The sequence below is a fragment of the Pipistrellus kuhlii genome, unplaced genomic scaffold, assembly GCF_014108245.1.
Source record: "Pipistrellus kuhlii isolate mPipKuh1 unplaced genomic scaffold, mPipKuh1.p scaffold_m20_p_19, whole genome shotgun sequence".
Classification (NCBI taxonomy): domain Eukaryota; kingdom Metazoa; phylum Chordata; class Mammalia; order Chiroptera; family Vespertilionidae; genus Pipistrellus; species Pipistrellus kuhlii.
In genome coordinates this window covers 18265453-18842168 of record NW_023425504.1, presented here as the reverse complement: position 1 = coordinate 18842168, position 576716 = coordinate 18265453, and the positions used below count along the sequence as shown (strand labels likewise).

General features: G+C 38.5%; 1 protein-coding gene across 6 annotated transcripts; it reads left to right on the top strand.

The window, feature by feature from the left end:
* Positions 1-208669: 208669 nt before the first annotated feature.
* GRIA3 (glutamate ionotropic receptor AMPA type subunit 3) lies at positions 208670-536345 on the top strand. 6 transcript variants are annotated; one of them, XR_004988881.2, is made up of 17 exons: positions 208671-209197; positions 210386-210544; positions 302481-302720; positions 365462-365649; positions 411577-411630; positions 429647-429808; positions 433945-434112; positions 439214-439318; positions 441348-441455; positions 442804-443010; positions 458064-458440; positions 472182-472380; positions 507952-508199; positions 523734-523848; positions 526416-526663; positions 533734-533787; positions 534185-536345. XR_004988881.2 is itself a non-coding variant. In XM_045583555.1 (16 exons), exons 1-15 carry the CDS (start codon positions 209089-209091, stop codon positions 526659-526661), a joined length of 2685 nt encoding a protein of 894 aa, XP_045439511.1. In that variant the 5' UTR covers positions 208671-209088; the 3' UTR covers positions 526662-526674; positions 534185-536345. The 6 variants fall into 6 exon arrangements, 4 of the variants coding, with proteins under 4 accessions (XP_036299299.1, XP_045439511.1, XP_036299298.1 ...); XR_004988882.2 differs by lacking the exons at positions 533734-533787; positions 534185-536345 and adding an exon at positions 508761-508875 and having other exon boundaries at positions 208670-209197; positions 526416-526552; XM_045583555.1 differs by lacking the exon at positions 533734-533787 and having other exon boundaries at positions 526416-526674.
* Positions 536346-576716: the final 40371 nt, after the last annotated feature.

Genomic DNA, 576716 nt, shown 5'->3' with positions numbered 1-576716 from the left:
ATGTTTTCATGTGCCTTTTGGCCTTCCTTCTGTCTTCTTTTGAAAATATTCTATTTAGGTCCATTGCCCATTTCTTAATTGGGTCATTCACCTTCCTTTTATTTAGTTGTATCAGCTGTCTGTAGATGTTGGAGATTAAACCTTTATCAGTGGTGTTATTAGCAAATATGTTCTCCCACACCGTGGGCTTTCTTGTTGCTTTGTTGATGGTTTCTTTTGCTGTAAAAAAGCTTTTTATTTTGATATAGTCCCATTTGTTATGAAACTAGATCACCAACTTACACCATACACAAAAATAAACTCAAAATAGTTTTAGTTTTTATGGCCTCATGTTCTATACTCTCTAGTCCACTAAGAGCATCCTCTCAACCACTTGGGGAAGTGTGAAGGGTACCCGAGTTTGGAAGAGAGGAAATTCCGAATCCCTCGGGAGTGTAACCAAATTATCAGCCGAACCGAAAGGCAACCTCTTGAAAACCCTGAGTTCACTATATCTTAGTGGTCGTCCTCCTGGCATGGGGCTTATACATCCCGACCTATGATATGTGAACAGGGGCATTTTTTAAGGTGGACAGAGGCTAGCCAAGTAGGAGAAATCTGATAAAGAGGTAAAATCCTGGGCTGACCTGGTACGGGGTTTATACGTCCCGGAGGCTCACGTGGAAGAGAGGAAGATCATGGGTCAGGCATTAAGCTCCCATGAGATATTTTTAAAGAGTCTTAAAGAATCCTTCAAGATGTGAGGAGTAAGGGTTAAGAAAAAAGATCTTAGAGATTTCTTTATTTTCCTCACTGAGCTCTGTCCCTGGTTTCCCCAAGAGGGGACAATTGACATTAAATGTTGGAGCCGCATAGGCAGTGCCCTACAAAATTATTATAAGTTGTTTGGTCCAGAAAAAGTTCCGGTCTCTGCCTTTCCGTTTTGGAATCTTATCAATGATGTCCTAAAAGTCCATTCCCATGACCCAGACATTCAAAAAGTCATTGAAACGGGAGAGACAGCCCTTAAGAAGGTTTCCCGCCCCACCCTGGGTGTGCCGTTCAGTTTCCATTGACATTCTCGAGGAGCCTAAACAAAAAACTTCTCCCTCAGATGCCAATCCCTCTAAAACCCCTCCACCCACCTCTAACATTTATCCCTCCCTTACCTCCTTCTCCACGAGATGCCACAATGACAAGCTACCCCCCGAGGATCAGGCTGCCCTAGAGGAAGAGGCCAGCCGATATCACAACCCCGACTGGCCTCCCCTCACCTCACCCCCCCCTCTTTAGCCCCCTCCCTATCTCAAACCCCCTTTCTCAAGAGGCCCCTTCCTAGCCTTGATTTTAGAGCCATTCCACACCCCTCCTGCTTGCTCGGATCACATCCGTCAAGCTAAAGTTACCTTAACTCAAGAAGTCTCTTCATTAAAAGAAATTCTCCAGCAAAAGCGTGAACATCTTCGACTCATTAAAGAAATCCAAATCCAAGCCCTCGAGGCTGAGCTCACCACTTTAACTCCCACCCCTAAAAAGACTACCGACAAAAGGCCTCCCAAGACTTCTAAACCCAAACCCACTGCCCATGTTTTCCCTGTTACTCGCAGTCAGAACCCCGTAACCCCCTCAAAAGAGCGGGAAGAAGAAGAAGACCCCCCCCCCGACTCCCAGAACCAAGACCAGACTTCAGCCGATGAGGCTTCAGACACAGATGACCCTAACCAAGGTCATCCCCAGGCGAAAGGCCAGAAATACCGCAGCTTAAACCTTAAGCATTTAAAAGATCTAAAAGCGGCTGTTAACAGTTATGGTCCCACAGCCCCCTTCACCTTAACTCTACTTGAAAGCTTAAGCGACCGATGGCTGACTCCTAATGACTGGCTTTCCTTAGCTCGAGCCACACTACCTGGAGGTGAATATGTCCTCTGGTGTACTGATTTTGTAGAAAATTGCTGAGAAACAGCACAGAGCAATAGGGAAAGTAAAATGTCCCGCTCGTGGACCCAAGACAAGCTGCTCGGACGGAGTCCTTATGACACCAATGAGGCGCAAGCAACCTTCCCTCCTGGTTTACTAGCACAGATACAAAATGCTGGCCTTAAAGCTTGGCAACGCCTGCCCCCTAAGGGCTCGGCTACCACCTCTTTAGCCAAAATCCGCCAAGGTCCCGAGAAGCCTTATAGTGATTTTGTCAGCCACCTAATTGATGCCGCTGAATGCTTAGTCGGAGAAGGGGAAACAGAGGGAGCCTTTATTAAACACCTTGCTTATGAAAATGCTAACCCATCTTGCCAGGAAACTATTAGACCCCGCCGCTGCGGTAGCCTCTCTGAATTATATCAAACTTTGCTCGGGAATAGGAACCTCCCACGCCACCGGACTGGCCATAGGAGCCGCCCTTAAAGATTTTACAAAAGATAAACAAGAAAAAACTTGCTTAAATTGCAAACAGCCTGGACATTTTATTCGTTACTGTCCAACAGGGAAACAGTCTCGGCCAGCCCCTTCATCAGTCTGTCCCAAATGCAGACACGGTAAACATTGGGCTACTGAATGCTGCAACAAATAAAATTTGAGGCTTGATCAGAACCCTGTCTTGCCTCCATTTCTCCGCATCTCCTGTCCTTCCTCATTCCCTTCCAGGTGTCTCCTCGCTCCCACGTTGCTGTCCCGCTGGCCAGGGCAAAAGGTAAGAAAGAAGAGACACAAAAAATAAAAATGGCTACAAAAATTACCTTTCAGTAATAACTTTAAACATAAATTGAGTAAAGGCTCCAATAAAAAGACATTGAGTGAGTGAATGGATTTTAAAAAACATAACCCATATATATGCTGTCTACGGGAGACCCTCCTCAAAACAAAGAGCTCACACAGACTAAAAGTGAAGGGAAGGAAAAATATCTTTCAAGCAAATAGAAATGAAAAAAAAGCTGAGGTAGCAATAGTTATAAATGACAAAATAGACCTCAAAGTACAGAAGGCCATTTCATAATATTAAAGTGATTGAGACAACAAGAGGATATAACCCTGATAAACATATATTCACCCAATACAGGAGCACCCAAATAAGTTATGAAAAAAATCTATAACTTATGTAAAAATTAAAAAAGCTCCTGGAAGATATCAAGGGAGAGATTGGCAACAATACAATCATAGTAGGGTACTTTAATACACCACTGAAATCACTGGATAAATCCTCTAGACAAAAAAAAATCAACAAAGAAACAGCAATACTAAATTATTCACTAGATCAGATGGACTTAATTGACATATTCAGAGCATTTCACCCCAAAGCCATAGAATATAAGTTCTTCTCAAGTGCACATAGGACATTTTCAAAAATAGACTACATATTGGGTGAGTAGCAAAGTGTCCCCAAATTCAAGGACACTGAAATCATATCAAGCATCTTCTCAGACCACAATGGCATAATATTAGAAATAAACTACAATAAAAACAATCCAAAAAAATTCCAAACACTTGGAAGCTGAATAGCATGCTATTAAACTAGGGGTGTCGAACTCAATCTGAGAAGGGGCCAAAATCTAAAATCCAGCCTAAATCGCGGGCCGAATGGTTTACTGAACAGTCATAAACTGTCATTGTGATGGAAACGCAGTGGAGTGCAGTGATGACAGCGTGGTGCGGGCCACATTGCAAGGCCTGGTGGGACGGATTTGGCCCGCGCGCCTTGTGTTTGACACATGTGTATTAAACAATGATTGGGTTACCAAATAGATCAAAGAAGAAATTGAGATCATCCTGGAAAATAATGACAATAAAGACACAATAACTCAAAATTTATGGAACACATGAAAGAAATCCAGAGAGAGAAGATTATAGCTATACCAGCCTACCTAAAAAAAACAACAAAAAATTGTAGTAAATCATCTAACTCTACAACTTAAAGAATTAGAAAGAGAGTAACAAGAAAAGACCAGTGTGAGCAGAAGGAAGGAGATAATAAAGACCAGAGCAGAGATAAATGACACAGAGACCAAAACAACAATAAAAAAGATCAATGAAACCAATAGCTGGTTCTTTGAAAGGATAAACAAAATTGATGAACCTCCAGCCAGGCTATGAAACAAGAATCAGAGATAGGATCGAAATAAACAAAATCAGAAATGAAAGAGGAGAAATAACAATAGACCCCACAGAAATACAAAAAAATTGTTTTAAAAAATACGATGAACAACTCTATTCCAACAAACTATGCAGCCTAGAGGAAATGGGCATATTCCTAGAAAAATATAATCTTCCAAAACTCAATCAGGAAGAATCTAAAAATCTCAATAGGCCAATAACTAAGGAAGTAATTGATGCAGTCATCAAAAAGCTTCCAGCAAACAAAATCACACAGCCAAATGGCTTCACAGGGTCTTTTACCAAACATTCAAGGAAGAACTAAAACTTATTTTCCTCAGACTATTAAAAAAAATTCAAGAGGAAGGAACACTTCCAAGGTCCTCCTATGAAGCCAGCGTCACCCTAATATCATAAACAGATAAAGACAACACAATGAAAGAGAATTACAGGCCAATATCCCTCATAAACATAGATGCCAAAATCATCAACAAAATTCTAGAAAATTGGATCCAATAGTACATCAGAAAGATTATACACCATGAGGAAGTAGGATTTATTCCAGGGATGCAAGGATGCTACAATATCTGCAAATCAATAAATGTAATACATCACATAAACAAATTGAGAGATAGAAATCACATAGTCATGTCAATAGATGCAGAAAAGGCATTTGACAAAATCCAGTACCCTTTCTTGATAAAAGTTCTTAGCAAGGTGGGAATAGAAGGGTAATACATCAACATCATAAAAGGCATATATGACAAACCCACAGCCAACATTATACTCAGTGAGCAAAAACTAAAACCACTTCCCCTAAGAACAGGAACAAGACAGGGATGCCCATTCTCACTAATCCTATTCAACACAGTACTGGAAGTATTAGCCATGGCAATCAGAAAAGAAGAAGAAATAAATGGCATCCAAATTGGAAAAGAGGAAGTAAACTGACCTTATTTGCAGATTACATGATACTATATATAGAAAACCATAAACACTCCAGCAAAAATTATTAGAATTAATAAATGAATTTGGCAATGTAGAAGTAAACAAAATTAATGCCAAGAAATCTATGACATTTCTATACCCCGTAATGAACTTATAGAAAGAGAGACTAATAAAGCAATCCCATTTAGGTATCTTATCTAAAAAAAATAAGATACCTAAGAATAAATGTAACTAAGGTGGTAAAAGTCCTATATGAGGAAAACTACAGGACGCTGAAAAAAGAGATAGAGGAAGACTTAAATGGATGGAAAAACATATCATTTTCTTGGCTTGGTAGAATCAACATCATCAAAATGTCCATACTACCCTAATTAATCTATAGATTCAATACACACAAACCTAGAACAAATGTTCCAAAAATTCATCTGGAATAAAAAAAAATAAAATATAAAATAAAATAAAATAAAATAAAATAAAATAAAATAAAATAAAATAAAAAGATCATGAAAAGCTGAAGCAATATTGAGAAAGAGGAACAAAGCAGATGGGATCTCAATACCAGATATCAAGTTGCATTACAAAGCCTCTGTTCTCAAAACAGCCTGGTACTGGCACAAGAACAGACATATAGAACCCAGAAATCAACCCAAACCACTATGCTCAATTAATATTCAACAAAGAAGGCATGAACATACAATGGAGTTAAGACAGTCTCTTCAAAAAATGGTGTTGGGAAAATTGGACAGACACATGCAAAAAAAAAGAAAACAAAAACAAAAAAAACTAGACCACCAACTAACATCATACACAATAATAAACTTAAATGGGAAAAGGACTTAAACATAAGATGGGAAACCATAAAAATACAAGAAGAATCCAAAGGCAGCAAAATGTCAGACATATGCTGAAGGAACTTCTTCAATGATACTGCTTCTAGAGCAATGGAAACTGAAGGAGAAAATTTTTAAAAATGGGAATACTTCAAAATAAAAAGCTTTTTCACAGCCAAAGAAACCATCAGCAAAACAACAAGAAAGCCCACTGCATGGGAGAACATATATGCCAATGTTATTACCAATAAGGGTTTAATCTCCAACATTTACAGGGAACTCAGGCAACTTAAAAAAAGGAAGATGAACAACCCAATCAAAAAATGGGAAATGGACCTATATAGATACTTTTAAAAAGAAGACATAAGGAAGGCCAAGAGACATATGAAAACATGCTCCAAGTCACCAATTATCTGAGAGAAGCAAATCAAAATGACAATGAGGTACCATCTCATACCTGTTAGAATGGCTATCATCAACAAATAAACAAACGACAAGTGCTGGAGAGGATGCAGAGAAGAAGGAAGCCTCGTGCACTGTTGGTGGGCATGCAGATTGATGCAGCTACTGTGGAGAAAAGTATGGAGTGTCCTCAAAAAACTAAAAATGGAACTGCCATTTGATCCAGTGATTTCACTTCTAGGAATATATCCCAAGAAACTAGAAACACCAATCAGAAAGAATATATGCACCCCTATGTTTATAGCAGCACAATTTACAATAGCTAAGATTTAGAAAACAGCCTAAGTGCCCATAAACAGATGAGTGGATTTAAAAAACTGTGGCATATCTACACAATGAAATACTATGCAGCAGTGAAAAAGGAGTTCTTACCATTTGTAACAGTGTGGATGGAACTGGAGAAAATTATGCTAAGTGAAATAAGCCAGTCAGAAAAAGATCAATATCACATGATCTCACTCATTTATGGAATATAATGAACAACATAAACTGATGAACAAAAATAGATCCAGAGACAGAGAAACATTGATCAGACCTTCAAACCTTTGAGGGAAGGTAAGGGAGGGTGGTGGTAAGGGGAAGAGATCAACCAAAGGACTTGTATGCATCCATATAAGCCTAACCAATTGACACACATATCGGGGGGGGGGGGGGGGAGGGCGGTGATCGTATGAGTGGGGAATATAGGGGTGGGTAAAGAGGGAATGAAGACACATATGTTACACCTTAATCAATAAAGAAATTTTTAAAAATTAAAATAAAACTTCATACACAGATAACAGTATGATGACTACCAGAGGGAAAGTAGGGGGTGAGGGAGGTAGAAGAGTGTCAAGGGAGGATACATGGTGACAAAAGGAGACTTATTTTGTGTGGTGAACACACGATACAATATACAGATAATATATTATATAATTGTACACCTGAATCCTATATAATCATATTAATCTAATGTCACCCCAATAAAATCTATAAAAATTAAAAACAAATTTTGAACTCTGGAAAAAATTATGTTCGAACCCTGGAAATTAATCAGTTTATGTAGTGTGCTTAGCATGATGCCAATCTGTGTTAAACTTTGTAAATATTAAGTATCTTAATAAGTACATTAAATAAGAATAAATAAGTAAAAATAAATTTTTTGCCTAAATTGAGTAGTCTATAGAATCAAGTTGAAATGACTATTCTAAGCAGGAATACCAGAAAAATAGTTTTTGAAAGATCAGACAGAGGCTGAAAATCAGGACTACAGGCTTTCTTAAAGGAGAAGAACCTGCCGGGCTGTCTCACAAGGACAGCAACTTGTGCAGAGGTGAACTCGCCTTTTGAGGGGAGGATTGGGAAGGAATGGGTGCTTAGTGTACTCAAAATGCACTGATTGGTGGCTTAATGTATGGTCCATATAAGGTACATAGTTATTCACTCAGGTATTTAGGGACAAGGGCTTATGGTATTTGGCAGGTGCTGATTGGTGGTTCAATGTATAGTCCACATAATGTGCCTGGTTAGTATGTCCAGGCCACAGGTGCAGGTTATGTTATATTCTGTCCACCAGTTGAAGGAAGGGAGGTTCTATCATTCCAGGCTTTTGGTAATAGTTTTAAAAAATGAGAGTCCAGGCAAGGTCAGGGGGCGAAGGTGTCAGGGGCATCTACCCGGGGTCTCAAGAATTCTGGTGACATTGGTGTGTCTAAGTTCCAAATTCAAGGCCATATAGATCTCTCCCACCTTCTGGTTGGTGAACACCTGTATTCTGTTCTGCAAAATAACTAGTGAAACTGCACATGAGACAGGGGCCAAAGAGCAAAATTAAGAAAATAAATACCAGTGGGCCTATTAGTGGGAGGAGCCATGGAGTAAGTGAATCAAAGATGGTATACCCCTCTTCTAGCTGGTTACATTGTTTTTGGTCAATCCTGTCCCAGAGGGATTTAATGTGGTCTTTTTCAATCCCTGATTCATTTACTAAGTAGAAGCATTCTTCTCCAAGAAAGACACAGATACCTCCTTTTTCTGCTGTCAAGAGATCTAAAGTGCACTGGTTCTGTAGGACTACCACTGCTAAGGAGTCTACCTGCCTTTGAAGGGATTCAAGGGAATTGCTAATGATGGAAATCTCAGACAATTTGTGGTAGAAATGAACAGATGAGGAAATGCCTCCTACTCCTTTCCCTACTGCAGGGAGGACTCCTATACCCTCTAAGAGGGGAACAAGGGCTGCACTTTTGTGGTAAGGTCGAAGAAGATCAAGAGATGATTCAAGTTCTCCCTCTGATCTGATAGGAAGTCTGGAGGTTAGGAAGACATAAAGACAGACCTAGTGTAACAGGTCCTGGGGGACACAGTTTTAGGCTGTAGTCCCACAGAGGAGGAAAATACTCAGTGGAGGGCAGGCTAAGAGAGGGGATAAATTCATAGATTGTGGCTGAAACCGGTTTGGCTCAGTGGTAGAGCGTTGGTCTGCAGACTGAGAGGTCCCAAGTTCTATTCTGGTCAAGGGCATGTACATTGGTTGCGGGCATATCCCCAGTAGGGGGTGTGCAAGAGGCAGCTGGTCAATGTTTCTCTCTCATTGATGTTTCTAGCTCTCTATCTCTCTCCCTTCCTCTCTGTAAAAAAATCAATAAAATATATATATATTTTAAATTCATAGATTGTGCACAGTAGTAAGGTATAAGAATAGTTGAGGTAGAGGTTTGAGAGGTATTTGTTAAACAGGTAGTGTTTTCCATATTATAGAGTGTTTTGTGTAGAGGTTTTTATAGCCAGTGTGTGAGGTGATACCATGGTGTATTCCTTGTACCTTTGCTGCAGTAGGGGTAGACAGTATTACTGGGAAAGGCTGCTCCCATGTGGATGCCTTTCTTTTTTCTTGACATAGACCAAGTCCCCAGAGAGGACTGCGAGATGAGTAGAAGTTGTAGGAAAGGGATGGGGGAGAAGATTATCAGCGTTTTGTCCACATATGAGCAAAAGCAGAAAGGTAGTCTCCTGGGGAAGAGGAACTGTCCTCCAGGGTTTGGAGAATGAAAGGCCACCCATACATTATCTCAAAGGGTCTTAGAAGTAGTGGTTGTCGTGGCATGGCCCTCAGTCTCATTAGTACCAGAGGGAGTAGTTCAGTCCAATATGGAGCTCTAAGGATAGCTTGGTTAGATGTGTTTTTAAGAGATGATCAACCTTTTATACTTTACCTGAAGACTGAGGGCGGTAGGGGGTGTGGAGATTCCATTTAATGTTTAGCTTTTAAGAGACTAGCTGCTTTATCTGAGAGATAAAACCGGGGCCATTATCAGATTGAAGAGACATTGGAAAGCCAAAGCAGAAAATGATGTTGTGGATGAGAGATAGACTAGAGTACAGGTTCCTGTACAGCTGATGGGGAGACAGGTGTATGTGTTTTCCCAGCAGAGGGAGAAAAATACTAAAGGGTATGAGATTCCCTTTCTAGTTCTGCACTCCAAGCTGAGAGGGTAGTCACCATGGCGCTACCAATAAGAGGTGACAGATGAGTGATTGAGATTGTATTGCAGTGAAAGTGGGAGGGAATGTTAGAATGGGCTGTAATCCAAGGGAAAAGAAAAAGGGGAGGAAAGGAGCAGTGGGAGATAAGGCTATAGAAAAGGCAGGGGGAAAAGGGAGTAGGCCCAGCAACCTGTTCCCAGGCCTCTAGCATTTTCTCAGTTTCTGATAATAGCTGGAATGTTAGGTAAGCCTATGCAGTCAAGGAAGTAGTTTTTTTGGAATGTTGGAGTGGGGGAGGGGCGGGGTGAGAGGGTTCTGAGGTCAGAGCAGTTTTCAGAGCATTAAAGGAGTGAGAATGTTGGCCTTGGGATCTAAAGGCTCAATGAGGTGGTCCTTTCGCCATGTCATATCATAGTAGAGGATCTTTGCAAAAAGACTAAAGTTGTTAGTCTGGAGGCAAGAGTGCCCAGTGAGTTGAGAAAGGATAAAATTTCTTGTTTAGAAGAAGGGACAGTCTTAGAGGAGATAAAGAGATAAGGTGTTTACAGTCCAAGAAATGGCTCAGCGTTGTATTGTGGGTTGAGAGAGTGAAATTGAGGTAGGTGTCTGTGGTTTGGGACAACTGGATTTTATGAGGGGATGCATGGTAACCCGGCTGGGCACCAAGGTAGAATGGGAAAAGAGTGAATGGGGAATTTAGTAAGATGTAGAGTAGAGATGAGGTGGCTAATGTCTATGAGACTAATCTGTCAACCCTCATAATAAAGACTGAGGAGTGGACAAGGGTCCCAGCAAATTTGGAGGGCAGAATAAGTGGCCCCAGTGTCAATTAAAAGGAGATCAGCTTACCTGACACCACCGAGGCTCTGTGCTAGTGATGTAAGTCTGTGGGGTCCTGTCAGGACCTGGGCAGCTTCTTTGGTGGCAGTCCCAGGAGGTCTCGATGCTCCAAACTGGATCCAGAGGGCGGCCATGCTGGACTGGTTAAGGCCTGAACTTGAGGGACCAGACTACAGTCTGATTTCCCGTGGCCTTCCCTTCCATACCTTGGGCAGGGTGCAGGCGGGGGGTTCAGATTTGAGTGGGACTTGGCTCAGTGTTCTTCCTTGCTGCATTTGAAGCATGGGCCTGGAGGAGGCATAGCCCTTAACTTACCCACAGTTGGAGGACCAGCACTTCATTTGGGATTCATGAGAGTGGTGGCTAGGAGCTAGAAGGCCTCCTTCTGGGCCTTAACCTTGGCTTGATCTTGCCTTTGATTTTGGATTGGGGTCTCCTTGTCTCTATTATTAAAGACTTTAAAGGTCAGGTTAACTAGGTCTTTTTGAGGGGGTTGTGGACTTGTATCTATTTTTTGAAGTTTGTGGCATATGTCAGGGAATTAAAGGTGATCAGGTCAGTGGAAAAGGAAACCTGAAATGCCTCTCAATCTGTGAGGCTGGACATAGAGAATAAAATATGGACTCAGACTATGCCCTCAATTTCTGCTGCCTCCCTCAGGGATAGAATGGATGCAGGAATAGAAGAGGCTGTTGAGGAAGGCAGTCTTTGGTGGCCTGAGAATGAATGTTAGATGGGAAGAGCTGTTTTGGAGATGATGTTCTCAGGATTTGGGCTCTCAGGCACTAGGGAGAAGGTGGCTGCTGTCTAAAGAGTCTGAAGAGAAAGTGTTGAGGCATTTTCAATTTGAGAAAGATTACAAAGTAAGAAGGGAATGGCTAGCCACCTGTGAATTCGGTTTCTGGCAGTCACGGGGACAGAGATTCAGTGGAGAGCACACAAGGGAAGGTGGGTGGTTAGAATTCTCAGAGGTTAGAGTTTTGGGTGCAGGTTTCTGCAGCAGAGTTGTAACTGGGGTAGTGGGGGTGGTTGAGGTGGAGATGAATTATCAGCTGGGTCAAAAGAGTCAGAAGACAGAGAAAGGGACTGAAGACCTGTTTGAGAGAGTGAAGAGGACTTGCAAAAAGGATCTGATGGGTGGAACATGAGGATACTGAAATTGAAAGTACCATTTAAGGGCCACAAAGAGACATTATCGAGTTTATATTGTGGCCAGGTAGTGCTACAGGAAAAAAAAAAATGAGCTTCTTTGGTTTGATATAGCCAGAAAGACCAAGAGTTGAGAGATTGGCAAGAAGATACCATAAGGGTGTGTTTCAAGGGGGTTTGGACTAAGAGGTCCTCATGACAGAGTAAGGGCCACCAAGAAGTTGGGGAAGGAACAAGGAGCGTCCTCCTTTTCCCTCAGCCAACCTGTAGAGGGAGAGAGATTAGAAAAGTTTCCAAGGTCATCACCCTGAAACCTTTCCTGTGGAGTAGAGCAGAGTTTCCCGGCCAGGTACCTGGGCTTTTGTAGAATGTAGAATGTGTAGCAGAGTAGACGGAAAACCCTGAGGTCCTCCCAGGTCAATGGAACAATAGGGGAGGGGAGGTTTGGGAAAGTCCCTGAAACCTACCAGTGAGAAGGAAGTGACAAGATCCCCACATGTCCTGTATGGCAGAGTTTGAGAGGTGTCCAGAGCGGGCCAATCAATTCAGAACAAATTGATCAATTCAGAACAAATACCACAGAGCAAAGCCAGAGCAGGAGTCAGAAGCCTGGGGCTAGGTTCAGGATCGTCCATGCTCCCATGCACCTCTCCTGGGTTTTGATACTAAATGAAAGATCAGACAGAGGCTGAAAATCAGGACTACAGGCTTTATTAGAGGAGAAGTACCTACCGGGCAGCTATCTTGTATATTGGAGTCATGGTCAATCTGCATATTATTCTTTTATTAGATAGGATAGAGGCCTGGTGCATGGGTGGGGGCCAGCTGGTTTGCCGTGAAGGGTGTCCCAGGTCAGGTTGGGGGTTCCCTTGGGGTGTAGGGTGGCCTGGGCAAGAGGCCTGTGGTAGTTTTCAGGCTGGCCACACACCCTGGCGATCAAAGGAGAGGCCCTGGTATCTGGAATTTACAATATTTACCTTCTACAATTGAAACTTTGTAGCCTGGAGTAGAGACTGCTCCCTCCATGGCTGCTGCCATTTCTGTTTGGTTTTATGTATCTTCTATAATTGAAACTTTGTAACCTTGAGTGAAGGAGTAGACCGCCCAGGGCAGGTGGAAAGCTTGGCTTCTTCCATTGCTGGGGAGCAACCTTAGCCTGTTCTCTCCAGCTCTGTTGCTGCCTCCATTTTTCTTGGGATTTACCTTCTATAATTGTAACTTTGTACCCTTGAGTGGAGGGCTACAGAAAACCCAAGCCTCTCAACTGCCCTCTGTGGATGAGGCCATCTTGGTTGGGGTTAATTTGCATACTCACTCTGATTGGCTGGTGGGCATGGCTGGTGAGTGTGGCTTGAGCAGAGTGATGGTTAATTTGCATATTACTCTTTTATAAGGTAGGATTACATGTGTACATATCTTACCATTGCCCCCCACCCCACTCCCATGACCTCACCTCCCAATGTTTTGCATCTAATGGTTATTTTTATATGCATGCATTCAAGTCCTTCAGTTGATTTCTTATCTCCCCCACCTCTCCCTAACCTTCCTGCTGTAATTTGACAGTCTGTTTGATGCTTTACTGCATCTGTATCTACCTTTTTGTTCATCAGATTATAATGTTCTTTATTATCTACAAATGAGTGAGATCATTTTGTATTTTTTCTTTCATTGACTGGCTTATTTCACTTAGCATAAGGTTCCCCAATTCTATCCAGGTTGCTGCAAATGGTAAGAATCTCTTCTTTTTTATGGCATCATAGTATTCCATTGTGTGGATGTACCATTGGTTTCTGACCCAGTCATCTGCAGACGGGCACCTAGGCTATTTCCAAATCTTAGCTATTGTAAATTGTGCTGCTATGAACATAGGGGTGCATATATACTTTCTTATTAGTGTTTCTAGTTTCTTAGGATATATTCCTAGAAGTGGGATTACTGGTCAAATGGGAGTTCCATTTTCATTTTTTTGAGGAAACTCCATACTGTTCTCCACAGTGTCTGCACCAGTCTGCATTCCCAGCAGAAGTGCAAAAGAGTTCCTTTTTCTCAGCATCCTCGCCAAAACGTGTCATTTGTTGATTTGTTGATGATAACCATTCTGACAGGTATGAGATCGTACCACATTGTTGTTTTGATTTGAATCTCTTGGGTAATTAGTGACTTTAAGCATGTTTTTATGTGTCTCTTGGCCTTCCTTCTATCTTCTTTTGAAAAGATTCTATATAGGTCTGTTGCCCATTTTTTTTATTGGATTATTTACCCTCCTTTTATTAAGTTGTATATGTTGCATGTAGATGTTGGAGATTAAACCTTTATCAGTGATAACATTTGCAAATATGTTCTCCTGTACAGTGGGCTTTCTTGTTGTTTTGTTGATGGTTTCTTTTGCAATGAAAAAGCTTTTTATTTTGATGTAGTCCCATTTGTTTATTTTATCTTTAGCTTCCATTGCCCTAGGAGCAGTATCAGTGAAGAAGTTCTGTCTGAGATTTTGCTACCTGTGGATGCCTCTAGTATTTTTATGGTTTCCCATCTTATGTTTAAGTCCTGTATGCATTTTCAGTATATTTTTGTGTATGGTATAAGTTTGTGATCTAGTTTCATTTGTTTTCATTAATATGTCCAATTTTCTGAACACCGTTTATTGAAGAGACTGTCTTGACTCCATTGTATGTTCATACTTACTTTTTCAAATATTAATTGAGCATAGTGGTTTGGGTAGTTATCTGGATTCTCTATTCTATTTCATTCATCTATTTGTCTGTTCTTGTGCCAGTACCAGGCTGTTTTGAGAACAGTGACATTTTAATACAGCTTGAAATCTGGTATTGAGATTCCTCCTACTTTATTCTTCGTTCTCAGAATTGCTGTGGGTATTCGGAGTCTTTTTTTATTCCAGATGAATTTTTGGAGAGTTCTTTCTAGGTCTGTGAAATATGCCATTGGTGTTTTAATGGGGAGTGTATTGAATCTATAGATTGCTTTGGTTAGTATAAACATTTTAATGATGTTGATTCTACCATGAACATAGTATGTTCTCCCATCTGTTTACATCTTCCTCTATATCTTTTTTCAGTGCCCTATAGTTTTCTGTGAATAAGTCTTTTACCTCCTCAGTTAAGTTTATTCCTAGGTATTTTAACTTTTTTGGTTGGATGGTAAATGAGATTGCTTTTTTAGTCTCTGTTTCTGAAAGTTCACTATGCAGTGTTTCCCAAAGTGTGGTACGCGTACTTCCAGGGGTACGGGAAGAGTTTGATGGGGGTACACGTTGCACCGGAGTTTGGTGGGGATATGCACTGCACCATGCTTAGCTGTGCCTAATTCTATGTTCTCATGAGTACAAGGGATACTCAGCATTATGAAAATTATAGAAGGGGTACACATATGTCAAAAGTTTGGGAAACACTGGATAGAAATGCCATAAATTTCTTGGCATTAATTTTGTAACCTGTAACATTCTTGAACTAATTTCTTAAGTCTATTAGTTTTTTTATGGAGTCTTTCAGCTTTTTATGTACAATATCTTGTCATCTGCAAATAAGGACATCTTTACTTCTTCTTTTCCAATTTGGATGCCTTTTTAAAATTATTTTTGTCTAATTGCAATAGCTAATACTTATAGCTCTATGTTGAATAGGAGTGGTGAGAGTGGGCATCCGTGTCTGGTGCCTATTCTTAGGGGAAATGGTTTTAGTTTTTGGCCATTGAGTATGATGTTAGCTGTGGGTTTATCATATATAGCTTTTATTATGTTGAGGTATGATCCTTCTATTCCCACTTGTTGAGAGTTTTTATCAAGAAAGGGTGTTGCATTTTGTCCAATGCTTTTTCTGCATCAATTGATATGACTATGTAATTTTTATCTCTCAATTTCTTTATGTGATGTATCATGTTTATTGATTTTCGAATATTGTACCATCCTTGCATTCCAGGGATAAATCTTACTTAGTCATGGTGTATAATCTTTGGCATGTACTGCTGGAACGAATTTGCTAGAATTTTGTTGAGGATTTGGCAGCTATGTTCATGAGGGTTATTGGCCTGTAATTCTCTTTCATTGTGTGTTCTTATCTGTTTTTGGTATTAGGGTGATGCTGGTTCATAGAAGGACTTGGAAGTGTTCCTTCCTCTTGAATTTTTTGGAATAGTCTGAGGAGAATAGGTTTTAGTTCTTCCTTGAATGTTCGATAAAACTCCCCCACAAAGCCATCTGGCCACGGGCTTTTGTTTGCTGGAAGCTTTTTGAAGACTGCCTCAATTTCTTCCATTGTTATTAGCCTATTGACATGTTTAGATTCTTCCTGATTGACTTTTGAATGATTATATTTTTCTAGGAAGATGTCCATTTTCTCCAGGTTGTCTAGTTTGTTGGAATAGAGTTGTTTGTAGTATTTTTTAAAACTCCATATTTCTGTGAGATCTGTTTTTATTTCACCTCTTTCATTTGTGATTTTCTTTATTTGGGTCCTGTCTCCTTGCTTCTTGGTAAGCCTGGCTAGAGGTTCATCAGTCTTGTTTATCCTTTCAAAGAACCAGCTCTTGCTTTTGTTGATCTTTTGAATTGTTTCTTTGGTCTCTATGTAGTTTATTTCCAGTCTGATCTTTATTATTTCCTTCCTTCTGCTTACATTGTGCTTTTCTTGATGGTCTCTTCTAACTCTGAGTTTTAGGGTTAGGTAATTTATTACCATTGTTGCTTGTTTTGTTTTGTTTTGTTTTGTTTTTTTGTTTTTGTTTGTTTGATTGATTGTTTTGCCTTATCTTGTTTGTTTGTTTGTTTGTTTTTTTGCAGTAGGTTTGTAGAGCTATGAACTTCCCTCTCAAGACTGCTTTCTGTGTGTCCCATAGATATTGGATTATTGTGTTTTCATTGTCATTAGTTGCCATGATGTTTTTTATTTCTTCCTTGATCTCTACGGTAACCCAGTCATTTTTTAATAACATGTTGTTTAGTCTCTATGTGTTTGATTTCTTTTGATTGTTTTTATTGTAGTTGATTTCCAGTTTTATGGCACTGTGATATAAGAAGATGCTTGATATGATTTCTATCTTTTTGAATTTGAAGAGACTTTGCCTATGAACCAACATGTGGTCTATCTTTGAAAAAGACCCAGGTGCACTTGAGAAGAATGTATATTCCATGGCTTTGGGATGAAATGTTCTGAAGATGCCAATTAATTCCATCTGATCTAGTGAGTCATTTAGGATTGACGTTTCTTTGCTGATTTTTTGTTTAGAGGATTTGTCCAATGGTGATAGTGGGGTATTAAAGTCCCCTACTATTAATGTATTGCTGTCAATCTCTCTCTTTATATATTCTATGACTTTTTGTTATGTATTTGGGTGCTCCTGTATTAGGTTCATGTATGTTTACCAGAGTTATTTCTTCTTGTTGTATCGCTCCCTTTAGTATTATGAAGTATCCTTCCTTATCACTTGTTATGTCCTTCACTTTGAGATCTAATTAGTCAGATATAAGTATTACTACCCAAGCTTTTTATTTCATTTCCATTCACCTGGAAAAATTTTTTTCCATCCCTTCATCCTCAGTCTGTGTGCGTCTTTTTTTCTGAGGTGGGTTTCTTTACCCCTGTGTTACTTCTTTGCTTTCTATTCCCTTTTTATTTATTTATTTATTTATTTATTTATTTATTTATTTATTTATTCTTTTTTTTTTTTTTTTTCCCTGCAGACCACTTAGCATTTCTTGGATTGCTGGGGTTTGGTGGAAATAAATTCCTTTATTCCTTTTTTGTCTGTGAAGCTCCTGATTTCACCTTCAATTTGGATTGATAGCCTTGCTGGGTACTGTATTCTTGGATTCAGATCCTTCCTTTGCATGACTTTATATATTTCATTCCATTCCCTTCTGGCCTGATGAGTTTCTGTTGAGAAATCAGTTGCTAATCTGATGAGGGTTCCTTTGTATATAGCTTTCTATCTCTCTCTGGCCACTTTTAAAATTCTTACTTTGTCGTTGGTGTTTGCCAATTTAATTATAATGTGCTTTCATGTCAGTCTTTTGGGGTTCATTTTGCTTGGGACTCTGTGAGATTCTTGAATTTGTGTGGGGTTTTTTCTTCCCTATATCAGGGAATTTTTCTGTCATTATTTCTTCAAACAGGTTTTCTATTCCTTGCTCAGTTTCCTCTCTTTCTGGAACCCTTATTTTGCAGATGTTGTTTTGTTTGGTGTTGTCCCAAAGTTCCCCTAGGCTCTCCTGCTTTTTAATTTTTTTTTCTAGAAGCTGCTCTAGTTGGGTATTTTTTCCCCCATCTTGTCTTCTAGCTCATTGATGCTGTCCTCTGCTTCTTCTAGTCTACTCTTGATGCTTTCTATTGAGTTCTTTACAGGAGCAATGTCATTTTTCATTTCTTCTTGGTTCTTCCTCATACTGTTGAATTTTCTTCTATTTTTTTCAGCCATTTTACGACCATTTCTCTGAATTCTTTCCCTGTCAGGTTGCTTGCCTCCATTTCGTTTACTTCCTTTTCTGGTGATGCCTGCTTTTCTTTCATATATGGGATGTTTCTTTGTCACCCTGTGGTCTCTCTCCTCTGAATGTCTGTTTATGTAGTGCTCTCTCTTTATCCCCAGCAAAATCTAACCTTTTCGTGATGGAGCGTAGAGCTCTTCCAAATCTACATGTTTGTGCCAATTGAGGACCAGTGCTCTGGGGCTCTCAGCTGTTTGGTGGCTGCTGCTGCCATAGATTTTCAGGCTTCCAATGAGATCCACTTTCCCCTTCAAGATGTCATTGACTCAATGTCTGAGCCCGTAGCTCTGGGAGAGGACCCAGCAGCAGTGGGGGCTTTCTGGTCAGTAGAACCTTGTCCAACAGTCCCCCACCTTCTCCTGGAGAATAGCTGTCCCCTAATTTGCCAACAAACAGTCTTACATGACCGTCAGGTGTTCTTTCTTACTGCTCCGAGACAAGGCTTGGAACATGTCTGTCTGTTCTGCTGCCATTTTCTGAATCAATATTTATCCTTATAGTCAACCAACCTGAAGGGTTAACTCCACTCATAAAAGGGCCAAAGCATTCAAGACTCAACTACAACAGGATGGGGAACATAATCCACCAGAAATATTCTTGGAGCACCAAGCTCAGTTGAACTGGAAGATTGTACCATTAACCCCAACAAGAAACCTACATAAAAAAAGCCATCATATGAAGTTTGTGAGTCATAGCAGATATACCTAATACACAGAGACAAAATGGGGAGATGAACAAATACCCCCAAAATGGAAAAAAATATATATATATCCTCTCAAAAAAGATTAAATATAATGAAAGCAACCATAATACCAGATGCAGAGTTTAAACCAATGGATATAAAGATGCTCAAGGATGTTAGGGGAAGAAGGAATGATCTCAGTGAGAACTTAAGCACAGAGCTAGTAAGCATTAAAAAGAACATAGAACCCATTAAAAAGAACCAGCCAGAAATGAAGAATATTATATCATAAATGAAGAATATAATAGAAGGAATCAATGGCAGGTAAGATGAAGCAGAGTATCAAATCAGTGGTTTTTGAGGACAAGATAACAGTAAGCAACCAAACAGAGTATCAAAAAGAAAAGAGAATTTTTTAAATGAGGAAAATGTAATAGACCTTTGAGACAACATTAAGCATCACAACATCCACATCATAGTGGTGCTATAAAGTAAAGGAAGTGAACAATGAATAGAGAACATGTTAGAAACAAATAATTGCTGAAAACTTCCCTAACCTGATGAAGTAAAAAGTCACTTAAAACCTATATTGTTTTGTGAACCAATATTATCCCCAATAAATTCAACACAAATAAAATAATAAATAAATAAATAAATAAATAAATAAATAAATAAGACATCCCTTTGTAAATGGGAAATGGAAAGGAAAAGTTTGGGGACAGATCTCATTCACAATTATAACTACAATGTGTATGTGTATGGGAGTTATTGATCCTGAGGTATCCTAGGGACAACTGAGGGCAATTAGCAATAGAGAAGAGAGTTAGGAGACCTTAAAAGAACACTCAAAGGACAAGTGGGAAGAAATCAGTGACATGTACTATTTTATCATTTTTTTTCTGAACCTGTTTTGAGTTTTGATTAATTTTTGGTCTTCCCAGGTCAATAGATACCCACAGGTGCTGCTACAATATTCTGTCACAGTCTATGTGTGGTCTCTAAGATGATTTTGGAATACATTAAGATAATTGATTGTATGACAAGGTAAATCAAAACTGGCTAAGCAATTCAGTCAATAATATTTTCTGTGGCTCATTTCAATGGTGTGGTGAGAGGTAAAAGCTGATAAACATTAGTTTGCTATTCCAGAGCTGCATGGAATCAATCTGGCCACTTAAATGCAAATAAACTCTTCTTTCTTAAACCCAGTCTGCAACTTCCAGTAATTCTGTCACCTCATTCATCTTCTCTTCACTGCTACAAACCTTCCTGAGGCTCAATTATATTTGTGTGGCCTTTATTTATATAAACATCTCTATCTTTGTGCATGAGAATGAGAAGATTCCTTATGATTAACACAGATTCTACCTAGCTTTGGAAACCTCATGCTTGATGAGACAGGTGACCTACTAAATTTATAATTCCTTACCACTTTGGCCTCATGTATCCCTCCTTTGGCAACACTAACAATGGGTACACAATAAAATTTCCCTGTGCTCCTGAATCAATGAAACATTGGGGAAGGAGGATGAGATTGTTTCATTGGATATGTTTTCTGTTCTGTTAATTGATCATTGTCCAAACAGCAGCATTGTAAAAGACCAAGCAAGTCTTACCCAGAAGACCTACCATAAGTAAAAAATAAGTTATTTTTTATCTCTGTACTGGCCAGTTTAAAACGTTTTGTAGGTGATTATATGATATTAAATATCCACAACAAAAGAAAGGACGTTCCTTCATGAACTGAAAGGTAGAATGTGACCAAATATATAACACGGAATGAATTTCCATTGAACACTAATAATCTTTATAACTGCAACAGCAGAGGCTGTGTAGGTAAATACAGCAATTACTTTGTACTTAGTTGGATGGAGCCCAGTGTGCAGAGTGAAAAGTATTTGTGTCTTTTTCATTCAAAAATGATTGATAAAAAAAAGCAAAAATTGGGACAGTAAATGGGAACAAAGTGGCCACACTGAACAGTTCTGTGAATGCACATCAAAATCATTTTGGAGACCACAGATAGACTGTGGCAAAATATTATGGTGGCACCTGTGGGTATGTATTGATCATGGGAAGAGCAAAAAGATAATCAAGAAGATCAAGATCATGCATTGACAAAATTCTTTGGGCAAGACTCTCCTTTAGTTGAGTATAGGGTCAGTGACTGACAAATGATTTTTTTTCAATGACATTCAATATCATATTAGTTTCTAGAGCATAGTGATTAAATATTTATATAGTTTAATAGTGATACCCCTGATAAGTCTAGTAGCCACCTTATAGCATACATAGTTATTATAATATTATTAACTATATTCCCTATGATTAATTTAGAAAAGAGAAAATACTGTTCTTTAGGAGCCACTTCCTCCTTTCATAATATTTTGCTGCTAAGAAGTGGGGGAAGCAACCATGATATCTGGAAACAAATCTGACATTTAGGCTTTAATGTTGTTAAGAGCTGGCCTGATGCTTACAACTAGGCCATGTTGCTGATCTGTTGATCATAAACAATCTCACAGAATACTAACATCAGACAAGGTCACTCTGTAACCACAATAAAAAAAAAGAACAAGTCATAATTTGCATCTAAGAAGAACAAAAATGTGAATATTTTCCAAACTACAAAATACCAAATAGCTTTCTCACCTAAGATGAGTGTCTATTACTTCTGTTACTTCTTTACTAATTGCAGCCTTAGCTTTACTATACTCTGCACTCTTTATAGATAAGATTTGTTGAGCCTTAGCCGATTTGGTTCAATGGATAGAGTGTCAGTCTGTGGACCAAAGGGACACAGGTTCGATTCCGATCAAGGGCACATATCTCAGTTGCAGGCTCCTCTCTGACCCAGGCCCTGATCCAAGTGCATGCAGGAGGCAACCAATCAATATGTTTCTCTCACATTGATGGTTCTCTCTGTCTTTCCATCTCTCTTCCACTCTCTAAAAATCAATGGAAAAATATTCTCAGATGAGGATTAACAAAAAAATAAAAGATTTATTGAGATAGTCAATGATAAAATTATCCCTGCTCCCTGACAGTACCCAATCTACAGAGAATCCCTGTCTCATTGGATCCTCACCCAAATCACCTAATCAAAGCCCAAATTCCATAATATGTGCCTTCAAATATTCTCTCACTGAGGCACCTCATGTCTCCCCATGGTTTGTGATTTCCTTCATTGCACCTGGTATTAAATCCAACTTACTCAATTACAAGTGCATTCTTGGTAGTTTTTGGCTAAAGAACAAGAAACTGTCTTTAGAAAGAAATGGAGAAACTGAGGGGCAAAGGTCAGTAGAGTGGCTAAAACAACAATTCTGTTTTCCCTATTTTATGCTCTTCTTCTTTCATAATTTCCAAATAAGAATCTACACAAAATTAAAATGAATACCAAAACTATAATAAATTATTTGCTTATTATCCTTTGGATATTCTCAGCCAATAAGATCTTTTGACAAACTTTATAGCCATTAATTTACAGACTTTATAAATCAGTGTTAAGCTTACATTCTAGTGAGAGAGACAGAAAATAAAGAAGTAAATAGATAAACTTAAGTACCATTTTCTCATTTTTCTTGACAACCTAGTCCAATTCATCTCTTCTTTCTCTAAACGTCTATATTAATGACTGTCACAAAATTATGTGCTTGATTATTCACTGTCTTATAATAGAATTGTTGAAGGAATAAGGTAGTTTTGTTTTGTGAAAAAATAAGAAGAGAAGATTCTGCCTTGGTTGGTGTGGCTCAGTTGGTTGAGTGTTCAGCCTATGCATCAGGAGGCCACTGGTTCGATTCTCAATGAGGGCATATACCCAGGTTTTGGGTTCAATCCCTGTTTACATGAGGCAACTTAATGGTGTTGCTCTCTCCCTCTCCCTTCTATTTTCTCTAAAATCAACAAAAACATAGTTTTTTTTAAAAAAAAGATTACATGAGGCATAGCTGCTATTTTCAATACTATATGGAAGGAGAACGTATACTTGTGATGGGTGATCTCAAGGAGAACTTGGTAGCTACTCCAGGTAGGCAGGCCTACATAAGAAACTACCTTGTAAAAGTCAGCTGTCATAATGCCAAGTGATGACCTCCAGAATTAATGAGATCCCAAGATTCTGGTAACCTCTTGACTGTTGTGACTTAAGAATATTTAAGCATCAGAATGTAGGTTGAAGTAGATGTTTTGTAAGGTTGGTCCTTAAGGTGCTAAGAATCAATGATTTTGTGCATCATTCTCTACTTTATCTGTGTATATAAGGTACACATACCCACTGGAAGATAATTGTTAGCAAGACTCTTGCCTTTCTTATCATTTTATTCCCCAGATCTCTACTATGTATAAAAGAGTTCTGGGCCTAAAGTGAGAGCATAATAATTACTTTCTCACTTTAATATTTCCACTATAAGAAGGCATCTGGTAACTGGGCCACCACCCTCTGGGATTTCCAGCTTTAGTGGCCAAGATCTGAGTTGAAAATAGTGCTAAAATCATTATGCCATGCTCCTTTTATTTTTCTTTTAAGATTATATTTTTAAGGATCCAGTGTTCCAAGATAATAGGACATATGTGTATTTTTACAGGCTCATTATGTTCACACAAGTTTCCAGGCTCTCTAAATATCCCTTTCTTACATATCAACCATAAGGTTGACAATGAGTAACTTTATTATTATTTTCTATACCTGAATTCTTTCCATCCTATAGCCATATTTTATCATTCCTTCAGAATGACATCCCTTCTTATTCCACCAGAATAAATAAAGAAGCAGTCATAGTACTTAGATTGATATTTACCCAAAGTGGCAGGGCACTACAGAGGCAGTAGGCTAGATCCTCCTTCAGAGTGAACAAGCAGATAAGTGTCTATCTACTTAGCTGAATGATGAGGTGCCCATTAATTATTATCCTAAGGCTAAAACCCAGGAAAAAACATGGACTATGAACAAAGTTTGTGATTCATGATTTCCTCCTTTTAACTTTACTGCTATTTCCTCACAAGAGACCACCACAAGAAGATTGTTAAGCACTGAAAAGACATTTGAGGGGGTAGATTGAAGAGTTCTGTATGAAGAGAGATCTAAAACCTGCTTAAGAAACAAATTATGATTGCTGAAACCGGTTTGGCTCAATGGATAGAGCATTGGCCAGTGGACTGAAAGGTCCCAGATTCTATTCCGGTCAAGGGCATGTACCTTGGTTGCAGGCACATCCCCAGTAGGGGTTGTGCAAGAGGCAGCTAATCGATGTTTCTCTCTCATCTATGTTTATAACTCTCTACCCCCATCTCTTCTTCTCTGTAAAAAATCAATAAAATATATTTTTTAAAAAGAAACAAATTATGATTAACTGAATGTAAACCTGAAGCCAAACACAACAGTCACTACACAATTAAATGCAGCTGTGTTCTTTTCCTTCTGTCTCAGAGCACCAACTACAATTTCTCTCCTTCCCTCTTATTTATTGACCTGTAATAAAATCTTGTTGGATGGGCATAATGGGAATTTGCAGAGTTGAGGGACTGTACAACATGTGGGTATACAGATGGTAATGATCTTTATTTATCTATGACCCTAAAGTCACACCTACGTAAAGAGACTAGTAGCTTCTGTTCTGCCTTGAAATCTCAATAGCAATAAAAGCACCTTGATCAGTCTTCTAAATGATGCTCTTGCACTATATTTCATCTAGCCTCATATTTTATCAGGGTTGATATTGTCTGGGAGTTCAATCCTTGAGTTGAGTGAACCAATGTCAGGCTTTTCCATTTCCAATTTGGCTTGTTGAATGACTCAATCAATTCAAAGTAGAATAGCTTGGGATATTTTGTTAAGAATTATTTATTTTGAATATCTATACCTGAATTCAGAATTTTGATGAGTTGAGTTCAACTAACTAAAGGCAGTGAGTGGAAAAGATTGGAGGTAATTTTAATAAATGCCAAAAATCCAATTTGGCTGAATTGTTGAATCCATTGAATACTTGTTTCAGGTATTTTATAGGCAAAGTAAATGTCTGCATTAATGTATTTCTTTTCAAGAAAAGAAAATGCACAAAGGAATAAATTGGGGTGATCTTAATATAGCATTCACCACAATAACAGGCATACTTGAGGCATTCAGTAAATAATTGTTGAACAATTAAACTGCCAGAATACTGCTTTAGAACAATAACCTAACCTCTCACAGTCTCTTCAACTGCCACTCTAGCAGATAGTGGGGGATGAGAGCAGAAGCTTAGTCATATTTCCAGGGACAGAGAGAAAGTAAAATAGTCTTTTGGAGTGGGTTGTTTATTTTTCTAGAACCATTTTATTCTCTGCCTGGTTTCTGCCACTTAGCATTTCATAATGTCTCTACTTTTTGTTAGCATGATAATTAGACTTCATGAAGATTCAAATAAAAGGATCAATAATTTCTTTAGAGAAAAAAAAGCACAAAACAATAACATTTTACTTCAGCAGTGCCATAATTTTCTGGATTTTTTATAATTCAAGTTTTGCGGAATAAAAAAAGGTCAAACTTCTATCCCTAAATCACCTTTATGATAATAACAGGTTTTTTTTCTTCTGTACTGTTATAAGATCAATCTATGCCATATAGAGATCAATGTTTCATTATTTACTACTGAGATATGATTTAGATGCCTTTTTATATCTAGTGCTTTCTTCCAGATATTTCACCAAACTCCAGATAACATGATTATGGATGAAAATAAATTTGGAGTGCATTTCCCTCAGTCTCTCCCACATTGCATTTCATACAAAAATAATGTCTAACTGGTACATTGCCCATGCTCACAAGAGCTATAATGGTAAATCTTAGATCTACTAAAAAAAAAAAAAAAAAAAAAAGATGATTAAAAACAAAAACAAAAAAAAAACACCCTGAATTCTGAACTCAAAACATATTTAAATAAAAGTAAAAATTGGGTTCAGAGGTATGTGAAAACTGTTTAAGAGTATTGAGAAATAAGAGTGTCATTTGATATCATACAATCTACACTAATTTTAGGTTAAATAACTATATTTTTGATGTCACACATGTATACTATCCACTCCAGGGAAGGAACCCATTTGAGCTGATCATGTTTATTACATCTTAACAAAGTCTAAAGGAAGAAGCTGAGTGCATAATTTAATTTAAAATATATATTTTTTTTAATTTTAGAGAGGAAGGGGAATGGACAGAGAAATAATATCAATGGTGAGAGAAAATCATTGATAAATTGCCTCCTGCATGCCCCACACAGTGGATCAAGCTCACAACCCAAGCATGTGCCCTGACTGGGAATTGAACCGTGACCTCCTGGTTTATAGGCCATCACTCAACCACTGAGCCATGTCGGCTTGGCTGAGTACATGATTTTACACATCAATAGTTTTCAAATGTGGATTCCAAAATGTCAACAGAGTAAGTGGAAGCTACACTGACACTCTCTCAGGACCAAACTGGAATGACAATTAAAATCCAGGAAAAAAGACCCTAAATAATCAGCTGAAGATTAGCTGAAGAGAACCAGGATAAATAAGAACAGAATGTGGAGACCCCATAGAAACTGGTAGGAAGTGTGGAGGTGTGAAAGGACTGGTCAGGCTCCCATAGACAGCCACTGAAATTCCAGAGGGATATCTCAGCTATAAGGGTGTCCAATCAGAACTCTGGTGTCTAAACCCCAAGCTGGGCTCCCCAGCCCAGAGGACCAGAACTGAGAAAGGTGCCCACATAACATCTGGCTGTGAAAAGCAGCAGGGCTGCTATCTGCCAGGGAGAGATGGCAAAAAATGCAGGCACCCTCTTAAAGGGCCAACACACAAAATTCTATGTGCAGCCACTCACCTTGGGCTCTGGCAGAGATAGGCAAAGTGAACTGGAGCTGTGTGAGGAGAGTCCAGGATTGGGGGCTGTGGGTGGCAGCATGGAGGGAGCTAGTGAGTCATTTCCTCACAATGTGGAGGATATCTTTCTTTGGTGGACCTTTGTCATCCAGGAGATTTTTGCCTAGGGGGAAGGTAGTTCCTAAACCCTGAGGTCAGTATCCTGAGGCTAATCAAAACAGAGTGTCAATCAAAATACAAGCAGAGGTGGATCTTTGGAGGCTTTGAGTCTTTTCCTGAATTCCTTCTGGTCCCAGGACTAGGAAAAGTGGGCTCCAGTGCACATTTTGGTCCTTTCCAAAGGCACAAAGCCCAAGCAGAGGGAATCAGAAGTTTTGAGTTGCTGATAGCTCAAAACAGGGTATTTAGGGGCAGTCACAAACAGTATCTGACATTGTCCTGCACTATTGATTGGGAATTGTAGCATCTTCACCTAATACATAGAAACAAACCCAAAAGGGCAACCAAAATGGGGAGACAGAAAAACAAGAAACATCAATCAGACCATCAAACCTCAGAGGGAAGGTAAGGGAGGGTGGGGGTAACCAGACAAGATCAACCAAAGGACTTGTATGCATGCATATAAGCCTAACCAATGGACACAGACAACAAGGGCTTGAGGGCATGAGTGGGAAGGATGGGGGAGGGGGGGTAATGGGGGAATAAGGATACATATGTAACACCTTAATCAATAAATTTTTTAAAAGCTCCAAATTAAACAACAAGAGAAATTTCCAGAAGAAAAGCCAAATAAAATGGAGATGAGCCCTAGCTGGTTAGGCTCAGTAGATAGAGCACTGGCCTGTGGACTGAAGGGTCCCAGGCTCAATTCCAGTCAGGGGCATTTGCCCAGGTTGTGGGCTTGATCCCCATTAGGGGGCATGCAGGAGGCAATCAATTAATGATTCTCTCTCTCATCGTTGATGTTTCTATATCTCTCTCCCTCTTCTTCCTCCCTGAAATCAATACAAATATATATATATATATATATATATATATATATATATATATATATATATATATATATTTAATAATTAAATAATTAAAACTGAGGTGAGAAATTTATCAGATATAAAGTTTAAAATAATGATGACAAGGATGCTCAGGAGCATGATAAAATTATTGTAACTATGAAAAAACACCCGTAAATGAAGAATAACATAGCACTAATAAAGAATACATTGAAAGAATTACACAGCAGATTAGGGGAAGCTGAGGATCATATCACTTACTTAGAAGACAGTGTAGCAAAAATCACTCAATTAGGGAAAACAAAAGGAAAAAACAATTTAAAAATAGGAGGATAGCTTGAAGGAGCCATGGGACCACATGAAAAATAACAATATTCACATCATGGGAATGCCAGAAAAGGAAGAAAGTGAATAATGGAAAGTGAGCAAGTCTTTGAAAAAAATAATGGCATAAAACTTCCCTAACCTGGTGAAGAAAAAAGTCACATAAACTGAGGATATAGAGAGAGTCCCAAGCAAGAACTCAAACAGGGCCATGCCCAGATACATCATAATTAAAATGCCAAAAGTTAAGGACAAGGAGAAAATTTTGAAGGCAGTAAGAGAAAAGCAATTTGTTACCTACAAAGGAGCTCCTAAAGGCTGTCAGCTGATTTTTAATCATAAAATCTACAGAACACAAGGGAAAGGTATGAAGTATTAACGGTAATGAAAAGCAAGGATCTGAAACCAATATTACTATATCTAGCAAGTGAATAAAAATTCTTATGAACAGAATAAACTGGTGAATATAATAGGATCAGAGGCATAGAAAGGGAGTGGACTGACAATTCTCAGGGTAAGGGAAGTGGAGGTGTGTGGGAAGAGACTGGGGGGGAGGGGGGTAAAGGTAGAGGGTGGGGTGGGAGCCCAGTGGAGAGGAGCTATGGGAGGAAAAAAGAGGAACCACTGTAATAATCTGAAAAATAAAGATTTTTTAGTTAAAAAAAATAAATAATAAAATCTTTAAAAAAAATAGAATGTATAGTCTGCATCTTTGGAGTAAAATGTTCTATAAATGTTAATTATATCCATCTGATCCAGTGTGTCATTTAGAGTAACTATTTCCTTGTTTAATTTTTTTGTCTGGAAGATCTATGCAGTGAAGTCAGTGGGTTGTTAAAGTCAATTACTATGACTGTATTACTGTGGATCTCTCCATTAAAGTCTTGAACTTTATTGGGTACATATGTCTTTATTAAGGTTATATCCTCTTGTTGGATCGATCCCTTTAGTATTATGTAATGACCTTTGTTTTCTTTTGTGATGGCCTTGCTATGCCCCTGATCCTATTATATTCACCAGTTTATTCTGTTCATAAGAATTTTTATTCATTTGATGTTTAGATTCACTTGTTGATGGATATGTATTTGTTGTCACTTTGTTGTTCATAGTTTTTTACTTTACCTTTGTCTTCTTCTTCCTTTTCTTAAAGAATACCTTTAAGCATTTCATATAATACTGGTTTGTCGGTGATGAACTCCTTTAGCTTTTTCTTATCTGTGAAGTTCTTTATCTGACCTTCAATTCTAAATGATAATTTTGCTGGGTAGAGTAATCTTGGTTGTAGGTTCTTGCTATTCATCACTTTGAATATTTCTTGCCACTCCCATCTGGCCTGCATAGTTTCTGTTGAGAAATCATCTGACAATTGTATGAGTGCTCCCTTGTAGGTAATTAACTGTTTTTCTCTTGCTGCTTTTAAAATTCTCTTTGTCTTTTGCCCTTGGCATTTTAATTATGATGTGTCTTGGTGTGGTCCTCTTTGGATTCCTTTTGTTTGGGGTTTTGTGTGCTTCCTGGACTTATAAGTTTATTTCTTTCACCAGGTGGAGGAAATTTTCTGTCATTATTTTCTCAAATGTGTTTTCAATATTTTGCTCTCTCTCTTCTTCTGGCACCCTCATAATTCAAATGTTGGTACGCTTCAAGATGTTCCAGAAGCTCCTTTCACTATCTTCATGTTTTTGGATTTTTTTTTTTCTATTTGCTTTTCTGGTTGGGTGTTTTTTGCTTCTTAGTATTTCAAATCTTTGACTTGATCTTGGGATCCTCTAGTCTGCTGTTAGATCTCTGTATATTATACTTTATTTCAGTCAGTGTATGTTTAATTTCTAGTTGGTCCTTTTTCATATCCTCAAGGGTCTCATTGAATTTATCAGCAGTTTCTAGAAGATTCTTATAACCTTGGTTTTGAACTATATATCCAGGAGTTTGTTTTCCTCCATTTCTTTCATTTGTAACCTGTTTCTTTGTCTTTGCATTTTGACTGCTTCATTGTGTTGATAGTGTGGTTTTGTGTAATAGGTGTCCTATAGGGGCCAGTGGCTCAGCCTCCCTAATTACATAAGGTAGACACTCTTGGTTCACACTGTTATGGGCTCTGTGCACAGTCTTGTGGTTGTAGGTAAGCCTTTATTGTTGTTGGTATCACTGGGAAGAATTGATCTCGAGGCCAATTGGCTGTGAGGATGATGGGAAGAACTTCTGTGATGGAGATATCCTTATGGGGCAAGACTTGCTTCAGGGAGGCTTTCACACTCAATGAGTTTTACCCCTAAGTATGTATCTTATGGATCTGAAGAGTTTTAGTCTGGATGGTCTCTCTCTGAACACTGGGTACATTGGCTCTTGGATCTCCAACAAGAGAGGCCACCCAGCAGGAGCTACAGAGAGATCTTCAGATTCCTTGTTTTTGTTTGGGGTTTGGAGGTGCCCAGGTGAAGCCAGCTATGAAGCAATGCAAGCAGCTGTTGATCCTTGGGTCTTCTTTTGGAGGCTCTGGGGCTCTTTGACCTAGCTGCAGTAGGTTAGATTTTATATTGCAAAGGGCAAGGCCATTCATATGCAAAAGACTCTGCACACAAATTGGGTGGGGTGGGGTCTCAGGGAATCACTTGGGTGGTGCAAACAACCATGGCTGACCATCATCTTTGCCTGAAAAAGGTCCTGTGTCTCTCTGTCCCACAGCACCATGCAGGAACAATGATCACTGCAAACACCTCTGAGGTAAAGCCTCCTTTGAGTTCTGCCTGATGCGAGTTTCTCCCCATATGAGTCTGGGTCCCCATAATCCTGTCCGGGACTGGAGTTCAGAGCAGTCACAGCTTTTGTCTCCCTCCTGATTAAAAAAGACAACAGTATACTCATGCCTCTGTACATCTGCCCTTTACTTCTGCACCTCTGCTCCTCCTCTGAGTTTCAGTGTGCTTTTCTCTTTCCTTCTAATTGTAGAATTTCCATTCAGCCAGCCTTCCTGTGGCTCTGGATGATACCCGTTTTTTCTTTTAGTTGTAGTTTTGAAGTGGTTGTGCAAGGCGGCAAGTTCAGGTGTTGACCTATGCTGTCATCTTGGTTTCTCCCAGAATATACATTCTTCTCAAGTGTACATGGGTCATTCTCAAATATAGATCACATGTTAGGATGTAAAACAAGTCTGTGCAAGTTCAAGAAGATTGAAATCATATCAAGCATCTTCTCAGATCACAATAGAATGAAATTAGAAATCAACTACAGTAAAAAAGACTCAAAAACATTAAAAAACCTGGAGGTCAAATACTATATCATTAAACAATAAATAGATACCAAAGAAATTTTTTAAATATATATTTTATTGATTTTTTATAGAGAGGAAGGGAGAGGAGAGAGGTAGAGAGCTAGAAACATCGATGAGAGAGAAATTAATAAATTAAAAAAAAACTTCCTGGAAATAAATGATAATGAACACACAACTACATAAAGTCCCTGGGACACAGCAAAAGCAGTCCTGAGAGGGAATTTCATAACATTACAAGCCTACCTAAACACACACACACATATATACATGTAACAAAAACAAAAACAAAAAATAATAATAATAATAATAATAATAAACTATTTAACCCTACAACTTAAATAATTAGAAAGAGAACAATAAGAAAAGCCCAGAGTAAATAGGAGGAAAATAATAAGAATTAGAGAATAAATAAATGACATAGAGCGCACACACACACACACACACACACACACACACAAAACACACAAAAGGTCAATGAAACCAAGAGCTCGTTCTTTCAAAAGACAAACGGGATTTCTCAGCTTCTAGCCAGGCTCATCAAGAAACAAAGAGAAAGGGCCCAAATAAACATAATCAGAAATGAAAGAAGTGAGGTAACAACTTAAACCATAGAAGTACAAAGTAATGTAAGAAAATACAACGTACCACTATATGCCAACAAGCAGGACAATGTGGATAAAAAAGACAATTTTCTATAGTAATACAATCTTCCTAAACTGAAATAGGAAGAATCAGAAAACCTGAATATGAGAGTAACAACCGATAACATAGAAGTAGTAATCAATAAACTCCCAGCAAACAAAGTCCTGATCTGGATGATTTCACAGGGGAGTTTTACCAAACAATTAAAGAAAAACTAAAACAGACCCTCCTCAAACTATTCAAAAAATTCAAAAGGAAGCAATACTTCCAAGCTCTATTTAAAAGGCCAGCATTATCGTAATTCCAAACCCAGGACACAACAAAGAAAGATAATTATAGGCCAATATCCCTGATGAACATAGATGCTAAAATTCTCCACAAAATATTAGCAAATAAGATCCAGCAATACATTAAAAATCCCACCATGACCAAGTGGGATTTATACCAGGGATGCAACACTGGTTCAATATTCATAAATCAATAAATGTAATATATCACATAAATAAATTTAAAAACAAAAATCACATGATCATATCAATAGATGCAGAAAAAGCATTCAACAAAATTCAACACCCATTTTTTCAATTTTTTATTAAGGTACTAGGGGCCTGGTGCACAAAATTTGTGTCCCTCAGTCCAACCTGCACACTCTCCAATCTGGGACCCCTCAAGGGATGTCCCACTGTCCAATTAGGGCAGCCGGATCTCCCTCTCACAATCCAGGACTGCTGCCTCCCAACTGCTCACCTGCCTGCCTTCCTGATTGCCCCTAGTGGAGTATAATGGCTCCTACTATGATTGTATTGCTGTCAATCTATCCCTTGATATCCTCTAGTACTTTTTTTTTTTTTTTTTTTTTTTTTGTATTTGGGTATTCCTGTATTGGATGCAAATATGTTTACCAGAATTATTTCTTCTTGTTGGATTGCTCCCTTTAGTATTATGAAGTGTCCTTCCTTATCTCTTATTATGTCCTTCACTTTGAGATCTAATTAGTCAGATATAAGTGTTGCTACCCCAGATTATTTTTTATTTCCATTCACCTGAAAAAAATTTTCCATCCCTTCACCCTCAGTCTGTGCATCTTTTTCTCTGAGGTGGGTTTCTTTTTTTTCTTTTTTTTTAATATATTTTATTGATTTTTGTACAGAGAAGAAGGGAGAGGGATAGAGAGTTAGAAACATCGATGAGAGAGAGTCATCGATCATCTGCCTCTTGCACACCCCCTACTGGGGACATGCCCCCAACCAAGGCACATGCCCTTGACCGGAATCGAACCCGGGTCCCTTCAGTCCCCAAGCCGACACTCTATCCATTGAGCCAAACCGGTTTCTGCATGAGGTGGGTTTCTTATAGACAGCACATATATGGATCTTATTTTCTTATCCAAACTGTTACCCTATGTCTTTTGATTGGGACATTTAATCCATTTTTCATTTAAAGTTATTATTGATAGGTACTTATTTGCCGCCATTTTTATTCTTTACCCCTGTGTTCCTTCTCTTCCTATTTCTTTTTTTTACTGCAGACCCTTTAGCATTTATTGCATTGCTGGTTTGGTGGTAATCAATTCCCTTAGTCCTTTTTTGTCTGTGAAGCTTCTGATTTCACCTTCAATTTTGATTGATAGCCTTGCTGGTTACTGTATTCTTGGATTCAGACCCTTCATTTGCTTGTCTCTATTTTGTTTACTTCCTTTTCTGGTGATGCTTGGTTTTCTTTAATATGCAGGCTGTTCCTTTGTCTCCACATGGTCTCTCTTCTCCAGATATCTTGTTTTGTAGTTCTCTCTCTCCTTATCCCAGGCAAAATCTGACCTTTCTGTGGTGGAGTGTAGAGCTTCCCCAAATCCACATGTTTGTGCCAATTGGGGACCAGTGTTCTGGGGTTCACAGCTGTTAGGTGGGTGCCGCAGTTGTAGATTTTTAGGCTTCTAATAACATCCACTTTCCCCTTGAAGATGGCACATTCTCAGTGTCTGATTCTGTCACTCCAGGAGGGAACCCAGAAGCAGTATGGGCTGCCCAGTCAGGGAACACCTGTACAGCATTCCCCTACCTTTTCCTAGAGTGTAGCTGTCCCCTAAATCACCAACAAACTCTCCCCATATGACCCTCAGCTTTTCTTTTTTTCTGATTGGGGACAAGGCTCGGGACAGGTCTGTGTAGTCTGTTGCCATTTTTTTTTTCTGTCCCACCAACACCCATTTTTGATAAAAAAAAAAAAAAATTCTCAGAAAAGCAGTAATAGAGAGTTGATACCTCAACATAATAAAGGCTATAAATGACAATCATACAACCAACATCATACTAAATTGGAAAAATCTAAAACCATTTCCCTTAAGAATACAAACAAGAAGAAGATGTCTGCTTTCACCATTCTTATTCAACATAGTACTGGAAGTGTTAGCCACACTGATCAGACAAGAATAAAACAAATGTAAAAGGCACCCAAATTGGAATGCCTTTTATAGATCAATGGGACAGAACAGAGAACCCAGAAATCAGCCCAAGTCATTATGCTCAAATAATATTTGACAAAGAAGGCAAGACCATACAATGGAGTCAAGACAGTCTTTTCAATAAATGATTCTGTGAAAATTGGACAGAAACATGCAAAAAAAAAAAAGAATCTAGACCATCAACTTATATCATACACAAGAATAAACTCAAAATGGATCACAGACTTAAATGTAAGTTGTAAAACCATAAAAATCATAGAAGAAACCATAGGCAGCAAAATTTCAGACATATCTTTTAGCAATATATTTATGGATATAGCTCCTAAGGCAAGGGAAACTAAGGAGAAAAATAAATTATACTACATCAAAATAAAAAAGCTTCTGCACAGAAAAGCAACCATCAACAAAATGAAAAGGGAGCCCATTGTATGGGAGAACATATTTGGCTATGATACATCTGATAAAGGATTAATGCCCAAAATATATAAGGAACTCATACAACATAAGAAAAGATAAGCAATCAAATTAAAAAGGTGGCCAAGGACCTAAATAGACACTTCTCCAAAGGAGACATACAGATGGCCAAGAGACATATGAAAAAATGCTCAAAGTCACTGATCATCAGAGAGATGCAAATTAAAATGACAGTGATGTATCACCTCATACCTTTCAAAATGGCTATCATCAACAAATCAATAAATGACAAATGTTAGAGAGAATGTTTAAAATAAGGGACCATAGGATACTGCTGGTGAGAATGAATACTGGTACAGCCATTATAGAAAACAATATGGATTATCCTCAAAAAAATTAAATACAGCCTAAACCGGTTTGGCTCAGTGGATAGAGCGTCGGTCTGCGGACTGAAAGGTCCCAGGTTCGATTCTGGTCAAGGGCATGTACCTTGGTTGCAGGCACATCCCCGGTAGGGGGTGTGCAAGAGGCAGCCGATAGGGGATGTGCAAGGGCAGATGTTTCTCTCTCATCGACGTTTCTAGCTCTCTATCTCTCTCCCTTCCTCTCTGTAAAATATCAATAAAATATATTATAAAAAAATTAAATACAGAACTGCCATTTGATCTCATTGCTAGGAATATATCCTAAGAAACCCAAAACCCTAATCAGAAAGAATGTATGGCACCCCTATGCTCATCACAATATATAATAGCCAAATTCTGGAAATAGTCCAAGTGTCCATTAATAGATGAGAGGTACATTTATACCATGGAATATTATGCAGCAATAAAAAGGATCCCTTACTCTTTGAGACAGCATGGAGGGCCCTGGATAGTATTATGTTAAGTTAAATAAGCCAATCAGAGAAAGGTAAGTACCACATGATCTCACTCATATGTGGAATCTAAGGAACAAAATAAACTGAGGAACAAAATAGATCCAGAAATATAAAAGCATGGAAAAGACTGTGGAATCTCAGAGGCAAGGTGTGGGAGGGTGGGTGGGTGAAAAAATATCAACCAAATAACCTGTATGCATATATGTTTGTGTCTGGACACAAACAATAGGGTGGTAGTAGGCTGGGGTATGGTGCAGGGGTGGGCTAGAGGAGGTCATTGAGGGAAAAGTGCAAATGTGTAATACTTTCAGCAATATAAATTTTTTTAACAACCAGCTCATTTAAAAGAGAATGGGTTCTTTACAAGTGAGTTTATGTTAGAAACCATTAAGTTTCAAAACAATAAAAACCTGACAAAATAGAAGTGAGCATTTATACCATAAAATATTTTCCTCTGTTGAGTATTCAACTAAAGATTTTTTTGTTTCCTTAGTTAGATAGAGTGATTCAACATATGAATCAAATTTCAGGACCAATTCCATAAAATTGGTTACACCTGCAGTCTGATATCATCAGAGGCATTATGAAAATAACTATATTTCTGCTTGAAATTTTGTTTGCATCAATCTGTTGAAAGGATTTAAAAAAAATAGTTCTCAAACTTGTGGATAAATATCACCTGGTATGTATTTTTAAATGCAGATTCCCTGAACTTGCCCTCAACAATCTGAATCAGGTAATTTGGCAGAGAACCAATTAGTCTAAATTTTTAATACAGTTCTTAAATTGAATTCAGTGTAGCTGATGAGTAGTACACCATTTCAGAAAAACCAGCAAATACAGTATGTGTGATTGAAGTAGCCTAAAAAGGTCACTGACATCACTAATGCTAGAAATTTGTCATTTGAAAGTAAAAATATAAGGTCAGATTCCCTTGGAGTACCATAGCAGACATTATGCCAAAGGGTGTAATATTCTTTCCATTTGGACAGTAGATTTAGTTGGGAAAGGAACACTGGATACCTGGAAGGAAAACTGTACAGATCTCCTAATTTGTTGCTTAGATCCAATTCTATTCCTTCCAATGAACTATATACATAGTCCTTGAAAGCATGGTAACATCTAAGAAAAAAATTTCAAAGGTAATGCTTCATAGTGTGTTCACTAGACAGAAAATGATAACATGTCAGGAACAACAGAGGTACTGAGGGACTATGGAGTCCAATCTAATTATTTGATGTCTACCTCTATTCTCCACTGGGCTGCTGCCTGGGTGCTTTCCCTTTGTCTAATAATTTGATCCTTTTTGTCTCACTTTGATCATCTCATTTCTTGATTACTGCCTCTGATGACCTCCTTAGAACTAGCCACTTTCCAGATCTGGTTTTCAGTAGCATGATTTAGTTGATGTTTAAGAACTTGCTTGATCACTGACCCATCTGATTTATCAGCCACTGATATTTCACCACTTTGTTTAATACTCTAGTTTCTCTGGTATAATATTCTACCATGATTTTATTTTTTCTGAAATTAACATCTTGAAGAAACGTCATTTGAGTTTAATTACCCTCTTTGGATAAATGAGAAAAAGTAAAAGGCTTCAATTCCCATAAAGAATAGGGTTCCAGGAGGTAGGAAGGTTACTCTTCTATCCCTGGTTTCATTTTGTTTCTTTTTTGTTGTTGTTAATACTCACTCAAGGTTATTTTTTCATTGAGTTTTAGGGAGATTGGAAGAGAGAGAGAGAAAGACAGAGAGAAACATCACCGTAAGAGAAACACATTGATTGATTGCCTCCTGCACAAGCCTGCAACTGAGATATTACATGCCCTTGACGGGAATCAAACCCGGGACCCTTTGGTCTGCAGGTTGATGCTCTACCCACTGATCAAAACTGTCTAGGGCTCTGGTTTCTTTTTTAATTTATCTTTATTTTTGAAAGTATTACAGATGTCCCTCTTTCCCCCCATTAATGATCTCACTTGTATGTAGAATGTAATGAAAAATAAATAAATAAACTGATGAACAAAATAGATACAGAGACATGCAACAGAATAATCTCAAAGAGAAAGGAGTAAGAGGTGGGGTTGGAAGTGATTAACCTGGTTTCTTGATCCTATCTATGGCTCCTGATAGATCATTTCATAGCATCCTAGTGATCAAACAGTTGGGTCACTGTCTCCAACACTCTGGACCATGGCTATAAAATTACTGCTGCTTAAGATTCCTACCCTTTCTGCAAAGACAATGAACTTTTGAAGCTCCACATTTTCTTTGAAGGCTATTTGAATGCACTTAGCATTTGAAATGGTTGATCCCTCCTTCCTTCTTAAAACATTTTCTTTTTTAGCCTTCTAGCACAAAACTTTCATGCTTTTCTGGTAAAAATGGAATTTATCAGATTGAAGCAGAAGTAGGAGTTGGGAGCCCTGAACCATGCTCTTTGAGTCTCCCATTTGCTTTATCTTACCCATAATGGCCTTTTATTAATTTAATATAATCCCAAAGCTTTTAGAAGCTTGAAAAGTACAAACTATAAGAAAACGAGTCCTAAGAACATTTCTAGGTGATACATATATTACTTGCATTTCAGATTACTTTGGGTCAAATTAAATTTTGTCACAATCTTAATAATAAAAGCCCAGAGTTGTAATGACCAATCATGACCAAACCCTGACCATCCGGAAGTCAGCGCTGGGTTGCCATGTGCCTGCCAGGATCTGGGGTCATGGTCAGCCTCCAAACTGTGGGCAGCCATTAGCCCAGGCCAGCCAGCACCCCAGAGGAGACCCCCTGCCAGGATCTAGGTCATGGTCGGCCTTCAAACTGTGGCAGTCTCTAGCCCAAGGAGGCCTCCTGGCTGATGATGCCCAAGTCTGTTTCTTGACCTGGGGCCGGACTCTCCCCTTGAGGGACTCAGAAACCTCCAGAGTCTAACTGCCAGTCTCTGGGAAGAGGGAGTGCATCCACTGTCCACCAAAAAGTAGAACCATCAAACTCTTCAATCTCAGTGCAGACAGGTTTATGGCTGACAGGTTGGTGGTCAGACCAGAATAAAAGAGAAGAAACGCCATGCCCACCTGGGCAGGTACAGCTGCAGTCCATGTGACCTGGGCAGTGTAGAAAGTGCTACCTTCTCCTGGGTCCTGTGCTGGCACCATTGCCTCACTCACCTTCAAGCCCCCCTGAGTCCTGACAGGGAAGTGTGTAGGGCATCCTGAAGGAGTTGAATCATTCTGGGTGCTTTTGCCCAAAGTCACCCTTTGGGATGAATTCAGAGCCACATCTCACTTCCCATGAGCCTGGAAGAACCATGTAAAAGGATTTCGACAAAAGCTTTCCACATCTCTGTTTATTCTTTGGAATCAATAAAACAATCTTTAAAAAAAATTTGGGCCACCTATGAGAGAATGCACTTTCTGGCCAGAGGACGCAGGATTCTTTTGCCCAACAGGTTAAAGGAAGCAGAGAGCTGGCACAGTGAAAATGGTGCTAGTACCCTATGAGGAGACTGGGGAATGAGGTTGCAGAAATTCCAAAAGCCTCTTGTCACCTTCTCCTTTGCAAACCACACCATCCAGATCCACCAGGACTGGAGGCAACTGGGAGTCACAGACATGATTTGAGTCTTGGTAAGCAAATCTTAAGGGGCATCTGAAAACAACTGCAATTGGTTATAAGACTGGTCTTTATTTAAAAATAAATAAAAGAACAGGTTTGTTGAGATCTAATTCATATAATGTACATGTCACCTAAAGTGTACAATTAACTGGGTTTTTTTTTAAAGTAAATTCAGAGTGGTACAATCATCACCATGCTCGATTTTTAAATATCTTCATGACCCCATCCCTCCAAAAAACTTCTACCCACTAGAATCACTTTCCCTATCATCTTCCCCAAAATAGATTACATTTTAAGGGTGGGTAAAGAAAAATTGAGGGAAGTTAAAATATTGCATAAAGGATATTGTAAAATGACAAAATCCAAAGTGAAAAGTATGTGTTTTCTTAATTTTTTTTTAATTTCAGAGAAAGGGAGAGGGAGAGAAACATCAATGATATGAATCACTGATCAGCTGCTTCCCACAGGCCCCCAACTGTGGATTGAGCCCACATGTGCCCCTGACCAGAATCAAACCTGGGACCCTTCAGTCCACAGGCCGATGCTCTCTATTAAGCCAAACCAGCCAGGGCCAGGTGTTTTCTTTAAATTCTGTGTGGTTGTAATGGTCCCCAAATCTGTACTAATAAAATGGTAATACAATATATGCTAATTAGAGTGGTTGTCTTCCAGACATCCTTCCAGACAAAGCCGCAGCGGTTGCCAAGGCCAAGGCTCAGGCAGCTGTGGGCAGCTGTGAAGGGCTGAGGCTCAGGCCAGCAGTGGCAGTAGAAGCGGGATAATGGGGGCGGTGCCCCCAGAGGGAGGCCAGACTGGGGGCCAAGGCACAGGCAGTTTGGGGTGATCAGGCTGATAGGGGAAGACAGTTGGGGCTATCAGGCCAGCAGGGGAGGGTAGTTGGGGGTGATCAGGCCTGCAGGGGCAGGCAAGGTAGGGGCAAAGAGGCTGGTGGGGGGGGCAAGGTAAGAGTGATTGGGCCAGCAGTGGGGCAAGGTAGGGGCAATCAGGCCAGCAGGCAGAGGGCTTAGGGGTGATCAGGCAGGCAGGCAGTGGGGTTAGGAGCAATCAGGCAGACAGGCAGGGGAGGTTAGGAGCCAGTGGTTCTAGATTGTGAAAGGGATGTCCGACTGCTGGAAGTTGGACATCCACTGAGGGGTCCCAGATTGGAAAGGGTGCAAACTTGGCTGAGGGGTACCCCCCTCCTCAGTGCATGAATTTCATGCACCAGACCTCCAGTAATCAGATAACTATCACTATTCAAAAACAGATGTGTTTTACACTCATGTGTGTGCACATACACAAATCTATGCATCGTTAGGAAGCATATATGTCCATTAGGAACAGTGAATAATGACAATAATAATTAGCAACTAACATTCATAAGGCACACTATATCAGGGTACCACGTTAAGCACTTAACCATTTATGCCTGATTTACTGTTCAAAGCAACCATGTAGGATAATATGTCTGCTCCCATTTTACAGATGATGAAACTAGGGTTGAAGAGGTTTAGCAGTTTGCCCAAGTGACAGATTTTCACACAAGCCTCACTGATCCTAAAGCCTTTTTCTTTTTTAACATATCATGCAGCACTGAAATACTGGTTCAATAGACTGTCTAAAAAGCATTTCCTTGAAATTCTGTATTTATCACCAGTGGAGACAATACAGCAGTAAAGCCAGAAGATTTGAAAATAAAATCTGAGCCAAGTAGAATTGAGAAAAAACTCATAATATGTTTGGTGTTTCAAAGCAGAGGAGCCCAATGTGCCACAAATCTTTTCAATATTGAACCACTCAAATGTTCTCTCTAATCAGCAGCAGTGCAGACATTTTGGGTTTCACTTTTGATATGAATGTGAAAACTCTGGGTCTAGTATCTCAACACAGCTGTTCCAAGGCCCCAAGGGAAGGGCACTGAGAAAGAAGGAAGTGTGGGCATACTGGAGATTTTTGCCAGATGGTTCCTCTCCACATTAGACTCTCCTTAGCATATTTTATTTATTTAACCCTATCCTATCTGGTCTCTAACACACACACACACACACACACACACACACACACACATACACACACACACACAAACAACAAAACAACAACAACACAGTTTTCCTTTTTCTCCAAAGGCAATTTTTATCCAGAGCCTTGTGGGACTTGACATTTTAATAGACACCATAATGTATTCTAATTTCATAAATAATAGGTCAGCTTTTTATATGCACAATCATTTAACTGCTTCCCCAGCAGGACCTCTCTCTCTCTCTCTCTCTCTCTCTCTCTCTCTCTCACACACACACACACACACACACACACACACACATCACCTCTTTTTCCTCCATCCCTCCCTCCCCACTTCCTATTTGTTTCTTTGCTTCTATCCATTCTCTAGGTCTTAGGGAATCTTCTTGTTTCTAACCTAATGACCTTTATTTATCTCTTTTCTAGCATAGCTTCAGTTCTCTGTTTTCCTGTTTTGAAGGTAATGCTTACCTTAACCTTCCCTCTTTGTAGGAAGCTATGATTGAATTGCCTGCATGGAATTCCTAGCCATATCTATACATTCCTAGCCATATCTATACATTCCCTCAATTCTTAAAAGAGTTTCCATTCCAGAGTATTCTCATTATTCCTTTCCCCAGATCCATCCTTGACTATAAGTTTTTGAGCCCTACTTTAATTGCTCTTATGTTAATCATATACTTGTGATTTTCAAACTATTAGAAGTCTTAGGAGTTCTATTAAATTACTCCAAGGCCACTATGGAGGAAGTGGGAGACTCAAGGGACATGACTTATAGAGAATTTTAACCACAGTAGCTCCATGTTTATCTTTTTAAAAAATATTGAGTATCACAGAAAATTAGATTTGAAACATATAATATGCTAAAATGTTTGAAATCTATATCTATACTTTTACCATTAGCCTAGACTTAGTAATTCTACCTTCAATTGATGACTCAATCCACAATCCTGATTCTGGCAGGTAACAAGATACAAATTACTCTAAACAAAAATAGGACATCATGCCAAGACCGGTTTGGCTCAATGGATAAAGCATCTGTTTGGGGACTGAAGGGTCCCGGGTTCGATTCTGGTCAAGGGCATGTACCTTGGTTGAGGGCATATCCCCAGTAGGGGGTGTGCAAGAGGCAGCGGATTGATGACTCTCTCTCATTGATGTTTCTAACTCTCTGTCTCTCTCCCTTCCTCTCTGTACAAAATCAATAAAATATATTTAATTAAAAAAAAATAGGACATCAGCTCAAAACAGATGATGGGGTTGAGCTCCAAGCTGTCAACATTTTATAATGTTGAATTTTGTTTTATTTCAAAGAAAAATCATAGGGGATAGATTTGAAATTTCTAATGAATGCTGCATCATTGGACAAAGGGTAAGCTTTTGGTAACTTTACAAAAATAATACAAATATAACAATAATATTAAAATTTTATTTCTGTAACCAACCAAGGTGCTGACATTTGAAATATCACAGAACGAAACTATGAGTGGCAATAGCATCTTTGCCACACCATAATTTAAACCTTTAACTTAAACTTGAAGCCTGGAAAAAAAGAAGATGGTTACATGGATGCCAAATGGAGCCACTGTGGCTTCCTAATTTATTTCATTTTAAAGGAAAGTGAGAGAGGAGAGCAATGGCTTCAGGAAAGAAAATAAATATGACATTTGGCTATATAAGTCTGAGATAAATGGATCTGACTCCCTAAAGATAATGTCTTCCTGTGAATATCCAAGAGAGGCTTTAGACCTGATAGTCTAACGTGGATGCCACCATGGGGGGAGAAGTTTCCACTGAATATACAGTGATGTCTGATTCTCTTCTAGGAGAAACCAGTGGGAATTTAGGAATTCATCTAGCTGCCAAAAGCACTGCTTCTTTCAATCTAGTTCATAGCAAAATTTTATTTAACATCACATTCAGAGATAATGATTTTATCTATGCAGCACACTAGTAGTTGATTTACTTTTGGTGTCCCCTCCTCCTCTTCCAGACTTCCAAATGAGTTGTCTCACAGCTCAGTTCTAAAAGGTCCTCTTCAGAATTTGTTCTCACAGCCCTTGCTGAGTATGACTCTTCTTGCAAGCACCATAATTCTTTGTACCTGCAAAACTAATCACAAACTGGATCACAAACAGTTCTGCCTTCTACTTACTACCTGACATGGAGCAAGCTATTTAAGCTCTCTGAACTTTATTTATGTCATCTATCCTAGCTAATAAAAGGGTAATATGCAAATTAACCATCACTCCATCACAAATATGGTGGCACCCATAGCCATATGATGACGATGCCCAGTCCTCTCAGCCCTGCCGGAGTCCCCCAGTCTCGGGGTTGCAGTGGCTGAGAGCGGACAGCATGAGTGGCCTGACAGAATGCTTGCTTCGTTGCCATGGTTGATGAGGCAAGTGTTCTGCATCCAGTTGCAGATGGGTCTCTGGCCAGGCCAAAGTGTGGATGGGCATCTGGGCCACAGAGAGCCTCTGTGCAGCGAGTGTGGAGTGACCAGGCCCTGCAGAGAGCTACTGGTGCATGGATTCATGAGCAGGACTACTATTAAAATAATAATAATAATAATAATAATAATAATATCACACTTTTGAAGTGGGAGTTAAATGAGTTAATGTAGGTTAAGTGCTATGCAAATATCAATTAACATTATTGATTTTTCTCTAGAGAGAAAAATATTAAATTTCATCAATGTTAGGAAACTGAGTTGGATGGTATTTTTAATTGAAATGAATTACTTATTTGTTGTTGTTGTTTTGTTATATTGAACTGAATGTGATACATTTAGAAATGTAAAGTATTTTAAGTGATTCCATTGTTTTCCCTCTCAAACTCAAATATCTCCAGGACCCTGGTAAGTGATGTTAATTTGTGAATTGGGTTAAGAAGAATACAATAATGCAATAGAGAGGGTTGGTCTCTGTGCCAAACCACACATATTCAAATTCAAGATCACATAGGGGCAGCCATCTTGTGTGACAGCATGAAGGTCAATTTGCATATTACCTCTTTATTATATAGAATAGATATTGCTATCTATATCTATATCTATATCTGTCTCATCCATCTTTCTATCTATCATCTCTTCTCTCTCATATTAGTACTAGAAATATTCACTTTTCAATCTCTGCTGAGGAAGCTGAGCAGAAATCAGCTTAACTGTGTTATCTTTTTACTTTTATCTTTATATCCTTAAGGCACACTCCTGCCTGACTCCACAAGAATTAAATGGTATTACAAATAAATGCTATCCTCTCAGGAAATTCCTCCTAATTTTTATAACTCATTGGCTGCTTATTTCCAATCTCTTTTGGTGCCCCCTCCTCCTCTTCCAGACTTCCAAATGAGTTGTCTCACAGCTCAGTTCTAAAACTTCCATCTCTCTATAGATGATGTCATCCAGTTTCCTGGCATTAAATGCTATATTTATGCTGATGCTGCCCAATTTTATATATGCACCCTGGACTTTTCCCTGAACACCACACTCATATATGCAACTTCTTACTTGACATTGTCTAATAGGCATCCAAAATTACTGTGTCCAAAACCAAAGTGGTTTTTTTCCCCCCTCTTTAAACCTGTTCCTCCCACAGCATTCCTTATCGCCTCCAATGGCCCTCGCCTGCTGGCCTGGTCACCCCCAACTGCCCTCCCCTGATGTCTTGGCCACCCTCAAATGCCCTCCCCTGCAGGCCTGGTGTCCCCCAACTGCTCCTCCCCTGCTGGCCTAGTTGTCCCTAACTGCCCTTTCCTGCTGGCCTGGTCACCCCTAACTGCCCTCCCCTTCAGTCAGGGTCACCCCCCCCCAACTGCCCTTCCCTGCTGGCCTGATGGCCCACAACTACTCTCCCCTTCTGGCCATCTTGTGGTGGCCATCTTTGACCACATGGGGACGGCCATCTTGTGTGACAGCATGAGGATCAATTTGTATATTACCTCTTTATTATATAGGATAGATATTGCCCTCAATAATTCTTGTATACCTTTAATCCCATCTTGGTTGTTCTTCCAAGGATCCAAGCTGACACAGAAAGATTAAATGTATCAATGACATTGAGAGGCAAGTTAAAATGAAAGATATTCATCATTGGATTAAACAAGATATTGGATATTTCTTATGTTAACCGAAGCCAATTTTGTTTTAATTTAAAAATTTTTAATCAAGGACACTCTCTTATATAACCACAATGCAAATGTGCAAAAATCAGCATTGGGGGGAAAAACAGAGATCATACAGTCAAATAAGTTTTAGAACAGCTAGGTTCAATCAGGTTAAAGAAGTTTTCTATGTGGTTTGTTGTTATTGTTGTTGTTTTTATAGAACAGCAGAATCCTTAATATAATGATATCCAATGTGAATTATCTAAAAGGAAGTTAGAATATTCAGTTAAATAGGAATAAAATCCAGAATCACCAACCAGACTCAAGTTTAGAAAAGAGGAAGGGAAAGCCTTGATCTCTAATCCTATGCTCATGAGATAAGACAGGGGTCAACGTATATACTTGTGATGTGTTACCAAAAATTCATAAATAATGGGGCTTTTGTTAATTTAATCATATTTATTATTGGTCTGCATAATCATTTAAGAATTACTTTATTTTTCTGAAGGACTTTAAAATGGTAGTGGCTTCTATAACTTTAATTTTTTAACCACAACTTCCAGAAGTGAGTTACTAAATGAACAACTAAATGCATTTGGAAAGATGGGGACTTTACAGAACTTTTTAATTGTTAAATCACTTTGTAAAGAGAAAGGAAAAAATACTGACTGCCTATCACTGTCAACTTTGCTCACACATCCTACCAATTTTACCTATTTTTAGACTGAATGCATTAAGAAAGGTTTATGTTCAGTAGTTGTAATGAGGCCTTTATAATAAAAAATAATTAAAATCATCATCATTGCTGGTCATCAGTGTCTTCAAGCTTCATTTTATCTAGTACAAAGAAAGAATCATATTTGGAGAATAAATCACATATCACTTTGAGGTAACCTTTCTTACTATCTTTCCATTAAACAGGGGGATAGCTGAAACTGGTTTGGCTCAGTGGATAGAGCGTAGGCCTGTGGACTGAAAGGTCCCAAGTTCGATTCCGGTCAAGGGCATGAACCTTGGTTGAGGGCACAACTCCAGTGGGGGGTGTGCGGGAGGCAGCTGGTCGATGTTCCTCTCTCATCGATGTTTCTAGCTCTCTATCCTTCTCCTTTCTTCTCTGTAAAAAAATCAATAAAATATATTTTAAAAATAAAATAAATAGGGGGATAAAACACAGGTTACATTTTTTTCTTTTTTTTAATTTCTTTATTGATTAAGGTATTACATATGTGTCCTTATCCCCCATTACTCCCCCACCTCCCATTTATGCCCCCACTCCACTGTTGTCTGTGTCCATTAATTAGGCTTATATGCATGCATATAAATCCTTTGGTTGATTCCCCCCCTTACCCCCACCATCCCCTATCTTCCATGAGATTTGATATTCTGATGGTTGCATATTTTTTAAATATTTATTTTTTAGAGATGAAGGGAGGGGGAGAGATATAAACACCAATAATGACAGATAATTATCAATAAGCTGCCTCCTGTATATCCCCTACTGGGGATCGAGCCCAGAGCCCAGACATGTGCCTTGACTGGGAATTTAACCATGATCTCCCCTGGTTCATTGGTCGATGCTCAACCACTGAGCCATGCCGGCTGGGCTGGGTTGCATATCTTTATGTGTTCTCCCTAAAGGGAGATAGAGCTCTATCTCTTTAACTAATGCCCTGCAACTCATAGCTGTAATGAAAATATAAATTCAAAATGTATAATGCTATTGTATGGCTATGACCCTATCTCCATTCTATCAGATCTTAGCAAAATTACAATTCTCATTTCATGGAAGAGTTTAGTACAATGGAAAACACATAGCTGGCATGTCTGAAATTTTTGTTATTCCAAATGAAGAATAAAATTAAAAAACTGAGCTTGGAGTTTAACAAATACCTTAAGTTTTAATAACAAAATAAAACTTTTAGATGAAATTCTGGAATAAAAAGAAGAATCTTATTAAAATTTTAAGGCTTTTTTTTTTTTTTTTTAGAAAGTAATAACCCAAATCCTATATTTGGATTTTACATTATTGGTGAACATCTTTTTAAAATGTACTACCCATTCTATTAATAGGAACTCAGGTTGCTTCCATATCTCCACCATTAAAAAAGAATGAAATCTTGCCATTTACAACATGGTTGGTCCATAATAGAGATCATTATGTTAAGCAAAATAAGTCATTGAAAGACAAATACCATATGATTTCAGTTATATGTGGAATCTAAAAAAACACACACACTCAAAATAAATGAACAAACAAAACAGAAAATGACTCATAGATACAGAGAACAAAATGATGGTTTCCAGATGGGAGGAGATTTGTGGGATGAAAAAAGGTGGAGGGATTAAGAAGTACAAATTGGTAGTTAGAATATAGTCACAGATTAAAGTAGAGCATAGGGAATACATTCAATAACATTGTAATAAATATGTATGGTGCCAAGTGGGTTCTAGACATTGGGGGATAAGTTTGTAAGTTATATAAATGTCTAACCACTATACTGTACACCTTAAACTAATACAAAGCAATATTTAATGTCAACTGTAACTGAAAAAATTTAACATTAAAAATTTTAAAAATGCTATACATTTTTCTGCCTAAAGAAATCCAGTCTAGAAACTACTTAGAACACCAGGGTTAAGACTGGTTATCCTATAGGGATTCAGGACCATCAATCTGCCAAAGCCTTGGAGTGAAAGGGATCACTTTTATCATATTTCAGGGGTTGTGATAAGCACTTTACATACTTTGTTTCATTGGATTCTTACAACAACCCTATGAATTAGGAGAAATTATGTGAACTAGAAGCTGAGCCAGGATGCAATCCCAAGTCTATTTCACATTGGTTGAATGTATACTTATTCTATACCACCCTCTAGGAAAATGTTTCTCTTTTTACAAAATCCTAAGTAGAAGTTTATCTTGCCATCATTTATCTCCTTTTCTAAAAGGCAAGTTGTAGCAGGGGGAAAAAAGAAAAAAAGAAAAAAAAAGCTTATTATCTAAATTCTATTTAAACAAGATTCTACTAAAATGAAATTTTAAGAACCAAATGTGAAGAATAAACTTCAAATGAGATAACAAAATGAATACATGTATTACACAATACATTATCTTTAATTATAAACATTTATGTATAATTTATTGTGCACTGGGAACTCTATGTGTAGTACCTGTCAGGGTCCAAGTAGGAAACAGATGGCACAGTCAAATGGGATAATTAAGAATTTAATGAAGAGACTATTCACAAAAGGGTGAGCAAGGTTAAAGGATGATGCAGTACTCCAGGGATATCAGTAGCCAGAAACTCTTTATCATCTTTGCTAAAGGGACAAGAGGTAGAGGGCATTTAATGGGATCAGACAATGTTTACTTTAGGAGAGAGCCATCTATAAGAAACTATGACCTTAGAAGAACACAGCCACTACCGACTCATGACAAACCATCATAGAGGGAACTGGGGAAATAAATATCCACACTGTTCTCCTGGCTTCTGACTTCCTGCTGACTGAACCCAACCAGAAACTAGAAGGCAAGGGAGCCCCTTGCAAACACTATAAGCCTGTCTCTCACAACATAGAACAAGGTCGAGCAGAGATTTGAAGGAAAAACAGGAAACTATTCAGCAGATGTGTTTTGAATCTCTACAGTAGGGGTGTCGAACTCAATCAGAGAAGGGGCCAAAATCTAAAATCCAGCCTAAATCTTGGGCCGAATGGTTTACTGAACAGTCATAAACTGTCATTGTGATGGAAACGCAGTGGAGTGCAGTGATGACAGCGTGGTGCGGGCCACATTGCAAGGCCTGGCGGGACGGATTTGGCCCGCGGGCCTTGTGTTTGACACATGTGCTCTACAGTATTGGCCTAAGATAGGTTTACTATAATCCTCACTTTACAGATGAATAAACTGAGGTTTACAGGGATTAATTTGCTAAAGATCACAAGGCCAGTAACTGAAGTCAAGATTCATACCATACTCTATCTCAATTCAGAGCTGGTGCTCTTGATCACCATTCTAACTTCACAGCAGAATCACTACCTAGGGACACACCAAAAAGATACTGAATCAAAATTTCCTGGTGAATGCAGGAATGTATATATTTTTAAAGTTCTACAAATGACTCTGGTGTATACCAGATTTAAGAATTAATGGATTTTGCCGAAACCGGTTTGGCTCAATGGATAGAGCGTCTGCTTGGGGACTGAAGGGTACCAGGTTCTATTCCGGTCAAAGGCATGTACCTTGGTTGCGGGCATATCCCCAGTAGGGGTTGTGCAAGAGGCAGCTGATCGATGACTCTCTCATTGATGTTTCTAACTCTCTATCTCTCTCCCTTCCTCTCTGTACAAAATAAATAAAATATATTTTTTTAAAAAAAGAATTAATGGATTTTGTCCTACTTGGTTTGGCTCAGTGGTTAGAGGGTTGGCCTGCAGAATGAAAAGTCCTGAGTTTGGATAAGGGGGAAGGGAGAAAGATCAACCAAAAGACTTGTGTGCATGCATATAAGCCTAACCAGTGGTCACGGACAACAGGGGGCATGGGGGCATGTGTGGGGAGGGGTTTGGGATGGGAATGGGGGGATGAGGACAGATATATGATACCTTAATCAATAAAGAAATTTTTAAAAAGTCCCAGGTTGGATTCTGTCAAGGGCACATGCCCGGGTTGCAGGCTCAATCCCCAGTAGAGGGTATGCAGGAGGCCCCTACTGCATGATCAATGATTCTCTCTCATCATTAAGGTTTCCATATATCTCTCTCCTTCTCCCTTCCTCTCTGAAATCAATAAAAATATATTTTAAAATAATAATAATTGCTTTTGTTATACAAAAGTGACTCAATAGTGACTTTTGGTAATCATTAATCACATTGAACCTCAGTTATAATATCTTAAACTGTGGGTAAATCCTAACACGAGTTTCTGTTGTTAAAATTAAATAGGGTAGTATATATAAAATACCTAGCATAGCTTCTGACACATGAAATGTGCTCAATAAAATGTCTGTTCCATTTTCTTTTTCATTTTTTCCCTTGTCCTGAAGCCTGCCTTCAGAGTAACTGACATAATCACTCAAAACTATGGTTTTACATTTTCTTAGTACTAAATCTTTCAAAACCCTGATTCTTGACCCCAAGAAGGTATAGTATAAACCTGATCCAGCACTAATTAGTCACAAATCACTGTCTTTAGATTAAATACAGAATAATGAAATTGCACAAAACATCTAAGAAATAAAATAGAAACAAATACAAACATTAAAAATGCTAGTGATCTTATCAATTATGTATGATTTTACAAAATAATATTCATTATTTTCTTTGCTCCATGGAAGTAATAAGTCTTCAGCAATAAAACATGTCTTCAATCCCTCTTCTCTCCCTGCATATCAACCTATGTATGTGACTTTATCCCTCATGTCAATGGCTCACACATCTATAAATTCAGTCTTGAACTCTCTTCTAAATTCCAGACTCAAATCAATATTCAAATGCCTACTAGTCATATCTACGTAGATGTTCCACAAATCCTTCTTATGCATGCCCAAAATTAAACTATCAAACACATCTCCTCTGCTTGCTTTCTTAGCTAATGGTAACAACACCCACCCAAGCTAGAAATCTTTCATTCATCTGGTTACCAAATCTTATTTTTTTTACTACACAATAGTTTAATTACCCCTTCTCCATTTATTTTTTAAAATATATTTTATTAATTTTTTTTACAGAGAGAAAGGGAGAGGGAGAGAGAGTTAGAAACATCGATGAGAGAGAAACATCAATCAGCTGCAACCAAGGTACATGCCCTTGACCAGAATCAAACCTGGGACCCTTGAGTCTGCAGGCTGATGCTCTATCCACTAAGCCAAACCAGTTAGGGCTATCCCTAATCCATTTAGTAAATATTTAGGTTTTCCCACATTTTTTTTTAAATGATATTGCAGTAGACATTCTTTTACATCCCTCTTTTTATGTCTCTTTGCTATTTTAAAAACCATAAAAGCATGATCCTACAACTTTAATTTACTTTTTTGAATAAATAAAACACTGACATGGCTCAATAGTCCCACCTATCACCATTTTCACCCAGCCCTATAACTTCCTTCCTCTATAACAGTTGTCATTCTGTTCTCTATCTATGATTGTATTTCTATTTTGTTTGTTAGTTCACTTTATTCATTAGATTCCACGTATGACTGAAATCATATGGACTTGTTTTTCTCTGACTGGCTTATTTCACTTAGTATAATGTTCTCCCAGTCAATTCACGCTGCCCTAAAGGGTTAAGAGGTGTCATGGTGTAATGGTTAGCACTCTGGACTCTGCATCCAACGAAGGGTAAGAGATCCCTCTTTTTATGGCTGAGTAGTATTCCACTGTAAATTCAATAAAAATAAAAAAGAACAAAACATGAATAAAAACTGAAAGAAACAATGGTCTGCAGAAACAGACTTACAGGGACTCCAGATAATTAAATCATCAGACAAAAGCTTTAATAAGAACAAAGTTTTATCTACTTCATTCATTCAGAAACAACTCCTTATAAACCTCATCCAGCACTAACTAGTCACAAAACTCTGTATTACACAACATATTTCATGCTTTTTACTGTTAAAATTAATATTTCATTTAAGTAATATGTTATCAAAGTTTTATGTTAGTTGACCATGAGAACATAATTCTAGAGAATGGAAAACCTAAAGATGAGCAAGAAAAATGGATATGGCTGTGAACATTTCATTGGCTCTTGTTAAGTGAATTTAAATATATTTTATCATCCACTTTGAAAGGCTTTACAATCTTTTTCAGTTGCAAAGTAGTTAATGACTTTAGCATTTGATAGGCATAGGCATGGGAATTTTATTAGATACATTGCCTACAATTTATGATTGAAAAATGTAAGAGTGATGCAGGACTATAAATCATTCTACATCAAATTACACATTACTACCATGTGCTCTGATTGGTAATATTTCTTAATTATGCTCATTAAAATGTTTTGTGGGCAAATGGGAGTGTAGGGAGATGGAGAACTAAAGACTGCCATCAGTCAATACAAGAGTCACTGCTCAATAACTATGAAACATACTAATATTAAAGGTAAAAGCAAACTGCAACAACTTTTAGGAAAAGTCATTTGGTAAGTGTATTATAGCCCTTTAAAATTATGTGCATACTTTTTAGCCTAGTAAACTCATTCCTAAGGGAATAAACCAAATTGCAAAATAATTTAATAAAAATTACTATTTTACAAGAGCAAAATTTGAAAATGAATGTCTATGAATGAGAAACCAATACATCTTTATACAGCTATAAAAGGAATATTATTCAGTCATTAAAAATAGTGCTTACAACAATAAACAGAAAAATTATCAAATAACTTTAGAGAAAAAATACTTGACGAATATTTGTGATACTTGAGAGAATTGTGTTTTTATGGCTAATTCATGAATCATGTTAGCACATAGATATATATGGATCCCAATTTTATGATAAACAGGAATATTAAAATAAGGAAATACATACAAACAATAATGAGTAATTTTATTAATTTTGTTAGCATTATGAGTAATTTTGTTAATTTTTATTTTTTTTTCAAATATTTATTAAAAGCATGTATTATTTTATAATCATAACAAAGTTATGAATTAAGTATAAATTGTATACTCTTAGGAGAAAGTACTTTGCAGTAGTCAAATAAAAAACAAAATAATTAATCATAAATTAGTCTATAGCAGATCAATCCTCTAACTCAGAACAACTATAAAAGTTGCTTCTCTTCTGCATTTGTCATTCCAGACCAACCACTTGCTACTTCATTGTCTTCTGTTCATTCTCTAGGGTCTACTCTCACCTGTGTTACCGCTCCTTCTGTGCCTCCTTGGCTGATTCCTTTTCCCAACGTTTGACAGATCCCTCTCTGTATACTCTCTCACTTGAGGAGTTTTCTGACTCCCCTAGCTTAACTAACACTTTCACAAAGATAAGTATCTTTATTTCTAAATCCAACCATTCTCCCAAGCCCTAAATTTATATATCTGCCTATCTGCTGAACATCTCCACTTCAATTTTACAGAAACCTTAAGCTAAATCAGTTAAATTCAATATTTTTCCACCAAGATAGGAAAGAATTATTTCTGTTGAAAGTACCATATGTCACCTTAAAACTTCAATGATTGTGGATTCTTCATTATTTCTCTCTCCCAATATCCAGTTAGTTGCCTCAACCTGTACATTAGCTATTTATATATTTTTTTCTCTTTCTTGGCATTTTGAATGTCATCTCTGTAGTTCAGGCCCCAATCCTTTCATGGTCAGATGACTGCTTCAAACTCCTAGTTAACCTGCTAGCCTCTTAGACTCTCTTCCATAAATCATCCAGCAAATGTTTACTTGTTTAATATTACTAACAATGCCATTCAAAAACTTCTATAGCTCTGCCAAGTACAAATTAAAGCCTTACTTTACTTCACATTTAAGTTCCCTATAGGGTAGCCTTGACCTACCTTTCCAATATTATTTTCCATTAATCCCCATTATGAATTATAACCACCAATTAAAATGTCCTACTCACTATTTACCCAAATCCCTGGTGCTTTTTTGTTTCTATGGCTTTGATTATGACATTTTCTCCTACTAGGCTCTTTTCTCTTTGTTCCCTTTCCCGAAACATAATTTACATTGCTCACTTGGCATGTATCTCTCTCTTTTTTTTTTTTTAGTTTAGTTTTATTGATTTCAGAGAATAGGAGAGAGAGGTAGAAACATCAATGATGACAGAGAATCAACGATCGGCTACCTCCTGCATGCCCCACACTGGGGACCGAACCTGCAACCAGGCATGTGCCCCTGGTCAGAATCGAACCTGGGACCACTCAGTCCACAGGCCTAAGCTGTATACACTGAGCCAAACCAGCCAAAGTGGCATGTATTTCATAATGCATGTTTTATATTTATGTAAGCATATATCTCATGTACCCACACTAAGCTATATGTTTTTGAGCTTCAATGACCTAACAAATAGCTTGGGACAGGGTAGAACTTTAAGACATTTATGTTAAATTAATTAATTTCCTAAAAAAGCCAACAATGTGGTTTTTATATAGAAAACTAGAGGCCCGGTGCACAGAATTTGTGCATTGGGGGGGGAGGGGTGTCCCTCAGCCAGGCCTGCACCCTCATGCAGTTCAGGAGCCCTCAGCGGATGTCTGACTGATGGCTCAGACCCGCTCCCCACCATGGGAACCTTCAGTCCGGCATCCTTAGCATTGCCGTGGAGGAAGGAGAGGCTCCCACTACTGCCACTGCGCTTACCAGCTGTGAGCCCAGCTTCTGGCTGAACAGTGCTCCCCTGTGGGAGTGCACTGACCACTAAGGATCAGCTCCTGCATTAAGCATCTGCCCCCGGTGGTCACTGTGTGTCATAGTGACCAGTCGTTCCTCTATTGAGCTGAAATTGCTCTCCAACATCCTCTGAGAGGTCCCAGATTGCGAGAGGGTGCAGGCCAGGCTGAGAGACCCCATTGGTGCACAATCAGGACAGGGGAGGGATGCAGGAGATTGGTCAGCTGGAAAGGGACCACAGTAGGGTTTGTCTGGCCTGTCTCAGTCAGTCCCGATTGACTGGACCCCAGCAGCTAGCTAACCTATTGGTCTGAGAGTCTGCCCTCTGGTGGTCAGTGCATATCATAGTAAGCAGTTGAGTAGCCTTAGCATATCATTAGCATATTATGCTTTGATTGGTTGAATGGCTGATCAGATGACTGGACACTTAGCATATTAGGCTTTTATTACATAGGATGATGTAAATATATCATAACAGAGGCTATTTGGTAAGGCCTAAAACATCCCCTCTATTAAAGAAATTGGGGATCATATTGTCACGCACTCATTTGGCAAACATCTCCAATGCTTTCTCTAGCCCCAAGTAGTCTTTCTGTGGGTTCCCAGGTGACAGAATTTCTACCAATGATCCCTGAGGGCCCCTCTGAGGAGACACTGCTGACAGATACAACACTGGCTTATCTGACTCTCAGATTTGTTTTGTTTTGTTCATTTGTACATTTATTGCACTGGAATCTGTGTCTGACATGCTAGACCTGGACCGTTTCACATTGACAAAAAGATCTGAGTCTCTAGGCCCCCAAGCAAGACAAGGAGATTTGACAACTGCCCGTGGAGCCCATGCAGAATGGACCCATTTGTCTCCTTGGACAAACAATTGGCAGGAGTCACACATTTCCCAACATTTAGGATCCAGGCAATGTTGTGACAGGGTCCAGGTTGACTGGTGTCCACGGTGGGCAGGCCCTTGTAGCCCGGGTGTCCTGCCTCATGTGAACATTTCCTCTCGAATATGGGAGAGGATGTGGCTGCTTCTAACATCCTATCCAGGGATCTGGGATGTGGCTCCTGCGGCTCCCTGGGGCCTGTCAGGCTCAGTCATGGCAGCTGTGGCCAGAGGCCCCCTTGGGGACCTGTGGCCTCTTGGACTTCAAGGGGTCTCTGTCCACAGCTAACATGCAACTAGGCCTTTAATTAGACAATCCCCAGGATGGGTCCTGCCATTGTCCCAATGAGCTTGGGCCAGAAGGTTCCCTGCTTGCTGCAGCCTTGCACAGCATGTGAGAGCTGGAACAGAGGGTCTGCTAAGTTGCCCCATTCTGACCATGAGACTCTGGCCTGCTGTTGGCTGAGTCCACGGGGGTTTTACTGCCCCCGCTGCCCTCTGTCACCACCTCCCCTCTCATGCAGCACCACTGTCTGTCTGCCCAGCTCCCATGTTCCTGCACTGCTCAGTGTTCCTGTGTATTCCTGAGTGTACCTCGCTTTCTGAAGTGCTGGCCTCACCCTCCCACCACTTACTCTCCACTTGCTCGCTCATTGGCCACAGAGCCTCTGACCCTATCCTGCTGGAGACCAGTTTCTAATCTTCTGTAACGAAGGACCACACACACATGGGCTGACAGCAGTGCACCTGATGGACTTGCATTTCTGTCAGTGGGGACACAGCGTAGGCACTGGGTGTGGCAGGCGCACCTCTGCCCAGGGGCTCAGGAGAACCATTGGCTCTATGTCCAGCCTCTTTCTTTAGCAATAACAGTGGAGCCCCTCACACTTCCTCGGGTCATCCTTCTGCCTCCCTCACCCTGTGTGAGGACTCCCGTGATCCCAGGGGCCCAGGGATTCAGGGCACTCTTCCACCCCAGTCAGCTGAGGCACCACCACAATTCCACCATTTAGCTTTGCATGTCACTGTGTAACACCTGGGGACAGGATGAACATTTCATGGCTGGTTTTCCTGACTTCACACATTGTGAGAGCTGTAAGTTCAAACAATGGTCTGAGGCCTCCCTGAAGCCCGGGGTTCACCCTCCAGAGGACGTACACCCTCAGGAGACCCTGAAATGCACAGAATGCTTACATCTAAGGGCGCCGCTCCCCATGGGCTCCCTGGCAATGGGCATGCCCTGAGATATATTTTAAGGGGGGACATTTAATGGTTCACAAACCAATCATAAAAATGATGGCTGGGTCAGCCTTTTTGTGAAAATGTCTCCCAATTTGGCCTTCATGGTTCACACCCTCTTATTCTCCTCTCACAACCTGAAGGGGTTGGAGGTGCAGTTGTGATGATGAGCTGAGCAGTGAGAGTGCTAGAGCTCCTCAGAGCCTGTGGCAAGCCTGCAGAGTGGGGGTCAGGGGGACAGCCACTGCATCACAGCCCTCAACAGCAATCATTTCAGGGCCTTTGCTGGGTTACTCCTGGTGTGCATCAATGGTCTCAATGGGAGTCCCAAATTTTCCAATAAATCTTCCAACAAAATTAATTTTAATGGCTTTAATTAGCCTTAATGGACTATTCCTATTAGTATCTGCTCCTTTTGTGAGGTTGTTGTGGAAATACTTAGAGAGGACTAAACCAACAGGCCAATGAGAGAAACGATAGGTCCAAAATCTTTTGAAATTAATTGCTTGTATGGTATCTACTCACATCTCCTTCTTTGTGCAGCGCTCACACTTAATCTGGAGTGGGGTGGGCGACCTGGAGGAATCATGAGGAGAGCAGTTACCACTGGTCATCCCTGGCACTGCTGGAAATATTCTTTCTTCCTTGTGGAGTGTCTAGGGAGGGGAAACGGCTGCAGTACCTGAGGCTGAGTTCCAGGAGGCCAGCAGAGCTGTCAGGATTGTGCCGGCAGCACTGGTCTGTTGGTGCCTGGCCTGTCCTCTTAATATTGAACCTAAATAACTAAGGGAGCCAGTCCAAGGCAGGGGAAGTGACTGCAGTGCCCAAGGCGAAGTTCTAGGAGGCTAGCAGCATTGTCAGGTTCATGCCAGTGATGCTGTTTCAGGATCATGCCGGTGGTGCTGTTCCATTGGTGCCTGTCCTGTCCTCTGGAGACTGACTCTGCAGGACTACTAAGGGTGCCAGTTCCCAGTTCTGCCCCACCTCCACCACCAATAGATTAGAGTGTGATGATCAGGAGGAAGGACCAAGTGGTTTGCTTTCTACCAGCCCATTCACCTCACCAGTCGCTGATGCCATGGATTCATCAGTGCTTGAGGGACCCCAGTTTCCCCATTAGCCATCCCCTGATCTAGTGAGCCTGCTGTTTTGTTGTCCATCTGGTCATTTAGAATATATATATATATTCCCCTCAACAAGACATAACTTTTTGGGGAAAATTTATCTGGCCAAATAAGCCATCTGTTCATTCCTTATCAAATAACTAATTTAATGCCATATAATCTTGACTTCCTAAGATTTTCAGGGAATTTGGCAAGAATGTCAATAGATGGTTTATAGAGATTTGAGAGAGGCCTCAGTTTATAGAGAGATTGATATAAATTTAAGTATCATTTTGAATGTTTCCCAGTAACCAATAGCTACAATAATACAATAATATTTTAAAAGCCTACATGCCTATAACTTCTGTGGATATTGAATTAATTTTATCATAATTGGTATGAGGGCTGCAACCACTGGGTCTTGTTCAGGATGTCTTGTGTATAAGCAGCAAAAATAGCAGGTTGATTCTTATCAAAAAAGAATTCTGTATACTGGAGTGTATAAACCAACCCTCACAAAAACTGGCAGTTCTTAAGAGCTTTCCTCCTAGGCAGAACTGAACATTTCCAATGCCACTTAAATGAATGGGATCTTATCATAAGTCACATTTCCATGGATTTCTGTGAAACCAATACTAATTTATATTTTAAATGGTAAAATCTCATCAAAATATACAAACTACAAAAGCATACGAGGCCAAAGTAACCTAGGTGAATTTCAAATCATGAATCATAATATTGATGTTAGGAAAGAGCAACACATCAGAATATCTGGAGCTTAGATGTTAACTCCTCAGCCCAGTGCTGTCCTTCAATTTCTCCCAAGAGAAAACAAGCCAAATGACTACCTCACAAATAATATTAGCCCAAGATAGGGAAATTCTGGAAGAGTACGATCAAGTTAAAATTTTGAACTGTGGAAAAATATCACTTCACTGTACTTAGGACCAGAATTTATTAAATGTTTAATTTATTTGTTTAGAAGCTTCATAAGAAAGTATTGCTAGAATTTAATATTAACTAATGTTGCTGATAAAATTTTCAAATAAAGCTTGAAACAACTCAAAGAAAAAGTTTCCATTTAAAAGTACATGGGAGAGGAGACAAAATAGTGGTGGAATAGACTGACGTGTTCTGTCCCAAAGGAGATAGAATAAGCAACTAAATCGAATAACATCCACCTTGAATTGGCGAAGTAGACACCACTGCCCAGGGCACTGAGACCACGTGAGCAGCAGCCAGTAGCCCGCACCCATCAGAGAAGCAGTAGTTCCACGAGCAGCCCATCCCAGGTCGAGGAGCAGCAGCTTCAGGCGGCCTGTCCCCATCCAAGGAGCAGCAATGTGCAAGTGGTTCACCCCCAACCAAGGAGCATCAGATTTTCACGCAGCCTACCCCATCTGAGGAGCAGCAGCTTCATAAGCACCCCACCCCCATCCGAGGAGCAGCAGCCACGTGAGCAGCCTGCTCACGTTCTAGGAGCAGCAGCTGCACGAGCAGCCTGCCCCAGTCTGAGGAACAGCCCGCCCCCACCCAAGGAGCAGCAGCCACACAAGCAGCCCACCCACGTCTGAAGAGTGGCAGCTGCATAAGAAGCCCATCCCCATCCAAGGAGCAGCAGCCCTGCGAGAAGCCTGCTCCATCCAAGGAGCAGTAGCTGTACAAATGTGCCCCCTCATCGGAGGAGCAGCAGCCTCACGCACATCCCACCCCCATCTGAGGAGCAGCAGCCCTGCAAGCAACCTGCCCCTGTCCAAGAAGCTGCCTCATGAGCAGCCCTCCCTGTCCAAGGAGCATCAGCCCCAATGAGCAGCCTGCCCCATCCAGGAAGTATCAGCTGCATGAGCAGCTCATCCCCATCCAAGGAGCAGCAGCTGCATGAGCAGCCCACCACCATCCAAGGAGAAGCAGCCACATGCAGACTCTCAGTCTGGAGAGCAGCAGCCTCATGAACAGCCTGCCCCCATCCAAGGAGCAACACCTGTGCAAGCAGCCTGCCCCCTGCCAGCCAGAGGAACCAACACTTCTGCAAACAGTACCCACCAGAGAAGCCAGCACCAACTAAGGAGCAGTTGCTGCAGCAACCACCTGAGGAGTAGCCACTGCGTCAGGAGCCACTACAGTCCTAGGAACATATCCTGTATGCCTCAACATCTAAATCATTCAATTAGAGCAAAAATGGGTAGACAAAGAATCCCCCAAAGAAAAGAAAAGAAGGAATCAGCAGAAAAGCAGCTAAGTAAAATGGAGGAATGCAATATGTAAAAAAAAAAAAAAAAAAAAAAAAAAAAAAATCAGAATAAGGGGCATACAGTTCATAAACCAGGTGGATAAAAAAATCAACAACTTATGTAAGAATCAATAATAAATGAAGAGAGATATATCTGCAGTAAATAACAACATGGAAAGTTTTAACAGTAGACTAGAAGTAGAGAACCAAATTAGCAAAATAAAGGACAGGGAAGCAAAACACACCAAACTGAACTTCAATTGGAGGAAATAATTAAAAGACAGGAGGAGAGCTTAAGGGAGATTTGGGACATGAAATTACGCAAAATATGAATAATAGGAGTCCCAAAAAGATAGGAAGAGGAACAAAGGTTAGAAAATCCATTTGAATAAATAATGTCAGAAAAATTCCCTGATGTGGGGAAGAAAAAATTCATACAAGCACAGAGTCCCAAACAAGATGAACCTGAAAAGACTCACAACAAGACATATCATAATTATGATAACAAATGTTCAGGACAAAGAGATAATCTTAAAGGCAGCAAGAGAGAGACAGAAAGTTACATACAAGAGATCTCCCATTAGATTATCAAATGATTTCTTAACAGAAAAACATCGGGCCAGAAAAGAATACATGGAAATTTACAAAGTAATACAAAACAAGGGACTGAACCCAAGAATACTCTATCCAGCAAGGCTATCATTCAAAATTGAAGGGGAAATAAGGAGCTTCACACACACACACACACACACACACACACACACACACACACACAAAAGGCTAAGGGAGTTTATCACTATCAAGCTAGCAATGCAGGAATGCTAAAGGGACTGGTGTAAAAAAAGAAGAAATAAAATGGTAAGAAGGAACACAGGCACAGAAAATAAAAATGGTTATAAACAAATACCTATAGGTAATAACTTTAAATGTAAATGGAATAAATGCTCCAATCAAAAGATATTGAATAGCTGAATGGATAAAAATCAAGACCCATATATATGCTGTCTACAAAACACCCACCTCAGAGCAAAGGACTCCCACAGACAAAGTGAAGGGATGGAAAAATATATTTCAGGTAAATAAAAATAAAAAATAAACCTGGGGTAGCAACACTTATAGCTGACTAAATGGACCTCAAAGTGAAGGCCATAATAAGAGATACAGAAGGTCACTTCATAATACTAAAGGGATTGATATAACAAGAGGATATAACCCTGATAAACATATATGCACCCAATGTAGGAGCACCCAAATACATTAAAAAAAAAAACAAAACAAAAAAAAAAAACTTCTGGAAGATATCAAGGGATAGATTGACAACAATACAATCTTAGTAAGGGATTTTAGTTCACCACTAACATCACTGGATAAATTCTCTAGACAAAAAAAATCAGAAAAGAAACAGCAATCTTAAATAACTCACTAGTTCAGATGGACTAAATTGACATCTAGAGAACATTTCACACCAAGGCTACGGAATATACGTTATTCTCAAGAACACATGGGACATTTTCAAAGATAGACCACATATTGGGTCACAAGCAAAGTCTCTATAAATTCAAGAAGATTAAAATAATATCAAGAGGGAGGATCCAAGATGGCTGCCCAGGTAAACACCTAGCCTCAGCCGCACACAACAATTTCACTAAAATATAAAATGGACATTACCCAGAAATATAAGAAAGTAGACTGACTGGAAATTCTACAACGGGAAGCAAGGAGAAAACCAGAAGGAAGCACAGAGGAGCTGTAAAAGCCTAAGGTACGGAGACACTCGGCGTGCATGGAGAGGACGGAGCCGGAGAGGACGGAGGCTGAGTGCCTGGCTGGCGTTCCCTAGCAGGAAGGAGATAAAAGCACCAACTGTGTTGGGCCCCAGTTCTGACTGCTCTGAACCCCAGTTCTAGGCCAGACCCCGGGGACCCAGGCTCATCCATAGGGAGCTGGGCTGTAAGGTGGAACCCCGGGGAAGCCACGAAAGGAAGTCCCGGAGACGCGCACAATGCGCGCAGAGAAGGGATGGTTGGCTGTGCCGCGGAATTGCCCTGGCAGGAAGGAGACAGGGGCTCCAGACTGTTCTGAATGACACCTCCAACTCCACTTCCAACTGAACTGAACCCCAATACCAGGCTCATTGGGGAAAGCCTAGACTGTTCGGTAGCAGGTGAAAATCGAGGGCACCTTTCTCTCAGAGGCGCTTGCAGTGAGTACTGAAGGACCCTGAGACCCAGGAACCACATAAGGCGGGGCTGACAGAAGCCAAGGCTGTAGGCTCCACCCTGAAACTCCGCCCCATCTATAGCTGAGAAATGCGACAATGAAATAGATCACAAATGAAAGACATGGATGACAAAAAGCGACTGGATATAGAGTTCAAATCTATGCTTATAAGGTTTTTCAAGAATTTCCTAGAAAAGATCGATAAGACCTATGAGGATATGAAAAGAGATCAACTAGAATTAATAAGGGATCAACAAGAAATAAAGAATACATTGTCTGAAATAAAAAATATAATACAGAGTCCTAAGAACAGAATGGAAGATCACAAGAATCAAGTCAAAGATTTGGAACATAAAGAGCCAGAAGACACTCCTCCACAGAAGCTAGAAGTCAAGAGAATCCAGAAAAATGAAGATAATGTAAGAAATCTCTGGGACAACTTCAAGCGAATCAACATCAGAATTATGGGGGTCCCAGAAGATGAGAGCAAGATATCGAAAACATACTGAAAGAAATAGTGACAGAAAACTTCCCCCACTTGGTGAAAGAATTAGACTTACAAGTCCAGGAAGCGCACAGAACTCCAAACAAAAGGAATCCAAAGAGGACCACACCAAGACAAATCATAATTAAAATTCCAAGAGCAAAAGACAGAGAGAATATTAAAAGCAGCAAGAGCAATGAAGGTAGTTACCTATAAAGGAGCACCTATACGATTGTCAGCTGATTTCTCAACAGAAACCATTCAGGCCAGATGGGAATGGCAAGAAATATTCAAGGTGATGAATAGTAAGAACCAGAGCCAAAGATAATCTATTCAGCAAAGCTATCACTCAGAATCGAAAGTCAGATAAAGAGCTTCACTAATAAAAAAAAGCTAAAGGAGTTCATCAACACCAAACCAGAATTATATGAATTGCTAAAAGAGGTTCTTTCAGAAGAGAAAGTAAATAAAGATAAAAATTATGAACAACAAATACGTAACTATCAACAAGTGAATCTAAAAACCAAGGAAATTAAAAAAAAATCTGATGAACAATATTAACTGTTGAATATAATAGAATCAGAGATAATGGAAGGGGAGTGAACTGACGATTCTTGGGGAAAAGGGGAGGGGGGATGTGGGAAGAGACTGAACATAAACTGTGCACCTATGGATGAGGACAATGGGAGGTGGGGAAAGAGCAGAGGGTGGGGTGGGAACCTGGTGGAGGAGAGCAATGGTGGGGGCGGGGGGAAGGAACATTTGTAACAATATGAACAATAAAAATTTATTTAAAAAATAATAATAATCTCAAGCATCTCCTCAGACCACAATGTCATAATATTATAAATAAACTACAATAAAAGCAATCAAAAAAATTCAAACACTTGAAAGCTGAATAGCATATGATTAAACAATGACTGGGTTAACAAAGTGATCAAAGAAGAAATTAAAAACTTTCTGGAAATGAATGACAATAAAAACAAAACAATCCAAAATATATGGTACACAAAGAAAGCAGTCCTGAGAGGGAGGTATATAGCTCTAAAGGCCTACCTAAAATAAATAAATAAACAAACAAATGGTAGTAAATCATCTAACTCTACAACTTAAAGAATTAGAAAGAGAGCAACAAATAGAGCCCAGAGTAGCAGAAGGAAGGAGTTAATGAAGATCAGAGCAGAAATAAATGACACAGAAACAAAACAAAAAAAATAAAAAAGATCAATGAAACCAAGAGGTGGTTCTTTGAAAAATAAACAAGATTGATGAACCTCTAGCCAGATTCACCAAGAAGCAAAGAGAGAGGATCCAAATAAACAAAATCAGAAATGAAAGAGGAGAAATAACAACAAACCCCACAGGGATACAAAGGATTGTTAAAAATACACTATGAACAACTCTATTCCAACAAACTAGAAAACCTGGAGGAAATGGACATATTCATAGAAAAATACAACCTTCCAAAACACAATCATGAAGCATGGAAGAATTTAAAAGTCTCCATAGGCCAATAAATATGGAAGAAATTGAAGCAGTCATCAAAAAGCTTCCAGCAAACAAAATACCAAGGCCAGATGGCTTCACAGAGGAGTTTTACCAAACATTCAAGGAAGAACTAAAACCTATCCCCCCCAGACTATTCCAAGAAATTCAAGGAACACTTCCAAGCTCATTCTATGAAGCCAGTATTACCCTAATACCATAACCAGATAAAGACAACACAGGAAAAAAGAATTATTGTCCAAAATCCCTCATGAACATAGATGCAATATCCTCAACAAAATTCTAGCAAATATGATCCAGTAGTACATCAGAAAGATCATTTACCATGACCAAGTAGGATTTATCCCAGGGTTGCAAGGATGGTACAATATCAGCAAATCAATAAGCATGATACATCACATAAACGAAGAGAGATAAAAACTACATAATCATATCAATTGATGCATAAAAAGCATTTGACAAAATCCAACATGCTTTCTTGATAAAAATTCTCAGCAAGGTGAGAATGGAAGGATCATATCTCAACATAATAAAAGCCATATATGACAAACCTACAGCCAATATCATACTCAATGGGCAGAAACTAAAATCATTTTCCCTAAGAACAGGAACAAGACAGCTGTGCCCACTCTCCCCACTCTCTTCAACATAGTACTGGAAGTACTAGCCATTGTAATCAGACAAGAAGAAGAAATAAAAGGCATCCAAATTGGAAAAGAAGAAGCAAAACTGTTCTTATTTGCAGATGACATGATACTGTACATAGAAAACTCTAAAGACTCCATCAAAAAATTATTAGACTTAATTAATGAATTTGGCAATTTAGCAGGATACAAATTAACACCAAGAAATCTATGGCATTTCTATACACCAATAGTGAACTTACAGAAAGAGAGACTAAAAAAAAAAAAAAAAAAAAAAAAAAAGGCCCTTTACCATCGCACCAAAAACAAATTAACAGACCTAGAAATAAACTTAATGAAGGAGGAATAAGACCTGTATGTGGAAAACTACAGGACACTGAAAAAAGAGATAGAGGAAGACATAAAAGGATGGAAGAACTTACCATGTTCATGGATTGGTAGAATTAATATCATTAATGTTCATACTACCCAAAGCAATCCCCATTAAAATATCAATGACATATTCCATAGACCTAGAACAAACTCTCCAAAAATTCATCTGGAATAAATTAAAAAAAAAAAAAAAGACTCCAAATAGCTGCAGCGATCCTGAAAAAGAAGAACATAGTAGGTGAGATCTCAATACCAAATTTCAAGCTGTATTACAAAGCCACCTTTCTCAAAACTTCCTACTACTGGCATAAGAACAGACATATAGATCAATGGAATAGAATAGAGAACCCAGAAATTGATCTAAACCACTATACTCAATTAATATTTGACAAAGGAGGCAAGAGCATGCAATGGAGTCAAGATAATATCTTCAATAAATGGTGCTAGGAAAATTAGACAGATACATGCAAAAAAAAAAAAAAATGAGACTAGACCACCAACTTACACCATACACAAAAATACACTCAAAATGGAAAAAGGACTTAAACACAAGATGGTAAACCATAAAAATACTAGAGGAATCCAAAAGCAGCAAAATCTCAGACATATACCGAAGCAATATCTTCACCGGTATAGCTCCTAGGGCAATGGAAACTAATTAGAAAATAAACAAATGGGACTACATCAAAATGAAAAGTTTATCTACAGCAAAAGAAACCATCAACAACAACAATGAAAAAGAAAAGAAAAGAAAAGAAAAGAAAAGAAAAGAAAAGAAAAGAAAAGAAAAGAAAAGAAAAGAAGAAGGAAAGGAAAGGAAAGGAAAGGAAAGGAAAGGAAAGGAAAGGAAAGGAAAGGAAAGGAAAGGAAAGGAAAGGAAAGGAAAGGAAAGGAAAGGAAAGGAAAGGAAAGGAAAGGAAAGGAAAGGAAAGGAAAGGAAAGGAAAATAAAGCAGAAAAAAGAAAGCCCACTGCATGGGAGAACATATTTGCCAATGTTATCACCAAAAAGGGTTTAATCTCCAACATTTACAGGGAACTCAGACAACTTAGAAAAAGGAACATAAACAACCCAATCAAAAAATGGGCAGTGAAACTAAATAGACACTTTTCAAAAGAGGTCATAAGGAAGGCTAAGAAACACATGAAAACATGCTCAGAGTCACTAATCATCCAAGAGATGCAAATCAAAATGGCAATGCGGTACCATCTCACACCTGTCAGAATGGCTATCATCAACAACTCAACAAATGACAAGTGCTGGCTATCATGTGGGAAAAAGGAACCCTCGTGCACTGCTGTTGGGAATGCAGACTGGTGCAGCCACTGTGGAGAACTGTATGGAGTTTCCTCAAAAAACTAAAAATGGAACTCTCATTTGACCCAATGATCCAACATCTAAGAATATATCCCAAAAAACTAGAAACATCAATCAGAAAGTATATATGCACCCCTATGTTCATAATGGCACAAATTAACATAGCTAAGATTTGGAAAGAGCCTAAGTGCCCATCAGCTGATGAGTGGATTAAAAAACTATGGTACATCTACACAATGGCATACTATGCTGTGGAAAAAAAAGAAGGAATTCTTACCATTTGCAACAGCATAGATGGACCTGGAGAGCATTATGCTAAGTGAAATAAGCCAGTTAGAGAAAGATAAATATCCCGTGATCTCACTCATTTGTGGAATATAATGAACAATATAAACTGATGAACAAAAAACAGATCCAGAGACAGAGAGACATCAATCAGACTGTCAAACCTCAGAAGGAAGGTAGGGGAGGGTACGGTTAAGGGAGAGAGATCAACTAAAGGACTTGTATGGATGTATATAAGCCTAACCAATGGACACAGACACCAGGGGGTGGTGGTGAGAGCATGAGTGGGAAGGGGGGCAATGGGGGATAAGGACACGTATGTAATATTTTAATCAATAAATAAAAAATAAAAATAAATTTAAAAAATGAAGGTTCATGTGAGAGGGATAATTTCCTAAATATAATTGATTAATTACATATAGATCTCTTCTCCTCCTAAAACCCAACTATAGTGTATTAAACAAATTTTTAAAGTAGATAAACTCACAAGGACAGAAAAAAAAGGAACAGTATAGTTGGTATCTTAATGAAATTTTTGAAGATGGAAGGGAGGTAATTAATTTAGCAGAGTGGAGGATGTCATAATTTAAACACCTACATAAGGAAACGATATTCTTTAGAGAAAAATCAGTTTTCCTTAAAGAACAAAGGAAATGTCATGTCTTGGAGGCAGCAGTTACCACAGTAGGCAGAGATAATGCACACAAAATACAGGAAACAGTGAGATTGATTCAGTCTTTCTACTGAGCAATTGGACCTCTGAATACCAAACCTTTACATTGAGCAGCCAAGAGGTTTACTCATTAAAGATACTTTGAATGTAGTAACACAAAACATCATGGAAGTCCAGGGTAATGTATAAGGCTGAAAATAGGGACATTAAATGAAAGTCTATCTTCCTGTAGAATAGTGAAATCATAGTTAAGAAACTGATATTAACCCCCCATAAGTGGTTGACTAGATCTCTAAAGAAGGAAACAAGCAAGAAAGAACCTTATCATATCCAGCAGCTCTATCTCCTAATCACTTTCTGAATCACATGTTCATTGACCACCATCTGCCTAACTAGGCATCAGGTAAGCCTTACCATTAGGTATTGATTTACATAGTTTTACTCTCCTAGTGATTCTATAAATGGTAAAGGCAATTACCATTTATTTAAAGGTAAAAAAAAGAAAGGCAAAGTGCATGGGCTTTGGAGTCAGCTTAACTTAGATCCTATTCCTGATTCTACTTTTATCTATTTGTATGACAGAGCAACTTAACCTCCTTAAGCCTCAGTTCCCACCTACAAAATAGGAATGATAGTTATAGTCTCATATTCGTAATACTGTAGTGAAGACTAAATACTGTAGCCAAGACATCATGTACTAGTAGCCAAGACTCAATGATGTAAGCTATGAGTATTATCGGCACATTTGAAAGAATTTATTAGCATTTTATTTCAAGATGATATGCTGATCCACAAATCAAATTTATTGTGTATCTTGTTACTATTTAGGCTTGCCCTTTAACTACAGATATAAATTACAGTGGTTTATGGATACAACTTCTTTCTAAAAAGAACTGCTACCTCTAACCACCACCTCGACCATGACTGATTAGACCAGAAGGACACCTAACCCAAAACACACTAATCAAAGTATTACAGATGTTTCCCATTGATACCCCTCCACCCTGCACAAACCCCAGCCTTACCTAACTATTGTCTGAGTCCATGGATTATGCATTTATATATATAAATTCTTAGTTTTTAATGTTCATTGAACCTGTAAAGTTAGACAGACAAAAATCTGAGTGACAAGCTGGGGACTCAGTAACAAGGAACGAGGAAGAAACATGAAAAAGACAATTTAGATCTTTTTTTCATGAACTATTTACTACAATATTGCTGCATACTTAATGGTCAGAAAACACTAGTAGCATACAATAGTATATATGTATAATTTTGCGCTCTCTCTCTCTCTCTCTCTCTCTCTCTCTCTCTCTCTCTCTTTCTCCCTCCTTCCCTCTCTCTCTCTCCATATATATATATATTTCTCTTGAGTGTCTGTGTTGGCCTAGGTTAGATCAGCTGAGACAACTGAGCTCACTTGATTCTGTTCATGTATATAATGGTCTCACAGGCTAACCTGGGCATGTTCTCATGGCAAAGTCAGAGAAGTCAGACAGGAAATATGTACATGCTTTTCAAGTCTCTTTCATCATATATGCTAATCTCCAATTGGTCAAAATAAATTAAATGGCCAACTTCAGATTCAGAGAGAGAGAGAGGGAGGGCTTCAAAGTTTGAGGCACAGCATGAGAATAGAGGAAGACCATTAATTAGAACCATAAAGCAAACTGTCTACCACAGTCCCTGAGGAAAAAAAGATTGACTTTGGCTTAGTACCTTCCCAACTTCAATTCACAATTCCACTTCTCAAGAGTTGTACTCTGGTTCCTAAGTCTGTGACATTGGCTACAGTTTTATTATAATAAATCCTCCTTATCTGAACTTTCATGAGTAGATTTCTTTTCTTTACCCTCAAGAGTTCCATAATTAAGACTCATTAATTTAGTGTAAATAATTTAGGTACAACCAAATACATAGTGTGGTACAAAATGGCAAGGAGGCCTTAGCCAGTTTTGCTCAGTGGATAGAGCATTGGCCTGCTGACTGAAAGGTCCCAGATTCTATTCTGATCAAGGGCAAATGCCTGGGTTATGGGCTCAATTCCCAGTAGGGAGCATGTAGGAGGCAGCTGACCAATGATTCTCTCTCATCATTGATGTTTCTATCTCTCTCCCTTCCTCTCTGAAATCAATAAACATGTTTGTTTGTTTTTTTTAATAGCAAGGAGTTAGACTAAAACAGAAATCTCTATCCTATTGGTCAACTATATTAAATATTTGCATTATTTAATCACTGATAAAGTTGTTTAAAACTGCCTTTTTCATTTATAATTTTTCTTTGCTTTCCTCATAATCTGCTGGATTTCAGAAGAATTCACTAATTTTATGGTATAGCACCAAGACATGGCACATTTGACAATTTCTGTGTGACTTTTTTAAAAATTTATGCTGCCCTGCACTGACAAACTCAGTACTGCCAGTTATCTGTTTCCAAGCTGCGTGTTTCAGCTTCAAGAGATATCTGGGAATATTCACTCACTTCAAAATTTCCATGAATATTCAATGAGACTTAGTGACCAGAATAGATCTGCACATTTCTGCTCTTTGCAGAACATGTAAAGAGCAGAGATACGTTGTGCTGATTTCCAGCTTTGATTCAGAAAAATCTTGGCTTTCAGAGCTTTGAGCATCTGTAGCTCCCCACCCACCTGAGCTAATCTTGAATCATCTGCTAAAACACATCCAAAGCTTTGAACACTCCCGAAGATTCACTAAAACCTTTTTACATAGACTCTCTCCCCATCAACACTTATTAATATATCATTAAATAGAGACTGCAATAGGGCTTCTCAATACCCTCCACGGCTTGGAGTTATCTTGGTGTGATGAAATATACAGTCTGAGAGATATAAATTTTGGGAAATTTTGCATTATTACCATTAATGAGAAAATCTTAAGGTAATTGGTTTGGGTCCTGCCCCTTCCCAAACCTAAGTTCCAATGAGTATCACAAGCCAATATGAAATTATCCTAGCTGTAATAAAATAATTTCCATCAAGCCTATAGTTCTCTCACAAAATAATTCAGATTTACTCATGGTTTTAGCTGTAGCATCTGAAACTACAGCATCATAGAATGCTATAGATTCTTGCATTTTCTGCTTGGCAGGCATCCTACTGATTTGATTGGTTATCAAGAGCCTCAGCAACATATTTGTATGGCAAAGAGAAAGCACAAGAAACTCAGTCCAAAGCAGAGTGTATTTTTTCATAAATGATTTATTAGCAATTATTTCAAGCCAATATGCAAATACAGCTCATTCATTTAATTCACAGAATATTTCAGTAACTTTTCTCAGGGAGACAATAAATAAAATCTCTTCAGTTAAAGTCACAAGTCTGAAATAAGTGTAAATAGTATTAATCAAGTCCTTTTATCACATGTAAAAATCTTCTCTTGCCATGATGAAAAAATACATTAGAGGGGAGGAGCAAAGATGAGGGAACATTGTAATCTTTTGATTATTATGTTTTCTCCTGGAGAAGGAAGATGAGAGAATTTAAAGCAACCACTTAAAAAAATCCTAGGATCCCAAAGGCCCAAGAGTTTTATGAAAACCTTTATGAGCAGCCTTTTCCTATTGCATTAACAGTGGCAGTGAAGCCCAAGTTCTTGGATCTCCTAACTGGCATACAGCAGACTTCAGTGTCAGATGCAATCACTGAAAGTAAACATTCTGTTTAAAAAGCAATAGACTGCAGACAAATTGTGGGGAATGCTAGACCCACTTAAAGTTTTTATTGGCTGAAGCAAAAAATTTTATTTTAAACATTTTAAAATATATTTTATTGATTTTTAAGAGAAAGGGAAAGGCAGAAAGAGATAGAAACATCAATGATTAGCGAGGAGCATTTATAGGCTGCCTCCTGCATGGCCCACACCGGAGACTGAGCCTGGAACCCAGGCATGTACCCTTACTAGGAATTGAACCATATGCTCAACCACTAAGCCACGTTGGCTAGGCCAATAGCTTTATTTTAAAATATACAACAGCAAATAGGACTACTGATGCACCATAGCACCACTCACTTAAAAAAAAAAAAACTTAAGTGGCTCACAATATACTTCAGGATATAGTACTTATTACAGTGTATAAAGTCTTTCATAATCCTGCTCCCTCCTACTTTATTGTCTCTTCTCTTACATTCTCCTAAACCTCCTCCAAAGTACTTTACCCCTGACATCCTGAAATACCTTCCAAACATCAAACATGCTAGGTACTTTTAGGCCTTTTTACCTTCACATATGCTCTTTCCCCATTTCCCCCTCTTCTCTATTCATTATTTAAGACTTAACCTTGAGAAGCCATCCCAACATCACTAGGTAGTCATTATTTTTCCTTGTTTACAACCAGTACAGTGATTCCAATATGTTCTAACACTGTGCTTATATGTCACATACATTAGTGAGCACACCATGTAAGTTTAGCAATGTGATACACATGCACATGCACATACATGTACATACTTCCTTGAAACAGAACCTATTTCATATGCATTTAATATTACTAAGGGTTCAACAAAATGCCTGACAAAGAGTACAGACTCAGAAAGATGGTGAAATTTATGACTTTTGTAGTTGAACATTGATTTTCCCTCAGTACACAGAATCTCTGACTTGGACTTTCTTGAGTGACATATATTTTTGTCAGTTGATGTGTCTATATTAGGAGTAGACTATGGACAAATAAGGCAAAAAAGGTATAGCTTACTGGTCCAGTTGGGAAATAAATCCTTAGCCATAACTTCAGTATTGTACACTAATCACATTAACCCAAGCTAAAAACAAACTTTCAACATAAGAGCCTACTCAGATGCAAGCAAATTGTCACAACTCCCCCATACCCAGGCTTCCTTGTTCTTAGAACCATGATTTTCATTAGTTTCCTTTTTTAGGTCTTTTATTCTGAGCTCCTTAATCCATTCCCCATTTATAGAGTTATTTTGATGATTTGGCAGATAAAAAACTCTTTGCCATGACTCAACTGGCATTTTAAAATATTTTAATTTCAAGAGATGCAGCAGTGACACAATCATTTTTAACTACTATCTACATAGAAACTTCCTTACTTAGGTAAACCCATTCTTGCAAATAGAATGGAGTTCATGATGAACTGAATCACCAAACACATGTCAAACCAAAGAGACAATAGTTTCTACCACATTGCATTGATATTTGGGGAAAAATTCTCAGGTGGCTTTGGAAGATTTGCTGTTGTCAAAAGAAAAAACAAAACAAAACACCTAAATCAGTATTCAGCCAAAGGTAGTAAAATATAATCTTATAATGAACCTGTACTTGTGAAGACTGCCTTCCTCTCAAAATATCATTCTAAAATCACTTAACAGACCTTGGAGAGCAAAGTGCATCCCTGAGCTTCCTTGGGTCTTGTTTAAAATATTAAGCCCCAGAGAAGTCAGAAGATAGCATGAACAAAATCCATTGGACTATAAGATGATTGTTTACAGTGACTTCAACTGAAATAGAAACAACCTTCCATTCCAACCCCCCTCCATGAAGATTTAACTTTATCCATTGACACAGGTTTGGAAAATATAAATAAAATTATATTTTAAAATATTGATTGAACACACATTCATACAAAATGCACAAATGATCACAGGTACACACACACACACACACACACACACACACACACACACTTCATAAAAGAAAAAATATTTACCAATCTAGAAGCCTAAGTACAGAAACAAAAAGCAAAATGTCATGATCTATTATGTTATAAAGGATTGACATTCTCCTTACCCTGTACATAGAAATTCACTTAAAAATACAATGAAAAACATAAACACTGTTAACTGTTTATTTTAAAGAGGGGAGTGAAATTGGGAGAGGGGTTTAAGGTAGAATTTCAACTTTTACTGTATATTCTTCTGTACTTTCTGATTATTTTTATAACAAGAATGCATACATTTATTATTTGTACAATAAAAATAGGAAAATAATGGAGAAACCAAGATGGCAGCATAGGTAAACACCTGAACTGCTGCCTCATACAACAATTTCAAAACTACAACTAAAAGACAAAACAGACATTATACAGAACCACAGGAAGGCTGGCTGGCTGGAAATTCTACAACTAGAAGGTAAAAGAAAAGCAAAATGAAACTCACAGGAGCTGTGGAAGGCAGAGGTACAGAGGTGCACATGGAGAGGGCTGGCAACTGAGTACGCAGCTTGCTTTTTCAAGCGGGTTGGGGGGGGGGGGGGAGAGAGACAAAAGCTCCTGACTGCTTTGAACTCCACTTTCAGGCAAGACTCTGGGGACCCAGACTCATATGGGGAGAAATTGGACTGTCTGGCAGTGGGCAAACTTGACAGCGGCTTTCTCTCAGAGGTGCTTGAGCAATTACCGTGGGATACTGAAAACCAGGGGCTCTTAGGGCAGGGCTGATGGAAAGCCATTGTGGCTTGCTCTGCCCTGAGATCCAGCACCAGGAAGCCATTGCTTCTTGTTCCACCCTGAGACTCCACCTCATCCAAGCTGAGCACAGAGGCTTTTGCATATGAATGCCCTGGCCCTTTGAATTCTAAACTTAACTAAAAAACTGCAGCTGAGACAGTGAGATCCAGTACATTCAAAAGAAGGTCTAAGGCCCCACAGCAGCTTTCATTGCTTCACAGCTGGGCCTCATCTGGGTACCTCCAAAACCAAACAAAGAAGAGGAATCTGCAGATCTCTCCATAGTTCCTGCTGGATGGCCTCAAGCACAGGCTAAATTAGCACCTCCTTTGAGATCCAAGAGTCAGTGTAGCCAAGGGTCAGAGTAGGACCATCCAGATTACAACTCCTCAGATCCATAAGGGACACACTCAGGGGCAGACTCAGTGAGCACCAAAGCCCCACCAAAGCAAATCTTGTCTCATAAGGGTGTCTCCAGCACAGAAGTTCTCCCAGCATAGACACAGCTGATCCTCACAGCCAATTGGCCTGGAAATCAATTCCTCCCAGTGATACCAACAACAATCAAAGCTTAACTACAACAAGACTGTGCACTTAGCCCACAAAGGGGTGCACCAAGAGTGTCCACCTCAGGCAATTAGGAAGGCTGAGATAATGGGTCCCATAGGACACCTAGCACACAAAGCCACTCTATCAACTCAAGGAAGCATCAAGAATGCGGAGACGAAGAAACAGATCACAAATGAAAGAAATGGAGGAAAGCAAATGCCTGGATATAGAGTTCAACACCACAGTTATAAGGTTTTTCAAGAATTTTCTAGAAACCACTGATAAATTTAGTGGAACCCTCGAGGTTATGAAAAAGGACCAACTAGAAATTAAACATACACTGACTGAAATAAAAAATAGTATTCAGAGACCCAACAGCAGACTAGAGGATCCCAAGATCAAGTCAAAGATTTGAAATACAAAGAAGCAAAAAACACCCAACCAGAAAAGCAAACAGAAAAAAGAATCCAAAAAGTTGAAGATAGTGTAAGGAGCCCCTGGGACATCTTCAAGTGTACCAACATCATAATTACAGGGGTGCCAGGAGACGAGAGAGAGCAAGATATTGAAAACCTATTTGAAGAAATAATGATGGAAAACTTCCCCCACTTGGTGAAAGAAATAGACTTACAAGTCCATGAAGTGCACAGAACCCCAAACAAAAGGAATCCAAAGAAGACCACACCAAGACACATCATAATTAAAATTCTAAGAGTAAAAGACAAAGAGATAATATTAAAAGCAGCAAGAGAAAAACAGTTGGTTACCTACAAGGAGCACCCATACGATTGTCAGCTGATTTCTCAACAGAAACTATGCAGACCAGATGGGAGTGGCAAGAAATATTCAGTGATGAATAGCAAGAACCTACAACCAAGATTACTCTACCCAGCAAAGATATCATTCAGAATGAAAGGTCAGATAAAGAGCTTCACAGATAAGAAAAAGCTAAAGGATTTCATCACTGCCAAACCAGTATTATATGAAATGCTGAAAGGTATTTTCTAAGCAGAGAAAGAAGAAGAAAAAAGTAAAGAAAAATTATGAACAACAAACAGATATCTATCAACAAGTGAATCTAAAAATCAAGTGAATAAAAAATCTGATGAACAGAATAAACTGGTAAATATAATAGAATCAGGGGCATATAAAGGGAGTGGACTGACAATTCTTGAGGGGGAAAGGGTTGTACGGGAAGAGACTGGACAAAAATTGTACACCTATGTATGAAGACAGTGAGGGGGGGTTAAGGGCAGAGGATATGTTGGGAACTGGGTGGAGGGGAACTATGGTGGGGAGGGAAGAAGAACAATTGTAATAATCTGAACAATATAGATTTATTTAAAAAGGAAAATAGTGAAAGGGAGAAAAATAATTACCAAAGCTACTGTTATCTGTGGTCCCTGTATCAGAGGCAAATTGAGTGAAAGCTTACCCTCTTTATTCAAAAGTTTGCATACCTATAAATATGCCTGGACTCATTATATGATGCAAGAAATTACCCATCAGAAATCTATTACCATGGATGACTATGCAGTCACTCTCCTTAAATACATCTAAGCCACTTATCAAAAATCATCAGTGAGTGATAAAATCCAGAGCATCATGAAAACCAAGGCCATTACCACAACCAACCATCTGAGTTAGAATACAGTAATTAGCCAGTTGGAATGATTTAATCTATATTTCAAAACCCAAGTCTCACTGTTTGTTTGTGTGTATTTTAATTCATTTTTTTTCAAACTGTTTTCCTGTTTTTACAGATACATTCTCTTTTTTCAAAATATATAGATATAGATAGGTACATACATAGATACTACATACATGCACACACACACACACATACACACACACACACACACACACACACACACACACACACACACACACAGATGTGTGAAAGAAAAAGAGATCTAAAAATAATTTAACCCTAGAATTTATAAAAAGTCTAAAGCACAGTTTCCTTGCACAAAGATTGAATACAATAAATATATCTCCAAAAGACTTAGTTTGACATTCTGAAAGTACTAAGAAAGATGCATTTTATGTTACACACACTTACCATCTTCAGCAACAGAGCAGCGGGTTTCATAATTTAATTTTGTAGATTCTTATGTGCAAAAACCCACAGTGAGAAAACCCTCCTGGGTTATAAAAACATAATTCCCTTCAAATACTATTGTTTCTTTTTCCAAATTAAATTAAAAAGAAACTCCAAATACAAAGAACATTTCACAGTTCTCTTTGGAATAGTGAGTAACGATGCTTGCAGTATTACTAGGAGCATGCAAAAGGAAACAGGGCCTAGGGAGGCAGGTGTGGTCTCATGTATTTCAACAAGAAGGCTTGAGAAATCTTTGAAATTGAAATTTGTCACCTCAACTCCAAACAAAACACACACACACACTCACAAACATGTTGGCATATTTACTGCACAGTATATTTTTTCACCCAGATATGAGAAATGAGAGTAAATGATAACCGAATACCCAGAAATAACAAAATAAGTAATGAAATTAGGGAATCAAGTCAACAAGTATTTACTGGAAGCTCAAGGAACCTTTACTGGAAGCTCAAGGAACCTCTATTTAGATCCAGAGGAAAGAATAATATACATAAAACATAATAGAACAGCCCTGGTCAGGTGGCTCAGTTGGTTGGAGTGTCATCCATTACACAAAAATGTTGGGATTTTGACTCCAGGTCAGGGCACATACCTAGGTTGCAGATTTGATCCCTGGTCAGAGCATGTACTGAAGGCATCTGGTCAATGTTTCTCTCTCTTTCTCTCCCCCTTCCTCTCTCTCTAAAATAAATAAAAACATATCTTCATAAGATGGTGGTAAAAGAATAAGTAGAGCAGTTAATTGCCAGATTCCTGGACCCACCACCAACATTCTGACTAAAAAATCTCTGGTTGTGGAGATTATATATATAATCCCAGGTAGGATTCCAATTTTTTAGAAGCTTCCCATTGTCTTTACTAGCAGAGAAGTAGCCCACAATGCTGGTGAACCTTGAGCCTTGGCAAAGGTCAGAGCTATGCACTGACAGTGGTAGCTGAAGAAATTTTCCTACCAGATAGTCATGTAAATCCTTTCTGATTAGATAGTCATCTATTACTGGAATTGCCTGCCTGAGGGCTATAGGTGTATCCTAAACTGAATAAAAGGATGGCAAGGCCTGAGCACGAGTGGAGTCCTTCCTCTTGCATTGGGCTCCCGCCTGGCCCCACAATTTCCAAATTATTATTTCTTGTCTCATCTCTGTCATTTGGGCATGGCCCTTCTCCAGAGCCTAAACCTGAATCACATGGGACCTGGGTCATTGCACAATCAAGGACACGTACCTTGGTTGCAGGCTCCTCTCCGGCTTTGGCCCAGGTCAGAGTGTGTGCAAGAGGCAACCAATCAATGTTTTTCTCTCACATTGATGTTTCTGCCTTTCCCTTTCTCTTCCACTCTCCCTAAAAACCAATTGAAAAATATGCTTAGGTGAGAATTTAAAAGAAAATAAGTAGAGTGAGAGAAGATTGGACCTATAAGAGGAGATCAGTATACTAGCCCAGCACACCAATGATGCCTAAAGCATTCTTTTAATCACAAGAAAGACAGTGATATATTGGATAAGCAAAGACCATGGACATAAATGGCAAGTGCAGTATCTTCTTTGGGGACAAAAATTTGCCACAGACTCAAAAATTACTCTCTAAAATCATCAGGTAATAGTTCCAAACCATATGCTTATAACTCCTTAATGGTTTTTTATTTTTCTTAAGGTGAAGCTCAAATTTTTTAACATAGTTTACAAGGTGCTTTATGATCTCCTCCTGCTTATCTCTTTTATCCTGTACTAGAGGTCTGGTGCACGAAATTCGTGCATGGGGAGGGGGTTCCCTCAGTCTAGCTTATACCCTCTTCAATCTGGGACCCCTCAGGGGATTAGGCCTAAACTGGCAGTCAGACATTTCTGTCACAATCCAGGACCACTGGCTCCTAACTGCTCACCTTCATGCCAGCCTGATCGCCCCTAACCACCTCTACTTATCAGCCTGATCTCCCCTCACTTCCCCCACAGCCAGCCTGGTTGCTCCCAACTGCCCCATTGCCCTCCTGCCAGCCTGCTCGCCCCACTCAACGTGCTATTCAGTCATTTGGTTGTCCCTCGATAAACCCTCTGCTGACCTTGTCACCCCTCACAGCCTGCTATTCGGATATCTGTTCGGTTGTTTCAGTCATGATGGCCCCTAGATTTTAACAGATTTTATATATATAATTGATTTTTACATAGAGAAAGGGAGAAGGATAGAGAGTTAGAAACAATGATGAGAGAGAAACACTGATCAGCTGCTTCCTGCACACACCCTACTGGGGATGTGTCAGCAACCAAGGTACATGCCCTTGACCAGAATTGAACCTGGGACCCTTGAGTCCACAGGCCAACGTTCTATCCACTGAGCCAAACCGGTTAGGCCCCCTGGCTTTTTATACATTAGGATGTTACCATTCCCTTAATTGCACTTTATGTCCCAATCCTATTTAACTACTTTCTGTACCCATTTAGATTATTCACTTCTACTCACTGTCTACTTCCTCTACCTACCTATTCCCTATTCTACCAAATTCCTTAGCTAATTTTTACTTATATTCAAATTTCCTCTTAAAATTGACCTTCTCCAGGAAGCATTTCCTGAACCTTAGATTCTGTATTGTGTCTCTCTTATTTCCCAGAGCACTTTGTACATCCCACATTATAGTAGTTATCACATTCTACTATAATTACCATTTATTTATATTTCTCGTATATTATATATGGTTCTGACATCAATTAGGTCACAGTATATACGCTTCACTACTGAAGCTGTAGTACCTAGAAGAGTGGATAACACATATTAAGTTTCAAATAAACAGCTATTGAGTGAATTAGTGGATTTTTAAATTAATTCATCAAACTAATGAGTGAATTAATAGATGAACACATGTATTGCTGGGACCAAACAACTCATACGTGGTCCCCAAGCTGGATCAATCAAACTTTCAAACATTTCACAATCAGCAAAAGAAATCTAAGCAAATCTTTTTTGCTCTTGGTTTTCTCTCTAACATCCTAAAAGTTATTCAGAACTTTTATTTCCCTCTTTATTGTATTAGTAGTTAATGAAGAGATAGATCAAAATAGAAAATTATTGTATGAGCATTGAGGTAATAAATGAAGCCCAATGCATGATTACCTTCTCTCCACCACTTAACCCAACATACAAATTTGCTCTCTCAAATATTATTATGAGTCAGTTGCTATTGTCACACCTTCTACAGAGAAGGCTATAATATGAGAAACCAACACTCCTGCAAGACCTGATTGTTTTATACTCAGATGTTATAACATTACAGCCCTGGATTTTCTAATAGGTCTTCAATCTTTGGCCAAAATGAGCTCCCATTTGATACACAGTACAACTGAGGCAAACCAGAAGTAACACTATCAATTTTAGCCTTCTATTAAAGATTCAATGTCCTTTAACATGAAATGAGGAACAATTTAATATCACATATGTGCCCTGATTAAACTAAGGCAATATATAAAATGTTTGAATACATTTCAAAGATCAAAAAGTGAATGGTTTTTGTTCCACAAAATCGTTAAAAAGAAACAGAAAATATATATTCATTATTTGTCAAACAAATTTATAATAGGATGGTTAGACAGTGAGTATCTGTAGTGCTTTGGAAATTGCACTATATTTACAACTATCCTTTTAAACTTAAGTTCTTGGTAATATTGTTTAGGGTGCTGGAAAGAGCCTAAGCTTCAAAGATGAGGGATTTTAATCCCAACTCTTCTGCTTCCCACACTGCCACATATATATGTGCAAGTCTGAGGTTCAAAAAGATTAAATAACTTGCCAAATTTCTTAATATATAACATGGGAATAATACAAATGTCTACTTCATACAGCTTCTGTGATGACTATATGAGATAATAAGGGTAAAGTGTTTGGTAAATTCAAGGCTCTCCATGAATACCACCTTTTGTGACTGGCACTTCATATTATTTTTATTGTATTAATTTTTGTATTTCTTATTTATTTTTAGCAGCATGGTATTGCTGAGTACATAAGCTTTTGCATCAGACAGCCCTGGATTCAAATCCCATTTCCTCTGCTTACTGCTTCACATTAAACAAGTTGTTTAACATCACTGAGCTTTCACTTAATCTTATCTACAAAATGGATTTAGTAAAAATCCTACCTCCTGGAGCTTGTTGGGAAGATTGAAGTAACATGTTAAAGTGCTTTTTTATCACAGTTTCTGGTACATTGAAAATCTTCAACAAATGGTAGTTGCTATTATTTTTCTATCTACCATTATTATGTATTTGATAATGAAGTATACCAGTGTTGAATTTAAACAGAAGCCTCAACCAGGTCTAAAGAAAGAAAGAAAAAATCCTTAGGGTTGTTGTAACAGCTGATTTTGTCATCTGATTTTTATGAAAAGTCAATTTAGTAAATGTTTATGAAATAAGGTCAAAAGAAAGTTGTCCATTCAACCTAATGATAATTGAGCAGCAGTACAGACCAAAAAAAATATTGAAGAAATTATTCCTGTTTGGCTGGTTGTATTATCACAGTATATACTTAGCCTAGTGGTGACTCTACAGTTTATTTGAACCAATTATTTGATGTTGTTCTACCTACTTCTTTTTTAGAATTGCATGTTACAATAAACAGGGAATTTAGCAGGAGCAATGATGATATAGAGGAGAAGTCTGAAGAGTTGGAAGTTCACCTAGATAACCTCTAATTCACTTCAAATTGCAATTCTGTGAATCCGAAATCTCTCTCTCTTACTGTGTGACCATGACCAAGCAACTTCACTTCTTTAGGTATAGGATTCTCTACATGCAAAATGTGGCAATTGGCTAAAATATTCTGTGGTTCTACTTGAGAATTATAATTTTGCAATAGCCACAAGGGCAGAAAATCTGAGATTCCTACAACTATTGCTGTTAGCAAAATCAACTCCAAATAAAACTATGGAAAGAATTTTCTCTTTTACCTTTTCTGTTGTTGTTCTCATCTTGTCCAGGACATGAGGAATTTATTATAACATCACTGTAAAGTGATTGATAATATGATATCCAAAATTCAGAGAAGAATAAAATCAAATCGGAATCCTCGATAAATGCCCTATACTCCAAAAAATGAGTTTAATTTAGTAAAACAACACTGTTTTGAAGAAGCCTATGCTATTACTTCAGGTGAGAACAGTTATCTTTGGAAACATTCTGAAATACCATACAATCCAATTCCTCCTGATAATCTAGGAAGAGAGAACTGGAGACATGCTTCATAAGGATTGTTTAGGGGAGAAAAAAAATTCTACTGAAATATCTATATTAAACATTAACCAGTGCTTTGGAGAAGACAAGATAGGTACCAGTTTGTTTGTATGAGTTTGTTTGTATGGGGGGAGAGGGGGTTAGTGTTTTCAATAATATCCAATAAAACTTTGATTAACCAGGACTCTATAAATACAAACTTCAAATTTCCAGAATATTCTTGCTACCTTCTACTCTATGAAAAATACAACCAGATTTTACGCTCTGATCAGACCTCAGAGGGGAACAAGAGCTAATAATGGTGAAGATATGGGTCCCAGAGCATCCCACATGCCTCTCTGAACTTCTTTAGCCAGAAAAGATAATATATAGATAATGTTTCTATAGATACTATTTATACCATTTACATAATGTATGTATTGTGTTCATATTATATTTTATAGACAACTAGGAGCCCAGCTCATGGTTCAAAATCACGTGGCACTGACCAACCTTGAGTTGCCGGTCCAGCCCTCCTTGCTACCCAGGCCCTGTAGCAGCTGCAGCTGCTGCCAGTCTGGCCCTGCCTCCCTCTCTGGCCCTTGAAGCAGCTGCAGCCACTGATGATCAGGCTCTCCCCCAGAGCAGGCTCACCCCTGCCCTGATGCTGCGTGAGCAACCTCTTCCTGTTTAGTTGACCCCTTATGGCATCCCTGTTAATTAGGATATTGCTCTATTATATAAGTATACTAGAGGCCAGGTGCATGAAATTCATGCATGGGGGAGGTGTCTCTCAGCCTAGCCTGCATCCTATCCAATCTGGGACCCCTCGAGGGATATCCAACTGCCTGTTTAGGTCTAATCCCAGTAGGATCAGGCATAAACAGGCAGTCAGACATCCCTCTCACAATCCAGAACTGCTGGCTCCCAACTGCTTGCCTGACTGCCTTCTTGATTGCCCCTAACCACTTCTGCCTGCCAGCCTAATCACCCTCTAACCACTCCCCTGCCAGCCTGATTGATGTCTAACTGCTTCCCTGCCAGCCTGTTTGTCCCTAACTACCCTCCCTTGCAGGCCTGGTCACCCCAACTGCTCTCCTCTGCAGGCCTGTGTCCCCCCCAACTGCCCTTCCCTGCAGGCCCAATTGCCCTCAACTTCCCTCCTCTGCCATCCTGGTTACCCCTAACTGCCCTTCCCTTGCAGGCCTGGTGCCTCCCAACTGCCCTCCCCAGCTGGCCATCTTGTGGTGGCCATCTTATGTCCACATGGAGGCAGCTATCTTGTGTGTTGGAGTGATGGTCAATTTGCATATTACTCTTTTATTAGATAGAGATATAATAGATAGTTATTGAGCACTATTCTATATTAGGCCCTGTGCTAATTGTTTATTGAGCATATTCTTATTAGAAAACTGGTAATGAGAGAATTCTGTCAGAAACGAGCAAGAGTTCTTTAAACCCAGAAGGGTTAGCCAGGAGGGGTAGAGGTAAAGCCATGAGGTTTAGATGGTCTGGGATCAAGGATTACAGAAACCTTCAGATAGCCATCACAACTACGACCTTAGCTCTATTGGCTACTATTCAGACAGGTTCCAGAGAATGCTACAACAGCAACCTTTTGAGATTGTCCCCTGGAACTGTCCCATGAAGATACTGGACCCTCAATCAGTCACTTACACTTAAAATGTATGCTTCTTGGGCCTGCACTAATGCCTGGTTTCATATTATTTAATGCCAGCCAGATTTTGAGCAAGAGGTAACTGAGAGCCCAAACAAGAGACAAAAATGAAAGAAAGGAAGGAAGGAAGGAAGGAAGGAAGGAAGGAAGGAAGGAAGGAAGGAAGGAAGGAAGGAAGGAAGAAAGAAGGGGACCACTACAATAGCCCAAGTGAAGGAGTTTTAAAATGGGGTGGGAGCAGTGAAGCAGGATATAAATGAGTATACTTAAGCTATGTTTTGAGGATGGGAAAATTGGCATATGTGTTTCCCTGCGACTTTATGTTCACACTGAACACCTAATTGTTCCATCTGATTCAGTTACTTTCTTTGTCAAATTGGTGTATTTGTTTCAACAAACCAACCAAAATAAATACTGATTTAGAGACTAGATTTTTCACTTTTAAATACTTTTGGTGATATTTAGATACAAATTAAAACTTAATAATTCCAAGAAAAGTGGTGAAGAAAGAAGCATAAATATGAGTGATAATTCAATCCAAAAAAGCAGAAAGGTTATAGTGTGCCTTTATCCCAAACCTCTTTTCATAAAATATTCATATTCTCAAATGAAAATATTGCCTATGATGCACACTGAGTGATGATGCTCATATGGCAACTGGCCAAAAAATAAATAAATAATTTTTAACACCAATACAATAAGATCCTTGTAAAAAACAAAACAAAAAAAAATGGTTTACCACTGAGACTGATGCTCAAAAAAATTAGAAATAGAATCAATGAGGCATATGTTACACCTTATCCTTTTAACCAGTCTCTTACATGTATTAACTTAATTCCCATTGTTATAGTTTCATCCCTTCTGCAGTGGGTTTTACTTTGTCTTCTTTGAGCCCCCAAAGCCAGACATTTAGAAATAATCCAAGCAATTAGTAAATGCCTGGCTCATGCAGCCCACTGGCTATTTTGATAACTAAATGGTAACTGTAAGCCAAGGGACTTCCATAAGAAAGCAGAAAAGCCAAACAATCACTTAGATACTTAAATACAGTGGTGTCCAGAAGATTTGGATGCTTCATCATTTTTTTCCATTTTAATTCAGTTGCTTGCTGTTTCCACCACTGCTCTCACATGTTTATCTTTTGGGGCTGGCTTGCTTCAATATACCTATGGCATGTTCAGAAATATATAAATACTTGAAACATCTCCAGGAGATTTCTGCAGATGAAACAACAATAAATTCAATAGTATTTTTAAAATATATACTATTATATATCTTGATGATTACTTACCCGACATTTATGAGGCAATAATTAATTTAGAAAGTGACTGAACTCTGAACTTACTTGTGAGTTTAGTAAAGCAACTGCTTTGATGCACATTTTCTAACAAATTTCCCAGTTGTTTTGATGCCTATCTTTAAAGAAGACCCCTATGCATAGGCTGGCAAAATTATTATAAACATTTGACATGATTAGTCCTAAGGTCTGGCTTTCAGGGAGATTTCCTTAAACTAGCTGAAAGACTCACATCTTCTTATGTTGTAATGTTCACCTACAAATCCAAAGTTATAGTAACCAAGAGAAAATCCTCAGCCTCAAAGGATTATCATATTTGAAGCAATGGATTAGATTTTTCAGCTTCTCAGCTGCCCAAGATGGGTAGAGACTTAGAGGCAAAATAGTCTCTTACTCTTTCTCTTACTTACTTTGAAATGACAGTTGAAATGCCCACTTTCCCAGCAATGCCAGTCTGTCTTCCATGTAACCTTCTCTCTCCAACTTCCACCCCCCCCAAAAAAAGTAAACAGCAAAGAGAAAGAAAAATAAAATGTCAGCTGATAAAATGTACAGGGTTGAAGATTACTATAAAAAGAATATTAAGGAAAGAATCCACATAGAAGCTGGGCCTTAAGCTAACGCATGTGGCCTGGGTAGAAGCTGAATTGGCAAAAAGAAATTTAAGGTGTGAGCAAAAAGGCCTGAAGGATAGAATAAGTATCATGAGAATAAATAATTGGACTAGGTGAAGTAGATGATCCCTACTGCTTCAACCTATAAATTTTAGTAATAAAGATTTCTCCAGGAAATCCAAGATTCAAAAACACCATTACACATTGATCTGGCTTTCCATATCCATCTGATTCAACCACTGAGATGTGGATTTTGATATATGGTAGACAGAATAATTGCTCCCAATGATTTCCAAGTCCTAATACCCAAAACCTATGAATATGTTACATCATATGTTAAAAGAAACTTGAGATGAGAAGATTATCCTGAATTCTTTGAATTTCCCAAAGTAATAACAAGGGTTCTCATAAGTGAAAGAGGAATGTAGGAGTGTCAGAGTCAGAGGAGACATAATGACAAAAACAGAGGTCATAGTAATGCAATCACTGGCTTTAAAGATGGAAGGCACTCATAAGTTAAAAAATGTAGGCAATCTCTAGAAAATAAATAGTCAAGGAAATGGATGTTCCCCTAGAGCCTCCAAAATGCATAAGGCCCTGCTGATACCTTGATTTTAGCTCAATATGACCCATTTCAAATGCCTGACCTCCAGAACTGTGATATAATAAATATCTGTGTTTTAAACCATGAAGTTGGTGGTATTCAGTATAGCAACAATAGGAAACTAATAGTAGTAGCTTAACAAGTAGTCTAATAAATAATATACAAAGAATTATGACCAATTCAGAGGTTATATAGTCTAGTATCCATCTCCCAGAGGCACATGGGTGGGGAATACCAAGAATAGGCAAGAAAAGTGACATCTTAGGACTCAATAATCAGTCTATTAGAAACCAAGACCTCCTTAAATATGTGACTGGGAGATAAAGTACTAATTTAAGTAGTTGTAACAATAATTATAAGAGCAATGAAAGTACCTACTAGTTGTTTTATAGCTACTACATGCCAGCACTTTACATTTATTTTAGTCATCATAAAAAGCCTATATAAAATGTCATCATTATTACTATTTTACATAATCCCATTTTATAGATAAGAAAACTAAGGTCAGGGGAAGGGTTATAATAACCAGGAAGAAAATCATGGGCTCTGGAAACAGTCAGCTGAAAATCAGGGCAAGGCTCAGTCCCAGCAGGGAATCATACTACTAAATAGAAAGCTAAGAAAAAAATTCAGTGGAGCATCATAAGTATGGAAGGAAAGAAGGGCTTCAATTCAATGGACTTCTCTGTGCTAGGACCTATACCAAGTATGCTGGCTCTAGGTATGTAGGGCCATAGGAGGCATTGTAGCTCATGCCTGTTGGCAGGTTGAAAGCTTACAATAGGAGTAAATACAGTTGGCTATTATGCAAGACTCATAGCTACCTGCCTTCTAGGCATTCCAGAATATTTGACTTAAATGGGATTATTACATTGCCAGTTGTCTCCATGGAAAATTCTCTGGCAATAAAATTATGGATCTTCAGCAAGTTCCTTAGCTTCTTTCAGCCTCATGTCTTATCATATTTCCCAAAACAGACTCTCTGCTCCAGGAATACCAATTCCTTTTCCATTTCAAAGTATTGTATTTGCACCCAGAAACAAGCAAACCATTCTCTAGGAAGCAGAGGACAAGTTCCGGAAAAAATCTCTACAGGGTAATGGATCATCCTATCTAATAAAAGAGTAATATGCAAATTAACCATCACTCCAACACACAAGATGTCCACCCCCATGTGGTCAAAAATAGCTGTCCCCATGTTGACACAAGATGGACACCACAAGATGGCCAGCAGGGGAGGGCAGTTGGGGGTGAAAAGCCAGCAGAGGAGGGCAGCTGGGGGAGACCAGGCCAGCAGGGGAGGGAAGCCGGGGGAGACAAGGCCTGCAGAGGAGGGCAGTTGTGGGCAATCAGGCCTGCAGGGGAGGACAGTTGTGGGGTACTCAGGCCTGCAGGGGAAGGCAGTTGGTGATGACCAGGCCTGCAGGGGAGAATAGTTAGGGGCAACCAGGCTGGCAGGGGAGAGCATTTAGGGGCAATTTGGCCAGCAGGGGAGCAGTTAGGCATTGATTAGCTGGCAGAGCAGTGGTTAGGGGGGATCAGGCTGACAGGAAGAAGTGATTAGGAGCAATCAGGCAAGCAGGCAAGCGAGTGGTTGGGAGCCAGCAGTCCTGGATTGTGAGAGGGATATCTGACTACACAAATTTCATGCACAAGCCTCTAGTTGTTCTTGTAAAAACCAAACTATTTCTACTAATTTTTTGCTCCTCTCTCAAGCTGGTTTTTCCTTTAATTATCCTTCAAAACCAATCCTGGTCCCCAGGTGAAGTGTGTCACTTCATTTAAGACTTAAAACCAGGAGACAACATGGCACTGGCAGGATGGCATTGAGGAAGAAAGTGTGAGAGGGTAAAGAAGTGAGAGGGGCATGTGTAGACATATGTGTGGGTTAGTGAGGGACAAATAGATATCTCAGGAGTCCTAGGGACTTGCAGATCAGGCTCACCTAGATGGGGAGGCCTTGCTACCACCTTGGGAAACTCAGGCCAGCTCAGCTTTGGCACAGAACACATGCCATCTTATACAGGGGAGCAATGGAGGCCAGGAGTGCTGCCACACCAACATCTGAACTGACCTCAGACAGCAAGCCCAACCTGTGCAGGGAGCCACTTACCAGCCTTAACCCACATGGAACCACCATCTTGCTCTGGCAATGAGCAGCGTGGTACCACGATGTGGGTCCCAGATTCTGCAGTGAGAGCATACCACACAGACTGTGCCTCCTAGCTGAAGCCCAAATCCAGCATCCCAGGATCTCACACTTCGGATACCACACTGTGAGTGTAGGCCATTGGTACCCCATGTCCCACTCCATCTCTGATCCCAATATAGAACTAATTGCAAGGTGCATCCTACAACCCATGCCCAGACATAACCCTTGCCTGGTGAATTCCTGCACCCAACACAGAACAATCTTGCTCCATAGTAGACAGAGTCCAAACCTGGTAACTTGCCCCACCACTGGCACAGACAGAGAGCACTCCTCCACCAGCTCAGGCAGAGCTGCCACAAAAGTGTGTGCTATGCACCCAGCAGAGACAGAAACTTGGGCCATTGTCTGCTCTGCCACCAGCACACACAGAACCTTCAGCTGGTGTTCACCTTGCCCCAGCACAGACAGAGATGTCACTTGGCACACATCCTATCCTTAGCCCAAGTCAATGATGCTGGTGTGGACCTGGTGACCAACCACAGGTCACAAGACTATGCTGCTAGTGCACTGCGAGAGGGACCTATGGCACCATCCAACCTTAGGGGCTGGAGTTGCACAGTGAATTGCATGCCAGAGTGCTCTGGGCCCTCATGGAGTTACACACTAAAGGTACTGTGCACCTGTCCCTGCTAATTCCAAGAAATGGATAATTGAGGGACCAGAACTGTGGAAGAAGGGGGTACAACTCACAGCAGAGACAATAAAGGTGTGAAACACAAGGCAATCTCAGACCCCAGGGCTAGCAAGTCCAGGACCATTGGATTGCAAGGGAATTCAACCCCTCAGACTTCAAGCAGGGAGACCAGAGCCAGAAAGAGACAGCAAAAATAGGGATACAAAGAAACAACCCCCAAAGGAAAGGAAAGGAGAAATTGCCAGAAAATGAACGAAATAAAATGGAGGCATGAAATATGTCAGAAATAGAATTCAAAGTAAGGGTCATACAGTTCATAAACCAGATGAATGAGAAAATCAACAACTTATATAAAAATCAAGAGAAAATAAAAAATTATATAGCTACAATAATAATTAAAAAAAAAAAAGAACACGATGGAGGGTTTCAACAGTAGACTAGAAGAGGTGGAGGACCAAATTAGTGAGTTAGAGGCTAAGGCAGTAAAACATATCCAATCTGAACAACAATTGGAGAATAAAGTACGAAAGCAGGAGGAGAACCTAAGGGAGCTTTGGGACATCATGAAATAAAGTAACATACACATAATAGGGACACCAGAAGGAAAAGAAGAGGAGGAAGAATTAGAAAACTGATTTGAAGAAATAATGACAGAAAATTTCCCTGATATGGGGAAGAAAGAAAAATACATAAACACAGAGAGTCCCAAACAAGATGAACCCCAAAAGACTCATACCAAGACATATCATAATTACAATGGCAAAAATTAATGAAAAAGAGAGAATCTTAAAGGGAGAGGAGAGGAGAGGAGAGAGAGAGAGAGAGAGAGAGAGAGAGAGAGAGAGAGAGAGAGAGAGAGAGAGAGAAAGTTACCTACAAGGGATCTCCCATTAGATTATTAAATGATCTCTCAACAGAAACACATCAGTCCAGAAAGGAACTGAAGGAAGTATAAAAAGGATATAAATCAAAGGACTGAATCCAAGATTACTCTATTCAGCAAGGCTATCATTCAAAATTGAAGGGGAAACCAGAAGCTTCACAGACAAAAAAAGGATAAGGGAGTTTATTGTTACCAAGTCAGAAATGCAGGAAATGCAAAAGGAACTATTGTAAAAAGAAGAAATAGAAAGGGAAGAAGGAGTCCAGGCATAAACAATAAAAAGGGTGACAAATAAGTACATATCAATAACCTTAAAAGTAAAGGGACTAAATGCAACAATCAAAATAAATAGAGTGGCTGAATGGATAAGAAATCATGACCCATATATATGCTGTCTACAAGAGATCCAGCTCAGAACAAGGGACTTACACAGACGGAAAGTGAAGGGATGGAAAAATATTTTCCAGGCAAATGGAAATGGAAAAAAAAAAAACAATGGGGCAGCAATACTTATATCTGACAAAATAGTCCTCAGAATAAAGGCCATAGCAAGATATAAAGAAGGCCACTTTATATTAAAGGGATTGATACGAAAGGATATAACTCTAGTAGACATATATGCACCCAAATATATTTAAAAAAAAAAAAACTCTGAAAGATATCAAGGGAGAGGTGGACAGCAATAGAATCATAGTAGGGGACTTCAGTACTGCCATCATGGGATAAATCCTTTAGACAAAAAAATCAGTAAAGAAATAGTAATTTTAAATAACTCACTAGATCAGATGGACTTAATTGACATCTTTAGAACATTGTACCCAAAAGCTACAGAATATACATTCTTCTCAAGTGCACATAGGATATTTTCAAAGATAAACCACATATTGGGACACAGGCAGAGTCTCACCAAATTCAAGAAGATAGAAATGATATCAAGCATCTTCTCAGACCACAATGGCATAATATTGTTATCAACTATAATAGGAGCAATAAAAAAATCAAACACCTGAAGGGTGAGTAGCATCCTATTAAACAATGATTGGGTTACCAAAGAGATCAAAGAAGAAATAAAAAAACATCCTGGAAACACAATTATGCAAAATCTATGGGACACAGTGAAAGCAGCCCTGAGAGGGAAGTTCATAGCATTACAGGCCTACCTCAAAAAAAAAAAAAAAAACTGGTAATAAATTATCTAACTATACAACTTAAAGAATTAGAAAGAGAAAAAGAAGTAAAGTCCAGAGTGAGCAGATGGAAGAAAATAATAATGATTAGACCAGAAAAAAAATGACCTAGAAACAAACAAACAAAAAAAATCAATACAAAAAAATCAATGAAACCAAGAGCTGGTCCTTTGAAAGGATAAACAAGATTGATGAACCTCTAACCAGGTTCACCAAGGAGCAAAGAGAGAGGACCCAAATAAACAAAATCAGAAATAAAAGAGGCAAAATAACAAGAGACCCCATAGAAGTAAAAAGGATTGTAAAAATAAATAAATAAATAATAAATAAATAAATACTATGAGCAACTGTATTCCAACAAACTGGTCAACCTAGAAGAAATGGACATATTCCAAGAAAAATACGACCTTCTAAAACTCAATCAGGAAGAATAAAAAAAATCTTAATAGGCCAATAACTAAGGAGAAAATAGAAGCAGTCATCAAAACACTTCCAGCAAACAAAAACCCTGGGCCAAACGGCTTCACAGGGGAGTTTTTATCAAACATTCAAAGAAGAACTAAAACCTATCTTCCTCAGACTATTCCAAAAAATGAAAGAGGAAAGAAGACTCCCAAACTCTTTCTATGAAGCCAGCATTACCCTAATCCAAAAAGCAGATAAAGACACTACAAAGAAAGAGAATAATTTACAAGCCAATATCTTTGATGAATATAGATGCTAAAATCCTCAACAAAATTCTAGCAAATCAGATCCAGCATGACATTAGAAAAATCATATGCCATGACTAAGTGGAATTTATTCCGGGGATGCAAGGATTGTTTAGTATACGCAAATCATTAAATGTGATATCACATAAACAAATTTAGAGACAAAAATCACATAATCATATCAATTGATGCAGAAAAAACATTTGACAAAATTCAACACCCTTTCTTGATCAAAACTCTCAGCGAAGTGGGAATAGAGGGATCAGACCTCAGCATAATAAAAACCTTATATGTCAAACCTACAGCCAACATCATACTCAATGAGCAAAAACTAGAATTATTACCTTAAGAACAGTAACAAGACAGGGATGCCCACTCTCACAGGTCCTGTTCAAAATAGTACTGGAAGTGCTAGCCATACCAATCAGACAAGGCATCCAAATTGGAAAAGAAGAATTAAAACTGTCACTATTTGCAGATGAAACAATATTGTACATTGAAAACCCTAAAGACTCCTTCAAAAAACTAATAGAATTAATAAATGAATTGGGCAATGTAGTAGGATACAAAATTAATGGATTTTTATATATCAATAGTGAACTCACAGAAAGAGAAACTACAATAATACTCCTATTTATCATTGTACACACACACACACACACACACAAAAAAACACACACACACACACACACACACACACACACACACACACACACAAGATACCTAGGAATAAACTTAACTAAGGAGGTAAAACACTTGTACTCAGAAAACTACAGACACTGAAAAAGGAGATAGAGGAAGACATAAACAAATGGAAGAATATAGTGTGTTCATGGATTGGTAAAATCAAAATAATTAACATATTCGTACCACCCAAAGCAATCTACAGATTCAATGCAATTCTAATTAACCAAGAGCATATTTCACATATCTAGAAAAAACTCTCCAAAAATTCATATGGAGAAAAAAAAAAGACTGAATAGTTGCAGCAATCTTGAGAACGAATAACCAATTTGGAGGGATCACAATACCAGATATTAAGCTATATTACAAGGCCACTGTTCTCAAAACTGCCTGGTACTGGCACAAGAACAGACATTCAGAACAAAGGAACAGAACAGAGAACCCAGAAAGTCACCCAAGTCATTATGCTCAATTAATATTTGACAAAGGAGGCAAAAGCATACAATGGAGTCAAAATAGTGTCTTCAATAAATGGTATTGGAAAAATTGGACAGATACATACAAAAAATGAAATTAGACCACAAACTTACACCATACACAACAATAAACTCAAAGTGGAAAAATGTCTTAAAGGTAAGATGGAAAACTATAAAAATCTCAGAAGAATCCATGGGCAACTAAGTATCACACATATGTCATAATAATATATTTACTGAAACATCTCCTAGGGCAATGGAGACCAAGGAGAAAATAAACAATTAGGACTACATCAAAATGAAAAGCTTCTACACAGCAAAAGAAACAATCAACAAAACAATAAGAAAGCCCAGTGCATGGGAGAACATATTAGCCAATTTTATATCCGATAAGGGCCTAAACTCAAAATTTATAGGGAACTCATACATCTTAACAAAAGGAAAATAAACAATCCAATAAAAAAAAATGGGCAAAGAACTTAGACACTTTTTGAGAGTGGACATACAGAAGGCCAAGAGACATATGAAAACATGCTCAAAGTCACTAATTGGAGAGATGCAAATCAAAATGACAATGAGGTACTATCACATACCTGTAAGAATGGCTAGCATCAACAAATCAGGAATGCAGAGAAAAAGGAACCCTCATGCACCGCTGAATGCAGACTGGTGCAGCTACTGTGGAGAACAGTATGGAGTTTCCTCAAAATTTAAAAATGGAACTCCCTTTTTACCCAGTGATCCCACTTCTAGGAATATGTTGCAATAATCAGAAACACCAACCGGAAAGGACATATGCAACCCTATGTTCATAGCAGCACAATTTATAATAGCCAAGATTTGGAAACAACCTAAGTGTCCAACAGCATGTAAGTGGATTAAAAAACAATGATACATTTACCCAATGGAATACTACGCTGCTGTAAGAAAGAAAGAACTCTTATCATTTGAAATAGCATGGATGGAACTGGAGAGCATTATGCTAAGTGAAATAAGCCAGTCAGAGAAAGAAAAATATTGCATGATCTCACTCAATTTTGTAATATAATGAACAATACAAACTGATGAACAAAAAATAGATCCAGAGACATAGAAACATTGAACAGTCTGTCAATCCTCAGAGAGAAGTCAGGGTAGGGTCGGAGTGGGGGGTAAGAGATCAACCAAAGGACTTGTGTGCATGCATATAAGCATAACCAATGGACACTGACACTAGGGGAGTGGAGGCATGCACTGAGGTGTTGGGGTAGCCAATGGGGAAAAAGTGACATGTGTAATATTATAGGTAATACTTTAAACAATAAATATTTTTTAAATAAAATTAGAACTAATTTTTTAAAATAATAAAAACTCACAAACTAAACTTTTTCCAGTTCTGTCTTACCCCCACAAAGTTCTTCTCTGAGTTTCAGCCTAAGGGCCATGATATAATTCCAAACTGACAGGGCAGGCTGCAGAGACTGGTCTCCCTGAGCCCAAATAGATCTAGCCTTCTTGCCTCCCTTCAACATCACCAGTCTCCTCGGGGACATTCTGTGATGACCATGCAGTTGCCTCCTCCTCACACTGCAACATAGTTTTGCAAAAGTTTTTCCATTATAATTTGACAATATAACAATCCCAAGCCCATGCAATAATACTAACCATGCATAGAAAGAATCAGTACTAATTCTAAGAAGCCTTTCATGACCCTCACAAACTGGATCAAATGTTCTCAGTTCTCACCACACCTGAAGGGGTCTCAATCCACCCAATACAGAGTCACAGAGTTATATAGCAGGATTGGAGAAAACAGAATTCTTCACACAACTTTAAATAGTATCCAATTACCATACAACCCTGCCTGCAATGTACTATGAAATGATAAATTTATAATTCTGTGTAATTTTCTAAGGAACAGCACAATTATTTTACATTGTATCCTTTGTATGTGTTAAAAGAATTCATTTGTTAAATTTAAATCAAAATATAATCTTGTTTTGGCATTTCTTCATTTTTTTAAATATATTTTATTGATTTTTATTTATTTATTTATTTATTTATTTATTTATTTTTATTATTTTTTTTTTTTTGCAGAGAGGAAAGGAGAAAGAGATAGAGAGCTAGAAACGTGGATGAGAGAGAAACATCAACCAGCTGCCTCTTGCACACCCCCTACTGGGGATGAGCCCTCAACCAATGTACATGCCCTTGACCGGAATCGAACATGGGACCTTTCAGTCTGCAGACCGACGCTCTACCACTGAGCCAAACCGGTTTCGGCATTTCTTTACTTTTTAAAAATATACTTGATGTCTCAAAACATGCAACACACTTAGGTCATTGTCAACCTCCAAGAGGCTCTGCTAGCACTTATCTCTCTGAATTGTAATAGCACACCTAATTGCTCAACTGCCTCAACCCAGGTTGTACTTAGAGTCACCTGGACAACTTTAGAAATCATTGGTGCTTGGGCTACTCTCTCACCAATTAAAATAAAAATTCTGGGGAAGGCTAAAACCAGTGTGGCTCAGAGTGTCAGCCTGCAGACTGAAAAGGTCGCAGGTTCAATTCCAGTCAAGGGCATGTACCTTGTTTTCAGGCACATCTGAGGTATGGGGTGTGCAGGAAGCAGCTGGTCGATGTTTCTTTCTCATCAATGTTTCTAGCTCTCTATCTTTCTCTCTTCCTCTATATAAAAAAATCTCTCTCATCAATGTTTCTAACTCTCTATACCTCTCCCTTCCTCTCTGTAAAAAATCAATAAAATATATATATTTTTAAATTCTGGAGAAGGCCCTAGCATCTTACATGTGAAATGTCCCTCAAGTGATACTTATGTGGCTATGCTTCCAAATCAGAAGGGGACTTTTTTAAAATTCACATTACCAAAGATGGTGGCATAAGTAAGCACCTACACAACAATTTCAAAACTACAACTAAAATACAGAACAAACATTATCCAGAACCACAGAAAAGCTGGCTGAGTGGAAATTCTACAACTAGAAAGAAAGAGAATAGCTCATGGAGAATCAGAGGAGCTTCAAAGAGCTGAGGTACAGAGACATGCACGCAGAGAGGAAGGGCAGCAGAGTGCCTGGCTGGCTTTCTCTGGTAGGAGAGGGAAGGAAGCCCCCCACTTCATTGAACCTTAGTTCCGGGAGAAATCCAATGGACTCAGGCTCATACGGGAGGAGTCTGGACCATCAGGTAGAGACAAAGGCACACAGAGACTCAGAGACTGGGCGGAGCCACAGCAGGAAGGGGTCTGGAGACATGCTCATGCAAGTGCGCACAGAAGAGATTTGACTGTGAAGGTTGCTGCAGGCTCTCCCTAGTGGAAGGGAGTCAGAAGCTCCTGACTGCACTGAACTCCAGTTCCGACTACACTGAACCCGGTTCTGAGTGATCCCCTGGGGATCCATGCTCTTACGGGGGAAATCTGGACTGTCAGGTGGAAACTCAGAGGAGCCACAGAAGGCAGAGATCTGGAGGCATGTGTGCAACTGCAGGGCTGAAAGAACATAACAATCCAATACCTGAATTTCCTGATGAATTTCTTGTGACTCCATTTCTTTCAGAATCAGTGGACCAAATCTCTCATGTTTAGCAATAGCATTCTGAGACAGAACCTAGGGGGGGACTTATTTTGGGGGGATGCCTTATATTTCACTCTGAAGAAAACCTGTAAGTAGGTCTTATTTTTGGAAGATATCTTATTTTCTGGGAAACATGGTATGATGATGTTCCAGAAGATGATGACATGATTGTCATTGAATAAATGAGTAAATTCTTGATACTGTAGGATTCACAGTTTGTCTGGTTTGTGTTGACAACTACCGTACTACCATACCGTTTACAGGTAATAAATTTCCTTTATTTTCATTTAACAATAAATGTGTACCGTATTCTTCTTCATGGAAAAATAAGACATCCCCTGAAAATAAGACCTAGCTCATCTTTGGGAGCAAAAATTAATATAAGACACTGTCTTATTTTCAGGGAAACAGGGTATTTATGGAAACAACAAGATCAGGCCTGTGATTAGATGGCTATCCGAAGAGTGGGATTTATAGCATCTTGACTAGAATAGAATGCCAGCTCTGGTCCTTTTTCTTAAGAACTTCACTCCATGAACTCAATACTATCTAAATTCTACCAGTGTGGATTTATTCCTCTGGCTTAGGGGTATTTATGGTTATTTTATTACTGGGGAGGAGTAATTATATAACCAGTCATTTGTAAATTAGTGAAAATGAATTTATCAGCAATTGTACTTCCTAATCAAGCGTTGAAATTAGAGCATGATAATAGGAAATACTGGGGATTTAAGAGGAGAAACCAGATACAGGGTTGGAGAAAAAGTACATAAATAGGAAGTTAAATCTTTCAGAGATGACTTTATTACCTTCATTTTCAGTAGATTAGATCCCAACAAAATCCTTAGGTTAACAGTAAAAATGATTTCTGCCTTCAGATGTCAACCCTACCAGCCAACCCTCTAATCAGTAGCTGTACTGTCAAACTTCCCTATCTTTTGTAACACAGGAGTCCCACCCACTCTTGAGAACTTTTATTTATGAGGAGAGATGTTGAGAAAGGATGTGAACTAGGTGCTGCTGTTGCTTTTCCCCTGCTCATTATTCAGTCCCTTTTCCACATCAGCAAGGCATACAGCTACATAAGGTACATGAAACAAAGAGGGGAATCACAAAGGGCACACTCTTTCCCTCTCACCTCAAGGTTCAATATTTAAAACTGAGAAATAATTTTCCTCTCTTTCTAATATATATATATATATATATATATATATATATATATATATATATATATATATATATAATTTGCCATAGGTTACTAGAGACATCATCTTACAACTGCCTCAAAACATTGTACAAGGCTTCAAAGGAGCCCTTGACCACCAGGAAACTCTCCACCGGTGATCAGCTTTCCAGTTTCATAAGGAACCAGGCTAATTCATTCTACCGACTGTTTTGTCCTGGGTCTGCAATATTGCTCACAGCCTGGTAGACAGGCAGGGGGAAAAAAGAGGCTGTTTGTTGGCACTAGCATATTATCCAAAATTCAAAATACTAGTAAACTCCCTGAATTTAGACCAATTCAGGAGAAGGCTTAATTTATGGAATGTGTGATAATCTTAAATAACAGAATTTGTCAAATCTAGAATGAGCTTTGGAGATCATCTACCCTAGTGGTTTTTAAACTATTTTTTTTTGCCTATCATCTATCTATCTATCTATCTATCTATCTATCTATCTGTCTATAATCTATCTATATCTGTCATCTATCTATTCATCTATCTATCCATCATCTATCTATCTATATTGGACTAATCTGAAAGACGTATACCTCACCCATTCAGCCTCCTTTTCTTCCTCCCGTGGCAGCCCCTGAGGCATTGTCACAGAACCACAAGATTTCCCACAACATTGCTGGCAAACCACTGATCCAGTCCAAAGTCCTGATGAGAAAACTTAACCCAATATCAGAGGATATGATCTTTCCAAGACCATATAACAATTCAGTGGCAGAATAGCTTGTAGGACATAGGTCTCCTGGTACCAAACCAATATACTTTCTTAAAGCCACCAAATATTTTTAATACCATTTACTAAATTATTCAGATGACAAAAATAACACATTAGTCTTGTGTGATTTAATGTTAAAGGCTACCATAATTTATTAATTATGTTTATTTATGTTTTTTCATGACAGTTTGGAACAGAAATGTAATATCTGTCTTTAATACGATTCCCTTAAATATTCTGCCTATTAGAATGCATTGTTTCAAGATGGCTAACTTGGAAAAAAAAAACATAAAATGTATCAATGAGGTCATATTAGTACAACTGTAAAAGCTAAATTTTCTACTTGTGAGTTTTAAGAGTCAACTGCCTTTGAAGCACATCCTCCCAGCACTCCTTCCCCATGCATTGACCATGCATTTTTATTAGCTTATATTTAATATAGAATGCTTTCTTAAGTACAGAGAAATAAGAAGAAAGCAAAACTAAAACTTAAAAATATCAGAATCCTCCCACTTTAATAACCCATGTGAATATTTTTAAAGCAAAAGTAATACATGGTGAATTTATAAAATCAAATATTAAAGGGCACAAAATGAAAATTGAAGGCTCCTTCACCCAACTCAACAACTGATAATTATTGCACCCAACTCAACAACTGATAATTATAAATTCGTGTGCTTCCTTCAAGAAAATATCATATATTTCCAAATATTTATTTACATGTCTTATACAAGATAATACAAAACTTTTTATTTTTCAGTTAATAATACACCTCAGAGTTCTTCCATATGTACACATCAAGAGCTACCTAATTCTTTCAATAATACATAGCTTTTCATTATGTGAATTAGTCAGTTTATATAATGGGTTCTATAATAGTGGACACTTTGGTTATTTACACTTTTTTGTTATCATGTGCTGACACACATGCAGAAGTGCAAACACTATAAGTAGTTTAATTTGTTATAGATATTATAAATTGTTTTTCAGAAAGTTTGCATAACTTCACATTCAAATCAATAATGTACAAATTGCTTGTTTCCCAATATCTTCAACACTAAATTTCATCTAACATTTAATTTTTGCTGATATGATAAATGAAAAGTGAAATCTCATTGCTTGGACCTTTATTTCCTTGACTATGTATGAAGTTGAGAATTATTAGATATATATTTTCATTTATTTATTTGGTAAACTGCCTATTTATATCCTTTATGATTCTTTATCATTTTCTTGCTGACTCATAGTTTTTATAAATTAAAGAAATTAGCCCTGCCAAAACCGGTTTGGCTCAGTGGATAGAGCATCAGCCTGCCGACTGAAGGGTCCCAGGTTCGATTCCGGTCAAGGGCATGTACCTTGGTTGTGGGCACATCCCCAGTAGGTGATGTTCAAGAGGCAGCTGATTGAGGACTTTCTCTCATTGATGTTTCTAACTCTCCCTCTCTCTCTCTCTCTCTCTCTCTCTCTCTCTCTCTCTCTCTCTCTCTCTCTCTTCCTCTCTGTAAAAAATCAATAAAATATATTTTTTAAATAAAAAGAAAAAATAAATAAATTAGCCCTTTGTCTTACATGTTACAAATGTTTCCCAGTTTTCAATTATTTTATTTTTAATTTTATTATGTAACTTTAGTCATATAGAAGTAGTTTTAGCTTTTTTTAAATCTCACCTTAGGATATGTTTATTGATTTTTAGAGAGAAAGGGAGAGAGAGAGAGAGGGAGGGAGAGAGAGAAGGGGAGAGAGAGAGAGAGAGAGAGAGAGTGAGAGAGACATCTGTTGTCTCTAATACTCACCCCTACTGGGGATCAAATCCACAATCTTTTTGGTGTATGGTATGACTCCAATCAATAGAACTCCCAGCCAGGCCTAAGTATTGATTTGTATGTAACCAATATCAATCTTTTGTATGTGGCTTCTGAGTGTCCCTTTACAATTCACAAATTTTATTTTAACCTATCTCTTAACCTATCTTTATTTTTTAAATGTAAGTAAATTTATTTTTTAAGTAAAAGTATAAATATATATAATATATATATATATATATATGTATATATATATATATATATAAATGCAATCCCATGTTCAGAACTGGATAGAATTTATGCAGCCTGTCTGTAAATTATTCTAGCAAGTCCATAAGTCTTTCCATGAGCTAATCTATATCTATCTATATCTATATCTATATCTATACCTATATCTATACCTATATCTATGTCATCTATATGTATATCTATATATGTATCTCCTGCATAGCCTTGATTATGTCCCTTTTTAAATTTTTAAATTTATTATTGACACTAGTACAGAGCAAAATTTAAACATTATATACTACCTTCCCAATAACTAATGAATTGTTTTTCTTCCACAATTTCCAACACTATGTTTTTTGTTGTGTTTTATCTTTATCCTGATTTTATGGGGAAATTTGTTGAATGTGTTTTGCAATTCAGTACTTTGGGTTTCAGCAGTGCCCTTTCTTCTATTTGCCACTTCTATGTGTCATTCTGTTTACTTTATATTATTAATGGTTTTTTTTTTAATTCTAATTCATCTGGCAAATATTTGCTGATTGCTTATTCCATATCAAGTACAGTGCAATATAAAATTAGGATGGGAATTTTTAAAATGAATAAAACTGATCTCATCACTATTCTCATGAAAGTGTATATTAGTGGAATATGAGGAAGGAAGTGGAGGAAAGTAAGCAGAAAAATAAATAAAATGCTTGCAAAAGTTATTAAGTGCTAAGAAGAATACAAATAAGCTACTAAGATAAAGTTTAGCAGAGGGTGAGTAAAGGGCCCAAAAATGTAATTTTAATTCCCCAATTCCTCTTTGTCATGGCATCTTGCTCTTACTTTATTGATGCAATATCTCTCAAATGTCACTAGGAAACTAGATTCTAATTTTCTCAGTTATTTCCTGTTTCCTACATTAGCTCTGTTTTAGTGGGCCTGAATGTGATGATCATTCAGCTTAATCACCCTTCATCAAACTGTGGATTCTGGTCATATGTCTAGTGACTTTTCATTTTCTGCTCATATTTATAAAGAAAGTCACAAATTAATTAGCATTGATAGCTGTTGTCTATTCTGCATTGATTGTACAGATTACTAATTACCCTTGAAAGATCCTCCCATTTTAGAGCAAGGGGTTCCAGAGGGCTTTGGCAGACAGTGAATGCTCTAAACAGCTGCTCAGAGGACAGAGCTTTGGTAGAATTTTTGAAAACTGTTTGTCTCTCCTGATTCTCCCTATCAACTGCTCCACTAATGAAATGCTCTTTTGGTTTTCTGCGGATAGGACTATATTCTGGCAGTGTGGCAGTTGCCTTAGGAAGGAGAGAAGTTACTGGGAAGGTCTATTAGATAAGGGAGAAAGTACCCTCTACAAACTATTTTGGAGCTGCCAGAATATGGAGAAAATATATGCCAGAAGGATCTGGCCACATTAGCAATGTCTAACTCACATTACCCTGAGGACTGTCTACACCAAGGGAAGCCTGGAGACTAATGTACTCAGAACCTGGAGTCAGACAATTTAGGTTCAAAACTCAACCCTGCCAATTTCTAGCTGTATGACCTTAAACACTTACTTGACCTGCTTGTGATCTTATTTTCCTATATAAAGAAATAACCATAATAGTACTTAACTCATAAGGTAGGTATGAATGAGAAAACACATGCAAAATACATTGCAATTCACCAAGTTCTTTAATACTCTCTCCTTACATGCTCAATATGCAATTATCCAAACTGAATGCTTGGTTGTATAGGACAACTATAGATAACAAAGGTACACCAGTCCAGTCCTCACTTGTTGTTTAGTCTTATTGGCCTTTTTGGAGACTTAAAAATGCTGGTTTTGCCATGACAGTCTTTCTAGCACAAACTGAAAATAACATGCTTTATCCTGAGTTACTATTTTTTTCAAAGGCATGTTATTTGATCTTTTTTCTCCTTGAAAAGTCATAATAAATGTCAAGTATTCAGGGTTTCTTATCAAATCAGAACACATAGCATAATCTTCACCGAATCTTCTTTCTGTTCATTTTTTTCTTCTTAGATGATCTAATTGCTGCTGTATTTAAAGGTAGCCTGTTAGCCAGTACTCTCAAAGTTTACCATCTAGTTGTAATTAAAAAAAATATCTGATCACTTGAACATTATTTTGAATCATTATTTCAATTCTTAATATTTTATTTTAAAATTTTATTGTAGGAAATGTAGAAAATATAAACAAAAGCATTAAAAAAAGAAAATATAAATATGTTATTGGGTGGGGAGAGGAGTATTCCTCCCTGCTCCTAATGTTTCTTTCCATATGGAGGAATTGTCATTATCATAATAAGCCTCAAAATATAGTTGACTTTCAAATAAAATGTGACCTGACATATTTTTATGTCAGAAAAACCCCCAAAATTAATTATAGCCACAAAGGGATTGGGTGAAAGTTAGTCATTTACTTCAAAATAAAACATTTGGTTATTTTACAAGATTGTTATTTCGTGCATCCAAAATGCAGAAAATTCCTATGCTACTTAAATTGTTACAAACCATTGAAAATAATATAAAATGGTCTAACTCATTTAATCTATCCTATATAATAAATAGGTAATATACAAATTGGCCATCACACCCTAACAAGATACCTGCCTATGACCAGGCCAGCAAGGGGGTTAGTGAGACTGACCAGCAGGCTGTGGGAGTGACCAGGCTAGCAGGCGGTTAGTGAAAGGGGACAAAATGACTGAACAGCAGGCAGTAATCTACCAATAGAATACTACACTTCTGTGAAAAAGAAGGAGTTCTTACCATTTGCAACAGCATGGGTAGAAATGGAGAGCATTATGCTTAGCGAAATAAGTCAGAAGATAAATATCACATGATATTACTCATTAGTAAAATATAATAAATAACATAAACTGACAAAGAAAAATAGAACCAGAGTCATTGAAACAGACTGTTCAACCTATGAAGGAAGGCAGGTGGTGAGAGGGTAAGAGATCAACCAAAGGATTTGTATGCATGCATATGAGCATAACCAATGCATGTGCTGGGAGAGGTGACAGTTGGGAGAGTTTAATGGGAAGAAAAGGAGACATATAATACTTTAAACAATAAAGAATTTTTTAAAATGAGTAATACACAATAATTATACAGTGCTTACTATATGTGAGACACTTTTTTAATTTCTTTGTGTGCATTAACTCACTTAATCCTCCCAAAGTAAGTACTTTTACTTTTCCTATTAGAGGCCGTGCACTGGGGGATGGGGGTCCCTCAGCCCGGCCTGCCCCCTTTTGCAGTCCAGGAGCCCTTGGGGAATGTCTAACTGCACCTTAGCGCCACTGCGGAGGCAAGAGAGGCTCCCACCACGACTGCTGTGCTCACCAGCTGTTGGCCCACCTTGTGATTGACTGGTGTTCCCTTGGTGGGAGCACACTGACCACTAGGGGCAGGTCCAGTGTTGAGAGTCTGCCCCCTGGTCGTCAGTGTGTATCACAGCAACCAGTCATTCTGCTGTTCAGTCAATTTGCATATTACTCTTTTCTTATATAGGATTTTACAGGTGAGGAACTTAAGGCATGAAGAGATTAGATGACTTGGCTAAGGTCACAGATAGAATCTAATGAAGTCAGAGTTTGAATTTAGGCATTCTTACCTCTATCTGTATTTTCAAATCTTACTATTTAATTGTTACATTTAATTTTTTAAACCCATCTGGAACTCTGGTGCATACTATGAAAGGATTTGGATTGTTTTTGTTTGTTTTTTCTAAGTGGTTATTCAATTGTTCCAATATCATTTGCGGAATAATCATTCTTTATTGTTTAAAGTATTACATGAGTCTCCTTCTTCCTCCATTGACGTGAATAATCATTCTTAAAACAAGCTTTAAGAAATACTAAAGTTTTACATAATCTCGAACTGCTTTCTTGGCTTTTTATTATTCTGTCCAATCAATATGGCTATCCCTGTGCTGATATCAGTCTGCCTTGAAATAACTGCATCCTCTTTTAAACAGTGTAAGTTCTCAACTCAGATTTTTAAACTTCATCTAAAATATCCCATTTTCAATATAAAAACAGTCATTAACATTTATATTAACACAACAATACTTTTATTCCAGAGGGCTTGTAGCACCATAATTTGAATTCTACTATTTACTACAAATTAAATGATGTTGCAGCATAGCACATGTATTGAAAAATCTCCATTCTGGGTCCTATGCTAAGTGTTAGGAACATAAATGAATACATGTGGTCCCCTGCCTTCAAAGGAGTTCACATTCTAGAGAAGGGGACAGAAAAGTATGTCAGAATTGTTGATGCTGTGGGCTGGTAGGGGATAGTACAGGGTACATCTAAATCAGATAGGGAGATGAGGGATTATTATGACTTCCACAGACACTGTAGCTTGACTTAAGTTTTAAGTTGCATGTGGGAGTTAATAGAATAAAAAAGGCAAGGAAAGGTCATTCCAGGCAGCATGCATGGAAGTCAGAGACGTTTAAGAAATTGCCAGCCATTTGTCTTGACTGAAACATGGTGTTTATATTGCAAAATAGCAAGATATGGAGTTTGGGAAGTAAGCAGAAACAAGTTCATGAAGGGCTTTATATGTAACAGTAAAATGCTGGGATTTTATTCTGAAAGTAATAGAAAGCTAAAGGGTTTTAAATAGGAAAGTGATCTGATTCTACTAATCATGCCAGTCCAATTATGGTAACTTAGAAGAAAGTATCCAAATAATAAAATTTTATACAAAATTGTTTAAAATTAAAAATGAATAAAGAATAGATTCACCTAATTCTGTGACTACAGAAGTTCAGCAGCAGTAATCAGGATCTGGGCAACACTTCTCTCTATTCTTGATAAATATAAGCCATAAATCATCTCAATGTCTAAGATTTGAAGTGGCCCATAGTTTAGACAGCTTCTGTATGAAGAGAAATAAAGGTTCACTTCAGTATTTGGGCATTGATGAGAATTCATTGAGTTGGTCGATGGCCTATGTACAAAAATTAGGGAAAGAAAGTGATAAAGTTCAACTACTGGTCACTGCTGAATGATCTTCATTTCTCCCTGTGCAAAGATCTGCTAAGTCACATAGAAACACAAACAGCATCATAGGCTCCTCATCATAGGCTCCTATTGGTCCCAGACCCTAAAGATGCTATTGAATAAACAGAAATAATAATTTTCATAGACCTCTATACAAAGTATTTTTCAAACAATATTTTATTTAATTAGACTCAGCCTTAAGTAGATTGTATAATAATTAGGACTACTTTGATTTGAATGTTTAGAAAATTCAAACTGGCCTTTTAAAAAAGGGGAAAAATTCAAAGGGGAAGGGAAACTTACTGATTTATATAAATGAAAACATAAGAATAAATCTTGTTAACTTCAAGCAAAGTTTGATAGGGGGTCTCAAATGATATCACCAGGACCAGATTCCCTGAGTCTTGGTTTGTGTCTGGTTTAGCCTGAGATAGTCTATCCTAAGCAATCATAAAATGGACACAGCAGCTCCAAACTCATATCACTTCAGCTTCAAATTCAATGAAAAAGTTTCTTTTCCACAAAAGTCTTGAGTATGATTCTCATTAATCCTATAAGGTCTTCATCCAAGAACTCATCCACGTGGATAGGGGTACGATTGGCTAAAACTCTGTGATTTGTAATGAAAGCATACGAGAAATGATTCATTTTAAGTAAATTTGATGTTATTTTTAAATAGAAATTTAAATACTTGAACTTCACTTAGAAGATGAGGAAACTGATGCCCAGAGTTTTATAGCCAGTTACCAGAAAAAGAGAAATTATAACCTACTCTTGCTTAATTGCAGTATCCATGTTTCTTTTACCATACAACATTGTCAAAATAAATTCACCTTAATTAGTATTGTCAAGAAAATTCAAAACCTGAAGTTATACATAATATCAATCTGTCACCCTAATGGAAGAGAGAGCCAACTCAGATAATCTCAATTTGAGGAAACAAATTCAGAAACCTTCTCTGTTTTGCTTTGGGATGTTTTATAAAATTACTGTCAAAGCAGATGGACCTTCTTATTAATGAAAGTTTTTGGAGACCATTGTGAATGAACAGCAAGGGAAAGAATCTTGGGTTATTTACTGAATGAAGTTCAAGTATTTAAAATCAGATTTATCTGCACATGTGATTTTTTATAACATTTTAGAGGCCCAGTACACAAAGTTCACCTACTCTGGGAGTCCCTCAGCCCAGGCTGCACACTCTTGCAATGGGGAGCCCTTGGGGGCGGAGGGGATGTCTGACTGCTGCAGAGGTGGGAGCATCGCTGCTGCACTTGCCAGGCGTGAGCCCAGCTTCTGGCTGAGCAGCGCTCCCCCTATGGAAGCACACTGACCCCTAGGGGGGCAAAAACTGCATTGAGTGCCTCTCCTCTAGGCATCATAGCCACTGATCATTCTACTATCAGGCTGAAACCAGTTCTTGGAAATCCCCTGAGGGGTCCTGGATTGCTAGAGGTCACAGGTCAGGCTGATGAAGCCCACCAGTGCATAATCAGGGGCCGGGGAGGGACACAGGAGGTTGGCCAACTTGGTAGAGACCATGGGAAGGCTTCAAAGTGTGCCTGGCCCATATCATTCAGTCCAGATTGACAGGACCCCAGCAGCAAGCTAACCTACCAGTCAAGCATCTGCCCCCTGGTGGTCAGTGCACATCATAGCAACCAGTCGACTGGTTGATTGCCCCCTTGTGGTCAGTGCACATCATAGTGAGTGATTGAGCAGCCTTAGAATATCAGTAGCATATTATACTTTGGTTGGTTGAATGGCTGACTGGACGACCAGACGCTTAGCATATTAGGCTTTTATTATATAGAATGTTAGTTCCAATTTTGAAAAAATAAACATACATGGCCATTTTCTAAATCAATTCCATTGGCTTATAATGTATAAAAAGTACAATCCCTGAAGATAGAATTTTATCACTTTTATTTGCTGTACAACACTGAGCAAGCTTCACTTCGTCTAGTTTACAATTAATAGAAACAGTGTGATAATTAGATGAGGTAACACATATAAAGTGCCTGGAACATAGTGAGTGCTCAAGAAATAAAAAATTAATGACTTCTTATTTTAACCATTGTCTTATGTTCCCCTTTGAGAAATAAAATGTTTCCTGTGGGTAGATCTTCCACAATAATTTCTACACTTTCTCTTAGCTTATAGGCTTAATGGTTGCCAAAGAGCAATAATTTGTCAATAAAAACTCAAATACCCTAAGAAGTGTTCCCCATTTTAAGAACTTTGTAATAAAGCCTTTAAAAAAAATCCTCTTGTGAGTCAATCACTGATATTCTATGCTCATGCATTTCTATGTTTAAACATGTTGCATCTACTTTAAATACTATATAAAAGATTATCCTGCATAAGGATTTACAGACTTTTCTCTTTCAGAGACCTTTTGAACAGAAACAACTCCATTTTCTCAACCCTATCATTTAAGTGAAATGTTCTAAATGCATTCCCAGCACCTCTTTAGACAAAAACAAACCATATTAGGTGGGAAAGGCCATAGGTCTGAAGTAGGGTCAGCCACTAATGCACTGAAGTCACAGAGACAGCCCTGAAATAGCAAATAATTCAAGAAGGAATAAATATTGATAATTATAACATTTCAGCTTTATGGCATTAATAACACTTAAAGGACACTGAAATTTATACATACAATTCAGTAGTCTAGCTAAGAAAGAGTACAGCATTTAATCAAGAGGTGAAGAAGGACAAGGTTCCCTTATACGTTAGAGTTGTGATTGAATAACACAGGACCAAAATACATCTTAAAGTCATTTGTTTCCATTTCATTACAGTTTACAAAAACCAGGTCTAATTTTGGGCAATAGTACTCTAGACTAGATGTATAATAGCCTCTCTCTAATCCTATGGGCCATTACAACACGGTTGATAGTATTATACACAAGAACCTGGTGGAGCTATATCCTGGTTTTGAAATACAGGGCTATACTGAGTGGCCAGATTATTATGATCTCTGAATGGATAATAATCTGGCCACTCAGTATATATATATATATATATATATATATATATATATATATATATATATATATATTTTAGAGGCCCAGTGCATGAATTCGTGCATGGGTGAGGTCCTGCCAGCCTGGCCAGGGGGAGAGAACATGGGCAGTTGGCTAGCCTATCTGCTTGTCAGACTCCTGGTCGAGGAGACAATTTTCATATTAGCCTTTTATTATATAGGATATATACTTAGTGGCCAGATTATTATGCATTCAGAGATCATTATAATCTGGCCACTCATAATAAAGAAGATGGGGTCCCAGAAAAGGCTGTTTTCAAGCTAAATTGAGAAATCAGCACTGAAATATCACATCATTTGAAAGTTAGTGACTGATAAGAACACTAATGTATACAACAAAGGCATTGCATTCACCTAAAATTGAATTTAGAATTAATGAACAAAAAAGGAATGGGAGAGTGATTTTTTAAAAAATAATTTGCTTATTAAATAATAAAACATTAGAAAACAAATCTCATTTTTAAAAAGGATATTTATAATATTAAAGTTTCCAGGACCCTTAACAGCTACATTTTTCTAATAAGTACAATAAAAAAAAATTCTGTCACTGTTTGGGTGTTTTAAAATTCAGTTGGAATATAAAAATACTCCCTCCAAATAACAGAAGTATTTACAATAGGGGGAAACCAATATGAAAAAAAGATTACCGTATTTTTCGGACCATAAGACGCTCCGGACCATAAGACGCACCAGTTTTTAGAGAAGGGAAATGAAGAAAAAAAGATTCTGAAACAAATAGTGTCCTAAAATATTTTATGTGCATTAAAACCCAACATCACAGTCATAAACACATGTAATCAACCCTGTAAAGAAAACAGCAGCATTTAGAACCATTTTAGAGCCGGGCAAGCACACAAAGACCACACAGAGCCGGGCAAGTAAAAAAACTTTTTTTTTAAAGTATATGTGTAGGCTATATTTGGACCATAAGACACAGGGACTTTGCCCCCCCACTTCTGGGGGGGGGAAAAGTGCGTCTTATGGTCCGAAAAATACGGTAATTCGGTGACTATTAAAAAGACAAAAAAAAGGATTGATTAAAAAATTCTCTTCCTAAATAAATTTGCTTAATATACTAAAAAATCATCATTAATTTGAAACATACTAATTTGAAATGTTCAAAAAGCTAGGCAGAAATAAAGCTATCCTATATAATAAAGAAGTAATATGCAAATTGACCAACACACTCTCACAAGATAGCTGCCTATGACCAAGCAGCAGGGGGGTTAGTGAGGGATGAGCAAATGACTAAACAGCAGGCTGCATGGGGCAACAGATCCAGCAATAGGGGCAGTTGGGAGTGACCAAGTGTGAAGGGAGGGAAGTTGCAGTTGATTAGGCCTGCAAGGGAGGGCAGTTGGGGGGACTAGGCTGGCAGGGGAGGTCAGTTAGGGGTGAACAGGCCTGCATGGGAGGGCAGATGGGAGGAACAAGGCCTACAGGGGAGGGTAGTTAGGGGCAACCAGGCTTGCAAGAAAGGGCAGTTAAGGGTGACTGGGCCAGCAGAGGAGGGCAGGTGGGGGTGACCAGGCCTAGAAGGGAGGACAGTTAGGAGTTACCAGGCCAGCAGGGGAGAGTTGGCATTTATCAGGCTGGCAGAGGAGTGGTTAGGGGAAATCAGGCAGGCAGGCAGGTGAGCTGTTGGGAGCCAGCACTCCTGGATTGTGAGGGGACCAAGATTGGAGAGGGTGCAGGCTGGGCTGAGGGACATCCCCTCTCCCCTCCCAGTGCAAGAATTTTGTGTACCAGGCCTCTAGTTTGTTTATAATTGTTCATTTGTTTACCTTGCCCAAAGAGATATATCTGTACAAATATCCCTATGAGAAATGTCTAAAATTTAACTGCCTATATTTTCTTCTAGGATTTTTATGATTTTGTGACTTACATTGACATCTATTATCCATTTTAAGTTTATTCTTATGTGTGATATAAGTTGGTTGTCTAGTTTATTTTTGCTTTTCTTTTTTTCTTTTTGCATTCACATGTCCAATTTTCCCAGCACTATTTTTATTTATCTGTATTGTTGAGAGTATTACAGATGTCCCCTTTGTTTTCCTCATTGACCCCATCCATTCCTCACCCCAAGTCCTTCATTGCACTATTGTCCCTGTCCACGGATTACACATATATGCACACAAGTTATTTTATTAATCTCCTTCCATTCCCCCTTCATTTCCCTCTGAGATTCATCAGTCTGTACCTTGTTTTTATATCTCTGGATCTATTTTGTTCATCAGTTTATTTTGTTCATTAGATTTCACATATGAATGAGATCATGTGATTCTTGTCTTTATTGAAGAGGCTGTTTTTACTCCATTGAATGAATGCTGTTGACTTCTTTGTCAAACATTAATTGAACATAAAGGCCTGAGCTTATTTCTGGGTTCTCTATTCTATTGGTCTATATGCCTGTTCTTGTGCTAATACAATGCTGTTTTTGTTATTATGGCCTTGTGATATCGGATATTGTAATCCCTCCAACTTTGTTCTCTCTCATGATTGCTGAGGCTATTCAAGGTCTTAGGTTATTGAAGGTCTTTTGTGGTTTCATATTAATTTTTGGAGTATTTGCTCCAGATCTGTGATATATGCCTCTGGTATTTTAATGGGAATTGCATTGAATCTGTAGATTGCTTTGGATAGTATAGACATTTGAATGATGTTAATTCTTCCTGTCCTTGAACATAGCATATGCTTCCAGTTATCTATATCTTCCTCAGTTTTGTTCTTTGGTATCTTATAATTTTCCAACTACAGGTATTTTATCTCCTTGGATAAGTTTATTTCTAGGTACTTTATTTTATGTTTCAGTAGTAAATGTGATAGTTTTCTTAGTTTCTCTTTCAGATAGTTCATTATTAGTGTATAAAAATGCTAACAACTTCTAAATATTAATTTTGTATCCTGCTACTTTGCTGAATTCATTTATTAGGTCTATTATTTTTTTGATAGAGTCCTTAGAGTTTTCCATGTACAATATCATGTCATCTGCAAATAATGACAGTTTTAATTTTTTTTCCCAATTTAGATGTTTTTTATTTCTTCGTGTCTGATTCTGTGGCTAGTATTTCCAGTACTATCCTATCTAATAAAAGAATAATATGCAAATTGACCATACCTCCATTACAAGCCCTGTCCCCAGCCATGCTCACCAGCCAATCAGGAACAAGTATGCAAATTATCCCAGCCAAGATGGCTGTGGCCACAAAGAGAACTGGAGGGAGGCATGGGTTTCTCCAGAGATGAAATAGGAGAGAGCAGGAGGCTAGGGTTGCCCCTCCATCCCCCTAGCAATGAAAGAAGCCAAGCTTTCCACACACCCTGGCCTGGCTTGACCTCCACTTAAGGCTACAAAGTTTCAATTATAGAAGATAAATCCGGACAGAAATGGCTGCTGCCAGAGAGTGAGCAGGAGGCTTGGCTCCACTCCAGGCTGCAAAGTTTCAATTGTAGAAGATAAATAAATCCCAGATACCGGGGCCTCTGCTTGGGTCGCCAGGAGGTGTGGCTGGCCTGCAAACCACCACAGGCCCCTCACCCAGGCCACCCCATATCCTAAGGGAACCCCCACCCTGATCCTGGACACCCTTCAGTGCAAACCAGCTGGCCCCCACCCATGCACCAGGCCTTTATCCTATCTAATAAACGAGTTGCTATTGACCATCACTCCAACACACAAGATGGCTGCCTCCATGTGGTCAAAGATTATGCCTCCATGTGGACACAAAATGGCTACCACAAGATGGCCAGCAGGGGAGGGCAGTTGTGGGTGATCAGGCCAGCAGAGGAGGGACCAGGCATAAAAGGGAGGGCAGTTGAGGGTGATCAAGCCTGCAGGGGAAGGCAGTTTGGGGGGACCCAGGCCTGCAGGGGAGAGCAGTTGGGAGGACCAGGCATGCAGGGAAGGCTAGTTAGGGGTGACCAGACCTGCAGGGCAGGACAGTTAGGGATGACCAGGCCCACAGGGGAGTGCAGTTAGGGGCAAACAGGCTGGCAGGGAAGCAATTATGCATCAATCAGGCTGGCAGGGGAGTAGTTAGGGGGTGATCAGGCTGGCAGGCAGAAGTGGTTAGGGGCAAACGTGAAGGAAAGCAGGGAGCCAGCAGTCCTGGATTGTGAGAGGGATGTCCGACCACATGTTTAGGCCCGGTCCTACCAGTCGGACATCCCTCAAAGGGTCCCATATTGGAGAGGGTGCAGGCTGGGCTGAGGGACAACCCCGCCCCCCCATGCACAAATTTTGTGCACCAGGCCTCTAGTGTTGTATAAGAGTAATAAAAACAGACACCCCTGTCTTATTCCCGATCTTAAGAAAAATGCTCCTAGTTTTTACAATCAACAATGGTGCTGGCTGTGGGTTTGTCATATAACGTCTTTATTATGTTGATGTATGAGCCCTCCCTCTATTCACACTTTGCTGAGAATCTTTACCATAAATGGGTACTAGCTTTTATCAAATGCTTTTTCTGTATCTATTGATAAGATCAAGTTATTTTTATCCTTCATTTTATTTATGCAATATATCATGTTGATTTGCAAATATTGTACAAACTTTGCAACCTTGAAATAAGTCCCACTTAATCATGATGTATGATCTTTTTAATATATTGGCCTCTAATTTTCTTTTTTTGTAGTATTTTTATCTGGTTTTCAAACTAGAATAATAATGGCCTCATTAAAAGAGCTTGGAAGTCTTCCCTCCTCTTAATTTTTTTTTTGAATATTTTGTGGAGCATAGATGTTAGTTCGTTAAATGTTTGATAAAATTCACCTGTGAAGCCATCTAATTCTCAACTTTCGTTGGAAGTTTTTTTGTTTGTTTGTTTTTTGTGTGTGTTTTTGTTGTTGTTGTTGTTGTTTTACTTTGATTTTATTAGTTGTAATCGGTCTTTTCAGATTTTCTTATTCTTCCTCATTCAGTTGTGGAAGATTGTATGTTTCCAGGAATTTATCCATTTCTCTCAGGTTATCCAGTTTGTTGGCTTTTATTTCTTCATTGTACTTCTTTACAATCCTTTGTATTTCTTTGGTATCAGTTGTTACTTCTCTTTCATTTCAGATTTTATTTATTTGGGTCCTCTCTCTTTGTTTCTTGATGAGTCTGGTTAAAAGTTTTTCAATCTCATTTATCTGTTCAAATAACCAGCTCTTGGTTTCATTGATCTTTTGTATTGTTATTTTAGACTCTATGCCATTGATATCTGCTCTAATCTTTATTATTGTCTTACTGCTACTTAATCTTGGCATTTTTTGTTGTTATTGTTTTTTTTAGGTTATAGGATTATGTGGTTTATTTAAGATTTTTCTTATGATCTTCCCTCTCAGGACTGCTTTATCTGTCCTCTATAGCAGCATTTTTCAACCGCTGTTCCGCGGCACACTAGTGTGCCGCGAGATGTTGCCTGGTGTGCCGTAGGTGCAGACAAGACAAGAATTTTATAATTTTTCACTATTTTGTTTACTTAATATTTCATAATAAAGTAATTATAAAATACTTTCTTTGTGTTTATTTGATTCCTATTCAAGAGAATTACTTTATATATAGTCAATATAGGCACAGAGTTAAATTTTTTAACATTTTCTAATGGTGGTGTGCCTCGTGATTTTTTTCATGAAACAAGTGTGCCTTTGCCCAAAAAAGGTTGAAAAACACTGCTCTATAGATTTGGGGTTGCTTTTGTGTTTATTTGCATTTATCTCTAGATAACTTTGATTTCTTCCTTGATCTCAATGTTAACTCACTCATTGTTTAATAACATGCTATTTAGCCTCTATGTTTTTTTTTTAAGTTTTCAGTTTTCATTGCAATTGATTTCAAGTTTCATACCATTGTGATTAGGGAGGATGCTTGATGTGATCTCAATCTTCTTGAAATTGTTAAGACTTATTTTTTCTCCTAGCATGTGGTCTATCTTTGAGAATGTTCCATGTGCACTTTTGAATGGACCGTTTCATCTGTTTACATTTAAGGTTATTATTGACTAAAGGCCCAGTACATGGATTCGTGCACCAGTGGGGTCCCTTGGACTAGCCTGTAGGGATCTGGCCAAAACTGGCAGACCAACATCCCCCAAGGGATGTAGTAGTGCGTGAAGCGGCAGGTAGCTGGGGAGGAGCCCAAGCCCGGGCCTGGTGCCATGCCACTCCTGCTCATCCAGACCCGCTGTGCCTGCTGCTGCTACCACCACACAACAGACTTGCTGCTGCTCCCCTGCAGTCTCCATGCACCTGTCTTAGGGCAATACCAGCATGCCCATGACCAAGAAGCAGCTGTGGGCTAACACCCTGTCAGTCCCAATGCAGGTCCTGATCCCAGTCCTGGTCCAGATGGGGGAGGGCCATGCAGGGGGAGTGTTTGTGGAAGAAGCTTGCACCTCTGCAGCTGCATTTGCCAACCATGAGCCCAATATCTGGCGCCCATCAGTCAACTGAGCAGCACTTCCACTGTGGGAGTACACTGCCTGCCTAGGGGCAGCAACTGTGCTGAGTGTCTGCTCCCTGGTGGTCAGTGTGCATCATAGCAACTGGTCAAATTGTCAAATGGTTGAATGGTCACTTAGGCTTTTATATATCTAGATAGGTACTTATTTATTGCCATTTTATTCTTTAAACCTATGCTCCTCTTTCTTATATTTCTTTTATTTTTCATCTTAAAACAGTCCCTTTAACTTTTTCTTTGCAATAATGGTTTTGTGGTGATCACCTCCTTTAGCCTTAACTTTTTTTTGTTGTTGTTTGTTTGTTTGTTTGTTTGGGAAGCTCTTCATTTCACTTTCAATTTTAAATGATTGCCTTCCTGGATATACTAGTCTTGGTTGTGGTCCTTGCTTCTCATCACTTTGAATATTTTATGCCATTCTTTTCTGGCCTGAATTTTTTCTGTTGAGAAATCAACTGACAGTGTTATGGAAGTTCCTTGTATGCAACTATCTGACTTTCTTCCTCTGGCTGGTTTTAAGATCCTCTCTTTGTCTTTAACCAGTGGCCTTTTAACTATGATGTGACTTGGTGTGAGCTTCATTGGGTTCTTCCTGATAGGGACTCTCTGTGCTTCCTGAGCTTGTGTGACTTTTTTGTTCACCAGGTTAGAGAAGTTTACAAGTATTATTTTTTCAAAGAGGTTCTCAATCCCTTGTTCATTCTCTTCTCTTTTGTCAGCCCTATGATATGAATGTTGTTATACTTGATGCTCTGCTAGAGGTCCTTGAACTTGCCTCATTTTTTATTTATCTTTTATTTTTGAATAATGGCCCAGGGCATAGATTCATTCACTTTGAAAGAAAAATAATTAGAATAAATATTTTAATATTACTATTTGCCTTTTCTGTGTAATGGATGCCAGCTGCCATCTGTGGGGTGATCAGCAAGGCAATCATGCCCTGCTCATACCCACATTGGCTTGGCATTGCCCACTCTCCTGTTCCACCATCCCACTGCAGTCCCACTCTTGTCAGGGCCCATCGGGGCTGGCAGTGTCTCAACTGCTGCCTGTTTCCACCCACTGCCAGTGCCATGTTGCTGATCCCCGCCATGTTCCACACCATCCCTGGTGGTCAGCACAAGTCATAGCAAGCGGTCGAACTCCTGGTCAATGGGATAATTTGCATATTAGGCTTTTATTATATAGGATGCTCAGGGGGTAGCAGCTCCCAGCAGCTCCCATTGGGAATGGTGCCAGCAAGCCTGTAGACTGGGGACAGGCACTTCTTTTTCTTGGTTCACATTTGCCTTTTTAAGAGAGACTTTTCAATTCATTTGAATGACCTGGATAGTTGTTCCGGACATATGAAGGAGCAGAACGAGCAGATGAGATTATAATATGAAAAGCTGAGTGCAGATGAGATTATAATATGAAAAGCTGGGTAGAGCTAGATGATTAAATTGCAAACGATTTCTTATTTCTTTGTGCTTCCCTTATATTCTGGAGTTTCTATAGTAGGCTTGCATTACTGCTGTAATCAGAAGGAAAAGGTTTTATAAGTTATTTTTAATTGACTTTTCCCTTTAAGTCCTGCCTACACGAACTGTTAAATTATTTTCCATGCAAAGTCATGTCACTACTAAATAGATGATAGATAGATAGATAGATAGATAGATGATAGAAATGTTTTTTAAAAACTTTACTGTCATCTCAATACAGCCTACATAATTGAGGACAAATGCCTCAGTCTGGTAATCAAATCCTCCTCAGTATGATTATAAATTCTCTTTCCAGTCTTATCTTCCACCACTCCCTACAGGAGCCCTGCTTTACATATAAAGATTCCTTGTGTGTTCCATCACTGGCTTTTTTTCTCTTACTCCTTTTATGCATCTCTGCTTTCAAATCATACCTATTCTTTAAAGCCCATCTCAAGTACCACAACCTCCAGGAAACCTAACCTTTGCAGATGTTTCCTGTTACATGTATTCCTTTCCCTCCTTCAAATTACTACAGAGTTGTATTTATTTCCTCTGTTATGGCGGCTTATATCCTGCATTATTATAATTACCTATATAATTATCTTCTCCCCAGCAATACTGGGAGAGCCTAAAGGATGGGATTGGATCTTACTTGTTGATTATATCACCAAGGAAATGCTTTTATGGCAAAACTATTTAAATTAAATCCAATGACATTGTAAAAAACATAGATTATGAAGAACTTAAAGCAAATATTTTAGACCAACAAGACAAAGGGAGAACTGTAAAAATATAAATTAATCCAATACAAGTCCAAGGAGGTAAAAATTATTTATAAAACCCCTGATTTTCACTTATCCATAGGGCTATGATATGAGCTTTCTACGTACTTGTCTATCCTCCAGGCAAGCCTGTAAGCATAAAAAAACTAGGGGGGAAAAAACATTCCAAAAATCCTCTCACCTGAGATTCTACAACAAAAAATTTTTTACACATTTCACTGATGAAGAAGAAGAAGAAGAAGAAGAAGAAGAAGAAGAAGAAGAAGAAGAAGAAGAAGAGGAGGAGGAGGAAGGAAAAGAAGAAGAAGAAGAAGAAGAAGAAGAAGAAGAAGAAGAAGAAGAAGAAGAAGAAGAAGAAGGAGAAGAGGAAGAAGAAAACACTTCTGTGGCCAAAAAAACTAAAACATCACGAATTAAGAAAACAGGAAAAAGAAGGGACAGCTAGTTGGTGCTATTTGTATTTTCTCTGAATTATCAGTCCTGAAGACAAAGCCTATCACATAAGTACTCAATTAACCTGTTGAACTGAGCTGAACTCCTACACTGAAAAAAAAAAAGCATATTAAGAAAAACAATTGCTCAAATATCCTTGTTGGAACAAGATTTACTATTCTTTGTATTTAGCATTTACTTAACATTTAGTATCTGCCATTATTATTCATGTAGTTCCACCATTTTATAGTTGGCTACCTATTCATTTGTGTAAAATCAATCAAAATCCAAGAAATGAATCTGACCTAAACTCTATCTCTCAATTAAATTTGCTCTGGCAGGCTCTTCTCAAAGCCACAGTTTCAAAGCATGACTTCTCTCATGAATTTCTTCTTTTAAGTAACAGGAATTCAAAATAGACTCTGGAGCCAAAACAAATATCTGAAACCAAATCCAGAAGGAGAAACTTCATCTTGTGTGGAGGTGTGTTTGTGTATTGTGTATGCTGTGTGCAGTAGGGGGCAAAGGGGAAAGGAGAGAGATAAAGGAGAGGGGAAAAGGAGGAAAAAGGAAAAGAATGAGAGAAAGTGAGTTTTTAAACTGGGTTATAACATTTTCAATGCATTTTTTGGATAATGAAAATAAAAAGGTAATTTTTCTCTCCTAACAAAAAGAGGAAAAATGATATTTTCTATAGCAAGGTATGAAATGTCTCAGTAGACCCAAAGTGACACATAGGACGTGATTGGGTTATATATCTCAGAAGATGAATTCAGTTCTTTGAGTATAGGAAATCAAACCTTTCAGTCTAAAGTTCTTTTACATCTGTCTTCAGAAACCAACATTTAAGTTTCATAATAAAAAGTGCTCTCATGCCATAGATAACTGAGCTTAAAATCAGATGAACAACATTGTGGCTTATGGATCATACATGTAAAACAAATTAGCTTTCCTGATTTATTGTAGACAAAAAGTGATCGTTTTTGAAAATGAAACTCTGCTGAAAAAGTGACCTTTTAGTCTATAAACATACCATTTAATTTATTGTACAAGAGAAGTAAACCCTTTTGAATTGTACTTACCCAGTTACTTTAATAAAGGTTAGAGCTTTCAAAAACAATTGTAAATGTGGCATTTAGCTTCTCATATTTTCCAAAGGATCACTTGAATCTTGAGATTAAAAAAAAAAAAAAAAAAAAAAAAAAAAACAACTAACAATAAAGCAACATCAGGGTTTTCCCAGAGTGAGATAAAACAGACAATTTCCAGAATAAAATCCATATTTAAAATTTCACATTTTGAAGACTTGCTAGCCTCATTGGGTTTCAGGAAATGTCATTAACATCTCCTTTGAGGAAGAGAAGGCCAATACATCCTTTAATACATTCATAAAGCAAAACATATTACTAATACACATTGGTATTGAAGTATCCATCTTTTATAAAAACTGCTGTTTAAAATTTTAACTCTTCTACTTGGCTTCTTTAAATGCTTGCTTGCTTAAATAATAAGGAAAATAAGACTACTCCCACTTCAGAGAGGCCATTAAACCTTCCCCGGACAAAATTAACAGTGCTGGCACCAGGCCAGGCCTTTAGTTGAGGTCTCAAGGCCCCAGCACATAGGGGCTCTTTAAGAACTTGCAAAGGGGGCTGGAAACACCCCATATTTGGGAGACAAAGAAGGTAAAAACATATAAATAGGGAAAATTCCTCCATTTTGGGGCCCAGAATTTAAGAGACATTTTCCTCTGGACCTGCGTATAATACAGTGTGACTCCAAACTCTCTGAGCATTGTTTGATTTATTCTGGTTCTCTGTAACAGTATTGGTTCCCTGAGAGCCTGGGGAAACCAACCCATGCTTAGATTTTTAGCCTCTGGTGAATGGAATGGGTTTGGGGCCATGGGGAACTGGATAGGCCTCCTGGAGTTACCTCTCTGCTGATTTAGCAGAATTGAACTGGGGGACTCTGGGCACTCCTGGATCTCAGCCCAGGAACTGGCTGGCTTCTGGAGAAAGTGGATGGACACTTCTGGACCTGTGGACAGAATAAGTAAGGTAGAGGCCCTGTCAGTTCAGCCCACTCCAAGTGAGTAGAGGGGGAGCTTGATCCCCTCCCCGGAAGCCATATAGCTTCCTCAGACAAATTAATCAGGAATCAGGAATCAGGTGGACTGTTTAAACTCTGGGTAAATATCTGGTAAAAGTAAAAAACTTGGGCTAGCTAGTATATAAATGTGGGAATCTGGAGGTGAATGAATTCAGATTTGGTTAAGGAATTATGAGTTCACTCTGCTGTTTGATTGTGAGGGACTAGCCAATTTGCTACTGAGAACGGGGACTGGGTGCAGTCTTAACTCCTCCAGTAAATTCTCACCAAGAAGTTGGTCGAGAATTCTGTTCTGGGGCATGGGTGCCGGGAGTGCCCCCAAGCCCATCTGGGGTGTTAGGCATTGCTTCATTTACTGTTCAGCTCCAATCTGGGCTAGTCTACTGAGAGAGTGTGAGTGTGGATGTTTGTCTGTCTAGGCATAATTATCTGCTCATTAACTGGTCTGTGTGAAGGGAAAGCCACTTTGTGCCTTCTGGCTGTACACAGGAGAGTATTTGTTATCTTTCTATTGTTTAATTTGCTTAAAGATAGGGCAGACCTGCTGTGACAGAATGCAAAAGTCTTTAGCAGCTGCTGAGATGACTTTTCTCAGAGTATTTTGCTCTCAGTCAGCCCACTTAGCTAATAAAAATTTATCTTTATGTTTGTATAAATAAGGGTTTCAGTTTGCTCAGATTTGTGAATTTCCTGTATTAAATTAAAATGTTGAAGTCCTAGAGTTAATTTAAAGGTATAAATTTGTGACATTTCAAAGAACAAAGAACTTTTATTTATGGCTTTCTTATCTCTTTTTGTGGTCAGAGACTTCCAGGGGCTGGGCTTACAGCTCCTCAGGGCAGAGAGAGTTACCAGCCCAGTCCCTGCCTGTGATGTCATAGTCCACCTGAGGGGAACTGAGGCTGAAGTTATTATTAACTGTCTATAGACCCCATTAACTGTGGTTGTTTTGTTTGACTTGCTGTTTTCAGTTATTAGGCTCCTCATAGAAGACATAACCTGGTCTTTCCCTTCCTGTCTTATTCTGATTCTAATAGCATCTGTAACTGGATTAAAGATCTTTTCTTTCAGGAGGCCATCCAGGCTTTTAGTTTGCAAGAAATCTCCTACACACCCTTATCCTCCTCCGCTGTCTTTCCAGGCCAACTAAGAGTCATTTTTATCCACATGTTGGACCCCAGCCTCCCGGAGGGAGGATTACTACAGCAGTAGTCTGTAGTTTTCTCCGAAACTCCCACTGTTTCTATTTTTCCCCTCTGTAGGAATTGCCTTCCTCTGATTCAAAATTGGAAAGGGAGACAAGCAACTGGACTGGGGAATAGGATGGGGTAAGGAGGGGATAGTTGGAGAAATCAAGAGTGATAAAGAAGGAGGATTTAAGATCCTCCAGGGGCTTAGAGTAAAAATCTGTAAGAAAAAATAACTGTTACAGAAAGAAAAAAAGTATCCTTAAGTGTAAATAGCCTAAATATACAGGATATCAGACCATTTTCCTTGTTTCAGGACAGAGTAAATGATTAATGCAGAAAAGGAGGGGAGAGAAGGTGTTGGCAGTTAATTATAAAGCAGGGAGAGATAGGTTTCTGTTCATTTTTACTGGCTGCAGACCTCTCTCTGCTGGCATAGGGGTCTGGTCCAGGTGTCTTATCAGAACTTAACTAGATTCAAGGTCACAAGTTTTTCTGCAAGCATAAGTAATACATTGAAAAAAACTAAACTCCCAGGAACCAAGCAGAGGAGAAACAGAGCTGAAGTCTGCAGCTGCCCTGGTGATTTAAAACTGGTTGCTAGGCAGACTCAGCCCCCGAGAGCCAGGTAAGAAGGGGGGCTGGATGCCCGAGCTGCCTGCAGGGGCCCTGAAAGAAGCCTCAACAACAAGAAAAGCGGGGACAGCAGACATTTACCTGAGACTAGAGCTGCCCCACTACTGCCCAGTGAGTAATGAGTGTTTTACAACAAGCAATATAAGACTTAGGCCTTTGGCTTGCTGGCTGCAGCAGTTAAACCAGAAGCCAGTGACTGCTACTGGCCTTCCTGCAGCCCCAGGAATAGAGCAGCAGGCCCGGGACCTGTAAAAGCAGCAGACAGAGCTAGTGAAAGCTCCCTGTTTGCAAATGTACTGAAAGAGCTCCGTACCTGTTGCTGCTGGAAGAGGAGGGAGGGGCTGAGATCCCCTTCCAGTGCACTCCCATGAGAGAGGCCTGGTCTCTGCTCTGCCACAAAGGGGACTGGTGGGAAGACAAGGGGCCTAATACCCAAGCCACTGCCACAGGGGCGCTTGGCAATATGCAAAGCTGTTTCTAACTGCAACTCTGGCTGTTTTGGACTGGCAGCTTAAAGTCAAAGGGCAAAGGAAAGGGGCTCTCCCTGGACCAGGGAGCCTTCAGGACTTTCAGATTCTGCAAGAGAGGAGTCTGACTGAGGGATGGCAGAGACCTAATGGGTTGGAAGGACCTAAGGCCACATGTTAAACTTATAAGTTGAGGCTTTCTAGGCAGATGTCCAAGCCCAGTTATGTAGGGGTTAAGCTGCCTATTTACAGCAAAACAACTTTCTCTAGTGCCAGGATAAATTTTAGGGAAATTAGACAGGCTGTGTTTGTGACTAGAAAGAACTGGTCACCATGCACAGCCTGACAGTGGCCTGCAGAAAACTGTATAATAGACTTAGATGATGCCTGTGTCTTCATGGACATGACTCCAGAAAGACAAGGACAATTTTGCTCTGTGTAGGAAGGTCAAGAATAGACTTTAGTCACCTCCCTAAGGTATTTGTATAGCCCTACCATGTGTCATATATAGTAGCAGAAGATTTGGCTACCTAAGGAGGCCACAGTGCCAATATTGTACTTCATTGTGTTAATAATATTGCATTAACCTTACAGATTTGAATGCAGTTGCCAAAAGGGCAGGTGCCCAAATGGGCAAGGAAAATACCCATCTGGTTTTGGTCTCTATTGAAAGACAGTTGGCAGCCTGTATACTGTCAGGCAGGCCTGTGTGGCCATACCCATGCCACATGTGGCACAAACCTTCACTTTAGGAACCTGGGGAAGGCCTGTCTGGAACAGAGGGAAGTGGTGAGTACCAGCCCTTTGTTACAGGAACTACAGACCCTGTAAGGTTCTGTGACATGTGAGACCCTGTAAAGTAATAAAGCTCCATTTGTCCTTTCTCAGAGGGCATATCACCCCTCCCAGAGACCATATGAAATTTTAAGGACAAGTCAAGGAGGGGAACCCTACAACAAGGACATCAATAATTGTCTACTTGAATATAGACACATTTTGAATTTCTCCTTGTCATTTGAAGGTAGTTATATTACTTTGATTAATCCATAGAAAGGACTGACAAGGAAAACCAGAAGATCTTAAAACAGGTCAATATATTTTTCTCCTTATATAATTCCTCCAAAATTTGGCAATGCTTAATAAATCATGGCAATGCATTTCTTTGTATAAATTCAATAAGACAAGTTTCTAGTAGTGGTTTTATTGACCAGAAACTTGGACTGGAGTATCATGTTTTAAAGAGCTCTGTCTGAACTCTGAAGACTTGAAGCCAATAAGAGTGCCAAGGAAAAGTCCGGTATCCTGCTTGGGAGCCCTGAAAATGGCTGGTGCTGGAGCATCAGGCCCATGCCTTACCATCACTGGCAGTTGGTCAGAGTAGAAGGGGAGCCTCTGTGTCTCTGTGGAACACCCATGCACTCTAGGCCATGATAAGTAAGAGGGCTACTGGGGTGGGCCTTAAAACTTAGGGCATGGGCCCAAGTGGAGTCACTGCAGGTGAGGGATTCGCCTAACTCCGTAGATACTACAGGCAGGCTAGACGGCAGCTGGATGGCTTGGCTTCCTGGCCCTATGTGGCACACTAAGATTCAATCATAAAATTCTGGCAAAAGTAGTTGGTTACCATTCTTGTTGTGTTTATGCAAACAATCAGGCCTAATTGAATATAATGAATCTCTTTTGATAAACATAGAGGTAATTTTCAGGAGAAAAATTCTATTTCAATAGAGGTTATTAAAACTGAAGTGTTTTCTTTCCCTTCCATTGGACCATTTGTTATAGTTTGTCCCTTCCAGGTCCACAAGCCCACCTCCTCTGTCCCCATGCCTCATCATCCCTCTGACAGATAGCAAGGATCTCTTGGCTCTGAGGGAAAATTCCATCCCTCCTCAGCATGAAGCAGCTACAGAAGACATTCAATGTCCATTTCCCTAAAATAATTCAGACCCAGGATCCTTGAGGTAATACATTAGGCAGTTAAACAGACATTAGCAGAGCAAGGACAATGGGCCAACCAGTGCTACCAGATGTAACTAGGTATTTCCACCTCTATGTATATGAGACAAAGGGTATAGCCAAAGAGGTATTCACCCAAAGTCTCAGCTGTTAGAAAAGGCTGGTAGCCTATTTGTCCAAAAGACTTGACTCCTTTGCATTTGGATGACCTACTTGCATCCAGGCTGTAGCAGCCACAGCTATGCTTATTGAAAAAGCAATGAGTTAATCCTAGGGCAGGAACTGATGCTAACCACCCCACATGAGGTTGAGGCTTTACTCTGGAACACACTAGAGAACTGACTATCAAACACTCAAGTCACCCAGTTTCAGGCTCTCTGGTAAACAAAAGAAAAATCAGTAATAATTTATACTGATAGCAGGTATACATTTACAATGGCTCATGTACATAGTGCTATTTACAAGGTAAGGGGTCTCCACAGAAGCAAAAGGGAACCAGGCCACAGATGAAGCAACCCAGGAGGTTGCCCTAAAACCAGTGGGGCCTCTACAGATTCTAGTGACTCTTCCAGACCCTGATCTACCCAATCTAGAAAAGCTAAAATCCATAACCAGTCTTTATTCAAGTTCTTACAGGCTTTACAGTCTATCCAGGAAGCAATCCAGAAGCACATTTGAGATGCTCTGCTTGTACCAACTTCTGATCCGGTTCTTCCCTTCAACCCTGGTGACTGTTTGGGTTAAGAAATTTTCCACCTAAGGACTGACTTCTACCTGGAGAGGACCACTTCAGTCAAGGTCAACAGAATCCCAATGTAGCTTCATCACACCTGGCTTAAGACAGCCCAGGAAAAATAGAGAGTCCAGGACTTTTCAGACTCTAAAGATTACTCCTGGCCCTCATTACAGGCCATTATCTTATAAGCAGGCCCACTAACATTATTAGGCAGAAAATTAAGATTATAGTCCTCAAGGGTAAATATATTGTAACTCTCTCCCTGACAATGACCAAGAGTCAATTATTTGACTCATGTACATAAAACCAGTGGGGAATGAAGCATCCATCTTTTATAAAAACTGCTGTTTGAAATTTTAACTCTTCTATTTGGCTTCTCTAAATGCTTGCTTGCTTAAATAATAAGGAAAATAAGACTACTCCCACTTCAGAGAGGCCAATAAAACTTCCCCAGACAAAATTATCAGTGCTGGCACCAGGCCAGAACTTTGGTTGAGGTCTCAAGGCCCCAGCACATAGGGGCTCTTTAAGAACTTGAAAAGAGGGCCAGAAACCCCCCATATTTGGGAGACAAAGAAGGTAAAAACATATAAATAGGAAAAATTCCTCCATGTTGAGGCCCAGAATTTGAGAGATATTTTCCTCTGGACCCGTGCGTAATAAAGTGTGATTCCAAATTCTCTGAGCATTGCTTGATTTAGTCTGGTTCTCTGTATTTATTACTAAAGCAGATGATTATTAAAATGCAGAAGCACCATCAGGTAATAAAAATACAGTAATTAAAAGCCAGATGGAAAATTTCACACTAAATTCAGAAAGGTTTTATTTTACTCATGGTTCTATACAAAAAAAAAAGGAAAAAAAAAAAAAAAAAAAAAAGAAAAGAAAAGAAAAGAAAGAACATTACTGTTAAACCATTGGATTTTCAATTATTCAGCTTTTTATTGTTAAAAACAATACAACAGGCCCCAAATGGAATCACTTATGCTGAAATTTAACTTAATTACAGTTTCAGCTCTTCCAAAAATGAAATCTTGAAACAGTCAACCAGGAAGCCCCTGATCAGCCCTAGTAAGGTAATCTGCCTCATAGATGCCTTCTATCTCCTATAGGAAAGTAACCTTGCCATAACCAGTCTTTTTTTTGCCTAGTATAACATCCTTGTTAATGTGCTCTTCTGCCTATGAAAAATCTTTAATTTTAAATAGCTCCTCAGAGCTCCTTTTTGTCTGCTAGATTGGATGCTGCTTGATTAATGAATCATTTAATACAGCCAATAAGACCTTCAAAATTACTCAGATGAATTGTTTAAATTTTATTTTTCTATTATAATTTACATTTAATATTACTTTGTATTAGATTCAGGTGTAAGAATTTTATTTTTAACATTACTAATGTGACAAATATTTATTGTGTGTCTCTGCATGCATAGTGCCCTCTTACAAAATGAGTTTCACTTCTTTTGCTATTGAGTGGGATTCAAATTGTGTGAATATAACAAAATCTGAACACCTTACGATGAAAAGATAGACTTTTAAGACAGACACACTCAGTTCCAATCTTGGCTCTGTCATTTACTAGCTGTGTAATTTTGACAAGCTACTTAGTCTCTCTGAACCTCAGTTGCCTTGTTTCTAAAATGTAGATAATACCTCCTACTCAACTAGGTTGCTAAGGGAATGATGTAGGTAAATAGTTAAATACCTGGCACTTCATAAATGCTCAATTAACATTTTTTTCCTTTTTCTTTCATACTTATTACACAAAGAAATTAAACAAATCAAATGTGTGTGATTGAACTAAGTAAAAAGAATTAAAATAGTTGAATTCAGTGGAATAAAACCTGATTATGTCATTTTGACTCTGAAACATGTAAGTTTATTTTTATTCCTCTAGAAAACTATTAAAATACATGGGAGTTTTCAATGCCTTCCATTCCTTCAGAGCCAATGGCAAGATGCCATGACAACCGGATAATTTCCAAGAGTTATATTCTGGAATGCTTATAAGAAGCTCACTCAATGTCACTGCCTAAATTTGGTAAACTTCCTTCATTTCTGGGAAGATATCAGCATTAACCAATTTATATCTGCATATAAAGCTGTCCCCAGTCAAATTTTGAATAATTGTCTAATAGGGTAGATAGGCTATTTGAAATCCAGGTTTTTATTCTCAGTTGTCCATCATATTATCTAGGACATACATAATAATAAACAAGGGGTGAATAATCTCTAATGATCCCACTGTCTCTGCCTTTGGTCTACCTCTGCCTTTGACTACCTGATCTCACCAGTAGAATAGCTCTGTGGATTTACAAATGGCTTTGAGGTAGCAGAGTACTATTAGTCTCAGGATTGACACATCCAATCATTTGTATTGTTATAATCCCTAGAACTTGCCTGATACCCCATAGTTTATGTTCGTTCCCCTTTTGGGACTTGATCCCATTTCTGCATTGATTTATGGCATCTGCCAGACTCCACTGTTTGGCTACACTCAGCATCTAAGTCTTTTCCTGGCCAGCCTCAGCTCCAAATTCCGACAGTCCTATCATGTTTTCTTCTATATTCATATTTCTTAATCTACTATAGTAGCCATACATTTGTTTATCATAGAGAGCATATTGAAGAATGAGGTGGGCCTGGCAAGTATGGCTCAGTGGTTGAGCATCAACCCATGAACCAGGAGATCATTGATTTTCATCATTGATATTTCTCTCTTTCTCTCTCTCTCTCTCTCTCTCTCTCTCTCTCTCTCTCTCTCTCTCAATCTCAATCTCAATCTCTCTTTTTTTTTTCTCTGAAATCAATAAAAACATGTTGTTGTTTTTTAAAAGAATGATGTAGTAATTTTGGCCTAACAGAATTAACAGAGAATTGAATAGCTCAATATATTACTGTAAAATCAATGCTAATCTTACCATGATTTACTAGCATGGAGACAGCTTAAAAGAATAAATATTATACTAAATTTAAAAGTAATATAAATACCTAACTCATAAAGCATATTCTCTGAGAATTTATATGGATTTTTAAAATAATAATAATGAAAATAGGCTAAGCTGTCTCTTAATTGGTTAGGCCCAATTCCCCCGAAACATCTCTTGTGTAAGAGTCAGTGAGAGAAGGATATATTGTTCATTGGTAAACTGCTCCCAGAAACTTAGCAGTAAGCAGAGCTTACTGGTACCAGGGAAGCATCACAGTCCTCTGACAACATGCCAGTCATATTCTCTGAGAATTTTTTCTGAGTCTTTCTTTAAATAAGAATTAAGAATCCCTCCCCACTTTGGCTATCCACAGTATAGCCCTCTTATTACATTTCTCCCACTCTAAACTTGGCCATTAATCACCCTCAGTTATTAGTTGGGCAGAATTCAGAAGTTGAAAAATATAGTCCTAAAGGCCAGATGGTGCCCTCAGACATGTTTTGGTTGTCTTATATAGTATTGCTCTAAATTGTGTATGTGAACACTTAGATGGATGGGTGTACTCTAGTTTGCACAGTTGCCACAAGTTTCTATTGTCGAACTAACCAACATTCAACATCACATTATCTATTGTCCAGTAAGTATTTTATTTTACCCAAGTTTTTGTTGCTAGTTTACTCTGTCTACAGGGTTTGTAGTAGTCTCAATCTTTCTGTAGACCTCAGGGAAATCATAGAACCTTCTAACTAAATCCCAGTGATTTCATCCAAATGGGCTCCATGCTCCTATTGCTATTGATTTTCATTGCTAATTGTCTCCCTAAATATCAACACATAGTAAGCAGAAAAGGGGAATGAAGGAACCAGCACTCCTAAGGAAACTCATTAGCATATTAGTACTGTATTAGGAGTCCTTACAGGTCATATTCACATACCAGAGGTTATACAAAACCAGAAAGATGTGTCTACCAGTTGTCAACTTTTAGGAGGGAAGGTCAAGGTAGAAACCTTGGCTAGCTGGGACACTTGTCTCTAGCTACAGAGAGTCAGACAAAGTGACTAAATCAAAAGCTTCATTCACATTTGTTCCTCAGGAGAGATTTAGAGATGATATCTGAGCATAAGAAGAATGTTAATCTAATAAAAAAGATACTGGGCTTGAAATTGTGTGAGACAGGTAGTGTCTTGAATTATTTATGCATGTGTACTATTTTGAGTTAATTGAAACTCTCTAAAAAACAGTATTAATGTACCTTCTTTTTTTCTGTCACATAATTGATGTTTGTTTTTTTATTCTTCAAATTTCCAATGGAGACTTAGTTCTTCTCAGCATACAACAAATTTACTAGCTAACTTGTTTTTAACCCTCCAAAGCCACTCTATGATTCTTCATTCTGCTCTCTGCCATAGGAGGGGTCCTTTGCCCTCTGGCTTCCAGCTGAGCTCAGCTAAAGAGGAGCTCCAGTAGGAATCTTGAAATGGAAAAAGAGTAAGCTCACAGTATTTATTTCCCTGGCTCCCTCCTCTTGGGCTGGTAGTGTCTCTCAAAAGAAGGTCACAGTTACTCTCAGCATGTCTTCCTCTACTCCAATCTCTTATTCAAGTTCCAGTATACACATCTTCCCTTCATGTTTTGGGCCTAAGGGTAGCAACAGCTGCATAACTACTAGCCCCTCATTGCTTAGTAGCCCTTATCGTTCCCAACACCTCTTCTGCACCTTTTTAATTAGTTCCTTTGTATCTAAAACATAGGAAATAAGTAATGTGCAGTAGTGTAGATAATCAAATGGTATCAGGGAGCCCAATACCAAAGTTATAGCTATTTCCTGATTGGTATTTTATTTATTAATTTGTTTATTCATTAATTTATTTAATGTCTTGCCTATTGAGTAAACTTTACTGAAAAGTTTTGAGGTGAGTACTTGAGAAGTTTAGATGAGTGAGACATAGTTTCTGTCCTTAAATTTTTTAGATGGAAAATGGCAACAGAAAATCCAAGAAAGGCTGGTATTTAGATAATCCTTAAAGATGACTTTCTATTGACATGTTAGCAGCTTAGCAGGACCCGGAAAGTGGACTGCGATGCATGGAGTGTTCACAACATGGTGGGAAGGGCAATAGTGCTAACAAAATCAAGATAGGGGTCAATCCTAGAGGAATGAGGATGTTAGGCAAGCTACCAAGATATGGTCTCAAGCACAGGAAATAAGACATTAATCAGAGCCAAGATACAAAGTAAGGACTGGCTCTCAGAATAAGACAGTTGGCCAATTATCAGAATGGAAGAGAAAGGTCAAGGCTAGCCTGACAATAAAGAGAATTGAGGATGAGTACAGGAATATTGGTCTGCAATTGCTAAAAGCCTCTGGCAAGAACACATCCTACAGTCAAAATGAACTGCCCCCTGTTGCTGATGGAAGGAAGGATAAGAAGGAATGGACCTGACACAGAGAATAAAAGGGATGCAAAGACTTACCAATTAGCATCAAATCCATGTGGATAACTGCTTGGCTGGTAACCTACCTCTCAGACAAATGTAAAAATAGATGACATAGATACAAAATGCATCGTTTCTTTGGAACGTAGTACTTTGCAAGATAAGAGATGCATCATCAAGTCAATTAAGATAATTGAAATATATAATTCAATTTTTTCATAGCATTTACTGAGTTAATGCACACTTAAAGCATTTATCACCATAAATGTCCTTGAAAACTGTAAATTTCTCTATTAAAAATCAAATTATTTTAAATCCACTATGGGGACTTGTTATTTATGTAAACCATGAAGTTAAAACTTTTTAAAAAGTACTTGAGAATATCTTGTGTTATGTGAATAATCCCCCCCATCCCGATTATGTTTTTATATTTATTTATTAGAATCCCTTAAAATGTGAACCTTTCAAGAGGAGGGGTTATGTTGGACTGAGGCACCATTTGTGAGAGATCAACATGCCCCACATTGCCAGGCTCAGGATGTGACATTTAAAGGGCAATGATTCAAGGTTGCTGCTATTGCCTCACAATCCAAGCAAGAGTGACACAATTTTAGACAAATTTGTAGATGTTGCAAAGCAAAACAAGGTTTTTCAAGCCCAGAGCAACACTGGGCAACATAAAAACTGTTTTAGCCCAAAAAAGTGTCACAAATAGAGACCTGTCAGACATAAGATTGTCTCAGTTTCTATGATGCAATTTAAGTTGTAAGAGCCACTAACTAGCTAATTGAGAATCCTTCCCAGATCTTAATGTTAGATTACTGACTGGAGGGACTTCAAAGCTTCACAAACAAGCACTTTCACTGAAAAAAGTGAGACTTTTTTAAAACTGGCTCCAGTTTGGGCCCAGATTTCAAGTCTTCTCACTGGACTGGTAGAAAAAAAAACAACAAACTTTTGCACCACTCCCAAAGCCCAAAGGCAGACCATATTTAAAAAGAATTGGGGGGGGGGGAGGTAAATAAACAAAATTTCCTGCAGGACTTCGAAATCACTAGCTTTCCTATTCTTTTGCCTTTAAAAATGTTTGTGAAAGGTATGGCATTGAAACACTTGTAAGCATTTATAACAAAACAAAACAAAACAAAACAAAACACTAATTTTCTCTCAAATTAGATTGTGCTGAGGAGTCACACCTGAGGCAAATGCCCAGCACATGAACATCATGATGGGCAAGTAGAAATATTCGGTCCAGTTCAAGAGAAGAGTGCCCTGGGATCTCTGGTGCTCTGGACAAGAAAGAGGGAGGGAGGAAAGGAGGAAGGGAGGGAGCTGAGAGGGAGGGAGGGAGGGAGGGAGGGAGGGAGGGAGGGAGGGAGGGAATAAGTGTATATTTGTGTGTGTTGTAAGAAGGGTGGGTAAAAAATGTAGAAAGGAAGGAAGTCACTGAAAATAGAAGGGGACATTTGAGAAAAAGGTCATTGACACCCAATCTTTCTTGCCAGTGAATGAAAGAGGTTTTTACAAACTTCACAAAGCCCCCTCCTTAGGCTTGAGGGTTACCTCTACTAGGCTATCACTAAAAAATGCTTTTTAAGTCAAGCCACCTGCTGCCTGTTTACAGAAATCAGTAATACATCTCCAAAATAACTGAAAATGGGGTGTGGGAGCCCTGACCAGAGTATACAGGAGGTTCAAGGCCTCCTCGCCATGCACATGCACTCAGGCAAGGACACAGCCATATTAGTAGGTGAAAGGATCCTTTTGCCCTATGCATGTGCAAGGGCAATGGCTCAGCAATCGCACTATACATACTGTGCAAGCGCATCCTTATGTATGTAACCTGTTTATGTTAATGTATCACTAGCATCACGAATTGGCAAGAGGCATCTTGTTTGAGCACTGACTAGCCAGTTGTTGGCTGCTTTGTTTGTCATAAATTATGTCCCACCTACCTGTTGTTACCTGAGTGTTTTTCCAATGCCTTGCACCCAGAAGGATCAAGTCCCTGGCTGAGGAGCTTGCCCCTAATATGGGGTTTGTGGTATATTTTAATCAAGTTTTTGCCATGTCATATGTCAGCTGGAGAGACTGACAGCCTCTAACATCAGACTAGGAGAATCCAGCTGAGCCCAGGCATCTTTTGAAACTTCTATAAATTGCTGTGCCCACTCCAACTATCAGCCCCAAAGTAAAACATTTCCTATTAATAGATTGGGAGTGAGAGAGGCAGTACAGTACTTAATTTTAACAACTTAGACAAAGAGATTTTGAGCAAATCAAGCCAATCTTAACGATGGTCCCAGGACGAAAGCCTAATTAGCTTTTTGCTGATTTGCTCTTTAATAATGGCAAGTTATTTCAAAGTAACACCTATCATTTACACAAGGTGGTGCCTATGTTTAGAAAATTGCCTCAGTTCCATGAGGGGAAAATGGCAACATTCAGTAATTGTTGTGGGGTCGAACCCTGGGTTCAAAATAAGACCACTGGAGGCTGATTAATTTTTAAAAAGCAGGCAAGAATTTATTGAAATAAAAACTGGCCAGGACAGCTGCAAGAGTACCACATGCAGATGGACTCTGTACGACTGCACTGTTCCAGGTGTAGGCAAGTCTTTTTAAAGGCCTAAACCACAAGAATTTTCCTTTGTTCCTAAACCCTAAAGACTGAATTCTAAAGACTAGGGACAGCCCGCAGGGTTGGTTTCCAGTCACATCCTGCTGGACACTGGAATGTGGCCCTATACGATAGCCGATAACACAGAAGCAGAGCTCAACGGTTAGTCTCTAAAGATTATCTACAGTTTCTATCCCCAAAGCTACTGAGTCAGTGGGAATCAATCTCCTGTGGTCCTGGTCCCAGGAAAGGGAAAATTGCCTTAGCCTCCATGTCTCCACCAGGAAGCCGAGGCAAACATTGTGTTTAATCAGGTGCCAAAACCCAAATAGCAGTCTTTACCAAAGTATGGTTGTCACTATATTTCATAATGAAGGAAAAAATGACAATTATTAATTCCATGTTCTATAATTACAAGTCTATCTTCTGCCCAGCTAGTGTTACTCAGTGGCTGAACATAGACCAATGAACCAGGAGGTCTTCAGTTTGATTCCTGGTTAGGCACATGCCCAGATTTCAGGCTCTATCCCCAGTAGAGGCCCTGCAGGAGGCATCTGATTGATGTTTCTTTCTCAGACAAAGTTTCCATCTCTCTATCCTTCTCCTTTCCTCTCTAAAAAAATAATTTGTTTATTTTATCCTTAGTCTCCATTGCCCTAGGAGCTGTATCTATAAAGATATTATTACAATATATGTCTGATATTTTGCTGCCTATGGAGACATGTAAGATTTTTATGGTTTCCCATCTTACATTTAAGTCCTTTAGCCATTTTGAGTTCGTTTCTGTGTGTGGTGTAAATTGGTGATTTAGTTTCACTTTTTTTTTGCATGTATCTGACCAAATTTCCAGACTGTATTGACTCCATTGTATGCTCTTGCATCCTTTGTCAAATATTAATTGAGCATAATGGCTTGGGTGAATTTCTGGGTTCTCTTTTCTGTTCCATTGGTCTATATGACTATTCTTGTGCAGTTTTGAGAACCATGGCTTGGTAATACAGTTTGATATTGTGATATCAGCTTTGTTCTCCTTTCTCAGGATTGCTGAGGCTATTCAGGGTCTTTTTTTATTCCAGATGATTTTTTATAGAGTTTGTTCTAGGTCTTTGAAATATGTCATTTGTATTTTAATGGGAATTGCATTGAATCTGTAGATTGCTTTGGGTAGTATGAACATTTTAATGATGTTGATTCTACTAATCCATGAACATGGTATGTTCTTCCATTTATTTATGTCTTCCTCTATCTCTTTTTTCAATGTCCAGTAGTTTTCCAAGTACAAGTGGGAATGCAGACTGATGCAGCCACTATAGAAGACAGTATGGAGTTTCCTCAAAAAGTTAAAAATGGAATTACCATTTGACCCAGTAATCTCACTTCTAGGATTATATCCCAAGAAACCAGAAACACCAATCAGAAAGGATATATGCACCCCCGTGTTCATAGCAGCACAATTTACAATAGCTAAGATTTAGAAATAACCCAAGTTCCCATCAGCAGATAAGTAGATTAAAATCCTGTGGTACATCTATACAATGGAATACTATGCCACTATAAAAATTAAGGAACTTTTACCATTTGCAACAGTATGGATGGAACTGGAGAGAATTATGATAATCAAAATAAGCCAGTCAGAGAAAGATAAATATCACATGATCTCACTAATATGTGGGATATAATGATCAACATAAACTAATGAACAAAAATAGATCCAGAGACAAATGGTAAGGGAGGGGGGGAGGGTTAGGGTTAGGGATCAACCAACCAAAGGACTTGTATGCATGCATATTAGCATAACCAATGGACATAGACACTGGGGTGGTGGGGGCTTGGCCTCAGTGGTGGGAGGGGACCAGGGGGCTTAATGGAGGGGAAGGAGACATTTGTAAAACTTTAGAAAATAAAAATCTCTCTATATAAAACATCAATAAGACATATTTTTAAAATATTTTTAAAACAAGTCTTTATCTTTTTAAATATGTCCTGAAAAACTCAACTAAACATTTTCCTTAATCCATTAAAATTATTTTTCTCCTTCCTTTCTTATCTCTCTCTCTTTTTCTCTACCCTCTTTCCCTCTGTCCCTTCTCTCTTCCCTTCTTCTGTTCCTCACTGCATCCATCATTCTCTCCTCCATTCCCATCCTTCTTATTGACTTAAAAAAAGCTCAGAACTAGACTGAGGGTATGACCTTGGACAATTTTCTCTTTGCAGAGATCCAGGCCTCAAAAAAGTACTATTGCACTAGATTTAAAATAACCAGAATAAATAAAACTATCAAAACAGAAAAGGAATACTGTTCTGGCTAAGGGTATTATGGGATGGCATTCAGAAATTAAGAAACCTGTAAGATATTTCCACTGGGCTATCAAAGGGTTAGCTCTGTAATGAAGGTCTTTGGAAAGCCTCAATTATATCAATGGCTAGAAGATAGTAGAACAAACTGTTGCCAATTTGGATTCTAGTAAGGTAGGGATGGAGACTACTGGGAAAATGGAAATATGGTTTTGTTAAGTAAATATTTGAAAACTGTTTCTTCCGCCAAAAATTTTCAAGTCTGAGAGAGAAATCATAAATCTGTGATATTTTCAAACCAAGAAGAAAGAGTATACACTTTTTAGTCTTAATCACCTCCTTGCCTCAGGATTTGGGATAAAGTCTCAGTCAGGACTGGAGAAAATGAGAAACCATTTTAGTTATAGTATTTGAAACATAGGATATTTAAGACAAGAAATGCATTACACAGTTGATGATAGCAGCTAAATAGAGGAAAGGGAGGCAACCCAGAGGTTAGCAACAGCAGGAAGCCAGTGACACTCCTAGGACTGGAAAAACCAAGAGAGGAGATAGTATTTTCAGAAAGCAGGGGTCAGAGTCACCCAGAAGCTAGAACTCAGGGGTGGGAGGCTGTTTGGTAGGACCTAGAGCCACAGAAAAAATGTAGCCTCAGGCTGATAGAGGAAAACAGTGATAAGCAAATGTTGGCCTCTTCCTCCTGCCCTCCTACTTCCTACCTGTATCTTCATTTGGTTGAACATAGCCTGAAGCTAGTTATCACAGAAGCCTAAGAAATGTAGTCTGAAAGAGTTAGCATCCCTGTGCTGCTAAGCAGGTAGTAGAAATGCATGAAATGGATCTGAAAGCAAACAGATCTGAATTGGCACACTTATTTCTCTTCCTATAAAGTAAGAAAAAATGGTGCCTCCTTCCCTGTCTTATTGGGACAATTTAATTAGAAATTATATGTATAGTGCCTGGTATTAAAAGGAAATTTTAGGGGTGAAATAGGCAGGTTTATGAAATTTTTTAAAATTAAGATGTCTATGGAAAAAACACAGGGCTACAGAGTTGCAAAAGGTACATTTCCATAAGATGAGGAAGCTGGGAGCAACAGAAGTTACATTTCCATAAGATAAGGGAACTGAGAGTAGCAAAAGGCACACATTTACAGAATAAAGGGAAGGAAAGTGGCAGGTTAAAAAAAGAGGAAGAAAAGCTCAGAGGGAATAGGAGAACAATAAGGGAGAAGAAAGAAGGAACCTCCCATACTTCAAGTGAGACTTGAGCTCAGGAGTTGCTATAGTGACCAAATCTAAGGGGAATAGTGACCAATCAGAGGAGATATTGAGGCACAAAAAAAAACCTGCAGCTTTTATAATCCATGGAAAAGGGATTTAGTGGGACTTTTTCCTCTCCCCACATGGGAATCTGTGCTGTGAGATTCTTTCCCCCTCCCAACATGGAAGTCTGTCCTTATTTCTCAATAAATTTCCACCTTTGCTATGCCACCTTTCTTCCGTGGTTTCATTCTTCAGCTCCACCAGACAAGAAAGAGCTCAGGAGACCATCCAGCCCAAGGGAACACGACAGGTTTCCAGTCCAAATTTCCCATTTCAGTATAAAGCAGCATTTACATGTCAAATTTCCTTTCAAAGTTCTAAGGGCTCAAGAAATTCATTTTTTCCCAAAATGCTTAGGATAACCCTGAACTCAACACAATTTTTATATTAGAAGCCTTTTGCTTCTAAAACGAAATTAGGTAATGTAGAAAAATGTGGTTTATATTTTCATCTGTGATAATTTTTAACATTCTCTTCAAAAGAAATAAAACTCTTTCTTTCCAAATGGTCATTTCAAATTTTTCACTTTTAGAGCAGACTTGTGTCCAATTTTACCAAAATCTTGCCTGATTTTGATGTCTGATATATTCCCATAAATTGATTTCTTTTAAGGTATTCGTTTGTTATAGCAATGGTCCCGATCCAAAGGAGTTAATGAATTCTACTAGTGAATACTAAAAGGGGGCTTTGTAATGTAAGAAAGCTCCTCAAAAAAAGGCTAACTGAAGATAAATATCCCTACTGTCAAACACCAGCTGGGCCCAAAGCCTCCTATTTATGTTAGAGAGACCTCTGTCTTGTAAATGTGTCCTTCAGCCTCATAGACCAGCCATGAATATTTCAGCAAAGGAATTTTGAGAAACCTTTACTAGCCTTTTCAGAAAATAAAAATGCAAAGATTGGGACAGAGGGAATATTTAAGCTTCATGCATTATTTGCAATTTGAGGTGTTTATTGTGAAAGGAAATTTGTGTTTCAATTGCCTATGCTCCCACTTAGGAAATTCTGTCCTAAAGGACTCAAAAATTGTGAGACTTTGAGCTGCCATTGACATTTAAGCTAGTGGAATGGTGACTGCAGAAACTGTGAAGAAAGTGTGATTTTCAGCAACAAAAAACATTTTAAAACTATTTGTTCTTCCTCCCTGAGCCTCTCCCCTCCAACTCCTGACTCTCCAGCTAAAGGATGAATTCTCAAAGTCAGAAAAATTACATTAGGAAACAAAGATCACACATTATTGAAACCATTTTTTCAAAAGCTGAAGATATTTTGTAACTATTATTAATAATAATAATAAAGTGGGAGAAATCATGTTTCTACTATGGCTCCTGGGTTATTTTTCTTAAAAGAATCTCATAGAATACCAGCACTGAATTAGTGATAGGGAATTTTTCATTTTAGCATTAATTAAGTAACTGACTGAATAACTTTAGACAGGTCACATCACTTCTTTTGGTTTCAGTATTCAATCTATGCATATATAATATAATTGTATTAGCTATTTCTAATGTTTCTAATAATTCCAAGATTCTATATCCAATAAATATAAGCTTTATTTTGGGATTCTAATATATAATTAGGAAGTCAGACTGAAGGCAAACAAAGGTGCCAGTGAGGCGAATGAAGGGAGAGAGATGTTTATATTCCTGCCAAGCTAAAATAAATAATGATCTTCTTCCAGTCAATAAAAGGCTTAAATCAGCAGATAGGTAGACAAGGTCAGTAAAGGATTTACAAAGATTTGGAAACGGGGTTAGCCAAAAGTTGATTCTAGTAAATATAGTCTGTCCAAATGCAGTATCTAACTCCCAACTACTTAGTCCTGCCATGCCTCAGAATTATTTGTAAAGATGATAAAAATAAAATAAAATAATTACAATACAATACAATGAATCTAAGTGTTACAACTACTTTGCCACATTACCACCTTGTCAGCACCAAACACTTAATTGTAACTGAATTTATCAGAAAAGTGAGTTTTGACAGAAGAGATGGGTATAACAATAACAACTAACTTGCCAAGTAAGGTTGCAAGCAAGACCTATCTATTTCTTGAGGCTATGCATGTTAACTCTGCAGAAGTCCCTTGTTCACATTGTACTAACTTCTCAGCATACCAGCAAGATAAATCAAGCTTAAAACTTTCTTTTGGACTGTTCCGCTTCTTTAAAAAAAAAAAAAAAAAAAAAAAAAAAAAAAAAAAAAAAAACCCTGTCCTATATACAATTAACTGAGGCCCATGCAAAATGAATGCTAGCTAATCTGATAAATCAATCAAATGGGTTAGTGAGCATTTAAGGCCAAATAGTAAAATGAAAATATGTTAAGAAATATTATCTTTGAGGTTTAAAATGTTAGTTCTTGAGTAAAATAAATATGGTTTCTAATCTCATCTTTGCCATTTTTAGAGGTTGTGCAACCTTGAATATTTAACCCCTCTGTGTCTCAGTTTCCCTAACCTGAGCAATTGGGTAGTACTTAACATACAGAGTTTTGTATTACATAAAAGAAAGAATCAAATGGAAAACCTAATCCAGAGAACGTTTTCAGTATTTGTTGTTTCTATCCCTCTCTTTCTAATCTCCATTTTTTGACAAAACAATTTACTTTTTCTTGCTCTCAATTTTTTATTTCACCCACGTGATTAAACAGTGATCATGATGAAAAAGGAATCAAAAGCCCTATATGATGGCAATAAATATGCCTTGGGAGGCTATTAACCAGATTTCAGCATGGTTACATTTCCTATTCCAGAGGTTTTCCTGACTTTTGATGCTTTCAATTTATCTAGATAAGGTGACAATCATCATTTACTGGTTTGAGGAATACTTTTCCAAAGGCATTTAGTGAAGCTTCTCAACATCTAAAGAACTACAATAATACAGAACAGTAAAGGGAGGGTCCTGAGCTTAAAGTCAAGTCATTCCAGGACACATCCATTATTTTTGTTCTCAGGATCTATTTAGGCAGTCTTCCTCAGAGTGATAATAACACAGCTCTTCTACTTTTTTTCAAATATTGTAGAAAGGTTTTCATCTTCTCAGAATTGCTACTGTGGACATTTTAAAACAAACTAATTTAAACTCTTGGGCACTAATACATCTAAATAACAGGGAATAGAGAGGGTCAAACATTAGCTTAGAAATACCTGTGTTCATTGACTCATGACTAAGACAAGAAGTTGATTCCTCCAAGGTTTAATTCATAGAAAAGCCAATTATAATTTTCTGAGAGGAGCTTAGTAACTTGCCTTGGCCATCAACTTTATTACTTGAGACAGCCAGGCACTGACAATTGTCAGTGGTGGGCCCTCATGCCACTGCAGGTGAAATTTATACCAATGGGCAGTGGGGAAAATGGGCAAGATTTCTGATGGCTGCTTATGAAAGACACACAACAGAATCATTCCAGGGCATAATATTGACATTTTGATCTTTAGAGAATAACTTTGCAGCTCAATCTAGCACCTGAATATAATTAATGTGATATCAGCACCTGAATGCTACAGCAGTTAAGACTCTAGAATGTTGGGTACCAAATAAAGCCATATAAGGACCTCTCTTATTATATATATATATATATATATATATATATATATATATATATATATATATTTAAATCATCACCCGAGGATATTTTTTCCATTGATTTTCAGACAGAGTGGAAGGGAGTGAAGGTGGGAGAGAGAGAGAAAAAAACATCCACAGGAGAGAGACATATCAATTGGTTGCCTCCCATATGCACCCCAACTTGGGCCAGGGATCAAATTTGCAACCAAGGTATATGCCCTTTGGTTTTCAGGCCAATGCTCTATTCACTGAGTAAACCAGCCAGGGCAAGGACCTTTCTTAATAACAAGACCAGATGTGAGGTTGGGCTGACACAATCTTACCTCATTAATCTGAATGATACAGAGAAGACTACTGTTAATTGGCATAAGTCTAAATTCCATATTTATGAATCTACAGAGCTTTAGGTCATTCACACATAACCAGTGACCCAGGAGTTCATGAGCAAGGGATCTGTCATCCAGCTATTCTTTAATGAAAAATAAATAAACATTTTACATTAACTGCTGAGGGTCAAACACATAAGACAATAAGTGCAATAGGTATTTTCCAATCTTGAAGCAGTCGAAGGGGGATCTATTGGATTAATAGAACTTTAGTTAGGACTCAAGGAGAGGGAAGGCTTTAAAAATCAAAGAGAAGAGGCAATAAATTTTTGAGTTAATTAGTCCCATTAAGTTCAAGGAACAAAGGCACAACCAGGTTACTCCAGTAAAAAGAGATGTAACTTTTCAGTGTACAACTACTTAGGGAAGTAGGAAATATAGGAAATAGTCTAAGCAACTCCATAGCAAGGCACTGTGTGGACCATAAATACCTTTTAGATTGTGAAATTTTAGTAATTGAATAGCAACTAAAAATTCAACAAATTACCAGACAAGTAAGCATCTATTACTTTTAACTCTAATTATTTCACATCAACTACTTTCACCTTGTCTCTGTTTATCTCTCTACTTACAACTTTTTATGTTTCCACTCTCCAAAGAGGGACTTGATAGTCTCTCTTTCTCAATTATCTCTCTATTTATTTGTACCTTCTGATTTTTATAATATTCGGTGTGTCTCCAGCTTCTTGCCCATCTACCATCTACTGACATTCTGTGTGTTTTTCATACATGTGCCACAACACAGAGAATCTAAATGGGTGACATGTAAGTATCATGTTCGGAGCACCCTTATTACAAAAACTCTTATGCTAAGCCACCCATAGATCACTCACCTGTCTGGATGACTAAGTTTGAGTAAGGTCCATTCAGTGTGACTGGGATAATAGGGTCATTTGGCACAAACATGGTAGTGATCCATGGAGAAATTCTTTGAAAGAGCCTTGGGAAAGACTTTTCACAGTGGGTATTATGTCTGGTCCCACCTTTCACAGTTTGTTCATCAAGTTGAAGACAAAAAAAATAGTAATTTACACAGAATGGGAAATAATGAGTAGATCTATGCATTTGTTTGTTAGGTCTGCCATAATAAAATGCATAAGACTGGGTAGCTTAAATAATAGTTATTTTCTTAAAGTTCTGGAAGCTAAAAGTTTAAGACCAAGGTATCAGCAGCTTTGGCTTATCCTCAGCTTGTCTCCTTGGCTTGCAGATGGCCACCTTCTCACTATGTCCTCACATAACACATAGTTTTTCTTAATTATGTGCACATCTCTAGATTTTCTCCATGTGTCCACATTTTTTTCTTATAAAAAAAGTCAGGTTGGTCCTGGCTGGTTTGGCTCAATGGTTGGAAAATCGGCCTGTGGACCAAAGGGTCTTGGGTTCAGTTCCCAGTCAAGGGCCTGTACCTCAGTTACAGGTTCCCCAGACCCAGTAAGGGCACATGGGGAGAGAACCAATTCTCTCTCTCTCTCTCTCTCTCTCTCTCTCTCTCTCTCTCTCTCTCTCTCTTTCTCTCTCTCTCTCTCTTTCTCTCCCTTCTCCCCGTCCCCCTTCCACTCTCTCTGGAAATCAATGGGAAATATCCTTGTGAGAAATAAATAATAAAACAGTCAGATTCTATTAGAAACCACTCTAACAGCCCCATTTTCACTTAATCCCCCTTTTAAATGCACTATCTCCAAATATAATCATATTATGAGGTACTGGAGATTAGCTCTTCACCACATGAATTGGGAGCAGGGGTGGGATGGGGGATATATAACAATGACCATGACTGAAGAGGGGTGAGGGAATGGGGGAAGGAAAAATATTTGTGAAGTATATGCTTTTTGAGGTACTGTGCTAGGTGCTTCCATAAAAGTTTTCTTGTTTAACTCTCAAAAAAACTCCCAAGAGACTGGCATTTATTTGAATGTTATAGAAGAGAAAACTGAAGACCCAATAGCTTGAAATTATATAGTAATCAAGTTAAAATTCAACCTCAAGTGTGAATTACTCTTAAGCCAGTATTCTTGTCACTACATACTGCCACTGCTAAGAGCTATTTAGATAGATACATTTGGAAATATAAGAATTGACTATACAGTGCCATTTGTCACATTATATATTGTAATATATTGACATTCAGTGGAGGCTGTAAATGTCAGGGCATGTAGTATAATAAAGAATCATTAAGGAGAAAAAAAATGGCAGCATAGGTAAACACCTAAACTGCTGCCTCACACAACAATTCCAAAACTACAACTAAAAGACAAAATGGACATCATCCAGAGCCACAGGAAGGCTGGCTAAGTAGAAATTTTACAACTAGAAGAGAAAAGCACACTGAAACTCAGATGAGCTATAAGAGGCAGAGGTACTACAACACACACACACACACACACACACAGAGGACTGGCAATTGAGTGCGCAGCTGGATTTCTCAAGTGGGAGGGAGACAAAAGCTCTCCACTCCTCTGAACTCCAGTACTGGGTGAGACTCTAGGGATGCAGACTCATATGGGTGAACCTGGGCTGTCAGTAAAGAGAAAAACATACTGAGACTCAGAGGAACTGCAGAAGACAGAGGTACTGAGGCATGTGCATGGAGAGGGCAGGCAACTGAGTACATAGCTGGATTTCTCAAATTGGAGGGAGATAAAAGCTCCCAACTTCACTGAACTTCAGTTCTGGATGAGACACTGCAGACACAGACTCATTCGGGGAGAAACTGAACTGTCTGTCAGTAGGCAGAACTCGAGGGCAGTTTTCTCTCAGAGGTGCTTGCAGTGATTACCATGGGACACTGAGACACAGGGGACTCTTAGGGCATGGCTGATGGGAAAACAATGCTGTCTGCTCTGCCCTTAGACTCCCCCCATCCAAGCTGAGCACAGAAGGCTTTTGCAAGTCTTGTCTCATAAGGGTGTCTCCAGCACAGAAGTTCTCCCAGCATAGACACAGCTGGTCCTCCCAGCCATTTGGCCTGGAGGTCAATTCCTCCCAGTGATACCAACAACAATCAAGGCTTAACTACAACAAGACTGTGCACACAGTCCACAAAGGGGTGTACCAAGAATGTCCACCTTAGGTAACTGGGGAGGTTGAGCCACTGGGCCCTATAGGACACCTAGTACACAAAGCCACTCTATCAACTCAGGGAAACAGCCAAAATGTGGAGACAAAGAAATAGATTACAAATAAAAGAAATGGAGGAAAGCGAATGACTGGATATAAAGTTCAAAACAAAGGTTATAAGGTTATTCAAGAATTTTCTAGAAAAGGCCAATAAATTTAGTGAGACCCTCAAGGATATGAAAAGGGACCAACTAGAAATTAAGCATACACTGACTGAAATAAAAAATATTATACAGAGATCTAGATAACAGCAGACTAGAAGATCGCAAGAATCAAGTCAAAGACTTGAAATGCAAAGAAGCAAAAAACACTCAACCTGGAAAGAAAAAAAGAATCCAAAAAGTTGAAGATAGTGTAAGGAACCTCTGGGACAACTTCAAGTGTACCAACATCAGAATTATGGGGGTTCCAGAAAAAGAGAGAAAGCAAGATACTGCAAAGCTATTTGAAGAAATAATGACCAAAAGCTTCCCCCATCTGGTGAAAGAAATAGACTTACTGTGTCCAAGAAGCACACAGAACCCCAAACATAAGGAATCCAAAGAGGACCACACCAAGACACATTATAATAAAAATGCCAAGAGCAAAATAATACAAAGAGAGAATATTAAAAGCAGCAAGAGGAAAACAGTTAGTTACTTACAAGGAGCACCCATATGACTGTCAGCTGATTTCTCAACAGAAACTATGCAGGCCAGATGGGAGTGGCAAGAAATATTCAAAGTGATGAATAGCAAGAACCTACAACCAAGATTACTCTACCCAGCAAAGCTATCATTCAGAATTGAAGGGAAGTTAAAGAGCTTCACTGATACGAAAAAGTCAAAAGAGTTCATCACCACCAAACCAGTATTATATGAAATGCTGAAAGGTATTCTTTAGGAAGAGGAGGAAGAAGAAAAAGGTAAATATTAAAATTATGAACAACAAATATATATCTATCAACAAATGATTCTAAAAATCAAGTAAATTTTTAAAATATTATGAACAGAATAAACTGGTGAATATAAAAGAATCAACTGCATGGAAATGGAGTGGACTGACAATTCTCAGGGGGAAAGGGGTGTGGGAGTGTGGGAAGAGACTGAACTAAAATATTACACCTATGGATGAGGACAGTGTGGGGGGTAAGGGCAGAGGAAGGGATGGGAACTGAGTGGAGGGAAGCTATGAGAGAGGGGGAAAAGGAACAATTGTAATAATCTGAACAATAAAGATTTAATAAATTAAAAAATAAAAATAAATAAAACAGTCAAAGAAAGAATCATTGAAGTGTTTGAAATGGGAATAGAGAATAGTGATATGGAAAGTGATGTTTAAGGGAAACTAGTAAGAGCTAACTTTTATTGAGTGCTTATTATGTGTCAGACATTGTAATAAGTGTTTTACATGGATTAACTTATTCTTAATAACAACAAATCTGTGAGATAAATACCACTACTATCACTATTTTACAGAGGAAGAAATTAAGACAGATATATTAAGTAACTTGCCCAAAGTTCATATAATCTGTAAGTGCAGAGCTGAGATTTGAGCACAAGCAGTCTGGCTCAGAAATTAATCTGATGCATAATGTGAAGGATGAAATAGAGGGAAAAGAGTTTGGACATAAGCAGTTCAATTTGGAGATTATTGCAGTCTCATTTCAAGATGATGAAGGCTGCATTAGGATGATAGAGGTGGAAAAGAAGGACATTGAGAAACACTGGTGAAGGACCACTGCAGCTTTTCACTGTTAGGAAGAGAACATCGGCAGGGAAAGAGAAAGACAGTGTCACTTTTCTGCCAGTTCTTCCTAAAAGCTATGCCGAGGTTCCCTGTCTATTCACCCATGACTAAAACAGAAAGGAAAAGAAAAATGATAGAGTCCTGCAGGTGTTTTTCTCTAAAGCAATAACCTAAACCCACACGACTTGTTTTTTCCAATCAAAATGTAGTAATTTTTTAATTTCAAAAGAGACTCTTGCCCCCACCAAACAAGAATCTAACTACCCCATCAATTCCACATTGCTAAGGAAACCATTGTGTCTTTACTGGTGATTTATACACAATGGTTTCCTTAGCAATGTGGAACTAACAAATTGTTTGGAGTTAAGATGAAATTTCTAAGATTTCAGAAATTATATTGTAAAATGATGCAGTTTCTCATACAGAATCATGCATTTTGCTTAGTATTAACAGAAAATTGAATGTACTTTTAACAAGATATTAAAGGCAGTTGACAAGCTCTAACCTAACCATAGGGCACACATTTTACAAAATTATGGAGATGATTTCATTGAAAAAATTTTACAAACTAGATTGTTGACTGACCATCTTCAAAATAGTTCATTTTATCACAGAAAAAAAAGTACTTGTTTTTTTTCTCTACATCATATAATTCATTTTTTAAATGAAAGTGAAAACAGAGGGAAACAAATGTTTGATAAGTGCCTCTTACCTAGGTGCTACCACATATGTGATCTCTTTTTAGTCTAAAGATTGCTTTCATACCATACTTGTAACCCATTTATTTTGTTTCCTGCCTCCAGGAAAGCTATTTCCTGATGAACACATTTAACTTTGGTAGAAAAAAAAATTGGGAGTCAAGTATATCCAGTCTATTGCATGACTATGTATTGATTGGCATTCGAAGATTAATGTAGGCCTGGCAGCAGTTAAGGCAGTTGGGGCTCCAGTGACCTAATGGCCAAAACAGTCAGTGCTGCAAGACAAAGTCATGTTGATCTCCAGCAGATTGCAAAAATGTCAGAACAGCACTAAGTTGAGCAGCTCTGCCAAAGCTTAGTCCCATGCTGTTGATACCATAAAATGGAATGGATAGAAAGCAAAGAGCATTGTATCATATTTTCCAAGGCCACTGCTGAAACCTGGGAGTGGTTATTGAGAGAGGTGATTACTGTAAAACATAGCAAATTATTTAAAATAAGAATCCTCTTTGCTTGCAAATATTTCTTTTTTTAAGTTAGCAATCATATGTATAAAATCATAATCAGAACTCATTTTATCAAAAATATCTATTCCTAAATGCTGGGAATTGGTACTTATCTGGATATTGGACTAGGCCTGAAGGCCAACTGTGCTTTCTCTCATTGTCTATAGTCTTTATTTTCTTTACAAGAAAGTTATTATCAGGGCAATTCATTGCAAAGCACTATTACTTTAAGAGAAAACTTGGCTTTGCCTTCCCCAAGCCAAATTCAATAGCAATCTTTGCCATTATCTTTAGTCTATGTGAAGCCCCTGGAGCAAGATCATCCATCCAAACACAACAAAGTGGCTCCTCTCTCAACTTTACTCTGTTCAATGTCCCCAGTCCCCCAGTGACATTTTAAGTGGTCCTTCAGCACTTAATTTTATTCTCCAGACCTTCACAATATTTGTTTTCTCTTGCAAGGAAAATCATTGCTAGAAATAAACTTCAAAATGCTACCATGCATTTAAGAAGCAAGGTTTTGCCAAAATAAAATCAAATTCTTTTGAGTCATGCAATTCTGGATTTCAGCCATTTTATTCATTGCATGAAATTAAGTAATCTCTGAGTCTCAGTTTATTTTCCTATAAAATGGAAAATAATAATATATTACCTCATAGGGTTTTGTAAGGATTAAATGAGGCAATGCATGAAAAGCATTCAGCACAGTGCTAAGACAAAATTACAGTAATATTAATAAATTTTACCTGTGGAAATGTTTATTTTTTTTCCTCTCTATTGTGCCCTCCATTATAGCCAAGCTAAAGAAATACTAGTACTGACAATCAATTACAGGTGTCTATATTTTCTCATGTTTCTCCAACTCAAAACAAGGCAGGGCTTTTCCTGCACCTTTGCAAGTAATGCAAAACTGATTTTGACTCAAGGCTTCATATTTGTACATGAGTACAATGCATGGCTCTAGACTTAATCATCCAGTTATAGTAGGTTCAGTCTATGGCATTAGTACAGAAATACCAAGTATAGCAAGCATGAATTTCCCTGGTCACAGACTCAGACATGCTATATATATCTATATTCTCCTCTAGGCTATTCTGCCAAACAAATAATATTTAAACTAATTCTGTTCTCAGTTAGTTCAAGTGGAATCCTCAGGCCTAATTACAATTCTCCTCTGTTTCTTTCCTTTCTCAGGATCAATGATCAGCTCTGGGTATGTTTGGGAATGGTGAGGCAGCTAAATGGAAAGCCACTGTGTTTTGGCCTTGCTTTCTTACTGCTCCAGATTTAACTCATCCCATCTGTTCGTAAGCACACATGTTGTGCAATGCTCCCTTGAATTCTGTTGCAGTTAATGTTTGCTATTTACCAAGCTACCTCAAAATTTAGTAGTTTCAAATAACAATCATTTATTTAGCTCACAACTCTGTGGGTAAGCAATTTGGGCTAGACTCATTTTTATATCTACAGTCAGCTGTCAGTCAAGGAATTCATTCACATGTCTGGAGATTGGCTGGCTGTCAGCTGGAATGAAAGAGTAACTGGACCACATATCTTTCATAATCCAACAGGCTGATTACAAAGTGATCAGAAGTTCCAAGAGAAGCAAGAGAAGGGAAACCCCAATATGTAAGCACTCCTTCAAGTTTCTACTTGCTGTCACATTTTACGTTGCCTCATTGGCCAAATCAAGAGACATGGACAAGTCTGGAATTGATGTGAAGGGTGCTATCAAAAATTATAGAAACAGGAAGGCCCAAATAAATTAGAAGTCATTACTGCATCAAACTGCCACAAATGGAAATTGCTTGTTTTATGGATATTGATATTTTCTTGCCTAGGCCTGCCACACAGTACACCTCCATTATAAGACTGCTGCATTGGATTGAAAGGAAGTGGATTGCTCAACCAGGTTTCCCAACTCAATGGTCCTCACCCACCCAAGATGTAAAGCTTAAATCTCTCCTTTGATTTCTTCAATCTTTGAGTGAGATTTCCATCATGTTTCACCATTCTTCAGATTTGGCCCATCAGGAATAACATCCAAATACACATTTAAATCTCTTCCTACCTTTCTAAAACCCTTTGTTCATATTTCTCTCCCTTAGGATCTCTCTCTCTCTCTCTCTCTCTCTCTCTCTCTCTCTCTCTCTCTCTCTCTCTCTCTCTCTCTCTTTGTGTGTGTGTGTGTGTGTGTGTGTGTGTGTGTGCGCGCGTGCACGCGCAGGTGAATACAATATGTGCTGTCCCTGTGATTGGTGTGAGGAGAATATGAAAAGGCAGGAGAAAACCTGTTTAGATTGATCTTGTATTCTTCTTAACTTTATCTCAATTATACTTAAACCAGTGGCTTTTTGTTTGAGCTTCAGGGCCAAAAACTTTCCATTTTCACTCTTGAAGTTTATGCTAGTATGTACCCCCTATGAATTCTGAATTTTTACACATGGGAGCTATTATTTTGGATGCACAGATTCTAGTTGAAGCCTTAGTGCACCTCAGAATTCTGCTATAACCAAAGGTGGAGCCTCCTTAGAGCTCAGATAAGTCTTGCCATGGCCTTACATAACTTTGTGGGGAAGGGAAGCAGTGGACAGAACACTTACATTGAGGAGTCTAAAGCAATGACTAGAGAGAAAAACGTAAGGACATAATATCTTGAAATATTAATAAATGGGTTTTCATCTTCTTTTTTCCCCTCATTACCCCTCAACATTTTCCATTAAAATTAGACCTTGAGTTCTGAAGGGCCCAATGCATAAAACAGAGTCAGATTCTTAGCGCTCACTTTGGAATTAGACTTCAGAAATCCTTGGCAGAGCCACTATCTCAATAGATAAAGCCTTGTATCAAAAAGTACAAGATTTAGCTGGGACCGGTTTGGCTCAATGGATAGAGCGTCGGCTTGGGGACTGAAGGGTCCCGGGTTCGATTCCGGTCAAGGGCATGTACCTTGGTTGCGGGCATATCCCCAGTAGGGGGTGTGCAAGAGGCAGCTGATCAATGACTCTCTCTTATCGATGTTTCTAACTCTCTATCTCTCTCCCTTCCTCTCTGCATAAAAATGAATAAAATATATTTTTAAAAAAGTACAAGATTTAGAGAGAAAACTAGGTTTTGAGTTTCAAAGTTTAAAGATAGTGCAAGGACTTAGAGAACAAAGTTTATCTCATAAACAAGAGAGTTGGATAAAAATTATGATTAAATCTCATACCTCAGAGGGAAAGTAGGGGAAGGTGGGAGTAAGGGAAAGAGATCAACCAAAAGACTGTGTGCATGCATATGGGCCTAGCCAGTGGCCATGGACAACATGGGAGTGGGGGCATATGTAGGGAGGGATTTGGGATGGGAATGGGGGGAATAAGGACAATTATGTGAGACCATAATCAATAAAATAAATAAATAAAATTTTAAAAAATTATGATTAAAGAAGAGCCTATTTTCTACATCCAAAATGACTAAGTTAGATTGACTGAGGAGAAAAAGAGAGTTAAGACTAGTTACTGTTCATTTTGTTTGTTAGTGATGGAAGGAGACTTGACTTGGGGTGATGAACACACAATCAATATGCAGATGATGTATTATAGAATTGTATAGCTGGAACCTTTATAATTTTATTAACCAACTAGGGGCTTGGTGCATGAAATTCGTGCACTGGGGAGGGGTCTCTTAGCCCAGCCTTGCCCCTATCAAATAACAGGAACCCTCAGGAGATGTCATACTGATGGCCTAAGCTGCAGTCTGGCCTCCCTTTGCGGGAGGCGACCAGGTTGATCAGGGGAAGGCACAAGCCCCATCAACCTGCTGCTGCAGTCACTACCAGTCACCGCAGCCACCAAGGTATTTCCATCGACATGGACTCCAGTCCCTTCACCATGAAAAAATGACAACTTTCTTTAAGCATTTTCAAGATGTGTCTTTCATAGGATATGACATTTCTTTCTTTATTTTTTTTTTTATCCTCACCTGAGGATATGTTTCCATTGATTTTTTTCCCCTTCCCTCCGATCCCAGGCTCAGCCCCTTCCTAAGCCTAAAGCCTCCACCCCAGACTTTAGGCTTGGGAATGGGGGAACCCCCGCCCCTTCAGTGGCAGGCTCAGCCCCTTCCCAAACCTAAAGCCTCCGCCCAATGGCTGGCTGGGAGTGACCTGGGTGCCAAGGAGGTTCCTGGGACCTAAGTATGTATGCAAATTAACCACCATCTTTGTTGGGTTAATTTGGATACTTACCCTGATTGGCTGTGGACATAGTGGAGGTACAGTTAATTTACATGTTTCTCTATTATTAGGTAATGTATTATTCCAATAAATTAAATTTTAAAAGAATAGTTTCTTGGAAGAGGGGTGATGAAAACCCCAGAAATATTTTGAGAATACTGGCAGCAGAGTCCTGTGCTTCATTTTCCTGATGAAGTTCAAGAAAGCAACAAGCTTTGCAAAAATGGTGACCAGAATTGTCTAGATAGTGAAAGGTAGAAAGTCTTCCCAATGTCCTAACACCCCACAAGGTGATGGGAAAATATTAAAGTAATCTTTGCCTTCAAGAAGGTTACAAATGGCTGAGAGCTGTGTAGGCAACTTGTAATTTTAACAAGGAAATACTGACAGTGAATTCCATGTCAACAGTGTAATATGTAATTATATAGACATTAGGAGAGATTACAGTAGGGATAAAGACAAATATCCCAAATATAATAGGAGCTAAATTCCTCTCCTCAGACACCAAAAGAAAGCAGAGAATAATCACGGATAAAATACCCTCTCTTTCTCTTAAGTACTTAGATGCTACCCCATAGAATAAGAAGGGAAAAGAACAAAACCTTGAATTTTATTGAATTTTTACTTAAAAATGCTTAATCACAAACTTGACTAGGAATACCTTAAATTTCCAACATTAAGATTTCTAAGAATATGGACTTCCTCTTTCTCTTATAATCACCCTTGTGATTATATTGGGTTCATCTATATAATCTAAGATTATCTCCCCAATTCAAGATCCTTAATTGAATCATACCTACAAAGTCCTTTTTGTCATCTAAGGTAACATTCACAGGTTTCATGGATTAGCATATGAATATCTTTAAGGGTTCATTATTCTGGACTATGACACAGGATGATCTGAGTTATGACCCAAAACCTAGGAAGCCTCATTTTTATATAGATCTCTTTTCATAAGGACCCATAGAGCCAAATGCTTGGAAGCACAATCTTCTACACAAGCCTAATAATAGTAAAGCTGACTTTCAACCATTATGCACTGATATGGCCCTGTCAGTTCACAGCCAAAAATGTGTATTGATTGGATGGTGCCTGTGTTATATCTGTTAATATTGACTATTACCCTTGGTGACAATGACAAGTTAAGAAGTGCCACCCTGATGATATGAGTAATTAAAGTAAATCACTTGAGCAAGGCAGCCTTCAGAGCTAAATGGGCTGAATAAAGCAGAGATTTGGATGATTAGGTAGATAAAGGAGGTAAATAAAAAATATTACATTTTCTATGCATATGTCCTGGATACCATCAAAAACAGGCTAGTGTTTCCAGCAATAGCTGGAAAAAAAGCACGTAGTACATACCTCTATGTCCTCTTCCCTGTAATTTCTAAAGAAGATGTAGGTCCGTGGTTGGCAAACTGCGGCTGTGAGCCACATGTGGCTCTTTGGCCACTTGAGTGTGGCCCTTCCACAAAATACCACTGCCTGGGCAAGTCTATTTTGAAGACGTGGTATTAAAAGAAGTTTAAGTTTAAAAAATTTGGCTCTCAAAAGAAATTTAAATCATTGTACTGTTGATATTTGGCTCTGTTGACTAATGAATTTGCCAACCACTGATGTAGGTGATTAATTCCCAGACCCCAAAGGATATATTCATTCATTCATTCAACTATGTTTAGTGTCTGCTCAACTTCAGGAGTTATTTTAGGTACTGGAAATGCAGTGGTGAACAGTACCAGATAGTTTGGCATAGGGTTCTCAAACTTTCATGTGCATCAGAATTCTTTAATAAAATAGAGCTTCTAGGACAAGTTCCTGAGCCTCTCCCTTAGATAGTACTTTTTCAGAGGGTTTGGAGAAACTCAGGAATTTGCATATTATAAAGTGACAGTTGGAAGTGGAAATGTTCTTATGAGAAGGTCTCACAGACTGTGTAGCTGAACCAACACCAGTTCGGCTGCTTGCCACACAAAAGCCAAACTCATGAGGTGCTGGTCCAAAATAAAAGAGGTTTTAGTCAATGTTGTGCAACCTGGAAGAATGATAGACTCCTGTCTCAAAGACCATTTCCCCTTTCTGCTCAAGCACAAGCCAATGATTCTTCTAAAGATAGGGAGGGGAGAACTTTCTTTCTATCCAATTATCTTGCAGCTCTCACAGCATTTGGGTCCTGTCCATTAATCTTTCTAGCTTTTGGCTCATTCAGTGTAAGAATCTCTCCCTGCACCATTTTGGCCAATTGTGGGGGAGGGGGGGGTGAGGGGGGGAGAGACTCCTTAAAACTCCAAGTAACTGTCAACAGTAAAAAAAGAGCTCATCATAGTGGCAATGGCATAAAAGAATCCTCAAGGCTAATCATTTACATCTGTCTTCATTTCTGCTTTTTCTATGTGAACAAAAGACTGGCAGATCCTTTTGCTATGATCCTGTGAGTTGGATCATACAAATACAATAAAATTCAATGTATATAGATGCTAACATATCTACCATCTTCACTTAGACCTTTGTGGTCATTTGTTAATTTTAACTAACATCAAGTAGTCATTATGTGCTATTTAAAAAAATTTTTTTCAACTACTCTTGGATTAGCCTAGACCAGAAACTAAGTGTCTAGTCTCTAGAAGATATACCTCATGGTTTTACTTGAAGGGCAGGCTGATCATTTTGGCTTTTAATCCTCTCTAATAAAAGAGAAACATGCAAATTGACCATACCTTCGCTACACTGACAAGCCACACCCACCGGCCAATCAGGGTTAGTATGCAAATTAAACCAATCAAGATGGTAGTTAATTTGCATATCCAGGCCAGAGCAAAGACTGAAGATAGTGTAGAAAGAAGCCAAGCGTTGCAGAAGGGAGCCAAGCTGTGGAGACGCAAGCAAGCAGAGCAGCGGAGAAGGCAGGGCAGAGAGAAGGGAGAGAAGCCAGTGGGGGTGGGGCTGTGGAGAAGGAAGGGAAGCAAGCAGGGCAGCAGAGACCACAGCAGGAAGCCCTACTGCAGGAATCTTACTGCAAGGGGCATCTAGTTATTATATAAAAGACAGACTATGCTTTATTGTACTAGAGGTCTTATTTATGTTTATGGCTAGGACACTCCAGAAGTTCGACTCTCTAGGCAAAATATGTTCCACTGATAGATTCTTCTAAGAGAAATTGGATCACACACAGCCCTGGTTAAATTGATGGTGAAGCACATGGTTTTACCTTCCTAGCTGTAGTTCTTTAGACTAGAGTTGGATACCTAAATTAGAGCAGTTCAACCATACACTTAAAACTGAGCTATGGCACAGACTGGCATAAAAAAGTGAACTAAGTCAATAGTTTTATTTGTTGGTAGTTTAAGAAAAAAATTCATAGAAATAAATTGCAAATTAGCTACAGGAATTAAGCTGAAAGGTTATTAATAAGGCAGAACCAAGTTTTGTTCAGCATAGAACTTATACCATTGAGATAGAACAGAAGAACTTGGGGGGAAAAAAAACATGAAATTTAAAATGAGGGACAATTAGAGCCAGCACATATCCATTTATGAAAGGCATACATTAAGTTTTCAGGAATTTTGCAAGTTTACTGATGCCATATTGGTAGCCTGATATCAGCTATAGTGGGAATATTTAAACACAAGAAATTGACACACATGATGAATCAGAACACTGTCCCTCTCCACTGCCCCAAAAGTTAGTTATTAAACATTTGCTAGTATATCACTGTACTAGTTTTTCTTAGGAAATTCAATTCTGACCATTATGTAGATTTTGTTGGTTGAACAGTCATTAGGATCCATGAGTAAGATAAGTAAGCAGATGACAGAAGGGAAGAAGAAATAAAGATTCACATAGAGAAGCATATAAGAATGACAGAGAATTTACCCCTGAGAAGAAACTTTTTCTGGATGATATTTTAGTTTAGGTACCAGTTCCAATGAGGCCTGGCTACATTTTATTTTCTTTATTTGAATTTAAGTTACACCCTCCTTTACCCTCAAATCACCTTCCTTTTACTCGAATTAGCTGCTATTCCTTGTAATCAAAAGTGTTTTAATCCACAATATTAATGAGAGTAAGAAAAATCAAGGAATCTTTATAAAATTGGCTCTTCAGTCTGGCTGGTGTGGTTGAGCATCAACCCAAGAACCAAGTGGTCACTGGTTCAATTCCTAGACTAGGCACTTGCCCAGGTTGCAGGATCAATTTCCATCAGGGGTATGTGTAGGAGGCAGCAGATTGTTGATGCCCTTCTTTCATTGATGTTTCGATCTCTCTCCCTTCCACTCTCTCTAAAAAATCAATACAATTTTAAAAAAAGAGAAAAATTGGCTCTTCAATTATAGATTAGAACTCTTACTCAAGATATGAGTCTTAAAAATATATTTAATTGGGTAGGAAATTATAGGTGGCATGTAGCAAATCCACTCATTTTTTATAAATAATTATTTTGAATATGTAAAGTTTGAAATACCAATTAGATATTAAAATGGATATTTTAAGTTAACAGTTATCAATCTGGAGTTTAGAGGAGAAGTCAGTGTTGGAGATGCACATTTTTGGGTCATTGGCATATTGCAGTACTGAAAGTCATAGAACTAAGATAAAATCACTTGGAGAGAAAGTACAGAGAAGAAAAGTTGGACCAGGACTAAGTCCTGGGGCATTTCTATATTTAGAAATAGGGACAAAGATAGGAGCCAGCAAAGCAGATCAAGAATGAACAGCCACTAGTTAGGAAGGAAATATGATGCCCTAGAAACAAACAAAAATGGTTTTAAGAATAAGGTAGTGGTTAATTGTGTCTGAAGTTTACAGAAGGTCTATTAAGATGAGGATTAAAAATTAGCCACTGAACTTGGAAACAGAAAAGTCATTGCAATATTAAAGCTCTATTGTGGTAGGTTGGAAAGAGATAATGGATTATGAGGAAATGTAGACAATAACTATGAACGAATATTTTAAAGAAGTTTTGTTATGAAGGGGATTACAGAAATGAGGTGGTACTGAGAGGGAAGATATGAGATCCAGAAAAATACAGGAACATATATATATATATGAATATTCCACAATAAAAGGAGAATTGATGCAGAACAGAGAAGGCAATGGCAGTTGAAAGTCCTTGAGAAGTCAAGAACAGATGGGATACAGAACACAAGTGGAGGGATTGCCTTTGACAGAAACAAAGAATATACAGAAATAGGTTAGATATATTTAATAGTAGAAAGGTGAGGGAACACCCATATGATAATGTATTTTTTGATATGGCTGGAGTATTTTAGAAGCATCAGCAGAGAGGAAAATGAATGAAATGAATTTTTCAAAGAGTAGAAAAGCAAATATTCAATGATAGTATAATGGAATTCTTTGGCAGTTGTTAACTTTGAAATTTGAGGACATGAATTTAAAGTGAGACCAGTTAGCATGTAAATGAGTTTTCTATTGATACTATAACAAATTACCACAAACTTAATATTTTAAAACAACACAAATTTATCTCACAGCTCTGTAAATGAGAAGTCCACTGTTAGTCTCACTGGGTTAAAGTCAAGATATCAGCAAGGCCACCTTCTTTTCTGGAGGTTCTAAGAAAGAATCCATTTTCTTACCTTTCCCTACATTCCTTGGTTCATAACCTCCTTCCTTCATTTTCAAATCCAGCAATGGCAGAGTACTTTGTTAAAAAAATATTTTTTTTATTGATTTTTTTACCAGAGAGGAAGAAACATCAATGAGAGAGAATCATCGATCAGCTGCCTCTTGCACACCCCCTACTGGGGTTGTGCCCGCTACCAAGGTACATGCCCTTGACCAGAATCGAACCTGGGACCTTTCAGTCCACAGATCGATGCTCTATCCACTGAGCAAAACCAGTTTCGGTGGCAGAGTATTTTTTATGTTGTATCTCTCTACCCTTCTTCCATTTTTGTGTCTCTAATTACAGTTGAGAAATGGTCTCCTCTTTTAAGGACTCATGGAATTAAATTATGTTCACCTGGATAATCCAAGATTAACTTTCCCATCTCAAGGTCTGTAACCTTAATCACATCTGCAAAACTTCATGTATGATAACATTCACAGGTTACTGGGATTAAGATATGGATATCTTTGTTGGAGAGGGGGAGATTTTTCTGCCTAGCACAGAATCTTATATAATAAAAGCTTAAAATGCAAATTGATCATCACTCCAACACACAAGATGGCTGCTCCTATGTGGTCAAAGATGGCCGCCCCAATATGAACACAAGATGGATGCCACAAGATGGCCTTCATGGGAGGGCAGCTGTGGGCAATCAGGCCAGCAGGGGAGGACAGTTGGGGGAACAAGACTACAGGGGAGGGAAGTTGGGGGTGACCAGGATGGCAAGGGATGGCAGTTAGGGGCAACAAGGCCTCAGGAGAAGGCAGTTAGGAGTGGCCAGGCTGGCAGGGGAGGGTAGTTAAGGGCAATCAGGAGTTATTTGTGGCAGGGGAGTGGTTAGAGGGTGATTGGGCTGGCAGGCAGAAGCGGTTAGGGGCAATCAGGAATGCAGGCAGGCAAGCAGTTTGGAGCCAGCAGTCCTGGATTGTGAGAGGGATGTCTGACTGCCAGTTTAGGCTCATGGGATTGGGCCTAAACAGGCAGTTGGACATCCCTTGAGGGGTCCAAGATCGAAGAGGGTGTGGTATGGGCTTAAGAGCACACACACGCTGTGCACGAATTTCGTGCACCAAGCTTCTAGTTATTGTGTATTTTTTCCAGTAGTGCCTGGCTACTCATTTGTAGACCTGAATAGGCAGAGAGCAGGATATTGTTTTTTAGTTTTTTAAATTTTAAATAAATCTTTATTGTTCATATTATTACAAATGTTCCTCACTTTTTTCCCCCTCTATTGCTCCACTCCACCAGGTTCTTACCCCACCCTCTGCCCTTTCCCCACCCCGCATTGTCCTCATCCATAGGTGCACAGTTTATGTTCAGTCTCTTCCCACACACCCCCTCCCCTTTTCCCCAAGAATCGTCAGTCCTATTCTATTATATTCACCAGTTAATATTGTTCATCAGATTTTTTAATTCCCTTGGCTTTTAGATTCACTTGTTGATAGTTATGTATTTGTTGTTCAAAATTTTTATCTTTATTTTCTTCCTCTTCCTAAAGAACCCCCTTCAATAATTCATATAATTCTGGTTTAGCGGAGATGAACTCCTTTAGCTTTTTTTTTTATTTGTGAAGCTCTTTATCTGGCCTTCGATTCTGAGTGATAGCTTTGCTGGGTACGGTATTTTTGGCTGTAGGTTCTTGCTATTCATCACCTTGAATATTTCTTGCCATTCCTGTCTGGCCTGCATGGTTTATGTTAGGGGTGTCGAACTCAATCAGAGAAGGGGCCAAAATCTAAAATCCAGCCTAAATCGCGGGCCGAATGGTTTACTGAACAGTCATAAACTGTCATTGTGATGGAAACGCAGCGGAGTGCAGTGATGACAGCGCGGTGCGGGCCACATTGCAAGGCCTGGCGGGACGGATTTGGCCCGCGGGCCTTGTGTTTGACACATGTGGTTTATGTTGAGAAATCAGCTGACAATTGTATGGGTGCTCCTTTATAAGTAACTACCTGCTTTTCTCTTGCTGCTTTTAATATTCTCTCTTTGTCTTTTGCTCTTGGAATTTTAATTATGATGTGTCTTAATGTGGACCTCTTTGGATTCCTTTTATTTGGGGTTCTGTGTGCTTCCTGGACTTGTAAGTCTAATTCTTTCACCAGGTGGGGGAAGTTTTCTGTCACTATTTCTTCCAACATGTTTTCAGTATCTTGCTCTCTCTCTTTTTCTGGGACCCCCATAATTCTGATGTTCGTTCACTTGAAGTTGTCCCAGAGGTTTCTTACATTATTTTCAACTTTCTGGATTCTCTTGTCTTCTTGCTTCTGCAGAGGAGTGTCTTCTGGCTCTTTATGTTCCACATTTTTTACTTGATTCTTGCGATCTTCCATTCTGTTTTTAGGACTCTGTATAATATTTTTTATTTCGGACAATGTATTCTTTTTTTTAAAATATATTTTATTGATTTTTGTACAGAGAGGAAGGGAGAGACATAGAGAGTTAGAAACATCCATGAGAGAGAATCATCGATCAGCTGCCTCTTGCACATCCCCTACTGGGGATATGCCTGCAACCAAGGCACATGCCCTTGACCGGAATCGAACCCGGGACCCTTCAGTCCCCAAGCCAACGCTCTATCCATTGAGCCAAACCGATCTTGGCCGGACAATGTATTCTTTATTTCTAGTTGATCCCTTTTTATTTCTAGTTGATCCCTTTTCATATCCTCATAGGTCTCATTAATTTTATCGGCCTTTTCTAGGAAATTCTTGAAAAACCTTATAACTGTGGTTTTGAACTCTATATTCAGTCGCTTGTTGTCCTCCATTTCTTTCGTTTGTGATCTGTTTCCTTGTCTTGGCATTTTTGCAGTTTCCCTGAGTTGGTAGAGTGGCTTTGTGTGCTAAGGTGTCCTATATCATTCAGTTGGTCAGCTTCCCAGTTACCTGAGCTGGACACTCTTGGTGCCCCCCTTTGTGGACTGTGTGTACAGCCTTATTGTAGTTAAGTCTTGATTGTTGTTGGTATCATTGGAAGGAACTGACCTCCAGGCCAATTGGTTGTGAGAATCAGCTGTGTCTATGCCGGGAGACAGCCTTATTCAACTAGACTTGGGAAAATTGCAAAAGCCTCTGTGTTCAGCTTGGATAGGGTGGAGTTTCAGGGTGGAGCCTACAGCCTTGGCTATCTGTCAGCCCCATCCTATGAGGTTCCTGAGTCTTAGTGTTCCTCAGTGTCCTTTGGTACTTGCTGCTTTGGTACTCACTGCAAGCACCTCTGAGAGAAAGGTGCCCTAGAGTTTTGCCCACTACTAGACAGTCTATTATCTCCCCCAAGGAACCCAGAACTGGGGTTCAGTGCAGTTGGAAGTGGGGTTCAGTGCAATCCAGAGCTTTTGTATCCTTCCTGCTAGGACAATTCAGCAGCACAGTCAACAGTCCATCCTCTGCTGGCAACGTGCATGCCTCCGGGACTCTGCCTTTCGCCACTCCCCTGAGTTTCCACCTTACAGCCCAGATTCCCTTCTTATGAGCCTGGGTCCCTAGGGTCTGGTCTAGAACTTGGGTTCAGTGCAGTCGAAACTGGGACTCAGCAGAGTCCAGAGCTTTTATCTCCTTCCCGCTAGGGAATGCCAGCCAGGCACTCAGCCGCCCACTCCTCTCTGACTGTTCTCTCTCCACGTGCACACCATGTCTCCATACCTTAGGCTTTTACAGCTCCTCTGATTTTTCTTCTGGTTTTCTCTTTCCTTCTAGTTGTAGAATTTCCAATCAGTCAACTTTCCTGTAGTTCTGGAAATGTCCATTTTGTATTTTAGTCATATATATTTTTTGAAATTGTTGTGTGAGGCTGCAGTTAGGCATTTACCTATGCCGTCATCTTGGTTTCTCTCTCTGGATATTGGGTTTTGCAAATAAAGGTGATATGGGCAAGAATTGAAGAAGTATGCAAGGAAATGACTCTCATGATAATTAAAATAAATATTTTGGAGGTGGTTCACATTTTGATAAGGACAGTTCAAGGGTATGATCCCAAAATAAGGGTGATCAAGCAGAACAAAGAAAAATATCACTGGAGATGAAAAGGTAAAGGAACTAAAGAGCCAGAGAATTTGATAATTTTCCATGCAGTTACCAAGAATATTATTATCAGCATTAGGGAAGAAAAGAAAAACAGTAAGCCAGGTACTAAAGTGTTTATTAAATGAGAGGAAATGACTGACTTATAGAGTAACAAAGAGGGGTAGATGGTGGTATATTAGGATGGCATGACATGTAAAGTTCCTGAAATGTCTAAAGGAAGGAGAAATGAAACCAAGAAGGACACCTACCACACCTCTAACAAGAGCCAGTCCTATAGACAGATGAGGACTTCCTACCATACAAAGGACAGAGGTATAAAATAAGCTTACCACCTAAAACCTAGCATGCAGTATACATGTGATAATCATTAAGAACATACATATTAGAATTTCAGCAAAGTCTCAATAATCAGGCAAATTATATTTGGCTTGAGCTTCAACCCAGACTTCACAAGATGAAATTACCAACTACATATTTCAACATTATATTTAGCATTCGTGAACTTATTTAAGGTCATTAAACTTGAGTTACCATCACATCTAATCTATACATCAAAACCAGCAATAAAAAAGCACATAAAATGAATTTATTGTAAATATCTTAATATTAACTTCCAAAAAGGTAAGCATTTTGTTGAAACCTGGAATTAAAGGGTTTTTTTTTGTGCTTTATATATTAAAATTCTCCTTAACCAGTTGAAGTGCAAATGTATATGTATTACTGACATATAAAGTATTAATAAAGTTTTCTAAATGGATTATCTCACTAAAAACCACCTACTCAGAGTGTTTCAAAAGTTCAATTTGGATGTTTTATTTAAAATTTCTTCAAAGGCTGAAAATGTCTGCTGTAAATCTTCAATTTAACAGCTACATTTACATTTATATCTAATTTTTTGTGTAATTTCTTCCAATGTCCTTTCTTGCTCATTGGCAGTCTTTTGTTTTCTTTTCCAGAGGCCTATTGATCATGGTACACTTTCAGTAATGCTTTATTTTTCTATTGTATCTGTTTTTAAATCAACCATATGTAGTCTTATTAAGAAGTGAAGCAGTGATTATTCTGGCTTCCCCTTTAACAGAAGAATTCTGTTATTCTGTTATAAATAAGAATAGAAACCTCACTCACAGATCCAGGGCTCTCCTAAGAAAAGAGATCCTTTGTGTTGGTATTTATTACGTGCAATATAGTAAAATGGAATAGTGTGCACCTTTTCCAAACTTTCACCAGGTAAAATCCCCAGTTTGGAATGCCTTTACATTAATCAGCTTTCCGGGCAGCATAATGATGCTGGAAATTAGGAAAGCAATGGAGGATTCTTAGTCAGATTTAATAGGCTAGGTCACTTTGCTAACACACTGCAGTGGATCAATTGAAGTTAATTATTATACAAGATTAAACCCCAAGTAACTACAGTACATCAAACCAATGCAAAAAGCTCTGGCTCAGAAAGGAGAAAAACAAACATGAATTCTGGAGGCAAGTCTTTTCTATCCAGCCCTTAATTCACTACATTTTGCTATAAACCTAATAGACTAATACAATATGAAATTCAGCATAATAAATTCTAAAAGTAAAATATAAACTTCACCTATTGTCTCTATGGGATACTTAACCTTTGGACCTAAAAGAATAGTTGTGAATTTTCTTAACATCTGTTTATTTTTGGATAGTTGATTTGTCTTCCACTCTTTGCTCAGATTTACATTTCCACCCGCCAGAGACTCAACCTCTTATAATCATTGACCCTTCCAAAAAAAATAAGTATCTAAAGAAACCACAGGAGCAAATAAATGAGATTTCACATTTATTCATTGACTGATTCACTTCAAGGGAGTATGGCTAAGCCTAAAATGTGTGCTTAATAAATAACTCTTGATAAGTTGAAAGAGAGTTAGTTAGGTTCTTTAGGACCTAACTGGGAAAGATAAAAGAGCATACTAGAAAGGAGAAAACAATGACAAGGCACATGTATGCTAATTAATAGTCCTTAAATGTTAGTAATGTACCTTTTTGGAAGTATATTTTTTAAATATCAATCATTTCTTCCTAAAAATTTATTTTTTCCTCTTGCTCTTCTACTCATTGAATCATTAAACAGGTCTGTGTTCATTTGCTTTGGCAGACAGTAGACAGCAGAAAGCAATGGGGAACAAAAGGTATCTCATTTTGACATTTGGGTTTCAAAACCTGGCAAAGGACTCACAACATAGACAAATAATATTTGTGAGAAATCAAAAATTACCTCAATTATCTACCACCAGATTAGGAAAATATTTTCTAGAATGAGAGAACTAAGAAAAGGTAGCAAAGTCAAATGTTCAAGAGAGGGAGCCAATAAAAAAGCCACATAGGTTTTTGGTTTTCAAGACATAGGAAATTTAGGCCCTAGTTTCATATCAAGCTTTTGAGAGGCAATAAGACACATGAGGAACAAATGTTTCTAGATAGAAGGAGATTCATACAGCCTCACATAGCTTTACTACAAACCCATCATGGTACAGAAACAGCTGAGTGATTTCAGTGAGCACAAGAGTTCCATGAAAGCAGCAGGGGGAAAAAATAGTCAACCTAAAGGAGCCATGAAGATAAGAGCAAAGATCATCTGTCCTGGTGTTGTCTATGGACCATTGATGTAGACTCTGATGGAACCATGGACATCTCAGCAGATACCTGTATGGGCAAATAATATTGAAGATATTATAGGTCACCTCCCAATATCTTTGCATTATATGCATTCTCCATCTACCCCTCAATAATTTAAACACAACCTAAAGGAAAGAACGTGTGAAGTTATCAATCTGACCACAAGTTTCTAAACCCTGTTGGAATGAAAATTCTAAACTAAAATTTATTTTTAAAAATAGTTTCATTTCTTTTACACATAAATTTGTGGGCTGAGATTCTTGTCTATATATCTTTAAATAAGTGCGCATCAAAATACAGTCTAAAAATGTCTTTAAAATAAGGTAGGGAAAGTCATTTATTCTATAAATATTTATTAATGACATAATGACAGTGGGACTTGGGGGAAATTCATAGAGCTTCAACTGAAGAGTTGGAGGTTCAAAGTCAAGACAATGTAGTAGACAAGGTGATAGAAACTGTGACATAGGGAGAAAATGACAATCACTTAGTTATTTAACTTTGTGTTAAAATATTGGTTCTCAAACTTTAGTGTAAATAACCAGTGATTTGATGGATTTCTTTCACAATATCAGTGTCTCAGTACCAGATTTTTATTCCCTGGGTATAGAGCAAGAGTTAGCATAGTTGTTTTATAAAGATAGTAAATATTTAATATTTTAGGCTTTTTTAGGTATGTGGATTTTGTCCAACTACCCAATTTTGCATTGTGGTACTAAAGCAGCCACAGACTATACACAAATGAAAGGATGTCTCTGTGTTCCAATAAACTTTTATTTACAAAAGCAGGTGGCAGTCTGAATTTGGCCTATAGGCCACAGTTTGCTGACCTCTGTTCTCTGGCAAGGCCTAAACATCTGCACAGCAAAATGTATTGGGAAAACATTGAATTGAACACTATTTTTCAGAAAGTTTTGGTTTGAATGCATATATGTTACTTGTTAGGGGTAACCTATCAATAATTTATTGATCTTTACTAAAGACTTTTTATTGATTTTTCAGAGAGAGAGGAAAACAGGGGGAGAAGGAGAGAGAAGCATCAATATGAGAATGAAATATTGATTGGCTGTCTCCTGGATGCCCCCTACTGGGGATCAAGCCCCAAACCTGGGTATTTGCCCTGACAAGGAATCAAACTAGCAACCCTTCAGTGCATTAGACAATGCCCAAAGAAATAAACGACACAGACCAGGGCAAGCTTTCTTTCATTAAAACAAACAAACAAAAAAAAAAACAAAAAAAAATTGGGGCAAAAGACACATGGGTCTCATTTATGAATGGATATGTAGAAGTTATGCAAAAACCCTAAATTGATTATCAGGTAATATTCTATAATTTATTAAAAGAATAAACTATCGTAATCAAGTGGAGCTAATTCCAGACAGAAAAACATGTCATATCATTGATTTAATCATTTAATTTCTAGGAATCATACAGATATACTCTCATACACGAAGAGATTTAAATAAGAAAAGTATTTACTTATTATAGAAAATAGTAAGTAAAAGTATTACTTGTTATTTGTTGTATGTAATAGCAACAAATTGAAAGCCATCTAATGGTGCATTAACAGAAGACTGGTTGATAATATATGCTTCAATATGCACAAAATGTCTCTGGAAGAATATATAAGAAACTAGCAACAAGAAGATTCCTCTAGGGAGAAGAACCAGTTGACTAAAAAACAAAGCTAAAAGGGAGAAATGCTGTATATATTTTGGGGCTATGGGGTTTTATATAATGTATATTAATACTTATTACTTACCGTATTTTCCGGCGAATAAGACGACCCCCTAATTTACAGTTAAAACATAGGTTTAGGCCTATATTTGCTGTATAAGACTACCCCCCACTTCCGAGGCAACACCAGTTCTTTTTTAAATAGACTGCCTCTCTGATTCTGGCCAATCTGAGCAGGCTTTTTACTAGAACACAGTGTAGCTTTGGGTACAGAACATGTATAATTTGCATGCATAAAAAGCCTGCTTGGATTGGCTGAGTTAGAGAGGCGGTCCGAGCAGCCTTGCAGTGATTGGTGCGGGATCGAGTTGGAAAATTCGTTTAGCGGCATATCAAGACGTTTTTTGGGATATACTCGGCGTATAGGTGCAGCTAGCCAGGGATAGACCACTGGAGGTTGGTTCCAGGGCGTGTCTGGCCCGACTTGCCCAGTCCCGCCCCTCCAGCCACCTTCTAATTAATTTCCTTTCAATGTGCACGAATCCATGCATTGGGACACTAGTAAAAAATAAAACACTTAGAAATTAACTTAAGGAGATAAAAGACTTATATAATAAAAGTTAAAGTATTGTTAAAAGTAATTAAAGAAGACATTAATAAATAGAAATATAACCCATGTTCATGTATTGAAAGATTCAGCATTGTTAAGATTTTAATACTATCCAAAATAATCAATAGATTTAATATAATTCCTAATGACATTTTTTTTTTGCAGAAATAGAAAAATCCATCCTAAAATTTACATAAAATTGCAAGGTACCTGGCATAGCCAAAGCAATCTTAAAAAATAAGAGCAAAGTTGGAGACTCACACATTTTTATTTCAAAACTTACTAGAAAGCTACAGTAATAAAAACAGTATGGTTTTTTTACATAAAGATTGACTTATAAAACATATAGAAGAAATATATCAAAGACATATTTGTAAGCACTAAAAATATAAAACTTTTAGAAGAAAGCATACAGCAAAAGTTTTAAGATATTGGATTTGGTAATGATTGCTTAGATATGACACCAAAGGCACAGGCAACAAAAGCACAAAAAGACAAATTGGATTTCATAAAAATGACAACCATTTGTGCATTAAAGGAAACTATCAATAAAGTAAAAAGGCAACCTACAGAATGGGAGAAAATATTTGTAAACCATATATCTAATAAGTAATTAATATTCAGAATAACACTCAACAATGAAAAAAATCCAATTTAAAAATGGGCAAAGGAATAGCTATTCCTCCCAAGAAGACATAAGATGGCTAATAAGCATGTGAAAAGTTTCTCAACATCACCAATTATTGGGGAAATACAAATCATAACCACAATAAGATACTACCTCCCATCCTTTAGGATATCTACTACCAAAACAAAACAAACAAATAAAAAACACAGAATGTAGGTGTTGGTGAGGATGTAGAGAAATTGGAATCCTTGTATACTATTGGCAGAAATGTAAAATGGTACAGGCATTGTGGAAAAACAGTATGGACTTTCCTCAAAAACCTAAAAAAAGAATTATCCTATGATCCAGCAAATCTACTTCTGGGTATACACCCCAAAATAATTGAAAACAGAGTTTTGAAGAGATATTTTTACAATCTCATTCATACCAATATTACTCAAAATAGTTAAAAGGTAGAAATAATTCAAGTGTTCATCAACAGATTAGTGGACAAAGATATAAAAATATAATGGAATACCGTATTATCAGGCTTAACAAGGAAGAAAACTCTGACAAATGCTACAACATGGATGAACTTTGAAGACATTATACTGAAGTAAGCCAGAGATTAAGACAAATATTATATAATTCCATTTTTATGTGCTACATTGAATAATTAAATGCATACACTCAGAGCATAGAATGATGGTTGCCAAAGGCTGTGAGTAGGGGAAATAAAGATTTATTGTGTAATGAGTAAAGACTTCTGCTTTGCAAGATGAAATGAGTTCTTAAGATGGATGGTGGTGATGTTACACAATGATATGAATGTGCTTAATACCAATAAAGGGTACACTTAAAAATGGTTAAGATGCTAAATTTTATGTTATGTGTCATTTATCACAATAAAATATTGAGAGGAAAAATATTTTAAACCATGTGATATGTAGAGAAGATGAAAAATATCTCAATTTATTTAAGTTTTTATAAGCTAACTATAAACACAAAAAAGAAAAAAATTATTCACCACATCAGGAAATCTAGCCACATAATTTATATTAAAAAATTAAAAAGAGGTAATCCATACAATCATGTCAATAATAAAAATGAAGAGATATTATATTCTGCAATTATTTCAGATAAAAACCTCAAAAAAATAAAAGAATAGAGGGGATATGCTGTTTAAGAGCAAAAACATTAGAACCCAGCTACCTGAGTTTGAATCTCCACACCAGTACTTACTAGCTGGAAGTTAATTTTAAAGTGGGAATGGTAATGATAGTTCTATGTTAAGATATGTGAGACACTTAGATCTCTGTTCTTCAGAAAGGCAATTTGGTATAGTAGCTGCCCAGATTCAAAACTAAGCTCTCAAAAAAAAAAAAAAAAAAAAAAAAAAACCTAAGCTCTCTACTGTAAACAGTGTGACTGAGAAATTAGTTAACCTCTCTGTATCTCCATTCTCCCTTTGTCTATGAAGAAGGATAATAATAAATCTATATCTGTAAAATAGGGAAAATGATAAACCTACTTCTGATAAACCTACTTCATAGGATTATTATTAGAATTAAGCTAAAATTAAAAGTACTTAGGCTACAGTCTAACACATGTGAAAAATTATGACAATGTGCTACCTTCTGGAATTATCTTGCCATGAGTCCAATTTCTCTGGCAACCTGCTCATAAATTCTAACCACTTCAGTAGTTTCAAAACTCTGATCCCAGACTCTTTTATGCAGTAAGACCACCACTCTCAACATTGGACTTGAAATATATACTTCCTCTCTTTCAAGGATTGTAGTCCCACTTTAATTGCTATCAACTGCCTGTAAATAGTTGTTTTATATATTTTGTAAAGTTTTTTTTATTTAAATTGAATTTTATTTTTTCTTACTATTTATCTCCTCTATGCTTTCTTCCACCTCCCCCACACCCCTCTTCATGCTGCAGTCACCACACTGCTCTCTATGTCCATGAATTATCTCTCTTTTTTCTTTTTTGCTCAATCCCCCCCAACCTATCCCCCCAAGAGCTATCTGCCTGCTTTCTATGAGTCAGTCTCTATTTTTCTTGGTTGTTCAGTTTGTTCATTAAATTCCACATGAGTGAATCCATGTGGTATTTGTCTTTCTTTGACTGGCTTATTTCACTTAGCATAATGTTTTCCAGGACCATCCATGCTATTGCAAAGAGTAAAATTGTTCATGGCAGGAAGGTAAGCTTGATACTAGCTACTCCATCATGATCAGAACTGGAAGTCATGGCATCATTTTTTTAAATTGATAACATACTATGCTGTTAAGTTTGTAAGGGAAATATGTATTTTTCCAACACTGTGAGTGGAAGTATAAATAAATATCGGTTTTCTTAAAATAAAAATGATATTCATTGAGCTCATTGCATCATGTCTCAAAAATTCCTAAGCTATTCATATAAGTCTAGTATCTCATTTTATTCTCACAATAGCCATATGAGGTAGGCACTTCCTAGTTACAGAAAAGAAAACTGAGTAAGGAAGAGGAGATTCAATAACTTGCCTATGGTTATAAATCTACCAAGTGGTGGAGTCAAAATTTGAAAACTGACACTTTTATTCTGGAGCTCATGTTCTCAAACAATATACTATATTGCCAACCTGGAATTTCATATTGAAATTAAAATGTGAATAACTTTTGACCCAGCAATCCCACTTCTGAAAATTTATCCATCAGACTCAAAAGCACTAGTCTATCAAGATATATGTATAAGTTTATTTATTGCAGCATTTGTAATACTTTAAAAAAAATACTGGAGCCAATCTAAATGCCCATTGATAAGAGAATGGTTGAATAAATTTTACTGCATTTGTATATGCTGTGGAATATTATATGGCTTTTAAATGAAATTAATCTATTTGTATTGAACTGAGGATGTACAGAATAAAAGCAAATTAAAGAATAATGTGTACAATGTAACTTACTACACATGCATGAATGACTAACCTAATTTATGTCTCCAACATAGACCTCTCCCCTGAACTTCAGACTTTCCACTCAATATTCCCTCTTAAGGTCTCAAAAGCACTGCAAATTCAATATATCCAAAATTGAACTCAGAGTTTTCTACCCCAACCTCATTGCTTCCAGTGTCCCTTTTCCTAGTTAATGGCACCATCATATATTCAGATATATATGTTAGCCAAAAGCCCCAGACTTGTCTTTGATACCTCCCTTTCTATCACATTTTCCCATCATTGTGCTTTTCCCACACTACATACACATCCAGCCCATCACCAACTTTTGTTGATTTTATAAGATATATCTCCAATCTACCTATTTTCATTCTGTCTATTGCCACTATGCTAAGGCAAATTAACAACAGTTTTTATTTGGATTGTTATAATATTCGTTAACCCAATTAGTTTCTCCATATCAACTCAATCCTACCTTAATTTATCCTCTATCCTTAATTGTGAAAGCAAAGAAAGTTGACAATTTGGGAAGCGCTTGTCTTAATTGCTCTGGATCAGACAGAAAACAGTGCAGCATTATCATAATCATAGCCTAAAGAATTCAATTGCCTTTTGTCATTAAAAGTAACAACAGCTCACCCTGCTGGTGCAACTATGAACCAGGAGGTCATGGTTTCATTCCCAGTCAAGACAAATGCCCGGGTTGCCAGTTCCATCCCCAGGGAGGGGTGTGCAGGAGGCAGCCAGTCAATTGATGTTTCTAGCTCTCTGTCCCTCTACCTCTCTGAAGTCAATAAAATATTTTTTTTAAAAAAGTAACAATAGCTTTAGTATCTGAGAAACATTTTGAGAGGTAAAATCTCTTTCCCTTATACATTGTATCTTGTACCACTGAGCACAGGAAATGTAACAATAAAATGCATTTAAAAATTTTTTAGAACTTTATTTTTTTATTTTTCCCTTATTCTTTTTATTAAATTATTATCTGTATACATATCTTACCATTGCCCCCCCATACATACGCATTTTAAATTCTTCCTAAAAAGATACCCTTTGGTGGTTGAAGGGGAGTGGCTTGAAAGAGTTTCTTTCTAGTGAGTTCCTCTAGCAACTATGCCCTATTTATTGTCTCCATTTTGGTTAACACCTCATAAGTCTTGCAGTAGAAAATATTCATCTTGGACAAGAGGAGGAAATAAAAGGCATCCAAATTGGAAAAAAAGAAGTAAAGTTATCCTTATTTGCAGATGACATGATATTGTACATAAAAAACCCAAAAGACTCCATTAAAAAACTAATTGACTTAATAAATGAATTTGGCAATGTAGCAGGATACAAAATTAATGCCAAGAAACCCATGGCATTTCTATACACCAACAGTGAAACTACAGAAACAGAGACTAAAAAAGCAATTCCATTTACCATCGCACCAAAAAAATTAAGATACCTAGGAATAAATTTAACTAAGGAAGTAAAGGACCTATATGCAGAAAACTACACGACACTGAAAAAAGAGATAGAGGAAGATGTAAGGAGATGGAAGAATGTACCATGTTCATGGATTGGTAGAATCAACATCATCAAAATGTCCATACTTCCTAAAGCAATCTATAGGTTCAATGCACTCCCCATTAAAATACCAACAGCATATTTCACTGACCTAGAAAGAACTCTCCAAAAGTTCATTTGGAACAATAAAAGACCCCGAATAGCCACAGCAATCCTGAGAAAGAAGGGTAAAGTAGGAGGGATCTCAATACCAGACTTCAAACTGTATTACAAAGCCACTGTTCTCAAAACAGCCTGGTACTGGCATAAGAACAGACATATAGATCAATGGAATAGAATTGAGAACCCAGATATCAACCCAAATCACTATGCTCAATTAATATTTGACAAAGGAGGCATGAATATACAATGGAGTCAAGACAGTTTCTTCAATAAATGGTGTTGGGAAAATTGGGCAGACACATGCAAAAGAATGAAACTAGATCACCAACTTACACCATACACAAAAATAAACTCAAAATGGATGCAGGACTTAAACATCAGACGGGAAACCATAAAAATACTAGAAGCATCCACAGGCAGCAAAATCTCAGACGTATGCCAAAAGAACTTCTTCACTGATACTGCCCCTAGGGCAATGGAAGCTAAAGAGAAAATAAACAAATGGGACTACATCAAAATAAAAAGCTTTTTTACAGCAAAAGGAACCATCAACAAAACAACAAGAAAGCCCACGATGTGGGAGAACATATTTGCTAATAACACCACTGATAAAGGTTTAATCTCCAACATCTACAGACAGCTGATACAACTAAATAAAAGGAAGGTGAATGATCCAATTAAGAAATGGGCAATGGACCTAAATAGAATATTTTCAAAAGAAGACAGAAGGAAGGCCAAAAGGCACATGAAAACATGCTCAAAGTCACTAATTATCCGAGAGATGCAAATCAAAACAACAATGCGGTACCATCTCACACCTGTCAGAATGGCCAACGTCAACAAATCAACAAACGACAAGTGTTGGCGAGGTTGCGGAGAAAAAGGAACCCTCGTGCACTGCTGGTGGGAATGCAGACTGGTGCAACCACTGTGGAGAACAGTGTGGAATTTCCTCAAAAAACTGAAAATGGAACTCCCATTTGATCCAGTAATCCCACTCCTAGGAATATATCCCAAGAAACTAGAAACACCAATCAGAAAGGATATATGCACCCCTATGTTCATAGCAGCACAATCTACAATAGCCAGAATTTGGAAACAGCCTAGGTGCCCGTCAGCAGATGATTGGATCCAAAAACCATGGTACATCTACACAATGGAATACTATGCTGCCATAAAAAAGAAGGAATTCTCATCATTTGCAGCAACCTGGATGGCATTGGAGAACATCATGCTGAGTGAAATAAGCCAATCAATGAAAGAGAAACACCACATGACCTCACTCATTTGTGGATAATAAAGATAATTATAAACTGATGAACCAAAAGATAGATACAGAGACAGTAAAATAACAAGCAGATTGTCAAATTTCAGTGGGGAGGGGAGGAGGATCTGGGGGAGATAATAGATCAACTGAAGGACTTGTATACATGCATATAAGTACAACCAATGGACATAAAGCTCTGGGGAGGGAGGGGATGGGTGGGAGGGAGGGAGGGGGGAAAATAAAATTAAATTAAAATTAAAAAAAATTAAAAAATAAATAAACTTAAAAAAAAAATTAAAAAAAAAAGATTTAAAATTTCACACACACACACACAAAAAAAAGAAAATATTCATCTTGCATTTGACTCACTCTGTGCAAGTTCATCATCTGAAAAACCCTAAGGTCTCCTCCAATTAGTATGGGCTTCTGACCTAGTTCCTACTTTCAAGTTCTTCCAGGTTCTTATCATTAGGGCTCCAATATTCCTGGTAGGCTCAGTTCCCCCCACCCCCCTGAATTTCCATTAATTAGTCAGTTTGCTTCTACCAATAGACTGATCCCCCTAAATGCAACTGCCTGCTTGCTGAGCGCTGAGAAGCTACTGCCATGTGTTGCACTTTAACTTTCTCACTAACATAACATACACTCTGGTGTTGATTACTGCTTCACTTTTACTGAGATTGTTTTACCTCCAAGTCAAGTCCAGTCTCTGAATTCTGAAAAGTTGCCTCAGTGACTGCCTTTTTCCCAATGGGTGGGTTTCATGCCAGGTTTCAGGACTTTATTGACTGGTTTTCAGATGGTAAACACTCCTCATAACTCTTTGAAATACCGGTGAGTCTGGGGAAGTGCGAATGGCAACTACCAATTTTAATTTACTAAATCAAGCTATATAAATCAGTCTTGTTCAAACATTAAGAAATGTCTAAACTTCTGATGCATTTAATAAAATATTAATGATAATTCAATACTAAAGATGGCTGTATAGGTAAATGCCTGTACTTGCCACCTCCCACAACCACATCAAAATTACAACTAAGTCCAGCCGGGCATGGCTCAGTGGTTGAGTGTTGACCCAGGAACCAAGAAGTCATCAGTTCAATTCCCGGTCAAAGCATATGCTCAGTTGTGGGCTCTATCCCCAGTGGGGGCATGCAGGAGGCAGCCAATCAATAATTCTCTCTCATCATTGATGTTTCTATCTCTCCCTCCCTCTCCCTTCTTCTCTAAAATCAATAAAAATATTTTTTTAAAAGATTACAACTAAAATACAGAACAACCATCATCCAGAACTGCTGGAAAGCTGGCTGGATGAAAGTCCTACAACTAGAGAAATAAAGAAGAAAGTACACGGAGATTGGTAGAAGGTGCAGAGGCGTGGAACAGGCTGATCGGGCATCCATATGTTCTGGTTTTTTAATAGGAAGAGAGACTGCCTCTGTGGAGGCCACCCAAAGAAGCAAGAGGTCCTAACCCCACACAAAACCTCCCAGCACAGGGTCCCAGAGCTGTAAATTTCAGTGCAGATTAGAGCTCAGTGACACCAAGGCTGCTGGAAACCCAGCTGTTCTTCTTAAAAGGCCAGCACCATGAACTGAACTTACAAGGTCCTGCTTCCTCTGAACTCCAGCACCAGGTCGAGTAGGAACTTGAGGGTGGCTTTCTCTCAGATGGAGGAACTCTCAGGGATCATTGTTGCTATTTGAGGACCTCCTTGGTCGCTGGGCTGACTGGCAGCCATTTCTGTTTGCTCCACCCTAGTGATTCCCTAAGACTCCACTTCATCCAACTTTCAACCTCAGCCAAGCTTCATATAGCTGATTTTGCATATGAATGACATGTCCTTGAAAATCTCAAACAAGCTGCAGCTGGGTCAGGAAGCCCCATACCTATTAATAAAAGACCCAAGACCCAGCACCAGCACCAGCCTGTCTTGCTTCACAGCTGGGCCTTGTCTGGGCATTTCTAAGCCCAATACAAAGAGAAGGAATCGAGATCTCTCTGTAACTCCTGCTGGGTGGCCCCAGGCAGTGGCTGACTTTTCATCTCCCTGGAAACCCAAGAGCCACTGTACCCAGTGGTTAGTGTCACACAATATCAGATTACAACTCTACACACCCATAAGCAACACACTCAATGGGCAGAGTTAGTGAGCACCAAAGCCCCACTGAAGCAAATCTTGCTCCATAGAAGAGTCTGCTGCATAGCAGCTCTCCCACTGTAGTTGAAGCTGGTCTTCACAGCAAATTGGCATGGAGGTCAATTCTTCCCAATGACGCCAATAGAAATCAAGTCTCAACTACAAGAAGACTGTGCTTATAGCCCACAAAGAGGAGCACCTAGAGTTCCCAGATCAAGTGACTGGGGAGGCTGAGCCACTGGGCCCTATAGAACACCTACTACACAAGGCCACTCTGTCAACTCAAGGAGACTTAGCAGCTCTACCCAATACAGAGAAACAAACACGGAAACCGGCAAAAAGTGGACACAAAGAAACATGTCACAAATGAAAGAAATTCAAGAGAACTAACTACTGAATATAGAGTTCAAAACCACAGTTATAAAATTACTCAAGAATCTTCTAGAAACGTCCAAGGGACTTAGTGAAACGTTCAAGGATTTTAGTGAGAATGCCAAAAATTTTTTGAAAAGGACCAGTCAAAAATGAAGCATACACTGGCTGAAATAAAGAATAATATATAGGAATTCAACAGTAGAATAGAGCAGTGTTTCCCAACCTTCTCTCATGATGAGCATCACCTGGTGGAGTTGTTAAACCACAGATTCCTGAATCCCATCTAAGAAGGGCTAAACTAGAATTTTTGGGGACATATAGGTAAAATTGCTCTAGCACTAGTTAAGTATACAATTTTACCTATATGTTCCCAAAAATCCTAGTTTAGCCCTTCTTAGTTGGGATTCAGGAATCTGTGGTTTAACAACTCCACCAGGTGATGCTCATCATGAGAGAAGGTTGGGAAACACTGGAATAGAGGATCCTAAGAATCAAATCAATGATTAGAAATATGAGGAAGCAAAAAGTACCCAACCACAAGAGCAAAAAGAAAAAAGAATCAAAAAATATAAATAGTGTAAGTAGCTTCTGGGATAACTTCAAGCTTACCAACATCAGAATTATGGTGGTGTCAGGAGAGAGAGAGCAAGATATTGAAAACATATTTGAAGAAATAATGACAGAAAATTTCCCCTACCTAGTGAAAGAAATAAACTTACAAATCCAGGAAGCATAGGGAGTCCGAATAAGAGAAACCCAAAGAGGACCACATCCAGACACATCATAATTAAATTTCTTGGACTAAATTTCCCAGAGAGAATCTTAAAAGCAGCTAGAGAGACAGAGAAACCAAGATGACAGCCTAGGTAAGCACCTAAACTGCCACCTTGCACAACAATTTCAAAACAACAACTAAAAGACAGAACGGATATCATCCAAAACCACAGGAAAGCTGGTGGAGTGAGAAATCTACAACTAGAAAGAAGGAGAGAGGTTCACGGATCGGATTGGGAGCTGAAAAGAGCTGAGGTAGGGAGACACTCATGCTCAGAAAGGAAGGGCAGCCGAATGCCTAGCTGGCAGGAGGGGAAAAGAAGTCCCCGATTGCACTGAACCTTTTCTGACTGTACTGAACCCCAATCCCGGTTGAAACCTCATGAACCCAGGCTCATATGGTTGGAGTCTGAACTGTAGAGAAAGGCACCCAGAGACTCAGAGACTGGGAGTCTCAGGGGAGCCAGGAGCCGCAGCAGGCAGGGTCTACAGTCACGCGCGAGTGAGCGCGTGCAGAGAGGTCTGACCGCGGAGGTTCCTATGGCCTCCCCATAGCGGAAGGAGTCAGAAGCTCCAGACTACAGAGACCCAACCCAATTCCAGGCGAGCCCCTGAAGCACCCACGCTCTTGCATGGGGAATCTGGATAGTCAGGCAGAAACTCAGGGGAGCTGCGGAAGGCAGAGGTCAGGCGAAAACTCAGGCGAGCGCACAAGGGCAGGGCTGATGGGAAGCCAAGACTGTCAGTTCAGCCCTGAGACTCTGCCCCATCCAAGCTGAGCACAGAGGCTTTTGCAATTTTGCAAGTCTGATCCTATAAGACTGTCTCCAATACAGAAGGTATCCTGGAGTAGACACAGCTGATACTCACATCCAATGGGCCTGGAGGTCAATTCCTCCCAGTGATACCAACAACAATCAAAGTCTTAACTACAACAAGGCTGTTCACGCAGTCCACAAAGGGGAGCACCAAGAGTGTCTCCCTCAGGTAACTGGGGAGGCTGACCCACTGGGCCATATAGGACACCAAACACACAAAGCCATCCTACCAACCCTTGGAAGCAGCAAAAATGCTGAGACAAGGAAATAGGTTTTAAACGAAAGAGATGGAGGAGAACAAAAGACTGGACATAGAGTTCAAAACAACGGTTATAAGGTTTTTCAAGAATTTCCTAGAAAAGGCCAATAAAGTTAATGAGACCCAACTAGAAATTAAACATAAATTGACTGTAATTTAAAAAATATTATACAAAGATCCAACAGCAGACTGGAGGAACACAAGAATCAAGTCAAAGATTTGGAATACAAAGAGCCAAAGGACACTCCTCTTGGGAAGCAAGAAGAGAACCCAAAAAGTTGAAGATTGTGTAAGGAGCCTCTGGGACAACTTCAAGCATACCAACATCAGAATTATGGGGGTGCCAGAAGAAGAGAGAGTGCAAGATACTGAAAACCTATTTAAAGAAATAATGACAGAAAACTTCCCCCACCTGCTGAAAGAAATAAACTTACAAGTCCAGGAAGTGCACAGAACCCCACACAAAAGGAATTCAAAGAGGACCACACCAAGACACATCATAATTAAAATGACAAGGGCAAAAGACAAAGAGAGAATCTTACAAGCAGCATGAGAAAAGCAGTTGGTTACCTATAAGGGAGCACCCAAACAACTATCAGCTGATTTCTCAACAGAAACTATGCAGGCCAGACGGGAGTGGCAAGAAATATTCAAAGTGATGAATAGCGAGAACCTACAACCAAGATTACTGTATCCAGCAAAGTTATCATTCAGAATTGAAGGTCAGATAAAGAGCTTCACAGATAAAAAAAAAATAAAGCTAAAGGAGTTCATTACCTCCAAACCAGTATTATATGAAATGCTGAAAGGTATTCTTTAAGAAGAGGAAGAAGAAGAAAAAAGATAAAAATTATGATCAATAAATACATATATATCAACAAGTGAATCTAAAGATCAAGTGAATTAAAAACCTGAGGAACTGAATAAACTGGTGAATATAATAGAATCAGGGGCAAAGAAAGGGAGTGGATTGATAATTCTTAGGGGGAAAGGGATGTGGGGGGTGCAGGAAGAGACTGGATTAAAATCATACACCTATAGATGAGGACAATGGCGGGGGGGAGAGGGGGAGTAAGGGCAGAGGGTGGGGCGGGAACTGAGTGGAGGGCGAGAACTGAGTGGAAGGGAGCTATGGGGGGGGGGAAAGGAGAAACAATTGTAATAATCTGAGCAATAAAGATTTATTTAAAAAAAGAATTCTATTACAAAAAGAAAAGCAGCTAGAGAAAAGCAGTTAGTTACCTACAAGGGAGTGCCCATATGACTATCAGCTGATTTATCAACAGAAACTATGCAGGCCAAAAGGAGTGGCAAGAAATATTCAAAGTGATGAATAACAAGGCCCTACAACCAAGATTATTTTAATCAGCAAAGCTATCATTTAGAATTGAAGGTCAGATAAAGAGCTCCACAGACAAGAAAAAGCGAAAGGGTTCATCACCACCAAACCAGGATTGTATGAAATGTTGAAGGGTATTCTTAAAAAAGAGGAAGAAGAAGAAAAAGAAAAAGATAAAAAATATGAACAACAAAATGACAACAAATACATACCTATCAACAATTGAATCTAAAAATCAAAATAAATGAATAAAAAATCTAATGAACAGAATAAACAGAGGCATGGAAATGGAACAGACTGACTATTCTTAGAGAGAAGGAGGGTGAAGGAGGGAAGAGATTAAACAAAGATTTTATATGCATACTAGAGGCCCAGTGCACGGATTCATGCACCAGCGGGTTCCCTCAGCCTTGCCTGTGCCCTCTCACAATCCAAGACCTCTCAAGGTATGTCAGAGTCCCAGGGCACAGATTTGGCCCAATCCCCACAGGCCAGTGTCTCAAGAAACACTTAGATCATATATTAATAATTTTGTTTAACCACACACAGTTAATAAAAATTATTGTTGAGAGTTTCAGGATGATCATTGTTATTATTTTAGAGTTCAACCACCTAACACACTTTGTTGTCTTAGTTACTATTAAACATTTTAAGCTCCAAAGGGAAAAAAGAAAAGAAGTATGTTTTTGAGTAGGGGCTGGGCAGGAATGAAGTATTGATATTGGTGTGTCACTTGAAAAACAAGTGCAGATGACACACGTAAGCAATTCACAAAATAAGAACGGTGAAAAAGCATATTTAAATGTTCAATCTCACAATTAATACGTGAAAATGCTAATGAAATCAATGTGATTTTTATTAAGAAAATTAACAAGTATTTTTAAAATGAAGAATAGCCAAAATTTGTTAGATTCAGGGAAATGTATACTCTTGCACATTGCGTGTAGGATCATAAGTTGGAAAAAAAATTCTGTAGGAAAATTTAAGCATATATAGCAAAAGTCTTAACATTTTGCATATGCTTTGACTGAAACACCATATCTAAAAACTTGTCCTGAAAAAAATCACAAATAAGAACAAAGATGTATATTAGTTTGGCTTCACTGCAGCATAATTTGCCATAGTGAAATATTGAAAATAATTTAAATAGCCAATTATAGTGAATTTACTAAATAAATTATTGTATATCTACATACCATATTTTCCATGTATAAGATGCTCCCCACTTTTACAACTTCAAATTAAGAAATCAATATTTTAAGCATAAAACAGAACACATTTTTATTTAGTAATTATTGCAGGTAATGTTTACAGACCAGTACTATGGTATTTTGCATCATATCACTTTATTCAGCCTCTATTGCATCACTGCTCTCTTCTTCATCACTATTAGTTCCAGACATATCAATTTCTTCAACTTCTTCTGTATCACTACTGTCTTCTGAGTCACTGTCTATATATGTGAGATCATCTCATAAACTGGTGGCATTTTCTGAGCTAAATTTGTTCGTGTTCTCACGTCCAACCTTTCTCTCCTCATGAAATTGAAGCACCATTTTGCCTTTCCTATAAAATCAGCAATGTTCATTTTGCTTGCAAACATTCTTGCCTGACATTGAATAACCTTGGTTGACATGCATAGGCCACTCTGGCACTTCTCCATAATCCAAGTCTCAAGCCTCTCCTCCAAGTTTGCCCATACTTCTGGTTTTCCTCTTCAGGCATTCTTCTTTTTTGGCATCTTAAGGTGTTGTTCTTCTTTTTTCTCCACTGTCTTATCATGCATTCAGTGGGTGGAGGTCCAAATTGCCTCTCTGCAGCTCTGTTTCCATGCTCTTTTGCATAGCTGATTACATTCAGTTTGAATTTTGCAGAGTAAGACAATTGCTTACCGGTATTTATCTTTTTAGTTTTATTTTTTTACATCTTTATAGGCTCAGAATGCTCCAGTCCCTCTTGCATCTCTCCACCTTCACCTCCACCTCCAATTATGGCATCAGCTGATGTCAGTAACAATAAGGATTGTGGTTGAAGGAAACCTGTTTGACAAGGTATGGGCAGCTATGCACCTGCACCCCAGTGGCTCTTTCCTCAGCTGACTACCTCGTATAAGACATCCCTCGAATTTCAGTCTAATGCTTTTTTCTAATGATTTTAGAAAAAAATGGCATCTTATATACAGAAAAATATGTTATGCGGATATTTAAAATACATTACAGGAGATTTAAAGGCATGGAAAGATGTTTATATCTATTTTTAAAATATACTGCAAAACAGTATGTAGAGTGTAAAATTATATACATACACACATACAAACATGTTTGTGGTAATCATTATGACTGTTTATAAATGCTTCCATACTCTCCTTCAAGTCATTTAGTATGATTTGACCATGCTTCTTCATCCCCTTTGATGTTGGGCATGGCCGAGTAACAAACTGGACAAGTGAAATGTAAATGGAACATTTAAGGACCAGTGCTCAATTTGCCACATATCCTTTTTCTTTCCTTAAAAATCATGGAAGCCTTCATTGAAAACGGTCTTCTATATTTATTGAGGGGGTCACTTAATAAATTATATAAATATCTAATAACTATGCTGTGTACCTGAAACTATATAAAATAATATTGAATGTCAACTATAATTAAAAATAATAATAATAATAAAGAAAAGGGTCTTGTATTGATACAGGGAACAAATTGATGGTTGCAACATGGAAGGAATTTGGGGGGCTGGATGAAAAAAAAAATGAAGAGATTAAGAGGTATAAATTGTAGTTGCAAAATAGTCATGGGGATGTAAGGTCCAGAATAGGAAATATAGTCAATGATATTGTAATAACTACATATGCTGACAGGTGGGCATTAGACTTATCAGGGTATCATCATCTATATATATAAAGAGTCAGGGTCCGTACCACCAAAGACTGGATCTAACACCAGAAGTTAGTTCTGGGTTGCCGTGGCGAACCAGCACTGACTACTGAGGGGGCCGTGGATTAGGCCTGGAGAGAGGCCTGCAGAGAGAGAGACTACGTAGTGTCTGTCTGCAGCATCAGTGGCAGCTTTTGATCAGCCATTGCCTCTCACTCTCCAGACTTCACCAACAGCACCACCTCTGTTTCTCACCGGGCCTCTTTGATCAGGCCCAGAGATGGCCCCAGAGATGCTGACTGGCATAGAAACCAAACAATCATAACCAAATCTGGGTGAAGTGCCAGGAGCCAATGGGTGCCTAGGAGGTGGAGCTTTTGACGCTGACTGGCCTAGAAACCGACCAATCAGAACCTAATCTTGGTGAACTATGAAGGCAGAACCTAAGGTGGGGGCTGAGGAGGAGTTTTGAGGGCAACAGCTTTTTGGTGTAAGGTGTAAAAAAGCAGTTCGATTTTTTTAATGACCACTTTGGCAGTACAGTGCATATGGCTGGCTAACAGGCCAGATATAGGGATTATGTGTTTTTCTCTGCCAAGAGCATCTCCTCCTGCTGACAAAGGCTTTTCCCTCCCCCATTTAAGCAATCCTATCCTATATATCCTATCTATACTAATAAATGGGTAATATGATAATTAGACAGGGAGACCTTCTGGACATCCATTTAGAAAAAGCCATGGTGGTGGGTCCAAGGCAAAAGTGGTTAGGGGCAATCAGGCTGGCAAGGGGGGGGGCAGTTGGGGGCAAGTAGGCTAGCAGGCAGAGTGGTTAGGGGTGAGTAGGCAGACAAGCAGGTGAGTGGTTAGGAGCCAGTTTAGGCCCCATCCAACAGGGATTGGGCTTAAATCTGCAGTCAGATATCCCTGGAGGGGTCCCAGATTGGAGAGGGTGCATGCTGGGCTGAGGGACACCACCCAGTACACAAATTTTGTGCACCGGGCCAGTAGTAGATTACATAAATTACATACAGGCCAAATATTATTCGCTATACCTAAAATGAATATAATATTGAATGTTAGCTGTTTATGGGGAAAAAAGTAAAAGAGAAGGGTTTCTATCAGCTTGAGTCTTTAAGTAACTGTAATGTGCAATAGATTCTTCCCCACATATAAAAAAAAATTTCATTATGCAAAGAAAGATTTTTTTTTAATTCTTTATTGTTTAAAGCATTACATATAGTAATACATATGTCTCCTTTTTCCCCTATTGACTTCTCCCAGGCCACCCTCACCCCTCAGTACATGCTCTCAACCCCTCTAGTGACTGTGTCCTTTGGTTATGCTTATATGCATGCATACAAGTCCTTTGGTTGATCTCTTAACCTCCACCCCCACCCATCCTCTTCAGCCTCCCCTCTCAAGTTTGATGGTTCTATGCTTCTCTGTCTCTGGTTCTATTTTTTAAAATATATTTTATTGATTTTTTTTTTTACAGAGAAGAAGGGAGAGGAAGAGAGAGTTAGAAACATTGATGAGAGAGAAACATTAATTATCTGCCTCCTGCACACCCCCAACTGGGGATGTGCCCGCAACCAAGGTACATGCCCTTGACCAGAATTGAACCTGGGACCCTTGAGTCTTCAGGCTAATGTTCTCTCTATCCACCGAGTCAAACTGGCCAGGGGTGGATTTATTTTTGTTCATCAGTTTATGCTGTTAATTATATTTCACAAATGAGTGATATCATGTAATATTTATCTTTTTTCCACTGACTTATTTTGCTTAGCATAATTGTTTCTATGTCCATCCATGCTGTTGCGAATGGTAGGAGTTCTTTAGTTTTTTACAGCAGCATAGTATTCCATTGTGTAGATGTACCACAGCTTTTTTATCCATTCATATGCTGATTGGCATGTAGGCTGTTTCCAGATCTTAGCTATTGTAAATTGTGCTGCTATGAACATAGGGATGCATACTTTCTTTCTGAATGGTGTTTCAGGTTTCTTAGAATACTAGTGGCCCAGTGCACAAAATGTGTGCCCTGAGGGGGGGGTGTCCCTCAACCTGGCCTGCATTCTCTCCAATATGGGATCCCTCTCGCAATCCAAGACTGCTGGCTCCTAACTGCACACCTGCCTGCCTGCCTGATTGCCCCTAACCACTATGTGTGCTGGCCTCCTCACCCCCATCTGCCCCCGCCGATAGCCTGATCACCCTCAACTGCACCCCATGCCAGCTTGCTCACCTCCAACTGGCCCTCCCTGCTGGCCTGCTCACCCCCAACTGCCCTTCCCCCTGCCATCCTTATCACCCCCAATTGCCCCCCTACTGTCCTGATCATTCACAACTGCCCTCCCCTCTTGGACCCTAACCACCTCTTTCTCAGGCACACCACCATGGCTGTGTCCAGAAGAACATCCTAAAGGTCTCCTAGAAGGTCTCCCAGTCTAATTAGCATGTTACCCTTTTATTAGTATAGATAGAGGCCTGATACATGGGTGGGGGGCTGCTGTTTTGCCCTGAAGGATGTACCGGATCAGGATGAGGTTCCCATGGAGGGTGGGGTGCACTGTGGCCTGGGCAAGGGGGTTGTGGTGGTTTGCAGGCCAGCCATGGCCCCATTGGGTGAGGGTTCCCACTGGGGACAGTGCTGGCCTGCACAAGCGTCTGGGGCAGTTTGCAGGCCAGCCACACCCCCATGGGGTGAGGGTTTCTGCTGGGGGAGGGCGTAGCCATCCTGGATGAGGGGCTGAGGGCTGTTTACAGGATGGCCATGTCCCCCACCAAGGATCCTCACCCAATGGGGGCGTGGCCAGCTTGGGAAAGAGGCTGAGGGCTGTTTGCAGGCCCTTCCCTTGGCAGCTGGCCCAGGCAATGGTGACACAAGCCTCCCACACATCCAGGCCAGCTCCATGTCCTCCACTCACAGGCCCCATCTTCAGTACCCACATGGGCCAGCTCTGTATCTACCACCCAAAGCCCCCTCTTTCCGCAGCTGGAAGCTTGGCTTCCTCCTTTGCCAGGGGTGACCCAAGCCTCCAGCTTGCCCTGGCTGGCTCTGTGGCCACCACCATCTTTGTTCCACTAATTTGCATACTCACTCTTCATTGGCTGGTGGGTGTCATGAAGTGATGATCAATTTACATCTTTTTCTTTTATTAGTGTAAATTCTTTGGATATATTACTAGAAGTGGGATTACTGGGTCAAATGGCAGTACCTTATTTAAGTTTTGGGGGAAACTCCATACTGGTTTTCACAGTGGCTATACCAGTCTGCATTCCCACCAGCAGTGAAGGAGGATTCCTTTTTCTCCACATCCTCTCCAGCACTTGTCGTTTTTTGATTAGTTGATGATAGCCATTCTGACAGATGTGAGATGATGCCTCATTATTGTTTTGATTTTCATCTCGAGATGATTAGTGACTTTCAGCATGTTTTCATATGTCCCTTGGCCTTCCTTATATCCTTTTTCAAAAAGGGTCTATTTAAGTCCTTTGCCCATTTTTTTTTATTGGATTATTTATCTTCCTTTTGTTAAGATGTATGAGTGTCTCGTAAATTTTGGAGATTACAATCTTATCAGGAATAACATTGACAAATATGTTCTCCCATGCAGTGGGCTTTCTTGTTTTGTTGATGGTTTCTTTTGCTGTACAGAAGTTTGGTGTTTATTTTTTATTTTGATGTAGTCACATTTGTTTATTTTCTCCTTGGTTTCCATTGCCATAAGAGCTGTATCAGTGAAGGTATTGCTAAGACATATATCTAATATTTCGCTGCCTTCGGATTCTTCTAAGATTTTATGGTTTCCCAAGTTACGTTTAGGTCCTTTATCCATTTTGAGTTTATTTTTGTATATGGTATAAGTTGGTAGTCTAGTTTCATTTTTTTGCATATATTTGTTTAATTTCCCCAACACCATTTATTGAAGAAACTGTCTTGACCCCATTGTATTCTTTTGACTCCTTTTTTAAATATTAATTGAGCATAAAGTCTTGGGTCTATTTCTGGGTTCTATGTTCTGTTCCATTGGTCTATATGTCTGTTCTTGTGCCAGTACCAGGCAGTTTTGAGAACAGTAGCTTTGTAATATAGCTTGATATCTGGTATTGTGATCCTTCCAACTTTGTTATTCTTTCTCAAGATTGTTGCAGGTATACAGGGTCTTTTTTTGTTCCATATGAATTTTTGGAGAGTTTGTTCTAGGTCTGTGAAATATGCCATTGATAATTTAATGAGTCTTGAGAATCTATAGATTGCTTTGGGTAGTATGAACATTTTAATGATATTGATTCTACCAATCCAGAAAGTGGTATGTTCTTCCTTTTGTTTATGTCTCCCTCTATCTCTTTTTTCAATGGCCTGTAGTTTTTGAGTACAGGTCTTTTACCTCCTTATTTAATTCCTAGGTATTTTAATTTTTTTGTTGGTGCAATGGTAAATGGAATTTTTGTTTGTTTCTAGAAAGGTGAGTCCATTATTGATGTATATTAAAGCCATAGATTTCTGGCTGTTAATTTTGTATCCTGCTATATTACTAAATTGATTTGTCAAATTTAATAGTTTTTAATGGGGTTTTTGGGGTTTGCTATGTACAATATCATGTCATCTACAAACAAATGACAGTGTTACTTCTTATTTTCCAATTTTGATGCCTTTTATTTCTTCTTCTTGTCTGATGGCTATGGTTATCACTTCCAGTACCATATCGAACAGCAGTAGTGAGAGTGGGCATCCCTATCTTGTTCATGTTCTTATCCAGCCTTGATGGATAGAGTACTCTTTGATTTAGTCCCTTTCTTTACATCATTTTGTATACTTCACTCCATTCCCTTCTGGCCTGATATGTTTCTGTTGAGAAATTTGATAATCTAATAGATTCTTTGTAGGAAACTCTGTATCTTTCTTGTAGCCTTTAAGATTCTCTCTTTGTCATTAATGTTTTTCATTGTAATTACAACTTGTCTTTTTGTCAGTCTTTTGGGGTTCATCATGGTTGGGACTCTCTGTGCTTGTGTGACTATTTTCTTCCCCAAATCAGGGGAAGTTTTCTGTCATTATTTCTTCAAATAAGTTTTCTAATCCTTATTTCTCTTCTTGTCCTCTGGCCCCTCTATTATATGAATACTACAGGCCCAGTGCATGGATTTGTGCACTGGTGGGAGGAGTGACCTGTGGGGATTGGCCCACTGTGGGAGTGCCACTCATCCTAGTCAGCTGAGTGGCTGCTCCTGCTATGGGAACATTTGCTCTCCTGGTCAGCCAATAGTCTGTGGACCCACCCTCTGAGTTTCTGTTGAATGTGGACATTAGTCTGAGCTGATATTTCAGGGTAATGTCTTGGGTAAAGGCATGTTCTGTATCCTGGAGGAACCTGATGGAGAGCTTTGCATTCCAAAGCCACTTGATGTGTGATGCCAGGTTGGTGATGCCAGGTTGGTGACACCATAGGGGATGTTCAAGGCAGCCATGCTCCAGGATTCTCAGCCATCAGGACAGCATCCCTGAGGAGTCCACAGTCATGTCCTCTCTTGCTATCTGCCTATTTCAGCTCCCCATACTCTTTCTAGAACACACCTTGAAGGCCTGCATCAGCTGGTGGGATCAGACTAGAGTTTAGATTGTCTCAGTTATTTCATAGGTGCAGAGACTTGGCTTCAACCTGGGCCTGCTAGAAGCTGCTCTACTGTGGGAGCAGCTGCTCATCTTAGTCAGCCAATTGGTGCTCCCACTGTGGGAGTGTCCTGACTACCAAGAGGCAGTTCTTGCTTTGAGAGTCTGCCTCCTACTGGTCAGTGCACATCATAGCGACTGGTTGACTGGTTGTTCTAGTCATTCTGCCATTAATTCGCTGGGCTTTTATATATATAGATGACTTTGTTTCATCTTCTCCCAACACTCCTATAGGTTCTACTGCTTTCTAATTTTTTTCTCCAACTTCTGTTCACATTGGGTGTATTTTTCTGCCCCATCTTCTAACCCAGCAATTTAGTCCTCTGCTTCTTCTTGTCTACTGTTGAAACCTTCCACTGTGTTTTTTATTGTAGCTATATCATTTTGTATTTCCTCTTGATTCTTATATAAATTGTTGATTTTCTCATCCATTTAGTCTATGAGTTGTATGACTCTTACTGTGAATTCTCATTCTTTCATATTGTATGCCTCAATTTCATTTAGTTCTCTTTCTGGTGATTTGTCCTTTTCTTTCCTTGGGGAGTTGTTTCTTTGTCTCCCCATTTTTGCTGTATCTTTCTGTCCCTGGGCACCCTGTTTGGAGTTTGAGAGGTTGAACACCCTATCAGGGCAATGGTCTGGAAATCATTAGCCCAGAGGCTGGGTCTACCTAGAGTTTCACACCTTCATTTTCTCTGCTCTGAGTTGTATCCTTTTCTCCCACAGATTTGGTCCCTCAGTTGTCTAATTCAGATGCTTGCGGTGAGAATGCATGCACAGTTCCTCTTGTGTGTGATTCCCTGTGAGGATCCAGAGGCCTCTTGCATGCAGTTTCCTGTGCAGCCCCAGCACTTGTGGCTGGGTGGCACCCTGTATCCCTCTGGCAGCACACATGCACTGCAGTCCCTTCGCACCTGGCTGGTCACACCAGCTTGCTCTGGGTTGCCCTGACAGAGCTCTCCTATGGCCCAGAATGAGCCATGTGCTAGGTTGCTCCAGGTAGCCCCTGATGAACTGTCCCAGGGGCCAGGGAGAAACAAGTGTGGATTGCTCTGAGTTGCACAGAGTCCCTTGTGGCCTGAGTGGGGTGCATGCTGGGTTATCCCAGGTTGTCCTAGCAATAAGACCCTGGGCTCAGAGTGGAATGGTCATGAGTTTCTCTGGGTCACACAGTCCTTGCTTTCTTGTAGCCCAGAGTGAAACACATGCTGGGTTGTTCCAATTTTTCCTTTCTCAGTGTGAAGTTGGGGGTGGGTTGCCCTGCATTGCTCAGTCTGTGCTCTCCTGTCATCTGGAGTGAGGTACACATTGGGTTGCTCCAGAAAACCCCAGTGGGACTGTCCTGAGACCAGAGGGAGCTGGTGTGGCTTGCTCTGGGTTGCACAGTCAGAGCTCCCCTGTGGCCCAGAGTGGGGCATGCTGTGGGTTACTCTGGGTCACCGTGGCAGAAGATCCTGAGGCTTGGGGTGGAGCAGGCACCTGGGGCTCCAAGTAAGGATAGTAGCATGGTTCTGGGTCCAGGGCGGGGGTAGGGCACAGGGTTCACCCTGGTTTGCACTCACTGAGGGGTCTTGGAGCTGGATCCTAGGATGCTGGGTGCCAGTAGGCTTGTGAGGAGGCCTGGTATAGGAGCTCACTCTGGTGGTATGTGCTCCCTGCAGACGTCTATGGTTGTGTGTGTGTGTTTTTAATCACAGTATAGCTAACCAATCCTTACTCAGGTCGTGTGTGTGTGTGTGTGTGTGTGTGTGTGTGTGTGTGTGGAGAGAGAAAGAGAGAGAGAGAAAAGAGAAAAGAGTGAGAGGAGGACAAAGAAGACTAGTTAGTTTTACATATGTAAAAATAAAAACAAATAAACTTATGGTTGATTCTCATTTATGTATTTTTATGTCTTCTAAAATTTCAACAATGAATACATATAATTAATTTCATATTAAAAACTGTGTTTTTCATGTGTATAAAATTACGTCTTCTTTTTCTCATCTACCTTGTGTCTTCAAAAACTCTCATACAATTTTCCTGAGCCCTTGAGAAGAATGTGAGCTGTGTAACCCTAGGTAAATCATATAGTCTCCCTTGGTTTTCCTCTTACTTCAATGCATTCTACTTTGCAATTCTTTTTTAGACTCCTATTCATATTCCCAATGTTTCAATGTTCACATTCTTTAGGACTTGGTACTAAACCTTCTTTCTTCTTTCCCTACCTGTTTTCCCTAAGTGAGTTTATCCAACCTGAAGGCTTTGAAGGTCATTTATATAATGCTGACTTCTACATTTGTATCTCTGGCCCAAACCTTTCCTCTGAGCCAGAGTCTCTTATGCAATTACCTACTTGACTATTCTATTTGGATATCTTTCCAACATATTAAACTTAACATGTCTAAGCAAAACTCTTGGATCAACAATCACACTTTTGCCAAAGCCTATTATTTGCCCAGACTTTATCATCTCAGTTAAAAGAGAGGAGGAGAGAAAGGAGGAGATAGTAGTGATGGAGGTGAAAGAGTAGGCAGAGGATATTATCATCTACCCAGTTACTCAGTCCAAAAGCCCAAGAAATCTGTTTGTTTCCCCTTCTTTTCCCTCTCAACATATAAGCCATAAGCCATGTCAGTTCTATCTATAAAATTTACCTATCCATTTCTTGCCACCATATTACTACTTTATTCTGGCTCCTTTCATTTGTTGCCTGGACCCTTGCAAAAATCTCCTAATTGGTCTTCAAACTCTACTCTTTCATACCCTTCAACTTATTCTCTATGTAGCAGCAAGAGTGTCCTAAAATATAGGTCATATCCTAAACCTATTCAAAACCCTTCCATGGTTTCCTACTGTACTTAGAATAAATCTTAACTCTATACCATGCCCTTACATCATTGTAATTGTTCCAGCTCACATTTTGCTCCCCAACTTCATTTCATGGAATCCTCCCCACACTTATTACATTTTAGTTAGACTATATATCTTTAAGGTCCTCAAAAATGCTAAACTCTTTCAATGTTGGGTCCTTGGTACAGGTTCTTCCTCCTGCCTAAAAATCCCTATCTCCTGCACTTCTAAATCTATTTCATCATTCACATCTCAGTTGACATATCATTCCTTTAAATGGGCCTTTTCTGACCACCCCACTTAAGACAGAAAATATTGACTGTCGTCCTAGCAACAACCCACATCTACTTTTTATTTCCTAGCACAATGATAATTTTTGTTTGAGGATATGGCTGTCATGTGGTTAGGGTAGGTTGGGCCCTTCCCAGTATTAAATGATGGATCATAGTTGGTTTGAAACAATTATGATCATATCTTGTCAATTTTTTGGTGACTTTAAAAATGAGAACATGACCCAGATCTTACCAATGTGACAAAACAGAAATTTTTGGTGTTTTTCATTTATTGTTGTTTTTATTTTTTCTTGAAAACATTTATTTACAAAGATACATGCACTCTTATATTCATTGCAGCATTATTCATGTTGGCCAAGACATGGATACAACCAAAGCATCCTTCGATAGAAAATCGGATAAAAATGATGTGGCACAAATATACAATGGACTATTACTTAGCCATAAGAAAAGATGAAATACTGCCATTTGCAACATGGATAGACCTTGAAAATATTATGCTAAACAAAATAAGTCAGTCAAGAAAGGCTAAGAACCATATGTTTTTAATCATAAGTGAGATAAAAAAGAAGTTTCCTTTGAAATGGTAGTTGCTGAGGGGATGGAGAAAAGAAAGGAGAGAGAGAGAGAGAGAGAGAGAGAGAGAGAGAGAGCGAGAGCGCAACTCGCTTTACCTAGCTGCTGTGTATCTACATGTGAAGCCTTACCCATGTGCTAAGGAAGATAGAATAAACAGAAGAAATGTATCTGGGTCTCTCATAATAATTAAATTGTGAATCTGAATTGACCCTGAATCTTCCTACCTCCAGACTTCTTATTACTGAGATAATAAACCCCATATTACTTGATCTAATTTTAGTTTGATTTTTCCATTACTGGCTGTCAAAACTTAGTGTTAATCTTCTATTCTCTATTGCAGCATCCTATTAGTTTGCTTTGTTGAACAAATGAAAACGAGTGTTACCATATTTGTTACTTGTTTGCTTTTTTATTTGCTTAACTTCCATGAGAGCAGAGTCTATATCTAACATATTCACCAGGGTCTACCACAGAATCTGGCACTAGTAGGTGCTCAAGAAATATTTGTTAAATATATGAAAAAATGTCACATCCACAGGGAGAACCAACTAGTTGGTTTAGATGGTGATTGGTAAGTTATATATAAGGTTATATACAAGCACTAAGAAATAAATTATAATTGTCCAATGAAAGTGATTTGTCAAAGAATCTTAATGACTGATGTTTTAAACTGTAGTTTCAAAGAGATGCAGTTGCAGAAGATAGTAAAATGGAGGGCTGGAAAATTTAGCTCTAAGAGCTCTTGTCCATTCTCCATGCAATCTGTGCCTTATCATACCAAGGAGGCAAAAGACAAAAAGATAAAAATGCCCAAACCTCCACCACACAAAAGTGAGTTCATGTTCCTACCTGAAGCAGATCATGCACATTATCTGGATTATTTTACTTCTTTACTCTTTGGTAAACTTTGACTGTTTTAAAAAGCACTTTTATTGACTTTTTACTACTTCAAGTAAATCTAAGATGATGGCACAGCCAAAACCGGTTTGGCTCAGTGGATAGAGCATCAGCCTGAGGACTGAAAGGCCCCGGGTTCCATTCTGGTCAAGGGCATGTACCTTGGTTGCGGGCACATCCCCAGTAGGGGGCGTGCAGGAGGCAGCTGATCGATGACTCTCTCTCATCGATGTTTCTAACTCTCTATTCCTCTCTCTTCCTCTCTGTAAAAAATCAATAAAATATGTTTAAAAAAAAAGATGATGGCACAATCCCATAGAGTATGTCATCTAGATGATTGCAGCAGTAGTGTCCAGAGGCATTATAGCTTGTCCAACTTTGAAAGCCCTGATCAAGACAAGCCTTATGTGGTATGAGTCAGGTCATACTAAGACACTGTATATTCTAAAATAAATATTTTTTTAATTAAAAAACTTGGTAAATCTAGTTTTTCAAGGTTCCTGAATTCCTGTTGTTATCACTGCTTCATTGGACTAACACAGTTATGTCTCCACAAATCTCCTATTTAAATATTAGAGGCCCAGTGCAGGAATCCATGCATGGGTGGGGTAGGGCTGGCCAGCCCAGCCCAATTGGGGCAGATTGGGGCTGGGCTTGTGTGGAGGAGGAGATGGCAGGAGATAGGCAGGCCAGCCCACCCCAATCAGGGCCTGATCAGAGCTGGGCCAGCTGGGGCAAGGGGCTGTGGGCCATGGGTAGTTGGCTGGCACGCCCTGCCCACGATTGGGATAGGGAGGACAATCTGGGGTGAGGCAGGGCAGGGGGATGGACTTCAGGAGGTTGGCCAGCCAGCCCTGCCCCCTATTTGGATGGGAGGGTGATTTGGGGCAGGGCCAGCTGAGGATAGGTGCTGTAGGCCCATCAGGATGGTGGGGGCCCATAGGTGGGAGTGGCCAGCCAGGGGAAGGGCTGCAGGAAGTAGGATGGCCAGCCCCGCCCCCTATAGGGGGTGCAATCAGAAGTGGGCCGGCAGAGGAGGGGAGGGGCTGCAGGCCTATCATGGTGGAGCAGGCTGATCCAGGGCACACCTGGCTGGGTGGGGAAAAGGAGGAGGTATTGGGCTGGTCAGACCCACTCTTGATCAATGTGAAAGAGTCTGATCAGTGGCAAGCTGGCAGGGGAGAGTGGCCTTGAGGTTGGCTGGCCATCCCCACCCCCTGATCGGGCCAGTTTGCTGGCCACAGTTGACATCATAGCAACTGGTCATTAGGTTGTTATGGCCATTATATAGCTGGATTCTTATATAAAGAGACTAGCGGCCTGGTGCATGAAATTAGTGCATGAGGGGAATGCCCTCAGCCTGGTCTGCACCCTCTCCAATCAGGGACCCCTTGGGGGATGTCCAACTGCCAGTTTCAGTCGGACATCCCTCTAGCAATCCAGGATCACTAGCTCCTAACCACTCATCTGCCTGCCTCCGTAATGCCCCAACTGTCCTCCCCTGGCAGCCTGGTCACCCCCAACTGCCCTCTCCTGCTGGCCTGATCGCCCCTAACCCCTGCCAGCCTGATCTCACCCCTAACCCCCTACTAGCCTGATCTTGCCCCTAACTACTCTCCCCTGCCAGCCTGATCTTGCCCCTAACTGCCTGTGCCTCGGCCTCCACCACCATGGCTTTATCCAAAAGGAAGTTGGATGTCTGGAAGACGGCCGGTTGACTTGGTCTAATTAGCATATTACTATTTTATTAGTATAGATTAATGTCGTACTTAAACAGACTAATACATTCATTTTTCAGCATTCATTTTTTAACAGAGGGCAAAATTCTAAGGGAATAGAATACTGTAAAGAACAGTTAAGCTCTAGTGGATGTGAGAAAGAAAGAAAATTCTGGACATGGCAGAAAACATGGGCACTGAAAAGCTGACAAAAGACAGATGGTAAAGGAGCTGAAGAAAATGACAAAAGAAAAAGCTAGCAAAGGTCCAAATAGCGCTTATTTGTCCCTGTGTCCCAAATGACCATGGTGCTACCTGATTGTAACTTCTGATGAAAACCTGAGAGGGAAAAACATCCTTCAGTCTCATATCTGTCTCTGAATCAGTAAAATGGAAGCCAAAGAAAAACATAATAGTAGGTGATAGCAGCTGTATAAATAGAAAGGGAGATAAAGAAAAGGGCTAATGGAGGAAACAAACTAATAAAGTACACATTACAGAGGTCTGCTATCAGTAGGGCTAGTCTGTAAAACTAACCTGGGTTAAAGTGTGATTGACTAGAGTAACCAAATTTCCTAGCTTATACAGTTTGCCTAATGTCCTGGCTTAATTATTAACAGTGTCCCCTTCCACTGTTGAAAGTGTTTAGGTTGGACAGTAAATTATATGGTTGCCTTTATTAAAAAACCTGGTGATGGCATCATGTGGATAGATGAGAGGTGTGCTGACTTATCAATTGCCTCAGGGCTCAAGGCTTGAAGTAGCCAGAGTCTCCCAACTTGTTGACTCCAGTTCCATGGAACTGCCTGTGTGACATGATGTAGAAATGTACCAAATACAGGCAGTACTGCAATTTTAACAGAGGGTTCCCCAAAGAAGAGGGTGAACATGGGAATTTCAGAAAGCACAATAAGACCAGTGGTAAAAAATACAAAAAGGGTGAAGTGGAGCCGAAGCCGGTTTGGCTCAGTGGTAGAGCGTTGGTCTGCTGACTGAAAGGTCCCAGGTTCGATTCCGTCAAGGGCATGTACCTTGGTTGTGGGCACATCCCCGGTAGGGGTTGTGAAAGAGGCAGCTGGTCGATGTTTCTCTCTCATCGACGTTTCTATCTCTCTATCTCTCTCCCTTTCTCTCTGTTAAAAATCAATTTAAAAAAAAGGAAAAAGAAAAAAAAAAGGGGGGGTGAAGTGGAAGCACTAAAAGCTCCTCAAATCACACCCAGAAGAAGCACTTACTCACTGCCTAAAGGTTGGACCTTATCTATGTTTCCAAACAGTTGTCATGCCTTCCAGTCCCATAAAAAAATCATATTTATTTTAGAAAGAATCACTCAGTCCTGGGCTGGGCTGGCATTCATAGATGGATCTAGCCATCTACTTAGCCCTCAACTTGGTAAAAACAGATTGGTCCTCATGCAATGCCAAATCCAGAACAGCAAGTACAATGACCTAAATAATAACAGTAATAGCAATATCCCATGCACAAAGAAAACATAATATGAAAAAAGCCTCCTCATCTGATGTGGAAAAAATAATTATTTGATTATAAGCATTGAATTTCAGTTGTCATCTTACAGCACCAGAGAGGAAATTTTTCCAAAACTGTAACTTGTATTTTCCTTCCCAAAGTTTGTGTGCCCACTCAAATTGCACTAAATCTTTAAAGACAATGCCTTCTGAGCCTAAAACCTATTTCCCCACGTAATTCTCATCTCTCAGTAAATACTTGTAATGTATCTAGGAAATCAAAGACATAATTCCTTTTTCAATATATGCAAAGACATTCATCTTCTGTGGTTGAGGGGATGAGTTAAATGCTACAAAGAACTCAGAAAAGAGTGGATGGGGCTTCTATGTAGTTCCTTGTCCCTCTGGCACTAGTTTTATTACTCTGCTACAGCACTGATGTGTGTGGGGGGGAAATAGGTTCTGGCCTCTTGGATGCTCCCAGGAAAGCCAGCATTATGTCAATGTACACTGAGGAGCAGGAGAGGAAAGAAAAATAAAAAAGATAATCAAAGCCCTTCCACTGTCCCCCTCCCTTGCCTCTAAACTCTTCACCAAGAGCCCCAGACTCTGCTATTCTGTCTTCTGCTTTGTGCATAGAGAGCAGGTAATCAGCAAAGCTAATCAAGAATGCATTCATTACTGCAGAGCGGCAGTGGGTGAGAGAAACTGCAGCTTTCATTTGGCAAGAGGTTTGTGGACTGCCACAATCCAATCTTCATGGCTTTTTGGCAAACCTTTTTTGCATCCCCCTCCCTTCTCTCCACCCCCTCCCCACCATCCCTGCTGGCTCTGCCATGCTCAATTCTGCTTCTCCATTAAAGGCAATCTGATTCATGCACTTGACAATGTTTTCCTCTCAATCACCATAGCATTGCTCTGCAAAAGCTGTTTTCTGTCTAATAAGTCTTCTGAGTGTTTTTAAAAAGGTGTTTCTTCACTTTAAAAAAATACATGTTTTCTTTGTTTTCAGAGCAGGAAGCCATTTCTTGCCAGGGCTAAACAAACTCAAATGCTGACAGATTCTGCAAATGCACAAGCCTTTCTTGCTTTCTCAACTTAGCAAAATGGACTCTTTCAGAGTCCCCCAGAACCAAAACAAGCTCAGAGGAAATTGTGCTAAACCATGCTAATGGGCCTGGAGCTAATAACAATAATAGCTAACATTACTGAGCATTTATTACATGCCAGACATCATTCTGTGTGCTTTAATTATCTCATTTGATCCTTACAATAGTTTTGTGGGGTATACGAATGAGGATGATGCGACCCAAGGAAGTCATACTATTCTAATACTAGTTGCAGATGGAGAATTTTGAACTCAGGGAAAGTGGTCATTGCTCAAAACCATTACCATGATTCTGATGAAAGAAGACAAGTTTACCATCATACACATTGTCTTATCCCCTCTGAGACATTAAAGTTAACCCATTCAGGGTATGTAGTCAAGATTTAGTAAATAACTATTTTCTGGGATTTATAAACAGTGCACCTTTTATCCCCTGAAAAAAAAAAAGAAATATGATTTAGCTAAAGGTGGAGAGAAAAATGTACAAAAACGAAAGTCTTTCCCAAGTCTTTGTTTGGCCCAGTCAATCTACAGTTTAAGTTTATTTGCCACTGAGTATGATGGCATAGAGGCTCTCTTTGACTTTGAAAAGACACAAATTAGTTGGGATCTCAGAACACACACAGTGTAATGTGGAAGCAGGTTGTCATAGGGGCTTCCTGGACTTAATTTCACCTCCACAGTTTTGAGCTGTGTGTCCTTGGGTAAGTCACTTAATCTCACTGTGGGTATCAATTTCTTCAGCTATAAATTTGAAATAATAATAGTATCTAACTCATAAGGGGCTATGAGAATTAGATGACCTAATGTATCAAATCACTTAGCACTTGGAACATAGCAAGTACTTGATAAATAATAAGTAGCTTATAATTCTGTTTCCATTGACATAAACTTTGTAGGGTATGTTATATACCCAAGGCTTCAGTGAAGAAGTGAATGGTAGTAATTTGAGACAGGGAAGGACAATACTATACATGCTTCATTAACCCTTTGACTTTGTCTCAGATAATCTGGCAAAATTTTGACTTTGCTTCAGAAGTATACTATTAAAGGATACCAGATTAGAATATTGGGACTTAGAGGAAGCCAGACATTTCCTGATTTAAGCTTTGGTAACAGAAGTTCTGAAAAACAAATAGCCCCAAACTACATCTTTTATCCAAAAAAACAAAGTCTGCCCTCTGAATTATAGGGGAATGTGTGTGTTTTTAGTACATGTAAGAAAACACATAAATTACAAAATAGCTAATAGTTCTCACTAAAAATAATGATTTGCTTAAAGGTTCCTTTTTAAGTGTCAAGCATTTGTCCTGGATTTAAAATAGGATTCAATTTATCTAAATTCATTTTCCACACAAATTTTTAGATGCCTGCCCAATGCATAAAGCAATATTGCCCATATTATAAGGTATAGCAGCAAATTGCTGATGTCCATTTCCACTTTGTTGGCATTTGCAACCCAGCTTCTTATCATTCTGTGGCCAGCTACAGACAGATTCAGCCAATTTCCATGTTCTGAAGAAACAGGAAATGTTATACTAACTCAGACCTTCAATTATTCTCAACTGACATCCATTCCTTAATGGTAACACGAGGAGAACTTTCTGCCAAGTACCTTGTGGAATATACCAACCACTTATCTAACAGAATCCTGAAAATAAGATGGAAAGAATAAACAAGTTTTAACCACGAGGAGACAAGAAGAAAAAGAAAAGTTATTCTCATGGTCTCCCACTAAATCCATCCTCCACTGTGCTCTGCACCTCATGAGGTTTTGTCCTAAGCATAATATATGCCCAAAGCTCTCTGAGAGTTTGCCAAATGTTAACCAGCCAGACAAAAGGACACTTGGTCTCTTCATTTTTAGTCCAACCATAAAATAATAAATCTTTTCTCCCTTATATTCCTCCTGACTCATGAACCATAATGTTAAAAAGAGCACCATTGCATCTTGTTTTTGGTTATTCATGCATTTATTCATTTGGTAAAAATTATTTAGCATCAGTTACACTGAGGCATTGCTCTGGGTGCTGGGAGTACAGCAATAAACAAACTAGACACCACAACCTCACAGAGCTCACAATCTTAAACAAAATTAGTAAACTATCAAGATAGAGTTAAAATATATAGTTACAGTGCATTCCAATCCAAAAGAAGTTGATTCCCTGAAGTTTCACTTTCATTAGAAGAATATTAAAGTGTTTATAATTTACAAAATATAACTATTAATACTTTGGAAATGTTAGCATCCATTCATTCACTTACTTATTTATTACACTGTTCCTGATTTCAAAAAAAGAATTTGAAGGAACCTACAATGAATGACACAGGAATTTATTGCTGGAATTTATTAGCCATAAATCTAAAGCAACAGTTAAATAATGTACTGAAGGAGAAGTATAAGGTTCAATAGTCAAGACATTGGCTTCCTGCTTGGGTAATTTGTCTGCAATTATTGGAAACATCCACAAGATGGTGGTAATGATGCCTTAGTCTAAACATATCAGATGGGCATATTGATTCTGATATTATAGGTATGATTGACCTGAAATAAAGTACACTGTACTTTTCTAACCACAAAATTTTGTTTCTCAAAACCCTTGTGGCAGAATTCATGATTAAAGAACTTAGGATTTTTTTAAAATATATTTTCTTGATTTCAGAGAGGAAGGGAGAAGGAGAGAGAGAGAAACATCAATGGTAAGAGAGAATCATTGATAGGCTGCCTCCTGCAAGCCCCCTACTGGGGATTGAGCCCACAACTTGGGCATCTGCCCTTGACCAGAATTGATCCCAGGACCCTTCAGTCTGCAGGCTGATGCTCTATCCACTGAGCCAAACTAAGTACATGTAAGAAAACACATAAATTACAAAATAGCTAATAGTTCTCACTGGCTAGGGCAGGATGTTTTCATGAAACTTCTTAAGAAGGTTGAGATCTTGAATGAGCCCATGAAAGTTTTCATTTATTAATTCAACACACTTTTAAAGAGAGCCTCTAGGTACTAAGAATTCTGAAAAACATTTAAAAATAAATTCATGCTTATAAAAATATACAATTAAGGAACATCCTAAATAAAAAGAAAAAGCAGTGACACCTCACATTCTAACTTGTTAATAATGGGAACTATGCAATTACTTTTCATTTACCATCCCTTGTTTGATAGATGTTTTTCAGGGTCTCTTTTCTTTAAAATTTATATAAATGCTTCTATTTTTTATTTGCATTAAATATGGGGAAAATAATAGCACTTACCTCAAAGAGCTGTTGTAAGAACTTAATGAGATAATACACTTAAATCACTTGGCAGAATACCTGGTATGTGGTAAGAAATATATGTTAGTCATCGTCGTCATCATCATCATCATCATCACTGTCGTCATCATGATCATTATCTTCATTTTTGTTATTGTCAGCATCATCACCACCAGGAAAAAAAATACCCATTTAGCTTTTATATATCAGAAATTTGAGTAAAGGTGATTCAGAATTGAGGAGGAGTTACTGCTTTCCCTATATTAGTAAAATATGGCAATATTCTAAACTCTTAACCAGAACTTTAAGAGGAAGGAAATATTTGTTTGTTTTTGCTTTGTTTTTAATTTAAAGGCATTGCCTCATGAGGGCTTCTCCTAGCATAATACCTCTGGATATACCCCTAGGGAACTCAATTTAAGTTTAGATAGCAGGGTAGGTAGCAGTGTAAGATCACTTTTTGACTGGCCTCCTGGCAAGATACAGTGATTTTAAGTGATTTTTCTCTTCCTTTGTAACAGCAATTCTCTTGGGACTGGAGGTATTCATGGAGGGAGGGCAGGAGAGGCAGTGAGAAACTATTTGCAAACCTACCTTGAGGAAGCCCTTTCATTTTCTTTGGACCTGTAGGGCCCTTCCTGGATGAGCTTTCTCACCAGGGTCTAAAGTCAAGAGCCCAGAGAACTGAGAAGGGATGCTCTCCATACTGCTCAGTTTCCTCCAGAGCAGGAACTACACTCAGGGCCGACTTCATTAGTATGACCTGTGGATCACACAGAGCCTCATGATAGAAGGATCCTGTGCTTGCTTTAATGCTCTGCTGTCTCTGTCCTGAAATTGTTAATGTTTGAACAAAGGTCCCAGAATTTTCATTTTGCATTAGACCCCTAAAATTATATAACCAGTGGTGTCTGCACCAAAGAGTTTCTAAACACTAAATAAGCCTTGTTCTTAATCTCCCTCCTCCCTGCTGCTTCTTAGCAAAATTCATCTCACTCTTCACCCTCCAGTCCAACTAAGTGATAGTGGCTCAGTAGACACCAACTTTCTGACTAACATGAGCTCTGAGGATCACTATACAGGTATTTTCTGCTGCTTCTTCTCCTATAATATTTTCTATAAACTAAAAAAAGTTACTTTAACAATAACAATGATATTGCTTGGAACATTGATGACTAGTAACAGGCACGATAGGTACCATGCAGTGAATTAAGACAAAAGAGACAGCAGAGAAAGTCAGATTTGGGGAAATGACAGACATTCTGCCCTGCATCAGTTTCTTACTGCCATAGAATGTCTAGAAAGGTAAAATCAGTAGAAATAGTCTCAGAAAGTTCACATTTCTTCATTTTTATTAATCAAGCTTTACCAACCTGAATGCCGTGATATTGGGTGGATCTCTCTCTCTCCTCTCTTCTCCTCTCCTCTCCTCACCTCTCCTCCCCTCTCCTCTCCTCTCCTCTCCTCTCCTTATATGGCAAGGTAGATAAGATGTATCCACAATTCATAGATCTCAAAACATTGAAGCTCAGAAAGTGTAATTTGGACAGAATTGCAATTAGAATCCAGCTCTTCAGATATATGTTCTAATATTCCTGTTTCTGAAAAGTTATGTGTAAACCATTTTGTTTTTTAAAACTCCTATTCTGAGTATACAGTGGCACCACTAACCTTTGGGACTGGTTAGTCCTTTGTTACCAGGAGCTGTCCTGTGCACTGTGGGAGGTTTAGCAGCATCCCAGACCTCTACCCACTAAATGCCAGTAGTAACCCCACCCCACCCAACCCCCGAACAGGTGTAACAATTAAAAAATGTCTCCAGACATTGCCACTTGTCCTACGGGTGGGGAAAACCACATTCAAATGATATCACTGCACAAGAACAGCTCACTATTTAAAGGAAATCTTTGGTAAATCCTTTAGTAAAGTCCAAATTTGTATTTCCACATACTGGATTTTCCTAAACTAGGAGACACCTTATTTTCAAAGGAGAAAACCACTGATTTGGTTGTGTGGGTAATCACCCAGAAAAATGTGGAATGGTTGATATGCTTTTCTTTCCCCTCAAAATATTGTGTCAATATAAGTGATGTCACAAAGATTTGACAGAATATGTTTACCGTGCACATATTAGAACATACTAAACTTTAAAAACCCCCAAATTCCTCTTTCAGATTTAGCTACAGTTAAGTATACTAAGATAAAACTGTTTCCAATTTTCTTTTCATTCCCTTAAATACTCTGTATTAACTTTTAAAGCAGAAAACTCAGAACTTCCCATATCTAAAGGAATGTTAAAAACCTTATTCCTCATGATGGCTAGAGTCAAATTCTCACTTAACAGATTAGGAAACTGAAATTAAGAAGTGACAAACAAGCAGATTGAAAGTCTTTTTTCTCATCTGGCCCTTAAAACAATCCCATAAGCTATACATTGCCTCAGCCAGATGGAACATACAGTTTATCATACAAACTCGGATACTTTCGAGAGTGAAAAGGGACACTAGTAATAATTGTTCTGGAACAATAGGTATAAACTGAATTGTCCTGGCAAACCAGGATACACGGTCACCCTAGTCTTAGTTCACCCATAGAAACATACCATTGCCAAATGTTCACTGTATTAGTCCAAAATCTTAGTGGCTTAAAATAATAATCATTTATCACCCTTCTGCAAGTTGGCCATGATTTAGCTGATCTAGACTGGGCTCAACTGGGCAGCTCTGCTATAGACTGTAATAGATGAGATGACTCTGCTTCTCATTTCAGGTCTGTGAGTTTACTAAGGCAGTTAGTTCTACTCCACATATCTTTTATCCTTCTTGTACTAGAAAACTAATTGACCCATATTCTTCTCATGGAACCGACAGAGGTAAAAATGGCAAGCAGAAATACATGTGGCTTCTTAAGACATAGGCTGAAATTGATGCTCTATCACTTCCTCCCACATGCCATTGGCCTATGCAAGTCACATGGCCAAGCCCAAAGTTAAAGTGCAGAGAAATAAATTCCCCACAATGAAGTCATGATAAAGGTATATATGCAGGAAGCAGTGAATAATTGGAGCACTTATTTACTCTAATGCATGTGCTTCACCTATCCCTATCTGATCACCACCACTAGCCCCCACATATACACACACCTCAAAAGGGGGGGAGGGGTGGTATTTGACTTCATATGATATGGCATGATGTTGACTCAGTTCTTGACATACAGTCATATAAATTTAAGAATCTAGAGTCAGTTTATAATTGTCATAAGTACTCAAAAAATACAAACTTTTTCAGTTGAGTATAAAGCATAATTCTTCAATCAATTAGACCCAGGCTTTCTCAATAAAATTCTCAGATTTGCTCAAACATGCAACCTCTCCCCAAGTAGGGCTGGGAGGCAGGGCCAGTTTTAGGTTGGGGCTTAATTTCTCCCTAACTTGCCTGTGTTGATTCACAGTGACAGTTTCTAACCTTTCTGGAGGAGTAAAATAGTTTATATTAATAAAAATATCAACAATATTATCTTTGGAAGGTAACCTGAAATAATTTGAAATATATTAACACCTCCCATCAGAGAGACTTTGCAGCATATAAGAATGTCACTTTGGCCCTAACTGGTTTGTCTCAGTGAATAGAGCATTACCCTGTGAACTGAAGGGTCCCAGGTTCCATTCCAGTCAAGGGCATGTAACTTGGTTGCAGACACATCCCCAGTAGGGGGTGTGCAGAATGCAGCTGATTGATGTTTCTCTCTCATCCATGTTTCTAACTCTCTATCCCTTTCTGTAAAAAATCAATAAAATATATTTAAAAAAATAAGAATGTCAGTTTGTGAGAAGTAGGAAGCCTTGTGATTCCCATCTGCAGTTTTCAAGTCCATTCAGAGCCCACCAAGGGATAATTACTTCTCACTAAGATAAACCCATCCCAGTGGAATATATTTGTTATGATTCAATTCTCTCACAGCATGAAGAAGATTCTAGCCTGGTGTATAAAAGTCCTGTGTGACATTGTGCTGTTCACTAAACTTCTCTGATTCCTCAGTTTCATAACCTATAAAGTAACAACCTAGACTTCTGCTCACCCTAAAGAGGATGTATAGAGTAATCACTAGATCCTTATCTGAAAAAATCTGGAGGCCTATTTGCCTCTACCTTTAAGAAAGAAATTATTTCTATATTAGTTTCTCACCCTGGACACTCAATATAACATGACTTTCTTAAGAGCATAATTAAATATAAGGCAGATGCATCATGAGCTGAATTTAGGGGCCTGAATTACTAAAGTAACAAAGGATCTCACCATTGAACAATCTAGCACTAGTAGACCAATGACAAGACCATTTCAGCAAGACATTTCAAGAGAAAAATTATTACTACACACAATTCTCAGGGAGCAGGCCTTTAGGAAGATAGGGATTTTCAGGGTATTGTGATTGTTTCCCAACCTCTATAACTCCCTTCTTCACTGTGCATTAATTGTGTGGTCTGCTGAGGAATCAGGAAGGACAGACTACTCCCTACACTCAGCTCTATGAATGTGATATAATCCTGCCTGCCCCCTAACCCCCATTCCATAGTGACTGGTTCAGGTAACTCAGGTCTAAGCATGATATTACTTGGCCATGGGATTTGATCATGAATGGTCATGTGATTCAGTTTAAACCAATGATACAAGAAGATGCAAGGCAGACTGAAGACAAGAAGTGCTACAAACATTTTACTGTCATGTAGGAAGCAAAAAGGAGAGAGAAAAAGAAATTAGGTGTTTGATAAATTTTTCAACTAGAGTCTAATCAATTCTGAGGCCAGTCCTACTTCTGTTCCTTTCAGTTCTGTGAGCCAATGCATCTCACTTACTGTTTGTACTAGTTTTAGTGGGTTTTGTCTTACCTTAGTACGAAGCATCGTAACTGTATAGTAACTGAATGAATCAAGAGCATGGTCACTAGCCCTAAGAGTGACTAAAGAAGCAAGTGTGAAGTGCTTCGTCCAGAGAGAAAAGTTTGGGAGAGGGGTACTAAAAGTGAAAGATCATCTCCAAGTAACTGTGCTCCAAAACAGCTTCTATGGATGTTTTCAAGGCAAAAAAAAAAAAAAAAAAATGAGTTCCAAACATTACCATCTATAAAAAGCAATCCAATCTGAATAAAATTTAAAATAAACAATTGCTTCAATGGTTACTGTTTACTTGGTGTAATTGTCTCCTCCTGGAAGTTGCCATGGATCCATTTTTGGGAAAATTAAAACCCAAGTCCATAAGGTTTCTCTTCTGACCCCTGCATATACTCCCACCAGAAGCAGTTCCAACAAGTCCCATGTCTGGAATTTCAGCTCTTTGGGCACATGGATTTATTTGATACCCACGTATAAAATTTCTACAGAGTTTTCTTGAGGGAGAGGTATAATAAAGATGAGATGATAGAGAATTTAAGATGGAGGACCAAAGCTCTCTCAGATGTCACACCCAACCTAAGTCTCCAGATAAGACTTGACTCTATTTTTTCCAAGGAATCCAGGAATGGAAGTGCAAGAGACAACCACAAGGAATCAGTAGTTACCTAAATTATTTCCTTGATTAGTGTGTGGGCTGAGATTTGGACAGTTTTTCTGACCCTAAAATAATCCAGCCTTGTGGAATCATAGAACAGGAGAGCGGGAAGGATCTTAGAAAACATCTTGTTCTATCTTCTCTTTTTAATGGCTTGGGATTGAATCTGAGATAAGGGAAGCACCTTATTTCAGATATTTAAATACCTTCCTCTGCTGCCATGGTACCTAGTGCTTACTCTTTTCACAGCACTTAGCATGAGTTGAATTTTCATTGCCAGTGAATACATCTGCTCCTCCTCTAAACTTGAATTCCATTGGAAGCAGAAACTGTCTTGCTCCTTTATTCACTGGTGTCTAGCAGAGTCTGTCATAAAGCAGGTGGTCAGAGGTATGTTGAAGAAATCAAAGTTTCAAATGAAACAGTGAGATTAGCTTTCCATTAGACAAAGGATATACAGACATAATCTCATTTTATTGTCATTCACTATATTGCAGTTCATACTTGTAAATGTTGTGTGTTTTACAAATTGAAGACAAGACCCTCCACCAGCAAAAAAAGACTATGACTCACTTCTTTTTTTTGCAGTGGTTTGGAACTGAACCTGCAATATCTTTGAGGTATGCCTGCAGTATCTTGTTTTCATTACCTTTAAGAGGATAGCAGTTTCCTTCCAACAAATCAGATGATTTCTACCTCTATTTTGCCTATTTGCAAAGTATCAAATTGGAAAAGTATGAGGCTCAATGTATGGTATAGATCCCCTACCCAAGCTTCACGAGTTGACATTTCTTTCTGTTTATACAAGTGCCCTTATCCCAAGCCTGAAACAAACAGAAACCTCATGAAGAGAAGTATTTTCTCTTTTGTATTATAAATCTTAAAATTTCATATTTTTTGTTGCCTCAATATCCCTGAAAATAGGCTATGAGTACTTTACCTTGGTGACCAGATACACCTGTGTGATAAGATCCCCTTCTTGCCTTCCCCTAACTGGGATCTAATGACATTCAAATGTACCAATGAAATCCTCTCACACCTTTTGCTTCTGTACTCTATCCTGATCTCAATAAAGATATTTGCCCATGGGGTACTCTTCTCCTTCTCTTCCCTCCTCCTCCTCCTCTTCCTCCTCCTCCTCCTCCTCCTCCTCCTCCTCCTCCTCCTCCTCCTTCTCCTTCTTCTTCTTCTTCTTCTTCTTCTTCTTCTTCTTCTTCTTCTTCTTCTTCTTCTTCTTCTTCTTCTCTCTCCCTCCTCTCTTCCTTTCCTTCCCACTTGCTTGGTTGGCCCCACTCCCCCGGTACTCCCTCCATATGGCCCCCTTTGTGGAATAGGGTGACTGTTTCTCTAGGACCTGTAAATATAATGAAATTTGTTTTCTTGTACTTCTCCTGAATCCTCTCTTGTGGTCTGGATAATCACTTCATGAAAGAATACAAGACAATTTCATAATAATAACTGCAATGAATTCTTTTATTGCTGTTTAAAGTGTGTCATAGAGTGCATTTAAAAGTACAAACCATGGGTCCTAAGACTAGCAGATAATTCTGACTCCAGTAGGGATATCTCTTAACTACAGGGGGAGAGCTAGATTTGGGGTTTTGTTGGCAACTTCTGGTGGCTATGATGCTGCTAGTACAATCTGTAGCTCCTCACTGGAAAACCAAAAATGAAATTCAAAAAGTGAATTTCTGTGATGAGGGATTAATTGCAAAAGAATTTGCATGTATTATACAGCCTTTTTTTTTTTTTTTTTACCAACAGCAATATGCCTGGTCCACTAAAGTGTCCCTGATGGCTCAGATGGGACTAGTCCAATTCTGCCAACAACTGCCACTGACAGCTAAAAGCTGGAAGAGTGGCAGCAGATGAAAGAAAGGGGGAAAGGTAGTAGGCAAAAGAGACTGAAAAAGGGATGGGTGCCATTTACAGTGATTAATTCAATTGAGAATTTTCAAGTGCATAGGCACTGAAATGCCTTTCTTCCTCTCATCTTTTGTTCTCACCCACCCCATTAGTCTTCAAGCCAAATTACAGTGAAGATGCATACAATTTTTTTGTCCACCACTTCTCATGGCTGGCTAAGCATAAATAGGTACCTTCAGAAGTGAAGTATACTGAAAGCCACCTGCCTCCATCCAAAATACAGTATCTACCTACCAGATATCAAAAGTGAAAATCCTTATTAAAGTTATTCTTTTGGGTTAAAGCATTGAATGTTCCTATTAAAATGCAACTAGGTTGCCCTGGCCAGGTAACTCAGTTGGTCAGAGTTGTCCTGCTATACTAAGGTTGCAGGTTAGATTCCCAGTCAGGGCACATACCAGAATCCACCAATGAATGCATAAATAAATGAAACAACAAATAACAAATCTCTCTCTCTCTCTCTCTCTCTCTCCCTAAGATCAATTAAAATCAAACAAATAAAAAAGCATGATTTAAAAAGTAAATAAATAAAATGCAAATATATTATCTAAAAGTACAGATTCTTAGAAACATCAAACAGGCCATCAAACCTCAGAGGGAAGGCAGGGGAGGATAGGAGGGGGTAGGAGATCAGTCAAAAGATTTGTATAAAATGGACACATACAATAATGGGGGTGAGTGCTGGTTGAGAGAAGTCAATAGAGCGACTGGAAGAGACATATGTAATACTTTCAGCAATAAACAATTTTTTAAAAAATAAAAAATTAAAGTACAGGTTCTCTAAATGTGTCATTTTTAATATTAAATTGTCACTGTCCATAGTTAAAACCTTAGTAAAGATTTATCTACCAGATTCTCTACTATCTCCTGGGGCTCTTGGGAAGCTTCAATGGGAAGATTTTGATGTGGAACACTAGTAAAGATTGGTAGCAGAGTCTGAGGTTTGGGTGATGGTGGAGAAAGAGGAGGCTGACAGCATGAGGAACTTTTTTTGGGGGGAAGCACATTTAAAAGGTGAGAAAGAGGGAAGGAAGTTGGGAAATTAACATTTATTGATTCTTCTGTGAGTGAGGCACTGAATTAGATGCTTTCCCATCTACTATCTTATTTAATACTTATTTAATCCATAATTACTTTATAGAGAAAGAATTATTAATACTCCCATATTGCAGATGAGAAAACTGGGGTTCAGATTAAGAAAGTCACTCAAGGTTACACTCTGCCATATGTGAGAGAATATAGACTTGAACTTGGATCTGTTTCCTAGGTCTATGTTCCTGAACCATGCTATCTCACTCCTCACATTTGTTAAGAGGTGACCAACCCATTTTCTGCTACCCTCTTTGCCCCCAATGCTCTAACCACTTGTAAGTTCAGTCTTCTATGACTCCCAGGTTTCTCCCACATTCCTAGCCATGGACTAGCAAATGTGGACATGATTTTTATATGTGATGAGGTAGGAAGAGATTTTGCATTATCAAATGGATAGAAAATTGGAAAGAGCCTAGAACCATTTTTCTAGTTGCCCAAGGATATGGAAACTTTCTGTTCCAGACTCCAACCTATGTCATGCCCAAATCCAAAATTGTGCCCCTGGGCCCTGTCCCATGTTTCCTGCCCCATGTGTTACAGTTTGCTGTACACTGGCAGCATGTGCATGTAAACCAGGAGGAGAGGATATGAAAAAGAGAATAGCTGGTATGGGGAAAGATTAAAACTGTCACTTCCAGAATAGCTGATGTGGGAAGACAAAAAGGCTGCTTTTTTTCTCACCACTGGAGAAAGGGACTAGGAAGAGGAGTCTATACACCAAGAGGTCCATCCACAAGATGATATAGGGAACCACCCCCCCTCAACTGAGATCCAGCTGCACTGCCTGACTTAGAAGGGTCTTTCCTGCCCTAGAGCAGAGAGTACAAGAACAGCGGGGAGGGGGAGGGAGACGGGATTTATAGCCTCTGGAGTCATTAGTCAGGGGCTATGTTCAGAAGCAACACCAAGGGAACAAGGCAGCTAAAGACAATTTTCTTAACCTTAACTTTCAATCCCTACCCGATCCCAGCTCATTCCCACATCTTTCTCCTCCTTCCTCAATAGGATTGAGCGTCCTTTTCATTAACCTTTTAGTTACCACATCCGGGCACATACTTTTTTCTACGTCCTCTAAAGGAGTCAGCCCCATACTGCCCATCACTGCCCCCTTCCGCCTCCAAGGCTGGCTCTGCACTTGGGAGGGGAGGCACTGGCCTCACAAAGCTGTGGGCTTTGGGGGCTGTTCACTAGCCCTGGGATCTCTGCTGTAAAAATTGAGCGGTAGGGACCGGGCATGCGCAGCATCTTTGGGCGCATTGTGATGGGAACCGCTTCTCCAAATCTTACAAAGACTCCCGAGTAACCACTAACCGCACCCCAGGACCCCCTTCTTTAAGACATGAGTACAAACGCAGAGACAATGCAGCGTTCAATGCAGCTTTTCCTTCTTCCTTTCTTTTTTTAAAGGGCCAGTTGCAGCTTGATTGGCTGGTGCACATGAGGACTAGTGTATTTCTATTGATCCTATCTCCCATGTTGACAAACGCCAATGCCAAGGCTTTTGCAGTCCGGGGCTGCAGTTTGCAGTAGAGCTAAGCGGTGTGCGGCTTTAATTCCACGTCAGATCAACTTTGATCGATATCCCCCTACTGGCCCAATTGGAAGAGCCCAATTCACAGGCGCTGAGCCTTTTTCCTCTTTCCTTCTTTTTCCCCCTCTTTACACCCACCATCTTCTAGGGGAGAAAAGTCTTGGGTTTTCTGTATAATTTTTTTTCTGTCTCTCTCTTTTGTGTTTTTTTTTTGTTTGTTTGTTTTTTGGTGTTTTATCTTTTTTTGTTTTGTGTTGTATTTTAGGTTATTCTCTCTCTTCTCTCTTCTCTCTCTCTCTCTCTCTCTCTCTCTCTCTCTCTCTCTCTCTCTCTCTCTCTCTCTCTCTCTCTCTCTCTCTCTGAGAGAAAGATCTCTTTGGCTAACGGAGCTTGCAGCCAGTGAACCCGCCTTCCACGTTGGTGTGAAGACAGAAGTGAGGTGGGGGGCAGGGAGGGGGTGTGAGAGAATCTAAGAGCCAGAGGGAGCAGAGAGAGAGAGAGAGAAAGAGAGAGAGAGAGAGAGAGAGAGAGAGAGCGCTCGAGAGAGGAAGAGAGGAGGTGGTGGAGGAGGAGGACTAGTGTAGGGTGGAAAGGAAGAGTGAGCGCGAGCAAGTTGAAGGGAGGGGGTATAAGAGCCAGCGAATTCTTTTTCTTTTCCTGTTATTATTTTGACGACTCCCGAGTTGCGCCCATGCTCTTGTCAGCTTCGTTTTAGGCGTAGCATGGCCAGGCAGAAGAAAATGGGGCAAAGCGTGCTCCAGGCGGTCTTCTTTTTAGTCCTGGGGCTTTTGGGTCATTCTCACGGAGGATTCCCCAACACCATCAGCATAGGTAAGCGCGAGCGAGCCAGCCGGTTGGGCCGGGTTCTTCTGCACAGGAGACCAATGCCCTGGCATGGCTATTGCGGCCACGGGTCCCCGTCCTGCAATGCCTGGGGAGGGGGATTGGGAACAGAGACCAGACCAGGCAGGAATCCCGGAGATTTGAGCCCCAGAGAGCTGGCGGGTCTGGGGAGCATCAGGCACCAGAGAGGGGTCTCCCGGGGCTGGGGAGGGGAGTTGACTGCTGGGTTTTCCGAGATGTGGTGAACAGGGGAAGTATGCTGGATACTGCAAAGGGGCAAAGAGTCGCAGTTTTTAGGCTCGCTGTTCTAGACTTTGGCATGGCGTGCGTGCTGCCGCTGGAAGTTGTCCCAGGGTGATGCCGCCTGTCGGGGCCGCGTCAGGGCACATTACCCGGCTCAGGGCGCCCTGTCCGGCATCTCGATTCACCCCAGAAAGGCTAGTGCTGGGAGAGGTGGAAGCCCATTCTGGATCCCCAGACCCGGGCAGCTATCGGGGAATCTGGGTAGGTGGAGGATGCGGTAGGAGCCAGGGGTGAAACAAGGAACTGAGTAAGGAAGCAGCGAAGTCAGCCAGATCGGCAATTCATGAATTGCCGCTGTGTCTGTCTGGAGCCCAGTTCCCGGACGCTGGGAGGGAGTTTTTCTCATCTTCTGTCTGTATTTACAAGTCAAAAAGTTAAAATTGTTGCCATTATCAAACCAAACCCCTATATTGTAATGGTGGACCTGGGTGGCAATGGGGAACAGGATGGGGGCACCAGGGAGAATGAAATTGTTTTTCTTGCCAACCTTTCCCTTTATGCCAGAAAAACATTAACAAGCTTGTGGAGATGTGCATTGGAGAGGAGGGGGCAATGGAGAGGAAGCTACTGCCTGAGAAACAGTCAAGTCCCACTCCTGATTCCATCATCCTACCCCAAAGGAGCCCCCCTCTTCCCTCTTACCCCTTTTCCCCTTCTCTCCAGCCTCTCCTCCTCCTCTTCAGACTAGGGGAAAACCAGGTTTCTCTTGGCCAAAATTTGAGTTCACAAGAGTCTTGAAAGACACACTGGTTGAAAATCAATTATCTTCGCACCCCGATACCATTGAGAGGGATCTCCTATCTGCAGTGCTCTCTAATTTGTAACCTGTCCTGGGGGGGACACAAGCCAAATCTCGGTTCCCTGTGCTTATAGGTGGACTTTTCATGAGAAATACGGTGCAGGAGCACAGCGCTTTCCGCTTTGCCGTGCAGTTATACAACACCAACCAGAACACCACCGAGAAGCCCTTCCATTTGAATTACCACGTAGATCACTTGGATTCCTCCAATAGTTTTTCTGTGACTAATGCTTGTAAGTAGATCTGCTTTTCCTCCCTTTGGAACCTTTGGGACCTTACTTGCATTTTGCTCGTGGGACTTGGGGTCTGCATATGTGCTGGGAATGGGTGATCACCTCAATAGACATTTTAGGGGCTCTAATCAATCAAGGTTTCATGCGGCATAAACCAACTCCAGAGGATCCTGCTGAGGGAGGGACTTAAATCAGTGCATAAAACTCTCTCCTGAATCATGTTTGATGCAAAAGTTTCATTTTCTTCAGTGCTAAACCAGCAATTCCTCCCCCACATCTTTTTTTTTTTTCCAGAAAAAAAGGAAAGAAAAAATAGCATGGTTGTTCAGGGAAATTTCTTCAGATGGGATTAAAAAAAGAAGCCTCTTGATTGAGTCAATTCAGGATGTACATTACTTGACTGTTAAAGCTAGTGTCTGGCTGTTGAAATCAGCTGAATTTGACAATTGCCTAATAGATAGGAGCCAAATATGGGAAACTCTGCAAACAAGTGACCTTGAAGGACAGATCAGGCTTAATTCCCTGGCCTTTTTCTATCCTAGACTATCACCTTTCTTACCTAGAGAGTTCTGATAGGAACTGATAAGACTACAAACTGATTACAAGGGATGAACACCTGGAAAACTGAGGGGAAAGGAGAGGGCAGTGCTCAGGTGGCTACTTGGAAAACTGCTTCTGTTTTGTCTCCCCTAGTGTTGTTCACCCTGCCCACATATTGTTAAGGACAACACAGTTCTTAACTTAAAGCAAAAGGTGGAGGGGGGAGATTGCATCAGGCTAATAATATAAAAAAGGAGGAATTTCCTGAGCCCCAAAGCTATTTCTGAAATTCCTGTTTGTGCCATGGTAATTGTTCCTCTAGAAAGGGGACATTTTGAGGAGTAAAACCAAGGGAACCCAAATGACAGCCTGTTGGACACAGGTTTTTCTTGAATGGAATGTTTTATGAAAAAGACTGATAATTCTTTAAGCTTATTGCAGTAAAAGTTTTCACAACAATGAGGCTGATAATGACATATGTTTTGTTTTTATGGATTGTGTGGTTTAGAATTTTTGTTTTCTGGCTTTCATTCAAGGGAGAAATCATATTTATGTTTTGTTGTGTGAAACTTTATATATGACTGCGTTCAAATTCTTCTGCCTCAAAGGATATGTGATTTCCAAAAACTGTTGAGTCTCCAAGAGCACAGGTTCCTTGGATTTTCAAGACTTAGGTCAAGAGGATGGGGGTGAAATACATTGCAAAAAAATGACAGTATTCGCTTTAAGAAAATTTTAACTGAAGGTACAGATCTTTATATGAACATTTCTGTGATACTCTGTATTTGACATTCTTTGGCTTTCCGACATTGACAAAAATAGGAACTTATTAATTCCAGCTAAGTGTGAAAGTTACAAAATGTCTATCTATATTTTGCATCTTATTTCTGTGATCCCAGCCTGTCTCTACAGCACTTACAACACACAGCTGACTCTTAATCCTGCAGCACTGTGATCTTGCAAGAGGCTGAAGCTCAAATGCAGCTTCCTAAGTATCAATTAGAACAGATTTAAAACCAAATACTTGAAATCACCAGGATTTTTTTAATTATTAATAACAAATAACATTTGAACTCACTGGAAAGACTGATGAGGACTGAAATAAGAGTGTCAATTGACTTCTCAGAAATGATTGATTTCTAAGGTTTTTCATTCTGTGGGGTTTTTTTTGTTGTTGTTTTTGTTTTAATGCTCAAATCAGATCGACACCAGCCAGCTCAGGAACCTCACTCAAAGAGCAACCAGGAATGATCATTGCCTGATGTTCAGTTGCCTTAATGCCTTACCTTTCAGGGCAAGAAAAATAAATTGGTAAAAAAACGCCCCCTCCCCACCCACACACACCCTAAATTCACAGAACTTCTGCTAACAAGCTTACAAGGCTGGGTTATGGTTTGGGGCTTGAAAATGTGAGATAAGAGGTATGGATCACTGGGCAATAAGAAAGACTAAACAAAAAGGTGACCTTGCCCTTAGTTATGCCAGAAACACACATATGCATACACTGACACACACAGGAGAAATATCCAGAAACCAGTGATGTGTATGTACCCAGCTGCCTGTTGCACTCTCCAGCTTTACAGCCCAGAAGACAGAGGAGGAAAGCTTTCATCTTCTCTGGGCCCCGAAACAGTCCTCTCTGAATGTCACAGTCATTGAATGGGGGCCAGATCTCAAAGCTGTCTCCTGGCAGCTGCTGCCTAGAAGCTTAGTATAAGAAAGATCACTAGTCCCACCACAGTCTGATAGTCTCTGAATGCAGAAAACAATCATTTCACAAGGCCAGGAAGGCCCTAGAAGTATATTTCATATATTCCCCTGGTCTTGATTGTTCTTTTTCTTATGGAAGTAAAGATCACATTTATCAGGTGTCAGAATACAATACTAGTTCAGTACTGGGGTTTGGCAGGTGATCCCAGGTCCAATTCTTCCAATTGATTGCAATATTTCACAGAGGGAAAAAAAAACACAAAAAACTCTCTAGATTTTTTAGTCTGCCCCTTCCTGGAGACCTAGGGAAGATTTGAGAAAATCCCAGTTAAGTACAAATTGGTCACTCACCTCTCCTATCTGATTCAATGTGGAATGGGATGGCAAAAATTAAAGAAACTTTTCCCTGTTCTCATTTAGAATTCTTAGTTGTAGTTTTCCCTAGCACTAAAATTGATTTTCCCACGATCTTTCCTGTGCCCTCAATCTTGAGATAGGCATATACTTTTTTAGGACATAGTAACAAATACCCAAAATATAAACAAAGGGTAATACTTTATGCATGCCACTGCTCTCTGCTCTCCTTCTGCAATGTAATCTGAAGGTTTTATTGCAAGGAATCTAGGCATCAGTTATTTAAACACTCTTCTTCACCAGTAACCATTTTATGTTATGTTATTTTATATTTTATTATTTTATTTTATTTTATTTTATTTTATTTTATTTTATTTTATTTTATTTTATTTTATTTTATTTTTGCACAACCCCTGAAAGGTTTGCTTAAGAGAGACTCCAATTTCATTCTGTCTTAAGAAGGTAATAAAAGCCTCTCTGGCTTTGAAAGGTGGTTCATTTGGGATTTCGGCTCAGAGGTGAATTGAAGTTTATCAAAGAGACTCATCTGATTTGGAACCCATGTTCCCCTTTCATTGGGATTAATTGAGTTTGCTACCATACTTTTCAGTTTGGTCAGATAACCCCAGAAAGAGGGATGGTGTAAATATTATGGTTTCAAGACAAATACATTCATATACATACAGAGACACTCAAACACACAACATTACTATATATGAAAAGAGATGTACACACTTTTTTAAGTTACACGTTTGTTCTATAAACACACACACACACACACACACACACACACACACACACAAAAACCAAAAAAAAAACACAACACAGATTTGATCATCCTAGGGCTTTGTAAGATGTGAAAACACCAAGGGATTTTTGGGTCCCATTGGAGTGGCTTGATTCCTCAGGAAATGCCTTCAATTCCCTTGAAGTCCCCTCCTGTGTCTTGCTGCTGTGCACTTGTAGTGCACTCCACACTACATCGCCCCAGTCTCTGCAGTGTCAGCTCATTAGCACACAGATCTCATATTCCCTCTCCGCACTGTCATTGCAAAAATTGCTGTTGTACACCTTTACAGCCAACAAATGTGCTCTCGTGGATTACGCACTGTTTGCAAGAAGCAAGGAAAAGGCAAATGTAACCTTAAAGGTTATTCACCAAGGAATTGTGCTCTAAATGCATTGGCTTAAATAAAAATCTGTTGATGGAGGTGCAATTGATGGTGGGACTGAGAGTGAGACTTGGGAGTGTAGACTCTAATAGAGCCCCAGGCAAAATCCCTTTTGCTGGCTAACTCTAACTCATCAGCTGCATTATTTTACTTTATTTTTTCCTGAGCCATTTGAAATATACCTGCTAACTAGGAGCTTCTTTTATAACTGAGTGCATTTTGCTACCAAGTGTACTTAGCCTAGACATGTTTCTGTCTCCTGCTCACAGAGTCACAATCTAATTATCTAATTATTCTAATTGCCAAGATCCATTTAACCGTTTAGGTCCATTTGGGAAAGAAATGTCTCCCCTGATCCTATTTTCTGCTCTTTGGTGGGTTTTGTTTTGTTTTCCTGTTCATCCTTTTCATGTAATCTTTGGACCCAGGATGAAGACACACAGTACCACAGCTCCTGCCCTCAAACAGGTCTTCACATACTAACCAACATCAACTGCTCCAGCTTCACCTCCCACACCCAACCCCTCATCTTTGTGCCCTTGCTGCTCTCCATCTCTCCTCTGTCTGCAGGCCAAGCTTCAATAAACTCACTGGCTTAGCTCACTTCTCAGCCCCTCTGGCCAGCTGGCATAACCCACTGAAGCACCAAGAGGTAGCCTCAAGTGGTGCCAGTCAAAAATATAATTCACCTTCTCACAAGGTTTATTATGGATTTAAAAAATCTATTTTTTTATGTGTAGAGGAGGGAGGAAGGTGATGCTGTTCATTTGGGCCATAAAAATAGATGGCAATCAGCAGGTTGTAAAGGTGAATTTCCAACAAAGTGTATTACTTCCCCTACAAGTCAGCTTCCCTTTGATCTTTTAAGCAGGATGGGAGATACTGGAAAGGTTTGAGGGGAAGGAACAAAGAACACCATTTTGTTCTCTATCTATGCATACTGCAAAATGAGCCATGTTTTGTTTGTTTGTTTTATCTCAGCAATTTTAACCTTTTTCCTTTAAATGAAACTAATTTTCCACATTCCCCACTTCTGCCTTCATCAGAGGCTGTTTCCTTTAATGCTGAATTTCCCCCTACCCCCAATATTGAATGAGAATAATGGAGGCTGGTAGAGATTTTTATCATAAGTTTTTGGCTCCTAATATATTTTTAAATTTCATTATTATGGATAGTCGGAGGTGATAGGCTGGTCTCATTTTAACACATTAAAAATAAATAAATGAAGTTGCGGAGGCATCATTATTAGTTTTCCTTTGTGGATAAGAGATTGTCGTTTTTATACAATTGGTTAAAGGATTTTAAGAGAGGGTGATAATTTTATAAGAGAATTCATAACTTTTGCAGAGGGTAATAACCTGTTTATTCAATGATTTCACTTTAAACTTCATAGATTGAGACTGCAGATATATTTGAAGGAACTTTCAAAAACTCTGAAGGTCAGGAAAATTATATGCATACTTTTACCTGGTTCATTTAAAAAAAAATAAGCTCCAACTTTCTTCCTTTGGCTTTGATACTTTGGGTCTAATTTGATGAAATGTCCACAGGAGAGTGCAATTAAAATCCTAGGTGGGGGTAATGAGTATTCTTCAGCAGAAGTGGGAGTTCTGCAAACACAGAAGGAGCTCCCTCCTTCTTCTAGAAATGGCTGGGCTCCAGGCTGAGAGCTACAAATAGCCTCAGCCAATGTGTGGGGTGAGCCTGAATTAAGGCCGCAGTCCCTGAAAGGGGTCAGTATTTGGCAAAAGGTTAACATGAATAAAAATTATCCCCCTCACACTTTTACCTCTTTTCTTGACATTATTTCCCCCTCCTGCTCTGTCTGCCCAGCTTATGCTCTTTTGCTGATCTGACTGGCCCCTGATTCTGGCACCCTATCCACAATAAACTTACCTAGGAATTATTTTCTACCCTGGACTTTTCTAGACCTAATGCTCCTTCTTCATCAGAATATCTCTGTTCCTGGTCCACCCTCCTAAGGGCCTGCATTCGACTTTGAGGATGATAGCTTTTTTTTTTAAATCTAAAATAGAAATCTAGCTTAAAGTGTGTGATAAGAGGGTTAATGTATCTAACAGGGAAGTATTTGCTCTGGAAACCCTAATGCCTCAATTTCAAGACAAGACATTCAAATAGGGGTGTTTCTGGACATGATACATAGAGTGGATGTTTACTCTACCCAAATCAAAGATCAAGTGGCTCTGGTCGTGGAAGACTTTTACAGACCAAAGTAAAAAGCAACTTGCAAATGGTAGGTTTGGTGTAAGTACACCCGAGGCATAGGGCAGGTGCACCTTCACCATGTTGAATTTAAAAGTCTTTGGGGTAATTTGGAAAGCAGTCAAAGTTCATGGGGATTCATTTTCTAAAGGAGATAAATTTGTATATCTTTTTGTATGTCAATCATATGTCAATAAAGTTATTTTAAAGAGTGTAAATATTTATCTCTATTACAAAAACAATGACAGGTTTTTGGAGAATCTGGAGATGCCTATGTTGGTATTGGCAGGAGATGCACTGTCATGGAAAGGAGGTCGGAGAAGGGGAGACATGGTAGGGAAGCTTGATCTCTAACTGAGTTTCCTTTCCCTGTGATGGCATGTGGAATTCAATGATTATAAGGCAGCATCCCCCTTATAGATACTTAAAGGTAGCTCTGGAGGGACTTGGAAGCCTAGCAAAGTAGTGTAAGCTTCTGACTCCCTCAATCCTTCCCTTGCGCTTGGCTCAAGTGTACATCTGGCTTCTCTCCCCATGGAAATAATCAAAATACTCTCAGCTGGATTTCCATTCAAACATTGGTCAGAGAAGTAAATTCTCAGTTCCTAAAAACCACTGGCATCTTTAGCTATTATCCTCAACAGGACAATAGTTTGGTCTTATTTGGAGGAAGCACAGGAGCAAGGATAAAGATGGGTAGAGGAAACACAGCTGGTAATGACCCCTTAACCCTATAGGGCACAAGTCAGTCTAAAGCAGCACTTCTCATCTTTCATGTGCACAGCAATCACTTAAGGATCCTATTAAAATGAAAATTATTATTCAATAGATCTGTGATGGGGTCCAAGAACTTGTATTCCTACCAAGTTCCCAGATGATACCAATGTTGTTGGTCCTCAAACCACACTTTGAATAAGTAGAGTCCCGAGCAGACAGCATACGATTACCAAAGAAAATGGCTCTCCCTGGCAAACTCTTACCCACATCTGTACCTTCTTCTCTTACATAGAAGATTCTATAAGAGACACATTTGGCTTGCTCTGATTGAAGGATGTCTCTAACCTATTCCCAACAATGCTGTGTTCATTTCAGCTATATCTGTAGGTAGCATGATTAGATATCTGATGAGGCCATCTATTTAGAATTGCTTTTTGTAGGGATTTGAAGTGAAGATTGGAAGACAGGCTAAAGAGGGGAGGTAGCTCATGAGCCAGGATGAGTGTCTTGGCTTCTTGCCATACCTCATAGTGTACCTTTTAGAAAAAACCTGCCCAAGAGAGTTAAGGATGGCAAGTAGTTTCAACTGCCTTTTCACTTTGCCTCTCTCGGTCAAGGCATGACAGAAGGAGGCATGTAGCATCTGCTCCTCAACTGTCTGACTTTCCTTAAACAGGATTAGAAACAAGAAGTACAATGCAACCTGAGTTCTGTCTGCCTCTCCATGAGCCCCCAAAATTGACTCCATTTTCAAGGCCAATGTCAAGTACTCATTGTGAGATAGAGGGGAGGGAAGGGAAGTAATATCACTTCAAACATATCTAAACTGAAGATTGCTACAGGGAAGTCATATAGAGTTTATTCACTGTCATTTGAGGACTGCCAAATGACAACGTATTATCCCAAATTTTGTCCTCCATCAGTTTGTCATTAGTCTAAAATTCTACAAATTATTTTATTCGTGTTGCTGCCCTAAAGGCCTGTATTAAAATGGAAGCATGCTATCTGGAAAGGAATGAGTTAAATCCTTATTAGCCATTAATATTTCCAGAAAAAAATATTACATCAGATTACCACCTATTATTATACTTTGCAGGATCCTTGGAGGAGGCTTTCCAAGATAGGTGAGTGACCCAGAATAAAGCATTTGCCCAAGGAAGTGGGGCACCAAATGGATGCTATGCATCCAGAGGGCACTGGAAGACTTGAAAATGAGGAAGAGTCCCTCAAAAACACACCTGTTTTGCAACATTTGACTTTTATAGATAAAATCGGGTAGTTTGTTGATGAAGCTTTTAGTTGCCCTTGACTCTTCAAGTCACACCCTTCAGATGTTAGTGAGTCTGTTGCCTCTAATGTGCATGGTTATTAGCTACAATTGAATCTAGCCTCTGGATTCCTCACAATTACTGTGGAATATTTTCAGAAGTAAAATCAATTTGTGATGGAGGGGGTGAGGATTCTTTAACTTTTAAAAAATGTTGCAATCAAAACTGGTCTTTCAATTATCCATGATTGGCTGTTCTACCTTGTCAATTACTCATTCCAGCCAGGGCTCTCATCCTTTCAGCTGTCCAAAAAGTTATCAGGCTCCCAGCAATCGATGAGACAGAAATGGATCAGGGCCCAGCCCACAGAGGAATAATTGAGTAGATGTGGGTATGGGTCTCTGTAAATTTGTAAATTTAAGGTAGAAAGAACATTGATAGCCAATGAGCCATAACCTGTAACAGATTCTCAAATATTCTTATATTTCATTGCTATTTCCAAAGTTAATTTTTGTTAGTTTAAAGGTGTTTCTTGAATTGGATCACTTATATTAGAATCACTAAAGATGCTTATCTCACATTCCATATGTATTATATCAGAAAATATAAGGATAGGTCTTTTTAACAAAGCTCTATGGGTAATTCTAATGCACACTCAATTTGGAAATCACTGGTTTAATAAACCTTGGTATTGAAAATAGAGATAAATGGATTCAGAATTATTATTTGTTGAGGACCTACTAAGCTCCAGATATTGTACCAGAAACTTTCACATATGTTACTTCTGTAAATAAGTGAGATACTGATGGCCTATGCAAGCATTAGTGAGTTTGGCTCTCAGGTTGGAAATTCAATCCTTGAAATAAGAGACCAGTCTCAAGTCATAGTCTCTAAGCTAAAGTAAAAATGTTCTTTGAGATGGTAATTAAAAACAAGGAAATTATTTTTATTTTGACAATAATTCTTCCCTTCTTTGCTTGTTAACTAATGATTGGTCCTTAGCCATGCTATAAGCTAGATGTCATGGCTAATGCCATCCCATTTTTTAAAAAAATAGATGTATTGCAATCAGATTATATAACATTCAGTAATGCAACCAGTTTTTATAGCATTCATTGTGCCATCATTGCTATCAACAATAAAATCAGGAGTGAAATAATAGCAATACTGTTTATTGAACCCATAAAATGTGGAAGATACTGCACTAAGCATTTTACATGCCTTTTTTCATGAAATCATCACAACATTGCTGGAAAGGAGATACTCTCTTTACCATTTTATAAAAAAAGAATCAGAGGTAGCTCAAAATATATATTAGCAACTAGCTCAAGGTCACACAGCTGGCTAATTAGTGAAGCCAAGATTTTACTTGAAATCTTCCTGACTATAGAGCTTGGGCTCAGTTTCAACTGGGGTTGAAATAGCAAATGATTTTAGAAGTCAGGTAAATGTGGAAATTGGTCCAGATATAGAGTGGTAGGGCCTGTGGCAATCTGGGGAGTCCATGTCCATACCCAAACACAATCAAACTCAAATTCATTTTTTAAAACCACTGTGGTACAATAACACATCTAAAACAGGACTTAGGTAAGTGGTAAGTGCAAGTTTCTGATCTCTAACCTACACTACTCACCTCCTTCTAGACGCTACGTTACTTATTGAGGGAAGCTCAATTAATTGGTGGTTATAATTACTGGGAACCATAGAGTAGATAGAAAAGCTCTTCTTAGTCAATATCCTATTTTGACTTTCTCTTCTTAGTGTATCATCAAGGTACCTCAATATAGCAGAACCTTCTCTCTGTACATATACTTATAGCCCTACATGCATACACTGTATATCCAGTGGCCTTTCATGGTTCAGTGGAAGCTCTACTCTAACTAACCTTCCCCTAGGCAATGTTGAGGCCTGCAGCAAGGTCAGAACACTGGCACAGGGTTATTAGCTGTCACAGGGTTATTAGCGAGCACTCAGCAGGTCAGAAACAGTAATTCAAGAGGATGATATAGGGGAATAGGATCTTCCCATACACTCCTAAGAAAGAGGCTCACCAACTTTAGACTGGGATCCAAAGTTATAAATTGACCTAAGCCAATTTTGTCATTCACAATCATTCAGTTATGTTTTGTTGGATACCAGTAACTTGCCATGTTTAGAATAAGGGCTATAGATCTTTCCCCCATACTCTCACCACCAGGTATTAAAGTAAGCCTTAAACAAAATCCTGTTTCTCATTAAAATAATGGCAAAGAGGCATAAAAATAATTGGACAGCCTGTTCTGTGGACTCAGTCAAGTCCAGTTCCTTATCCTTTTAGGTGCTCCAACAGCACCTTGCATGAAGTAACACTTGAGGTAGACAAAACAATATTCTAGTGTCAGGCTGCAGCTAAATAAGAATCCTTCTTAGTGGTTGCCCACAGAGTGATTCATAAGTTAAGCCTAAGGTACAATTTCGAAGGGATAACACTACAGATCTTGTTAGATCCTTATATCTTCTTTCTTCGAATTTGGAAACTCCTCTACCATATTTCTAACCAATCCACATATGTTGAACACTACTGATTTCACAAATGAAAAAATTAAATGTTAATTAACAAAACACCTGGTGTACATTAGAGATAAAGATACCTGAAGTGCTGGTAGAACCATTTCTTGACTAGATCTAATTGCTAGATAACCACTCCTGCACTATGTATTTCCCAACAAGGAAAAATGACCACCCCGAGGTTATAGATTCAGACTAAATAACCCACATATATGTGACACAATTTATATTGAAGTCTTATAAAGTAAATTAGAAAAATATAAAATTTGAGATACCATATTTCTTATGGCATTGAGAAGCAGTAAAAGTAGGATTAGGGGTCTATGGAATAAGTACACTTGAGGTAGACAAAACAATATTCTGAACAGGAATAAGGAGACCTGGGATCCAGTCTCAACTCTGCCACCACTGCCTATATGACCTTGGACAAGTCATTCTGTTCTCTAGTTCTAGTTTTTATGGAGAGGTTCTCCCGGATAATCTCTGAGGAGACTACCAATTTGGACATATTATCACTAACTTGTCAATTCCTGTTATATCCTCTTCTAGTAACAATTTCACTTCATTTCTTACTAGGGAAGGCTCATCCAAAACAAAGTCTCTTAAATTCTTTTTCTACATCTAAAAAATTTTCTCCATATCTCTTACATTTTCTTTATAAGACATAAAATATTGAATCATTGAAATCAGTGGAAAATAATTCCAGCCAGTTGTAGCTTCTCCTTGTCCAGATCTCAACTCTTCCACTTACTAGGTGTGAGAACTTAGGGCAAGTTATTTAACTTCATTGTGACTCAAATTTCTTAATTATAAAGTGTGGGTAATAATAGTCCTTATCTCATAGGGTTGTTGAGAGTTTTAATGAGCAAATTCAAAAATCCATATAAAATACTTAGAATGGTGCCTGGCACATATTGAATATTATTATTATCAACATAATCATTAGCTTAAAATCCTTGGAGCTTTTTGTCCTAAAAACAGAAACCTAGTTTCAATTGAAAAGTAAAATATCTTGTCACTTTAGGGACTAGACTTCCTTCTTGAACAGCTTCCCTCTGAGCCTTTCTACAGTCTAAACTCTTTCCCAAGCCCAATTATTATTTTTTTTCTGCCAAGAAAGCCATCACAATACCCCTTCAAACCACCCAACAACCACCCCGACCTCCTACATTTCTCACTCATACATCCAAATTTATTCACCCAGTTTGCTTCTTATGAGCAAAAGCTACTCAGATGCTCTATGGTCAAAGAACTCAGAGATGCATTTTTCTGCATAATCTAAGATTACAGATAATTATTTTAATGTCTTTTCATCCAGATGATGACAACTCAACAGAGACCCACTTCTGGCACATCTTTGAGTCTAGCCAACCCTTTGACTAAATACATAGTCTCTTTCCAGAGTTTAGGTCAGCCCTGGCCAGTGTGGCTAAGTTGGTTGGAGCATTGTCCCATACTGGGTTGTGGGTTCAGTCCCCGGTGGGGACACATGCAGGAAGCAGCTAATCAGTGTTTTTCTCTCTCTCCCTTCCTCTCTCTAAAAATCATTTTTTTTGCCCTGGCCAGTGTGGCTCAGTGGAGGAACATCATCCCATGCACCAAAGAGTCTCAGGTTTGATTCCCAGTCAAGAGTACATACCTGGGTTGCAGATTCAATCCCCAACCCACTCAGGCATGTGTGCGAGGTAACCAATGGATGTCTCTCTTACATCAATGTTTCTCTTTCTGTCTCTATCCCTCTGTCCCTTCCTCCCTTCCATTCTCTAAAAAAATCAATGGAAAAAAATATGCTCAGGTGAGAATTAACAAAACAAAAAGAAAGCTAAAGTTGTTTTTTTTTTGTGTGTGTGTGTGTGTGTGTGTGTTGTTGGTTTTTAAAAGAGTTCAGTCCACTTTGTGTAAAAGTTACTAAGGGTGCCCTTTGACTTTTTAGTACCAACTCTCATTTTTCCAAGTTCTTCTTTCTACTGCCTGTAGAATACAACATGAGAAGAAAACAGCGAGGAAAGTTGAACTTTTTCCTGCATAAAGAATGTACTCCTGGCCCTTGGGATTTGCACCTAATTCTCTGAAGCAAGGATTGCTGTTTTAACCTTGCCTCATAGAAGCCTCTTTCTCCTACTTAGTCTGGGAGCAACCAGAGGGCAAAAAATGGCTTCAAATTATACTGCCTGCATTTGAATATTGGTTCTTTATCTTACTGTTTATATGATCTTTGGAAAAGATCATATAACTTACTTAACTTCTTTAACATTCAGTTTTCTCATCTGTGAAGTGAAGGTGAACATTAACAGTAAGTACTCTATAACTTTCTTGTCCAGATTAAATGAGATTATCCATGTAAAGTATGTACTCTGATGCCTAGTGTATAGTAAATGTTCAATAAATGGTAGATATTATTAGTAGAGTACTGAGGTTATTGGTAAATGGAGGAGAGGAATAGAACTAGTTAAAACCAAACCACAAAAAGATTTTTTCCATCTACTACTATCCCTAAATCCCTCCAAACTAATTTGTATTGTCTGTGAATCTGTAGCTGGAACAGGTTTAGATGGGGCCACCACCAAATATACTCACAATGTTGCTTCAGGCATGAGGGATTTGCTTTGGGGCAAAGCAAAGGAAAAATAATTTACTTGATGTCCCCCAATGCCAAGATAGACACAGTACTAGGTTTAATCATGACATCATTGAGTGGAATTGTCTAGAACAGTGGTCGGCAAACTCATTAGTCAACAGAGCCAAATATCAACAGTACAACGATTGAAATTTCTTTTGAAAGCCATATTTTTTAAACTTAAACTTCTTCTAACACTACTTCTTCAAAATAGACTCACCCAGGCCATGGTATTTTGTGGAAGAGCCACACTCAAGGGACCAAAGAGCTTCATGTGGCTTGCGAGCTGCTGTTTGCCAACCATGGGCCTAGAAGGGCATGATCCCTTCTGAACTTTTATTTGAACTAGATACATTTGGAATAAAGCAGCATGGATAGTAATATAAGAACCTTGGCACTTTTCTTGGCTTTAGGGAAAGAACAACCTTTCTTCAAATGCAAAGTCTATTTTAATGTGGTTGAAAGTGGGAGAGTGGAAAAGTGTATCCTGGAATTTTCACTTAGACGTGGGAAAATGTGGTGCCAGTTGAGCTCTCTCAGCCGTGATTTTTCTGAGTTATTTTAATTAAGGTTGATGTGTGGATAGAAGTTTAGAGCATATCAGTTTAAGTGGATGAATTTTCTTCTTTTGATGTTGTTGCCTAAGTCAGACCATAAATAGCAAAGGAAAAAAGATATGAAAAAGGTTAAAAGAGAAATTTTGCTAATGTGATTTTTCAGCATTTCCGTCTCCATTTCTCTCCAGAGCAAAGGTTAACCAGCTGATTACACAAGCATAGACTCACTAGAAAGGATCCTGCTGAGGACTACCAGGCAATGTAGTCTTTTTTCTACCCTCTCTATTTTTGTATGCTGGAGCTGATTTACCCTCATGCTATCTTCAGCAGACCCAAACCTAGGTGATGACCAAAAGAAATTTTTCCCTTCATATTCCAGAGTGCCCTTACTCCACTTGCATTACTTCTTCTCCTTTCCTATCCAAAGCCATTGCTATGTTGTCTCATGAGATCACTGATTTTTTTTTTTTTCTCTTGGGTGAGGAAACGGGAACAGAGAGACTAAGTGACTTGCTCAAGGTCTCATAGCTATTGAATGGATGCACTGAGATTATAACACAGGTCTTCCAAGTCTTGGCCCTTATGTAGGGTATTTTCTCACATGACAACCCTGTCTTTAAAAACAAACAAACAAACAAACAAACAAACAAACAAAAACAGGTGGCTTAGAGGAAGAATAAATACACAGCAAGCGAATTAGCAATCCAGTAAACATGAGTTTCAGGAGCCATGGTTAATGGTATCTTTCAATTACTGCCCCCACTCTTAACCTGTCATTTTATCACCCTCTGATTTATACTCAGGCGTGAGCAAAACAAAGTCTTGAAATACTAGTATAGATCACACTGTTGGAGAAAGATCAAGTAGTTCTAGTCCAACTACCTCATTTTGTGGATGAGGAAAGTGAGGCCAAGAAAGAAGAGATTTGCCAAAGGTGATGCAGCTCCCTAATGGCTGAAGCAAGATGAGAATCTAAAGGGCCAGATTCCCAGAAGCAGGGTATTTTCCACCATGTTTTGCAATCATGCCAGCACCCTGTTGTACTGAAACAGCACCACAGGTTTTGTTGAGTTACCATTGCCGATACCTTCTTTTTCTGAATTATTTCATGTATAATACTCCAAATAGGTTTTTAAATATAGGACATTTTTAATAATTAGAGAAGTTAAAATGCAAAATTACTCATTCTATTTGAAAAAAAAAACTTTCAAAATATAGATAATAAAAATCATCCAAGTGAAGTAGAAAATCATCCAAAATTGGGTTTTACCATATGCACAGATTTGTATCCTGCCATTTTAACTTTATATTATACAAGAAACAGTTTTTCAGACCCCTTAAATGTTCTTTGAAATTTTGATTGTTTAATGTCTATACATTTTATCACATAGTGTCATTTATGACATATATAGGCCATAATTTTTATAACCATTACCCAAATTTGTGCATTTTAAGTGGATTTCCAAGTCACTGAGGCTTACAATGATGCCTTGATCTCCTGGAATGATCATTATTCCTTCACCAAATAGGGCAACCAAAGTGAGAATTTGACCTTCCATCCTCTTTAAAGTACATGGTAAATAACACAATACCAGCAATATAGAAATGGTGGTTATGCTCAAAGCCAGACTCTCTGGGCTCAGATGTTGGATCCATCACTTTCTTGTAGCATAGCCACGGGGGAGGAACTTAACCCCTCCAAGCCTCAGTTATTCTGTCTGACAAGTGGGATGAATAGCGGTGCCCACATCATAGTGTAGTAGTAAAAATTAAATGATAAAATATATGGAAAGTGCTTGGTATATTATATTACTATAGTAATATAATATCTATCAAAGGAATAAAGCACAAGACTTGAAGTTAGAATATCTGGGTTCTTTTTCCATCTCTGAAATTATCTAGCTCTATGACCACTGAGTTATTTTACTTCTTTAGGTCTCCATTTCTGCATCTATAAAATGGGAATAATAATGCCTGATCTGTATGCCTTACAGAGATTTTATGAAGATCAAATGAGATAATGAATGTAAAGATGCTTTAAAAACTATGAAGGAAAGTATGATTGTGAAATATTTAAAATTAGATATAATATTATTGTCACAAGCAGGACTGGAGATACAGAAGGTGTAAGAGACTAGGCTGAATGTACTGAGCTTAGAAAAAAATGTTTCTAATATTAAAACCATGGTACTATACACAGAAGAGACCTTAGAGATCAGATCATCCAGCCCAACATCTTTTTAAAACTATATTTGTATTGATTTCAGAGAGGAAGAGAGAGGGAGAGAAACACTAATGATGAAAATCATTGATGAGCTGCCTCCTACACGTGCCCCACTAAGAATTGAGCCTGCAACCCTGGCATGTGCCCTGACAGGGAATTGAATTGGGGACCTTTCAACAACATCTCAATGTTATAAGAACAAATATTCAGAGAGGAGATAGCTTGAGGTCAAAAGTCCAGTCACAGAAATGGCACTAAAATTCGGGTCTCCAAATATCTTAAGCAGAGTCCTAAGGCAATCACTGCAGCTCTTTATTTATTGACCTTTGTCTTAAAAGGGGATAAGGAAGAAATCCAGTTATTCATGGAATCCATGTAGGTAGAAACTGATTCGTTGGGATTCTTTGCAAGTACATACTACATTTTGTATCTCTACTATATTCTTAAATGCCAACTTCATTCCAGGTAAGGGAGAATAAGGATTCAGGAAGGCGATGGGGGTTGGGGGGGAGTCTCAGGTGGGGTGAGTGCCCTCAACTTAGCCAGATTCTGACCACTGCAGCAGATGTCCTTTTTTATTGTTAATATTTATCTTTGCTGTCAGTCCTCAGTTATGTGTTTTGGGAAAACTTGGTAAAGCAGATGAAATTGCCAGTTGCTTGAAAATATAATTGCCAATTGTCTGAATGAAGTAAATTGATTACAGCCAGAGGACTATTCATTTTACCCTGGCATGCATACAACCTACATCAAGCAGGAGCTGCATCGCTGGTGGCAGCTCAGATATTGCTGCATCCTCTGAATTATATCCCTCCAGGTACTCAGTAAATATATGTGTTGGATACTTTCATCTTTACGCTATTTTAGCTGAGATGAGAGAACATAAACATTTCTATCTGACAAACTTTTCAAGTTCAACACCATAGAAGGTTATTTAAAAGAAACAAGAAAGGAGTTTTTCAATAGCAGGCTCCAAATGTGACTAAAAATGCCATCCAACTAAGCAGCCCATTAAGAAATGTAGTGTGAAATGTGTTAATACGATAAACCCAAATGAGGTCTCACTATTCTTAGCTCAGAAATTTTGGCTGCATTCCCCAGCTGCCACTGTGGCCCGGACAGGGTCCGTCAAGGTTCACCCCTACCCCAATCCTGATGTGCTCCCCTTCCTATCTTCAGCTGAAGGAAACACTATTGCCAGAGGTAGCTTACCCTCTCCTTGTCCTCTGCAAAGCTCCTGCAGAGAGGGCCTCCCTGCCTTGGCCAGCAAACACAGGGGCGGGGGGGGAGCAGGGGGGAAGAGAAAGCAGTTATAAAGTTCTTTATTATGCTGCAGAGATCACTGGCTGCTGCACCTAAAATGTTCACCAGGTGAGGCCAGCCAAAATCAGGCTTTTTGTGTCTGAAGTGGCTATAATCTGAAATCAGCAAGATAGATGGAACAGTGAAATGACCTTGTTCACCAAGCCCTATTATGCTAGAACAAGGGCCTCCCCCTGGAAGTTGGAAGGAACAAATGTCAGGCAAGTCAAAGGCAGGTCTACTTTACACAGTGGGAAGTAAACAGATGGAACCCCTTAGCCCAGAGCTGGTGCCAGACGAAAATACAAATACTGTCAGAGAAGGTTCAATACATTTATGCTGCTTGGGGACATTTTAATCTCTAAGCTCAAAATCAGTGAGGACAACCAGATCCTCTGACAGCCATTGAATGAGTCCTGAAAACATGACCTCAGAATTGTAATTTTGTATTCCAATGAAGCTAGGGGGGGAGAGGGGAAAGTGGTGATATTTAGGGTTGGTTGGCTCAAACTGAGTTGCTAAAAATCTCTGATTTGTTCAGAGTTAATTCTTCCAAGCATATAAGGAAGGTAATATGTTATGGAAGAAAAAACTTGCCCTCACCTTGCCAATACTAACCAGCTATGTAAGTAACCACCCCTCTCTATGCCTCACTTCTTGCCATTTATAAAATAAGGGTATTTGACTATGTGACCCCCAAGTGTCCTTTCTAGTCTCCAATGTTTAAGTCAGATTATATCACAAGATTCTCTTGGTGAGTTTTTTTTGGGGGGGCCTCTGCACCTTTCCTTGACCTTCCTTACTCAGGAGCTGAGGGTTCTCAGTATGCTCAGAAGATAGCCCCAGACTTCACCAAAGTATCTCAGTCAAGACAGGCTTTTGTAGCAGAGACCTGAGCTCTGGAATGTATACTTCATGGTTTATTCCCCCACTCCCTAAACCCTCAACTGCTTTGTAAGGAGGCAAACTGGTTCCATACCAGGATTTTGTTGTGTCTAGTTCAGTAGGCATGTTCGGGTTCCAAATATTAGAAGATGTGCTGTGTGGGCTTTAGAGTTAGAGCTGACCTGAGTTAGAATACTGATTCTGCAACTTCTACAATAGATGTGTGACCCTCAGCAAGTGACCTAAACACTCAGTGCTTCAGTTTCCTCATCTATTGAACAATAGTCACAATCATGTCTCCCTTCTAGAGTGATTATTAATATTAAATGAGAGAATTCATATAAAATGCTCTGCAGTGTTGGGCACATTGTAAATCATATCACAAGTGTGTGTACTTCCCCATTCTCTACTTTTAGCTCAACACCTAAAATCAAAGCCAGTAAATCAATAAATCAGGTTAATAATCAAGAGCATAACTTGTAAGCAGTGGTAAACTGTTCAGCTTCTCAGCGCCTTCATATTTTGGTCCCTACAATGGCATATTGATACTTTAACAGAGTCATTCTGGAAACTGCACCGGCCAACGACAGGGATATTCCTGGTGACATTTGGGTTACCTTCCAAATCACACTACTTAGATGGATGCTACTTCTACCTCCCTGTAGAGCAGTCCTACCTGACAGAGAGGGAGGATCAAAAATGTGACTCTTTTATATGACTTATCTACTCATCATGCTGAACAGAATGTAATCTTTTCAGTTTAGGGTGTGAACTTAAATTGTGAGGTGAGCAAAGGCCACAAAAGTTGCCACTACTCTGCCTTTCTTGGGTTCTCACTGAAGCTGAGATGGTATAGCATCAAAGTTGATGAGATTGCAAGAAAGGTTAATAAAGGATCATTATTCCTCAAACCTTATGTTTTGCTATGTGGAGAATGTTTTGAGATGGAGGGGAGGTGGGAAAAGATACCTTCTCTTTATGTAACTTCAGTTGACCATTGTCAAGAAGGTCAATTTTGACCTGGGAAACACCATGACTCATCTTATACAGGTTACTTAAAGGCTGTTGTGAGTGAAAAGCCCTCAATCTGTGGGGAAAAGACCCCAATAACTAACTGGGATACATGTATAAATATAAAGGTACTTTAATAATTTATTGAGTCAAGCAAATAAGGAAGAGATACATATCATCCCTAAAAGTATGTACCCAGGTCCACTACGAGGGAGGGTGAGAGAGATGATGAGCCACACTGATTTGGTGGCACTTGACTGGGAGTATGCATAGATAAAAATCCACATCAGAGTAAAGTAAGCAAGACAAATATTATCACTGTACTCACTTGACAGTTAACAAAACTGAGGCTCAGAGACCTTAAGTTAGGGGTGTCGAACTCAATCAGAGAAGGGGCCAAAATCTAAAATCCAGCCTAAATTGCGGGCCGAATGGTTTACTGAACAGTCATAAACTGTCATTGTGATGGAAACGCAGCGGAGTGCAGTGATGACAGCGCGGTGCGGGCCACATTGCAAGGCCTGGCGGGACGGATTTGGCCCGCGGGCCTTGTGTTTGACACATGTGCCTTAAGTACTGTTCCCAGTAAGTGGCAGGGGCAGGACCTAACCCTGTCTCCTAATCTTCTGCTTCTTCTGATAACCATGCTGTCTCCATTTAACTAGCATTGTAAAGGAGTGACTTCATATAAGCTAATATTCCAGATAATTGAAGCACATATTTTTCAGCAGTGCAAGTGCTATTTTTATTTTAACCATTTTTGAAGAAAAAATTTCTACAATGCATCCCACACCTCCACGCCTTATTATGCAAAGGATACAGATTACTGTGCTTTTAATCTTCTATTTTCATAGTCTTCTATCTCTTCTCTCATTGTGAGGCTGACAACGTTCATACTTCTTAGGTTACCAAAGATAACATATTATTGTAGAAATGGGGTCTCTTAGAAGCAGGCATACTGAAATGTGTCAGTTGACAGTGAGGGAATAGCATGCAGGATTACACACTATAAAGGCCCACTGATCTGGGGCTACCAAGTACAGGGACAGATAGTCTCCTGGGCAACATAGCCAGCACTGGAACTGGAATTCCTGATAAATATCCAGATGTGTGAATAAAAAACTGAATTGTGTTGATTCTATATCTTTCGTGTACCATGGGAAAGGGGTGATGGAAGAAGTCCATCCCAGCTGAGAAGGATATTTTTTCACTGATATTTCACTTAATTGTTTGTTTATAGTAATTTTAATAAAAGGAAGGTTTTTAGATAGTTTATTACTATTTTTAAATCCTGTACACACAATGCACCCTCTTATTGTTTGCATCCTGGACACACCACTCCCACCACCCATGCCTTGGTGTGTCACTGTTCTATTGTGTTTTAAAAGTCAAGAATTGGTGTGTCTAAAGGGCAAATTTTCACTGATCTGGAAAACGTGTCCCATATGACTAGCAATGTAAATTACTATGCATTTAGCCTGTCACTGCCCTTTTCTTGTCCCAACCATAGTTTCAAAGAAAAGAAATCCATGCAAGCAAACCCATCACATATTGCCATCCTATTGGTCTGCTTCAAATACTTGGATCTTTTCAAGTTCCAATCAGAATGGGGTCTGCTTTGCTTTTTCCATCTCTGTCTTCTCTGACCCAGCAAAGTTTCCCATCTTTCATCCTGTCACTTAGCTAATGGTGTGTGTCCCTCTTGCATACATTCCAGAGTCACTGGCTTCTTTCGCTAGTGGAATCATCAGCGAGATGCTAGGCAGATGGCTCACTGGCTGCTGTTCTTGTCCCCTCACTGCAGCAATCTGTTGTTCTAAATCAAAATGTTAATGAAAAATAAAAGAACACAGTGCCAATGTCTGTCTGATTTAAATTAATATAGAGTCTTACTTTTTGAGGCAGGTTTAACTGGCAAGAGGTTCCCCAATCAGGCTACTCATATTGGTTTAGTTCTCTCTCTCGCTAATTAAAATTAAGCACTTTCATTTATCTGAGTCTCTCTTGGTATCCCCAACCTGTTCTTTTTAATAATAACAAAGGCCTAACAAACAGTTGATTTCAGTATCCCAGGGAATGACATCTCACCTGGCAGAACATAATTTTGAGCAATATTATATGTGATATCTAATTATAAACATGCTTTGATAAGATGTTGTTTTCAATACCGAATGACATGTTTACTAAATGCTTTGAGTGCAGCTCTAAGTTAGACATGTAGTTATTGAGAACTCTTTCAATCCATTTGTTTCAAAACTGCTGGCAAAATCATTGCTAATTTGCTATTTTATTTACAAGGGCCCTTCACTTTCTATGTACTCATCACAGTATTCATTTCTACTGCAATAACAGGACCACTCCTTTCTTTGGAGAAAATGCATATGCCTGAAAGATTATCTATGCAAGAATTTTCAACTTCAATTTAGAGAATAAGGGATCACAATGATGCTATCATACCTGATTGAGGGGAAATCACCTCAATATTTTAATTTGCCCAAAATTCTAGGAATCAGAAAAAAAATGGCGATTTCAAACAACTGCAGAAAACCACAACTTCATTTGTTATTCCTATAACCCTTTGGAGATTCTTCTACAAATAGCATTGGAAATAGTAAGAACTAACACAGTGTTTTCTATGTTCCAGGCACCCTTCTAAGTGATTTACATGTATTTACTCTTTCAACCATCAAAACATCCCTATGACTTAGATCTATTTCACAGATGAGGAGGTGAGGCATAAGAGAGGTTAAGTAACTTGTCCAAGGCTACACAACTAGTAAGTGACAGAGCTGGAGATAAACACAGTTTGCCTGACTACAGAGCCTTCAGTTTTAGCCACAATACCATGCTATATTATGCTGGAAGAGCCACAAATCCCAGTCTCATTGGAAATAAGCTACTATATTCTTTCAGATCCACAGGTTTTCTTTGCTCAAACTAGTGAGCAAGTTAGAATCAAGCTTCTACTTCAGTGGGGTTTGCTCGCTGCTAAATGCATTTGCTATTTGCATGTGTCATTGCCATTAAGACTAAAATTAGTCAGGCAAATCAAGCTGAGGCAGCAGGCAGGCACAAGAATAGCCTCGTCTTTCAGGTGGGAGGTGGGATGCTAGTTATTAGATTAATCTTCTCAGCACTATACACTAGTCCACCCAACAGTTCTAAAAGGAAAGGCCAAAAGCAGTAACATCTACAAAGCTCCCATCTGCACCAGTTGACCAGGTAGGGACTGTGTTGGAATACATCTTCTGGTCAACCACCTCAGGCTCAGTACTTCCCTCTACTGGCAGGTAGAGCTACCCCACAAACCTTTCTCCTATTGCTCAGAAGACAGTTCAAGTGGAAGAGCAAACAATAGTTCATTTTAATTAAATATATACATCCCAGGCCTAACGATTTATTGGGATATCAAATTGTGCAAAAGAACAAGTCCCCAGTGGGAAAGGATTGAGTGGTGAAGCAGTTGTTTACCTTGCCAAACCTCACTTTGCTGGTTGTATTTTTCCAGTCTTGCTAAGGACTAAATTAAAATAAGACTTTGGGAAAGGATATTAGCAGACAGCAGGGTATGTTAAACAGAATTTTGGGAAAGGATATTAGCAGACAGCAGGGTATGTTAAACAGGACTCTGGAAGCCAAGAGTCCTGGGTTCTATCTCCATCTCTGTCTCTAATAAGCCATTACCGTCCTGAGTCTCAGGTCCTTTGTAAAGTAAAAGGGATAGATTGAATAAGCTATAAGGGCTCCTCCAAAATTAATTATTATCTGATTTTAGTCCTCCACCTCCCCCACACACACAAACACACACACACTTTTTAAGGAACAATTATTCTACCTAGAGAAACTAGGATACTCAGAGGATGATGACTTGACCAAATGAAGTAGGGGTTTCAACTACTTTCTGGTGTTTTTGAGCAACCAATTCAGACCGCTGGAGTCGGAAAATAGATTTCTGTTTGGCCTGATCTCTCCCACTTAAGATTATTATACTAGATAATCATTCACCCCTCTAAATCATAAGCTTATGAATCAAATCATAAGTTCATTGAATCTCTGGGACAGAAAGGACCTTTAAGGTCATATCTTCCCATCTCCCTTCAGAACTGGGCTCCTCTTTGTCCAAGCACACCCAGTTTAAGCATGGGACCAGGGCCAGCTTTATACATAAGCAGAAGAGATGCTACTTACCTGATTATATATCACAGTGCTTAGATGCTTCTCTGACCCTTGATCCCAAATAGCTTTTCCTACCTGCTCACTGGTGCCCAGAGTGCCTTTAACAGAGGGCCCAAACTTTCATTCTACACTGAATATATATAAGATACAAATGCCTTTGGAAAGAGGTGACACGGTCTAAATTCATATCATGATGTATGTGACTCACATAGCAAATCCTATCACAAAAGCAGATTTGAAAAAGAGAGCCCAAAGATAGAATTCTTGAAGAAAGTGAAACAGAATTAGTGATAGGGAAAAATTATATGAGACAGAAATGGAAAGAAGGATGGAGGGCCTAAAGTGGTAGCCTAATAGAATGTGTAACAATTTGGAATCAGATTTTGATTTATAGCTCAACTCTGCCACTTAACTGCTATATTATCATGCATAAGTCTCTGAACCTCCCTGAGTCACAGTTTTCTAAACTGTAATATGGGGTGAATAAAATCTACTACATAAGGCTATTACTGAGAATTAAATGAGATAATCCTGCAAGGTATAATTGCAGAATATTTAAATTAAATACACTTTCAACCCTAAATTCACATTGTTGTCATAGACTGATGGCCTTTGATGTAACTCACAGGCATGAATGGTGTTAATGTGCAGGTCTGCAGCCACCAATAATACTTTCAACTGTTTTAACCATATATGAAGCTAACTGGAAATCTAATTCAACTACCATCCAGAATATCAATTGTTAAACAATTGATGCCAACCTAAACCTTGGTCAAGATTTACAACCACAAAAAGATGAGTTTCATATTCATAATTTGAAAGAAGCCATGTTTTTAGGTCCACCTAACTTAGCCCAATTATTAGGAATTCTCCTTGATATATATTTCAAACTTACAATGTGTCAAGAAAGTTAACAAATAAAATGTTATGGCTTCATTATGAGTTTTAAGTTTAAGAGAAGGTACTGAGTCCATATGCTTATCAAAGATAATTATACCACACTGTTGTCTGTGTGTAATACTTTTAACAGTAAAGATAAATTTAAAAATAAATAAATAAAATGAGAAAAAATACTGGAAAAAAAGATAATCACAGGAAAGTTGGTAGTTGGCCTCCTTTCATACTGCTGAATAGCCTTGATATCTCTATCATTTGACTTTTGATTTGTGCCTTTCCTTCTACACAATTATTTTTAATGCTGTTAGGTTTGAGGTTGTATATTGTGGTATTTTTTTCTTTGGGAGATAGTGCTAGTTTGGAGGGGCTGATCAATGCCACAATTATTTTCTATCATAGAAACATGATTAACTTTGTGTCTTAGGGCTTCTTTTTATTCCTTTTCAAAACATGCTCAAAGCTTCATATTAAAAAAAAAATAACTCTTTAAATCTGCTATTTCCAGTCATCTTCCTCCTCTCACTTCATCAATTATTTTAATCTGAATTTTCTCCATTTTCTCTCCCACAGTCTGCTTTTATTCCCACTGATCTACCATCATTCCTCTTTTAAGTTCACCAGTGATCTCTTTCTTACCAAATTCAGGAGCAGTTTTTTATTTGTTCATCCTCAATCTGTTTATGTTTGCACTGGTCTTACCCACTCTTGAAGTTCCCTCTTTCCTTAGGTACTGCTGATATTGCACTTTCTGAATTCTCCTCTGATTTTCTACCTATTCTCTTTGTGGCATGAGGAAAGTCACTTCTCCCTTTTGTGCTTGAGTTTCTTCATCAATAAAATGAAGGGTTTAAACAGGAAAATATCCAAAGTCCATGTGTAATACTTTCAACACCTTCTCTATCTAATGTTCTATGGCTTTGAATGTCAATAAGATATACCTAAGATCCTTTATTTGACTAAAATAAGTTGTAATTATTTTAATATTGAAGGTTTTATAGCTGCTTCTGCACACTTTATTGTTTCAGTAATTGATATGAATATACAACTTTCATACAGCTGGGCTTTTACTGAATTATTCATATTTAATCTGTGTTTGCTTTCTATATTTATGTGAGAATACATATGTTTGAGATGCCTGGAGATCACACTATGCCTTTTTTTAAAAATAGATATAAGATACATTCTAAAAATATATCCTGTTGCTTATGCATAATATTTGTCTTTCAAAAATGTATATGGGTCAGAAATCATTTACCTTGTTTAATTTAATTTGTATATTTAGAAAATGAGACAAATTTTTAACCCAAGTGAAGGCATTATGACCAATCATAATGGCAGAATTAAACAACATCATAAACAAAGAGCTACAAATACTGACTTCATATATTGCACAGAAATAGGCTGTAGGAGTGTAATGAACCCTCTTGAAGACATTTAAGAGGACATAATATTATAATACAATTTCTATTGATAATTTTCCTTTATACACACTTTGGGTGCTATTCTTGACACCTTCAAGAGAGTTGCCTGAGTGAGATCTCAAGGCAAAAGATTGACAATCTATGCCTTAAAAGCCATCTCCACAAATCCTGAGTAAAAATGTTTTCTTGTCCCAATTAAAAAGCAGTAGTGAGGTGCCTGAATCCAAGGAGCACACAATGAATATACTTTGGTATGGAAAGGGTTAAAAAAAACAAACAAACAAACAAAAAAACCTTTAGCCTCGCAGATATTGCTCATTGGTCAAGCATGGACTCATGAAGCAAGCGGTCACCAGTTTGATTCCCAGTCAGAGCACATGCTTGGGTTGTAGGCTTGATCCCCAATAGGGGGCATGTAGAAGCAGCTGATCAGTGATTCTCTTTATCAATGTTTTTATCTAATTCTCTCTCTCTCTCTCTCTCTCTCTCTCTCTCTCTCTCTCTCTCTCTCTCTCTCTCTCTCAATAAACTTTAGAGTGTACAAAGTAAAACATGCCTGTTTCTGCAAAAGAAGCCAGTCAAGAGTAATGTTAAATGTTCTCAAGCTGTTCCCAATGCAAGCCACATTTAAAAAGCAGCTCACGTTTTGGTTTTGGTTTGGTTTGGTTTGGTTTATCACCGAAACTCAAAAAAAAAAAAATCTGAATTGTAAAACCTTACACACAAAGAAATTCTCATGAAATGTAAATGTGTCAGTGTATCAACAAGGCATGATATATGATAATCTCTCCTCCAACAGGAGAAATTCAAAGTACTGTAGTAAGAGTCAGTGGCTGGAACAAGAGGCCACCAAATCTCTGTCAAAAATTAAAAAACTACACACAATATAATAACAACTGGCTGCCGCTCTTTCTCTGCTCTCTTGCTCTTCTCTCCTCTCTCCTTATTCTCTCTTTCACACACATATACCACAAGCCACCTTAGTACTTATTAAAAAATCTGCTTGATGGACTAATTTTATTGTAATATATAGTTTTGCTATCAAGCATTGTCAGGGATTTAAACTTTCAAATTAACAGACTTGGGTATTCAAGTTACTAGAGAACCACTAAATATGTCATGCAAAGTTTATCAATTTTTTTAAAAGATAGAAAAAATAAAATTTACTCATGAGTAAAAGCATGCTGCACATGAAGTTATCTTTCATCGGTGATCCAGCACTGTCTTAGAAGAAATTCATGTACATAAATAAAAGGTGCCACCTTTGGAATGACACTATCATGAAAGTCTTGTGTCTCAAAAAAGAAACAACCTAGATTATTAAGGTGAGTAAACATTGCCCAAATTATTACATAAAATGCAAAAAGTCTTACCTTGAGATTTCAAACTAACCTGTCTTTTCTTTATTTTCAAATGAGAAATTCCAGTTATGCTCTTAAAAGGAATAATGTGGTATCTCATTTTGAAACTCAGAATATTCACTTCTCTAGAAACGTCATCTTTTGGGCACTTAAGATATCCTTAGAGATCACTTTTACTATGTTGCACTGTCACAATTTCAGGCTTAAATAGGTTCAAGAAAATGTCAGTTTATCTATCAAGAGCTCTAGGTAGTATGGTGCCAGTGACAAATAAGTTGCTGTTATGTGCCAAAAGTTATATTTAGGTTTCTGGCACAAATTAATAATTACTTATAACATTTTATGGAAACAAGAAATCATTCCAACAGTCTTCTAGCTAAAACAACAACACTATTTGTCTAATTAGTTTGGAGAGTTTTTACAGTGTCAATAGAAGAATGATAGGTAACAATGATATCTGTAATAATAGCGGCTAACATTGACCTTTTATTCTGTGCCAGGCATTTGCTAAATGATTTTACAAGTATTATGTCATTTAAATCCTCAGAAAAAACCTGTGATTTAGGTACCAGGATTAGCCCCATTTTACAAATAAGAACACTGAAGCCTAGAGAAGTGGGGGTTTCTATAGGAACTTTTGCTCAGACAAATGGCCTGCATGGAAAAACACATTGAGAATTGCATTAGTTGTTTCTAATGAAGCATCATTATTATGTGCAAGAAACAGGGCTTTACATAAGTTACCTCATTTAATAATCCCATCAGTCTTCTGAGATTGCTATTTTTAAATACACTTTAAGACAAAGAGAAGTTCAAAAAAGTTAAGACATTTTCCCAAGGTCATGCTACTAGCAAGGCCAGAGCTGGGATGTTAATTTAGATAGGTTCAATCCTAAAGGTCATGTTCTTTCCAATATAAAGTAAAACCAAACCGCCAAAAGAGAGAAAATCACATTCAATTTAATAATAAATTCCATATTCTGTTTTCTTGGAACTAAAACCTTAGTGTGAAAGCCAGTCCTAAAGTCAATGCCAACAGTAAATTTCATTTCTCCTGTATACAGAGCTTGTTATCCTATGAAACACAGGGTTAACAGCGTTCTGATTACTTTTAGTTTTCAGAGCACTAAATGGAAACAGGTTGAAGCCATTCTCCAGAATTACTTCAGGCCAAATAAAGAAAAAATAGACACAAAAAGTAAAATTACCCAAACTTAGCCATATTCAGCAGGACAATTTCCTCTGAGATGATGAATTAACTTTTCCTTGCCATTAGAACTACCCCTTAGTACAAGAAGCTAGTCCTTCTACCCTCAATGTCCTGAAAGCTTTACGAGCCACTCCAAATGGAAATATTCCTAGAAGCATTTCTCATAGGAATCATTTATGGAGTGATTGTTAAAAATGCAAATACCCAAGCCCACCTTTGAGATCAGGACCTATGGATATGCATTTTAACAAGTGCCCCAGATCACTAGTAGATACAATAATGTTTGAGAATCATAAAGCAATAAAACTCCTCTCTTAGGCCTTACCAATTCCAAATTTGGGATGTTCACACATAGATGAGCTAAATTTATTATCATATTATATAAGGAAAGAAAGGCTCTTTTGTGTAATTTATTTTAACAAGCTATTTAACATAAGCTTTTAGGGTACTTAAGAAGCACTTATTGGCAAACATAGGGTTTAGTTCATATCCTTTCATCTATTTATTAAAGCTGGACATAGAATGTGAAACTTGTCCATGCACAATATCTCAGCAGTCCTACTTTAGCTTTTGAAGGTTCCTATATAAAGTTCAATGTTTACCTAAGAACATTTTGTAACTCAGACTTTAATACTGATCTTAACCTAAATTTAGGCCTAGATAATGAAGTTAAACTATATTTCTCTTCTCAGAATAGAAATAAAAACTAAAGCAAGAGTAGGTGCTTCTGTAATAAATAGCAATTAGTAAGGGTCTACTGAGTACCAGTCACTATTACAGACATGAAATACTACTGGATTAAAAATCTCATCATGAGATAATTTTGCCTCTAATTTCTTTTTTTTAACATTCACAATGCACATGAATCTATGAAGAGCTCTGTGAAGATCTTGCATAAAATAAGTGAATTTTATTCTGTTAGCTTACAGTTACCAAAACCTATTTGATTATATACCACTTGATTGAAGAAGATCTGATGTACACTTTGAGGATGTCCTGCTATGCACCAGTGTTTCTGAAAGTGTTGTCAGTTGTGTCAAAATGCAAAGTCACAGACCTACAGAATTTATCTTGAGGGAGGAGAAGGTAGTAAGGAATCTGCATTCTTAGATAACTCTTAGGTACAATGCTCTTGACTGAAGAATCTGGTTGCTCCAAAGGTGACAACTGAGGGAAATCCTTATAGTTACACTGACAAGGATGAATGAAAATTAAACAACTTCCAAAGATGGAAACTATGAGGTGACTGCATTTTGATGCTTAACATTTCACCATCTGACCAGTAAAAAAAAAAAAAACACACACAAAAAAAACTGGGCTGTTTACAAGTGGATTGCTTATCCTTAAGTAACTAGGGTCCAGAAAACATGTATAGAACAAGCCCAAGTAAAAGTTCCCCAAAATTCTGCTGCTATTTCACGATAAACTAGGAGAACATAGGTTGGCATATTTACTCTATCACTTGCTAAGCTGTAGGATTTTTAGAGAAGTCACTTTACTTCTCTCACTCAGTTTCCTGATCTTTAAGATGAAAATGATTATCCCTACTTAAAAGAGCCATTGTAAGAACTGAACAAGGCAGAACATATAAATTTTCTGATATAAACAGGAAACTTTAAAATGTTAGTTTCTGCCCTGGCCAGTGTGGCTCAGTTGGTTGGAGCATTGTGCCATACACTGAAAAATGACAGGTTCGATTCCTGATCAGAGCACATGCCTAGTTTTCAGGTTTGATCCCCAGTCCAGACATATGTGAGGCAACCGATTGATATTTCTCTTTCACATCTATGTTTTCCTCTATCTAGCTCTCTCCTTTTCTTTCTCTCAAATAAATAAACATATCCCTGGAAGAGGATTAAAAAACAACAACAACCTTACAAGAATCCTACTTACATGATGTTCTTTTAATTTTAGTTTCTTAGACTCATAAACACAGCTATCAGACAGCTATCAGAATGGATTAGGGTTTGAGGACTGGGTGAAAAAAATGAAGGGATTAAGAAAAAATCCCTGGCCAGTTTGGCTCAGTAGATAGAGCATTGGCCTATGGACTGAAGGATTCCAGGTTCGATTCTGAACAAGGGCACATGCCCAGGTTGCAGGCTCCATCTCCAGAAGGTAGTGTGTAGGAGGCAGCCAGTCAATGATTCTTTCCCATCATTGATGTTTCTCTCCCTTCCTCTCTGAAGTTAATAAAAAAAATATTTTTATTACCAAAGGGAAAAGGGATATGGAGAAATAGAAAAAGGTATAGGGGCATACATGGTGACAGAAGAAGACTTGACTTATGTGGTGAATATGCAATATAATATAGATGATGTGTTATAGAATTGTACACCTGAAACTTGTATAATTTTATTAACCAATGTTACTCCAATAAGTTCAATAACATTGTTAAACATTCGATCTTAAAAAACCTAAACCTTTGTAGTAAATTAATATTTGACAAAGTAGGTAAAAACATATATACAATTGGGTAAAGATTGTCTATTCAATAAATGGTGTTTGGAAAATTGAACAAATACGTGTAAAAAAATGAAGCTAGACCACCTTCTTACACCATACACATGAATAAATTGAAAATGGATTAAATGCTTAAATATTACACTTGAAACATTAAAATCCTAGAAGAAAATGTAGGCAGTAAAATCTCATACATTTCTTGTAGCAATATTTTTCTGATATATTGCGTCAAGCAAGGAGAACAAAAGAAAAAATAAACAAATGGGACTACATCAAACTAAAAAGTTTTTGTACAATAAAGGAAACCATCAACAAAATGAAAAAAACAACCCACTTAATAGGACAACATATTTGCCAATGATATATCTGATGAGTTAATATCCAAAATTTATAAAGAACTTCTAAAACTCAACACCAAAAAAATAATAATCCAATTAAAAAATGGCCAAAGGATCTGAATAGACATTTCTCCAAAGAGGACATATAGGTGGCCAATGGACATAAGAAAAGATGCTCAACATCACTAATTATCAGAGAAACAAATAAAAACCACAATGAGATATCACCTTAGACCTGTCAGAATGCCTATCAGCAATTAAATCAACAAACAAGTGTTGGTGAAGAAGTGGAGAAAAAGGGAACCCTTGTACACCATTGGTGGGAATGCAGATTGGCGCACCCACTATAAAAAGCAGGATGGAGCTACCTCAAAAAAATTAAAAATAGGAATGTATCCAAAGAAATTAAAAACACTAATTTGAAAGAGAATATGCACCCCTATGTTCATTGTATCATTATTTGCAATGGCAAATATTTGGAAGCAGCCCAAGTGCCCATCAGTAGATGAGTGGATAAAAAAAAAGCTGTGGTACATTTACACAATAAAATACTGTTTGGCCATAAAAAAAGAAGAAAATCTTACAAAATAAACTGAGGAATAAAATAGTTCCGGAGGCACAGATGCATGGAATAGAATAACAGATCTCAGTGGGGATGCAGATAGAGGAGACAAGAAGAGATTAGCCAAAGAATGTATTATATGTGCAGATTTCGAGAAGATGGTGACTGGCAGTAAGGTAGGAAGGGAGAGAGTGTAAGAGAGTAAGGGAGCAATAGAGGAGTATGTGGATGTGTGTGGTGTGTGTGCATGAGCTAGGGACAGTTAGATTCTGCAGGTACTCCAAAGGGCTACCAAACCAGGCACTGTTAGATGGCGGAGTTCTGCGCACAACACGAACACTTCTGGGCAGCCAGTGCAGGCACAGAGACCATGCCATCTTGAGAAACAGAGCTGCTTGAGACTAGGATCCTGGCCTCAGCACCACCCAGTCTGGTCGCAGATGCAAACCAGGACCCTGCAGCCACTGGGGACAGAGACCTGTGGCCACAGCTACAACCCACAGACAACAAGAATCCAGACATCCCAGCTGCAGGTTTCTGTGAGTCAAGGAACCTACCCTGCTCCCCCACAGGCTCTTGGGCAGCGCCATAGTAACTGATAGACCTTCCCTCGCACAGGCCGCAGCTCCGCTATAGGAATTTGAGCCTGGGAACATATGGGCACTGGGAATCTGTTCCCCACAATACAATCAGGCAGCCAAACCTGAAGCACCGCAGGGCTGCAGTGCCACCTGACTTCGATTCTGGGCAAGTGCAAACACGAAGTTTGTTTTCTGCAACACAAGAGCGGCCCTTCTATCAACACAGTGTTACTGTGCTGACCCAGTCTTCCAAGCTGACCAGGACTCCACTTCCCTGGGCTGGAGGCAGCACTGAGCACCACTCACTTGACTCTGTTTCTTGTCTCATACGCCAGGGATCCCTGACTCCCAGGACATTCACACTAAGAAACAGTGACTCCAATTTTTGGTGCATGCACACACAGAGACCTTGATTCTCAGTGAGAGGATGCACAAAGCAACAGAGACTCTGATAGTCGATTCTTGGTGCAGACACAGGGGAACTCTGACTCCTGGAATGCACTAGGGGACTCTGATTTTCAGTACATGTCAGCAGGGTCTCTGTGGTGGTGTGAAACTCCCACTGCACATGGCCCAGGCCCACACAACTTGAAATTTAAACCTTCTGGTAATAGTCAGAATGGGGAGATGACACAATCCCCAGAGGAAAGAAAATAAGAAGTCGCCAAGAAAGAGAAATAGTGAAATTGAAGAATGCAACATGACAGAAAAAAAAATACAGAGTAATGGTCATGCAATTCATACACCAGACGAATGAGAAAAATCAACAACCTATGCAAAAATCAGGAAGAAATCTAAAGTGATATAGCTACAATAAAAAATACCATGGAAGGTTTCAACAGTAGACTAGAAGAAAAAGAAGACCGAATTAGTGAGTTGGAAGATAAAGTAGAGAAACAAGCTCAATCTGAACAGCAACTGGAGAAAAAAAATAAAAAGCAGGAGAATCTAAGGGAGCTTTGGGACAACACCAAACGAAGTAACATACATGTAATAGGGCTATCAGAAGGATTAGAAAATCTATTTGAAGAAATAATGACAAAAAACTTCCCGGATATGGGGAAGAAAAAAATCACATAAGTACAGAGAGTCTCAAGCATGATGAATACCAAAGACCCACACAAAGACACATCATAATTACAATGGCAATGTTAATGACAAAGAAAGAATCTTAAAGGCTGCAAGAGAGAGACAGAGAGTTACCTACAAAGGATTCTCCATCAGATTACCAATAATTTCTCAACAGAAACACATCAAGATAGAAGGTAATGGAAGGAGGTATACAAAGTGTTGCAAGCAAAGGACTGAATCCAAGAATACTTTAACCAGCAAGACTATTAATCAAAATTGAAGGGGAACTCAGGAGCTTCACAGACAAAAAAAAGGCTGAGAAAGTTTATCACTACCAAGCCATCAGTGCAAGAAATGCTAAAGGGAATGCTTTAAAAAGAAGAAATAAAAAGGTAATAAAGAATACAGGAACAAAAATAGAAATGACTACAAACAAGTACCTTTTAATAATAATATTAAATGTAAATGAATTAAGTGCTCCATCAAAAGACATTGAGTGGCTGAATGGATTAAAAAAAAACAAAATCTATACATATGCTGTCTACAAGAGACCTACCTCAAAACAAGGGACTCCCACAGACTGAAAGTGAAGGGATGGAAAAATATCTTCCAGGAAAATAGAAATGAGAAAAAAAAAGCTAGGGTAGCAATACTTATAGCTGACAAAAAATGGACCTCAAGGTGAAGGCCACAAGAAGAGATAAGGACGGCCACTTCATAATACTAAAGGGATCAATACAATAAGAGAATATAACCCTGATAAACATATATGCACCCAATGCAGGAGCACCCAAATACATAAAGAAAAAAAAACTCCTGGAAGATATCAAGGGAGAGATAAAAAAACAATACAGTCATAGTAGGGACTTTAATACAGCACTGACATCGCTGGATAAATCCTTTAGACAGAAAATCAGCAAAGAAACAACAATCCTAAATAACTCACTAGATAAGATGGACTTAACTGACATCTTCAAAACATTTCACCCCAAAGCCACAAAATAAACGTTCTTCTCAAGTATACATGAGACATTTTCAAAAACAGACTACATATTGTGTCTCAAGCAAAGTCTTTGCAAATTTAAGAAGATTGAAATCATACTGAGCATCTTCTCAGACCACAAAAGCATAAAATTAGAAAAAACTACAATAAAATAATCCAAAACTCAAACACTTGGAAGCTGAATAGCATGCTATTAAATAATTATTGGGTTACCAATGAGATCAAAGAAGAAATTAAAAACATTCTAGAAACTAATGACAATAAAAACACAACAATCCAAAATCTATGGACACAATGAAAGCAGTCCTGAGAAGGAAGTTTATAGCTCTACAGGCCTACTTCAAAAAACAAGAAAAAATGGTAGTAAATCATCAAACTCTACAACTCAAAGAATTAGAAAGACAGGAAAAAGAAAAGCCAAGAGTGATCAGATGGAAGAAGATAATAAAGATCAGAGCAGAAATAAATGACATAGAGACAAAAAAAAAAAAACACAACAATACAAAGATCAATGTAAGCAAGAGATGGTTCTCTGAAAGGATAAAAAAAAAAATGATGAACCTCTAGCCACTGTCAACAAGAAACAGAGAGAGAGGACTGAGATAAACAAAATCAGAAATGAGATAGGCAAAATAACAACAGACCACACAGAAATACAAAGGATTGTTTAAAAATACTATGAATAGCCCTGACCAGTGTGGCTCCATGGATAGAGCTTCGGCCTGCGGACTCAAGGGTCCCGGGTTCAATTCACAGTCAAGGGCATGTACCTTGGTTGCAGGTACATTCACCAGTAGGAGGGGTGCAGGAGGCAGCTGATAGATATTTCTCTCTCATCAACATTTCCACCTCTCTATCCCTCTCACTTCCTCTCTGTAAAAAATCAATAAAATACATTTTAAAAAAAATACTATAAACAACACTACTCCAAAAAAACCTAGAAAACCTGGAAGAAATGGACATATTCCTAGAAAATTATAACCTACCAAAATTCAATCAGACAGATTCTAAAAATCTCAATAGGCCAATAACTATGGGAGAAATTGAAGCAGTCATCAAAAAGCTCCCAACAAACAAAGCCTGGGTCCAGCTGGCTTCACAGAGGAATTATAGCAAACAATCAAGGAAGACCTAAAACCTATCCTCCTCAGAATATTCCAAAAAATTCAAGAGGAAGGAACACTTCCAAGCTCATTCTATGAAGCAAGCATCACCCTAATGCCCAAACCAGATAAAGACAACACAATAAAAAAGAACTATCAGCCAATATCCCTCATGAACATAGATGCCAAAATCCTCAACAAAATTCTAGCAATCTGATCCAGCAATATATCAGAAAGTTCATATACCATGACCAAGAAGGATTTATCCCAGGGATGCAAGGATGGTACAATATCCGCAAATCAATAAATGTGATACATCACATAAACAAATTGAGACATAAAAATCACATAGTCATATCAATTGATGCAGAAAAAGCATTTGACAAATCCAACACCTTTTCTTGATAAAAACTCTCAATAAGGTGGGAATAGAAGGACCATACCTCAATATAATAGTCATATATGACAAACCCACAGCCAATGTCATACTCAATGGGCAAAAACTAAAACCATTTCCCCTAAGAACAGGAACAAGACAGGGATGCCCACTCTCACCACTCTTATTCGACATAGTACTGGAAGTATTAGCCATTGTGATTAGACAAGAAGAAGAAATAAAAGGCATCCAAATTGGAAATAAGAAGTGGAGCTGTCCTTATTTGCAGATGACATGATATTGTACATAACAAACCCGAAAGACTCCATCAAAAAACTAACAGACTTAGTAAATGAATTTGGCAATGTAGCAGGATACAAAATCAATGCCAATAAATCTATGGCATTTCTTTACACCAATAGTGAATGTACAGAAAGAGAGACTAAAAAAAGAAATCCCATTCACCATCACCAAAAAAATTAAGATACCTAGGAATAAACTTAACTAAGTAGATAAAAGACAATTTAGGTTCTTACAAGGGTATTTCTTGGATCACATGATCTCACACATCTAGAGGAAATAATGAACAACATAAACAGACCCAGAGAAAGAGAACCAGCGATCAGACTCTCAAATCTCAGAGGGAAAGTAAGGGAGGATGGGGGTAAGGGGAAGAGATCAACCAAAGGACTTGTGTGCATACATATGGGCCTAGCCAGTGCCATGGACAACAGGGGTTTGGGGGGGGGCATATCTAGGGAGGGGTTTGGGATGGGAATGGGAGAATAAGGACAACTATGTGAGACCATAATCAATTATAAAAAAAAGACCTATATGTAGAAAACTATAGGACACTGAAAAAAAGAGATAGAGGAAGATGTAAACAGATGGAAGAACATACCATTCATGGATTGGTATACTAAATATCATCAAAATGTCCATATTACCCAAAACAATCTATAGATTCAATGCAGTCCCTATTAAAATACCAACTACATATTTCACAGATCTAGAACGAACTTTCCAAAAATTTTTCTGGAATAAAATAAGACCTCGAATAGCTGCCATAATCCTGAGAAAGAAGAACAAATTAGGTGGGATCTCAATAACAGATATCAAGGTGTATTACAAAGCCATGTTCTCAAAACAGCCTGATACTGGCACAAGAACAGACATATAGATCAATGGAATAGAATAGAGCAGTGTTTTTCAACCTTTTTTGGGCAAAGGCACACTTGTTTCATGAAAAAAATCACGAGGCACACCACCATTAGAAAATGTTAAAAAATTTAACGCTGTGCCTATATTGACTATATATAAAGTAATTCTCTTGAATAGGAATCAAATAAACACAAAGAAAGTATTTTATAATTACTTTATTATGAAATATTAAGTAAACAAAATAGTGAAAAATTATAAAATTCTTGTCTTGTCTGCACCTATGGCACACCAGGCTACATCTTGCAGCACACTAGTGTGCCGCGGAACAGCGGTTGAAAAACGCTGGAATAGAGAACCCAGAAATCAACCCAAACCACTATACTCTATTAGTATTTGACAAAGGAGGCACGAACATAAAATGGAGTCAAGACAGTCTCTTCAACAAATGGTGGTGGGAAAATTGGACAGATACATGGAAAAAAAATGAAACTAGACCACCAACTTACACCATATACAAAAATAAACTCAAAATGGTTATAGGACTTAAACACAAGATGGGAAACCATAAAAATACTAGAGGAATCAACAGGCAGCAAAATCCCAGACATATACCTAAGCAATTTCTTCATTGATACTGCTCCTAGGGCAATAGAAACTAAAGAGAAAATAAACAAATTGGTCTACATCAAAATAAAAAGCTTTTGCACAGCAAAAGAAACCATCAACAAAACAACAAGAAAGCCCACTGCATGGGAAAATATATTTGCCAATGTTATCACCAATAAGTCTTTAGTCTCAAACATTTACAGGGAACTCATACAACTTAACAAAAGGAAGATAAACAATCTAATTAAAAAATGGGCAACAGACCTAAATAGATACTTTTTGAAAGAAGACAGAAGGAAGGCCAAGAGACATGAATTCATGCTCAAAGTCACTAATTATCTGAGAGATGAAAATCAAAACAACAATGCGGTATCATCTCACACTTGTCAGAATGGCTATCATCAACAAATCAACAAACAATAAGTGTTGGCAAGGATGTGGAGAAAAAAGAAACCCTCGTGGGCTGCTGGTGGGAATGTAGACTGGTGCAGCCACTTTGGAAACATGGAGTTTCCTCAAAAAAACTAAAAATGGACCTCTAATTTGACCCTGTGATTCCACTTCTAGGAATATACCCCAAGAAGCTAGAAACACCAATCAGAAAGGATGTATGCACCCTTATGTTCATAGCAGCACAATTCACCATAGCTAAGATTTAGAAACAGCATAAGTGTCCATCAGCAGATGAATGGATTAAAAAACTGTGATACATCACAATGGAGTACTATGATGCAGTAAAAAAAAGTAATTCTTACCATTTGCAACTGCATGGATGGAACTAGAGAGCATTATGCTATGTGAAATAAGCCAGTCATAGAAAGTTAAATACCACATGGTTTCACTCATTTATGGAAAATAATGAACAACATAAACTGATTAACAAAACAGATCCAAAGATAGAGAAGCTTTGATCAGACTGTCAAACATCAGAGGGAAGGTAGGGGAGGGTGTGGATAAGGAAGACAAATCAACCAATAGACTTCTATGCATGAATATAAGCCTAACCAATGTACACAGACAACAGGGCCTCGAGGGCATGAGTGGGGGAGGGGGTTGTGGGGTGTATGGAGGGATAAGGACACATTTTTTTAATCAATTAAAAAAATTAAAAAATAATTTGTATGCATATATGCATAGCACATGGACACAGAACACAGTGTTAAAGAAGGCCTGGATTGGGGCAAGGGTAGGGGGTGTAATAGCGGAAATGGGGGACATCTATAATACTGTCAATAATAAACAAGAATTAATAAAGAAGAAAATCTTACCCTTTGCAACAGCATGGATGGACCTGGAGAACGTTATGCTAAATGAAATAAGCCAGTCAGAGAAAAACAAGTACCACATTATTTCCCTCATATGTAGACTCTAATGAACAAAATGAACTTACATACAATATAGAAACAGTCTCAAAGACAGAGAATGGACTGACAGCTGTTGGAGGGAATGGGGGTTGGTGGGGGCTGGGTGAAAAAGATGAAGAGACTAAGCAAAAAACAAAATAAAATTTATAAACACAGACAACAATATGGTTATTACAAAAGGTAATGGGGGAGGGGTGGGAGGTAGAAGAACTGCTCCCCGGCCAATTTGTTTGCCCCTAACTGCCCTCCTGTTCAGGCCTGGTCACCCCTAACTGCCCTCCCCTTCAGGCTTGATTGCCCCCAACTGTCCTCCCTTGCAGGCCTGGTCTCTCCCAACTGCTCTCTCCTGCCGGCCATCTTGTGATGGCCATCTTGTGTCCACATGGGGGCAGGATCTTTGACCACATGGGGGCAGCCATCTTGTGTGTTGGAGTGATGGTTAATCTTGGCGTGAAGATAAATGATGATGGAAGGAGACTTAACTTGGGGTGGTAAATACATAATACAATATACAATTGATGTATTATAGAAGTATACACTTGAAACCTATACAATTTTATTAACCAACTAAAGGCCTAGTGCATGAAATTTGTGCACAGGGGTGGGTGTTCCTCAGCCCAGCCTGCACCCTCTCCAATCTGGAACCCCTCGAGGGATGTCCAACTGCCCACTGGGATCGGGTCTAAACGGGCAATCAGACACCCCTCTCACAATCCAAGACTGATGGTTAATCTACATATTACTCTTTTATTAGATAAGATAGAGGCCTGGTGCATGGGTGGGGGCCAGCTGGTTTGCCCTGAAGGGTGTCCCGGATCAGGGTTGGGGTTCCCTTGGGACATGGGGCTACCTGGGTGAGGGGCCTGTGGTGGTTTTCAGGTCAGCCACACCCCCTGGTGGCCCAAGCGGGAGGCTCTGGTATCTGGGATTTATGTATCTTCTACAATTGAAACTTTGTAGCCTGGAGCGGAGGCCTAGGCCAGCCAGGACTGCAGAAGGTTGGCTTCCTCCATTCCTTCTAGCCTCCTGCTCTTCCAGCTCAGTGGCTGCTGCCATTTCTGTTGAAATTTATTTACCTTCTATAATTGAAACTTTGTAGCATTGAGTGGAGGCCTAGATCAGCAAGGGTAAGTGGAAAGCGTGGCTTCCTCCATTGCCGGGCAAAACCAAGCTTTCCTCCTGCTCTCTGTGGCTGAAGCCATCTTGGTTGAGTTTATTTGCATATTTTCTTCTGATTGGCTGGTGGATGTGGCTGGTGGGCATGATTTGTGGGTATAGCAGAGGTACAGTAAATTTGTATATTACTCTTTTATTAGATAGGATGTCACCCCAATAAATTTAATTAAAAATAAAATCCATCTTCATTTTTAAAAATGTTAGTATCTTTCTTCTTTTTTCTCCCTCCCTTATTCCTCTGGTATAGCACTGTAATGTTAATATAATTAGTGCAGGTAGGACAGGAAATTTTGTTATTGGTTTTGGAGTAGCTACTCTCTTACAAAGATAGTTTTCTTTAATGAATCCCCATGTCAGTAATACAAGGCCAAGTGCAAGGTACTGAAGAACCCATTTAATTCAATTCAGTTAACTAGGAATCACAATCTGCTGGATAATACAGAAATGAAAAGGCAAGTCCTGCCCTCAAGTTGTTCATGGTATAATAGTGAAAATACTTAACAAGCCTAGTGTGGCATAAAATGGGAAATCTTGTACTAGGGGCCAGAGAGAGGAGTGCAACTGGTCATAGAGGCAAGGCAAACTAATGCAAAACACATTATGGCTGAGTTAAATCAGAAAGTCCAAGGACACCCAATGTCATTTTTATCTACCCAGAAAAAGCCAAGCACTGGCCTAACCCAGAGCTGCAGTTCCAGGGCTCAGTTCCAGCAGCCAGCACAAACCGAGTCACAGGCTGCTTTGTGCTTTGTGTCTAGTCTTGTACTACATATAGGACAAAGCCAGTAAAGCAGAGGTGACCCTCGTCCTCCAAGAGAAAAAATAGTAATGAAAGCAAATCTCTAGAGCACATTAAAATAATAAAAATTTAGCACCAAGCAACAGATAAATACTACATTCATTCACATTGTTCTTTTCTCATTCTGTTCATTTTTCTTTATGATGGAAAAGCTTAGATGAGACCAAAATAGGTGAGAGTCAGGTCTACAGCCAGCCCTACTTCCACAGTCATTAAGAAAGTTGGAGATTCTTAACATTATTAATTTTGTAAATATATTTTTATTGATTTCAGAGAGGAAGGGAAGGGGAGACAGAAACATCAATGATGAGAGTCATTGTTCGGCTAGCTTCTGCACACCTCCTACTGGGGATTGAGCCCACAACCCAGGCATGTACCCTTGACTGGAATTGAACCTGGGACCAATGCTCTATCCACTGAACCAAACCAGCCAGGGCCATTATTAATTTTTTAAAAACATTTATTTCACCAGAGTTGCATGAAAATCAGTGGTCATACTAATTGGAATATGGCTTTCCTAATATTTCTTCTTCTTTTTAGCAATTCTTTTTTTTTTTTTTTTAGATTTTTCTGAAATGTTTATTCTGAACTGGTGATAAACTATATATTCTTTGGTCATTAGGACAAACCACAGGCAGCTGCTGCAGTATCTCTCTCTGTTCTCTTCCCATATCTATAGATCTATAGGGACTTTCAGGATTGACAAGTTTGGCACCTCTCAGAGATAGAGGGGGCGGCAGCATAGGTCAAGTGGATGGCCTACATCCGTGGTCAGCAAACTGTGGCTCGAGAGCCATATGCAGCTCTTTGTTCCCTTGAGTGTGGCTCTTCCACAAAATACCATGGCCTGGGCGAGTCTATTTTGAAGAAGTGGCATTAGAAGAAGTTTAAGTTTAAAAAATTTGGCTCTCAAAAAAAAATTCAATTGTTGTACTGTTGATATTTGGCTCTGTAAACTAATGAGTTTGCCGAGCATAGGATGAAGTGCAGACTTACTTGGACAGGGAGCACCTTCCATTTAACCCTATGCCAAGCCCCTCCACACCACTGAGGAGAAGGCATGACGTAATTTAAGAAGGCTTTTTGAATAGCCCCAATATTGTTTCTAAATAAAAAAACATGTGATAAGGGAAGGGATTATATTACACAAACATTTTTCCTTTGATTTTCTTCCAGAAATGTGTGTAGGAAGAGACTACATTGAAGAGCCATATCTAAATAAATACTTAGACTAAACTATGATATGTAAGTCATCTCAAAGGAAAGCATAAGTGAGGTTTAAAGCTCTGGTCTAGCCTCAGCTGTTCAGCCTCTAATCCGCTGGATAGCTGTGCTTCATTACTAACATCAATTTTTCAAATAGTCTTTTTATGTTTGTTGTTGAAAATATTACAGATGTTCCCTCCCTTCCTGCCCCCTGTTAACCTGCTTTGCCCCCCAGATAGCCTTTTAGCACTGACTATCTGATGCTGTTAAAGTGCAAAAGGTTCTGACAGGATCATGGACAGTTCTGCAATGCCCCTCCCCACAGCAAAACAAATAGTGTTCAGATCTTGCAAAGCCAACAATACCACAGCATAGGTCAGCTGAAAACTCCCTCTCATCAGAGACCTCTCTGAGCCAGCAAAGTTAAGGCTTTGAGCTCAGGTTCCTCAGAAGGTCACTAGAGAGGACAATGAGTCTGCAGGATGAGTCAGGAGAATTGAGAAAGCCCAGTCAGTCCCAGAGCCAGGCCTCTAGTAAGGCAGCCAAGGAAAAAGCTCTGTAAGAACCTGGAACACCCTGATAATGAAGGAGAGGGTAAAGGAAATAAGCAACAGAAAGACAAAACTACCTGTCCTCAGCACCAGCAAAAGAAGAAAGCAAGCCAGATTTATCCTTGATATGTCCTTATCTCACTTTACATATCCTCTCTGTTCCCAATACACCCAATTTCTCCATGCTGATTCCAACTAACCAGGCATTTTCTACCACCTTCATGTCTCCTCCTCCCCTTATAGTCCCAACCTCCTCAGAACTTCCCTAATATTCCACCATCTTTTCAAGCAGTGTCTTTTGCCCTCAGCACCGCTCTGACTTGTCACTTCCTGATAACTGATCTGGGCCAATGCAGTAATCGTTCTTCACGAGTTAGTGTGGTCCCCACTAGAGTCACATATTAGCAATTAAGGGCTGTCTATTAGCAACAGAGTACCTTCACTCCAAAGATTATATGTAGTGAAGGGATTTCCAACAAAGGGGGGTGGGGCTCGGACAGAGTTCCACTAACATTTAATTCCATGTAAAGAAACACCCACCTACCTCTGTTTAAGTGTAAGACAGCCCAACAGATATCCACTTGGTACAGCTTAAAACCAAATAGAGTACAGAACACCAAGATACCCCAAGGAACTTCATCTGAACTATTTCCAACAAATTACAAACTGCTAATTTGTGATATCATTGCCTGAGGTCAAGGGGGAGAGAACTGGCCCTATTATCACACTGTGAGGAAGAATATTTTTAAAGTAGCCCACAGTATGATAAAAAATTGCCCACTTAGAAGTTTTTGAAACCTTACACTGTCCCAGTGTAAAACCTGGAAGATCTGCCCATGGCAACAGCTTATGTGCCTGGTATATGTGAATGGCTTTGGAGTAAGTGGCCTTTGCTGGGAGGAAGCAGATGATGACTGGCAATAGAGGCCTTTTCTAAGATGACTTAGGATAAGATAAACTCCTGACATTTAAGTTATCCAGCTTATTAAAGGCGGTAGACTATTAAGAACACCATTTGACTTATAATGGGTGGATCTGCCTTCCTAGCCTACTATGCTGATTTACAGCTGTGTTTTTATTTGTTTTTTTATTCCTCATTTTATTTTTGTAATTATAGGTTACATTCAATATTATTTTGTTTTCATTTCAGGTGTACAGCATAGTAGTTAGAAAATCATACACTTTATAAAGTGATACCCCTGATATTTCAAGTACCCACCTGGTACAATACATAGTTATTATGATATTATTGACTATATTCCTCAGAATAGAAACATTTAGCTCAAAATTCAGAGTTCTGGAGTACTAAGAAAGCATCTAGTGATGCTGATTCCGATGAGCATTACTATCTAATAATGAGACTTCCCCAGACAAAGGATGCTATGATCTCAGATTGCTTGTTGCAAGTGGACTTAACTGAGCCATCCTGGCAAATAGACCAATCTTGTGTTTTGGTTTCCTTCTCCTTCCCATTCATAGCTCAGTATTCCCACACTGCTACTGGTACCATGTTCCTCTTTTCCCTGGTAGCTTAGAGCTCCCTATGATTGTACTCAGTTCAGACTGCTCAAAATGCCTCTACAGTCACTAGAACTTTCTCTCCCTTCTCCCTTCCATTCCAAGTTTCAATCCTGAGTCCCTCCTCTGAGAGCCCTATTGCTTACTTTCCAAAGAGACATCTGGGGAACTAAAACCGGTACTAGTATATTAAAGTGATCGTGGCTAATAATGAGTTAAAATGCTAGCCCTTCTAATTATAGCAGGCTGGTTGAATTTCTAATGAAAATGAATTTCTAATGATTTTTAGGCATGTAGTAGGCTGTTACATAAGGGTACTAGGGGATAGGGCAACATTTGACATACCTCCCATCACACAATGGAAATGGCTGCCTACTTTGCTCTAAACATAGGACAGAGAAGTTGTGTTGGCTGGTTTAGGGGATGGAAGCAATGAGCTTAATTCATAAATAACCTATTAATGTTACCAAGAATTCATTCACAGGTCACTGTGAATCCATAATAGGCTATATATTTTCCTCATGTTTTTTGTTTTGTCCTTTGTACTTCTGCCCTTTTTATTTTTAAACTGGCACTACCTAAGGCAAAATGAGGTTGATAAATAGGTATTGCATTTTTCCTCTAGGTCATCTAAAATATTGCCTTCCTTACCAATGTTTTGAAATAAGACTATTCCTAATCCCCATACCTGGCATGATGAGGCAGGTGCCTATCAAATTACCTCAGGAGATTCTCTCTCCCCACCCCCCGGGACTTACTAAAAAGAAGTAGACATTTTACCCAACAATTGCACTACTGAAGAGACGTGTATATAGAAACGCCAATACCAGCAGGGATGCCTCATTGAATCAAGTTGTAATATAAAGAATTCTAAATTATATGATCCATTCATTTAATAAAAAGCACAAAGCTGGTTCTAGCCAGTTTGTCTCAATGTATGGAGCATTGGCCTGCAAACTGAAAGGTCCCAGGTTTGATTCCAGTCAAGGGTACATGCCCGAGTTGTGGGATCGATCCCCAATGGGAAGTGTGCAGGAGGCAACCAATCAATGATTCTCTGTCATCATTGATGTTTATATTTCTTTCTCCCTCTTCCTTCCTCTCTAAAATCAATAAAAAAATATATTAAAAAAGAAAAAGTACAAGGCTGATTTTTTTGGCCAGATTGATCAGCAAGACACACCTTTCTATTAATAAACAATAGTAAATATTCCTATACGAGTTGGTAAATCGCCACTACCCCTTGCTTTGACTGCTTCAGACGCTACTCTGAGACCTACACAAGACCCAAAAACTAATAGATAATGTGTGGTACAGCTGAGAGCCTTTGCTCTAGGACTATAGCTGGAACCTATTCAGATGTGTTGTTTTCTATGCCTTACCATGTGAATAGCATCCACAATATCAAAGCTACCATGTACTAGGTACTGGTTTTGGCCCTGAATGTATGCCATAATAACTTTGCTTAAAGCTCTAGTAGTGACCCTGAGGTTTCTCTCGTCTACTCTGCCACATGCATTCCCATGGAGCAGAACGTCCATGACCTTCAAAAGAGAGACAACTTGAGCTGTTTCAAAATAGCACTTGGCAGGCAGCCTAGACTCGGACAGTGACAGCAGACACAGACTGTGGGCATGATGGGCCAGCCCCCTGTCACATCACCTCAGGGGATCCTCAGCCCCATGGGACTCACTAGAAAATCCTTTTCGTTTGAAAAGCAGAAATTATCTAGTCTACCTGAGCAGCCTGGGAGCAGGTCTGTATTCTTAGCCTCATGTTTCAAATGCTGACTTTAGAACAAAAGCCTCCATTCAAGGTCATATGATGAGTCAGCTACTGAGTGGGGAGTGAAAAGAAAGGGAGAATAAACAACCCATGACAGGATTAACTTGAGGTGCCTCAACCTATGAGAAAGACCAGGCCAAAGCTTTCATATTATTTATTTATAGATCCTTGGAAGGATGTTAGTGCACATAGGTAAGGAAGAAGGATGATGGTAGTAGGTCTCTCTTTAATCTGTTGTCCTGGAAACCCAGGCTTGTGGTAGTCTTGTGATATAGGTGAATATATACTGAACTTTTGCTTGCTTTATTTGTAACTCAAGAAGGATTCCATTAATTCTGCCTCAGATAAAAGCTCTCTCTTTGTTCCAGTGTGCCTCAGCTACTGTTAACCTTACACTAATAAAAATGGTCAGCTTCCAATTAATTTTTATTTTTTTACACTAACTAATGAGATTAGTGTTGTCTGTCATAACAACTGCAGGAATCTGAATTGTAATAAAGGGAAGTAGAATGAGCCCCATGTCTGAATTTGTAAGGTTTCAGTTCTAATCTTTACTCTGCTAACTCCCTTGGTAACATAACAGGAGGCACATTCTATCATTTCATTTTTCTAATTTATAAAACAGAGATGATGCTAACTACTTGCCTCATGGGTCAGAATAGGAAGAAAATAGATAAGAAAACTTTTTGAACATTCTAATACCCTCCAAAATATAAGGAAATGTGTCTGTCTTCAGAAATACTCAATGGGTATGTGGAAACCAGCACTTATAAAACACTTACTATGTACCTATCACTTTCACATCCATTTGTTTCATTTATCCTAACAACCATCCTATGAAGTAGATATTAGCTGTTGCATTGTAAAATAATTGGGAATAAAAATGATAATAAAATACATCAGTATGTTCAAATTCTAAGTTTATTTTAGAAACAAGTATATTTGATCTTAAAGGAAAATAAGCTTTGAAAATAAAATCCAAAGTACAAATAACAATGACACAACAGATCCGTGTAGCACCAAATTGCATCTCTAAGATAAAATTGAAAGTAAACATGTGATACTTTCCATAATTTATGTCACAGAAGTATTAATATGGTTTGCAGAAACTTGGAACACATTTAGAGTAAGGATTATCACCTGACAGAAATGCAGAAGTGTTCAAAAAGTAGCCAGTAAATCCAAACAACTATCCATGTTAAAATGACACAGTACATGAAAGAAGAAAGTCAAAATTACATTGGGCTTCAAGTAGCAACACTTTGTGGCCTCCCAAGAAAGCATACATATCATATTGAAGTAGGTACTGGATAGAAACCCAGGTGAAGATAAAAAATGGATGGGGGACCAAAAAAAGGAGGGTAGATTCATATAATTGAAAATGCAAGCACAAATGTCTGAGAATATTTAGGCTATAGCAGACCTGTAGTTTCTTCCCTGACCAGTGGCAGGCTACTGCTGTAGCTAGACCTTGTTTCTTATAGCAAGCAAAGGAGAAATGGGACCCTGAGAGTAAAAAGCAGAGAGTTGAGATTCATCAACATTTTTATCTTCATCTTAGACAAAGAAAATAGGGCTCAGAAAGTTGTTTCCCAAGCATGCAACTATTAAGAGGGGAATTAGGATTCAACTAAAGTATATTGTATTGATATATGACTTTCCCTACCCATGTCTTTTACAAGAAAATATACTACTGCCCCAAAATCACATTCCTTCTCTCAGAAATGCTACCGCATTCTTGGGGAATAGTGAAACACTGCTCTTGAACCTTTCTTACTTAATGCACCCCTAACCATGACTACCCCACTGGTCATATATGACTAACTTCTGCAAGAATCCCTACAAGTGCTAAATATCACAGTTTCCCTGTTCAAAAGGGTTAGAATGTGTGACCAAGAAACAGATCTTATCTTCATTAACAAAGCTAACTGATTCTCTCAGCAGATCAAACTCGCCCATGGTGGTATCTCTCTTCTTTGCTCAGCCTCCCGGGCACAGTGCTCCTTGATATAAGACCCTCTTTTTAGCATTCTATACAAAGTCTTCATAGCATGCAGCACAGGATTTGACACATATCTGCACTCCAAATACTCAATGAATGAATGAAGACCAGGATCTCATCATGTACAATGATAATAGTATGTTTTAGATGTCTTAATTATATTAGAACTAGAGGCCCAGCCTGCACCCTCTCCAATCTGGGACCCCTCAAGGGATGTCCGACTGCTGGTTTAGGCATGATCCCTAAACCAGCAGTTGGACATCCCTCTCACAATCCAGGACTGCTGGCTCCCAATCACTCGCCTGCTGGCCTGCCTGATTGCCTCTAACTGCTTCTGCCTGCCAGCCTAATCACCCCCTAACCACTTCCTTGCCAGCCTGATCGACACCTAATTGCTCCTCTGCCGGCCAGATTGGCCACAACTGCCCTCCCTTGCAGACCAAGTCACCCCCCCAACTGCCCTCCCCTACCAGCCTCATCCCCTCCTACTGCTCTCCCCTGCAGGCCTGATCACCCTCAACTGCCTTTCTCTGCAGCCCTGGTCCCCCCAACTGCCCTCCCTCTTCTGAAGTCCCTGTCACCCCTAGCTTCCCTCCCCTGCTGACCTGATTGCCCACATGGGGCGGCCATCTTTTGTGAGGTCATGATGATCTTTTGCATATTACCTCTTTATTATATAGGATTTGGGGGAAATTTTGTCAGATACTATACACAAAAAATATAAGTTGAGATGAAGCTAAGGATTAGTTCTACCTGGAAGCTCTCTTCTTCTTCAATCACTAATCTAATAACACTTGTACTGGTCTCAAATCTGTTATCACAAGCCAGAGGAACTAGAAGAAGACATCTCCTCTCTTTAAGACTCAGTTTCCCCATTTTAAAATTAACAATGTTGAGCTAGATCCGTGGTTGTCATCCCTAAATTCACACTAGAATCACCTAGGGAGCTTTTAAAACTATTATTGCTAAATACTCTCTCCAAGATTTCAGATTTAATTGGGGTTGGGTGAGTCCTGAGTATCCATATTTTTTAAAAGCTCCCCAGTGAGTTCTATCATACCATAAAAAATAATAATAAATTATATATATTACAGTTGAGCCTCTCTTAATACCAGAGCTGCCCTGCCTATTCTCTACTTCCCTCTCTAATACCACACACCATAAGACTTATCAATTGAGTTGCTCAACAGTCTAACATCTTGCTTGATCCTATTTACCTATTGACTTAAAACTTTGTGGGTACTTTTGGGGGTCCTGAGCCCTGCTATTAAGACATGCTTTTTAATGTTAAAGTGTTATTTTGCTATCAAAGAAGCTTTCCTGGTTCCCAAGATGTATCCTTAAAGCACTAGCTGACCTGCCCTTGCTTTCAGTCTAAGAAAGCTCAACGAACAAATATGAGCAGGCTGGAGTGCTCCTGCTGATCTGGAAGGAATCCATAAGCACAATCCACAACTTTCCATCTCACTGGAATTTTTCATGGCACTGAGCCTGCCCATTCTATTCGGCCCTTTGTCAAGAATGTCCTTGACACTTATGGAATTGATTTGTTCTTCCTTTGCTTTAAATAATAAGCCAACAGTTACGAAGGAGTTTTATAAGGTATTGATTTAACATACAAACCACATAATGCCCCTTGAATGCTACAGCAAGATTCAATGCCTCATCATCCAGGAAGATGAATATAATGACACCCTAGCATTTTCTTAACCTGTCAAAACATTCCTGAGCTTTGGGCTTGGTGAGGAGCAGACATGCCAAGGATTTAGAAATGTCAAAAATACTCTGGGCTATTTTTAAAAATGCAAGTCTTTTTAACACCTAGCATTCCATCAACAATTCTTTTTCACAACATAGGGCTTCTAAAGGAAGGCTCTCTCTCAAATGGACAGTATGAACACTATACAGGAAGCATAGGGTCCCTCAAGGGGAGTAACTTTATTCTAGGAGCATTCCACTATAAAGATTTGTCTGCTCTGTGTGTAGATAGAAAGAGCTGAAAATGTGGCAGAATAAGGGTGGAAGAAAGCATGGGTCTGGAATCTTAATGAAAAATTCTCAAACTACCAAGATCCTAAAATACAGGTTTGAAATATTAGAATTTGGAATGTCCTTTTAATCATGCACAGCTTAGGTAACCTTCAAGTATGGGAAAGTGCAGAGGGGCTTTGTTGTAGATCCTTAGTCAAACTGCCAAAAGTACATGAGATCATTCTTCCCTTCATTGCCAAATGTCTTGGAAGAGTAGTCATTTATTCACCTTGTCTCTACTTCATCTTTTCATTCATTCTTCAAATTTGCATCCTATATTCTCTGCTCTGCTAAAACTGCTCTCATTAACATAGCAATGATATCCTAAAAGCTAAATCCTGTGGTCTTCTTTCAATCCTCATTCTGATGGACATCTCTATATTATTTAACTGTTGACAGTTCTTTCCTTTTTTGACCTTTGTGACACAAGCTCTCTCCAGATTATTCTCCTATTTTTCTACTTATATTTTTAGCTGCCTTCTTAGGCTATTCTTCCAGTTCCTATACCTTAAATTTTGAATATTTTTTTCTTGACCCTTTTCTCATTTTTATGAATACTCTCATGATACACTTATATGACTATCAAATCTTTATCTTGTGTCCCAGTTATTCGCCCAAACTCCAAATCCATATAGTCAACTCTCTTTTGGACATCTTCACCAGAAGTCTAGCCAACATTTATACCCATTCCAAGACTGCTCTTCTTCTCATATTATTTCAGTTGTTATAATAACTTTATAATTGGTCTTCTCACCTCTAACCTCTTCATTGTTCCGAGTTTCTCTTTAAAAATACAAGTATAGCTAATATTGTCACTCTGTTTAAAAACTTTTAGGAAGGTTTCCCTCTACCTACAGAATAAATCTAATCCTTATCCCAAGACATTTCAAGTATCTACTAAGCTGACCCTTCTTTACCTTCCTACTCTTGGCATTCCCACCATTACCCAATACCTCAATCCCACCTATCCTATGATCTACCCCTCCTTAAATATGCTATGCTAGCTCAAGTATCAATGTCTTTGTTCATACTACTTCCTCTAGCTGGAAGAATATTCTCTCCTTTCTATTTCCAACTCATATCTTTAAAATGTCACCTTGTCAAACTATAATGTCATCTCCTGTGTAACATCTCCAGGCAGAATTAATTGTGGCCTTCTCTGAACTGTGAACTTTCTACAGACCATAACTCTATTATTCATGCACACTGTTTTACAATTAGGTAGGTGAGATTTCTTTAAGGGCTAAGATTCTATCTCAGCCTTCATGTTTAATATCTCAAACTCTGGAATCACACAGATTTGGATTTGCATACCAGCTGTGATCTTACTAGCTCTGTGATCTTGGACAAGTTAACTAACTTCTCTAGTGTTTTCATCTGCAAAACTGAGGTAACAATAGTATTTCAGGAAGAATAAATGAGATAATGCATATAAAACACTTGTAGTACCTGACACAAACATTTTTAATTTATCTTTATTGTTAAAAGTATTAAAAATTTCCCATTTTGCTCCTATTTACCCCTTCCCTCATTCCTGCTCCCCAGGCCTTCACCACACTATTGTTTTTAAGTATTACTCTCTGCATGACCATATGCCAGACACAGAAAAATTAGTAATAGCTAACATTTATTAAATGATTATTATCCTATATAATAAAAGCCCAGCAACCGAACAGCGGAACAATTTTTTTGTTAATCCATCCCACTCCTCTCCCCTCTTCCCACTGAGATTCGTCAGTCTGTTCTATGTTTCCATGCCACTGGTTCTATTTTATTTTATTCATCATACTGAAGGCCTGGTGCACGGGATTCATGCACTGGTGGGTGGTGTGGCCTGCGAGGATCTGCCTCTGTGGTAGCACTCCTCATCCCAGTCTGCCAAGTGGCTGTGAACCCACCATTTGAGTGGCTGCTCCATGGTCTGGCATCTTCTGTGGAGCCAGAACACTCACCTCTCCAGGGGACCTGGTCTGGGCTTGGCCCAGGGACAATAGCACTGAGAGGTAGTGGAGTAGCCTCAGTCCTTGGCAGCCATGAACCTGCCTCCCAGCCTCTGGGGTCAGCTCTGCGAGCCCTGTGGTATGGTGGCACTTGGCCTGCAGGCATCCAGAGGAGGCAGCAGAGAGCAAGGAGAAAGAGCCTGGGGCTAGGAGGCCATGATTGCAGCCCGGGTTCCTGCCCATTGGCCCACTCATTCCAGTCAGCCAAGCAGCACTCCCACTGTGGTTGCACACTGACCACCAGGGGGAAGCTTCTCCGTTGAGCGTCTGCCCCCTGGTGGTTAGTATGTGTCATAGCGACTGATCAACCAGTCGTTCTCATTGTTCTGCTGTTCGGTTGCTGGGCTTTTATTATATAGGATAATAATCATTTAATAAATGTTAGCTATTACTAATTTTTCTGTGTCTGGCATATGGTCATGCAGAGAGTAATACTTAATAAATGGTTATTTAATAAATTTAGACCTAAGAATGCTTACTAAATGAACAGTTTCTTTGTTGGATCTTGAGATTACTGACATAGGCACAAAAATTGAGTTATATAAATGAATTTCTTTCTCTGTAGTCAGATCATTACAACAGCAACTGGGAAAACCAAAAGCTTTGTATGTGCATTTTATGTTTTGAACCTGAACCTGTTACATCTTTATTCCCAGCAAATGCAAGTTTCAAAGTGTTTATTCTAACTTATTTTCCTAGATAAATCCAAAGACTTTTTCTACTTTAACATTTGACAAATAGGATGATTCAATTATTGTGTTAATTATTTAATACAGCAAGCAATAACTTTTAATATGCAATGGTAATTAAGCCCAGCATGCTTGAAAATACCATTCTCTGAGTCAGGTTTAGCAACATGTATTGAAGTTGGGACCTTAGAGGTTAAATTCATCCCAAACTCCTATACCAATACAAATTTAAATTAATGGCATTTCTGATTCTTACCCCTTTTTACCTATAACCTATCTTAATCTCTTGACCTCCATTTTAGTCATGAAACCCTAAAAGATTGTCTTTTATATGCATCCCACAATAATCTGTTTTAATATACCTTGATAAGGAATATCCTTAAAAAATGCCAGTCTGGCATGCTTTCAAAAGAAGCCCTATTTTTTGGGAAAAACAAATACTATAGTCTCTCCCTTTACTTGGTCCTAGAAAATGTCCAGAGGAAAACATTTCTGTTAAGTCTATTATAAATGAGTATAGAAACCTGACATTTGAAGTGTCGTTATCATTATTAAAACATGATATGAACAAGATTTGGAAGTTTGGGAAATTGGGGTAAGGATTTATTCAAAAGTCTACTGTCCACATAAAACTAAGATTATTTTTGTATATATTTTTTCATTCTTTTCCGTTTGCCTACATTTTCTTAAAGCTGGCATCTCACGCATTCCATACACTAAGGGATTTTAAGGACTTTAGAAAAACTATAATTCTAATTGTATGACTTCTTAGAAGGTTTTCCAGTGGCTTCAGTTTAAAAAAAAAAAAAAACCCACTAAGAGTAAAGATGGCATAATGTCCCAAATCTACAAAAATATTTATTTCACTGCACACAAACTACCAATTCCAATACAAGGTATTGGGGATCAGCTAATGAGCTGACCTTTGGTGTCTATCTGATAACTAACCATGCCCATTATTAACTTGGACAAATGCTGGAGCCAGGATGTCTTAAACTCTGAAAAATAAATGGGATGAGGAGAGAAGGGAATTCCCTAATGACAATGACTTCAACCTTCGTGATATTAAAAAATAAAAATTAAAAGATAGATAACATTGAAAAATTCCATTTCAATCCAAAAAGAATAATATAGTCATTTTTGTATGCAGTTAATCATTGATGATTCATTAGAACAGAAATGAGCTGATGTTTTGGGGTGTGTTAAATGATTTCAACCTGCACCTTTTAGCTTCTTGTCCCTCCTTACACACATATACTCAGGATAATACTTGTTTTAGATTACATTTTGTAATGTTCATGAAAATCTAATGTTAGGATTACTAAAACCCTAAATTTAGGGCCTTCTTAACTTTGTTTATCAAATTGATCTTTCCTCATTGTCTTCCACACCTCCTGAAACCCACACAGCTTTCCCTTCTTCTGAACCCTTCCTTCCACACACAATTGTCTAGGCCACATGTTTTAATGTTGAATTGTGTATCTTACATTTTTCTTGAATCATTTAATGTGTTTGTTTCCTTAACTAGATCATGAATTATGTGACAGTTAATACCTTGCACTTTCTTTTTATCTGCTCTGATCCTTGTCTATAGACTGAATTACTTGAGGTATGGCACATACCTTGTTCACCTTTGTTTCCCCAGCGTTATTTGCAGTACCTGATGGTGGAGATGTACAATAAAGTAATTATTTAATGAATGAATAAATAAGTGGGCAGATAGGTAAAAAAAAAAAAAAAAAAAAAAAAAAAAAAAAAAAACACAACAAAAAACAGTGCCCAAGAAATGTTCCTAGATAATTAATGAAATTCAGAGCACCTGGCAACAAGAAGGATGGTCTTAAAGTGTTGATCAGTCAGTCAGCTATTACTTTTTGAGCACCTACTCTCTGTCAGACACAGATATTCTGGGAGAACAAGAGAAGGTAGGCCTAGAAATAAAAATCAACTATATATAAGACACAAAGTGAAACATAGTCAACCAATTGCCTGACTTTGTGTCACTGTTGTCTATGTATAGCACAGTGAATTTTTCTCCACCACATGAGGTGAACTAACTTGGAAGGCACTATATTTCTCTCTTTTGTATGATTGATTTTCTTATCATTGGGTTGAATGGTTCAAATATTTGGGTATATCGTCACTTCTATTATGTCTTTCTTGCTCTATCATAATCTCTTTCAGTCAAAGGAAATGTAGTTGAAGAGACATTCTGTGTCCCATTGAAGTCACGGAAGCCCACTGGCCAATGAATAATAAATAGGTAAATACATAGGGTATGCAGAAGAAGTTGCATTCAAGGCATTCTCCTGTTAAATATCTGCTTCCATTTTAGAGACTGGAGCCTTTAGCTTCTCCTACTGGCACAGCTTAGGGGGAAAAATAGCTTTAATAACAATAGCATAGCACAAAAAGAAAGAATGGAAACTATCATAATAACATGGGCTTTTTGGCCCCAACATTTGCCTTGCAGCAATCAATGCAATGGAGCTGCCCTATGCTTGTCAATGAGGGATAAAAAGGATATGGAGGAGATATTTTATGGGGCCATTTCAGCTGTTCATTTTAAATATACCCTTCATCAAATATAGTGAGCTGGGATTTGGAGACCACAGACAGCTGTGTTGCTTGAAAAGGGAAAGGACATTATAGCAAATTGTATTATTGTACATTTACTGAGTTCCAGAGTATCTGGGAGGGCCTCAAAGGGCCAAGATAGCCTTTTTAATCAATGCCTTGAAACACCACTGGGCTCGAGGCAAAACCAAAACTAACCAATGGTTCCAATGACATGAGACCATGACTTTGGCCATTTGGTTAAGGGCTTTTTTAGAGTAGAAGCACTTATCAGGCAAGTCAAAAAGGAATATTTTTTTATGGAGAGATTTAATAACATCATTAAGTTCACTGCTTGGCCTCAGTGATGCCTTCTAGTATTAAGGATCTATTCAAAAGCAGATGTCTGAATTTGAGATTTTATTACAATGCCTCTGCATGTCCAATATCATTCACTTTTACTCCCACCCCTCAGCACTTAGGCAAGCACATGTAAAATATACCCAGTCCAAATATACAAATCAGACAACCATTCTCACAGAACTGGGAAAGGAATGATGCCCATTTGGATTGCCAGAGATATGGGAAAATTAGGATGCTGTTGATGAAGAAAAGTTAGGGTTGCCAAAGAAGAAGGACAGTTTTACCCAGAGGTCAACAAAACAGTTGGTTTTATTATATAACACATTATTATGAAATGGGGCAAATACTTTATTGAAGCCTGATCACCACAGACAACCTACTTGCTTAATTTAAAAGTAGTAGTGTCTCACTGAGGATGAAATGCTGAAAAGTATGTTCAAGCAGTCAACCCACCAGATCTTGCCCATTTCCATGCTGTGTAATGTAAATTTGCAGTGGAAAAATCTGAGCTGAAAGATTCTTTAGCAATTAGAAACTGACCTTTACTCTTTTCAAATGGAGACACTGAAGCCCAGGGGTGTATCCAAGATTGCATTACGAGGGAGTCAGGTCCTCTGACTACCAAGTGGATGCACTTTCCATTATACCACCCTACCTCTCATGATGACCCTGAAACTGTAATTTGTACCCAGTTGACTTTCCAGAATGATCTGAGGTACAGTTGCCTAGATGGTGTGATACCTTCAGAATTATTAAAGAAAATGATCATCTGTTCCTTCTAAGGCTGGTGTGCCATGAATTTTATTGCATTTACTCTTCTACACTTTTGTATCTATAAGAACTCTTCAAACACAACACTGAATTAATCCAAATAATCTATTCCCTAACCCTGCCAAATAACATATATTGTCAAAAAATGGAACATACACATTCCCTCGACATTCATCTCTTGGTTTACTTAGGGGATCCATGTCTCTGTCCAAGAACTAGTGAAAGGAACCTCGCCAACACTTGTCGTTTGTTGACTTGTTGATGTTGGCTATTCTGACAGGTGTGAGATGGTACCGCATTGTTGTTTTGATTTGCATCTCTTGGACAATTAGGGAGAAAAAGGAACCCTCGTGCACTGCTGGTGGGAATGCAGACTGGTGCAACCACTGTGGAGAACAGTGTGGAGTTTCCTCAAAAAACTGAAAATGGAACTCCCATTTGACCCACTAATCCCACTTCTAGGAATATATCCCAAGAAACTAGAAACACCAATCAGAAAGGATATATGCACCCCTATGTTCATAGCAGCACAATCTACAATAGCCAGAATTTGGAAACAGCCTAGGTGCCCGTCAGCAGATGATTGGATCCAAAAACTATGGTACATCTACGGAATACTATGCTGCCATAAAAAAGAAGGAATTCTCATCATTTGCAGCAACCTGGATGGAATTGGAGAACATCATGCTGAGTGAAATAAGCCAATCAATGAAAGAGAAACACCACATGACCTCACTCATTTGTGGATGATAAAGAACATTATAAACTGATGAACCAAAAGATAGATATAGAGACAGTATATCAACAAGTAGACTGTCAAATTACAGCGGGGAGGGGAGGAAGATCTGGGAGAGATAATAGATCAACCGAAGGACTTTTATACATGCATATAAGTACAACCAATGGACACAAAACTCTGGGGAGGGAGGGGATGTGTGGGAGGGAAGGAGGGGGGCAAAAAAAATCAATAAAATATATTAAAAAAAAAAAAAGAACTAGTGAAAGGAAACTGGGAGTAAAGGACAGAGACCAGCTGTCACAGTGAGGTATTTGTCTGGGACTATATTTTCTTTCTGTTGCCTCCATACCACTAAGCACAGTTTGGAGCACACAGTAATTTCCATGACTGCTGATTGGCTGATCACAGAGGTCCCCAGTCTATGTTGCCCTACTATAGATGGAAGAAAAGGCTAAGTAAAATAAGTCATTATAGCTTAATCCAAAGATCATACATTTTGTACTTACATGAACATGATAGTTGAGATAAAATATGTATGGGCCTAGCATGGTATTCATTATTACTATTATTATAAACAAAAATGTATGCCATAAGGACTAATGCTGCCCAGGGGGTCTAGATCACTAATCAGAAACTAAGAGGTTAGAGGGGATGATAAGACCTAGGAGTCTTGCCTAGCCAATTTGGCTCAATGAATAGAATGTCAGCCTGCAGACTGAAAAGTCCTGGGTTTGATTCCAGTCAAGGGCACATGCATGGGTTGTAGGCTCGACCCCCAGTAGGGGGCATGCAGGAGGCAGCGATAGATGATTCTCTTTTATCATTGATGTTTTTATCTTTCTTCCTCTCCATTCTTTCCTGAAATCAATGACAAATATTTTTTAAATATATTTCATTGTTGTTGTTTTTTTACAAAGAGAGAGAGGGATAGAGAGTTAGAAACACTGATGAGAGAGAAACCAGGGTACATGCCCTTGACCGAAATCGAACCCAGGACTTTTCAGACCGCAGGCTGACTCTCTATCCATTGAGCCAAACCGGTTTCAGCAACAAATATTTTTTTAAAAAAACTTAGGAGTCTGCTAAATGCATGGCATTTAGGAGGGGGCAGTTAGTAGGGGGGAAAAAAACTAAATAATTTGCAGTTCCTTAAGGAAACTTAAGTTCCTATACTTAAGGAATACTTGTCAGTAAAACTAAGTGCTCAAGCTTTTTCAAGACCAGGTGCAAGGTCACTTTTGCCACTGCGGAGTAGTCCCAGATGGTTTTCAGTGCCTTGTTGGACTTTTGGTGCCACTCCTTAGTGAGAAGGCCAATGCCCTCAAACTGAATATTAGCTACATGAGGGAAGCTTATTATGATGCTCTTCTAATCTACTCCTGAATATTACCCCATGTTCTACAATTTACTTAATTCTCACCTCTAAGTTCCTAATTAAAACTCACCCATCCTGTGTCCTATGGCCCCAAACATTGGTATCAGCTAATACAAAAACTAATTTATCCCAGCTGATCTAGATGTAATACTTTCATTTTAATGCCAACTTAAAGCAACTTTACAGAAATATCTGGCAACTGAGTAAGCTAGTAGAAGAGTGATTCAGGGACATATAGGAGCATTTTGGTTGTCCTCAAACCACACTGTGTAGGCAGCTGTGCTTTAGATCATTCTGAAAAGTCAAATGGGTACAAATTATAAAAATAAAGATCTGGAAAAATTGCCTACTCAATCTATGTGAAGGGCCTCCCAGCTGTCACTTTAACCTAATTCTGCAGACATTTTGAACACCTACTCTGAACCTGGCACTATGTTTGCTACTGTGGATACATTTTGGAGCTCCTAGTTCTATGGTCCAGCTGGGGCCCCTAACAAAAATTGGAGCTGCTTATTTGATTGACAGAGGAACTAAAACAGCAGAAAAAGCTGGCAGCTGTTTGATTATAACACTTACCAACAAAGGCTTCCTTCCCTAGTTTAACAACTACTTCTTTTTGTTTCAAACACAAAGATAAAAGTCTCTATGTGAAAGCACCTAATCTTAGAGGTAAAAGCTAAACAAAGAGCAAGCGATCATATAAGTGAAGTCTGAAGTGGGCCAATTGCTAGTCTTTTCCCCAAGCAAACCAATATTGTCCATGCTACAAGGCCTTTGAAGGGGAATCTGCTAATTAAACCTGTTTTACCATGACAATTCAAAGCATTATTATGTACTAGAGAGATCCCTAGAAATAAGAGGCAGTAAATCTCGGGTAGTTTAACTGGAATATTTTACGCCGCTGGTAAGAATCAAAATCCTGACTTAAATGGAATGGTAAACTACTCAAGCCAGAAAGAACTTTAAGATCATTGAATCTTCACTTTTCAGGTGACTAGACTAAGGCTGAAAATGTTCAAGTGACATACATGTGGCCCATATCCAGAAAATGACAGGGCTAGGACCAGAATACAGAGCTCTTGCATGCTACTTAATCATTCATCCAGTCAGTAAACTAAATTTCTTGAGTGCCTACTATATTCCAGGCATTATGTTGTTTGTGAGGTAAGAGCTTTACAAGTGATCTCTATTCCTGCCCTTATAAAACTAAGGGAGACAGACATTGAATGACTGACTCGTTAATTATTTCTAAATATTTTGCATGCTGTGAAGGATAAGTCCAGGATGCTATGAGAGCCATCTAGACTTGTTGAGGAGCAAGATAAATCTCCCTGAGAAAGTCAGTCATGGTTTAGGCTAATAAATAGAAGATGAGGTGGAGTCCACTAGCTGGGTAAAAATTGTCTATGTGATAGAGATTCAAGGGGCAAGAACATTTTAGATAGCATATATATATATAAAAAAAAAAAAAAAAAAAAAAAAAAAAAAAGTGGAGCCGGGACTGGTTTAGCTCAATGGATAGAGCGTCGGCTTGGGGACTGAAGGGACCCCGGTTCGATTCTGGTCAAGGGCATGTACCTTGGTTGAGGGTATATCCCCAGTAGGGGGTGTGCAACAGGCAACTGATCAATGTCTCTCTCTCATCGATGTTTCTAACTCTCTATCTCTCTCCCTTCTTCTCTGTACAAAATCAATAAAATATATTTAAAAAAAAAAGTGGAGGCAGTGCAAAGCTATCCCAACTCCCCCGTGCTGCCTTTATCAGAGTTCAGACATGCTCATTTTTTAAATATATATTTTATTGATATTTTACAGAGAGGAAGGGAGAGGGATAGAGAGCTAGAAACATCAATGATGAGAGAAACATCTACCAGGTGCCTCCTGCACACCCCCTACTGGGGATGTGCCTGCAACCAATGTATATGCCCTTGACTGGAATGGTACCTGGGACCTTTCAGTTCGCAGACCGATGCTCTATCAACTGAGCCAAACCAGTTTTGGCAATCCTCCTTTTTTATAAAGCAGCATGATCTCCAGTATATTTTATTTCTTCAGAAGTGTGGGTGTAGAGGAGAAAAAGATATCATAGCCACCTGGACCTATTAAAATAATTATGAAATCACTTCTCTGATTAAACAGTTATTTTTACTTATCAGTGCCATACACCCAGGAAGATAATCAGTGTATCTGTCTGTCTCCCTCTGTTTCTAAAAATGTCACATCCTCATCCTTTTGCATGGCACCAGAAAATAAAATAAACTTATATTCATAGAGCAGATTTTAAGTGATGCTCACTGAAAACAAGTCCATAGTTTGAAGTAAAACTAAGAAATGGTGGCATTTTCACAGATGTATGCAGAAAAGGATATACATGGCAATATGTCAGAAGATTGAGGCAAGGACTTAGCCCCTTCCAGTTTTCACTAGAAGTGCCCTGTCCACAAGGGCAAGCAACTAAAACAATATAGCAGGTGCTAACCTCACAAGGGGCTTAGAGAGTCCTGCATCCCAGATGTGAAAGGACAGTTTTAATGGTCTCAGAATCCCTTATTTCTGCTATGTCACCTTGAATGTACCTACAATCCAGTAACCCTCCACAACCCAATTTTACCTCAAATTAAACTGTTAATATAAAATTGTGATCAGTTACATGCAGTATGATAATAATAAAAGCTACTGGGAGTAGAAGATGGCTGCCAATGGGAAGACAGACTGCAAGATAGTGTGTGAGTGAGAGAACAAAAGCAGAGCGTGTGGTCCCATGAGAGTGTTTATTTGTGAGTTGAGGAACAGCTATACTCCAAAGGACTGTTCATGATTGCCAGATAGGGTTCCCCTGACCAGGAAGCCCCCATTGCTGCTGAAATTCCTCCCAGAGCAACTGGCTCTAAGGTGGAGACAGCATCATCTTAAAAAAGAGAGTGGATGTTATCGGAAGCCTAAAAATCCCAGGGAACTACAACAACACACATCAAACAACTGCAAACCCAGGAACACTGGTCCCCAAGCAACACGAATATGCAAACTCAGAGGAGCTCTGCACCTACTCACGGGAAGGAGAGAGAGAAATACATAACCAGACATCCAGAGAAAAAAGATCATGGGGAGCCAAAGAAACAGCCACACATGAAAGAAAAGGAGGCATCACCAGAAAAGGACGTAAACAAAATGGAGGTGAGCAACTTGTCAGAGAAAGAATTCAGAGAAATGATCATAAGGTGGCTGAAAAGAATGGAAGACAAATTCATCAATATGTGTAAGAAACAAGAGGAAATGAAGAAGAACCAAGAAGAAATGAAAAATGACAGCGCTACTATAAAGAACTCAATAGAAAGCATCAAGAGTAGACTAGAAGAAGCAGAGGACTGCATCAGTGAGCTAGAAGACAAGGTAGGAAAAAATACACAAACAGAGCAGCTTCTAGAAAAAAAATTAAAAAGCAGGAGGAGAGCCTAAGGGAACTTTGGGACAACACAAAACAAAACAATATCCACATAATTGGTGTTCCAGAAGGAGATGAAACTAAGCAAGGAATAGGAAACCTGTTTGAAGAAATAATGACATAAAACTTCCCTGATATAGGGAAGAAAAAAAAAACTCACACAAATTCAAGTAGCTCACAGAGTACCAAAAAACAAAAAACAAAAACAAAACAAAACAAAAAAAGAACCAAAAGATCGATGCCAAGTCACATTATAATTATAAGTTATTTTTCCATCCCTTCACCCTCAGTCTGTGTGCGTCTTTTTTTCTGAAGTGGCTTTCTTGTAGTCAGCAGATATATGTGTCTTCTTTTCTTATCCAATCCATTACCCTTTGTCTTTTAATTGGGGCATTTAATTCATTTACATTTAAAGTTATTATTGATAGGTACTTCTTTGTCGCCATTTTTATTCTTTATCCCAGTCTTCCTTCTTCACTTCCTTTTTCTTTTTTTACAGCAGACCCTTTAGCAGTTCTTGCATTGCTGGCTTGGTGATAATAAATTCCATTAGTACTTTTTTGTCTGTGAAGCTCCTGATTTCACCCTCAATTTTGTTTGATAGCCTTGCTGGGTACAGTATTCTTGGATTCAGACCCGTCCTTTGCATGACTTTGTATATTTTATTCCATTCCCTTCTGGCTTGATGAGTTTCTTTTGAGAAATCAGTTGCTAGTCTGATGGGGGTTTCTTTGTATGTAACTTTCTGTCTCTTTCTGGCTGCTTTTAAGATTCTTACTTTGTGGTTGGTGTTTGCCAATTTAATTATAATGTGCCTTGGTCTTCATGTTTTTGGGTTCATTTTGCTTGAATTGTGATCTTCTTGGATTTGTGTGAGTTTTTTTCCTCCCTATATTAGGGAAGTTTTCTGTCATTATTTCTTCAAACAGGTTTTCTATTCCTTGCTCAGTTTCATCTCCTTCTGGAATGCCTATTATGTGGCGTTCCCAAATAATTGTTTTGTGTTGTGTTGTCCCAAAGTTCCCTTAGGCTCTCCTCCTGCTTTTTAATTTTTTTTCTAGAAGCTGCTCTAGTTGAACATTTTTCCCCATCTTGTCTTCTAGCTCACTGATACAATCCTCTGTTTCTTCTAGTCTACTGTTGATGCTTTCTATTGAGTTCTTTATAGTAGAGCTGTCATTATTCATTTCTTCTTGGTTCTTCTTGATTTTTTCTTGGTTCTTACTTATATTGTTGAATTTGTCTTCCATTCTTTTTAGCCACCTTATGCCCATTTCTCTGAGTTCTTTCTCTGACAGGTTGCTTGCCTCTATTTCGTTTACTTCCTTTTCTGGTGATGCCTGCTTTTCTTTCATATGCGGGCTGTTTCTTTGTCTCCCCATGGTCTTTTTCTCTGGATGTCTGGTTATATAGTTCTCTCTCTCTTTATCCCAGAAGAAATCTGACTCTCCCACAGTGGAGTACAGAGCTTCCCCGAATACCCGTGTTTGCCCCAATTGTGGACCAGTGCTTTGCAGCTTGCAGCTGTTGGGTGGCTGCCGCTTTTTTAGATTTTCAGTCTTCCAATAAGATCCACTCTTTCCTCAAGATAGTGTGGTCTCTGCATCTGAGCTCATAGCTCTGGGAGGGGACCCAGCAACAGTGCAGGCTGCCTGGTCAGGGGAACCTCATCCGGCAGTCCCCCCACCTTCTTCTGTTGTCTAGCTGTCCCCTAACTTGCCAATAAACACTCCCTGGTCCATCAGTTGCTCTTTCTTTCTGCTCTGGGATAAGGCTCTGAACAGATCTGTCTATTCTGCTGTCATTTTCTGAATTCCTCCCAACACCATTTTTTGATAAAAACTCTCAACAGTGTGGAAATAGAAGGATCATAACTCAACAAAATAAAAGTGATATAAGACAAATCCACAGCTAACATCATACTCAATGGGCAAAAACTAAAACCATTTCCCCTAAGAACAGGTACAAGACAGGGATGCCTACTCTCAACACTCCTATTCAACATAGTACTGGAAGTACTAGCCATTGCTATCAGACAAGAAGAAGAAATAAAAGGCATCCAAATTAGAAATAAGAAGTAAAGCTGTCCTTACTTGTAGATGACATGATATTGTACATAGAAAACCCCAAAGATTCCATCAAAAAACTAATAGACTTAATAAATGAATTTGGCAATGAAGCAGGATACAAAATTAATGCCAAGAAATCTATAACATTTCTATTCAGCAATAGTGAACTTACAGAAACAGAGACTAAAAAAGCAATCCCATTTACCATTGCACCAAAAAAATTAAGATACCTAAAAATAAACTTAACCAAGGAGGTAAAAGACCTATATGTGGAAAACTACAGGACACTGAAAAAGGAGATAGAGGAAGACATAAACAGATGGAAGAACATACCATGTTCATGGATTGGTAAAATCAACATCATTAAAATGTCCATACTACCCAAAGCAATCTATAGATTCAATGTACTTCCATTAAAATACCATTGACATATTTCACAGACCTGGAATAAACTCTCCAAAAATTTATCTGAAATAAAAAAAGACCTTGAATAGCCACAGCAATCTGAGAAAGAAGAACAAAGTAGGTGGAATCTCAGTACCAGCTTTCAAGCTGTATTACAAAGCCACTGTTCTCAAAACAGCCTGGTACTGGCACAAGAACAGACATATAGATCAATGGGATAGAATAGAGAACCCAAAAATTGACCCAAACCACTATGCTTAATTAATATTTGACAAAGGAGGCATGAACATTCAATGACATCAAGACAGTCTCTTCAATAAATTGTGTTGGGAAAATTGGACAGATACATGCAAAAAATGAAACTACAGCACCAACTTACACAAAAATAAACTCAAAATGGATACAAGACTTAAACATAAGACAGGAAACCATAAAAATACTAGAGAAATCCACAAACAGTGAAATCTCAGATATACGCTGAAGATATTTTTTCACCAATATTGCTCCTAGATATGATGGAAACTAAAGAGAAAATAAACAAATGGAACTACATAAAAATCAAAAGAAAGCTTTTGCACAGCAAAGAAACCATCAACAAAACAAGAAAGTCCTCTGTATGGGAGAACATATTTGCCAATGTTGTCACCGATAAAAGTTTAATCTCCAACATTTACAGGGAACTCATACAACTTAATAAGAGGAAGATAAATGATCCAATAAAAAGAATAGGCAAGTACCTAAATAGATACTTTTTTAAAGACAGAAGGAAGGTCAAGAGACATATGTAAACACTCAAAGACACTAATTACTATTTTAGGAACTATATGTTTTATGTGCATCACATCATTTAATCCTCACAGCAGCTCTTTGACCTAGGCTCCAGCCTTGCCATTTTTGTAGCTGAGCAATCTAAACCTCTGAGAAGCTGAACAATTTAGCCTACCTCACACAGATCATCAATCTTACCCCACAATAATATAAGCTCCATGAGGGCAGGAATTTGTGTCTGCCTTGCTCACTGCCATATCCCCAGCTTCAAGAATAGTGATTGGCACAAATATTTAGTGGAGTTGGAATCCAACTAAAGGAGTCTTCTAGATTCTACTTATCCACTAAACACACTGCCTCAAATATCTCTATCCTTGTATTTAAGTCCTTGTAATCTCTTGTCTGCAAACAACTAGGTGCTCCTAACTGCTCATCTTAACTGCCATTCCCAGGCCTCTCAAATTTTGTAATCTTCCTGACTTAATACTTCAGCTTAGGAACAGCCTTCCAGATGCTCAGGCCCTTCTTAACCACCATTAGGGCATTTCATATACTTCCTACTTCACATCCTACTTCTAACATTTGCTACTATAAGATGTTGGTCGATTATGTTCATTCTCTGGGTTTCAAATTTTTTTTTATCTGTAAGTTGGGAATCGTGTGAAAAATTGCTTGTCTTCATGATTAACAAAAGGTATCCCAGATTTCCTACTTCTATCCCTAATGGCTTACCACCCATTGCCAAAGTCCTGCAGTAAAAAATTTGTTGGACTTCCTAATTACTAAGGAATCTACCTACATTTACCAAATATGCAGAATTCAATTATTTCTTACCTCTTTTAAAGAACCATTTGTACAATTTATGCCTTCATCCCTAAGTCTTTTTATGCTTTAGATCTAGAAATGAAAGAATGAACAGGATATCTTCTGTCAGGGAATTTGATGATCAGAGGTTGAGACCATGAATCTAAAGTGTTTGAGAAGTATTTGCTATATAAAGCTGTTAGCTTGTTTGTAGAAACTAGAAGCACTTCTGTGAATAATTCCCATGTATTTATCCCTTTCATGTTTTCCTTTTCTGAAAAGAAAGACTCCACTAAAATTAGGAAAATAACTGCCTCTGTTTTATAGCCATAAATATCCATTCATTTTCTCACTTCCTTCCATTTTCATGAGTGACACCATGGGGCTTCAGAAAAATAGTGCTGTCTTTGTAGATGAAAATAATGCTGTTGTCATAGCATCTTATGAGCAATAACCCTCACAGATGCTACAACCTGATTGCCAGAGTCTCTACAGAAGTCCAACTGATCCTCTTAAAAATGGGCTGGTGAGTTTGGCCTAAGCAGGGTAGGGAATTTCCAGTTTCCAACTTCTCTCATTGTCTCTGATCCCACCACTTTCACAAACAACAACAGAGTCATCCCAATGTCACACATTCCTAATCCTCATGCTACTCTTCAAAGCCTCTATCAAAAAAGATATTTTCAGTCAGACCTCAAAGATATTGCAGATTTGGTTCCACACCACTGCAATAAGGTGAGTATTGCAACAAAACAATTCTATATAATAAAAGCCTAATATGCAAATCGACCAAACAGAGGAACAACTGGTGGAATGATCAATCACTATGACACACAATGACCAACAGGGTGAAGACGCTCAATGCAGGAGCAGCCCCTACCCCGCAGGCCCAAGATCAGTCAAGGCAGGTGCCAGCAGGGGGCCCCCACTGATTGCTTCACCAGTCACCCCACAGAGGGAGGTGACCAGTGTCAGCAGCGGGAGGCAGGGCTGGAGAGTGGGTAGTGCCAGGCTGGCCAAGGTGGGGGACCCTGATCGTCCTGCCATCACCCTACAGATCAGCCCTGACAACTGGCCAGGCCTAGGGACCCTACCTGTGCACAAATTCCATGCCCCAGGCCTCTAGTTTATAATATTCTTGCTGTTGGAGAATCTTGCCTTCAACTTGTCAAAAACACATCTGTGAATCACAATGAAGTAAAGTATAATAAAATGAGGTATAACTTTACTTTCTCTTCTAGAATCCAATCCACAAATTTTTCTGACTCTGCAATACTGATGGGGATTACTATAACTAGAATGGCAAAGTGATATGTTGAGACAATAACTATCTGTTGGATAACCCAGTTCAGGACAAGCTTCTTAGATAAAATTATATTCCAAGCAGGCAGCAAGCAGTGCCATCCCTGCTCCCTGAAACTGATTGGGTGACAATCCAATTAGTACAACATGTATTTATCATTACATATTATACATTGTGGCAACATATTGGGATCAGGAAACCCTTCAATTCAGGAAAGTGGAGTATTTCCCTCAGCACTTGGTCCACTCCTAATAGAATCTCATAGCATAAATAAGGCAATGGCAGCTAATAAAATAATTACTCTCTTCATTAAGAGCTAAGCTATTCACTGGCAAATGTGTTATAACAATAATATGCCAAGAAATATGGTAAGTGGGCACAAGTGGCAAAATATTTTCTAAAGATGCATAACTGGATTGTAAGCTCAAATAGCAAATAGGTACTGAGGGCCAGGATAATTGGTCCTTTATTTTCTCCTTATAAAAACAAAGGTTTATTTGCCCTTTAAATTGACCAATAAAATTAAATTGGCACCCTGTGGTATGTGTTGAATACATAATCAGAAATCTGAAGCAATAATAACAAAAACACAAAATGGGAAAAAACAAAATAGAAAAATTAAAAACGTGAACAGTGTAGAAAAAACAATGTAGGAAAGTAATGCAGTTCAAATAATACCTCCTCATTGTGCAGCAGATCCTGCTCCTGAAAGTTGAGGGTCACCAACTGGATCCACAGTTCCTCAAAAGCATAGGCTGCTTGGCTTTGGGGTTGACCCAGAAGAGGGGAGGAAAGGATGGGGCATGGCAAGGCCAGAAAGTAGGTGACTCTACACGAAAAAAGAATTCACGGAACTTTGAAAGCAAAAGTAGTACTTGTGAAAAGTAATGTTTTGTGGCAATCAAAATGTCTTTAAAGTATATTCCCTGTAATCCTTCCAAAGCTCCTCATGCTGAGATCTTCAGAGAAAAAGCACAACAAAAACCTCACAATACATAAGCATATAGCAATTCAAATTCCAGAAAAGAAAGTCGGTGCCTGCTAACTGATGATCATGAAGCACAGTAAATTAAAATTTAAAGAAAAACATTTTCCTCCTGATTTCTAATTTTGATGATGGTCAGACACATAAATATTTATTTAATGAGTGACAGCACATGATAATACTTTTCTGTATTAGCTGGATAGATGAAAGAGAAGGAAAATTGCATTATCATTCAATTATTTTTTTGCATCAAGTATATTAACATGCTCTACTCAGAGAAATTATTAATTATGCACTAAAGAATTTTGACTTAGAAGTCACAGAACACTTCATAGAAATTCATTGTTTAGAATGATTCAGGTGGTCAAGATAAATAAGGAAAAAGAGACACAGAATGAATCCCAAAGAATGCTTCCTTTAAAGTGTCTTACAGCTGTAGGTTATTAGTGAAGATGAAACTATCGACAGGTCACCTTCTCTGCCTTCAACCAGGAATACACAGAAGCCTTCCTAAACAAATAAACTGCATTGGCTTTACAGAGGGGATAATTCTTTCACTTTTCTAAGGGCTTCTCCTAGTTTTTTTTTTTTTTTCAAGCCTTTTATAGACCAAAAGACCACAGTTAAAGGGAATATGTATTTTGTTTCTTCTGTGTCTCTCCCAGGCGCCTACCAAAGGACTCTGCACTTGGTGTGACCTCAAATGACATTACTGCCTGGCCGACACTTATATCAGTAACACCCACTCCACTCTGGAGCTGAGGCTCTTTAGAGACAGATGAAAACCAACATGGGAAGGAACATTGGCCAAAATCAGAACCTCAGGAGGGAAGGATAGAAAAATATAGTCATAAAGTCACTGAATCTTGTAGCACTACTTTGGGGAGCCTAAACCCCATAAAGACTGATCTTTAACCAACATCATCAGATGTTTCATTCAAAAGGCAAAAGAGACAACTAGGCCCCTCTTGTGAACAGAAACAATAATATAAAATTAAACACTCATAATTGAGTAATTGCTGGTGTAGTTGGCTGCTTTTTCCCCCAGAGAAGGTGTCTTCTAAATGATTTCTGGAGCATTTAATCAAGTGCAGCTATAATAATATTATTTCTATCATAACAGTGTTTCTACAGATCTTCATATTTTTACATGTTTTATACTCATTATGGCTAATACACAAAACATTTCTTTAGGGTATAAAAATACTGTCCTTGCTACTATGGTAGAGAGAAGTGAGAGCTCAAGAAAAGGTAAAGTAAAAGTCACAAATTGAGTCAGCAATGACATTGAAAACAAAACTGGAGCCTGGCTGCAGTGGCTCAGTGGTTGAGCATTGATCTATAAAACAGGAGGTCATGGGCTCGAGTCCTGGTCAAGGCACATGCCAGGGTTACATGCTCAATCCCAGTAGAGGACATGAAGGAGGCAGCTGATCAATGATTCTCTTCATTGATGTTTCTATCTCTATCTCCCCTCTCTTCCTCTCTGAAATTAATAAATATATATATATTTTTTAAAAGAAATCAGAACTGGAGAATTCTTCTTTCCAGTACTAATTTAAACTGAATGGCCAGATTATTATGATCTCTGAACACATAACAATCTGGCCACTCAGTGTATATCTTATATATAAAAAGCTAATATGCAAATTGTCCCCTTAACCAGGAGTTCTACCAGCAGGCAGGCCAACCAACCACCCATGTTCCCTCCCCCTGGCCAGGCTGGCCGAGCCCAACCCATGCACGAATTCATGCACTGTGCCTCTAATATATATACTGAGTGGCCAGATTATTATGCATTCAGAGATCATAATAATCTGACCACTCAGTGTATATCATCAGTGCATTAAGAGCTTACATTATGAACATGTACTGAACCTGACACAATACTAACAGAACATTTGTTATGTGTTTTTTCCTGGCTCTCCAAATTCTTCTCTGTCATAGGTAGAAGTTCATATTAACATTTATGAGGCAAGCAGTCCACAGCTTGGTTGAGGCATGCTATGGCAAAATGTCAAAATGGGAGCTCAGCCCAAATATTGCTGGCACTAAGAGAGAGAATGTCTCTTAAGCGATGAAATGGGCACTAAAAGCTCCATGCAGGAGAAACTTTAGGCAGGTTTTGAAATGTGGGCAAGAATTGGAATGGTAGACATTTGGGAAATGGCATTTCAGGATGGGGACACAGTATGGAAAAATGCTCAGAAGTAAGAATGAGTACAAAGTATGTTAAGCATAGAAAGATCAACTAGGCTGGGGTGAAAAGTTTCTACTGGATAAAGTTCCTATTGGAGACAATATTGTATAGAACATAAGCCCTATGATGGAAGACCATGGGATAGAAAACAAATATGCACTATTTATGGAGCATCTACTATGTACAGTTCTGAACAACATGTTTTTCAAATGTGAATTTCAGGCTGAAGGGTTTAGACTATCTCTGACAGACCATAAGGAGCCTAATACCTAAAATAAGACAGAATGTGTGTTCAGTTACCTCATTCACATGTTCTTAGCCAACCTCTGAGGACCTACTGGGGTATTTTTTATGACTAAATATACAGCTTCTCTTGGGCAATGCCATTGTTATCTGAAAATATGAAGCCTTTAATTTTGCATCTCATTGCAGAAAGAGAATTAGAGGCCTAATTTCTCTTCCTTTTGAAGTAGACAGAAAACTCTGACATGGTCAGATGTATTCACTGGCAGCACATAAAAGTAACAAGCTTAATACATGATTGAGTAGCACAATGCTAGAGGGAGCTACTTTGTCTACAACTGAAATTGCATTCTATGAGTTATACATGTTTACTTAATTCTAGCTGTTTCTATCTATTTTTAGTCAGATTCTTTCCCATGCAGCGAGTTAAATACTTTGGGAGACACAGTCTTACTTTCAAACCACTGAAGGATTGTCTGCAACGTTCAAGGAAGAGGACTCAGCTCTTCTATGTTGTTGCAAGACATTAAAGTAGAAATCTATTGGAATCGTGCTTTGCACCAGTGGTTTTTCAAAATGCAAATGGATGGAGTTCTAAAATAAGATGTGTAATCTGGCTGAAATACAGGTGGCCTGGGTACCAGAGCTGTCCATTAAAGCACATATACTCTAGGCTGGAACTGAAGGACTATACAACACTGAACTTAACCCCATGAATGCTTATGCTTCCATTGGAAGATTCATTCACAGTCCCAACTCAAAAGTTCAGTAACACCTGTTGCTTAATCATGCCCATTTGAGACAGTGGGGACACAGATTCCTCCAGTTCCCGTTCCCAGGTGGCAATTCAATGACACAAGTTGTTTGGAAGGAGGGTGAGTTCCGATGGAGCTATCGATAGGAAGACCTAGGGAGAAGGGATGGATTGGGAAAACAGGAGAAGGAATAAGATGGGACTTCTGCATAAGATAAACAATGAGGACACAATAGTTTTAGACCAAACTAGTAATAGGTTTGTGACAGGGCATGGAGATACAATGGTATAAGGTAGTAAAGAAATGCAATTTAATTAGTGACTCTCAATACACATGCATATATTTGATAACAAATTTAAAAGTTTTATGAAACAATATTTACTTACTACATGGATACACTTAGACATTTTTCTATTTCATTTATTTTTTAAAGATTAGACCATGCTACTACATTGGTTTCATAATCCACTAGTGGGCTGTGCACTATAATTTGCAAAACACTACTATAGTTAAAGGGAAAGAGGATTAGTTTCCCCTCCTGCTTCCCTTTCTCTCTTATCAGTCAAAGGCTGTAACCTAGAACAAGTGAGAAGTGTGGTTGAAAAAACTGGGACTAAGATAAGAGTGGTGAAGGTGGGTTCCAGGTAATAGCACTCCATTTTAAGTATTTGATGCTAAGAAATTCAAGCAGAATGGGAAATAAAAGCATTTCTTCAGGACTGACAAATATTGTGCACATATAAATATTTTATGTTTATATGTTTTTTTATTAAATATTTCAAACATCCTATCTAATAAAAGAGTAATATGCAGATTGACCATCACTCCAACACACAAGATGGCTGCCCCCATGTGGCCAAAGATCCTGCCCCCATGTGGACACAAGATGGCCACCACAAGATGGCCAGCAGGGGAGGTCAGTTGGGAGGCACCAGGCCTGCAAGGGAAGGCAGTTGAGAGGAACCAGGTCTGTAAGGGAGGGCAGTTGGAGAAGATCAACCTTGCAAGGGAGGGCAGTTATGGGTGACCAGGCTGGCAGAGGAGGGAAGTTGGAGGCAAACAGGCTGGCAGGGGAGCAGTTAGACATCAATCAGGCTGGCATGGGAGTGGTTAGGGGGTAATCAGACTGGCAGGCAGAAGTGGATAGGGGCAATCAGGAAGGCAGGCAGGTGAACAGTTCAGAGCCAGCAGAGGGATGTCTGCCTGCCTGTTTAGACCCGATCCTGATAGGGTCCCTTGAGGGGTCCCTGATTGGAAAGGGTGTAGACAGTCCTCACCCTGTGCACAAATTTCGTTCACCGGGCCTCTGGTATAAAAGAAGGTAGCAAGCAACCATTAATTATATTTTAAGAATGATTTTTATTTAGAAGCCCATCTCACTCTCACCCCTCAGCACAAGCTACAAAAACTTTTTAAATTGTTTACAAGCACTATTCACATGGTCAAGACATGGAAACAACCTAATTGTCCTCCAAGTGATCATTGGATAAAGAGGATTTGGTGCATATATACAATGGAATATTAGTCATAAGAAATGATGCTTTGGGTAATATGGACATTTTAATGATGTTAATTCTTCCTATCCATGAACACGGTATATGCTTTCACTTATTTGTATCTTCTTCAATTTCTTTCTTTAGTGTTTTATAATTTCTGAGTACAGGTCTTTTACATTCTTGGTTAAATTTTTTCTTAGGTATTTTATTCTTTTTGAAGCAATTGTGAATAGGATTGGATTTTAGTTTCCCTATCTGATAGTTCATTCCAGTGTATAAAAAGTCAATTGATTTCTGGATATTTATTTTGTATCCTGCCATTTTACTGAATTCATTTATCAGTTCTGGTAGTTTTTTCATGGAATCTTTAGCATTGTCTCTACATAATATCATGCCATCTGAAAATTATGACCGTTTTAGTTTTTCCTTTCCAATTTGGATGGCTTTTATTCCTTCTTATCTGATTGTTGAGGCTAAGACTTTCAGTACCATGTTGAATAAGAGTGGTGAAAGCAGACATCCCTGTCTCATTTCTGATCTTAAGGGAAGTGCTTGTACTAGTTTTTCACCATTGAGTATGATGTTATCTGTGGGCTTGTCATATATGACCTTGATATGTGTTTCCTCTATTCCCACTTTACTAAGAATTTTTATCATAAATGGGTGCTAGATTTTATCAAATGCCTTTTCTGCATTTATTGATATGATCCTGTAGTTTTCATCCTTCATTTTGTTTATGTGGTGTATCACATTTATTGCTTTGCAGATATTGTGCCAATCTTACATCCCCAAAGTAAATCCCACTTGATCATGGTGTATGACTTTTTAAATATATCGCTGGGTCCAGGTTTGCTAATACTATGTTGGAGACTTTCAGCATCTATGTTCATCAAGGATATTGGTCTATAATTTTCTTTCTTTGTCATGTCTTTATCTGGTTTTGGAATTAGGATAATACTGGCCTTTTAAAATGAATTTGGGAGTCTTCCCTCCTCTTGAATTTTTTTAAAATAGTTTGGGGAGGATAGGTGCTAGTTCTTCTTTGAGCTATCATCTCACTTATATGTGGAATCTAACAACAAAGAACAACAAGAACAAAAAAAAAAAAAAACCCTGATGAACAGTATAGATCCAGAGACATAGAAGCATGGAACAGACTGATGGGGGAGGGAGGAGGACAGGAAGAGATTAACCAAACCATTTATATGCATATATGCATAACCCATGGACACAGACAATAGTGCAGTGAAGGCCTATAGAGGGGTAAAGAGGGTGAGGGGTGATTAGGTCAATGAGAGAAAAAGGGGGATATCTATACTTTAAATAAAAAAGATACTTTTTAAAAAAATATACTAATAGCATATTTCACATAACTAGAACAAATATTCTAAAAATTTATATGGAACCACAAAAATGCTGAATAGCAATAGCAATCTTGATAAATAAGAAAAATGTTGGAGGAGTCATGCTACCTGATATCAAACTATACTACAAGGCAATGGTAATCAAAACAACATGGTACTGACATGAAAACAGACATATAGATCAATGGAACATAATAGAAAGCCCAGAAATAAACCCACACCATAACAGTCAATTAATATTTTACAAAGAGGGCAAAAACAAACAAGGTGTTAAAGATAGCTTATTCAATAAATGTTCTGGGGAAATTGAACAGATACAATTGGGAGCCAGTAGTCTTGGATTGTGAGAGGGATGTCCGACTGCCCATTTAGGCCCGATCCCAGTGAGTGGGTCTAAGTGGGCAGTCGGACATCCCTCAAGGGGTCCCAGATTGGAGAAGGTGCAGGCTGAGCTGAGGAACACACAACCCTGTGCACGAATATCATGCACCAGGCCTCTAGAAATACAATAAAGAACAAAAAGTTTTTTCTAAATTTTAAAAGAAAATAAAAATGCTTTGTAGGTACTCATTGAGAAGTCTTGGCCCTACCCTTATCTGTTCACCTGAGCTTCGTAGTAATGAACCATTTTATTTTTTTATTGTGCATTCTTCCAGTATCTTCACTGTTTATTCTTCTGGTATTTTATTTCTTTATGCAAATAAAAAATTAAAATATATGTGTTTTTTTCTTACACAAAATAATAGCACCCTATTTTTAAAAGGATGAAATACTACTGTTTTCAGTAACAGAGATGGATCTTGAGAGTATCATACTAAGCTAAAGAAGTCAGATAGGAAAGGATAAGTAACCATATGATTTTGCTTATATGTAGAATAAAACAGAATTTTTTTAAAATCCATTTTGAGTTTAATTTTGTGTATGGTGTAAGTTGGTGGTCTAGATTAATTTTTTGCATGTATCTGTCTCATTTTCCCAACACCATTTATTGAAGAGACTGTCTTGACTCCATTGTATGTTCTTGGCTCCTTTGTCAAATATTAATTCAGTGTGATGGCTTGGGTTGATTCAAATAAAACAAACAAAACTCAGAAACACTGACAACAGTATGGTAGTTACCAGAGGGGAAGGAGTGTGGATGAAGGATGAGGAGGAAAAAGGGGGTTAAATATATGATGACAGAAGGAGACTAGACTTTGGGTGATGACCACTCAATGCAGTATACTAATGATGTATTATAGAATGGTGCATTTGAAACTTATATAATGATATTAATAAATGCCATCTCAATAAATTTAATTTAAAAATAAAATAATGACAGCACACAAAACAATAAATTTAAAAAAACATAAAGAATATGGCTTTCTAATGCTATCTGGCACTATAATAAACTTGAAGCACTTATCTGTCCATGACAAATTTTAGGGCTGTTTCAAAAGCATCACAAGAGTTTATCACCTTTCTGCCCAATTTTAGGAATTGTTTCAAGACTGTGACTGGATGACTGGATCAACCAGTTTTTCAATTAAGAGTTATACTAAATCCCATGTAAAATGAGTTGCAAGTCAAGACAGGCCACTGACTACTTTAGATGAGTGATGGAGATACATGGATGAATGGCAAGACTGGAAAGAAAGAAGATTCTGTTTGAATTATTTGTTATGAGGATGATTACTAGAAATCAAAAACCAATAGTACTACTGACACTCTAATAGTAGCTTTCATCATTTTTCAAATGAGCATTTCATCTACTATTTCCATTTATTCTCAGCACATCCCTGTGAGGTGGGCAGGGCAGATATTAGTTCTGAGAAACAGACCTGAAACCCAGTGAGGTAAGTGGCCCAAGTTTACACACAAAAAGTTAGATCTGAACCATATAAAAACCCATTGCAATGCCACATCACTGAAAATGAATTTTTAAATATTAATAGATACATTTATCAGTTGAACACAGACTTATATGAGAGTCAAAATACACATGGTTGTGTGACATTTAACACACAGAACAATATTATGAGGTAGATCTATTATCTCAATGGTTATAGATATGGCAATGAGGTTTGGGGAGTTTAAATAGCTAGTCCAACGCCAATAATTTGACCTCAAAAATAAACTCCAAATCCCTCTGCCTCCATTGCCACAACAAATCTAAATTACTATCATCTCTCACATAGACTATAGGAATAGCATCCAAAATGTTCTCCATGTTTTCATTGCTGCCACTGTAAGTATATTGTTCAAAGAGTAGCCAGGTAAATCTTTTTTTCTTCATGTTTCAAAGGAATATTTATTTATTATTTTTTCTTTTTATACAATTTAATAGAAATATAATCGTTATAACATGTACAGTATTATAGTACAATACATAGTATAGTAGTGACATAATATGCAATATTTATAGTATATACACTACATATATTATATACATAAAACGTGTTGGGTTTCTTTCACGTAACATACTTTTATCTTTTTAAAATATTTTTATTGATTTCAGAGAAGAACAGAGAGGGATAGAGAGATATAAACATCAATGATGAGAGAGAATTTGCCTCCTTATTGCCCCCTACTTGGGGGTGGGGAGGATCTAGCCCACAATCCAGGCATGTGCCATTGGCCAGAATCGAACCTGGGACCCTTTAGTCTATAAGCTGATGCTCTATCCACTGAGCCAAACCAGCTAGGGCCACTTAGCATACTTTTAAAACTTTTTGTTAAAGTATAGTTGACATATAATATTTTATTTGTTTCAGGCATACAATGCAGTGATTCAACATTTATAAACCTATGATGTGATCACCACAAGTATAAGACTATCTGTCACTGTTCAAAGTTAATACAATATTATTGACTATATTTTTCGTACCACATTATATTTTCATAGCTTATCTAGTTTATAATTGGAACTCAAGACCACAATTAGATACCACCTCACACTTACCAAATGGCTGCTATCAAAAAGTTAACAAATGCAAGTGCTGGTGAGGATGTGGAGAAAAGGGAACTCTCATGCATTGTTAGTGGGATTGTAAATGATACAGCCACTATGAAAAACAGTATGGAAATTCCTCAAAAAATTACAAATAGAACTACCATACAACTCGGAAATTATACTTCTGTATATTTATCAGAAGAAAACAAAAACACTAATTCAAAAAGATTTATGCATCCCTATGTTTATTGCAGCATTATCTACAGTAGCCAAGACATGGACACAACCTAAGTGTACATCAGTAACTGATTATCTCAAGAAGATGTGGTACATATATACAATTGAATACTATTTTACCATAAAAAGAATGAAATGTTGACATGTGTGACAATATAGATGGACCTAAATAGAGGGTATTATGCTAAGTGAAATAAGTCTGACAGAGAAAGACAAACACTGTATGATTTCTCTTATATGTGGAATCTAAAAAAACAACAACACACAAAGGAACAAATAAGACAAAAATAGACATAGAAATAGAGAACAAACTGATTATTGACAAAGGGGAGGAGGTTGAGGATGGCTGATGAAGGTGAAGGGGAGTAAAAAGTGCAGACCACCAGTTATAAAATAAATAAGCCATGGAGATTTAATGTACATGTAAAAAAAATTAAATACAAATCAGCACATGGAATACCCATAATCAAAATCCTTCCAAGATTTCCTCCTATTTTTCTCAGAATAAAATCTAAATTCCTTACCAGGGCCCTACAAGTCCTCTATGATTGGGTCCCTGCCTTCTACCAGACACATCACACACCCTCCTCCTTACTGGCCACACTCCAGTCAGGCTAGTATTCTTGCAGTGCTTCAAATACATCAAATGAGGGAAGACATGGTAATCACATATTGTAATCACACATTTGTATGATTATTTTATTAATATTTTGCTCACTGCTGTATCATAGCACCTAGACAGTGTTTGTTACAGAGTAGGAACTCAAATTTTTATTTGATAAATATATTAATGAATAAGCAAAATATTAAAAACTCCTAAGCTCCAATAATTAATCATATTGTCTCCATATAAAAGAGCCTAACAAGTACACCCTTACCCCAACCCATCATATCACCTTTCTTGCCATTTCTAACATTACTGTAGAAGAGTGATTTGCACTTATAGTTGCAAAATGATTTTTACAAAATACATGTGGTCATATGTTAATGCCTGCATTTGCAAGCCTTTATACTTAAGTAGGATCAAATGTTGATAATGAGTGTTTACTTTGCCAGCATTTAGATACAGGCCATGTAATTGCAAAAATAACTGGTTAGACTGTTGGAAGGCAGTGTACTCTTGAGAACTGAACAAAATGTTCAAGAGAATTAACCTGAAGATGTTAATTACACCATAGAATCATCAGCTAGAGCATAGGGCTGACATGTTAATTTGAGTCTGGTACATATAAGCATTCACTGTGGTTACTACAACTCAAGACCAAAGTGTGTTCAGGGGATGGAGAGGATGATCTATGTGACCCCAGGGAAGGCATGAGCTAGCTACTACCCAACACTCACCCTGCCGCCTCCATTCTTTATATAATTCTCCCTCTGCTACATCTCCAGGTTAAAAGCAAATAGGCAATTTAAGGACAAAGCTATGAAGGTATCTGCCTATATGTTGAGCTTTGAAGAGCCCAAGATATTCAACCTTCCTAACTTTCCTACACTAAGATAACTCCTTTGGGATCTTCTAGATATGTATGCATTTTCATAAAGTTAAGGCTTTGTTCTCTGTGGAGAAGAAGTCACCAGGTAATCCTGTCATAATCAAATGAAGGGTGAGAAAGGCAAAGGGAACTGAGTGATGTTGCCCCACATGGGATATTTGACAATGTTTTGAGGCATTTTGGGTTTCACAACTGAGGAGTGGTGGTGGTGCTGTTGGTATGTAAGGGGTAGAGTCCAGGGATGCTGCTAAACATCCTACGATACACAGGACAGTCTCCCACAACAAAGAATTATCCATTCAAAAATGTCACCAGTGCTGGTGGAAGTTGGACAACTCTGAGCTGATTCATTTGCCAAGATTCATTTATTAGTCCATTAACAACTCATACACATTGCAGAAATTGGATTTGGGATAGGTAGATTTTGGTCAGACATTTGGAACAGAAAGGAAGAAGAGTAATCAGGTAGCCATGCCAACAATAGATTAGGGAGAAGACTAGAATCAGGTGACCATTTAAGAGACTACTCTCATAGTTTGAGAAGGAATGAGAACCTGAACTGAAAGTGAATAGGAAATAGATACCCCAAATGCTATTGTGGTAGAATTGATGAAGCATAACAAAACTATGATATAGGGGAATGAGGCAGAAAAAGAAAGCAAAGATGGCCCTTAAGTATCTAACTTGGGGGGAATTGGAAGAGGTGTAATACATGAGGAAAAATAGGAACAAGAGGAATAGATCAGCTGGTGGGGAATGGGACTGGAGAAATAATATGCTAAATGTGTGATGCCATGAAGGCCTTCAGGTGAGGCTGTTTTATGGGCAGTTAGAAAGGTGGATCTGGAACTCAAGAGTGTGTCTGAAGCTAGAAATTTCTACATGAAACTCATCCTGCTTGGCACAGACCAGGAGCTCCATAAATATTTATTAAATAAAAAAGAATACTGTAAGAAGAAAAGAAGGCCAAGGACAAAATCTCTGGGCACATCTCCATCAAAGGAGTGGACCAAGAGGAAACTGAAAAGGAGAAGTTAGGTTATTAGAACCAGCATGGCTTAGTGGTCTCAAAATATGAAAGTTTAAGGGGGAGGATTTGACCAATGATATCAAATGCCCCTCATCAGTCAAGTTGAATCATGTCACTGAATAGAGTTGGACTTTGCAGTGAGCAGGTCATCATCAAACCTGAGAGAGCAGGTTCAGTAGAGTAATAGGAGAAGAAACTAGGTTGCAAATGCAGAGATGGTTGCAAGGTCCTCATAATCCTATCATTAGTGATTGTGGTTAAGAAGTTAGAATTATAGTTTATGAAGGTGGCAGGGATTTAAGGAGCAGTGGAATCTTTTAGCATAATTTTATCCTGAGAGGAAGAAGAAAGCATAGAGATACTAAAGGCACAAACCTGAATAGCTAATAGTCACTATGTATTTTCTGAGCACATCAAATGTATGTATTTTTAAGCTCCCTATATAACTAAGCTGAGGTCATGTGGAATTTGAATTTTATGTATCATGTGGCACTCAAGAGGCCCAATAAGTAAAGTTAGGTTTAATTTAAGAAAGAGCTTCCTAACCATCAGAGCTTCCTTGCAAGGGAAGGACTGCTTCTGGGCACTGAGCTCCATTGTCACTGGAAGTATTCAAGGAAAGGTAATATAACCTCACAAAAGGTGGTTCCTATACTGAATGAGAAATTGAACTAGATTGTTAGGGTCCAAACTTTTAGACTTCTCAGATGAGTAATGTTATAAGGAGGAAAAAATGGTGAGTGGAATGTAGATTGATTTAGAGAGTTAACAACTCTAAAATGTTGCTATGTTAAGTATGTTAGTTTTCTATTTACTATTCTAACAAATTACCACAAACTGAGTGCCTTAAAACAACACTTTTATTATCTTCCAATTCTGTAGGTCAGAAGTCTGGTAGAGATCTCACTGTGTTAAAATCAAAGTGCCAACACACCTGTGTTCCTGTCTGAAGGCTGTAATAGAGGCAAAATTCATTTTCTTGCCTTTGCCAATATCTAGAGGCCACTCACTTTCCTTAGCTCATAGCCTCCTCCACCTTCAAAGTCAACACTGGCTGGTTAAATTTTTCTCGTATCTCGTCACTCTGATACTGTATTTTAATTCCATCTGCAGCCTTAATTTCCCTTTACTATATAACCTAATTAACAAATTTGGGGATTTTAGACATGGGCATCTTCTTTTGGGAATATATATATATATATATATATATATATATATATATATATATATATATATAAAATCTCCTAAAGGCCCGGTACACGAAATTCATGCATGGGGGTGGGGGGTATCCCTCAGCCCAGCCTGCACTCTCTCCAATCTGGGAACCCTTGGGGGATGTCTGACTGCCAGTTTAGTCTCTCTCACAATCTGAGACTGCTGGCTCCCAACAACTCACCTGCCTGATTGTCCCTAACCACTCTGCTTGCCAGCCTGATCACCCCCTAACCACTCCCCTGCCAGCCTGATCAATGTTTAACTGCTCCCCTGCCAGCCCGATCACCCCCAACTGCCCTCTGCTGCAGGCCTGGTTGCCCCTAACTGCCCTCACCTGCAGGCCTGGCCTCCCCTAACTGCCCTCCCCTGCAGGCATGGTCACCCTCAGCTGTCCTTCCCTGCAAGGCTGGTTTCCCCCAACTGCCCTTGCCTGCAGGCCTAGTTGCCCCCAACTTTCCTCCCCTGCAGGCCTGGTCATCCCCAACTTCCCTCTCCTGCTGGCCTGGTTTCCCCTAATGCCCTCCTCTGCATGCCTGGTCCCCCCCCACAACTTCCCTCCCTTGCCAGCCTGGTCACCCCCAACTGCCCTCCCCTGCTGGCCTGATGGCCCACAACTGCCTTCCCCTGCCAGCCATCTTGTGGTGGGCATCTTGTGACCACATGGGGGCAACCATCTTATGTGAGAGTGTGCTGGTCAATTTGCATATTACCTCTTCATTATATAGGATATATATATATATATATATATATATATATATATATAGAGAGAGAGAGAGAGAGAGAGAGAGAGAGAGAGAGAGAGAGAGCAGTATAACTCATTACATTGCTCTTTGCTTTATTGCACTTCATAAATGTTATGTTTTTATGTTTTATATAAATTGAAGGCAAGACCCTCCACCAGCAAAAAGATTCAACCAACATTTTTGTGATGGTCTGGAACTGATTATATATAATTTATGTAATTTATAATCAACATCATTGTTTCAGAACAAAAAGGACCCTACATGCAATGCTAGAAAATAGAAATTATATAGAGAAAAGAATTGTCCTTTCGGAAAAAAAAAAAAATTAAACTCACACACACATACACACACACACACAACAACAACAACAAAAACAGTTGTCAATCTTACACCAACATACACACACACACACACACACACACACACACACACACACACACATATATATATATATATATATATATATATATATATATATATATATATATATATATATTTCACCAGACTGAAAACTTCACCATGGACCAACACCACAGCTTTAGAATGCATTTTATTACATGTTCTCTTAGGGACCTTCCCAGCTCTAAGCTTCTCTGAGCTCTTAGAATTCCCTCTACTGTGGTATTATCTGGAAAACCTTCTTGTGATATATTTCTATTTGTTCCCTCATAGCTATATTTTTCTTTTTCCTGATTGCTTCAAATGTGATCATTGTCAGCAAGAGACTTCAGTTTCCTTTTCTCTTCTGATTCAAAAGGCTATGAAAAGTGTCCTGTAAATGATATGCAGTATTGTTATTCTGATCATTAGGGTAATCGAGTTGCTTGACATTTCTGTAATGATGCCTTTTGGAATATGAGTGGTGTAATTAGCTGCCATACTGTACATTAACAATACCTCTCCTGACCCTACAGACTTGGTAACTATAAATAAAAGCGAGACAGCTGGCTCCAGCCTTGCTTGTCACTCACAATTGAAGGGAAAACTGCCAGAGAGCTACACTAAAGTTCCCAGGAACCGAGGATGTAGTCAGAAATGACATCTTCAATGAGAAGAACTTGGTGCTTTGCTAGAGGAAAGGCACTCTTAGGAAACAGACAACCAAGATATTTTGTACTGGGAAGGTACAAAGGCCCCAACTGGGGACAATATTTTATCATCAGGAAGGCATTACTTAGGGGACAGCAGCACATTTTCAACCAAACTACCAGAGTTTCTTTTTTAAAAAGTATATATTTTATTGATTTTTTTTTTTTACAAAGAGGAAGGGAGAGGGATAGAAAGTTAGAAATATCAATGAGAGAAACTTCAATCAGCTGCCTCCTGCACATCTCCTACTGGGGATGTGCCCGCAACTAAGGTACATGCCCTTGACCAGAATCGAACCTGGGACCTTTCAGTCTGCAGGCTTTCGCTCTATTCATTGAGCCAAAACAGTTAGGGCTACCAGAGTATACAGATATGGTCTCATTCATTTTCACAGAGTAGAAAAGCATCTTTCAAAAAAAGAAAGAAAAGAAAAGAAAAGAAAAAAGAAAAGAAAGAAAGAAAGAAAGAAAGAAAGAAAGAAAGAAAGAAAGAAAGAAAGAAAGAAAGAGGAGAGAGAGAGAGAGAGAGAGAGAGAGAGAGAGAGAGAGAGAGAGAGAGAGATTACTACCCATGAATGAGAATAGGAAATAGCACTGAAGAACTATATAGGGAAAGTGGAAGAGAAGAAAATCTGTGCTACCTGGGTACTCAGTGTGAGGTCCAGGGCAGTGGTTACTATGAGCAGGGTAATCTGATGTGGTTAACAGAAGACAAAATATGCAAAACGAGGTGGCAAGAGGAAAGAAATAGAGAACTATTTAGCAGCCAAGTTGTAGGGAGACATTGTGCTGAGTATTTCCATGTACCATTTCATTTATTGCTCACCTTACAACAATAACCAAAAGCAACACTTAAAGCTTAAGACACACTTTATATTTTATTTATCACATTTATTATTGTCTTTCTCCCTTGCTAGTATATAAGTTCCAAGAGGATCTTTTTTCTCTCTTGTATCTCAAAATACCTATAACAGTGCCTAGCACATAGTAGATGTTCAATAAATATTTGTAGCATGAGTAAGTAGCTAGCATTAATTGAGTATCAATTATGTGCCAGGCACTGTTAGAGATGCTTCCCATGAATGAACTTATTTTTACTTTCACAACCTATGCTGAGACAGGCATAATTGTCCCAGTTTTACAGATGAAGAAACCGGGTCAAAAGCACAGAGATATTAAGTAATTTGCCTTATAAGTGAGATTCAGGATTTCAACCTATATGTTTTAATCCCAGAACCTTTCTACTAAATTATTATCCTATACTGAGGCTCAGACAGGTTAACTTGCACAAAGTCATGCAGCTTAAAACGGAAATAACCATGAACTGTTTCCCTTTTCTCTGCATTTTGAGGCTTCATAAGATTGCCAAAATAACTTTTTCTTCCAGGATCATTTTACCAAGGACTAGTCTTCTGAGATAAATAAGTGGATGTGGTTCACTAAGAATTCACATTAAGGTAACAGACATTGCCCAAAAGTATCATGAGTCCCCAAAAATCACAAATCTGCAACCTGATCTCATTGTTGGTATTTGGAGCTGTGGAAGGTGAGGGAAGCAGCCGGTAGATGAGTCATGGGAAACCCCTGGTGGATCCATCTCTGCTGAGAGCTTGGAATGTAAGTCACTTTCATGCTTGTCAAATCCTGACCCATGCTGCCCTAGATAGCTCTGGAGTAGGCATGCAGTAGAGATGCTGATAAAGCACTTCTAAGTGACTGGTTCATAATTCATTACATGACCTTGTGCAAGACACTTCTCCTTTGTGTCACAGTTTCATTATGATAGGGAGGAATCAGTGGAGCTCTGTTAAATCAGAAGAGCTCAACTTGATCTCTTCTATATTGAACTTTTCCACATAAAATTGTATTTGGAAAAAGGATTTCACACTAAAAACTATGCTTGAAAACCACTGAACAGTCTTTTAAGTTCCTTACAGCTCAAACATTCTAAGAATCTAATAACATAGACATTCTTTTTTCAAACAGCTCAGTGTTCCATTCAGCCCTACTTTTTGCAGCCAGCAATGAGCCCAGCGATCCACTAGAAGAGGCCATTCCCAGGCTCCCTATCCCCCAACTTCTCTCAGAAGTTATTAACCTTGTCCACATATGGCAGTTGTCTTTCCCACTCACTGGGCCTTCTACTATCATTCCCTGTAAATGTTAAGGTACAGCAAGGGTAACTATGCACAATAGTACTTGTAGGGCAGCTGTGCCTGTTTCATAGGAAGGAAATAAAACATTTACTGCTTTTCTCCTAACACTCTTCTTGTTGATGTGCACCACCGTGCATCTGCCTGTTGGACCAAAGTAGCCTTAGGATTGCTGCTGATCTAAAATATTCCTAAATCCCTTGTCTGAGCCACTACCAAAGCTGTAAACTTAGTTTGGAATTTTGTATTTTCACTGGCTTCCTTCACACCTGCTCTCTCACACATTTTTATCAGCTCTTCCTTTGTCTCATTCTGTTTGCCATCATACACAAGCCTAACAATTCCACTGGGTGCTCCTTCCTAGAGTCTTGAGTTTCAGCTATACAATATGATTCCCCTCTTACAAAGTTTTCAAACAAGCAAAACTAACATCATATTGTTTAGGTGTGTGTGTTTGTATATTTTTAAAAGACCAAGTAATAATAAATATAAAATTCAGAGTAGCTACCTTGAAGGGAGGAAAGGATCAAAACAGAGAGACATAATAGAGGAGGAAGACATAGGTAAAAATAAGTTATCAGTCATAATGTTAGAGTTATAGGTGTTTGCTGTATTTTAAAAATAGATAAATAAATGTAATAAATAAAAAATGAAAGGTTCATATGTGAGCTAGTAATGGTTAATTAATTCTATACCCCTGAGTTTCAGAAACAATGATTATAAGAGCAATACAAGATATTTTTTTATTAACCAGTATCACCATAACATTTTTACTTTTTTATATATAATTCTTTATTGTTCAAAGTATTACATGTGTGCCTTTTTTTCCCTATTGACCCACTCCAGCTTGCTCCCACCTCCCCCCACCCCATCCCAGGCCTTCAAAACCCTGTTGTCAGTGTCCATGGGTTATGCATATATGCATGCATGGTCTTTGGTTGATTACCTCCCTCCCACTCACCATCCCTCACCTTCCCTCTGAGATTTTATACTCTTTTCCATGCTTTCCATCTGAATTCACTCTGTTCATCAGTTTATTTTGTTACTTAGATTCCACATATGAGTGTGATCATGTGATACTTGTCTTTCTCTGACTGATTTATTTACTTAGCATGATACTCTCCAGGTCCCTCCATGTTGTCTCAAGGGTATGAGATTCTTCTTTTTTACTGCTGCATAGTAATCTATAACATAAACGTACCACAGATTTCTTATCCACTAATCTATTGATGGGCATTTAAGTTGTTTCCATATTATATCTATTGTAAATTGTGCTGCTATGAACATAGGGGTGCATACATTCTTTCTGATTGGTGCTTCAAGTTTCTTAGGATATATTTCTAGAAGTGGGATTACTGGGTCAAATGGCAGTTTCATATTTAACTTTTTGAGGAAACTCCACACTGTTTAACATGGTTGCATCAGTCTACATTCCTACCAGCAGTGTACTAGGGTTCCCTTTCCTCCACATCCTCAACAGCACTTGTCATTTGTGAATTTGTTGATGATAGCCAATCTGACAGATATGAGGTGTAAACTCATTGTTGTTTTAATTTGTAGCTCTCTGATAATCAGTGACTTCGAGTATTTTTTCATATGTCTCTTGACAATCTCTATGTCCTCTTTGGAGAAGTGTCTATTAAGGTCCTTTGCTTATTTTTTAATTGGATTGTTGGTCTTCCTTTGTTAAGTTGTATGAGTTCCTTGTATATTTTGGATATTAACCCTTTAACAGATGTATCATTGCCAAATATGTTCTCCCATATGATGGGATCTCTTTTCATTTTGTTGATGGTTTCTTTTGTTCTGAAGAAGCTTTTTATTTTCATGTAGTCTCATTTGTTTATTTTCTCCTTAGTTTCCTTTACCTTAGGAGATATATCTATAAACATATTGCTACAAGAGTTGTCTGAGATTTTGCTGCCTATGGTTTCTTGTAGGGTTTTTATGGCTTCACAACTTACATTTAAGACTTTTATCCATTTTGAGTTTATTCTTGTGTATGGTATAAGTTGATGGTCTAGTTTCATTGTTTTACATGTATCTGTCCAATTTTCCCAACACCATTTATTGAGGAGACTGTCTTGACTCTATTGTATGTTCTTGCCTCCTTTGTCAAATATTAATTGAGCATAATGGCTTGGGTCAATTTCTGAGTTCTCTGTTCTGTTCCATTGATCTATATGCCTGTTCTTGTGCCAGTACCCGGCTGTATTGATTATGGTGGCTTTGTAGTATAACTTTAAATGTGGTATTACGATTCCTCCAACTTTGTTTTTTTTCCTTAAGATCACTACAGCTATTTGGGGTCTTTTTTTATTCCATATACATTTTTGGAGTATTTTTTCTAGCTCTGTGAAATATGCTCTTGGTATTTTAATAGGGATTGCATTGAATCTGTAGATTGCTTTGGGTATCATGGACATTTTAATGATGTTGATTCTACCAATCCATGAGCCTTGTATATTCTTCCACTTGTTTATATCTTCCTCTATATCTTTTTTTCAATGTCCTGTACTTTTCAAGCATAGGTATTTTGTCTCCTTTGTTAAGTTTATTCCTAAGTATCTTAATTTTTTGTTGTTGTTGCAATGGCAAATGGGATTGTTAGTTTCTCTTTCTGAGAATTCATTATTGGTGTATAAAAAAAGCCATAAAAATTTGGGGGGTGTTGATTTTGTATCCTGCTACATTGCCAAATTCATTTATTAAATATAATAGTTTTTTGGTGGAGTATTTAGGGTTTTCTATGTATCAATACAATATCATGTCATCTGTGAATCATGAGAGTTTTACTCTCTCCTTTACACTTTGGATGCCTTTCATTTCTTCTTCTTGTATGATCGCTGTGGCTAGGACTTCCAATTCTACATTGTTTAAGAGTGGTGAAGCAGATATCTCTGCCTTGTTCCTGTTCTTAGGGGAAATGCTTTAGTTCTTGCCCATTGAGTATGATGTTTGTTGATGATCTGTTGTATATGGCTTTTATCATGTTAAGATATGTTCCCTCTATTCCCACTTTGCTGAGAGCTTTTACCAAAAAAGTCCTTACTTTTATTTATTTATTTTTTACAATGCATCAAGAGCTTTTTGAAACTGTAAGTGCATGATAGCTATAGATCTCCCTAGTATCTCTTTTTCCTCTCTCCAACTTTATTTCCCCCTCAATTATTGTTCATAGTTTAGACAGATTAGGTTCTCCTTGTTGAAAATAAGTTGTATTTTCCCATGAGGCTATGTTTGTATAGGGATCATAAGTCCTCATCTTTCTCTTGGGCCCTGCAGGTTAGTAGATATGGGTCTAAAAATTACTGGCTGCCTTCTGAATCATTTGCTTGTTCCAGTTTTCCAGCCCCATGATCAGTAAAAAGGACAGGTTCTTTCTAGGGTTGCCAGATAAAATTCAAGATTCTCAGCTAAATTTAAATTTTAAATAAATAATTTTTAATATATGTATGATTTGAGGCTTACTTATAATAGAACTAATTGATAATCAAATTTAATTGGACATGCTATATTTTTATTTGCTAAACCTAAAAACTCTATCTCATTCAGGCCAATAATTACTCTTCATTGTTATTCATTGTTGGTTTTGGGACCCAAGAAGTGTGAGTCGGACAGACTCAGGTTCAAATCCTGGATTCTCCACACAAGAGATAAAATAATTTTTGTCTCAGAATTATCTCTGAAATAGAAATAATAGCACTACCTCATGAGGTTGTTGGAAATATCAAATGAGATAATATTTGTATAGTACTTGTCACAGTGCCTGGTACTTACTAAGCACTCTGTGGCTGTTATTATTGTCAATTTTATACAGAACATTATGTGAGCTGGTCAAGATTTGACCTGGTACTGAAAAACTCTCCATATACAGGGTTAATTTGGGAATGGGGCTCTCCCTAGTATCTCTTTTGGTGACGACCAAGGCAAAGTGGCATCTAGCCACTTCCTTTTTGTTTCTGAATATTCCTTTGTGAGGAGCCCCAGGTTCATTCTCCAGTTGGCTTTCTCCTTTTAATATAAATATTTTTGTGAATGTGTGTTTTTTTGTGTGCTTTTTTTTAGGGGGGGGGGGAGCCTAGAATTCCTCAAGTTAGAGGCTATTATCTTCCCTGATGCAAATACTTCAGTTACTGATAATCACATTTGAAATGCTACCTTCAAACCAATGACTAATAAGTTTGGCTGATAAAAGGAAGCATCCCTAATCAATATAAGACTACATCAAAATAAAAAGCTTTTGCACAGCAAAAGAAACCATCAACAAAACAACAAAAAATCCCACTGAATGGGAAAACATACAGTATTTGCCAATGTTATCACTGGTAAGGATTTAAAATCCAACATTTACAGGGAACTCATACAACTTAACAAAAGGGCAATGGACTTAAATAGATACCTTTCAAAAGAGGACAAAAAAAATATGCTCAAAGTCACTAACCATCCAATAGATGCAAATCAAAACAATAATGCTGTACCATCTCATACCTGTCAGAATGGCTATCATCAACAAATCAACAAAAGACAAGTGCTGGGGAGGATGCAGAGAAAAGAGAAACCTTGTACACTGCTAGTGGGAATGCAGACTGGTGCAGCCACTGTGAGGAACAGTGTGGAGTTTCAAAAAAGAAAAAACCCTAAAAAATGGAACTTCCATTTGACCCAGTGATCCCATTTCTAGGAATATATCCCAAGAAACTATAAACACCAATCAGAAAGGAAATATGTACCCCTATGTTCATAGTGGCACAATTTACCATAGCTAAGATTTGGAAACAGCCTAAGTGCCCATCAGCAGATGAGTCAATTAAAAACTATGGTATTGAATACATCTACACAATGGAATACTACACTGCTGTAAAAAAGAAGGAATTCTTACCATTTGCAACAGCATGGATGGAATTGGAAAGCATTATGCTAAGTGAAATAAGCCAGTCAGAGAAAGGTTAATATCACATGATCTCACTCATTTATGGAATATAATGAACAACATAAACTGATAAACAAAAACAAAGACAGAGAAGCATCTATCAGACCATCAAACCTCAGAGGGAAGGTAGGAGAGGGAGGGGTAAGGGGGACAGATCAACCAAAGCACTTGTATGCATGCATATAAGGCTAACCAATGGACACAGACACCAGCGGGATGAGGGAATGAGTGGTGGGGAGAGGGGGCAACGGGGTGATAAGGACACATATGTAACACCATAATCAATAAAGAAAAACAATTAATAAGTTTAAATGGAATGCATGGAAAGCAAGATACCAAAGATACTGAGAAGTCTCTGATTCTCACAAGGAGACCAAGAATGAATTAAATTGGTTTTCCATTTGGCTTTATCCTAACATCAATGCCTTCCTTCTTTTGGTGCACAATGGCTTAACTTTTTCTCCCCTCAGGGAGGTCTTCAGATTCTTTATATTCTCTTCTCTGACCCACTCATCCCCATCAATATTTACCCATCTGCTTTGCCACGCCTCCTAGCATCTAATTAGACATTATTTCATCTTAACATACTAATAGGTTTAAAGGATTCTATTGAATCCTCCTCTCAAGTCACAGGCTTTTTTCAACACCTAAACCTGAAAAAGTAAGCTTAGCAGTGGCTTCCTAACAGATAAGGGAGACCATGCAGAAACCATTAAATTACACCACGTTATCTGCCTGTTCTCTCTGCTTCACATGAATAGAAGGAAGCAGTAGTGCAGATAATCTAAAGATCATTTCCACTTGGTTTGGGAATGCACCACACGGTGTTGTTGTAGTTGATTTGCTTTGCTAATTATGTTCTACTTAAGCTAATATTGAAATTGGTTCACATTTTTTTAAGTTCATCTAGGCCAGAAGAGGGAAGAGATGGTGGTATGGTACACTTTGAAATGAAGTAAAGCTTACCACAATTATGAAGAGGACATGAAAGCTCTATATGTAGGCTAATAAATCTAGAAGAAAAATGCAAAAGGATCAGATAGCACTTTGCCAATTACACATTGGCAGAAAAAGTCCACCTACCTCATGTGATTCACTGGGCACTTGAAGGCCAGTCTTCCCAATGACTTGCCCAGAATCTGAAATTCTCAGTATCAGGAACCTAAATTAAGGGTATTAGTCATAATATAACTATAATTAAATCATTATGTGACCCAAGAGGATCAACCCATTTCCTAGCAGACACATTAGCAGTTTGTCTGACTAAATCATCAGTAATTATTGTCACATAGAAAATGGAATGAAAGGGTAAGACACAAGATAGTAATCTCTTGATGGGAGTATGGGTGTACTATAAGGTCTCTAGGCAGCTATGGTGGAAATATGAAAGGATGGAGTTCCTTGGAGGTTAGCTGTGAGGGTTGCTAAGTGAGGATAAAACAACCTTCACCTCTTCTCACACTTTCTTAGTTTCCTTCTTATGGTAGATATAAAGTACATGCAACTGGCCCTGGCCAGGTGGCTCTGCTGACTAGAGTATCATTCCATGCAATAAAGGGTTGTGGGTTTGGTTCCCAATCAGGTGATCGGAGCATGTAAGGGGGGCAATTAATCCATGCTTTTCTCTCTCTAAAAGAGAGAGAGAGAGAGAGAGAGAGAGAGAGAGAGAGAGAGAGAGAGAGAGAGAATATTCAATTGGATGAAATAAATTCTTCCCTTCCTTACTCTTCTGCTGTGCAACTGGGCTTTTAAGTGCTTCCAGAGATTTCAGAGATCTTGGTTTTCTTTTGAGGCACGTCATTTAGAACCAAAACTTAACTGTACATTGTATTTCCAACCTTATATGTTGCAGCAAGGGACCATGGTGCTATTGAAATTTCTCTTTTTCTCATTGCAGTCTGCTCCCAGTTCTCGAGAGGGGTGTACGCCATCTTTGGATTCTATGACCAGATGTCAATGAACACTCTGACCTCCTTCTGTGGGGCCCTGCACACATCTTTTGTCACACCCAGCTTCCCCACTGATGCAGATGTGCAGTTTGTCATCCAGATGCGCCCAGCCTTGAAGGGTGCTATTCTGAGTCTTCTGGGTCACTACAAGTGGGAGAAGTTTGTGTATCTCTATGACACAGAAAGAGGTAAGAAGAGGCATCTGCTCTCTTTAAATATTCATATTGTTAATATTCATATTAACAGTGGTGTTTAACCTTGCTCAACTGATGTTTGTTCCCTTTTACATTTAATAAAATCTAATACTCTTTTAAAATTATATTTAAAATTCAAAACAAATTGAACATTAACACCAAAAGTTTGAAGCAATGGTAACTTTAGAAGCTAATTTTCAAACTATATATATCCTCCTACCTCTGACTCTGAAAAGGGGTTAGGGATACCCTCCTGGTTGAGTCACTGTTGTTGAAAAAGAGCCCTCCTCCCAAATATTTTTTTTCTGGTCTAAAATACACAGTTAAATAGAGAGAGGCCTGACCTGGGAAGTTATACATAATTAATCCTATCAAAAACTATAATTAACCCCATTTCATAGATGAGAAAACTAGAGCCCAAAGAGAAAAAGTGCTTTTGCCCCCTTTTTTTTATATGTCTTTAATTCTTTAAAATTAATTATATCTTATTCACAATCAAATAAGTGTGAGAAAAAAAGTGCTTTTTCACACAACAGCTTAACCATAGAATTAAGACTGGTGTCAATATTTCCTGCATCCAGGGCTTGTTTCATCAGATCATATTAGTTCTTCAGATTATAGAGCCTCAACAATGATTTGATGGAAATAATGAGTGGAGATTGGCTAATCTGGGTTTTGGGAATGTGTATATATACTGATTTTTTTATAGAAAAGAAGGGGGAGGGATAGAGAGTCAGAAACATTGACAAGAGAGAAACATGGATCAGCTGCCTCCTGCACACCCGCTACTGGGGTTGTGCCCGAAACCAAGGTACATGCCCTTGACTGGAATTGAACCTGGGACCCTTCAGTCCACAGGCTGATGCTCTATCCACTGAGCCAAACCAGTTAGGAAGGGATTTTTTTAAAATATTGTTTTTAATATTGAGGACATATTATATTGAAACAGTTTTAGAAATTAGGGATCTGATCTTAAATACAATTAGGTGTATAATATTATATAATTCAACTAAACAGATTCCTCTAAAACTCGGTTATCTTTGAGGGGTTTCTCAGTAAAACCAGCAGATCCTATCATCATGAGATTCCAAATGACAATGTTACTTTGTTTGCCTGTATCCCTGATTATAGCCTGGGAATTGTTCTGACTTCAGGTTTTCTGACTCAGAGAAGAAAGAAGCAAATGGAAGGCCTGCCTGCCTGCCTTAGGGGTCCCTAGAAAGGATATTCTTCTAGATAACTTAATTTGAAGGGGAATTTTGTTTTGGGGAACCCAGAGCATTTTTCACTTCACTCATTTTGATGTGCCATCAAAACCTGTCAGGAAATACTACTAGTAAGAACTTTATTTGCCTGTGGTATATGCCTCCAAAATGACCAAATTTCATGAATCTGAAGCAGAGACTAGGATATAGGCCAAACTTTGCCAGTAACTAGCTCTCTGATCTTTACCAACACATTGAAGCTCTCTTGGCTTTTGTCTCCTCACCAATGGTGTGTTCCTTCTTAATGTAATGTAATATTCTATGACTATTTTGAGATAGTATATTAGACACCTGACACTATATCTCTCTACTAATCCTAACTTATAAATTATCCATTACTCAACCAATTCTACAAGCTGTTATCAACCCACAATGGTGTATTCAATCTTGTGATAGAGTTTACATAATATAATTCCAATAGGAGTAGACAGAAAAGAACATTTATGAAACAATTCATGAACAACACAGAACAGTGCCAAATTGAGTGCTATACTACAGTCTCTGATTACCATAAGAATTGTGAAAAACTAGCACTCCAGGAAAGTAGTGTTCAGAGAAGGCTGGCTAGAAGAGCTTGAAGGATATGTAATTTGTAGATGGCAAGAGAAGAGATGAAGGGGTTCTGAGACTAGGAAAATAGCATGAACAAAGGGTGGAATCAGGAACGAGTATAGTGTATTTCTGCAGAGCCTTGCCTGACTAGGGTACCAAAAGAGTTTGAACATTCTATTTCACAATTTGCATTTTATTTCTTTCAAGCACTATGGATGAGTTAGCCTATTTCCAAAAACTGTATCCACTGTAATCTAGCCATAACAATCTAATTTTCAGAACTAAAGTTTGTAAATCAGACAGTGTCTCTTCTGAAACTTTTTTGAAACTAAACATCAGTTCTTCTAATACTGTAACCTCCCATTTATTCAAATGCAGGAGATAAAGTTTGTGTATTTTCTCCTCATCTACCTTGACCCTTCATGGTTCATTAGCTCTCTATTAGAGAAAAAAAGCAAAAGTTCATCTATGTATACTTCTTATCCCTGCATCTTTGTTTTCAAATCATCTCAGCAAACACTTTAGACAATTCTAGGGTCTTGGAGCCAAAAGAAACCTTTCTGACTCACGTGTGTTAAATTTTTATTCTATAGCCATTTAACTAGTGGGACAAATCCATTCTGCTTAAGAAATACTTTCCATAAACTTTTATAATAATTTCTTCTTCAGAAATCCTTCTTAAAACACTACACCATGATCCTGTTCCAAAATTTTCAATGTCTTCTATTGCCCACATCGAAAGGAAAAAAAGGTAATATTTAAGACTCAACATATTAATAATTATACCTCAAACAAGTAACAAACCTATTATTCCTATGTTATTAACCTTCCACTGCAGGCACCTTTCATTTTTTACTGTTGCCCAAATGTGCCAGAACCATGTTTTTGTTGTTGTTGTTTTTGTTTTTGTTTTTTTGGTTTTTTGCCTTACAACTTCACTTTTACTACTATCTTGAATTCTTTCCTTATTCTTGATTATGAAAATTCTGCCTATACTTCAATTTTTCAAATTCCACTTCAAGCTCTTTCTCCTCAAGGTGGCCTTTCCTGACCACTTCAGCCTAGTGATTCATTTATTCACTCAGTAGGTGCTAAGGTTGCAATGATGAACATGATAGACCTTGTTCCTGCTATTATAAAGTTTACATTCTAATGAAGGAGATTGAAAAAACACATATACAAGCCAACAAAATAATCACACATTTAGATAAAGTGCTATGAAGGAAACAAAGAAACAGTAATTGACAGGACCTTAGTGATGGTTTCACTGAGAAGAAACAATTAAACTGAGAATTAAAGGATTAGAAGAAGCCAACCATGTGAGAAATAGAGGGAAAGAGATTCAAGGAGTAAAATTAGCGAGTACAAAGGCCCTGTAGGAGGAAAAAGCTTGGCACTTTTGAGGAAGTGAAAGAAGACAGGTATGGCTAAAGTATAATGATGAGGTTGTGAGTGGCCTGAGATGAGATTGTAGAGGTATAGAGGAGCCTGATCATAACCATGGGGTATGGATGGGAGCCATGGTAAGGAATATGGAATTTATTCTAACTACAATGAGAAGTCATTATAGGATTCTGAGCAGAGGAATCATATGATCTCATTTAAATTCTATAGAAAATCGAGTGTGGTGTAAGAGTGAAGGGAGGAAAACAACTAAAAGGTCATTGTGGTCATCTAGGTGAAAAAATGATGGCAGCTTAGACTAGGCCAGAGATAGAGAAAAGTGAATGAAACTGAAATACATTTTGAAGCCAAACTTGGCAGAACTTAGGGACATATTGACTGTGGGATGTGTGAGAGAAGAAGGATTTATGGATGACTAGTAAGCTTTGGCTTGAGAGACTGGGTTACATGGTGATGCTATTTACTGAGGTGACTAGGCAGGAGAAGAGCCGTTTTGAGAAGCAAAGGTCTTGTCTGCCTCTAAACACCCACAGAACCCTTTTGTCCATGTCATTCACTTGGCATTTAACATAACTGTTTTCTATTATCATTTCATTGAGTCTGCTAATACCTTCCCAAGCTCTTCTCTCCAGCATGATAATAATTGGTTCGTCCTTAAATTTATGCTTTGTGCCCACCCTGGTACATAGCATAGATATTGATACATACTTAGTTTTTTCCCAACTCTATTATTGAATAAGTCATGTCTTTTTTTTTTTTCAATGTTGGGCTTAAAGACAGAGACAGAAAATTAAAGAAGGAAAGGGAGGAATGGAGAGAGAAAAGAAAGAAGGAAAGGAAGAGAGAGAATTCAGTTTGTAAGTCAAATCATGTAATACAGTTCTTTAAAATATTCAATAAAGTGTCTATTGTGTATATTCTCATTTTCTATAATGATCATATATTGCTTTAGTAATAAAAATTATGGGGAGAAACTATAACAACAAAATTTAATTTTAGAATATTTTGAATTATTTAAGAAAGAAATGGGAAACAGATGAAGACAGAAGGAAGCACTTATATTGATAACTACATTCAAATAAGCTAAATATACAAATTATGTAATTCTACTATATAAGGGCAGAGATGAGTGAGGAGCTGAGGAATGGGTTAAACATTTGAGGTCATTTAAAATATTTATAGCACAATCAAGGTAATATAACCTCTGAAATTATAAAACAGTGAGTGGAGTTCAGGTTTTATTGGTTACACTATTATTTCTGTCTGCAGAAAAAAAGTCTGATTTGTATTTACAGATCATAACTTTGCTTAGTTACTTGAGTTACTACCTTGATTCATTAATACAAAGTTCAAAATTATACTCTTTGTGCTATTACATGAAAAGTCAGTTCTTGGAAAAAAAAAAAAACTATGATTTTGACTAAGTGTAATCTCTGCCCCCTCTGTACCCTTTCCTCTTTATTGACAGCCCTTATTTTTATTGGCACTTCTTGACACCTGCCCTGCCTGGATTTGCTCGCCTCAACATCTCTGACCCAACTTGCCTTCACACCTTTATAAAAACTTTCCTGCCCTACATTTTGATTCCACTAATCGTCTTTCTCTGCTAGTGACAAAAGTTCAGCTTACCAAGTAGTTCATGTTAATTTCTTTATGGCTATTAGTGATTTGATATGTTAGTGCATCCAGGAAAGAATTTCATTTCAGCTAAAGGCCTTCTTTGAAATAAAACCCTAATCCCATGTGGGCCTTCTAATTCTGGGATTGCAAGCACCATAAATCCTGTTTAGATATCCCTTGCTTACATACTTTTCTATATAGAAAGTCCTAAAGCCATGCCAGGGTAGTGTTCACCTCTTCCAGTTTTCTATTAGACCTATCTTTTGGGTGCAAGTGACCTAGTTTTCTGTGGTGCTAACATTTCCCCCAGAACAGCAAGATACTTGAGAACTGCAGCCAGACTCTCATGCACCTGACAACTCTCTTTGGCTTCAATGGGCACAGCCCACAGAGATTAAAGAATATAGCCCAGGCTGTGACTCTCAGATTAGATAATGAGATAATAGCTCTAAGTGCCCTTTGAGGCAACTACTCCACACCTTCTTGTCAGTGTTCAATAAACTCCTGCTGTTTCCCATTCTCAACCTGAAACTCCTTACTTAGTTCCCAAGTAACTCTCTGAAAGTCAATGCCTTCTAACATATCATTCTATTTGCTCTAGAAGGTTGTGGCAGGAAAATGGGCAGTGCCAAAAAGTAATGTCAGTCAACAAGCAATGTATTGGGCATCTCCTAGTACTAGCTAGGCAGTGTTGAGAGAAGTAGAATTAGGTCCTGCCTTTGAAGAGTTAACAGTCCTGATGCTGGAATAGTAATTTATCTCAGAGGCCTGGAAAAAAATTAAATTTTAACTCAACTGTTCCCCCATCCATCAATGACATTTTCATTCTTTGAGGTAGGCACCTTGTGAAAAGATTAAAGTGTTGCCAGATAGATAGGGAGGTGGGAAAATGTTGGAAGATCCCAAATGGTGTAATAGGTTCCTTAAGTCAAAGAAAATGGGGCCTTTTCTCAGAAGACTGTTAATGTTTTCAGATTGGCTGGACTTTAACTCTACTGAGAGACAAGCAGAGCTTTAGTTCCTCACACCTTCCTTCATGTTGCCATTTACCACCTACTTATATAACATCACTTCATTCCTTAATTCAGTTGTACTTACCAAAATAAAATATAGAATGTCTCTCTGTGTCTCTGTCTCTCTCTTCTCTCACCCTCCTTCCTTCTCCCTTTCTACACACACACACTTCCCAATACCAATCAGTGGCACAAATAAATCCCTATCATTGTCATCATTTTATCAACTTAGATAAAAGCAGCTGCCACTTCTTAAGCACTTATTACAGACTAGGCCCTGAGTTTATGAATTATCCCATTTAATCCTCATGGCATCCCTCCATCTTCAGAACTGAGAAAACCAAGGCATAAAAAGGTTAAATGATGGCTCATAGGGTCACACATCTTAGTGTGCCAAAGTAAGAAACCAGAATTTCAATCCAGGTCTGTCACATTTCATAGTCTATGCATGCTGTTCACTGGGCTGATGTGCTGCCTTCTACACTTTTTTTAAAAAATAAATTTTTATTGTTCATATTATTACAAATGTTCCTTCTCCCCCCCTCCATTGCTCTCCTCCACCAGGTTCCCATCCCACCCTCTGCCCTTTCCCCACCCCCCATTGTCCTCATCCATAGGTACACAGTTTATGTTCAGTCTCTTCCCACATCCCCCTCTCCCCTTTTCCCCAAGAATCTCAGTTCACTCCCCTTCCATACCTCTGATTCTATTATATTCACCAGTTAATATTGTTCATCAGATTTTTTTTTAATTTCCTTGGTTTTTAGATTCACTTGTTGATAGTTACGTATTTGTTGTTCATAATTTTTATCTTTATTTACTTTCTCTTCCAAAAGAACCCCCTTCAGCAATTCATATAATTCTGGTTTGGTGGTGATGAACTCCTTTAGCTTTTTTTTATTAGTGAAGCTCTTTATCTGGCCTTTGATTCTGAGTGATAGCTTTGCTGGGTAGATTACCTTTGGCTGTAGGTTCTTACTATTCATCACCTTGAATATTTCTTGCCATTCCCATATGGCCTCCATGGTTTCTGTTGAGAAATCAGCTGACAATCGTATAGGTGCTCCTTTATATAATAGGTAACTACCTGCTTTGCTCTTGCTGCTTTTAATATTCTCTCTTTGTCTTTTGCTCTTGGAATTTTAATTATCATTTGTCTTGGTGTGGTCCTCTTTAGGTTCCTTTTGTTTGGAGTTCTGTGCGCTTCCTGGACTTGTAAGTCTAATTCTTTCACCAGGTGGGGGAAGTTTTCTGTCACTATTTCTTTCAGTATGTTTTTGATATCTTGCTCTCTCTCATCTTCTGGGACCCCCATAATTCTGATGTTGGTTCCCTGGAAGTTATCCCAGAGGTTTCTTACATTATCTTCAATTTTCTGGATTCTCTTGTCTTTTTGCTTCTGCGGAGGAGTGTCTTCTGGCTCTTTATGCTCCAAATCTTTGACTTGATTCTTGTGATCTTCCATTCTGTTTTTAGGACTCTGTATAATATTTTTTATTTCAGACAATGTATTCTTTATTTCTTGTTGATCCCTTAACATTTCTTGTTGATTCCTTATTAATTCTAGTTGATCCCTTTTCATATCCTCATAGGTCTTATTGACCTTTTCTAGGAAATTCTTGAAAAACCTTATAAGCGTAGATTTGAACTCTATATCCAGTTGCTTTTTGTCCTCCATTTCTTTCGTTTGTGATCTATTTCGTTGTCGCATTTTCGCAGCTTCCTTGATGGGGCGGAGTTTCAGGGTGGAGCCTACAGCCTTGGCTTCTGTCAGCCCTGCCCTATGAGGCTCCTGAGTCCTTCAGTACTCGCTGCAAGCACCTCTGAGAGAAAGGTGCCCTCAATTTTTGCCTGCTACCAAACAGTTTAGTCTCTCCCCATATGAGCCCAGAACTGGGGTTCAGTTCAGTTGGAAGGGAGTTGGAGGTGGTGTTCAGAGCAGTCCAGAGCTTTTGTCTCCTCCCCGCCAGGGCAATCCCGCGGCACAGCCAACTGTCCCTTCTCTGCGTGCAATGTGCTCGCCTCTGGAACCTCCTTTCGCCGCTCCCCCGGGGTTCCACCTTACAGCCCAGCTCCCTATGGATGAGCCTGGGTTCCCGGGGTCTGGCCTAGAACTGGGGTTCAGAGCAGTCGGTACTGGGGCCCAGCACAGTCGGAGCTTTTATCTCCTTTCCGCTAGGGAACGCCAGCCAGGCAATCAGCTGACCCTTCTCTCAGGCTCCATTCTCTCTGTGCGTGCCACGTGTCTCCGTATCTTAGGCTTTTACAGCTCCTCCGTGCTTCCTTCTGGTTTTCTCCTTGCTTCTCATTGTAGAATTTCCAGTCAGTCGACTTTCCTGTAGTTCTGGGTAATGTCCATTTTATATTTTAGTTGTATTTTATTGAAATTGTTGTGTGCGGCTGCGGCTAGGTGTTTACCTGTGCAGCCATCTTGGATTCTCTCCCCATACCTGCCTTCTACACTTTTAACATTTGAAAACTGTCATTACTTCATCCCTTAGTCTTTCCTTCAGCCATTCTTCAAAGGGCCTAGTACCTGGACCTTCACTATCTTAGTTGTCTTCCTGTAGATGCACTGCAGTTGTCAATTTACTTCTTAAACCCTGATATCCTCAAATGAACACAAGAGCTTGTGGCCCCAGCTTGTGGTCCAGGGATTCAGATAGGCAGCAGGTCAAAACTCCAGGTGAAGGGGCAGATGACTAGCATAAATAGCAAATGCAGTCAGACAGGTTGATTTGCTCATGGTGCACCCTCATGGAGTTCTATGGTGGGGGCCTGACTCCAAGGTGAAGGGAATTCATAGATTCCTCTCTGGAGCAGAGACAGTTTCCAAAGCATAGAAAGAGGTGAACCACAGGTCCTCATCACTAAGGGGTTATTTTAGTTGAAGAAGTAGAAAGCAAGGAGAGGCCAGTGATAGGCTCTGCTATGGTTACATGGCAGCAACTTAAAAGGAAAAGTATTGGGTACCTTGCTGTTAAAAAAAACAAAAACAAGAAGACTGTCAGTGGATTTTTTTCCATTTCACTTTAAGAACTGGTTAAAGAATGTGCAAAGGTAGGAGATACCTCCACTATTCTAGCCATGTCCATTTGCCTTCTGGGAAAAGTGAAGTTACATTTTTATTAAAATTCAAACTACTTTTTACATCTGAATAAATTAGGAAGGCCCATAGAGTGCATTGACCTGTGAGAGACAGATACTAAATTTCCCTGTTTGAGCAGCAATAATAAGGGTTGACAGTACCCGAGACATTTGGTAGTTTCTGCAGCCTGCCTAATCTATGGTGATGAGTGTTCAACTATGAGAGCATTGTGAGAGCCTACACAATAATAATAGTGAATGACTATTTGGACTGGATTGTGAATAAAAGACTATACATATGTCTGTAATGAGAATTTCATTGAAAATGAAAATATTAAAGCTGTCATATTTTTAATACTTCAATTTGCACATCCTTGACTGCTTTGGGGCATAAAGAAAGAATGCAAAGCAATTCGTTGTCAGCTCTTGAAATAAATTATCATTTAAACACTTCCTTTCCACAAAGGTTATTAGCTTTGTAGCTTGTTCCTGGGGTTGGATCATCAGTGGGGGGGAAGGGGCGGGAATTGCAAGACATTAAACTACCCTTTCAAAAGCTGAATATTAGTTACTGGGGAAATTGTTCTCTCAGTAGCTTAACATATTTTGCTGTAGCTCTCCAATGCTGCAGATTAGACTGCAGCAACTATTAATAAATACTGTCATATTTTACAGCTGTCATGCAAAGCTGAAAAAGGCTTTACTGTGATTAGATTCTGTTTACTGTAATATATCCAGCTTAGACTCAGAAAGGCAGTTTTCCCATAAAGGTATTTTCTATAAGTAGAATATTTCTCTATCAAATGACATGACTAATTTTAATGTATTGTTAACTCCTTGGTGGCAGTGAATTTGAGGTTGAACTGATTTTACAGCCAGAGATACATTCCTCTCCAGAGAAACACCAAGCTAAAATGTCAAATTTTCTTTCTTGAGTTGTCCGTCATATTCAGAGATGGTGTCACAGGCAGGAGATGTGCTTTAGTTGTCACCCTTCCCCATAGAAGGACAAATTTGCATTCATTAGTGCACCTTTCTTTGCCATGTCCTTCTTGTGACCAATGTCATTGTTTGCGAGACAGCTGGTCTGATTGTAAGGTAAGAATGACACTTCAGTTGGCTAGTTAGAAATTCTGCTTCCTGGGCTCAAATGTCATCAAATGAGCAAAATAAATAGCTCTCTGCCCCCACACACACACTCCACCTATGTTTTAGCTGCTTGAAATGGTATTCATCTCTCTGGGGGAAAAAAAAAAAGATGACAGCTGGCAGGGTTAACTTTGCTCTAACCTTTCATTGCTTTTCATCAGAGCTCCTTGAGGAATTAACCCTCACTAAGCTGGATATCTAGTTTTCAATTAATGAGTAGTCCTTGCACCAATAAGGGTTAGCTGATGTATTCTATAAATTCGGGGTTGAACCTAAGAGTTCCTTGAGAAGGCTCTTCTAAATGTTTCTCAGGAAAGAGTTGTATTGTGATGTGGACCTACAACTATGACTTTGAGATTTGTTCCTTGGAGCCCCTTTAGATAATAATTAAAGTCAGAGCAGCGTTGTGGAAGTGAGACAAAAGGGTGCATGTAATGTCTTTAGCACCAACTGAACATAATAAAGTGCTCAATAATTTTATCTCACATTTTTATTATCAATATAAAACAGTTGTTATTAATTGGTAAGGTAGGTGTTTTCCATTCCCCTTACTGGGGACATATGGCTATGTCTGGAGATATTTTAGTAGTGTATAAAAGCAAGGAATGCTACAAAATATCCTATGGTGCACAGGACAGTAGCCTTCTCCCTATCAAAGATTTATCTGGGCCAAAATATCAATAGTACCAAAGTGGTAGCAGAGTCAAAGGACTAGTGGCTGCAGATACTCCTCAAGAGATCATCAGTGAACCAATCTGGCTGTTATTGAGTTTCTCTTGCTGTGCCTAGATTGGTGTTAAGAGCTATGTCCATTGGGAGATAGAACCTTTAGTTTATATGACTTTACATATGGTCAGAGAGAGAATACGATTAATGTACATGAAGAAAAGTACAAAAAAAGCATAAGACAACAGCTAGATTGTGTAGTACAGATTTGAGGTACCATTGGCTTCCAAATAATAGAGAGTTCACAGTAGGCATGCTGGAATTATCAGTAAAGGCTACATGGAGGAAGTCACACATTTTTCTGAGCCCATCACCCAGCTGCCTCCCTTAGTAATAATCTTGTCTTGACTGCTAAGGCTAAGTTGGTATCTAGAACCAAAACAACATGGCATTCCCATCAACCAATGTCAGGCCTCAAGGCAAGAAACAATTAACAGAAAAACCAAAAAAGAAACAATGTTCCTTCTACTAAGTGGAAAGCAATTACAGAGCTGTTGAAAATAGGTAGTAAACAAAGGGAGGGAGGGAAATACTGGCAAAATTCCATCCCCCCCCCCCCCCCCCACTAATCATGTAGCAAAAGTGCAATTTGCAACAAAATCAGCAGTGCCCTCTCTCTTGCAATAGAATGCATTGTTTGGCATCAGTATGGCTACACATGATGCCTTAGCAGAAATATATATTGACCAGAAGGAAGACAGAATATAACTGAGAGGAGAGAGAGGCAGAGGTTAAGGTGGAGCACAGCTAACACAGCCCCTCCTACCCTCCCACTACAGTCTCTGTGGAGCATCTTCATTCAGGTGAAAAGAAGGGGCACAGATATGGAATACATCACTCCCAGTCTTCCTGGATCATTTCCAATCAATAAGTTGCCAGTTTCTGCTGCTGTCCTGCTTTGTCGACTCCACAAACGATCTGATTAATTCTCTGGTGCTAACTGCCTCAGCGGGCTTTCTAGGCAGTAGAACAGAGGCTAATTAAGATCATGTCAGGCGAGAAGGCTGGCAGGTTATGTTCACTGGGCCACACTGAACTTTTAGAGAGTGCTTTAACTGCACCACAGGCAGGCAGTGCCAGGCACTGATGCGATAGCAAATCTCTCATATATTTCCACCGACTCCTGCATCACGGGCCTCCATCCGTTTTGTCAAAGATTTATATCCTTCTCCTTGGGGTAATTAGCTGCCACTGTGTTCATTTTTAATTGCATTACTTCAGCTTACTTTTATTTGAATTTTTAATATGCTTTTGAACAAAGATAACAATTAATAATGGGGTCATTTTCCCTCCTAAGTCAAAATGTATGTATATGTGAGTGTATGTTTGTTAGTAACATATAGCCCATAGAGGTGAGGTTAGGACAAATAAAGGAAGCCCGACTTCTCACAGCAGATAGAAAATGAAGGAAACATATGGAACTCATTACACTAAGTGGTAGATTAGACTGAAAATATAAACAGCTTCTCCCTCCCCACAAATAAAGGCTTAGATGAATTCATGGGTGACAGACCCATAGTGAGTTATTAAGGGAAAGAGATGTTTGGAAATTTCTCTAACCTGAGATTAACACAAATTGCATAGGGGGCATATTAGCCTTATTATGGGCAAATAGCCACACAGAGTACTGGTGTTCCATGATTCACATTTTTAAAAATAATCGCAGGAGTCTAATATGCATCTAGGGGGTGGATAAGAACGCTGAAACATAGAAGAAAGTTCTCGAGGAACATTCTTTCTCTTTTCATATAACCAGCCTCCAACCACACACCAAGAACACCTTGTTGTGAGAAGTGGTCCAGCTAAGAAAGTTGAAGAAAAAGCATAATAAAACCATAACCTCAGTTTCATGCCCAGCTCTGCCACTAAGTAGCTGTGTGATCCTGGGCAAGTCACAAAGCCTTTCTGTTCCTCATATTTTTCACATCTCATCACCAAGAACCCTATTCTACATTTCTATCACCGACTCAAGTTCAGGCTGCCATCACCTCCTGCACCATCCTCCTAACCAATCTCCCTGATCTTAACCCTCACCCCCTCCATTGGAATCAGACAACAATCTTCCCATCATGTCACTCACTTACCTAAAAGCTTTCAGTGGTGCCCCATTAATCCTAGGATCATGCCCTCGCTTCTTAGCGTAGCACAGAAGGTCATATACGACCCAACTAAACTCCCACCTGTTTTCCTAGCCTCGTCTCCTACCATCCCTCATTCACTAGTGCTATATACTCTCACCATATTGAACTACACAACTTTTAATATGTCACATGTACTGAGATTTATTTCTTTATTTTCTTCATACTTTGCCATACCTTTGTTATAACTTTCTTATACTCAGACCCCTCATTTCACTCACCCTCCTTACAAACACACACATTCTCCATCTGGTAAATGATATATCCTTCAAAAATCTACTCAAATATTCACTTCCCCAGGCCTACGTGTCTTCCAGTGCCTGCCCTATGTCCTCATAGTACTTTGTATATGCTTCTAGTATAGAACTGATCATACTTTAGTATTATGATTATCTAAGTGCTGGGTATAATACAAGTGCCTAGATTATTACTATTTGTAAACTGAACAAAGGAATGGGTAAATGACAATCTGAACTAAAACAAAATGGGAGATTTCAAAGGCCTTGAGGTGCTGATGAAGGAGATAGATTTGGGTAGATTGTGTTCCCAGATCATACACTAGATACTCACCTACCTCCTATACATTAGGATAGCCCTGCTTTTCAGTCTTTCTGTGACCCAACCTCCTACCAAAGATATCACTTCCCTGGTCCAATCAACTTGGAATGAAACTAACATTTGAGGAATCTCAAAAGCTAAGGTGCAAATACTACACTATTTCATACCAACTAATGATATTTAGAAAGCCACATGAATTATCTAAAGACAAGCACAGTATGATATTAATTTCCACAGCTCCCAATGAAAAAAGTAAATAATGCAAATTATTTCAAAATGTCTGTGTAGGCAATGTGACAAGAATGAAAAGTGACATGAGAGCTGTTGTAATCAGTTCTCAGTTATTCGTACCAGATGAAATGAGAGAGGTACAGACAATTGAAAGAGCATTTCTGTAGGCATGAAATAGTGCCTTTTTTGAGGGACTAGCAGAAGTAGGATACATAATAGTTGCATGGAGAAATAGAAATTGGTTAGGGGAACACAGAAGAAAAGAGAGGTACCCTAAATAAAATTTGCTGATCTTATAATGACCAGCTTTGGTTCTGAAACCATAATGACTGACATACACAAATCAGGAGTGAAGATAATCATTAATAAACATCATAAGCCTGGTAATTTTTGTCAAGAGATTTGATGTCAGGCTTTATATTGCTTGAAAATTCCAAAAGAATTGCATAAACTATAAAATTTCCCGGTTCCAACAAACTACAGAAGTATTACACAGAAGCATTCAAAGTCTTCTAAAGATTAGTTAGGTCTCTTTCTCTCCTGGGAAGCTCTTGGTGGTGTATTTATCCTGAAAATCCTGGAGAAAGTAAGTGGTTTCCATTTGTCACATTATGGCATGAAGCAGTACAATATTATTTACTAAAACTAGCTGTTTTCTTCTATATTTTTACTCTTTCCAATAATGGCTCATCTATAAGGTGGTAACTTTCATGAGTAGGGACTAATGCTTATCTAAATGATTATTTTTGTCCTACCAATTTTAGCCACCTAGCACAGTGTTGGAGAGTAACAACAACAACAACAAATATTTCAGACATGTCAAACTAGAGATGTCTTTAAAGTTCTTAAGTCTGAAATTCCAAGTTCTGAAAAATGGGTTGGCCCCATATTTTGTCAAGTTGGTGAGTCTCCTGGTGTGCAATTTTACTTAAAAAATGTTGGATTGCAATAATGTAAAGGCTAGTCACAGATTATCTTATTAAGCCTTTTCTATTGTTTTAATTGTTTTATCTACATAATGGCAGTAATATACTTTGCACTCTATCTCATGGAAATAAAGAAAAATGACATAAGCTAAATTAAAATGCTGAGTATGACTGAGCAATTGCCTAAAGCTAAAAAAGAACTGCTCTGCAGATAGGTGGTTAAGATGCAAGAAGACAGACTCATCCCATATGCTCACAGAGGCACAGTTCTTTCTGTAAGACTATCCAAAAGAATTGAAAAAGTTTATATACCTTTCCACATTCCACACAGAGGATTCAGCCAGTTCTATACATTTCTCACATCAATTAGCAAGTCAACAAGTAACAACCAACCCATGTTAAGTGGAAATACACCACAAATGCTAATAAAACCAGTGGCCCCTATAAAATATCCCCTAGGCCATACCATGACGAGCAAGAATGACCATAGGCACTAGGCTCAGGGAGGCATGTCTGTTTTCTTACCCTTAAAATGAGATAATAATTGTATCTAATTCATAAGATTATGTGCAGATATGAAAGGCAACTAGAACAGTTCTCGGTACCTAGTTAGCATTCTTCAAATATTAGCCATTATTATGCTGCCCTATTTGGTCTCTTCTGTACCTTGGGGTCACCTTACTCATCCCCTCAGTGTGCTAATTTTGGTTCTCCTCTATCAAAATCGGAATATGTTCCTGGGAAATGAGTTGGGAAACTCATATACATTACATGGATATACAAATGGTTGTTGATGCGCAACCTCATTCAGACATTTTTGCATTTTGGGCAATTGCAGAAAGCCTCAGGCCAAGTAAAGGAAGTCTTGCTTTGGAATCACAATACAGTGATGATAGAGGGGGTTCATTTGCTTTACATAATCCTAACTTCATAGGTAGGCCTCCATCAATCCCATATACTGTTGAAGCTAAACTAAACCCATTGCTAAAGGGAAGGGAATTATTAGAAAAGCTGGACCAATGCAATTTGTTGTTTTACTGGGCACATGTTTTAGAAAAAAATAAAACAAAAAATGGCATTCTTTTCATTCATAAGCAGATAGAGATGCCTAAAAGCAACTTAAGCTGGATAGATGACCTCTTTGGAAAATCCTGAAGCCAGTAGCGCCACCAAAAATCTCTCTATTTTTATTTTTAATAAGCTGACAGAAAGTGGAGCATAAGTCTTCTCTAACACATTTTAGGCTTTCTTGGATTTATAGTATGCATATTGAATCCTAGAATCATGAAGCAAAGCTCAGTTGATGTTCTTACATTTGTTTGTCTTATGTTGATAAATACTGGGAAAGAGGAGGGAATGACCTTGTCTCTAGTTGCAAGTTCCCTTCCAGTCTCTCCCTTCACCCAGAGGTCCATTCTGTGATGCCATTGCCATAAGAATGGATAGACCTAGTCATGTGTGTGCACCACCCACTACAAGGATTATGAAAAAAAAAAAAAAAAAAAGCAAAGGACAACAGTTGAAGAGCATGGGGGAATCTTTGGCCATTTTGTGAATTTTCAGGAAGGATTCTTTTCATAGCCTTAAAATATGAATAGATAAGATATGATTATTACTCTCTCTGCAGTTAACATCCCCCAAACTCCAGCTTCCTCATCACTTTATCTTAAGGGATGTCCTCACCAAACAGATGTTCAAGATTCTGTGGTACAGTGACCATACATTCTGAACATGAAAACAGGTCACAAGATCTGACAATGTATTCTCTTTTCTTTCTGGTTTTACTAAGGCAAACCTGAGTACTTCAATGTCAGCTCTAACAATAATCAGTTGTGTGTGACCTTGGGCAAAAAACTCTCTGAGCATCTGTAAAATGGCAATGGTTAAAATATCTACCTAATTGGACTGTAACAAACACTAAATGAGATATGATGGAAGGACTTAGCATAGTATTTGATAAGCAAAAATGTAGCCAATAAACAGTTGCTATTATTACTTACAGTAATTGTTAAAATTTTACAAAATCATCAACATGAAACCTCTTTAGTTACTAACTTCATTAATCACCCTATCAGAAAAGAAGATACATGAAATTTGGACTGCCCCAGAAAATCCTGGATGTCTTATCGCTGTATCTATAAATACTGCTTCCCCCTTCAGTTTAATAAGGCATCTTAGAAGAAGAGATAGAAAGAAAAAAAATAGGAAGCAAATACAACCTCACTGACCCCATAATTCCTTACAACTGCTAATAAGCTACTTAAAAAACTGTGGATCTGACTCCTGCTCCTAGCCCCCATCCTTTTTTTCTCTCTGAATGTTTCAACTCAAAATTAGAGAAATATTTCCATAAACTATTTGCTTTCATGATCTCACTTCAAATGTCAGAGAGCTAAAGAAAATATAACTTATCTGGAACCTACTGAAATGGTAGGTTTTCATTTGAACAAATTATAATTAACATCATTATAACAATATTATAATTACTATTGTTCAAATGAAAACCTATCATTGTACACTTCCAAGCACTTTTTCTATGTCTTTTATCATCATTCCCACCCAATAAGAAGGGTTATGCTGGTGTATTATTGCTGATTTACAGATGAAAAAAATCTATATTCCCAGAAAGGGGAAGTGACTTGTCCAAGGTCACATAGCTAGTACATATCAAAAGCAGGATTAAAACCCAAGTTTCCTAACACTCATTCCAAAAATATTTCCTTTCCATTCCACCAGACTGCCACATGATTTTTACCTCAAGATATTATTTTCTTACTACAATGAAAGTCTTCAGCTTTGAGGGAAATTCTGAGGGTTAACGAGTAATCAGTTTTTCAGACTAATATCCTCCCTTGACTGAGCACTCACTAAGTACCAGGCTCTGCACCATACCTTTTAAATGTATCATCTCCTTTAATCTTCACAACAATTTACAAAGGAAGGACTGTCATGAGCCTCATTTTGTAGATGAGGAAGTAGAGGCATGGAAAGGTTAAGTGATTTGCTTAATGTCACACTCCTAGTAAGTAATGGAGCTAGTAATAGATGTCCTGTTTGCTAACTTGAAGTAAAATGTTCTTTCTACTACACACTGACAGGAACTTTCGACACTCTTATTAACAAGAAAAAGATGTTATTTTTAAAGATGTTTTAGGGCAACAAGATGTCAGTTCTCTCAATTCCTCATACTGAGAGTGGAGAGAAGCATAGAAAGTAGGCAAAGCATGTCTAATCCCAAATCCATGACTATACAGCTGTGGAAGGACAGTTAGGGACACAGAATCCAGAAAAGAAAACTCAGGTCAGGAGTAGGGGGAACATCTTTCACATGCTCACACCCTGGTCTTCAGTCACAACAGGTTATCAGCCAAATAGAAGGGTAAAGTAGATATAATCAGTCTGTACTCCTTTTCTTGCTCATGTACCAACCTCTCCTTATCAAAATTGTCCAGTTTCCTTTTCCCTAGAATTCTGCTGGATGCCTAGAGCCAAGTCAAAGTTTTCACAGCTGGGGAGGACAATGTTTGCACACCTCAGTGGCATTTGCTTTTGTTGTTGTTGTTGTTATCTTTGTTGTTGAAAGTTTTACAGATGTTCCCTTCCCTTCTCCCATTAAACCCCATCTCCACACTCCCATTCTCTCCCCAGTCCTTTACCACTCTATTGTCTGTGTCCATGGGTTATGCATATATGCTTATAAGTTCTTCGGTTAATCTCTTCCAGCCCACCCACCCCTCCTTCCCTCTGAGATTCCTCAGTCTGTTGCATGCTTCCATGCCCCTGGATCTATTTTTCTGTCAGTTTATTTTCTTCATTAGATTCCACATATAAGTGAAATCATATGATATTTGTCTTTTTCTAACTGGCTTATTTCATTTAGCATAATAATTTTTTTAATTATCTTTATTGTTTGATTTAAAAAAAAAAAAAGATCCAGAGACATGGAAGCATAAATAAACATTTATTTTTTTAAAAAGTGCCTGCCAGGCATTCATCTTTTGGCATCTGAATTGGGGGATGCAGGACTAGCTCTGCTCTCTGCCCCCTCCTATCTCAATCTGACCTGGGGATAGCCAGTTAATGAGAGGATAACATGTGGGTTGCTGTGACTAACTAACTCAGTGATAATTGAAATGAACATCCTTGCTTTCAGAAATCCTTCTATGAGGATACAAATGAGTGTAAAGCACTCTAAAAACAGGAAAGGTGAAACTCCGTGTGCACACTGAGACTGGGAAAGGGAAAAATCAGTTCATTATTTCAAGACCTCTTGAGATGCTGTAAATACACAGTCAACACAAAACAAAGATGCTTCCCCCTCCCTACATTATTTATGTGCCATCTAAAAATTACATGCCTGTTCTCTTTCCAGCACTGAGGGAGAAACATGCATATTCATGATCTGATAAATATTTAAGTGGGATTTATTTAAATGAGAGAACCCATTTACAAACATTCCCTGGCTCTGAGATCTTATCCTGGGCACACAAAGGGAAGATAATTTCCTCTGGTAGATTCAAAACCTCCGCTGGCCACCTGTCCCCCTAAACTTGGAGCTCTTCCTTGAGAGCTGGTGAATACCACCCACAGTATTTCAAGTGAGTCTTCCCTACCTCCTCCCTCCAGTCCTGCCTTCCTGTTCTGAACTCATGCCATAGGGTCAGTCGTTGGCAAAATGCTAGATCTGGAAATTTATTTGTGGGTAGTGGGGAGGCAGTCACAGCTTGCTTTGCCTAGGTCTTTCCTCTTCACTATACTATCCCCATAGCAGCTACCATCATTGATATCCCTAGCCTTCCTATGGGTCCATCTCTTCCCCTCAGGAAGAATAGTTATGTAATATACCATGTAACTGGGACTATGCTACCCTGCCCAAGAGGACATGCATTTTAATACTGCTAACGTATTTTGTCAGTACATATTTTCAAAGCACTTTTTCATATATTGCTTCATTCATTCCTCACCATCCTGCAAGACTTCTAAGGCAAGAATCATTTTTACAGTCCTAGGGGTGAAGACATAAAAGGGAGGACACATTTTGCTTGACCAACCTGTCATATTCATAGTGAGTTGCAGTTAGAACTTGAACTCAAGTCTGACTCTTAGATATGGAATCACTTCATTACACAAGGTTACCTCTCTTCTGGCAGGATGCCTGAAGAGAAAGCAATGGTAACCCAAAGGGGAAATTAGTGGTGACCTATCAAGCATTGTGACTGTAGATAGGGGAAGTATTTTGGATGCCTGTGACTGTACCCAACATCTATTCAATCCTATCATATATGTAACTTTTTGTGTTTGAGGTTAACTCTGGGTCCTCCATTGTGGTGTTCATTCTTAGGTACCACCCTGGCTCTCAGCCTTTCCCATCTTCCTTCCTGTCTCCCAAATTAAATTCACCTGTTTTTTGTATTATTTTATGAAAACTTCGTGAGATGATCAGTGAATTTACCCGTAGAAACTAATTTGGGCTAGGGAATTAATACTGCTAATGGCTCAATACAATTTCTCCTGAATCATACATATGTTTTGACAGAAGCTTCTAATGCCTTAAGTCAAGGACACTGGGTACAGGCATAATTCATAAATATTGTGGTTCACTTCCAGATCACAGCAATAAAGCAAGTTGTAATATTTTTGCTGGTGGATGGTCTTGCCTTCAATTTGTAAAAAACACAATATCTGTGAAGTGCAATAAAGTGTAGTGCAATTAAACAAGGTATGCCTACTTGGCAAGGATTTCAAACACTAAGCCAGGCCACTGAGGTTGATAACATCTATACTAATAAGAGCCTAGGTGGCCCTCACACCTTCGTGTGATGCCCTCACATCAACACAAGATGGCCACCACAATATAGCTACCACAATATAGCTGCCACAATATGGCTGCTACAGATGGCCACCACAAGATGGCCGGCAGGGGAGGGCAGTTAGGGGCCATCAGGCCAGCAGAGGAGGGCAGTTGGAGCAATCAGGCTGGCAGGGGAGCAGTTAGGTATAAATCAGGCTGGCAGGGAAGCAGTTAGGAGCAATCAGGCTGGCAGGCAGACAAGCGGTTAGGAACCAGCAATACAGGATTGTGAAATGGACTAAACTGGCAGTTGGACATCCCCTGTGGGGTCTCAGATTGGAGAGGGTGCAGGCTGGACTGAGGGACACCCCCTTCCATGCACAAATTTTTTGCACCAGGCCTCTAGGTGGGTAAATAAACTCAGGTCTCAAATATTTATGCTAAGTGACCATCTATTCTGACTAATTTAGAGTTGCTAGATAAAATAATGTCCAGTTAATTATGATTTTCAGATTTTTTGATATAAGTATGTACCAAATATTGCATCAGATATACTAACAGTAAACATTATTTGTTGTATATCTGAAATTCAAATTTACTGGGCTTCCTGATTTTTAATTTGCTAAATCTGGCAACCTTACCATAACTGAAAGACCTGGCCCACTGAGAGTTACTATTAAAAATCCCTTTTAAGCAACTACTTCCATGTAACACTGTGCTGGAGAGGGAGGTGTTAGTGAGATAGAGAGAAGGCAGCTGTGGGAGAGAGAAACATATACCATCCAATCCATCATGGTCTTAGTCATTTGCACATGATACAAAAGTAATGTCACACTAGGCCTTTTAAGAAAATATAACTAATCCTATTTGCCTCTCATTATCAACTCCCCCACCCCAACCCCACACACAACCATCTGCTCTGCTATTCTGCTCTTTGATAAATGAGAAAGGAACAAGTTTTGGCAAATGCCAAGCTTTGTGTTCTCTGAGAGTGATCAGAACCTCAGAAGGCATATTGCAAGCAAACAGTAAGGCACTGAAGAGGTGTGGCCAGCCTGATGCAGAGACAACAGGGCTGTCCAAATGTAATTTAGCACCAGACGCAGACTTTAGGAATAACAATGGGAAAAGTTCCATGACCAAAATGTATTAGGGAAGTGAAGTGGAGAATGTTTACAAGCCTAATTAGCAATTTGCACAACTCTAGAATTTAAAATTTTGCTAGTGTCAGGCAGCTTTGTGGACCTACACTATGGACACTGAACTGAACCCAAGGGAGGGGGGAAGCACCAGGCTCTTGTTAGTTGGCCAAGTCTAGTGGCTAAGGCACGCACTAAGATGTTCAAATTTAGAAAATGGCCACATCAAGATGCTAATAGAGGCTAAGAAATGCAAACTCCAGAAATTTAGCATTTGAGTAGTAATAATAATGACAGTAATGATAATGACAAAAATAGCAAACCTTTAAAGCATGAATTTCCCCAAACACATATGTTGAGTGTGTTAAAGAAAGCTAGTCTAAATCATCATTTTACAGATAAGAAGATAAAAGCCCAGAGAGGGAAAGTCACTTACCTAAGGCCACACAGCACGTCCTTGGCTATCTCCTGACTCCCAATCCAATGCTCCCTCCACTATCTAAAGATGCTTTTCTGGAGATTCTAAACCAGTTTAGGTTTTTCTCCTTCACATTATGTTTTGTGTTGTGTGTGTGTGTGTGTGTGTGTGTGTGTGTGTGTTTCTGATCCTTTAACTTACCTTAGTTTTGTTTTTATTGAAGTAAGTAAACTTAATATGAAATTTATCCTCATAAGAAAATTTAAGTGCACATATAGTATTGTTAACTATAGGCAGTGTTATACAGAAGATCTCTAAAACTTATTTATCTTGTATAATTTTATGCCCTTAAACACAACTCCCCGCCCCCATACACAGCCACTATTCTATTCTGTTTTCTCTGTTTGACTCTTTTAGATATCTCATGTAAGTGAGGTCATGCAATATTTATCCTTCTGACACTGGCTTATATCACGTAGCATGATGTCCTTCAGGTTCATCCATGTTGTCACATATGGCAGAATCTTTCCTTTGTCAAGGCTAATTAATATTCCATTATATGTACACATCACATTTTGTTTATCCATTTATTTGTCAATGGATATGTAGGTTGTTTCAACATCCTGGCTTCTGTAAATAATGCTGCAATGAACTTGAAAGTACAGATATCTCTGAGATTTTGCTTTCAATTATTTTGAATATATATCCACAAATGGAATTGCCAGATCTTATTTTGATTTGAGGAAATTCCATATTATTTTTCACAATATCAGCATTATTTCCAATTTCTACCTACAGTATACAACAGTCTCAATTTCTCCACATCCTCACTAGTGCTTATATTTTTTTATAATAGCCATCCTAAAGGTGAGGTAATGTCTCACTGTGGTGGTGATTTGCATTTCCCTGAGGATTAGTGATATTGAGAACCTTTTCATACACCTGCTGGGCATTTGTATATCTTCTTTTATGAAATATCTATTCAAGTCCTTTGGCCATTTAGAACAAACCCATTTAGGTTTTTTTGCTATTGAGTTGTAGGAGTTCCATATATATTGTATTTTGGATATTAACCTCATCAGATATACCTGGTATGATTTGAAAATATTTTCTCTCATTCTATAAGCTGTCTTTTCACTCTGTTGATTGTTTTGTCATGCGTTTTTGTTTTTTATTTGTTTGTTGCTGTATAAAATGTTTTTTGTTTTATGTAGTTCCATGTGTCTATTTTTTGCTTTTGTTGCTTGTGCTTTTGGTGTCAGATCCAGGAAATTATTGCCCAGAATTAAAAAATTCAGTATCATCCTAATCAATCCCTTCCCCCGCCCCCTTTTTTTTTACAAAAAATAGAAAAAAATTCTAAAGTTTATATGGAACTATTATATAAAAGATTTAGAATAGCCAAAATAGTTTTGAAAAAGGAAAACAAAGCTGGTGGCACCACACTACCTGATTTCAAAATATATTACAAAGCTATAGTAATTTAAACCTGTGTTCCTTCTTCGCTTTCTATGTATATATTTTTAAGCAGACCCTTTAGTATTTCTTGCATTGCTGCTTTAGTGGTAATAAATTCCCTTAGTCCTCTTTTGTCTGTGAAGCTCCTGATTTCATCCTCAATTTTGTTTGATAGCCTTGCTGGGTACAGTATTCTTGGATTCAGATCCTTCCTTTGTATGACTGTATATTTCATTCCATTCCCTTCTGACCTGATGAGTTTCTGTTGAGAAATCAGTTGCTAGTCTGATGGGGGTTCCTTTGTATGTAACTTTCTGTCTCTCTCTGGTCACTTTTTAAATTCTTACTTTGTCATTGGTGCTTGCCAATTTAATTATAATGTGCCTTGGCATCGTTCTTTTGAGGTTCATTTTGTTTGGGACTCTGAGATTCCTGGATTTGTGTGGGGTTTTTTTCTTCCCTATATCAGAGAAGTTTTCTGTCATTATTTCTTCAAACAGGTTTTCTTCAAACAGGTTTTCTATTCCTTGCTCAGTTTCATCTCCTTCTGGAAGTCTTATTATGCTGATGTTTTGTTTTGTGTTGTCCCAAAGTTCCCTTAGGCTCTCCTCCTGCTTTTTAATTTTTTTTTTTCTAGAACCTGCTCTAGTAGGGTATTTCCCCCCACATTGTCTTCTAGTTCACTGATGCAGTCCTCTCCTTCTTCTAGTCTACTCTTGATGCTTTTTATTGAGTTCTTTACAGCAGCGATGTCATTTTTCATTTATTCTTGGTTCTTCATTTCTTCTTGGTTCTTACTCATATTGTCAAATTTGTCTTCCATTCTTTTCAGACACCTTATGACCATTTCTCTTACTTCTTTCCCTGACATGTTGTTTGCCTCTATTTCGTTTACTTCCTTTTCTAGTGATGCCTGCTTTTCTTTCATATGCAGGCTGTTTCTTTGTCTCCCTATGGTCTCTCTTCTCTGTATGTCTGGTTATATAGTTCTCTCTATCCTTATCCCACGCAAAATATGATCTTTCAGTGGTGGAGTGTAGAGTTCCTCTGAATCCCCTGAGTCTCAGATATCTTAATTATGTTCCCAGGTTTACACAACTAGTAAGTGACACAACTGGTATAAATCCAAGCAATCTAATTCTAGTATCCATGTTCTTAATCTTTATATAATCCCCTTTGAAATATCTGACATACCGCTGCCAGAGTACTTTTCATAAATTATGTCATTATTGAGTCCTTTTCTACTGCCTCTAGATATGTGCTATACAATATGGAAGCTACAAAACAAAATGTAATTTTAATTTGAAATAAAATGAAATTTTAAAATTCAGTTTCTCAGTCCCACTAGCCATATTTCAAGTGCTAAAAAGCCACATGCAAATAGTGGCTACCATAATGAACTGCAAAAATAGAGAACATTTCCATCATTGTAGACAGTTCTATTGGACAGTATTGCTCTAGAGACTAAACTTTGAACTCCTCTGCCTAATATTTCAAGTGTTCTACTATTGGATTCATAACAATATTTTTTAGGAAAAAGGGAGAAAATTTAAAGTAATAAATGAGGCTGGACAAAGAACCAGGAGCCTCACCAAGAAAGTAAAGTCTCATCCTGTAGGACATAATGGATTTCCTTCCTAAGAATAGATAGAGTCAACTTATGTTGGGACCTGGCTCAAACTCATCTCTTATATGAAGTCTGAGTAAATAACCCGAGAGATCTGAAAATCATGTCATCTGTTGACTGGGTGATCCCCAGAAGCAACAGAAATGGTTGCAATGCATACAGAAAAGAGAAAGATCTCACATTCAAAATGGAGTCAAAGACCTGTGCTCAAATCACACTTCCACTACTTATAAGCTGTGTAATATTGGATACTGCCACTTACATAATTGAGTTTCTGTTTACCTCTCTGTAAAATAGAGCAAATAATAATATTTACTCTCCAGATTTATGTGCTAATCAAGTAAGATAATTAATAAAGTAAGATAATGGTCTGTGGTGGGACCTGGACTTTAAACTCTTCCATTGGGGTTCTAGGGAGTGTCCAGGGTTGAAAATAATTGAATTGCATGATCTCCAAGGTCCCTTTATACTTTGAACTTCAAACCTTGACCCATAGTAAGAATGGTCAGTAGTCAGTTTGGACAAAATACTTACCTAGGTCCTCACAGCAGGCAACAGGCTTCATAAGGAGTCAATGTTGCTGCTAAATCATAGATAGCCCAGATTTCTAAGTAAAGCACTTTTATTGAGATTGCAGGGTCAGTGCTGGCTTCTTGGCAGAGTTCCTCTCAGTGAAGTGACAGGTGCACCCAGAAATTCCAACCCAGGACCATGCCACCATGCATTTTTTTTAAATATATTTTATTGATTTTTTTACAGAGTGGAAGGGAGAGAGATAGAGAGCTAGAAACATCGATGAGAGAGAAACATCAACCAGCTGCCTCTTGCACACCCCCTACTGGGGATGTGCCCGCAACCAACGTACATGCCCTGACCAGAATCGAACCTGGGACCTTTCAGTCCGCAGACCAACGCTCTACCACTGAGCTAAACCGGTTTCGGCCCACCATGCATTTTTATTATCCTCAAAATAAATCATTAAACAGTGCCAACAGATTTAGAGCTTAGATATTGGTTCAAAGGTTTCTTCAATCACAAAATTTCTTTATTTTAAGGAAATGAAAGAATCAAAATATCAGGCAGATGGAAGTACAGAGATATGCAAGGGGAAGAAAGCCAAGAGGAACTGGCAAAGGGAAAGAGGAATGTAAAGGAAATTCGAAGAGCATCCTATTGCACCCCAGTAGAATAGCACAGCAACAGCTTATTTTCTAGCATTTTATTTGTCCAAAGACCTCTATGTTAGGAATCACTTCTGCACATGAACAACACACGGGGTCCTGAGGTCCTACCTCATGGGTCAAATATCCTTAAAGACCTTGAAGTAGCTCCTTAAATTACCAAAAATATATATATATAAAATTACACTCAACCTGATGCAACATTATTAATTATATTATTCTACTAGTATATATTCAGTTTTTAAAAATCATAAATGCCTGAAAGGTGAATTAGGAAGCACTCTATTTGACTAGAATACTTGCAGAATCAAGGCACCCCATTCTCAACTACATAAAACAAAATCTGCATTTGTAACTTCATCTTGAAACCAGAGAAAAAGAACCAAATGGAGATCAGCAGTTCTCACTTCACAAACAAATGTCGTAGCTCTAAAAAGGGTCCCAGGGCAAATGAACCATCACTTCCTTGATTATCTGTCATACCCACACTCCTGAGTCAATCTTGAAGAGATACCATAAAGTTTTGGACACTAAAACCAAAACAGATCTTAGAAATGTTTCTTCTTTCCACAATATTTTTACCTTATTTCTGTTCAACTGTTGCTCCTAAACTTTAAATTTTGTTTGTGGTGCTTCAGAATTTGGCTATCAAACCAGTTTAATGGCAGAAAACCAAATTAAGTATACTTACTTTTTTTTACTAAAAGTAAGGCAGCTGAGGATTAGTTCATCCAAATTCTTAGGAAATGGAATGTTCTAATTAACAGAATCTTATGTTAATGTCTTTAGTTGAAAATAAAATAATTTTGAAACAACCCATTTAATTTTATCTACTTTGGCAAATTTTTGAAGTATCTGGTTTCATTTCTCTGCCTTACAAATATCATTGAATCTTTGTTTAGAATTTGAGGCTCTTGTAGAAGTTTGGGGTCATCATTTTGTACATCTGTTCTCCTTGTCCAGGGGGAGAAATTTAGATATATCCAGCTATAATGTAGACTCAGCTCAGGACACAACTTTGGTGACATTTCTAAGGTTTATTTTCTATTGCCCTTTTAAATCAGGGGCCTGGGAAGTAGGCAATCCTGTTATTTGAAAGTTATGGTTAAACAATATTTAATGTCACAATACTTTTAACTTTTGCTTACATTTTCACATGTAAATCTCATTTGATTATTATACTCTTAACTAGAGGCCTGATGCATGAAATTTATGCAAGAGGAGGCCCTCACAGCCCCAGGTTCTTCCATAAAGTCATCCAGAAGGTCATCCTGATGGTTGTTTCACTGTTTGGCCATTCAAACGATTTGCATATTACTCTTTTATTATAATATATTCAGTACAATCACCATTAAAATATCAGTGGCATATTTCACAGACCTAGAACAAACTCCCCATAAATTCATCTGGAATAAAAAAGACCCCGAATAGCTTCAGCAATCCTTAGAAAGAAGAACAAAGCATGTGGGATCTCAATACCAGATATCAAGCTGTATTACAAAGCCACTATTCTTAAAACAGCCTGGTACTGGCACAAGAGCAGACATATAGATCAATGGAATAGAATAGAGAACCCTGAAATCAACCCAAACCATTATGCCAAATTAATATTCTACAAAGGAGGCAAAACATACAATGGAGGAAATACAGTCTCTTCAACAAAGGTGTTGAGAAAATTGGACAGATACATGCAAAAAAAAAATTAAACTAGACCACCAACTTGCACCATACACAAGAATAAACTCAAATTGGATAAAAGACTTAAATGTAGGTCATGATACCATAAAAATCCTAGAAGAAACCATATGCAACAAAATCTCAGACATTTCTTGTAGCAATATGTTTACCAATACATCTGCTAGGGCAAAGGAAACTATGGAGAATATAAACAAATGGGACTACATCAAAATAAAAAGCTTTTGTACAGCAAAGGAAACCATCAACAAAAGAACTAGAAAGCTCACTGCATGGGAGAACATATTTGCCAATGTTATCACCGATAAGGGTTTAATCTCTAACATCTACAGGGAACTTATACAACTTAATAAAAGGAAGATAAATAATCCAATAAAAAAAATGGGCAATGGTCCTAAATTGAATCTTTTCAAAAGAAGATAGAAGGAAGGCCAAGAGATATGTGAAAACATACTCAAAGTCACTAATTATCCGAGAGATGCAAATCAAAACGACAATGTGCCACCATCTCACACCTGTCAGAATGGTAACCATCAACAAATCAGCAAAGGACAAGTGCTGGCAAGGATGCTGAGAAAAAGGAACCCTTGTGCACTGCTGGTGGAAATGCAGACTGGTGCAGCCACTGTGGAGAATTGTACGGAATTTCTTTAAAAAATAAAAATGGAACTCCAATTTGACCCTTCGATCCCACTTCTAGGAATACATCCCAAAAAGCTAGAAAAAACAATCAGAAAGGATATATGCAGCCTTATGTTCATAGCAGAACAATTCACCATAGCTAAGATTTGGAAACAGCCCATCAGTAGATGAGTGGATTAAAAAACCATAGTACATCTACACAATGCAATACTATGCTGTGGTAAAAAAAAAAAAAAAAAAAAAAAAAAAAAAAAAAAAAAAAAGATGGAATTCTTACCATTTGCAACAGCATAGATGGAACTGGAGAGCATTATGCTAAGTGAAATAAGCCAGTCAGAGAAAGATAAATATCACATGATCTCACTCATTTATGGAATATAATGAACAACATAAACTGATGAACAAAAACAGATCCAGAGACAGAGAAGCATCAGACTGTCAAACCTCAGAGGAAAGGTAGGGGAGGATGTGGGTAGGACAAATAGATCAACCAAAGGACTTGTGTGTATGCATATAAGCCTAACCAATGGACACAGACAACAGGGGGGTTAGGGCATGAGTGGTGGGGTTGGGAGGTTAATGGGTGAATGAAAACACATATGCAATACCTTAGTCAATAAAGAAATTAGAAAAAAAATAATAAAGTAATATTTCATAATATATGTATCAAAATAAAACAAAATCACCTGTGGCACTATTGCCTCCCTGTTGTCCTCCTCGTCTTTCCCTTCACCTGACCACACAGGGTTATATGTCTGTGCACCTCAGTCATAGAAAGAAATCTTTCTGACCTCTGAAAATTAGTCCCATTTTTGTACCACAAATGCACTGGTTGGAACCATTTCAAATGGAAACATTTATCCTTCATGGCCTAGTTTCTCTACAAATAGAAAAGCCCTCTGCTTTAGAGTCCAGAAGGGGGCAGCAGAGAAAATTGACTCTCTCCACAAACAGTACTTCTCAAAGTCTGATCCCCAAATGAATACTGCTTGTGGGGAGTGTTTTTTCAATAATGGAAATTGCAGCCGAAACCCACTTGGCTCAGTGGATAGGGCGTCAGCCTGCGGACTGAAAGGTCCCAGACTCAATTCCGGTCAAGGGCATGTACCTTGGTTGCGGGCACATCCCCAGTGGTGGGGGAGGGTGCAAGAAGCAGCTGATCGATGTCTCTCTCTCACCGATGTTTCTCTCTACCTCTCTCCCTTTTTCTCTGTAAAAATCAATAAAACATATTTAAAAATAAATAAATAATGGAAATTACAGACCTACTTCAGACCTAGTAAACCAGAATTTCCAGAAGTGAGACTATATGCCCCAAGTTATTGGTGTTTGTGATGCATGCTAAATTTGGAAAACCACTAGAAAAAGGATATAACCAATGCACAAGGACCATAGGGAAAGTTTCATTTCTCTTGCCTCCCCCTTTCCTGGATATACATATTCCATAAGAAACCTTATAAGATTAAGAGACACTAGATTCCCCCACCCCCCACCACCACCTCTCACCCCCGCTTTGCCTTTCTACATGACCACTCCTCCAACCCATATGAATCCATTTGCCTGGGATATATCTCAGGTTGCTAAAACACATACACCTAAATCCCTGACAAATTCCACCCAGTGAATAAAAGACTTTTATTTTTTCAAGATGCTTTTATTTTATATTTATACCTTCTTTTTCTTTAAATTTTAATACCTCTGGTTTCTTTATGGCATATTCTGGAGATCTTTCAAAGCCATTTGTATTCCATACTGATTTGAGTCCTTTCAATATTCTGAGAGATGTCATAGTGTATATTAAAATGATGTACTAACATATGAGAGAGGGGGGAGAGAGAAGTGAACAGAAGAGAGAGAGAGAGAGAGAGAGAGAGAGAGAGAGAGAGAGAGAGAGAGAGAGAGAGAGAGAGAGAGATTAGGAAAACAACTAAAAGAACTAAAAGCAACATTTATTAGAAAGTTAGTCGGACACAAGGTTACAATTCTCATTCTACATCACTGAAATACTATCAGCTTATTACTTGGTATGCTCCTCTTCCTATCTTTCCAGAGTGGAGAAGACTTTGGAAATTTGAGGAAGAAATGCAATCCTTTCTCATGTATTATCTGCCAGTGTTTTTGCTTTCCTGTTCACTATTGAGTTAGAGCAAGTATATACTTCGTGTTTCCTGGGTTGGTCACTGTATAACTTGTTTTGTTTTGTTTTGTTTTCATTATGCCCTTCTCAATACAGTTCCACAACAATAGATTAACTAATGAAGGTCACAAAACACCATGGGAGCATAGGTTGCTAAGACACAGAGACACAGAGCCAAACAAGAGAGTCCTCTGCATGGGAAGTTGCACCCACCCTTACCTTTCACCAATGTTCAGCTTTAATGAGCTTGTAAATTCTGTTTCTCTTGCTCTCTCTGATCAAACAGTGTGTTTGTGTGTGTGTTTAAGAGAATGTATATCTTATAAAAGCGTGTTTGTATTAGACATCATAATCATGTTCTCAATGTATACAGCACACTAACTTTTACAATTCTGCAGAGGATTAGATCTGTTATTTTTTGCATTATTTTTCAGGATCATTCAAATGTTACTGATAACTAAGTAAAATCTGTGAGTGGAATAAAAAGTTATCCCCACAATAGTTCCAAATGGAACCAGACCTTTTGAAGGTGACCACTTCCAGTTTCAAATGGAACCAGACCTTTTGAAGGTGGGGTCAATGGATGACCAAAATCTTCCTCTGGCCCCAAATGTATCTCCTGATGTCCATGCCACAGCTATCAAAACCCAGTTGTAATGGAAGGAGCTACCATTTGATGTTGATACATTTGTGAACTCTTATAAATTAAAGCTTTAACACACAGCTACCTAATCATTTAGCTTCTATCACTTCACAATTCCCTAGGAAATAGGACACAGAATAGGTTAAACTTAGGATTTATTGGTTGTAGTAGATGAAGGTCAGAAAAGATGTGAAGTTGGGCACCCTGCGTAGCGGGCTGACTTGGGCTACATGGCCTAGTGAAGTGCAGTGAATAACCAGGAACTAACTTTTTTAAAAATATATATTTTATTGATTTTTTTCACAGAGAGGAAGAGAGAGGGATAGAGAGTGAGAAACATCGATCAGCTGTCTCCTGCACACTCCCTACTGGGGATGTGCCCGCAATCAAGGTACATGCCCTTGACCGGAATCGAACCCGGGACCTTTCAATCCACAGGCCGACGCTCTATCCACTGAGCCAAACTGGTTTTGGCAGGAACTAACTTTAACATCCTGGAGGCTTGGTAATAGGGAGATATGTATTTATTAGGATGACATTTAGCTGCAAGTAACAAAATCCTGACCATCCATGGTTTAAACAAATGGGAATTTTAAAAATATATATATATAAACAGAAGCCTCCAAGTAAATAGTTGTAAGCATTGGTTCCATTGTTCAAGACTACCATGAAAGCCTGGCTGATGTGGCGCAGTAGATTGAGAGTTTTCCCATGCACCAGGAGGTCACCATCTAATTCCTGGGCAGGGCACATGCTGGGTTGTGGGCTCGATCCTCAATAGGAATCATGCAGGAGACAGCTGATCAATATTTCTCTCATTGATGTTTCTCCCTCCCCCTTCCTCTCTTTCTCTCTAATAAAGCCAATAAAAACATATTTGAAGAAAGAATGCCATCAAAGACCTAAGCTCTTCCTTTCCGCTTCACCATCCTTAGAACATTGACTTTTACCTTTATGGTTGTTGCCTCATAGTCACAAGCTAAGTGTGACGTCAGTCTTCCTAAGAAACAGCAAGATGATGAACGTGCATTACCAACCACATCTATCACCTTTTATCAAAAGAAAAAAAAAATCTTTACCAGAAACCCCCAAAAGACTTCTTTTTACATCTCCTTGGCTAGAACTACATTACATGCCTCCCTCACCTACTCAATACCAGTTGCAAGAAAGATTGGGGAAGGGACTATTTAGCTGGGCACATTGTCACCTTAAACAAAACCAGGATTATGATAGGAAAGAAGAGGGAAATTATTCTTGGGTAGACAAGCAGTGCTGGCCAAAAACCAAAGAAAAGCTTTGGCCACTCTCATTCAGTTCAACCAATACACATTGGGCACCTACTAGGTGCCAAACATTGTGCCACATGCTTTGACATCTAACTCTTGCCTTATGCTATCCAGAATTCAAAGAATGAGGCTTCTTTACAGGGGTAAAATATTAAAACTAAAGTCTAGCTGTATGTCAAGTTTTATTTTGTTTCTAGTCACCAAGACACACTAAGCTTTGAGAATGTATTTCATCTAATCTTTCAAATATATACTTTGGGAGCAGTCTCAAACCTCAGCTAAACCTCTCCAGATATGGACCTTCACAAAGAAAGGTCTTTGAATTTTAGCTATCAGGGTCATTTTTTAAAACCATGCATCAGAGTTATTTTATGCATGCAATCCCCTTTCTGTTTTTAAATTGGATTCGTGCCTGGATGTCCTGCAAATTGCCTTTGAAGATGGACTGCAGAATAGGTTCCAGCTACAGACAGCAGTACAATGGCACAGACACCTTAGGTGCCAGCTAACCTCCCCACACAGTCTGCAATCTCATCCTACTTGCTGACTAGCCAGTACAAAGGACTTCTTATGACCTGAAAACAAGCTTTGAAGACTTTTGCCCCTCAAAAAAGCAAAGGCAAAATTATTAAGCTCTGGAATGATTTCTATTAAGGCTCTGTTCCTGGGGATTCTCTCTCCAAGGAAAGATGGATAAATGGCTCTCCAGAAAGAAAGGGTAATTGCTTTGAAGTGGATGGTACCAACCAGATAATCCCTGCAGTTTGCTACACAAGCTCAGTAACAATTTGCTTTTAGTAAAAGTAGAATGGAAAGGAATTTGGGGAAGTGTGGGAATGGCCAGTAGGATCATATTGCATAGACTCTTCAAAATCAACCTACCTGCAGGCTTGGCAAAACTACCTACAGGGTATAATTTGAAAAGGAACTTTTTGCCTACAGATTTTTATTTATTTATTTTATTTTTTTGGCTTATCAGGGTAAAAGTTCCATTAATGTTTTATAAGGGCCTTTTGGTGAGAGGTGCATTCCATTCCCAGGGAAGGATAACCAATTATCTGAGATTAGTTTATCTGATTGGCCCTTTGTTACCAGGATGAGATCAGAGCCCCAAAGGTATGATAAATACAATAGGTGCTTTTTTGGAGAGATAGGAAATATATGGTTTATAGCTTAGGGCCCAGGTAAAAATCAGTGAGGTATCTCAAAGGGAAGCCCAGGATAGGCAAGGAAGAGCAGGTGGCCACTGGACTCTTGGAGACAAAGGGTACTGAGAGACAAGCAGAAGAATGGCAGAGTCCTAGAATGAGTCAGATAATCATGGCACATGTCCTTGAAAAGCTTCTGTTTGAATTGAGAGGTATATCTGGCCTGGCGTATTTAGACCATTTCTTAAGTGAGGTAGAGTATAGCAAAATGGCCTGTGCTGTGTGTTATAGACACTTATAGAAGGTATGTAATAAATCCTAACCCTGAAAGACTGTATGAAGAAGTTTGAGTGGAGGGATATGGCTGATGAAAGGGCAGAACTTCAGTGAAATAAATGAAAGTGTCTGTTTTTACTCTGCCATCCAGTGCATCCCTATGCTTTTTGCTTGCCAAATATGTTATGAAATCCATCCACCATAACAACTCTATGAATAAGAAACATTGGAACTGATAAATGGTGTCGCTAATAATAAGTTGTAGAATAGGATAAATAAAAATAGGGAAAGGACATAGGAGGGAGAATAAAAAGAAACAATTGAGTACAGAAGCAGGGAGAAGGAATGTCAAGAGATAAAGGAAAAATACATAAAGAAGAGACATTGAATATTCAAATAATAATAACAACAATAAAAATAATAGCCAATAGTTATATAGGTCTGTTATGTGACAAGCCCTGTTGGAATCGCTTCACATGCACTAAGTCATTTAATTTTCATAATAATCCTATAAAATAGATTTTTTTATTATTATCCCAGTTTTCAGTTTAAAATTGAGGCAAAGAGAATTTAAGTCAAAACTTGATATTTACAAAGCAAAGACAAAGTAGTAAGAAAGAGACTGAGTCCTGATGTCACTTTATCTCTAGACTTTTAAGTTACTTAAGCCAATAATAATGCTTTTTTTAAAGTCAAAAAGTGATATGAAATTCAGTTTAAGTAAGGTTTTCAATCTGATTTAAGGCATCCTTGTAACAAGAGTCCTTACTATTAATAATTAAAAAACAACAACAAAAAAAATGCACCTATTGGCTCCCTGGTTGGTGTGGCTCAGTTGGTTCAAGCATCATTCTGTACACCAAAAGGTGGTGGGTTTGATTTTGATCAGGACACATACCCAAGTTTCAGGTTCAATTCCTGATGGGGGCATGTGCTTGAGGCAACCCATCTCTCTCTCTCTCTCTCTCTCTCTCTCTCTCTCTCTCTCTCTCTCTCTCTCTCTCTAAAAGAAAAAGTACAACAACCCTCTATTGGCTGTTTATTAAGGACAAGGCACTGGGATAAGTGCATTATATACATTATTTAATCTTGGCAACCCAATGGGTTATCTACTACTATTATTATGCCTATTTTAAAAATGAAGAGATGGAAGCATAGGAAGGGTAAATAATCAGAGCCATGCAGTTAATAGGTACCAGAGCTAGGAAGTAAATCCCTGCAGTCTGATTTCATACTTTGTGCTTGGTAGCAATTCTATTACTATTTGGTGGACAAATAGACAGATTAAAAAAAAGTGAATGTCACCATTCAGCAGTGAATGGCAAAAATGAAGGCAGTTAAAGTTTAAGAGTTCCTCTTTTTATGAGTAATCTGATAAAGTTATAGTCACCCTTTCATATTTCCAAGAAATTAGTTGCTACACAGATGAGCATCTGTTTGGATGCTACTTAATCTTTTTTTAAATTTCTGTATTGATTAAGGTATCACATACTTGTCTCAACCCCCCATTCTAATCCCCCATACCTCCCCATTCATGGCCCCCACCCCCTTATTGTCCTTGAACACTGGTTAGACTCATATGCATGCACATAAGTCCTTTGGTTGATCTCTTCCTTTTATCCCCACCCTCCCTTTGAGATCCAACAGTTTGACCCATGGCTCCTTATCTCTCGGAGGTAACCAGAAACTCAAGAATTCCTGAGAATGCCTTTCTAGCCATACTAGCAATAATCTGATGTATGTTAATATTACCTTGCTACTTAATCTTGGGAAGCCATTATTTTTGATACCTGCAGCCTTGGCTCTCTGGTGAGGAGTCGCTTAGCACTAATAGAAGCTAGCTCTAGAATTTCCTGCGCCCAATGAGACAGCCTTCTAACAGGAAAAGGAAGAAGGCATACAGGGTGGGGCAAAAGTAGGTTTACAGTTGTTTGTATGTAAAACAATACAATAATTCATCAATAATAATAATATAAGAATAAACTCTGTGTTTTTTATACTTACAACTATAAACCTACTTTTGCTTTTCCCTGCATATTTCTGCAACTATGACTGGGAATACTTCCTGGAACAGGAGACCAGTAGAATCACACCTTGGGAAGCACTATACTAAAGTTCATGAGCCAGCATCAATTGAGCAAAGACCATTTCTGTTCTTACATGCCTACAACCTTTCCCTATAATGAAATCTGGTGCCAGGCTTAGTTAGGGCTTTTCATCATTCCCTATGAACATTCCTTTCTCTTCAAGAATTGTACAATTAATTACTGTAGCTTCACTACAGGAGCAGTTGTGCATGTGCTTTTAGTGTTTTTGTTGTTTCATTTTTAATGGGCATGAAAGCTTATCATCTGGGAATAAATATTGGCCAAAAAGTGATAGTCCCCCAACTTGGATTCAAACAGTTAAATGTTATGAATGACTTTCATTGTTTTTATAACTATTAGCAGGCTCCTTTGATAATTCCCATCTGATTTATATCTTGGTATCTATTTTTGTATAGACACCATGAAATGCTATCCTATATAACAAAGAGGTAATATGCAAATTGACCCCAATCCAACACACAAGATGGCCACCCCCATGTTGTCAAAGATGGCTACCACCTTGTAGACACAAGATGGCCACCACAAAATGGCCAGCAGGGGAGGGCAGTTGTGAGCGACCAGACCTACAGGGGAGGGCAGTTGGGGGGTGGGGGGGAGACCAGGCCTGCTGAGAAGGGCAGTTGGGGGTGACCCAGGCCTGCAGAGGAGGGCAATTGGGGGTGAACATACTGGCAGGGGAGGGCAGTTGGGGGCAATCAGGCCTGCAGGGGAGGACCAGGCTGGCAGGGGAGTAGTTAGGTGTTGATCAGGCTGGCAGGCAGAAGCAGTTAGAGGCAATCAGGCAGACAGGCAGGCGAGCAGTTGGGAGCCAGCAGTCCCAAATTGTGAGAGGGATGTCCAAATGCCGGTTTAGGGATCAGGCCTAAACTGGCAGTTGGACATCCCTCAAGGAGTCCCATATTGGAGAGGGTGCAGGCTGGGCTGAGGTACACACACACCTGAATGAATTTTGTGCACTGGGTCTCTAGTGTTAAATAATTTCATATTAAAAACAAAACCATAACTTAATCTTCACTTAAGAGGCAATCTATTTTTTTTCAGCCTTTGGGAATGGACTGTACTTCCCATTCATTAAATGTCTATAAATGTTTTCTAGTGCTTAGAGGTTGAATGATTAAAAGGATAGGAGAGATGTGAATTTTAAAAAATCAATCACTGCTTGTAGCTCTATTGCAAAATATATCCTGCATGGCACAGTAGATCTTCTCCATGAGACTAGTTAATAATAAGCATTCTGCATATTTTATAATTATGTGCACTACAAGCAGGGTACAGTCAGATTTATTGTACATTTGAGTCCCCAGAATCAGAGTTGTGCCTCACAGCACCTATCATAATAAATGGCATGGAAGGGTTCTTTATATCACAGGATGCTAAGTTGGATATTTAAATAGCATATCCAGCATGTGTTCAGAGTTATGGTTATCCTGTAAGAAGGGCACCATCCAAAGTAAATTATAATTTAAATGTCATGGCCCATAATTGGAGCCAGATGCTCACTGAATCAAAATTAGGATCTATAATAAAGGGAACAAATAATTGTTCCAATAAAACACAAGTTGGCTAGGAGCAGATTGATCAGAAATATTTTTAGTTCTTATTAGGTTTTGGGCACACTTCAATATTTAGACATGAGAGAAATCATCTTCGGTTCTGATCACTAAGACTGGCATGATTAACTCTACTTTGGCAGGCTTGGAGAGGAGGAGCATTTTATTCACGATCCATAATTAGGTCAATATAAGAGACAGACTAGATTGCAGGTCTCATAACTTCCAGCCTAATATTCTTACTATTTAATTGTGGTGTCTGTAGCCTGTGCTACTTAATTTATTTTGAGAAAAGTATGTAAATAAATGTTTATGATATTGTTTTTTACCCTATGCTCATGAATCAACTGGTCTACCTACTTTCCCCACACCCCATTACAGCACCCTCCCCATCTCCTACCCTACCTCTACACACCATTTGAAAGCCTGTGTATCATACTACTATTCAAGTGGATGAAACATTCATATCATTAAACTTAGATTTGAGATAAATTATCACTATGTTTCCTCAGAAATTACTTTGACACAATTACTACAATAATAAACATTGTGGAAAGAAACCAAAATGGCGTCATAGGTAAACACCTAAACTGCTGCCTCGCACAACAATTTCAAAACTACAACTAAAAGACAAAACATCTATCACCCAGAACCATGGAAAAGCTTGCTGAGTGGAAGTTCTACAACTAGAAAGAAAAAGAAAAGACCATTGAGATGTGCACAAGTGCTGAAAAGCTGCGGTATGGAGACATGCAAATCGGGCTGGCAGTGGCTTCTGGGTGCTCTGTTTTTTTTCAACCTGAAAGGAGACAAGCTCTCAATTACTCTGAACTTCAGTTTCTGGGGAGACACTAGGGACCCAAACTCCTATGGGTCCCTAGTGTCATAGGGTTGGAAAGTGAGAGTGACTTTTTTGCAGAGGTGCCCTCAACAATGATTGTTTACTGCACTGGGGCGCGGGGTGTGGGGACTTGGAAACGTGAAAATGCAGAGATGGCTGACTGGCAGCCATTGCTGTTTACCACGCCCTAGCCTACTGACTCCCTGAGACCCCACCCCACACAATCTACAAACCCATCCAAGCTCCGTGCAGCATCTTTTGCATATAAATGGCCTTCCCTATCATAGCTTAACCTAACAAACTGTAGCTCTGGTCAGACAGCTCCAAAACCTCCAAACCCCAAGAGAAGAGGAGAAAACTCTAGTTCTCACTGTAGCTCCTGCTGGGTGGGTGGCCTCAGAAAGTAGCTGACCTGCACCTCATTGGAAATCCAAAAGCTAGTGTATCTAGTGGTCAGTGTGAGACAACACAAGATTTCAAGTACTCACATCCATAAGTGACACATTCAAGAGGCAGACTCAGTGAGCACCAAGGCCCCACTGAAACAAGTCCTGCCTGGTAAACATGTCTCCAGCACAACAGTTCTTCCATTATAGACACAGTGGGTCCTCACAACCAATTGGCCTGGAAGTCAATTCCTCCCAGTGTACCAACAGCAATCAAAGCTTAAATACACCAAGACTTTGCATTCAGCCCACGAAGGAGTACACCATGAGTGTCCACATCAGGTAACTGGGAGGCCGACCCATTGGGCCATATAAGACACCTAGCACATAAAGCCACCTTACCAATTCAGGGAAGCAGGGAAATAGTGGAGACAAAGAAACAGATCACAAACAAAAGAAATGGAGGAAAACAAATGACTGGATATAGAGTTCAAAACCACAGTTATAAGGTTTTTCAAGAATTTCCTAAAAAAGGCCGATAAATTTAACAAGACTCTCGAGGATATGAAAAAGGACCAACTAGAAATTAAACATACACTGACTGAAATAAAAAATATTATACAGATACCCAATAGCAGACTAGAGGAATGCAAGAGTCAAGTCAAATATTTGAAATACAATGAAGCAAAAAACACTCAACTGGAAAAGCAAAAAGCAAAAAGAATCCAAAAAATTGTAGATAGTGTAAGAAGCCTTTAGGACAACTTCAAGCGAACCAACATCAGCCAGAAGAAGAGAGAGAGCAAGATGCTGAAAACCTATTTGAAGAAATAATGACTGAAAACTTCCCCCACCTAGTGAAAGAAATAGATTTACAAATCCAGGAAGTGCACAGAACCCCAAACAAAAGAAATCCAAAGAGCACCACACCAAGACACATCATAATTAAAATTCCAAGGGCAAAAGACAAAGAGAGAATATTAAAAGCAGCAAGAACAAAACAGTTAATTACCTACAAGGGAGCACCCATATGATTGTCAGCTGATTTCTCAACAGAAACTATGCATGCCATAAGGAAGTGGCAAGAAATATTCAAAGTGATGAACAGCAAGAACCTACAACCAAGATTACTCTACCCAGCAAAGTTATCATTCAGAGTTGAAGGTCAAAGAGTTTCACGGATAAGAAAAAGTTAAAGGAGTTCATCACGACCAAACCAGTATTATATGAAATGCTGAAAGGTATTCTTTAAGAAGAGGAAGAAGAAGAAAAAAGTAAAGATAAAAATTATGAACAACAAATATATATCTATCAACAAGTGAATCTAAAAATCAAGTGAATTAAAAATCTGAGGAACAGAATAAACTGGTGAATATAATAGAATCGGGGCATAGAATGGTAGTGGATTGATAATTCTCAGGGGGGAAGAGACTGGACAAAAATCATTCTCCTATGGATGAGAACAGTGTGGGGGAGGTAAGGGAAAAGGGTGGGATGGAAACCGGGTGCAGGGGGTCGGGGGGGAAGCTATGGAGGGAAACAAAAGGAACAATTATAATAATCTGAACTATAAAGATTTATTAAATTAAAAAAATAAATAAACAGTGTGATACAGTGTTAAGTACAATCAGCAAATCTAAATGGCCTAAATTTAAATTTGCATTACTTATTATTGCATACAAATAAATAATTATACTACCTTTCTTTTCAAATTTTAATTTGGATATTCAAAGTCCACATAATTCACTGAAGCAGAAAGTGGAAAACTTTACCAAAGTTGACAATTCATAAGGCAGTGTGAAGCCCATACCTTAAACTCATCTTCATATTGTCCACAGTAACTGTTAGTATAAAGCTTTGTATGTATTAAGGTTTTTAATAAGGGCCTACTAAATGAATGGCTATTTATGACCAGTCTCAAATTTCCATATTATTGTTTATTTCATGAGAATAAAATGCAGGATCTAGGTTTGTCATTTGATCAACCAAGCAAGTCATAAAAACCACTCACTGGTTTTCAGAGTTTTTGATCCAAGTAGGAAGGCTTAGTTCTCCCTATTCAGGGACTATACAGAGAAATAAAAGGACACTTCCAAGGAACATTTGTCACCACAGTTTGGGTGATAATGTATTGTATACAGGAAAGTATAGTAAGGTGAATGAAAATGTATAATTCATCCAGTTGGGATATCCTCTGAGAGTGGTCTGTCACCCATTTATGAGACTCACATTCTTTACTTTTTAAACAGTTTAAGGAAATAAGTATCTGGAAAAGTAATATGGTTAAAACGTCCTTCCTTTCCCCTCTGATTTCCTCTATGTGTCATGCTTTGCAGTTATCAGTTTCAGGCAGGGACAGTACTGGTCTAGTGCCACTCTTTGCAATAAGGCCATGTTACGTAGCCCCATGATCTCAACTACTCTACCTTGACTTCCATCTTCCATGCTCCTGGAGTATTCTGTATTGTTCCAGGCACTTCTCTGTGGTGAGGATCTCCCACAACACAAAAGGTTTCAGTTTTAGTGCTAAACCAAATAATCCAATGAAAATATTCCATGTGTCTGCCTTAATTTCAGATTCCAAAATAATATTCAGTTATATTTTTACAGTAAAATTTTAAAAAGTTTTTTTTAAGAGCAGGTGATATCAAAGATTTAGTAAAAATAACTATTTTGGGCCTGCTCCAGGGTCAGTACATATTTGGTCAACTGCTTTCACTTTCAACTTCTACAACTCTAGACAATGTACACCTATGTGAGAATGATGACCCTGAGATATTGCAAGATCTTTGGACACCAAATATATTCACTTGGTTATATTTTTTTAAAAGAAAATTAGACCTACATGTGTTATAGAGATATTTCCAATACTATTTCAATAACAAGGACTTTTTGTCAGGTACTCAAGTTCCTAGAAAATTCTACACATGTTCTTAGAAAGGACTTTTCCCCTTCCTTTACAATTCCCTGAGGACGCCACATTCCCTTCTGGTCCTTAGTTTGTGCACTAATAAAATTAAAAAATTAGATTAGCCTTGGCCAGTGTGGTTCAGTTGATTGAGCGTCATTGTATTCACTAAAAGGTGGCAGGTTCAATTCCAGGTCAAGGCACATACCCAGGTTGCAGTTCTGATCCCAAATTTGGGGGTGCATGTTCTCTCTCTCTCTCTCTCTCTCTCTCTCTCTCTCTCTCTCTCTCTCTCTCTTTCTCTCTCTCTCTCTCTCCCTCTCTCTCCCTAAGATAAAAAATAAAAAATATTTGGTTAGATGATACCCAAGGTCCCTTTCCATTCTGATGTTCTATGATTGTCATCTCTATGATATTTTGCATGGCCTCTATATTTTTGTCATTATGCATAATTATAACAGCTCCTACCTCAGAGGAAAATAGTTTCTCTAAGACTCCCTCTCTCATTCAGTGCTTTTGAGGTATCAAAGGTCAGGAAGGCAGTCTCAAGACTATTAGCCCAAGTTGACTAAGGACAGAAGTTTTGCTGATCCCATCTGTGAAAGGCTCGCACAGTCCCTTGGAAGATCCTCAGAAGGGTTGATGAAGCCAACTCCCATGTAAAAACAGAAGTCCATCTGACAAGCATAGAACCACTAAATAATGAATTAAATACAGGAAAGTTTGACAACTTCTTCTAAGAGGGTACACTGGCCCAGAGCTAGTTTGAAATTATTTGTATTATTAATTGAAAGGCAAAAAGAGAGTCTTGAAATAAAACAGATAAAATAAAGAGATTATATTACTGTCAATAATGCCACAGGCAGTCTTGGGATTTGGTGGCAGTCTTAAAAAAAATGCCTTATCTTCTTAAGATTTTCTCTGCCAATTCTCAGCAGGTTTAAAACGCATTTCTGGTCTTCTCTCTCCTAAATGGTGTTAATATTAAGCTTCAGTGACAAAAAAAGAAAACCTTAAAAGTTCTATAATGTTAAATATTTCTGAGGATATACATCACCCCACAAATAAATCTAGCACCTGCATACTTCGTCCCAAAGGAAAAGCTTGCTCTAAAAGCTTTCATGACCCACAGTAATCAAACTTGGGACTTAGGCTTCTAGGAGTCTAAGGAAAACTTATTTTCAAATTAAGTTTATACCAGATGACTCAATTTTGAACTTACACCCACCCAAACACAAAGTAAATTTCTGTTGCTGATTCTGACTATTGGAGGGTAATTTGTTCCACTTACTAAAGGTTGGGATGCCAAGACAGGAACAAAACAAAGTAAAAAATAAACAGTAACAAGAAATAAATAAAAAAAAAGACTGCATGAGCACTCTATTTTTTAAGTTATATATACACTACATAGATTTTCTACAGAGATACTAAAGTTGCTTCTTTTTTTTTAATATATTTTATTGATTTTTTACAGAGAGGAAGGGAGAGAGAGAGAGAGTTAGAAACATCAATGAGAGAGAGTCATCGATCAGCTGCCTCTTGCACACCCCCTACTGGGGATATGCCCGCAACCAAGATACATGCCCTTGACCGGAATCGAACCCGGGACCTTTCAGTCCCCAAGCCGACGCTCTATCCATTGAGCCAAACCGGCCTCGGCTAAAGTTGCTTCTTATACCAAGAATAAACACTGAGAAACTTCAGAAGACTTGTCTCCTTTATTATCTTTGTCCAATTATATGGGTTAATTGTCTACAATATCAATACTGGTTTTGAGTTTAACCATTAACATCCATTTTTCTTAACTACTTTTATTCCCAACATGTCAAAAGTACTCTATTTACTTTCCACTCTTCTTTTAAAACTGGCAACCCCCACTCTAGGGAAGATTTGAGAAAGGGAAATTCTCCATGGTTGAATATTTTGTAAACTCTAAGCAATGATCATGGAGAGAGTTGCGAGTACAAATGCACCAGAGATAAGTTTCTTCTAGCACAGGGCCTTTATATTTAAACTCATTCCCACATTATGTAGACACTTATTCAATTATAAAGTATTAAAATTTTCCAAAATTAAATACAAGTTGATTTAATTGCATTCATTATTTAGTACTATTCACACCTTAATTCCCTGTCCTTATTGCAAATAATCAAGAAGAGTTCATTTTAGAAACACCAATCAGAAAGGATATACGCACTCTTATGTTCATAGCAGCACAATTCACCATAGCTAGGATTTGGAAACAGCCTAAGTGCCCATCAGCAGATAAGTAGATTAAAAACCTGTGGCCTCCCACTCGTATACATGCATATAAGTACAACCAATGGACACAAAACTCTGGGGAGGGAGGGTATGTATGGGGGGGAATGTTAAAATATGTACACAGATAATAATTTAATTTTTGAAAAAAGGTTAAAAAAAACCTGTGGCCCGTCTACACAATGGAATACTATGCTGCTATAAAAAGGAAGTAACTCCTACCATTTACAACAGCATGGAAGGACCTAGAGAGCATTGTGATAAGTGAAATAAGTCAGTTGGAGAAAGATAAATATCACATTATCTCACTCATTTTTGGAATATAATGAATAGCAATGAACTGATTAAGAAAAACAGATCCAAAGACAGCAAAGCATCAATCAGACTGTCAAACCTCAGAGGGAATGTAGAGGAGGGTGCAGGTAGAGGGGAGAGATTAACCAAAGGACTTGTATGCATGCATATAAGCATAACCAATGGACACAGACACCAGGGAGGTGAGGCATGAGTGAGGAGGGTGGAGGGCAATGGGGGATAAGGACACATATGTAATACTTTAATCAATAAAGAATTTAAAAAGAAGAAGAAGAAGAAGAATTCATTTTAAAGAGCAGGTAGACAGGATGGCTAGAGACAGGAGGCTGGGAGAAGCTGGACTGGATAAACTAAATGGTCTATTGAGACCTCTACTCACTCTATCATTCTGTTAGTAGTCATTGATGTTAATGTTCTTGGACCATTCTATATGAATAAGGCAAGTTGTAATAGATCTACAGATTGATCATTCAACAATTTGGGCCTATTTTGAAAGATGAAGCTTAGATTATTTTTATTTATCCCTTGGATACATAGATACTTCAAAGGCAAGTACTAGACATATCTGTTTAGTATGTCTAGCTAATTGTTCAGTTTATCTTTAACATTATTCAGTTACTACTCTAGCTTTGTCTGAGGCTTTACGCTTCTCTTTTTGTCACCAAATCACAAAATGACCAGATATAATACATCAAATGCAAAGCTCAGAGATCAGAACAACTGACTATTGTGGCTGTGTCCCTGACATACTCTATTCTAGTAGGAGAAAGGGAATAAACTAATATTTAGTGAACACTTACTATGTGCCAGACACTGTGTTAAGAACTTTCACATAAATAATCTGAAGCTTGTTCTAGGGTTGATTGGGAATAGGGTTGATCTATTCAGAGATTAAATGGTATGTGGGAGAAGAGGAAAAGGAAGGTGTTGCATCTGGGACTCAATAAATCCAACAACAAAATACTGATCCAAGAAGTACCAGCAGAATACCAGAAAAGTTTACCTTCCATAGAGACACCAATATTCTCAGCCAGCTGAAAATAGACTATCAAGAGGATCAGGGAATGATGCATGTTTTTAGAAAGGATCACAACAGCAGTATTTACAAGCTACATTGAGCTTGCTTGGCACTACAGAGTAGGAGAGTTTGGGGTTGGACCAAGAAACACACTTGTACCTATCCAGCTATGCCCACACATCTGCTACCTCTAGATAACTCTCTCTCTGGCCCTGGGGCACAGGGTGATCACACACCATTTCCTGCAAAGAATTCTCGTCTGTCTTACTCTGGGGACTTTGGCAGAAACTTGGAGAGGATGTTTTGTGTATAATCTGGCATCCATGTGACAAGTTAATGCCCAAAGCTTGGAGCCAGGGGAGGTTTGTCCAAATGCCTGACCTAGAAGGGCCATGGCTTTACTTCTTTTCTAATTAGGATAATTAACCTCCCCTTCTCGTTCATTCTAGTCCAATCCAAAAAGCTCAAATTAAAATGGCACAAGGGACTGTCAGGCTCCAGAGACAAGAAACAGTTTACAAGCATTTTATCTCCAATGTAGCCACCATCAAGGCAAATTCAGGATACAGTTCTCACAGCACCTTTACCTTTGAAACAACCTTGGGATGCCTTGAGGACCATCTTCAGAATTTTCATCAATGTAAATATCCCATCAGCTCTACATAGAACTTGCTGACTAAATTAGAGTTGGGGTGTGTGTGGAGAGGGGGATATTAATAGGATGGCATTTCTCTTTGTATTGTCGTATTGGCTTTGTGGTTGGTTCACAAAGAAGAAAAATTGAATGGCTTGACGTTAGTAGGATTTGATGCGGTATTTATGAAATTTATTCTCTGGCAACAACCACTGGAGGAAAAATTGTGGAGCATTTCAAAACCTGGACTTGAATAGAGTTTCACATAGGACAAAGACAGAAGTAAGAGGTAACAATACTGCAATTCTTCCTCTTATATTTTAACTTCTCATTCTCCATGTCTGAATAAGTTTGAGAGTTTCCCATCAAGTATCTATAGGCTCCATGCTCCTTAGGCAGACAGGACTGGGTATAGTCCTTTGGATCTTTGTTGTTCTTTGCCACAGGATTCAGTCCAAGGTCTTTCCTACATGCAGCCCTACATAACTTTATGATCTATAGTTTCCCTGCCAAGTATTGTTTGGCTACAGTTCTTGTGAGCCTCTATGGCTGATAGGAAAGGCAAGACAACAGAGTAATAGATATACTTAGGCTGCCGATTTTGACTGAGTATTAGAGAGTTGCTTCCAGCCCAGTAATGCTAAAAATTTCCATGGGTCCGTCTTTGGAAGAGCCTTAGAATATCACCAGTAACTGAAGACTTTGACTTGCTGCTCAGTATGTCATTGAAGTACCAACAAAAATAGCTTCACATGTTGTCAAGAGGCTTGTCCTGGGCCTAGGTTGAGCAAATTAGTCACTCTCCAATCTTGGTCTGTTCTTGTCCTGGTCTCCTCCTAGCCCTACACGGTTCACATCCCATCTATCACCTTCATTGAAGGTGGGCTTTCCCTCCTTCTGAAACACCCACTGTGTTAACAAGCTAAACTCTGTTAATTGTGGTTCTCAGTAGGTAGATAATAATGACCAAACTAGTGCTTCTTAAATTCTGATATGTCGTGAATCACTTGGAGAACTTGTTAAAATGCACATTGGGTTTCATTTAAGTCTGGGGTGGAACCTGAGAGTCTGCTTTTCTAATAAGCAGCTTTGATGATGTTAACGTTACTGGTTCAAAGCATCTTAATGGTCTTCTTGTATAATTAATATTCTTGTATAAAGAAGCGAGAACATATACCATCTTTCTGAATGTGTTAAACCCAACTGCATTGCTCAGAATAAGGTTTGTGACACATCAATCTCTCTTCTTAGCAGTTAGCAATATTGTCCTTTTATATGGAGGCTAAAATAATTTTTTTGGGTAACCAGAGCTGTGCAAAGGGCATGGAAAATGTGGACTTTGGCATAAACTATCTTTCTTGAGATCTGGGTTACTTGAATAAGCCTTCCTAAGCACCTGCCCTGCTTCCTGAAGCCAATCATGCAGGCCAAACTCATTTTGAGTCCAGCCATTCCATTCATTTAATCCACTTTCACAGCAGCTCTGGGTGGCTGCTGATGCTACATCACTCATGCTATGATCTGCATCAGTGGTTAAGACAACGGAAGCAGCTACATCATCCAAGGCACAATCCATTTATTTCATACTGGAAAAAACAATTTTCTATCCAAGTGGGACCAGCTAAGCTGAGAAGTTGCCACAGCTTTAAGGTTATATAAAAAATATATATGCCTTTTTTACTATTTAGATCATCAGTGGAGAGCAATGTGCCCTTTAAGGAGGCCCCTGATATCGTTAGCACATCAGTGCTGTGCTGGACAGAGTAAGCCCATTTCTCTTGTGAGGTACAAGGTATATAATATCTGGGGTTGTTAAAACCTAAATTTGATAGAGAAATTCACTCCTACAGTAATTCCTGAATCCTTTTATTTTCATCATTTCTGCTGATTGTATTCTTTGCTCAAAATAAACCTTAAAGAACATTTGTATTTTGTTTAGAGGATGCTCTGCTGCATTAATATTTGTAGAGCTAAACCCTGCAGATGGGAAGGTTCCCCTAAGAAGATTCCAAACCATTATGATTATTCAAAATATAAACATGTTTTATGGCCTAAGGGGGTTGTCATACAGTGTTTTAAAACACACTGACAAATTTGAGATGGTTTTAAAAGTAGGCCTATTTACAAATTCAGAATAGTCTCACACCTACACTTCCCAGGGGCTATGTGGGAACAAATCTTGCTGAAGTGGTCCTTTGCAGGCTCTGGCCCATTTCTTTAGTGGGGTCTCCCAGCTAAATAAATATCCATCATTAACTTTTTCCCTCTTGTTCACTGCCTCTGCCATCCTAAACTGATTACTTAACTCTCTTGGAGACCTTACTAAATACTTCTGTATGCATAAGGCCCTCTACTTCAAAATGATACATAAGACCATAGTATATTGGCCAATAGGATAAAATTTTTAGCTGAGAGAAACTCACTTAACCATTTTGTTAAGTTCTCTCACTGAGCCCTTTGCCTGATGAGCACAGAAGTTTTCTGGGCATGGTCAACTAGTCCCTCCACTAAACCAGTCATTATGAAGACTAGCTACATGGTTACTAATTAGATTTATTTTATTCAAATAAATTCCTAGCCAGTGCAGTTTCCCAGCAGTCCACCCCTGTAGTAGGCATCTTAACTCTAAGTGACTCAGGGCTCTCTCTCTGTAAACTTCCCAGATTCTAGTTTGCAGAATCACTCTTGAATTCAGTCATAGCCTGTGGTTGTTTGTCCTTTGCAACTAGTTAGCTCAGTTGGATACATCTTCTGGCTAAATTAAGCCAAGGTCATAATTTTGATGGCTGCTAAAGCCAGTTAGCTTCCTGTGAACCCATGGGTCTAGACTCCATCTTGTTCAGCCAACCTTCTTAGTAATCTGTACCATTGGTGGTAAAGGAGGCTGAGCCTAATGCTGGGGCTGACCTTGTTTACATCTCTTTGCTTCATGCCCATAGATCTAGCCAAAGTGTCAATTTTTTAAAATTATTGATTATGGTATCACATAATTGTCCTCATCCCCCCATTCCCATCCCAAACCCCTCCCCACATATGCTCCTACCCCCCTGTTGTCCATAGCCACTGGCTAGGCCCACAGGGGAAGAGATCAACCAAAGTGTCAATTTCTAAGTGAAACACTAATTAGAAACGATGAGGGAACGTAAGCAGAAACTTTTAGGTAGATGTTTTCTCTATTTTTCCTTTCAGATTATCTTTTCTATCCTTTAATTCCTGGCTTCCATTTGTCTATTATCAGACTAGAATTTTTTTGATTCACCCTCCTGACAGTACTTATATATACAATCTTCAAGGGACTCTTCAAAATAGAATATAGAAGAAACTGGGTTCCAGAATTGGAAAGGAGCAACCAACCATAAGCTTACCCAGTTTAATAAGCCCCTTACGACTTCCTCTAAAGTAAATCCTGGGTTGAAAGCAAGTTGAAACATTTATAATCCCTCCTTTGAACTTTATCCTATGGGCAAATAAAAACTTTTGAAGATTTTTGAGAATGAGCGTGGCTACTATATAATCAAAAGAGTGACAAAGTTAAAGAAGGTGTTCATGAACAGCTGGAACTATTGCAGTAACCCAAGCAATTACAAATAATAAATGTAAAATAGCTGGTAGTAAACTTGGAATGTAAAGATAAGAAAAGACAGAAAAGATGAATTAATTTGACTTAGTTTTGCTTAGAGCAATGGAAGAGTCAAAGACAATATTCAGATTTTAAAATTAGGAAATTTGACAGAAATAGGGAAGGCAGGGAAAAACAAACAAACAAACAAAAAAAAAAAACCAGCTGCTGCCCTAGCTCGTTTGGATTAGTGGATAGAGCATCGGCCTGCAGACTGAAGGGTCCCAGGTTTGATTTCAGTTAAGGGCACGTGCCTGTGTTGTGGGCTCATTCCCCAGTGGGGGGCATGCAGGAAGCAGCCAATCGATGATTATCTCTCATCATCGATGTTTCCATCTCTCTCTTCCTCTCCTTTCCTCTCTGAAATCAATAAAAATATATTTAATAAATAAATAAATAAACAGCTGCTTTGGAGGCAGGGGGCATCTGAGACAGTGTGAGAAGTAAATAAGAACACAAGGATGATAAAACCTGCCCAGTCTAATAATTCCAGCTCAATTCCATAAATGATGATTAACTGATAAGATATATACCATTATCTAGAAAACTCTAACTTTGTTTCTATTAAGCATTCACTTACAGTTAATTGTAGGACATGCTTCCTAGTGGGCCTGAAAAATCCTGGGATGTCTTCATGTAGTTAGACAAACAACACTGCATTTTAGATCCCTCCATGTCATGGAGAAACACATAGAAAAATGTATGATGCCATCTTTCCTGGGCAACAGCACATAACCAACAAGACCTGGGTGCAGATCCCAGGTCCAAAAGTTACTAGTATGTGTTTTAATTCATAAACATGTGCTTCTATGTGGCTCAATTTGCTCATCTGTTAATTGGGGATAAGTACTTATGCTTAGGATTGTTTGGGAGGATTAAATGTAATAATGTGTCTAGATGCTTAACATACTAGTAGTACTCAGCCCAAGGAGGCATCCAACAAATATTACTTTATACTCCTACTAGAGGCCCAGTGCACGAAATTCGTGCAAGGCCGGGGGGGGGGGGGGGGGGGGGGGGGGGGGGGGGGGGGGGGGGGGGGATTCCTCAGCCCAGCCTGCACCCTCTTCAATCTAGGACCCCTCAAGGGATGTCCGACTGCCAGGCCTAAATAGGCAGTTGGACATCCCTCTCACAATCTTGGACTGCTAGCTCCCAACTACTCGCCTGGGACAAATATAGTCTCAGCACTAGAGCAGGCAAAGAAAGCCACAGACCTTTGCAATCAAATCCAGTCCCCTTTCATCTCTGGCATAAATTCATCCTTACTTTCCACTCCCTTTTCTTTTTGCTGATATCCATTATCTATGATTCATATCCAAAACTCAGAGATGTTAAGAAGTTTGGCTTAGCCTTGCTTTCTCAAAATTGAGAATGCTGAAGAATGTTTCCATATAAGTCAGTTTCCTAAAGAGAAGTCTATATGTTCTGAGCTCAAGGAACACCTCAGTCAATTCACTTTACTACTCCATAGGCACAGGCACAATGCAAACTACTGTATACATAGGGAAGCCAAAGATGTGGCTGCTCAGTGCAAAATATACCCATTTCTGGGAAGTGATTCAAAGTTCATGTCCTGCTGGAGGAGGAGTAGCAGGATGAAAGGTCACCTTATTAATTGTGATCAGTAGGTTCTATTTGTAATAAATTGGATCTTACCCACAACCACCACACAACCAAAGCTGGCAAGAGAATTATTCCTTTGGTTGAAATCTATAGTCAGCTCTCTCCCTCAGGTGCCCATAAAGTGCCTGCTAACACCCAAGCCACTCATCACTTGCTTGGCTAGAAGACTGTCATGTGATTAGTGCTAGGAATTACTGATTTCAAAAGGATTAAAAGCCAAGTGAGAAAATGTTATATAAGAAACCTAATTAATGGGCATGGTCAATCATCACATGATAGCTATTAAGTGTGCAGCAGTCCACAGAGTAACTTTGCGATGGCTCAAACCCTGTGTAAGTTTGATTTTATGTAGTCTACCTCCAACAATTATATAGATACCAAACAGAAACACAAAGGAATTGTGCACACACATTGTAGTATTTCCTTTAATCCAAATTCCAGTTGCTTTAAGTTGTTTTTATTTTTTATATCAGACATTGTGTGGCTGAGGATCAGAAGGCTCGGCTATTCTGTTTTTCCCAGACGTTAATCAAATATACTCCAGATGGTCTTCTAAATTTTCTTTCAGCTGACAATGCAAAGCAAGTTTATTTTCACTCAACAAAACTGACATATCTATTTGGGCATATTTTCTCAGCTTATGGTAAGGAGAATGGAGCTACATAATTCACTAGCAGGGAAACAAAGTTTATAATGAAGAACAGGATGAAAGAGAAACATGAAAAAGGCAGGGTTACATGAACTGCTAGCTTCATAGCCAACTTTAAACTTGATGAGTATTCAGTAGTTGCCTCCTCAAGTGAGATATTTAGATAACAGAATACCTCAAGATGCCAAACAATTCTCTACATTACCATTTTCTCTGGTTTCTCTGTTAGAGTTTGTCCCTTTGCTTGAGTTTAAGGCATAGAGGTGGTCACAGCTGAAACACAATGGACAGTCATGAACAGTCTATTATGGGTAGAGGGTTCAATTTAGAGTGGGGAAGAATTTGTATTAGAAGAGAGGAAAAGGCACAGAACTCAGACACTTGGGGTACCATCTTCTATTCACAGACTTCATAAATTAGCTAAGGTCCCAGCTTAATAATGGTGCTGCAAAGAAGAGAAGATTTGCAGAGGGTCTGCTCTTAATTAAATGGAAACTTAAACAAACACAATTATGAAGAATGAAGGCCTCAGGGAAATCTTAAGTTTGCTCAGGGTAAATTGAGCTGGGTGCAAGTGAATATTTATTTTTATCCTGTCCCATAAAAGCCACAGACTAACGTCATATGCAAACACAGAGGGGTTCTTGACCTTCCCATTTCAAGCTCCTAATACACAGAAGTGTTTCTTAATTAGCATCTCAAATTTGGGCAATCACTATATTGATTTTGGTGGACTCATATGTTTTCAATCAAGTTAAAATGAAAACAAACAATAACAAACCAACAAAATGTGAATTCAAATATGCTATGGGAATCTTTCTATTAAATTATTTTAAAGAAAAATATGGTTTATAACATGAATAATCATATCCTGAAGTATTGGATTTGAGTTCAGAATTTTTATTATCAGGTTTCTTAGATATAGCAAAATATAACATGAAATAACTGAATGGAGCTAATCTCTCTCTTTCCTCTGCCTCTATTTTTGCTCTTCACTTGTCTCAGAAACCACTTTCATATTCCATATGTAGCTTCCCTTTTCACTTACTTTGCCATAATATACAAAAGAAAATTTTTTTAAAAAAATTATTTATTAAAGTATCACATATTTGTCCTCATCCCCTCATTCCCATCCTAAACCCCTCCCCATGCATACCCCTACATCCCTGTTGTCCGTGACCACTGGTTAGGCTTATATGCAAGCATTCAAGTCCTTTGGTTGATCTCTCCCCCTTACCTCCACCCTCCCCTACCTTCCCTCTGAGGTTTGACAGTCTGATCGATGCTTCCCTGTCTCCAAGTCTGTTTTTGTTGATCAGTTTATGTTGTTCATTTCCCCTAGATGAGTGAGATCATGTGATACTAGAAATACACAAGAGAAATTTATCTGAAATTCCATAGAGACTAAAGAAATGAGAAATGGTTCACATAATGTTTGAGTTTAAAACCCAGATGAGCACTAGGATAAGTGCATAAGAGAAATTTTCATTTGCTCCTAATTCTCACAATTTTGGATGAACAGAAATATTAATTTAATAAAATGTTTAACTTTTGTTCATCAAAATGTATCATAAGCAATATTAAATGTCAAGTAAACTGAATTAAAATATGTGAGTATATTATAAACATATATAATTAATAAAGTTTCTTATAAATCAGTAAGAACAATATTAACATTACAATAGCAATGTGGACAAATGAGACAAACAGGAAATTCTCAAAATAAAGAGTAAAAATGGACACAAAAATGAAAAACTCACTAACTTTACTAATAATCAAAGAAATGCTTACAAAAAATGAATCTTTTTATATTTCCCTAGCAAATGGGCAAATATATTATTCAATGCTAGCAAGAGAGTAGAGAGACAAATACTCTTGTTCTGCTGAAGGGAACATAAACCTTTCTGGAAGGCAATTTGACAATATGTATCAAAAGCCTTAAAAATATTCATAAATGTTTGGTCTGATATTCCTATCTCCAGACATTTATTCTATGGGAATTATAGAGATACTAGAGGCCCAGTACATGAAATTCATGCAAAGTGGTGTGAGTCCCTCAGCCCAGCCTGCACCCTCTCCAATCTGGGAACCCTCAAGGATTGTCTGACTGCCCATTTAGGTCCAATCCTATGGGCAGTTAGACATCCCTCTCACAATCCAGGACTGCTGGCTGCAAACTGCTGGCCTGTCTGCTTTCCTGATTGCCCCTAACCACTTCTGTCTGCCAGCCTGATCACCCCCTAACCATTCCCCTGCTAGCCTAATTGATGCCTACCTGCTCCCCTGCCAGCCTGATTGCCCCTAACTTCCCTCCGCTGAAGGCCTGGTCCCTCCCAACTGCCCTCCCCTGCCATCTTGTGGTAGCCATCTTGTGTCCAATGGGGGCAGCCATCTTTGACCACATGGGGGCAGTCATCTTGTGTGTTTGCATGACGGTCAATCTGCATATTACTCTTTAATTAGATAGGATAAAGGCCTGGTACAGATGTGGGTGACAGCTGGTTTGCCCTGAAGGGTGTCCTGGATCAGGGTGGGGGTTCCCTTGGGGCATGGGGTGGCCTGGGCAAGGGGCCTGTGGTGGTTTGCAGGCTGGCCACACCCCCTGGAAACCCAAGCAGAGACCCTGGTATCTGGGATTTATTTATCTTCTGTAATTGAAATGTTGTAGCCTTGAGTGGAAGCCAGGGCAGCCCAGGGAAGGCAGGAAGCTTGGCTTCCTCCATTGCCAGGGGAAACCCAAGCCTCTGGCTGGCTCTAGCTCCATAGCTACCACCATCTTTGTTGGGATTTATTTATCTTCTATAATTGAAACTTTGTAGCCTTAAGCAGAGGCCACGGTTGGCCAGGGCCAGCAGGAAGCTTGGCTTCCTCCATTTCCAGGGAAACCCAAACCTCCTGTTTACGCCATGGCCACAGCCATCTTGATTGGGTTAATTTTCATACTCTCTCCTGGTGGGCAAGACTTGTGGGCATAGCAGTGGGCATGGCTTGTGAGCGTAGTGGAGGTATGTTCAATTTGCATGTTTCTCCTTTATTAGTGTAGATTGTATGAGTGTTGTCATCACAGCATTTTTCACAATAGAAAAAAATTGGGAATAATTAAAATGTTCATGTTGGAAAATGGTTATATAAATTACAGTATATGTACAGGATAGAATATATTTAGCAATTAAAATCATGTTTGAAAACATTTAATAATCTAAAGAAAATGTTCAAGATATAATATTAGATTTCTAAAGACAGGACACATAAAGTTGTAAAATTTGTTTTACTAAAAAAGTATGTGATATATTTATACAAATAGAATGGAAAGGAATACATCAAATGTTAACAGTGGTTATCCAGAGTAATAGAGTAAGCTATATTTTTTTAATACTTTTGTGTCTTCTCAAATGTCTAAAATGAGCACATATTAATTTATACTCAAAAAGAAAAACACAGATGCTATTTCCAAAGAAGAAATCCATTTGTAAAGTACTTTGAGGATTTTAGGGTCTCCTTCTCACATAATCAATGTTCCCAGATTCCTCATCTACCACAAAAGAAGTATTTTATAACCCTAGCTAGTACTTCCCACTCTTGCCTCTGTGCCTTTGTTTGTTTACTTCTGGATGGTATATAATCCTTCTCAAATCACGCTTTTCTCACCCAGCACATTTCTGCCAGTCATGAAGGACACTTAAGGAAACAGACCTACTTCTATATTCCTCACTTATACTGGGTAGCCATTAGAATAGATGAGTTCTCAACGCTGTTTATACATGAGAATCACCCAGGGAATGTAAGATAAAACAAAATAAAGCCTAAAAATCACTTCCAGTGATTCTGATTTAATTGGTCCAGGCTGAAGCTTAGACATTAATTTTTAAAGTTCTCAAGGTGATTATAAGGTACAACCAGAGTTGAGAAGCAAGAAGTGAAAACACATAAAAATAGAGTAATACCTTTTTACTGAATTCATTTGAGTAATATAGGCAGGATGGACACTAATAACCTCTGGGCACCTGTTTTACACTGGCACCTGAAATGTACACAAAGCTACCAACTGTTCCTTTGTTAAATGCCATAGCCTAAAAACCATAAAGCACATCATCAAATGGTAAGACCCCCCAAACAATGTTCAACATCCTCTTTTCTTTTCCTTCCAAACTTGCTTGTGTTAAGGCCACTGCTAAAATGCAACTGCTTCAGCTGAAAGTGTAACACATTAAGCCATAAGCCATTCTTATGCTTGGCACTTGGCAAATGACAGACTGCTGAGCGAATGGAACATAGGACAGGGAAATTTTGATGTGGGAAGGAAGAAAGGAAAAGCAAGAAGTGGTGATGGTAGGTCTAGTTGGAGTACTGAGTAGATAGGGAATATCATGATCTGCCGTAGCATCAAAAGATGAAAGTGCACACAAAGAGAAAAGCTCTGTCTACTTTATAACATTGCCAAGGGGCATCCTGAAATGAGACCTATAAAGTAGGTTGGGCAGCATGAAGTTCTTGAAAAAGCACTAACTTGGAAGTGAAGAGACTTGTTTCCAGGATGGGGTAAGACAAGTAAGGCTACACTTGCACAACTCTCAGAAGGTATTTTCTTGAGAAGATGGGGGAAGTGGGTTTATGGGTAACAATAGGTAGTGACAACAATGGTGGAAGATGCAAAGGGTCAAAGGGTACAAAGTTTCAGTTACGCCAGGTGAAGGAGTTCTGGTGATCTAATGTACATCACGGTGATGATAGTTAATACTGTATTGTATATTTGAAATCTACTAAGAGGGTAAATATTAAGTGTTCTCACAAAAAAAGAAGAATAAAATTATAATTATGTGAGATGATGGATATACTCATTTGCTTCATTGTGATGATCATTTCACAATGTATATGTATATCAAACCATTAAGTTGTACAACTTAAATATATACAATTCCTTTTATGCCTCAACACAGTTGGGAAAAAGACAAACAAAAAAAATGTTTGTGCCCTTAGTGCTTCTCTCCCCTCACCTTAGTCCCAGCCCTACTTCCTTAGTTTTGTATCTGACTCTGAACTTACTGTGTGATCTTGACCAAGTCACTTCTCCTCTCTAAATGCTTACCCCCTAAACCACAGCAGCTCCACTTTTATCTATCTCATATTGCGCTTCCATAAAAATTTCATTTGAAAAAAAATGATTCCAGAGTTTTAAAAATTCTATCCTGCCACTCTGAGTCATCTATCAGAGTTGTCCTAGCCTGTAATGCTGTGTGATTCTATGATTGAAAAGTACAGACCACAAGAATTTTCATGGGCCAATTTGAGCCTCTTTTTTAACCTGCAAACACTGAATAGGCAGTTTCTAACACAGAACAATGGGACAAATATTGACCTGCCCTCTGAATATTCCTGTTCATCAACTTGCCTTTCTAGAGCATTTTCAGAGGGTCAGCAATCTCTTTTTAGGCTTTATGGAAAATCCCAGGCAGGCACAGACTTCTATAAATATCAACACTCACAAGAAACCCATTTGTCAATATTAGAGACCACCATCATTTGGGGTACTGCTAGAAACCATGTCAGAATTAAAGATGGTGTGGCTCTGAGAGATCTGATAGAAGTTCTCGAGCAGCAATACGTAGTGTTAACCCTGCAGGAAGATGCAAAGCAGAAAGAATTATCCTCAACTATATTTCCTTGGGTGTCTTCATTACCAAACTCCGTATGTCAATAATCTGTTTCTTGCACTTCTGTGTCTTCAGATCATATGCTAAATTTTCTCAGCATGTGACAGTTTTTATTTTGTTCGTACATTGAGCAAAATCCTGGCCTTCTTTCCCACTGTGAAAATGGTTTTGGCAATTATAGATGTGAGACCTTTCTGTATGTTTCCATCCTTGTCATGAGGTCAACCTAATGGCCACAGATTAAATCCCCTGAAAGCAGATTCTGAGATAGAGATTTGAATGCAAAAGTTTACTGGGGAGTAGTACTTTCATTATTGACACTTGGAGGGAAAGAAGAAAGTAGGTTTGGGCAGAAAGATAGGCTGTGGTTCAGTTATAACAAGACCTCAGCCTACCCTTAAAAGAGCTCTGAAGTTGTTACAGTCACCCCATTTGGGGTAAAAGGGTTGTGCCTTTACTCTCAATATAACCAGTTATTAGATACTGGCTGACCTTGGAAGCAAATATAACCTTAAGCTATGTAGCACTCTTCAGCCAACAATTATTCCAGAAGCTAGGAAAATAAGTCATTCAGTGCTAAAGGGGGACTTGGGTGGTACAGCATACCATTCTTAGACTAGCCTTTACCCAGATGGCACCCTTGTATAGCAAGAACTGCTTGACAACCATCCAGTAAGATTATATTGGTCATAGCTGCATCCTGTTCTTCATCCCAATCACCTTGCCACTCTTCTATTGTCATGCTCCTATATTATCTTGGTTGAATTCAGATTACAATCTATTGATAGCATTCAGCCAGTTACCTATGTGTAACTCCCATTCTTTAAGACAAGGATGAAAAAGAAGGTGGATAACAACAGTGGTCTGAAATCAGGATGAGAAAATTTGCTGCTTAAATAAAAGTAACTTTCAGTACTGCAAAGTTGGGCATGTTAAAGTTCACTCACAGTGAAGGACAATTCTGAAGCTGCTAAAAGAGCAAACTTATTTTAACAAAGCCAAAAATATAGGAGGTGCTACACACTTCACCTCCTATAAGCACCAATGCCTGCTTTTGCTCTTTCTCCAGAGACAAACTTTCCTTTTCTCTCCCTCAAACTAATATTTATTCTCTTTGATCAGCTGCAACAGGGAACAAAGTAAAATAAATTAGGCACAAATACAAGCTGTTGTTGTAATGTTCACTGGCATGTATTGAATTGAGGTGATCACTGCCCCTAGTACGCAGCTACATACTCAAGTACGCAGCCACATACTCAAGAGGACACAGAGAAACTGCATAACAGATACTGCAGTATTAAACCACAGTTGTGACTTGCTCAGAAATGTGAGCAAGTCTCATAGCTCAGGAGGCCCCAAACCCAAGCTCATTAAATGAAAGCAGTGTAATTTTGAATAGGTAATACATTCACATGGTTAAAAAAACAAGTATAAAAAAGATGTATAAAATCAATGTTTAGTAAGAGGCCTCTCATTTGTGGCAGCAGGCAACATATAGAGCTGCACTCATGTGCCATCCATGTCTTCTAGGAGCTTATGCTTTTCTTCTAGGAGCTTATGCTTTGAGATAACAGCTTGAGTTGTATTTTTTAACTTTTATTGTTTTTATTCTTAGAGAAAATGATACTTCCTTCTTGTAAAATAGCCAGGCATTAGATAAACAGATGACAGTGCAAGTCGAAGTTCTTGGTAATCCTACACCCTAGAGAAAACCACTGCAAATGCCTTCTAATTTTTTCCTATACATATACAAACATGTTTTTACAAAAATGAAATTATACTATACATGTTATTTTGTGGATTTTTATATGTAATAATATATTACAGAAATATTTCTTTTATTATATAGAGATTGAGCTATTTCTTGAACAGCAGTATAGTACCTCATGTGTGTGGAGTATAATTTATTTTTCCAGTTTTGTTTTTAAATTTCTGTCATACAGTACTTTAAATCTGTTTCTTCATTGCTTATAATACTTTTATCCTGAATTTAAATCTCATCTCTGGGGAAATAAATGAGAAATAAGTATGGGAAGCTTCATATGAGAAGAGAATCATCCACAAAGTTCTATGTGTAGCAGGAAGTGCCAGAAATAGGGACATACAGGTGCAATTGCCTTGAGTAACAAGGAGAATACTAAATAAGTAGGAAAGACCATCTTCCAGATTTGAGCAAATGTGTAAGCAAGGAAGAAGTGAGGATTGGGATGGGTTAAGGAATTAAAGAAAAGATAAAAGTATATTGAAATGGAAGAATCTTGATATATGGATGGCAAGTTGTTACAGAGCAGAGGTTTTTACAGTGAGAACTTGCATGCTTTAGTTGTATCCAAACTTGATATTAATTAATGATATAATGTGGCTATTGAAAAATATTAGCAATCCTAGGCTAATAAAATAACAGTGTATAATAAATCAAGCAATATCTTATTGTCATCCACACTGGTCAGATCACATCTGAAATATCAGGATCAATAAAATATTGACAAATACCCAGACAAGACAGAATAGTGAGCGAACCTATCATCATGTCACAAAAGTAATTATTGAAGAATTAGGACATGGTTAGCCTGAAGAAAAAAAAAGGTAAGGAGAGATGTTAACTGTTTTTCAAAATGTGAAGGATTGTCACATGGTAAAGGGATTAAACTTATACTTTAGGCCCCAAAATGGTGGAACTGGACTAAATAGCAGAGATTATAAGAATATAAGCTTTGAATCAACAGACAAAAAACTTTTCTTTTGCTAAATGGTCTTTTTAAATGTTTAATTTAAATATATTGAAGATACCCTGTGTAATTTCATTGGCATTATTATTCAGTCAATACTTTCTTCATAAATAGTACCAAAGTAAAATTCAACCTGGTCTTTGGTGAGTTTTCGTAATTTCTTATCGATAATTAGTGGTATTCAAAATAATAAGGCCTTATTGTATACTGCTGAAGAAAGACTTTCAAATACTTTAATCTCTTTCTACCTATGCCTATTTTCTAATCCCATGGGCCTACCATGTGTCCTCAACTCTCACTGAAACAAAGAGCACATTGAAAACCCACACAAATATGTAAATCTGAGAAATAAATATGTGTGATTGGCTTAAAAATAGTAAGAATTAACATTTAAAACAATGATAATGTACTCTGACCTGTAATTTTGAGCTCCTGTGCTGAAATTGCTATTTGGAAATTACCAAGTGCTTGGGTCTCTTTTGTGATCTTCTTCCTGCATACACCCAGCACACAAAGGAGTTGTAATGACTGGCTGAGTCACTGCTGTCATCTTCCTGAAGCGTGATCTCCAAATGTCAATACCATTTTCTATGATGCAGTGAAGAAGATTCCCAACCATAGCCTGCTTATACTACAGGGTGAGCTCAAGATAGCACTGAACCTGGAATGTGCTCACAGGGCAGCACAAGCTTCCTCCATTTTCTATTTCTGTAGCAAAATTGTTATTCCACAGATCATTTTGGCTTTGCAAATCATCCTCATCACCCACTCCTATTAGTCATTACCTAAATATAAATGGAAAATCATTTAAATTTACGGGAGGAGCCGAAACCGGTTTGGCTCAGTGGTAGAGCGTTGGCCTGCGGACTGAAAGGTCCCAGGTTCCATTCCAGTCAGGGGCATGTACCTTGGTTGCAAGCACATCCCCGGTAAGTGGTGTGCAAGAGGCAGCTGGTCGATGTTTCTCTCTCATCAACATTTCTACCTCTCTATCTCTCTCCCTTTCTCTCTGTAAAAAATTAATAAAATATATTTTTAAAAAATAAAATAAAAAAATAAATTTATGGGAGGAAGGAAGTTACTTTTGACCATAGCCCAAATAACATGATGTGAGCAGTTGATTAAATTACACTTAAATTATAGACTAATACCAGAAGCAAAAATAGGGGCATGATATAAATTAGAGACATGAATAGCCTAAAAGACCAATACATAGGGACCTCTGTACTATTCTGTGATTCATATTTTAAGATATACTATTCTTCCCAACTTCTCAAACCCTGACTCCAAAAAGGTTACCAAAACTTAAGTATCAGACTTTTTTTTTTCTCTTTTCCATTTGGCATAGATCCGGGGTATTAGTAATTAATAATTAATAGTTGTCTGATATAAATTAACTAAAAAGAAACCAAGAATCCCTGGTAAATTTAACTGAGAAATGAGAAGGACTCAGGAAGATTTAGTATGATTGAACTTTTTCATAATGTTGTGATCAAAGAATCTGTATATCTTTGTAATAGACAATTTTTGTCAGGTTTTCTTATTTTACTTGAAATATATAATTTACTTTGTTTGGATTGGTAGTAGTCCATGAGAAAGAAAACTGAGCCTATGTAAGGATTAGCTATATTATAAAAAGGTTCTATCTCTACTAAAGCTATCTTTATTCTGAAGAATGTTTATGAAATATGAAAGAAATGAGTTTCAACTACAATAGGTATGATTGTAGTCAGATATAAGAAAGATCTTGACATTTATTTCATAGATTTTTGTTGTTGTTGTTAATCCTCACCCAAGGATATTTTTCTATTGATTTTTAGAGAGAGTGGAAGGGTGGAGAAAGGACAGAGAGAGAAAAAAACATCAACATGAGAGAGACACATCAATTGGTTGCTTCACACATATGCCCTGACCAGGGCCAGGCATTAAGCCTGCAACCGCAATCAAGGTACATGCCCTTGACTGCAATTGAACCCAGGACTCTTCAGTCTGTAGTCCAATGCTCTATCCACTGAGCAAAACTACCTAGGGCTCCATAGATATTTTGATAATGCATGTCAATAAAAAAAATTCAGCTGTGATTGATTAAGTACAGGCTTGATAAATACCTAGCCTTGTGGCCACAAGTTGTAGAATCTTCCTCCCTTTTAAAACAAGATAGAGTTGCCAACTGGAAGGTTAAGGCTGAGGTTATGGCTAAGCTTACTGTACACAATAGATAAGGTTCACAGAGACCCAATAAAATGTGAATAAAAATTCAATAGAACTTTTAATACCTACAGAAAGACTTTTTAAAGAAAAAAATTATCATGGCTGTCTTTCCTTCATTCAGGATTTTCCATCCTCCAAGCAATTATGGAAGCAGCAGTGCAAAACAATTGGCAAGTGACAGCAAGGTCTGTGGGAAACATAAAGGACGTCCAAGAATTCAGGCGCATCATTGAAGAAATGGACAGGAGACAGGAAAAGCGATACCTGATTGACTGCGAAGTCGAAAGGATTAACACAATTTTGGAACAGGTAAGTGTGAGATTTATTCCACCCCTCAGCCAACATGTTAAATCATCATCCTGAGGCAGTTCACATTTCTGCTAATAAATTAAGTACCCAACCAGATTAAACATGCAAACGGTTTTTTATGGTCTTTCTAATCCTTTTTTCCTCCCCAGTGGCTGCAGGAAAAGAAAGAAAATCTAAGCTGTTGAAAATTGCATTACCATGATTAATCTGGAAGTCTCTGCAATTTAATGTTACCTATCAAATAAACACATCCTTCCACATCTCTGTTTCATAGATAGCTGAATCTTTCAAAGTAGTCCCTTTCCTTTCTTATCCTTCCAGCAGGGAACAGACAAGGAATCAGGCAAGGCAAAAGGGCAGGGTTTTTGTTTCAGGAACCTAATTGCAGTATTCACTAATCTCCAAATTTGTGTATATTTTTGCAAACCGTCCCTCTTTTGGGGGGGGGAAGAAAAGAGAGGGAGAGAGAGGCAACTATGTATGTAATCTAAGACTATTTTTAAGATAGCATATGAGAAAAAAAGTTCATGGTTTTTAAAATGTGAACAAAGTGAAAAAGATTTAGAAGATTTAGACTAAGGCAAAATCATTCTTAAGCTTGGATATTTAAATTTAAGATTAAAAATATTAGAAGAAGTGTTTTACCCTAAGCCAGATGGATACAATGAGGTAAAGAGTCAAATTGAAATGAGGTGAAAGTATATTGTTTTCCTTAGTAGTTTCATTGCCAGATAATAACAAAGTGTCTATGGTTCCATAAACAAAACTGTAAGGGAAAAATTTCCATTCTAATTCAATCCCAGTGTACCTGGGGGTCAAAACAGCTTCAGAGACTGGAATTATAGTGAACAGCCATTGTCTGGGAGAGCTGTTTTATAGCAAATTAAATATTAACAATTTGTCAGATGCGCCTGCATAAGAAGAGAATGAAAAAAGAAAAGAAATGGGAGAGGAAGGGAGGGGAGGGAGGAAGGGGAGGGGAGAAGAGAAAGAGGGGGGGAGGAGGGGAGGAAGAGAAGGAAAGAAAGAAAGAAAGAAAGAAAGAAAGAAATAAGAAAGAAAGAAAGAAAGAAAGAAAGAAGAAGAAAGAAGGAAGGAAGGAAGGAAGGAAGGAAGGAAGGAAGGAAGGAAGGAAGGAAGGAAGAAAGAAAGAAAGAAAGAAAGAAAGAAAGAAAGAAAGAAAGAAAGAAAGAAAGAAAGAAAGAAAGAAAGAAAAAAAGGAAGGAAGGCAGGAAGGAAGGAAGGAAGGAAGGAAGGAAGGAAGGAAGGGAGGGAGGGAGGGAGGGAGGGAGGGAGGGAGGGAGGGAGGGAGGGAGGGAGGGAGGGAGGGAGGGAGAAACTGCTGACTCTGCATTATAGAGATACAAAGCTGTCCCCATCTTAAAACAGCATCACCTCTAGTGAATCATACCTCACAGAAAATCTAGAGCACTAGCCTGGCTAAATCAAATTTCCCAACTAACATTCTCTTGAGCTATCCAAATGACCCACACCTCCCTTTAAAAAATTGCCTTTGATTTTCTTAGATCTTGAAAGTGAAGAATCAGGTCAGTGATGTTGGTGTATGTACTACATGCCCTCTAAAATTTTAGACCAAAATAGCCTTTTAGTGGGTGACCTACTTAATAGCCTACAGCAGAGAAACATCCTCCTTGCGGTACTTTGTTTTCCTTCTTTTGTACTAGTGACTTTGGCTTTCTGAATATCTTACATTTTGTTATATCTTTTGGGTTTTATAAGACCTTGTACTGGAGTCTGGGATTTTTCAGCATGATGTAATAGAAAAAGAAGTGGGTAAAATTCTGAACTCTATATAGCTGTGGGATATTGGGCATTTAAATATCTATGCCTCAGCTGACTCATCTATACAATGGGGGAAATAATATTTGCTCTAACTCACATGGCTGGTATTATTGCTTCAAAAAGCATAAAAAGCTATGGGAAAATAATCATTATTTTTCAACACTTTTCAGGAAAACCAAAGTAACATTTTTCAAAAACCCTGTTCTCTCTTTTCATGTCTTACTTTCTATCTTCCTTTCTTCTATATAAACATTTACAGTATCCCTCAAAATACTTTCTATACAATTTTCAGGAAGCATTTTTCAAAGAAATGTTTTAGCAAAATCCAGGTAAGGCTAGGGAGTTAATTTCACATATTTTTTTCTCTCTTTTAAGAAATTGTCATAAAGCTGTCAACTCATGGTTGTTTTTGTTGCCATTTAAGAAATTTCTACTAGTGCATAATTACTTTGAGGTAAGGGTCTTGTTGGTCTTGTTCACTGTTGTATCACCAGTGTCAACAGTATACCTGGCCCATAGTGTTGGATGGATAGATGGATGGGTAAATAAATGGATAAATGGCTGAATATTGAATAAGTACATTTCAATACTTTTCACTGCTATGCTTCCATCAAGGAGCAAAATATTACCTGCAGTCATATGATATGATCATTAAAACACACATTTTTCTCAATAGTTTAAGATGGTGGCTATCTGCTCAAGCCTATTCTAATGAAATTGTAAAATTGCCAAAGTTTAGTTTTTTTGGATAAAAATAGATTTCTCATTAAATAAATTATTTAAATTAAGTAAAAAATTCAACATATTTCTTTAGAGAAAATATTTTTAAATAAATGCTATAGTAATATACAGAGATAATACTTTTCTCATTGGTTCCTAGCCATTCTTGGCAAACTTATCTTAATTCACTATACAGATCATGGGTTGGAATAACATTTAAAACTCAGTCAGTATCCAGTTTTTCCAAAAGATGCCTCATTCTTCAAAGGTGTTTTCAGCTTTAGGGGAAGGTTATTTTCATGGAAGGAAACTTATATAGCCTCCCACAAAATGACCCTTAATGCCACTATCTGAGGTAAAAGAGCCATTTACACCACTATAACTTTATTCCCTATGGATCAGATTTTGACATAATGTGAGTTCATATTGTACACTATATCAAATGGGTGATAATGAAAAGACCTCAATATGGTACAATTGTTCAAATATGAGCAGGTCATCAATATAGTATTATATAGCACAACTTCTCCATAACACTCACAAGGAAAATTAGATTCTACAGTAATTTTCCTTGTGAGTGTTTAGACACTTATGGAGCAAATCAAAATTCTTCCAACATTTCTTTAGAAAGTTTGTTTGATATCTTTCAACCTTTAACACTATAACATAAATAAAAAGACTCCATTAGGTATCTATCTGTCTTTAATATTTGTCCTTAACAGTTAACCTATTTTTAAAAGTATCCCAAGCATAACCAATGGACATGGATACTGGCGTGGTGGGGGCTTGTGCTAGGGGATTGGATGGGGGGGGGGGGGGGAATGAGACATATGTAATATTTTAAACAATAAAAAATAAATAAATAAAAGTATTCCAAATTTATAGCTATAAGAATTAACATACTAAAAGACAGAGGTAGAGACAAATGAAAGCATGAAGGGTTGTCAGGGTTCACAAAGAATATTGAGAAACTGTAGATTCTGAATCTAAGAAATAAGAGCACCTTCTACTAGAAGATGTGTGTGTACTACAATGAATGAACTATTGACCTGACCTGATGTAACAATCCTATTATTGCATTGCTTTGTTCATAAGGCACTCCTCACTGGTGGACAGCTGCCTTAATTCAACAACCCATCTGAACATTAACTGTTAAAAAGGTTGCTTCTCATACCGTTATCTACCCATGACTGAATAGATCCTCTTATCCCAGTAATATATACCTGTGGACTGCTTTTGAAGGTTAGACTCCATAAAACGAATGGCTCTTATGTTTATTTGTAGAGGCAGCATAGCATATAGTGGACTCTGGAGCCAGTCTGCATGGATTCTGTTACTTTCTAGCTGTGTGACATGGAGCAAATTAATTATCTGTGCCCCCATTTTCTGGTTATAGAATGGTATCTGAACTTTAATGAATATATATAACAAAAGGAGCCTGACACACACAATGTTTGAATAATGTTTTGATACTAAACAAGGTGTTTTTACATAGATTTATCTCATTTGAGCCTCACTGTGGGAGGTAGGCAGGGCAGATCACTTAGCCCAGATTTACAGATGATCAACTGATGATTAGAGACATTTAGATGATTTGACCAAATGTGGCTCTCTGCTCAATCCTAGTAAGTGGCAGAGCAAGGACAGAACTCATCTTCTGACTCCTTGTCCAGTGCTTGTGCCCCTACACTGAACCACCTTTCTTAATTTTAAGTCCCTTATTAAATATTTAGCCAATGCCAAAATGTAGATTAGGCCTGCTCATCAAATTACTTCTCAAAACAACTGCAAAGCATTGGAGAAAATTCAGAGAAAAGCAGAAATAGATTAAAGCATTAGAAAATAAGGCCTACAAGGAAAGTCTAAATGAGTTGGAGTTGTTTAACCTGGTGAAAGAGAGCCAAGATGCACAATCCTTAACTATAATGAGTTATCATAAAGAGGGCACTGACCAACTATTGTGGATGCCTAAGGACAATACCAGAGTGAATAAGTTTAGACTAGAAAGTCAGCATTAGAAAGAACTCATTACAAGGAGAGAAGAAACTGAAAGAAAATAAAATCTCACCAGCTGAGGCTATATGAAGATAAGTCCATTCTGTAATAGTGAAAACTCAGATATAGAATATTTTTAAGATTATTTTCAAGGATACACAAATATTCCAATTTAATCCTGTGTCTTGGCAAGTAAATACCATTATAGGAGATTTATTTTAATGAATAGATGAGGATATTTCCTAATTTGCCTATGCATTAGATAACTAAAAGGTTGACTCCTTAAAGAGATTTAAACATCCTCCTTCAGTCTTTACCATGTTTTTATTTTTTTACATATATAATTGAAAGGTAAATCTCAGCATAGCCCCTGCTTGAATTACAAACTGTGTGAGGCCCAAATCAATACACTTCAATGTGCTATGCAAGAAAAATATAGAATGCGTGATTTCTCTGGAAATATTACAAGGTAAAATCACTTTAATAAGCATAGATTATATGAAATTAGCTCTTCTTAAGGACAGAATCCTGAAGCAGCTCAATCTCTACAGTTTCTTTCATTTGAAGAACCCTGACTGTCACCTTTAAGAAATAAAACATCCAAGTTAGTAAGTCAGATTTGCAAAGATAACTATTTAAACAAGAGGAACAATATTAGGGGCCTTTCTAAAGTATGAGACTGGAGCCAAAATCAGTTTGGCTCAGTGGTAGAGTGTCGGTCTGCGGACTGAAAGGTCCCAGGTTCGATTCCGGCCAAGGGCATGTACATTGGTTGCGGGCACATCCCCAGTAGGGGGTGTGCAAGAGGCAGCTGGTCGATGTTTCTCTGTCATGGACATTTCTAGCTATCTCTCTCCCTTCATCTCTGTAAAAAATCAATAAAATATATTAAAGTATGAGACTGGAACATAAAGAAAACAGTGCTCACTCCAAAATATAGGGTGGGGCAAAAGTAGGTTTACATTTGTTCATATGGAAAATAATACAATAATTATAAAATAATAATATAATATTAAACTCTTCTTTTCATGTGATTTTCATGTGTTGTGAGGGTCAAATAAGATAATATGTGGCGAGCACCTGTGCAGTGTTTCATGTACTCAAAACTGTAAGCTCTACTTTTGCCCCACCCTGTACATATAACAATTGTGTTCACTAGAGCACACAGTTGCCAACAGCTAGAACTAGGTCAAGTGAAGTAAAAATGTTATAGCTTTATGTCTGCTCCTTGCCTCATCCTCCATTCAGCACACAGTGGTACTGTCCAGCTCCTCTCCTCTTTTTGCTCCCATTTTTTCCCAGCCTTTCTTCTCAATGTTCCTTATAGAACAGTAAGCTGACTTACCAATCCATAAGACAGTTCAAGTTATCATCTCTATTTCTTGAAATATTTTGTTTGTGGCATAGTTGAATAAACACAATCTTGGGAATCAAATAGATATGACTTCACTTCCTTGTTGCATGACATTTATAAAAGTGATCTAATTTCTTTGAGACCCAATTTTCTCATCTCCAAATACTATCCTACTACTTTCTGTTCATGTGATCCTCATGCTTTGTGAGAATCAAATAAGATAATGTGTGGAGGGCATATGTGTGGTGATTGGCATCCTATAGGTTCTCAATAACTAGTAACTACAGTTATTTGTTCATGAGTGGTAAGTTTTTGTGCTCATGCAAATGTGTTATTTCAGGACTATTGCTCAAGAACAGTGTCCTCGTAGACTTTCCAAGGTACCAGTTTAATCTAAGGTTTTATCACAAGAACAGTGTCTTAAGACTTGAGCTGTGCTCAGGTCTCACTAATGTGAGTTTAATATTAGATGACTTCTCTGTTTTTTCTCCAGTGTAACATTGGATAACATACATTGATTGATAAGCTCAAGGACTACTTAAGAATTAACTAGATTTTTCAGTATCACTTAAAATAATTAAAGGCACAAAAACCTTGAACTACATGTGACAACTAGGCATTTTGTTTGTTTGTTTGTTTGTTTAAAAAAAAGTTTACTTGAGCCAAACTGACAGCACATGCCAGAGAGCAAGATCTCAAATGCTCACAGCAACTGGATATTTTTAACAACAAATATTTATTAAGTGCTTACAATGTTCAGCTACTGTTTTAATCAATGTGCATGGATATATGTGTTCATATATCTCATATAAGTTAATCCTCATATCAGCCCTATAAGGTACATGGGAATATTATCTCCATTTTACAGATGTAGAAACTGAGACTTAGAGGTCATACAGTTATAATTGGTGGAGCCAGAATTTGAACCCAGGGAGTCTGTTAATTACAACAATAATCAGCCATGTGTGGAACTGATGTTTTCAATCAGAGCAGAGTCAAGCAGAGGTTTTAAGAGATAAGCATCCTGTTGAGGCTTGGAACAGCTTTGTTTACAATAAGCATTATTATACAACAAATATTTCATAGGCAATTCCTCCATTTGATGATGATACATATTCCACCAGCACATGAAATTGAAAATATGCTACTTAAACATGCCCTTTGGTAAAAAGCTTATTTATGATGAATAAGTTCATTTACTTATGGTGCCCAAACAATCTAACTATGAAATGAGCCCCACAAGAGTAGGAATAAATCATGAGGAGTACTTTCACAGAGTGATATGTAAGTGCAACTACCATTCCTATTTGCTTGCATTTCTTTTCAGGTAAAGAATCACAGTCTTCATTATTTCGCTAAAACTGCCTTAGGTTATGTCCATTCCCTTCTTCCATTTCTACTGCATATGCTAAATGTAACTGGTAAAGTCTGGAAGGTACGGTTCCCCTTCCTTCCATTAATTCCCAGAAAACCAAGCATAAAAAGGACTGGTTCTGGGAAAGTATGAATGCCCATAGGATAAGGATTTGGGTAGGTGCTTAGCATTTGTAGGCCATTAGATTTGAGAAGCAGTGCTCCAAGGGGAGCACTTAGTATCACCCTTAAATCCAGGTGAGAGGGGCCATTGCATTGAGCTCCATGCTTTTGATGGCTCCTCATACCACAAACACTAAAGCACAAAGACTTTTTTTTTTTCTATGTGGTCTTAGAGGGTTTTTTTGTTGTTGTTTTATTTGTCTGTTATTGTTGTTTTAAGGATAGTAGCTGGGTGAGCATCTAGATCCTAGGGGGAGAAAAGGGAGAAGGACACATAAGAAAAACTGGGTTCCCCCAGTCAAAGAGCAAAGGCACAGAAGGGGGCAAAGGGGGCAAGGGCAGAAGTATCGATAGTAAAGGAGAAAATGACAATTTATGCCATACAAAATGAGAAAATAACTAATTTTTCTAAAAATGGGCCTCCCCTTGCCGGGACCAGTTTGGCTCAGTGGATAGAGCGTTGGCCTGCGGACTGAAGGATCCCAGGTTCGATTCCGGTCAAGGGCATGTACCTTGGTTGCGGGCACGTCCTCAGTAGGGGATGTGCAAGAGGCAGCTGATCGATGATTCTCTCTCATCGATGTTTCTAACTCTCTATCCCTCTCTCTTCCTCTCTGTGAAAAATCAATAAAATATATTTTTTTTAAAAATGGGCTTCCCCAAATTATTCTAAGTAACAGATTTTTATTTAGTTCACAGATAGATCCATGGGCCAGGCCAAGGTCTACCATGTTTTATGGACTTTTTAACATTTATTTATTTTTATTTTTTTTTAATTTTTATTGAATTTATTGTGGTGATATTGGTTCATAAAAGTATGTAGGTTTCCGATGTACAATACAATTGTATTGTGTATTCAACACCCCAAGCCAAGTCTCTTTATATCACCATTTATCCACCCTTTATCCTCTTGTACCTCTACCCTCCCCTCCTTTCCCTCTATAAATCAATATACTACTGCCTGTGTCTCTGAAGATTTTTTTTTTTTTGCTTAATCCCTTCACTTTTTTTTACCCAGCCTCTAAATGACCCTCTGACAGCTATCAGTCTGTTCTCTGTATCTATGAGTCTGTTTATATTTTGTTTTTATTTATTTTGTTCATTATATTCCACACATAAGTGAAATCATATGGTACTTGTCTTTCTCTGACTGGCTTATTTCACTTAGCATATACTCTCTAGGTCCATCTATGCAGTTGCAAAAGTTAAGATTTCCTTATTTTTATGGCAGAGTATTGTTCCATTATATAAGTGTTCCACAGCTTTATATCCACTCATCTACTGATGGACACTTGAGCTGCTTCCAAATCTTGGCTATTGTAAATAATGCATTCCTTCAATGAACATAGGGGTGCATATATTCCTTTGAATTAGTGTTTCCAGTTTCTTCATATAAATTCCTAAAAGGGAAATTGTTGTGTCATAAAGTAGTTCCATTTTGATTTTTTTAGACAACTCCATACTATTTTCCACAGTGGCTGTACCAGTCTGCATTCCTACCAACAGTGCATGAGGGTTCCCTTTTCTTAACATCCTGACTAGCACTGCTTGTATGTTGATTTATTGGTGAAAGTCATTCTGACAAATGTAAGTGGTATCTCATTATGATTTTAATTTGGATTTCTCTGATAATTAGTGATATTGAGCATCTTTTCATATGTTTTTTGGCAATCTGTATGTCCTCTTTGGAGAAGTGTCCACTCATGTTCTTTGCTCATGTTTTAATTGGATTGTTTTAGGTAGTTGAGTTTTATAAAATTTTTAACATTTTGGATATCAACCCTTTTTCAGATGCAACATTGGCCAATATCTTCTCCCATTCAGTGGGTTGTCTTTTCATTTTGTCAATGGTTTCCTTTGTTGTGCAAAAACTCTTAGTTTGATGTTGTACCTTTATTTACATTTTCTTTTATTTCCCTTGCTGGAGGAGATATATCAGAAAAAAAATATTGCTTCAAGAAATGTCCAAGACTTTACTTCTAGGATAGGTTTTCTTCTAGGATATTCATGGTTTCAAGTCTAACATTTAGTCTTTAACCATTTTTAGTTTATTCTTATATATGGTATAAGAAAGTAAACTAGTTTCATTGTTTTTGCACATACCTGTCCAATTTTTCAAACACTATTTATTGGACAGACTGTCTTTATCCCATTGTATGTTTTTTCCAACTTCATCAAATATTAATTGACCATAAGGTCATGAGTTTATTTCTGGGCTTTCTATTATGTTCCATTGGTCTATGTCTATTTTTATGTCAGTACCATGCTATTTCAATTACTATAGCCTTGTAAGATAGTTTGATATATTAGGTAGCGTGATTCCTTCACCTTTGTTCTTCTTTCTCAAGATTACTGTTGTTATTTGGAATCTTTTGTAGTTCCACATACATTTTTGGATTGTTTGTTCTAGATCTGTGAGATATGTCATTGGTACCTTAAATAGAATTCTCTTCAATTAGTCTTCAGTTGGTTATTCAAGTTGATTGCTCTATATTTTAGTTTAAATTCTACTTTGTTCCTGGGAGGAGGTGAATATAACATCTACCTACTCCACCACCATCTTGGACCTGGATTTTGTAACATTTAGATATACAGTACGTGGTCCTTGATTTGTACTCTTGCCATGTATCCCAAAAATGTTAGGGGTGAGCCTGCTTCTATTCACCCATATCTCTTATGGCCTAAAAACATAAATTTCCCTGTAATAGTGTCTACTTTATTCTTGGTAAGTAGGTTTTTCTGAACATTCTAGTCTCATTCAGTGTATTAATAAATGTAGGTCTTCCAATCGATTGTCATGATATTTGCTTTGTAAGGCAGGGTTGAAGAGGGTGCTTTTTCACAGTAATGGAATTTGCTCCCATCACTATTTTAGAATAATTTTAACCCTATTTCTATCTATCAGAGGTGGTACAGGCTACTCCAGGGAATCTTCCTGATAGGGAAGATTCACATATCTTTTGCATTATTCCATGGATATCCATGTTTACTCTATCCAAAGTAAATTAAAAAAAAAAAACGATGATTAGGATAAATCATAGGTGTGGAGGTACAGCAATAGGGAGGTAGGGAAGTAAACATTCACATTTCTCCTCCTCCTTTCCATGCTTACTGCCACATTTCCTCTGAGACCTGCTTTCACAGGTATGATTACAAGCTGAGGGTTAAGCATAGTAATGGTTCTATACTTCATAATTAGGTGTATGTCCTTCTTATTAAGTAAATTATATTGCAGGATAAATATTAGATAGAAGTAAAGATACATTAGAAAACTCTTGAACCATTTATTTATTACCAGCCTGGGTCTACAGGTGGACTGAGTAACGCAAAAGACAAAAACAGATAGGGGATTTGGCAAGTGTTACTGACTTGGCTTTCAAAGTGCTCCAATGACTGAGAAGCAAGCTGCACAGAATGGGGACTCTTTGGGAGGATAAATAATTGCTTAGCTACCTAAGAAATCACTGTATAATCAAGAGGTGAATCATGAAGAAGGAAGGCAAAGGGATCAGACCTCTAGAACAGGAATTGTAATTTACATGGAAAACTTCCCAGAGAAAGGCTGGTCAACTGTTCTGAGGCCAACATCACAGAAGGGCTTACGTTCAGAGCACTATACTAGGCACTATTGAAACAAAAGTTCTCTGTCTTTCCTTTTTAAAATGTCTAATAAGTATCCAAAATGGAAAGGAGGAAGAAAAACTATCATTATTCACAGATGACATGATATTGTACATAGAAAACCCTAAAGACTCCACCAGAAACTACTAGATTTAATAAATGAATTCAGTGACATGGCAGGATACAAAAATTAATATCTAGAAATTCATGACACGTTTGTACACCAATAATGAACTCTCAGAAATATAAATTTAAAAAAATAATCCCATTTACCTTTGCAATAAAAAAATTAAGATACTTAGAATAAACTTAACTAAAGAGTTGAAAGATCTGTACTCAGAAATCTACAGGACATTGAAAAAAGAAATAGAGGAAGATATAAATAAGTGGAATTATATACCGTGTTCATGGATTGGTAGAAACAACATTATTAAAATGTCCACAATTTCCAAAGCAATGTATAGATTCAATACAATCCCTATGGAAATATCAATATCATATTTCACAGATCCAGAACAAACACTCCAAAAATTTATATGGAATTTAAAAAGACCCCGAATCTTTTAAAACAATTTTAAGAAAGAAGAAAAAGTTGGAGGAATTACAATCTTGAGAAAGAAGAACAAAGTTGGAGGAATCACAATATCAGATATCAAGTTTACTACAAAGCCACTGTAATCAAAATAGGCTGGTTCTGGCACAAGAACAGACATATAGATCAATGGAAAACAATAGAGACCTCAGAATTTGACCCAAGCCATTACACTCAATTAATATTTGACAAAGTAAACAAAAGCATACATTGGAGCAGAGAGAGTCTCTTCAACAATGGTGTTGGAAAAATTGGACAGATACATGCAAAAAAATGAAACAAGACCACCAACTTGCACCATATACAATAATAAACTCAAAATGGGTACAAGACTTAAATGGGTACAAGACTTGTATGCATGCATATTAGCATAACCAATGGACACAAACACTGAGCAGTGGGGGCTTGCCCAAGGTCAGAATAGCTGGGGCAGGGGGGAGGGGAAGATTAATTGGGGGAAAAGGAGATATATGTAAAACTTTAGACAATAAAAAATAAATTTTAAAAAAGACTGAATGACTAGGAGGTTTAAAAAGAAAGACTAATACTGTATAAAAACTGGGATTAGTGATTTAGTTTTGGAAGTTTTTAGAAAGTAAAAATAAAAGAAAGAAAAAATGCTCAAAATGATCATCCAAGATATGCAAATTAAAACAACAATGAGGTATCACCTTACACCTGTCAGAATGCCTCTCATCAACAAATCAACAAATGACAAGTGTAGGCAAGGATGTGGAAAAAAGGGAACCCTAGTACACTATTAGTAGGAATGCAGACTGGTGCAGCCACTATGGGAAAAAAGTATGGAGTTTCCTCAAAAAATTAATAATGAAGTTGCCATTTGACCCAGTGATCACATTTCTAAGAATATATCCTAAGAAACCCAAAACACCAATCAAAAAGAATATATGTACCCTTATGTCCATAGCAGCTAAGATCTAGAAACAGCCCAAGTGCCCATCAGCAGATAAATGGATTAAAAAAAAAAAAGCCCTGGTACAGCCCTGGCAGGTTTGGCTCGGTGGATAGAGTGTCAGACTGTGGACTGAGGGGTCCCAGGTTCAATTCCGGTCAAGGGCACATGCCCAGGTTGCAGGCTCAATCCCCAGTTGGGGGCGTGTGGAGGCAGCTGATCAGTGATTCTCATGATGGATATTTCTATCTCTCTCTCCCTCTCCCTTCCTCTCTGAAATAAATATATACATATATACATATATATATATATATATATATATATATATATATATATATATATATATAATTAAAGCTATGGTACATCTACACAATGGAATATTATGTGGGAGGGGGGTGGTAAAAAAGAAGGAACTCTTACAATTAGCAGCAGATGGATGGACCTGAAGAGTGTTATGTTACACTGTGAAATAAGCTGGTCAGAAAAAGATAACTATCACATGATCTCACTCATATGTGGAATCTGATGAACAAAATAGATCCAGATACATAGAAGCATGAAACAAACTGAAAAATTTCAGAGGGAAGGTGGTGATGGTGGGGGTAAATGGGTTGGGTGGGGAGAGATTAACTGGGGAACTTATATGCATATATGTGTAGCCCATGGACACACAATAGTGTGGTGAAGGCCGGGGAGTGGTGGGTGGGTGGTGGAGAGCGTCAATGTAGGAGGAAAGGGGGGCGGGGCATCTGTAATACTTTCAACAATAAAGATAATTTCTTAAATGCCTAATAATCCCTAACAATGTGAATCAAGTTAGAGAAAAGCATCTTAGAAAATGTAAAATAATATAATAAAGACTAGAAACACACATACTGGTAGATTAAAAGGAATTAGAAAACTTACAGCTTATTTTTGAATATGACTATATTAATCATAAAATATAAGGTCAAAGTGTTTCTAATACCTATGCCTTTCCATCTTCTTCTCCCAGGCACATGTTATGGTCAATATGTAAAATAACAGATCCTATTGCTCTTTGCTTTCCTTGTTTCTCAATATCCTAATGGGCATGTTTTCAGATGTAGATGAATATATAGCCAAGCATTTTATTGGCCTTACTTCATGTTGTACTGTAAATACTAGATGTTCCCTTTCTTTCCCCACCTGAAATCATTCCAGGATTTTCTCTGTAAATTGACTGCCTCATTTTTTGTCACCTCACCAATCATGGTGTCCAGTAGTCTCTACTCTTTACCCTAATGACATGGTGATGTAATGCTATTACTTAATATACATTTGACTAATCTATTTTGAAGCAAAAATGTACCCACATTTGCATAGTAATGTCCCAAAAACAAAAACTATGATTAGATTTCTTAAATGTGCTCACTATAGACATAGTTTCTCTTAAGTCTAACCTAATGTTCTCTGGGCCCTAAGTGAGTGGACTCCATACTTGCAGTAAAAGTAGTCAACATGTTAGCTGATTTCAACACTCAGTGGTAGCCTTAAATAAACTTGTCTCCTAAAATGTAAAGATATTTATCCTAAGAGTTAGTTACGGGCATTGGTATTCTATATTTAGATATTTTATCATTGGCTTATTAAAAAAGATGGTCAGCCTCTCTGGTCATACTTCACATTAGAAGGCTAAACTGGCTTTGTGACTATTTAGAAGCAAATCCCCTATGGGAAAATAAACAGAAAAAAACTCATTCAAGATCATTAATTTGAAACAACAAAACTCTTGTTTATTTCAGATGATAGAAGCTTTGGTCTCAAATAGAAAATGCTCCCATTCAACCAAAGTTTACTCCCCCTGTTTTTTTAATTATGATATCTCATTATTTCCTATGAGATTTGGGAGGTTTATCTTTAAAATTAACACAAATTACAATTAATTTTTTTAGGGAACCTCATGAAAGTTCTCAGGATGACTGGAGACAACCTGAAGTTTTATAAAGCATAGTACAGATGCCTTGAGGCAGTATACGTAGATTCTAGTTCCAAGCTATATGACTTCAAAAACTCTCTTAGCCTCTCTGTGCCTCCATTTCCTAAACTGTAAAATTAATGTATTAAATATGTTGGTCCCTTCCAGTTTCAACAGGCCATCATCTCCAGAACTATAAAAAACTGGGTAGGAAATTCAATTCATTAATATTGATTGAGACCAATCCTTTTTACCATATCTCATGCTAGATATGGTGGGGTGGGGGGAGGCATGTCTTCCATGCTACAGTAGTAGGAGTGATAAGGCAACACCATAATTCTGGAGGGCAGAATGTCATAAATATTTTAAAAGGTGTGAGTCAACTTTCCTTCTTTCTTAGATTGCCACAATAGTGACTATCACTGAATGTTTTATTTTTTGCTGACTGAGAATCTTGCAGTCCTCAATGTCAGTGAGCTTTGCTTAAACTTGGAAACACAGATGAAGGGAGAGATTTAAGTAATATGCTCCAAGGCCAGGGCACAGCCTTGAAGTTTATCATTTACTTATATCTTTAGAGTGCAGAACAACAATACACCCATTAATAGCAGTCTCTAATCAAAACTATGCTACATATGTGTATATAAATATCACATCAGCCCTTATAATATTTGGGAATGCCTGGAGAAAATGCCTTTTAATTAATAATTTTCTGTAGTTGGATTCTGATTAACTGAAGTTTGTTCATCACAAGCCTATTACAAGTTCTTCATTGTATCCATATTCATTGTTATACTCCTTCTTGCTCAGATTCTCTTTGCACATGGCAACTTATAGAAGATTGTAGTAAATATTTATTGAATAAAAAGACCTTCTCTCCCATCTATTAACATTAACATTTTAAAATTAATTCTGGTACTTTATTCTAGAATTATAAAAATATGAATCAGTTCAAATGGAAAAATAAAGCTAATACAAATATTCTCCTTTTAAGTTAATTCAATCACTTAAATCAAGTAAGACCTCAGATTCACTCTTTTTTTTTTTAAATAGAAGGGAAACACTAACCATATTTAGTTTTTTTCTTTATAAGCAATAAATATGTTTTCCATTGGCATGGGAGAAAAACACCCTGATACCTTTTCCTTTGTGCAGCTTACAATGTAGAAGGCCCCAGTTAAGCCTCTGAAGATACTGAGAGGTTGACAAAGACCTATGGGCTAGAATTACTGGCTTATAAACATTAATAGATTTTTTTTTTTTAGAATCATCATCCAGTTTTATTAGGAAATTTCCCCAGTTTAACAGCAACAAAAATATACCAATTACAAAGTTCATCACACAGCTGCATGATTATAGGAATCTTGCCCTAGATTCTAACAGATGCTGTAACAAACAGTTCATAAGAGCTGAGAGAACCACTGTTTACAACAGCAACACAAAAGCTAGTTATTGTTCAATTTCATGTTGCCACAGGACACTTATACTTACAACTAGAGGCCCAGTGCATAAAATTCATGCACTGGAAGGAATGTTGTCCCTCAGCCTGGCCTGTGCCCTCTCACAGATCAGGATCCCAGTGATCAATAGCCACCTTTCCCCCACCCCCCAGGGAGGCCCCGCCCACCCACTGCAGCCTGCTGATCCGTGGCCTGGGTTTCCCTTTTTGGGGCAATCGTGGAACCCCTTGAATGATCGATCACCCCGCCAGCTGGTGGCCTGGGCCTCCCTCTGCAGGGTAATCATGGGGCGATGGCCAGGCCCCTGACCAATCATATCACACCCACCTTGGCTGGCTTGGTGCCAGTGGGTGTCATAGCATGGTCATAGGGAAGGTCGTCCGGAAGGTCATTCTGCTGTCTGGTCTAATTAACATATTACTCTTTTATTATTATAAATAATTTGGAACTCTGTACTTCCCTACATAGAGGCACCAAACAAATGCAAATTAAGTGTAGTAACAACAACAAAAATAAAATAAAATAAAATAAAATAAAATAAAATAAAATAAAATAAAATAAAATGTGCAGACTCAGGTCTTTACTACCCGAAGGGCCAAGGCCATTGATTGATCCATGCCAAAGTCTGGACTTTGATGAGACTGAGTGTGCGAAAGAGCCTTTGACCAGTTTGATACCATTGTTACTAACCACCCACGGGCCCTTCCAATCAAATTAATCCTATCCTTGTTGAGAAAGCTTTCCTTTAGTCCAGATTTAACAGCCAATCTGTCTCTGCTCAAAAGTGATAACCAATTAACAAGTAACAGGCACCATATAACAAGTAAAAGGTTATAACCAATAACCAATTAACAAGTAAGAGGCACCATTCAATGGGCCAGGGCCAGGACTTGGGGAAATTGGTGGCAATAAGTGTCACTTCACTAGAGGTAGAGCTCAAGTGGAAGAAGTTATTAGCCAGATACCACTAGTTTCTCTCCAATCTTTATATATATATATAACAGCTTTTCAAATATACATGTACCACCAACACCCTTCTCTGAAAAAGAACAGCAAATTGGTCAATATCTTCTGAAGTAATGCAGCACTAGTCCAAGGGTCAGAAAGCTGTCTGACTGCTATCTCAAGATCCCTATGTGACCTTGCACAGCCACCTGACCTTTCATCTGAGCAACTTCAAACATGAAATAGAAGAATCCTTCCCTACCCTACTAGGACGGCATTAGGATGAAACAAAAAAATTATCTAAGGTATTCTAAGATCCTCAAAGAAGGCAAGTTTGCAAATATCGGGCATTATAATTAGAGTCATTGCACTTCATTTCTTAAGGATAAAATGAATAAGTGGAGAAACATGTGGTTATTGGGCCTGAGAACTCAAAAAGCATTTAAATTCTATAATGTAGGTCTCAAGAAAGGGAGACTAACATGGTGAAATCAGAGAATAGTTCAGTGGTTAGGACATGCTCCCCAAATATGCGGTGTCTTCAATGTTTGTCTTTTGACAGTATGATGTTACTTTATTATAATAAACTTAAAGGTTTGCATTTGTTAGTGGCAGAAAAATAGTGGCAATTCCTTTGATTTTGGTTTTGAGGGCCAAATAGGTCCATCTTATCATAGTTGGGTTACTGGTCCTAAACAAGGGTATAGTTTAACTTAAGCTGTTTTCATGCCTTTAATTGTCCCAACAGCAGAAATTTTAATTGTCAGTATAACTGCATCATTACTAAGGACAGGGTCAGGAAGGGTGCAGAGTTCAGCATTGGCAGAAAATGTGCCCATCAATCTTAAGAATGGTGATACAGAAAAGGGATAACTGGGTGAACTGCTTCACAAATCAGAACCTTGAAATGATGCTATTTAAAATACACACACACACACACACACACACACACACACACACACACACACGTAAATAAATGGAAGCACCAAAATAGATTAGAACCTCAATAATACTATATCTTATATTAAGACATGAGGATCCAGGGACACTGAAGCAATGGACTAGGCAGGGGGGAAAAATACTATAGAAACCTTCTTAATTGCCATTATTTCTCACCCTTTTTAAATTAATTATGTTGGGGTGACATTGGTTAATATGATCATATAGGTTTCAGGTGTGGGTTTCTATGTTACAAGATCTGTATATTGTACTGTGTGCCCACCACCCAAAGTCATTGTCTTGTCATTACTGCTATCTCTTCAACAACTCTGAGAATCCTTTTCACTTCTCTTGACCTATTTCAAACTACTGCCTGTGCTTAACTTGAGACCCTCCTACTCAATAAATTGTTCCTCCTCCCTTTTCCCTGGCCAATATAAAATCAATTGTTGCTTGACATACTGCTTTGTTGCAGTTCTCTCAAAGGCACAAAGGAAAGAAACACACCTTATTTGTACATGCATTCACTTAATTTCAGTCTCTCCCACTCAAGCACAGTGCAATTCTTCAAACTCTGACCCAAACCCCTTCACTATTTGGTGTCTATGGCAACCACGACAAAATTGCTCAGAGAAAGTTTCAAGGAGTGGCAGCAAACTACATCTCCCAACAGAGCCATTTGCTTTTCTGCATTAGCTACATCAATAACAGGTGGCAGCCCTGAATCCTCAGGCATTTGCTTTCATGAGGGAGATGAAATATTTTTCATGTATCCTCCCTAGAAGAGTTATGGGCTTCTTCTCACACCCATCATGTTAAAGATAAATCACTAATTGTGAAATATTGAAATCAAGGACAGTTTTGCTTGAGAAAACTTCTCCATGGTGTACTTCCCCAGTGACTCTATCCACCACAACACCCTGCTTGCTAAACTGGAGCCAGTGATCTTTTCTTTTTGTTTGTTTTAATTAAATTTTACTGGGGTGACAATGGTCAACATGAACATATTGGTTTCATGTGTGAATTTCTAAGTAACAAAATCTGTATATAGCACCATGTGTCCACCACCCAAAGTCAAATCTTCTCGTGTTACCTCTTACTATGACCCCCTTTCTCCCCACCCCCTACTCAGCCATAAGAAATGAAGCAATAACATCATTTACAACAACATGGTTGGATCGTGATAACATTATGCTAAGTGAAATAACTCAAACAGAAAAAGCTAAGAACCATAGGATTTCAGTCATATGTGGGATACAAAACTGAAACTTAGGAACACAAATAGCAGTGTGGTCTTGAATCCCCCAAAAGACATATAAAATCCTAGCCACTTTCTTTTACAATCATTACCATTCAGTGACCTGCAACTCATTCTCTTAACTTTCTTAACTCATGCCAAGAATGCATGTATGGGCCGAAATTAGTTTGGCTCAGCGGATAGAGTGTCGGCCTGCGGACTGAAATGTCCTGGGTTTGATTCCAGTCTAGGGCATGTACCTTGGTTGCAGGCACATCCCCAGTAGGGGTTGTGCAAGAGGCAGCAGATCAATGATTCTCTCTCATCGATGTTTCTAACTCTCTATCCCTCTTTTCCTCTCTGTAAAACAATAAAATAAAATAAAAATTAAAAAAAAGAATGCATGTATGACAATCTTGCCATAAATGTATATATATTAGTTAATAATGGCTCAGGTATTGGAGGATTATGAGCCAATAGAAAACGATATGTTTCTCCAAATATGGAGAGACCTGTTCAGTCTGCAAACTGTCTTCATGAGTTCCATATTATTTGCTTTGCTCAGAGCTTAGCTGAAAAAATTGTCAGATGGAGATGAATTTCCCTTAACTGTACTTCAGAGGAAGATGGGGATTGTTTCATTTGCAATTTGATTGCAGCAGCATCCAACATAACTAACAAAGACTTTTGCATAAAGATGACCAGCCCAGACTCAGTTCTTTACAGAACCTGAAAAGGACCCATGACTCAAGTTTCCTCTTCATAAAATCTACATAAACAAGAATACTTTTAAAGTGAAAGAAATAAGTGAATGACTTTATATTTTTAACTGCATGAAAAAGGAAACAGAAAATGTTATGCACAATACAGTCCAATAGATCTATTTAAATTTAAGGAGATGGTTTCAAGCTCTCCTTAAAAGCAAGACAACACTCCTATTTACACTGCCTCTGTCTATTGTCCTGGGTAAGAACTAGTAATAAGTTTAAAGAAAAGGTGAAAAACAAGTAAGGCATGGTTTCAGCCCTCAAGGAGCTCGTGGTTTAGTAGGAAAGAAGTCAAGTAAATAGATTATTATGATCTAGTGTGGTGAGTGCAGTTACAGAGGGGAAAACAGATCATAATGGAAATGCAGAAGAAACATACATAACTCAGAGATCAGGGAGGCTTTCTTTTGATGATTTGTTGAACTGAGTCTTCAAGGACTGATAGTTTATTTGACTCGGTGGAAGGTGGTAGAAATTTATATTTGCAGAGGTATGAATTGCCCTGCTTACTTGTCAGAATGAATGCCAATAAGCAGTGCCAAGTTAGGAAATTAAGAACAACTCAGATGTCATAAAGCAGAAAGATAGAAACTTGATACCAATAAGAACACAGGTTATATTGGCCAGAACAGAACTCTTCCTTTTATCATGACATTTTGATAGAAATGGAATTTTTCCCTCAGTAAATACATTACCATGGTATCTGAGAGAGGGACTAACATATACAATGGCCACACAAGTAATCAGTGACAGAGCAAATATTTAAATTCATATCTAATTCCAATGTACTCTTGGTGACACACTATCCAAGAGTATGTCAATACATGGGTCAAATAGATATCTACATATGAGGCTAAATAGACAACCTGCCTTCTCATTCCTTTCCAACTTCCCACTGAACTGTCTGGAATTAGTGTTTAGGTTAACATAATTTGTTCCAATGAAAACATACTATACCAGAAAGATAATATTTGATGTTCACAATACTCGCATCCTATATTTTGGAGTCTTTCTTTCTCATCATCCACAAAATTGATTGAATAGCTGCCTAGAGGTTATTCAATAAATTATGTACACACTAGCAAGTTTAAACTGTGGCCCTGCCCTCGGGGACTTATGCTAGTAATCTATTGGGATGGCAGGACACATGACTAAATTGGGTAAATAATTAAAATTCTGAGGGAAATATGAGAGATAGAAACCATGTAGGAATTCACAGGAGAGAATAATTTCTAGACAACCAAAGTAGAATATAGACTTCATGAAGGTAGACTTGTTTATGCTTTGTTCAGTGATATATATACTCAGCAATTAAAACAGTTTGGAGCCTAGTAAGTACTCAAAAATATATGTTAAATTAAATAGTTTCTCAACTTTGTTCAGGAAAAAAAAGTCCTGATGTGGGGTTTTTTCCCAGACCTATATGCACTGTATATTGTAACTTTTTATATTATAGGACAAAATTTCCAGTCCTATATGCACTGTATATTGTAGTTTTTACTACTCACAGAACTCACAGGGAGAGTTCTAGACATGACTGCTCAGTCTATGACTGAAACCTTTGTAAATCCTCATATTAGTAAAGTTGTGTCCTCCACTCCTCCCTACCATAGATTGGGGGTTTCCCAGTGATGAAGGATAATGTGGAGCTCGGGCTTTTTGTTTGTTTATTTTTGCATTATGACCTAAAGCTCTTTTCAGCAAAAGTCACAGCCCTTTCATAGCAATGCAATTCTGGGAGACACAATTCCAATATTTGCTTGGAATATTTTCTTGTTCCTCATCTAACAAGGCAGAATGTAGAATTTTATTTAAAATCAAGCTCCTTTTATGAGTTTTGGTTAGGCTTGAAGGATGAACAGTTGTAATTATTGTCAGCAGGCATAGGTTGTAAATCTCTGTCTTAGATGCTTACATTCTGTTCAGGGGGACTCAAATGGGAAGGACAATACGATTCCCTTTTTAAAAGTAAAATTGGGAAAGAAAAGCATCTTGGTTTTTAAAAGCTTTGTACTGGGTTATATTGCTTTCACTTATTTATTTTTACCAGTGTAAAAATTCTTATTACTTTTGGCTTCCAGGGCTTGGGAAAATGTGGAAACCGCTTTCATGTCCCAAGAGGTTCAGGGTTCCAGTTCAGGGTTCAGATTCTGGAGAAGGCCACACACAAATGAAGAGACTAGAAAAGCATTAATTTGGGAAATGGGGGCCAGACGAAAGCCCAAGAGAGGACTACTATTCGCTCCGGCTTTCCCATCCCTTTTATTAAGATTAAGTTATAGGATACACCCATATCCCCTAGGCAGGAAACTCCAATAGTGAATTTAGGACTAACAGGTGAGGGCTGCTTCAACTACCAATGTCTAGTGATTAGCTCTGACCCTTCAGAGCAATTAAGGTTGATCAGCCCTTTGAATTCCCTATCCACATCCACAGCTCTCTATTATTAAAACAATGATTGGCTTCCAGCATCTCCCTCATTTATTTCCTTTTAAAAATCTGCAGATTTAGAAATAAATATATAAGAATAAAATATTTGAGTTCCAACTTCAATGTCCAACAATTCTGTGCCCCAGTTTCAGTATCAAACAATTCCCCATGTACACGTCAGTAATGATATCTAGATGGTGGGCAAATGGTAGCAATGCAGGTCCGACCCTCTCTGGCTTGGTCCTGGGCAATCTGCAGTTATATACAGCTGCTGACTGTTAGCATGGCAAATAATCTTCAGCCTATTCTATATCTGGACTGCTTTTAATCCACATGGTCTTGGAGTTGTTTTCTGAAAATACATAAACATATTCTCGACCAAAAGTTAATAAAGAAATCTTTTCTGTAAATTTGACTTGGAATCCTTTTTATTTTTTGCCCAAACGATTTTCCTTTGACTTATTTTAACACCATGTGTGTTTTTCATAGGTGTCTTGCTGTTAGCATTACAAATGAAAATTAGTTTCCAAAGTAAAAAAAAAATTTCTAGATGTAATTTACTTTCAGGATATTTTTTCTTACATAATATTACTCCACTATCCCCCTTTTTTTATTTAATTATTAGGAGGCTTTTGGAAAATTTTTATAATGCAGTCTTGATAACTTTACATTTTCATTTTTTGCACAAAAATATGACTGCTTTATATTCATTGCATGTTAAGCAATTTTACCATGAGATCAACTACCAATAAAAATTTTAATACTTTAGAAACAACTTTTTGTCCGGTACAATTAAACCTTCCTGAATATTTCCTTATTTCAATTAGCCAATTAAATTAATCTGAAAACATGATTACTATTTTACTGTCAAATTTAATACTCTAATAACAATCTTGGTTTATCCTGTAAATATTAGTGGAAAGGATTGTTTGCATTCTTGAGTAGGCCCTGAGCATTCCCGATGTTAGGCTGGATTTAGATATAGGGCAGCTGCTGTCAGTAAAGTCTTTGTTGCCTAGACCCCAATCTGAGCTGGGCCAAGCCTCTGTTACCCAGGTCCCAATCTGAGCTGGGAGTGGGAAGCAAAGCAGCCATAGGGCAGAAAACCTCCCTCAGAAGGGGCTAGGGTTCAGGCCCCTGCAAGGTTGGGGTGATGAGGGTCTATGCCCCATCTCTGTTGACCCCCAAGGTCTCGTCTGATGGCCCCTCTGGGGCTGAGCCTGTCTTAGGTTGTTTCTCCCTTGAGGAATCTTACCCGTCTCTGGCTAACCAGCCATCCTCTGGGGCCAAGCAGGGTAATATGAAGTTCATTTCTGTCTCCTTGGTAGTCTACACCCCCGTGGCCTCCACACCCAGCACCTGCCTCAGGATCCCACCTCAGCCATTGGCAGGGCCCTGGCACTGGTCACAGATCTTGGGAAACTTAGGTTTCTTCTCCAGAGAGGGCCCAGCTCATACCATTAGGCAAGAGACAGATCCATGGTACCAGACACTACAAGGTTTCAACCTCAGCATGAACAGAAAATTTAGACAACAGCTGTGGGCAATTGGATTATAAGAAAAGGGTCCCTCTTGGCAAAAAAGGGCAAGAGGGGCCAACATAGCATGCTCAAGTGTCTTCCCAAGGGGTCTTCTACACAGTGGAAAGGATTAAATCCTTTCATGTCCTTTTTATATTACTGCCAATCAAAGAATTAGTTTGTAAGTTTTTTGGAATAATTGTACAATATGCTGTTATAAAATATCAAAAATTATAATGACATTGTAGAATAATATCATGTAAGAATATTCTTTGCTCTAAGCCATGACAATTCAATTTCAAACTGGCTGTCAATTTCTTTTTTTATATACAAGGTCTAGTTACATTTTCTGACCTCTCCAAGAAGCAAGTAGTGGTAGTTCCCTACTTCCTTGATATCCACGCAAGCCAGAAACCTCTCTTTAATTTTACACACAAAGGAGCAGTGATTTGATTTTATGTCATACAAAAGGAAAACTGGATGGCAACACTTGTATAAGTATACTTCCTTGCCCCACCCATGTTCCTCTTGGATGAACCAAGGTGTGTGGTATTATTGATGACTACATTAGGCGGGGATCAGCCCACATAAGGGTTCTTACCCATACAGGGTCAGGAATATAAGTCAAAAACACTGCCCCATTTGCCCCAGGTAATATTACTACCAGCATGGCAAGAAAGACATTCTCAGACATCTGTACCATCCTTTTTTACCATGCCCCAGGTAGTCTCCAGGCTGTTTGTTGTCAGGCTCATCCTCCTCCTCCTGCTTCTCATCCCCAGGGGATTGCTTGGAGTCGCTGCTCTCTGTTGCTGAGGTAATTGATCGTCTGCAGCTGCATGGTGTGACTACAGGTGCAAAGTCCTCACTAGTTTGATTAGTTTCTCTCTTGGATCCCTGTTGCAGTTTAATATTTCTAGCAGGAATCCACACGGGTTTAGAAAAATTCTAACAAACAAAAGAAAATGGTCTAGTTAAATGGAAGGATCCCGAGTCTGGTTTACGGAAGGGACCCGATCCATTATTAACCTTTGGCAGAGGGTATGCTTGCATATTTCCAAAGAAATTTAAAGTAATTAAAGCTTGGTGCAGGACATACAGAAGGCCCAGAGACATATGAATACATGTTCAAAGTCACTAATCATCTGAGAGATGCAAATCAAAATGACAATGTGGTACCATCTCACACCTGTCAGATGGTTATCATCAACAAATCAACAAGTGACAAGTGCTGGCAAGAATGTGGAGAAAAAAGAACTCTCTTGCACTGCTGGTGGGAATGCAGACTGGTGCAGCCACTGTGGAAGATAGTATGGAGTTTCTTCAAAAAGTTAAAAATGGAACTCCCATTTGACACAGTGATCCCACTTCTGGGAATATATCCCAAGAAAACGGAAACACCAGTCAGAAAGGATATATGCATCCCTATGTTCATAGCAGCACAATTTACAATGGCTAAGATTTGGAAACAGCCTAATTGCCCATCAACAGATGAATTGGTTTAAAAAAATCTGTGGTACATCTGAGTACGTAATGGAATACTATACTGCTGTAATAAAAGAAGGAACTCATACCATTCACAACAGGATGGATGGACGGCATTATCCTAAGGGAAATGAGCCAGTTGGGAAAGATAAATATCACATGATCTCACTCATTTTTGGAATATAATGAACAATATAAACTGATGAACAAAAATAGAGCCAGATACATAAAAGCATGGAACAAACCATCAAACCTCAAAGGGAAAGCAGGGAAGGTAAGAGATCAACCAAAGGACTTATATGCATACCTATAAGCATAACGAATGGACACAGGCACTAAGAGGGTGAGTGCATGTCCTGGGGAGTGGGAGTGGCCGGGAAGATGTCAATGGGTGAAAAAGGAAATATATGTAATACTTTAATCAATAAATAATAAAAATAAATAAATTAGAACATCATGTATCACCATACAGATATAGTGCTGAATGTACTGCCAACTGTGATGCTTTAACCTTTCAAGTGGTGTAGATCAGAAGGTAACTGGTTTATGGCAGAGTCTAAGGGAAAAAATTAAGAGGCACATTCCTAGAGTACCCTTATATTCTAAAATCTAAAATCATTTATTAGAAAACTTTCCTAGATTGAATCAAGTATAAATACTGTTTTGTAGAGCTTTTCACATTTTCTCAGAGCTCTTTTTGCAAATTATCTCCTTCAATCTTCTGAAGTAGGTAGGCTTAATAGTGTTTTCTCCATTATGCAGATAAGAAACAGACATAGGATTAAGTAACTTGCCTGAGACCACATGGTTAAGAGTGCTGAATTCTAATCCTTATTGAAAGAAAGAAAGAAAGAAAGAAAGAAAGAAAGAAAGAAAGAAAGAAAGAAAGAAAGAAAGAAAGAAAGAAAGAAAGAAAGGAAGGAAGGAAGGAAGGAAGGAAGGAAGGAAGGAAGGAAGGAAGGAAGGAAGGAAGGAAGGAACTAGAACCCTTTTATGTACAATATCTAGCAGGATGCATTTGAAAAAGTAGCAATGGAGGCCCCATTGTGTAATGGTTAGCACTCTGGACTCTGAAAAAGTAGCAATGGAAATCTTGTTATACCACATTAACTATGCCCTGCCCCAGTCAGCTCCTCTGCTTTTGAAAGGTATGGCTAATAACCTTTTCTTTGGGCTTGGACATTTCTCTTTCCCCCATCTCCACTCTGTTTCCTGAAAGAACAATTAAGATCATCTGGGACTAATTATAGCGATTCTTGAATTTGAACTTGCAGCCATTACCCAATTGAGGTCACTTATTTTAAATTAACTTGCCTGGTCAGAACACAGGCTTGGTTATCTTCAGAGCACAGTGAGGAGAGGCACTAGCTCACTCAGATTTTTAATTAACAAGCTAAATAACCTGCACTGTGACAAACTGCCTATGATTTTATGGAGTTGTTCATTTGCATTCAGACAAGGATCAAAATACATTGTCAGAGTCAGGGACTGAGTCCCAGAAACCTTCACACAGCCTCTTGTTCAAGGCTGTGAGTCTCTTTCCTTTAGTTCCCTCTAATTATTTTTTCTGCGCTTTTGTTCTGATTATCCAACATTCATCACAAGTACTGCTTGTGATTAAACAATGACAACCCATGTCATATGCTGATAGGGAATCAAATATTGGAGTTGTGATCATATGAACCAAGCCCAAAGCTTTGAGAAATAATTAGGGGAAAACAAAAGAAAATTCCCAAGTTACCTCACAGCAAAGGATAATTTTCAAATATTCAAGCCATAACTGCTCCCCACTTAACTAATAATACATAATAGTGGTAGATAGTCTTTGTTGAATTGAATTCATTTCATAGTAATAATGATAGTGCTTATAATTAGTAATTATTGTTATACTAACTGCTAACATTTAGGGATTGGGTTTTGGAGTCAGATGACTCTGCTTTTCACTCCAGGTTTCATCATTTTCTGCTTGTGAGGCCTCAGACAAGTGTCCTAACTTCTCTGTACTTCAATTTCTTAATATGGAAGATGAAATTAATAATAGCACCTATTACCTTGGCCATTTCTGCTTAACAGTTAGAATGTTGGCCAGTGGACCAAAGGGTCACAGTTCAATTCCCAGTCAAGGGCACATACCTTGGTTGCAGGTTCCCCAGCAGGAGTGCTGCAGGAGGCAACCAGTCGATATGTCTCTCTCACATCTATATTTCTCTCTCCTCCTCCTCCCTCTACTCTCTTTAGAAATCAATGAAAAATATATCCTCAGGTGAGGATTAAATAATAATAATAATAATAATAATAATAATAATAATAGCACCTATCTTAAAGGGTTGTAATGAGGATTCAATGAGATATAGCATGTAAAAAATCATTTTTCACAGTGCCTTGTACACAGTAAGTGCTCAATAGATGTTAGCTTATGTTTGTCTTCTGTTATATTTCACCACCAGGCTTTGTTCTAGGACAGTGGTTGGCAAACTCATTAGTCAACAGAGCCAAATATTAACAGTACAACAATTGAAATTTCTTTTGAGAGCAAAAGTTTTTAAACTTAAACTTCTTCTAACACTACTTCTTCAAAATAGACTCGCCCAAGCCGTGGTATTTTGTGGAAGAGCCACACTCAAGTGGCCAAAGAGCTGCATATGGCTCGTGAGCCGCAGTTTGTTAGGGAGTGGGAATTTTTGAACATGCTTATGCCCCAGATAGAGTTGTCAGTGCTGACACCAGGCCAGGCCTTGAGATACAGTCTCATAGCCCCTTCCCAGCACATAGGCCTTCCTTCATAGATCACTATCAGCTTTCTGAAGAACAGGATGACCCTGTAAATAACATGGTCATCAATGGCATGATACTGATGTAGCTTAGGAAAAACTGTTTTGTCTTGGGTTGCTTGCTCTGCAAAAACAGGATGTGGCTAATGTGCTTAAAAGTGGTCCTACACAAAGAGTCACTACTGCTCTCTGGATTCCCTGCATGGAGAAAGGCAGAGCAGTCACCAACCAGTTCACTGGCTGGCTGGCTGGCCGGCTAATAAAGGCTCCCTAAATTTTAATTTAGTCTGGACTCCAGTGGTCATTCACTGGCCTTCACTCCACAACACCAACCGAAGTTCTAGGTCATCTTCCCACCTGGGATCCTCTCTTTCCTACTCCATACCAGCAACAGTATCCTCCCAACATTCAAATGTTGGTCTAAAAGATAGCTTTCTCTCCAGGAGAAAGCTTTTCCTGCATTTGAACTAGTTCAATACCCACCCCCTTAGTACATTTTTCTAGATTTTGTATTTTTGATGGCACCTTCTTCTACTGCTTCATAAATAATCCGGACTTTTCTCCAAGGTGTACTTAAGCCTTCCATGTTAGGAACATTTATTGAGTATCACCTCAGTGCCATACACTGAGGCTATATGCTATGAGGTACAAGATATGGGGATGGGAGAAAGGGAAGGACTATTTGTTGAATCACCTTACATAATAAGCACTCTGCTAGGAATTTTAAAGGCATTTCTTCATTTACGTTTAACAATAACCTTAAGAAGCAGGTGCCACTATGATCACTATTTTACACATGTAGAGAGTTTCAGTGACTTCTCCAAGGTCACTCAGCTATGAAAAGGAAGAACAGGTGTTCTAGGTTGATTTTACTCCAAATTCCACCCCCACCACCACCATCACTGTCTACCTCATTTTTTATCAGTTGCAATTATCAAAGCAATATGTAAATTGTATAGTACAATATATGTGGCATAAGGGTTATTGTAGTTATACCAGACACAGTGCTCTACCCTTGGCACTAGCATTTTTTGCACATGCCAACAGCATCCTGTTATAAACACATTCTACTCTCTCCCTGAAGACTTTCTCTCAGCCTGAGAATAATACAAGTCAGAAGTATTAGGGGGAAAGTATACTCCTGATGAAGTTATAAGTCAATGGTGAAAGGGAATTGAAAGATAAATAGCCAGTTCCCTGAATCTTTTTGGTAGGTGTGTTTCACACCACTCCCAGAGGTACTCAGAGCTAAGCTGTTTCTTAATACACCTGTATTGGCCTTTCCCTTTGTTGTCTCATTTCCTCACTCCCCTTTCAACACTTTCTGGAATAATCAAATTAAATGACTAGCCCTCAAATTAAATGTCTCAGAGTCTGCCTCTGATGCAGTTCTATCTAAAACAAGAATCTTTCAGAAATTCCTCTTTGTATCCTTTCCCATGAGTCTGCATGAGTGTCCTCATACTGCCTCCTCCCTGTACAGGGCTTCCCTTTGGAGCTCCTCAAGGGAGCACTCCAAAAGCTCAATGTCTCTGTTCTTTCCCCTTTTCATGAGAATCCCATCATTGATGGTCCTTTAGCTTTTTAAAGTGCATTTATTATCACATGGAAAAGGTGGTTCTTAAATTTCGGTGTGCATCAGAATCACCTGAGGATTAAAATGCAACACTTCCTGGCCCTCATCCCAACATTCTGAATCAGATTCTCTGGAGAAGTGTTCAGGTGCTTGTATTTAATAGATTCTCCAGGTATGCCATATAGCATATACTTTGAGAAAGACTGCCCTAAGACATTCCTATAGCCTGGGCCTCCAAGGAATGTGGATTGTGTTCCTTAGTGTTTTCTCTAACGCCAAAACCTCTGTAGGTTCAAGTTCCTAAGAAAGCCTGAATTAGCTATGCCTCCTTGTTCCTGAAATAAAGCATGCTTAAGGTCAAGGTCCTGTTGTTACTATCATAGTAGGAGGGCCTGAGACTACTGGGCAACAAAGATCCATCTTATTAACTTTTTATTAGGGAAAAAAACCAGTATATACATTGGTGCAGAAAGGTACTGAGGACAGTGATTAGGATAACACTGGGTTGATGTGCAGGTAAGCAGCTGGTATTTGCATTTGGAGTTCAGGCATTTTAGTTAAGGGTTGAAAAAAAAGACAAGAATCTAGGGGTAAACCAACAACAGTATATACATTTAAGATGGCTACTAAGTCACTAACTTAGGCATGGAGCATATCCAAAATTTTTGCTCTCACCTCTCTCACTGCCCGCCTCCAGCCCCCATTCTCTCTATTTTTTTTTGTTTTGTTTAAAGTATTACAAATAGTAGTACACATGTCTCCTTTTTTCCCAATTGACCTTCCCCCAGCCTCCTCTAACCCCCGGCACATGCCCTCACCATTTCACAGTGTCTTGTGTCCATTGGTTATGTTTATATACATGTATACAAGTCCTTCAGTTGATCTCTTACTTGTGGTACAAACATGGTGAAGACTACGCATGATCAATTAGGTCATGACTTGTGCTCCTTTGTCTTTGGGTAGACTTCCCCTACCTCCATCTCCCACACACATTTTCCCACCCCATGGTTTCTGTGTGGTTTTGAATTCATGGTTCTGATGAAAGTTGAGGGCAAGAGAGGATGTGGCAGTAGAGGGTGGCATTGTGGTTTACTTTGTTGTTGGTTTACCCCTAGATTCTTGTCTTTTTTTCAACCCTTAACTAAAATGCCTGAACTCCAAATGCAAATACCAGCTGCTTACCTGCACATCAACCCAGTGTTATCCTAATCACTGTCCTCAGTACCTTTCTGCACCAAGCTCTGATGCCTCTGCATATCCCTTACCCCATAGCAGCAGGAAACCACTTCTTTACATTTTGAGAGTGAAGGATAAGAAATCAGAAAAGGCTTCATGGAGAAGGCTGCATGTAAGGTGGGCATTGAAGGGTAGATGTGATTTCCACAGGGAAGAATGAAGGGAAGGGGCATTTCAATATGTAAGAAAGGGAAAACGTAACTAATATCGGATAAGCATCAGACCCTCTGTTAAGAACTATAGATCTGTCATTCCATTTATTCTTCACTGCAATTCAATGAAGTAGGTATAATTATAAACTCTCTGTTTCATTATTCTCATAAAAATGAGTCTAAATTAATTGTCCAAATTCACACAACTATTAAAGGGTAAATGGAACTCTAACCCAGGCAGTCTAATCTGCAATCTTGATCACCCTATTCCACTGTCTCTCAATTATAGGAGTTCCCCTTATCCACCAGGCATACATTCTATGACCTCCACTGGATGCTTGAAACCATAGATAGCAATGTATATACTGGTTTTTTTCCCTACATATACATACTTTTTTACTGAAAGAAGTACTTTACGGCTTCTTGGTGGCATATTTGAATTGTCAGCATCACTACTCTTGCATTTGGGGGCCATTATGAAGTACAATAAAGGTTACCTAAACGTGAGAACTATGATACCACTACAGAGTATCTGATAACTAAGATGGCTACTAAGTCACTAACTTAGGCATGGAGCATATACAGTGTGATCCACTTGAGAAAGGTATGGAGTGGGACAGCATGAGATTTCATCACAGAACAGTATGTAATTTAAAATATATGAATGGTTTAGTTCTAGAATTGTCCACTTAATATTTTTGGACCACTGCACTATGTTCACTCTTATACGTATGAAAACTGAGAGGTTAAGTAACTTGCATAAGGTTACACAGCTTGTAATTGACAAAGCTGAAGTGCATCGTCCTTAATAGATACAATTATATTTACTATATACAATTTATATCCCTTCTAACTTTGCTTTTCCCACCAACCATTTCGGTCACAATTTCTTATGGAGCATCCTTGCTACCAAAATAAATACCTATAGTTGGTCCAAATAAGTATCTTTCCTCTAAGTGCATAAGCACTATAAAACAGCAAGGTTATTCCAAAACCAAGAGAAATACTTTTCTGAAGTAAATGTCTCTTTATTTTCAAAATATAGTCTCTTTAAATTACCTGTTTGTAAGGTTCCACCTTATAAAAAACAAACAAAACAAAAACAAAAAACAAAGAAAAAACTTACTTAGGTCTTTAGTTGGAGACAAAAGTATTTTCTAGCAGATTATGTGTTAATCATTCTCTCCTAAATTGTAACTTGTACATATTTCTGTTCTCATACTTCTCCTGCTGAGTTATAATTGTCTGTTAACTTGGCAGTCTTTCCTACTCCAGTATTGAGATACTCCAGGCAAGGGCAGGTTTTCGTGACTTCTGTCTCCACAGTGTCTTATCCCAGGATTAGCATAGAACAGACACTCAACAAATGTTCATTGAAAAAGAATGAAATGTGGCTAGAAAGGGTCAATTGAGGGGAAATATGAAATACTTTCAACAATAAAGATTGAATTAAAAATTAAAACATAAAACTATCCTTATATTTTAAAAAATAATGAAATATGGTTAAGAGAGACAACTCTTCCATCCACTAGAGACTTCAACCCATATTCCTCCTGAGTCCAATAGTATGCTGGTATGATTTGTAGTGTTGGCTGTTTTCTTTATTATAAATAATCCCACCATGGCTGATTTCAAGCTACCAAGATTTAATAACTGACTCATAAAATTCCTGAATACTTAATAAACAGCTTTCAGGAGCCCCCTATTTTTGGCTGAAAGCCTGTAATTCTGCCTAGAATGCTTGAACTGCTATTGTCAGTGCAATCACAAAGGTGAATGAGCTATCAGAGTGGGGAAGATAATGCCAAATTCAAACAGCAAGAGTGAAAGACAAAACCAAACATTTGTGAATTAGGATAATTTTGTTTTGTCTCTCATTAACTAAAACTCTGTTATTTGTCATCCTTTTGCAAAGTGAGATACCCTTAAATGACACGGCTCCCAGAAAAACCTGCCAAGTAAGCAACTATCAGCAAATCAATAAACATGATACATCACATAAACAAATTGAGAGATAAAAATCACATAGTCATATCAATAGACCCAGAAAAAGCATTTGACAAAATCCAATACCTTTTCTTGATTGCCCAGAACCAAACCAGAGAGGGTCGGACATGCATTGCCACCATCTGTCCATCATCCAGATATCATTGCTGACATGTACACATAAGGAACTATTTCACATTGAAACTGGGTCTCAGAACTGTTGGACATTGAAATTAGGATTCAAACGTTTTTTCTTATCATATGTTTATTTCTAGTTTGCAGTTGCAAGATTTTTTAAAGAAAAGAAATGGGGGGAAATAGTTATACAGATAAAGAACCATTGAACACACTGTCAAACTATAGCGGGAAGGCAAGGGAGGTTGGGGCGTGAGGCGCTGTAAGAGATCAACCAAAGAACTTGTATGCATGCATATAAACATAACCAATGGATACAAGACACAAGGCAGGAGGGCAGGTGAAGGCATATGTGGGGCCGGGGGGGGCGGGGTAAGGGAGGCTGTGGGAAAGTCAAAGGGGGGAAAAGGAGACATATGTACTACTATTTGTAATGCTTCAAACAATAAAAAAAAATTTAAAAAAAAAACTCTCAACAAGGTGGGAATAGAAGGATCATACCTCAACATAATAAAAGCCATATATGACAAACCCACAGCCAACATAATACTCAATGGGCAAAAATTAAAACCATTTTCCCTAAGAACAGGTACAAGACAGGGATGCCCACTCTCACCATTCCTGTTCAACATAGTACTGGAAGTACTAGCCATTGTTAACAGACAAGAAGAAGAAATAAAAGGCATTGAAATTGGAAAAAAATAAATAAAACTGTCCTTATTCTCACATGAAATGATATTGTACATAGAAAACTCTAAAGACTCCATCAAAAATTATTAGACTTAATAAATGAATTTAACAATGTAGCAGGATACAAAATTAGTGCAAAGAAGTCTATGGCATTTATATACACCAGTAATGAACTTACAGAAAGAGAGACTAAAACAGCAATCCCATTTACCATTGTACCGAACAATTAAGATACCTAGGAATAAACTTAATTAAGGAGGTAAAAAACCTATACATGGAAAACTACATGACACTAAAAAAAGAGATAGAGGAAGACATAAACAGATGGAAGAACATACTATGTTCATGGAATGGTAGAATAAAAATGTCCATACTACCAAAAGCAAAGTACCAACAGCATATTTCACAGACCTAGAACGAACTTTCCAAAAATTCATCTGGAATAATAAAAGACCCCGAATAGCTGCAGCAATCCTGAAAAAGAAGAACAAAGTAGGTGGGATCTCAATACCAGATATCAAGCTGTATTACAAAGCCACTGTTCTCAAACAGCCTGGTACTGGCACAAGAGCAGACATATAGATCAATGGAATAGAATAGAGAATCCAGATATCAACCCAAGCCACTATGCTCAATAAATATTTGACAAAGGAGGCATGAACATACAATGGAGTCAACACAGTCTCTTCAACAAACGGAGTTGGGAAAATTGGACAGATACATGCAAAAAAAATGAAACTAGACCACCAACTTATACCATACACAAAAATATACTCAAAATGGATAAAGGACTTAAACATAAGAAGGGAAACCATAAAAATACTAGAGGAATCCACAGGCAGCAAAATTTCAGACATATGCCTAAGCAATTTATTCACTGATACTGCTCCTAGTGCAATGGAAACTAAGGAGAAAATAAACAAATGAGACTACATCAAAATAAAAAGCTTCTGCACAGCAAAAGAAAGCCCACTGAATGTGAGAACATATTTGCCAATGTTATCACCGATAAAGGCTTACTCTCCAACGTTTACAGGGAACTCATACAACTTAGCAAAAGGAAGATAAACAACCCAATCAAAACATGGCAATGGACCTAAATAGATACTTTTTGAAAGAAGACAGAAGGAAGGCCAAGAGGCATATGAAAACATGCTGAAAGTCACTAATCATCCAAGAGATGCAAATCAAAATGACAATGAGGTACTATCTCACACCTGTCAGAATGGCTATCAACATATCAACAAATGAAAAGTGCTGGCAAGGATGCTGAGAAAAAGGAACCCTCGTGCATTGCTGGTGGGAATGCAGGCTGGTGCAGCCACTGTGGAGAACAGTATCAAGTTTCCTCAAAAAAATAAAAATGGAACTCCCATTTGACCCAGTGAATTCCACTTCTAGGAATACATCCCAAGAAGCTAGAAACACCAATTAGAAAGGTTATATGCACCACTATGTTTATAGCAGCATATTTTACAGTGGCTAAGATTTGGAAACAGCCTAAGTGCCCAGCAGCAGATGAGTGGATTAAAAACTGTGGTACATCTACACAATGATATACTATGCTGTGGTAAACAAAAAAACAAAAACAAGAAAAGGAGTTCTTACCATTTGCAACAGCATGAATGGAACTGGGGAGCATTATGCTAAGTGAAATAAGCCAGTCAAAGAAAGATAAATATCACATGATCTCACTCATTTATGGAATATAATGAACAACATAAACTGATGAACAAAAACAGATCCAGAGGCAGAGAAATATTGATCAGACCATCAAACCTCAGAGGGAATGTAGGGGAGAGTGGGGGTAGGCAGGAGAGATCAACCGAAGAACTTGTATGCATGCATGTAAGCCTAACAAGTGGACACAGACAACAGGGGGTTGAGGGTATGAGTGGTGGGCATGGGAGGGTAATGGGGAAATAAGGACACATATGAAATACCTTAATCAATAAAAAAAATTAACAAGTGTGAAGGAAATGCCTTAAAATTTTGTCTTTAGCTAAAAAATATAAACCCTACTTGTGGCCATTTATTGCCTCTTGTTTGTATGTTCTCTTTGTCTCTCTTGCTGTTTAGCATTAAATCTTCCACATATTTCTTTCAGTCTATAGTGTATTCAATATTAAAGTCTAGGAAAAGAAATTTCTTAAAGACATGTTCTTTGTTGAAATTCTCATCCTCTAATCCTCACATCCTAGCATTTTATTTGATGTGTTATTCAATTGTCTCCTGTCAGCATAAGCTTCCTCTGTAGACAGCATAAGCAGGGATGAAATTTCTTGGTTATCCTCATATTTTCCTTCTTTATGAAAAGTTTCAGCCATTATTTTCCTATCTATACCACCCCCACCCCCACTGCCATTGGGTTGACTTGGATACAGGTCTTCTCTGCCTCACTAATTCAGCACAGTTTTTCAAGTCAGATGATTGCAATATGAAGCACTGTCATTCAGTTATAGGAGAGCATGTGTGTGTAAATTAAGAATATTAGAAAATAATTCTAATGGAAGTGACTTCGGGGACAGTATATGTTTACTAAGACCAAACCAATTTAGTACTTCAGATTTTCATTCAATAAAATGAATGCCTTTTATCAAATCTGATGGGAGATTTCTTCTGGGAAATATGACATATTCTAAGGCTGATTACTGTAGCATAGCACCATTTAACACCCAACACAGTTAAAATTATAATAGATACATTGCCATAGGACAACAGTATTTCTTCTTAACTGAAGAAGCAGTAAAGGGAGGGACTTTAAAATGTCTAGTCTTGGAACACAAGGAATGTGGTCTAATAGCTTTTTCTTAAAGAGAAAATGCCTGTTCAATAGGTAAATCTAGTAACGAAAACCAGAAACCTCCTTTATTTCTCTCTCCAGACCTCCAAACATTCTCAGATCCTAAATCAACAAGAAGTAGATTAGGATGAACAGTAAGGCATGTTCTGTACTCAAAGCAAGATCAATCTTTATACATAGATCCTTTTTTTGGGCACTGATGTAGAAAATTCAAACCTGGAGGTACTTTGGTCTGCAAATAACCTAATCTGCATACCAAATGGATCAAAGGGGAAAAACACAGGCACTTTTCCACACACACGCATATATATATTTTTAATGTGAGCATAAAGAAACAGATGCTTCTGCTCCCAAGGGGTCTGTGGGCCTCTCTCATGTAGTCGTGTGGAGCAATTTAACTTCAAGTTTCTAAAATTATGAAAATGTCTAGATAAGCATTAAATTGCAAAAGAAAAATCCTTTTACATAGAAAACCAAATGAACATTTTCAGAATTATTTTTAATTCTTCAATGACACTCAGGCCCCAATTTCACAGATCAGTGTATGGGGGAATCAATAAAGGGTTTCCCAAGTAGACTGTGATTCACTGGCTTCTTTTTTGAAAATATATTTTTATTCATTTCATAAATGGAGAGAGAGAGAGAGAGAGAGAGAGAGAGAGAGAGAGAGAGAGAGAGAGAGAGAGAGAGAAACATCAATAACGAGAGAGAATCACTGATTGGCTGCCTCCTGCATAACCCCTAGTGGGAATCAAGCCCACAATCTGGGCATGTGCCCTGATTTGGAATCAAACAGTGACCTCCTGGTTCATAGGTCAATGCTCAACCACTGAGCCACAACAGCTAGGCTCATTGGCTTATTTAATAAATAATTTAGATGAGAATATAGTGGCATAGGCAAATGCCTGTACTTGCTGCCTCCCACAACCACATCAAAATTACAACTCAAATACAGATCAACCATTGTCCAGAACCTCAGGAAAACTGGCTGAGGGGTAGTACTACAACTAAGGAGATAATGAAGAAAGTGCATTGAGACTGGTAGGAGGTGTGGAGGCATGGAACACGCTGGTGTGGCTCCCACATTTACCACTTTTTTAAAAAGGAAGGAGATCACCTCTGCAGAGATCACCTCCCTGGAGGCTTCCTGGAGGAGCAAAGGGACCCAGCTCCACACCAAACCCACAGCCCAGGGTCCCAGAGCTTGGAAAAGAAGCCCCTACAAACAGTAAGAACTATAGGCTGTAAAAACCAGTGGGGATTGAGGCTCAGTGACACAGAGGCTGCTAGAGACCCACCTGCTCCTCTTAAAAGGCAAGCACCACGAACTGAACTTACAAGCTCCTACTTCCTCTGAGCTCCACTGCTGGGCAAGGCTCTGGAGGACCCAGACACCTGTGAGGATAAACTGGATTGTCTGGAACTGGGGAAGGAACTGGGGGCAGCTTTCTTCCAGACAGATGTGCTCACAGTGGTCATTGTTCCCATGCTGGGACCTCCCCAGTTGCAGGGCTGACTGGCAGCTATTTCCATTTGCTCCACCCTGGTGACTCCCTGGGACTCCCCCCCCCCCCCCAATTTACAACCCCACCCAAGCTGTGCCAGCTTTTGCATATGAATGGCCTGTCCTTTCTCAGGCTAAAACCTGTAAAACAAGCTGCAGCTGGGCTAGGGAGCCCTAAACCTATCATTAAAAGGTCCAAGACTAGGCACCAGCACCAATCTGCCTTGCTTCACAGCTGGGCCTCATCTGGACACTTGCAAACCCAATACAAAGAGGAGGAATCTGCAGATCTCTCTGTAGCTCCTGTTGGGTGGTGCCAGGCAGTGGCTGAATTGCACCTCCCTGGAGACCCAAGAGCCAGTGTAGCCAGTAGTCAGTGTCAGATCATACCAGATTACAACTCCACACATCCATAAGCTACACACCCAAGGGGAAGATTCAGTGAGCACCAAAGTCTATGAAACATGTCCTGCTCCAGAGGAGTGTTTCCTACAGAGCAGCTCTCCCACTGTAATCGCAGCTGATCCTCACCATCTATTGGCCTAGAGGTTAGTTCTTCCCAGTGACACCAACAGCAATCAAGGCTCAACTACAACAAGACTGTGCACACAGCGCACAAAGGGGTGCACCTAGAATGTCTACCTCAGGTGTTTGGAAAGGCTGAGCCCCTAGATCCTATAAGATACTTACTACACAAGACCACTATATCAACTCAAGGAGACTTAGCAGCTCTATCCAATACAGAAAAATTAACACAGGGAAGCAGCCAAAATGTGGACACAAAGAAATGCCACAAATGAAAGAAATGGAAGAAAGCAAACTACTGGATATAGAGTTCAAAACCACAGTTATAAGATTACTCAAGAATCTTCTAGAAACCTCCAAGGGTCTTAGTTAAACTTTCAAGGATCTTAGTGAGAATTTCAAAAAAGAAAAAAAAAATGGAAAAGAACCAGTCATAAATGAAGTATATGTATACACTGACTGAAATAAAGAATAATATACCAGGATTCAATAGTAGAGTATAGTAGAGGATCCCAAGAATCAAATCAAAATATAAGGAAGCAAAAAGTACCCAACAAGAAGAGCAAAAAGAAAAAAGAATCCAAAAATATGAAGATAGTGTAAGGAGCCTCTGAGACAACTTCAGGCATACCAACATCTGACTTACAGTAGTGCCAGAAGGAGAGAGAGAGCAAGATATTGAAAACATAATTGAAGAAATAATGACAGAATACTTCCCCTACCTGGTGAAAGAAATAGACTTACAAGTCCAAGAAGCATAAAGAACCCCAAACAAGAGGAACCCAAGAAGGATCACACCAAGACACATCATAATTAAAATGCCAAGGGCAAAAGACAAGGAGAGAATCTTAAAAGCAACAGGATAAAAGCAGTTAGTTACCTACAAGGGAGTACCCATTCGACAATCAGCTGATTTCTCAACATAAAATATGAAGGCCAGAAGGAATAGGCAAAAAAATATTCAAAGTAATGAATAGCAAGAACTTTAATCAAATTACTCTACCCAGAAAAGTTATCATTCAGAATTGAAAGTCAGATAAAGAGCTTCACAGATAATAAATAGCTAAAGGAGTTCATCACCACCAAACCAGTATTACATGAAATGCCGAATGGTATTTTTGAAGAAGAAGAAGAAGAAGAAGGAGGAGGAGGAGGAGGGAGAAAAAATATAAAGGTAAAAAATATGAACAACAAAGTGATAACAAACACATATCTAACAACAATTGAATCTAAAAAGCAAATGAATAAGAAATCTAATGAACAGAATAAACTGGTGAATATAATAGAATTAGGGGCATGGAAATGGAGCAGACTGTCAATTCTCAGAGGGAAAAGGGTGGGGGGCTGGAAGACATTAGACAAAGATCTTATATGCATTTATGCATTACCTATGGACACAGACAATAGGGTGGCAAGGGCCTGGGGCAGGGTGAGAACCAAGAGGGAGCTATGGTGGGGAGGTGGGGAGAGGGACATCTGTAGTAATCTCAACAATAAACATTTTTTAAAAACAAGCTCAATAAATTTAAAAAGATTGAAATAATACAGGGTAAATCTGAATGTTTTGACAGAATGAAATTAGAGCTACACAAGAGAAAATGCTGGAAGATCAGAAATATTTGGCAACTAAACAGCAGACTTTTAATATGTTTGAGTTGGGTCATTTTTCCTGAGTAGGATGTGAGGATGATTTCTTTCCTGGGTTCTTGTCCAGGTGGATTCAAAGAATGAAGCCATGGACAAATGTGGTAGTTGAAAAGGGTGGAAATTTATTAAAAACAAGTACAGACTCCCACGTAGGGAAAGGGGTCCCAAAGGGGGTGACCCACTAAGCCCCTTTTTTTCTAAGGTATATAAAGGCTGCAGTTCTTTGTTTCTTCATACTGCCTTCCAATTATAGAATAAATATCAGCTTCAAAGCCCAAAACTAGAGACATATGAGCCTAACCAGTGGTCAAGGACAATAGGGGGGTGAGGACATGAGTGGGGAGGGGTGGGGGATTGGAATGGTGGATTGAGGACAAATATGTTATACCTTAATCAATAAAGAAATTTTTTAAAAAGCCCAAAACTCGAGTGATGCCCTCCCTTTGTTTCTCCCCCTTCAGTGGTAGAATTCTCTATCTCCCATGAAAATCTGTTTTCCTTTTTCTCCCATTTGTCAACATTTCTCTATCCTCTGTGAAAGTTTGTTTCCTCTTTCTTCCCATAACCTGTGGCTTTTCCCTATCTTCTGTAATGTATGTCTTCCTCTCCCTTTATCCTGTGGTACCTCTTTTTTTTCTTCTCCTTGAATGTACTAGTATGTCTTTTGGCAGCTCCACGCCCTCACCTATGAGGGTTCCAAGCCTTTCTCCCTCATGGACCCTCTTTATTTCTAAAACTCCCTAAACCTGCCTTTTTTACCCCTAAAATTCCTTTCATAATTTTATTGATCTTTTGAGAGAGAAAAAGTGAGGATAGAGAGATAGAAACACTTCCTACTAGGGATCAAGCCCACAATCAATGCATGTTCCCTGACCAGGAATTGAACCAGTGACCTCTTGGTTTGTGAGTCAATGCTCAGCCAATGAGCCACACTGACCAGGTGAAACAGCAGACTTTTTAAAAAATAATTTGTAGTCAAAAAAGAAGTTGCAGGGAAATTTTTAAATATTTTGAACGGAATGAAAATGAAAGTAAAACATATAAATATTTATGGTATGCAGTTAAAGAAGTGTTTATAGGGAAATGTACAGTTTGAAACACCCCCTACCAGAAAAAAAAGTAAAAGTTCCATAACAATAAGTTCAGTTTTCACCTTAAGAAAACAGGACTAAAGGAAGCTTGGGGCAGAGGGTGATGAAAATGTTCTAAAACAGGATTGTGGTGACTTATGTACAACTAAAAATTTGCTAAAATCATGAATTGTACATCTAAACTTTTTATGCTATGTAAATTATAGCCCATTAAAGCTGTAAAGCAGGGGGAGGAAATGAAATAGTTTAATGTTCTCCTATATGCACAACACTGTGTTAGTAGCAAGAGCTTTTTTCTTCTGCAAAAGAAACTGTTGTTTAAGTTTCAGTGAATGCGTTTTGTGGCATTTTTTTCTTTCAAGTCCTATTTGTGAAGATAAAAATAAATTTATTTAAAACAATGAATTTTATTTCCTTCTTAAATTTCACAGTAGACTGTTAAAGAGCTTTTATACTTCGAGTTCTGAAACTAATTCAGAAAAAGCTATTATAATTACTATAAAAGCAAAGTTGAACATTCTCTTGATTACCCGAGTCATTAAATAACTGAAGGTAAATTTATGCTTTGTTCATCTGTAACAGATGGAAAAAATAAAAATTTAACACTAAGTGAAAAAAAAACACCTTTTTTTTGTGCACCATATAATGCACAAGCCATCTATCCCATCTTTACTGCCACATGCTCTATGCCAAAAAAATTCAAAAAAGGGCAAGACCAAGAGTAAAACAGGACACTCTTTGCAGTGAGGCCTCACTTACTTCATATCAGTAGGATCATGGCTGCCCCATGATAATTGAAGTATAATCTCTTAAGTATTAAGACTTTGAGCATTTTTTTATGGAAAACTTCCCTAAAACATATAATACATATCCCTGGGTTTTTCCAGCAGAAATTACTGAACACAATAATCTATACCCTGAAGGCTCAGGCATTCACAGCAAACATCCCTGTTATACTATACAGTAGTACAATATTGTGTGCTTTTTTTTAATTCTCCTTTAAGTCAGTCTGTCACTTCCTCTGCTGCTAATGTAGCTCTTTCTAATATCCCCCCACCGTCCATGCACAACCCTTCTAATTTGCAGCTTTTCACTTACTGTGAACTGAAAAAGACAGGATTGGTATGTTAAATAAGAGTTAAGAAGGCACTGAAAATAAGCATGAGATAGGAAATAATTATAGTCTTCAAGGCAGCAGCTTTGTGATACCTAAAGGTTTCTATCTTAAGATAAGTTTTCCCATCTCTTAGTTGAAACTAAGTTTTGAAGGGGTGATGTTGTTAGAGAGCTACCTTCAAATACATGATTTTGTTCTGAACAGACCATCTAGGCATGGACTAAAGCAGATATTCCAATGGCTTCTTTTTCTGAAACTAAAAAAAAAAAAATCTTCATGAATGACTCCTTCCCATAGTTATTTAACATCACAAAATTCACACAATTCACATCCCAAATTCTTTTCTGAATGTTATTCACTTTAATGTTGACAACACTGCTGAGATAAGAAGGGCCAAGCTCATTGTCCCAGACTACAGATAAGGAATGGAAGTTGAAGAAAGGTGAATGAATTCCCACAGTCATACAGTTTATCAGCGCTCATTCAGGGCTCTTCTCAGAACAGTAAGGTTTTCCGTGACTTCCTTTCACCTTTCCCATGTTCAAAAAGCCACTAAGCTCTCCCACTGGTGAGAAAGACTTACTCTGTTTCCTTTGGCCTTGCTTTTCATTTTTTTCTACGCTCTGCCATATGTCTTTACAAATCAGCTCATTTTTCTGGCAGAACTCAAAACTCTCTGATTTTATTATGTTGATGGTTGTCAGTGAGTTAAAAATTCAACAAATGTATAGTCCCAACTTGCCATCAAAAGTTAACAAATGTCACCAGTAAGAATGTTTCTCACAAGCGGACACTAAAGAATACATCCCAGAAGATACATAAGAGCTCATTTTGTTTCATGGTAGCATGAAAAGTCACCTCCTCAAGACATTCATTAACCTTTTATTTTCTCCATAAATACTCAGTCAGAAATGTGGCTCATATTTTAAGTTAATCAAAAACAGCACTTTTACTCATATAATATCTCTCTCTCTCTCTCTCTCTCTCTCTCTCTCTCTCTCTCTCTCTCTCTCTCTCTCTCTCTCTCTCTCTCTCTTCCCCCCCCCCCTTGAAATCACTTGAGATCTAATGCCAGCATGATATCTGAATATACGATTCTACTTCTGGGCCAGTTTAAACCTATTCTCCTCCAGGAAAAGCCTTCCCTATCCATCCCAGCAGGTCTCAGACACCCCTTCACTTAGAACCTAGAGCAGTTATTAGTATTTGAAATTTAGCATATTAAGAAACCATGAAGAAGAAAAAAGGAAAGAAAGAAACCATGTAATGTACTGCCAGAAATATGGGTTCTAGATTCAGACAGACTCAGGTTCCAATTCCAGATTTATTGCTTCCTAGTTCTGTGGCCTCAGGCAAATCACATAAATTCTCTTTAGTTGAGATTCCTCATCTGTAAAATGAAACTAATGATACTTAATCTCTTAAATTGTTCTAGGAATTAAAATCACATAAAGCACCTAGCACAGTGCCTGGCATATATTAGATACTTAATTAAGGATGGTGGTTTTTATTATTATTACTAGAGGCCCGGTGCATGAAATTTGTGCACAGATGCAATCCCTAGGCCTGACTGACTGGTGATCGAAGTGTGAGCGTCTTGATGGAAGGGTAGGTCCCAGCTGCCCTCTGGGTCCTGGGTAGCATCTGGGCCCCTGGGCCTCCATTCATCCCCCTCCACCTGAGTCACGGCCCCGAGTCCCCATGCAGAGATGCAGTGAGCACGGCCTCTGGAAGCTGGGAAGGCAGTGTGCTCTCTCCTAGCCAGCCTTGCAGACTGGCTCCTGTGCAACCTCACAAGGAGACCAACCACTCCTGCAGCTGAGACCTGGCTCAACCAAATGAGGCCATGCAGGTGCGGGGCAGGCTCCTCACAGGCCAGCACCTGAGCATGGGGGCTTCCCCAGCACAAGAGCCCTGATGTCCCAGAGGAGGTTAGCAGGGGGATTGAGAGCGAGCTCAGTGGACACTCTGCATTCTCACCGCACCTCCATCCCCAACACTCCCACCTCCAGGTAGCCAAAAAGAGGTTGCAGTAGGTCGATGACACATACCCCCATGTTCCACGCCATCCTCTGGTGGTCAGTAGACATCAGAGCTAGAAGTTGAACTCCCAGTTGAACGACCACCCGAGGGGACAATTTGCATAATAGGCTTTTGTTATATAAGAAAAGGTTATGGCCTTTATGTATAGTTCTGGTTTGGTCTGTGTGTAATTAATTGTCTTCACAAGTTGTTTTTAAACACTTTGACAGCTGTGTCCACAATAGAACTTGTCATGAAGCTTAAGCTTAATGGCCGTTTATTTGGATGGGTTCCTTCTAAGGCCTTATTGATAATATTGTATTTGTAATTTTGTCTTATTTTTCTTAAAAAGGTATTAACATCAGTTCTGCATAAAACCTGGTTTCACCTCTGGTTGTGTCTTTAACCTTAATGTTACCCCCTTTTCTCATTCCCACTACCTGCACTCAGCAAAGTATTTTGCACATAGTTAGTACTGAATAAAATGTCAGGTATTCAGTCAAAACTTTCAACTGCCAACCAGTACATTTGGTTGAAAATATTCAATCCACTTACATATTTTGAGAAAATAAAAATGCACTTGATAAATTTATAAGGCTATTATTAATACATTGTTACTCATGAAAATTATGATAACAATGATGACCTTAAGGCAGGGTTTCTCGACCTCAACCCTACTGACATTTTTTGGTAGATAATTTTTTTTTTTTTTTGGTGGGGGGAGGGCTGTCCTGTGCATTGTAGAAACATCCCTTGTCTCTACTTAGATGCTAGTCACTCTCCCAAATGTGACAACTAAAAATGTCTCCAGGCATTGCCAAATGTCCCCTAGGGGAAAATTCCCTTCCCCACTGTCCTAAGGCATTGCATGCAGCACCAAAAGATGTACAGATGGCCACAAGCTTTTAGTATTAAAACAGGAGAAAAGAAAGTGTTTTCAATAAGCAAAAGTGACCTCGATTAACCTGAAAATCCCATTAACCCCATTCTTTGACTATTCTATTCCCTAAGTATTCCAGATAACCAAAAAATGTACTGTACATTCTATTTTCTAATTTGTATGCAAAGTTCAGCCCATTTGCCATCTCAACAGCTAAATACAGAAATTCAGTTCATTGGTAGGGAGGGGATCATCAGCTTCATTGCTTTTGTCATCTATTTTAAGTGACAATGATGTTACTGACCTGGAAATTTAGAGAGCTTTTTTTCCTTGTTGCTGACATTTTTAACTTTGATATTAACAATTCTCCCTGTATTCTTTGCCTGAAAGTGAAATCTGATCCAATTAACTGTGACTATACCATATAAAAACCTAACACTCTGCTGATCATTTAAAACTAATTTGTTCTAACCATCACATTGATTGTGCAATTGAAAATGTCTTTCCTGAATAAACAATATTCTTTGTTGTTTCTGCAGGTTGTGATCCTGGGGAAACATTCAAGAGGTTATCACTACATGCTTGCTAACCTGGTAAGAACAAGAAGAATTTAAGTTTCCTAGGGCAATGTATTATCTTTAGTTTGTATCACCCATAATCGTCACCAAAAAAAAAAAAAAAAAAGAAATACATGAAGTACCTAATTTATTCTCTAGACATTTGGAGAAATAAGTCAGTAAATACCAAAACTTGAATATAATAGCCTTATTTTCAATTATGCTGTCTTTGTTTTAGCTTCAAGTTTATATTCTTTCCTCATTTACAAAATAATAATTTGATCTGATTCTTCACTAATTATTCTTAGATTTAATATTGATTTGAAATGTAAATCATTCTACACAGGTTTGAAATGTAAAACAAGGGATGGAGAACACAGGAAATTTTTTCCACATTTAACCCAAGTGTCTATGCACATCGGTAATAAATTTGTTTTTTCAGAAGTAGACCACTACCAAATATTTTTAAACCAGATGCTAGAAATAGGTTTACACATAGAACATTAGTGTATAGTCATCTTTCTACTTATAATAAAACACAACTTGAATCTTTACCTTCAAACTTCCCATGCCTTTAAAATTTGTGGCATTATAGAAGCTAGTATTTCATTAAGGTTAGGTTCTAGTTTTTCTTTCTCTAAAAGGACAAGTGGTTTAGGAATTAACAAAATAGCTTATAAATCAGTAATATCTGTTTGATAGAGGTTCTGTACAATACTATTTCCATGGAACAAAAGAGGAACATTAAAGTATCACTATGTTACTAGGAACCTACTAAATTACAACATAACCCAAATTTTGTTTCATTGGCACAATAAAATTATAATCATTATAGATCTCTTGAACCAAAAGATTGACAAGAAATGTGAAATATTATTGTAATGATATTCTTAGAATTCTTAGATCAGAGAAAAAAATCTTATTTTGTTTTAATAATAAATATTTTTAAATGAGAAAGGAAATGCTACTTAAATATTTTCCTTAGGTGTGTGCTCTCATACACTTCATAAATTCGTGCATGAGGGGGGTGTCCTTCAGCCCAGCCTGCACCCTCTCCAATCTGGGACCCCTCAGGGGATGTTCGACTGCCCGTTTAGGGGGTCCCAGACAGTCAGAAATCCCTCTCACAATCCAGGACTGCTGGCTCCCAACTGCTCGCCTGCCTGCCATCCTGATTTCCCCTACCTGCTTCTTCCTGCCAGTCTGATCACACCCTAACCACTTCCCTGCCAGCCTGATTGATGCCTAACTGCTCCCCTGCCAGCCTGTTTGCCCCAAACTGCCCTACCCTGCAGGCTAGGTCACCCCTAACTGCCCTCCCCTACAGGCCATGTCCCTCCAAACTGCTCTCCCCTGCAGGCCTGGGTCCCCCCCAACTGCCTTTCCCTGCAGGCCAGGTCACCCCCAACTTCCCTCCTCTGCTAGCCTGGTCACCCCTAACTGCCCTCCCTTGCAGGCTTGGTCCCTCCCAATTGCCCTCCCCTGCTGGCCATTTGTGGTGGCCATCCTGTGTCCATATGGGGGCAGGATCTTTGACTACATGGGGGCAGCCATCTTGTGTGTTAGAGTGATGGTTAATTTGCATATTACTCTTTTATTAGATAGGATAGAGGCCTAGTGCATGGGTAGGGGCCAGCTGGTTTGCCCTGAAGGGTGTCCCAGATCAGGGTGGGGGTTCCCTTGGGGTGTGGGGCAGCCTGGGCCTGTGGAGGTTTTCAGGCTGGCCATGCCCTCCAGCAACCCAAGCAGAGACCCTGGTATCTGGGGTTTATTTATCTTCTATAATTGAAACTTTGTAGCCTGGAGTAGAGGCCTGTGCCCACCAGGGTGTGTGGAAAGCTTGGCTTCCTCCATAGCCAGGGAAACCCAAACCTCCCTCCCACTCGCTTCATGGCCACAGCCATCTTGATTGGGGTTAATTTGCATACACACATTGGCTGGTGAGTGTAGCGGTGTGGTGGTTAATTTGCATATTACTCTTTTATTAGATAGGAAGATTAGAACTATTGGTTTTAAAAGGAGTACACATATTCTCCAATAAATTGTTCAAAATGAACCATGTCAGTCCATTTTGGGGATAAATGAATTGACTCTTTTAGGAGAACAAATCTTGATTTTTAATTTACATCTGTTAAATTAAACATTCCATTTGTTTTTTAGACAAACAATAAGTAAAGGATGTTTGTTGACTAATTGAAGATTAAACCAGGGTTTGGCAGGAAACACAGGGGTCACAGCAAGGCACCTGAGGCTGTTATTGATGGGTTTTTACCATTTCTTCCTCACCAATAAGTATTTCGCTTTTCTTTATTACTATCTTCCTTCCTCCCTTTTTCTACCTTTTTCTTCTCTGCCTTCTAAGTTCTAGGGTTCACCTATCACTAAGAGTAAATAATATGACTTTAGGTAGTATATACACAAACTTTTTTTTATTATAGTGGTATTGTATTTATTTAATATGTATTAGAAAAATATAAAACTAGCACATAAAAATCCAAATTTTATGGTTATTATTACTTCAAAGAAGACCAAAGTAGAAATTTGATGACAAGTGAAATAATATGTCACACAAATAATAACATGGGGGATAAACATAACAAGATCTGTGTGGGGGGTTTCATTATGATTGTGGTGGTACTTGAACCACTGAACTTTGGGAAAGCATTGAATTAGGGGTCAGAAAGTTTGGGTTATTATACTGATTTGCTAATAGCTAGCTATGGTGGGTAAGTCACTTCACCTCTGTGGACCTCAGATTCCTTACTGTAGAATTCAGATGGGACTGGGGAGTTATTGGTATATTGGTTGGGTCCTTTGGAAACAGATGCTAAGATATAATTATAAGTGCAAAACATTTATTGAGAGTAATACCTGTGAGGGGAAAAAGGGATAGGGACACGAGTAGGCAGGGAGAGCTTCAGACCATAATACAGGTCTGATATCAACAAAGGAGGGGGAAAGGAAGGAATTTTGATAAGAAGAGCCTCAGACTGTGGTAAAGGTCTGATAAAGTATTGACCAGCACAACCGGTAGCTCCTGTACATAGAGGAAACCCATGCTGATCCCAGATGGCAAACCATTTAACCCCCCACTTTGCTCAGCCATTTGCTTGCAACTGCCCAGGAAGCACACACCTCCCACTTGATACCTGAGGCAGAGCCTGCAGGTACATGAGTCTGTCTTCTAACTCAAGTCCTTGAGGCAGGTTCTGTCTTAAAGGACAATCTGAGTCAGGCACATCAATGGCTGAGTCAGTTGGCCTAATATGACCAGGTGATCCATAAAGACTTTTCGCATTCTATAATTCTAACTAGGCCTCCCTAATCCTACTGACAATCCTTCAGGTGAGCTCTGATTTCAACTTTGAGACTCAGATATGACAGAAATGTAAGCCTGTGTAGTGATAGAATGGCAAAAGAGAATCATTAGGACAGATTGGGGGAAAGAATGGTAATCTGAATGCCTAACACAGAACTGAGAATTACAAAACCTTGGGAGGATGCCTACTACAACAAGCAAAGTCTGTTTCTTGAGAAATAATATAATATATAGTGTCATGTAAAACCATGCTTTGAGTTGTCACCTTTTCTCTTCCTCTAGTGAACTTCAGTTCATTTGAACACAGCCTTGTGTTTCCACAGCTTCTATACTCTCACATTGCATATAGACAATAGGGATATGAATGTTTTGCTAATCTCTGATGAGACAGATTATCCCTATCATGGTTTCCAGGTTTTTTAATAAAATTAAAATATGCCAAATCTCTCCACCATAGACATATATACACATACTCACCCAGCAAACCAAAACTGTTTAGAAGCCATTTAGATGGTCAAAAAAGGGTAAGTGGAACTAAGATGTTTTCTTTCAAGAGAGCCATCTGGCCTTTCAAGATGAGCCAGCTGGATGAAAGCTTAAGGACGTATACAGAAGGGAATGAATTCTATTGTAATATGAGTCTTTGTGTTACAACAGTACAGAACTACTGCCTTCTTCTACAAATGCAAAGTAAAAAACAGTCACACTGTTTACCTTAGCTTTCTGGAATCACCTTCAGCATTACCTCAAGTGTCCCCTTTGCTGATGAACTCAATGGATTTGGCAAAGATTTCTAAGTACCTTTACATGGACCTTCCCTGGTAGCAGTCCTAAAGTGGAACAACTTGGACACTGCATGAATGCTTCAACAAAGGGTTTCATATATCAAAGTGTACATTTCGTAGTGTACAATAAGCTATAGAAAATTCTAAATTGTTGAAATCCCTAGAAGAAACAAAAGATTGTATCAGGAACACAGGCCAGAAATGTTATCTGGTCATGCCAGAAGTGGGCATCCCAATAAAGCAAATAAGTCTCTTACAAATTCTGTATCAGTTGGTAACGTCACTTCTTATGGGTGGTTCCATAATTAATTGTTGTGTTTACTTCCATGACTCTCAGATAGTAATGTTGCTCTACTCAATTACTAGAGGTAACCAACATTTATACAATTTGTCAGTCAAACAATCTCTTTTATGGTAAGGTCCTGAATCAGGATCCTTGATACTGCATTATCATGCATGTTATGTACTGTGATTTAATTATTTAATATATCAATATTAGTGCACAGAAGCCTATATTAACCCTAGGCATAGTGAAAACTGCACTAGTCCAAGAGCTAGGAGACAGGTTTTAAGCCCAAAAAGTCATCTAACTAACCTTATGACAAACCAAACCTCACTGAAGCTATTTCTTAATCTGTAAAATGAAGCATTAGACCAGATCACTATTTCCCAAAGCCTGCTATTTGTACATGGAATTTTACGTAGTATATAGTAAAACTTCTTAAATTAACTGGTTTTTAATTTATATTAAACTAGAGGCTCAGTGCATGAAATTTGTACACAGGGTGGGGTTTTCCCTCAGCCCAGCCTGCACCCTTTCCAATCTGGGACCCCTCGAGGAATGTCTATGGGATCAGGTCTAAATAGGCAGTCAGACATCCCTCTCATAATCTGGGACTGCTGGCTCCCAACCGCTCACCTGCCTGCCTTCCTAATTGCTCCTAACAGCTTCTGCCTGCCAGCCTGATCACACCCTAACCAGTCCCCTCCCAACCTGATCAATGCCTAACTGCTCCCCTGCTGGCCCGATTGCCCCTAACTCCCCTCCCCTGCTGGCCCACCCACCCCTAACTGCCCTCCCCTGCCAGCCTGATCACTCATAACTGCCCTCCCCTGCAGATCATCTTGTGGTGGCCATCTTTTGTACACATGGGGGCAGCCATCTTTCACCTCATAGGAGTGGCCATCTTGTATGTTGGAGTGATGGTCAATTTGCATATTACCTCTTTATTATATAGGATGTGTACTAGAAAAAATAACGATCTCATCAATTCTATGATTTTACATATACCATTCCTAAGAATGAGGCTAAAGTAGGCATCTAGGTTTAAAAACTTACTTGATGTATCTCCAGCCAGTGTTGCTCAGTGGTAAGACCAATGACCTGGGCATTAAAGGGTCACGTGTTCAATTCCCTTTCAAGGGCACATGCCTGGGTTGCAGGTTGGATCCCTTGCTCTGACTATGACACATTCAGAAGGCAACTAATCAATGTGACTCTCTCACATCAATATCTTTCTCTCTCCCTTCCACTCTCTCTCTAAAAAAAAAAAAGTAAAGGTGGTATATTAATGACTAAAATTGGGGGAGGTGGAGAGGGAACGTTTAAAGTAACTTCCAGCTCTACATATCTTCTTCATGGAACATCAATTTGGCCAGGGAAAGCCAGGAGTGAGAGTGTAGATATATCAGCTGGATGAACACCAAAAACATAAATGGAAAAGCAAAACCTTGTTATCCTTGGGGATATAAAATCATAAGACAGACTAAAACTAAGCCTAGATGGGCAAAAGCCAAAGGGTGTGACTAGCTAAGTTGTAACAGAATTGAGAATTTAAAGTATTAATCACGATAGTGATTTTCAGCAATTTTCAACCTTTTTAATTTCATGGCACACATAAACTAATTATTAAAATTCTGCAGCACACCAAAAAATACCTTTTTTTTTCTTTTACCAATCTAACAAAAAATAATAAGTATCATTTTTATTCATTCACACCTAACAGCTATTGTTGCATTGGTTGTTGTCACTTTTTAATTTGGCAATCTAAGGGAAAAGTCAAGTATTGCATGTTTTAAACATTCTTTTGACACACAGGTTGAAAATCATTGGTCTAGAAGTTGACACAAGATGAATTTGAATTCTTTTGAGATGGTCCAACAGTAGATATCTGGTACCCAACTATAAATCTCATTCAGTGTTATGCCAGTTAACCTCTATCTTTGAAGACTTAATAGTTTCCTTACCTAGAATGAGACTGATCCCAGAGTTGGGGGCAGTTGTTGACTCTGACAGTGATAGAGGGCCACACAAGCAGGCAATCAAGCAGGCCATGGCTCTAGTGGACAAAAGGAAAAGGAAGTATCTTAGACAACTCCCTGCAATACTAGAGGCTTTCTTTAGACTTCCCATTTAATTGTCTCAGAACTATGACACTTTTTATCCATCTACCTCCCCAAGGTCTTTAGAGATCAGAAAAATGGGCTCAGAAAAGATACATGACTTACACAAAGTCTCATAGCTAATTCTTACTAAACTGGGTTTACATTCCAAGTTGATCAGACTCCTGGTAGAGCACCATGCTCTTCCCATTTTACCCACTCCAGCATCTCAGTGAAACAGAAGGCCGGCCCCACAAAGGTCATGTAAGAACATTTGCAAAAGCATAAATGTATATGAATGAAATATAAACTATAAATTTATGAGAATAAAGTGATTCTAGAGAAAATGTTATAAAAACAAAGGCAGCTTTGCGAACCTGAGTTTGAAACGTATCCAAACAATCAACATGAAGTGTATCTTAACAGGTACCAATTACATCTCCATTACTCTCTTCTCTCCTACCACATTCCCTGTCTCTTATTCCCCTTCTTTATCTTGCTTTCATTTATCTCTTTCCCTCTCCATCTGCCTCATTCACATTATTAGTTTGCCAGGAAATAATGATGGGGGACAGTATTAGATTGCATATAATTTTTCCAAAGTTTTGCTAAAACAAAAACATTTTTTTCATAAAATAGAACTCAAAGATGCATTTAGATGTAACCTAAGGTTGTTGAAGTGAACTCTGCAGCTTTCCAAATCTTGGGATATACTTGAAACAGAAAAAGGTCCATTTTGTTTAGAGAGAAAACAAATTCGAATAAAATTGAGTCATGCTGTTTTGCTTGCCAATGACAATTGTTCCCTTCTGCTCCTTTCCTTGTCCAGTTCTCCTTGTTCTTTCTCCTACTCTTTCCCTCCCTTTGGTTTTCCATTTTTAATGTTCTAAATAAAAACTCAAATGCTCAAAGCCACATGTTGTAATCACTGACACCTCAGCAGATGGCATGTAAACACAGAACTCATTGAGCTGGAGCCTGACCTCACAGGCAAAGGAGGTGGGTTTGAAGGGAAAACCTCCCATTATTTCCAAATGCCAAGAGCCCAGTCACCTCCTTTGAGTATGCAACCTTTCTGGTGGAAGGATTCACTTTCTTCTCCAAATGGAAATAGAATACAGCAGAGCACAAAAGGAATGAGGAGTGGGGACTGGGCTGGGGTCCAATTTTCTACCATGCATTTAGCAAACCACAGGCTCTTGTCAGCTTAAAGTAGCCAACTTTGATAGTTTCATTCTCTCTGTCCAAAAATGCCTTTGTTATAATCAACTCTCCTCTCTCCTCTCTCCTCTCTCCCCTCTCCCCTCTCCGCTCTCCCCTCTCCCGTCTCCCCTCTCCCGTCTCCCTCTCCCCTCTCCTCTCTCTCCTCTCTCTCTCTCTCTCTCTCTCTCTCTCTCTCTCTCTCTCTCTCTCTCTCTCTCTCTCTCTCTCTCTCTCTCTCTCCAGAAACTAATAAGGAAAGATCACTTCCTATCCAATATTCTAACAAGATAAATTGAAAAAAATTCTGTTTTCCCCCAGATTCCCCATATTCTCTAAAACAGTGCTTCTCAAACTATCTGTGAAGAAAAGCCAAGCCCCCCCCCCCAGCTGCCAGATCTTCACAGACCAATAAAAGTGTAACAAAAATAAATTACTAAAAAGGATATAAAATAAATAAAATGAGGCATGTAAAATATAAGCCCATTTTTAGTATTAGATTCAACATCCATAATATTACCCTGTCAAATTATTATAAAGGCTTATAAACTCAAACTCAATTACTTTCCTTTTATCATCTCAGCCTGGAAACAAACAGCAAACCAGCACCATTCCACACACATTTTGGGTAATACTGCTCTAAAGGTCTTCATAGTACATTATATTTTCTCTATACCATTTGTATGCCCAATATCTTGTCCACAACATTACAAGAAATAACAGAATATGTCCCTAAGAACCTTATAACAATACTGGACAGAACAAACTTGCACAGCTTATAACAATTAGCATGATGGTAGAATAGGTGCTGTCACTGCGAATGAAGAGATGGCAGAGTGTGAGGGATTCAATACTCTGCATAGCATGGCCAGAGAAGGCCTTTCAGAAAAGGTGACTTTAAAACAATTATCTGAATGGTGATAAAGGTCCAGTTATATGAGAATCATGGAAAGTTCACGCAATGCATAGGGAACAGTATGTACCAAGGTCCTGAGGCAAAAGAAGAGCTCAATACCTTCTCTGAATTGTCAGAAGGCAATTTTGACTAGAGCAGAGTGAGTGACAAGATCCAGATTATGTAAGGCTGTAGTAAGCCTGCTTAAGGAGTTTTAACTTCAACAGTAACAGAAGGCTATTAAAGAAATTCAAGCAGAGAAGGGACATAATCTGACTTTTTGCTTTAAAACTGTGTCAAATAGATGGATCTTATGGTATTTAAATTATACCTCAGTATAGCTGTTAATAAAAAAAAAAGAGATCAGTGGCTATTTTTCTCACTAATAGCACTATGTCAACTTGTAAGTATCTGTATATTCATACAAATAACTGTCACAGACTAAAGTGTCATGAGTTCAAGGACCAAGTTTGATATGGCTCACCATTGTACCAACAGATAGCACTTAAGAGTTTTCAAAGTGTATTTGCTGATTGGATTAGAGAATGAAACATTGAGTGAATAATACAAGCAACTTGTAATCAAGTGCTAATTTACATGGTGAAATCTTCAACCCTACATATTACACCTTCCCAAGAGGATGGACCTGCTTCTAGAAGAAGATTTGTGTCTCTCATTATCAACCTGATAGCTGGACTCGCCACAATTACCATGCATTTTCCTATCAAAGCATCACCCAAATGAACAATTCAAATGGCACTAAAGGCAAAGCCAGGCTTCATCCAAATTGTGAGATAAGTATTTATCCTTGGCAGCCGTCCAACCCTCATTCTACTGCTTTTATCTTCCCTATAGGCAAACCACCTTTCCCATTTCTCACCCATAATCTACCATCAACTCAATTATAGTCACTCAATGTATCTTGTGTGTTTCCCTCTCTGTACAAAATGTACTCTAACAATAGTATGATATGAAGGAAATCTCCACATAATATCTTAAAAATAAATGCTATGAAAGTAAACCTTGAATATGCTTATTTCCAGCTCTCAATTATTTACTCTGCCAGAAGGAAACTGATTTGCAGTATTTATAAATCAAGGGAGATATGATAATACTAAAGTCATCTTTATCTTTGGAGGTCTGGATTGTGTGGCTGCTCTCAAATCAGGAGCAATCTGTGTTTGGGTGCCAGTTATACAACCAATGTCTGTGTAAAAGATGGCCTTGAAGAATTAATCAAAGGTAGCTTACAAGGCCCTATGTGAATGGTTTAGGCACAAAGGTTATGTTTGGTTTCATACAGTTGCATTCAGATGTGGGCAATATGCACTAGATTAAACAAACAGATGTGATGTGATTGAGAAGTGATACAATTAATGAATTACAGCAGAACTTATAAATTGATATGAGTAGCTTTCCTCTCAAAGGAATAAATTCTGGAGATTGTATCCATATTTCCAACAAACATCACCACTGTTACACAGAGGCAAATAGTCAAGTACACTTAGAACATAGAAAGTGAGAAAGTAAAGTTACTTTTTTAAATGTATCTTTATTGTTGAAAGTATTACAGATATATCCCCTTTCCCCAATTGGCCCCTTTCACCCTATACCTGCCCCCCAGGCCTCCACCACACTATTATCTGTGTCCATGGGTTATGCATATATCCATATAAGTTCTTCTGTTAATCTCTTCCCACCTCCACATTCCCTCTGAGATTCATCAGTCTGTTTCATGCTTCTATATTTCTGGATCTATCTCTTACCTTTTAAGACAGCATAGGGGAGAGGGGGGCAATAAAGACACATGTGTAATACCTTAATCAATTTTTTAAAAAGACAGCATGGAGGGACCTGAAGATTATTATACTATGCAAAATAAGCTAGTCATAGAAAGATAAATATCACATGATCTCACTCATATGTGGAATCTAATGAACAAAATAAACTGATGAACAAAATAGTGTAAGTAGAGTTTCAAATCACCCTACCTGTGAGCAGTAGGATTGCCTTCAATCTTTGTCTTCTTTCATCTCTCTTTTTTTTCTACTTTAATTTTTTAAATTTATCTTTATTGTTGAAAGTATTACAGATGTCCCCCTTTGTCCATCTTTAAACCCTTCCTACTCACCCCCAAGACTTCATCACACTATTGTCTGTGTCTATAGGTCAAGCATATATGCATATAAGTTCTTTGTCTCTCATTTCTTTTAATCTCTCCCTCTGTACATTGTTTAATAAATCAAGCAAAGGAAAAGATACCACTCTAACAGTTAGCTAAAAAAGAACAATTGCAACCAAAGAGAGTTAGTGAAATGTAAGAAACACTAGGATTGATAAGTTTAAGCACACAAAAATCATTTGAGTATTTGATCATCACTTCTAGCTATTAAAATCCCTATAAAAATAAGATGGGCACAACAGAAATTTCACTTAGTTCAGTATGGGATTTGGAAACTTGGAGTCATCTAGCAATGATATTGTGGCATATACACATATACTTATTACACAGAAGGCATGGGAAGGCATGTAATAAGAAGGAAAAAAGCTCATTGGTGGTCAACAATATTCAAGACCCTATGTAATAATTGGGGCACACAAAAGGGGATACACAATGGCCCTCTTACTGCCTGTTGGGGATTAGAGTAACAAAGTTCTTATCGATGTTTTTCATCTTTATTTTACTAAATGAAATTATTCTGGAAGAATGAAATTTCAAGAGAGATGGTGAGATGAAGTGATGAAGTATAGACCCTTTCTAGATAAAGGAGCCAAGATTAAAAACGGCATAGTGTGATTAGCACATGAGGTCTATTGAAAGAAATGGTGTGGATGAGGCCAAGGGAGCAGAAGATAACAGAAAATGGATAGCTTGAAGGCCAAGTCAAGATTTTCAGCTATTAATATAACTACAGAAAGAGATAGATACAGAAAGTAGGATATCCTTGCAATAATTTGAGGAAAGGAGTACTATGCACTAACTGGTGTTTTAGGAAGGTAAATGTATTATATTAAGGATAAACTGTAGAAGTAAAGAACTGGAAGAGGGAGTACCAACTAGGTAGCTAGGAAAATAATCAAACCTACTTGTGCTTCAATACAGGTTCTTGGGCCTCACCCAGTGACTCAATAAGCCTAAAATGTCATTAATTAAAAGAAGGGATACATGCCGAAACCTGTGTGGCTCAGTGGACAGAGCATCAGCCTGCGGACTGAAGGGTCCCGGGTTCGATTTTGGTCAAGGGCATATACCTTGGTTGTGGGCATGTGTCCGGTGGGGGTGTGCAGGAGGCAGCTGATGGATGATTCTCTCTCATGGATGTTTCTAACTCTCTGTCCCTCTCTCTCCCTCTCTGTAAAAAGTCAATAAAAATATATTTTAGGAAAAAAAATTAAAATAAGGGATACATGAGGAGGAAGAAATTTTGAGGGAATATAAAATGAACAAGAATAATGATTTAAAGACAAGAATAAGAGGATAGCCAGGCCTCTGCCCTAATACAACCCTGCCTACCATTTATCCTTTTTCTCCCAAATTGCTCATCACATACCTATTGAAGGTTTGGTAGTCAGCTTTGCTGAATGTGTGTGTGTGTGTGTGTGTGTGTGTGTGTGTGTGTGTGTGTGTGTGTTTTTGTGTTGTTGTTGTTTTTGAGGTTTTAGGGATATTCAGGCTTCAATTTTCAAAATGTCATGATCTATGCTTGTCCACAACTACAACAGAATATACCAATATGTTAAAGAAAACAAAACATAATAGAACAGAGCCAGAAGGAAGACTAACAGGCAGACAATTTTTGCTCCACAGCCAACACCTCTATACTGACTTCCTTCTTTATACTGTTGCTCTTCACCCTTTTTTTTTTTTTTGCCTATTTTATGTGCTTGGTGGTCATTCCTTTTATGTTAGTCTTTTTACAGAGGAGAGATATTTGGAATTTACATCTAAATCTGAGTTTGGTGTGTTGACACTTCAAAAAGAGAAATCTAGCAATTTTAATTTTTATAATATGGCTATCAGTGGCCACTTGAACTGTAGAACTTAGCAGTACTTGACACAAAAATAAAATTCTTTTTAAAATATCATAAATAGAAGTATGATGAAGAGTTATCAAACTTCCTCCTGTTAGCAGAAATTTTTCTTCTATCTCCCTTTCTATTGTTCACCTATTCTCGCTCTTCCTCTTCTACTTCCTTTAATGTTTCTTGGTCAGCTTTGCTGCATTAGTGTTGTGGGGTTTTTTTGTTTGTTTGTTTTGTTTTGTTTTTTCAGAATTTGGGGGAGAATCCAGTCTTGATTATCTCAATCTTGAGGCCTGTGGTTTGCTGCATGTAAATGCTGGGCACCAGGACAACATTTAAGCCATAAAATCTGATTACATTGCCATCAAGCAAAATGTTCATAAATGGGCCAAAGGGAAAAGTAGGACTAGAAGCCAGCCAACTCTTGCCTGTTAGCAACAAGTCTCTCCTTTCATCATCTTAAATACATGTTACCTCATTTTTTTTTTCTACTACACTTCTGCTCTCTCCAATTTGGTCATAAGGCTATGTTAGTGCTTTCTGCCTGTATAGACAGTAAGCCTTCATGGCAGTCAGTAGGAGCTAGTGATGTGTAGGTCTTGCCTTCCACAAGAAGAGTCTGAGGTGATCTTCCCCTGGTTTGATTTGTGCTGCTATGGACAGATTTCATCCCCTGATAACAGCAAGGTTGATTCCAGATTGAGGTGTGCCAGAACTCATTTCCAGGTATATTTGTCATAAAACATTGGTTGACAGAAAAGCTTCTAGGTATTCAGTAGTATGCTTTGTGTGTGATAGGAAGATGAGTGCAGAGGCTATGAAGATATTTCTAAATTACAATATGTTTGCTGGAGAAGACACCCAAGTGAAAATATGTGGGGCTTATGTGGTAGAATGAAGCCTCCTGGGAATAAGTGGAGGTGATTGGTAAGGTGAACTTGAGTTGGACCCTTCCTTTTAGTAACCTTACCAAGAGAAGGGCAGTGAGGGAAACCTTTCTGGAAAAAAGTGGCATGGTGTGTAAAAAGACAGAAGTGCTGGTTCTTACGCTGTAAGGAAGATGTGAGATTTCTGGGATATTTTCTCTCCCTCCCTTTAACTAATTCTCCATTGTCATTTTAACATGCTCTATTAGGTAAACAGGGGTTAGATGTTTATCAAAGTGTGAGAGCACAAGAAATAGTGCATCCTAGTACATGCTGTGGCAGTTGACTCTGGAGACCAGGATGGTGACAGAGCATTCTCAGCTCCTTTCTTTCAAGGAAGGGAGCTCCACTTTTCCAGCCCAGGTTCTTAAGATGTTGGAGAGCACCAGAGAGTCCTCTCTTTACCCCCACCAACAGGGAGGTGGGAAGTTGATCAATGTTCTTTTATAATACTTGTTAATTGACAAATATGGTTTGGCACAGTAAATGAATTAAAGACATTTGCTAAAGTTTTGTCCTTGGTTCTCTATTTGTATACTAGAGGCCCGGTACACGAAAATTGGTGCACTGGGGGGGAAGGAGGGCCCAGCCAGGCCTGCCCCCTTTCACAGTCCAGGAGCCCTCAGGGGATGTTCTACTAATGGCCTCCCTCTGCTGGAAGCTACCAGGCCAATGAGGGGAAGGTGCTGCCCCCATCACCCCGCTGCTGCTACCACTGCCAGCCACCAGGGCTGCCTGTCCTAGGCCCTCTGTCACAGCTCTGTTTGGAAGACATCCTGGTCTCGCCAGTATAATTGGCATATTACCCTTTTATTAGTATAGATATGTTTAGAGGGTAGGAGTGGGGAGTTGGATAATAGGCTTAAGCCCCCACTGGAGCCTCGGGTAAGTTTCATACACAAGCAAGCCTCTCTACTGATTACAGTACAGGGGGAGAAAATGGGAGAAAACCCTGTCTTAGTTTATTTCTTAAAGGAAGCCTTTGGAAGAAAACTCATCCTAGCAAGTTAATGTTAATTTTATAAATACTTTGTGATTATCTGAAAGGAGTTATGACTCTCAGTGATGCAAAATATTTGGCTTTGTCCAGTCTCAATTGACTCATATCCCACTTGTAAAAGGAAGAAGAAGCGGGCTATAAGTAATAACTGAAAAAGCTGTTTCGCTAAAATGTTTTCTAAGACTATCTTGTTGCCCATGTTAAAGAAATGTAAAATTAAAAGAAATGGAGGTAGGGGTGGTGACTAGAGAAGCACACAAGAGGGGGAGCTTGTGTATATTAGTTACATTCATGTGTTCAGTTTGTAAAAAGTAATCAGGTTATGTACTTAAAGACAGATACACCTTTCTAGCCCTAACAGGTTTGGCTCAATGGATAGAGTGTCAGCCTACGGATTGAAAGGTCCCATGTTCAATTCCAGTAAAGGGCATGTACCTTGGTTGCAGGCACATCCCCAGTAGGAGGTGTGCAGGAAGCAGCTGATTGACATTTCTCTCTCATCAATGTCTCTCTCTATCCTTCTCTCTTTCTCTCTGTAAAAAAAAATAAATAAAATATATATTTTTTAAAAGATAGATACACTTTTCTATATGATTATTATACTTCAATAAAAACTTATAAAGCAAAAAAGAAAACATTAGAGAACTAACAGGATTTTTTTTTTTTTTACCAATATGGATATATGAATTTATCAAAATTCATTGGGTGGTACATTTAAGACTTGGGGGATAGCAGCCGGCGTGACTCAGTGGTTGAGTGTCAACCTATGAACCAGGAGATCACAGTTTGATTCCCAGTCAGGGCATATACCCAGATTGCAGTCTCAATCCTCAGTCGGGGGTGTGCAGGAGGCAGTCAATCCATGATTCACTTCCATCATTGATGTTTCTATTTCCCTCTCCCTTTCTCTCTGAAATCAATAAAAATATATCTTTTTAAAAGACACGTGGCAATATCTCATTATGGTTTTGATTTTCATTTCCCACAATGAGATATAACTTGCACCTGTCAGACTGGCTATTATCAATAAACCTAAAAAACAACAGTGTTGGCAATAATGTGGAGAAAAGAGAACCCTCATGCATTGTTGGTGGGGTTGTATATATTGGTGCAGCCACTATGGAAAACAGTGTGGGGGTTCCTCAAAAAATAGAACATATGACCCAGATATTCTACTTCTGGATATATGTCTGAAGAAATCCAAAACCCTAATTCAAAAAAAAAAAAAAAAAAAACACATATGCATCCCTATATTCATTGCAGCATTATTTACAATAGCCAAAATATGCAAGTAACCTAAGTGCCCATCAATAGACGAATAGATAAAGAAGATGTGGTACATATGTGCAATGGAATATTACCCATTTGTAACAAAAAGTGAAATCTTGACATTTGCAACAACATGGATGGACCTAGAGGACATTATGCAAAGTGAAATAAGTCATACAAAGAAAGGTAAATACTACATTATTTCACTTACAGGTAGAATTTTTAAAACAAAACAAACAAACTCATAGCTACAGAAAACAAATTGATGGTCTCCAGATGAGGTTGTGAGTTGAGGGGATGTATGATAAAGGGGAAGGGATTAATAAGCACAAATTAGCAGTTACAAAATAGTCACACGGATGTAAAATACAGCTTAGGGAATATAGTCAATAACAGTATAATAATTATATATGGTGCTGGGTGGGTACTAGACTTTTAGAGAGGATCACTTTGTACATCATATAAATGTTGAGTCACTATGTTGTACACCTAAAAGTAGTATAATTCTATATAATAAAAGGCTAATATGCAAATAGATTTTTTGGTAAAATGACAGGTCGCTATGATGTGCACTGACCACCAGGGGGCAAAATGCTTAATGCAGGAGCTGTCCCTGGTGGTCAGTGCACTCCCATGGAGGGAGTGCCACTCAGCCAGAAGCCAGGCTCATGGCTAGCAAGTGCAGTGGCACTGGCAGGAGCCTCTCCCACCTTTGAAACAGCGCTAAGGATGTTCGACTAACAGCTTAGGCCCACTCCCTGTGGAGAGTCAGACATTCTCTGAGGGCTCCCAGACTGCAAGAGAGTGCAGGCCAGGCTTAGGAACATCACCTCCCTCCCCGAGTGCATGAATTTTGTGCACCAGGCCTCTAGTATTGCATATAAACTGTAACTGAAAATTTAAAAAAAATAAAATAAAATGTGTGCACTTTGTTGAATGTAATTTTTACTCAACAAAGAAGAAAAGGGGAAGGAAGAAATGTTAGGAAGAGAGGAAGGAAGGAAGGAAGGAAGGAAGGAAGGAAGGAAGGAAGGAAGGAAAGAAGGAAGGAAGGAAGGAAGGAAGGAAGGAAGGAAGGAAGGAAGGAAGGAAGGAAACTACAAACAAACATTGATATTTAGTTAATGATCAGCATATAGAAGTCTTTTGCTGTGAAGTAAAGAAATGTCTACAACTTACTTTGAAATGCATCCAAAACATGAAATGGATTAATAAATAAATAGAAAATACTAATTATAAAATATGAGTAGTAACTATATGGGTGTTCACTGTATTATTCTTTCAACTTTTCTGTATATTTGAAAATATTATACTAAAATGTTGGGAAGGAGAATCTAAAGAAGGGAGGAAGAGTTCTCATTTCTTTATGGATATAAATGTTGGCTTCAGCCCATTGAGGACCCAAATGCATTAGCAGTAATTAGCAAGAGACAGGTATCCAGCAAAAATAGCATAATTCCTGGAAGAGGAGTCCTAGAAAATAGCAATGCCCAGTGGAACTGGTGGTGCCTAGGTGGAAATGGCTTGATGTGAACCTGAAGAGATTCCATGAGGAAGATGAGGTGGCAGAGACACCGGACTGTAGCCAGAGCAAAAGAAGAAGATGGTGGGTGCTATGGAGTAGATGCCAAGACTCATTTACACACACATGTGAGACATATCCTGGGGTTTGTACCATCATATACAACCAGTCAGTCTTCCTCTTTGGTATTTCTGTCATAAATGTTGAAAGTAAACATCATTAGAATCTAAAGCAATCTTCTGTGTTTGGCATGTTAAGCTGAAGAAAATATTTTATTCCTCTAGTTGGGGTCAAACTTTTTCAATATTGTCCAGTTACATGAAGCATTGTATGTACTCAATGAAGAAACCCTAATTATACAGGTAAATGAAATAAATCAAAACATTTTCTTGAAGTTGGCACATATGTTTGTCCTTGGCACAGCTACACTAAATAAACACAGTCACTAAAATGGAAGAATGTTTATTTTCTCCAGAATACTTGTAGTTTCAGAGACATAGTACCTTAAGAATTAGTCCATATCCAGGTTTTTCTATTTTTTGTTTGTCATTGTTGTTTTCATTGAGATATAATTGGCATATAACATTGTGCCCAGGGATTTCTTCATTGTTCTATTAAAGAATGATCCTAGAGAGGAATTTTCATTTCCCCCTTTGCATTCTAATCAATAGACTCTATACATAAAACTCATGACATCCTACAATCATGATTCTTTTTCTATCTCTTTTTAGGGTTTTACTGATATTTTGCTAGAAAGAGTCATGCATGGGGGAGCTAATATTACAGGATTCCAGATTGTCAACAATGAAAACCCTATGGTTCAGCAGTTCATACAGCGCTGGGTGAGACTGGATGAAAGGGAATTCCCTGAAGCCAAGAATGCACCACTAAAGGTAATGTTCCATAGAATTTAGACACCATAGGCCAGCTTTTCAAAGCATCTCAATATGGTCTTTATACATTTACAGCCATCCTGTGATCGAGCGGTCTTCCCTCAAAAGTGTTTTAAGGACGGTAAAACACAATCACAGATCATGCTGCTGCATTTGAAAAACAAACTCCCAAATAAAAATACAATAAAAAAGGAGGTCTTTTTAAAACCCAGTGTTGCGGATTGTTAATTTTGTAATGAATTTCATTTATAATATGCTCATAACGATTTAAAATATAACAATAACCAGAGTCAGACAAAAGTTTGGAGCAGTGGGAATAGCTAAGGGAGACTGATAATCTGAAACAGAAAATTAGATTTTACATTATTTATGTGATTGTTCTGTGTTAATAAGTTTCATGAATTTCAGCACACCCAAGTGAATTAGCCTCTAATACAGAGTATGTGTTGTCTATACTATACATATATTGAACGGAAATGTTTTCCTGCCTGCAAGAAAAGTATCTTTAAAAATAATTAGATTACCTAAGTTGCTCATTTTTATGAAATCAAGAATATTGAAAGTAGAAAGCTATGCTTACAGTGTACATTTTTCATATGTGTTCCTTTAGGCTAGAAATTATATTATTTAAAAATGGGGAATTAAAACAGATAAATTAGAGGAAAGTTATTCATGTTACACAAAGTATCCTTCAAATGTATTTTTTTATTTTTTAACTTGTTTTTTTAAGTAACCATTCCCTCTGTGCATTGATTCAAATATGAAACTAACTTTAAATTCTTCCTTTCTGATACAGTGAAAGTATATATGTACTATGGCTATGGGATTTCTGTGATCAAGCAAGGGGTCAAAGTATAGTGAAGACCCTTCTCTAAACAAGGAAAAGATGGGGGAAGGGAATATTTCCTTTCTCATGGTTTCAAAATACCCGTCCTCAAATCCTCCCTGGCAAAAACAGAATGAGGGAGAATATAATGAGGATACAGACCAGGAAATACATTCTGAATCACATAGGCAATGGGTCACATCAGAACGTAATACAAGTAGGACCTTACTTTATGTAATTGGTATGTTCTAGAAAAGTTAGAGTTAAACATAATTTTTATTCATTTAATCTACTCACTAATTAAGTAGTAGTCTGTGCTGTAGAAATTATAGTATACATGCCATGTTTTTCTAGGAAAGTCCCATTTTAAAACAATCTGTCCCATGGTCAAATCAGATTTCCTTATATGTCTCAGTCAATATGGTCACAATCCCTATGATGAATCCTTTGTATTCAATTTTTAAAAAGATGATTATTTTATATTTTTAGTTGAGACATAATTGAATATAACATATTAGTTTTAGGTATGCAATGTAGTTATTTTATATATGTGTATATTATTAAATGATTACCAACCACCTTAAAATTAGTTAACATCCATCACCACCATAGTTAGAATTCTTTTCTTATAATATGAACTTTTGAGATTTACTCCCTTATCAACTTTCAAAAATACAATACAGTACAGTCACCATGCCATGCATTACATCCCCAGGACTTATTTATCTAATAATTAGAAGTTTGTACCCTTTGACCACTTCCACCAAATTCCCTCATCCACCTCCACTCCCACCTCTGGCAACCATCAACCTGTTCTCTATTTTTATGAATTCAGGTTTTTTTAGATTCCACATATTGTAAGATCACACAATATTTGTCATTGTCTGACTTATTTCACTTAGCATATATCCTCAAGTGCACCTATGTTGTTGTGAATAGCAGGATTTCCTTCTTTTATATGGCTCAATAATATTTCATCATATATATATATATTACATATTCTTTACCTGTTCATCCACTAATAAACACTTAGATTGTTTCCATGTCTTGGCTATTGTAAATATTTCTGCAATTAATATGGGAATGCAGATGTCTTTCCAAGATACTGATTTCATTTCCTTCAGATAAATACCCAGAAATGGAATTGCTGGTTCATATGGTAGTTCTATTTTTAATTTCCTGAAGAAACTCCATACTATTTTCCAAAATGGCTGTAACAGTTTACATTCGCACCAACAGTGCACAAGGGTTACCTTTTCTCCACATCCTTGCCAACACATGTTATTTTTGTCTTTTCTATAATACCATTCTAACAGGTATGAAGTTATATCTCATTATGGTTTTAATTTGCATTTCCCTGATCATTCAAATATTTTCTATGTACTAAATCCATCCACTACATTCAGGTGAGCTTATACAAATTCAGGTTTTCATAAAACTACCTATACACTGCTTTGCCATCTTTATATTTAGCAGATAATAGAGAAGAAATTTTTATTTATTTAAGGGGGTATCTAAAATGCATCAGGCACACACACAAAAGTGGACAGGATAAAAGTATGAAAAGCCTACTACAGAGTAGATTATGCCTCTTCAGAAGTTCTTGAGGTTGTACAAAAGAGAAGGAAAACAATCTCGGCTCTGGATTATTTATTGATAGCTCTTGATATGTATAATGTAAAGTTCTTCAAACTTGCTGAAAAGAATCGTTAAGGCTTATATGTAAAACTCCAAATAACTTAAGAAAATGGAATATTTAAATAGATGGTTATAACTTTAAGATTACTTTTGCTTAGTACTAATCATTATGAAATATTTCTATATATCAATCAGACAAAAACCCACTTTTAAAAATAATGTACAGCTAGGCCGGCATGGCTTGACTTACGAACCAGGAGGTTTGATTCCTGGTCAGGGCATAGGCCCGGGTTGTGGGCTTAATCCCCATTGTGGGGCATGCGGGAGACAACCAATCAATGTCTCTCACATCACTGATGTTTCTATCTCTCTCCCCCTCTTCCTTCCTCTCTGAAATCAATATATAATAATGTGTAATTTTTTTTTACTAGGAAATACAATTATCTAGAGATTAAAACCCTGATGCCTAATTTAGTCTATATGTTATGAATGTTTCTTCTGGGGACTTTTTTTTTTTTTACATGCTCACACATGGGTAAGTAGAAGCTGAAACAGTAGAATATTAAATAGCTCTTCTGACATGGCTTGGAAAGGCAGCTGGGGTAAAACCACCACCATATTCACTTTATGTAGTGCTAGGATGGGCAGACATAAAGAAAAGAACATATGCCCCCTATTATAATCAAACTTGATGTTTTGCTCCTGAAAGAACAGTGACATGAAGAAGTCAGAAAAGTAAATTGATAGTTGTAAAGATGACAATAAATTCACTCCCAATTGTATTTGGATGTATTATATATAATACAACTTCCCCTAGAATATTTTGATTCATTTTTTTTAAAAGCAACAGAATTCTATATTCTACCAGTATTTGTCACCATCTACAAAACAGGGACCATCTTATTTTAATTGAATGTTGGTTTGTTTATCCGCCATGTCAAATTGCAGATAATCCAATTCCTTGTTTTAAGTAACTGGCCTCAATTCCAATAGATGCCTACCAATGTATCCAAGGAATAGAAAGTAAGTGTTCTTGCCTGAAAAAGGCAGCATCATGCATTACTGCCTGCGAATTATTAGTGTTATCAGATTTAAAATTCAGTAACAATTATAATTTTCTACAATAAAAAAACAGCTTTAGTTTTTGCTTCCCCCAGGAAACAAAAACTGATTTATTGCTGGCCAGGGGTCCTAGTTCACCAGAAATGTGGTCCAGACAGAAATGATTAATGTTTCCCTCCAAATTAATTTCAAGCTGTCTAATTTAGCTATTTTCATTTTCCCCTAAGTAAACACCAGATCTGAATTTTCTATTAGAAACCGCAATAACCCAGTCTTGCTTTAGGATATGCTGTTTCCTCTCCATTCTACATATACTATCCTTTAATTTAACATGTTTTTCCACTCAATATGAAACACTGTGTTGAGAACAAGAGAAAGATTCCCTTGAGCCATATGATCTTAGTAATTTAACATGTGCACAAGTGAGGTAGGAAGCATTACTCTAGAATGAATCAAAGTCTGCCTTCTCCAGAGAGATCTCTTGATTTAAATAATTAAGAGGATGACTTTGTAAAGCAAGAGGTATTGATGAATGAAAATGATAAGAAAAAAGTCAAGTTTCAAGGGCTTCATTTGTCATGGTATCTTGTTTTCTATGCATCCATTTCAGTATACATCTGCGTTGACACACGATGCAATATTGGTCATAGCAGAAGCTTTCCGCTATCTGAGGAGGCAGCGAGTGGATGTGTCCCGGAGAGGCAGTGCTGGAGACTGCTTAGCAAATCCTGCTGTGCCCTGGAGTCAAGGAATTGATATCGAGAGAGCTCTGAAAATGGTAATGATCACAATAGATTATTGGGGTGGGGAAACTTATAAAGATTAGATCTCAATCTTGAGAAAATACATACTTACAGGAATAGGATCAGAGTCTATAGAATGCCATAGTGTGCATAAAGATAAACATGGATATTTATTCATCAAAATCTAGAAATCTAAAACTAACAATTTCTCCCTTAAAGCTTGAAAAATGGCAAATTTGGGACAAATGAATATTTAGTTCTGTGCCACACCATAGGTATTAAATCAAACTCAGTACCATCAAAAGTTGTGGGCTGGAATTGTAAATGACTTCAAAATATTCAGACTTTCCCAGAATTATGTTACTGAGGGGAACTGAGATATTTTATATGAAGCTCCTACCTTCAAGATACACCATTACAAAGGACAACAACATCCTATGTCTCATCAGACAAATGTTTAGCCTGGATGGATTTTAGATTACAACAATGTGATAGTATTTCTCTTGCCAAAAGAACCTTTATACTATTCTACATGGTGAAACACAGGAATATGATCCATTTTCAAGATTACTTAAGAGGCTTTCCCCAATGTCCCACCCTAAAGCCTAAATAAAAGTATTTTAAAAATCAATGGATAGATATTCAAATAGGTCACTTGTTTTTGGTATATACAGAGTAAGAGGCCATTTAAGGCTTCAAGCAGTGTCCTTTGAACATATTCCATTATTTACACTAGGATCAGTATCACCCATTCATTGCAGTTTTCCAAGCAAGAGCTCTTTTCTGAATATTTTGATTTATGCTACATGTGCCTACATGCATTACAATGAACCTTTGAGAGTACAAGACATTCTTATTTCTACTTACTTAATTGTCTTGATGTTTGGGACATCCAAATAAACAAAGAGATAAGCAATGGTTGGATAATTCTGTGCAAAACCCAGCAACAAAGATTTTATAATAGCTTCATAACACATAATTTTGTGTAGTTGGCTCTCTTACTGCTGCCTTAAGTTTGCCAAGTTGGAAGCATTCAATCAAAAGGGGTTAGTAGCCCCTGTGTCTTTCTCCAAGAAAGAGATATGACTCATTCTTTCATCATGCAGATTTTTATGTCATTATGTCAGTTCCCTAACAAATGCCCTAACTGTCATTTTATGGAGGTAGCATGGCACAATTTTGAAGAGCAGTTAATTAAATTCAACCTTCATAGCAGTTACAAGATTTGTATTGTCAGGTGAAACATAATGATGAGTGAAATGTAAAAATCACTCAGAGTGAATCAAAAGGAGTTTTTAGCAACGAAAACTCAAGGGGCAAGTTCCAGCATCTCCAATTGATTCCCCACTCATGACACAAACAACTATATTCCCCAAACTAGATGCCAGGTTCATGAAATTCGTGCATTAGGGGGGTCCCCTCAGCCCAGCCTGCACCCCCTCCAATTTGGGACCCCTTGAGGGTTGTCCGACTCAGGTGGGCAGTCAGACATCCCTCTCACAATCCAAAACTGCTGGCTGCCAACCACTCGCCTGCCTGCCTGCCTGATCACCCCCTAGCCACTTCTGCCTGACAGCCTGATTGACACTTAACTGCTCCCTTCCCCACCTGATTGCCTCTAACTGCTCTCCCCTGCTAGCCTGGTTGCCACTAACTGTCCTCCCCTGCAGGCCTGGTCAGCCCTAACTTCCCACCCCAGCCAGCCCGGTTGGCCCTAATTGTCCTCCTCTGCAAGCCTGGTCACCTCCAACTGCCCTCCCCTGATGGCCTGATTGCCCCCAATTGCCCTGACTTGCAGGCCTGGTCCCTCCAAACTGCCCTCCCCTGCTGGCCATCTTGTGGTGGCCATCTTGTGTCCACATGAGGTGGCCATCTTTGACCACATAGGGGAAGTGTGTTGGAGTGACAGTCAATTTGCATATTACCTCTTTATTATATAGGAGGATAGAAATCAAGCTACCAAAATGAAGAATAAGCAATTAATTTTATTAGTAAAAAAGATTAATTATACTATTGCACAAATAATTCCTACATGTCTAACTCACTGATAAAGTTCAAGCTATAAGCCAAGTAAATAACCTTTCTCCCCAGCCCCTAATGATCAAACAATCAAAAGAATCTGTGTAGCTGGCTCTCTTTGATTATCTCTTTCTACAGGCCAGTCTCTTCCTATTACTCCGGAGGCTGGAAAGTATCAATCTTTTTCAATTGTGGATGATCCCTCGTGATAAATGCTCAGTAAAACATCATTCAGAGGGACTTCAAAGGAGAATTATCTGAAATACTTAAAGTTTTTATTGTATTAAAGAAATCTCATTTTATTTGAGTTAATTATAAATAAGAATGTGTGATGTAAAAGCATCCCTTATTGTGACTAGTGCATAGTTGTTGCTCAATAAATCAGTAGCTTCCTTTACAGAAATCTGGTAAAAGCATTGCCTGATAGAGGTTCCTCTGGGGCCTGTTTAGTGAATAAATAAGCACATTATTCATTCAGTAAACATTTATTGAGCACTAACAACCATGTATCAGGCTCCAAGTTAGTATGCAAATATGAAATAAGATGAGGGGAGCTCACATATAAATAGTTAATGTGTAAACAAATGCTTTTAAAGAACTTAAAGCCACTTGCAAATTGGGTAATCGTTCTCCTCACAATTGACATAGTAAAAAGATCTGCCTCAGCCCAATCTACTGAAATATGTCACAATGTTAAGTCATTGAGATTTGTCTACTTGTTCAGTAAACATTTACTGAGCACCTGCTCTATCCCATTTAAGCTGAGAACACAGAAAAAAGAATGTCTCATCTTGAGATGCTCCCAACATAGTAGGGGAGATGGAAATACATAGATTATTAAGATGCTAGTTTAAGTTCTACAGAGGTTGCAGTGGGAACCCCGAAGAGAAATACCTAATATAGACTAAGATGGGAGTGGGTAGAATTAAAGAAAAGACCCCAGATAAAATTATGGGAAACTCACTTACATTCACATCTTTAAAAATAGACTTCTCTCTGAGTGGGAATCCATTTCTACTTCTGCTCACCAAAATTTCTAAACATGGGGTATGAAATATATTGGACATATCTAGACTGTTGTCCAATTTATATATCATGTTTAAATAGGCTGGGACTTTAGAAATATATAATTTTCAATGAGACTTGAAAAGTTTGCTATTTTCAGTAATGAAGAATTTTCTTAATAAGTTCCTATGCCAGTGTCTCTGTCCTGCCTATATCCTCTCCTGGAATTCAAAGTTCAAAATAGACTGTAAAGAATAGACCATTCATGTATCACAGAATGTACCAGATTCATTCTACTACATAAGCAATTTCTATCTCAACAAAGGCCCTTTTCTTTAACTTGAAGTGTGACATCACCCTCTCTGCAAGCCTAAGCTAACAATAGTGCTTAGATTTGTTGGGTCAGTAGGGCAATCATCATGTCTTCAGGAAATCACTTTGGAGCATTTCTCTTTCAATAGGAATTCCCGTTTCCTAGTGGTGATGAACAAGTCCCCTTCACTTTAAAACTATGCTCCCTAATATTCGCCATCAATTTTCCCATCTGCAGCGCAAGCCCATTACTTCTGACTTGCTTAATAGCATGTCACTTAAGACAAATAAGTGATGAAAAAGTATTTCAGTCCTGGTTCCTGTGGCTCAGTGGTAGAGCATCAACACAAGCATTGAAGAGTTTCTGGGTTCGATTCCCAGTCAAGGGCTTGTAACTGGGTTGCATGTTCATTCCCCGCCCCAGTCAAGGTGCATGCAGGAAGCAACCAATCGATTGTCCCTTTCACATCTCTCTCTTTCTCTCTCTCTCTCCCTCTCTCTCTCTCTCTCTCTCTCTCTCTCTCTCTCTCTCTCTCTCTCTCTCTCTCTCTCTCTCCTTACCTCCCTCTCCCCCTTTCTCTCTCCCCCGTTCCACTTTCTCTAAAAATCAACAGAAAAATATCCTCAGGTGAGAATTAACAAAAAATAAAGAATTAGTATTCCATTGTTTCTTCCTAGGAAAATGAGACATATCCTTTTTCCTTAAAGCAAATTCCTCAGTCCTTACTCACCAAATGAGCTATTCAAGGGTATAACAATATTAACTTATATCTATAGAGGGTCTTCATATAGTGTTGCTAAACTGTAAAATAAGGAAATCTCTCCACCCAGCAGAGATGGCCTCTTATTAGTTAGTGCATTATACTGGGCCCAGATCCAGGAAAAATTGTGGCACAGGTGAATCTGCATTTGGCATCCCAAATAGGTCTCCAGACTGTACCAGTATCTCTAGCTTTCTTATCTAGTATTCCACAGTCCTGATTCCTTAGACTTAACCAATCTCATCAGTGTAAAGATTATCCTTCTATGGCCTAGCTCTATCCTACCTATCTATAGCTGGGCATAAATTAAATAAGAGGAAAAACTCACCCTGTTACCATGGCAGCTGGTAAATATGTAATCCTCTCAAGAAATGGAGCTAAGTTCACTTTGATTAATAATAATTATCAATATACCTAGCATGTATTGTAATGCTTACTATATGTCAGCCACTGTTTTAAACATTACATATGTATAACTAATTTAATCCTCCTCAACTCAAAAATATAGGTACTTCTAGGATTTTACAGACTAGGGTGTTGAAATAAATATGTATTAAGAAATATACCCAAGGTCATACAGTTAGTAAGTGATGAAGCTAGGATATGAATACAGGAGCTCCAGAGCTCCTGAAGCCATTTATGTTCAGATATTGGGAATACTAAGATAAGCCATAGCCCCAAAGGAACTTACAGTTTAGAAAAATGCATTACCCTTATTAGGATTACTCTTCAGGCTAATCCTTTAAGAAGAGACAAATGGAAATTTCAGCCCCCTGAAAAAGTAGTGGTAGGGCCCTCACTATATCATCTAGGTAACTGCCTATCACACCTACTCAAAGCTCCATAATTACAAGGTATACCTAGCAAATACTGGGGAGAAAATGAAGATCTGTCTAGACATGATCTGGTGGATAAATAGCTCAATGATTCAATATAAAAGTTCTCCAAGACTCCAAGATCTATCAGCAGACCTCATCCCAGGGACCTAGAAGGCAATAATGTGGTGCTCTTTTAAAGTTTTATATTTTTTTTCTACCAGGTGCAAGTACAGGGAATGACTGGAAACATCCAATTTGACACTTATGGACGTAGAACAAATTATACTATTGATGTGTATGAAATGAAAGTCACTGGCTCTCGAAAAGTAAGTAACCAAAACCCATATGCAAAGAAAAAGTCTTTTTGAAAAGTGACAGTACCCAGATGCAAGAAAACAGGTCTTAGAAAACATACAAAGAGCAAATTCCCACATATCATTTCTGCCTTTCTATTCAGGGAAGAGTGTAGATATGATAGAGTTGTCTTGTAAACAGTGTTCCAACTACACAGTTTAAAAAGAGTATTTCCTTCCGAGTCTGGTTCTGTTAGACTCAAGTGTTATTAACAGCTTTCTACAATAAAGGAAAGGAGTCACATATTTTACAGAATGTTTTTAGTTGAACAGAGGCTGCCAACGTACATAGTTTTAGCAAAAGAACTGGAAAGTAGTTATCACTTTGCTTTGTCAACTTACCCGCAAAAGGACTTGAACAAAGAACCTTTCTCTAGAGCTAAATATTATAATGACAACTTTGCTTCTATCACACTAATAGTTGAGTTGGGTATTAAGTAGAGATTTAGTAACCATCTGATAAAACCTCATAACATAAAATATCTGTGTCATTTCTACAGTATACTCACTGGTTTCCTGCCCCCATATCCCAGGTTTCCTACAGCTCAAAGCAAAGTATTTTTCTGCTATATGAGTTTAAAGAAGAAAAAGCTTATCATCCTACATGGGATAAATTATTTTACAAAATGCCAGTAATGGTGATGTGGGCACAGGAACCCCCAGGATGAAGGAACAGCACTGTGTGTGTGTGTGTGTGTGTGTGTGTGTGTGTGTGTGTGTGTTGGGGTTGGGGTTCTGGTGAGTGTGAAAGACAGGACAACATCTGTTACCAGTGGGAACGTTCTTTGTCCCCACCAGTTGCTTGTGGGGGTGGATTTTTTTCCCATATCCTGAGAAAAATAATTTTCTGAGACTCACATGGGAGGAAGTGGTATTATAGAAAACTTTATTTCTATGGAATTAAACCCTTGAGTTTCAAATACCCCATTTCCCATTGTCACACCAAGGAAGAAGTGTAGCTGGGGCTTTAGCAGAGTTAGAATCTGAGCCAGTGTCCAAAGCTTTCTTTCCATATTGGAGCAGTGTCCAGTCCAGTATCAGGCTAACTTAGCTTGTATTTCTCACAGCAGTTCATTAGTCCACTGTGTGTGGGGTCCACATGGCCCTGGGTCATACCAGCAAGTGCAAGAGAGTCAATTGTTTAGGGGATAATGTATCCCCATATTTTCATGGGCTTGAAGTGCCCTGCCTATTCTGGTTAATGATTTCTGTCTCCAATGGTATCTTTTTATGGCACCTCAACTTCACTGTGCATGTGCCCGTCTTTCCCTTTGTCCAGTCCTTTCTCCCAGTAAGCCTCAAGGAATGGGTTGGTGGTTCCCAGGGGAGTGTGGAATTGCAGTTTCCTGGTGAAGCTGCCCACATGTCCCTTTTGCTCCTTTCCTATCTTATCTAATAAAGAATGCGCAAATTGACTATCATGCCATCACAAAGATGGTAGTTCCCATAGCCACAAGATGGCAGCGCCCAGTCCCCTCAGCCCCACAAGAGTTCTCCAGTACTTTCAGCCCAGCCGGGGGAGGGGGGGGGGGCACATGATGCAGCCGAACCAATCCTCAGTTCCCCAGCCACCCAGGGCTGGCCCAAGGTGCAGGCAAGCCTCTTATGTCGGCTGCCCAGCTGCCTAGGGCCAGCCCAAGGCACAGGCAAGCCTCAGATATCAGCTGCCCAGCTGCCCAGGGCCGCCTGAGGCTCAGGTAACCTAGGCTTGTGCTGCCAGTAGTGGCAGCAACAGAGGTGTGATGGGGGCATCACCTTCCCCTGATCACCAGATTGCCTCCCACTCCGGAGGGCTCCCGGACTGTGATAGGGGGCAGACAGGCTGAGGGACCCCCTTTCCAGTGCATAAATTTTCATGCACCAGGCTTCTAGTTATTAATAACTAGCTAATCACAATGGTATCAAAGCAACTAAATTTTTTTTCACTCCACAATAGCACTTCAATTTCACGTGCTTTTTGAGTGAAAAGTGGGCAACCAGGTCAAATGTCTGTTCTCTCTAGGCTGGCTACTGGAATGAGTATGAAAGATTTGTGCCTTTCTCAGATCAGCAAATCAGTAATGACAGTGCATCCTCAGAGAACCGGACCATAGTGGTGACTACCATTCTGGTAAGTATGGACAGATAGTAGGTGAACTTTCTATACATCAAGACTTCTAAGCAGCGAACAGACTGTCAAACCTCAGAGGGATGGTAGGGGAGGGTGGGGGCAAAGGGGAGAGATCAACCAAATGATTTGTGTGCATGCATATATGCCTAACTAGTGGTCATGGACAACAGGGGGTGGGCATACATGGGGAGGGGTTTGGGATGGGAATGGGGGGATGAAGACAATTATGTGATACCATAATCAATAAAGAATTAAAAAAAAAAACTTCTGCTTTCTGAAAAGCATAATTCAACCAGTAGGAAACACCTCAAGTTCAAGCAGTGAAAAATTCCAACAGTTCATATTAGGAATCTTTCAAAGTATCCTGACGTTATTATGAACTGAATGTCGTGTTTAAAATTAAAATAATGAGAATTTAAGATATTATTCTCCTCTTTACCTGCTCCTTCCACTAAAGGTCTAATGCTTCATCTGGACTTGAAATCTAATTCTTCATTGTGGGGGAAACAGCATTATGTGGAGGAAACTAGATTATGGTTCTTATATTAGGTCCAGTCTACTACTGGTAAACTATAAACTTGAGCTTACCTATATTTCATAACTTCTCTGAGCCTCAGGTTGTGCTTTTTTAAATTTATTGAATGAATATAATAATCTCCTGCCTCTGTCATAAGACCATTTCAAGGCAATATTCACCATGTAAAGCTTTTCTGAATAGTTCAAAGTACTATTTAAAGGAGAAATAGTATTCTCATTTAGTTTTAAAATATGTTTCTAAAAGCTTATGTGTTTTACTGCTGACTAAAGTATGAACCTGAGTTCAAAACGAGTATGCCAGTAGGTCTAAAATTGTGATTAATTGAATAGAGATTTGCCTGGAGTTAATCTTTCATTTAAACATATATATCAAATACTTACTTAGGCCTATGTACTATATCAGACTCTGAGGATATAAAAATGAATAAACCACAGACCCTGACCCCTGGGCTGTCTATGGTTCATACCTGGTAGATCCCAAGAAGACAAAAGCAGTTCATCTTCATGTAACTAAGGAAAATACTCTGCCCAGTTTAAGTAAATCAAAGACTTTACAAGTAGAAACTGGTCTCTCTTTGGAACTCTCAAAAATAATTTAAATCTTTCTCTACTTCCTTAAATCATGAGTTATGGATTCCAAGAAATATGTAGCCCAATAAATAGGCTTATTTATGCCCTTCTGCTTATTTAAAGGCTCTTTTTTACATACCAAAGTGCAATAACCATGGTGGGGAGGGGCAGTTTCATGGTTGCATTTATCTTCTCTCAGAAAAATGTATAAGATTATTTGATCTTCTTTCTGGTCCCAAAGGAATCACCATATGTAATGTATAAGAAGAACCATGAGCAACTGGAAGGAAATGAGCGATATGAAGGCTATTGTGTAGACTTAGCTTATGAAATAGCCAAACATGTAAGGATCAAATACAAATTATCCATTGTCGCCGACGGGAAATATGGTGCAAGGGATCCGGAGACTAAAATATGGAACGGCATGGTTGGGGAACTTGTCTATGGAGTAAGTTCTTTTCAACTCTATTTTCATTTACTTCTATGCTTTCCAATTAACAAAGATAGAGGATTTAATTCTCAAGTGCAATACTTATACAATTGTATAGTTTCATATGGTCTGAAAAAAATGGTTTTCTACAGTTGAATTCTGTAAAAGGAGCTTATCAATAGTATCCTTTGGGCAACAGGATTATATTACTAAAAGGAAAGTAGAATTGGGAAAATCTATCTGGCAACATTAAGTACAGTCTGCCCTCTATTGAAAATCTGTTCCTTCTGAGTTCCCTGTCTCAGGCAACAGAATCACTACCCACGTAGTTGCCTAAGCAACCTGATTTCTTTTCTCCTTGTTCCTCTCATATTTATTTAATCACTGCATCCTATAAATTCTACTCTTAGGTATGTCTCTCAAATCTAGACACACTCTTCATTCGCATCATCATCAACTTAGTTAAGATTCTTACCATTTGTCATTCATTTAACTGGTTTCCCTGGCTCTGCTCTTTTTGTTGTTGTTGTTGTTGTTGTTGTTATCTTTTATTTTTTTAAACTTCTTTATTGATTAAGGTATTACATGTGTGTCCATATCCCCTTATTATTCCCCCAACCCTCCCCCACTCATGCCTTCACCACCACCCCTGTTGTCTGTGTCCATTGATTAGGCTTATATGCATGCATACAAGTCCTTAGGTTGATCTCTTCCCCTTACCTCCACCCTCCCCTATCTTCCCTCTGATCGGTGCTTCTCTGTCTCTGGATCTATTTTTGTTCATCAGTTTATGTTGTTCATTATATTTCATAAATGAGTGAGAGCCTGCCTCTGCTTTTATCCTGGCAAATCAGTTCCCCGCATTATTATAATTTCCCACTTTAAAAATCAGGATAAAATTCAAATTCCTTAGCATAGCAAATAAGGCACTTTATAATCTGGCACCTGCTTATCTCTCTAGCTTCATCTTGTACTCTTTCCCATTCACACTCAATGTCCCAGCTACTAAAGTATTTGTTGTTCCCTGAAAGTGCCCAGCTCTCACTTAGAGCATTCCTGGAAGTATGGTATCTTTGTCTTAACCAGCAAACATCATCTACCAGTCCTCCAGAACTTAGAAATATCAACTCTTTAAGGAAGCTTTCCCTAATCCCATTTACCCACCTGCAGTCAGGTTAGGTGCCCCTGCTTTTTCCTTCCTTAGAGTACACTCTGAACTTGTATTATAATGATCTATTTACAAGTTCAGCTGCCCCACCTAGATGATCCTTGGCATGTGATGTAAGTTCAACAAATACTTGTTAAATAAATTAATGAATGAACAGAATGGTTCTGCCAAGGGCTTGCCCATGGGCCAAGTACAAAAGAATTATACTAATAATTGGGGCTTTTAAAAGGGTACAGCAGTGTCTTTAGGGCTCCTCTGTGGCTTTGCTTGAAAAGATTTTGGCCTCCGATTAGGAATATTAGATCTTGGGCTGCCTAGTGTAGCAGATGGAGAAAAGTAGAACTGGTCATAACACCCCACTGGATGAACCAATAACTGGAAAACTAACTCAAGTGCAGGTGGTGGCAGAAAAGGTTTAATTTAACAAGAAAGGATTATTTGCAATAACTAGTCTCTGTCTAGATAATCGGTTAGGGTAGTGGTTGGCAAAATCATTAGTCAACAGAGCCAAATATCAACAGTACAATGATTGAAATTTCTTTTGAGAATCAAATTTTTTAAACTTAAACTTCTAACGCCACTTCTTCAAAATAGACTCACCCAGGCTGTGGTATTTTGTGGAAGAGTCACACTCAAGGGGCCAAAGAGCCTCATGTGGCTCAAGAGCTGCAGTTTGCCAACCATGGGGTTAGGGGAGCAGAGAGGAGTCTAGAGGGTGAATATACTGAGAAATAGCTGTCAAGGGCAAATGTAGAGGGGGGAAAAAAAGATGGAGACAAAGGTAAACTAATCTGTCGCTTCACACAACAATTTTAAAACTACAACTAAAAGGCAAAACGTCTATCACCCAGAACCACAGGGAAGCTGGCTGAACAGAAGTCTTACAACTAGAAGAAAAGAGAAAGGAACAAAAGCTGAGGTACAAAAGCACATGAATCGGGCTGGTTGCAGGTGACTGGGTGCGCAGCTTTTTTTCAACCTGAAGGGAAACAAGCTCCCAATCACTTTGAAATCCAGTTTCTGGGGACACGCGGGGACCCAGATGCCTATAGAGAGAAGCTGGTATGTTGGCCATTGAGTCCCAAAGTGAGGGTGACTTTTTTGCAGAGGTGCCTGCAGCAATCATTGTTTACTGTGCTGGAGCACAGGGACGTGAGGACTTGGAAACTTGGAAAGGCAGAGATGGCTGATGGGAGCCATTGCTGTTTGCCATGCCCCAGCCTAGTGACATCCTGAAATCCCCCTCCGCCCTGAGACCCTGCCCCACCCTGAGGCCCCGCCCCGCATATTCTACAAACCTGCCTGGCCTGCACTGTGGCAACTTAACGAAATAAACTGCAGCCCCAGTCAGACTGCACCAAAACCGCCAAGTCCCTAGCAAAGAGGAGAAAACTGTAGTTCTTGCTATAGCTCCTGCTGGGTGGCCTCAGACAGTAGCTGACCTGCACTCCATTGGAGATTCAGAATCCAGTGTATCAACTACTCTCATAAGGGACACATTCAAGAGGCAGACTCAGTGAACACCAAAGCCCTACTGGAACAACTCCTGCCCTATAAATATGTCTCCAGCACAGCAATTCTTCCATTATAGACACAGCAGGTCCTCATAGCCAATTAGTCTGGAGGTCAATTCCTCTCAGTGACACCAACAACAATCAAGACTAACTACAACAAGGCTGTACACACAATCCTCAAAGGGGTGCACCAAGAGTGTCCACATCAGGTAACTGGGAGGCTGACCCATTGAACCATATAGGACACCCAGCAAACAAAGCTACCCTACCAACTCAAGGAAGCAACGAAAATGAGGAGGCAAGAAAATAGATCACAAAAGAAAAAATAGAGGAGAACAAATGACTGGACATAGAGTTCAAAACCACAGTTATAAGGCTTTTCAAGAATTTCCTAGAAAAGGCCAATAAATTTACCGAGACCCTCAAGGACATGAAAGATACCCTCAAGGATATGGAAAAGGACCAACTATAAATTAAACATACACTGACTGAACTAAAAAATATTATATAGAGACCCAACAGCAGACTATAGGAATGCAAGAATCAAGTCAAATATTTGGAATACAAAAAGGCAAAGGACACTCCTCTGGAGAAGCAAGAAGAGAAGAGAATCCAGAAAGTTGAAGATAGTGTAAGAAACCTCTGGGACAACTTCAAGCATACCAACATCAGAATTATGGGGTGCCAGAAGAAGAGAGAGAGCAAGACACTGAAAACCTATTTGAAGAAATAATGACCAAAAACTTCCCCCACCTGGTGAAAGAAATAGACTTACAAGTCCAGGAAGCACACAGAACCCCAAACAAAAGGAATCCAAAGAGGACCACACCAAGACACATCATAATTAAATTTCCAAAGGCAAAAGACAAAGAGAGAATATTAAAAGCAGCAAGAGAAAAACAGTTACCTACAAGGGAGCACCCACATGATTATCAGCTGATTTCTCAACAGAAACTATGCAGGCCAGAAGGGAATGGCAAGAAATATTCAAAGTGATGAATAGCAAGAACCTACAACCAAGATTACTCTACCCAGCAAGTTATCATTCAGAATTGAAGGGCAGATAAAGAGCTTCACAGATAAGAAAAAGCTAAAGGAGTTCATCACCACCAAACCAGTATTATATGAAATGCTAAAAGGTGTTCTTTAAAAAGAGGGAAAAGAAGAAAAAAGTAAAGATAAAAATTATGATCAACAAATATATATCTATCAACAAGTGAATCTAAAAGTCAAGTAAATTAAAAGTCTGAATAACAGAATAAACTGGTGAATATAATAGAATCAGGGGCATAAAATAGGAGGGGGTTGATAATTCTCAGGGGGAAAGGGGTGTCTGAGTGGGGGGTATGGGAAGAGACTGGACAAAAATCATACACCTATGGATGAGGACAGCGGGGGTGGGGGGTGGATAAGGGCAGAGGGTGGGGTGGGGACCGGGTGGAGGGGAGCTATGGGGGGGAGAGGAGAAACAATTGTAATATTCTGGACAATAAAGATTTATTATTATTATTTTTTAAAGAGCAAATGTAGCCTGGATGGCGTGGCTCAGTGTTTGAGCATTATCTATGAACCAGGAGGTCATGGTTCAATTCCCAGTCATGGCATATACCTGGGTTGTGGCTTGATTCCTAGTGTGGAGCATGCAGGAGGCAGCCAATAAATGATTGTCATCATTTATGTTTCTCTCCCTTCCTCTCTGTAATCAATAAAAATATATTTTTTAAAAGAAGCAAACATCCAGGTTACCTATTGGACTGAAAGTTCAGGATAAGGACTCTAATGCTTGAATATGGAAATCAGCAAGAATATGGTGTAGCTTTTCAATCATAATATAGAGCTTGGGTCATTAATAAGTTTTTGGAACAGGTCCTCTGGAACAAAAATGAAGGCAGAAGCTAATTTCTAAAAATAAGGGCACAGAAAGGGAATTAAGTCTTAAAATGAGACTGGACCTAAAGTATAAAAATTAGGGCACTATCCTCCAGTCAGACAAGCAGCAAAGCAGTTTGAACCTTAGCCCCCAGCTATGGAGCTGAAGCCAATTATCTCCTGTCTTGGTTCAAGCTTAGTCCTGGAAACTGGGGCAGGGCTGAGTTGTAGATGAGATTCAAGTGAACCCAGTTATAGAAAAGAGAAGAACTTCTAATGCCAGAGAGAGGGAATTGAACAAGGGACATAATACCTGTCATACTTTCCAAGGACGCTGAGAAGCTCTGAATGGTCTTGACATTAAGAACAAGCTTTAAGCTCTTATTTTACAAGTTGGTGATCAAGTCTTCTCTTCCCTGTCCCTCTTTTTCCAGGGTCCAAAAGGTTCTGTATTGCTCACAGCTCTTCAGTGCTCTTACTCACTTTTTGCTCTAATAAATAAATGCCTGGAATGCAGTAATCCCCAGCCAGTATTCATAAAATTGAGTTCATGGTATGAGCTTGTAGTGACCCAATGATTTGAACTCAGGTCTCTGATTATGAAGTTGTTCTTCAACCATTGCCCTCTACTGCCAAAATGTTGTTTCAGACCCTAAAAGATAGTTGATATTTACTGCAAAATCTTTTGATGCCTTAGCCATTCTGAGAAGAGTGTTTAGCCACAAAAGCATGGCAATGAAGTTATAGTGTCAGTTTCTGCTAGGCCAGAGTAGAACTGACATGAACTCTCCCAGCCCATCATGATTCAATAGACAGAGCTCTCTAGTGTCTCAAAAGAAAACCTGCCTCTCTCTGTAAATAGCTCAGTGCCCTTCTGGCATTGAGTGGGACATTAGACATAGTGATGTAGATCAAGGCAGATTTCCTGACACTGTTCAGACAAAGACCAGCTTTCTCACTGGATTTTGATCTCTCTTCTGGCATGTCCTCTGTACTGAACTCACTTAATCTCCACATTCCTCTTTCCAATTTGTGTATGTATGAGGGAGCTTGAGAATTAGAGAGTTCCTTATTTGTTTAGTAATCTATCTCTCTACTGCTGAATAGGTTAAAATTCCCCTGGAGAAATCTTCCCATCTTTTCCTTCCAATTCTTTCTACTGAAGACAAAAGCAATATAGCTAAGGAAAGTGCTTATAGAAATGATCTCTTCTCTCCCATGACCAAGTTTCTGATGCTTTCTGGGATTATAACACAAGGTTATTCCAGGGAACTGACAACAAATCAATCCATTTAAGTGGAGTGCCAAATTTTACTTTCCTCTAAAGCCTGTGGCTATAAAAAAATTGATGTTTTGTCAAGTTTAGAGTGAGAGCTCTCTGTTAGAGAAGATGATGATCTCATAAGCTAAATGTGTCTTCATCTTCATTTAGAAGTTTTAATCTTTAAGCATGAGGAAGTATTCAACTTCTCTACCATTGGGAGAAATGGAGAAAAGTTAGAACACAGGCATTTGTTTCTGACAGACCTGTCTCCTTTTGTGGCTTGCAAGCCACTTAAAAAAAAGAAGGGCAGAAAATCCCCAGTGACTTCCCTAAGTGCTTAATAAACAAAAGGACAAAGAACATGGAACTGTTTCTTACAATGAACATGAAAACTTCACAGATAGGCACTGTTTTATCTTAGGGCATTTTCTTTTATACTTTAAGTATATAAAACAGATCAGATTTTTTTAAATGAAAATGGAAGAAAAAAACATTGCAAGAGATTTCTGCGATAAGTATCAAGAGTCAAAATGAATTAAGTTTAGTAAAGAAGAAATAATCTATTCAGCCTCTTTACCTAAGATTTCTAAACGGTCTTTTTTTTCCTTTAAGGAAAATCAAGTCAAGATTTATATTCACTAAAGTCTATTTTTGTAACAAATGTCAGTAGGACACAATGTGCCCCATTGTGTAAGCTCTTCAGAACATTATAGACTTGAAACTGTCCACCTGCTTTTAACAGTTTTGATTTTGAGCTGAATGTCTATAACATTGTGACATGGTAATTGTCTCCAGTTCAAATGACTTACAGAACCACAAGTTTTTATGGCTCCCAAATAGCATGTGTTTTGAAAGTATGTTTGAAAATGTTCTGTTGCTAGCATTGTTCTTAGGCATCCTTTAGCCTACCTTTTCATTCACTTTACAGATAAATATGAGGACTAGCTAGGACTGGACATTAGAACTTCCTATTGAGTAAACCAAGAAACTATGACCTGATGTATGAGAGGAATGACAGGAAAAGTGCCAGGGATAGTGATAAGGTAAAAAAAAAAAAAAAATCACACATCTTGGAAGAACCTGGACCATATAATTCAGGTTTCATGACTCCTGGTCCAGTTTACTAAGCTTGTGAAACTATGGGAAGATTGGTATTATATCAGATATAGCATCTCCACTAGCCTTCAAGGGGTTTACAATCTATTGTAGTTGGATTATAAGATTTTTCCATCCAGATCCCCATGCTACTTATCTGTAGCCTCCAGGACAATATACATCTTTAGTTATCACTGAAATATTTGAAAACCCAACGAAGACAACTGGGAGTTCTCTGTCCTTTGAGAATAGATATCATCTAACACAAAAAGAAAGTTGGGGAAAGGGCTGGAAGAAAATTGAGGTCTAATTTACAAAAAGACACCTCCCAGTGAGCACCTGTCATGTTCCTTATGTTTCCAGAACTTAGAACTAAGGATAAAGGCAGGGAGTGGAGGGGGCAGTTTGTAGCCTTGATAAAAGCCACACAAACTACTGTCCAGATTGGTACCTCTGGCTTAGAATATAGCAGAGCACTTGGGGATGAAAATGGGATTGGGAACAGTTGATTCCAGATCACATCCCTTGGGCATCCTCAGACTCTTTCACACTCCCAGGACAAATGGCAATTTTATAGATATTATTCACACTGACATTTCTCTACCTAGAAGAAATTATCTCTTAAGTTATCACTATCCTAAGATAGATTCATTTTCCATTAAGAAAGACAGAAAGTCGATCTGTCCTTCCAGCTAAAAGGCAGAGAAGCAAAGGTGCAGTAACAGATGACAAATCTTCTCCTTTATTCTTCAGGTGATTACACTAGGCTTTGGCAGAAGGGCTGATGGTTTGATAAAAGTGCCTCTTTCTTTCAAATGATGCATATGAACTCCAGGAAGGAGCATTAATGTCACATGGAAGTCTGCCACTCTGAGCAGAGAGAATGGGGAAATATTTCCAACCAAATTTACTCTCACAAGGTCTTTACTCTGATCCAGGGACACTTCCTAACCAATAGATCCAGACTGGGACATCTGTTCTGAATAAAGAAATGAGGATATCCCGTTGTGACACTGCTTGTTATTGCACAGATTTAAATAGACCACATTCCTTTCTCCAGATCTTAACAATTGCTGACAGTAAAATCCCATATAGTACAGCCAATAAAGCAGTTTACATCCTGTCCACCAACATGCAGCAATTATATTCCTATTGTCTAATTTGATTCTGCACCACTCCTTTTCCAACGCACTTAAAATTTTCAAAGGAAATATCTGCCAAAGGCCACTAGAACTTCCTGTTTGATATGGAAAAGACAGGTCATGTCTAATTCTTCTCTCAGATAATGTAATATCTTCTTATGCATTACACCCCAGTACATTATCTAACTCTCCCATTCTCTTTGCTTTTCAAAAAGTGCTTTAAAATGGTGGCTGACAAGCTCTTGCTCATGCATAGGTCTCCAGGTGGGTTCCAACATTTGTATCAGATAATCAGGTGAAACTACTTTTAAGCTACAAATAAAGCCTTCCAGCTCAAAAAAAAAAAAAAGTGAATGACAATAAAACTGCCATTTCTGTCTCAAACCTGTCAGACTCTTAAGTGCATCATCCCCATACGTATGAGTTTGTTGTTTCGAGTTTTATAAAATTTGCAACTTTGGCAACCCACCTATGAAAAGATTATAAACTCCCTCAGGCTAAATCCCCTCCAATGATGCAGTTTCTTCTGTTTTGCCACTGGCACATGGAAAAATCAAACCTAATTTGGTGTGTTTACTGAGCCCACACAGCCACTCTTAAGCTGCTTGATTAAAATCCTTTAAGCAGTCAAGATGTAAGCAAAAGCATTAGCAAACACTTACCGTGAGCTTTTCCATTTGCTGAGTTTTGTCCATAACCTGAAATACCCTTATACCTCCTACTTTCCCACCTACATTTCAGAAAATTGCCTGCCTATTGCTAGCACAGACAAAGCCTTGAAGACAAAAGACCACTAAACTGCTTCCGTATACCACAAGAAAGCATTTCACTAGTGAGTCAGAAGTTCTCCTACTTCCTAGCACCATGGATAATTACACTCTCTCCCAGCCATAACTGACTTTCTTAAGGAGCAGAGACCAGGAAAGGAATTTGGGAATTGCTTTTTTTCACTTTTCCATCAAAGTTGGCCTCCTAAACTTTAACTTGCCTTGACAGTGACCTTCTCCCTCATCTGCATGCTATGGCAGTCCCAGGAGAGTAAAATGGATATTTTCTGACACTAGTTAGTTATCTGCTCTCACCATTTTCTTAATAATTGTATGGATTTCTCCACAGATATTATGCCAAGCAGATCCTGAGCTCTGAAATAATCTCATTATCAGAACTTCCTTTTCATATGAAGGAGGGGATAATGGTGGCAGAGGGCAAGGGCTTCTCCAAGGCTAGCTATGAGCTGATGTGACAGTTCTGCTACTTTTGTCTCACTAAGCATACAAGAGGTGGAAGGGGTTGCCAAGTCCCCTACAGAGCTGGATGTCATTGAGGCTTGAACAGTATCTTCCTCCCCTTCTATTGGTTTAGCCTTCTTCCACCTGCTTTTTTTTTTTTTAAATAAGTATTTTATTGATTTTTTTTTTACAGAGAGGAAGGGAGAGGGACAGAGAGCTAGAAACATCGATGAGAGAGAGACATCGATCAGCTGCCTCTTGCACACCCCCTACCGGGGATGTGCCCGCAACCGTTGTACATGCCCCTGACCGGAATCGAACTTGGGACCTTTCGGACCGACGCTCTATCCACTGAGCCAAACTGGTTTCGGCTTCCACCTGCTTTTTGTTTTTCCTTTACTTGTTTGTTTTTTGTCTGTAATTGTATTTTTATTTTTCAATTACAATTGACATAAAATATTATATTAGTTTAAAGTGTACAATGTAGTGATTAAACATTTACATAACTTATGAAATGATCACCCAATAAGTCTAGTACCCAACCAACATGTAATAGGTCGTTTTTAAGGTTCAGCATGGAAATTCAACATTTGGAGCCAGGTCCACATCAGTGAGGTTTAATTGAGCACAGATTTAATGCTGTTTTTTATTGAGGGAGTACGACCCAAAAAAAGAAACTCCACCTTCTTTGAAAAAGCTCCTTAGAAAGAAACAATTCAGGAAAGGTAGAAAAGTTAAGCTGAGGGGAAAAGGCAAGTGCTTGAGGGAAGCAGGTTTTTCCTGTTGTATTATGTCAAACGTGCTTCAAACTAGGAATGGCTTCCTTTGATAATCTGTTCTTCTATTACTTGTGCCTGGGAACCAGATAAGAAGTCTCACTTTGTCTATTTGGCCACCTGTTGTTATCATTTAACTGTGCTTATCATCTGGTAGGTGTTTCAGTTACTAAGTTAGGTGTTTTGTTTTCTTTTGTTTTGTTTTTCTCTTAAAGGGTGTCAAGATTCTCAAACTCCTTTCTTCACCTGTTTTAAAAAGTGCCTAATTCCCCTAAATTCAGTCCAAAGTGATTTTATCACAGAAATGTCCCTTATTTCTTCCTTTCAAAACAAATAAATGGCCATTTCTCTTAGAACTATCAATTATTTAGACTTGAAAGATCAAAAACTAGTTAAATTAAGTAACTAAATTAAAATGACATCAAATGGGAAATGAAACTAGCAGGGTATTTTTATATTCTAAGCAGGAGACAGAAATATGTTGGCAAAGACTGAATGTGGCTTCCTCTGTGTATTATCTTGGCATGACAAAGCTCTTTCCAGCTGATTCAGACTACCTTTGCCCAAAAACCCCACTAGTTTTCTGGCCAATTTCATTCTTCTCAGTAGCTTTTGTTTCTATTGATACAACAAGGTCTGGCCCCAGGCAAAGGGTAAAATAGATAAAATTTGCCTTTGGCTCCTCTCCAGTTAGAAATGTCGACCTAGTGATTCATTCAGGAAATAAGCTTCAATGAGGGGAGAGTTGAAGCTGTACATAAAAACACTGGGTAGAGTAAGTGAAGGACAAAACCTTAAAGGGTCTTGCTTATTCCGCAAATCTTCATCAATTATCTTCTAAGCCAGACCATGTGAGTAGAATCTGGGGGTACAAAGGTACACCTCCTTTGAGAGAGCAGGACTTAAAAGAAAAACCAGAGAAGGAACATTCAGAGAGATAGGAGGAGAACCCACTGTCTTCAGGATCAAAGAGCCACCGGAAGAGTAAATACAGACATACCAATTTTTATTGTGCTTCATTTTAGTGCTTTTTTTCTTTTTTCTTTTTTTTTTTTTTTTTTTTTTTTTTTTTTTTTACAAATTGAAGGCAAGACCCTCTACCAGCAAAAATAATATTACTCCTTTTACTATGATACTTTCTTTAGTAGAGTGGTCTGGAATTGAACCCACAATATTTCCAAAGTATGCCCATATAGTGCAAAAGGCTGGTAGTGTCACGTGAACTGTTGATATCTGAAGGAAGGTCTTTGAATTTGGTAACCAAGTATAAACACTGAGTGGCCAAATTATTATGATCTCTGAATGCATAGTAATCTGGCCACTCAGAGTATATCCTGTTATAATAAAAGGCTAATATGCAGCCAGGAGTTCAACCAGCTGGCAAGCCAGCCAATCGCCCATATAACCTCCCCCTGACCAGGCTGACAGGACCCCACCTATGCACAAATTCATGCTCTAATATATATATATATATATATATATATATATATATATATATATATATATATATATATGTATATATATATATATATATATATATATATATATATATATATATACTGAGTGGCCAGATTATTATGCATTCAGAGATCATAATAATCTGGCCACTTAGTGTATATATACATATATGATACTTAACACAGTGCCTCACACTAAGTAAGCACTAAATTCATATCACTTGGCTCCTTATTATCTACACTAGAGGCCCAGTGCATGAAATTTGTGCACGGGGGGGGGGGGGGTGTCCCTCAGCCCAACCTGCACCCTCTACAATCTGGGATCCCTTAAGGGATGTCTGACTGCCCTATTAGGCCCTATCCCATCAGGATTGGGAGTGAAAGGGCAGTCAGACATCCCTCTCACAATCCAGGACTGCTGGCTCCCAATTGCTCACCTGCCTGCCTTCCTAATTGCCCCTAACTGCTTCTTCCTGCCAGCCTGATCACCCCCTAACCACTCCCCTGCCAGCCTGATTGATGCCTAACTGCTCCCCTGCCAGCCTGTTTGCCCCCAACTTCCTTCCTCTGCTGGCCTGGTCACCCCTAACTACCCTCCCCTGTAGGCTTGATTGCCCTCAACTGCCCTCCTTTGCAGGCCTGGTCCCCCCAACTGCTCTCCCCTGCAGGCTTGGGTCCCCCCCAACTGCCCTTCTCTGCAGACCCAGTCACCACCAACTTCCCTCCTCTGCCAGCCTGGTATATCCCAACTGCCCTCCCCTGCTGGCTTGATTGCTCACAACTGCTCTCCCTTGCAGGCCTGGTCCCTCCCAACTGCTGTCTCCTCCTGGCCATCTTGTGGTGGCCATCTTGTGTCCAATTGGGGGCAGGATCTTTGACCACATGGGGACAGTCATCTTGTGTGTTGGAGTGACAGTCAATTTGCATATTACTCTTTATTAGATAGGATAGAGGCCTAGTGCACAGGTGGGGGCCGGCTAGTTTGCCTGAAGGGTGGCCCGGATCAGGATGGGGGTTCCCTTGGGGTGTGGGGCAGCCTTAGCGAGGGGCCTGTGGTGGTTTGTAGGCCAGCCATACCCTCTGGCAACCCAAGGAAAGGCCCTGGTATCTGGGGTTTATTTATCTTCTACAATTGAAACTTTGTAGCCTGGAGCAGAGCCAAGCCTTCTACTTGCTCTTTGGTGGCTGCTATTTCTGCTGGGATTTATGCATCTTCTATAATTGAAACTTTGTACCCTTAGGCTGAGGACTGGGCAAGCCAGGGTGAATTGGGATGCTTGGCTTCCTTCATTGCCAGGGGAAACCCTATCCCCCTGCTCTTTCCAGCTCTATAGCTGCGGCCATTTCTGTTTGAATTTAAGTATCTTCTATCATTAAAACTTTGTAGCCTTAAGTGGAGGCCTGGGCCAGCCAGAGTGCGCAGAAAGCTTGGCTTCCCCCATTGCTGGGGAAACCCAAGCCTCCCTCCTGCTCTTTTTGTGGTAGCAGCCATCTTGGTGGTATTTATTTGCATACTCGCTCCTGATTGGATGATGGGCGTGGCTTGTGGGTGTAGTGCAGTGATGATTAATTTGCATATTTTTTATTAGATAGGATTACTCATGAAATTACTTAAGGAGTGTTTCTTAACCAGGTTGGGTCAACATAAGTAATTCAAGGTAGTAAAACATCATTTTTTTGAAAACAAACTCAGATTTCATCATTCTCCCTCCACCTCCCAACTGGTAGGGATATTGAGGTATAACTCTATTTAATATAGAATAGATGATCGTCAAAATTGGTTTTTTCACTTCATATCTAATATTATCCAAAAGCCTTTCCTTGATCAGAAGCATTTTTCTAGGTAAGCATTTTCTAGGTATGCCTGGTTCCAGACTAAAATCTACTACTTTTGTAAAGAAATAATTGTGGATGACAGAAGAAGTGTAGAAAGTCCTAGTGCCTATTTTTATGGGATCAATATAAAAGCATTGCCTGCCTTTACCTGAGGTAATTATGTAGTGCACTACTAACACATTATTTTATTGATGTAATACATGTGAGTGCTACACTGATATTTATCATTAGAAATAATGGCTTACGATATAGGGTAATATGTGTTCTAATAACTATTTTACCCTTATTATTACCCACACAGAATTCTTTCATGTTTTCATTTATCATTTTTAATAATAAATAACATATTTTAGTCATTTATGGTTTCTTTACTAAGATCTGTTGCAATGATAGATACAGAAATAGAAGATTGAGTCACTGCCTGCAAAGAACCTATCTATAATAATAAAAGCATAATATGCTAATTAGACCAGAGAGGCAAATGACCTTCTGGACGTCCTTCCAGATGACATTCTGGATGAAGCCACAGCAGTAAGGGCTGAGGCAGAGGCGGCAGCTGCAGCAGGCGGGGCAAGACAGAGGTGGTTAGGGATGATCAGGCAGTTTGGGGCAATCAGGCAGGCAGGCAGGTAAATGTTTAGGAGCCAGCAGGCCCGGATTGTGACAGGGATGTCTGACTGCTGGTTTAGGCCTGATCTCAGCAGTCAGACATCCCCTGAGGGGTCCCAGATTGCGAGAGGGCACAGGCCTGAGGGACACCCCCCCCATGCATGAATTTCGTGCACAGGGTCTCTAGTGTTTTAACAAACATGCTCTTCAAAAATAATTCAAGGATAATAGCACAGGGTCTCTAGTGTTTTAACAAACATGCTCTTCAAAAATAATTCAAGGATAATAGCAAACACTCAAGTACCATAGACCTGAGTACTATAGTCCTGTGTCACACCTCATGATGGGGCAGGGGTGGGTGGGTTGCAGTATAACAAGTATAGACTATTATACTCATCCCACAAGAATTTCCAGTCATATAAGCCAGTCAGAGAAAGATAAGTATCACATGATCTCACTTATATGTGGAAGCTAATGAACAAAATAAGCTGATGAAGAAAATTGATGTAAAGACATTGAAGCATGCAAGAGATTGGTGTATTTTAGAGGGAAATGGGTGGTGAGAAGAGATTAACCAAATAACTTACATTAATTTATGCATAACCCATAAACAGACAATGGTGCAGTAAAGTCCTCAGAAGGGGGTGGGAGCAGGGTGGAGAGGGTCAATGAGGGGGGGTGGAGGGGACATTTGTAATACTTTCAACAATAAAGATAAATTTAAAAAATAAAAAAGAATTTCCAGACAAGTGGTGGAAATAAAACATAAGAGCATGGAAATTAAAATAAGAAAACAATTGGTAAACAGTGATATGTCACAAGGGAATAGAAGATGAGTTGCAAGGTAGCAAAAAAAAAAAAGGAAAAAAATCTGAATCAATTACCCTAAGCCAATATGCCTCAGGACAAAAGGACAGCCAGTGTCCTTTTCTTAACATCAAGATAAAGTATTTTAGAACCCACTGAATGCTACTACTTTTCTAACCAAAGCACTTACAAATCAATTGCTTGTAGTAATATAAGACTTTATACTTACACCAAAAAGGTATATTAAGTGGCAAATGACTGATGAAAATACTGTCTCTAAACTTTTTTTAATTTTATTTTTCTAGAGGGCTGATATAGCTGTTGCTCCACTCACTATAACGCTGGTCCGTGAAGAAGTCATCGATTTCTCAAAGCCATTTATGAGCCTGGGCATCTCCATCATGATAAAGAAGCCTCAGAAATCAAAACCAGGAGTATTCTCATTTCTGGATCCCTTGGCTTATGAAATCTGGATGTGCATTGTCTTTGCTTACATTGGTGTCAGTGTAGTTCTTTTCCTAGTCAGCAGATTTAGCCCTTATGAATGGCACTTGGAAGACAACAATGAAGAACCTCGTGACCCACAAAGTCCTCCTGATCCTCCAAATGAATTTGGGATATTCAACAGTCTTTGGTTTTCCTTGGGTGCCTTTATGCAGCAAGGATGTGATATTTCTCCAAGGTTAGTTTCCATGTCATACTCTTGTATTTTATGGTCATGATCCATTCATATACATCTCAAGTCCAGATTTTCTTCATTGAACATTCCATCCAATGACAAATTATCATCAAGCCCTTTTGTTTGCTTGCGTCCATGAAATGACTGTGTTATTTGTGTGGCTTTGAATGTCTTTCATGCATTTCTATGGTAGTGTATATTCATATACATTATAGCAAACATTTGAATTCTGGGTAAAAGCAACATTGCCAACTCATATTAATTTTATTCAGGTAAAGCTAATACTAAATCTTTGTTATAGCAACCAGAAATAGTTTCCTCATTGAGCTAAAACATTTTCTCATTTATACAGAGATTGGATCTAGCAAAAATTTGAAAGAAGATAGAACTCTTATTTAAAACCCTCTTACCTTCCACTTTCAATGTCCTTACTTTTTTACATTTTGTTCTCTTCCTGCTTAGAACTATCCATTTTAGTATCTTACCCAAGTTTTTCTTTATAATAAAAACTATAAAATTTCTTTTTTAAAAAGAGGAACTCTGTGTGACCTTGAATTGGACAAAGTTTATAGAACACAAAAACCACAATGCATTTAAAAAATTGATAAACTAAACTCCATCAAAATTCAAAATTTTACATTTCAAAAGACACATTATTCAGAAAATAAAAAGACAAGCCAAGGCTGGGAGAAAATATTAGCAAACTGCACATCTGATAAATGACATATCCTGAATATTTGAATATCTCTTACTATTCAATGAAAAGATAACCAATCCAATTTTTAAAGTGGACAAAACATTTAAATAGACATTTTTCCCAAAGAAGATACACAAATGGTTAATAAACATATGTAAAGATGCTCACCATCATTAGTCATTAGGAAAATGCAAATTAAAATCACAATGAGATACCTCTACACATCCTCTAGAATTGCTATAATCAAAAGGACAAGAGGTGGTGAAGATGTAGAATGACTGTAGCTCTCATCCATTTATAGTGTGAAATGCAAAGTTCTACAAGCCAAATTACAAAATGGTTCAGCATTTTATTGTAATTAGATATAGACTTAAACTATGACAGCAATTCCACTCTTATTTACCTAACAGAAAAGAAAACATGTGTCTATATACAAACCTATACACAGATGTTCATAGTAGCTTTATTCATAATAGCCAAAAAATGGAAACAACCCAAATGCCCACCAACAAATGCATGGATAATTAAAATGTGGCATATCCATACAACGGAATATTATTCAGCAATTTTTAAAAAACTACTTACACATACTACAATGTGGATCAACTTTGAAAACATTATGCTAAATGGAAGAAGCCAGAGACAAAACACTATGTATTATATGAGTCCCATTCATTGAATTGCATTTACTAGTATATTGTAGTATTCCATTTGTCCACAACAGGCATCTCTATAGAGACATAAAGTATATTAGTGGTTTCCAGGGGAGGTTGAAGGGAGCAGAGAGAGGCTAATCAGGAGCAGAATTAGGGTGAGGCAAGTGAGACTGAATAGAGAAAGTTCAGGGGACAGATTCAGTTTTTATTTAAAATGTTGGCTTTTGGTTAGTTGTGCATTAATTTTGTTTTTTAAAATATTGCATTAAAGTGCTATTTATCTTGATTGATGATATTTTTGCACCCCCTTTAAATTTAGTGCATGGGACAAATGCCCCACTTGCCTTACCCTAGTCCCAGCCTTGTCAGGATTAATTACAAATGAGTATAAGGGAACTTTGGGGAATAAATGTTCCAAAAACAATTATGGTGATGTTTACACAAGTCTAAATTTACTAAAATTACTATTTGTACATTTACAGTGGTGAATTTTTATGGTATGCAAATGTTATCTCAGTAAAACTATTGAAAATATTGTGAATGTCCTGGACTCACCCACTTAGTTTAAGCGTTAACTCACCTAAACAAAAATGGTAGCTAATTCATAATGATAAAATATCAGAAGCAAATATAGCATCTTTATAATCAGAATAAAATGCTTTGCTCTAAAATAAAATGTTGCAGCTTTGGTAAAATTGAACATGTATCCAAATACTGACCAGAATCAATTACACAAATATTTAGGAATTTTTATTTAGAATATAAGGACTCAGGAAGTCACCTAACCAGTTTTTAATTTTTTATTAAATTTATTGGGGTGACATTTGTTAATAAGATTATATAGTTTTCAAGTATAGATTTCTATAATGCATGATCTGTATAGGTTTTTAAAGTATACCTCATTTTGAGATTATTCACTTGGATCACAAAACATTTCAAATGAAGTTTTGCAGTATAATTCACCTGGTAACCATCTTCAACAGGTTTTCAGCATAACATGGTGAGGTAAGCCATTTGTAGTCATACTTTTTTGCCACCCTTAATTTGTTTGGTCAGATTCTCCAAATTATTTTACTCTCTATTTCATTTGTGCTTAGAATGTGTGTCATTCTGTGATATCACCTGGGAGTACATTTGTTTTGCTAGTTGGCTTTCCTATTTTTTTTAAACATTAACTTTAAGAAACCAGGGTTTCTGAATGATGCCATAATTGAATAATCTTTAACATGGCTGGTAATCTGTGTTGAGACAATGCTAAAGTCATTAAGGCTGGAGATTTTATCAGTTCCTATAAGTGAATTTTCAAAACTAAATTTGTGATATCCCCACTGGAGTACTGCATACTACTTTGCATACTTACACAGGTCTCTTAAAAAGTCATTTGTTTTTAGAAGTATTTATGCATATCGCTTTGTTAAGTGAGGTTTAAAGATGATGACCTGAAAATTATAAGCTCAACAATTTTTTTATAACAGAATTTAAGCTGTGGTTCTTGTGAGGCATTGAAATATGTCAAATTTATACTCCACTAGATACTGTCATACAGAGCAATGGTTTTCAAATTTCTTAACCATAGCCCTCAGAACGAAATTTTCCATCATGACTCAGTACACATATGTGTATATAACAAAAGTGTCACCAGACATTACCCTAACAGTGTACCATGCACTTTAATGTTTTCTATTCTTTTTTAATGCTGATAGAAACTCAATGGGGCACACAGCTTATGGAATAACACTGGTCTAGAGTAAGAAGTATTATCCTTATTGTTCTTTTGAATAATAAATTATTACCTTTCTGAGCTCCATAATTTCTACCATATGGGTGATTTCTCCTTCAATACAGTCTTTTTTGCCCTTTGAAAGCAATTATATCCTTAAGTTTCTTGATAAAATGTTATACTTCTTAGCATGTTATACTTCTAGTAAGGGGGAAACATGTTTCCCCTTGTCTTGAGAGCTCTATTGGTTATATATTTGTACTCAATTGTATAACAGCAAACCCCACTGAAATATGCTTCTTTATTAGCACTTTTAGAAATTCCTTATAATAACATAGTTGTGCTCTAAGGTTCATTGTTGCCTTAATTGCAAATACCAGTATTATACTTTATTTGTTTAATGGCCACATTTAGAATGCAAACACTCCAGTGAGTCCAGAATGTGGGCATGCATCGTACTTTTACTTTTCTCAAAACTGAAGCAATTCAAGGAACTATAAGAAACAGCTTTAAAGTAAAGTGATTAAATATTATGACATGAAAAGATGTCAGAGATAAATGAACCCAACTGCTTCCATTTACTGAAGGCACAGGGACAACAACCTTCACTGAACTCTACTATGTATGAGTACTTTACCTGCGTTATCATGTGGATATTAATCCTCAAAACACTGTCATAGGGTAGGCATTATACTTATTTTTAAATTGAAGGAGGTGATGCTCAGGTTAACATGCCAGGCACACAGCTAATAAACAGCAAAGCCAGTATTCAAACCTAACTCCAATTCCAAAACACTTCCATGTCATGCTGCATTTCTTATATCAGAGACAAAGGAACCATACCCGAGAAATAATGTAATGAACCCAATGTCATGGAGATTTTAAGAGCCAGCAGTATAATTGTTTCCACTATCATATACTGCCTATCATTGCTGATCTCAAGGTGCATCTCTTGTTCCATTCTTTTCTTTCATGTTCATGCACCAGAGCTGTTTTCCACTCCCCCAAACTTTAATGAAACTCTGCCTTTGCCTTTGTTGTCAAAGAAACTAGGCAATGAGTATTTAAAATGATGCTGAGCATGTGTCTAGGAAATCTGAGCATCATTCTATTTCCATCAAACAAAGATATTGAAAGTAACCTAGAATCTTGGGTTAGTCAGTATTAGGCTTGATATTTTCAACCAGCTCATAGGGTGAACAATTCAGCTGGAGTCTGAATTACCTTTAGAAAGGGTAAACAATGTAATAAGCTGAGGTTATATCTACACATGAACTAATTTACTGGAGGGAAGGGGAAGTCAGTATAGTTAATATATTTCATTATTAACTAAGAAATTCTAGTTTCTTATTATTACAGATAACAAGAGCAGTGCATATTTTTCTGCAATGTTTTTACATCTGAGGATATTACATTCCCTTCCCCTGAGTGGGTGGAGGAGTGGAGAGATAGATAGTGGGTATATCCAGACTGAGAGAGCATAATGATTAAATATGTGGGTGCTGGAAATAGTCTCACTAGATTCACAATCTGCTTAACAGTTGTGTAACTTGAGGCAGTTCCTCATGTAGGTTCTCAATAAATGTTAGCTATTATCATTTTTAAACTGGCTGCTCTTAACTATCCTATTTTCACAAATACTAATAGTTAATATTGCATTTGAATTTTAATTCCTAAAACTCTATAGAAATACAGATGACATGTTAGTCAATGCCAAATAGATTTCTGATGATAAATCACTAACAGCACTCCATCTTGAACACATATAGTGCTTTCCTTAAGTATTACACCAATAGCAAATAGTTTGATTATATTATTCCATGATGTCTTATTGATATTGGTAGGAGGTTGCAATTTTTAAAATCTGAAGTATATTTCATTTATAAAACTTTGATAGACCTGCTAAGCTGTCTAAAGTCCAAGTCCTTCCAGACAAATGCTCCCCCTGCTGACTTTCTTCAGAGCTGCAGACATCTGAGGGCTGGCCAAGTTGGAAGATATGAGAGTTGGGGAAAATATAGCAGAGAAAATGGGGAGAACACACTACCAGAACCTGATTGTGGTATACAGATTTTTCCAAAGGCAGTACTCTCCTGTTAAGTTTTCAAGATATCAAATATTTTGAAGAACAGAGAGGAGGGTTTGCCCAGTTTAGCTGACACATAGACCCTTCTCTAAAATGAAAAGCATGTACAGAATAATAAAATACATGAAAGATATAAAATAAATGGGGTCAAAGACAACAGGATATTTTTACTCCATTGTAAGCAATATCTTTTCCTTTTCTGATGTATAATCAGTGTCTTCATTGAACTACAAATTCACTTCAAAGCAGTAGTGATGTGGTAATAAATTAATGATATAATAGCAGGATTTTTATTACAAAAATTTCATAACTTTTCTGACTGAAAGCTATAGTTTTCAGTCTTTGGGAGATGGTTACTTATTCCCATCAGAGAAGACTATAAAAGCCAAAGATTGATTCTGCACATTTTTAAGCAATCTGTCATAGACACAGTATTGAATGGAATATTGAAATGATGCAGACTTTGAAAGAAAAGAGGAGGGAGAAAGGAATGATAGTTTGTGCAAAAGAGAAGTGGTTTGTAATTCAAGCTCATTATCTTGTAAAGCCAATAAAGTGTTAATTTCAAAATTTAATTACAAGATGAAGGTTATAGCACATAGCTTACTTTTTATTATTTTTTGTTTTTATTTTATTTTATTTTTGCCATCACCACTTATCCCCTCTATGCCCTCTTCCACCTCAACCCACACTCCTCCACCCATAATCACCATTACTTTTATTATCATTTCATAGGTTATAAAATACACTTCACTATTAACTAAGAAACTGTACTTTCTTATTATTACAGATAACAACAGCATTGTACATTATTTTACTTTATTTTTAATGTCTGTTTTTCTTTTGTTGCTAATTTACTTTCATTAACTTCATACCTCTTACATTTCTTCAAAAGGTATGATTTTCTCTTTAAAATGCATTTTTATAAATACTAAATGTTCAGTATTGTACAGTCATTTCATTATGCTAACCTCAAAATCTGTTTTGTGCAACAAAAAATGGGGTAGTACTACTTATATCAGAAAAAAATAGACTTTAAAATGAACTACACCTTATAATGATAAACAGAGCAATGCAACAAGAGGATATAAGCCTTGTAAACATTTATGCACCCATTATGTGCCCAATATAGGAGCACCTAAATATGTAAAGAAAATCTTTATGGACATAAAGGGAAAAATTAAAAGTAATACAGTCATAGAAGGGGATTTTAACACCCCATGGACATTAATGGATAGATCTTCCAGACAAAAAATCAACAAAGAAACTGCAGCCTAAATGACACACTAGATCAGATGGATTTAACTATCTTCAGAGCATTTCAGCCCAAAGCAGCAGAATATACACTCTTTTCAAGTGCACATGGAACATTTTCTAGGATAGACCACATGTTAGAATACAAGACAAGTCTCAATAAATTTAAGAAAGTTGAAATCATATCAAGCATCTTCTCTGACCAGACTGGTATGAAACTAGAAATCAATCACAAGGAAAAAAAACTGAAAAACACACAAAGACATGTAGGTTAAATAAAATGTTACTAAATAATGAATGAATTAACAATGAGATCAAGAAAGAAATCAGAAACTACCTTGAAACAAATGAAAATGAGAACACATCAACCCAAAATTGAAAGCAGTGAAAGCAGTCTTAGAAGGGAAATTCACAGCATTACAGGCCTATCTCACGAAATAAGAAAAATCTCAAGTAAACAATCTAACTTTACACTTAAAGGAACTAGAAAAAGAATAAGTAAAGCCCAAAGTAAGTAGAAGAAATGAAATAATAAAGATCAGAGCAGAAATAAACAAAATAGAGTCTAAAATTATAATACAAATGATCATTGAAACCAAGAGCCGGTTCTTTGAAAAGATAAACAAGATTGATGAACCTTTAGCCAGACTCATCAAGAAACAAAGAAAACCAAGTAAATAGAATCAGAAATGAAAGATGAGAAGTAACAAGTGACACAACAGAAATACAAAGGATTGAAAGAACATTATGAACAAATATATGCTAGCAAATTGGGCAATCTGGGTAAAATATATAAAATCCAAGAAACATACAATCTTCTAAAACTGAATCAGGAAGAATCAGATAATCTGAATAGACAGATTACAAAGAATGAAATTGAAGATGCAAAAAAAAAGGGAGGGGGGTCCTAGACCAGATGACTTCACACGTGAGTTTTATCAAATATTTAAAGAACAATTAACAAATTAACATCTATCCTTCTCAAACTATTCCAAAAAGTTTAATAGGAGGGAAGACTTCCAAGCTCATTTTACAAGGCCAACATGGCAAAGAAAGAAAATTATAGGCCAATATCCCTGAAGAACATAGATGCTAAAATCTTTAACAATTACCAAATCTGGGTCAAGCAATATACAATATAAAGAAAGTTATACACCACGATCAAGTAGGATTTATTTGGAGGATGCAAGGTTGTTATAATGTCTACAATCAATAAACATGATACACCACATAAACAAAATGAAAGATAAAAACCATATCAATAAATGCAGAAAAAGCATAATCCAGCATCCATTTATAATTTTTTTTAAATCTCAACAAAGTAGAACCCTGAAACATTAATTTGAAAGAATATATGCATCCATATGTTTATTGCAGCATTATTTACAATAGCCAAGATTTGGAAGCAGCCCAAGTGTCCATCAGTAGTTGAGTGGATAAAAAAGCTGTGGTACATTTACACAATGGAATACTACTCAGCCATAAAAATGAAGGAAATTTTACCTTTTGTGACATCACAGGTGGACCAGGAGAGTATTATGCTAAGTGAATTAAGCCAATCAGAGAAAGACAAGTACCTTATGATTTCACTTATATGTAGAATCTAAGGAACAAAATTAACTAACAAATAATATAGAAACAGACTCATAGAGAACAAACTGACAGTTGTCAGAGGAAATGGGGTTTGGGGGAACTGGGTTAAAAAGATTAAGGTGTTAAGCAAAGAATAAAACTCATAAATACAGACAACAATATGGTGATTACAAGAGAGAAAGTCGGGTGGTGGGAGGTAGAAGAGGGTAAAAGGGGGATATATGATGATGGAAGGAGAGTTGACTTGGGGTGGTAAGCACACAATACAATATACAATAGAATTGCACACCTGAAACCTATACAATTTTATTAACTAGTGTCACCCCAATAAATTCAATAAAAATTTTTAAGTTATTTGAAATGAATGTTAAACATTTTGAAGCTGCATTATGGAGGGGGAGATACTGAAAAATTACATGTCTTTTTACTCAACTATAAAGTCATGTCTTACTTTAATAGATCTTTTAAAATATGTGATGAGGCTGACCCATCAGTCACTTTTTATATAGCTTCTATGTGAAATGTGGATTTAAATTGCTATAGTTTCACTAATGAAAAAAGGGATACATAAAAATTCTTATAGAGTTACTTCCCCATGAGTTCCAATGCACCTTTTCTCAGTGAAAGGATTTAGTCATCATACCATATAAGGAAAGCAAGTGGTAGAAATTTCACCAATACTCTTGTCAAAGCTACTATTGTCTTGAGGGGGAAATATTGAATCAAGCTTGAGAATTTAACACTGATTGATTCTAAGAAAGCTCTTTTTCCTATCCATGTTTATGCTTGTGTATATTATTATACCATTTCTATGTGGATATTTACTAAAATTGTTCATACTTACAGGTATAGCATAACCCTGTAATTGCCCAAGTCAATTGCCATGTAGACAAGAGGCCACAAAAATGATCATTTTGCATCTGCATTTTCAGTCATGCCAATAGTCAATATCACCTAAGTCATACTGATTAAGTAAATTATTGTCTGAGCCAGCTATTAAGGGGGCCAAAATAGCCAGATTATGATGTGCAGGACTAATTTTATATCATACAGGCACAGCCATAGTCAATTAGCCTCAATAGAATGGCACGAGTGTAATTTCCATAAATTACCATGTTCTCCACATTTCAAGTAAACATGCATAAAAAGCTATTAGTATTTGCAGCAGCAGAATATACCTTTTTCCATACCAAACCATGAGTCTGGAGATACTTCAAAATCAGTTTCTCTTTGGTCTCAGTAAGACCTCATCATTCCAAATTAGAATGATGTTTACAGTTTCATTCCAAATAAACAACAAATAATAAGGAATAATCCAAACATGTTTGGTTTTCCTGCAATTATATTTCTCAGTGTTTGTAGAAAACTTGCATCTTCTGTAATTTGCACACCATTCTGGATTTTTTCGTATAAAATATGAGTATTTTCTACTACAAAAATTTGGGCCTTTCTTTACTGTTGTGTAAGTATAGATTATTTCCTATTTCTCCTCTCTGTGAGTCAATTTCTTTATATGTAAAATACCACTATAATCTTACCTGTAAAGCAGTACCTAATTGTAAGGATAGAGGATTAAAAGAGTTGACACATGTAAAGCAATTAAAACAGAGTCTGTCACATAGGAAATGTTCAATAAGTGTTATTATTGTTATTTTTATTACCTTATTACTACAGATGCTTTGGAGCATTAATCTTTTATACATTAAATTATTTCTGATCAGTCAAGAATAAATTAAATGTATACAGCAACAATGAAGAAAGACTGTGAATGGTCCAAATTCATAATTAAAATGTTTTATAAACTTTTAGGCTCTGGAAGTGTGACATATTCTCACTCATCCAGATGTTTTCACATCTTTTAATTAAAAATAAAATATTCCCAATTGAAATCTTAAGAGAGTACAACTATTAGTTAGAAAAAATGTGTTGCAAAGCAAATTTTCACATCTGAAAAGCTAAATGTGATTATGTTCAGAAATTTTTTTAAAAAATAAGGGCTGTTTAAGGCATCCAAGAACAAATAAGAATTATAGACTTTTAAAGATCAAGTAGTTTTGTTACAGTTAATAAAGAAAGAACCCTATCAAAACACCAAAATTATTTTATCAGAGTGTAAAAATCTAAAAAAAACAACAACAAAAAAAAACTGAATTTTCCAGAGAATAATAAAAGGTTATCTTGGGACACAGAAATTCAAATTTCCTTCAAAGTGGTAAAGTGCAAATACAAACAAAGAACTTGATTTGCCAGCTTTCAGCACAGAGCTGCCCTCTTCCCAGGAGCCTGGAGATGTTCCAGGCTCCTACGCCTATTCTTGACTTTATGACAGAGGGTGTTCTTTTCCTGTGAGCTTTTCTGGGCATGAGAGAACATATCCTAACCAGAATGAAGCTCTGCCACAGAGCAGAACTATCCTAAGGATAATGTGGCAATTTTTCAGAAAACCTATCAGCCAGATTTTAATTTCTGCGGACAAAGCCAGCCTTCAGCCCATTGTGAAGGAGATGTAGTTTTCTCAGTACAAGCCATTACCCATCACTGAGCATAACTTCCCACAGACCCTGGCCCTGAGTAGCATTCATGGTGTAAGTCTATGACTTGCAATCCTGGCTGCACCAGAGCTTTATAACAATACCGCTGCTGAGGTACAACCTCCAGGGATTCTGATTTAATTGGTCTGGGGTGGAGTATAGACATGTTTGTTTGTTTGTTTGTTTGTTGTTGTTTGTTTGTTATTTTGCTTTATTTTATTTCCAGCTCCCCAGATGATATTCTTGTGCAGGCAGAGTTAAGAATCACTAATATTGAAGAACAATATTTCTCATTTGAGTTTCCAGACCACTGCAATCACCAGTGATGCTTAAGAGATGGGGGAATGGGTGGAAAAGGTGAAGAGGATTAAAAATTACAAACTTCCAGTTATCATACAAAACTAATCACAGGAAAGTAAAGTACAGCATAGATAATATAATCAAAAATATGAAGGGAGGAAAGCAGGCAGGTCAGGGAGAAGGGAGGAAAGCAGGTGGGGCAGCAACCACAGCAGGAAATTCTATTGCAGGAATCTTCCTACAATGGGCATTTAGTCAATAATATTATAGTAACTATGTATGGTGTCAGATGGTACTAGACTTATTATAATGATCACTTCACAAGGTATATAAATGTCTAATCTCTATCCTGTACACCTGAAACTAATACAATATTGTATGTCAACTCTAACTGAAAAATAATTTTTTAAAGTGATGATTCTTGGGTACTCAGATATTCTGAATCGTCATTTTAACAAACACCCCAAGTTACATTGAAGAACAAAATTTTCTCTTATTAAAACTTACCCAGCTTCTGTCTCATTTTCTTTTCTTTTTTAATATATTTTATTGATTTTTTACAGAGAGGGAAAGTTAGAAACATCGATGAGAGAGAATCATCGATCAGCTGCCTCTTGCATACCTTCTACTGGGGATGTGCCCGCAACCAAGGTACATGCCCTGGGACCTTTCAGTCCCCAAGCCGATGCTCTATCCACTGAGCCAAACCAGTTTCGGCTTTTGTCCCATTTTCTAATTGGTCAGACTAATCCAAAATAATGTGATAATAAGTGGTGTTGAAGTTAAGTGCTACTTTTTTATTTTTCAATTACATTTGACATTCAATATTATATTAGTTTCAGGTATGCAGCATAGTGGTTAGACATTTATATAACTTAAAAAGTGATCCCCCAATATGTCTAGTGTTCCCTTGACACAATCCATACAGAATTATTACTATATTATTGACTAGAGGCCTGGTGTATGAAAAGTCATGCTCGGGGGCCGGGGGGGGGGGGGGGGGGGGAGGGGTGTCCCCTCAGCCCGGTCTGCTCCTTCTCACAGTCTGGGAGTCCTCAGGGGATTTCCTCCCCAAACAGGCCTAAGCCGCAGTCTGGCCTCCCTCTGCAGGAGGTGACCAGGATGATCAGGGGAAGGCACCGCCTCATCACCCGCCACTGCAGCTGCTGCCCCTGGCCACTAAGGCCACCTGCCCTCAGCTCTGGCAGCCTCTGTGGCTTTGTCAGGAAGGATGTCCTGCTGTCTGGTCTAATTAGCATATTATGCATTTATTATTATAGATTATTATAGATTACATTTCCTATGCTGTATTTTACCATCCCATGACTATTTTGTAACATTTTGATGAAATCTCGTGAAGAATTTCTGTGGTAGGTCAGTGAAAGTGGTTTTATTTGGTTGGTTATGAGAGTGAGGGGATGAGACAAACCTTATAGTACCTCTCAAATCCTATTGTGCAGGTAGTTTCCTACTTCACTTGAGGTGTCTCCATTGTACTAAGGCTTAGTCAGTAAAAGAGAAAAGTTTTGATGCCCAGAGCTAAGCTCCTAAGCCCCACTAGCTCCATCTTATGGCTCCTTGCCTCATGGGTGACCAACTCCACAAAATGACCATGTTTCCATTAGATTTATTAAACTCGAAGTGAATAATATTTACGAGCACTTATCCATTTCTCTTCAATTATGTAAACGTTTGTGGCTTTTTTTCCCCCATGCCATTGCCTCATATCAATGGTTCTCAACCTTGGCTGCACATTGCAATCACCTGGCAAGCTTTAAAAAAATACATATGTGCCAAAACTGGTTTGGCTCAGTGGTAGAGCGTCGGTCTGCGGACTAAAAGGTCCCGGGTTCGATTCCGGTTAGGGACATGTACGTTGGTTGCGGGCACATCCCCGGTAGGGGGTGTGCAAGAGGCAGCTGGTCGGTGTTTCTCTCTCATTGACATTTCTAGCTCTCTAGCTCTCTCCCTTCCTCTCTGTAAAAAATCAATAAAATATATTTTAAAAAATAAAATAAAATAAAAAAATAAAAAAATACATACCGTATTTTTCGGACCATAAGACGCTCCGGACCATAAGACGCACCAATTTTTAGAGAAGGGAAATGAAGAAAAAAAAGATTCTGAAACAAATAGTGTCCTAAAATACTTTATGTGCATTAAAACCCAACATCACAGTCATAAACACTTGTAATCAACCCTGTAAACAAAGTAAACAGCAGCATTTAGAACCATTTTAGAGCCGGGCAAGCACACAGAGACCACACAGAGCCAGGCAAGTAAAAAAACTTTTTTTTAAAAGTATATGTGTAGGCTATATTTGGACCATAAGACACAGGGACTTTTTCCCCCCACTTCTGGGGGGGGGGGGGGAGTGCGTCTTATGGTCCGAAAAATACAGTATATGTCTGGGTCTGATATTTCAGGTTCTGAGTTAACTGATCCAGGGTGGGCCTGAGCATAAGATTTTTTTTTAAAAAGATCTTAGGTGATTCTACTGTGCAGACAAAGCTTAGAATCACTTGCCTTAAAGGAAATGATACAGACTTCCACAGGTATGGGTGCCCCAGCAAAGCTCACAGGAGTAAGATCCAATAAGTACAATTATTACATGTAAGTTGGAGCTGGTAAAAGAAGATATTTTCCTACAATTAAAAAAAAAACACCTACTTTGAACTCATATAGGCCTAAAGACCATTATGCATGTATCATTATATGCCATCATAACATGGATGGTTGTTATTAATGTACTACTTTTGTTTGATGTGTTAATTCCTTGACATCATTTACTTTCCTCCATCACCAACTACACTGAAATCAGTCTTCTTTTCAGAAATAAAGATAAGGATTACTTAAACTGAAATCTGGCCCCTCTGGGTCTGGATTTGTCTTTGTTTCATTTTGTAGGTCACTCTCTGGGCGCATTGTTGGAGGGGTTTGGTGGTTCTTCACCCTGATCATAATTTCTTCCTATACTGCCAATCTCGCTGCTTTCCTGACTGTGGAGAGGATGGTTTCTCCTATAGAGAGTGCTGAAGACTTAGCTAAGCAGACTGAAATTGCATATGGGACCCTGGACTCTGGATCAACAAAAGAATTTTTCAGAGTAAGTGCTTTACTTTAATTGGGCCTGCTGATTTTTATTGTATCATCTTCTCACAAAGGCAAATTCACAGTGTTTTTAAGGGAGGGTTAGGAAAGAGTGTGAATGTTATCAGCTCACTAGTTGCTGACTTAATTCAATGTCCTTTAGAACTAAGACTTGTGTGTGACATAAGTGGCATGCCAAGAGCTCTAGCTTGAACTGCCAGGTTTGAATCTCAACCCTGCCACAAAGTGATTGTTTGTCCTTGGGCAAGTCATTTAACTTCTGTCAGCCTCAGTTCCCTTCCTTGAATAATGAGGGTATTGAACTGTGTAATATATATTCTCCTTTCTAGCTTTTACAAAAGCAGTGATTTTGTGTCTCAGCAGTTCACACAAGTTTGGTAATTGAGTCTGTCTAGGACTCTGAAGACTGAAGGACTATAAAATTACCTATTCTTTTTTATACATTGGTTTTCTATTGAAATGTATTACAGTTGTTTCAAGTATTCATGGACATGCTGATAGTTCAATTTTCAGAGAAGCTAATAATTGTTCTTAAATTTAATGAGAAGACTTATTTTCCCCTCTAATTCCCTCCCTGGAGGCCAACTCTTGGTAAGGAAACAGTAAATTGTTCACTAGAAAAAGTTATATAAACACTATCAAGAGAAAAGATTAAAGGAGATGGAGGCAGAAAATTTATAGAAGGATAATGTGATGGACAAACCACTTTTATATAAATTATCAAGATCTTTGTTCTGTAGCAACTGGACTATAAGAAAGGCTACCAATGGACTGTTTAAGAACTTAAATATTTTTTCAGTTACCCCAATCAGGAAAATATGGTGGTTGATTAGAAAATGAAACCATTCTATCCCTGCCAGCAGGGCTCAGTGGTTGAGCGTTGACCTATGAACCAGGAAGTTACAGTTCAATTCATGGTCAGGGCACATGCCTGTGTTGTGGGTTCGATCCCCAGTGTAGGGCCTGCAGGAAGCAGCCAATCAGTGATTCTCTCTCATCATTGATATTTCTATCTCTCTCTTCCTCTCCCTTCCTCTCTGAATCAATAAAACAATATTTAAAAAAAGAAATGAACCCATTTTACATGTTACCACTGCCTACTACTGTAATCACTGCAACTGGTTGTAGCTATGATCCAGAAGCCACCTGTGTAGTAGGTAGAGAGGAAGCATTTAGTCACTCTAGCCAACCAATAATCAAGTTATTGGATGGCAGGTATAGTTACTGGCTTTTTCTCAAAGGTCCAGAGTAAACAGATGTTGGTTATAAACCAGTTTGTTTTAAGAAATAACAAATAAATATATTTTTACATGTATTATCATGAGGTTGGTCCAATTACTTTATGGAAAACCAGATGGAGTGTGTTTCTTATAATTATGGCAATTAACTAAAAACTGTTTTTCATTCCCTGAAGAAAAAAAAGGTTAGTTTGTAAACCTTCCAGAATTCTCATCGGCTCTGAATACCCTTTACACTTCTACCACTGTTGACTGAGTAGGTCATAATCTCCAACCAGGGAGAGAGGCCCAATATTGGCAGCATCAAAATAATACAAAGACCCTCTGGAACTAAAGGTCTTGACCCTCACTATTATGGCAGTCCCAGAAACTTCTATGGGGATAATTCCCTGTCCCCATGAAATCACTCGCACATTTCAGGGCAGAAAGCCAAGGATTTCCATCCACTGAGTAGTCAACACATAATCTGCTCCAAGGAAATCTGGTTTGGTATCAACTTCAACAGAGCTTGCATTCACCATCCAATAGGCTTCAAGTTGCTATATGAAGAAATTGACCACTTAGGCTATCAAGACACCAGACTTAGACCTTCTGATAAGACATACTTGTTCCACTGGAAAGCACTTTTTCTTTAACAATGATTAGAAATTAGGAAGGTGTGTTTTAAATGGTAATCAATAGGTGGCATCAATTCCCATTAAGCTTTCAAAAGCATTCATTCTTATTGCAGGCAAAAGAGTCTCTCTGGGAAGATTTATTAGTACAAAGGCTTGAGAGTGTGACCAAATAGTCATTGTCCCCATGGCCAGATTCCATCCCCCATGCACTTTGTGTCATTCTCAAAAACCAGGAAAGCATCTACTAATCCATGAAATGATGGTTTCATTAAAGAGCATTGCATTACTGGAATCCATTTGAATCAACATTTAATTCTGAACAAGGCTATTCTAATTGGCTTGCAGTTTCTAATCTCACAAATTTCTAGTGACCTTTACAGCCAATGAATAATTTGTATGGAAATGGAGCTGTTTTGAAAATCTAACTAGAGAAGGAGGTGGATATTTCTAGTTATATAAGGAAGTGCAAAGCATTTTCTAATTCCAGCACATGCCACTTTTTCTTTTTCCCCAATTGGTTGCTGGTGACAGCATTGGGACTCTGTAGGAAAGTTCTTCAGGGCAACACAAAAGGTTGATGATCTAAGAGTGGAAGTGAAAAGTATAGAAAATTCAACTCTTTAGTTTGCTTGCACTAAAATGTTACATAAAACTAACAAAGCGTAAGCTTAGTATTCATATAATACTAGGGGTCTAACCAATTTGTCTCTAAGCCACTTGTCCTCTTTGTATCCTCCACTCCACCCTCCTTGAGCCCCGTAGATCAGAGAAGACAGCCAGCAAGAACACATCATTTCTTAGGGACTGAACTGCCATAGCATGTCACTTCCCTCTCAACCTTCAATAAACTCAAGGCAAGCTTAAGAACAGTAACTCCTTCACACATAAAAACTTGGGAACCTTTGATTACATGCTTTCTGAACTTTAGAGGATAAAACAAGATCAGATGCAACATTTACAAACATTACATGAGCTCATTTCTTTCCATTTTCACTCCATACTAAAACCACAGGGATCAAATAGCAATATCATAAAACAGCCTGGGGCCAGCCCTCTAGTTATTCCACTAAGAAAGAGAAATAAATAAAATAAAATTCCTTTATAATTGCCCTGCAGACATTTTTACTCATTCTGGGTAAGGCGACCATTAAAATGATGGTATTTTTTAAATGATTCCTTTGTTTCTCTCATTTTCTGAGCTATCCTTAGCTCTTATCATAAAAAATCACATAAAGTCATTGGCACAGAGGGACCTGTTCCTACAGGAAAGGCAGGGAGGGAGGGAACAGATGAAAGAGACATCTGAAATATTACCAACAACGCTCTTAACTTGAAAACTGATTTCCTTAGACTGCAGCTCCAAAACTAAATGTGCCAACCAAAAAATGGAGGCACGGCAGGGTACAAAACAAATCGACAGCTTTATTGTCATTGCCCAGAGAAATGCCACTATGATTTGGAAAGCTGCACTGAAATAATCATTCTCTACTAGGTTTTGGAAATTTAACCTGATGCAGATTTGTGTTAAAAAGTAGCACTGGGAGAAAAAGCAATTCCAAAATTATCCCTGCCTTCAAACCCCTAGAAATATTAGAAAACAACTGCAATGCTTGATTTCTTTTTCACATACTGATCCTGGCTAAAGATAGTTCAGGGGATAAAAGAAGGTTGTTGTTGTTGTTGTTTTATGAAATGTTTAATACTAATTTAAACCAGCTTAAGAAAACAAACATAAAAGGGGAGGAGTGGCACTCTGGGGCCCTAGACAGGACAGAAGAATTAAACTTTGTCTGGAGACCATCAAGGGGGCTGTCCTGTCTTCTGAGTTGCAGCATTGTAAGCCCCAGGAAGCACAGATGAATTACTCATGGAGAATGTTTTTGTTTCGACACTAGACTTTAACTGTTACTGTTTTCATTGGTCACTTTTTTTTTTTAATTCAGGCAGCAAAAAGAAGAGCCCTCCCAAAGTGATTTAGGAAGTAGTCCCTACTAAAAGTATTTAGATACTGCTTAAACATTCAGAATCTCTCTTATACACACACATACATACACACACACAAGCATTTTATATTGGTTATCTATTACAGGGCATTTTAATAATATGGGAAAAGGAGGAAAATCTCACCACAAATGTACCTTTGCTGAATATATTGACATTTTGACATGACCTTAAAGCTTTATTACAACTGAGCTATATACACAACAGACATCCCTTACCCCTGAACTATGCCCAGGACCAAACCAGAGACGGGCGGACCTGCATTACCACCAACCAGATCTGAAATATCATGGCTGGCATGTACACATAAGGAACTATCTGGCATTGAAATTGGGACACAAAAGAACTGTTGGCCCAGAAAGGAACTCACTACAGACTGATTCATTTGCCTCTCAGCATAACCATTATGGCTTGTTGAAGTTTAGGTTCTTACAAGGGTATTTCTTGGATCACATGATCTTACACATCTAGAGGAAATAATGAACAACATAAACAGACCCAGAGAAAGAGAACCAACAATTAGACTCTCAAACCTCAGAGGGAAAGTAAGGGAGGATGGGGGTAAGGGGAAGAGATCAACCAAAGGACTTGTGTGCATACATATGGGCCTAGCCAGTGGCCATGGACAATGGGGGTTGGGGGGGCATATATAGGGAGGGGTTTGGGATGGGAATGGGAGAATAAGGACAATTATGTGAGACCATAATCAATATAAATAAATAAATAAATAAATAAATAAATAATTTCTCACCAAACACTATAATGAATTTGAGATCTTGACAGACAATTTACCTGGGCAACTGCAAACAAATTTAATTCATATTCAAACCACGTACTAGCAACAAGAGACAAGCTGATACCAATGAATAATATGTCAGAGATACACTATTTGGCAACTTAATTTTTTTTTAATTTTTTAAAATTTTTTAAGTTTTTAAATTTATTTATTAATTTAGGTATTACATATGTGTCCTTATTCCCCCATCGCCCTCTCAGCTCCCACTGATGCCCTCACCCCCTTGTTGTCTATGTACATTGGTTAGGCTTATATGCATGCATACAAGCCCTTTGGTTGATCTCTCCCCCTTAATGTTTACATAGATGTTTTGATGCCACTTTATCAAAAACAATCTTACTTTCTAATGTCATATACAACTTTACCTAGCAAGAATCATAGACCTTATAAGTCAAGAATGGAGGTGGAGAGGCAGGTAGAAGGAAAGGTATGCTGAGGCCTGGCCAAACAGGCCTCTGGAAGAGGGAAAGGTATAGTTAGACAGCTGTTGGCCTTTCCTAGCCTTCAGCACCCATAGGTGTTTTTTCCAGGCAAGTCTCAAACTTAGTGGGAAGGACAGTTTCCAAGAGTGAGGTTGACCTGACAACTACACACACAACTGACAACACACCTAAATGAAAGGAGAAAATATAACAAAGGCAGGTTAATAATAATGCCTGAGGTATTTTTATTCATTATTTATTTATCACTCTTTCAATAACTCTTTTCTTGAGTATGGTCTATGTGCCATGCTCCAGGCTAAGCACCGAGGATCTATCTCTATAAACAAAATTAATTTTTTTGTTTTTTGTCAACTCATGTGAAAATATCTATAAAGGCTTTTTCACCATATTTATAGGTTATTTTTGTAGGATAGACTTAAAATATTGGCATGGTGAGAGATAGTTACTAGACTTAGTGTGGTGATCACATCATCCTATATAATATAGAGATAATATGCAAATTGACCATGACTCCAACACAAGATGGCTGCCCCCATGTGGACACAAGATGGCAACCACAAGATGGCCAGCAGGGGAGGGCAGTTGGGGGTGACCAGGCTGGCAGGGGAGGGCAGTTAGGGGGAACCAGACCTGCAGGGAAGGGCAGTGAGGGGCAATTGGGTCAGCAGGAGGGCAGTTAGGCGTCAATAGGCTGGCAGGGGAGTGGTTAGGAGATGATCAGGCTGGCAGGCAGAAGTGGTTAGGGGCAATCAGGAAGGCAGGTAGGCAAGCAATTGGGAGCCAGCAGTCCTGGATTGTGAGAGGGATATCCCAGATTGGAAAGGGTGCAGGCTTGGCTGAGGGACACCCCCCCATGCATGAATTCATGCACTGAACCTCTAGTAAAATATAAAAATTCCAAATCACTATGTTGTGCACCTGAAACTATATACTACTGTATGCCAATTATACTCTCAGAAACAAAATTTTAATATAAGTATCTCAGAAAACTATATGATCATCCATCCAGGACAGCTGACAGTTTATTTCTATAGAGTTTCTTCCCAGCCTGTGCCAATCTATTGGTCTGCTCCATGGTGAATAACAGTAGGGTTAATGATACTCCTCAACCCCAGCAGAAAGGTCAGCAAGGGGATAAATAAAACAGAAATGGTCTCTACACTTTGGGAGCTCACAATCTAGTAGGCTGTCAATTTTCAATGCTTATTTACAAATATTACCATATATAGTTCACATGACAATCCTGCAATGCAATCAGAAGAGGTATTATTATACCTACTTCAGAGAGGAAACACCTAAGGAAGATGGCATTGATGTTACTCAGTTTAATGGGGAAGAGCTAGAATTCTGAACCCAGATTGATACTCTGAGTTCAGATTGGGTCCTCTGTCCATTCCATCTCAGTGCCTTTCTGATATGAATATTCACAGAAAAATGGGGTGTTATGCATGAATCAAGCCTCTAGTGCAGCACATGTTAAGGAATTTGTATCATCTCCTAATTGAGCTTCATTTTTATTTTTCTGATGGATAAATTAGAAAAGGAAATTTGCACACACTTTTAAATGACATTTTTCTATGCTCTGAAAACCTCAAAAGGATCCAAGATCAGAAGTCAAAGAAAATGAAGACATCAATGAAACTAGAGTGAATGCCACAAACACAGAAAACCTCTGTTATTCATGGCATATTATAGTTTTTTGTAGTTTTATAACATCTATTAATGTAATTTTTTATTACAGTAAAAAAATGTCAAAATTTTCTCCATAGATTCCAATAAAGCATTAATAAAAATGTAATGTCCATTTTTTATACAGACTCTTAGTAAACCAAAAATATAACATGATAAAATGTATTTGGAGGGGGTCAAGAAGGGGAAAGGAGGAGATTTGTAATACTTTCAACAACAATGAAGTTTTTTTTAAAAAAAGAAATCAGCTAACAGCATTTTTCTTTTTACTTTAAATATCTTTAAATTTTATTTTCAACTATACTTCAATTAAGCGGGGGGAGGGGGGGAAATCACCACAAATTTGGTGGCTTATTAACAACAGAAATGTATTCTGACAATTCTGGAGGCTGAAAATACAAGTTCAGGGTGCCAGTATGTTTTGTTTCTAGTGAGAACCCTTTTCAAGTTTATAGGTTGCTGATTCCTACCTGGGTCCTCATATGGTGAAAGTGGTTAGGCTGCTCTGTGAGGTTTCTTCTATCAGTACAATAATATCATTCATAATTGCTCTACTCTGATGACTTGATCATCTTCCAAAGACCCCACTACCTAATATAGTCACATTTGACATTGACATTTTTATTTTCATTTAACAGTTGACATACAATATTATATTAGTTTCAGATGTACAACATAGTGATTACATTTATATGACTTATAAAGTGATAGTCCTGATAAGTCTAGTACCTATCTGACACCATACATAGTTATTAAAATATTCTTGATTATATTTCCTGTGCTGTACTTTATATCCCTATGACTGTTTTTGTAACTATCAATTTGAACTTCTTTTTTTATTTTATTTGTCAATTACAGTTGGCATTCAATATTATTTTATAATAGTGGTTCAGTGCATGAAATTCATGTATGGGGTGTGTGGGGGGGGGGTGTGTTGTCCCTCAGTCCAGCCTGCACCCTCTCCAATCTGGGACCCCTTGAAGGATGTCCTACTGCCAGTTTATAGGGATCGGGCCTAAACCAGCAGTCAGACATCCCTCTCACAATCCAAGACTGCTGGCTCCTAACCACTCACCTGCCTGCCTACCTGCCTGACTAATTGCCCCTAACCACTCTGCTGCCAGCCTGCTCGCCCCTAACTGCCCCCCACCAGCCTGATCACCCCCAACTGCCCCCTGTGCCAGTGTGCTTGCCCCCACCTGCCCCTGTGTCAGTGTGCTCGCCCCCAACTGCACTCCCTGCTAGCCTGCTCACCCCCACCTTACCTCCCCACTGGCCTGCTTGCCCCCAACTGTCCCCCTGCTGGCCTGCTCACTCCAAACTCCCCCCCCCACACTGTCCTGATCACCTCAAACTGACCCCCACTGATATCCTGCTCATCCCCAACTGGCTCCCCTACTGGTCTGCTTAACCCCAATGGCCTGGCCCCCCACCAGTCTGATCACCCAACACTTCCGTCCCATTTTGGCCTTAACACCCACAACTTCCCTCCTCTCTTAGCTTCTAACCACCTCTACCTCAGCCCGCCACCATGGTTTTGTCCAAAAGAATGTCTGGAAGGTCTCCTGGTAGGTCTCCCAGTCTAATTAGCATATTACCTTTTTATTAATATAAATAGAGGCCTGGTGCACAGGTAGGGGCCAGCTAGTTTTCCCTGAAGGGTGGGGGTTCCACTGGGGTACCTGGCCAGCCTGGGTGAGGAGCTGAGCTGATGGCTGTTTGCAGGCTGGCCAAGCCCCCCAGTGGGAAACCTGACCCTGTGGGGTGTGGCCAGCCTGGGTGAGGGTCTGAGGGCTGCTTTCAGGCTGGCCACAGCCCCTTCAGGGTTGGGGGATCCTGCTGTGGTGTGTGGCCAGCCTGAGTGAGGGGCTGATGGTTTTTTTCTGGCTGGCCATGCCCTCTGGCAACTTAAGCTCCCAGCCCCTCCTTTTTTCCTTTTCTGTGTTTTTTTTTTCCTCAGCACCTCCTTGAGTAGAGGCCACAGCCCACTGGAAGTAGGTATCTGGGATTTATTTATCTTCTATAATTGAAACTTTGTAGCCTTGAGAAGAGGCCAGGGCCAGCCTGGGCGAGCAGGGGGGGAGGGGTTGGCTTCCTCTATAGCGGGGGGCAATACAAGCCTTCTGCTCACTCCAACTCCGTGGCTGCCATCATCTTTGTTGGGTTAATTTGAATACTCGTTCCTGACTGGCTGGTGGGTGTAGTGGAGTGATGGTTGTTTTTCTTTTATTAGTCTAGATTAGTTTCAGATGTACAGCATAGTGGTTAAACAATCATGTATTTCACAAAATGGTCCCTCAATATTTCAAGTACCCACCTAGCATAGTCATTACAATATTATTGACTACATTTCCTATGCTGTATTTTACATCCCAATGACTATTTTATAACTACCAATTTGTGCTTTTCAACCCCTTCACCTTTTTCACTCAGCCCTCCAACTCCCATTCCCTCTAGCAACCATGAATTTGTTCTCTGCATCTATGTCTGTTTTTGTTTTGTTTATTCATTTATTTTGTTCTTTACATTCAATATCAAAGTGAAATCACATGGCATTTGTCTTTTTCTGCCTTATTTCACTTAGCATAATACCCTCTAGATCTACCCACGTGGTCGAAAATAGTAAGATTATCAATTTTTCATGGCTAATTATATTCCGTCGTATATATGTTCCACCAATTTTTAATCTACTCATCTATTGATGGTCACTTGGGTTGTTTTGATAGCTTGGCTATTGTAAATAATGATGCAATAAATATAGGGTCGCATATATCTTTTCAAATTAGTATTTTGGACTTCATCGGATATATACCCAGAAGTGAAATTGCTGGGTCATAATGCAATTCCATTTTTACTTTTCTTGAGGAAACTCCATTCTGCTTTCATAGTGGCTGCAACAATCTGTATTCCCAACAGTAGTGCAAAGGTTCCTTTTTTTCCAAATCCTCACCAACACTTGTTGTTTGTTGATTTATTGATGATAGCCATTCTGACAGTTGTGAGATGATATCTCATTGTGGTTTTCATTTGCATTTCTCTGATGATTAGTTGAACATCTTTTCCTATGTCTTTTGGCCATCTGTATATCCTTTTTGGAGAAGTTTTTTTCAGGTCCTTTGACCATTTTTAAATTGTATTGTTTGTGTGGTTTTTGGTGTTGAGCTGTATGAGGTTTTTTAATAAATTTTGGTTACTAACCTTGTCATCAAGATGTATCATTGATAAATATTTTCTTCCATTCAGTTTGTTGTCTTTTAATTTTGTTGATGATTTCCTTTGCTGAGGCTCTTTGGGGGTCTTTTGTGGTTCCATGTGTAATTTTAGATATTTTTGTGAAAAATGCCATTGGTATTTTGATAGGAATTGCATTGAATCTATAGATTGTTTTGGGTAATATGGACACTTTAATGATGCTAATTCTTCCTATCTATGAGCACATATATGTTCCATTTATTTATGTCTTCTTCAATTTCTTTCTTCAGTGTCTTATAATCTTCTGAGTACAGTTCTTTTACCTCATTGGTTACATTTATTCCTAGCTGTTTTTTATGGTTTATATTGATTTCAGAGAGAGGAAAGACTAGAGAACGAGAGAGAGAGAGAGAGGGAGAGAGAGAGAGAGAGAGAGAGAGAGAGAGAGAGAGAGAGAGGGAGAGAACAACATCAATGTGAGAGAGAAACATTGATCTGCTACCTGTCATACATACCCCAACTGGGGACTGAGCCTACAATCTGGGTATGTGCTGTGACCAGGAATCAAAGCAACAAACTTTCAGTGCACAGTATGACACTCAACCAACTGAGCACACTGACCAGAGCCCTAGATGTGTGTGTTTTTAGTGTTGTTCTTTTATGTAACTGTAAATGAGTTTGTTTTCCTAGGTTCTCTTTCTGATAATTCATTATTGGCGTATTAAAATGCAATCAATTTCTGTACCCTGTCAATTTACTGAATTTATTTGTCAGTTTTAGTAGTTTTTTGGTGGAAACTTTAGAGTTGTTAAAGTTTCTGATATGCCAAGCGTTATGTCACAGTGTGGATAAAACTGGAAAGAACATGAAAATTATTTCTATTCAACATCCAATGATGGCTTTCTTGTTTTTCCTGGGGTAAGAGGCATTTGGTCTGTTTCCTCATCTGTTAAGGGGAATACTCTCTATTCTATCTTCTTTATAGGATTGATAAGAGGATTACATCATAGAAAGTTCTTTGAAAACATAAAGGCTTCAAATCCCAGCAGACTTTAGGAAAAGAGCCTCGCAATAGGGCAGTTAAAACATAAACTGTCAGACAAAGCTCTGTGGAGTTGTGAGGGAGGAGTAATACTAAAAAATAAAATAAAATAAAATAATCTCTGCTGGTTCAGTGAAAGAGAGGTGGGGGCGTTTTCTAGCTTTGGAGGAGAGAGGAAGTTCATTTATATCCTCCTTTATTCTTCTTACCTCATCTCCTAGTCAGTCAGTCCATCTATAGCCATTTGTTGTGGCCAGCAGGTTCAACAATTTCAACATGCAAAACTTAGAGCTACTCTTGAAGGCCATCTAGAAACTTTAGGTGCTTCCAAAGTGGCATGCAGGCCATCTGCCAAGAACTAACCAACCATATGGATTTCATTAGCCCATCTCTGTTAATCCTCCCAGGTAACCTACTTGCTTACAGAGAGCATTTCACAACCTAGAAAGCCTAAGGGGATTAAGTTTTTATTCTCTTTGAGGCTGCCAACCCTCTCAGACAACACCAAGGTAAATAACAGAATTTTCAAACCTTTGTGAGAATGCTGACACTCTCTTCTCTAGAGGAACTCATCTCAGGATCTCACTTTCTTATCCGACAAAGTCAAATCACCTAATAGCCTTCCAGTTAGAGGAATAGAGCCCATCTGTTCAATTAAACTTTCCTTATGTTTGCCTGACAAGCTTGAGCAAGTTAATTATTTACAACTAGAGGCCCAGTGCACAAAATTCATGCACTCGGGGGGGGGGGGGTCCCTCAGCCTAGTCTGCACCCTCTTGCAGTCCGGAAACCCTCAAAGGATGTCCAAGCAAGCCTAAGCTGGCAGTTGTACATCCTTAGCACTACCCTAGGGGCAGGAGAGGCTCCTGCCATTGCCACTGCACTCACCAGCCTGTGAGCCCAGCTTCTGGCTAAGCAGCACTTCCTCTGTGGGAGCACATTGACCACCAGGAGGCAGCTCCTGCATTGAGCGCCTGACCCCTATTGGTTAATGCACATCATAGCAACTGGTCATTCAGACATTTGGTCGATTTGCATAATAGCCTTTTATGATATAGGATTCTTCTTCATTGCCATGCAGAAATCTAAAAACTTGACCATAAGGATCAAGTAAAATTTAAATTTACTAAAACTCAATAAGAACATTCAATTAACTGGAATGCTTGGTGCAGTCCACTTTGAAAGGAAAAGGCAATTTACCCAAGCAAAATATTGATATGAGTATTGTTTTGTTTTTCAAAAAAACTACTAGCTACTGTCCTGTGGTCATATTCATTTTCTACACTTTTAATTAAATAACATATTCATATCTAACATACCAAGTTAGGTACCAGAGCTACAATAGGGGAAACATGACAGAATCTCTTCCTTCAAAGAGCTGGCATTCTGTTAGAAGGAGACAAATAATCAACATGTAAACAAATACATGTATAAAATAATTTCAGATGCCAATAAGATATTATAATAATGACAAAGTTAGAGAGCACTGTTTCTTTTGTTTGTTTTTAATGTGTGTTTTTTTTTATTGATTTCAGAGAGAAAGAGAGAGGGAGAGAGAGGGATATAAACATCAATGATGAGAGAGAATCATTGATCGGTTGTCTCTTGCACACCCCGAGCATATGCCTTTGAACAGAATTGAACCTGGGACCTTTTGGTCCATAGGCTGATGCACTATTCACTGAGCCAAATCAGCTAAGGCAAGAGCACTGTTTTAACTAGAAGTTTGGGAGGGAAAGCTTCTTTAAGGAGGTAACATTTTATTAGAGACCTGAATAACAAGAAGAAGTGGCCATGTGGAAATCTGATGGAAGAGTTCCAAACAAAAGAAATAACAAGTGTCAAGGTTCTGGGGGTAGAAACAATGCTGATATGTTTAAAAAATAGGAAAAGACCAGTGTGGCTGAAGAATGGAATTCTTCATATATAACTGATTTATAGTGATAAAGATTGTGTAAGGTGGTCAGATTTATGATGTAATTTGGAAGTAAAGTCACAGAAATTGTTGATGGTTCGAATAACATTTGTGAGCAAAAGGGAAGAACCAAGAGTGACTCTCAGATTTTTGGCCTATTTTCCTCTCAGTGGTCACTAATGAAATCTATAAGTCCTCCATTCTTTTTTTTTTTTCTTTTTTTTCTTTTTTTTTTTTATTAAGCATGCTAGAATTTATTACAGATTCGAATCCAGGCTCAAACCTTGGCTGACACAGCAGCCGGCAAACACCCAGGTGAGAGCCCGATGGAGGGGCAGTCCCCCTAGAGCGCTCACACAAAAACACAGACAAACACACACCTACCGCGGCCAGTCAGGCTTTCCAGACTGGGGTCCCTCATGGTCCTGGCTGGGGATTCCAGACGAATTCATGATCCCCCAAGGACCACCAGGGAGCCGAGTCCGATGCAATAAACAAAAGAGCCTTCTCCATGCTAGCATGGGCTGTCCCACTCACGCCGGCAGCATGGCGGAAGAGGAAGTCCTCCATTCTTTATATGACCCAAGGATACTTGCTAAACTGTAGTACCCAAGGGCTGAAAAAATACATTAGGACTAATTAGGAAATTTTTCCAAGTCAGACTATAAGAAATCTTAAGGTTAATCATTAAAAAGATTTCGTAGTCCAGAAGCCCCTAATGATTCATGCCTTTACTGTGTCATATTCCTGTCTTCTTAGAAGATGGCTTTATGATATTCACAGGTGACTAACTCCATTTTGCAACAACATAACTGGCACCACCACCCCCATTTCTGCCACATGGCAGGAAAGATAAATCAGATAAATTCAGGTAAATTTAGTAATTTCCTAGTCATTTCAGGATTTTTCACTCCATCCTCACTAGGATGACATCTAGGTTCTAGGAAGTTTGTATGGTATCATTGCATTAGGGGAAGCCATATAACCGCAGACCATCATAATCACTTCCAGATATCCACTGCTTAGATATTAAGTAGTCTTTCCCTCCATATTAGTATATCTGAGATGTAACCATACAAATCCTCAGCATCCCCACATCCAGGCCACAAGACCTCTGTGGGCCTGACCCTGTATTTATTCTGACACATGTATTTTCATTCATTCTCTCTCTCTCTCTCTCTCTCTCTCTCTCTCTCTCTCTCCCTTCCTCCTATCTTCCCTCCCTCTTTCTCTGCTACCATTATATGGCTGCTGGAAGAGTCAGTTTCTCTCCTTCTTCCAGTCTGGGGACACTCAGACTTCTCCTAGAGACCTCATGTGGCCATTACTATTCTATCTCACTAGCACTAAACCAAATGTGGGCTATTCTCTTAGATTCATCATGTCTATGCTATACTCTGGGAAGTGTTTCTACCCCGGGGTCCTCAAAAAGCTAGGAATCCCATCATCCCTCCTCCATTTAGAGAACCATGTCTGACTTCTTTTTTACTTCTCTCTTCCTCAATTTTTATCCAAGGGTAGTTAGTCTGGATTTTTATCTATCTGCTTTCCATTTTATTGAGTGTGGAATAAACTTCATATTTTTCTTGTATACTTTAGAATTTTGAAACTCAAAAACCTTTTTTCTCAAAAAGCCTGACTTTAATCTAAAACTTGGTTTTCAAGATAATGTTGTTTATGCTATAAGTTTTTTTAATTTAATAAATCTTTATTGTTCAGATTATTACAATTGTTTCTCCTCCCCCCCCCCATAGCTCCCCTCCACCTGGTTCCCCCTCCACCCTCTGCCCTTACCTCCCCCCCAACTTTCCTCATCCATAGGTGTATGATTTTTGTCCAGTCTCTTCCCACACCCCCACACACACACCTTTCCCCCTGAGAATTATCAGTCCACTCTTTTTCTATGCCTCTGATTCTATTCTATTTACCAGTTTATTCTGTTCCTCAGATTTTTAATTCACTTGATTTTTAGATTCACTTGTTGATAGATATGTATTTGTTGTTCATAATTTTTATCTTTACCTTTTTCTTCTTCTTCCTCTTCTTAAAGAATACCTTTCAGCATTTCATATAATACTGATTTGGTGGTGAACTCATTTAGCTTTTCTTATCTGTGAAGTTCTTTATCTGGCCTTCAATTCTGAATGATAACTTTGCTGGGTAGAGTAATCTTGGTTGTAGGTTCTTACTATTCATCACTTTGAATATTTCTTGCCACTCCCCTCTGGCCTACATAGTTTCTGTTGAGAAATCAGCTAACAATTGAATGGGTGCTCCCTTGTAGGTAATTAAGTGTTTTTCTCTTGCTGCTTTTAAAATTCTCTTTGTCTTTTGCTCTTGGCATTTTAATTATGATGTGTCTTGGTGTGGTCCTCCTTGGATTGCTTTTGTTTGGGGTTCTCAGTGCTTCCTGGACTTGTAAGTCTATTTCTTTCAGCAGGTGGGGGAAGTTTTCAGTCATTATTTCTTCAAATAGGTTTGCAGTATCTTGCTCTCTCTTTTTCTGGGACCCCCATAATTCTGATGTTGGTATGCTTGAAGTTGTCCCACAGGCTCCTTACACTATCTTCAAATTTTTGGATTCTTTTTTCTTTTTGCTTTTCCGATTGAGTGTTTTTTGCTTCTTTGTATTTCAAATCTTTGACTTGATTCTCGTGTTCCTCTAGTCTTCTGTTGGGACTCTGTATACTTCTTTTTATTTCAGTCAGTGTATGTTTAATTTTTAGTTGGGGATATATTTTAAAATACCAATTATTGTGTATTGCCTCCCCTCCAAGATGTTGATTCCATAAGTTCCATTAATCTGCATTTTTAAACTAGCACCCCAAGTGACTCTAACATAGATTGCTTAGAGTGCTCTTTGAGGAGCATTTGACTATACAACATATGAGAGAATTTCTGCTTTGATTATTTGGATTTGCTTTTTCTTAATCCTATGTGAAGGTTGCAGGGAGGAGGCTAGAGGCTGGGCTTATGGTACAGAGAGAATCCTGAGTAGGATATATCTGGGGCCTGTTTGCAGAAGTATCTTGAAAGTGATCACAGCTGACTGAGTTGTAGCCTCCTCCTCTGAGTATTCTTGACAAAGAGGGAGAGAAATTAAAAACTTTCTTCTCATCAACAAGGACCAATGGAAGATGATTGTTCCAGGAGGTATAATCTGAGGTCCAGCTGGCTTTGAGGCTTAGGGTGCCCCGCGTGCAGATATCTATAGGGAAGTTAAAAAAAATAGTCTCTAACTAGAGAATATGAACAATAAAAAACAATTATGAAAACTATAAATGGAAGACAAATGAGACTATAGGGGAATAATGCCCAGAAGCCTAAAAACGTTTATAATTTTGACCGAATTCTTTCTCCTATGATTCATATGACACCCTTTTCCACTGTGGGTCTTGGGTAACCAGAGCTGTTGCATTAATGTCTTTATGGATCCTTCAGCAACCCCATGATTCAAATGTCCTATCCTCGAGTAATGCAGGTGACTAGGTCCAAGTGTTAGTTGTTGTTCAAGATTTTCAAGCAGTATGACCCAGGTAAAGGCTGTAGGTAAAAGAAATTTCTTAGGGAAAAAATGGGACAGAAGTATAAAATAGACCAGAATCTGAAACTAACCTTAATCCTCCCTCTTTTTCTTTCCTTCTCTTACCTGCTGGGTAAAGTTATTAGGGTTGCTTTATTATTGCTTTTACGGAGAATTGGAGAACCTTTTATCTCAAATGTCCCTACCTAGAAAAATTTAGGAGGCCATCCCTAGGTGCTAGTCAGCATCAGAAAACAAAAGCAATAGGAAGAAGTATGAGCACCAGAAATTTCATAAAGAGAGAAAACAGTGCAACAGAAGTAAGAGATTGCTCAGGAGTTTGAAAACTCCTGAGAACATGAAGAAAACTACCCTACAAGCCCCTCCCTTTATATCCTTCCCTATTTGACTTCTAGGATCTCAGGTGGCCAGGGCTGCTATGTTGGTGATTTTACAGAGGCTTCCAGGAATCCCAAGCTCCAAATTTCTCAGTCCCCAGAACAGTAGGTGGACAAACAGAAGAACTGGCCTTCACAGGGAAGTTAGAGTATTAAAATATGGCAGGAAGCTATGTGCAAGAGAAATGTCCTTAAACATGAAAAGCGGCAGAATGAGAACTTGCAACAAGAGCTTTGAACTCTTGGCTGTTAATTAAAGCTCTCTCCTAGTATCACGTTACCCCATACCTCCCCCCACTTTGTCTTTTTCCATGCTTTTTATTATGAGGCAGCTGTACCCTGTTACTACTTCAGGGAGCCTTATGCCTAAAAACTTGCAACCAAGAAGACTTTAGTTAAGTAAACATGAATTTGGTCACCAGGAAGAGCTCAAAATTAGGAAATTGTAAATGCTGTCAGGAAAAGGAACATATTTTAAAACTTGTGCAGAAGGAAAAGACAGACCAGGAACCAGGAAACTGCTGCTTTTCATTTGGAAGTACTTTTCTAATATATCACTGCCTAGTCCTTACCCCAATTCCCTTTTCCAATTTTAACCTGCTGGGCCTGCACATTGGGCAGCCAATGCTATTGCATTTGTTTCTTGCAGAAACATTAGGAAGACCAGGGGTTCAACCTTTCCCACCTATGAAACTCATTGAGTAGATAGATCCAAGTACCCCTATGGGAGGGTGACACCTCCTGGAAGTAAGTGAAGGTCATTTGAGATGGACCCCTCCCTCTAGTATCTCTACTAAGGAGGGTTAGTGAGAGCTCATCTTTCTAGAAACAAGTGATAAGGTGGACATTTGTAGCCAGAATAAAGTGCTGGCCCTTTAAGCCTTAAAGAAAGAAGTGAGAGTGCTGTGATCTTTTATTCCTCCCTCCCTTTTGTAAATTCTACATTGTCATTATCTTTTCTACATACTATTGATATTGGGTAAACAGACACATGATGCACTTGGTGGTAGTAGCAGTATTCCAATTCCCAGGAAGGAGAGAAATGCTTTCCAGACCAGAGGCCAGATTACCCAGCCTTCATCCACACTATTGGTTCTGAGAAAGTTGGTCAATTTACTAATCAGTTCAATCTGTGTAGGCATTGCTAAGACTCCTACAGGATGAAGATGGCGTGGGAAACTGTTAACAAGGTAGGAACAGTATTCCAAACACTAATTATTTGTAACACTAATGAATAATTAAGAACCACCATCCCTCCTTTCTAACTCCCTTTGCAGTGCCATAATCTCCCAAACAAAAGTATGGATTTCAATTACTACAGAAAAGAGACCTATATGCACCCCCCTCTTGCTGAAGAGTGGGTAATTTATCTCTCTTTTATGAAGACCAGATCAGTTTTTATAAGGCTAGTGTCCAATCTTTTTCCATTCTGTTCTACTGGGACCCTTGCTATTAATGGTGAATGGCACCAGAATGTTAAACCTCAGTCCTGAAGTTTTGGTTAAGAGAGAATTCAGAGTCAAGACACAAATACAAGCAAAAGTTTATTTAGAAAGTCACAGAGGTAGACATAAGCTATGGAACAAGTGAGGCAGCTGAGCTGCATGGGCTCAGAAAACAAGTTACAGAGACAAAAGAAGGGCCCTTGGATATTAGGTAAAGGAAAGCAAAGGTGCATGCCTTGAGGGAAGAAGAGGAAGAAAGGCACAGGTATGCAAAGGAGAGAGAGAGAGAGAGAGAGAGAGAGAGAGAGAGAGAGAGAGAGAGAGAGAGAGAGAGAGAGAGAGAGAGAGAGACTGCTGGAAAGAAGGGGGAAGGGAAAGGCTTGGGACCTTTGTATTAAGGGTTTTTATTTGGAGGTCTCAGGGGAGGATCTCAGTAGCATATCCATCAGCTTTCCAGGTGTGTCCTTTCAGAGTCATAGTCTCTACTGATTTGTCAATGCAAGGGCAGAGCGTCATTAGTCATCATGTCTGGTCCTGATATCAGAGGTGGCATTGCCCTGCCTGGCCTTGCTGCTTTTCTGGGCTTGGATCTGAAACACAACTGAGGCCTAGATGTTATCTCTAGGGCACAATGCTTAAGGAATTGGTTGTGCAAAGGCTTGTATGTGAGTTGTATTAGACTATTCTCCTTCCCCCTTGTTCCTCCTATAAGGGGATCTACCACATGACTAGTGATATGCTAGGGCCATGGTCGGCAAACTGCGGCTCGCGAGCCACATGCAACTCTTTGGTCCCTTGAGTGTGGCTCTTACACAAAATATCATGGCCTGGGTGAGTCTATTTTGAAGAAGTGGTGTTAGAAGACATTTAAGTTTAAAAAATTTGACTCTCAAAAGAAATTCCAATCATTGTACTGTCGATATTTGGCTCTGTTGATTAATGAGTTTGCCGACTGTGCTAAGGGAATAAAGGTTAGGGGAGGGTCCGAATGGCATGACCAGAGATATGAAAAGTTGGGAGTCTAAACTGCATGACCAGCAATATCCTAGGGCAGGAAAGGTCATCCTGAGGGTGAGGTACCACCTTACAATTATCCATTGCTAGGCACCCTGGGCTTTCTGCCCTGGTGACATTCTGTACCAAGCCTATCATTCTTACTTTGCTCAGGTCTATATAACTTCTATCATATCACTACTAGAAGCCCAGTACACGAAATTTGTGCATGGTGAGGGGTGTCCCTCAGTCCAGCCTGCACCTTCTCCAATCTGGGACCCCTCAAGGGATGTCCGACTGCCTGTTTAGGCCCGATCCCACTGGGACGGGGCCTAAACGGGCAGTTGGACATCCCTCTCACCATTCAGGACTGCTGGCTCCCAACCACTCACCTGACTGCCTGCCAAATTGGCCCTAACTGCTTCTGCCTGCCAGCCTGATCACCCCCTAACCACTCCCCTGCCAGCCTTATCAACACCTAACTGATCCTTACTAGCCTGGTTGCCCCTAACTGCCCTCCCCTGCAGGCCTGGTTCCCCCCTAACAGCCCACCATTCCTGGCCCAGTCACCCCTAACTGCCCACCCCTGTCAGCCTGGTCACCCCCAACTACCCTCCCCTGAAGGCCTGGTCACCCCTAACTGTCCTTCTCTGCATGCCTGGTCACCCCCAACTGCTCTCCCCTGCTGGCCCAGTCACCCTTAACTTGCCTCTCTTGCCAGCCTGGTTGCCCCTAACTGCCCTCCCCTGCCAGCCTGATTGCCCCTAAATGCCCTCCCCTGCTGGCCTGGTTGTCCCCAACTGCCCTTCCCTGCTGACCATCTTGTGGTGGCCATCTTGTGCCCACATGGGGGTGGCCATCTTGTGTGTTGGAGTGATAGTCAACTTGCATATTACCTCTTTATTATAGAGGATTACCATGGATACCTGTTCCAATGGCACTTATGGGATGCAGCACATTACCCATTGTATTAGGACTTCCAACCTTGAATTGCTTTATACTGGCTTTTTTGTCTTCCTAGACAATTACTGGGCTTGCCCTTCTTCCAGTTCAAAGATTAAGTAGGACAAGTTAAAACCATTTGTTATCTTTTAAGGCTTCCCTCTTCTTCCAAAACCTTTGGCTATGCAATACAGCTAGACCTTACCTTAAGTAATCTATATATCATAAAATACACAACTGATTAAAGCAATAAATAGGATTTATTATTGTATTTTGATGTTTACAGATCATTAATTGCTTGTCAGAGAAACCAAAAATTAAGAAATAAATACAAAACAGCCAATGTATCAATAGCAAAATAAAATTTGATTTTCAAAAATGAAGCCAATCCATGCCATAATTTTTGTCCCCCTAGGAATTAATCTGTTACATGATGAAGGCATACTATTATCTAGGCAAAGCAGCACAAACAAGGGAAAATAAAATTCAAACGGGATTGAAAAACTAAGATTGAGCCAGTCTACATAGGTGTGGAAACAGCATTCTATTCTGGTAGCTAATTTCAATTTCAGAGTCTCCCTTACAAACATGGGTCATTTTCTTCAGTACTTTTGGATCCATGACTTCCTGACTCTGTACTATATATTGATATTTATGATGTCCTATGTTGCCAAGGCAGAAATGTTGAGAAACTAAAAATTCTGCGTTCCTTGATTTTGTGTTTAAATTTGTAAACTTAATGTTGACTTAATGGCCTATTTTGCATATCTGTTTGATTGTGCCATCTTAAAGATTCATTTAAACCTGGGGAGGACAGCATGACTCTTATCTGCTTCTCATTAATAACATGCTTTTCAGTGAGTAGGTAATGTATACCTGGATAGAAATGCAGATTGACATTAGGTGGCGAAGGGGTAGGAAATCCACTTTTCCTACAACACTGACAAGCAATTTCCAGACAGAAGGTAAAGAAACCAGGCCTCAAAGACAGATGACTGTCAAGGAGGGTTCCTAATTAAATATTCTGTAGTCTTTATATGAAGGACTGTGAAGGAAAAGTCATTTTAATAGAAGTGATGTTTAAAATATTGGGTTCATAGAAACAAGCTATTTAATTATGAACAAGGAAAGCAGATAACTCTTAGCTACAGCTTATCCTAATAGGCTCTGAAAAACATTCAGGTCTGCGTAAGCATTCTTTAATTTGTTGAGTTAACTTCTCTTTGTGGCACACTAGTGAAGATGAAGGGTGGGAGGTAATGGGCATTAAGCATTACTGATGACAGAGGTCTGCCATTGGTTGAATCAGATTTGGAATAAAAGGCAAGCAGGAGAGTCTTAACGAAAAAAAATACATTTTTTTTAAGTATGATTGTCTTACTCCACTTTTCTGGAAAAACAACAGATAGTAACAGTCTTGCTCAAGATATAAAGGGCCTGTTTTACAAGTTATTTTATTTCTTTGGTAATATGGTGCAGGCACAAAAATGACCAATGGCTGTTAATAAATTATCCCACAGGTCACAGGTTTCACAGGTACTAGGAAATACATGATGTGCAGAAATGCAACCAATTTCCCTTTACTCTTTTAAATCCTTTAGAATTCAACATGGCTTCCTTCTGCTGTTCACTATTGATATTTACTGAATAGAGGTGATGACTGTATGTATCAGAAACTTGAATCAAATGAAGTAATGGTTTGATTAGGTTTTCTTTGGAGAATTTTCATACTTTGGTTTTGTTTTTGTTCAACAGCAGCAGTAAACACACAGGCTTTAATATAAAAACAATCTAGTTTTCTAGATGATTCTTTAAAACACATCTACAACTTTGCTTCAGCTTATGAATCTGTTTCTGGATTTTTGTTTTGTTTTGGTTTGGTTTGGTTTTGATTTGTTTTTTCCTAATGGGGTTAGGTTTGCAAATCTGCAATTTGGCAGCATTTGTTTTAGTTTGTGGTTTTTAATATATCTTGCTTCAAGCCCCAGATCACTGTCTGACAATAACCAAACTGAATGGCTCTACCATTCCACTTGCCTAATTCCCCTAGACTTGACCCTCATATGAAATGCAGGTACTATCCTTCTTCTGGTGACTTAGAAAAAGCAAATTTACAGTGGTGACCTTAATGTAACTGTAACTTGGTTTGAAAATGCTAAGCAAAGGCATTTGGAATAAGTACTTGACAATGCTATTTGGAATTTTTAGAGGAAAGTATCTCTGGAGATTTTACCACTTTCAATTTTGATTATATCCAATTCTTCAACCCATCTTTCAGAGCTGAAACAGGGAAGCATTATATTTTTTAAAAAACTGGGGGAAATTGTAAATGTTGTTAACTGTCTCCCCACCTTTATTGGAATTCTTCCCTTGGAAAAGAAAATCAGAGAGAGGGGCTCCAAACAACATTAAATATCAACTCAAAGAGCCAGAAAAAGAATGTCAGGCTGGGTGGAAATTAAGAGAGAATACTCTCTTTTCTTTTGCACAAATATTTCCTTGTATTAATCTGCTCTCTTGATGGAAAGTATGATTCTCAAACAGAAATCATAATATTCTTTTATGACATACCTAGACCTGGGAGTTCATTTATTTTCAATTTTACACAAATAGAGTAAATTTAAAGGAAATAGTTTCTATGTATGCCCATGGGATTGTTGCCCAAGCAAATAATACATTATTTCTTTCTCCTTCTTCCCCTTGCTTTCACCAATACACAGTCATATGGCAGTCACTGATTGAGGCAAAAAGAAACTGACAAGCAGTACTTGTCTGAATGCTTAGAAATGTGCCAGCCAAAGTGAATGAAAGAAAGACAATGAAATTTAGATTTGGGTCATGCTTCAGAAATCAAATAATTTCCTGTGTGCCTTGCTCAAAATTAAGTGGAAAACATTTTTTAAGTTAAAATTCAATGATTTCTTTTTCCAAACTCACCTCATCAGATGTGGAAGAAAAGCATGTGTCAGATGCATTTGGCAAGCCAGATGTGCTCTTCTTCTGCCCCAAATTGTTCTGTTCCCATCATGAGGTTAAATGTGAATACTAGTGGCCTGTTACAATGTATATCAATAACATTCATTTATGTAGTCCTTAGTGGGAAGGGATTAGGGTTAATTTACAATTTACCCCTTAAAAAAAGCTTAAACAAGAAATAAATAACATTTTTAAAGCTGAGTTCAAGAAGAATATTGTCAGTGTTAGAGCTGAAGTGGCTAGGTTTGTTGTGAGAAACAACAAATCTGTCTGTAGCCTTGAATTCAACAGACTTAGATGGGTTTTAAGCTTTGTTCCTCATTAGCTGTGTGACCTGGGGCAAGTTATTGAGCCAATGACAATATCCAAATTTCTATATAAGAGGCCCTTCAGGGTGGCATTCTAGGTGGAACTTATTTGAAGAATGTGTTTGCATAGCAAACACACAGTTTCTCTCAGACTTGTTTGATTGTAGTGAGTTTGGAATAGATTAATGAAAATAATTGGATAGCCTAAAGCCCATTGTGGCACCTCTTGGCAATGTCACTGGGCTTATCCTCTCTCACCCTCAGTTCTCTCATCTATAAAATGGGCATTTGTTATTTTGTTCAACAAATATTTATTGAGCGCCTGAGTACAAGACACTGCTCTAAGTGCTAAGGATTAAACACTGAATAAAGATACCTGCAGCTCCTACCTCACAGGGTTGCTGTGAGGTTTAAATGAGATGATGTTTGTAATATCACCTTAGCAACAAGAAACCCTTATGCAAATATAAGACATAAAGAAATCCAACTATCTCTTGCTTCTGGTCATGACAAAACCAAGGTGTCTCTGAGTAAGAAAGGAGAATACTATGACAGGCAAAGCATTCTTGCCACAAACATCTCCCTTTCACAGGCCTTAATTTATATAGACCTGAGACTTCTAACCACACTAAAGAAGTTGAGAATTGTCCCATCCCTCCAGGCCTGGCCCTTCCCCCTATTCTCCTACCCAGCCCACCACACTAAGTACCTTGTGTTCTTCCAATGCCATGAAACATTAGGAAAGGCAAAAAAGAGAGGAAAGAAAGAGAAGGCGAGTTTAGGAGCTCTCTTGAGCAGTTGCATTGCCAGCTTCCTTTATTCCAGTGCCTTGCCTTCCAAGGATCACCTGTCCATATCCCAGTATTGGGGAAGCTCAGTGAGGTAATATTTGGTTCTTAACATCAAGGAGGACACAGGAAGCACACCGGGGGTCTATAAGCACTCAATTCAGGTAAACAGAGGCCTAAAGCCACCTTTTTAAATTTTCTAACAGCTAGCGATGCCACCTAAACTTTTATTGAAGGCAAACGTTTCAAAGGCATCTGAATAACTCAGAAGAAAACATACATTATGGTTTTTATTTTTTTGTCATCTATGCTTTTTTTCTCTCTTTATTGATTAAAGTATTACTTATGTGCATATTAGGGTTTTCAGTGATATTCTCTTAATTAAAGGCATAGTCCAGAGAAAAAATTTACTAAATCTATACTAATAAAAGGGTGATATGCTAATTAGACCAGACGTTCTTCCTAACAAAGCTGGGGGTGTGGCTGGCCAGCAAATGGCCTTCAGCCCCTTGCCCAGGCTGGCCTCGCCCCCCAGTGGAGACTCACACCCTGATAGGAAGCATGGCCGGCCTTCAAACTTCCCTGGGCCACTCGCCCAGGCCAGCCCCGCCCCCCACCTTGATCGGGGGCGTGGCAGGCCTGCAAACCGCCCTTGGTCCCTCACCAGACCAGCCCCATCTCAGCAGGGACCCCCACACCCCATTCCGATTGAAGGCGGGGATGGCCTGCAAACCCCATGGCCCCTGCTCTGGTGGCCCGGCCTCCCAGTGGGAACCTCCCCCACCTCAATCCAGGGCTCCCTTCAGGGCAGGCCAGCTTGCCCCCACCCATGCACCAGGCCTCTATCTTATATAATAAAAGGTAATATGCAAATTGATCCTAAAGGTAAAACAACCAGAATGACCGCTGGACCAGTTACTATGAGGCACACTGACCACCTCTTGGTCCCTTTCCCCAGCTGGCAGGCTCTGATCACCTGATGGCCACCTGCTGCAGGGGCTGAGCCAGTGAGAGGGCAGGAACAGCCAACCTCTCAGTCCCTTCCCCCGGCCATCAGGCACCAATCACCCAATGGCAAACAGGGAACCGGGGTTGGGTGGCAGTTGGCAATGGACAGTTGGGGAAGATGGCAGATCACAGGCCAGGCCTAGGAACCATACTCACACACAATTTTCATGCACTGGGCCTCTATTTGTTAAATAATAAATAATCCACAATAAAATAAGAGAAGGCAAAAAAGGAGTGAGAGGAAAGCATTTTTATTTGAAACTCTTGCCATTGCCCCCTTTCTTATTGTCCTGTTCACAGGACTGGCCTACTCCAGCCCCTAAAAGGCAACCTTTACAATAATATCAGTGAACACCTTCATGAGAACCAAGCCTACTGATGGCAAAAAAATGGGTACAGGATAGACCTCAGAGGGAGGAAGATAGTGAAATCAGGGGAGAGGGAGAGAGACTGAGAACCCAAAATTATATCTAGTCTTTCTTTGACATGTTTGTACAAAGCTAGTCTTGTACATATAGTGATAGAAATGGACACATAGGCATAAAGACAACAGTAGCCAAAAAGTAAGTAAATACATGAAGCTAGACATGAGGAACAATGGAGTGTAAAGTACATAAAACCATCTTACCCTGACCTTTCCTTCATTCTATCCTCTCAAAACTCAGAACACATTGTATATATTTGGGGCAGAGAGATATCATAAACACCAATACTCTCTTCTCAAATTATGTAATACTTGTCTGCAAGCTGACACTAAAGTAATACCATTAATACCATTAGCAGATTATGCCTTTGTTGATAGTTACGCTTCCAATTTATTGATCTGTTTTGTTATCTACATATCTCTTATCTACATATCTATGATCTGTTTTGTTATCTACATATCTGCACTATGAACATATCTAAACATGTCTGTGAAGCTTGTCAAGTGAAAAATTACACTCATGTTCAGATCATATGAAGGGATGGCTTCATTGTCCTTTGTTCTAATGTCACTATACTGTGCACATTGTGGTTAATTCTGGGGGCCAACCTTTAGGAGGGACTTTGAAAATTTATATATATATATATATATATATATATATATATATATATATATACACATACACACACACACACACACACACACACACACACACACACACACACTAATGGCCCAGTGCATAAAATTTGTGCATAGAAGGGAAGGATGTCCCTCAGCCCAGCCTGTACCCTTTCTAATCTGGGAGGGAAGGACTAGAATTTGTGTCATACAAGTAACATATGAAGGCTCTTAAAATGTTTCGTTTACAAAAGATGATAAATTGGTGACATAGTGGTGGTACTCTTCATTCTATACATCATGTGGAAAAGATAGCATATTTATTCGGTATCATTTCAAAGGGTAGAATTAGGACCAGTATGTAGAACTACAATTTTAGCATGAATTTATTCCACAGATGCATAGTGAGTTTCCTACATACATGGTATTAAGTTAAGCCCTAGGAATGAGGAGCTCAGAGTCCACTGGAGTTGATAATTACAAAACAATATTATCAGTGCTACCTACAATAGGAAAATGGAAGCACAAGTGGGAGGACTGACCAATTCAAGCAAAAGGCAGAAGTAATATTGGAAATGAGAGACACTCTCATGAAGGATGCCAGACCAACAAAAAGAACTTTCTACCAACTTGAACTGTCCCACCATGGAGTAAGCTACCTCCTGAGCTTCTTCTGGGAGAGGGAGTGTCTCATTTCTAGAGACATTTGTGCAGAGAAGCCATTGCTGCATTGAGTAAAAGGTTGAACCAGATGTTTTTTAAAGTCTCATCTTTCCCTAAAAATCTATTATTCTACTAAGGTCAATTGGATGTTCCATTGATCAAGTAGATATTCTAATTTAACTCTTAGAGAAACAATATTTCATACATCAGATCTTCCCAATAGCAGTGTTCTGGTTAATAGGGATTTTAATATATGTATCTCGACTGAAGTACAAGACATAAATTTAAAAGGAAATTTTGCCATCCTAAGTATTTTTCCTCCACCAACAAGATTTTTTTTAATCAAAGTCAAATGATTATGATTTTTGTTGATAGTAGATCATAAGCATTCACCAGGGATATGTCTGGAGATTCAAGTGAGTGAATAATACTTGAGCATATGATTTTCTCCATAAAATAAAGTAATGATTCTATAAATATTGACTGAAGTAAATTATAGTGCTATTAAATTCTACCACTAAAATAAATTATACTTTCTGTACTATAAAATATGTGATATTTTTCAGCACTTCTTGTATGCTAGGCACTGTTCTGAGATGCATGTATTAACTTGTGTAATTTCCCCCAATAAACCTTTGAAGTAGGTACTTTAAAAAAGTTATCCCATTTTATGGATGAGGAAATTGAGACAGATAGGGACTATATAACTTATGCTTCTATCAAATAAGATTCAAACCCAAGCAGTTTGATTTTGCACTCTCAAACACTGGCCTATAGAGTTACCTTGTACTGAACTGGGTCTACAGAGGAATACTTATATGCACAGTGATGAGCAGTGACCAACACCACTGCAGAAAGATACAAGGTATAATTGGTAGGCTAAATGCACTCAATAATCACTTGGTTCCACACACCAGCTTCACTTGGGCCTAATTCAAGTTTTTACTTCAACAGAAGGCAAATTTCTACTTATTATTTACCTTAATCATTTATTACAAATAGTTGGAACAGTGACTGTTGAATCCATAAATGCTAAAGCTCTACTTTACTGTTCTGCTCCTCCTCCACTCATGTAATTCTCCTTAGGGATTTTATTTGCTAATTTCTAGCAGTTCTAAGAGAAAGTCTTGTGGCTTCTCTGCATAACCATTGTTTATTCATTCTTAGGTACAAAATGGTGTTCCATGAAGTGAAATAAATGAATTGTGGCAGGTTGTAGAAAAATGAACTTATTACACATCCTGCCCATAATTTTTTTAATTTCTCCCAGATGATTAAGATTCAATCCCTTTTATTGCCTTTAGTATTTCAGCCAAATAAGACAGACTGCAAAAAAATGCAAAAAGAAAGAAATAAATGCTAGAGATTGTTGTCTTCTTTTTGGTCTGAATGTTATACTGTCACTTACATACTAATTAGGAAGATAAATGTCTCAGCTTAATTTTTCTCAATTATGACCCATTTCTTTTCCCTCCTTTTAACTGCTTTCAGAATTCAGTCATCAACCAGGGCCCAATCATTTCTACCACCAACCAACTTTGCATTTACTGTATTCATTAATATATGCTGCATGTACATCAAACATGTTTAAAGTGCACACTTTAAGCACAGCCATTTATTCTCCTAGAAATGCATCATTAGCTAAAAGAGTAAATCTTTTAACCTGTATCAGCAATCAAAGAGCTCAAGTAAATGTTGAAGTAAATGAGTCCAAATTATAGTGCACTCAGATCAGAATTCATAAACCTATTTGCCCTTGGCTTCAATTTATCTTTGGAAGCAATGGTCTGTTCGTAAATAGTGTAAGAGACAAATTGTTCTAACACCCTCCCCTTGTCACTCAGGTTTAATTAAGCCAAAAGGAAGAACACAAAATATCTGTTTCTATGGCCCAAAGACACATCTACACCACAGTGTCATCTATTGTATAATGCAAAAAGAAAAAAACAAAGAAACTGACTTTAAGAGTCCTTCAATAGGGAATTGGGTAAATAAATATGGTGTATCTATTAATTGAAATGTTATGCAGCAATTACAAATGAGATAAGTTTGTTTTAATAATTTTATTTTTCAATTGCAGTTAGCATACAATATTATATTAGTTTCAGTTGTATAACCTAGTGATTAGACATTATATAACTTACTAAGTTATCCCAATAAATCTTATACCTATCTGACACCACACATAGTTATTAGAATATTATTGACTATATCCCCTAAATTTATTCTCATAAAATTTAAATATATGCAAGGAAATTATAAAGACCAGCCCTAGCCAGTTTGGCTCAATGGATAGAACATTTGTCTGCAGTCCAAAAGGTCCCAGGTTTGATTCTGGTCAAGGGCATGCACCTTTTTTTTTAAGGACATGCACCTTGGTTGCAACCTACCTCCCAGCCCAGGCCCCAGTCAGACGCATGCAAGAGGCAACCAATCCATGTATTCCTCCCACATCAATGTTTCTCTCTGTCTTTCCCTCTCTCTTCCACTTTCCCTTTAAAAAAAGAGAACAATGGGAAAATATCCTTGGGTGAGGATTAACCAAAAAAGAAAAGAAATGATCAAGACCAAATTCAGTATAGTGAATACTTTTGACCTGGAAGAAAAAGTATGCAATTAGAGAGGGGTACATAGGCAGACTTCAACTAACCCATAATGTTTTTAATTTTTAAGTTTTGTGGCAGGTACACAAGTGTTCTTAACATAATTTTTAATATATTTCTGTTCATCTAAATTATTTACTATTTTTAAAGGCTTTTTTTTTCTTTTTTCTTTTTTTAAATCTATTTTATTTTTTACAGAGAGGAAGAGAGAGGGATAGTGAGTTAGAAACATCGATGAGAGAGAATCATCGATCAGCTGCCTCTTGCACACCCCCTACTGGGAATGTGCCCACAACCAAGGTACATGCCCTTTACCAGAATCGAACCTGGGACTTTTCAGTCCACAGGCCAATGCTCTATCCATTGAACCAACCAGTCTTGGCTATTTACTATTTTTTTAATTCTTTGAACAACTGACTAGAAAATTCCTGCTGAAATAAAATAAAGTAATTGAAAATATTTTTCATTATGATGCTTAGAAATTGTTTTCTAGGTCAGATGAGAATAATGTAATATAAAATGGGCATAAATGTTAATGGATGAGGTTTTGACCTTATAAGGCCTTAATTATTAGGGGGGAAATTATTGGTGTGGACATCAAAAGAGGATAATTCAGGGGGAAAGGATTATAAAACATATATCCTGATTGGGTTAGCTCAGAATTTGGCCCAATTATCTTTACAATAACTTTAACTATAAAATTCTACAGTACTATAAAACTAGTACTGATAGCCATTTTTCACCAACCTTCTGATATCTTTGACCAACAATCCAATTGTCACCCTGATCAGACCAAAGCTTAAGTTATTAAGGAAATATATCTTGAGTACCTACCATTTAGGCACTGTGCTGGCTGCCAAGAAGGCTACAAAAATTAATTGGGCATGGACTTTGTCCTCAAGAACACCCACGTAATGTGGGGAAGACAGACACATAACCAACTCACCTTAAAGTAATATAATCAGCTCTATAGCAAAAGTATGAGCAAACTGCTTTTGGCAGGTAGGTAGCCGAGAAAGAATGTCTGTGGGGCAAAGGAGCGTCAGAAAAGGTTTCACAGAAGACATGATGTTTATTATAGATCTTGTAGGGTGAATAGAGATAATTCAGGCAAAAGCAAAAGCATAACCAAAGGCATAAGATGTGAAAGTGTGTAGCACATTTCAGTGAATAGTGAATAGTAGTCCAGTATGACTGGATCATAAAAGAATGTATCCAAGATCATAAAGACTCATACATAAGAAATGGATTTTGTCCTGTAGGTACTATCAGAATTTTAAACAAGGAAGTAGCTTCTCAGATTTACATTTGGAAAGATCACTGGATAAATTAGGAGATGAAAACAGTAGATCAGTTAGGAGGCAATGTAGTCCAGACCAAAAACTGATGGGAGCCTACCCCAGGACAATGGTAATGAGAATGAAAAGAATACAAAAGGACAGATTCTACAAGCATTTCTATGTTAGAATGAACATGGCATAACAAATAAAAAGCACCTAGCTTGGGTGTTAGGTGCTTTACTGATAGAATTTAGGAGAGCCAAGCTATACAAGGAAGATAATATATTTGGTTTAAAATGTTTAATCTTAAAGTATCTATGAGACAATCAGATGAAAATGTCCATCAGAGAGAGTTTTCCACTTTCTCCCTAAAACATATATTGATATCAATCTCTTCCCTCCACCTCCATTTCTCCCAGCCTAGTCCATGCCACAAACTCCCCTGAACTATGAAAAGAGTCACCTAACCAACCTTCTTGTTTCCACTCTTGCCCACCTTAGTTGGTTCTTTATATAACAGCTAGAGTAATCCTTTAAAATTTTAATTCAGCTCTTATCCCATCCCACCTCAAATCCTCCAATAGTTTCTTATCACATGTAGAATAAATCCAAACTTTTTACCATGACCTACAGAGCCCTACTAGATCTGACCTCTGATTATTCCCCTAAGCTCATTTCCTACCAAACTCTCTTGTTCATTTGGCTTAAGCCATATTGGCTTTTTTTTTTCTGTTCCTCATGTTCCAGTCTCAGTAAACCATTTCAGTGACTCAGTGAAGGCCTCAGTGAGGATTTGATTGCCATAAACACAATGCATAGTTTCCATGGTGATAGCTCCAGGAATTCCAGCCCTATGAAATTATTTCAGCTGGTCTAAGCAGGTTTCAAAAAAGATGCAATGTAGCTTGCCAAAGTCCAGGGGAAAAAGCAACTAAATAAACAATCAAATAAGCTGAAGCAGGATCAAGGAAACCCCATAAAAAGACAACTGAAGGTTGAGGACAACCAAGATGGCAGCATAGATAAACACCTGAACTTGCTGCCATGCACAACCACATTAAAACTACAACTAAAAGATAAGATGAATATCATCCAGAACCATGGGAAGGCTGGCTCAGTGGAAATTCTACAACTAGAAGAAAAGAGAAAAGTGCACTGAGTCCTGTAGGAGGTGAGGAGGTGTGGAAGTGTGGAGGTACAGAGGCTCACACGCAAAAGGGGATGACAGCTGGGTACAATGTCTTTTTCAATCAGGAGAGGTATACAAGCTCCCAACTGCTCTGAACTCTAGTTCTGGGTGAGACTCTGGGGAACCAGACTCATACAGAGAGAAACTGGACTGTCTGGCATCAGGCTGGAACTCAAGGGCAGCTTTCTCTCAGAGGTGCTTACAGCGATCATTTTTCCTGCATGGTGCCATGGACACAGAGACCTGGGGGCCTCTACAGGGCAGGGCTGACTGGTAGCCATTGCTATTTGCTCTGCCCTGGTGATTCCCTGAGACCCTGCCCCACCCAATTTACAACCCCACCCAAGCTGTGCACAGAGGCTTTGGCATATGAATGGCCTGGCCTTTATCCACCTAAAAACCTGTCAAACTGCAGCTAGGTCAGAGAGCCTGAGAACCAACAAAAGAAGGCCCAAGGTTGCACAGCAGCTTTACAGCTGGACGTCATATGGGCATCTCCAAACCCCAAACAAAGAGGAGAAATCTGCAAATCTCTCTGTAGCTCCTTCTGGGTGGGCTCAGGCAGTGGCTGACTTTGCACCTCCTTGGAGATCCAAGAGCCAGTGTACCTAGTGGTCAGAGTGAGACCATCCAGATTATAATTCTTCACATCCATAAGAGACACACTCAAGGGGCAGACTCAGTGAGTGCCAAAGCCCCACTGAACCTAGTCCAGCCCCTTAAGGGTGTCTCCAGCACAGAAGTTCTCCCATTGTAGACAAAACTGATCCTCACAGCCAATTGGCCTGAAGATCAATTCCTCCCAGTGATACCAACAGCAATAAAGGCTTAATTACAACAAAACTATGCACACAGCTCACAAAGGGGGGCACCAAGAGAGTCCACCTCAGGTAATTGGTGAGGCTGAGCCACTGGGCCCTATAGGACACCTACCACACAAAGACACTCTATCAACACAGGAAAGCAGGCAAAATACAAAGACAAAGAAACAGGTCACAAATGAAAGAACTGGAGGAAAGCAAATTACTGAATATAGAGTTCAAAACCACAGTTATAAGTTTACTCAAGAATCTTCTAGAACCCTCTGAGAAATATAATGAGACCCTCAAGGATATGAAAAGGGACCAATTAGAAATTAAGCATACACTGACTGAAATAAAGAATAATATACAGAGATCCAACAGCAGACTAGAGGAACACAAGAATCAAGTCAAAGATTTAAAATACAAAGAAGCAAAAAATACCCAAACAGAAAAACAAAAGGAAAAAAGAATCCAAAAGTATGAAGATAGTGTAAGGAGCCTCTGGGACTTCAAGCATATCAACATCCAAATTACAGGGGTGCCAGAAGAAGAGAGAGAGCAAGATACTGAAAGCCTATTTGAAGAAATAATGACAGAAAACTTCCCCTGCCTGGTGAAAGAAATGGACTTACAAGTCCAGGAAGCACAGAGAACCCCAAACAAAAGGAATCCAAAAAGGACCACACCAAGACACATCATAAATTAAATTGCCAAAGGCAAAAGACAAAGAGAGAATATTAAAAGCAGCAAGAGAAAAGTTAATTACCCATAAGGGAGTACCCATATGACTGTCAGCTGATTTCTCAACAGAAACTATGCAGGCCAGAGGGGAGTGGCAAGAAATATTCAAAGCGATAAATAGTAAGAACCTACAACCAAGATTACTCTACCCAGCAAAGCTATCATTTAGAATTGAAGGTCAGATAAAGAGCTTCACAGATAAGAAAAAGCTAAAGGAGTTCATTACCTCCAAAACAGTATTATATGAAAGTTGAAGGGTATTCTCTAAGAAGAGGAAGAAGAAGAAAAAGGTAAAGATAAAAGTTATGAACAACAAAGTGACAGTAAATACATATCTATAAACAAGTGAATCTAAAAGTCAAGTGAATAAAATTGGTGAATATAATAGAATCAGGAGCATAGAAAGGGAGTGGACTGACAATTCTTGGGGAGAAGGGGATGTGGTGATGCAAGTAGAAACTGAACAAAAATCATATACCTATGGACAAGGACAGTGTGTGTGGGGGGGGGGGCGTATAAGGGCAGGGGGAGGGGTGGTAACCAGGTAGAGGGGAGCTATAGGGGGGGAACGAGGAGCAACTGTAATAATCTTAACAATAAAGATTTTTTTAAAAAAAGAGTGTAATAAAAAATTTAAAATCATATTGTATATATAAAATCATATTGTATATGTAAAAACCTACTGAAAATATAGCATATGTTTATAATTTCTTTCATGTTATCTTACCTCTGACCAAATATGACTTTAGACTCTTTCTCTGGGGTTTTCACTCCCAACTACCTAAATCTCAACCGACTTGGAAGTCATGGAGTCATTGAGACCATGCTTCCTTTATATTCTCCAGAATATCTAGCATAGAACTATATGCATTTAACACATGTTTAAGGACTACCTAAATAGAGATGAAATTTAATAAAATTAAATTCAAATTTAAATTAATTTCAAAAGGGTAAGATGAGGAAAACTTGACTTGATAGAAAATATTAACATTTTTAGTTTGGCCTCAACCTGAGTTGATGGAGGGACTATATTCACTGTGTTATATTCTCATACCTCCAGTAGAGTACTTTAAAGTTGTGAAAGAATAGATGAAAGATTAAATATGTTAATGCAAACTCAGGCAGCACTGATAGAAAATAATGCTCTAGTGGCAAAACATCAGTTTTCTTTTTTATCTTATATTTCTGGAATGTCATGTTTATTTCTAGAAACTCTAATTTAAGAGACCTTGCTACTAGAATGGGCCTATGGAAGAAAGACCAAACTTGTGAGAGTTTTGGAAATAGTAGTAGATGTAGGTAGAGCTAGCCTGATCAAGAGATGAGAAGGGGGCATAATAACAGCCTTGCAATATTTGAAGAACCATCTGTAGAAGAAGGAACAGAACCGCTTTGTATAGCTCTAGCAGGTAGTGTTAAAGGGTGGGAGTTATAGAGAACCAAATGTCAGTTCAGAATAAGGAAGTGCTTTCTTATAATAATTAATATCCTGTGCTGGAGTGGGCTGACTAAATGGTTGTACACTGCCTTTCAATGGCCTTTTTTTTTTCAGGCAGGTAAATGGTAATCACAGCATAATATTGTCAGGGAGATTTCTGCATTAAGATGAAGACTGAACTAAGAAAGCGCTTTTCAAACTAGATTGCAACCCATTTGTAGAGCCATGAAATCAATTTAGTGGGTCCTGACCAGCATTTTTAAGTGAATTAAATGGATAGAATAGAAAATATCATAAAGCATCACACAAAACAAGGATGAGTGTGGTTTGAGAAATCTATTTTGGAACCATGTTTATATATACATATCTACTGGGTTGCTTTGCTTATTATGGATTATAATAAAAATGTTTGAATACATTTTTTTTCAAATGCACTGGGGCCTTTTCCAGTTTTAATAAATAGTAGCTCTAAGAAGTTTTATCTCTGTTGCAGAGGTCCAAAATTGCTGTTTATGAGAAAATGTGGTCTTACATGAAATCAGCAGAGCCATCTGTATTTACCAAAACAACAGCAGACGGCGTGGCCCGAGTGCGGAAGTCCAAGGGAAAGTTCGCCTTCCTGTTGGAGTCAACCATGAATGAGTACATTGAGCAGAGAAAACCATGTGACACGATGAAAGTTGGTGGAAATCTGGATTCCAAAGGCTATGGTGTGGCAACCCCTAAAGGCTCAGCATTAAGGTGGGTGGAATAATATAACAATATCCGTGTTGTTATAGTATTCCACCTACCCTGATGCATTTTGTTGTCATTTTCTTTCTTGTGGATTTTGAGGTAACTTTTAAAAGTTTAAAATCTACAATATTCCATGGAGTTAAATAAGACGGTAAATTATGGTTTCATCTATTTAATGCATCCATTTTTTTTAATGTTCTCTCTCTGTGTTGTCCTCTCTGACTGTTTGTTGCTGTTTTAATTTTACAGTTCAACGGCTTTTTCAATTTAAATGGTAAAAGCCAAGTTATGGTGCCATATGTGACGAATGTTAATTGCATGGATGTGGTGTTCTTGTTACTTTTTTTCTCAAAGACAATTTCCCCATCCCGCACACTTCAGTTTTGAGCAAATGTTATCCTCCATGCCACCTTCCAATATTTAACCCTGTATTTGCTGTACAGACATTTTTATAGCTCCACGTTCTGTGAAATTTAGCCAATTTGTCCTCTTGTGCTCCTTTTTATACGTTAACGATTTCCTAAGCATTTGTGCATTTTCTTACAAGTTATGTTTTATCGTTTCAAGAAATGCTGTTAACCTGGCAGTATTAAAACTGAATGAGCAAGGCCTCTTGGACAAATTGAAAAACAAATGGTGGTACGACAAAGGAGAGTGCGGCAGCGGGGGCGGTGACTCCAAGGTCAGCCTCAATGTCACCACAACCGGGTACCCTTAGTGACGAGTAATCGGCAAGACTGTTATCTTATTATTGAGGAGAGAGCACAAGACTCACACATAAAATGAAATGACCAGGTTATTCCCCTGCCTGGCAGCTTTGGGAATCAGAAAGATTTCATGGCGCTGCCTGCATTTTTGATCTAACTTGGGTCCCTTCTTTAACTCCCAGACAGAGGCTCCCTATCCACACCTCTTCCTTCCCCTCATACACCAGACTGGTTGCCTTGTGAAGACTATGGTGTTGGTTTTACTGCCTTATGCTTTCAATAGCCCAAGGCTTTCCTTAAAACTGTCCCCCACCTGCCTCAGCTGAGTGGTGGGAGAAATCAAATCCATCTACTAAAAAGTCAGGTTACACTCTCTTTTTTCCCCCTAAGGCATGATGTTGCTCATAGATGTTGGTTGGTTGATTAGAGTTGGCTTCTTCAATTATGTGTTTGAGTGATGAGATGTTGTTTTCTATATGTGATGGCCTATTTAAGCTGGCCCCACTTAACTTGAAAGCCAAAAACAAGCTTGGTTTCAAGTTAAATGGGATCTTTATTCAATAGGCCACCTCATATATAGACTTTGCAAAGACATTTTGTATATTTAAACAAGTGTGTCGCCTGTGTACGCTTTGTGTATGAATTCCTGATTTGGCTTTCTTAGGCATGTTCTTGGTTCAGGTAGGTCACATTGTTATCCAGGCTACCATTATGAAAAAAACACATCTTACTTGGCATTCCTTTGACTCCTTAATGCTCTTCAGGGCTAGTAAGAATGAATAGTCAGTCTCCCTCCAAACAACAAGAAATGGAAGCAAGCTCAGAAGTCAAGTTACCAAATGATGGAAGGGCAGATTGGGTAAGTACAGGAGAGGATCTGAAAACAGAATTCTCCATGGCCCAAAGGGAATGACAATTATATTGAAACATGTAAGATCAACTGTTGTACAACCAAGAATTCATGGGCATCTTAAGGTGAAGAACAGTGTTTCCCAACCACAGATCATCAAACAGGCAAGATAAAACTTTTCTCCTTCAAAGACAATGGTTACACCTCTGTTCTACTTTCCCTCTCCATTCTTCAGCATCCTGAGAGAAAAGTTAGTTTACCAGTCTGCAGAATAATATGGTTTTAGAAACACTACCGTGTTTCCCTGAAAATAAGACATCCTCCGAAAATAAGACCTAGCGCATGGAAAGATAAGACATCCCCTGAAAATAAGACCTAGCGCAACTTTGGGAGAAAAAATTAATATAAGACACTGTCTTATTTTCGGGGAAACAGGGTAATACAGAGTATATTCAAAGAAATAAATTTGAGAATAACTTTCTTCAGCACATAATCTTACCAAGTATTGTGAGGTCTTTTATTGTAAAACCTTGATTAACCAGAACTCACCTAACCAGAACCCCAATTAACTGAATTGAGAACCCCCCCCCAAGTAATCCACAATGATGAGAAAGCAGCAATAGTACTAAAAGAGAAGACTGAAAGGAATTGATTTTTTAATCACTTGCCAAGTGATTAAATCACATGTGGTTAGGTCACATTCAACTCTGTCTCCTATATCTTCTCTCCATCTGGATTTATCCTCAAATATTAGAGGCTTCTTCCCAGAGGGGGGAAAAAAGTGGATACAAACATTTTGAGGGGAAAATATTATTAACCAAGAATGAAACAAAATGAGCACTGAACATTCCATTCATTCCTTATGGATTCCAATTAATCAAGGTTTTACTATGTGTCAAAAAACAGTAACTTCCTTTCCCACCTATGTGAACTAATGACATTGGTAGTTTAGCCAAGCTTTTGACCCATTTGAGTTTTGGAATGGCTAACCTGATGCCTAGAGTATTTAGCACCTTCTTCCTGGTCTTCTTCTCATGTTAATAGCAGGCCACAGAGAACCCAATTATATCATTGAAATTAGTTGTGGAATGAAAATTGAGCTGGATTGGATACATTACTCTGAGGAATTCATCTCAGCATGGTTAAAAGGAGCTATGGACTGTTTCAAGATGACTCTAAAACATCCACATGATGCCAACTGCCCAGAAGTTTTCAAATAACCAAATGTTTGATGTTACATAAAAAAAATCTACACACATTTGGCTGAATTTTTACTTTTTACCCAGATGTTTTGGTATCATGAAGACCCATGAAACTTTAGACCAGCTATTTACTAATTACAACCAACAATCAACTTTCTTTTCTCAGCTGATACTGTTGCAAAGTTATCAAGTAACTTGATCGCCAACCCATAATTTCCAGACTATATTATTTTTATATGCAAATAGAAAAATATTTCAGTAGATCTTAAATGTTTTCAACTTCTTTGATGAGAGTGCTACCTGCCAGGTATCCTTCAAATCACTTTTTTCAGTCATTGTTCCAGCAAATCTTTCAAAATAAGTCAACCGTTTTCTCAACTATGGATAATAGTATGATCAGTGCTGCATATCCAATGATTGCTTATTCCGATTCTGGATTACCAAGGAGCTTGCCGTTATCTTCTTCCTTCTTGCTATGGTACCTGCTGTTTTCTGAAAGTGATTGAGAGAAGGGGCAAGAGATGAACTTGACTCTCTTTTACCACTACTTAGTGGTAATGCCAAAAACAAATCAATGGATAAGAAAGTAGAAAAGGCAGTGAAACCTCATTAATTTGGAGCCCTCTAATTTGTAATCTGTGATAAACTGAACAGGGGCCAGTCTATAATCTAACTTTATATTATCAGGGATGCAGCCAAGAGGTTTGTTAAGCAAATGAAGAGTTGGGACTAGATCGTCTGTTGAATTTTTCTTTAAGAGAACAAACCTTTTTCAAATGTTGGAAGCATCTATTAGATATAATCATATTCATTACAAATATATCTGCTAAAGTAGTGCTCACAAAGACCTCCACAAAGCAATGTTTTATAGTGAGTTAAAATTACAAAATAGACTTAAAGTAGTAAAATTGCCATTCTTCAAACAGATTTTGTAATTCATGACTTTTTAATTCAGACAACCCCTCCCTTCTGTTAGTCCAAATCAGTGAGGTTTAAATGTATTAGTAAAATGGCTTGAGAATTATAGTTCTTTATTGTACCCCATCCCCAGTTAACATGACAATTGACTGCTGAATATGCCATCATCTAATAGAGAAAGTGAGACCCAGAAATTATGGTGACTTTGAGAAGGTCACACAGCTAATGCTGTTACAAATCTCTTCAGACTTTCAGGGTCACCTCCTGTGATAATATTGCAGATGGCAATTTATCACATCTAACCATCCAATGAGCAATGTCAATCTGATTACATGTGACATATTTCCATAAAAATCAGGTTCATTCTTAACTACCTTGGTTACAATGCAAATGGCATATTTAAGCCATTATAGACCTCCGTACTGATTACTAAAAATGACAGCAATCACAAAGCCTGACATTTACGAGTGCTTTTACTTGTTCAAAAAACACTTCCATACCTATTATCTCTGAAACCAGGAGAGGGGGGGAAACCTACACTACTGATCTCTTTGTCTGTCTCCTGAAAACTTTAAGTAATGATAAATGGACAATTATATTAAATTGTTGTATTTTTCCCCCTGGCATACAACATTACACATCCTAAGCCTATTCTCAAAAAGTCAGAATTCTATAGAAGGAACCAACAACTATTCATGCTGCTTTAAATATGCACATGCTTAAACTAATGAAATAGATATTTATTTTATTTTACTGTAATTTAATTTATGAATAGAAGGAATTAATTCAAAGTCGGTCACTAAATTAGCCTATGAACCAGACCTACAGACTAGAACTAAAATACTTCTTAATCTTAACCATTTTTCTGAACTTGAGCTAATAGAGCCCAAACAAATCAGAATTGATCCTTCTTTGATGGACTTTAAATGCAAGACAAGGATCATGGAAATTAGAGCTGTGGTTTGGGTGATTTTAATCTGCAAATCAACCTTTTGTGTTAGTGCTTTATTACAATGTGTGTGCAAATGTGGTAATTAAGAGCCAGTAGGTTGCCCTACCAGGTTTGGCTCAGTGGATAGAGTATTGGCCTTGGACTAAAGGGTCCTAGATTTGAATTCTTGTCAAGGGCACATGTCCAGGTTGTGGGCTCAATCCCCAGTAGGGTGTGCAGGAGGCAACCAATCAATGATTTTCTCTCATTGATGTTTCTATCTCCTTCTCCGTTCCCCACTAAAATCAATAAAAATATATTTTTTAAAAGAGCCAGTAGGTTATTTCAGTGATAATAGTTCACTGGGGGGTTTGTGACACAGCCAATGAAAGTCTATCACTGAAAATCACAGCAGATTGGGGATTTAGCTGCTGAATTACCTCATAAACATAACTGCCCTTCCTCTATAGTTGCCATCTCAAACTTTCGAATTCTTCTGAAAGAAGCACCGCCATATTTCATTCTCTTAATTTTGGATAAGTGCACCAGATTAGCTTTCTTGTGTAGTCCTACCTTACCAGAGGGAGTCAGGTCAGTGAAACAAGCTATTTGTGACTGGGGTGACAAGGCATTATAAACCTTACTCCACCTTACCCTAGAAATACCCTGGCTTTAGTTTTATCCAGGGATTTAAATAGACACCCAGTGTCCATATTTTCTAAGCTGAAAATCATCACACTTTATGTGCTTTAGGGGACATCGGAACAGAATGTTTAAGTGGGGCCATTCTAAACTGCTTGACTTCAATGAGAGTTGTACCACAGTGCCTTAACTTGCAAGTATAGGTAAGTAAGGGATGAGGATGGAATATGCAGTTAAGCTTTCACTAATTAACTATAAATCATTTGATGATCATTATGATTTGTAGAATATTGATAGAGAAATGCAGTTTTATTATCTTCAAATATATAGAGACTAGATTATACTAGCCAATGTAATGCTAAGAAAGAACTTAAGGAACTTGTTTTAATAAATTCAAAACATGACCTACAATTGAAATCAGTTGTTTCCTTTTGCACTGGTGCTTTTAAAGTACCTAAAACAGTTTGTTCTCTTAAGAAATTCCAACATGATTCTCCTTCTTATCAGTAGCAATCTTTTTTTTTTTTTAATCCCATACATTTGCTTAGCGAGTCTTCTACTCAAAGATAGGGAAAAGTTATACTTTTAAGACAGTCCATTTCCAAATGCCTCCGGCTTCCTATTCAGTGGTACATAGATGACTGAAGTGATACTGTGTTACCCATATGCATAAATGAGATCTTCAGTTTTGTGTGTATTTCTTCTTCTTCCATGTATGTACTCAATTCTCCTCTCCTATTGCCACCATCCCTTAACCACTTCTCTTCCACACCCAGAAGTCTTTGACATTTTGGGGCCTTGAATAATCGATGTGAATCTACATCTGCCTCTTACCTGCAACAAGATGGACCTTTTATTGGCAGGAGCCATCCCCAAAGGTAGACATTTTGGATACCCAGGTTTAAGATGGATCCCAATGACTCTGTACTGACACTGTTATGTGTGTAGACAAGAATCATTACAGATTGATGGCATTTCCTTCTTGGAAGAAGTTCCTTCTTGAAAGAAGTTCCCGTGAACCACTGAGACTGGTTTGGGATCGAAGAGTAGGGTGAGTATACTATGCTCTTCGTTGATTTGCATGTCTCTGTGGTGATGCTGCCTCCTGGAAGTATGAAGAACCTGACAATTTTCTTTTCTGATAGTGATTTGCTCCTTGAACTTACTCAGGTCTTTCTCCCAAAAACAAATCCTCACTTTCTCTCAAGTGGCTGCTTCAAGCAAGGGACATCTTTGCCTTAAGAACTGAACCAGTCCACTGACTGCCAAAATCATTGAATTTGCAAGATGGTGTTAAAGAATTCTACCACCGGAAAAATATTATAATCCAAAAAGAAAACATTTTTGTTCAATTAACCTATTCTAGTGATGTTTTAATTTTTAAATTGACTGTGTGGTCTTAACATGATTTCTATAATTAAGACATGATTATTTGCCTTTGGTGTTATCCTGATAACTTGAATGTGTTTCTTATTGAAAAATAATGACCAAGTGTCCAACGCCAGAGCTACAGAAAGAGCAGCAGAAGTAAAAAGCCTGAAGGTAAGAATGCTGATATATAATTTCCAAAAGGAAAAACATGGTTGCAGTGGCACAGTGAAATGGTGTATGTCTATGCCTTTTCTGCCCTTTTAAGAATAAATAAATCAGTTTCCTTTCATTTGGAGAGGATGTTATAGAAGCACACTCTCTGAAAGGTAGGACAGCCCACGGAAAAGAAACATGAAAGATTTTAAACAAATAAATGCATTCAATGAGGGTGGGGACTGAGGTTGGTGGAGCAGGGTGGGGCAGATTTTTTACTGAGAACAATTGAAATACATTCTCTTTTGACTTTCTAGAGAGCGGTATAGCATTTGGCCCTTGGCACATGAGGAAAATCCCTATTGGTCAGAAGTGGCAAAAGTGTGGTCCAAGTCTAGATTCATCTTAAAGCTTAATTTCATCTGGCCTTGAAGCAGATGTTTCTCAAAATATAGACATAAGGCTATCATGCTTTACACTTTTAAAAAAATAGAGAGAGAGAGAGAGAGAGAGAGAGAGAGAGAGAGAGAGAGAGAGAGAGAGAGACTCTGCTGGTTTGTTCTGTCTAGCTTCACTACTAAAAATGCAGAAAATTAATGCTAGAATGCCCACTAGAAAAGGGTACTATGTGCCCCAGCATGGCAACCAACTTTCAGATCTGATATTAGACTCCACTTGTTTCTATCTATTTGGATACAAGCTGAACTGATTGTTCTTCTATGGGTCATGGTCAAGGGAAGACTATTGAGGAAAAAGAGAATGTTGTCACCCATCATATTAAACTCTCAATAAAAATTTGGCTAGAGTCAGGGGAATGAATTAGGTGTTTATGCCTCTCTTTCTCAGGGTCATTGGGATACCTAAGTAAAACACACTTATAATAAAACCCAACCAAATTTTATAGTTTTAATTTTAATGAAATTTAAAACCAAATTATCAAGAGAATCATATCAATTATGAACTTGGGAAAGTACCTGCAGTCACATTTTAACCAAAACTGCCTTCTCCAAGAGCTTAGCATTTTCCCTGAGTTCCTTCTCTCTGTCAGGAACAAATTGAATAACAAGTCCTCTCAGACAAATTGGGTTATGTCCACAACCAATAATTGTTTTTGGATTCCTGTTCTAGAGGGAAAGGTTGGACAAAGGCCCAGTTTGGCAGAAATCCATCAGTGAAATTCACAACTTGTAGAATCAAAGGGTCTATCACTTTGAGTTTGAGAGGTTATCATTTGGAAATGCACTGATTTTACCCACACATCTACAAGTGGCTTTGGGACTGCTACTCTAGCATAGATGCTCATCAATAGGTTTCAATCACCAGCATTCTTAAGCCCTTAGTAAAATGATTCACAGCTTTCAACTCCTAATGTTACATGCATGCATTATTGAATTTGCTCTTTGCACTTATATTAAATTATGATCTCATTAGCAAGGAGTTAAATAGGTTTGAGCTACATTTGTGAACTACATAGATATAAATACTCTCTCAGAGGGAGCCTCTAGCAGCTAAGCACTGCATAGCTCTGCAAATCATTGTAGCTGCCTGTTAAATGAGGGTCATCTAGGTGGCCAGAGTCCAGTAATGCCAACAGTCATATGAACATGCGCTCTAGTTATAAAGAAAGCTTGGGCTTTCTCCAAGGGTAAAAGGTTGAAATAACTTAAACCCCCATTCTCTTAGAATCATGCACCCAAAAACCCCTGTGCAAATAAATGAGTAGAAATATTTTAAAAGGGCTCCAGACACTACTATAGTCTAGGGCCTATTTTGAAATGCCACAGCCTCCAACAGCTACTATATGGAGAGGTAAATTCTTTCACTACACATAACCCAAGATAACCTAGAGAAAAGAATATAAAAGACCTTAGAGTAAATTTTCTCATCCAGCAAAGATTCTTCTCTTGCTTGGCCTTCAATAGTCTTCAATTTAATAAATCAAGATCTACCTGGGCAGAGATGTGTGCAGCTAGACCTCAAGTAACATCATTTTATTCAACATTGTTTCACTATAACAATGAGATGTCATACAAACTTAACTCTTGTTTGTATCAATTAGCCTTTGGTAATATTGATTTTGTCATATATCAGTTCACTTGAAGTCATAGAACCTATCAATAACATTTTAAGTGAGGTCTTACTAAACATGCCTACGATTTTCTGAGTGATTCTAGGAGTTCTCCAGAAAAGGCTAGAAAAGCAAGTGAGCTATTAGGAAAAGTGACTTGTCACCATTAAAACCTGAAATGTCTTCAGTTGAGAGAGAGAGAGAGGCGGGGGTGGGGGGGTGGGGGGGAGCTGTCCTCCCTCCGCTAGGCCAAAGATATTCTCATAAATTGTTCAAAAATAAATCACTACTATACGTACCAAGAAGCAAATGTTAGTAATCAAGGATGAGGTTTAGATGAGGCATAGGGTTAGGGGCAGGGCTTCCAGCTTAGGTTGTGATAAGTTTCTATATTCATTATCCAGATATTGTGTTCTTAGAGCAGGTTTCTAATTAACTATGCAAATATACCATCCTTGCACATATATTTCTTTTACTTCTCTCTGACCTCCTTGTCTTTCCCCATAATCTACATATTTACACATATATGTATCCTTCCTAAGGATTTTATTGAAGATCTTCTGGCAATATTCATTAAACAGACATTTGCTCTTTAGGTGTCCTTACTCAGAAGTGAAGTCATTCAGAGCAGAATATATCCCATAGTCTCTTGGGTGAATTAATCATATTACACCCTGGGTTCCTATATTTTTCAGGCCTAGAGCCATATTTATAGTACAAATTCTTATCTCAGCCCTTCCAGGATCACCATTTAGAAAAATCAATTTGGTTGTTAATTCACAATGCTATTTTTTTCTTCTTTACCACTATCTGGGAACTCAGCACTGTCACACCACTCTCACCACATTTCATAGTTCATAAGAAAGAATCCAACATGGTTCCAACTACCTATTTCAAGTCTACCTTAAAATTAAAATTGAAAAAAAATGGACAGTGCTTTTGAAATACATATATATATATATATATATATATATATATATATATATATATAAAATACTTTTAAAGAATAAACAGTTTCTACTTTCACAGAGAAAAAATGGCCTTATCATCATTTGTAAAGTTGGCCATCATTTAGATAACATTGAACTTTAAAATGGCTGGTTGGTACAACCCAGAAGTGTCCTGGGAACCTAAACAACCGCCACCTGGGGTTGATGCCTTGGTTTAGTGAATACAGTCCTTTGTAGCTGAGTTATTGCCAGGTGTGGATTGGATAAGCAGAAATTTTATCAGCCAATTGTTTTCTTTAAAAATAGAACTCATTTTCAAGGCATTATGAATTATATTATTACCCCTATTTTTTAAAATTGACATTATTCCATGTTCCCCACACTAAGGAATAATCATCCTACCACAGGTCAGCACTACCTTCCCATAATTGTAAATGACTCTCTAATTTAGATTTACTCTTACCCTCTCCATATAATCAACAATCACATACATTTTTATGACTTAAGTGCAGTAAGTCATTTTATTTTTAGAACTTTACACTCTTCCCAAAATATTTTTAAACAATATGGAACAAAGATTTGGAGTTTGTGAAGAGTACTTTGTTTCATTTCCCATTTATCAGGAAGCTGTGTGTTTTAACAAGAAATGTTGCTCTGACTTAAAGGTGTGCAATTCTAATGGGAGAATTTCAGGTGAAAATATTTCTGGATGGGGAGGCATTCCAAGACCCCCTAAAATCACATCACAAAGCTCTCCTGTTCTCTCCCTAAGTCTGCCACCCATGCCCTTGTCTTAGGAGGGGCTCTCCTTAGAAAAAGTTCATAGCAAGCCCTTCAGAGGAAAGAATGCCTAACTAATTTCCATAATAGGAATCTGACCTACTTTGTGTAATTCTTTCTGTTCTCTATTGAGGTGAGTATAATAAATATTTCTGACTTGTAATTCTCTTAGGTACCAGTTAAGGGCCTACAGTAATTGCTCTGAAATATTACCCTGGAGACATATTGCTATACCACAGTGCCAGGCCCCAGCTGTAAGATATGCCCTTGCTATGTTGATAGTTATTTGGAGTACGGTGGTCCCTAAAGAAAAAATTCATAGTGAACATCCAAGCCCAAAAAACAAAAATAAGGAGGATTGCTACCATTATGTGTGTTCCATTGTAGAATGCATGTACAGAGCTGACAGTACATTAATTTGCCTTCTGGCCTGCCCATAATTGCTGTGCAGGCTTGAGCAGATTGTTTAACCCATTCTACTAGTATACTTCAATCCCTTTACTTGTAGAGGCCATAAATTTACCTTCTTAGAGTGATCATTAAGCTTAACCAAGGATAATAGTTATTATAATAATTATGTGAAGGACTAGGCTGAAAAACAAAATGCTAAAAGAGAGTTATCTATTCAATAAATATTTATGGAGAGAACTGTTATTCTAAGAGGGGATAAAAATACATAAGCCATGGTCCCCGCTCTTGAGAAGTAAAAAGTATAGTGGGAGTTACAAGCCATAGGCATAAATAACAAGCAAGGTAGGAGATGAAGGAGGGAAGAGAAAATATTGGAGCGGACAGTTAAAATGGCTTCATGAAGAAAGTAACATTTAAAATGACCAAATGCCCACCTAATTCCACGTCCTTTATAATACCAAATCGTGTGCATGTGTGTGTGCTGGGGGAAGGGTTTCAATAGATTTGGTTGATTTGAATTGGGTGCAGTAAGAGAAAATTACAGCAGTTTTACTCTGCCACCTTGGGAATATATTCCACCCCACAGAGACATACTGTTCTAGGAGATTTGGCCTTTACAGTACTTTCTCTTCTTGGCAGCTATCCTAACCTTGTTAAGTGGTATTATCTGTGATTTCTGATTACAGCTTTATGCTTCTTGGCTGTGCTGCAGCTTGAAATGTTTGTTTTTCTTCTTCATTTTTATTTAGAAGTTCCCAAATGCACATTGGCTCCCTGCCAGATTTCATAATCCCTGTGATTTTTTTTCAATCAAAGACTAAACTCCTGGAGTATATCATTTGTCAGATTTATCTAAAGTCCTGGAGCATCCAATGAGGTCTGGATGCTGTAAGGCAGGGTTCAACTTCAGCACAATTGACATTTGGAGCTCTGTTGGGAGGGGATGTCCAGTACATAGTAGAGTGTTTAGCATCATTTCTGGACTCTACCCTCTAAGTGCCCAGAGTATTCCCCCACCCAGTTGTGACAATGAAAAATGACTCTAGACATTGCCAGATAACCCCTGGAGGACAAAATGACCCCCAATGGAGAACCATTGCTCTAAGGCAGTGGTTCTCAACCTTTCTAATGCCGCGACCCTTTAATACAGTTCCTCATGTGGTGACCCCCAAACATAAAATTGTTTTTGTTGCTACTTCATAACTGTAATTTTGCTACTGTTATGAATCATAATGTAAATATCTGTGTTTTCCGATGGTCTTAGGCGACCTTGCTAGCAGTTTCAAGACCATCGGAAAACACGGATATTTACATTATGATTAATAACATATCAAAATTACAGTTATGAAGTAGTAATGAAAATAATTTTATGGTTGGGGTCACCACAGCATGAGGAACTGTATTAAAGGGTCGTGGCATTAGAAAGGTTGAGAACCACTGCTCTAAGGTAACCTCCACTGTAACTGTGGATTACATGGGAATGGGGAGGAATTACCAGCCATTCTGTGGAAACCACTGGATGGTCTAAGGCAGAGATAGGCCATTTATCAGAAATAGGATGCTAAACTGCCTACATACTAAGCCCAGGTTTGGGCAAGAGTACATGGTAGCAGCCCAGAATAGGCATGGCACAGGAAAAGCCTTCCTTCCTCCAAAACCAGTGCTTCTCAAAAGATTTTGTCCCAGGATCCCATTACACACTTAAAAATTATAAAGAACTCCCTAAAATTTTGTTTATGTGTGTTATATCTATTAATATTTAGCATATTGAAAATTAAAATTAAATAATTTTAAATGAATATATTCATTTATTCAGTTTAAAAATAAATCTATGGTAACATAATGTACTTTTATGAAAAATAACTATATTTTTCCAAAACAACAATAAATTATCAAGAAGTGATATTGTCCTATATTCTTGCAACTCTCATTAATGTCTGACTAAATATAAGAGAATAGGATTCTTATTTATGCTGCTTTATTCAATCTGTTGTGATAGCACATGTCATGTAGCCTCCAGAAAACTCCACTGTACATCATTAGAGAATAAGAGTGAGAAGGGCAAGGGTACCTTAGTATTGTAAAAATAGTTTTGACCTTACTGACCCTTTGGTGAAAAGTTTTCAAGATCCTCCAGGGGTTCTTGTAGCACACTTTGAGAACCACTACTTTAATATGTCTCACTTTTATCAGCCTATTTCATTGAAGGCTGACAAACTTTTTTTAAACTCAGAATCTTTAGGGAGAGATGTCTATTTGGACCTTAGTGTGAGTGAGCCTAAATAGAGATGAGACTTCTCTATTCCTGAGACCTAGTGAAAGTAGCTGTACTGAAGAAATTGAATGAAGTAATTTGAAGAACATAGTACCTGGAGGGAGGACAGGGACTGGTAAGGGCTTAGAGAAGCAGTCTGAGTAATCTGGGCCCTTTGTAATAAGAAAAGAGGTAATACAGAAAGGAAGAAGGAAATGCTTTATACTTTTTGGTCCTGATGGAATCAGTCACCCATATGCATTTCCCCTGCTATCTGAGCTAACTGCTAGAATCCTAAACCTAGGTGCCAGCACCTATCTTAAGGCATAAAGCACTGGGGAGAGGTGGTAGTGATAAAACAAAAAGTAATAGGGGAAAAGAGAGATGAGAGTCACACAGTGGGGTTTGGGGGAGAAGGCAGTTTCAACACTTATGGCAGAGCCAGAGATGGTCTGTCTGTCCTTTAATAATCTAAGACTTAACTTTTACTGCCAATGATATCTTAAAGAGGCTCATAGGACTACATACATGGGGGAATAAAAAGAAAGAAAGAAAGAAAAAGAAAAAAAAATAGGCTCAAAGTTTTGAGTATATTTTATTTCTTTGCATTCTAAGCATCTCTGGTTGGCATTTGAAGAGCCTAAGACTGTAAGCATTGATTGAAGGAACTTGTATAAAAGGACCCCAATTTCCTGGTGAAATACTAAATGCAGATATTTTGGCTTCCAACCCCTGCACTAACTGAGAAAGTGTCACCTCCCTGACACTAAAAATTTTTAGTTTTTCAAATCTCAAATACTCTGAAATTATGTATTATTTTAAATGTTGATACATTTCTCAGAATATCTCGGGTTGAGAAGGTCCCTCTGCTCTCAACAGCAAAGTGGGGAAGAAAGGAAATAAGCTTTGAGGACTTGGTCTGATAGACACCAGATCTCTGTGACTATAGGAAGTCCAACTTATCCAAAATAAGCTAAGAAAATTTATAACATGTTCATAGTTGCATAAGTGTGTATAAATGTGTCTGCTTTCCTCCTTGTAAATCCATGACATTCAAACTAAAATGCACTGGTATTGGCAATATTGTTCACATGAGTCTGAACACCCACTAGTTTATTGCCTTGTAATAAAATTATGCCGTGTTCTATATGTAATGTATTATCCAAAGTTATTAGAGATACTGTATTTGAAATTCATTAGCTCTAGAAAGACACCAGGGTAAAGGTCATTATTTCCATTTTATAGCTGAAGAAATTTCTGAGAGAACATCTTTATCATGGGACCATTAGGGTTTCCTATATTTTGCCCAGTGGCTCCAACTGTAGTCCTTATGCTTTAACATGTGGAGGACTAGGTAGCAGTGGCCCAGCCTCCTGGTGATATATTAGCCTCTCAGTTAAGGAAGTCTTATCTTCCCAGAACAGCTTGCCTAAGCTGTTCCTCTACAGTGCTACCCACAGTGGCAGTCAGTTTGCATTTTAGGTCATGCTATATTAATAATCTAGTTTAAAACAATCTGGCTCACTCTCTGGTAGCCTGAGTGAGCATCACAGAGAGACAGCTAGTCAGTAACTCAAAAACAACCCATAAGCCAGTTCTCCCACTTTTGAAAGTATTCCTCTTATTCAAAACTCAGGGATCTACCTTACTGTATACTTTTAATACTAAGATCAGGATGTATATAAGAATTGAGTTTGTAGAGTGAATACATGTATGGAATACAGTTCTTTCTAAGATAATTTTCGGCTGGGCAACATATTTGTGTAATAAAGGACAATCTATCAGAAGGCCTGTTATTCACAAAGAATCTATTCTCTTTTCTGTTCGGATTCACTCTTTTGTCTCGTTTCACATATGGAAATGCTGCCCATTCTGGCTCAGTCCCCTTCCCCATTCTTCCATAGAATTTGCTTTCTGTCTGGAAGTAAAACAAGACACCCAGTTAGATCAAACCTAATACATCTCCGTCACAAAACTACTGCAAGCTGCTGCCGACGATTGTCACTTGAGGGGAGACCCTCCTCACCACACACAGCCTATTTGAGGAGTGCCTTTTTTTCTATCCTCATTATTTAACAGTGTGTGCCGATTACTCAAAGCGATATGGGCAGGCCCTGGTAAATATAGCGTTGCTGTAGTGTTAACTTTTTATAAGGTAATACTCAGGTTGCCTGCAGTGTCTAAAATTACTCTGTGGCCAGGGCCCCCTGCTTTATCGCTTTCTATAGTTTTAAAGTAGTTTGAAGCTTGAATAACATAAAATAACATAATATAATGTTATTTATGTTATTTCCCACGTGAAGAACGCCTGTAAACCTTGCAGTATTGAAACTCAGTGAACAAGGCATCTTAGACAAGCTGAAAAACAAATGGTGGTACGATAAGGGGGAATGTGGAGCCAAGGACTCCGGGAGTAAGGTCAGTCGCTGAAGGTCTTTTTGTACTGATTAGCAATCACATTTTGAACCACTGTTTATTTTCTACCCTAAAAAGGCTTTCCTTCCCAGCACACACTCCCTGATACAGTGGGACCCCTTTATAACACCAGTGTTAAAGGAATAAGGCAAACACCAGCCTCAGAAGCCTGCCATGTGACATCAATCATTAACTCTAGAGAGTTATTATTATGATTAGGGGATTCAATCTGGCCCACTGCATTTCCAAAGCGATAAAAGAAGGAACTGTGTTATAAGGGGGTTTTACTGTATTTCACATTTTCAAAGTTCAAAGAGAAAATATAACAACAACAACAACAAAAAATTCAATTGTGACAGTACTTTGTCTTAACCTGTTACAGTCAGAGACTTCATAGTCGTAAATACCTTTGGTTCTTAATATATTATGTCAATCCCATCTACAATAAAAACAGTCAAAGAAATAAATAACTAAGACTGGTCTCTGTAAGCAGAATGATTAGCTTCCTCCCAGCTGCTGTCTTACTGAGTTCAGCATCTATTTGGATCTCAAATCTCATTAAGTCTGTCACACTTCTCTCTTCCAAAGGTGTCATTTAAATCTCTGTACATAATACTTTATTAAATTAAGTCACATGATCCTTAAGGGTTTACATTGTCAGGATAACATCACATTGATAAGCATGAAACACTCTTCCCTGCCTCCTTCCTGCCCCCCTTTGTTCCCCTAAGGAAGTTTTTTTGCCTTCCCTTTTGTTTGAACTAATATTATGGTATCAGTTAATTCATTTCATGAAATGCCACTCATTTTCCCTGTGCAGTGAACCATTTTGCTACTGGTTTTTTACATCCCACAACAGGGAATTCTGTGAAACTTAAATACATGGAACTTGAAACTGTTCTTGTTGCTACAACTTACATGGGGTATGTCAAAGGACACTTTTCCCCCATAAAATACCACATACATATAAAAGTCTCATGGCAGAGAAAGGGTTATCAGAAATTGGTCCGTTTCCTAATGGACTGTGGAATATATTTGAAGACAGCCTCACCAGCTTCCTTAAAGAAATGATCCATTGTTCCATAAGTGACAAATTGTTATCACTTGTCTAGCTGTCAGTCATCCTAGAAGAATGACTATTTGCAAAGTTGTTTAGACATGAAGCATATACTTACCCCTTCCTGAACATGTGATCCAATTCTAATTGGCCATTTTAGTAAACAAGTACGGGATTGGCTCCTATGAAAATTGAATCAGGACAATGCCATATTGTCTTTACATTTAATTCTTTAAATGGTACCAGGATTAGCTGAGCCACAGAGCACTGAGTGTCAGCAATGACCATTATCTGCTCACTATGTTATCATTTGAATAAGATTCTCAATTCACTGATTTAACAATTTGGATATTCCATTCAATTGCATTCAGCAGCAAAATGGTTACATTCACTCTAAAAAGACTACAAAATGCTATTTTTTTGTTTGTTTGTTTGTTTCAAAGAAAGGCTCCTGGCCCTTGGTGTGTCCTACCTCAAGGTAGGGCTCAAGACACCAACATTTTTTTTTCCATGGTTCAGCAGTTCAGTTTTTGCTTTTTCATTCAGGCAGATAGCTTAGTCAGATTTGCAGTTTGACCTGAAAGCCACTGACCGGCTTCCTTAAATTTTCTCCTATTTTTGAATAGAAAGCAGATAAGCGTAGTCTTTTTTTTTTTTTTTTTTTTCAATTATTTGCTACTTCCCTGGAGTAAAAGCTAAAAATGAGCTGGATTTTTAAAAAATCCTCAGCCTCCTAGGAAAGCTTTCTGATTTGTATAGAGCCAATTCAGGACCCAATGAGTCCTCCTGACTCTCAGGAAGATGGAGTAGAGCCAATTCTTTGTGCTGCACCCTTGTTCCAGCAGCACAAAGACTTGCTGCCCTAAAATGAACACTTAGCAACCAGTCCCCAAAGGGAGCAATTTCTTAACCACTAGGGTAAAGGGGAGTGTTAACCCTTTTTAAACAAACCCTTGTGAAGTAACTCCCCAGATAAGAATATCAGGAACATCTAATTGTCTCACCTGGTATCTTAAAGACCAGTTGTTGACAAGTTTGTCACAGGGAGAACAAGGGAGAAAGGGGTGTTGCGGGGCAGAGAGGGGAAAGAGTGCTTCAAGTTCCCAAATGAGAAGAGTGTTACATTTATAGAGATTATGTCACAGCTCAACTCTGGCAAATGGTATTTATTGAGACTGGAAGAGGAATGAATTGTGGTTATGTTTACAGTTTTGCTCCCATGACCAAGGGCTATTTTATTAGTTGTTGACACTGTTTTGAAGTACTAGAGGATTTAAGGAGTCAACATAAAAGAATATACAGGTGAGGATCACAACTGTTAACAGAAACACAATCTATCATCTTGCTGGCCATTGTGAAACATCAGTCAGTTGCCAGAGTTGAGTCATATAACACGTCCATCAATGTTTAGTTATTTTACAACTTAAAAATATCCTATATCGTTGTAATGTATTATAATGTCCAATTGCCTTTGCTTTTCCCACGAACTAACAACATTGTTCATTTCTCTTAGGACAAGACCAGCGCTCTGAGCCTGAGCAATGTGGCAGGCGTTTTCTATATACTTGTCGGAGGTCTGGGGCTGGCCATGATGGTGGCTTTGATAGAATTCTGTTACAAATCACGGGCAGAGTCCAAACGCATGAAACTTACAAAGAACACCCAAAACTTTAAGCCTGCTCCTGCCACCAACACTCAAAATTATGCTACATACAGAGAAGGCTACAACGTGTATGGAACAGAGAGTGTTAAGATCTAGGGGTACGGTTAAGGTCTAGTAAACTAATCGGCCTTACATTGCTATATGTTAATCTCTTTTTATTTTTTGTTTCTTAGGTGGTTTTTTTTTCTTGTTTCAAGCATTGTCTATCCTTTTCAACCACTTGATTCTTTGAAAACAATGGTTGTGCTTTCTTGTCAGACTGTAGTGCTTTACTAATAGCATAGTTGTAATTAAACTGTGGTCTGTGACCCAAAAGGCAAAAAATTCTCTACAGCAGCACAGTTCAATAGAAATATTTGCCAGCTACATATGTGAACCACGTGTATAATTTCAAGTGCTCTAGTAGCCACATTTTGAAAAGTAACACAAGTGATATTAATTTAATGATATATTTTATTTAATCCAAGGTATATTTTCAACATGTCATTATAAAAATAAAGGAGATTTTTTACATTTTTTTTTTTTTGCATACTAAGTTTTAAAATCTGGGTTATATTTTATACTCATGGCACATCTCAACTAGTACTAGCCACATTATCAAGTACATACTCAATAGTCATATGTGGCTAGCGACTACTATATTGGACAGTGCAGCCCTAGAGAAAGCAGCTGCTCCAGAACTGATGTTAAAAAAGGGAGTAAAATGGGGCACTGCCACAATGAGAAATGCAATGCTTCCATGGAGGAACAGTGTTCTCTTAAGGATAAGCTTGAGAAAATTTTTTTAATCTTTGAGTTCTTTTGTTGTCCCTTTTTTGAAACTAATATTCAGGTAAGTATTTCCCAAAGAACAATCTAGGATTCTGGCTGCTGGCTGCCCAAAATTCATACTTAGATGAACCTGACTGATGCCACCTGGACTCTGGCAGCTATAGCTAACCCCACCACCACCATCACTAATAACTCAGATGTGTTCAAAGGCAAGCTTGAATCAGAATAATGCTTTATTCTGGAAGTGTTTAAAATAATATAGTCTTGTTATCTTCAAGTGCATCTATCACTAACACACCTATCTGAAGTGGAACAGAACTTTTAGCAACTTCATAACCCTTATTTTACGTGGGAGATTTTTTACCTCATGAGTCAATATCAATGTGCTTGAATTTCTACTAATTTGTTTATTTGTGTTTTGATCTTATATTTCACATTGTGAATCTAAATTCAGCTGATTTTTTTAATAAATCTTTATTGTTCATATTATTACAAATGTTCCTCTTTTTTCCCCCTCCATTGCTCCCCTCCACCAGGTTCCCACCCCACCCTCTGCCCTTTCCCCACCCCTCATTGTCCTCATCCATAGGTGCACAGTTTATATTCAGTCTCTTCCCACACCCCCCTCTCCCCTTTTCCCCAAGAATCGTCAATTCACTCCCCTTCCATACCTCTGATTCTATTATATTCAACAGTTAATATTGTTCATCAGATTTTTTTTAATTTCCTTGGCTTTTAAATTCACTTGTTGATAGTTACGTATTGATATTTGTTGTTCATAGTTTTTTTTTAAATATATTTTATTGATTTCTTACAGAGAGAAAGGGAGAGAGATAGAGAGCTAGAAACGTCGATGAGAGAGAAACATCGACCAGCTGCCTCTTGCACACCCCCCACTGGGGATGTGCCCACAACCAATGTACATGCCCTTGACCGGAATTGAACCTGGGACATTTCAGTCCACAGACCGACGCTCTACCACTGAGCCAAACCAGTTTCGGCTGTTGTTCATAGTTTTTATCTTTATTTACTTTCTCTTCCGAAAGAACCCCCTTCAGCAATTCATATAATTCTGGTTTGGCAGTGATGAACTCCTTTAGCTTTTTTTTTTTTTTTTTTTTTTTTTTTTTTTTTTTTTTTTTTTTTGTGAAGCTCTTTATCTGGCCTTCGATTCTGAGTGATAGCTTTGCTGGGTAGATTATTTTTGGCTGTAGGTTCTTGCTATTCATCACCTTGAATATTTCTTGCCATTCCCATCTGGCCTGCATGGTTTCTGTTGAGAAATCAGCTGACAATCGTATAGGTGCTCCTTTATAGGTAACTACCTGCTTTGCTCTTGCTGCTTTTAATATTCTCTCTTTGTCTTTTGCTCTTAGAATTTTAATTATGATTTGTCTTGGTGTGGTCTTCTTTGGATTCCTTTTGTTTGGAGTTCTGTGTGCTTCCTAGACTTGTAAGTCTAATTCTTTCACCAAGTGGGGGAAGTTTTCTGTCACTATTTCTTTCAGTATGTTTTCAATATCTTGCTCTCTCTCATCTTCTGGGACCCCCATAATTCTGATGTTGGTTCACTTGAAGTTGTCCCAAAGGTTTCTTACATTATCTTCAACTTCCTGGATTCTCTTGTATTCTTGCTTCTGCGGAGGAGTGTCTTCTGGTTCTTTATGTTCCAAATCTTTGACTTGATTCTTGCGATCTTCCATTCTGTTTTTGGGACTCTGTATAATATTTTTTTATTTCAGACGATGTATTCTTTATTTCTTGTTGATCCCTTATTATTTCTTGTTGATCCCTTATTATTTCTAGTTGATCCCTTTTCATATCCTCATAGGTCTTATCGATCTTTTCTAGAAAATTCTTGGAAAACCTTATAAGTGTGGTTTTGAACTCTATATCCAGTCGCTTTTTGTCCTCCATTTCTTTCGTTTGTGATCTATTTCCTTGTCTCGGCATTTTCACAGCTTCCCTGAGTTGGTAGCCTTAAAAGTCTCTTTATTCTGCTTGGATGGGGCAGAGTTTCAGGGTGAAGCCTACAGCCTTGGCTTCAGTCAGCCACGTCAGCCACGCCCTATGCGGCTCCTGAGTCTCAGTGTTTCTCAGGGTCCTTCGGTACTCGCTGCAAGCACCTCTGAGAGTGAGGTGCCCTCGAGTTTCACCTGCTACCAAACAGTCTAGTCTCTCCCCCAATGAGCCCGGAACTGGAGTTCAGTTCAGTTGGAAGTGGGGTTCAGAGCAGTCTGGAGCTTTTGTCTCCTTCCCGCCAGGGCAATCCCACGGCACAGCCAACCGTCCCTTCTCTGCGCGCAATGTGTGTGCCTCTGGGGGCTCTGCCTTTTGCCACTCCCCCGGGTTTCAGCCTTACAGCCCAGTCTCCCTCTGTATGAGTCTGGGTCCCCAGGGTCTGGCCTAGAACTGAGGTTCTGAGCAGTCAGAACTGGGGCTCAGCACAATCCGGAGCTTTTGTCTCCTTCCTGCTAGGGCAATTTTGGCAGCAGAGTCAACAGTCCGTCCTCTGCACACAATGTGCACGCCTCCAGAAGCTCTGCCTTTCACCGCTCCCCTGGGATTCCGCCTCACAGCCCAGGCTTCCTCTGTTTGAGCCTGGGTCCCCAGGGTCTGGCCTAGAACTGGGGTTCAGTGCTGTCAGGTCTGGGGTTCAGCACAATCCGCAGCTTTTATCTCCTTCCCGCTAAAGAATGCCAGCCAGGCACTCAGCTTCCTCCTCCTCTCAGGCTCTGTCCTCTCCACATGCGCAACGTGTCTCTGTACCTTAGGCTTTTACAGCTCCTCTGATTTTCCTTCTGGTTTTCTCTTTCCTTCTTGTTGTAGAATTTCCAGTCAGTCGACTTTCCTGTAGCTCTGGGCAATGTCCATTTTATATTTTAGTTGTATTTTATTGAAATTATTGTGTGCAGCTGTGGTTAGGTGTTTACCTGTGCAGCCATCTTGGATCCTCTCTCCAGCTGATTTTTAAATAACATTTCATCCAAACAAATTATCTGTCTTCACCATGGAAAACATTATCTTGTTTGATGAAGTTGCTGATTGTTCTTTTCTGCTGCACACTGTAAACTTTTGCTACAATATATTAAGTACAACAAACTAACCCATTAACAAAGTGTTCCCTTTGCATTGTTGAATGTACAATGCATGCATTTGTCTGTAATTAGCACTGTTTGCATGCAAGCATTTAATGTGTTATGTGCTTAAAATATTTTCTTTTGAGTAGGTTATATAGTTCCATTACAATTTGGTGCATATTATTTGCTTTTTCATAGAATGGTACATGGGTGATTTTGGCCTAGTTTAATTATCCCAAATTCTGAGATTCTGGCATCCAAAGAAATAACATTTTTCCAAGTGCTCTCAACTTTATTGCCTCCTTTGATGTAATAAGTCAGAAAGATTTTTCCTTTTAAGCAACTAAGACCCAGCCACACCACATTACTTGTTCAAGGCAACACAACTAGATAGTGACAGTTCTGAAACTAGAATCCAGCCCTTCTTTCTCCTATGGCTATATTCTTTATTAAACCATGCCACCTTTAATCCCCATGGCCTGGTAGTTTCCAGGAACCTTGAAATCCCAGTGGTATTCTATCAAACAGAAAGCAGATCTCGTTTATGCCCCACTTGTTTATAAAAAGTTTTGAGGGGCTGACTTCACCAACCCTCCATATTACCCACTTATGCACCCTGCATGAGGTTGTATATTCACTTCTACTTTCCCCAGAAAGAATCTTTTGAAACAAGGGTATCAGGGCTCAGGGCCACATAGCCTCCAAGCCCTCTTTATCATCAGCCATTCCATCTGAGAATCTAGGTCCCTATTCCCCAACTACTATGGCCTCAGACCCTTGTTAAAGCCTCAGAGCAGTGCTTCTCAAATGTCAGTGTGCATGTGAGTCACCTGGGGATCTTATCAAAGTGCAAATCCTGATTCAGCAGGTCTGGGATAGGGACTAAGAGTCTACATTTCTCACAAGCCCCCAGGTCATGTTGTTGATACTGTTCCAAGGCTAGAGAAAAGTATCTCAAAATATATAACTTATATAACTTAAGGGAAGAGAGGATGAAAGGAGGAAGGGAAAGAGAGACAGAAAGGGAAAACAGAGAAAGAATGGAAAGAGAAAGGAAGAGAGAGAGAAAGATAGAGGGGGAGGAAAGGAAAGGAAAGGAAAGGAAAGGAAAGGAAAGGAAAGGAAAGGAAAGGAAAGGAAAGGAAAGGAAAGGAAAGGAAAGGAAAGGAAAGGAAAGGAAAGGAAAGGAAAGGAAAGGAAAGGAAAGGAAAGGAAAGGAAAGGAAAGGAAAGGAAAGGAAAGGAAAGGAACTGAGATCAGCAAACCTTTGGGAAGAATGTTGCTGTTCTAAAGTAGAAGATCGGAACATCAAATGTGGGAAAAGAGCCACAAAAATGAACTTAACACAACTCTGGTTCTCTGGCTGCCCTTTAAGTCATCTTTGTTGATCCATTTTGAGAAGAAAAATTTAGGCTATTTTATATCAAAACTCACATTTTAATTGGCATCGATGTCAATGTGGTTATAATCCAGTTAGTTAACACCTTGGCAACCATCCCTCAGATGAAAAGCAAACCTGGCAAATTCCTCTACAAACAAATCTGAGTCTGTGAAGTCTCCAGATGAAAAAAAAAAAAAAAAAAAAAAAAAAAAAAAGCTTCAGAGGATGCTGGAAAAAAAGACTTACATGTGCCAGTCAAGAGGCACAAAGCAGGTTGAGCCTGCAGTAAAAACCTCTCTGCTGTCATCAGCCAGTTTGGTGATGTAATGTTAGGGAAATGTTGGTTAAGTGAAGAGTGAGATTTTCATTCATTCATCCTTTATTTCCCAAGAAGTTCCTGAATATCCCCTAGAGACTTCTAATTTGTTGCCTACTTATTAGACTTCCAGTTCAATGCATTGGTCCAGATCTGTCAAGGTCTACTCTGGGACACAGAAATGAAGAGGCACCTGAGGTGTAACTTTTATTACTAATTATCACAGCTAGCCTTGGGAGTTTATGGCACTTGTAATTCTGCCGGACAAAATTCTCAAGGGCAAATCACCCGCAAAAATGTGATCCAGGTGAAATCTGGTTAATAAAAAGGCATCCTTGAAAGAGGAGGAAGTCCTCTGTGGGTGAGAGTAGAGTCAGGATTATTAAACTCCATATGGAAATATGTGCCTCAGCCCCAGACCCAGCACCCACTAAGGGGCAAGTAGTCAAGAGGGTACTTGCTGCCTCTCTGGGTTACTGACCTACTACTGGAAGTTTGGCCCCCAAGCATAGCTTGGCAGGTGACTGACTGCCAAGTGTTCCAGATTCACTGCATTCTGCTAATTGTTTTAAGAAATATTTTCCAATTTTTTTCATTGCTGTTTAGAACTACTCTGGCTTCTTTGGTTTCTTCAAAAATATTTTTGAAATCCTTCTCATTTTCAAGACCTCAAGATGCTGAAGTGAAGGAAGATTTCCATTTTTTTCTCTAAGATATTCGTCCTAGAAAATATTAATTTGGTTCATGTAGCCATTTTCAAAGTCACCAATCTTTTTTTTTTTTTTTTTTTTTGCAGCCTACTCATAGACATCCTTGCTGGGGAAATTTTTCTGCTTAAAGACTTGATCCTATGTTAATTAGAATAGCTGGAGTAGTGATGTTCTTTGTCCTCAAAGGACTTTTGCCTCAGAGATAATGTGTCATCTATTGCCATTTAAAAGCAGGAAACAGAGGCACTGAGAGATTAGGTCGCTTTCCCAAAGTTATGCAGCTATGGTCAATGGGAACCAAGGAGGGGACTTTGATTTTTCTGCCATAGATTTGAAATTTCTCTACATTTCTGGACAGATATGATTCAGGAATCTGTGCATTCCAAAGAAAAGGTTTCTTTTTAACACTTTCATTAGTGTTATTCTGCCCTCTGGTTTTTGGCCTCCGGGTGCATCTTTGTTAGTCTTCTTATATTATAGATACATTTATTCCAGGGCCAGTGGTAGACATTTTCATGCCATTCCTTTGGGATAAAATTCATTGTTAGCTCAGGAGGAGAAGTATCCCATTAGTGTACAGGGAATGGATAAAGAGGAGGGATATGAGCTTAAAGAAGAGACAAAAAGTGACCTTGAGTTTTCAGAGCCAGGGGCAAATGAATCCTCTGCATTAGTTAATGCTCCAAGAGTAGAGTGGCATCAACATCTCCATCAAGCCCACAATATCAGGGCAAAGACCCCATGAATGCCAACCCCCTTCATGGGTTTCACTGTTCTGGCCTTTACCTGAAATGTGCTTTCTTTTTAAAGTCTCTGTACTATTCTCAGACTTTAATAACTAAGGTTGTAGGTATTAAGAGAAATAAGCTGCCACCTTTCTGGCAATGAGCAGCAAATTTTCTTCTCACAGGCAAATGGATTTCAATGGAGCAAGCCACAGAACCCTATTTACCCTCTGTACCAGGTAAACAGTCCTTGGTCACAGTTTCTGCAATCAGAATACACTCCTAAATTCAGTTATCCTGAATATCTATAGTTAAATGCTACTAAGACATTTAGGATACCTACATCCTAAGTGATTAACAGCTTGAGTTAGACTTCATGAAATGCCTATGTATTCCTTAGTACAATACATAGCAGAGAAAGAACCTAATTTAACTTGTTGCAAAGCATTTGTATAAAGTAAAATAATTTAAACAAACCTGTTACCTAAAACCAAACTGAGTGCAGCTCCAAAGATGCCAATTTGAGAAAACAGCCTTGGTTCTTGTCCAAGATAGATTGAGCCATAATAAATTTCTCAATTTCCAATTTTTTTTAAAAAGTCCATTCAAATTTAAATTTCCCCTTTGCCTTTGCAGATCCCTTCCTATTAGAGGCATGTGAGGAGAGGAATCACCGAAAATGTGGCTGCTTCAAGGATCCTGAGCCAGATTTCACTCTCCTTGGTGCCGGGCATGACATGAATATTGCTGATGGTGCAATGACCTTTCAATAGGAAAAACTGATTTTTTTTTTCCTTCAGTGCCTTATGGAACACTCTGAGACTTGCAACAATACAAACCATCATTGAAATCTTTTTGCTTTGCTTGAGAAGAAATAAAATAAAACCAACAAAAAATGGACATGCAAGATTCCAGTATGTGAAAAAAAATCTTATTAAAAAAAGTCAATTCAACAAAAGCCATTCTTTGATACCACTACACAGTACTTAAACACCATGTTCTTTAATACATACACACACAAAAAAAAATTAAATTCCAGTTCAGCAAATAGGCCCATCTTAGCTAAAATAATTTCTCCTGATAAAAATCCTTTAACTCTCTGTGTGTGGGAAGACAAACTGGCATTTCTTCTAGGATCTGCTGACCAGATGTTTTTGGTATTTCCTGTTGGTGATGATGTTCTGTGCACACTACTTCTTTTCAACGTTGCTGAAATGTATATATCTTTAGACTGTAAATGCAACATTTAAGAAAATTCAAATACTTTGGAAAAAGGGACTCAACAGTTACTTCTCTGCATTCTTAAAATGCTTTGATAACTTCCCACTCAGTGAAGGGATTAACAGAGCTTTCAAAATTGACTTGTGTGTAGTGAGGGATGGGGCACGATCAGGCATACCTCTCGGTGCTTCCCTAAAACGAATCCCTAGGGCTTTTCAAGAAGCCTGGAATTTCAGCTCACAGATCTGTTTTTCTTGCTTCAGTGTGCATTTTAAGTCAATATAGCTCAGTATCTAGCATTGAGGTAAGGGAAATGCTGCCTATACTCCCAAATATGTCTAGAATATCTTTCTCAGAAACAACACTGTGTTTAGCTCTGCTTTATCTGCTAAGTATGCCTTTCAAGTGTACATCACGGAGACAGTACTGTGTTGCAAAGCAAGCCAGTGGGTTCAGACCACAGATTTCAATCTGACTTTACTCTTGCTGGGTCTGTCTTACCAGCTGTTGCCTGTTACTGCCCACGGCTCTCCGTCAGACTGCATGTGTCCTTTTCTAGTTTGCAAAGAATAAAATGCATTCCCAAACCTACTGCTAAACTGAGGGCCTCAGCATCACTCCAGGTCCTTGCTTGGAGCAGTGTCTCTACTGACTCTCAAGAAGATCGCGCTGCTGCTCCACGGGCTATCAAGTAACTAATTGTGTACCTGCCATTGGCATCATCAGAACAGTCAGAGGAAATAGTCGCTCACTAATTACCTCCTATATAACGACGTATGCTTTCTGTAGTTCAATAGTTTGCTCTCATCAGTGACATGCATTGGGAAGTTTCCAGACTGTAAAAACTAAGAGCTCGAATTTATTTCCCAAGTGTGACCTTTAGATGCTTAGTTGACTTGCTGAAAATTTGCTCTTGTCTTCAGAAAAGAAAGGAAGAAATCTCGTTCCAACAAAATGTTTCTAGAAAAGTGTAATATAAACTTTCATTCCAAAAAAAAGTGTGTCATAAGTGAATAACTTATCTGTCAAATTTTAAATGGTATTGAACAAAAAAAAAGAAAGCTGTTGTGTTTTTGTTTTGTTTTTACGAAACTGTAATTTTCAACTTCTGAATGCTATAATGTTCCAGTGCGGGAAACTAATGCTGTGCAAATATGAAGTTAACATAAAACAAACCAACCTACCTACAGACAAATGTTTTCATAGGCACTGTATAAAAAGAAATGTATGTTTATTGACTCAAATAAGTTTTTCAGAGAGAAACTTAACTGAGAATGAAAAGGCGGGTATATTGGTTTGTTATTTTTTTAAAATCTGCATGTTTAAAAAACATTGATTGCTTCAAATTTCTGCTACTAACTTCAAGCTATGGGAGTTTGGCGGTAGTCACTTGAGGATTTTTTCCCAAGTCTTTTTGTTGTTAAAGCTGTACTTCAGTGAACAGAAAAATTGCCAAGCAAACTAATGGCTGTAAAAGCATAAATTGCATGTATGGGTACAAATTACGGAGCCTCATTGCCATGAGGTATTGTACAAAGTTTTAATACATTTTGTAAATAAAATTGTAAAGAAAGAATTCTATTTCTGTGCTTTGTGTAAAATTGATTTGGATGCAGGTGCCAAGAAGTAATTATGTATTCACTAATTTCCTTCCCACCAGAAGCTTTCCAATGTAAGTCACTTTACTGATGATTTTCACAAAGGATTATGCCTTTCCCCACCCCAACTGCAGCTGCAGTCAGACTCAGACCCCTTCACCTAAGTGGAACAGTACACCAAACTGTAGATTAGGTTTGTCAGGATCACTAACAGTGAGATGGTGTCTACAAACAGCAATACGCAGGGCCTCGGTTCATATGCAAAGGAAGAAAGTTTGATTTCAGGGCCTTCCATTCCCACTATCAGCCTCCTCCACCCTTTGGGACTCTCTCCTCAGAGACTTGTCTTGATTCTAACTTTGGTCCAATCCTCCCATTTCCAGATACGATCTCCCATGGATGTGCATAAACTTAGAACTGATAAACCTCAAAAACACTTCTAATTCCTTTCCCACATAATCACAAAGCATATGTCCTAGTACTTAGTTAATTAGCTGAGTTTTGTACTGCTGTCTTAATTACTGACAATAACTTAATGTTCTATTGGAAAACCTTTACTCCGCCAGGGTCTCTGATCTAGAGTGATGGAATAATAATGAATTTAGGGATATACCGACTTTAATTTATTTCTGAAAAAGAAGCAAAGGCTAATGATCTAATCCAATTTGTAGATACTAAACATAGAATCCTAGTTTTATCCAATAAATAAAGCAAGTGTTTAAATATAAAGAAGATTTATATTATGATCACTATAGAAAACAGGGGATACTGATAGGAGAAAAGGAAAAGTGATAGTTTGCAACTAAGAAAAGAAGAGTGGAGTTGAGATGCTAAAGAGATAAAGGAAGAATGACATCTGGAGTTAGGGAGCAAGAGAATAAGGAACACAACACCTTGGAAAGGAAGAAAAATTGATGCCGGAAAGGGAAATTCTTAGAAGATTCTGAAGTATAGGCTAATATAACACACTGTGGTTGATTTGCCCTGTGGGCTTCAGCATATTACAGCCATTTTTAATGTCCTCTGAAATGTCCATTAGCTGGTAAACCACTTGCATTTTAAAACTCTTCAACTGTTTTTCCTTCAACTGCTTTTCTGGAAGTTCCACCAGAAGAGAACGTGATTCTCTAGAGAGCAGATTCAGTGACTAGATTAGAGTGATGATCCCCTTGATGGACCATCACTCTAATGGTGCCTGATGAAGTCAGTTCAGGTACAGCAAGTCTTGATTAACATTACTCTGTTCAATGTTGTTTCATTTAACATTAATGAAATGCTGTAGGAACTTAACTCTTTTTTAAAATACATTTTTTATTGATTTCAGAGAGGAAGAGAGAGGGAGAGAGAGATAGAAATATCAATAAAGAGAATATCATTGATTGGCTGCCTCCTGCACACCTTCGACTGGGGATCGAGTCCAAAACTAAGGCATGTGCCATGACCGGGAATTAAACAGCTACCTTCTGGTTCATAGGTTGATGCTCAATCACTGAGCCACCCTGGCCGGGTGGAACTTAACTCTTGTTTATATAAATTAGCTTATGGTCTCATTATACATTGTTTTGCTTATTATCATAGAACCAATCAACAGCATTAATTGAGGACTTATTATAACAAATATGTCCCCAGATCTTTAAAAATAATAGATTTATATTTTAGCAGGATCTCTACTTCCTTACCCCAAAAAAGAAGCTAATCTCAGTTACTGTGGTAGATAATAGTAAAGTACAATTTAGGTTTAGGTGGGATTTATGTAGGTTTTTTTCTCCTTAGAGGAAAGGAGATACGAAGGAGGCACTTTTAGTCTTGCTCAAATTAGACAATAGATGACTATATATCCTGTTTACACATAGAGTCAGACTCACCAACCAGATTTGCAAAAAGACCTTGAACTTCAAATATCATGCTCCTGTGTACAAAATGAGAATGTCTCTTTGGTTTCTACATTAATTTTCTTGACCTGTTACAACTCACATATAATCACATTCTGTCAATAGTATGATCTTGAAATAGGGAGGGGAAATGTATTTAAGAAAACCTTAGTATTATAAGATCATGGAAGAAACAGTGCTGCAAATCACCTTCCTGATATTGGGTGGGGAAAATGTTGACTGTGAATTGGGGAGATTAACATACTGAGGGGGGGGGGGGAACATACTGAGAAGAAAAAGCAAACTATTATTCCCCAGAATCCAGACTCAATAAAGCAAAAGATGCAATTAATATGCTGTTTCATAAGGGTCAGAAACCCATTATAGTACCAAGTCTATTACTATTGATAAATGGAGAATTTCAGAACTGAGTCAGCTATTCATCTACTCTGGACCAAACTACTCTCCTCTTATCATAGCCTTATTGAACTAGGCTTCCTGGATGCCAATTTATTACCAGATCACTTGGCAGATATGAAACTCAGCAGCAATATATCTGCACCCAGTTGTGGGTACACACAGAACTTAACATGCCATCAGAAAAATCTCTTGAATCTGGGGATACTGGAAGGACTTACAGTTTTACCTCTATCATTCTGGACTGAAGGAAAAGCAAATCTTAGAAGAAAGTGGTCAGTGGCATTGAGAATTAATAAAACTTGCCTCTTGAACTGAAAGTGAAAAAAAAATGTGGTACTTGCTAGACTTCCTATACAACTAATACTAAGAGTCATTATAAGCCATTTATATTCAGTGAAGACATAGAGCACTTGGACGTCCTCAAAAGGACCCCAGGGAGGGCATTGTTATGGCAGAGGATGGAGGGAGGTTGGGGTGGAGGGTCTGTCGTTGCCCCAAACTACCACTTCCTTAGCATTGTCAAAACTGAGGGTTCACATTTTAATTGGTAAGTTGCCCAAGTTCTTTGATAGTCTTTGTCATTGCAACCAAACATCACCTGGCAAGACTATTGGGGAAGGGCTACACTTTCCCTCTCTCCCCCCACTCCAGGCTAAGGGGAAAGCATAGATGACAAAGTAACAAACTTGGATCCTGCCCTCAGGGGGCTTTCAGTCTTGCTGACAAGGTATATGATGACTAGAAAGAATCTGAATCCATTTATGCCCAATGCTGTGCTCAGAGAAAAAATTATAAGAAATCCAAAATGAAGACTCTCCTTCTGCCCCTTCCTAATACAATCAAGTAGAACCCAACTGAATTTCTCTTTGTGCCTCAAAAGCTGTGAGCCTTTTCAACTGAGGAGTTATATCCAGCCCATGTAAGCCTCTAGCTGCTGAGAACTTTATACTGTCCACATTCTTGACAGCCTGCCCATCCTCTGAGCAGGAGGTATTTGCTTATTTATTAACTCATGTTGCATAAGCTATAAAAGTACAAAAGAACCTGTAATTACAGCCTAGGAAATAATCCTCTCCCCATGTCAGTAGCTTTGACAAAATTGTCCCTGCAGTGGTTTCATTAAGTTTCAATCTTGTAGCAAATTGTTGATTTAATTTTTTCTTAATAAATATTCATTAAGCCTGAACAAGTCAATTAAAGCTCTGGCAGCAGCTTTCAGGAATCTTGAATGTAGGCAGACAGGGGGAGAAATTTTGAAAATATTTCCAACAACATTGCAGTCTTCCCCCATAAGAGTGCTAGTTTCCCTGAACAACTAGGAACACTCTCAAACCTGAGGAAGCAATCTGAGGCCTCCATTTTCCCCATTTACAGTAGAGCTTTAGGAAATATTGTTATATCCTATTTCCTCCTCTACAATTATTGGACTGCCCCACCATTCTATAAGAACTGCCTTTCCCAAAGTCATCAATAAACTGTAAGCTATACTTTATAGCAAAGAATGACAGACTTTAGCCCATAGGCTAAATCAGACCCACTGCCTGTTTTGTTAATAAAGTTTTATTAGAACATACCACTCTCATTCATTTATATATTATCTGTGGCTGTTTTTGCCCTTCTCTGGCAGAGTTGAGTAGTTGCAACAGAATTTCCCAAAAAGCCTAAAATATTTACTGATTTAATCTTTACAGAATAAGTTTGCTAACTCCTACTTTACCCTACTTGATAGTCACTAGCTTATTTGACCTCTTTCTAGAATTTGGTGCTATTAACCTCTCCCATCTCAAAAATCTCTATTCTTACCTGGCTGGTGTGGCTCAGTGGTTGAGCATTGACTTATGAACCAGGAGGTCAGGATTCAATTCCTGGTCAGGGCACATGTCCAGGTTGCAGGCTCAATCCCCAGTGAAGGGCATGCAGGAGGCAGGTGATCAATGATTCTCTCTCATCATTGATATTTCTATCTCTATCTCTTCTTCCTTCCTCTCTGAAATCAATAAAAATTATATTAAAGAAACAACAACAACAAAAACATATATATTTTTAATCCCTATTCCTTTGACTTCTGTGACAGCCCTGTCTCCTGATTTTCCCCTCTAGTCTGCTGCTACTAATTTTTCTCTGCTTTCTGGTCTCATCTTCTCTCTTAATATCAATGTTCTCCTGAGTTCCACCATGTTCATTCTTCTCTTCTCACTCTGTACACTCTCCCATGGTGCTATCCCAAGGTTTCCATTTCTAGTTATATTATGACTAGAGGCCCGGTACACAAAATTTGTGCATGGGGCGGTGTGTCCCTCAGCCTAGCCTGTATCCTCTCCAACCTGGGACCCCTCGAGGGATGTCCAACTGTCTGTTTAGGCCCAATCCTAGTAAGATTGGGCCTAAACGGGCAGTTGGACATCCCTCTCACAATCCAGGACTGCTGGCACCTGCCTGCCTTCCTGATTGCCCCTAACTGCTTCTGCCTGCCAGCCTGAACACCCCCTCACCACTCCCCTGCTAGTCTGATTGATGCCTAACTGCTCCCCTGCCACCCTGATTGCCCCTAATTACCCTCCTTTGCAGGCCTGGTCCCTCCCAACTGCCCTCTCCTGCTGGCATCTTGTGGTGGCCATCTTATGTCCACATGGGGGTAGCCATTTTTGACCACATGGGAACAGCCATCTTTGTGTTGGAGTGATGGTCAATTTGCATATTACTCTTTTATTAGATAGGATTGTTCACAAGTATTCATTTCCATCTCAAAACTCTCTCCTGAGCACCAAACAAGTACAGATAATCCCCAATTTATAATGATTCCACTTAAAATTTTTCAGCTTTATGATGGTGCAAAAGTGATATATATATTTAGTAGAAACTGTACTTTAAATTTTGGATTTTAATCTTTTCCAGGGCTACTAAATACATTTAAACTTACAATATTTTCAACTTATAATATTTTCAACTTACAATGGTTTAGTCAGGATTAATCGCATAGTAAGTCAAGAGGCATCTATATATTCAAATGTCTATGGTATCTTCTGACTTGGATTATCCCATAAACACATCAACTTGCACAGCTATAAGATACAGTGAAAAATAAGCATATGATTCTTTTTATCTTTTGGATCCCAGAATCATAATATAGTTTGTACTCATGTAGAAGAAAACCAAGTAGTGTTATCACCAAAGAATATGCAAACTCCAAGCAAGTTAGCCAAAGACTTGCAAACCACACCCTGAAGCATAATAATAAGGAGATGGTTCTGATCACATGAGGGAGATGTTGTTTGGAAGCTGGATGCAATAAAAGAAAGAAAGGAAGAATGGGATGGATGCATTTGGTGTATATATATATCTAAGTATGTATATTTGTATATATCCAAGTATGTATATCTGTATAATTGTACAGAGTACTCTAAACAGCCAATTCTTAGATTTTTTTTTTCCTTCCCCTTGCCATTGCCACAAAAGGTTGAGCCATAGGATGGGGGTCAATCACCAACAAAAACCCATTCACCCACTCCAGAAACCTGGTAATAAACCTTGCCAACTCCCTCCCTCATGCTTACCCTCACTCAAATCCTGGTGATTCTGCTCCTTTGATCTCTGGACCCTATCTACTTTTATGAATCCCTATCTTTGTTTGAGTTTGTAACACTTTCTGTATGGCTAAAGCAATAGCTTCTTACCTGTTCCTCTTGTTTCTAGTTTGTGTCCCTCACATTCTCCCTTCATATTGTAGCCAGAGTGATTTTCCTCACCTCATCACTCTTCAGCATCAAATGAGTCCCAATTGCCCTTTGGCAGAAGAGTAAATCCCCTTTGTTTTTCACAAAAAGCCTTTCATAATCTGCCTGCTACCCATGTCTTCAGCCTTATTGTTTACCACTCCTTTACCTCCATTCTCCACTCTATCCTAAATATCCACTAAGATCCAATTATACTTAACTACTTAAAATGGCTTTGCCATCTCTTTTCATGCCTGGAATCTCCTTTCCCTTGCTTTTATGTCTGACTGTTTCATACTCTGTCTTTAAGACCAAATTGGCATAATTTTCTTTGGGAAGCTTTCCCTGCCTATCTCCTCCCCACAGGACTAAGTTAGAGAATCTTCCTCCATGTTCCCATCTCAGTAATGCTTACTTCTTTCATAACACTATAATGATATATCATCTTACCTACTAGATCGTGGGCTAAGACCATGAGCAGAGTTTCTATTAGTCATTTCCATAACTAAAACAGAGTTGTAAATATTGCATTAACAAATGAATGAATGAAAGAAAATGAATGAAATATGGGAGTGGGAAAAACCAGAGGTATAACTTAGGAAGTAATGTTGAGGACAGAGAGAAAGTGCCACCTAATACTCTACAAAATGACAATTTAAAAAAAATATCATAAACCTTCTTTCCAAAGAGGTCTACTTTCCACATTATTGATCCATCAACAAAGGCAGTTTTCCACAGCCTGGCCATTCAATGTCTTTATTCTCCCAAAAGAAGCCCTATATTAATCCCATCATCCAGGCAACTGAGCCCTCTATTTCCTTTGGATGTAGAGTATCCACTGTACTAATCACTACTACCACTCCTATGGACATCCTCCCTAGTCAATATTCCAATTTACTGTACTCTATCAAGGTCATTCACTCATAGGACAGTCAGATGTGCAAATCTAATTGTTATCAAATCAGCCATGAGGTAGTGGATGGACAATATAAATTTTAGTCTAAACAGACACATTCAGCCATACACAGTAGTGTTAGACTCAGTCCAAATTATATAGAAAGTTATATACCTCTTATACCCGCTTCAAGAAAGGATTTACTGCCAAGCCTCTAGCTTAGGGGTGTCGAACTCAATCAGAGAAGGGGCCAAAATCTAAAATCCAGCCTAAATCGCGGGCCAAATGGTTTACTGAACAGTCATAAACTGTCATTGTGATGGAAATGCAGCGGAGTGCAGTGATGACAGCGCGGTGCGGGCCACATTGCAAGGCCTGGCGGGACGGATTTGGCCCGAGGGCCTTGTGTTTGACACATGTGCTCTAGCTGTTAGCAACTTCAGAATCTGCCTCAGCTTTTGAAACCAGGTCACACTCTTGTTGGGTCATCCCACAGCCAATGACTAAGCAAAATGGTTATAATCAAAGTCAGACCCTCTCAGAGTAAATCCAGCTAATGACTAAGCAAAGAGTGGTACAAAAGCCTAGCCATTTTCACCCAGCATAAGATTTCTCTAATGAGCAATCTTTTCTCCAAAGAGCCCCTTCAGGTGGCAAAGAATTTTTCAGGTCCACATCCCATTCTGGTGGCTCAACCCTGCTTCTTCTTCCCTATTCCTTAATAGGTGTTATTCTCTAATTAATCTTTTATACTCCTAACTCCTTTCAGTAACTATTTCTCTAAGAGTTCAACCTGTGACATTTGGTACCAGAAAGAGTCCAAGAAAATAGGTCACAGATGGGAGTTTTGACACTGGATTCCTCACTACGAGGTGAAAAGTTGTATACATACAGCTCATGGCACAAGGCAAGCCAGTTATTAAAGCTTTTACCTGTGGTGTTTTGGAAAGAAAGTGCCAGTAGAAAGGATGTGGTAGTTGGTGAAATGATTCAAACATTTAAAATGCATGGGAGGTGGTGGCTTAGGTAAACACCTGTACTTGCCGCCTCCCACAACCACATCACAATTACAACTAAAATACAGAATAACTATCATCCAGAACCACTAGAAAGTTGGCTGAATGGAAGTCCTACAACTATAGAAGTAAAGAAGAAAGCACACTGAGATTGGTAGGAGTTGCAGAGGCATGTGCTGGTCCAACACCCAAGTATGCTGCTTTTTTAATTGGGAGGGACATTGTCAGCTCTGGGACCCTAAACTGAACTTCTGGTGTGGAGCTGAGAAAATAAGTCCCTGTAACTACAGGCTGTAAAAACCAGTGCAGATTTGGGCTCAGTGACACAGAGGCTGCTGAAGATTCAGCTGTTCCTCTTAAAAGGCCTGTGCCATGAAGTGAACTTACAAGGCCTTGGTTCCTCAGAGCTCTAGAACCAGAATGAAACTCTGGGGAACTCATTTGTCTGGCATCAGAGCAGAAACTTGGGGGAGGCTTTCTCCCAGACAGAGATGCTTGCAGGGATCATTGTTTCTATGCTGGGAATTCCCTGGTCACAGGGCTGACTGGCAGCCATTTCTGTTTGCTCAGCCTGGTGATTCTCTAAGACCTTACCTTATCCAATTTACAACCCCACCCAAGCTGTCTGCAGCAGCTGTTTCATATGAATGGCATGTCCTTGCTCAGGTTAAAATCTCTCAAACAAGCTTCAACTGATTCAGGGAGCCACCAACATATCAATAAAAGACCCAGCACCAGCATCAGTCTGCTTTGCTTCATAGCCAGGCCTCGTCTGGACACTTCCAACCCCTATACAAAGAGGAGGAATCTGAAGAATTCTCTGGAGATCCTGCTGGATGGCCCCAGGCAGTGGCTGACTTTGCACCTCCCTAGAAACCCAAGAGCCAATGTACCCAGTTGCTAGTGTCAGATCATACCAAATTACAACTCTTCACATCCATAAGCAACACACTCAAGGAGTAGGCTCAGTGAACACCAAAGCCCCACTGGAGCAAGTCCTTCTCCATAAGGGTGTCTCCTTCCCAGCAGTTCTCCCACTATAGTCACAGCTAGTCCTCACAGTCAATTGGCCTGGACGTCAATTCTTCCCAGTGACACCAACGGCAATAAAATTTCTACTACAACAAGACTACTCACAGCCCACAAACAGGTGCACCTAGAATTCCCAGCTTAAGTGATTGGGGAGGCTGAGCCACTGGGCTCTATAGGACACCTCCTACACAAGGCCAGTCTACCAACTCAAGGAGACATAGTAGTCCTACCCAACACATAGAAATAAACAAAGGGAAGCAGTCAAAATACAGAGACAAAGAAACATGTCACAGACGAAAAAAATGGAAGAAATCAAACTACTGGATAAAGAGTTCAGAGCCACAGTTAAAAGGTTACTCAATAATATTCTAGAAACCTCCAAGGGGACTTAGTGATACTTTCAAGGATCTTAGTGAGAATGACAAAAAAAAATGGAAAAGAACCAGTCAGAAATTAAACATACACTGACTGAAATAAAGAATAATATACAGGGATTCAACAGTAGAGTAGAGGATTCCGAGAATTAAATCAATGATTTGAAATATGAAGAAGCAAATCACACCCAACCAGAAGAAAAAAGAAATAAGAATTCAAAAATATGAAAATAATGTAAGGAGCTGCTTATAATTGAAGTATGAACAACTTCAATCATACTAATATTTGCATTATGGGGGTGCCAGAAGAAGAGAGAGAACAAGATATTAAAAACCTATTTGAAAAAATAATAAAAAACTTCCCCTACCTGGTGAAAGAAATAGACTTACAAGTCCAGGAAGTACCAAGACTCCCAAACAAGAGGAACCCAAAGAGGACCACACCAAGACACAAGCTAGCTGCATGAGAAGTTAGCCCAGACTGTCACATCACCCACTATAGCTACACCAGCATCCCTCCCTCATCTCACACTAATGACCATACTGTCAGGGTCCCATATAACCAGCTAAAGGAGGAAGAAAAATCCTGAATTTGGTTTGCAGATGGGTTTGCTTCATATAAGGGTACAAGTAAAAAATGGAAAGTGGCTTCACTCAGGGTTAAATTTGAAAGACAATGGAGAAATAAAAGCCATATATGACATACCCAAAGCCAACATCAGACTCAATGGGCAAAAACTAAAACCATTTCCCCTAAGAACAGGAACAAGACAGGGATGCCCACTCTCACCATTCCTGTTCAACATAGTACTGGAAGTACTAGCCATTGCTATCAGACAAGAAGAAGAAATAAAAGGCATCCAAATTGGAAAAGAAGTAAAACTGTCCTTATTTGCAAATGACATGATACTGTACATAGAAAACCCTAAAGACGCCATCAAAAAATTATTAGACTTAATAAATTAATTTGTCAGTGTAGCAGGATACAAAATTAATGCCAAGAAATCTATGGCATTTCTATACACCAATAATGAACTTACAGAAAAAGAGACTAAAAAAGCAATCCCATTTACCATCACTCCAAAAAAATTAAGATACCTAGCAATAAACTTAACTAAGGAGGTAAAAGACCTATATGCAAAAAAACTACAGGACACTGAAAAAAGAGATAGAGGAAGACATAAACAGATGGAAGAACATACCATGTTAATGGATTGGTATCGATAGAATCAACATCATCAAAATGTCCATACTACCCAAAAAAATCTATAAATTCAATGCACTTCCCATTAAAATACCAATGGCATATTTCACAGACCTAGAATGAACTATCCAAAAATTCATCTGGAATACAAAAAGACCCCAAATATAATAACTACAGCAATCCTGAGAAAGAAGAACAAAGTAGGAGGGATCTCAATACCAGATTTCAAGCTATATTACAAAGCCACTGTTCTCAAAACTGGCACAAGAATAGACAATATAGACCAATGGAATAGAATAGAGAACCCAGAAATTAATCCAAATCACTATGCTCAATTAATATTTGACAAAGGAGGCATGAACATACAATGGAGTTAAGACAGTCTCTTCAATAAGTGGTGTTGGGAAAATTGGACAGATACATGCAAAAAATAAATAAATAAATAAAGCTAGACCACCAACTTAACCATACACAAAAATAAACTCAAAATGAATCAAGTACTTAAACATAAGATGGAAAACCATAAAAATACTAGAATAATGTATATGCAAAAATGTCTCTGACATATGCCAAAGCAATTTCTTCACTGATACTGCTCCTAGAGCAATTGAAACTAAGGAGAAAATAAACAAATGGAACTACATCAAAATAAAAAGCTTTTGTACAGCAAAGGAAATCATCAATAAAACAAGAAAGCCCACTGCATGGAAGAACATATTTGCCAATGATATCAATGATAAGGGTTTAATCTCCAACATTTACAGGGAACTCATGCAGTTTAACAAAAATAAGATAAACAACTCAGTCAAAAAATGGGCAACTGATCTAGACGCTTTTTGAAAGAAGACAGTAGGAAGGCTAAGAGATATATGAAAACATGCTCAAAGTCACTAATCATCAGAGAGATGCAAATCAAAACAACAATGCGGTACCATCTCACAACTGTCAGAATGGCTATCATCAACAAATCAACAAACGACAAGTGCTGGTGAGGATGCAGAGAAAAAGGAACCCTTGTGCACTGCTGGTAGGAATGCAGGCTGGTGCAGCCACTGTGGAGAACAGAATGGAGTTTCCTCAAAAACTAAAAATGGAACTCCCATTTGACACAGTGATCCCACTTCTAGGAATATATCCCAAGAAAACAAAAACACGAATCAGAAAGGATATATGCACCCCTATGTTCATAGCAGCACAATTCACCATAGCTAAGATTTGGAAACAGCCTAAGTGCTCATTAGCAGATGAGTGGATTAAAAAACTGTGGTACATATACACAATGGAATACTACGCTGCGGGAAAAAAAAAAAAAAAAAAGGAGCTCTTACCATTTGCAACAACATGGATGGAGATGGATAACATTATGCTTAGTGAAATAAGCCAGGCAGAGAAAGATAAATATCATATGATCTCACTCATTTGTGGAATATAATGAACAACAAACATAAACTGATGGGGGAAAAATAGATCCAGAGACAGAGAAACATCAATCAGAATGTCAAACCTCAGGGAAGAAATTGTGAGGTAACCAGAAACCCAAGAATGCCTGAGAACGTCTTTCTAGCTGTGCTAGCAATCATCAGGTGTACTGTAATATTACCTTGGGCAAATGGGAAAGTATTTTGGTTTTATGCGCCTGACCCTTCATTGGTAAGACCCCTTATGTCGGCTGATCCCCCACCTAATCTAGTCACCAATAATACCAAACACTTTGGTCATCCAGGAGGACCATGGTTGGGGCAAGAAAGTATAATTATATAGGGGTCTCCACCAAGTTTCTCTTTTGTATGACACAAAATCAAACCACTGCCACTCTGTGTATAAAATTAAAGAGAGGTTTCTGGCTTATGTGGACACCAAAGAAAGGGTGTCACTACTATCACTACTTGCCCCTGGGACAGGTGCAGAAAATGTAACTAAGTCCTTGTATATACAAAAAGAAATTGACAGCCAGTTTGAAATGGAATTTCCATGGCCTAGAACAAAGAATATCCTTACATACGTGATATTATTCTACGATGTCATTCTAATTTTTTCCAGATTTGTGTTACCCCCATTACCTATAATAGTACCTTGCACCCTGGGGATCAATTAAAAAAATTATCTTTTTGGTGCTTGGAGGCAAAGGTAACACATCTCTTAATATTTTAGAATTACAACAGCATAATATACAATTATCCCAAGCAAACTTACAAACTCATTCTTTGAATGTCTGGCAGCAATTTAAAAAGGACATGAAAGGATTTTTTAAAATATATTTTATTGATTTTTTACAGAGGGGAAGAGAGAGGGATAGAGTTAGAAACATCGATGAGAGAGAATCATCGATCAGCTGCCTCTTGCACACGCCCCCTCTGGGGATGCACTCACAACCAAGATACCGTGTTTCCCAGAAAATAAGACATCTTCCGAAAAATAAGACCTACTTTCAGGTTTCCTTCTGAGTGAAATACAAGGCATCCCCTGAAAATAAGCACCCCCCCCCCAGGCTAAACATGAGAGATTAGGTTCACTGATTCTGAAAGAAATGGAGTCACAAGAAATTCACCAGGAAATTCAGGAATTGGATTGTTATGATGATGTTCCAGAAGATGATGACATGATTGTCATTGAATAAATGAGTAAATTCTTGAGACTGTAGGATTCACAGTTTGTCTGGTTTGTGTTGACAACTACCGTACTACCGTACTGTATACAGGTAATAAATTTCCTTTATTTTCATTTAACAATAAATGTGTACCTTATTCTTCATCATGGAAAAATAAGACATCCCCTGAAAATAAGACCTAGCACATCTTTGGGAGCAAAAATTAATATAAGACACTGTCTTATTTTCGGGGAAACAGGGTACATGCCCCCAACCAGAATTGAACCCGGGACCCTTCAGTCCACAGGCCAATGCTCTATCCTAGGGGTGTCGAACTCAATCAGAGAAGGGGCCAAAATCTAAAATCCAGCCTAAATCGCGGGCCGAATGGTTTATTGAACAGTCATAAACTGTCATTGTGATGGAAACGCAGCGGAGTGCAGTGATGACAGCGCGGTGCGGGCCACATTGCAAGGCCTGGCGGGACGGATTTGGCCCGCGGGCCTTGTGTTTGACACATGTGCTCTATCCACTGAGCCAAACCTGTTTCAGCGACATGAAAGGATTTAATCCTTTCCATTGTGTAGAGGGCCTCCTGGGAAGGCACTTGAACATTCTATTGTATATTGGCCCCTCTTGAGGGACCCTCTTCTCACAATCCAATTGCCCACAGCTGTTGCCTGAGCTTTCTGTTCATGTCAAGATTGAAGCCTCGTGATGACTGCTACCATGGATTTGTCTCTTGCTCAGTGGGGTGAGCTGGGCTCTTCCTGGAGAAGAAACCTGGGTTCCCCAAGATATGTGATCAGTGCTAGGGCCCCGCCAGAAGGCGAGGGAATCCCAAGGCAGACACTGGGGGTGGAAGCCACGGGGGCATAGGCTACCAAGCAGACAGAACTGAACCTCACATCACCATGCATGGTCCTGAAGGATGGCTGGTTAGCCAGAGACAGGTAAGATTTCTCAGGGAAGGACCAACCTAAGACAGGCACAGTTGCCGAGGGGCCATCAGGAGAGAATTTGGGGATCAACAGAGGTGGAGCACAAACCCTCACCCCCCTCAACTTTGCAGGGGCCTGAACCCTCACCCCTCCTGAGGGAGGTCTCCTGCCCCCATGGCTACTTTGCTTCCAAAGCCCAGCTCAAATCTGGACCCGGGTAGCAGATACTTAGCCAATAGCAGCTGCCCTCTCACTGCAACAAGACTTGTTTGAGTTGTCTTGTACCCATGGTGTGGGGAAGTGGGTTTTTTATATCAAAATCCAACCTAACACCAGGAATGCTCAGAGCCTACTCAAGAAGGCAAATGATCCTTTCCACTAATATTTACAAGGTAAAATAAGATTGTTGTTAAGTAATAAATTTGACAGTAAAATAGTAGACACGTTTCTAGGCTAATTTAAATTGGTTAATCAAAATAAGTGAATATTCTTTAAAAAAATTAATTGTACTGGACAAAAAGCAGTTCCTAAAGTGTTAACTATAATAAAATTTTTATTGGTAGTTCATCTCATGATAAAATTGTGTAACATGTAATGAACCTAAAGCAGTCATGTTATAGTGCAAAATATTAAAATTTAAAAGCTATCAAGACTACATTAGAAAATTTTCAAATGCCTCCTGATATTTAAATAAAAAAGGGGGGGATAGTAGAAGAATATCATGTAAGGAAAAATATCCTATAAGTAAATTACATCTAGAAAACTTGTACTTTAGAAAATTAATTGTAATGCTAACAACAAGACACCCATGAAAAACACACATGGTGTCAAAACAAGCCAGAGAAAAATCATTTAGGCAAAAAAATGAAAAGGGATCCCAAGTCAAATTTATAGAAAAGATTCCTTTATTAACTTTTGGTCGAGAATATGTTTGTATATTTTCAGAAAACAACTCTGAGACCATGTGGATTCCTGGAACAGAGAAGAATTGACAGGACTACTCCAACCATGAAGACAGAATAGAAGCAGTCCAGAGATGAAATGCCGACGTCGCCTCGCCATACTAGCAGTCAGCAGCTGTGCATCGCTGCAGGTTGCCCAAGACCAAACCAGAGAGGGTCAGACCTGCATTACCACCATTTGTCCACCATCCAGAACTGAAATATCATTGCTGACATGTACACATAAGGAACTATTTGACATTGAAATTGGGTCTCAAAAGACCTGTTGGCCCAGAAAGAAATTCACTACAGACTGATTCATTTGCCTTTTAGCATAACCATTATTGCTTGCCTCATCTTTGGTTCTTATAAGTGTATTTCTAGTAGCACAAAATCTCACTCATTTAGGGGAAACGATGAACAACATAAACTGATGAACAAGAACAGTCCCAGAGACAAGGAGGCATGGATCAGACTGTCGGACCTCAGAGGGAGGGTAGGGGAAGGTGGGAATAAAGGGGAGAGATGTGTGCATCCATATGAACCTAAGCATTCGTCAAGGACAACGGTGGAGTGGGGGCATGTGTGGGGAGGGGTTTGAGATGGAAATGGGATGAGGACAAATATGTGATGCCTTAATAAAGAAATTTAAACAAAAACAAAAAAAGACAATGGAAAGTGAAAAAATATTCAATGGACAGAACTATGGTTGTATACCAGGCCAGCTACTGTGTATGAGAGATTATACAGTTTGTAAGAACATGAATGAACCTTAAGGGTATTATTCTCTGTGAAAAAAAAGCCAGTCTCAAGAGGTATCTAAAATAATCAAACTCTGGAGGTGGAAAAGGTCATAAAGGGGATAAATGGTAATGAAATTTTTTTAATTTAATTTTTAAAAAATAAAATAGTCAAACTCATAGAAGCAGAGAATAGAATGGTGGTTAATAAAGGCTGGGGGCGGGGGAGATGGGAAGGTATTGTTTGATGAGTATAAATTTTCAGTTCTGCAAGGTGAGTAATTTTTAGAAGAATCCTATACAACACAGTGCCTATAGTTAACAACACAGTATTATGAACTTAAAATTATAAAAGGGTGGATCTCAATTGATGCATTCTTATCACAACAAAAAATGGGGGATACAAAAGAACTTTTGGAAGTGATGGATATTTTATCATGGGTGTATACATAGGTACAAACTCATCAATTGTATACATTAAACATATTCAGTTTTTAATATCAATTCTACTTCAATAAAGCTGTTTGTTTGTTTTTTAACCTACCACAAAAATTAAGACCAGTATTATAAGCCCTACCTGGTTTGGCTCAGTGGATATAGCATCAGCCCTCAGACTAAAGAGTCCCAGGTTCAATTACAGTTATGGGTTTAATCCAGGGGCATGTACTTTGGTTGTGGGTTTGATTCCCTCTGCTTACACTATACCTGAGAGAACAGAATTCACTTTCAGAAAAAATATACAGAAACAGCTCCCACCTAATTCAAAATACATTCTGCCTGTTTGGAAAACTTCAGTCAATTACTTAATACCACCTGGTGCTAACCAGATGGTAGCTCTTCCCCCTTGAAAGAGATAAAAAGTGATTTTTAAAGACTTTTTTCAAATAAAATTTTATTATTTATTGTTTCAATCTCCTTTAGAAAGCAAATAAATATTTAATTCTTACATGGGCTTAATTCTTTGTGTAGTTTCACCTCCTATCCCCTCAATTATAAAAAGCAGTAAATCTTTTTTGCTAAGGAATTATGTTTCTAAGGTCACCCTTTAAGCTAAAATAATTCACACTTTCATGTTTAAAGTGTGCGCATTTCTGTGTCTTCAAGGAGGTGACACAGCTGATGTTTCTGAAACCCACAATTCTACTCTTTCATGAAATCAACAAAGGCCTTTTGTTGCTTTCTAGGAAGACAAAAGATTCCATTTCTAGCCACCTAAAGATAGGATACTTTTTCTGTACCAAAAAGATTCAGAATACCTTATATCAAGTGTCTTTGAGGCTTGGTAACTACTTGACAACCCTATTTTTCTTTGCTCAAGAAAATCTGAAGCTCTAATAAACCATTCAAATGAAATTTCCCACAGAATACAATCTTTAGTAGCCATATAATCACATTAGGACAAAAATGTGGCTTTTCTTTTTCATGCCTAGGATCTTTTATTTAAGTTGTAAAGGACAAAACAACAAGAAAGCCCACTGTATGGAAGAACATATTTGTCAATGTTATCACCAATAAGGGTTTAATCTCCAACATTTACAGGGAACTCCTATAACTTAACAAAAGAAAGATAAACAACCCAATCAAAAAATGGGCTACTGACCTAATAGATACTTTTTGAAAGAAAACTTAAGGAAGGCTAAGAGACATATGAAAACGTGCTCAAAGTCACTAATCATCAGAGAGATGCAAATCAAAACAACAATGCGGTACCATCTCACAACTGCCAGAATGGCTATCATCAACAAATCAACAAGTGACAAGTGCTGGGGAGGATTTGGAGAAAAAGGAACCCTCATGCACTGCTGGAGGGATGCAGACTGGTGCAGCCACTGTGGAGAACAGTATAGTTTCCTAAAAAAACTGAAAATGGAACTCCCATTTGACCCAGTGATCCCACATCTAGGAATATATCCCAAGAGACTAGAAACACGAATCCGAAAGGATATATGCACCCCTATGTTCATAGCAGCACAATTCACCATAGCTAAGGTCTGGAAACAGCCTAAGTGCCCATCAGCAGATAAGTGGGTTAAAAAACTGTGGTTCATCTACACAATGGAATACTATGCTGCGCTAAAAAGAAGGAATTCATACCATTTACAACATGGATGGAACTGGAGAGCATTATGCTAAGTGAAATAAGTCAGTCAGAGAAAGATAAATATCACATGATCTCATTCATGTATGGGAAATAATGAACAACATAAACTGATGAACAAAAACAGATGTGGAGATAGAGAAGCAGCAATCAGACTGTCAAACCTCAGAGGGAAGGTAGGGGACGGTGGGGGTAAGGGAAAGAGGTCAACCAAAGGACTTTTATGCATGCATATAAGCCTAATCAATGGATACAGACACCAGGGGAGTGAGGACATGAGTGGACGGGTGGGGGGTAATGGGGGGATAAGGACACACATGTAATACCTTAATTAAAAAAGGGAAAAAAGAGAATTGTAAAGGATTTGTTTAACTGTTTTTAAGAAGACAACTTATCACACTCACAGGTTTGTTTGTTTTTTCTCCTGGGATCATTAACTCAATTGATTTGTGTTTATTGTTAATGAGACTACAGTCTTGATAGATTCAGTCCCAGTATAGATCAGCTGAGCTTTCCATAGGCAGACTGCACCCTTGACTCTAAGTTCTATCTGATCCCTGATTTTGGTCAGGTCATCTTCCACTCCAAAAGGACAAGTGATATTATGACTACCTCTGTGCAAATATTCCCACCATGGGAATAACTCATTCTCTTTTTAGAGTAGCGTTGCTGAGTTCTTCCTTTGACCCAACTTGCACGGGGGGGGGGGGGGGGGGGAGTGGGGGGACTGCATTTTCATTTTGCACTGGGTCCCACAAATTATGTATCCCAGTTCTGCATGGGGAAATTGGAAAGTTGATGGAGAAATGCTTTTTTCTAACTCTCAGAAAATGGTACTGGTGCACATTTCATAAGTCTTCTCAGATATCCAGGAGGTTTGAGAAAATAATCACCTAAAGCTGTGGTCAACTCTATAACTGAAACTTATATCAGCTCTTCCTCCTTCCCTGTTTTGCTTCCCTTTCCCCTGATTTCTGATATCACATTTCTAAAAAAAATGACTTGCACAGAAGTTGTTATGGTTAGCATTTAAACAGAGACCTTAGGTGGTAAATGATCTCTGCAGATATCTAGGGGGAAATGATTGCAGGCACTGGGAATAGTAAGCAAAGGCTGAGGTAGTATCATGCCTGCAGAGTTTCAGAAGCAGCAAAAAAGAGTGCAGTGAGCAATAAGAGGTGAGCGAAATAGGGGATAAAGTTAGTGAGGTCACAGAGATTTATAAATCCCCTAAAGACTTGAGGTTTTACTCAGAGAAATGGGGTCTGTTGAGGCATTCAATCAGAGAAGTGATATGATTTGACTTGAGTTTTGAAAGGGTCATCTGGCTGCTATGTTGAGAGTATACTGTAGAAGACCAGGCAGAAGGCAGGAAAACATTTAGAAGACTATTGCAATAATCCATGTGAGAGAGAAAATGATGGCTTGGACCAGGGTAGTAGCAGTAGAGGTGGTGAGAAGATGTCTGATTCTGGATGTATTTTGAAGTAGAGCCAAATAATTTGCCAATGAGCCCTAGCTGGTTTGCTCAGTGGAGAGAGCGTCGGCCTGCAGACTGAAAGGTCCCAAGTTCGATTCCGGCCAAGAGCACATGCCTGGGTTGTGGGCTCCATCCCCAGTAGGGGTTGTGCAGGAGGCAACCAATCAGTGATTGTATCTCACCATTGATGTTTTTATCTCTCTCTCCCTCCTCCTCCCTCTCTGAAATCAATAAAAATAGATAGATAGATAGATAGATAGATAGATGATAGATAGATAGATAGATACATAGATAGACAGATAGATAGATACATAGATACATAGATAGATACATAGATTGATAGTGAAAAATAAAAATATGGCCTTGCTTAATTAAAAAATAATTTGCCAATGAGTTAAACAAAGATGGTAAGAGAAAGAGAGGAGACTTTCCACAAGGTGCTTAGACTCAGGAAGAGACATGGCCTGGAGACTTAACATAGAGCAGGTCCCTGAGGGAATATGAGACAGGATGGAGTGAGGATAGCTCAGAAAAGTCACAGGATGATTTGTAGAACAGACAAGGAATGTCCAAAGAAAGAGCTATGGGACTCACAGTTCAGGGTTAATCTTTGTCTATTTACCCCTTTCCCCTGCCCAAAAAGGAATAACTAATGAGTACAGTAGAAGGCTAAAGAGAAGAAGGGTCAGTACCATATATGTAGCCACTCTCTTTGTGTGTACTTGCAGTTGACTTCATACAGAGTCATATTTGGTCTCTGAAACTCAGATATTAGGACAGCCAATGATGACAGAACTAGGTAAATAAGACGAATCGGCCTATTAGGTCTAGTAATAATTAATGTCGTTTTCTAATACTTTTTTAAATCAAATTTATTTAAACAATACAACAAAATTTAATCAACAATATAGTTGCCGTTGTTTTCTACTACTTGTGCCCAACGCTCAGGAAGCATTTTAATCCCTCTGTTGTAAAATTCTTGTGATTTTGATGCAAAAAATTCGGTCAATGCATTTTTGAGGCATTCTTCATTATTAAATTTTTTTCCAAGAAAAAAGTTTTGCAAAGAATGAAACAAATGGTAATCAGAAGGGGCAATATCAGGAGAATATGCAGGTTGAGGGAGAACTTCCCATTCCAACTGGCGCAGTTTTTCAGCAGTGATTCTTGCAGTATGCGGTCGTGTGTTATCGTGGTGAAGAATTACGCCCTTCTGATTAATCAGCGCGGGTTCTTTTTCTCTTAAAGCTTAAGCTAACCTTTCCAATTGGGCACTATACACTGCACTTGTAATGGTTTGGTTAGATGGTAAAAGTTCATAATGAAGAATTCCTTTAAAATTCCACCAAACACACAACATCACTTTTTTCGCATGCAAGTCAGGTTTTGGCATGGGCTGCGGAGCCTCATTTTTGTCCAACCATTGAGGCCGCCTTTTCAAATTAACATACAGCACCCATTCTTCATCTCCGGTAACAATTTGCTCTAAAAACGGCAAACGGTTTTGACGAGAGAGGAGCGAACTGCAAATTGTGACTCTCTGATTACGGTTGTTGTCGGTCAACTCATGAGGAACCCATTTTCCAAACTTTTGGACTTTGCCAAGTGCACGCAATTGATTGGAAGTTGTTTTTTGTGAACAATTTAAAGTTGTCGCAAGCTCTTGTTGGGTAATTTGAGGATTTTGCACCAAAAGAGCTTGAAGAGCTTCTTGATCAAAATTGGACACACGGCCTCGACCACTCTTGTCATCTAACGAAAAATTTCCCTTGCGAAATTTCTCAAACCAACGCTGGCATTTTCTGGAGCTAACTGCATCTTGACCAAGAGCACTACAGATGTTTTTTGCAGCCTCACTTGCTTTTCTTCCTAATTGGAACTCGTAAAGCATGCAGTGCCGAATATGCTCTTCGTCCGCCATCTTCTTAGCCCTAGTTTTGCAACAAAAACCAAACCAAACACAAACTTTTTCAAGCAAAACTTGTTAATTGCACTTCACACGTTCTGTAGATACCACATGTTTGAAGGTTATGTCAATACAAGTCAACGCCAAGCAAGATTTTAAATGAATGTTGAAAAACGACATTAATTATTACTAGATAGGAAAGAGCACAGAACTGATAGGCACCTGTGCTAGGCTGTAACCCATAGATTAGCAGTTCCCCATGGGCAGTATCTGTTTATACCCACCTGTTTTGACACTTCTTTGCATACCCCCAAAAGAAAATCTACTGACAAAGCAATTATTATACCAAAGATTTCACAGTGGAGAAAGAGGAAACATTTATGTACATCACACACAATTTTTATCAACACCCTCTTGATATGTCTCTTAGTCTTAGTCTCTTTCTTTAACGATTCCATCAACAGAATATTTTTTCCATTCATGCACTTAGAGCTGCCTAGTTTCATTAACCTTCCCTACTCCTATGGCTCTCATTCCTGTTCCGAACCCAACTAGTTTCTTCAAACTTATAACCTCACTCATTTTGACAAAAGAAGGAGGCTATTCTAGTTACCATGATCCATTCCCCTTGGGTGGATGGTGGATGGGGGAGATCAAAAAGGAATTATAAAATCTCTTTTTCCTTTGTACTAAGATATGGTGCTGAGCCTAGCTGGTGTGACTCAGTGTTTGAGCATCAACCTGTGATGCTGATTTGCTTATTTATTTTTCCTGCTCCACTCTCCACAGTCATTACCAAGACCAAGGAAGTCTAATCTTCACTGAATTTCCTTGGAACCACAGTGACATTCAGTGACCACTGGAGATTAAAAAACAAGTGTCAGAGAAAGTACTTGTCTTCAAACTGCAGGATGGAGTAAGGCAAGTTTCCCAGAAACTTTTCCATTTAAAATATCACAGTCTGATTGGCTCCTACTAATGCTCATGGAAATTTAACATTGGGCTAATTGGCTGGACCCAGTGCAAGACTATACCTAACAAACTATCCTCATTCAGTTGCCTTTATAGACAAAAGAACAAACCAAAAAGTTTACAGTGTAATACTGGTTTTTAATTTTTTCCTAAATAATCTTCCCTTCGATGTAAAAAATGAGGAATAAAAATGTAAAAAATGCAAAACTTTAAAATCATCCACAGCATCCTGGGTGGCATGGCTCAGTGGTTGAGCATTCACCTATGAACCAGGAAGTCACAGTTCAATTCCCAGTTAGGGCACAAGCCTGGCTTGCAGGCTCAATATCCAGTGTGAGACATGCAAGAAGAAGCCTATCAATGATTCCCTCTCCTTTCCTCTCTGAATCAATAAAAATATTTTTTAAAAAGAAAAAATACACCCACAACTTCACCACCAGAAATAACCCTCATTGATATTTTATTTCCCTCCTGCCTTTCTATGGATAATAAAATGTCATCACTAAATACACACAGGATCATTGACAGTTTTCTTGTACTTAGTGCAAAATGGACATTTCTGTCATTCTTCTATAACAATATTTATAATGGCCAAATACTATTTCAACATGTGGATATACTGTGATTCACTTACAAAAGTATCATAATTAGTTAATCAACTCCATATTGGGGGGGGGGGGTTTGCAGCCAGTAATTTTTAGTTTAATCAATAAATACTCTTTTTTTTTAATCTTCACGCAAGAATTTTTTTTTTTTTTTTTTTTTTTTTGCTTTTTTGCAAGTTTATTTATTAGGTCATCAAAAGTTATCCTTTTAGCAACTTCATTTACTTTTTATTGTTATTGTTATTCTTATTGTTGTTATTTAAAGTATTACAAATAGTAAAACATATGTCTCCTTTCTCCCAATGACCTCCCCCAACCCCCACATGTTCTCACCCCACTACTGTCTGTGTCCATTGGTTATGCTAATATGCATGCATACAACTCCTTTGCTTAATCACTAACCCCCACTCCCCAACCTTCCCCTGCCTTCTCACTAAAGTTTGACATCTGTTTGATGCTTCTTTGTACCTATTTTTGTTCATCAGTTTAGGATGTTCATTATATTCCACAAATGAGTGAGATCATGTGATATTTATCTTTCTCTGACTGGCTTATTTCACTTAGTATAATGCTCTCCAGTTCCATCCTTGCTATTGCAAATGGTAAGAATTCCTTCTTTTTGCCGGGACCGGTTTAGCTCAGTTGATAGAGCGTCGGCCTGCAGACTGAAAGGTCCCGGGTTCGATTCCGGTCAGGGGCATGTACCTTGGTTCAGGGCACATCCCCAGTAGGGGGTGTGCAAGAGGCAGCTGATCGATGACTCTCTCTCATGGATGTTTCTAACTCTCTCTCTCTCTCTTCCTCTCTGTGAAAAATCAATAAAATATATTTTTTTAAAAAAATAAAAATAAAAATAAAAAAGAATTCCTTCTTTTTTACAGCAGCGTAATATTCCATTGTGTACTATAGATGTACCACTGTTTTCTAATCCACTCATCTGGTGACGGGCACTTAGGCTGTGTCGAAATCTTAGCTATTGTAAATTGTGCTGCTATGAACATAGGGGTGCATATCCTTTCTGATTGGCGTTTCTGTTTTCTTGGAATATATACCTAGAAGTGGGATTACTGGGTCAAATGGAAGTTCCATTTTTAATTTTCTGAAGAAACGCCATACTGTTTTCCACAGTGGCTTCACCAGTCTGCATCCCCACCAACAGTGCAAGAGGGTTCCTTTTTCTCTGCATCCACTTCAGCACTTGTTTGTTGATTTATTGATGATAACCATTCTGACATGTCTAAGGTGATATCTCATTGTGGTTTTTACTTATGTTTCTTGGATGATTAGTGATGTTGAGCATCTTCTCATATGTCTCTTGGCCTTCTGTATGTCCTCTTTCAAAAAGTGTCTATTTAGGTCCTTTGCCCATTTTTTGATTGAATTGTTTATCTTTCTTTTGTTAAATTGTATGAGTTCCCTATAAATTTTGTAAATTAAACTCTTATCGGAGATAACATTGGCAAATATGTTCTCTCATGCAATGGGCTTTTCTTATTGGTTAGTCGATTGTTTCTTTTGCCATGCAGAAGCTTTTTTATTTTGATGTAGTCCCATTTTTTTATTTTCTCCTTAGTTTCCATTGTCCTAGGAGCTGTATTGGTAAAGATATTGCTATGACAAATGTCTGCTATTTTGTTGCCTATGGCTTCTTCTAAGATTTTTATGGTTTTCTGTCTTACGTTTAAGTCCTTTATCAATTTTGAGTTTATTTTGTGTATGGTACAAGTTGGTGTCTAGTTTCTTTTTTTCTTTCTTTCTTTTTTTGTGTTTATTGTTTGTTTGTTTGTTTGTTTTGCATGTATCTGTCCAATTTTCCCAACACCATTTATTGAAGAGACTGTCTTGACTGCATTTTATGCTCTTGCCTCCCATGTCAAGTATTGAGCATAATGGTTTGGGTCAATTTCTGGGTTCTCTGTTCTGTTCTATTGGTCTATATGTCTATTCTTGTGCCAATACCAGGCAGTTTTGAGTACAGTAACTTTGTAGTATAACTTTATATCTGGTATTTTGATCCTTCCAACTTCGTTCTTCTTTCTCAGGATTGTGGGCTATTCGGAGTCTTTCTTTATTCCAGATGAATTTTTGGAGAGTTTGTTCTAGGTCTTTGAAGTATGCCATTGGAATTTTAATGGGGATTGCATTGAATTTATAGATTGCTCTGGGTAGCAAGGATATTTTTTCCACTGGGAGAAAAATGCTATTTATTTTGCAATTGCAACCAAAAGAATAAAATACCTAGTGATTGGTTTCTAGTTTATACCATTGTGGCCAAAGAAGGTATTTAATATTTTTTTCAATCTTTTTTAAACTTATTAAGACTTGGTTTTTGTCCTAACATGTGGTCTATCCTAGAAAATGTTCCAGGTGCATTGGAAAAGAATGTATATTCTGCTGCTTTGGAGTGAAATGCTTTGAAGATATCAATTAAATACATTTTATCTATCAATAGTATGTCATTTAAGGCCATCATTTCCTTGTTGATTTTCTGTTTGAAAGATCTATCCATTGATGTCAAAGAAGTGTTAAAATCCCTTACTATGACTGTAGTACTATCAATCTCTCCCTTTATATCCATCAAGATTTGCTTTATATATTTAGATGCTTCTGTGTTGGATATATAAATGTTTACAATCCAAACAATCCTCTTTCTAGATTGTTTCCTTTAACATTATGTAGTGTCCTTTGTCTCTTTGTTTTAAAGTATATTTTGTCTAATATAAAATTGTTAACCCAGCTTTTTTTTTTTTTCATTTCTGTTTGCATGAAATACCACGTTCATACCTTTACTTGCACTCCATGTATATCTCTCATTCCTAGGTAGGTCTCTTGTAGAGAGCATATGTACAGATCTTGTTTTCTTATCTATTTATCTACCCTATGTCTTTTTTTTAATATATTTTTATTGATTTTTCACAGAGAGGAAGGGAGAGGGATAGAGAGCTAGAAACATTGATGAGAGAGATACATCGACCAGCTGCCTCCTGCACACCCCCCACCAGGGATGTGCCCACAATCAATGTACATGCCCTTAACCAGAATCGAACCCGGGACCCCTCAGTCCACAGACCGATGCTCTGTCCACTGAGTCAAACCAGTTTCAGCCCAGTGTCTTTTTTTTTTAAGTTCTTTATTGTTGAAAATATTACATATGTCTCCTTTTTTTTTCCCATTGACCTCTCCCCAGCCACTACCACTCCTCAGCACATGCCCTCACCCCTCTACTGTCCACAGGTTATGCTGATGGTTTTATTTTGTTGATGGTTTCTTTTGCCATGCATAAGATTTTTTATGTTTATGTAGTCCTATTTGTTTATTTTCTCCTTAGTTTCCATTGCCCTAGGACAGTGGTCGGCAAACTCATTAGTCAACAGAGCCAAATATCAACAGTACAATGATTGAAATTACTTTTGAGAGAAAATTTTTAAACTTAAACTTCTTCTAATGCCATTTCTTCAAAATAGACTCACCCAGGGTATGGTATTTTGTGAAAGAGTCACACTCAAGGGGCCAAAGAGTCACATGTGGCTCTCGAGCTTCAGTTTATCAACCACAGCCCTAGGAGATGTATTGGTATACATATTGCTACAAGACATGTCTGATATTTTGCTTACCCTAGATCTTTTGATTGGAGTATTTAATTTATTTACACTTAAAGTGATTATACTAGTAGATAGGTATGTATTTGTTGCCATTTTATTCTTTGTAACTCTGTTCCTCTTCCTCTTCCTCCTCCTCCTCTTCCTCTTTTTTCTTCTCCTCCTCTTCCTCCTCCTCCTCTTCTTCTTTTTCTTCTTCTTCTTCTAGAATCCCCTTTACCATTTCTTGTTACACTGGCTTGGTGGTAATAAACAACTTTAGCTTTTTCTTATCTGGAAAGCTCTTTATTTCTCTTTCAATCTATCTATATTAATAAAAGGGTAATATGCTAATTAGACCAGACATCTTCTGGACAAATCACAGTGGCAGGGCTAAGGCAGAGGTGGTTAGGGGGCAATCAGGCCAGCAGGTGAGGGCAGTTAGGGGGAGATTCAGACCAGCAGACAGAGGCAGTTAGTGGGTGATCAGGCCAGTAGGCAGAGGTGGTTAGGGGCAATCAGGCTGGCAGGGGAGCAGTTAGGGGAATCAGGCCAGCAGGCAGAGGTGATTAGGGGTGATCAGGCAGGCAGGCAGGTGAGCAGTTAAGAGCCAGTGGTCCCGGATTGTGAGAGGGATGTTCCAGATTAGAGAGGGTACAGGCCAGGATGAGGGACCCCCCATCCACAAATTTTGTGCACCAGGCCTCTAGTATATATAAAAGCCAAGTGACCAAATGGCAGAATGACCAGAACAACCAATAGCTATAATGCACACTGCGGTGGCCAACTGGCCCAATCAGGGACGGGGCTGGCCAGCCAAACACCCACGGGTCCTCCCCCCCTACCGGCCCCCCTCCCCAATTAGCTCCCCCAACTCCAATCACTGAAGTGTGACCTTCAGTGATTCTAAGTAAGTAAACACTCTCCAGCCTTTATAGACCAGGAAACTGCATGGTGAGTGATCAGGAGGAAAATGGCTCATGGTCTGAACCATCAGTCAGGTGTCCAGAAGAGGTGCCAGCACAACCACCATCTTTCTGCATTCTCTCTCCACTGCTTACTATCAAAGAGGGAAGCCACATCACACCATGGCCTCTCTTACAGAGGATTTGTCAGAAGGGAACTAAACTGCATTACCTGTCTAGGGAGAGGCTTAGAAATGGAAGCTGTAAGTTTTCCTGACACTAAAGCACCTTTGAAGCTTCAACTCATCTGAAAGCCAACAGCAAAAGTGTATACACCCTGCAGAAATTTTTGACACTAATAACTCCCCCTGGCCAACCCTGCCCACAATTGCCCCATCTCACCTCTGGCCAGCCAACTGCCTGTGACCCCTCCCCCTAGCCAGCCTCACCTCAATCAGCCCTCCCACCCCAATCGGGAGTGGGCAGCTGAACTCCACCCATGCACAAATTCGTGCACTGGACATCTAGTTTTAAATGATAGCCTTGCTGAGTAAAGTAGTCTTGGTTGTAGGACCTTGCTCTTCATCACTTTGCACATGTCATGCCAATCCCTTCTGACCTGAAATGTTTCTATTGAGAAATAAGCTGAATACCCTGGCCAAAATATAGTGGGTTCAATTGCCAATCAGAGCACATACCGTGTTTCCCTGAAAATAAGACCTACTTACAGATTTCCTTCTGAGTGAAATATAAGGCATCCCCCCCGAAAATAAGGCCCCCTCTAGGCTCTGACTTCTCTAAATACAATCTTTCCAACATGATTGCTATGGATGAAACTGCCTTATGGGCCAATCATCTCAAACAACAATTGAACAGCAGGGTGCCTCCTTAGTGTACATTCCCTCCACTGCTTACGAAAGTGCACGTGTTTCCTGTATTTTGGTAATTCTTCTGGATGGCACTAAAATCCCATCTTTAATCATTTCTAAGGGCAAGAAGAAAAAGATTGAAGGTGTTTTGGGCATGTTGATTATTGAAACTGAAAAAGCCTGGGCTACACAAGCAGTTATAAGGAAGTGGGTCGATTTAATGCTGCCGCTTGTTATGCGAGGGAGCCAAAGAGGTCTGCTATTCTGGGATGCAGCCAGCACTCACTGCACTAAAGACATGAAGACATTTCTTCACGAAAGAAAAATAGATCAGATAATGATTCCCACAGGAATGACGGCATATCTCCAGACTCTTGATATTGCAATAAACAAGCCATTCAAAGACAATTTGCGCATGGAAATTAATGACTACATTAAAAATAGAATGGAGAGCCGAAACCAGTTTGGCTCAATGGATAGAGCGTCGGCTTGGGGAATTAAAGGTCCCGGGTTTGATTCCGGTCAAGGGCATGTACCTTGGTTGCGGGCATATCCCCAGTAGGGGGTGCACAAGAGGCAGCTGATCGATGACTCTCTCTCATCGATGCTTTTTTTTTTCTTTTTCTTTTTTTTTTTATCAATCTTTATTGTTCATATTATTACAAAGGTTCCTCATTTCTTCCCCCCTCCACCAGGTTCCCACCCCACCCTCCGCCCCCTCCCTATCCCCCATTGTCCTCATCCATAGGTGCACAGTTTATGTTCAGTCTCTTCCTCCCTCCCTTTCCCCGATAGTAAATCCCTTTTCAGATAGTAAATCAGTTACTTAGCATTTTCTCATATCAACAATACTTCCACATGCCCAATGATACACTTCACACAAAAGACATTTCCAAATAGGTCAACCAGCCCTATCCAGGCCCCACCCAAGGCACCCACAGATCAACACCCCAGCGCTACACTAACTGAACACATCCAGATCTAAGCCTTCACCACCCGATTCAGCAGACCCTCAAGTTCCTGCAAAAGTTTCCAGCCATGTCTGAGAGGCAGCCATGGGGCAGGGGCAGGCGAGAAGCAAGCTGTTCCAGGCCTGGCCGCTCCGGGCCTGGCCTCTGTTGCTCTGGTTCGTTCCACAACCGGCTGCTCCGGGTCTGGCCACCATTGCTCTCGACCTAGTTGCTCTGGACTTGGCTGCTGCTGCTCTGAGCTTGACCACACCCGACCCGGCTGCTCTGGGCCCGGCTGCTCCAGGCCCAGCTGCTCCGGGCCTGGCCGCTCCCAACCCAGCAGCTGCTGCTCCGGGCCTGGCCGCTCCCAGCCTGGCAGCCACTGCTCCGGGCCCGGCCGCACCAGACCCGGCTGCTCTGGGTCCGGCTGCCCCGGGCCCGGCCGCTACAAGCCTGGCCGCTCCCTGCCTGGATGCTCAGGGCTTGGCTACTGCTGCTCTGGCCTGGCTGCTCCCGACCCGGCCACTCTGAGCCCAGCCTCTCCGGGCCCGGCCACTCAGGGTCTGGGTGTTCCTGGACTGGCCACCCTGGGCTTGGCCGCCTCCGCTTCAGGCCTGGTTGCCACTGTCCCAGGTCTGGCTGCTCCAGTGCTGGCTGTTGATGCTCTGGTTCTGGCTGCTGCTGCTCTGGGGCCTGGCCATTGCTGCTCCAGGCCCGGCTGCCACTGCCTTGTGCCTGGCCACTCTAGGCCTGGCCACCACTGTTCCAACATTCTGTCCTTTTTTTTTTAACGCATTTATGTTGCAATGTTGGCTGGTGAGTTGAGTTCTGACTTAGTCTTTGATTTTTCAAGGTCTTCTTTGTATTCTTTCTTAAGTAATTTTACTATCTTTTGCTCTCACTTGATTTCTTCACATTGAAAACTTCTTTGGTTTCTTCCTCCTTGTCCTGGGAGCTCAGCAGGTTGGCCTGTGGCACCACTTTGTTCTCCGCGGGCTCCTGCGCTGCTTCAGCCTGTTGCCGGGGTCGGCATCGCCCAGGAAGCAGCCCCCGGCCTTGGAGGAGGGAATCCCAAGGCAGGAGGAGGATGAACATGGAAGAACAGATTTGGGCATCTCTTAAAAAAACAGAATGTTTAGAAACATTGATCCCACATTTCCATAAGTAATAGGAGGAAGGAGTTCCCCTTCACAGTTTGTTGAATGTCACTTGTTTATGTTAATTGCTTGGTCCTTTTAGACATTTGAGTTTAATAAATCCTAAATTCCTTCCAGCTGTAATAATCTTTAATTATGAGATTCTCTACTATTCTGGATTCTTTTACACTGAAAACATTGTGGATTGACATGGGCCTCATTGAACAGATAATTTGGAAACAAGCTGGGAATGCATTTCATCTTTCTACTGATTTGATTTTCTAAATAGGGACTCTACATTTCCACACTACAAAGCCATTCTTCTCCTCTGTTGGCACTACTGTAATTCTCAATGTGCCATGTATTATCATCATCCTATCAAAATGAAAATCTTACAGAAAGCCTGTGAAGGCCTTATCAAATCAAGTGGAAGTGATTAAGGAGAGTAGAAAAATTAGAAGAATTATATATATACACTATTAAATAACGCAACTGATGAGAATCCAAATAGTCTTCAGATTTTCATAAGGTTTTTAATTTGATATTTTGTTAACTCAATAGCAAATTATCAATTCATTAAATGATTAAACCATTTATCAAAACTAAGAATGACAAAACAATCAGAGGCTATGACAATCAGACTCTAAGTCCATTCTTCATGTAAAATTCAAATGCATCCAGCACAATACCATTTTGTACTTAATGTCATTCATTTAATCAGCATATTTCTGCTCCAGTGTGAGATATTTATTTGAACATGAGATGCAACAGATATGGAAGCCACAAAAATCTCATTTATATAATCATAACAAGCATGTTATCATGGTTGTCAAAATTAATTAAACCTAATTCGCTCTATTTTCTAAGTTAAAATTGACACAAAACATTTTTGTGAGAGGCAAAGATGCTGAAAAATCACAGAATTAAGTATAAACATGAATATTTTAAATGCCTATGTTTAGAGAACTAGCTAATATTGATTATGATAGATTAGATTCCCCCAAACATCTTAAAAAGATTACTTGAATGTGAACATTTATTCTATGAAAGTCCAAACCTTTGACTTCTTTTGAGTATTAATGAGTCCCACTGGTGCAATTACAATAAATGTAAATTTTTAAAGCCTCTATTAACACTTCATTTCTCAGGAAAACATTCTTTCCTAAGGCAAGGGCCACCGTTATTTTATACTACACTGTCATGTTAATCATCATCCTTTTAGAACCAAAGTTATACCACTACTTATCAAACTTCGGATATACATCAGAGATACTTGGAGAATCTGTTAAACGTGCAGGTTTCAGAGCCCAACACTGGTCTTGATTCAAAAGGTCTTGTTGGAGCCTGAAAACTCTGTATTTTTAACAAATAACCCAGAGATTTTTGTAAATTATTCAAAGACCATATTATGAGAAACGTTGTCCCACACACAATGTTTTCTTTCTCTCTTTGCATTATGCTGTTTTGAATCCTTACATTATAAAACCTTCCAGTGTCTCTCCTAAGTGCATTTCACATATCCCAATTAACCTCCACTAATATTCCATGGGCTCCACCTCACATCTCATGATTCATACCTCTCAGGTCTTCACACTTGTACTTTCTCCTTTGAAAACCCCAAGTGTTTTAGAACAGGAGCTCTTCAAGTAAATACATAAGCTCTGTTTCTTAAAAACTTCTCTGTTGCCAAGGAAAGGCTTATTATCTACATGCCTTTTGTGTCCTCAGTACTACTGCACAGAGTGGACAAGACAAAACAAAGAAAAAGGATCTCAAACCTATCTATTTAACTTATTATAGCAGCTAAAAAAGTTGTCAGTAAAGAGCTAAAATCATACATTCTTGAAAATTCACAATTGTCTGTTGATATGAATTATACAAGTTATTACTGAGTTCTCATACCACAGATACAGAACACATAGGAAGCTATTGCCTGGGAACTCACTTCATATAACCCTGTATATCAATATCTGGGCCTGCTCAAAACTAGAGTTTCTCAACTTTAGCACTATTAACATTTTGGTTAGATAATTCTTTTCATGAGAGGCTGTCCTGTGTATTATAGGATGTTTAGAAGCATCATTGGGCCTACTCTATGCCAGTTTACCTCCTTCTCAGTTATATCTCTAGACATTGCCAATTGTATCCTGGGGGGAGGAGCAAAATTTCCCCCAATTGATAGCTATGGTACTAGACCAATTAAATCAGAATTTCTAGGTGTGGGGCCTGATATTCTTTAAAATCCCCCAGATAAATCTAATGTGTAGCCAGGTTTGAAAGCCAGTGCTTTAGGCAAATCTCTGAGTCTCAGCTTTCACATCTATAAGATGGTAAGATGAGAATAGATATACTTCACAGAGTTGTTCTAAAGATAAAATGAAATACGCGTGAAAATATTTTATGAATTGCTAAATAAATGCAATGTGATAGTTCTCCCATCTATCTGAAACACTAGTCCAGGGGTCATTAACTTGCAGCCTGCAAGACAAAGCCAGCTCATCTCCTGTTTTTGTATGAACTATGAGCTATGAATGGTTTGTATATTTTATAATGGTTGAACAGAAATCAGAGGAATAATGATATTTTAGGACTCATGGAAATTATATTAAATTCAAATTTCAGTTTCCATAAAGTTTTGAAATTTAGGCATGTTCATTTATTTACAGATTCTATGGCTGTTTTTGCATGATAAGTTGAGAAGTTATGACAGAGCCCTTATAGCTCACAAAGCCTAAATATTTACTATCTGGCCCTTTACACAAAAAGTTTGAGGACCCCTGCACTAAATGAATTAGCTACTTACTCTAACCTTTCAGGGAGACTGAGGAAGGAAAGAGAAGCAAAAGTGAGATGATAAAATTCTATCACTTATTTTAAACCACATAAATGAAGTTGAGATAGCAAAAAAGCATCACAATCTACTAAAAGACAAAACAATTTCTTCCTCTAATTAAATTTCTTTTATATATATAAAAAAAAACTCCATGTCTATTTCACTGGCAAGACCTTTACAAACTTTCATCTTAGAAATTAAAGTGCTTCATATTTGTTCATGCTTGCAGGAATTCTGTTTTCCTGAAGGTAATCAAAAGCTCTGAACTTTACTTCTTCTATTTTAGCTACTATGAAACTGCCGGGGTGGGAGGGAGCCTATTAGTGGCTGATTTTCCTAAGCCCGTCTCAATGTTCCTGATCTGGAAGACTGTCCCTGATATATGGGGACATGAGCTAGAAATAATGAGTGTTAGAGCAAGGCTGTTAAGGGCTGATTAGGACAACTGCTTTACACACTGAAGTAATTACAGATTATATGATGTCTGGAAGTTACATTGAAATAATGGTGGAGAGTAGATAGAGATATATATGAAACAAAAGTGACTATCACTAATGATTGTTGAAGCCTAACAATAGGCACATGCATGTTCATTATATTATTCTCCCTATATTGAAAATAATAGAGTGTTTCAATAATAAACATTTTTTAGATATAAAATTCTGCTTCAAGTGCCAGATGAGGCCAAAATGCTTCCAAACAAAAAGGAGAGATCCTCCATTTTCTTCAGAAGCATAACTTTAAAATGTTTGATTTGTTGGAACTTGGGCCAAAAGGAGACAGTTCCCTAAAATTTTTACCACTAGTTCTTAATAAAGTGCCTAGCATGATGTAGATGCAAAATAAATATTTATTCAACTAATGAATAAATCTAGACCTTTTATTCTGCAAGATCCTCCAGGAGAGTAATAGCAACCATGATAACAGCTGTAAGTAACAAATATTGAGGATTTCTTATATTCCAGGTATGGTGCCAAACACTGAATACATCATTATTTATTTTAATCCTCACTACACCCTTAAAGGATACATAAGAGCATGGATTTTTACTGTTTTCTTTATTGGTTTTCCCCAATGCTTAAAACATGACTGACTCAATAAAATGTTGAAAAGTAGATACTATTATTGGACCCCTCATGTAGAGGAGGAATCTGAGGTTTAAAAAGGTTAAATGGCCTGCCCAGCTAGTAAATGACAGGGTTAGATTCAAATTCATATAACTCAAACCTCTCTTTCAACCACTGACACTAACACACACTTTAGAGCAGTGTTTTTCAACCTTTTTGGGGCAAAGGCACACTTGTTTCATGAAAAAAATCACGAGGCACACCACCATTAGAAAATGTTAAAAAATTTAACTCTGTGCCTATATTGACTATATATAAAGTAATTCTCTTGAATAGGAATCAAATAAACACAAAGAAAGTATTTTATAATTACTTTATTATGAAATATTAAGTAAACAAAATAGTGAAAAATTATAAAATTCTTGTCTTGTCTGCACCTACGGCACACCAGGCAACATCTCGCAGCACACTAGTGTGCCGCGGAACAGCGGTTGAAAAACGCTGCTGTAGAGTCTTGTCTAATATTATAACTGTGCAAAGCAGTGGCCTCCAAAAGACCCTAAAAATACAGTATTATGATGGAGATGTTTTGATAGCAACTCAAACCAAATAGACATGAGTAAGGAATATTCAATGTCATTAATTTTAAAACTGAAGCTAATCTTGTTTTCTTGCTCTCTCAAGTCAAAGTCAGACATACTTGGGAGGCTTGCCCTGCTCTCCTCAGGAAAGTCTCAATCCTGTAATAAAGCTTTACATACCCTTTTGGTGTATATGTTGTGGATTCATTAGTCTTGACATCTAAACCAGTTTTGGGGTGGGAGTCCTGTTTCTTTAGAATGGTCACAACAGAAACAGAGATCTGAACAGGAGAAGAAGGCAACATAATAGCTAAAGCAAGATGTTATAATGCTGGCTTTTAAGATGTATGAAGGAATCATGAGCCAAGGAACACAGATCTAGAAACTGGAAAAAGCAAGGAAGCAGATTCTCCCCTAGAGCCTCTGGAGGGAGTATAGCCCTGCCAACACCTCCATTTTATTATTTATTTATTTATTTATTTATTTATTTATTTTCTTAATCCTCACCAATGATATTTTTTACATGATTTTTAGGGAAAGTGGAAGAAAGGGGGAAAGACTGAAACACATTGATTGGTTGCCTCCTGCATAAACCCTGACCAGGGCCCTGGGAGGAACCTGCAACCAAGGTATGTGCCCTTGACTAGAATCGATCCTGGGACCCTTTGGCCCACAGGTCAATGCTCTATCCACTAACCCAAACTGGCTAGGGCCCAATACCTTCATTTTAGACCATGAAACTGATTTCAGACTTCTGACCTCCTGAATTGTAACAGAATAAATAAGTGTGATTTTAAATCACCAAATCCGTAGCAATTTGTTAAGCAGCCTTATGAACCTAATAAGTAATACCAAATAGTACTAGCAGTTCTTGTGTTCATCACCACCATATGCAGTTTAACAGAAAATGCCGATTGCACTTAAGAATGGCTTTGATGGAGCAGTGACAATTTTATTAGTTATAAATACTGACCCTGGAGTACATGGGTTTTTAATATTTTTATGACCAAATGGGAAGTATGCATAAAGTACTTCTGCATCCTGAACTATAATAATTGCCTCAAGACAAACCAAATTTTTTAAAAACACCACTTTTGCTTAAAAGAATTACTGACAAACTTTGGTTATCAGACTTGGGTTCTTAGCAGGCATTTTCTCTAAAATTAACAAAGTATGTCTGTCACTTCCAGAAAAACAATTGACAGCGTTTTTGCCAATTATAAAATTCAATTTTTCAAGTAAAAATTAGAATTATAGGAAACTTATATTTGCCAGCATCCGCTTCACCGTTTTCCAAAACATAAATACTGTCCCGATGAGAGCAATTATAATTGTAACAAATGTGATATTTTTATATAGTATCATGGAATATGTCAACATTTGGCAGATCTGCATAACTCAGTGAAAAAGTATTTTCAAATGATCAATGCATGATGTTATAAAATCACTGTATGGTAAAAAAAATTATTCAAAGTGAGGATATACTAATGGATTTTACACAAAAAGTTCACTGAATACTGTAGGCAATTGTAACATAATGATAAGTATTTGTGAAGTAACGTGGAAAAGGTACAGTAAAAATAAGATATAAAAGACTAAAATTGGTATACCTTTATAGGGTACTTAGCATGAACAGTTTGTGGGAATGAGGTTGAAATACAAAAAGTTCACTAATATAATTTCAGATTTCATATTGGCACTAACCTCTAAGAAACTTCTACAATATTTGTAAACTTTTGGTGTCAAAGAATATCCACAATTACCTGGAATGCCTAATAAAATACTCATAGATTTTCCAACTACATATATGTCTAAGAAAGAATTTTTTCCTATATTTCAACCAGAACAACATATCACAGGCAGAGCAAGTGCAGAAGCATATAGAATCCAGCTCTTCTCCAGGACAAGGCTCGGGACCCATCTGTCTATTCCGCCGCCATTTTTCTCGTTATTTTTCTGAAGGGTATTGTAAATCTGCTGCCAGGAAGTCTGGATTCTTGTCTGCTGGTCTGAAGCTTTGGTGGCAGTTCTCTGCCCACAGTGGCTACAGGGTCCTGGTTTGTGTCTGAGGCCAGGATCTTAGTCTCAAACAGCTCTGTTTCTCAAGATGGCGTGGTCTCCTTGCCCGCACTGGCAGCCCAGAAGTGTCTGCTTTGTGCGTTGGGCTTTGCCATCTAACACTGCCCAGAATAGCAGCCCCTTGGAGGACCTGAAGAATTTAACTGTCCTTAGCTCATACACACACACCAAACACATATCTACACTCTCCTCTATGGGTTTCTCACTCTCTCACACTCTCTCCCTCCCTATCTTCCTGATGGTTGCCATCTTGATCTCTATCAAGAAAGATTTTTGAAAATATAATTCTGCCAGCTTTACAAATGAAGGAAGGTGTTAGGAGCTCAAAAATGCAAGCAGACCTTAGAAGCTGGTGAAGACAAAGGCTGTATTCTTCCATAGAGCCTGTAGAAGCATACTAATATCTTGAATTTAGCTACGTGAAACTAATTTCAAACTTCTGGCCTTCAGAACTGTAAGATCTTATTACTTGTGTTGTGTTATGCCATTAATTTTATGGTAAATTTCTATGACAGCTTTAGAAAACTTAGACAGTAACCTAGAAATACATTCCTATTAGGATTCTGATGTTCCAAAATATATTTCTAAATAGCATTAGTGTTTTATTAACCTTTTGAATAGTTTTTGTATCTCATTTGTGCTTGGGTATTTCTTCCAAGTCTTCACAAATATATTCTAGAGTTCTTAAAATATCATTATACCAAATCCACAAGGCTTGAACATAAAAGGCAGACTATTTTATCATACTTATTCTTTAAAAAAAGAATCAAAGTTGGCATGTGTATTATATTTAAACTACTACATCAATGAGATAAGCCAAAATATATAGTACTTTGAAGTAACATTCTTTGTATCTTGCTATGGCCTTTGTTTTGAAGTCTATTTTGTCTAATATGAGTATTGCTACCCCAGTTTTGTTTTGTTTTTACCTTTTCATTTGCACAGAATATATTTTTCCATTCATTCACTCTCAGTCTGTGTGAGTCTTTTGTTTTGATGTGGGTCTCTTGTAGACAGCGTATACAGTATATGGGCCATGTTTTCTTATCCATTCAATCAACCTATGTCTTTTGACTGGAGCATTTAATTCATTTACACTTAAGGTTATTGTTGATAGGTATTTATTCATTGCCATTTTTATGTTCTTTGTGCCTATGATCTTCTCTATTTTTCTTCTTCTTTTTAAAAAAATAATTCTTTATTGTTCAGATTATTAAAATTGTTCCTCTTATTTCCCCCATAGTTCCCCTCCACCCAGTTTCCACCCCACCCCATCCCCTTACCCTCCCACCCCCAGTGTCCTCATCCATAGGTGTATTTTTATCCAGTCTCTTCCCACACACCCCACACACCTTTCCCCCCAAGGATTGTCAGTCCACTTTCTTTCTATGCCCCTGATTCTATTATATTCACCAGTTTATTCTGTTCATCAGATTTTTTTATTCACTTGATTTGTAGATTCACTTATTGATATATATGTATTTGTTGTTCATAATTTTTTAATCTTTGTCTTTTTCTTCTTCTTCCTCTTCTTAAAGAATACCTTTCAGCATTTCATATAATACTGGTTTAGTGGTGATGAACTCCTTTAGCTTTTTCTTATCTGTGAAGCTCTTTATCTAACCTTCCATTCTGAATGATAGCTTTGCTGGGTAGATTAATCTTGGCTGTAGGTTCTTGCTATTCATCACTTTGAATATTTCTTGCCACTCCCGCCTGGCTTGCATAGTTTCTGTTGAGAAATCAGCTGACAATCGTATGGGTGCTCCCTTGTAGGTAACTAACTGTTTTTCTCTTGCTGTTTTTAATAAACTCTCTTTGTCTTTTGCTCTTGGCATTTTAATTATGATGTGTCTTGGTGTGGTCCTCTTTGGATTCCTTTTGTTTGGGGTTCTCTGCACTTCCTGGACTTCTAAGTCTATTTCTTTCACCAGGTAGGGGAAGTTTTCTGTCATTATTTCTTCAAATAGGTTTTTAATATCTTGCTCTTTCTCTTCTTCTGGCACCCCCATAATTCTGATGTTGGTATGCTTGAAGTTGTCCCAGAGGTTCCTTACACTATCTTCAACTTTTTGTATTCTTTTTTCTTTTCTGGTTGGGTGTTTTTTGCTTTTTTGTATTTCAAGTCTTTGACTTGATTCTTGCAATCCTCTAGTCTGCTGTTGGATCTTTGTAAATTATTCTTTATTTGGGTAAGTGTATGCTTAATTTCTAGTTGGTCCCTTTTCATATCCTCGAGGGTCTCACTAAATTTATTGGCGGTTTCTAGAAGATTCTTGAAAAACCTTATAACCGTGGTTTTGAACTCTATATCCAGTAGTTTGCTTTCCTCCATTTCTTTCATTTGCAACTTGTTTTTTTGTTGTTGTTTGTTTGTTTGTTTGTTTGTCTCCAGATTTTGGCTGTTTCCCTGTGTTGATAAAGCAACTTTCTGTGCTAGATGTCCTATAGGGCCCAGTGGCTCAGCCTCCCGTTACTTGAGATGAACACTTTTGATGCACCCCTTTGTGGGCTGTGTACAAAGTCTTATTGTAGTTAAGCCTTGATTGTTGTTGGTATCACTTGGAGGAATTGATCTCCAGGCCAATTGTCTGTGACGATGAGCTGTGTCTAAGATGGGAGAACTTCTGTGCTTGTGACACCTTATGAGGCAAGACTTGTTTCAGTGGGGCTTTGGTGTTCACTGAGTCTGCTCCTTGAGTGTGTCCCATATGGATCTGAGGATTTGTAATCTAGATGGTCCTACTCTGACCCCTGGGTACACTGGTTCTTGAATCTCCAAGGATGTGCTAATTTGGCCTCTGCCTGAGGCCACCCAGAAGGAGCTATGGAGAGATCTTCAGATTCCTTTTCTTTGTTTGGTGTTTGGAGGTTCCCATATGAGGCCCAGCTGTGAAACAATGCAAGCTGCTATGGGATCTTGGGCCTTCTTTTGGATGTTCTGGGTCTCTCTGACTCAGCTGCAGTTTGTTAGGTAATTTTAGATTTCAAAGGACCAGGCCATTCGTATGCAAAAGCCTCTGCAACAGTTTGGGTGGGTTGGGGGTCTCAGGGCAGAGCAAACAGCAATGGCTTCATGTCAGCCCTGCCCTAAGAGACCCCAGGGTCTCAGTGTCCCACATAATTGCTGCAAGTTCCTCTGAAAGCCACCCTTAAGTTCTGCCCCAAGTCCGACAGTCCAGTTTCTCCTCATATTAGTCTGGGTCCTCAGAGTCTTGCTGGGAACTGGAGTTCAGAGCATTCAGGAGCTTGTGTCTCTCTCCTGCTTGAAAAAGAGCCACATACTCAGTTGCCAGCCTCTCTACACATGTGCCTCTGTACCTCTGCCTTTACTTCCTCAGCTCCTTTGAGTTTCAGTGTGCTTTTCTCTTTCCTTCTAGTTGTAGAATTTCCATTCAGCCAGCCTTCCCTGTGGTTCTGTATGATGTCCATTTTGTCTTTTAGTTGTAGTTTTTTTTAATTAATTAATTTTTTAAAATTACTTTATTGATTAAAGTATCACATATTTGTCCTCATGCCCCCCCATTCCCATCCCAAACCCCTCCCCACACATGCC

What these genes read in the sequence shown, in the direction of transcription:
- GRIA3 (XM_045583555.1), top strand. Translation starts at nt 209,089, where the DNA reads ATGGCCAGGCAGAAGAAAATGGGGCAAAGCGTGCTCCAGGCGGTCTTC. An exon ending in TTTTTCTGTGACTAATGCTT is followed by an intron (nt 210,545 to 302,480) that starts GTAAGTAGATCT and finishes TTCTCATTGCAG; the next exon opens with TCTGCTCCCAGTTCTCGAGA. An exon ending in TCGAGAGAGCTCTGAAAATG is followed by an intron (nt 434,113 to 439,213) that starts GTAATGATCACA and finishes TTTTTCTACCAG; the next exon opens with GTGCAAGTACAGGGAATGAC.